At 47.4% G+C, this 576,716-nt stretch overlaps 2 protein-coding genes, 1 long non-coding RNA gene, 2 other non-coding genes and 1 pseudogene across 14 annotated transcripts; 3 read left to right on the forward strand and 3 right to left on the reverse strand.

The window, feature by feature from the left end:
- Positions 1 to 34,544: 34,544 nt before the first annotated feature.
- LOC115892985 lies at positions 34,545 to 34,651 on the reverse strand. The gene has a single exon (XR_004052950.1). It is a non-coding gene; the product is annotated as a U6 spliceosomal RNA (small nuclear RNA).
- An 11,516-nt stretch (positions 34,652 to 46,167) lies between these two features.
- Positions 46,168 to 46,275, reverse strand: LOC115892991. The gene has a single exon (XR_004052956.1). It is a non-coding gene; the product is annotated as a U6 spliceosomal RNA (small nuclear RNA).
- A 6,746-nt stretch (positions 46,276 to 53,021) lies between these two features.
- NCOA3 (nuclear receptor coactivator 3) lies at positions 53,022 to 202,129 on the forward strand. Of its 4 annotated transcripts, XM_030915272.1 has the most exons (24): positions 53,058 to 53,195; positions 80,871 to 81,083; positions 134,224 to 134,302; positions 173,177 to 173,278; positions 175,225 to 175,397; positions 176,699 to 176,799; positions 178,621 to 178,795; positions 179,180 to 179,368; positions 179,541 to 179,642; positions 185,213 to 185,353; positions 185,771 to 185,918; positions 187,230 to 187,621; positions 187,801 to 188,672; positions 189,569 to 189,704; positions 190,919 to 191,116; positions 191,495 to 191,746; positions 191,845 to 191,971; positions 194,154 to 194,325; positions 195,463 to 195,756; positions 197,387 to 197,479; positions 199,371 to 199,653; positions 200,802 to 200,976; positions 201,320 to 201,461; positions 201,801 to 202,129. In XM_030915272.1, the coding sequence occupies exons 4-24, from the start codon at positions 173,196 to 173,198 to the stop codon at positions 201,810 to 201,812; spliced, it is 4,260 nt and encodes a 1,419-aa protein (XP_030771132.1). In that variant the 5' UTR covers positions 53,058 to 53,195; positions 80,871 to 81,083; positions 134,224 to 134,302; positions 173,177 to 173,195; the 3' UTR covers positions 201,813 to 202,129. The 4 variants fall into 4 exon arrangements, with proteins under 4 accessions (XP_010382453.1, XP_010382454.1, XP_030771133.1 ...); XM_010384151.2 differs by lacking the exon at positions 80,871 to 81,083 and having other exon boundaries at positions 53,022 to 53,195; XM_010384152.2 differs by lacking the exon at positions 80,871 to 81,083 and having other exon boundaries at positions 53,022 to 53,195; positions 199,374 to 199,653.
- On the reverse strand, positions 200,748 to 338,833 carry SULF2 (sulfatase 2). 7 transcript variants are annotated; one of them, XR_004052747.1, is made up of 22 exons: positions 337,086 to 337,236; positions 309,003 to 309,277; positions 288,474 to 288,713; positions 252,846 to 252,997; positions 240,262 to 240,431; positions 234,036 to 234,186; positions 232,599 to 232,774; positions 227,998 to 228,126; positions 226,458 to 226,514; positions 225,876 to 226,005; positions 221,599 to 221,794; positions 214,884 to 215,112; positions 214,649 to 214,748; positions 213,994 to 214,088; positions 212,907 to 212,966; positions 212,258 to 212,427; positions 211,874 to 212,016; positions 210,564 to 210,687; positions 208,372 to 208,405; positions 208,079 to 208,132; positions 203,604 to 207,066; positions 200,748 to 202,461 (listed from the first exon to the last, which is right to left on the reverse strand). XR_004052747.1 is itself a non-coding variant. In XM_030915277.1 (21 exons), the coding sequence occupies exons 2-21, from the start codon at positions 309,175 to 309,177 to the stop codon at positions 207,036 to 207,038; spliced, it is 2,613 nt and encodes an 870-aa protein (XP_030771137.1). In that variant the 5' UTR covers positions 309,178 to 309,277; positions 337,779 to 338,833; the 3' UTR covers positions 206,094 to 207,035. The 7 variants fall into 7 exon arrangements, 6 of the variants coding, with proteins under 6 accessions (XP_030771137.1, XP_030771135.1, XP_010382451.1 ...); XM_030915277.1 differs by lacking the exons at positions 200,748 to 202,461; positions 337,086 to 337,236 and adding an exon at positions 337,779 to 338,833 and having other exon boundaries at positions 206,094 to 207,066; positions 214,649 to 214,745; XM_030915275.1 differs by lacking the exons at positions 200,748 to 202,461; positions 337,086 to 337,236 and adding an exon at positions 337,779 to 337,898 and having other exon boundaries at positions 206,094 to 207,066.
- Positions 338,834 to 448,434: 109,601 nt separating this feature from the next.
- On the forward strand, positions 448,435 to 449,321 carry LOC104670083 (annotated as a pseudogene).
- Positions 449,322 to 570,818: 121,497 nt separating this feature from the next.
- Positions 570,819 to 572,011, forward strand: LOC104662483. Its single transcript, XR_747997.1, has 2 exons — positions 570,819 to 570,944; positions 571,715 to 572,011. It is a non-coding gene; the product is annotated as an uncharacterized LOC104662483 (long non-coding RNA).
- Positions 572,012 to 576,716: the final 4,705 nt, after the last annotated feature.

Consider the following 576,716-nt stretch of genomic DNA (forward strand, 5'->3'; position numbering starts at 1 on the left):
GAGAACATCTTGGCCAACATGGGGAAACCCTGTCTCTGCTAAAGATACAAAAATTAGGCCGGGCATGGTGGCTCACGACTGTAATTCCAGCATTTGGGAGGCTGAGGTAGGTGGAGAGCCTGAGATCAGGAGTTCAAAACCAATATGGTGAAATTTGTCTCTACTAAAAATACAAAAGTTAGCAGTACGTAATGGCACGCACCTGTAATCCCAGCTACTAGGGAGGCTGAGGCAGGAGAATCGCTTGAACCCTGGAGGCAGAGGTTGCAGTGACCTGAGATCATGCCATTGCACTCCAGCCTGGGTGACAGAGCGAGACTGGGTCTAAAAATAAAAAAATTAAAAAATAAATTAGCCAGGCATGGTGGTACACGCCTATAGTCCCCAGCTACTCTGGAGCCTGAGGAAGGAGAATTGCTTGCAACTGGGAGGCAGAGGTTGCAGTGAGCTGAGATTTCACCACTGCACTCCAGCCCAGGCGACAAGAGTGAAACTCCATCTCAAAATAAATAAATAAATAAAATCGCTGAGCATGGTGGCTCATGCCTATAATCCCAGCACTTTGGGAGGCCGAGGTGGGGGATCATTTGAAGTCAGGAGTTTGAGACCAGCCTGGCCAACATGGTGAAACCCCACCTCTACTAAAAATACAAATAGGCCGGGCGCGGTGGCTCAAGCCTGTAATCCCAGCACTTTGGGAGGCCGAGACGGGCGGATCATGAGGTCAGGAGATCGAGACCATCCTGGCTAACACGGTGAAACCCTGTCTCCACTAAAATAATACAAAAAAAACTAGCCGGGCGAGGTGGTGGGCGCCTGTAGTCCCAGCTACTCGGGAGGCTGAGGCAGGAGAATGGCGTAAACCCGGGAGGCGGAGCTTGCAGTGAGCTGAGATCCGGCCACTGCACTCCAGCCTGGGCGACAGAGTGAAACTCCGTCTCAAAAAAAAAAAAAAAAAAAAAAAAAAATTAGCTGGGTGTTGTAGCACATGCCTGTAATCCCAGCTACTGGGGAGGCTGAGACAGGAGAATCGCTTGAACCTGGGAGACACAGGTTGCAGTGAGCCGAGATCACACCACTGCACTCCAGCCTGGGCAACAGAGTGAGACTCCATCTCAAAAATAAATAAATAAATAAATAAAAATAAAAATTAGGTGGACATGGTGGCCTGCAGTCTCAGCTACTGGGGAGGCTGAGGAGGGAGGATGGCTTGAGCCCAGGAGTTTGAGGCTGCAATGAGCTGTGATGGTGCCACTGCATTCCAGCTTGGGTAACAGGAAGATCCCATCTGTAAAACACAAGCAAGCTGAGCATGGTGGCTCATGCCTTTAATTCTAACACTTTGGGAGGCCAAGGTGGGAGGATCGCTTGAGCCCACAAGTTCAAGACCAGCCTGGGCAACATAGTGAGACCCCATCTGTACCAAAAAATTTAAAAATTAGCTGGACATTGTAGTGCATGCCTGTAGTCCCAGCTACTCAGGAAGCTGAGGTGGGAGCATTGCTTGAGTCCAGGAGGTCAAGGCTACAGTGAGCCATGATCATGGCACTGCATTCCAGCCCAGGTGAAAGAGTGAGACCCTGTCTCAAAAACAAATGAATGGACTGGGTGTGGTGGCTCATGTCTGTAATCCCAGCACTTTGGAAGGCCAAGGTGGGCAGATCACATGAGGTCAGGAGTTCGAGACCATCCTGGCCAACATGGCGAAACACCATCTCTACTAAAAATACAAAAATTAGCCAGGTGTGGTGGTGCATGCCTGTAATCTAAGCTACTTGGGAGGCTGAGGCAGGAGAATTGCTTGAACCCGGGAGGCAGATGATTCACTGAGCCGAGATCGCGCCACTGCACTCCAGCCTGGGCAACAGAGCGAGACCCTGACTCAAAAAAACAAAACCAAACTAAAAAAATGAATGAACAAAGAAGAATTGAGCTTCTGGTAAGGGCCTTGTGCTGTGTCATAACATGATACAGAAGAGGAAGAAGACATGTGCAAAATGACCAACACAAGAAGCAGTCTTGCTTTTTTTTTTTTTTTTTTTGAGACGGAATTTCACTCTTGTTGCCCAGGCTGAAGTATAATGGCACGACCTTGGCTCACCACAACCTCCGCCTCCCGGGTTCAAGCGATTCTCCTGCTTCCCGAGTAACTAGGATTACAGGTATGTGCCACCAAGCCCGGCGAATTTTGTATTTTCAGTAGAGACGGGGTTTCACCATATTGATCAGGCTGGTTTCGAACTCTTGACCTCAGGTGATCCACCCTCCCGGTCTCCTAAAGTGCTGGGATTACAGGTGTGAGCCACCGCGCCTGGCCTGCAGTCTCGCTTTATAACAACCTGCTTCGGAGCTAATGAATCCAATCCCATGGGATCGAGAATTCAAGGAAATAAGAAAGATCTTAATCCATCTTAATGACCTAACCACCCCTTAAAGCCACCATCTACCAACACTACCTCAGTGGGACAAAGTCAGGACATAAATTTGGGTGGGGACAAACTGTATTTAAGCCATAGCAAACCTAAAATACTTATTATCAAATGAAAAGAAGCCAATGTGAAAAGGCTACAAACTGTATGATTCCAATTATATGACATCTGGAAAAGGCAAAACTATGGAGACAGTCAAAATATCAGCAGTTTCCAAGGGTTAGGAAGGAGAAGATGAATAGGTGGTATACAGAGGATTTTTAGGGCAATGAAACGATTCTGTCTGATACCATAATGTGCTTACGTTTTACTATACATTTGTCAAAACCTATAGAACTACATAACGCCAAGAGTGAACCCTAATGTAAACCATGGACATTAATTCATAATGAGGGGTCATGAGGGTTCATCAGTTTTGACAAATATACCACTCTGCTTCAGGATGTTGATAGTCAGGGAGGCTGTGCATGTGAAGAGACTGGGTATATGGGAACTCTCCATATTTTTTTATTGTATTTATTTATTTATTTCAAGATGGAGTCTCACTCTGTTGCCTAGGCTCGAGTGCAGTGGCGTTATCTCTGCTCACTGCAACCTCTGCCTCCCAGGTTCAAGCGATTCTCCTGCCTCAGCTTCCCAAGTAGCTGGGATTACAGGCACGCACTACCATGCCCAGTTAATTTTTGTATTTTTAGTAGAGACAGGGTTTCACCATGTTGGCCAGGCTGGTCTTGAACTCACAACCTCAGGTGATCCACCTGCCTCGGCCTCCCAAAAGGCTGGGATTATAGGCATGAGCCATGGCACCCAGTATATTTATTTATCTATTTGAGACAGGATCTCACTCTGTCACCCAGACTGGAGGACAGTGGCACGATCTCTGCTCACTGCAACTTCTGCCTCCGAGGCTCAAGTGATTCTCCTGCCTCAGCCTCCCAAGTAGCTGGGATTACAGGTGTGGGCCACCATGCCTGGCTTATTTTTGTATTTTTAGTAAAGACGGGGTTTCACCATGTTGGCCAGGCTGGTCTTGAACTCCTGACCTCAAATGATCCACCTGCCTCTGCCTCCCAAAGTGTTGGGATTACAGGTGTGAGCCATGGCGCCTGGCCCATACTGTTTTTTTTTTTTTTTTTGAGATGAAGTCTCACTCTGTCGCCCAGGCTGGAGTACAGTGGTGCGATCTCAGCTCACTGCAAGCTCCGCCTCCCGGGTTCACGCCATTCTCCTGCCTCAGCCTCCCGAGTAGCTGGGACTACAGGCGCCCACCACCACACCCGGCTAATTTTTTGTATTTTTAGTAGAGATAGGGTATCACCATATTAGCCAGGATGGTCTTGATCTCCTGACCTCGTGATCCGCTCGCCTCGGCCTCCCAAAGTGCTGGGATTACAGGCGTGAGCCACCATGCCCAGCTTAAAATTTAATTTTAATTAATTAATTTATTTTTTGAGATGGAGTTTCGCTCTTATTGCCCAGGCTGGAGTGCAGGGGCACAATCTGGGCTCACTGCAACCTCTACGTCCTGGGTTCAAGTGATTCTCCTGCCTCAGCCTCCTAAGTAGCTGGGATTATAGGCACCCACCCCCAAGCCCAGCTAATTTATTTGTACTTTTAGTAGAGATGGGGTTTTGCCATGTTGGCCAGGCTGGTCTCGAACTTCTGACCTCAGGTGATCCACCCACCTCAGCCTCCCAAAATGCTGGGATTATAGGCGTGAGCCGCTGTGCCTTGCCTATAGTTTATTTTTTAAAAGGAGAGGGGATTGGTCCTGAATGGATCAACTTAGGTCATGTGTCTCTGTTCTAATGAATGTGGCCAGAGGAATCGAGCACACTAGTTAGTCATGTTCAGGTGCGTGCTCATCTCTGGAGCCAGGAGTGGAATCAGCCCTCCAAACCATGGAGGCCAGGTTTGGTGGCTCATGCCGGTAATCTCAACACTTTGGGAGGCCAAGGCAAGCAGACTGCTTGAGCCCAGGAGTTCGAGACCAGCTTGGGCAAAATACCAAGACCCTGTTTCAAAAAAAAAAAAAAAAAAAAAATTAAATTACTTAACCAGGTGTGGTGGCATGTGCCTGTAGTCCCAGCTACTCAGGAAGCTGAAGTGGGAGGATTGCTTGAACCGGGTAGTTCAAGGCTGCAGTGAACTATGATCGTGCCACTGCACTCCAGCCTGGGTGAAAGAGCTAGGCCCTGTCTTCAAAACCAAAACAAAACACATGGATTAGGGATGGGAGTGATAGAATCCTAGAAATAAATTAAGGACTTATTTCCAGAGAAGAGGGGAACAGATCTTTGGAGTGAATAGATGTTGACTCTCCTAGGCAAAGAGGAGAATGAAATCCTTGTGACCAGACAGCAGAGTCCTTGTTGATAAAAGAGATGGAGTTTCTGGAAATACTGAGTGATCGATTCTCATTTAGATGTCCAATTAACTCCCATTCATGTCAACTTTATTAATTTATTGACCACCTAATATGTCCCAGACTTTGTGCTTGGAGTTGAAGAGACTCTTGTGAATAATAACTCAACCAAGAAGTTCATGAATTTTCAAAGACTTCATGTTTATTCCGTACACATTTCAAAGACCTTGCAAATTTCACCACTATGAAATTAAATTTCACATGGCCTAATTAGAATCTCCGCACTCCTTCTTTTTTTTTTTTTTTTTTTTTTTTTTTTTGAGACGGAGTCTCGCTCTGTCGCCCAGGCTGGAGTGCAGTGGCCGGATCTCAGCTCACTGCAAGCTCCGCCTCCCGGGTCCACGCCATTCTCCTGCCTCAGCCTCCCGAGTAGCTGGGACTACAGGCGCCGCCATCTCGCCTGGCTAATTTTTTGTATTTTTTAAGTGGAGACGGGGTTTCACTGTGTTAGCCAGGATGGTCTCGACCTCCTGACCTTGTGATCCGCCCGCCTCGGCCTCCCAAAGTGCTGGGATTACAGGCTTGAGCCACCGCGCCCGGCCAGAATCTCCGCACTCCTTCTAAATCGTTGCAATTTCAGAGAATTGGAGGGTTCAAAGGAAAGCAGGGCACTCACGCGATTCACCACAACCCCCAGGCTGCTGGAACACTTGGTTAACTTTTGACCTTGACCAACTCCAGTGACCATTTGAAGGGAAGAAAGTGCCATCCCAAGATTGCCCATGGTTACTCTTGGGTGGCTAGACCCCTGTGTGCCTCAATCTGGAGATGTTGTTATTGTTCAAAAGAGTGGGACATGAACTACAAATTAATTGGTTGTACACAGGCTTTTAAAACCAACAAAATTAACTTTTTAATATTGTTCATGAAATGAAATACAAACCCTTTATTATTTTAAATTTTAGTGTCTGGACACTTTTGAAGTGGTTTTGTCAGTTTTTTTTTTTTTTTCATAAAATACTGCCACTGCTCCATTACTGTTTGTGAGAAAGAAAGTATAATAACACATTATTTTCTCTGCCCCTGCCACCACCCCACCATGGGGTTCCTGTTTACATTATATATATATACACATATATATACACACATACATACATATATATGTATATATACACACATATATGTACATGCATGTGTGTGTGTATATATATATATATTTTTGAGACAGAGTCTTGCTTTGTCACCCAGGCTGGAGTGCAATGCTATGATCTTGGCTCACTACAACCTCCACCTCCTGGGTTCAAGCAATTCTCCTGCCTCAGCCTCCCAAGTAGCTGGGACTACAGGTGTGCACCATTATGCTTGGCTAATTGTTTTAATTTTTAGTAGAGACAGGGTTTTGCCATATTGGCCAGGCTGGTCTCCAACTCCTAGCCTCAAGTGATCTGCCCGCGTTGGCCTCCCAAAGTGCTGGGATTACAGGCGTGAACTACCGTGCCCGGCCTCTTGTTTCTATATTAAAGAAACATTTACCTAACTAGGTAAAGACATGCCATGCTATTCACTTAATTTTTTTTTTTTTTTAGAGACAGGGTCTGACTCAGGCTAGAGGGCAGTGGCACGATCACAGCTAACCGCAGCCTTGACCTACCTGGCTTAAGTGATCCTCCCACCTCAGGCTCCCAAGTAACTGGGACCACAGGTGCAGCATAAGCCACCACACCGTTTAGCAGAAATGGGGTCTTAGTATGTTGCCCAGGCTGTTCTTGAGCTCCTAGGCTCAAGCCATCCAACCACCCAATCTCTCAAAGTGCTGGGATTACAGGTGTGAGCCACCACACCCATCTCACACCATTAACTTTTTCAGTCAATCTGCATTAAGCATTTAGTATGTACTTGGTGATACGGAAAGCATCAAAGAAATTGACACTACAGGTTCTAAAAACTTTCCATTGAGGAATTAAGACTCAGTCAGTCTCCAGCTGTGTGATCTTAAGCTAGTTACTTAATGTCTCTGAGTTTCCATTTCCTGATCTAAAAAATAAGGATGAAATACCACTCTTGCAAGGCTCTTATATATCCACGTATTCAACAAATACAGCTTGAGTTCCTACTCGGTGTTCCACACACCTCTAGGAAGCAGAGATTCAGTAGTGCTGGACATTGGAAGGAGTTTTCAGTGGGGATGGAAGCCAGGGTGCAAAGAGAAAGCATTTGTATGTGAAGGCTTCTGGAAAATTACTTAAAGCTGGGCTCAGTGGCACGTGCCTGTAGTCCCAGTTGCCCAGGAAACTGGGGTGGGAGGATCTCCTGAGCCCGGGAGTTTGAGGCTGTAGTGAGCCGTGATTGAGTCACTGCATTCCAGCCTGGGAGACAGAGCAAGACCCCATCTAGAAAAATAAGTAAGTAAGTAAATAAATAAATAATGACTTAAACCATCTCAGAAGACAGGAACATGAGTCTCTGAAGGCCACTGTATTAGCTGTCTATTGCCGTGTAACAAATTGCCTCAAAATTTAGCAGCTTAAACCAATAAACATTTATTTAACAGTTTCTGCGGGCCAGGAATCCAGGAGTGGCTTTGCTGGGTGGTTCTGCCTCAGGGTATCTCCCCTGTTTACAGTCATGCTGTTGGCTGGGCTGCAGCTGCTGGAAGCCTCTTTGGGGCCGGAGGATCTGTTTCTGAGCTTGTTCATGTGGTTGTGGTCAGATGGTTTCAGTCCCTCATGACATGGAAGCTGGCTCCCTCACTAAGCAAGAGAGAGAGAGAAACCAAGAGAGAAGTTTTAAGAAAGAGAGAGGGGCTTGGTGTGGTGGCTCACAACTGTAATCCCAGCACTTTGGGAGGCTGAAGCGAGCAGATCACTTGAGGTCAAGAGTTTGAGACCAGCCTGGCCAACATGGTGAACTCCATCTCTACTAAAAATACCAAAATTAGCCAGGCGTGGTGGTGCACGCCTGTAATCACAGCTACTCAGGAGGCTGAGGCACGAGAATCACTTGAACCTGGAAGATGGAGGTTGCAGTGAGCCAAGATGGTGCCACTGCATTTTAGCCTGGGCAACAGAGTGAGACTCCATCTCAAAAAAAAAAAAAAAAAAAAAAGAAAGAAAGAGAGAGAGAGAAAAACAAGACAGAAGCGTTATTGTCATGATGCACCATCACTTCTGCCAAATTTTACTTCTCACACAGACCACCCTGGTGCAATACAGGAGGGCACTGCACGAGGTGGGCACACCGGAAGCAAAGGATCGTTGGGTCACTGGAGGGCATTTTGGAGTCTGGCTAACACGGCCCCATGACTTTTTTGTGATTTCTTATTTTATTTTATTTATTTTTTTGAGACAGGATCTCACTTTGTCATCCAGGCTGGAGTCCATTGGCACGATCTTGGCTCACTGCAGCCTCAACCTCCTGGGCTCAAGTGATCCTCCCACCTCAGCCCCCGACAAGTAGCTGGGACTACAGGTGCACACTGCCACACTTGGCTAAATTTTTTTTGTGTGTATATTTTTAGTAGAGACAGGGTTTTACTATGTTGGCCAGGCTGGTCTCAAACTCCTGAGCTCAAGCTATCTGCCTGCCTTGGCCTCCCAAAGTGCTGGGATTACAGGTGTGAGTCACTGCATCTGGCCCTGTTCTCACTTTAAATATTCACCTTTTTCCTTCGCCTCCTCCTCTTCCTCTCCTCGTCCTCCTCCTTCTTCTTCTTCTTCCTTCTGCTTCTCTTTCTTCTTCTTTTTTATTTATGTTTTTGAAAGAGGAAACAGGGACTCACTCTGTCTCCCAGGCTGGAATGCAGTGGTGCAATTGCAGCTCACTGCAGTGTCAACTTTCTGGGCTCAAGCGATCCTCCCACCTCAGCTCCTGAGTAGCTAGGACTATAGGCACATGCCACCACACCTGGCTAATTTAAAAAAATATTTTGTAGAGACAGGGTCTCCCATGTTGCCCAGGCTAATCTCAAACCCCTGGCCTCAAGCAGTCTTTCCACCTCGGCCTCCCAAGGTGCTGGGATTACAGGCAGGAGCCACTGCGCCTGACCTAAACATTCACTTTTATACCTAATTTTGTACTTCAAATTTTGTATTTGTTTTAAAGAAGGCTCCCCCAAATTGTCTAAGCTTCAGGTACCACAAAACCTGGATCCATCCCTGGTCCTAAGACAGGTCTTCAGTTTTTTGTGACAGTGGATGTTACAGATTTTGTACAAAAGTTCAGAAGCTGGACTCAGCCCAGCAGAAAGGTTTGCTGATCTGCCCTGGGGAAGGTGTAGATTTCAGCCCATCCCTGTATGCCTTCACTCAATACTCCTTTGAAAGCATAAGCTGCTGGAATTAAAACAGCAGTTTTGATGTGCTTGGAGCTGAAGATACAGTCCTGTTTGCATACTGTAATGATGTAAACATTTTGACAATTATCAGGTGAAATCTTTGGCTGTTATTGACTCCACTCCTCTGTAAGTGATTATGCGCGGCAAGAGAGTCTCTCCACCACATGACTGGGCCCTCACTTACAAGTTAATTGACTTGTTTGGTCGCTTTTTTCTTAAGCCACAGGAGTGATGAAATGCAATTTTTTTCTTGCGATCTGTCGTAACACACCAAGAAAAACAAAGCTGAGTTTTAGGTCCTGTTGCATTTATTAACTTTTGAGGGTCTAGCTATGAGTTTTCAAAAACAACAACCAATCACCAGCTCTTTTGATCTCGGTTTGAATCTCTATGATCTGAGATAAATTAGGTACCCCCCCAAAAAAAAACACACCCCCACCCCAAGTTGGACACTGAATGATGTGTTGGGGATTTGTTTGATACAATAAATGGCCACTATTTATTTATTTATTTATTTTTTGAGATAGGGTATCTCTCTGTCACCCAGGCTGGAGTGCAGTGGTGTGATCTCAACTCACTGCAACCTCCACCTCCCGGTCTCAAGTGATCCTCCCACCTTAGCCTCCCCAGTAGCTGGGGCTACAGGCCTGTGCCACCATGCCCGACTAATTTTTCGTGGAGGCGGGGTTTCACCGTGTTGCCCAGGCTGCCTCTAACTCCTGGACTCAAGGGATCTCCCCCCAACCCCTGAGATGGAGTCTCATTCTGTCGCCTAGGCTGGAGTGCAGTGGCATCATCTCAGCTCACTGCAACCTCCACCTCCCAGGCTCAAGCGATTCTCCTGCCTCAGCCTCCCAAGTAGCTGGGATTACAGGCGTGCACCATCATGCCCAGCTAATTTTTGTGTTTTTAGTAGAGATCAGTTTTCACCTTGTTAGCCAGGCTGGTCTTAAACTCCTGACCTCAAGTGATCTGCCTGCCTCAATCTGCCGAAGTGCTGGGATTACAGGTGTGAGCCACTGTGCCTGGCGTGGACTCAAGGGATCTGCCCATCTCAGCCTCCGAAAGTGCTGGGATTCCTGGCGTGAGCCACTGGGCCCGGCCTATTATTTCTTATGAGTTTTTGGGTGGTTGTATGGCCCTTCTGTTGGTCTCATCTGGGTTCGCTCATGAAGCTGCATGTGGCTGAAGGCTCAGCCGGGACAGCCAGGTGGCTAAGTCTCTCTCATTCTGTGGGTTTTCTTTCAGGGTTTCTTCTGGTGTGGTGGTCTCAGGGCAGAGTTCCAAAAGAGTGAAAATGGAAGCTGCAAAGTTTTTCAAGGTATAAGCTCTAGACGTGTGCAGCCTCTCTTCTGTTCCACTATGTTAATCAGTGCAGGTCCCAGGAAGCTCCACGTGGGTTTAAGTCACGTTGGTCTTTTCAGGGCTGTATCCTCAGTGCCTAGAACAGAGCCTGGTACACAGAATATTTATTGATGCAACTGAGATTATCGTAGTGTATTTTTCTGTGAGCACAGCAGCTTATTCACAGCAGTGGTTCCCTAAATGGTGGTTACTTTATTATAGTTTTCCTAGGGGAGATAAATAATGTAAATTTTCCGCTATTTTCTTTTTTTTTTGAGACAGCGTCTTGCTTTGTCACCCAGGCTGGAGTGCAGTGGTGCGATCTCGGCTCACTGCAACCTCCGCTTCCTGGGTTCCAGTGATTCTCCTGCCTCAGCCTCCCAAGTAGCTGGGACTACAGGCACGGGCCACCACACCCAGCTAATTTTTGTATTTTTAGTAGAGACAGGGGTTTCACTGTGTTGGCCAGGCTGCTCTCCAACTCCTGACCTCAAGTAATCCACCCACCTTGGCCTCCCAAAGTGCTGGGATGACAGGTGTGAGCCACCGCGCCGGCCTCAGTTATCTGCTATTTCTAGGAATACTTCAGGTTAGCACAGAATGAACACTGACCTTTTTTTTTTTTTTTTTTTTTTGAGACGGAGTCTCACTCTGTGGCCCAGGCTGGAGTGCAGTGGCCAGATCTCAGCTCACTGCAAGCTCCGCCTCCCGGGTTTACGCCATTCTCCTGCCTCAGCCTCCTGAGTAGCTGGGACTACAGGCGCCCACCACCACGCCGGGCTAGTTTTTTGTATTTTTTTAGTAGAGACGGGGTTTCACCGTGTTAGCCAGGATGGTCTCGATCTCCTGACCTAGTGATCCGCCCGTCTCGGCCTCCCAAAGTGCTGGGATTACAGGCGTGAGCCACCGCGCCCGGCCTGAACATTGATCTTTACTGTTTTCCCCAACCTACCCCCAATTCGCTGTTATCTGATGCTCAGTAAACTGTCAGAGATGCATTACCAAAATAATACGGAGGTGGTTGAAATCATATCGAAGAATGTAGTCATGGAATCTGTTTGCCTGCATTCAAATCCTGGCCCCACCTCTTACTAGCTATGAGACCTTGGACAAGTCATTTAAATGCTCTATGCTTTTGTTTCCTTATCTGTAAAATAGGCTTAATAATAGTACCTCTTTACTGAGATTGATAAAAATTAAGTGGGTTAATATTTGTCAAGTACTAACAAGAGAGATGGGTATGCAGTCACTGTTATGTAAGCGTTAACTATCATCATAAGTAACCCACAGGCCCTGACTTTGAGTTTCCAATGAGTCACTTTCTTCAGATACCACAAAAACTTTTGGGAGATATTGTTCTCTGCCTCATCTGACAGTCTTCAGGGAATTAGGAAGCCATCAGGATGAACTCTGAGCAAGAGTGAAAGCAGTTCATGACTGGATAGCTTTAATTCACCTACTCCTAATTTCATACATGGTGTATAGATTGTTAACTGTGGCTTTCTATCAATAGATAGGAATTAGAATGCCTTTTATGGAGAAGTCAGCTTTACAGACTTAAATAGAAAAATAAGGCTGGGCGCAGTGGCTCAGGCCTGTAATCCCAGCACTTTGGGAGGCTGAGGCAGGTGGGTCATTTGAGGTCAGGAGTTCCAGACCAGCCTGACCAACATGGTGAAACCCCATCTCTACTAAAAACACAAAAATTAGCCAGGCGTGGTGGCACACGCCTGTAATCCCAGCTACTTGGGAGGTTGAGGCAGGAGAATCATTTGAACCTGGGAGACAGAGGTGTCAGTGAGTCGAGATCATGCCACTGCACTCCAGCCTGGGCGACAGAGCAAGACTCTGTCTCAAACAAAAAAAAAAAAAGAAGAAAAAAGAAAGAAAAAAAAAGGGAAAAATTATAACAGGAACTTTCCTTTATTGATTATTATTATTTTATTATGAAAAAATCAAACATACAAAAGGAGAGAAAATAGTATCATCAACTTCCTTGTCCATTATCTGGTTTCTACAATTATCAGCTCAACTGGGCACAGTGGCTCACATCTACAATCCCAGTGCTTTGGTAGGCTGAGGCAGGAGGATAATTTGAGCCCGGGGTTAAAGATCAGCCTGGGAAACATGGCGAGACCCTGTCTCTACAAAATTTTAAAAATTAGCTGGGTGGATAGGGCACCGTGGCTCATGCCTGTAATCACAGCACTTTAGGAGGTCGAGGCAGGCGGATTACTTGAGCTCAGGAGTTTGAGACCAGACTGGCCAACATGGTGAGACCCCATCTCTACCCAAAATACAAAAATTAGCGAGGCGTGGTGGTGCATGTCTGTGGTCCCAGCCACTTGGTAGGCTGAGGCAGGAGGATCACTTGAGCCTGGGAGGCAGAGGTTGCAGTGAGCCAAGATTGCACTACTGCATTCCAGCCTGGGTGTACACCATCTCCAAAAAAAAATAAATAATAATAGGCCGGGCGCGGTGGCTCAAGCCTGTAATCCCAGCACTTTGGGAGGCCGAGACGGGCGGATCACTAGGTCAGGAGATTGAGACCATCCTGGCTAACACGGTGAAACCCCGTCTCTACTAAAAAAAATACAAAAAACTAGCCGGGCGAGGTGGTGGGCGCCTGTAGTCCCAGCTACTCGGGAGGCTGAGGCAGGAGAATGGCATAAACCCAGGAGGCGGAGCTTGCAGTGAGCTGAGATCCGGCCACTACACTCCAGCCTGGGCAACAGAGCGAGACTCCATCTCAAAAAAAAAAAAAAAAAAAAAAATAAACAAAATTAAAAAAAAAAAGAAAAAAAAAAAAAAAAAACTAGCTGGGCGAGGTGGCGGTTGCCTGTAGTCCCAGCTACTCGGGAGGCTGAGGCAGGAGAATGGCGTAAACCTGGGAGGCAGAGCTTGCAGTGAGCCGAGATCTGGCCACTGCACTCCAGCCTGGGTGACAGAGAAAGACACCGTCTCAAAAAATAAAAATAAAAATAAAAAAATAAATAAATAAAAAATAAATCAACTGGGCGTGGTGGCACACACCTGTAGTCTCAGCTACTTAGGAGGCTGAAGCAGAATGGGGATCACTTGAGCTCAAAAGTTGGAAGCTGCAATGAGCTATGATCCCACCACTGCACTCCAGCCTGGGCAACAAAGCAAGATCCCATCTCTAAAAGAAAAATGAAAACATAAAAACGATACTAATAGTGAGCAATTTAGGGGCAATCCTGCTTCATCTTTCTCTCTACTCTCTTCCCTGCTGCTTGGGTTACTTGGATACAAATCTCAGTTATCACACCACTCTGTGGATGCTTCCATATGTATCTCTAAAAAGTAAAGACTCGACTTTGGTCATAATCACAATTCTAATATCACACATTTTAAAAGTTAACAATGGCTGGGCACGATCGCTCATGCCTGTAATCCCAGTGCTTTGGGAGGCCGAGGTTGGCCTCAGGAGCTAGGTGTAGTGGTGTGTGCCTGTAATCCCAGCTACTCAGGAGGCTGAGGCAGGAGAATTGCTTGAACCTGGGAGGTGGAGGTTGCAGTGAGCCGAGATTGTGCCACTGCACTCCAGCCTGGGCGACAGAGCAAGACTCTGTCTCAAAAAAAAAAAAAATAAAAATAACAATAATTCTTAATGTCATCAAATATGCAGGTATTTGATATATTCAAATTTCCCAGCTGAGAGCATTTCTTTGCTGAACTCTCTGTACCCTGTAACATTGGGACTCACTCCCTGACGTCCAGCAATTAGATGCTGTGTCAGAGAACACAAGGAACAGTAGAGCCTGTGTTTACTTTTATTTATCAATGCAATTTTTCAGCAATTTATGAGAACTGTTGCCAGAAAATTATGTGGCACATAGACAGTGTTAGAGTTAATTTACTGGCTAAGGGATCCCCAGGTAGCTGGTAAAACATTTCTAGGAGGGTGTTTCCAGAAGGGATTAGCATTGAAACAATAGACTGAGTAAAGAAGAACCTTGCTTGCCAGTGTGCATGGGCATCACCCAATCATTGAGGGTCTCAATTGAAGAAAAAGGCAGAGGAAGGCCGGGCGCGGTGGCTCAAGCCTGTAATCCCAGCACTTTGGGAGGCCGAGACGGGCGGATCACGAGGTCAGGAGATCGAGACCATCCTGGCTAACACGGTGAAACCCCGTCTCTACTAAAAAATACAAAAACTAGCCGGGCGAGGTGGCGGCGCCTGTAGTCCCAGCTACTCGGGAGGCTGAGGCAGGAGAATGGCGTGAACCTGGGAGGCGGAGCTTGCAGTGAGCTGAGATCCGGCCACTGCTCTCCAGTCCGGGCGACAGAGCGAGACTCCGCCTCAAAAAAAAAAAAAAAAAAAAAAGAAAAAGGCAGAGGAAGGGTGAATTATTTCTCTGTTTCAGCCGAGACATCCACCTTCTCCTGCCCTTGGACATCTCAGGCCTTCTGACTTGGACCAGGACGGATGCTGTTGGCTCCCTTGGTTCTCAGGCTTTCAGACTGGGACTGGAACTGCACCACCAGCTTTCTCGGGCCTCCAGCTTGCAGATGGCAGATAGTGGGGCTTTTCCACCTCCATAATCCTATGAATCAATCCCTGTAATAAATCTCTTCCTATTCATATCTATCTATCTATCTATCTATCTATCTATCTATCTATCTATCTATCTATCTATCTACCTACCTACCCACCCACCTGCCTACCTATTATCTGTCTACCTTTTGTTGATTTTTTTGTGGTTTTTTTGAGATGGAATCTCACTCTATTGCCCAGGCTGGAGTGCAGTGGTGTGATCTTGCCTCACTGCAACCTCTGCCTTCTGGGTTCAAGTGATTCTCCTGCCTTGGCCTCCCAAGTAGCTGGGACTACGGGCACGTGCCACCACGCCCAGCTAATTTTTGTATTTTTAGTAGAGATGAAGTTTCACCATGTTGCCCGGGCTGTTCTCGAATTCCTGACCTCAGGTGATCCGCCCATCTCAGCTTCCCAAAGTGGTGGGATTGTGGGAGTTACCTATCATCTATTTATCTATTTATTATCTATCTATCTATCTATCTATCTATCTATCTATCTACCATCTAGTATTTATCACCTATCTCATCTATGATCTATCAATCTGTTATCTATCATCTATTAATCTATCATCTATCAATCTATTTCTATTTATCTATTATAAATCAATCTATTGCTCTATCTGCCTATCATCTATTTATCATCTGTCATCTATTTATGTACCTATATACCTGTCATCTATTTATCATCTATTATCTATCATTTATCTATCATCTATCAATCTACACTTGATTTTAGCCAAAAGTCCGAGAAGCAATCTATCTTCTATCAATCTATCTATTAATATATTATCTGTCTATCTATCTATCTATCTATCTATCTATCTATCTATCTATCTATCTATCTATCATCTATCTATCCTACCGGTTCTGTTGCCCTGGAGAACCCTGACTAACACAGACAGTAAGTAAGTTGTGGTGGTAACTGAGTTTGAGTCTGCCTCCTCCTCTCCTCAACCACTTGAATCTCTCTATGCCTTGCATTAGCCGCCTATGAAATGGGAATAATTACAGCAAGTCCAACTCCTCTTCTTCTTTTTTTCTGGAGACGGAGTCTCACTCTTTCACCCAGGCTGGAATGCAGTGGATCTCAGCTCACTGCAACCTCCGCCTCCTGGGTTCAAGTAATTCTCCTGCCTCAGCCTCCTGAGTAGCAGGGACTACAGGCATATGCCACCCACACCTGGCTAATTTTTTTTGTATTTTTAGTAGAGACGGGTTTTCACCATGTTGCTGAGGCTAGCTTCGAACTCCTGAGCTCAGGCTGCCTGTCTCAGCCAACTCTTCTTAATGTCTGTTCAGCATCTCTTCTCCCCTTCTTCCTTTAGTCATTGGAACCCCCCCCCCCCCCGCCACCATATGATGCCCTAACACAGAGATTTTGGTGTGAGTGTATTGGTATGATGAATCCATTTATGAGAACTTTCATGACCCAATCACTTCGGGTTTTTTATTTTTTATTTTTTTGAGACGGAGTCTTGCTCTGTCACCCAGGCTGGAGTGCAGTGGCCGGATATCAGCTCAGTGCAAGCTCCGCCTCCCAGGTTTCCGCCATTCTCCTGCCTCAGCCTCCCAAGTAGCTGGGACTACAGGCACCCGCCACCTCGCCTGGCTAGTTTTTTGTATTTTTTAGTAGAGACGGGGTTTCACCGGGTTAGCCAGGATGGTCTCGATCTCCTGACCTCGTGATCCGCCTGTCTCGGCTTCCCAAAGTGCTAGGATTACAGGCTTGATTTTTTTTTTTTTTTTTTTTGATGCAGAGTCTCACTCTGTCACCCAGGCTGGAGTGCAGTGGCACGATCTCGGTTCACTGCAACCTCCGGCCTCCTTGGTTCAAGTAATTCTTCTGCCTCAACCTCCCCAGTAGCTGGGATTACAGGCACACATCATCATGCCTGGCTAATTTTTGTATTTTTAGTAGAGATGAAGGTTTCACTGTTGGTCAGGCTGGTCTTGAACTCCTGACCTCAGGTGATTTGCCAGCCTCGGCCTCCCAAAGTGCTGGGATTACAGGCATGAGCCACTGGGCCCAGTCGAATCACTTCTTAAAGGCAGAACCTCTTAGTACTGCCACATTGGGTATTAAGTTTCAACATGAATGTTCAAGGGGACAGTCAAACCATAGCAGATAGAAATGTGCAAAAAAACACAAACAGGCCAGATGAAAGGGCTCACACCTATAATCCCAGGACTTTGGGAGGCCGGGTGGGTGGATAACCTGAGGTCATGAGTTCAAGACTAGCCTGGACCACATGGCAAAACCCCATCTCTACTAAAAATGAAAAAATTAGCCAGGTGTGGTGGCGCCTGCCTGTAGTCCCAGCTACTCAGGAGGCAGAGGTGGGAGAATCACTTGAAACAGGAGGAGGAGTTTGCAATTAGCTGAAATCATGCCACTGCAGTCCAGCCTGGGCGACACAGCGAGACTGTCACAAAAAACAAACAAATAAACAAAATGCCTTTTTTAGGAATGAGGAAGACACAGAGAGTTCATACATGTGCCCAAGGCCACATTAAGCTCTTAACTGCTATAAACTAGCTCCCTAAATAGAAAGAATGTTCTAGAAGGACAGAGCAGAAAGGCTCAGAGTGGTTACCTCTGAAGAAGGGTGAAGGAAAGGGTACAAGGAGAAGGCCGGGTGTGGTGGATCACGCTCATAATCCTAGCACCTTGGGAGGCTGAAGCAGGCGGATCACTTCAGGTCAGGAGTTTGAGACCATCCTGGGCAACATAGCAAGACCCTCTAAAAAATAAATAAATGCTAGCCAGGTGTAGTGGTGCATGCTTGTAATCCCAGCTACTCGGGAGCCTGAGTCAGGAGGATCGCTTGAACCCGAGAGACAGAGGTTGCAGTGAGCCGAGCTCGCACCATTGCACTCCAGCCTGGGCAACAAGAGTGAAACTCTGTCTCAAAAAAAAAAAAAAAAAAAAAAAAAAAAGTCTTAAAAATAATATAGGTTAACTACAATACCTAACAAAGTTTGACATTTACCTACTGCTGACCCAGTAATTCCACTTTGGGGTTAAGAGAAATGTGTGCCCATGTCCATAAAAATACTTGTTCCAGGCCAGGTGCAGTGACTCACACCTGTAATCCCAGCACTTTGGGAGCCCGAGGTGGGCGGATCACCTGAGAAAAAAATTAGCTGGGCATGGTGGTGCATGCCTGTAGGCCCAGCTACTCAGGAGGCTGAGGCAAGGGAATCGCTCGAACCCAGGAGGTAGAGGTTGCAGTGATCTGAGATTGCACCATTGCACTCCAGCCTGGGCGACAGGGCAAGATTCCGTCTCAAAAAAAAAAAAAAAAAAGAAAAGAAAAAAGCTCGTTCCAGAATGTTCATAGAAGCTTGTTTCCTAATAGTCCAAACTGGAAACAACCAAGTGCCCAACAACAAGAGGGTAAACAAATGATGGATGGTCCCAGAATGGAATTCAACTCAACAATAGCCAGGAAAGAATTACTGGGGCATCCAACATGACTCAGTCTGAAAAGCATTATTTGAATGAGAGAAGCCAAATACATGAGTTCATGCCAGATGCAGTGGTTTACGCCTGTCATCACAGCACTTTGAGAAGCTGAGGTGGGTGGATCATTTGAGGTCAGGGGTTTGAGACCAGCCTGGCCAACATGGTGAGACCATGTCCCTACAAAAAATAAAAAAAATTAGCCAGGTGTGGTGGCGAGCACCTGTAATCCCAGCTACTTGGGAGGCTGAGGCAGGAGAATCCCTTGAACAAGGGAGTGGAGGTTGCAGTGAGCCAAGATCATGCCTCTGCACTCCAGCCTGGGTGACAGAGTGAGACTCTGTTTCAAGAAAGAAAAAAAAAAAAGAGTTCATTATGTATGATTACGTTTATGTGGAGTCTAAGAATAGACAAAACTAAGGGTGATAAAGGTCAGAATAGTGGTTATCTTGTTTTGGGAAGGGGCAAGAGGGAACTTTCTGGGGGATGGAAATGTTCTGTGTTCTAGGGGATGTTTGGCACTGTCTGGAGAGGTTTTAGATTGTCACAACTAGTGGTGGGGGGTCCTACTGGCATCTAGTGGGTAGAGGCCAGAGATGCTGCTAAACTGAATCTTGCAATGCACAGGATGACCCCAAAACAAAGAATTATCTGGCCTGAAATGTCATTTGGGCTGAGAGTGAGAAATGTTGGTATATGATTTAAATTGCTTAAACATGATCAAGGCATTTCTGCATCCTTGTGGGTACTTGCCATTATTACAGGCACTTTTTGAGTGACAGAGATGGCTAGTTATCCTCAGGATGTAGAGTTGTCATCGGAAAGCGGCCAGGGACAGTATTTCCCAATCCCCTTTGCATCTGGGTACAGCCTGTGATTCATTCTGCAAATAGAATGTGAGCAAAAGCAATGTGTATTAGCTCTGCACAAAGCAGCTGAGAAACGTGTGCGCCTTTTCCATTCTCCTTCCCCTGCCACCACTGGATGCAGACATCAACGATGAGGCCCCAGGGATGGAGGAGAGCTGTCAGTCAACTGGCAACGCAGTGCTAGAGGAGATAAACTTCTATTATGAAAGCCTCTGAAATGTGAGCGTTATTTGTATAGTGGCTAGCGTTACTCTAATAGAATATTCAACAAAAAAATATCGTCTTTGAAGGGCAGATCTCCCAAACTGATATATTAAGGGGCAGTTAATCTCACTTGTAAATTCTCTGAGAGCAGGGATCATGTGCTATATATTTTCTTAATCCTCTTTTCATTGTTCATCTCTGCTTTATTCTTAGGTAGAATCTTACCAAGTGGTGGCTCCAGCAACTATAGACTTACTTCCTACCGAGTTAGCAATTCCAGAGGAATCTTTTAGGCAACTGTTGCAACAAAAGTTTAAGAACTGAACCTCAAAGACTTGGCTTGGATCACAACTCCATTCTTGAACCAATCACTGTACCCAGAAGGAATGAAAAAAATTCTAACTGGCCAAACCTATTTTTTTTTTTGAGATAGGTCTTGCTCTGTTGCCCAGGCTGGAATACAGTGGTGTAATTGTAACTCACTGTAGCCTCAAACTCTGGGTTCAAGTGATCCTCCCACCTCAGCTTCCCCAGTAGTTGAGATTAGTGTGCACCACCACGCCTGACTAATTTTTTAAATTTTATGTTGAAACGGGGCCTTTCTGTGTTGGAAGAGGGTCAGGCGGGTGACTTGAGAAATCAAGCGCCCTGGTTCACCTATGATTTGGGGTTTTATACGCTGACGTACTTCCGGGATCTTGAGTTCCTTCTCCCGCGATTTTTCACTGGCGATGGGCTGTCTGCACGTGCAGTGTGTTTACTGAAGTTGTGTACATGCTCACTTGAGCCATTCTTTGCTTACCAGTTGAATATCCCTAGATGGTCATCGGTTAAACTTTGCCATTTTGCCTCTTCATTGCCATGCTTGAGCCCATTTACCCAGTCCTGAGATCTTATTGGGAAGCTGCTGATCACCAGTTTCAGGGTTTTTTTTTTTCTGTTTATTGGGAGACTGCCTTTTCCTGGCGTCGGCTAAGAGCAATCATTATTTTAGAGAGAGTTAACAACCCCCTGAGCATCACCTGATGGTCGCCTGTGGTCACCTGACATTCCTGGTGTGTGTGTGTGTTGTGGGGGAAACTCTCTCTTGCTGTGTTCCTGTCTGACTAGCTACCTACTGTAACAACTGCACCACTGCATTCCAGCCTGGGTGACAGAGCGAGATGCTGTCTCAAAAAAAAAAAAAAAAAAAAAAAAGTGGTTTGTGGCTATGGCAAAAATCTCAAAGGCGTTACGTGAGTCACTGAAATTTGGGGAACTCTGATACACCCAGACCAGACTTTGGCTGAACCAAACTGAACAAAAATTCCCTTGCATGAAAACTGGTGCTAGAGGAATATTTTATTTGATTGATTGAGGCAGGGTCTCACTGTCACCCAGGCTGGCATTGGGTGATGTAATCACAGCTCACTGCAGCCTCAACTTCCTGGCCTCAGGTGATCCTCCTGCCTCAGCCTCTCAAGTAGCTGGGACTGTGGGCGCACAACCAGCTACCCAGCTAATTGATTTGTGTGGGTTTTTTTTTTTTTCTTTTTTCTGAGATGGAGTCTCACTCTGTCACCCAGGCTAGAGTACAATGGCTTGGTCTCGGCTCACCGCAACCTCTGCCTCCCAAGTTCAAGTAATTCTCCTGCCTCAGCCTCCCAAGTAGCTGGGACTACAGGCACATGCCACCACACCCAGCTAATGTTTGTATATTTAGTAGAGATGGGGTTTCACTATGTTGGCCAGGCTGGTCTCGAACTCCTGACCTCGTGATCTGCCCACTTTGGCGTCCCAAAGTGCTGGGATTATAGGTGTGAGCCACCGCGCCTGGCCTATTTTTGTGCAGGTTTTTGTAGAGCCAGGATTTTGCCATGTTGCCCAGGCTACTCTTGAACTTCTGGGCTCAAATGACCCTCCTGCCTTGGCCTCCCAAAGTGCTGGGGTTACAGGCATGAGCCACCATGCCCAGCTTAAGGAATCTTTCCAAGGAATCTTTGGAATCTTTCCAAGGACTGCTGCCTTCAGGTGGAGTTTCAAAGTTCAAACGGTCTTTATTCATAGCCTTTTTAAACTTGTGGGGGCTACATTTTTCAAATATATTTTCAAAGGCCTTCATTTGGGGAGAGGCCTTAAATGTGCCAACTGCCAGCTGCAAGAACCGAGTGGCCAGACCATTGAGGTTTTGAAGTCTTGCAAAACAGACGTGTAAAAGTCAAGTGCACAGGCAGGACCTTAGAGTGGCACCCAGAACCCAAGGCCTTGAAAGATCCCAGCTTGTTTCTTTACAGAAAGCTTGGCTGTGTTGAACAGGCTGATAGAAACCGCGCCCAGCTGTAGAAAGGTTGCATGTGTATATATGCGTGTGTTTCTGCTTCCTCTTTTTTTTAATCTCATACAATTACAAGCACATAATCTCAAGGGTCTGCAGCTCATGTCACCTTGGAGTTATTTTTGGTTTGCCCCCAGAACATCAACTGTTCAATTCAAGAAGGGTTTGACAGGGCATAGAGAGTGCCGACTAAACCCAGAGAGGGCAAGTTCAAGCATGTTTTTCGCTACCCCAATTTGCATCAGTGCCTCCCCACCCCGCAAAAACACATGCCTCTTTTGCATTACTCAGTGAAAAGTGAAAACTGATAAAGAAAAGGCATGTTTTGTTATTTAAAAATATCTTTATTTCATAGCATGGCTGCTAAATCTGGTAAACAGCAATATGCTGCTAGATCTAAATAATGGGGTCTTTTTTTCCTTTTTTTTTTTTTCTTTAACACAGCATCTTACTCTGTCACTCAAACTGGAGTGCAGTGGTGCAGTCATGGCTCACTGCAGCCTGGAACTCCTGGGCTCAAGCGATCCTCCTGCCTCAGCCTCCTGAGCAGCTGAGTGCGTGCAAGCATGCCCAGCTAATGGGGTCATTTTTGTTTCTTTTTCTTTCTTCTTATTTCAACCCTATTATTTGATCTTTTTTTTTTTTTTTTTTTTTTGCCCTTGCAAATATTCTTGTTCTATCTTCTACATCTGGAAATGAAAGATAAGGAAACCCATACTAGTCCTTTTGGGTTGCTCTGATCAAAAAACAGAGCAACAGAGGGAGAAAACAACAGAGGGAGGGAGGTTATCCCTCCCTCTCTCCCTCCCTCCCTCCCTCCCTCTCTCTCTCCCTCCCTCCCTCCCTCTCTCCCTCCCTCCCTCCCTCTCTGCCTCCCTCCCTCCCTCCCTCTCTCCCTCCCTCCCTCCCTCCATCTCTCCCTCCCTCCCTCCCTCCCTCCCTCCCTCCCTCTCTCCCTTCCTTCCTTCCTTCTTTCCTTCCTTTTTTCCTTCTTTTCTTTTTTTTTAGATGGGTCTCACTCTGTCGCCAGGCTGGAGTGCAGTGGCACGATCTCAGCTCACTGCAACCTCCACCTCCCGGGTTCAAGCGATGCTCCTGCCTCAGCCTCCCAAGCAGCTGGGACTACAGGCACGTGCCACCATACCCAGCTAATTTTTATATTTTTGTAATTTTTGTATATTTTGTATTTTGTAGAAATGGGGTTTCGCCATGTTGGCCAGGATGGTGTCGATCACTTGACTTCGTGATCCGCCCACCTTGGCCTCCCAAAGTACTGGGATTACAGGTGTGAGCCACCATGCCCGGTCTTCTTCCTTCTTTTCTTTCTTTCTCAACTTTATTAAGTACATCCTTTGGTACTATGCTAGGGATAGAATGGAAACCAAAACAGAAATAATGTCAACTCAGATGGAGCTTAATTTCTGGACAGGAGTAACAAACTGAAATGTATAACAGACACCTAAGATGCGATGAATAGAGCTGGCTTAAGTAAGATAACCTATAATCTTCACTGGCCTCAGTGTCTGGAAGGCGTCAGGGAATAGTGGGTACCATGGTGAATTGGAGAGCACATGCTCCTTTCCAGGTCCTCAGATCAGCCATCAGGAAAGTAGACTCTCTTTTCCCATACTTTTATATACATATTTCAAAAGAAGCCAGAAATTGACAGAAATTCAGATCTTTATGTGAAATCTACCAATATTCAAATACTGACAACTCATTCAGATTATTTAAAACACAGGTATGGGCTGGGTGCGGTGGCTCACGCCTGTAATTCCAGCACTTTGGGAGGCTGAGTTGGGTGGATCACGATCTGCCTCAGAGGCTGAGGCAGATCACACCACTGCACTCCAGCCTGAGCCACAGAGCAAGACTCCATCTCAAACAAACGAACAAACAAATAAAAAAAAAAAACCAAACACATGTATGGGCCGGGCGCGGTGGTTCACGCCTGTAATCTCAGCACTTTGGGAGGCCGAGGTGGGTGGATCACGAGGTCAGGAGATCGAGACTATCCTGGCTAACACAGTGAAACCCCGTCTCCACTAAAAATACAAAAAATTAGCCGGGTGTGGTAGCAGGTGCCTGTAGTCCCAGCTACTGGGGAGGCTGAGGCAGATCGCGCCACTGCACTCCAGCCTGAGCGACGGAGTGAGACTACATCTCAAACAAACAAACAAACAAACAAACAAAACAAAACGCATGTATGGGCCAGGTGTGGTGGCTCATGCCTGTAAACCCAGCACTTTGGGAAGCTGAGTTGGGTGGATCACCTGAAGTAGGTGTTAGATACCACCCTGGCCAACATGGCGAAACCCTGTCTCTACTAAAATACAAAAATTAGCCGGGTGTGGTAGTAGGCGCCTGTAGTCCCAGCTACTCGGGAGGCTAAGGCAGGAGAATCGCTTGAACCCAGGAGGCAGAGGTTGCAGTGAGCCGAGACTGTGCCACTGCACTCTAGCCTGGGTGACAGAGTGAGACTTTGTCCCCCCCTAAAAAAGATCTGGCAGAGCTCAGAGTTCATATACATGTGGCATATGTGTGATCCTTATTAAATGATAATAACAGTGTAGAAAATAGTAACACTTACATTTGCTTTGATCAACTGTTTTCACTTTCTTGGTACTGAGGGATTTTCCAGGATGTTATACTTAATAAGTAGGTATCAAAAGCTGGGAGCAGTGGTGTATGTCTGTAGTCCCAGCTACTCCAAAGGATCCTGAGGCAGGAAGATTGCTTAAGGCTGTAATCACCTGATGGGTTCTTCCTGCCCACTGTACAGACAAGATCAATCCACTGAGACCACAGCATTGCAGTAGAGAAAGAGTTTAATTGACACAAGGCCAGCACACACAGGACTATTGGAATTGTCACTTAAATCAGGCTCCCCAGATGCTTGGAGGTTAGGGTTTTTTTTTTTTTTTGAGACGGAGTCTCGCTCTGTCCCCCAGGCTGGAGTGCAGTGGCCGGATCTCAGCTCACTGCAAGTTCCGCCTCCCGGGTTTACGCCATTCTCCTGCCTCAGCCTCCCGAGTAGCTGGGACTACAGGCACTGCCACCTCGCCCGGCTAGTTTTTTTTTTGTATTTTTAGTAGAGACGGGGTTTCACCGTGTTAGCCAGGATGGTCTCGATCTCCTGACCTCGTGATGCGCCCGTCTTGGCCTCCCAAAGTGCTGGGATTACAGGCTTGAGCCACTGCGCCCGGCCAGTTTTTTGTATTTTTTTAGTAGAGACTGGGTTTCACCACATTAGCCAGGATGGTTTCGATCTCCTGACCTCGTGATCTGCCCGTCTCGGCTTCCCAAAGTGCTGGGATTACAAGCTTGAGCCACCGTGCCCGGCCAAGGTTAGGGTTTTTATGAAAAATTTGGTGGGCAGGGGGCTAGGGAATGGGTGCTGCTGATTGGTTGGAGATGAATTCATAGGGGTGTGGAAAATGTTCTGGGTCCGGTCACAAGATCAACTGAGTCATGAGTCCAGGTGGGGTTAGTGTGAAAAAATCTTTAAAAACCAACCTTAAGTTGGTTGGGCGTGATGGCTCATGCCTGTAATCCCAACACTTTGGGAGCCTGAGGTGGGTGGATCACCTGTGGTCGGGAGTTCCAGACAAGCCTGGCCAACATGGAGAAACCCCATCTTTACCAAAAATACAAAAAGTAGCTGGGCATGATGGTGCATGCCTGTAATCCCATCTACTTGGGAGGCTGAGGCAGGAGAATTACTTGAACAGGAAGCAGAAGTTGCAGTAAGCTGAGATTGCAGTACTGCATTCCAGCCTGGGCGACAAAAGGGGACTCCATTTCAAAAAAAAAAAAAAAAAAAAGTATAAGCAGGCATCCAACTCAACCCAATTGACTAGGACTTTCCTGATTTTAACACTGCAAACCTGGAAAGTCCTGGACAAACCAGAAGGAGTTGGTCATCCTACTTATATGGTACTTAGCATTTGCCAGGCATGAAGTCAGTGGTCAGGGACTGCTAACAGGCAGTGGGCCAACTCACAGTTTTTTTTGTTTTTTTTTTTTGAGACGGAGTCTCGCTCTGTCGCCCAGGCTGGAGTGCAGTGGCCGGATCTCAGCTCACTGCAAGCTCCGCCTCCCAGGTTTACGCTATTCTGCTGCCTCAGCCTCCCAAGTAGCTGGGACTACAGGCGTCCGCCACCTCGCCCGGCTAGTTTTTTGTATTTTTTTTTTTTTTTTTTTTTTTTTTTTTTTTTTTTTTTGAGACGGAGTCTCGCTCTGTCGCCCGGGCTGGAGTGCAGTGGCCGGATCTCAGCTCACTGCAAGCTCCGCCTCCCGGGTTTACGCCATTCTCCTGCCTCAGCCTCCCGAGTAGCTGGGACTACAGGCGCCCGCCACCTCACCCGGCTAGTTTTTTTTTTGTATTTTTTTAGTAGAGACGGGGTTTCACCATGTTAGCCAGGATGGTCTCGATCTTCTGACCTCGTGATCCGCCCGTCTCGGCCTCCCAAAGCGCTGGGATTACAGGCTTGAGCCACCGCGCCCGGCCGTTTTTTGTATTTTTAGTAGAGACGGGGTTTCACCGTGTTAGCCAGGATGGTCTGGATCTCCTGATCTCGTGATCCGCCTGTCTCAGCCTCCCAAAGTGCTGGGATTACAGGCTTGAACCACCGAGCCTGGCCTTTTTTTTTTTTAATTGAAAAAATTTTGGACCAAGCATGGTGACTCACACCTGTAATCCCCACACTTGGGAGGCTGAGCTGGGAGGATTGCTTGAGCCTGGGAGTTTGAGACCAGCCTGGGCAACACAGGGAGATCCCATCTGTACAAATTAAAATGAGAAGTAAATAATTTTGATAATTGCAGATTCACATGCACTTGTAAGAAATAATACAGGGATCTCTTTTATACTTTGTCCATTTTCCTCCAACTGTGCAAAAGTATAGTATAATACCACATTCGGGATGCAGAGCAAGAGCCTGCCTCAAAAAAACAAACAAAAGAAAGTCTTCTGCTAGCCATCATCACTCATATTTGGCTCAGAATAAACCCCTTAAATATTTTGCAGTCCGGCTTTTTTCAACACCTTTATTTGAACTTGTCTGATTGTGTCCGCAGGTTTAGATTCAGATTGAATATTTTTGGCAAAAATACTACAAAAGTGATATTGTGTGTGTCCTTCTTGGGGAATGATTTTTATTATTACTATGTTTTAATAAATTTACTTTTGGCCAGACGTGGTGGCTCACGCCCGTAATCCCAGCACTTTGGGAGGCCGAGGTGGGTGGATCCCCTGAGGTCAGTTGTTCCAGACCAGCCTGGACAACATGGTGAAACCCTGTCTCTACAATAGAAAAAATTAGCCGGGTGTGGTGGCCGGTGCCTGTAATCCCAGCTACTTGGGAGACTGAGGCAGGAGAATCGCTTGAACTCAGGAGGCAGAGGTTGCAGTGAGCTGAGATCACGCCATTGCACCCTAGCCTAGGCAACAAGAGTGAAACTCCATCTCCAAAAAATATATATATAGGCCGGGCGCGGTGGCTCAAGCCTGTAATCCCAGCACTTTGGGAGGCCGAGACGGGCGGATCACGAGGTCAGGAGATCAAGACCATCCTGGCTCACACGGTGAAACCCCGTCTCTACTAAAAATACAAAAAACTAGCCGGGCGACCTGGCGGGCGCCTGTAGTCCCAGCTACTCGGGAGGCTGAGGCAGGAGAATGGCGTGAACCCGGGAGGCGGAGCTTGCAGTGAGCTGAGATCCGGCCACTGCACTCCAGCCTGGGCGACAGAGCGAGACTCCGTCTCAAAAAAAAAAAAAAAAAAAAAAAAAAAAATATATATATATATATATATATATATATATATATATATTTTATTTATTTACTTTTCATTTATTTAAGAGGGGTATAGCATCACATGGAATCTTTGTCCAATGGCCTTAGCAGGAAGATTGTTTCAGAATTTGGCACGAACTATGCCCATAGTTCCATGGGTCTGAGTTACCTTTCCCCACATCACTCTGGTTTTGTTCAGTTTGCTGCCCGGAGTCACTGCCCTGTTCTCTGCTTTGTATACATAAGCACATCTCTTGCCCAAATTGGGTTCAGTTTCATCTCAGGCATAAATGCCTTCAATGTTAAGAGCTGTGTAATCCCTTTGGTTCAAGAGACCCTGCCTATAGCCAGTAAAAATGGCTTTGGGGCCAGGCCTAGTGGTTCATGCCTATAATCTCAGCACTTTGGGAGGCCTAGGCAGGAGGATCACCCGATGCCAGGAATTTGAGACCAGGCTGGTCAACATAGTGAGACCCTGTCTCTACAATAAAAAGAAAATAAAGCCGGGTGTGGTGGCTCACGCCTGTAATCCCAGTACTTTGGGAGGCCGAGGCAGGTGTATCACCTGAGCTCAGGAGTTGGAGACCAGCCTGAGCAACATAGTGTAACCCAGTCTCTACTAAAAATATAAAATTAGCTGGGCGTGGTGGCCCACACCTGTAATCCCAGCTACTCGGGAGGCTGAGGCAGGAGACTCACTTGAATCCAGGAGGTGGAGGTTGCAGTGAGCCGAGATTGTGCCACTGCACTCCAGCCTGGGCAACAGAGTGAAAGTCTGTGTCAAAAAAAAAAAAAAAAAGGAAAAGAAAAAAGAAAAAGGAAAAAAGGAAAAATGGTCTTAGACCACAGCCTTCCAGACATAGCTGCCTTTCAGAAGTCCTGTCCTGGTTGGGCGGGGTGTCTCACACCAGTGATCCCAGCACTTTGATAAGCCAAGGAGAGAAGATCCCTTCAGCCTAGGATTTAGAGACCAGCCTGGATCTCTAAATATGACATAAGGAGATCTTATCTCTACAAAACACTAAAAAAGGTTATCTGGGCGTGGTGGTATGTACCTGTGGTCCCAGCTACTGAGGGGGCTGAGGTTAGAGGATCACTTGAGCCTGGAGCGTTCTAGGTTACAGTGAGCTATGATTGCACCACTGCACTCCAGCCTGTGCGATGGAGTGAGACCCTGTCAAACAGACAGGCTCCAAGATGGTAGAAAGAGGCCTTGGGGAATGATTTTTAAATTTACAGCAGCTGAGAGTCTAACTTCTTAGAGTGGGAATATAGTGAAATACTAAAAGGTGAAGGTGAAATCCCTTGCCCAAGGTCATATGTGCCTTTCAGTTGGTGACCCCGGACTCTAATCCTGGTCTCCTTGTCTCTCTGTACCTGTATGTTCTTCTGTCTTCTCTGTTCTTAGAAACAAACTTTTTCCTCCCCCCACCTACAGCATGCCTTCTGTGGTCAGAACTCCGCTTAAAAAAACCTTTTTCCCTTATTACTTTTGCACACAACTCAGTTCTCTCCAACAAGGCCTGAACTGCCATTGTTTGCTTGAAACTTCCTTGCATCCATTCCTTCCTCTTTTCAAGATAAGGCCTGTTTTTTCCCAGGGTTCTGGGGAACCACACCTAGAAGAGGCTGTTCCAGACAAGTCTAGCATTGCTTCCCTTTTTCTGATAAGGTTCCATTGTTGAGAACACTCCCTTTGTTTCTTACCTGTCTCCAAAACATGCTGGAATTTACTTCTATTTTAGTTTGCTGGTGTGGCCATTACTGTTAAGATGGTGGTTAATTGTCTTCATATTCTACATTCTTTTTTTTTTTTTCTTTTTTTTTTTGTGACGGAGCCTCGCTCTGTTGCTCAGGCTGGAGTGCAGTGGCACGATCTCAGCTCACTGCAACCTCTGCCTCCCGGGTTCAAGTGATGCTCGTGCCTCAGCCTCCCGAGTAGCTGGGACTACAGGCGCCCACCACCTCACCCAGCTAATTTTTTGTATTTTTAGTAGAGACGGGGTTTCACCATGTTAGCCAGGATGGTCTTGATCTCCTGACCTCGTGATCCACCCACCTCGGCCTCCCAAAGTGCTGGGATTACAGGCGTGAGCCACTGTGCCCAGTGTATTCTACATTCTTAATAGCCAGTTAGCTGACCATCTCCAGAATTATGGCTTAAACCAAAGCTTATAAAACTTGAACATGCATCAGAATCACCTGGAGGGTTTTTTAAAAACACTAGTTGTGGGCTTCACCTCCAGAATTTCTGATTCAGTAGCTCTGGGGAGGAGCCGATAATTTGTATTTCTTTTTTCTTTTCTTTTCTTTTTTTTTTTAAGACGGGATTTCACCATGTTGACCAGGCTGGTCTTGAATTCCTGACTTCAAGTAATCTGCCTGCCTTGGCCTCCCAAAGTGCTGGGATTACAGCCATGAGCTGCAGTGCTCGGCAAGAATTTGTATTTCTAACCTAATCTAACCTAATCTAATCTAATCTAATCTAATCTAATCTAATCTAATCAAGTGATGCTCATCCACAGACAACACTTAGAGAATCACTGGGAGCTGGGTGTTGTGATTTGTGTCTATAATTCCAGCACTTTGGGAGGCCAAGGCAGGAAGATCCCTTGAGGCCAGGAGTTGGAGGCCAGCCTGGACAACACCGCAAGACCTCATCTCTACTAAAGATAAAAAAAATTAGCCAGGCATGGTAGCATGCACCTGTAGTCTTAACTACTTGGGAGGGTGAAGCAGGACGATGGCTTGAGTCCGGGAATTTGGCTGCAGTGAGCTATTATCACACCACTGCGCTTCAGCCTGGGCAACAACAGAGGGAGACCCTGTATGTTAAAACAAAACCAAAAAAATCATTGGCTTAAACTGACATTTATATAATGTCAAACTGATTAGGCTAGGTGCAGTGGCTTACACCTGTAAACCTTGAACTTCGGAAGGCTGAAGCTGGCAGATTGCTTGAGCTCAGGAGTTCAAGACAAGCCTGGGCAACATGGTGAAACCCCATTATAAAAAAAAAAAAAAAAAGAAAACAAAGAAATACAAATTCTCCGCTCTTCTTCCTTCCTTTCCTTCTTTCCCTCCTTTCTTCCTTCCCTCCTTCCTTCCTTCTTCCTCCTTCCTTCCCTTCCTTCCTTCTTCCTTCCTTCCCTCCCTCCTTCCTTCTTTCTCTCTCTCTCCTTCCTTCCCTCCCTCCTTCCTTCTCTCTCTCTTTCCTTCCTTCCCTCCCTCCCCTCCTTTATCTATTTTTTTCTCTTTCTTTCTTGCTTTCTTTCTCCTTCCTTCCTTCCTTTCTCCTTCCTTCCTTCCTTCCTTCCTTTCTCCTTCCTTCCTTCCTTCCTTCCTTCCTTTTCCTTTCTTTCCTTTATTTTTCTTTTGACAGGATCTTGCTCTGTCATCCAAGCTGGAATGCAGTGGTGCAATCTCAGCTCACTGCAACCTTCTCCCCCAGACTCAAGCAATCCTCCCACCTCAGCCTCCTGAGTAGCTGGGACCACAGGTGTGCACCACCATGCTGGCTATTTTTTGGTATTTTTAGTAGAGATGGAGTCTCATTATGTTGCCCAGACTGGTCTCGAATTTCTGAGCTCAAATGATCCGCCTGCCTTGGCCTCCAAAAGTGCTGGGATGACAGGCGTGAGCCACCATACCTGGCCAAAACCCGTTTCTACAAAAAAATACAAAAATAGCCAGGTGTGGTGGTGTGCGCCCAGTAGTCCCGGCTACTTAGGAGATTGAGGTGGGAGGATAGATTGAGCCAGAGAGACCAAGGCTGGAGTGAGCCATTATCCCGCCAATGCACTCCAGTCTGGGTGACACAGTGAGACAGTGAGACTCTCTCAAAAAACATAAACAGACAAACTGATTATATCGAAGTATCGTAAAGCAAGTTACAGACATAATGTCACCCATAAACCCTAACCATGTCCACTTCCCAGGGGCTAAATTCTCTACTTTCTCTTGCTCTCCACATCTAATCTATTTTGAAGTTTTTCTTGTCTAGCTTCAACATATACCCTGAACCCCCATCCTTTCTCCTACATCATCTTAGCCCAAGCTCATATCCGCTGTGGCCTAGAATACCGCAGCCACTTCTCATCTGGTATCCTCTCCCAGTCTTGACCCATCTCCCTACGCAGTCACTGAGTTATCAGTGGAAAATGCAAGTTAGATCGTGTCACTCTGTTAAAAACACATCCGGTGGCTACTGCAATTAGAATAAATGGCAAACTTCTTTTGTGACTGACAAGAACCTGCATGCCCAGACCCTGCCTCTCTGTCTGGTATTCTCATTGCTTCTTGAGCCTTGCTTATCATGCCCAGGTACACTGGAGTCTTCCTCTTTCTGCGCACGTCAAACTCTTGGTACTTGTAATTGTCTGGATTGTACCCCACTCCCAGCCTGAACTCTGTGCTTGACAAAAGGCTACCTTTTCTATCCACTTACCTAAAGAAAGTGAAGAAATGTCTAAGATGTGCTTGTAGGTGAAAAAAGTAAGGTGGGAAGTATGTATTGCACACATGTTACCTATTTATTTATTTATTTGTTTGAGATGGAGTCTTACTCTGTTGCCCAGGCTAGAGAGCAGTGGTGTGATCTCAGCTCATCACAACCTCTGCCTCCCAGGTTCTAGCGATTCTCCTACCTCAGCCTCCCAAGTAGCTGGGATTACAGGCGTGCACTACCATGTCTGGCTAATTTTTGTATTTTTCTTTTTCTTTTATTTCTTTTTTTTGAGATGGAGTTTCACTCTTGTTGCCCAGGCTAGAGTGCAATGGCACGATCTCGGCTCACTGCAACCTCCGCCTTCCGTGTTCAAGCAATTCTCCTGCCTCAGCCTCCCGAGTAGCTGGGATTACAGGCATGCACCACCATGCCCAGCTAATTTTGTATTTTTTTAGTAGAGACGGGGTTTCTCCATGTTGAGGCTAGTCTCGAACTCATGATCTCAGGTGATCCACCCGCCTGGGCCTCCCAAAGTGCTGGGATTACAGGTGTGAGCCACCACGCCCAGCCACAGTATTTTTATTTTTCATTTTTATTTATATTTTTTTGAAACAGAGTCTCTCTCTGTCGCCCAGGCTGGAGTGCAGTGGTGTGATCTCGGCTCACTGCAACCTCTGCCTCCCAGGTTCAAGCGATTCTCATGCCTCAGCCTCCCAAGTAGCTGGGATTACAGGCACATGCCACCATGCCAGCTAATTTTTGTATTTTTAGTAGAGACGGGGTTTTGCCATATTTGCCAGACTGGTCTTGAACTCCTGACCTCAAGTGATCCACCCACCTTGGCTTCCCAAAGTGCTGGGCTTACAGGCCAGGCTGTAATCCTCAGAGCCACTGAGCCCTGGCCATGTTGGCCAGGCTGGTCTTGAACCCCTGACTTCATGTAATCAGCCCACCTCCGCATCCCAAAATGCTGGGTTTACAGGCGTGAGCCACTGCACCTGGCCTAAAAATTTTGTAGAGACAAGGTCTTGCTATGTTGTCCAGTCTCAAACTTCTGGCTTCCAATGACTCCCACCTCAGCCTCCCAAAATACTGGGATTACAGGCAAAAGCCACTGCACCTGGCCTCTATGTTACCATTTAAGTAAAAAACAGGAGATATATAGCCCTTTGCTTGTACATGATTCAAATACCTCTGAAAGGATACACAATAAACAGTTAACTCTTGTTGTCTCTAGGGAAAGATGCTGGAAGTCTAGGGAAGAGTAGAAAAAAGATTTTTACCAGAAATCTTTTGTACCTTTTGAATTTTGAACCACATTATACCTGGTCAAAGTAAATTAACAAATAAATACCATCAAGCCTAACTAGTTAAATAAGTACTTATGTGGTTATTCCATACCTGTCACAAGCTTTTTTTTTTTTTTTTTTTTTTTTTGTAGCACTGATTACAATCTGTGATTATCTTGCTTTTGTGTATGTGTTAACTGATTTTCTGTCCCTGTCCCCACTGGATTACAAAGTCCTGAGAGGAGAGACTGTTGCTGTTTGTGTCTCACCATTACATTCCTAAGAATTAGCACAGTGCCTGGTAAATGGCAGGATGTCAACAAATATTTGTTTGGGATTTTTTTTTTTTTTTTTCTGAGACAGAGTCTCGCTCTGTTGCCCGAGCTGGAGTGCAGTGGCGCAAACTCGGCTCACTGCAACCTCCGTCCCCCAGGTTCAGGTGATTCTCCTGCCTCATCCTCCCCAGTAGCTGGGATTGTAGGCACCTGCCACCAAGTCCAGCCAATTTGTGTGTGTGTGTGTGTGTGTGTATATTTTTTAAGATAGGGTCTTGTTCTGTCGCCCAGGCTGGAGTTCAGTGGCACTATCACGGCTCACTGCAGTCTGGAACTCCTGGGTTGAAGTGCTCCTCCAGCCTCAGCCTCCTGAGTAGCCAGAACTATAGGCACGTGCCACCATGCCCAGCTAATTTTTTTTTTTTTTTTTTTTGAGACTGAGTCTGTTGCTCTGTCTCCCAGGCTGGAGTGCAGTGGCACGATCTCAGCTCACTGCAACCTGTGCCTCTTGGGTTCAAGCGATTCTTGTGCCTCAGCCTCAAGAGTAGCTGGGACTACAGGCACGTGCCACCATGACCAGCTAACTATTGTTTTACCATGGGGGCCAGGCTGGTGTTGAACTCCTAACCTCAGGTGATCCACCCGCCTCAGCCTCCCAAAGTGCTGGGATTATAGGCATGAGCCACTGCACCCGGCCTCCCAGATCATTTTTGTATTTTTTATAGAGATGGGGCTTCACCATGTTGTCCAGGCTTGTCTCGAACTTCTGGTCTCAAATGATCCTCCTGCCTTGGTCTCCCAAAATGATGGGATTTATAGGCATGAGCCACTGTGCCTGGCCGGTTTTTTTTTTTCTTTTAATATGAAACACTTCATGAATTTGCATGTCATCCTTGCACAGGGGCCATGCTAATCTTCTTTGTGTTATTCCAATTTTAGTATATGTACTGCTGCAGGGAGCATAAGTATTTGTTGAATGAATGAATCTTGTCCAGTGGGGACACAAAGTGGAAAGGAAGGTGCAATACAATCACTTGTAGATTCAGGATCTGCATACCTGACTGGCAGACCTGCTTGCTGGCTTGGAACCTCCTGAAATTCATGACTGTCTAACGAATTCTGAATGCATACCCATCCTCTGCAATTTCCTTGCCATGTCGGAGTCAGTGAGATAATGCTGAGATTTTATTACCTGCTCTGGGCCTTAGGTTTCATGCTTGCAAAATGGGCTGAGTGAAACAGATCTGAGTTTGCCTAACTTGAGTTGTTCCTGTTCTATCTTTATGAGTTTTGCCATATCGTCTATATTATTTAGCATTTTTGTATCTGTACCATCTATATTATTTACTTAGCATTTTTCTTGCATTGGTTCACTTATTTTTAGCTATATAAATTTTATTTCAAAAGGAAATGTTGTATCAATACATAAGCAGAAAACCTATACCTCTTGCCATAAATGGGAGCTAGAAGTAAAAATAAAGACAGTGAAACAACACGATGTGATTATATGCTGGCTAGAGACTGTTGCCTGTACAGGCTCTAGGGCCCAGATCTGCTTGTCCTCTGTCAAAAAGGAGATTGGGCTGGGGGTGGTGGCTCATGCCTGTAATTCCAGCACTTTGGGAGACTGAGGTAGGAGAATATTTTGGGGCCGGAGTTTGAGAGAAGCCTGGGCAACATAGGGAGGCCCTTGTCTCTACCAAAAGAAAAAAAAAAAAAATTAGCAGGGTGTAATGGCACCTGCCTCAGGAGGCTGAAGTGGGAAGATCACTTGAACCTAGGAGGTCAAGGCTGCAGTGAGCCATGATTGTGCCACTGCACTCCAGCCTGGGCAACAGAGTGAGACCCTGATTCAAAAAAAATCAAAAACAAAAAAGGAGATTGCACCACATTGAGATTCCTACTGGAGGTAAAATTAGAAGAGGATTGAAAAAGGGGTGACTGAGGCTGGGCGTGGTGACTCAAGCCTGTAATCCCAGCACTTTAGGAGGCTGAGATGGGTGGATCACCTGAGGTCAGGAGTTCAAGACCAGCCTGGCCAACATGGTGAAACCCCATCTCTATCAAAAATACAAAAAATTAGCCAGCGGTGGTGGTGGTGCCTGTAATCCCAGCTACTCAGGAGGCTGAGGCAGGGTAATTGCTTGAACCCAGGAGGCAGAGGTTGCAGTGAGCCAAGATCGCACCATTGCACTCCAGCCTGGGCAACGGGAGCCAAACTCCATCAAAAAAAAAAAAAAAAAAAAAAAAAAAGAGAAAGAGAGAGAAAGGGAGGTGACTGGCTGGGTCTGGTGGCTCACGGCTGTAATCCCAGCACTTTGGGAGGCTGGGATGGGAGGATCACTTGAGGCCAGGAGTTTGAGACTAGCCTGGGCAACATCGTGAGACCCCCCCATCTCTATTAAAAAAAAATGAAAAAGAGATTATTTTCCACAGTGCTTTTTAATGGCGCCCAAATATTTTACCAAAAATAATCTTACCTATACTCAGGGAAATATTGAGTTTAAATTGCTCATTTCACAAACGTAGAAACTGAGGCCCAGGATGGGAGTTGAAATTTTCCGGGGTAGTGATTTGGGAATTTGTCAAGTCTGGACTGTAAGCTTTCATAATAGGAACTGCATTGGCATGTGCTTGGGACAGGTCTGATACATAGTGTCATTCAATAAATGAGTCCTGAGTCAGGCATGGTGACACATGCCTATAGTCCTAGCTACTCAAGAGGCTGAGGCTGGAGAGTCCCTTGAACCCAGGAATTTGAGGTTACAGTGGGCTATGATTGTACCACTGCACTCCAGACTAGGCTACAGAGTGAGACCATGTCTCTAGAAAAAAAAGTAATAATAATTAAGAAAAAAAAAGAGAGGCCGGGCGCAGTGGCTCAAGCCTGTAATCCCAGCACTTTGGGAGGCCGAGATGGGCGGATCACGAGGTCAGGAGATCGAGACCATCCTGGCTAACATGGTGAAACCCCGTCTCTACTAAAAAATACAAAAAAACTAGCCGGGCAAGGTGGCGGGCGCCTGTAGTCCCAGCTACTTGGGAGGCTGAGGCAGGAGAATGGCGTGAACCCGGGAGGCGGAGCTTGCAGTGAGCTGAGATCCGGCCACTGCACTCCAGCCTGGGCAACAGAGCAAGACTCCGTCTCAAAAAAAAAAAAAAAGAAAAGAAAAAGAAATTAATTTTATGTATGTATTTATTCATTTATTTTGAAATGGAGTCTTGCTCTGTCCCTTGGCTGGAGTGCAGTGCCGTGATCTCGGCTCACTGCAACCTCTGCCTCCTGAGTTCAAGCAATTCTCCTGCCTCAACTTCCCGATTAGCTGGGACTACAGGCGTGTGCCACCATGCCCAGCTAATTTTTTTTGTATTTTTAGTAGAGACGGGGTTTCACCTTGTTGACTAAGATGGTCTTGATCCCCTGACCTTGTGATCTGCCTGCCTTGGCCTCCCAAAGTGCTGGGATTACAGGTGTGAGCCACCATGCCTGGCATATTTGTCTATTCTTTGTGATTTATCTCTACGGGGCAATTGACATTTGATCTTCTTGATTTTTTTTTTTTTTTCAGACAGTACATCACTCTGTTGCCCAGGCTGGAGTGCAGTGGCACGATCTCGGCTCACTGCAACCTCTGCTTCCCAGGCTCAAGTGATCCTCCCTCCTCAGCCTCCTGAGTAACTGGGACTACAGGTGTGCACCAACACACCTGGTTAATTTTTTGTATTTTAGTAGAGACAGGGTTTTGCCATGTTGCCCAGGCTAGTCTCCAACTCCTGGGCTCAACTGATCCACCTGACTTGGCCTCCCAAAATGTTGGGACTACAGGTATGAGCCACTGTATCCAACCCTTTTTGGTTCTCATAAGTCATTTTTATATTTTATTTTATATTTATTATTATTATTTTTTGAGACAGAGTCTCGCTCTGTCACCCAGGCTGGAGTGCAGTGGCCCAATCTCGGCTCACTGCAACCTCCACCTCCAGGGCTCAAGTGATTCTCCTGCCTCAGCCTCCCAAGTAGCTGAGACTACAGGCATACGCCTCCGTGTCTGGCTAATTTTTTGTATTTTTGGTAGAGATGGGGTCACCTTGTTGGTCAGGCTGGTCTCGAATTCCTGACCTCAGGTGATTCACCTGCCTCGGCCTCCCAAAGAGCTGGGATTACAGGCACAAGCCACTGCGCCTGGCCATTATAGGTCATTTTTAGATGGGATCTTGCTATATTGCCCAGGCTGGTCTGGAACTCCTAGGCTCAGGTGATCCTTCTACCTCAGCCTCCCAAAGTACTGAGATTACAGGTGTGAGCCACCTTGCCCGGCCTTCTTCAGACATTTGGAGGGTTACCATCTTCTCATAATTTGTCACCTCAAATGTCAACAGCCTAACCTGATATGCTACAGTAGCCCCACTAGCACCTAGTCTCTCTTACACCACCCTGTTTTATTTCTTCGATCGCATTTACCAAAGTACCTCAAGCCTATAATCCCAGCACTTTGGGAGAGTTAAGTGGCTTATGCCTATAATCCCAGCACTTTGGGAGTCTGAGGCAGGAGGATTGCTTGAGCTCAGTAGTTTGCGACCAGCCTGGGTGAGACCTCCTCTCTACAAAAAATAAGAAGAAAAATTAACCAGGTTTGGTGACATGTGCCTGCAGTCCTAACTACACAGGAGGCTGAGGTGAGAAGACTGCTTGGAGTTCAAGGCTGCAGTGGTCCATGATTGCACCACTGCACTCTAACCTGGAACAGAGGAAAACCCTGTCTCCAATTAAAAAAAAAAAAAAAAAAAAAAAAAAAAAAGAACCAGTTCAGACTTTTGCCCAACTCAGTACTATAAATTTGCATTGTTTTAAGTTGCTAAATTTATGGTGATTTGTTACAGCAGCAATTGGAAATAAACACAGCACTCAGTAAGTACTAGTCAAACAGACAAGTGATGAAGAAGGCTTGGCCAGGTGTGGTGGCTCACGCCTGTAATCTCATCACTTTGGGAGGCCGAGACTGAGGCAGGAGGATCGATTGAACTCAGGAGGCGGTGGTTGCAGTGAGCCGAGACCGCGCCACTGCACTCCAGCCTGGGCAACAGAGTGAGACTCAGTTAAAAAAAAAAAAAGAAAAAAAGAAAAAGGCTTGCTGGGGACTCTAAGGTGGTTCCCGGAGCTCTGTTGCCTTGATAGCAAGGTTGCAGCACTTCACCATACCTTCAGCAAAATTAAAGCTCCGCCCTTAATGGAACTCAGTTACTTTCTCTATTTTTGTTTCTCCAGGGGTCTTCTTGTTTCCTTTCCTCCCTTTCCCAGCTTCCTTCGGCCTCTGTTCGGCGTGGACAGAGTCTCGCTCTGTCGCCCAGGCTGGGGAGTGCAGTGAAGCGATCTCGGCTCACTGCAAGCTCTGCCTCCCGGGTTCAGGCCATTCTCCTGCCTCAGTCTCCCGAGTAGCTGGAACTACAGGCACCTGCTACCACGCCCAGCTAATTTTTTGTAGTTTTTGTGGAGACGGGGGGTGGGGGGGGGGGGCGGGTTTCACCGTGTTAGCCAGGATGGTCTTGATCTTCTGACCACGTGATCTGCCCGCCTCAGCCTCCCAAAGTGCTGGGATTACAGGCGTGAGCCACCGCGCCTGGCCCTCTGCGTGGTTCTTTATCAAACCTGCTTCTTTTTTTTTTTTTATAATATTATTCTGTTTGCATATTTTGGTACCTTCTTTTGTACCTTTAATAATTATTAGCTCATCTTTCGATGGCTTTTGTGCAAACATGCTATTATCTGAAGCTACACTTTTGCTTGGTGGGTTGACTCCTAGCTCCAGGAGGATGGTTTCTGTGCTGTAATTTTGGATTATATGAGCCCGAAGGCCTGATTTCCTGCCCTTGTATTTGCATTTCATTCGGAAGTCTTTGCTTTCTGAGACCCGTGACACCTCCTCCCCTGGCATAGTATCAGTTCACACTGTCGGTTGGGTTTCAGTTCCATTCTTGTTTTTTGACATGGGGGATTTCCCTTACTTTCCTGTGAACGCTGTGATTCGTGTAAAAGAGTACTTGTTATCTTTTACTCAGAATTTCCAGATGTTTTTGTGGGTGGGGTTAAGTGTTTCAGGCTATCTAATCTGCTGTATTGCTGGAAATTGACCACCTTTGAGCTTTTTTTAGTATATTTTCTCTACCTCCTAGCTCTGAAAATTCAGTTTCTGTTCTTTCATTTCCCACCCTACTCCCTCCTATCTTATATATCTTTTATCCCTTCAGCTTCAAATCCTTTTGTTAACTAGCTGATTTATTCTAGAGTTTCTAATTTAAATTCATCCCGAATGGCAATCTCACAGGTCAACCTGGTTCCTGTTGGGCCAGATATTCTGGGTCCAGCCATCTCATAAATCACTTGCCCTGCCCATGCATTGGCTGCCCCTGGGGCTGATGCCCATGTCTGACTCAATCAGCTGTGGTGTGAGCAGAAGTTGCCAGTCACATGGTACCAAAGAAGGTGACTTCTGCCCTGTCTTTAGAAGGGTCTGTGGGTAAGTGGGGCAGACATCATGACTGACGTGTACAGCAACATCCTTAACAGGTTTGCAATGTAGTTGATTGATAAACCCAGAAGGTTTTAATATATATATATATATTTTGAGACGGAGTTTCCCTCTTTTTGTCTAGGCTGCCGTGCAATGGTGTGATCTTGGCTCACCACAACCTCTACCTCCCGAGTTCAAGAAATTCTGCCTCAGCCTCCCGAGTAGCTGGGATTACAGGTATGCGCCACCACCCTGGCTAATTTTGTATTTTTAGTAGAGACGGGGTTTCTCCATGTTGGTCAGGCTGGTCTTGAGCTCCCAACCTCAGGTGATCCACCTGCCTTGGCCTCCCAAAGTGCTGGGATTACAGGTGTGAGCCACCACGCCTGGCCTATTTTTTTTTTTTTTAAAGTTAGAATCTTAACTTGCCTTATACATTCACCCCTGGCATAGATACTGTTTTCATGCCCCAACATGTCTACTCCTTCCATGTTCCTACTCTGTAAATATTAAATCATTGGAAGAGGGTTTATCCTCTCAAATCAGCTTACTGTCATCACTTTAAAACACTATTTCTTTTCTTTTTTTTTTGAGACGGAGTTTTGCTCTTGTTGCCCAGGCTGGAGTGCAATGGCATTGTCTTGGCTCACTGCAACCTCTGCCTCCTGGGTTCAAGCAATTCTCCTGCCTCAGCCTCCCAAGCAGCTGAAATTACAGACACCTGCCACCACGCCTGGCTAATTTTTATATTTTTAGTGGAGACGGGGGTTCCACCATGTTGGTCAAGCTGGTCTCAAACTCTTGACCTCAGGTGATCCACCTGCCTTGGCCTCCCTAAGTCTGGGATTACAGGTGTGAGCCACCGCACCTAGCCCCCAAATTCATTTTTTTAGAAAGGAAGTGTTTTATTTCAGGGATGGAGTCAGCCAACCTTTAAATGCCCCCCCAAACTCTATATGATGGGATACCATGTAACCAGTGAAACATTATGAAGCTGCTTAACACTCAGCAGTTAAAAAAGATCTCCCAGATACTTTTACTTTTTTTTTTTTTTTTTTTTTTTTTGAGACGGAGTCTCGAGCTGTCGCCCGGGCTGAAGTGCAGTGGCCGGATCTCAGCTCACTGCAAGCTCCGCCTCCCGGGTTCACGCCATTCTCCTGCCTCAGCCTCCTGAGTAGCTGGGACTACAGGCGCCAGCCACCTCGCCCGGCTAGCTTTTTGTATTTTTTAGTAGAGACAGGGTTTCACTGTGTTAGCCAGGATGGTCTTGAACTCCTGACCTCGTGATCCGCCCGTCTCGGCCTCCCAAAGTGCTGGGATTACAGGCTTGAGCCACCGCGCCCGGCCAATACTTTTACTTTTTAAAAAAGTTGTGGATACATTGTAGGTGTATATATCAATGGGGTATATAGGATGTCTTGTTTCAGGCATGCAATGTGAAATAAGCACATCATGGAGAATGGGGTCCGGATACTTTAAGTTAAAAAAAAAAAAAAGAGGTAAAGCAGTGTGTATAATAGGCCTTTTTTTGTGTTACAAAAATGTATATATATAGGCCAGACGCAGTGGCTCATGCCTGTAATCCCGACACTTTGGGAGGCCGAGGCAGGTGGATCACTTGAGGTCAGGAGTTCAAGACCAGCCTGGCCAACATGGTGAAAGCCCGTCTCTACTGAAAATACAAAAAATTAGCCAGGCATGGTGGTGCACGCCTGTAATCCCAGCTACTTGGGAGGTTGAGTCAGGAGAATTGCTTGAACCCGGGAGGCAGAGATTACAGTGAGCCAAGATCACACCACTGTACTCCAGCCTGGGTGACAGAGGGAGATTCCATCTCAGAAAAAAAAAAAAAAAAAAAGAATATATGTAAATATGTGTGTGTGTGTGTGTGTTTATTTGTAAATGCATCTCTTAAATAATACCTAAGAAACTGGCAATGGTGGCTCCTCTGGAAGAGGAAGTGGGTGGCTGGGTGGCTGAGGGACTTCTATCTCATTTCCTTTGTAGAAGTTAAAAATAAATGAAGGCCGGGCGCGGTGGCTCAAGCCTGTAATCCCAGCACTTTGGGAGGCCGAGACGGGCGGATCACGAGGTCAGGAGATCGAGACCATCCTGGCTAACACAGTGAAACCCCGTCTCTACTAAAAAATACAAAAAACTAGCCGGGCGTGGTGGTGGGCGCCTGTAGTCCCAGCTACTTGGGAGGCTGAGGCAGGAGAATGGCGTGAACCCGGGAGGCGGAGCTTGCAGTGAGCTGAGATCCGGCCACTGCACTCCAGCCCGGGCGACAGCTCGAGACTCCGTCTCAAAAAAAAAAAAAAAAAAAAAAAAAAAAAAAAAAATAATAATAATAAATAAATAAATGAAGAGGCTGGGTGCAGTGGCTGACGCCTGTAATCAAAGTGTGAGCAGCAGTTTGGGAGGCCAAGGTGGAAGGATCACTTCAGGCCAAGAGTTCAAGACCAGCCTGAGCAACATAGTGAGATCTTGTCTCTACAAACAATTTAAAAAATTAGCTGCGCATGGTGGTATTGTAGTCTCAGCTACTCAGGAGCCTGAGAAGCAGTGGAACAGTTTGAGCTGCAGTGAGCTGTGATTGTACCACTGTACTTCAGCCTGGGTGATGGAGTGAGACCTTGTCTCTAATAAAATAAAAAAAGGGCCAGGCATGGTGGCTCACACCTATAATCCCAGTCCTTTGGGAGGCTGAGGTGGGTGGATCACCTGAGGTCAGGAGTTCAAGACCAGCCTGGGCAACATGGTGAAACCCTGTCTCTACTAAAAATACAAAAATTAGCTGGGTATGGTGGCATGTGCCTGTAATCCCAGTTACTCGGGAGGCTGAGGCAGGAGAATCGCTTGAGCCCGGGAGGTGGAGGTTGTAGTGAGTCAAGATTGCACCATTGCACTCCAGCCTGGGTGACAAACCGAGATTCCGTCTCAAAAAAATAAAAATAAAAAATTAATAAATAATATAAAATAAAAGGAAGGAGGAAAAAAGAAAGGAAAGAGGAAAAGAGGAGGAAAGGAAAGAAAATGTAGGCTGGGCATGGTGGCTTATGCCTGTAATCCCAGCATTTTGGGAGGCTGAGGCAGGCAGATCACCTGAGGTCAGGAGTTCCTTACCAGTCTGGCAAACATGGTGAAACAAAAATTAACCATGTATACTGGCACATGCCTTTAATCCCAGCTACTTGGGAGGCTGAGGCATGAGAATCACTTGAACCTGGGAGACAGAGGTTACAGTGAGCCGAGATCGCGTAACACTGCACTCCAGTCTGGGTGACAGAGTAAGACTCTGTCTCAAAAAAAAAGAAAATGGGCTGAGAGTGGTGGCTCACTCCTGTAATCCCAGTACTTTGGGAGGCCGAGGCGGGTGGATCACCTGAGGTCAGGAGTTTGAGCCTAGCCTGACCAACATGGAGAAACCCTGTCTCTACTAAAAATACAAAATTAGCCGGGCGTGATGGTGGACGCCTGTAATCCCAGTTACTCGGGAGGCTGAGGCAGGAGAATTGCTTGAACCCGGGAGGCAGAGGTTGCGGTGAGCTGAGATCGTGTCATTGCACTCCCTCCTGGACAACAAGAGCAAAACTCCATCTCAAAAAAAAAAAAAAAAAAAAAAAAGAGAGAGAGAAAATGTAAGAATAGCTCCTAAGCCAAGGTGGGAAGATATTTGCTGAAGAATGGCAACTCCTCACATTTATCTGTCTCTAGAAAAAGGCAAGGGTTAAGTCAGTTCCTCAAAAAGGATACCTCAGAAGCCATAGCCTTCCCACTGGCAGTACTTCTCTCTTGACTACCCTTGAGAGGAATTGGGATCGCAGATCTATATACCAAGCCTGGCCCCGAGGTTTGAGGTCATGAAAAAGAATGTGGGGACCAAAGAGTCACCCTCCTAGCTCAGTGTCTTCAAGCCTTTGACTGAATCACAGACAGCAACAAATATATTTCACATTGCAATTCAGTATTGACACTTGTATTTCTGTCTTTTTTTTGAGATGGAGTTTTGCTCTAGTTGCCCAGACTGGAGTGCAGTGGCGCTATCTCAGCTCACTGCAAGCTCCACCTCCCGGGTTCACTCCATTCTCCTGCTTCAGCCTCCCGAAGAGCTGTGACTATAGGCGCCTGCCACCACGCCCTGCTAATTTTTTTGTATTTTTAATAGAGATGGGGTTTCACCGTGTAAGTCAGGATGGTCTTGATCTCCTGACCTCGTGATCCGCCCACTTTGGCCTCCCAAAGTGCTGGGATTACAGGCGTGACCCACCGCGCCCGGCCTTTTTTTTTTTTTAAGATGGCCGGCTAAGTTTTGATCTTGAACTCCTGATCTCAGGTGATCCGCCCGCCTCGGCCTCCCAAAGTGCTGTGATTACAGGTGTGAGCCACTGTGTCTGGCTCATATATATATATATGTATATATATATATGTGTATATATATATGTGTATATATATGTGTATATATATGTGTATATATATATATGTGTGTATATATATATATGTGTATATATATATATATGTGTGTGTATATATATATATAGTAACACAAAGAAAGGCCCGTTTTACACACTGCTTTATCTTTTTTTTTTTTTTTAACTTAAAGTATCCGGACCCCGTTCTCTGTGATGTGCTTATTTCACATTGCATGCCTGTAACAAAACATCCTATGTATTCCACTGATATATACACCTACAATGTATCCACAACTTTTTAAAAAAGTAAAGTATTTGGGAGATCTTTTTTAACTGCTGAGTGTTAAGCAGCTTCATAATGTTTCACCGGCTACATGGTATCCCAACATATAGAGTTTGGCTGACTCATGGTATCCCATCATATAGAGGTTGGCTGATTCCAGCTCTGGAATAAAATACTTCCTTTTTTAAAACATGAATTTGGAGGCCAGGTGCGGTGGCTCACGCCTGCAATCCCAGCACTTTGGGAGGCCCAGGCGGGCGGATCACCAGAGGTCAGGAGTTCAAGATCAGCCTGGCCAACATGGTGGAACCCCATCTCTACTAAAAATACAAAAATTAGCCAGGCATGGTGGTGGGTGCCTGTAATTTCAGCTGCTTGGGAGGCTGAGGCAGGAGAATTGCTTGAACCCGGGAGATGGAGGTTGCAGTGAGCCAAGACTGCGCCATGGCACTCCAGCCTGGGCGACCAGAGTGAAACTCTGTCAAAAAAAAAAAAAAAAAAAAAAAAAGAAATAGTGTTTTAAAGTGATGACAGTAAGCTTATTTGAGACGATAAACCCTCTTCCAATGATTTAGTACTTACAGAGTAGGAACATGGAAGGAGTAGACATGTTGCAGCATGAAAACAGTATCTATGCCAGGGGTGAATGTATAAGGTAAGTTAAGATTCTAGCTTTAAAAAAATAAAAATGAAAACCCTGTGGCTATTATCAATCAATTACATTGCAAACCTGTTAAGGATGTTACTGTGCAGGATTTTGCATGGACATATGTTTTCAATTCTCTTGGGTATATACTTAGGGGTATAATTGATGGGTCATATGGCAATTGTTTGTTTAACACTTTGGATAACTGCCCAATAATTTTCCAAAATGGCGTACCATTTTACAGTCCACCAACAGTGTACAAATGGTTCAATTTCTCTACATTGTTGTTAACACTTAAAAAAACAAAACAAAAAAACTGGGGTCGGGCGTGGTGGCTCACGCCTGTAATCCCAGCACTTTGGGAGGCTGAGGCAGGTGGATAACCTGAGGTCAGGATTTCAAGACCAGCCTGGCCAACATGATGAAATCCCATCTCCATTAAAAATACAAAAAATTAGCTGGGCATGGTGGCGGGCGGCTGTAATCCCAGCTACTTGGGAGGCTGAGGCAGGAGAATGGCTTGAACCTGGGAGGCAGAGGTTGCAGTGAGCGGAGATGGCGCCATTGCACTCCAGCCTGGGCAACAAGAGCGAAACTCTGTCTCAAAAAACAAACAAACAAACAAAACCCCAAAACTGGAATGCTTTACAGAATTTGCGTGTCATTCTTGTGCAGGGACCATGCTAATCTTCTCTGCATTGTTTCAATTTTAGTGTAAGTGCTGCCAACATGAGTATAGCCCTTATTTTTATTTTAGCCCTCTTACAATGGGTACTTTTAAGGCATTTGATAGCAAATGATTTTTTCTTCCAAAACAAATGTGTTTAATATGTAAGTCTAGAAAGAAAAAACAAAACAAAAATGAGCTGGGCTTCAAATTCTTCCAGCTGCAGAGTCATTTGCAGGTTGTGGAGCAGGACAAGTCTGTTGCAGTCAGGCCGGGTGCCAATTCCAACGGGCTCATGTGTCATCTCTGGCACAAAAATCACAGGTCGCCAAACCCAGATTTGGGTTTAAAGGAAGAGGCATGAACAAGGCGGCTCTGGGTTGTGAAGCTCAGGCTGCTCTTTACCACCAAAAATTTGCCTTAAATATGATTCTTCTCAGGGGTGTTTTTCTCCTCTTTTAAGCAAAACAAGAAGTCAAGTACTTGTTTACCCTAAATTGCATTTTTTGATCTCTCTCTTCTGCTCTCTTTGCCCCTCATTTGTGTGTCCTTCCCAGGGAGAAAAGTGGTTCAGAGTACAGTCTGAGGGTGGAGCTTGGGGCTGTGCCAGTTCATTTTCAGATTAGGTATTTCGAAACAGAGTTTTAGGCATGTGCAGGGTTTAGGCTTCTACCCAAGGAATCTATTTTCACTTGCAGGGAGATTTCACACTGTAATTACTATAATGAAGCAAAATGTGGTATGGGGTGAGGGAGGAGAACATTGTTACTAACCCTTGGATATTAACCCCTACAAAGCAAGTTTGGAACTGCCATATATTATCGTTATTAACATTTGAGTGCTCTGTGCTTGACACTGTTTTTAGAGCTTTCACTATCTTGTTCTATTTAATCCTAATACCCTATGACATAAGCATTATTGTTGTTGTTATTATTATCATTATCAGTGTTCTCACTTTAGGAAATGGAGGCACAGAAAGTTCAAGTAACCATCCACTATCACACAGCTTTGTAAGAAGCAGAACCAGCTTAGCAGGTTAGGTAGAGAGTGTCAAAGCCCATATTTTCTTTTTTCTCTCTTTTTTTTAGACTGCAGGGTGGAGTATAATCACCTTGACCTCCTAGGTTCTAGTGAGCCTCCTGCCTAAGCCTTCCAGTAGCTGGGACTACAGGTGCACGCCACCATACTTGGCTAATTTATGTATGTATGTATGTATTTATTTTTGAGACAGTGAGGCCCGCGATCTTGGCTCACTGCAGCCTTAACCTCCTCGGCTCAGGTGATCCTCCCACCTCAGCTTCTTTTTTTTTTTTGAGACGGAGTCTCGCTCTGTCACCCAGGCTGGAGTGCAGTGGCCGGATCTCAGCTCACTGCAAGCTCCGCCTCCTGGGTTTACGCCATTCTCCTGCCTCAGCCTCCCGAATAGCTGGGACTACAGGTGCCCGCCACCTCGCCCGGCTAGTTTTTTGTATTTTTTAGTAGAGATGGGGTTTCATCATGTTAGCCAGGATGGTCTCGATCTCCTGACCTCGTGATCCGCCCGTCTCGGCCTCCCAAAGTGCTGGGATCACAGGCTTGAGCCACCGCGCCCGGCCCCACCTCAGCTTCTTGAGTAGCTGGGAGATTACAGGCGCATGCCACCACACCCGGCTAATTGCTTTTTTTTTTTGGTAGAGACAGGGTTTTACCATGTTGCCTAGGCTGGTCTCAAACTCCTGAGATCAAGTGATCTACCCACCTGGCCCTCCCAAAGTGCTTGGATTACAGGCAGAGAGCCACTGCGCCTGGCCATAATTTTTCTAATTTTGTAGAGACAGGGGGTCTCACTTTGTTGCCCAGGCTGGTCTTGAACTCCTGGAAAGCCCACACTCTTAACCACTAGGGTATCTGGCTATATGTCACACAATGAAAGAGGGGAGAATGTGGGAGACAGTGGTAGGGACAGAAACTGAGGCAGGAAAATGACTTGAGCCTAAAAGGTCCAGGCTGCAGTGAGCCGTGATCATGCCACTGCACTACAGCCTGGGTGGCAGAGTGATACCCTGTCTCAAAACAAAACAAAAAAAAAATCAGCTGGGCATGGTGTCTCACTTCTGTAATCTCAGCACTTTCAGAGGCTGAGGCGGGCGGATTGCTTGAGGTCAGGAGTTTGAGACCAGCCTGGCCAACATGGTGAAACCCCGTCTCTACTAAAAACAAAATTTGCCTGGCGTAGTGGTGCACACCTGTAATCCCAGCTACCTGGGAGTCTGAGGCAAGAGAATCACTTGAACCCGGGAGGCAGAGGTTGCAGTGAGCCGAGATTGTGCCATTACACTCTAGCCTGGGTGACAGAGCGAGATTCCATCTCAAAAAATAAAAACAAAGGCCGGGCAAGGTGGCTCATGTCTGTAATCCCAGCACTTTGGGAGGCCGAGGCGGGTGGATCACAAGGTCAGGAGTTCAAGACCAGCCTGGCCAACATAGTGAAACCCCGTCTCTACTAAAAATACAAAAAATTAGCCGGGCCTGGTGGCAGGCACCTGTAATCCCAGCTACTCAGGAGGCTGAGGCAGGAGAATCACTTAAACCCGGGAGGCAGATGTTGCAGTGAGCAGAGATTGCGCCACTGCACCCCAGCCTGGGCGACAGTGTGAGACTCCACCTCAAAAAAACAAAACAAAACAAAAACAAAAAAACTCAAAAAACAAACCTGTGTACCCTAAACCTAAACGTACTAATTGATCACATTTTGCCACATTTGCTCACCTGTTCTTTCTCTCCTGTGTGTGTGCATTTTTTCTCCCTAAATCATTGGAGAGTAATTTGCAAGCAGGCTAGTTACCATTGTTACCCGTCTGGAGTTCCTTTCGTATAAAACATGTGACCCAAGCTAGATCAATTGAATAGATTACTTTTCGGAATTTGAATCTTGGAATAGGGTAATGAGAGGACAGGATAAAATGATTGATCTTCTCTAGATCTACTGCTGGTTTCAGATAAGATGTTCAAGTATGGCGAGGCGCGGTGGCTCACACCTGTAATCCCAGCACTTGGAGGGTCCAAGGCAGGTGGATCACCTGAGGTCAGTTTAAGACCAGCCTGGCCAAAGTGGTAAAATCCTGTCTCTACTAAAAATACAAAAATTAGCCAGATGTGGTGGCGCATGCCTTGTAATCCCAGCTACTTGGGAGGTGAGGCAGGAGAATTGCTTGAACCTGGGAGGCGGAGGGTGCAGTGAGCCATGATTGCACCACTGCACTCCAGCCTGGACCACAAGAACAAAACTCCATCTCAAAAAAAAAAAAAAAAAAAAAATTCTAAAAAAATTCAGATGGTGTATGGTATGAATCATTATGAAGGCAAAGCAGGGTAATATGACTATGTTTGTGTCTGTGTGTGTGTTTAGTGCTTTAGAAGTTCTATCTGAGGACGAGACATTGCAGCAGAGACTTGAATGGCAATAGAGAGCAAGCCAGGAGGAAAGAAAATTCTAGACAAAAGGAACAACATGTGCACAGGTCCTGAGGCAGGAATGTGCTTGGTGTGTTCAGGAAAGTTAGTGTGACAGGGAGTGGGAAATAGGGAGAGATATATCACTTGAGATCAGGGAGGGGAGCAGAGACCAAATCAATTAGGGTCAGAGTAGTTTGTTTTTTTTTAATGGAGTCAGGGTCTCACTCTGTCACCCAGGCTGGAGTGCACTGGCACAATTATAGCTCACTGTAGCCTCGAACTTGCAGGTTCAAGCAATCCTCTCACCTCAGTTTTCTGAGTAGCTAGGATTAGAAGTGTGGGCCACCACACCCAGCTAGCGTCTGAGTTTCATCCCAAATGCAATGGGATGCCATTCGAAGCTGTCTATTTGGAAGTTTTTTGTTTTTTGTTTGTTTTTGAGATGGAGTTTCACTCTTGTTGCCCTGGCTAGAGTGCAGTGGCACGATCTCGGCTCACTACGACCTCTGCCTCCTGGGTTCAAGAGATTCTCCTGCTTCAGCCTCCCAAGTAGCTAGGACTACAGGTGTGCACCACCATGCCCAGCTAATTTTATAATTTTAGTAGAGACGGGGTTTCACTATGTTGGTCAGGCTGGCCTCAAACCCCTGACCTCAAGTGATCCACCCTCCTCGCCCTCCCAAAGTGCTGGAATTACAGGTGTGAACCACCGCACCCAGCCTAGGTTGGAAGTAACATGATGTAATACATGATTTTTCAAGGATCCCTCTGGCTACTGTATGGAGAGTGCCTTATAGAGGACCAATGGGAGAGAAGCAAGGAGAGTAGCTAGGAGACAGGTGCAGTTGCTGAGGTGAAAGGCCATACAGGTGTGAGCATTTCATCTCTGGATTCTCAGCATCTAACACAGTATTTTGTTATTTTTATTTAATATATATATATATTTGAGATGGAGTCTCTGTCGCTCAGGCTGGAGTGCAGTGGTGCAAGCATGGCTCACTGCAGCCTTGACCCCCTCTACTCAGACAATCTTCCCACCTCAGCCTCCTGAGTAGTTGGGAATACAAGCAGGCGCCACCACACCAAGCTAATTTTAAAATTTTTTGTAGAGACTGGGTCTCTGCTTATTGCCAAGGCCCGTCTTGAGCTCCTGGGCTCAAGCAATCTCTCAGCCTTCCAAAGCGTTGGGATTACAGGCCTAAGCCACTGTGCCCTGGAGGAAAGGAGATTTCTTTTTCTTTTTTTTTTTTTTTGAGACAGGGTTCCACTCTTGTGGCCCAGGCTGGAGTGCAGTGGCATGATCTCGGCTCACTGCAACCTCTGCCTCCTGGGTTCAAGTGATTCTCCTGCCTCAGCCTCCCAAGTAGCTGGGATTACAGGCACCTGCCACCATACCCGGCTCATTTTTTGTATTTTCAGTAGAGATGGGGTTTCGCCATGTTGGCCAGGCTGGTCTGGAACTCCTGACCTCAGGTGATCCGCCCGCCTCGGCCTCCCAAAGTGCTGGGATTACAGGTGTGAGCCGCCGTGCCAGGCCCGGAAATGAGATCTTTTATTTTTTAATTTTTAAATTTTTACTTATTTTATTTTTTATTTTTTATTTTGAGACAGAGTTTCCCTCTTGTTGCCCAGGCTTGAGTGCAATGGTGCCATCTCAGCTCATCGCAACCTCCGCCTCCCGTGTTCAAGCGATTCTCTTGCCTCAGCCTCCCGAGTAGCTGGGATTACAGGCATGCGCTACCATGCTCAGCTAATTTTGTATTCTTGGTAGTGACCAGGTTTCTCCATGTTGGTCAGGGTGGTCTCGAACTCCCGACCTCAGGTGATCTGCCTGCCTTGGCCTCCCCAAGTGCTGGGATTACAGGCATGAGTCACCGCTCCTGGCGGAAATGAGATATTTTAAATAACATAAGTAAACAGAAATATATTGTGATTTTAATGGTAATTCATGCTCTGAAAAGAAATGAAGAAAGGAATAGGAGTAGGGAAAGCTGGGATCAGAGTGGGCAGGAAGTTAAAATAGAGCAATTAGGGAAAGCCTCACTGAAGAAGTGACATTTGGACAATGACCGTGGGGGAGATTAGGGAATGGGTTATTTGAATTTTCTGGGAAAATAGTGTTCTAGGCAGAGGAAATAGCAAGTGCACGATCTTTAAGGCCAGAGTGTTCCAAGCACATTGGAAAGGCCCAAGAAGTCCACTGTAGCTAAATTACAGAAGTGAGTGGAAGAGAAGAAGGTGATGAGTTTAGAGAGAGAAGGGGAGGGCAAGAGACAGGCTGTACGGGGCTTTGCAGGTTACTGCAAGAATTTTGCAGGAGGGACATAAACTGACTTGATTCTTATCAGGATCCCTCTGGCTGCTGTGTTGAGTATAGTCTCTAAGGGGAAAGAGTGGAAGCAGAGAGAACACTGAGGAGGCTGCTGCAGTGGTCCAGGTGGGAAATGATGGTGCTGACCGTGGAGGGGGTAAATGGTCAGATTATTTTATTTTATTCACACTCAACACATCTAATACTGATTCAATATTATCTAACCTACGGTCTACATTGAAATTGCCCCCCAAAATTCTTTCTACATAAAAAAATCATCCTGAATCCAATCAAGTCTCACCTATTGCGTTTGGTTTTCACCTCTTTCATGCTGTCATATTTTTAAGACTCCAGGCTTGATGTTTTGTAGAATGTCCCATATTCTGAATTCGTTTATTTTTTCATGGTTAGATTCAGGTTAGCTTTGTGTGTGTGTGTATGTGGCAAGAATACGACAGAGGTAGCAATATGCTTTCCTCACTGCATCATATTAGGAGATACATAACAACAGTCCTGACCCATTATTGGTGGTGCTAAGTTTCATCACTTGGGTAAGGGGGTGCCTGCCAGATCTCTCCATTGTAAAGCATAAATACGCTGTTCTTTATTGTAAGTCATAAATACGGTGTGGGATGATACTTCGGGACTAAATATACCGTGAATATACTGCTGCCCAACATTTCATCCAGCGACTTCAGCAGCTAAGGAACAGCCTCGTGGCTTCCGACCTTGTGCCTCACTCAGTTCGCTCATCTGAAAAATGAGGATGATCATGGTCCCTAGGGGATGCTTGTTTTGAGGATCCGTGCTTGGCATACCAGAAACGCTCCACAAATGTTAGGTATTACTGGACGAAGGCAAATATGAAAAAAATTAAGGGCAGGGCTAGGGCTGCATTCCGGTTCTCCGGATCCCGAGACAGCTCCCAGTTGCTGCTGGGCGAAAGCTGCCGGACGATCCCACGTGGCCACGCCCTCCGCCGCGGAAGCCAGGGTGGGGACGCTGGAACCCTGGGCCGGCCGCGCAAGGCCCCCTGGGACCGGTAGTGCTGGGCGTGGCCTCGGGACTACATATCCCAGTGGCCCCCGCGCGGCGACTTCAGCTGCCGCCTCAGCCCCTCCACAGCGACGGCGGCGGCTGCGGCTGAGTCGGTGGCGGCGGCGGCGGCGGCGGCGGCGGCGGCTGCGGGCTGAGCGGCGAGTTTCCCATTTAAAGCTGAGCTGCGAGGAAAATGGCGGCGGGAGGTGAGTGGAGATAAAGGAGGAGGCGGCGGCAGGCGAGGGCGTGGAGTGCGAGGCGGAGGGAAGAGGGGTGAGTTCCCCAGGCTGCCAGAGCCGGCGGCTTCAGATCTGCCGAGACACTGAGGGGCGCGCCGGCCGGGGGACGCACTGAGGTAGTTTCAGGGTGTCGGGGCCGCGCCGCTTCCCCTCAGCCCGGGGGGCGGCCCGCGGCGGTCAGAGCGGAGACGAGGCTGGGTGGCAGCCGGCTTGGGGATCCGAGGGGGTCCCCGCGCGGAGGGGTCACCCGAGGAGTTTGCGGGGAGACTGCAGGGGCCCACTTTCCCCTTCTGTCCGTAAAGTTTTTTTCTTCCTCTTGCCTCCCCCAGCCCTTTTGAAAGCTCCCCGCGTCCTCCTCCTGCTGCCCCGGCTCCTTAGCAGCTATTGGGAAGCACGGGAGGGAGAAGCCACGGGGACCCCCCCACCCCACTAGCCTCCCAGCTGGGTGAGATTTGGTTGCTGTGTTTCCTCTTGCACTTGGGCATTTAAAAAATATTTTAACACGAATTGTCCGCAGAATTTTCATGTTGGGCTCCGGTAGGTTCTTAGTTTTCTCGGTAAAAAGGCGTTTTACTACCTCTGGTGTGAAGGCTGGGAAATGGCAAGTGGGAAGTTGGTTGATTAAATTTGGGGTTTGTCTGTCTTTATTACTACTTTTTTTTTTGCTCCCCTGTCTCTTATTTTATGAACATCGACTCAGTTCGTCATGGTTTAAATAAACTACTTGTCTTGTACCTGCCTTAACAAAACTAGCCATGGGTCGTTGGGAGACTTAGTTGCTTCCTAGGCAGTTTGAGGGCATCTAGGGTGGGAAAGTTAACCGAGAGAGCAGCCGTGAGAGAGCGAGCATCTACCTCACTAGCAGGAGTTTGGGATTCCCAAATGGAATGACAGGGAAGCTCTGAGATTCTCTCGAAGTCGAAACTTTTTTTTTCCCCCTCCCGAATGCGAAGACTTCCTTTATTGCAGTATTTGAGCAGGGCTTCAAAACCAACCTGTTTTTGTTATTAAGCCTGTACGGTAAAGAAACAGGAAGGAGGAGAGTACCAGCTGTCTTGCTGCAGTGGTTATAAATGGAGTGGAATGAGATGTGTGAGAGAGGTAGTAGTATTGAGTAAGATTGCTGCATCTCTTTGATTTAAATGCCTGGCCTCGGATCCGCCTAACTGATCCCTGGCTGCAAAAAAGCTTCAGTATTTGTTGCAGCAGGTTGTTGAGAAGGTGATTGGAGGAATAAAAATCTTAGGTGTTCAGCGAATGCTGCACAAACGAAAATGTTAATGGAAACCTGTAAGTTTGTGAATTGTTTGTTCTTGAAAATATTTTAAATGTATGCTCATTAAGAATATGGTTCTACCGCATAATATCCAATTGGAAAGGTATAAACACATTGAAAAGTGAAATCTCCCTTTCACGCCAAACCTCCCCTTCTCAGAGGCAAAGACTGTTACTGGTTTTTAGAATATCCTTGGTCTTTGAAATAATTATTTTAAGATTTTCATTTGAAACCACTTCTGTTGGATACCCAAAGCAGGGAAATAAAATGAACAGAAGAAACAGAAAATGTGGGAATACTGTTTTTGCTCTCTTAAAAAAAATGTTGACAGCTATTGGAAAAAGCTCTTCTGAACTTACTCCTTATGTCACCTTATCTATTAATACCGTTAAAGAAATAACAATCTGTGGGGCTTTAGGATAAAGAACTCTGCCAGGGTTCATTGTTTGTATGTAAAATGAAGCCTCTGCTTGTAACATGTAAAATGATATTGAACACTATAGCTCCTGTCACTAGAGGTTGCTTCAGGTTCTGCATTTAAATGAGCAGTAATCTAAATTGCCTGTGATCCTAAATTATAGGGGCATTTTATGTATAGATAGAAATGACTTAATTGTCCAATCAGCATTTGAAATAAAAGAGGCATATACCAGCTTTTCCCACATAGATGATGAGGATTGTGGACTAAGTAGGAGGCTGTAATATTTCTAGAGCAATTATAGGAGATGTTTCTACCGTATTTAACTACAAAGGCTTTGAAAATGTACAACAACTTGAGCATCAATAGCAGTATTTATATTTTTATATTTCAGAATGGTTGTTTTAACAATTTGCCAACACTAACGATTTGTTAAGGAAATTCAGTGATATTAGAGCTAGGTTATTAAAGATTATATTAAATAATTTCACTATATTTTGAAAATGATTATGCTGTGCATTTCCTTCTCTGTATAAAAATTATTTCTAAAAAGTGCCACCCACCTCCTGAGCAAATAAATTCGAATTCAGTAAGGAGTGAAGTACTGTTGCACCTGGGACCCTTTTTCTAGGCGATATGCAAATAAAAAGTAGTTTAAAAATGGTTGCTTACTAATGTCTTCTTGACGGTCTTTTGAAATAAGATTTCTTGCAGGGATATAAGAAATAAGGTTTCTTGCAGTTTCTTAAAGATAAAAGCTAAATGTGGCTTTTTTTTTCTTTTTTCTTTTTTTTAAATGAATTCAGTTCTTCCTGCTGGGCGCAGTGGCTCAGGCCTGTAATGCCAGCAGCTTGGGAGGCCGAGGCAGGTGGATCACGAGGTCAGGAGTTTGAGACCAGCCTGGCCAATATGGTGAAACCCCGTTACTGCTAAAAATACAAAAATTAGCCGGGCGTGGTGGCGAGCACCTGTAGTCCCAGCTACTCAGGAGGCTGAGGCAGAAGAATGGCTTGAACTGGGAAGACAGATGTTGCAGTGAGCCGAGATTGAGCCAGTTGCACTCCAGCCTGGGCAACAGAATGAGACTGTCTCAAGAAAAAAAAAAAAAATTAAGTCTTGTGCATTAACAGTATGATTCTGGAATAATTCCTTTTAACTTGGAGTACTGTAATTGAAAAGTCTTTTAAAAAATAATTTAAAAATAAATTTTTAGTTTGGACAATAGGGTAAGATTTTAAAAACTCTGCTATTGTCCTATCCCAAATTGATGGTTAAAATAAATGGCTTTGGGGTTTTTTTTTTGCAGGCAGGGGTAGTTTTTTTTCTTTTCTTTTGTTTTTTTGAGACGGAGTTTTGCTCTGTTGCCCAGCCTGGAGTGCAGTGGCATGATCTTGGCTCACTGCAACCTCTGGGTTCAAGCAGTTCTCCTGCCGCAGCCTTCCGAGTAGCTGGGATTACAGGCGTGCGCCATCACACCCGGCAATTTTTGTGTTTTTAGTAGAGACAAGGTTTACCATGTTGGCCAGGCTTGTCTCAAACTTCCACCCTCAGGTAATCCACCTGCCTTGGTCTCCCAAAGTGCTGGGATTACAGGTGTAAGCCATCATGCCAGCCTGCATTTTTAAAAACTATATAATTTCACACTTTGGCCAGAGGAGGTAGAGTACTTTTGAAAACTTTTAATTTGTTGCAAGTTTAGAATGCATATAGCGGCCAGTGACTTTTTGTCTACAACAGCAAATTTGTCACAATTTAATACAATTGTTACCCTGTAAAGCTATCTAGGACAAGAAAAAGACAAGACTTTTTGATCATGATTGACGAGATTACCTGTACCACTTTGGTTTGAATCTTTGGTATAAATATTTTTTTTAGCATTATTGAGCAGTTAAAGCTCTGAGAGCAGAAAATTAGTATTGGAAATATATGTTAACTTTTTCTTTTTTTTCTCATACTTCAAAAGATTGAAAAACAAGGGGACTATATGTTGGTTTGGATTCTCAGGAATAGCTTTGAGATTGAGTGCTGCAGTAAAGTGTAGGCATTTTCTTCTTTTTTTCTTTTTTTTTTTTGAGATGGAGTCTTGCTCTTGCCCAAGCTGGAGTGCAGTGGTGATCTTGACTTACTGCAACCTCTGCCTCCCAGGTTCAAGTGATTCTCATGCCTCTGCCCCCACCCAAGTAGCTGGGACTATCGGCGCTCACCACCATGCCCGGCTAATTTTTGTATTTTTAGTAGAGCCGGGGTTTCACCATGTTGGCCAGACTGGTCTTGAACTCCTGATCTCAGGTGATCCACCCGCTTTGGCCTCCCAAAGTGCTAGGATTACAGGCTTGGGCCACCACTCCCGGCCCATTTTCTCCCATTTTATGAGTGCTTCTTGGGGTGGGGAGGGGGTTACAAAATAAACATGTCTGAGTTAAGTTGGAGGAGGGGCTTTGTGGTAATGAGGCATATTCCATGAGTTTGGTCATGTTTTTGCTAGGTAAATTCATTTTGTCCATTGTTTTTCTGAGAGGGTTTCTGGGAGAAAATTATTTTGGGTTAAAGATGCAATTTATCCAGAGCCTAACTTTATTTTCAGCCCCTTAACAAATTATGGAATTGAATTTAATTGCCCTTCCCTTTCCTACCTTCTGGTGGAGAGTTTTTAAATGAACAGGAAAATGGCCAGAAGATACACAGCAGGAGTAGAATGGGAGACCTGCAGTGTGTAGAAGGCCGATTTATCCACAAACTGGATAATCTTAGGCTGCATGCTGCCAGTACCTATGTTAGCATTAACTCAGTTTGGTAGGTACTGCCAGCCTAGGTCAATTTACAGTGGGGGGCAGTAATAGGGTTTATTTAACTAACTGTGTAGTAAACTTTGTGGCCTGAGGCAAAGGAAAGGAGTCTGACCTGACTGGCAAACAGGTTTTACCCATTTAAAATAATATTCTAAGAGCAATTGTCTGGCTTTTTAAATATTTTTTTAGGAACATCTGTGTCTTTTTAAAATTTTCTGTTAATTTTTTTAATTGATATGTTCTAGGAAAGGGTGTGACATTTTTCATCTGTTATTCCTATGAAAAGGTATTCTGTTGAAATGTTTAATTTCCTTGGTTAGAGGCTATGAGTTAGGATTATGCAGCTTTGCTTTTTGGAAACCAGGGTGACTAGATTACTGAATTTAACTATTGATTAGCCACATAATGATGAAAAGGGAATATTGGCCTGGGTATCACACAGTAATGGATAATCTGCTCCCTGGGGCTTTGCTTTTGGTGGCTATGGCAGCTGAGTTGGAGTGGTAGATGGATAGATGGGAAAGGACTGCAGAAGTCAGCATAATCCTCAATTAGGATAAGCCTTATGGTTAATTGAATGTTGAGTATACAGGTTAAATCCCATTATAACGAACTCCAGGGGACTGGCCAAATTATTTTGTTGTACTGGGATTAGACTTTATTAAATATTGTTTAAAACAGTCTTTTTGTTAGAGGTGTTAGAGATTTTGGAAAAATTTCAATTTATTGTAACAATTTGGCAAGTTGTTCATGAACCTTCCATTTTTAATGGTTTTACCTTTAAAAAGGAAAGAAAGCATGTTGAGCTGGGCAATGGCAGAGCATGTGTATCACCCCCTCCACACCATGTTTTGAGTAGCTCTTGGTTTATGTCAACAACCTAATAAGTTTGTTAGTGAGCACTACCACCATCGAAGTGTGGTCAGAAGAATGGGAAATTCCCCAGGTTTGCAGGTGACTGGTGCTATTAATTTTTTCTGTCCCCAACAACATTTTTTTTTATTTTTAAAAACCCTGATCCTCAGAGCACCCAACAACTTTTTTTTTTGTTTTGTTTGTTTGAGATGGAGTTTCACTCTTGTTGCCCAGGCTGGAGTGCAATCGCATGATCTCGGCTCACCGTAACCTTTGCCTCCCAGAGTCAAGCGATTATCTTGCCTTAGCCTCTGGAGTAGCTGGGATTACAGGCATGTGCCACCACACCGGCTAATTTTGTATTTTTAGTAGAGACGGGGTTTCTCCATGTTGGTCAGGCTGGTCTTGAACTCCCGACCTCAGGTGATCCACCTGCCCCGGCCTCCCAAAGTGCTGGGATTACAGGTGTGAGCCACTGTGCCTGGCCAACAACTTTAAAAAAAATAAAGTGGCTCACGCCTGTAATCCCAGAACTTTAGGAGGCTGAGGCGGGTGGATCACCTGAGGTCGGGAGTTCAAGACCAGCCTGACCAACATGGAGAAACCCCGTCTCTACTAAAAATACAAAAATTAGCCAGGCATGGTGGCGCATGCCTGTAATCCCAGCTGCTCGAGAGGCTGAGGCAGGAGACTCACTTGAACCCGGGAGGTGGAGGTTGTGGTGAGCTGAGATTGCGCCATTGCACTCCAGCCTGGGCAAAAAGAGTGAAATTTCACCTCAAAAAAAAAAAAAAAAAAAAGAATATACATTATTTTCGTTTGAAATTTAAGTCAGCAATAATTGACTTAGCTCTTTTCTCCTCAGCTATCAATGTAGTTTGAGATTTTTAGGTATAAATTGTATTGTTAAAAAAAAGGATAGTGATGTAGTTTTTAACTTTGTGATACTATGCATATAAATATGAAACTTTTCAGAAACAAGCTTAATTTATATACATATAAGAAAAAGACTATTCTTATGCTTGGCTAGAAATATACTTCTTTCTGTCCTGTACTTTTATTAGATTGGTGTTTGCCAAGCTTCAGGTATTTACCTCCCACCTTCATATCTAAGGCTAGCATTTTTAGTTTGTTTAGAGAATTTCGATTGGGTGCAGCAAGACATTTTTGAAGTCATTCTTTTAAGTAGATGTTCCATGAAAGAGGGAAAATCTGAAAGAAGGAATTTCAAAGCAACCCAAGCAGTGTTTTGAAAATTCTCAAGACTTAAGAATAATGACTGACTAGTAGGCAGGAAGCCTGCAGTTGTATTGTGGTATTGTTCCTCCATCTCATGCATTTCAGAACTTTAGTACAAAAGAGGAGAAAGCATGGGGAGGGGAAGAAAGGGTTTTAACAAAGAAGGGGGCACTTTTGGAGTAAATATTCTTTGCCCTTCTGTTTTAAATGAAATCTAAAGCCATATTATTTTTACTTTGAAAGAAAATATGTATCATAATCTAAATGTCCTAACTGACATCTTTGTAAATGAAAGTTAATTGCTGTTGGTGGAAAGAGCAGCATGATCATATGTTGAGTTTCAAAACAGAACTTTGATTAAAAAGAAATCTACATGTGAAACACTTTTTTTTCCTTTTTGGTACCTGATCAATATATTTTGTTAACTTGTTACTTTGAAAAGACTTACCTAGGGCAGAGTTGAGAATAATTTGTAAGCATGTACTATAAGCTTTGGGCAAATCAATCTCTTTAGGCCAGTTTTTAAAATTTTAAAACAAAGGGTGCTCTGTATGATCTTCCAAGGTTCCTTATTTTATACAGTTGTATAAACTTAAGGCATTATATAGATATGTACAATGGTCTTTTATTTAAATTTTATTGATCGAACGTAAATGAATTAAGTTCTTTATACTAGTAATGGTGTGAAGTTAGATGCAGCTTTCAGTGCTGACTCATAAAGAATTTAGAGGCTGGGTCCCATGGCTCACACCTGTAATCTCAGCACTTTGAGAGGAGCCCAGGAATTTGAGACCAGCCTGGGCAACAAAGTAAGACCCCGTCTCTACAAAAAATAGGAAAAAAATTAGCCGGGCATGGTGGTGTGCGCCTGCGGCCCCAGCCGCATGTGAAACTGAGCTGGGAGGATGACGTGAGCCCAGGAGGTCGAGGGTGAAATGAGCTGTGATTGTGCCATTGCACGCCAGCCTGAGTGACAGAATGAGACCCTGTCTCAAAAGGGACTTTAATCTTCTGACTTCATCATAGTATATGCTATAAGTGGGTAAAAGTGTGTGTGTGTGTGTGTGTGTGTGTGTGTGTGTGTGTGAGAGAGAGATAGAGGGAGAGATTTTCAGCCCCTTCCTTCTGGTGTAAGAAAAGCAAATGTGGCCGGGCGCGGTGGCTCAAGCCTGTAATCTCAGCACTTTGGGAGGCCGAGACGGGCGGATCACGAGGTCAGGAGATCGAGACCATCCTGGCTAACACGGTGAAACCCCGTCTCTACTAAAAAATACAAAAAACTAGCCGGGCGTGGTGGCGGCACCTGTAGTCCCAGCTACTCGGGAGGCTGAGGCAGGAGAATGGCGTAAACCCGGGAGGCGGAGCTTGCAGTGAGCTGAGATCCGGTCACTGGACTCCAGCCTGGGAGACAGCGAGACTCCGCCTCAAAAAAAAAAAAAAAAAAAAAAAAGAAAAGCAAATGTAATTTTCTTTACTCTCAGTGAAATTGCTGTCATTGAAATGGATTATTGAATTTAAGTCATCTTGTAGAGTAGCTATATAAGCTTGAGTTTGTTTCCTGATTGAAATTTGGCAATTTTTGGGCTGAGTGTATTGGCTCATGCCTGTAATCCCAGCAATTTGGGAGGCTGAGACCAGAGACTTGCTTGAGCCCAGGAGTTCAAGACCAGCCTGGGCAACATAGCAAGACCTCTATCTCTATTAAAAAAAACTGGCACTTTTATTTGAAAATGTTATAAGATTTACTTAGTACCATTTATCAAATTGTCCCTTTAGTCTACTACACACTCTGTGTTCCATCCCAGCTCATCTGTTTCCTCTTGCTTGCTTGGTAGTAATTGTGTTTTATGACAATGTGTTAATCTCAACTGAGGTAGTTGTCTTCACCGCAGTTGGAACAGTATTTGACTGCATCTAGGAAAATCTACCAGTGAGGAAACTCCACCAGTGAGAAAAATAACTCCACACATCTTACATCACTGGAGGGTCAGTGATATCTTTGTCATATAAGAAGACAGGACGGTTACCATATTAAGTTTAAAACTACTTTCATCAGGAGTCAATAAAATGGAATCCGGAAAGCGACTTTAAAAGTACGCAATAATGGCCACGTGCCATAGTTCACGCCTGTAATCCCAGCACTTTGGGAGGCCGAGGTGAGGGGATCATGAAGTCAGGAGTTGGAGACCACCCTGGCCAAGATGGTGAAACCCTGTCTCTACTAAAAATGTAAAAAAAAAATTAGCTAGGCATGGTGGTGGGCACCTGTTACCCCAGCTACTTGGGAGGCTGAGGCAAGAGAATCGCTTGAACCCTGGAGCTAGAGGTTGTAATGAGCCAAGATTGTGCCACTGCACTCTAGCCTGGGTGACAGGGCAAGATTCCATCTCAGAAAAAAAAAAGTACATGATCATATCTAGAATGGTAGAAGCCTTGATTGTATGGGTTCTAAGATTTGGCAAAACTGTAAGCATGAACTTGCCCAGTAACCTTCAATTTCCATTTTCTTTTCCCCAAATCACAATATAGTAATCTACATGTGACTTTTTTTTTTTTTTTGAGACGGAGTCTCGCTCTGTCGCCCAGGCTGGAGTTCAGTGGCCGGATCTCAGCTCACTGCAAGCTCCGCCTCCCGGGTTCCCACCATTCTCCTGCCTCAGCCTCCCAAGTAGCTGGGACTACAGGCGCCGCCACCTCACCCGGCTAGTTTTTTGGATTTTTTAGTAGAGACCGGGTTTCACCGTGTTAGCCAAGATGGTCTCGATCTCCTGACCTCGTGATCCGCCCGTCTCGGCCTCCCAAAGTGCTGGGATTACAGGCTTGAGCCACCGCGCCCAGCCTACATGTGACTTTTAAAAATAAATTTTTGGAGAGGGTCTTGCTGTCACCTAGGATGGAGTGTAGTGTCACCATCACAGTTCACCATAGCCTTGACCTCCTGGGCTCAAGCGGTCCTCCCAGCGCAGCCTCCCGGTAGCTGTGACTACAGGCACATGCCACCATTCCCGGCTGATGTTTTTAAGTTTTGTGTAGACGAATGTTTTTGTTTCATGTAGAGGGTGTGTCTCTGGCTGGTCTTGAACTCTTGGGATCAAGCGGTCCTTCTGCCTTGGCCTCCCAGAGTGCTAGGATTACAGACATGAGCCATCATGCCCAGCATAGTGAGTTTTCTTAAACTGAGTTTTCATACCACTATTCTAAGTCTTGAGGCCTTAAACTTCAATCATCTTTAATTTGCTGCTGCTTGGTGGTTGTTGCTTACTCGTCAATGCACAGACATACTTAATCAGTGATTATTATGCTTTTACTATTTAAGGAACTGTGAGAGTTAACAAAGTTTGTGACCTCCAAGTGTGCACAATCAGGTACTCCCATCCCTTCAGTACAAGGCAATCAGTGATAAGTCGGTTTTGCCTATAGAGATTGTAGAGAAGTTCAGAGGAGGCAAGGGACTACTACTTACCCAGGCCGTCAGGGTACAGCACGTTGAAGAATAAGATTTAAACATTTTTTTTTTCTTTTTTTCGAGATAGAGTCTCACTATGTTGCCCAGGCCAGAGTGCAGTGGCATGATCGTGGTTCACTGCAGCTTTGACCACCAGGGCTCAAGTGATTTTCCTGCCTCTGCCTCCCAAGTAGCTGGAACTACGTGTGTACACCACCATGCCTAATTTTTTTTTTCTTTTTTTTTTGAGACAGAGTCTCTCTTTGTCACCCAGGCTAGAGGGCAGTGGTACTAGATATGTATATCTCGAGATATATACATATAGATACATATTTATCTATCTATCTATCTATATATTTTTTTGAGACAGGGTCTCACTGTGTCACCCAGGCTAGAATGCAGTGGTACTGTCTCAGCTCACTGCAGCCTCCGCCTCCCCGGTTCAAGTGAGTCTCCTTCCTCAGCCACCTGAGTAGCTGGGATTATAGGCAGCACTACCACACCCAGCTAATTTTTTTTATTTTTAGTAGAGACAGGGTTTCACCATGTTGGCCAGGCTGATGTGAACTCCTGGCATCATGATCTGCCCATCTCCAAAAATAAAGTAAGTGGGAACTATGCTGCACATGGACCTATTGTGTGGAATAACAGACAAGAGACTAGGAAGGTTGAGGAGGGGGATGATGAGAGATTACTTAATGGGTACAATGTATGTGATTTGGGTAAATGATGCCCTAAAAGTCCTGGCTTCACCATTAGGCAATCTATGCATGTAACAAAATTACACTTGTACCCCATAAACTTATACAAATTAAAAAAAAAAAATCAGGCTGGGTCCTGGGGCATATGCCCATAATATCAATACTTTGAGAGGCTGAGGCAGGAGGACTACTTAAAGCCGGAAGTTAAAGACTAGCCTTTGAATGTAGTGAGACCCAATCCTATGAAAAAAAAGGAAATAATAAAATAAATAATTTTTACAAAAAACAAAGAAAATATGAACACACAAAAAGTTTTTCATCTAGGAAAAAGAACTAATTTACATCTCAATAAGATAAAAACAGTCCAACTTAAAAACAGGCAAAAGAGGCTGGACTTGGTGGCTCATGCCTGTAATCCCAGTGCTTTGGGAGGCTGAGGTGGGCGGATCACGAGGTCAAGAGATCGAGACCATCCTGGCCAACATGATGAAACCCTGTCTCTACTAAAAATACAAAAATTAGCTGGGCATGGTGGCAGGCGCCTGTAATCCCACCTACTCAGGAGGCTGAGGCAGGAGAATTGCTTGAACCTAGGAGGCGGAGGTTGCAGTGTGCTGAGATAGCGCTACAGCACTTGAGCCTGGCAACAGAGCGAGACTGTCTCACAAAAAAAAAAGAAAAAGGCAAAAGATAGATACAGAGACTTCACAGAAAAAAAGTACACCAATGGCAAATAAGTACGAAAAAAGATGCTCAGCATCAGCCATTAGGGAAACTGAAAACTACAGCGAGATATCACTATCCACCCACTATGAGGGGTAACATTAAAAAGACTGACCATACCAGCTGTTGCTAAGAATGTGGAACAACTAGAACTGTATCATACATGGATACGTGGCTAGGAGAAATGTGAAATGGTACCATCACTTTGAGAAACAGTAGGCAGTTTCTTTAAATTTGTAAATATTGGCTAGGCGCAATGGCTCATGCCTGTAACCCCAGCACTTTGGAAGGCTGAGGCGGGGGGATCACTTGAGGTCAGGAGTTTGAGACCAGCCTGGCCGACATGGCAAAACCCCATCTCTACTAAAAATACAAAAAATTAGCAGGTGTGGTGGCACGTGCCTGTAATCCCAGCTTCTCGGGAGGCCGAGGCATGAGAATAGCTGAGACATGAGAAGAGCCCGGAAGGCGGAGGTTGCGGTGAGCCGAGATCCTGCCACTGCACTCCAGCCGGGGAAACAGAGCAAGACTGTTGTCTCAAAAAAATTTAAAAAAATAAAATAAATTTGTAAATATTATACACCTAGCATATAACCTAGCCATTCTACTTTTGGGTTCTACCCAAGGGAAATACGAGCTTAGGTCCACACACTACCCTGTACACAAATATGCAGAGAAGCCGCTTACTTACCATCGAATACATATGAGTATATTTACTTCCAGTTTTGTTTGAAATAATATGAAACTGAATAAATCATAATATAACCATACAATGGAATGCAGTGTAATTATTAGAAATTTCTAAGCAACTATTGGCCGGGCGAGGTGGCTCAAGTCTGTAACCTCAGCACTTTGGGAGGCTGAGGCAAGCAGATCATTCAAGGCCAGGAGTTTGAGACCAGCCTGGCCAACATGGCAAAATGTGGTCTCTACTAAAAATACAGAAATTAGCTGGGCATGGTGACACACACCTATAATCCCAGCTACTCAGGAGACTGAAACATGAGACTCACTTGAATCCAGGAGGCAGAGGTTGCAGTGAGCCAAGATCGCGCCACTACACTCCAGCCTGGGCGACACAGCGAGACTCTGTCTCAAAAAAAAAAAAAGAAAAAATTTCTAAGCACCTGTAAATCAAACTGATATGAATCCTTCCCCAAGATCATTTTAAAAGTATATACAGTGCAAAACAGGGCTCTTGAGTGCCAGTTACATAGGTGTGTTCATTTTATAATAATTTTGGCAAGCTGTACTTGTGCCCTTCCATAAATATGTTATACATCAATTTAAAGTTTGCCAAAAATATAGGAGAAATGCTTAAACTTAAAAACTTTAAACTATATGTATATATGTATGCCTAGACTAGGGTAACAATGGTTGCAGCGCAGGGGAGGAGGCAGCTAAGAAAGCCACTGTATACCCTTTGATAACTTTTAAATTGATCTGATGTGTACCTGTGGTTTATTTCAAAAAGTATTTTCTTAACTGAGACCATTTGCAACTCTCTTTAAGTTAATATTTTCTTAATATAGAAATAAAGTAGAGGCAGAGATGGGTTTAGGTCCATAACAGTTCTTCATAACCCAATTTCAAATTTTCTACATATCACAACAGTCTCATTCTCTGAAATTTATACTGAAAAAACAGTATAGATTTCAAAAATAAACTTGTAACAAACCTTTTTTTTTTTTTTTTTTTTTGAGACAGAGTCTCTGTTGCTCAGGCTGCAGTTCAGTGGTACAATCTCGACTCACTGAAATCTCTGCCTCCCAGGTTCAAGCGATTCTCATGTCTCAGCCTCTGGAGTAGCTGGGATTACAGGCATGTGCCATTACGCCTACCTAATTTTTTTTTTGTATTGTTGGTAGAGATGGGGTTTCGCCATGCTGGCCTGGCTGGTCTCGAATTCCTGGCTTCAAGTGATCTGGCCCACTTTGGCCTCCCAAACTGCTGGGATCACAGGCGTGCTGTTTTTTTTTTTTTTTTTGAGACAGTCTTTCTCTGTCACCCAGGCTAAAGAGCAGTGGTGCAATTTCAGCTCACTGCAACCTCTGCTTCCAGAGTAGCTGGAATTACAGGTGCCTGCCACTATGCCTGGCTAATTTTTATATTTTAAGTAGAGACAGGGTTTTACCATGTTGGCCAGGCTGGTCTTGAACTCGTGACTTTAGGTGATCCGCTTGCCTCAGCCTCCCAAAGTGCTGGGATTACAGGCATGAGCCACCACACCCGTCCTCTTGTAGTTTAAATAGTGTTTTGTATAAGATTTTATTTGTGTTAAAAAAAAAAAATTCTACAGCAAAAGAGGTTTGAAAAACTGGGACTATGAATGATATAATGTATATTAAGCATTTAACACTGCCCAGGGACAGACAACAGACACATAAATAGCAACTTTTAATAGCTATATATAAATATATATAAAATAAATACATATTATGTATACATATTATATATAAACATATACATATTTTGTATATAAATATATATTATATATAAATATATATACATATTATATATATATATATTTTGAGGCCTAGTCTCGCTCTGTTGCCCAAGCTGGAGTGCAGTGGCACGATTTTGGCTCACCACAACCTCCACCTCCTGGGTTCAAACAATTATCCTGCCTCGGTCTCCCCAGTAGCTGGGACTATAGGTGTGCGCCACCATGCCTGGATAATTTTTGTATTTTTAGTAGAGATGAGGTTTCACTGTGTTGGTCTCGAACTCCTGATGTCATGATCCACCCCCCTCAGCCTCCCAAAGTGTTGGAATTACAGGCATGAGCCACCGCACCCAAGTTTTTATGTATTTATTTATTTTTAAGACAGGTCACTGGGTCACTCTTACCCAGGCTGGAGTACAGTGGCATGATCTCAGCTCACTGCAGTCTGCCTCCAGGGTTTAAGTGATTCTCATGCCTTAGTGTCTTGAGTAGCTCGGACTAGAGGCATGCACCACCAGTCCCAGCTAATTTTTTATTTTTTAGTAGAGATGGGATTTCGCTATGTTGGCTGGTCTTGAACTCCTGGCCTCAAGTGGTCTGCCCACCTCAGCTTCCCAGTGTGTTAGGATTACAGGCGTGAGCCATTGCTCTCAGCCTTAATACCAATATTATCATCAATCAATAAATGGTAGCTTTTCTGTGGTACATCCAGACAATGGAATATTATTCAGTACTAAAAAGAAACGTGCTATCAACTCATGAAGAGATGTGAAGAAAACTTAAATATATGGTACTGAGTGAAAGAAGCCAATTTGGAAAGGCCACATACTGTATGATTCTAACCATGTGACATCTTAGAAAAGGCAAAATTTTGGAAACCCTAGAAAGATCAGTGGTTGCCAGGAGTTAGTGGGGAGGAAAGAATGAGTAGGCAGAGCACAGTACTCTCAGGGTAATGAAACTACTGTGTATGATAGATACTATAATGGTAGATATATGTTGTTATAAATTGTTCCAAACTCATAAAATGCGCAATACCAGGAGTAAACTCTAATGTGAACTGTACACTGGATGGTGATGATGGGTCAATGTAGGTACAAATGTATCAACATGGTGCGGGGATGGTGATAGGGGAGGCTACATGTGGGTTCGGGCAGGAGGTATATGGCAAATCTCTGTATCTTCTGTTCAGTATTGCTGTGAACCTAAAATAGCTCTAACAAAATAAAGTATTAAAAAACAAATGGCAGCTTTTATCTTTTACACCCAGGAATAGGAACTGAAATGTAGATCAGGACACAGGGAAGAGAATTTTACTGGAATAAGAGGATAGAAGACAGAGCAAGAGTCTAGACTATCAAGCAACTGAAGTATAAATAAGATACACACATAGAATTAGAAAGATGATGGTTGAAATGAAAATTAGAGTCAGATTATGAAAATCTTTGGGAGCCCCATGCGAAGTTTAGTTTCGAATTTTAGACAACAGACGACAAAGAGAGATTTCAGGCAGTCAAGCAGGCTGGGCGCAGTGGCTCAAGCCTGTAATCCCAGTACTTTGGGAGGCCGAGGCAGGCATATCATTGAGGTCAGGAGTTCAAGACTAGCTTGACCAACATGGTGAAACCCTGTTGTACAGAAAAATACAAAAATTAGCCAGGCATGGGGGCACACACCTGTAGTCCCAGCTACTTGGGAGGCTGAGGTGGGAAAATCGCTTGAACCAAGGAGGCAGAGGTTGAGCCAAGATCATGCCATTGCACTCTAGCCTGGGCGAGAGTGAGACCCTGTCTCAAAAAAAAAAAAAAAAAAAAAAAAAAAAAAATTGCTGGGCGCAGTGCTCACGTCTATAATCCCAGCACTTTGAGAGGCCTAGACGGACAGATCACTTGAAGTTAGGAGTTCAAGACTAGCCAACATGGTGAAACACCATCTCTACTAAAAATATAAAAATTGGCCAGGCGTGGTGGCACGTGTCAGTAATTCCAGCTACTCGGGAGGCTAGGCAGGAGAATCGCTTGAACCTTGGAGGCGGTGGTTGCCATGAGCTGAGATAGCACCACTGCACTCCAGCCTGGGTGACAGCAAGACTGCATCTCAAAAAAAAAAAAAATTATCTTATGGCTGGGCGCGGTGGCTCAAGCCTGTAATCCCAGCACTTTGGGAGGCTGAGACGGACGGATCATGAGGTCAGGAGATCGAGACCATCCTGGCTAACCCGGTGAAACCCCGTCTCTACTAAAAAATACAAAAAACTAGACAGGCGAGGTGGCGGGCACCTGTAGTCCCAGCTACTCGGGAGGCTGAGGCAGGAGAATGGTGTAAACCCGGGAGGCGGAGCTTGCAGTGAGCTGAGATCTGGCCACTGCACTCCAGCCTGGGCGACAGAGCAAGACTCCATCTCAAAAAAAAAAAAAAAAAAAAAAAAAATTACCTTATTTTTTTTTACTATAACGAAACAGTACAGAGTAAAAAGAGATGGGAAAGAGAAGAAACTGAAGCAGCAGTTAATTTCCTTTAGTTCTATTCCATCTTCTCCAAGTATTCCCTAACAATCCCAGTTGAAAAGGACTTTTCTTTCTCTGAACTTCTGAACCACCTGCTTATGTTGATGCAATTAAATTTTCTTCACCTTTTTTTTTTCTTGCTCTGTTGCCCAGGCTGGAGTGCAGTGGTGTGATCTTATCTCAGTACAACCTCTGCCTTCTGGGTTCAAGTGATTCTCCTGCCTCAGCCTCCCTAGTAGCTGAGATTACAGGCGCTTGCTACTACACCCGGCTAATTTTTGTATTTTTTTTTTTTGAGACGGAGTCTCGCTCTGTCGCCCAGGCTGGAGGGCAGTGGCCAGATCTCAGCTCACTGCAAGCTCCGCCTCCCGGGTTCATGCCATTCTCCTGCCTCAGCCTCAGGCGCCTGCCACCTCGCCCGGCTAGTTTTTTGTATTTTTTAGTAGAGACAGGGTTTCACCATGTTAGCCAGGATGGTCTTGATCTCCTGACCTTGTGATCCGCCCGTCTCGGCCTCCCAAAGTGCTGGGATTACAGGCTTGAGCCACTGCGCCCAGCCTAATTTTTGTATTTTTAGTAGAGACGGGTTTTTGCTGTGTTGGCCAGGCTGGTCTTCAACTCCTAACCTCAGGTGATCTGCCTGCCTCGGCCTCCCAAAGTGCTGAGATTACAGGCGTGAGCCACCGCGCCTGGCGAATTATACTTATTTTTCAACTAGATTATAAACTTCTAGATCACAAAGGGATTCTAACAGTCACAATACTTAGCACATTTTTTTGAAAAACAGTGGTACTGAATAAAAACATTTAAATGATTTAAAGAAGGATTGTCCAGTCCTTGGGCAATTTAGAAAACATGGAATGTACGCTAAGGCTGATACGATTTTCCTGGGACAACTCTATGAGGGAGACACAGGTCCCAAACAAATCCCTAGGATTATTTAATTTTAACTCCATTTCCAGGTGGAAAAACTGACTTGAGAGTTGAATTCTAAAAACTTTTACATCCAGGCCAGCCATGATGGCTTACACCTGTAATCCTAATACTCTGGGAGGCCGAGGTGAGAGAATTGTTTGAGTTCAGGAGTTCATTACAAGTCTGGGCAACACAGGGAGACCCCGTCTCTGCCAAAAAAAAAAAAAAAAAAAATTAACTGGACATGCTGATGCGCGCCTGTAATCTCAACCATTCAGGAGACTGAGGTGGGAGGATCGCTTAAGTTTGGGAGTTCCAGGCTGCAATGAGCCATGATTTCACCACTGTATTTAGCCTGAGGAACAGAGGGAGACCCTGCCTCAAAATAAATAAATTAGAACTTTCACATCCAAACACCAAGCATTTTGGGGCACCTAAAAGAAACATAACTGGGGGGAAAAAAGGAAACATAATTGAAAAAAATAATAGAGGATTTTCTTTTTTTTTTTTTTTTTGAGACGGAGTCTTGCTCCGTCGCCCGGGCTGGAGTGCAGTGGCCGGATCTCAGCTCACTGCAAGCTCCGCCTCCCAGGTTTACGCCATTCTCCTGCCTCAGCCTCCCGTGTAGCTGGGACTACAGGCGCCCGCCACCTCGCCCGGCTAGTTTTTTGTATTTTTTTAGTAGAGACGGGGTTTCACCGTGTTAGCCAGGCTGGTTTCGATCTTCTGACCTCATGATCCGCCCATCTTGGCCTCCCAAAGTGCTGGGATTACAGGCTTGAGCCACTGCGCCCAGCCGAGGATTTTCTTTTTCTTTTTTCTTTCTTTCTTTTTTTTTTTTTTTGAGGCAAAGTTTCCCTCTTGTTGCCTGCCCAGGCTGCAGTGCATTGGCATGATCTTGGCTCACTGCAACCTCCACCTCCCAGGTTTTCAAGAGATTCTCCTGCCTCAGCCTCCCGAGTAGCTGGGATTACAGGCATGTGCCACCATGCCTGGCTACTTTTGTATTTTTAGTAGAGAGGGGGTTTCATCATGTTGGTCAGGCTGCTCTCGAACTCCTGACCAGTCCGCGCCTGGCCAATAGAGGATTTTTAAAGCTCATAAAAGGATTGCTCCTTACCTTCAAGAAATAGACAATTGAATCCACCCTACCAATCAATAAATACGGACTCACACGCACATGAACAATTAAGATTCATATAAGAAATGACTGGCACAGTGGCTTATGCCTGTAACTCCAGCACTTTGTGAGGCTGAGGCAGTCGGATCACTTGAGGTCAGGAGTTTGCAACCAGCCAGGCCAACATGGTGAAACCTTGTCTCTACTAAAATTACAAAAATTAGCCGGGCGTGGTGGCAGTCACCTGTAATCCCAGCTACTCAGCAGGCTGAGGCAGGAGAATCGCTTGAAGCTGGGAGGTGGAGGTTGCAGTGAGCCGAGATTGTGCCATTGCACTCCACACTGGGCGACAGGGCGAGACTCCATCTCAAAAAAAAAAAAAAACAAAAAAAAAACAAAAGAAACACAAAAAACTGGGCTCGGTGGCTCACACCTGTAATCCCAGCACTTTGGGAGGCCGAGGCAGGCGGATCACTCGAGGTCAGAAGATCAAGACCATCCTGGCCAATATGGTGAAATGCTGTCTCTACTGAAAATACAAAAATTAGCCAGGTGTGGTGGTGCACGCCTGTAGTCCCAGCTACTCAGGAGGCTGAGGCAGGAAAATCGCTTGAACTCAGGAGGCAGAGACTACAGTGAGCCGAGACTGTGCCATTGTATTCCAGCCTGGGTGACAGAGCGAGACTCCGTCTCAAAAAACAAAAAAGAAATGATATTTTTAGTAGTTGTGTTCTGGTAAATTTTCTTACATGAGATGGTACCTGAGATGGGCTCAACAGCTAGACTAGAAAGCAGTGGAGAAACAAGGGAGAAGACGGAGAAAAAACAGCATGTCTGAAACCAAGGGAAAAAGGTCTGAAAGACTGATAAAAAGATGGTGATAAGAACTAAGGATCAGGTTAAGGAATTTGGAGCCGGGCATGGTGGCACACACCTGTAATTCCAGCACTTTGTGAGCCCACTTGGGAGGACTGTTTGAGACCAGGAGTTCAAGATCAGCTTGGGCAACACGGCGAGACTCTGTCTCAAAGAAAAAAAAAAAATTTTTTTTCTGTGGAGACGGAGTCTCGCCGTGTTGCCCAAGCTGGAGTACAATGGTGCAATCTTGCTCACTGCAACTTCCGCCTTCCGGGTTCAAGCAATTCTCCTGCCTCAGCCTCCCAAATAGCTGGGATTATAGATGTCCACCACCACGCTCAGCTAATTTTTGTTTTAGTGGAGCTTGGGTTTCACCATGTTGGTCAGGCTGATCTCAAACTCCTGACCTTGTGATCTGCTGGCCTCAGCCTCCCAATGTGCTGGGATTACAGGTGTGAGCAACTGCACCCGGCCAAAAAAAGAAAAGGAAGGCCATGGGTTGTCACTGGCTTCAGTGCTTTTGGGCTACGCCCTTGTTTACACTGACAACAAGGTGGTATTGGAGTGTTACAGGGTCATGGGAGAAGACTTTCAATTATCAGTGATAGGTTTTAAACTTTCCCTGGCTTTTAAAGGAATAGGGTACACTGTTTTCTCTTTACTACTTCTCTCTCTTTCTCTCTTTGACACTCCCTCTTTGTCTCTTTGTGTCTCTGCCTCTGTTTCTCTCTTTCCTCTCTGCTGGTCTTTCCCTGCCTCTGGCAGCCACTTATGCCGCTGTTCTCCCCTCTCCTTCTCCTTCCCCTAGGGGAGAGACCGGTGGGAGTGGAGCTACTCTTTCTTCCCCTGAGAAGAAAGGAAAGGGGAGTTCTGAATATTTTCCTCGCTACCAGAAGTTTGTGTGAGGTTCAACCCCTCAAACCCGGGGTGTCTTGCCTTGGCTGCCCTGGAAGGCTCAACCCCTCAAACTAGGGGTGTCTTACCTCACTGCCCTGGAAGGCTCAACCCCTCAAACTAGGGGGTGTCTTACCTCACTGCCCTGGAAGGCTGACCTGTTTCCTCCCTTTCACCCTCTGAAGGTCCCTTGCGCTCTTCGCACTTGTGTTGTCCTCTCTGGCTGCTCCCCCAAGGGAGAATTAGGCCCCTCTTAGCGTTAGCGTGCTGGTGTAAATCCCACGGCAGGATCTGCCCTAAGCCATATGAGGTAGCTAGGGAACCGCGGAGGGTACCTACTCACTCCGTCCAGACTTGTCATCATCCACACGAACGATACCGCAAGTAGGGTTGTTTGTGATCATTCATGCACACATACATTTAGCCCTCCAGAATTTGACCACCAAGGAAGTACTTTACTGGCTCCCACAGCTTCTCCTTCCTTGTCTGTGCACAGAGTTGTTGCCGCAGTATGTGAGGATCTTTTACCTAGGTTGCCGGCCAGTTTCTTTCCGTTGCTGAAAGCCCGGGTTATTCCTTGCACTGGGTGGGTCCTGATTTCTCACCCCTGAGGCCGCCACAAGGGGGCAGGGTGCACCTCCTCACAAGAGAGAACCAGAGACTGCCCCTGGAGGGGAATATAATCACGGGCGAGCCCCCAAATTGCTATAAAGTTTCGGTGCCACAAAATAAACAGCACTCGAATATAAGATTTTCTTTTTTTTTTTTTTTTCTCAGCAAGGCAATTTACTCTTATAGAAGGATGCACCCTCACAGATGGAGCAATGGTGAGCACACACCTGGACAAGGGAGGGGAAGGGGTTCTTATTCCTGACTCACATGGCCTCTTGCCGCTGTGTTCCCCTGTTGGCTAGGGTTAGACTGCACAGGCTAAACTAATTCCGATTGGCGAATTTAAAGAGAGAGATGGGGTGAGTGGTTTGGCGGGAAAAATGGCTATGGCAGAGCAGGAAATAGGAATGAGTCAAGGTGGAGAATGAGTCAGGGTGGAGCAGGTAATCAGAGTGAGTCAGAGTGGAGCAGGTGATTGAAAAAAGTTGCTTTACAAGGAAGTTAAGTTTAAAAGTAGAAAGCAAAGAATTGAACATACTGACATATTCTTTGAAGAGAAATTTAGAACTCATATCCAACACTCTGGTACCATACCATATAGATTATGGAAGTCTTGAAATCAGATAGAGTAATTCTTCTAACTTTATTCCTTTTCAAGTTGTTTTGGCTATTCTAGGCCCTTTGCATTTCCATATAATTACTAGAATCAGCTTATTTCTGTGAAATTTCTGTTGAGATTTTGATTGTGATTGCATTGAATCAGTTGATCAATTTGGAGAGAATTGACATCTTAACAGTATTGTGCCTTTGTTTCCATGAACACCTTGTATATCTTTTCATTTATTTAGGTCTTATTTAGTTTCCGTTAGCAGTGTTTTGTAGTTATCAGTGTACAGATTTTTTTTTTTTTTTGAGACGGAGTCTCACTGTCTCCCAGGCTGGAGTGCAGTGGAGCGATCTTGGCTCACAGCAACTCCACCTCCCGGGTTCACACCATTCTCCTGCCTCAGCCTTCCGAGTAGCCGGGACTGCAGGCGCCTGCCACCATTCCTGGCTAATTTTTTGTATTTTTAGTAGAGACGGGGTTTCACCGTGTTAGCCAGGATGGTCTCGATCTCCTGACCTTGTGATCTGCCCACCTCTGCCTCCCACAGTGCTGGGATTGCAGGCATGAACCACTGTGCCTGGCCTTTTTTGTTTGTTTGTTTGTGATTTTAAGGAGGAGAGAGTTTAATAGGCAAGAAGGAAGGGAGAAGACGGAAGAAGCTGCCCCTATAGAGACAGAGGGAGGTGGAGCTCCAAAGCCCAAAGAGGAAGTCCCCGCCTGCCACAGATACCAGCCAGGTATATATGCAGCGGCTGGAGGAGGCAGTGTTTGATTTAAATAGGGCTCAGGGGATTGGTTTGACTAGACAGGTCATTCACATAGCCGGTGAAAAAGCTGACCCTCCCACCCTAGCCTTTTAATATGCAAATACAGGGGCGCCATGATGTTCTACACACATGGGGATATGTGGGGGAGGCCATGTTGCCAGAACTTGTGGGGAAAGGGCAAGAAGGCTGAGGCAATCTCCATGTTTAGGTGGACCCAGTTTCTAATGGTCTGTATTTGCATATCAAAGGTTGTTGGCCTGGCTCTAAGAGCTGAGGCTTTACAAGAAACTTCCAGAGATGCTTTAAAAAAACGAAAACTTGGCTGGGTGCAGTGGCTCATGCCTGTAATCCCAGCACTTTGGGAGGCCCAGCACTTTGGGAGGCCCAGCACTTTGGGAGGCCAAGGCGGGCAGATCAGAGGTCAGGGGATGGGTAGACCGTCCTGGCTAACATGGTGAAGCCCCGTCTCTACTAAAAATACAAAAAGTTAGCCAGTCGTGGTGGCGTATGCTTGTAGTCCCAGCTACTTGGGAGGTTGAGGCAGGAGAATGGTGTAAACCCAGGAGGTGGAGCTTGCAGTGAGCCGAGATCGTGCCACTGCACTCCAAGCTGGGCAATAGAGCGAGACTTAGTCTCAAAAAAAACCAAAACAAACAAACAAAAAAAACCATGAAAACTTCCCAAGGACCCCGTTTCCTACAACATTATCCCCTGTGGAGATGCCACACTAACTGCTGTCAGGGGGTTTTGGGCGATGACTCTTTCTGGCTACTTCCTGCTGAAAAGGGGCGTCGAATGGGAAATAGCAGCTAGGGCTCCTCCTGGGGTTGATCTAAGGGTCCTTGGAAGATGGCTGGCGTGTCCATGTGTGGTTCAGTTTACAGCACCATTTGGAGTTTGATTGCTTCTAGGCGAGAAGAAACAATTCGAGTTATAGTATTAAGTGTATAGGATCCAAATATCAATATAAGACTGTACAAGCAAGAGAGTACTTAATGAAGGGGTTAACCAATTCCATAAAGAAGACTGGAATTTATTAAAGAGGGGTTGTAGCCACTCGGGGCTGAAGCCGGCATTTTCCCTGAGCCTGTCGATTTTCATTTTTAAGTACCTGTAGATTTTCCTCTACTTTACTAGAGGTGTTAATCCCAAAGTAGCATGTTTCATTTAAAACTGCATTACTAAACCCAATAAAAAGTCTTAGTGGACTCAGCGATAATAAAACTTTCATGCTTCCTTTTTTGTCAGCTATTATCCCTGCTACAAGGATAATAATTAAGCAAAATACTACAGCAGTGGAAACTCTGTGTAATATTTCAGTTAAAAGGTGCTACCATGTATAACCCTATTGCAAATAGTAGAGTGAGGACAGCAATTCCCACAAGTGTGGTGTGGTAGGTAATTTCCATAGCCCATGCTAAAACATCTACCCAAAGAAGAATGGTGCTGGTTAACTTCAGAACTTAAAATCCCCTTACTAATTAAGTACTGTCTTAATAGGAGCCACAATAGATGGCTTAAAGGAGCGTAGGAACCGAATGGTCATTTTCCTGTCAGTGGGACAGTATTGAGACTAAAATTTGTCTACGGAAGACATTTTACTCCTAACTGGTAAAAGCAGAAACTTGCTGTTCCCAGAAGAGGCCTAGAGCCTGATTTCTACTAGGTAGCTTAGAAATACCATGTGCTCGCCAGAATATAGAGAGAGAGGCGTTTATTGAATTAATGCCTGCCGTGATTCGCGATCTTTTCTAACATACCTGTTTCCCTGAGCTGTAAAGACTCCTGTGTGTTAGACACACAGAGAGAGGATAAGAGACCGAGGATAGAAAGAGAAAGAGAAAGTAAGTTTGGCGACAGGGTAGCTGGAAGAGAGCCTTGAAATTAAAGGACAGATTTAAAGTTGAAATCCATTCCATACTCACCACTGTGATGATTAAATTTCCTTTCCTGGCCCATGCACCAAAATGATACGGCTCTGATGAATGGGGGAACACCAGGGTTCTTGGTCGTCTTGCCAGTTTAGATACGGACACACGTGGAGTGGTTTTAAGGAGCAGAGAGTTTAATAGGCAATAAGTGAAGGGAGAAGTGAAGGGAGAAGAAAGAAGCAGCTCCCGGTACAGAGACAGAGGGCAGGGGGCTCCAAAGCCAAAAGAGGAGGCTCCCCCAGTGTACAGATCTTATCAAGCTTCTGTCAGAGTTATCAGTAAGTTATATATATATATATATATATTTATTTATTTATTTTTGAGACGGAGTCTTGCTCTGTTGTCCAGGCTTGAGGGCAGTGATGCGATCTTGGCTCCCTGCAACCTCTGCCTCATTCTCCTGCTGCAGCCTCCCCAGTAGCTGGGATTACAGGCATGCACCACCATGCCCAGCTAATTTTTTTTAGTAGAGACGGGGCTTCACCATGTTGGCTAGGCTGCTCTCAAACTCCTGACCTCAGGTGATCCACTTGCTTCGGCCTCCCAAAGTGCTGGGATTACAGGCATGAACCACCACTCCTGGCCAGTTCCATATTTTTAAATGAGATTATAAATAGTATTGGTTTCTAGATTTCAATTTGAATAATTCATTGTTAGTATATAGCAATACAGTTGATTTTTGTATTTTTGTCTAATGTATTGTAACTTTGCTAAATTAATTTTAGTAGCTTTTATGTAATGGGCTTAGGATTGTATATATAGGTGATCATGTCTGTGAATAAAGACAGTTTTATTCCTTTCTTTCCAGTCAGTATACCTTTTTTTTTCTTGCTGTATTTTATGGCGAGTACTTCTGGTACAGTGTTGAGTAGACATCTTTGTTTTGTTCTCAATGTTCAGGGTAAGTATTAAAATGTTATAGGTCTGATGATCTGCTTTGTTTTAGTATATTATTGTCTTTTGTAGAATTTCATATAAATCTCATGTAATTATAATCATAAAGTATGTTGTGTCAGGCTTCCTTTTTTTCTTTATGTATTTTTTTGTTGTTGTGTCAGACTTCTTTTGCTTAGTCTAATTTCCTGAGATTCATTCATGTTGTTGCATATATAGAGTTTTTATTTTATTTGAGTATGTATACAATATAGTGTATAGACAATATATATGGCAGTTTATTTACCAGTTGAGCAACATTTCTTAGCTATTATGAATAGAACTGTTGTGAACATTTGCATATAAACCTTAGCATGGGTGGAAGGTTTCATTTTCTTGGACATATACCTAGGAGGTGGAATTGCTGGATCATATGGTAAATGTATGTTTAACTTTATAAGGAACTGTGAAACTGTTTACCTGTCTGTTCCATTTTGTGTTCTCACCAGCAATATAGCCAAGTTTCAGTTATATAATCTCACGAACACATGGTATTAATATTCTCCTATGTTTTAGCCATTCTGGTAGATATGTAGTGGTATCCCATTGTGATTTTAGTTTGAAATTTCATTCAGCTTCTTTGGTGAAGTGTCTGTTCAAATCTTTTGCCTCCTTTTCCTTTCCTTTCCTTTTCTCCTTCCCCTCTGTCTTAAAAATCAGGTTGCTTTTCTGTTCCTGAATTCTTAGAAAAAACTGAGTTCTTAGGAAAAAAAAACTCATTTTTAAAAATGTTCTCCATATCCATCTTTTATTAGATATGGTTTGCAGGTATTTTCTCCCAGGCTTTGGTGGTACGATCCTAATTGATCAGCTGAGTCTTTGTAGTAATGCTCCATTTCTTGGTCATATGTATATTTTGAGGAATAGCAAGTGTTTTAAAGCTCAAAATAACAGTTATGCAAACATATACTATAAACTGCATTCTTTAATCCATATATATGGAAAGGAAAACCTAGATTGTTAATCTGGAGCATGTACCTTCTTAAACATGGTAAGGTCTACTGTATTTAAATGGCTTAGAGCTTAATCTTTTTTTGTCTGTAATAAAAATGAATATATAATTCCTTATCTGTTTCATTATTTATTGTTACAAACTAAAATGAAAAACAGTGAATATATTGGTCTGGTATAAACCTAATGAAAAGTTACCAAAATAAAAAAAACAGTTAATCTTGCCTACAAGCTTTTGCTATTGTTCCCTCTCTAACCCTCAGTGAAAAACCCAATCTTTATGGCTTACCTGTATTAGTGTGGAATATATTCCTTTTGCATCAAGTATGTACACATACTGTCTTCTCTTTTTATTCTTTCTATGGGTAACTGTTCTACTGACTTGAATTAGTTTTTGAATGCTTGCTGTATAAGCTAATGAGAAAAAAAAAATCAGCTTTACAATGTGCTGTTTGTCACATTTAGCATTTATATTAAATTGTTGTAACACTATATTACCTAAGTATCTACCTGGAAACTTTTTTTTCTTTTTTCTTTTTTTTTCTTTATGAAATGGAGTTTCGCTCCTGTTGCCCAGGCAATGATGCAATCTTTGCTCACTGCAACCTCCGCTTCCTACCTCAGCCTCCCGAGTAGCTGGAATTACAGCTACCACGCCCAGCTAATTTTGTATTTTTAGTAGAGACAGGGTTTCTCCACATTGGTCAGGCTGGTCTTGAACTCCTGACCTCAGGTGATCCGCCCGCCTTGGCCTCCCAAAGTGCTGGGATTACAGGTGTGAGCCACCGTGCCTGGCCGGACACTTTTTTTTTTTTTTTTTTACTCAGGGTGATACTCAACTCAATTTAGTTGTTTATTTATTAAATTTGTTTTTTTTTTTTTTTTCCCGAGATGGAGTTTCACTCTTGTCACCCAAGCTGGAGTGCAGTGGTGTGATCTCAGCACTGCAACCTCTACCTCTTGGGTTCAAGCAATTCTGCCTCAGCCTACCAAGTGGCTGGGATTACAGGCACCACCACGCCCAGCTAATTTTTTTATTTTTAGTAGAGACCGGATTTCACCATGTTGGCCAGGCTGGTCTCGACTCCTGACCTCAGGTGATCCACCCACCTTGACCTCCCAAAGTGCTAGGATTGCAGGTGTGAGCCACCGTGCCCAGACTCTAAAAAATTTTTTTTTGGGATGGAATCTCTGTCGCCCAGGCTGGAGTGCAGTGGTGCGATCTTGGCTCACTGCAGCCTCTGTCTCCTGGGTTCAAGCGATTTTTGCGCCTCAGCCTCCAAGTAGCTGGGACCACAAGCTTATGCCACCACACCTGGCTAATTTTTATATTTTTAGTAGAGGTGGGGTTTTGCCATGTTGGCTGATCTGGTCTTGAACTCTGACCTCAAGTGATCCACCGCCTCAACCTCTCAAAGTGCGGGGATTACAGCCATGAGCCACTGCGCCCGGCCTTACCTCAATTTATTTAACAGTCCCCTCACCCAAATGTGAAGATGATAAACAATTCTTTTCTGTCTGAATTATTCTTTCTCTCATTCTGGAATTTTGGAACATTTTACAACTTACGTTTAAGAAGACTAGTTTAAAAAGAAACAGTGGAAATTTCCACCTTTTAAAAAAACTTAATTTCTGGTCTTTTAAATGCTTTGCAGGAAGAAAGAAATATGAAAAAGAACCGCAGACATTCTGGATGTCAGCCTGTGAAATTTTCCACTATTTCCCATAATAACATGCAGGCATGCTTATGCTGCTGGATTCATTGCAACTGCAGTTGCACTCTGAGTGGAATTTGAAGCTACTCTGTCAGTGATAAAATGGCATCTGGCCAGCTTTTAATGAGCAGTGCATGTATTTTCACATCCAAGGTATTGTATGTTTTGTTTCATCTCTGCCAGAATAGTGTGGCCATAAACACTGAAATTGTAAAATTATTTTAAAAACTTCTGATTCCAAAATTCCTGATTGTTTTTAGATGATTTTGATTGTTTTATTTCAGTAGATTATGTATCTGAGAAGATATATAATCATGCTTTTAGTTACAGTGCTGCATACATAAAATTTTACAGGGTTTTATACTACAGAAGAATGATGAGTAAATTAAAGTTTTAAAAGGATTTGTATAGAGGAAAAAATTGAAACAAAGTTTTAAAAAGATTTGCATAGCTCAGTATTTTGGTTTGATTCAATACATTTTTAATGATTTAACTATTTTATTTTATTTTATTGTTTTTGATACAGTCTTACTCTGTCGCCCAGGCCGTAGGGTGGTGGCACCATCTCAGCTCATTGCAACCTCCACCTCCCGTGTTCAAGCATTTCTCCTGCCTCAGCCTCCCAAGTAGCTGGGATTACAGGCTCCCGCCACCGTGCCCGGCTAATTTTTGTGTATTTTTAGTAGACAAGGTTTCACCATGTTGGTCAGGCAGGTCTCAAACTCTTGACCTCAAGTGATCCACCCGCCTTGGCCTCTCAAAGTGCTGGAATTACAGGTGTGAGCCACTGTGCCCAGCCAACAATTTAACTATTTTAGGTTCCTGTTAATCTTTTAAAATGTCAGTAGACTTTATATTAAAATTGATAACTGTGTTTTTGTTTGGCTCCTTGAAATTTAAAGGCAAACATGGTATTATTATCCAACTTTTCTTTTTTTTTTTTTTTTTTTTTTTGAGGCGGAGTCTCGCTCTGTCGCCCGGACTGGAGTGCGGTGGCCAGATCTCAGCTCACTGCAAGCTCCGCCTCCCGGGTTTACGCCATTCTCCTGCCTCAGCCTCCCGAGTAGCTGGGACTACAGGCGCCCGCCACCTCGCCCAGCTAGTTTTTGTATTTTTAGTAGAGACGGGGTTTCACCGTGTTAGCCAGGATGGTCTCGATCTCCTGACCTCGTGATTCGCCCGTCTCGGCCTCCCAAAGTGCTGGGATTACAGGCTTGAGCCACCGCGCCCGGCCTTATCCAACTTTTCTAATGATGTAAGTCCAGGTTGCCTAGATCTGTAAACTGGCATAGCAGTAAGGTGAAGAGTAGATTACAAATACATTGTAATTATCTACCCTGTTTCATCTTTCATCTTTTCCATGGCTAATGCCTAACAGTGGTATTAAGGAATAAAATTGAGGAATTTGGCTGGGTGCGGTGGCTCAGGCCTGTAATCCCAGTACTTTGGGAGTCTGAGGGCAGGCGGATCACTTGAGGTAAGGAGTTCAAGATCAGCCTGGCCAACGTGATGAAGCCTTGTCTCTACTAAAAATACAAAAATTAACTGGATTTGGTGGTGGGCGCTTGTAATCCCAGCTACTTGGGAGGCCGAGGCAGGAGAATCATTTGAACCTAGGAGGCAGAGGCTGCGGTGAGCCGAGATTGTGCCACTGCACTCCAGCCTGGGCGACAGAGCGAGACTGTCTCAAACAAACCAACAAACAAAAAGAAATTGAGTAATTCAAGATCTATAAATTAACCTTTAAACTGCACTTTTGCAGAGAGGAATTTAAGGGTTGAAAGTGATGAAACAGATGTATTATAGATATCTTTATGTGTTTTTACACTTGCATATCACTTACATTTTGGAAGTAAAGCCATATTAATGCAGAAGTATCTCTCTTCTGGACTGTCAGGGGCTAGATTTGAGCAAGAACAGTGTTGTGACATAACAGTGTTCTCCACCCCTTTCCTGTGATCTGCTCCTCCCTTGTACAGTATCATCCTTCCTCTTGACCTTTCCTGTATCTATAACTTTTCTCTTGACCTCTTCATGCACTTCCCCTTCTCAACTTTCCTTCAGTCTGCAACTGTCTTATCCCTTCCCTCAGCTTAAATTTCCATCTGGCTTGTAACCTTTTTACCTCTGTCAACTTTCCATACTTCAGGTCCCTCACTTTTTCTGGTTTCTCACTGTTAACCAAGTCTTTTCTTTACCTTTAGAAGCTTCTTTACTGCATGTGTTCTCTGCTACTGTCAGATTGATTTTTGTTTAGTCCTTGACCCCTTAAACGTGTACATCCTCACACTCTCCAAAATCCTTTAACTTGCATTTCTTCATCCATGCTTTAATTTATTCTGCAAAGTTTATTGAGTGCTAGCCATGTGTTGGCTATCTCTAGATGTTAGGAATATACCAGTGACCAGAATGGCTATGGAAAAAAAATAAAACTTTGTAGGGGGACTTGTGTGTGTGTGTGTTGTGTGTGTGTATTGGAGGGTTTACATTTTAGATATCATGGTAAGCTTTGCTGAGTAAGTAATACTTAAACAAGGACACCAGGAAGTCAGTAAGCCCTGAGAATATTGGGTTGGGGTAAGGTTGGGATGGGGAGCATTCTGTGTAGAGAGAGCTACCTGTGGAAAGGCCCTTTGTTAGGAGCTTTCTTTTTTTTTTTTTTTTTGAGACGGAGTCTTGCTCTGTCACCCAGGCTGGAGTGCTGTGGCCGGATCTCAGCTCACTGCAAGCTCCGCCTCCCGGGTTCACGCCATTCTCCTGTCTCAGCCTCGGTAGCTGGGACTACAGGCACCGCCACGTCGCCCGGCTAGTTTTTTGTAGTTTTTAGTAGAGACGGGGTTTCACCATGTTAGCCAGGATGGTCTCGATCTCCTGACCTCGTGATCCGCCCGTCTTGGCCTCCCAAAGTGCTGGGATTACAGGCTTGAGCCACCGCGCCCGGCCTAGGAGCTTTCTTAGTGAATCTGAAGAGCAACAAGGTGACCAGTGTTTTGGAGCACAGTGTTTGGAGGACAGTGAACAAAGAGGTAAGTAGCAAGAGAAATCGGAGAGGTAACAGTGAGGCCTTGTAGACAGTTGGAAGGACTTCAGCTTAAAAATTCATTAAAAAAAAAATAGCATAATAGCATATAAATGCATGGTTTCCATTATTTTCCTTTTGAGATGGGATCTCATTATATTGCCCAGGCCCAGGCTGCTCTGGAACTGCTGGGCTCCCAGCTCAGCCTTCTGGGTAGCTTGGCCTACAGGTGAGTGTTAACACATGCAGCTAATTAAAGAAATTTTTTTTTGTTGTAGAGACAGGTCTTGTTTTTTTGCCTTGTCTAGTCTTGAACTCCTGGCCTGAAGCAATATTACCATCTCAGCTTCCCAAAGTATTGGGATTACAAGTGTGAGCTACCATACCTGGCTTCCTGCAGGTTTTTAATTGTATTTTTGGTTATTCCAGAAAGATCCTTTAGCTGGGCACAGTGGCTCACACCTGTAATCCCAGCACTTTGGGAGGCTGAGGCGAGCGGATCACTTGAGGTCAGAAGTTCGAGACCAGCATGGCCAACATGGTGAAACCCCGTCTCTACTAAAAATACAAAAAAATTAGCCACACGTGGTGGCAGGCGCCTGTAATCCCAGCTACTCGGGAGGCTGAGGCAGAGAATTGCTTGAACCTGGGAAGCGGAGGTTGCAGTGAGCCAAGATTGTGCCCCTGGACTCCAACCTGGGCAACAGAGCAAAACTCTGTCTCAAAAAAAAAAAAAAAAAAAAAAAAAAAAAGAAAAAATTAACTGGGTGTGGTGGCGGGTACCTCTGTAATCCCAGCTACTCAGGAGGCTGAGGCAGGAGAATCACTTGAATTTGGGAGGTGGAGGTTGTAGTGAGCCGAGAACATGCCACTGCATTCCAGCCTGGGTGACAGAGCCAGATTCCATCCCAAACAAAAAACAAAAAACAAGAACATCATTGATTTTTTTTTCTTTTTCCTCTTCAAATTAAAGCTTTTCTTTTTTCTTTGGTTGTGAAGGTGATTAATTCATGTTTATGTGGAAAACATGGAAAATCCAGAAAAGTACAAAGAAAATAAGGATTACTAGTAACTGCATCATCCATTATTATGGATTTTGTATGTATATCTTTGTATCTTTCCAGTCTTTTTTTCTTCGTTCTTTTTTTTTTTTTTTTTTGAGGAGGAGTCTCGCTCTGTCGCCCAGGCTGGAGTGCAGTGGCGTGATCTCGGCTCACTGCAAGCTTCGCCTCCCAGGTTCCCGCCATTCTCCCGCCTCAGCCTCCGAGTAGCTGGGACTACAGGCGCCCGCCACCTCGCCCGGCTAGTTTTTTGTATTTTTAGTAGAGACGGGGTTTCACCGCGTTAGCCAGGAGGGTCTCCATCTCCTGACCTCGTGATCCACCTGCCTCGGCCTCCCAAAGTGCTGGGATTACAGGCTTGAGCCACCGCGCCCGGCCTTTTTCTTCGTTCTTGTACACATATGCAGTGCCTTGTACAGTATATGGGTTTAGCAGAGAGCAAATGAACTCTTATCAGGGTCTTCATAAGACCCTCTAGCAGTCTTGTGAAGAGTAGCCTGTAAGAGTACAAGAGTAGAAGCAGTGAGAGCTAGGCCAGGTGCAGTGGCTCACACTTGTAATCCTAGCACTTTGAGAGGTTGAGGAGGGTGGATTGCTTGAGCCCAAGAGTTTGAGACCAGCCTGAGCAACACAGATCCTGTCTCTACGAAAAATTCAGAAATTAGCTGAGCATGGTGGCAGGTGCCTGTGGTCCTAGCTTACTGGGGAGGCTGAGCTGGGAGGATTGCTTGAACCCAGGAGGTTGAGGCTGCAGTGAGCTGTGGCTATGCCACTGTACTCTAGCCTGGGCAACAGAGCAAGATCCTCTCTCCAAAAACAAATGAAAAAACAAAACACACCAAAAAAAAAAAACCCAGGATCACCTATTAGAAGGCTGTTAGAGTAATCCATGTTGGTTTAGGCTACGATTATGGCAAGAGAGATAAGTGATCAGATTGTATGTATCTTCTTTGGAAGGTGGAGCCAACAGGATTTTGTGATGGTTTCAGTGGGGGAGAGGGGGGAAAGAGCTATCCCTGAGAAGAATCAAGCATAATTCAAAAGTTTTTGGCTTGAGCAGCCAGAATTGTTTGGCTTCATTTTCTTGTCCAAGGCTCTTTATTGTTTCCTTCCTGTCCATTTGAACTCGTGATTTTTTTTTTTAAATAAAAGGCAAAAGAAGGCCGGGCGCGGTGGCTCAAGCCTGTAATCCCAGCACTTTGGGAGGCCGAGACGGGCGGATCACGAGGTCAGGAGATCGAGACCATCCTGGCTAACACGGTGAAACCCCGTCTCTACTAAAAATACAAAAAACTAGCCGGGCGAGGTGGCGGGCGCCTGTAGTCCCAGCTACTCGGGAGGCCGAGGCAGGAGAATGGCGTAAACCCGGGAGGCGGAGCTTGCAGTGAGCTGAGATCCGGCCACTGCACTCCAGCCTGGGGGACAGAGCGAGACTCTGTCTCAAAATAAATAAATAAATAAATGGCAAAATATTTATTTGCTCTACAGAGAAACCAAAGCATGAACTTGTGATTGTTTCTTTTACCAGGCTTCTCGTTTGTACTGTCCCACTTGGTACTTGGTACCCACCACAAGATACTATATGTAACAAGTGTTTCACCAGCATTAGTCTCTCTAACTGGGTAGTGAGCATCCTTTTACTGGATCATGCTGAATTTGAGTCTTTTCAGGGACCTGTAACTTTCTGAGTACATTGTGGACATTCAGAAAATGTCTATTGATTGTACGTTTTTCAGGCTTAAGAACAAGATATGAAAAAACCTCAAAGTCATCTAAAGTAACTGTCTGCTTTTACTTTAGGTGACTGATGTCTCTTGAGAATGAAGTGTTTGGGCCAGATAAGCTGGTTCACACCTGTAACCCCAGCACTTTGGGAGGCTGAGGTAGGCGGATCACTTGAGCTTAGGAGTTCAAGAGCAGATTGGGCAACATGGCGAAACCCTATCTCTACCAAAAATACAAAAAATTGTCTGGGTGTGGTGGCGTGCACCTGTAGTTCCAGCTACTCAGGTGGCTGAGATGGGAGGATTGATTGAGCCTTGGAAATGGAAGTTGAAGTGAGCAGAGATCACGCCGTTGCACCAACCTGGGTGACAGAGTGAGACTGCATCTCTTTTTTTATTATTATTAAAAAAAATAAAAAAAGGTGTTTGGATAGTTGTTTTCCTTATATCCAGTGTAAGAATCATTACAAGGTCTGGCTGTGTTGCCCAGGCTTGTTTTTTTTTTTTTTCTTTTAAAATAATGAGCATTATTATTACTAGTTTTTGAGTCAGGGTCTTGCTTTCTTGCCAGACTTGAGTGCAGTAGTGCAGTGGCACAATCATGGCTCACTGCAGCCTCAAACTCTTGGGCTCAAGGAATTTTCCCACCTCAGCCTCCTAAGTAGCTAGGCTCACTTCTTCCATGCCTGGCTGCTCAAACCCCTAGGGGGAAGCATGCAGACGGGCAGGTGGTAGGGAGTGTTTTTGGGCTCTGACCCCACAGCAGCATCTAGGGTTGAGTGTTTACAGCTTCTGAAGCCCCAGTGGCCGTGTGTTACAGTGTGCTCTTTCAGTTTCGCTGTCTGTAGGTGGCTTGTGTTAATCAGTTGAGTTAGACTCTCTGCCTTATCTCAGGGATAGAGGACTCTCTCTATCCCAGGTTCTTGCCCTGGTGTACTGGAAAGATTGGATCACAGATGGCCTTGGAGAATGAGTGCAAGGACTTTTTTTTTTTTTTTTTTTTGAGACAGAGTCTTGCTCTGTTGCCAGGCTGGAGTGCAGTGGCTCAATCTCTGCTTACTGCAAGCTCTGCCTCCCAGGTTCAAGCGACTCTCCTGCCTCAGCCTCCCGAGTAGCTGGGATTATAGGCATGCACCACCACACCCAGCTAATTTTTGTATTTTTAATAGAGACAGGGTTTCACCATGTTGGCCAAGATGGTCTTGATCTCCTGACCTTGTGATCCGCCCACCTTGGCCTCCCAAAGTGCTGGGATTACAGGCATGAGCCACCGTGCCCAGCCGAGTGCAAGGTTTTATTGAATGGTGAAAGTAGCTCTCAGCAGATGGATGGGGAGCCATAAGGGGGATGGAGTGGGAAGCTGGTATTCCCCTGGAGTTGGGCTGCCCAGCGGCCGCACTCTACTCTGACCGCCCCTACCAAATTCCACATCAACTTAAATGTAGATGACTGGCTGGCGTCTGCTGGTGTCTGTTAGTGTTCTCTTCTGCTCCTCTGTTCGTCTCGATGTCCAGCCGCTTGTGTGTGTGTCTGCTTAAGGTTATATGGGCACAGGATGGGGGGGCATGGCAGGCCAAAAGGCAACTTTTTGGGTGCGAAAACAGAAATGCTTGTTCACACTTAGGGCCGTGAGCACAGGCCCGAGGGTGGAGCCCTCACCATGGACCTTCTCTATGCAGCACTTACTTCCCTGCCCTACTCCCGTATCAGGACTACAGGTGCACACCTACTTGCCCAGCTAATATGATAACTTTTTTTTTGTAGAGATAGTATCTTGCTACATTGACCATGTCTCACGTGATCCTCCTGCCTTTGCCTCCCAAAGTGTTGGGATTACTGGCATGAGCCCCCTGCCCCATCTGGCCAATGAACGTTAATGCTTACCTGGTATATGCAAAGCACCCTAGGAGATAGAAAGTTTTGCAAGAAAAAGTCCCTGCCCAAAAAGGAGCTTATTTTTTGGTGCAGACAATATATTCTATACACATTTTTTCTCCTTTTACAGGATAATATTGTGTTATCGTTTACTGCAAAACAAATTGTTGTCATGCCTTTGTCATTCTAAAGCTTGTAGGGGCTCTTTGCCTCTTTATTAAGTGATGATTGATGTCTATGCTTTGAGTTCTTATTTATTTTAAAAATAGAGATGGGTCTCACTTTGTTGCCCAGGCTGGTCCCAAACTCCTGGTTTCAAGCCATCCTCCTGCCTGGGCCTCCCAAAATCCTGGGATTACAGGTATGAAGCCATTGTGCCTGGCCTCATTTTTTTTTTTTTTTTTTTGAGACAGAATCTTGCGCTGTCACTCAGGCTAGAGTGCAGTGGCGCAATCTCAGCTCCCTGCAACCTCTACCTCCTGGATTCAAGCAATTCTCCTGCCTCAGCCTCCTGAGTAGTTGGGATTACAGGCGCGCACCACCACACCTGGCTAATTTTTTTTTTTTGTTTTTAGTAGAGATGGGGTTTCACCATGTTGGTCAGGCTGATCTCAAACTCCTGACCTTGTGATCCACCCGCCTCGGCCTCCCAAAGTGCTGGGGTTAGAGGCGTGAGCCACTGCGCCTGGCCTGTTTTGTTTTCAGCAAAGAAGTTCTTCATATCTATAGATGCTGTCTGGATTATAGGATATGCTATCTATCCATATACAACTGAGTTCTCTACATTTCCTTGGTCTGGAAGGGATTGAATTTTTTAGACAAGGAGAAGGAAAGTTGGTAAAAGTAGTGCTTTTCAGTTAAGTTCTTTAATTGTAGAGTTGTAAATAACTTATCTGAGAAGTAAATTGAGTGTAATTTACTTTTGCCTGTGGTCACCACTTCTACGTCATAATGGAGTGTTTTTCTATAGAAAGGTTATAGAATGTAACTCAAACATTTTTATGATAATCTGGGGGGAAGTGTTGAGATTATAGGTGTGAGCCATTGCACCTGGCCTATTTTGTATTCTACTAGGAAAGAAAATGTAAAACTGCCAGATGAGCTACTTCAACAAATGACCACCTATAAAAACCAAAGGGTTTAATAGGTTTTTTTTGTGTGTGTGTTTTTGTTTTTTTTGAGATGGAGTCTCGTTCTGTCACCCAGGCTGGAGTGCAGTTGGCACGATCTCAGCGCACTGGAACCTCTGCCTCCCAGGTTCAAGTGATTCTCCTGCCTCAGCCTCCCAAGTAGCTGGGACTACAGGTCCTTGCCACCACGCCCGGCTAATTTTTTCTGTTTTTAGTAGAGATTGGGTTGCACCATGTTAGCCAGGATGGTCTTGATCTCCTGACCTCGTTGTGATCTGCCCACCTCGGCCTCCCAAAGTGCTGGGGTTCAATGTGCCTGGCCTTTTTGTTTTTTGTTTTTGAAACAGAGCTTCACTTTCTCCCAGGCTGGACTAAAGTGGCTCGATCTTGGCTCACTGCAACCTCCACCTCCCAGGTTCAAGTGATTCTCCTGCATCAGCCTCCTGAACATCTGGGATTACAGGCACCTGCCACCATGCCTGGCTAATTTTTGTATTTTTAGTAGAGACGGGGTGTTACCATGTTGGCCAGGCTGGTCTTGAACTCCTGACCTCAGGTGATCCACCCACCTTGGCCTCCCAAAGTGCTAGGATTACAGGCATGAACCACCGTGCCTGGACTAATAGGTTTTTAAGCTCCAACTGTGGGGGAAAAAAAACCCAAGATGATTAAAAATATCCCATTTAGATGATCTTTAGTTGACTTGACGCAAGTCTTTGGGTCTGGACTGCTATAGTAATTCATGATGTGGTTTTTTAAGGCACCACATTAGAAGCAAAGAATAATACTAATTTATTTGGGTTAGAGAGTAGTGGTGAACCCGAGCTTGTAACATTCTGTTTAAGAGAGTTTGATGTTCCAGTCTATAACTGCAATTGGAAGAGCTTTGGAAAAATGATTTGTGAACATGTAAGATAATTTTTAAAAACATAATTTTCTCTGCCTCCTGAAAGAAGTTTGTGTTTCATAAATAACCAGCATTATTACTATTCTTCTCTTTCTTTTTTTTTCTTGAGACAGAGTCTCACTCTGTCGCCCAGGCTAGAGTGCAGTGGTGTGATCTCAGCTCACTGCAACCTCTGCCTCCTGGGTTCGAGCGATTCTCCTGCCTCAGCCTCCTGAGTAGCTGGGATTACAAGATTACAGGCGTGTGCCACCATGCCGTTCTAATTTTTGTATTTTTAGTAGAGACAGGGTTTCCCCATGTTGGCCAGACTGGTCTCAAACTCCTGACCTCGTGATCCGCCCACCTTGGCCTCTCAAGGTGTTGGGATTTCAGGCGTGAGCCCCTGCGCCCAGCCACTGTTCTTCTCTTTCAGATGAATGTAAGAGATGTTTAGTTTTCAGAAACTGGAGAAGATGTTATATTCTCCCTCTTCCCTGTTAAGTTTCAGCATCTGTTCTGGCTGTTTTACTTTTTCCCAAACCTTTTACTTAGAGCAAAAACTTGGATGAATTGATTTCAAGACTTCACTTTGCCTTTGGGTAAGGTTTTCCTTAGTGGTTTGCCTAAGTTGTGTTTTAGTATCTTTCTTGGGTTGCTTAGTTTTTTCAGCCTTTGGGACAATCTGTTGACTTAGTTGTGAATTTTGGCTTTTCATTTTGTTGTGCCATAGAATTTGTATGTGCTGCCAGGCGTGGTGGCATGTTCCTGTAGTCACAGCTACTTGATAAGGGGCAGCTACTTGATAAGGTAGGTAGGAGGTAGCTTGATCCCACGAGTTTGAGGCTGCAGTGAGCTATGGTCATATCATCGTACTGTATGTAGCCTAGGTGACAGAACGAGACCCTGTCTGTAGGAAAAAATAAAATAAAAGTTGTGCTAGAACAACTTTCATTCTAGAACATAAACTCTGAGGGCTGGGAGTTATCTGTTTTGTTTACTGCTGTATCCTTAAGTGCTCAGAATGGTGGCAGACTCGGAGTAGGTACTCAAATATTTGCTGAATAAATTTAGAGTAGCAGTAGCAGGTTTTTATTTATTGAGCACACACTAAATGGCAAAGTGCTAAGCTCTTTGAATGGATTTGGTGGTTTTTCCATATTATAGCTTGTTTTCTGTCCATATGATAGTTTATGAGTGGGTGTGAGGGAGGAAGGAGGAGATGAAGCCAGCGTTGTTGAGGATGCTGCTATTACTAAATTTCATCAAGTTTAAGATACCATCAATTATAGAACACAACATTATTTTACGTGTTACTAGGTCTCAAACTCCCGACCTCAAGTGATCCACCTGCCTCGGCCCCCCAAAGTGTTGGGATTACAGGTGTGAGCCACTGCACCCAGCCTATTTTATGTACTACTGGGAAAGAAAATGTAAACTGCCAAATAAATAATTGGATACTGTCAATAGCACGACATATTCTGAATTTAAAGATGTAAAAATATGAACAAACCCCCAAATATTTAAGGGATACTAGTTTTACATAAACTCTCATTTAACAATCATGAAACCTTCTAGAGGTTTCTATCTTCATTTGAGAGAGGAGGAAATTGAAGCCCATGGGTTAATTACATAAGCTGTCCAGGTAGAGGATCCAGATTGAGGTCTCTCAGATTTCAGAGGCCGTGCCCTTTTTATCATCCTACATTGTCTTAGGAATCAAGGAAATAAAATAGTACATTGGCCTGTCAACTTTGGCTTGAAGTTACTTAGTTGGCATGGCTTTAAGCATTTTCTTTGTAATTGATTTTTCCTATTTTTCCTTAAAATCAAATATCTTGGCCAGACGTGGTGGCTCATGCCTGTAATCTCAGCACTTTGGGAGGCCGAGGAGGGCGGATCACCTGAGGTCAGGAACCCCATCTCTACTAAAAATACAGACATTAGCTGGGCATGGTGGTGGGTGCCTGTAATCTGGCTACTTGAGAGGCTGAGGCAGGAGAATCGCTTGAACCCAGGAGGTGGAGTTTGTAGTGAGCTGAGACAGCACGATTGCACTGCAGCCTTGGCAACAAAAGTGAAATTCTGTCTCAAAAAAATAAAAATAAAAATACAAATAAAAAACCCTCAAATATCTTTGAATTTACTCTGTGCTAGCTACTCTGTGTGTCTGTGTGTATACAAAACAATATAAGGTCTTATCTCTTCTTCTCAAGGAATTTATAGTCTGGGGAGATGAGAAAGAAACATGAAAGTTAGATAACTAGAGAAGATTTAAATAACATTTCAGAGAATAATGCAAGAGGTTTAACAAGGCAGTGAAGGATTAATTGCCAAATAAATTGTACCAATACTTGCTTTTGGAGTTCAGAGGAAGAAATGATTGCTTGGAGCTGGGGTAATCTAGGGAAGGATGTAAATGAATTCCTGGGAGATATTTTCAGTTAGCTTATTTACTTTACCTTTAAAATCGTATTAATGTTTGTTACAAATGGAACTGCAAACTGTTTGAACGTGAACTGTTGTATCTTAATTTTTTTAAATCTCCATATGAGAGTGCAGGAGCTACTACCCCAGAGAAAAGGAGATCATGCTTTCTACATGTGTTTGCTTCTATTGTATCAAGTAGATGCAGAAAGTACTCATTTTTAGAAGAAAAATCTTTGGGTGAAAAGAAAGGGGAACTCCCTGTCCCTAAATTCCTTGAGTGTCACTCTCGCCACTTTTACAATCAGTTGTACTTTGTGAGTCATTGCCAAGGTTACTTTTTGTGACTTTCAGCATTCATGATTAACTTCTAAAGGGTGGAAACAAGCATGAACCCCTTTGTATCACTAATGTTCTCTCTGTCTCCCCTCCCCCTTCCCCTCTCTGCTCCCCCCTCTCCCTTTCCTTCCTCTTCCCCCTGCTCCTCTCCCCTCTGTCTCCTCAGGCTCAAAGGATCCTCCCACCTGTCTCCTGAGTAGTTGGGACCACAGGTGTGTGTCACTGTGCCCGTTTAATTTTTAATTTTTTGTAGAGTTGGGGCTTTTCTAGGTTGTTGCTCAGGCTGGTCTCAAACTTCTGGCCTCAAGTTACCCCCCTGCCTTGCAAGGCCTCCCAAAGTGCTGGGATTACTGGCAGTAATCCTTCATACCATTTTGAAGCAAATACTAGACATTATATAATTATATAATTTCCTTAAGTATCTATAAAAGATACACCTGTCATAAAAAGCAAACTATACATTATTACATCTAGAAAAACTACATTAATTTCTTAGTAGTGTCAAATACACAGTCACTATTCAGTTTTCTAGTTTTCTCATTTTTTAATTAGTTGGAATCAGATTCAAACAAGATGCAGACATTGCAGTTTGGTTTTTATGCATCCTAAGTCTCTGTTAGTATAGGTGTTCTCTTCCATCTCTTTTTTCCTTCCAATTTATCAAATTATTTTTTGCCCTGTAGAGTTTTTTTTGGGAGGAGCAGAGCTGTGTCACCCAGGCTCGAGTGCAGTGCTGTGATCATAGCTCACTGTAGTCTCAAACTCGTCGGCTCAAGCGATCCTCCCACTTCAGCCTCCCAAGTAGCTGGAATTAAAGGTGCACACCACCATGCCAGCTACATTTAAAATTTCTTTTTTCAGCCTGGCGCGGTGGCTCAAGTCTGTAATCCCAGCACTTTGGGAGGCCGAGACGGGCGGATCACGAGGTCAGGAGATGGAGACCATCCTGGCTAACACGGTGAAACCCCGTCTCTACTAAAAAAATACAAAAAAACTAGCCGGGCGAGGTGGCGGGCGCCTGTGGTCCCAGCTACTCGGGAGGCTGAGGCAGGAGAATGGCGTAAACCCGGGAGGCGGAGCTTGCAGTGAGCTGAGATCTGGCCACTGTACTCCAGCTCAGGCGACAGAGCGAGACTCCAGCTCAAAAAAAAAAAAAAAAAAATTTCTTTTTTGTGGAGAAGGGGCTCTTGCTATGTTACTCAGGCTGTTCTGGAACTCCTGGCCTCAAGTGATTCTCCTCTCTTGGCCTCCTGAAGTGCCAGGATTAGAGACACAAGTAACCATGCCTGGCTTCCTATAGAGTTTCTTACTGTCTGGATTTTGCAGAGTATATCTTTATGGTGGTCTTTCAGTGTGCCCTCTGTCCTCTCTCTCTCTATTTTTAAAATAGTAGTTAGCTTTCAAGTCTTGATCAGTTTCTGGTTCAGTTATTTTTGACAAATGTATTAATTATCTGTTGCTGCGTAACAAATTGTCTCCAATCTTGACATCTTAAATCAGCATTTATTGGTCCCAGTACCTCAGGAGGCTGACCTGGGAGGATTGCTTAAGCCTGAAAGTTTGAGGCTGCAGTGAGCTGTGTTTGCACCTGTGAATAGGCAACTCCCAGGCAAGACCCTGTCTCTAAAAAATAAAAATTGGCTAGGCATGGTGGCTCACGCCTGTAGTCCCAGCACTTTGGGAAGCCCAGGCAGGTGAGCCCAGGAGTTTGAGACCAGCCTTGGCAACATGACGAAACCCCATCTATACAAACACTACAAAAATTATCCGGGCATGGTGGCACATACCTGTAATCCCAGCTACTTGGGAGGCTGAGACAGGAGGGAGGATCTCTTCAGCTGGCAGGTGGAGGTTGCAGTTGGCTGAGAACATACCACTGTACTCCAGTCTGGGTGACAGTAAGACTCTGTTTCAAAATAAACCTCCCAAACTCCTTAGTATTATCTTCCACAGTTTCTAAAGGTTAGAACTCTGGGAGTAGCCTAGCTGGTTGGTTCTGGTTTTAGTGCTTTCAATGGGTTGCAGTCATCTGAAGGTTTAACAAAGGCTGGAGGATTTGCTTTCGAGGTGGCTTACTCAGTGGCCATTGATGGGAGGTCTCAGTTTCTGCCTGAGTGTCCTAAAGGTACTGCCGGAGCTAGTGATCAGGGAGAAGGAGAAGAGGAGGAGAGAATTTGAAATGCCTTTATGACCTCAGACAGCTTGTCACTTTTCTTTTGGTCACATAGACCAGCTTTGATACAGTGTGGGAGGGGACTGCTTAAGTTCATGAATACCTAGAGATGGGTGTCGCTGGCGATGTCATCTTGGTGCTGGCTACTACAGTGAGACTACTTCCCAGGGAGTGTGGTTTATCAGAAGACACATACCTGTTTTTCTTTGAGTTGTTAATATTAGCAGATACTGTAAATAAAAACATTTTCTTTCTGTGTTTTTTTGGAGAGAGTCTTGCTCTGTTGCCCAGGCTGGAGTGCAGTGGTGTAATCTCTGCTCACTGAAACCTCCACCTTCTGGGTTCCAGTGATTCTTCTGCCTCCGCCTCCTGAGTAGCTGGGACTACTGGTGCGCACCACCATGCCTGGCTCAGTTTTGTATTTTTAGTAGAGACGGGATTTCACCATGTTGGTCAGGCTGGTCTCGAATTCCTGACCTCAGGTGATCCGCCTGCCTTGGCCTTCCAGGGTGTTGGGATTACAGGCGGTGAGCCACTGTGCTCAGCTAAGAAAAACTTTTTCTAATCAAGTATTCGGTTACATCGTGTGGGTACAGTTTACATAGGAAAGATGGGATTATGTTAGACTCTCTTTATTTACTAGTATTTAAAATAACAAGTTGGTTTACTAGTATTCGCCTGTGGTTAAAAAAACTTTTTTTTCTCAAAGTTTTTAAAAAAACTTTATTTTGAAATAATTTTAGACTTTTGGGAACGTTGCAAAAATAGTTTTCCTATATACTCCACCCAGGTTTCCCCAATTTAATAACTTGCATGGCCATGTTATAGTGATCAAAACTAAGGCTAACACTGGTGTAATACTGTTAACTAAGTAGCACATATTGTCAAATTTTCACGATTGTGTTTTTTTTTTTCTGTTCCAGGATCCAATCCTATTCTTTATTAATCTCTCCCTTTTTTGGGGGGGAGTTATTTTGTAATTTTTCAAGTATTTTTTTTTTCAGTTAGGTGTAGCATGTCCATGATAATATATCTTTATTTGTCCTTATTCAATACTACTTTTTTTTTTTTAAGGCAGGGTCTCACTGTCACCCAGACTGGAATGCAGTTGTGCTGACAAGGTTCACTGCAGCCTCAACCTCCTGGGTTTAAGTGGTCCTCCTATGTAGCTGGTACCACAGGCATGTGTCAGCATGCCTGACTCATTGTTGTGGGTATTTAAAAAATTTTACGAAGTTTGTATTTTGTTTTAGATGTTGCCTTTATATTAAAATCCTTATGTAATAGACTTAGTGGGTTCCCCCCTCCCCACATTTTTTGGTTATTTTCTATTGGTTTCTTACTTTGAATACTATTGAAATTACCTAGTAATTTTTTCTTCCCAGGCATTTGATTTAAAGTAGTATCTTTTTCTTTCAATTACTATCACGTAATCAGTTTTTTTTCCCCAGTTTTTATCTCTTCATACTTCAGTTTTTGGATAGTTGTGCTCTCTACATTGTTGGAACATATAGTCATTATGTAGTATAATGTGTCACTTAGAACCCCCATTCAGGTTTTTACAGATAAATATATGTTTAATACCCACTACCATTTTTGTGTTGATACGGACTTTCCAGTTATTTGGGTCATCTGGAATTCGTTTTCTCCAATAAATTCCTCAGGAAGAGCTTATGGGAACAGTATTCCTTGTGTTCCACTATGTTTAAAAAGTTTGTCTGCAGCTTTAATAGTTGAAAGCTGGCTTGGTGATGATAAAATTCTATTCCACAGTATTTGAAATACGTCATTCCACTGATTTCTGGCACAGAGCATAGCTGTTACAGTATCATGTCGATCTGTTTTTCTTTAAGCAATGTAGCTTTTTTTTGTCATTGTTTAGATGTCCACAGGATTTTCTTGTTAGTAGTCTTTTTTTTTTTTTTTTTTTTTTTTGAGACAGCGTCTCACTTTGTTTGCCCAGGCTGGAGTGAAGTGACAGGATCTCAACTCGCTGCAACCTCTGCCTTCCAGGTTCAAGGGATTCTCCTGCCTTAGCCTCCCTAGTAGCTGAAACTACAGGTGCTTACTACCATGCCCAGCTAATTTTTGTATTTTTAATAGAGACAGGGTTTTGCCTTGTTGGCTAAATTCCTGACCTCAGGTGATCCACCTGCTTTGGACTCCCAAAGTGCTGGGATTACAGGTGTAGTCTTTGTAGTCTTATTGGTGTTGGTGGTCTCTTTTCAATATGTGTTAATAGTTTCAAGCTTCCTTCCCCTCTTCTTTTTTGTCTTTTTCGCGATGTCATGAAGGTTTTCTTAGTGTTGGGTTTTTTTCTTTTTTTTATTTGCTTTTTATTTTTGTTGTCTTACTGCCTTGGTTTTCTTCTTTGGGACTCCTACTGTACATATGTTGGATCATATGTGGTATGTATATAGAGACGTGGTCTTGGTCTGTCGCCTAGGCTGAAGTGCAGTGGTGTGATCATGGCTCATTGCAACCTCCACCTCCTGGGCTCAAGCGATCCTCCTACCTCAGTGTCCTGAATAGCTAGGACTACAGGTGCATGCCATCATGCCTGGCTAATTTCTATATTTTTTGTAGAGGTGGGGTTTTGCCATGTTGCCCAGGCTGGTCTAGAACTCCTGAGCTCAAGTGATCCTTCCACCTCAACCTTCCAAATGTTGGGATTACAGGTGTGAGCCACTGCGCCAGGCCTGTATATTGTTTATGTGAGATAAACCTCTCTTTTGTTTCCTCACTTGTATAACCAACTGTCCTCTAAACCTTTTCATTTAGATTTCTAATGGACAGCTGAAGCACAACATGTCCCAAACCAATTTCATCATCTTCCCTGTAAGATCTTCACTAAAGCCTTTTCTTTCTCATTGTTGGTAATTCATTCTTGCTGTTGCTTAGGCCTAAAAACCTTGACTACTCTTTTATCTCCTTGCTATTTTAAGATATATCTAGTGTCTGGCCACATCTCGATAATTCCACTGAACCAACATTTTCTGTGAGTTATTGTAATAACATCCTAACAGGTCTTCCTGCATTTTACTCTTGTTTCCTTACAGCCTGTTAGTAACATAATAGCCGGAGGGATCTTTTACAATCCTAAACCAGTTTGTCAGTCCTCTCTTTTAGACTACATAGAGGTTTCTTATTTCACCCGGAGTAGCAATGAAAGTTCTTACTTTGTTTCAATGAGACTCTGTGACTTGCCTCTGTTTTTTTTTGTTTGTTTGTTCGTTTTGTTTTGTTTTTTTAAAGACCAAGTTTCCCTCTTGTTGTCCAGGCTGGAGTGCAGTGGTGCAGTCTTGGCTCACTGCAACCTCCGCCTCCCACGTTCAAGTGATTCTTCTGCCTCAGCCTCCCAAGTTGCTGGGATTACAGGCATGCGCCACCACACCCAGCTAATTTTGTATTTTTAGTACAGATGGGGTTTCTCCATGTTGGTCAGGCTGGTCTTGAACTCCCTACCTCAGGTGGGGCCTCCGACATCTTGGCCTCCGACAGTGCTGGGGTTGCAGGTGTGAACCACCGTGCCTGGCCTGCCTCTGTTGTATCTCTGATCTCACCTATCATTCCTGTCTTCCTTGTTCATTCTTGATCCAGTATTGTTCTTCATCCAGTGCAGGCACATTCTTGCCTTTGGGTATGCCCTTTCTTGGAATGTTGTTTCTGTCATATATCTGATTAAGTTCCTCATCTCTTTAAAGTCTCAATTCTTACACTCTTATTGAGGCCCACATTACCACCCTATTTAATACTGGAGCCTCTGACCTTACAGCATGAATGCTCTAACATATTAATACTTTACTTATTTATTGTGTTTAATTATAAAGCATATGCTCCACAAGAACAAGAATCCTAGTCCCCCTTGCTCACTGATATATCTCAAACACTTAGATCTAAGTGCCTGGCATATGGTAGATGTTCATCATTCGTTTGTCGAGTGAATAACTATACCCTGTATTTCCTTGAAAGGATGATGTCCTCCTAAAGCCATTCTCCCACCCCTGGTCCGTGGTAGTAAGATGTTTTTCTGTGTCATAGCATGTCATGTCTTTTTAAACCCTGTGGTGGGAGTACATTAGGAAAGTTCCTGGTCTTTGTTGGTTTTATTTTATTTTATTTTTATTTTATTATTTTTTAAGATGGAGTCTTGCTCTGTCACCCAGACTGAAGTGCAGTGGCATGGGCTCAGCTCACTGCAACCTCCACCTCCTGGGTTCAAGCGATTGTCCTGCTTTAGCCTTCTGAGTAGCTGGGATTACAGGCGCCTGCCACCACTCCCTGCTAATTTTTTTTAATTTTTAATTTTTTAATTTTTAGTAAAGACGGGGTTTCACCAAGTTGGCCAGGCTGGTCTTGAACTCCTGACCTCAGGTGATCCACCCACCTCGACCTCCCAAAGTGCTGGGATTACAGGTGTGAGCCACCATGCTCAGCCTTTGTTGGTTTTATTTTAGCTTCCTGTGTTTTTTTTTTTTTTTTTTTTTTTTTGAGACGGAGTCTCGCTCTGTGGCCCAGGCTGGAGTGCAGTGGCGCGGTCCCGGCTCACTGCAAGCTCCGCCTCCCGGGTTCCCGCCATTCTCCTGCCTCAGCCTCCCAAGCAGCTGGGACTACAAGCGCTTGCCGCCACGCCCGGCTAATTTTTTGCATTTTTAGTAGAGACGGGGTTTCACCATGTTAGCCAGGATGGTCTCGATCTCCTGACCTTGTGATCCGCCCGTCTCGGCCTCCCACAGTGCTGGGATTACAGGCGTGAGCCACCGCGCCCGGCTAGCTTCCTGTGTTTTTAGGCTGGAACTGTTTCTAGAAATCCATTTAAGATGGAAGTTGACTCTGAAATTGGTTGAATAAAGTTAGGGTGGTTTATTAATGTAGAGGAATTGTGAGTTACCACCTGTCATATATGTAAGATAATTTCTTGTTTGTTTCCTTACTCTCTAAGCCTAATAAAAAAAGTTTCCTTAAAAAAAAAAATTCATTTCTAGGCCAGGTACGGTGGCTCAGACCTGTAATCCCAGCACTTTGGGAGGCCGAGGTGGGCGGATCACCTGAGGTCAGGAGTTCCAGACCAGCCTGTCCAACATGGCGAAACCTCGTCTCTACTAAAAATACAAAAAATTAGCTAGGCATGGTGGCGGACGCCTGTAATCCTAGCTACTCGGGTGGCTGAGGCAGGAGAATCACTTGAACCTGGGTGGCAGAGATTGTAGTGAACTGAGACCATGCCACTGCACTCCAGCCTGGGTGGCAAGAGTGAAACTCCATCTCAGAAAATAAAATAAAATAAATAAAAATAAAATAAAATAAATAAAATTTAAAAATGTCTCTTTTACTGCATTTTCAGTGGCAGTTTGAGAAGAAGGCATGGCACATGTTGATAGACATTAACATGCAATTGAGAAATGCTTTTAAAAAAGTGTACGTCTATATTATGTCAATGTTTTTATAGTTCTGTTTCAGCAAATCAAGAGAGTTGCAGTAATCTAGAAAGGATTTATTATGTCATGATGGTTTACTGTGTAGTCTCCTCAAGAAGGGCCACTCTGTTCTGTGTACTGCTATTAGGCACAAGATGTGAAATAATATCTGTGAGGTCTTCATTTGGTGAATATGATAAAATCAATTAGCATTTTAAAGGGCCTCTTAAAAATACCATTTAATGAATTATGAAAATTATTAGTTATTATTGAGAACATTTGTTAAATTAGTGTTTTCTTTGGATTGGATGTAATGCATAAACTTCAAAGATGTAAAAACTTTATTTAAAAAATTTTTTAATTTTTTGTAGAGATTTTAGTTTTATTGTTTTTTGGGCTTTAAGGAAGCTCCATATCTCTAGGTTTTTAAATCCTAATGCACCAGGTTGGCCCTTTTGCTGAGGATGAGGCACTTTTGTGGTAGTGTTGCCATGGTGACTGCTTGCCAAGTGCTGTCTCAAGGTCACTCATCACTCATAGCCCTGAGTATTTGGATTTTGTTAAGGGAAAAATAACACTCAATTGATAAAATGAAGTTAATTATCATATCACATTACTGAAGCAAATCTAGCAAAATTATACTTATAAACAGCATTTTGTGTCAGTATTGATAAACTGTATTTTTTTGAATATTGAGTTTTAACCTGCCAGATTAGAAGGCTAATGGAAAATCTATAAATTAGCCATAGCCCATATTGTAATACTTTGATTTTATTTCATTTCTGACTTTTAAAAATGCAGCAGCGTAATTTTATTATGGTTATGTTTGAAGATATCTAAACATATTTCCCTCAATATTTAGGCAAGAGCAAAGATTTCTTAGCATTTATTTTTTCTTCTAGTAAACTTAGCTTGCAGTTGCCAGTTGCTTAAGCCCTTGTCCATATAAGAATAGGATGATCATTATGTTTTCCCCAAACCAGATTGCAGAGATCTGCTATCTACCTAGCTTTTATTTCATCTATTCTTTGTCTCATACTGCTGTTAATTTTCCTTGTCCTTACTTTCTAGGTTTCAATTTTTTTTTTTGTTATATACAAACATTATACCAGAAAAGCTGTTCATTAAAGGTTTTTGTTGTTATTATCAAACCAGTTTTCAATAAAGGAAAATATGAAAAGAAATTCCCCTTTGCATTAGTCTGTATTTCATCTGGGTCTTGTTCTAGAGAGAAAAATCAGAGCTATATGTCTTCATTAGGATGAAAGGTGACTTTGAAATTAGAGATGAAAAGCATTACTGTAAAAAGGAAAAATGTGATTGAAACAAAAACATGCTTTTCAAAATACATGATTAGATTTTTTTATTTTATTTTTTTTTTGGAGACAGGGTTTTGCTCTGTCACCCAGGCTGGATGGAGTGCTTGGTTCACCGTAACCTCTGCCTCCAGGGCTCAAGGGACCCTCCCACCTCAGCCTCCCAAGCAGCTGGGACTACAAGCACACACCACCTTGTCCAGCCAATTTTTGTATTTTTTTGTAGAGATGGGGTTTTACCATGTTGCCCAGTCTGGTCTTGAATTCCTGGGCTTAACAGATCTGCTCGCTTTGGCCTCCTGAAGTGTTAGGATTACAGGCGTGAGTCACCGTGCCTGGCCTGAAAATTTGGTCTTTTAGCTAATTAGAATCTAACTAGTTCCTCTGCTTTCAGGGGGATTGGATGAATTGGTTCTCCTAAAGCATTTTCATTTCTGCTTCTGTAGAGCAGACACCTTTGCAGTGTCCGATCAAGATATTTTTATACTCTTGAAATTTCAATGAATGCAAAGCTCTATAGATATTGTTGCAAATATGTGAGGTAATATATGCCAGCTAATGTTTGTTTCATTTTTGCATATTTATGAAGCCAAGTATGTTATCTGATGCTATATTTGCTAATTTATTTGGAAAAAGGTGTTGATCTAAAACTCTGTAAGCTATGATGTTAGGCAACATGATCTAGGAAAAAGAATATTGGACTGGGAGGTGAGGGCCCTGCACTGATCTTCCATCTTTCTTTTACTGTGTGAACTTGGTCAAGTCACTTGTTGTGGTTCATGTTTCTCATTTGTAAAACAAGGTATTTCCATTTCTGTTGTGACCATCCATAATTCCAGTGTCAGTATTCTGTGTAGTAAAATTTGGATTATCTTCAGTAATGGGGAGAATTGTAGTTCATACCAATCTAAAATGCTGAAACTTTCAAACTGATTCCTTTGACTTTGGTTGCAGATTTATTTTGTTTTTCCTTAGGTACTATTAAAGTTTTTTTTTTTGTTGTTGTTTGTTTTTGTTTTTGTTTTTTTTTGAGGCAGAGTCTTCCTCTGTTGCCCAGGCTGGAGTGCGGTGGTGTGATCTTGGCTCACTGCAGTCTCTGCCTCCTGGGTTCAAGCGATTCTTCTGCCTCAGCCCCCGAGTAGCTGGGACTACGGGCACGCACCACCATGCCTGGCTAATTTTTGAATTTTTATTGGATACAGGGTTTCACCATGTTGGCCAGGCTGGTCTTGAACTCTTGAGCTCAAGCATTCCACCCGCCTCGGCCTCCCAAAGTGCTGGGATTACAGGCACGAGCCACTATGCCAAGCCTATTAAAGTTATTTTGTATTCCACATGTATATTTAACCAGGCTGTTTTGGAACAAGAAGGGGAAGAGTTTTTATGATGGGACTGTTTATGTGGCAAATAATTAGCAGTTTTTAAAATGTTTGTGACTAACTCCATACGGTTAGAATTGACTGTAGAAATAGCTGCTGAAAGAATATAGAGTAGAAATTGATTTTGCAGTATTTTGAACCTGGGCTTAATGTAGACTCTGGACTTTTTCAATGATAAGGGAGGGTTGATGTGTAATGTATTTTTCTTTGAAGTTTTCTTTCCTTTTCCCTTTTTTTTTTTCTTTTTTTTGAGATGGGGTCTCACTCTTGCCCAGGCTGGAGTACAGTGGTGTAATCTCACTGTAACCTCTGCCTCCTGGGTGCAAGTGATTCTCCTGTCTCAGCCTGCTGAGAAACTGAAATTACAGGCGCCTGCCACCATGCTTGGCTAATTTTTTTTTATTTTTAGTAGAGATGGGGTTTCATCATGTTGGCCAAGCTGGTGAAGTTTTCTTTAATATGTCCCATTCTATAGCCCAGGAAAGCATTACAGTCTCAAAAGATGGTGGACATTGTTGTTTATTAAAACATTGTTTTTAAACATTTACAAAATAGAATACATGTGAAAAGTGAAAGCTTTAGAATTAAATCCTTTCTTTTCTTTTCTTTTTTTTTTTTTTTTTCTGAGACGGAGTCTTGCTCTGCCGCCCAGGCTGGAGTGCAGTGGCCGGATCTCAGCTCACTGCAAGCTCCGCCTCCCGGGGTTTACGCCATTCTCCTGCCTCAGCCTCCCGAGTAGCTGGGACTACAGGCGCCCGCCTCGTTGCCCCGCTAGTTTTTTGTATTTTTTAGTAGAGACGGGGTTTCACCGTATTAGCCAGGATGGTCTCGATCTCCTGACCTCGTGATCCGCCCGTCTCGGCCTCCCAAAGTGCTGGGATTACAGGCTTGAGCCACCGCGCCCGGCCTTAAATCCTTTCATACCCATTTCCTTGCATATACAAACACACAGTTTTTACTTTGTTGGCTCACATTGTGCTTACTTTGCCATTGCCATCTTTTTGTTAGTACATAGAAATCTTTTTCATTTAAAAAATAATGGCAAATATGAATTATTAGACTATATTCATATAGTCTAATAATAAACCAGCTATTTGCTGTTAAAACAGAGCCACAAAGAACATCGTTTTTCTCCCATCTTTACCCACTCCTGCAAATATTCTCATAGAACAGATTCCTGAAAGTCAAATTTTTTGGGTCTGTGGATGTCCAAGGGATATCTTTCATATTTGGTTGGATATTTCAAAATTGCTTTTCAGAAAGCTGTAATAGCTTACAGTCCTGTCAACAGTGACACTTTTCTCATGCCTATTTTCTTTGGATGATGATCTTATAGCAGCCATTTATTGAGTGCCCACCATGTGTTAGGAATTGTGTCAGGTGCTTAACTTGACTTTCTCTAATCCTGATAATCCTGTAAGATTATTTTCATCCCCATTTACAGTTGAGGAATTTGAGGGTCAGAGAGGTGAAATAACTTGCTTAAGGCTGCATAACTAGTAAATGGTAACACACTGGGGTTTAAACCGCCACCTGTCTGATTCCAAAGTCTGTGTTTCTCTTAATCACAGACTGTTTCTAATATTGAGAGGACCATCTGTAAATAGGTGCATATATACAAATTGAGAAGTACATATTTTCCTTCAAATTAAGTGATATAGTCAGATAATACATAGAAACTTAATAGTCCTTCAAATCAGCCATAGTCAAAACAATATAGATAATTCAGTTTATTGACAAAGTTATGTATGAGATATAATTTGTGACTCTGGCTTTAGATGTTTAGGTTTCTGACTTTTCAAATGAGTATAATCCTTAGTGGTTTCATGTTTAACTTGAGAAACCAATGATTACAACTAGAAATATACTACTAGTCTACAAACCCGTCTAGTTAAGGATGCCATAATAAAGTGCCACAGACTGAGTGGCTTAAACAACAAATTTATTTTCTTACACTTCTGGAGGCTGGCATTCCAAAATCAAAAATGTCAGCAGGGTTGCTTCCTTCTGAAGCCTCTTTCTTTGTCTTGTAGATGCCTGACATCTCCCTGTGTCTTCACATGGTTTTCTCTCTGTATATGGCTTTGTCTAAATTTCTTTCTTTCTTTTTTTTTTTTTTTTTGCGATGGAGTCTCACTATTGTTGCCCAGGCTGGAGTGCAATGGCGAAATCTTGGCTAACTGCAACCTTCCCCCGCCGAGTTCAAACGATTTCTCCTGCCTTAGCCTCCTGAGTAGCTAGGAGTACAGGCATGCGCCTCCACATCCAGATAATTTTGTTTTTGTTTTTTTTTTTTTAGTAGAGATGGGATTTCTCCATGTTGATCAGGCTGGTCTCAAACTCCTGACCTCAGATGATCTGCCTGCCTCAGCCTCCCAAAGTGCTGGGATTACAAGCGTGAGCCACCGCGCCGGCCTCAATTTCCTCTTACAAGGGCACCAGTCATATTGGATTAAGGCCACCCTAGTCACCTCATTTTGAATAGTATCACCTCTTTAGAGTTCTATCTCTAAATACAGTCACATTGTCGGGGTTAGGATTAAAACATGAAATTTGGCAGGATGCAAAGAACTCTACCAGTTCTTCCACTGTTTGCATCAGTTTCAGTGTCCCTATCAGTAAAAGAAGTCACAAGCAGTCTTGAATAATTGAAACTCTTCTGCCAGATTGTCTAATGTCAGTCTCTTTTTTTTGACGCTGCTTCTTCTAAGTCATTTTCCTCATTGTTTGGCACAGAAGCCCTCTATCAAGTTATCTTCTGTTAATTCCTCTGGTGTGTGATGTCTTTTAGCGCTTACATTTCTCTAAGATCCATATCTTAAAACTCTTCACTCCCTACTTTTTTCACTTTTTTTTCCCCCCATATCCACAACCTCCATGATTTCCTTGATAGGCTCTGTTGTAAATCCTGTGAAGTCATGCACAACATCTGGACACAGTTTTCTCCGGCAGGAATTTATTGTTTTGGACTTGATGCCTTTCACAACGTTTTCTGTAACAAGGATGGCATCTTCAATGGTGTAATCATTCCAGATTTTCACGATGTTTTCTCTATTGGGATTCTTTTCCATAGCATCCATAATCCTTCCCATAGAGCACTAGTGTAATGAGCTTTAAAGGCCCTTATGACCCCCTGATCTTCAGACTGAGTTAGAGTTATCATGTTTAGGGGCAGGTAAACCAACTCGATGCCTTCATTGTTGAACTCATAGGCTTCTGGGTGGTCAAGGCATTGTCCAATAGTAAAAGAACTTTAAAAGGCAGTCCCTTACTGGCAAGGCATTTCCTGACTTCAGGGACAAAGCATTGATGGATTCAATCCAGAAAAAGACTTCTTGTACTCCAGGCCTTCTTATACAACCAAAAGACTGGCAGCTGGTGTTTATCTTTTCCCTTCAACGTTTGGGACAGGGGAGGGAGGTGGCGGTTAGCAGCAGCTTAGATGAGGGCAGTCCTGATCATAAACTCTACTGTATTTGTACACAACAGTAGAGTTAGCCTGTCTCTTCCTGCCTTACATCCTGATGCTTGCTTCTCTTTCTTACTAGATAAATGTCCTTTGCAATCTTTTTTCCTTTCAGAATAGGGCACTTTCATCTGCATTAAAAATCTTTTCAGGCTCTGCGTGGTGGCTCACGCCTGTAATCCCAGCACTTTGGGAGGCTGAGGCGGTTGGATCACTTGAGGTCAGGAGTTCGAGACCAGTCTGGCCAACATGGTGAAACCCCGTCTCTACTAAAAATACAAAATAATTAGTTGGGCGTGGTGGCCTGCGCCTATAATCCCAGCTACTGGAGAGGCTGAGGCAGGGGAATTGCTTGAACCAGGGAGGTGGAGGTTGCAGTGAGCCGAGATTGTACCACTGCACTCCATCCTGGGTGACAGAGTGAGAGTCCACCACACCCGGCTAATTTTTGTATTTTTAGTAGAGATGAGATTTTGCCGTGTTGACCAGGCTGATCTTGAACTCCTGACCTCAGGTGATCTGCCTGCCTCGGCGTCCCAAAGTGCTGGGATTACAGGCTTGAGCCACTGTACCTGGCCTAATTTTTGTATTTTTAGTAGAGATTGGATTTTGCCCTGTTGGCCAGGCTGGTCTTGAACTCCTGCCCTCAGTTGATCCACCCGCCTCGGCCTCCCAAAGTACTGGGATTACAGGTGTGAACCACCATGCCTGGCTGGATATGCACATTTTAATTTTGTGTCTTTCAAGGGTCAACTCTATTTGTTGAATGTATAAATGAATAAAATAGGTAATCTTGGTAATGATAGAGTTTATAAGCCTAACCTGCTGTTTCTCAGTTTTACATGTTTTTTTGTCATCTGGGAATTGCCGTTATGAGAACATAAATATGGAATTTTCATGTAAGTCTGTACAAAAAGCTATTAAAGACAGATTGTGAAATTACTTCATGTTTTCTCCTAAGGTCAGATGAGAAGTGGCAGAATCCAGGTCTTCCGTCAACTCAGTGTTGCTCTTGGTGTCTTATAGGATATTTTTTTTTTGTGGCCACATACCATATTTAACTATATTAAAGGCTTATCCAATCCCTTTTGAAGACTTTATTCTGTGATATTTTGCTCTAAATATGATTTATTTGAATCTTTAACCTCAGTTGGTATATTTTGAGAAATGGAGTTGACAGAACTAGTTGAAACTTTCAAAAGTATTTGTGGATTGAGAGACTGTCAGTGAGCAAGTAGTAAGTATGAGAAAGGGTGGAAGTGTTTTTCAGGTTGCGATATTTGAGAGCTATCAGAGGATTTGTTCTAGACCACTGCTACTCAAAAGTGTAGTCTATTTCCTTACAGTATCTGTATCGTCTGGATGATACTAGAAATTCAAATTCCTGGGTTCTATCTCAGGCCTGCTGAGTTGTAATCTCTGGGTTTTGGGCCCAGGAGTATGTTTAACAAGACCCCCAGGTGTTTCTGCTTCTTAGTTTTGAGAGGCCATTCTAGACTAAACTATAGGAAGGACGGATTAACTGAATTGGTTTTATTATTTTTTGATTAAAAAAATATTAAAAAGAGACTGGGTCTTGCTATGTTCTGCGTGCTTGTAATCCCAGCCACCCTAGTAGCTAAGGCAGGAGAATTGTTTAAACCGGGAGGTGGAGGTTGCATGAGCCAAGATTGCGCCACTGCACTCCAGCCTGGGCGACAGAGCACAGCTGTGTTTCAAAAAAAAGAGATAGGACCTGACTTTTAAGATTCCTTGGTTACATATTTGAAAAGGTTAGTTCTGGATAGTTGTTGGGAACTTGTTTTCTGCCTGTGTCCCTTCTTTCCCCAGTATTGCAAAATAGTTGCTATTGGGTAATTTTAGAATTCAAATTTATATAATCACAGTGATTAGTACAATTAAAATTAGGAGGGAGGATAGTACAAATTATGAAGTTGGAATTTAAGCTATTCTGAATTGTGATTCTTGTTTCTATCAGTTGAGAGACCTTGAGCAAATTATTCTAACTCAACTTTTAGTTCTCATCCATGGACAATGAAATGGTGTGCATCTTAGAAATTTAATAAATGTTTGTTCCTTTCTTTCTCTTTATGGTAGGGTCTAGTTTAGAGTAATTTAAATAACATGTTTTTCTGGGTTTAAAGTGGTGAGTGAAAATAATTGGAGTGACAAAATGGGTAGAAGTTACTTGGGATTGTTTATAAAGCACAACCTTTCATCTAATAAAAATTAGTTAATATGTGGTTCTACCCAGATTTTCTTAATCTAGATTTTGATCTAAGGCATTTTAGAGAAACACTGAATAAAGTCTTTTTGGACAAGTACTCTATCTTCCTTTTTAAAAATGAATATCAGCTAGATCTCAAACAGAACAGTTCTGGTGAAAAAAAATGGTTTAAGCTTTTTGGTAAATCGTGGTTGCTGAAAGAAAAGATTTTAACTAGATTACATTAGGTATGATATAAACTTTTAAATTATAGGGATAAGCAAATATTAGTTGATTTGAAAGGAAGCAAGTTGATTTTGGGCTATTCCTGGTTATGGGATATGTTACATGCTAAACAATTGTACTGGTTCAGTATCATTCAACTCGAGGTTTTCTTAATTTTGAATATTATTATTTTACTGTTGCTTTCCATCGATTTGTTTGTAAATGGCTTTTGTTAACCAGTTTATTTCTATTTAAAATGTTATAGAACTTAGAGGGTTGGCTTTTTCCTGGGTTTTTATCGGAATGAATCTATTGGCTCTAATTTAGCTAAATAGCCTGATTGATTTAATTCTGCTTAGAATATTTTTATTATGCTAAGATTTACTGCTTGTCACAAGTGGAATCTTAACAAACTTGAGGGTGTGCTTCATGAGAGTGGACAGTCACAGTTTCTAGAGTTCTTCCTTATCTGTGTCATGAAATGCTTTCCTGATAACTTAATGGTATTTTACTGTAATTAACAGTTTTATTTTACTGCAAAACTCTTAAGTGTTATTGCCATATGAGATTCATATGAGATTGTTTTTAGTGCCGTTCTTTAAAAGCCTGAACGTACTTTCCCATTTTGGAGCTTTAAAGAATGACCTTGGCCGGGTGTGCTGGCTCACGCCTGTAATCCCACCACTTTGGGAGACCGAGGCAGGAGGATCACCTGAGGTCAGGAGTTTGAGACCAGCCTGGCCAACATGGTGAAACCCCATCTCTACTAAAAATACAAAAATTAGCTGAGTGTGGTGGTGCATGCCTGTGGTCCCAGCTGCTTCAGAGGCTGAGGCAGGAGAATTGCTTGAACCCGGGAGGCAGAGGCTGCAGTGAGCCGAAATCATGCCACTGTACTCTAGGCTGGGTGACAGAGTAAGACTCCATCTCAAAAAAAAAAAAAAAAAAGAAAAAACAAATAGGGAAAAAAAAAAAGGCTTCAGTGCAAGTTTTTCTGCTCTCCAAAACCTGTGCTGAAAGTGCCATTTTTCTGTTTGTACATGTATCTCAAAAGATACTGGTGTAATAAGTGACAGTACTTTAAGTGCTCACCTAGTACTTGCAGATTTTGTCATTATTGGAAATTGGCAGGGTCGATATTGCTTTCCTTATTTGTGAATCTACCCAGCTACTGTCAAGTTATGCTTTATTACTTATTAATTTTTTTTTTTTTTCCGTGTAGAGATGACATCCTGCTGTGTTGCCCAGGCTGGTCTCAAACTCCTGGCCTCAGGCTATCCTCCTGCCTTGGCCTCCCAAAGTGCTGGGATTACAGGCCTCTGAGGCACCCCACCCTGCATGTCAGGTTATCCATGGGAAGAAGGAGCTACCTGTGAAACTGGTTTAAAATATTTTCTTCCGTAATTCTTGATAATAAGGTTATTGTTTCATTTTTGCTACATATTTGTGCCTTTTGTATTTAATCCAAAAATATCAGAATACTTCACAATTTTACAAGATAAATTACTTCTTTGTAAAATAGCTGTAAGATTTTTATGTGAATTGCCAGCAGTCTGTAACTCTCTAACATGTTTTGGTGATATCAAAGTTAGTACAGTTGTCAAGGCAAGTTTATGGAAGGAGGTTTTCGTTGCATAATCAAGTCAATTTCAGAATATTGTTATATATTCAGTCTGATACTTATATATTTGATGATAAAGGTTTTTTTTTTTTGTCTTTGGATAAGGAGTTTTGCTCTTGTCGCCCAGGTTGGAGTGCAATGGTGCGATCTCGGGTCACTGCAACCTCCGCCTCCTGGGTTCAAATGATTCTCCTGCCTCAGCCTTCCAAGTAGCTGGGATTACAGGCGTGCGCCGCCATGCCTGGCTAATTTTTGTATTAGTAGTAATGCTGCCCAGGCTGGTCTTGAGCTCCAGACCTCAGGTGATCCACCTGCCTTGGCCTCCTAAAGTGCTGGGATTACAGGTGTGAGCCACCGTGCCTGGCCTGTATGAGAATTTGAAAGAAACACTTGCATTGATTAAGTATAAAAAAGAGCAAGTTAAAATGTGTAATTGAGAATCAGACATGTTTGGGTTAATGACCCAGAGATTGCATTAAGTCTTTGAGGAATTTTCATTTTACTTTTCCTCTTGGGAGCATTGGGTGACATTAGATATAGAAATAAATATGTGGTGTAAGAATTCTGCATCTTTAATTTTGAAAGTTCTATGAAATCCAACCCATTTATAAAAACAAATCATAAAAGTTGATGACTTAATGTGTGTTGTATACTGCTTTATCAAGTGGATCTTGTTTGCCACTCATGATTTAAAAAAATTAATATATTTATAAAATAATTTCATATTTACAGAAAAGCTGAGCAGATAGTGCAGAGTTCCTGTTTACTGTTAATATTTTGCATTAGCGTGGTACATGGTACATTTGTTATAATTAGTGAACTGATATAATACAATATTAACTAAACTCGATGGTTTACATTAAAGATCACTCTTTGTATTACAATTCCGTGGGCTTTGACAAATGCATAGTATCATATACCTACCATTACAGTATCATACAGAATAGTTTCACCTCTCAATAAGTTACTTGTACTTCAGACCTATCAATGCCTCCTCCCTTCCCCGCTGGAACCCCTGGCAACTACTGGCCTTTTAATTGGTTCTACAGTTTTGGCTTTACCATATGTTATATAGTTGGAATCATACAGTACATAGCCAGTCTGAACTGGCTTCTTTCATTTAGCAATTTGCATTTAAGGTTCTTCCGTGTCTTGACTTGATCACTCATTTCTATTTATTGATGAATAATATTCCATTGTATGTATGTACCACAGCTTATCCATTCACCTATTGAAGGACATATTGGTTGCTTCTAGTTTGAGGTGGTTATAAGTAAATCTGCTATAAACATTTGCATATAAATTTTGTGTGGACATGTTTTTCTTATTTATGTTACGTTATGTTGGACGGAGTCTCACTGTGTTGCCTAGACTGGAGTGCATTGGCACGATCTCTGCTCACCCCAGCCTCTGCCTCCTGGGTTCAAGCAATTCTCCTGCCTCAGCCTCCCGAGTAGCTGGGATTACAGTCATGCGCCACCACGCTGGGTAATTTTTTTTTTTTTTTTGCTCTGTTGCCCAGGCTGGAGTGCAGTGGCGTGATCTCAGCTCACTATAACCTCTGCCTCCCAGGTTCAAGTGATTCTCCTGCCACAGCCTTCCGGGTAGCTGGGACTACAGGCGCACCCTACCACACCTGTCTAATATTTTGTATTTTTAGTAGAGACGGGGTGGGGTGGGGGGGGGGTCTCACTTTGTTGCCCAGGCTGGTCTCGAACTCTTGAACTCAGGCAATCTTCCCACCTCGGCCTCCCAAAGTGCTAGGATTACAGACGTGAGCCACTGCACTGGCCAAGTTTTGTATTTTTAATAGAGATGGGCTTTCACCATATTGGCCAGGCTGGTCTGGAACTGTTGGCCTCAATCAGTCCACCTACCTTGGCCTCCCAAAGTGCTGGTTTTACAGGAGTGAGCCACCGCACCTGGCCTTAATTCTTTTTGGAGACAATTTCGCTCTGTCGCCCAGGCTAGAGTGCCGTGGTACAATCTTGGCTCACTGCAACCTTTGTCTCCTGGTTTCAAGCAATTCTCCTGCCTCAGCCACCCTAGTAGCTGGGATTATAGGTGTGCGCTATCATGGTTGGCTTTTTGTATTTTTAGTAGAGACAGGGTTTCACCCTGTTGGCCAGACTGGTCTCAAACTCCTGACCTGAAGTGATTTGCCCACCTTGTCCTCCCAAATTGCTGGGTTTACAGATGTGAGCCACTGTGCCTGGCCATGAGGACATGTTTTCAACTCAATTGGATAAATACCTGGAAGTGTGATTGCTGGATCTTATGGTTAAGCTAGGTTTAGCTTTGTGAAAAACTGCCAAATTGTCTTCTGAAGTGGCTGTACCATTTGTATTCTCACCAGCAATGAATGAGAGTTCCTGTTACTCTGCATGCTCACAACATTTGGTATTGTCAGTTTTTTAGATTTTAGTCATTCCAATGGGTATGTCGTCGTATCTCATTGTTTTAATTAGTAGTCCTGTAATAACAGATGATGTTCAGCATTTCGTATGCTTATTTGCCATCTGTATATCTTCAATGAGGTGTCTTTTGTCCATCTTTTAACTGGTCTCTTGTGTTACCATTTTGTCATTGAAGAGCTCTTTGTATATTTTGGAATGTAAATTCTTGATGTGTTAAACATTTTTCTCACAGTCCGGCTTGCTTTGATTTAAAAACATTTTTTATTTCAATAGTTTTTGGGTTATAGGTGGTTTTGGTTACATTAATGAGTTCTTTTGTGGTGATTTCTGAGTTTTTAGGTGTACCCGAGCAGTGTACACTGTACCCAATATGTAGTCTTATCCCTCATTTTTTTTTTTTTTTTTTTTGTGAGGTAGGGTCTCTGTCACCCAGGCTGGAGTGTAGTGGTGTGATTTTGGCTCACTGCAGCTTGACTTCTGGGGCTCAGGCAATCCTCCCACTGCAGCCTCCAGCCTCCTGAGTGGCGTGCAGTCACCATTCTCAGCTAATTTTTTGTAGAGACAGGGTTTCACCATGTTGCCCAAGCTGGTCTCAAACTCCTGAGCTCAAGGGATCTGCTTGCTTTCTTCAGCCTCCTAAAGTGCTGGGATTACAGGCGTGAGCTACTGGGACTGACCAATTTTTTTTTTTTTGTTTTAAGTAGACTTTTTTTTTTTTTTTTTGAGACGGAGTCTCGCTCTGTCGCCCAGGCTGGAGTGCAGTGGCTGGATCTCCGCTCACTGCAAGTTCCGCTCCCGGGTTTACGCCATTCTCCTGCCTCAGCCTCCCGAGTAGCTGGGACTACCACCTTGCCCACCACCTTGCCCGGCTACAGGCGCCCACCACCTTGCCCGGCTAGTTTTTTGTATTTTTTAGTAGAGACGGGGTTTCACAGTGTTAGCCAGGATGGTCTCGATCTCCTGACCTCGTGATCCGCCCGTCTCGGCCTCCCAAAGTGCTGGGATTACAGGCTTGAACTGGCAATGTTAAACTTTGACTGAAGTGGTGTCTGCTACTTTCTCCACTATAAAGTTACTTGTGGATAGATACTGTAAAGTATCCTGTGGCATTTTGACTGATTAGGGAAACAAGCTACTTATTCTGTAAAGTTTTACCTACTAGTTTAGATTCCTTTGATTATTCTTGCCTCCTGATTCAGTTGTTAGTATTTTGGACAAATGGGGGATTTTCTAGTTACATTATTCCTTCTGTGTTTATTAGTTGACTTTCTACTATAAGCAAGAACTTAATCTTTGTATATATTTTCATATTTATTGTGGACTCATGAATTTTTAGTTTATTGGATAGGTTATAATTATTTATTATCTTGATGTTTAAATTGTGCCATATTTAGCCAGTTGATGTTTAACTTTGTTTATGGTATGATTTTTTTTAAATATATGAAACCTATGCTGTTTTAAAAAAGGTATTCAAATGTAGTGGTCTCTTTAGGTGTCTGGATTTCGTGTCATACTTGGAGAAGCTACTTCTTACCTTAAATCCCATTAAACATTGTTGATCATCTAAGTCCCATGGTTTTGTAACTTTCGCGGCTTGCCCTTTGACCATTCCGCTGCTTATAAGCACCACACTGGGGAGTAGTAGAGAATAGAGGAGAAAGGTACAGAGAAGTCTGTAGTGAAATGGTTGCTGTGGATAGCTAAAACCACAACCATTAAGGCATAACACTTGTAAAAAAAATTTAACCCATGGAAATGGACATTTTAAAGCATATTCACACTTTGTCTAAGTATACCTAATCTATTCTGAACGATTCACAAATGAAGAGCATTGTTTTTCCCACAGTGGTGACACCTTTGGTACCTCATGAATTAAACAGGATTATTTCTTTTTAGGTGGAAATAACTTGAGTCTAGCTCTCTAAATGTAATTTAGAGTATTTGTGTTTGCTTTCCTTTTTTGGAGACAGAGGCTCTCTCTGTCACCCAGGCTGGACAGCAGTAGCCTCCCGAGTAGCTGGGATTATTGGCGTGTGCCACCACATCCAGCCATTTATTTTTTATTTAAAAAAGAATTTTTTTTTATTTTCAATATGGTTTCATAATATTAGCCAGGCTGGTCTTGAACTTTTGGCCTCAAGTCATCTACCCACCTTGGCCTCCCGATTGTGTTTGCTTTTTATTTTATTTTTCCTGTTTTCCTTCACTGTTTGCTAGTCAGTTAGCTGTACTTTGTTACTGTTTTCAGTACTTTATTGCTTCTAATAGTCTCTCCCTTTTAATTTGTTGTGAGGTTGGGAAACCAGATACATGCCATCTATTGAGTTGAGTTTAAATAAGACAGATAAGGGGGAGGCCCCTGGATGTCTCTCTCTCTCTTTTTTTTTGAGATGGAGTTTCGCTGTTGTTGCCCAGGCTGGAGTGCAATGTGCAATCTTGACTTACCGCAACCTCCACCTCCCGGGTTCAAGGGATTCTCCTGCCTCAGCCTCCCAAGTAGCTGGGATTACAAGCATGTGCCACCACGCCCGGCTGATTTTGTATTTTTAGTAGAGATGAGGTTCCTCCACGTTGGCCAGGCTGGTCTCGAACTCCTGACCTCAAGTGACCCGTCTGCCTCAGCCTCCCAAAGTGCTAGGATTACAGGCATGAGCCACGGTGCCTGGCCCCAGATATCTCTCTTCATGAGTGGCTGGGCTGTATGTTTTTTTACTCTCAGAGACATGGCTTTCCCTTATCTAGAGGCAGTGTCAGTGGTAGGGAGGATCTTGATTATTTAGTCTTTATAACTGCCCTGCTGTTTTAAATAGGTAGGGCAGGGCTGGGCAAGGTGACTCACACCTGTAATCCCAGCACTTTGGGAAACTGAGGTGGGCTGATTGCATGAGCCCAGGAGTTTGAGATCAGCCTGGGCAACATGGTGAAATCCTGTCTCTACTAAAAATACAAAAATTAGTTGAGCATAGTGTCATGCACCTGTAATCCCAGCTACTTGGGAAGCTGAGGCAGGAGGATCACTTCACCCTGGGAGGCAGAGGTTGCAGTGAGCTGTGGTCATGCCACTGCACTCCAGCCTTAGCCTGGGTGACAGACTGAAACCCTGTTCCAAAAAAGGAAGAAACTGAGGAGGGAAGTGGGGTAACAGAGCTAGTAATTAGGACAGCTGGGATTCGAATCATTTTTTCCTCCTTCTAGATCCATTGGAACAAGCATTATTTTTGATAGTACTCCCTTGACCATCCACTAACTTCTTATACTTCCTAGAAAGTGATGTTGTATACTGACTTTGTATGGTTCTTTCATTGACACCATTAAACCTAAGTTTAAAAATGAAGCATGTCACTCCCTCCCCCACTTTAATACTGAGTCTCTCTCTGTTGCCCAGGCTGGAGTGCAGTGTCACGATCTTGGCTCACTGCAACCTCTGCCTCCCAGGTTCAAGCGATTTCCGGCTAATTTTTGTATTTTCAGTAGAGATGGGCTTTCACCATGTTGGCCAGGCTGGTCTCAAACTCCAGACCTCAAGTGATCCACCTGCCTTGGCCTGCCAAAGTGCTAGGATTGTAGGCTTGAGCCACTGTGCCCAGCCTCTCCCACCCCTCCCTTTTTGTTCCCAGTTCTCATTGGTCTACAGTGTGAGTCCCAAGGTGGAATTTGGAAGAAGGTTGGGGCTATTGGACATAGACATAATGATAATAAAATAGATAATTGATTAACAGTAATTAACATGAATAGATAATGATAGTGCTGTCTGGAACAGTCTGTGTGGTTAGTTCCTTTCAGCTCTTGGATTAAATGTTGTGTCTTCGGAGAGCCCTTCCTAGACCTGAAATTACTTTCTTCTCCCTCTTCTTCCCCCTTATCTATATCACCTTATTTATTTATTTATTTATTTATTTATTTATTTATTTATTCATTCATTTATTTTTGAGATAGGGTCTTGCTCTGTCTCCCAGGCTGGAGTGCAGTGGTGCCATTTCAGCTCACCACACCCTCAACCTCCTGGGCTCAAGCGATCCTTTCACCTCAGCCTCTAGAATAGCTGGGCCCACAGGCACGTGCTACCACGCCCAGCTGATTTTTGTATTTTTTGCAGAGACAGGGTTTTGCCATGTGCCCAGGCTGGTCTTGAAATCCTGAACTCATGCAGTTAACCCGCTTTGGCTGCCCACAGTGTTGGGATTACAGGCATGAGCCACTGCGCCTAGCCCTAATGTGCTTTTTAAAGAGTAAGCACAGCTGGATAGGGTGGTGTGTACCTGTAGTCCTGGGTACTTGGGAGACTGAGGCAGGAAGATTGCTTGAGCCCAGGAGTTGGAGGCCAGCGTGGGCAACATAGCAGACTGTCAATAAAGAAAAAGTAGAAATTTAAAAAAGGAGTAAACATATGCATATGTTATTAGTACTAACAGTTTATATGGTATAGTACTATGTATGTATGTATATATGTATTTTGAGACAGAGTCTCTCTCTGTCGCTCGGCTGGAGTGCAGTCACGTGATCTCGGCTCACTCAACCTCTGTCTCCTGGGTTCAAGCGATTCTCCTGCTTCAGCCTCCCGAGTAGCTGGGACTACAGGTGTGTGCCACCACACCCAGCTAATTTGTGTAGTTTTAGTAGAGATGCAGTTTCGCCATGTTGGCCAGGATGGTCTTTATCTCTTGACCTTGTGATCCACCCGCCTCGGCCTCCCAAAGTGCTAGGATTACAGGCATGAGCCACTGCGCTTGGTTGTACTTTGTTTTTGTTTTTTTTTTGAACAGAATTTTAAAATTATATGATAGCCAGTCTATCCCGTTTGATGTAACAGAAAATATTTGAGTTTTTATTTTTATTTATTTTTTTTTTTTAAGAGCTGGGATGTTATACTATTGCTCAGGCTAGAGTGCAGTGCAGTGGTGCAATCACAGCTCACTCAACCTCAAACTCCTGGGCTCAAGTGATCCTCTCACCTCAACCTCCCAAGTAGTTGGGAGTAAAGGTTCATGTCATCACACCTGGCTAATTCTTTTCTTTTCTTTTTTTTCTTTTTTGAGACTGAGTTTCACTGTTGTTGCCCAGGCTGGAGTGCAATGGCACGATATTGGCTCACTGCATCCTCTGCCTCCTGGGTTCAAGCAATTCCCTTGCTTCAGCTTCACAAGTAGCTAGGATTACAGGCACCTGCCACCATGCCTGGCTAATATTTTGTAATTTTAGTAGAGACGGGATTTCACCATGTTGGCCAGGCTGGTCTCCAACTCCTGACCTCAGGTGATCTACGCACCTTGGCCTCCCAAAGTGCTGGGATTACAGGTGTGAGCCGCCATGCCTGGGCAATTATTTTATTTTCTTTTTGTAGAAACGAGGTCTTTCTGTGTTGCCCAGGCTGGTCTTGAACTCCTGCCCTCAAGTGTTGCTCCAGCCTCCCAAAGGGTTGGGATTACAGGCATGAGCCACCATACCTGGTGGCTTTTAAGTCTTTTGTTAAAAACAACTCTGGCAGAACAAGAAGACATACAGGCCACTATTTTGTTTGCTTTTGTTTTATAGTCCGTATTTCCTTTCAAGTTCTATTTTTGGCACAGAAGCTGCATTGGTCCTGGAAGAAGACCAGGCAACAAGCTGCTGTGGCTCCAGTTGAGTTTACTTTCCTTGACAAGTGAGGAATGCATTGGGTACTTGAATAAAACCAGGGAGGAATGATGGTCCTTCCTTTGTGCCAGACTGTGGCAAGAAGCTAGGTAGCTACTGTAAGTCTGTGCTTTTTTCTGTGTTATCTTTGGAATAGTTCACATGGTGGAAGAAAAAAAAATACAGGTATACCTCAGACCTCTGTGATAAAATGAATATTGTGATAAAATGAGTCACTAATTTTATGGTTTCCCAGCAGGTAAAAAGTTATGTTTACACTCCATTCTATTAAGTGTGCAGTAGCATTATGTCTAAAGAAACAATGTATATACCTTAATTTAAAAAATACTTTATTGTGGCCTGGTGGGTAGCTCCATCCCAGCACTTTGGGAGACTAAGGCAGGTGGATCCCTTGAGCTCCATGAGACCAGTGTGGGCAACATGGCAAGATTCCATCTCTACCAAAAAAATATAAAAATTAGCCAGGCATGGTGGTGGTGTGTGCTGGTAATCACAGCCACTTGGGAGGCTGAGGTGGGAGGATCACTTGAACCCGGGAGGTGGAGGCTGCAGTGAGCCAATATTGTACCACTACACTCCATTCTCGGTGACAGAGCCCGACTCTGTCTCAAAAAAAAAATTTTTATTGCTAAAAAATGCCAATAATCATCTTAACATTTAGTAAGCTGTAAATCATGCTGGGTGAAGGTCTTGCGTTAGTATTGATGGATGGTGACTGATCAGGGTGGTGGTTAATGAAAGTTGGGATGGCTGGGACAGATTAAAAAAATTTTTTTTGCCGGGCGCGGTGGCTCACACCTGTAATCCCAGCACTTTGGGAGGCCAAGGCGGGCGGATCACGAGGTCAGGAGATTGAGACCATCCTGGCTAACACGGTGAAACCCCGTCTCTACTAAAAATACAAAAAATTAGCTGGGTGTAGTGACGGGTGCCTGTAGTCCTAGCTGCTCTGGAAGCTGAGGCGGGAGAATGGCATGAACCCAGGAGGCAGAGCTTGCAGTGAGCCGAGTCGCACCACTGCACTCCAGCCTGGTTGACAGAGTAAGACTCCATCTCAAAACCGCCCCCCACCCCCCGTCCAAAAAAAAAACACCCTGCCGCTCCTTAAATAACTATGTGTATGTAATATTCTAAGTCCTTTTTTATGATTTCAACAATGTTCACAGAATCTTCACCGGGTTAGATGCCATCTTATGAAACCACTTTATATGCTCATCTGTAAGAAGCAATTCCTTAAGGCTGGGTGTGGTGACCCACAGCTGTAATCCCAGCAGGTGGATCGCTTGAGCCTAGGAGTTTGAGACTAGACTCGGCAACATGGTGAAACCCCATCTCTACAAAAAATACAAAAATTAGCCAGGTGTGGTGTCACATGCCTGTAGTCCCAGCTCCTTAGGAAGCTGAGGCAGGATTGCCTGAGCGTGGGTGGTTGAGGCTGCAGTGAACTGTGGTACACCACTGCATTTCAGCTGAGGTGACAGAGTAAGACCCTGTCTCCAAAAAAAGGGGGAACAACTCCTCAAACTCCTCATCTGTTGAAGTTTTATCTTGAGGTTACAGTAATTCAGTCACATCTTCAGATTCCATGTCTTTTCCTTATTTCCACCACATTCCCAGTTACTTCCTCCACTGAAATCCTGAACCCTTCAAAGTCATCCATTAGAGTTAGAATCAACTTCTTTCAAACTCTATTTGTGTTGATATTTTGACCTCCTCCCGTGAATCAGAAATTTTTTTTTTTTTTTTTTTTTTTTTTTTTTTTTGAGGCAGAGTCTCGCTCTGTCGCCCGGACTGGAGTGCAGTGGCCAGATCTCAGCTCACTGCAAGCTCCGCCTCCCGGGTTTACGCCATTCTCCTGCCTCAGTCTCCCGAGTAGCTGGGACTACAGGTGCCCGCCACCTCGCCCGGCTAGTTTTTGTATTTTTAGTAGAGACGGGGTTTCACCGTGTTAGCCAGGATGGTCTCGATCTCCTGACCTCGTGATCCGCCCGTCTCGGCCTCCCAAAGTGCTGGGATTACAGGCTTGAGCCACCGCGCCCGGCCAGAAATGTTCTTAATGGCATCTAGAATGGTAAGTCTTTACCAGAAAGATTTCACTTTGCCCATATCCATCACAGGAATCACTATCTGTGTCAGCTGTAACCTTATGAAATATGTCTTAAATGGTAATACTTGAAAGTTAAAATTACTCCATAATGCTTGCAATGCAGAATGGATGTGGTGTTAATGGGCATGAAAACAACATTAATCTCTTTGTACACTGCTATCAGAGCTCTTGGGTGACCAGGTGCATTGTCAGTGAGCAGTAATATATATATGTGTGTGTGTGTGTGTGTGTGTGTGTGTGTATATATATATATATATCTTTTATTTTTTCTCCAGACAGAGTCTTGCTCTGTCACCCAGGCTGGAGTGCAGTGGCATGATCTTGGCTCACTGCAACCTCTGCCTCCCAGGTTCAAGCAATTCTCCTACCTCAGTCTCCCAAGTAGCTGGGATTACAGATGTGTGTCACCACACCTGGCCAATTTTTGTATTTTTAGTAGAGACAGGGTTTCACCATGTTGGCTAGGCAGGTCTGGAACTCCTGACCTCAGGTGATCCACCCACTTCAGCCTCCCAAAGTACTGGGATTACAGATGTGAGCCACTGTGCCCGGCTAATTTTTTTTTTTTTTTTTTGAGACAGAGTCTAGCTCTGTTGCCCAGGCTGGAGTGCAGTTGTGTAATCTTGGCTCACTGCAGCCTCCACCTCCTGTGTTCAAGCGATTCTTGTGCTTCAGCCTCCAGAGTAGCTGGGACTGCTGGCACACACCGCCATGCCCAGCTAATTTTTGTTTTTAGTAGAGATGAGGTTTCACTGTGCTGCCTAGGCTGGTCTCAAACTCTTGGCCTCAAGCAATCCACCTGCCTCGGCCTCCTAAAGTGCTGGGATTACAGGCGTGAGCCACGGTGTCCTGCCAGCAGTAGTATTTTGAATTTTTTTTGTGAGCAGTAGATCTCAACAGTGGACCTAAAATACTCAGTAAATCATGCTGTAAACAGATGTCATTCGGGCTTTATTGTTCCATTTATAATGCACAGGCAGAATAGATTCAGTGTAATTCTTTTCTTCTTTCTTTTTTTTTTTAAAGACAGGATCTCCCTCTGTCACCCAGACTGCAGGCTGTAGTGCTGTAGTGCAATCTCAGCTTACTGCAACCTCTGCCTCTAGGCTCAAACAATCCTCCCACCTCAACTTCCTGAGTAGCTGGGACTATAGGCACATGCCACCATGCTCGACTTAGTTTTTTGTTCTTTGTGGAGACAGGGTTTCACCATGTTGCCCAGGCTGGTTTCTAATTCCTGGGCTCAAGTGATCTGCCTGCCTTGGCCTTCCAAAGTGTTGGGATTACAGGTGTGAGCCACTCCACCTGGCCCTTTCATTTTTATGTTATGTAGATGAGTTCTTTCCTTAAACCTCATGAAGCAACCTCTTCTAACTTTTCTTTAGCTTCCTCAACTGTCTCAGCCCTCATAGAATTGAAGAGAGTCACGGTCTTGCTTTGGCTTATGGAATATTGTGGTTGGTTTGATCTTTCCATACCATGTAAAACATTATTCTTACCAGCAATAAGGCTGTTTCACTTTCTTGTTATTCCTGTGTTTATTGGAGTAGCACTTTTAATTTCCTTTTAAGAACTTTTTCTGAGGCTGAGGTAGGGGGATCGCTTGAACAGTCAGCAGTTCAAGGCTGCAGTGAGATGTGATTGCACCACTGCACCCCAGCCTGGGCCATGGAACGAGACCCAGTATCTAGTAAAAAATAAAATAAAATAAAAATAAAAACAGTATTTGTCCCTTTGCATTCACAACTTGGCTGTTTGGTGCAAGAGTCCTAGCTTTCAGCCTGTCTCAGCTTTTTGATGTGCCTTCCTCACTAAGCTTAATCATTTCTAGCCTTTTTTTTTTTTTTTTTTTTTTTTTTTGAGACAGTCTCGCTCTGTTGCCCAGGCTGGAGTGCAGTGGCATGATCTCAGCTCATTGCAACCTCCACCTCCTGGGTTCAAGTGATTCTCATGCCTTAGCGCACCAAGTAGCTGGGGTTACAGGTTTGCGCCACCACACTTGGCTAATTTTTATATTTTTGGTAGAGATGGGGTTTCACCTGCCAGGCTGGTCTTGGGCTCGTGACTTCAAGTCATCTGCCTGGCTCGGCCTCCCAAAGTGCTGGAATTACAGGTGTGTGCCACCACGCCTGGCCCACTTCTAGCTTTTGACTTAAAGTGAGAGATATGCATTTCTTCCTTTTACTTACTTGAACAGTTGGAGACCACTATAGGGTTATTATTTGGACTTATTTCAATATTGTTGTGTCTCAGGGAATAAGGAGGCCTGAAGAGAGGGAGAGAGATGGGGAATGGCTGTTGGAGCAGTGAGAATATACACAGCATTTACTAATTAAGTTCACCATCTTATATGGGCACAGTGCATGGTGCCCCCGAACAATGAACCATTGTAACATGGAAGATCACTGATCACAGGCTGGGCACGGTGGCTCACACCTGTTATCCTAGCACTTTAGGAGGCTGAGGTGGGTAGATCACCTGAGGTCAGGAATTCAAGACTAGCCTGACCAACATGGTGAAACCCTGTCTCTACTACAAAAATTAACCAGGTGTGCTGGCAGGCGCCTAGAACCCCAGCTACTCGGGAGGCTGAGGCAAGAGAATCGCTTGAACACGGGAAGTGGAGGTTGCAGTGAGCTGAGATCCGGCCACTGCACTCCAGCCTGGGTGACAGAGTCAAAAAAAAAAGGAGGCCAGGTGTGGTGGCTCACGCCTGTAGCCCAGCTCTGGGAGGCTGAGGCGGGCGGATCACGAGGTCAGTAGATCGAGACCATCGTGGTTAACACAGTCAAACCTCGTCTGTACTAAAAATACAAACATTAGCCGGGCGTGGTGACAGGTGCCTGTAGTCCCAGCTACTCCTGCTGAGGCAGGAGAATGGCGTGAACCCCGGAGGTGGAGCTTGCAGTGAGCTCCACTGCACTCCAGCCTGGGTGACAGAGCAAGACTCCGTCTCAAAAAAAAAAAAAAAAAAAAAAATGACTGATCACACATCACTGTAACAGATATAATAATAATGAAAAACCTTCTTGAGATAATACGAGAATCAACAAAATGTAAGGGAGGCATACAAAGTGAGGAAATGCTGTTGGAAAATTGGCACCAGTAGACTTATCTGAAGCAGGGCTGCCACAAACCTCAATTTGTAAAAAGTGCGATATCTGTAAAGCACAATAAAATGAGGTATGCCTGTAGGGACCAGGAAAAATTGAAGAAAAATTCATTCCTCTTCACTGCCTCACAGGTGTCTTGGGGAGAGGGAGTATGAAAAACTAATTTAATTTTACCCTTTGTCTTTCAGGTTTGTCCTATTTCAAAAGGGCATGTGATGGGATCTTTTTGAAGTGCCTTTCTTAGCCACATCTAGGGATTAGATTCTCTGAATTCAGGGACTTCTCACAGTATGTTTTTTACTTGGTTGCCTTCCTTTTCCTTAAAAATGATTTAAGAAGTCTTTTGCACATACAGAATGCTCCTTAGCCATTAAATAACGCTTTTCCTGCCAGTCATTGACCTCCAAAATTCAAATGGTCAGTTTGTTTGAACTTGAGCATCTAACATCATTTGTTCAGTTTTTTTGTTGAAATTACTGAATCCAACTTCAAAAAAAGGGTAGGGAACACAACAGTGACAAAATTATATTATTAAGTTGTGTAGAAAATAGAAACAATAATTTTGAACATACAGACAAGATAAAAAGGCCACATTTTGCATTTGTCATACAACCATTAAAAATACAGCAGTGCCTTGCTGCTTCTCTGTCTCTGTGGAATATCATGGTTAAAGTATAACCCCCATTTGGTGCATAGGAAAAAGGCACACAAAATTAATTTAATGTTTCTAAGATTACATATATAAAATTACAAGGAACATGTAGATTTCCTGACTATGCCTGGTATTTTATCAATGAATTGAAATGTGTAAAGAACCTCAGAGTACAACAAAGTAATTACTATGGTTTCCTAGCTCTGCATTGTAGCTATTTAATAAATTATTATTAATTATTCAGGGAGGTGGTTTTTTCTAGTTGCTACTATGTGTATTTTGCTTTTTTAGCACAGAGGCATAGTAATATTTGTATTAATGTTGGTGAAATGAAAATTTAAATTGAATTTCAGAACAAAACTTTATCAAATATTTTCCACTATAGGCTTTTGTGTTTTAAGTTTCTACCTTCATTAACTTTTACGCCACCCTTGGTTTTTGAAATTTGAATCTGATTCTGTTTTCTTCAAGGGCCTGTATCTTCCTTTGTATACGCTTTGCATAGCAAGTACAGGTCATGCTTAGCATTGTGTTGAATGTTGAGTTTATTTCAGTGGAAACTGAATGCTTTAGCGTAAACTCAGCATTCAACACAATGTCTGGCATTAAATGATTTGCATAGTACTATGTAAAATGTTCTTGTACATTGTAGCAGTGAGGATATTCTGATACAATTTTGACATTAGCATTATACATTTAATTACATTTCTATTTTTAATTATTAAGGAATGGAAATATTTTAATGTCAATATACTAGGAACTCTGAGATCTTCCCCAACCTCCCCACTCCTCCCAATAGCTGCTGCTGGAGATGGAATCCTATCTGAGTGTTAATAATAATGCCATCACCCATTCCCTTCCCCCAGCCTTATGCTAGAGCCTAGTTTGCCTGCAGCTGCAGTGCTAGGCATCTTTCAGGAAGTGACCTTGGCTTGTATTAATCAAATTCAGAACACACAAAAAAGCTTCTTGCTAACATGCTGACTTGATGTAAAATTTTATCGCATCCATTTTCTTTCAAAATGAGGCCATTTTGTAAAAAGATATACAGAAAACCCCTAATTTAATATATATCTATATATACATATATGGAAAGCTTTTGCAAGCCATGTTGAAAAAACAACTAGGTTTGTTTTAAAGTAGATTTTTTATTGCCAAATATGCATAAACTTTAAATCATGAAGGCTTGGGAATTGTCACTAGAAAATTACTTCTTTTAATGCTGAATTAAGAAAAAACTATTAGCATCGAGTTTATTTACTCTCTTAACTGACATTATATTGCTTTATAAACTTTAAACACTGAAGTTATTTTGGAACCCTTCAGCAGTTGTATTAAGTAACACACTTCTGTATATTTGCTTACTTTCCTGTATTCAGAAAGAACGGGGGTCTTACTTTGCTGGTTTGGATAAGAACTAATATCCTACATGAAATCGTTTTCTTAGGCAATGGTGGTGCCTACAGGGTATTCTAAACGTAAAGGTAAATTTAAGTCAATGAGTCCATTAAAATTCAACTACCTATTGTGTCAGAGAGAGAAATATTGCTAACTACAAATTCACAGTGTGTTCATTAGGATTTGACTAATCATTTTGATAGGAGAGCAGTTAATACAGCGATTTCACTTTTATCCTGTGGTGCTTCAAAGGCATCTAGTTTTTAAATGTAGTCCGCTTAAGGTGTATGTAGTAGAGGTTTTCATATTAACCTTGCTCAATGTTAAATATAGAGTGTTGAAAATATTATTTAATGGATTAGTTTATTGGTTTCTGCATTTCGAAGAAATTTACATAAATAGAGAGCAGTTGTACCTACTGCCAAATGGTTCACTCCTGAGTTTATCGTATAGTTACTCCCAGGTACTGAAATAGAAGAAAACAAAATTTAAACCTTAGGAGCTCTGCCTGCATTTCTGTGGATCCACATTATGAAAAGGATAGAGGAACATCGCATGTGTATAGTAGTGGTTTGAGGAGAGGGTAGGGAATCTATGCAAATAAGAAAATTGGGGTATAGGCGAATCCTTAAGTTAGATGTCATTATCTGAGTTACTTTTAAAGCATTTACTGGATACACAACCAGTATTATCTTTTTACCATCCTATAAATTGTTCGTAGAATTGCAGCCTCATGGAGGAAAATCCATCTCCTTTACCTGGGTAAATTCATTCTTTGTCTTGATACTAGCATTAATAATTGGTTTGTTAGATACTACAGGATAAAGAAACTCAGATTTCAAGAAGAAAGAAGATAATTACTTGATCGTTTCTCCCCTCAAACACCTGTTTAAAATATGTTGTCTTGAATAAAATTGTCACCTTGAACTGATGTTCTTTGCCTTCTCCACTCCCCTGCCCTTAAAAAAAGAAAAAAGAAGGGAAAGCCTTATAAGAAAAGGAAAATGTGCAATCCTGGTAGCCAATGAGTTAATGTTCATTTGTAGCCGGAGGGGGTCAGCATGCAGCCTGTGTTTTCTGATTGGCTGCTAAAAGGTGAAATTGAAACCACTGTAAACTTTTGACCCTGTAGCAATTCTTGTGGAACGCCTTCCACTGGTGGAGCCCAGAGCTTTGCTCACTTCCCCACCCGACCCTCCCACCCTCTTTCCTGTATTTATTTTGTGTGATCCTGCAGCACTGCATGCAGTTTTTCCAAAGTGGCGGGGAGAGAGAGGCAGAACAAGCACAAGCAAGCAGCTTGCTTGCATGCCTGTTTTGGTAACTTCAACTCAGCCAAAGATACCCGGCCTGTTATACTAATCTGCCAACCAGATTTTTAAGTTTTCTCCTTAATCTAAAGCTAATTAAATAAAATTTAGGCTGGTTTAGTGCCATAGTTCATCAGTGGATAGTATCGTTGTATAAGCAAAAATATGTGGTGTGATTTCCTGGATGTGTTGAATTAAAAATAAGTTTTCAGTTTTAACTACCTTTATATACCCCATTTATGTTTCCTGTATCCCTATGTAATTTTTACACAAATGGCCATTTCATCGAAGTTTTTTTCTCCTTTGCCTCTTATTATAAAGAAACTCAAATGGCATTTTGGTTATGACAACTCTGGACATAATTGCAGAAATTGTACAATTAATACCTCCCCCTTTGGCTGAGATAAATGGTTTTGGATTTGTCTTGCTTTCACATGTAAATAGTGCTTAACAACCCCATGAAAAAGGCAGGGTAGTTTTTCTCTATTCTTTCCTTATACGCTTATGGGACTCTGGTCTTTTTAATTATTCCTTTTATCCATGGTGTCTAGCACAATGTGGCACATGGATGCTTAGCAGATGCTTACTGAGTGAACATAGCTTTCATTTTAGGAACTTTAGTGTCTGTTTATACCTGCTTCCCTTTTCCTAATTAATTGATGGCAGTGACCGTGATTTGCTTATTTCCAAGTGCCAGTGCAGTGCCTGACATCTAATAGATACACAGCAAGCGTTTAATTGAAATCAAATTAAAGTCTAATACAAGATCATTTCAAGAAGCAGGACTTTACAAAATCTAGGTTTTCAGAAGCCAAGGCGTCTGTTTTCACCGTGTTATTATGAATTTTCAGGCTGATTCGGTATAGAACTAAATGTTTAATTTATTAAATATGTAGAATAAATTATAAGTCAGCTTGATTCTTTCTAGTATATATCTCAAGATACGTGGTAATACCTGTCCTTATTTTACTAGACATGCATATGCTGTAATTTGAAATAATTCCTTGTCCCCCACTCCCTTATCAAGAAGATTATAGTATTTAAAAAAGACTGTAATAAATGTCTTACCAATGTTCTCCTGGGAAGCAAATACATTTTTACTTAATTGAACATAGAATAATGGACTAAGTAATGGGAAAAAAAAATCTTAAACTGAGTTAAGTTTATGTATCTAAAAAAATGTGATCCATTTTATATAACTTTATTATTATTATTTTTTAAGACAGAGTCTTGCTCTGTTGCCCAGGCTGGAGTGCAGTGGCACGATCTCAGCTCACTGTAGCCTCTGCCTACCAGGTTCAAGCGATTCTCCTGCTTCAGCCTCCTGAGTAGCTACTACAGGCACCTGCCACCACACCCAGCTATTTTTAGTAGAGGTGGGGTTTAACCATGTTGGCCAGGCTGGTCTTGAACTCCTGACCTCAGGTGATCTGCCCACCTTGGCCTCCCAAAGTGCTAGGATTACCGGCATGAGCCACTGCACCCAGCCCCGTTTTATATAACTTGAAATGTTCATATGATTTTCAACTTGCATTTGGTCTTTTCCTTTCATTATAGCTATAGATTAGCTGTAGTTGATTGTTACTAGTGAAATCTGTGGTCAGAGTTTTGATCAAAGATATTTATCAGTTGATAAATAATCCGAGTCGCAAAAGTGTTGGATTTTGATGTTAAATTTAACGCTAATATTATGCAACCTTTAACCTGAAATTCGTTTGGTGAACCAGTCTACTCTGTAGTACTGTGAAGATTATTGGGCAACAGCTGACTTTTCCCAATGACAGTGGTTCCCCTTTTCTATGATTTTAGGGAAGTGAGGAAGGTGATCCTGGGAGCAGTGCCAGCAGGAGCTTGGAAAGAACAATGGGTTTAATATGATTGTGGAATCCTTGCCCCTTTCCATGTTCAACAGTAAAAGAAAAACATGTTTATATATTCAGTGGCTGCTTTTTGCCCTGTTGGTGTTTCCAAGCATTATATGTTACATAGTTTGGATTTTCCTGTGTATCAACTCCTCTCCCCCAGTTTTATTCTTTGTTCTGGCCTTGAGGCATATCTTCTCAGACTAGCTATTAACAAGGCTTAATTTGATGTTTGATTCCCCCCCACCCCGTGTCCTTTTAGGTCTCTGGTGATGAAGGTTTAAAATAAAACAAAAACCTAAAACTAAAACAGGGGCCATGTTGTCCAAGATGGACTCAGACTCCTGAGCTCAAGCAATCCTCCTGCCTCAGCCTCCTGAGTAGCTGGCATTACAGGTGTGCGCTGCCATGCCTGGCCTGGTGATGCAGGATTTGCTAATGTAGATCTCATCAGTAAACTGTTAATTCTACTAGAAAATTTAATGTCCCTGTCACCTTCTCAGATGTCTAATGTTTCTGGAACTTGTCACATTTAGTTTTATGTCAGTATGATTTGGTTTTTGTATGTGTGATTGACTAAAATCTGAATTATGAAAAGGGATAATCTTGTTTTTGATAAAAAAAAAAAAAATACTGTCCTAAGAAATCTGCTAGGATTGTTGCATTTCCAGAATCTTTTTTCCGGACAAGTTTAACTCACCAGCAAGTTTACTAATAGTTCCATATTTACAGGATCCTGGTATATAGTACTACACCTTTCCAGGTTCCTGGTAGGCAAGCCAATCATTGTTCTGTGACTATTTGTGAATCCCTCTGGTTTAATTATACATTTCCTTGGAGGGGAGAATTTTGTACCTGGCTTGCCTTTATGTTAGTGAACTGAACTGGGTCTCTTTTCCTGTGTATGCAATGGAAAGCTGGACACTGAACACCAAGTTTTTGTAGGAAGAAAAGTTTGTTGCAAGACTGCTGTGTAAGGAGACAGGTGTTGGCCTCAAATCTGCCTTTCTGAGCTAGAGTTTGGGTGCAGGTTTTATATTTGGAGAGTAATGAGATGTGATCTGAGTGGATCCTGCCGTAGGGTGATGTCAAGGCTTGATTTGGTTGGATCTTCTGTCTTGCCATGTGGTGTCTGCTCTTATTCATTCACTGTTCCTCAGTTTGATCATTTAGATTCCACCCATGGTTGCATTCTTGGTTCATCTGGGCATGCTGACTTTACATGATCTTCCACCTGGGAGTCCAGCAGTTAAATTTGGGTCCAAGGGTGCAGATTGGCAGGGTCAGCTTTCCTTTGAGAAGTACGAAAACCAGCACTGTAACACTGGAGTATTAATCTAGGCCCTCTCACCACCTTCTGCACTAGGCAACAGTAATTGTTTGCTAGGTCCATTATTATTATTATTATTATTATTATTTTTAAAAATTTTATTTATTTATTTATTTATTTATTTTGAAACGGAGTCTCTCTCTTCGCCCAGGCTGGAGTGCAGTGGCACAATCTCGGCTCACTGCAAGCTCTGCCTCCAGGGTTCACGCCATTCTCCTGCCTCAGCCTCCTGAGTAGCTGGGACTACAGGCGCCTGCCACCGTGCTTGGCTATCCTAGGTCCATTATGCTACTAGATACTTTCTGACTCAAATTCATTTCCTGGCCGGCCATGGTGGCTCATGCCTGTAATCCCAGCACTTTGGAAGGCTGAGGTGGGCAGATTGCTTGAGGTCAGGAGTTCGATACCAGCCTGGCCAATGTAGTGAAACCCTGTCTCTACAAAAATTAGCTGGGCATGGTGGCATGCACCTGTAATCCCAGCTACTTGGGAGGCTGAGGTAGGAGAGTCGTTTAACCCGGGAGGCAGAGATTGCAGTGAGCCGGGGTCATGCCACTGCACTCCAGCCTGTGCAACAGAGTGAAACTCCATCCCCCACCCCCATGTCCCTCAAAAATCTTTTCCTTATCCCACCTCTCTTGTTCCTTAGGTGCTAACCCCACTCCATGACCTTCCTTCCTCTTTCCTAATTAAGGAAAAAAACAGAATCATTTTAGAAGTGAAAACTGATTTAAAACAGGGCCAGAAGATCTTAGAAGTTCTTTACAGAAGTTCTGCCTACCTTTTCTCCCTTCATCTTATACGAATTAAATTGGATAACATAAAAATTCAAGTTAAAAAAACATCACATTTGGTCGGGTATGGTGGCTCACACCTGTAATCCCAACACTTTTGGAGGCCGAGGCAGACAGATCACTTGAGCTCAGGAGTTCGAGGCCAGCCTGGGCAACATGGTGAAACCCTGTCTCTACAAAAAATATAAAAATTAGCTGGGTATGATGGTGTGTGCCTGTAGTCCCAGCTCCTTGGGTATTTGATGTGGGAGTATTGTTTGAGCCTTGGAGGTCGAGGCTGAGGTGAGCCATGACCATGCCACCACACTCCAGCCAGCCTGGGCACAGAGTGAGATCCTGTCTAAAAAAGAAAAAGAAGAAAAAAAAGCTACAACTTTGGTGCACAAAATTATTAAAAATATTAATTATATAAAATTACCTTCAGGCTGTGTATATAAGTAACACAAATGAATTTTATGTTTAGAGTTGGGTTTCTTCTGCTTGATATCTCAGTATGCATATGCAAATATTTAAAAAATCTGAAAAAAAAAATCCGAGACACTTACGCTTCCAAGCGTTTTGCATAAGGGATGGTCACCCGGCACTACCTAGAGTTCTCTTTTTCCTTTGTGAGCCACATGTAATGTGCCTCCCATTCCTTGCTCACTGATTTTCTCCCCTCTAATTTTAGTTTCAGAAGTACGACAGACCTTTCCATAATGCAGCTAGATTGTGGTTGGCTCTCCCCATACACTGTCTGCAGACTACACTACGTGGAATGGCCATGGCTCTAATATATATGTTACTTGTAACTTGTGAATATATCATTTTTCCTTTCCCCCATACCAACAGATCTACCAATTCCAGCATGAAAGCTATTAACTTTAGGCCGTAATTATGGTTGTTATCTTGGTTCGATACCATTGGAATTAGTGGCAATCAGATTGTTGCTTTATTGTTAAATTTGGAAATTCATAAGATAAAGTGAATATTCTTACTGGCTCACTTATTTATCGCAGCAGAACCTGCATACCATTTCTTCAAGTGCAAAAGCCTGCTGTTTATATGTTCGTGTGTTTTATTGCAGATTATTTTGAAGAACGGTTTCTCATTTCCCCGTTAATATTTTGTTTTGGTGGTCAAAATGCATCCTTTTATAGAAGGCAAGAAAACATCTGAGCCTTTCCTCTGGCTCTTGCTTGTTTGCTTTATCCATCCCTCCCTCATCTGATAATTTTTGGACTAGGGCATTTAAACATTTGTTTCTGCCAGGGTATTAATGTTGTCTTTATTCTCTGTTGAGCACTCATTTTGGACAAATGAATACCCCCACAAGTTCAGAGTACCCATCTGTTTTGATCACTTTTCAAGATCTGGAACTGGTCTCCACCACCTCCACTTTGCATTATCCATTTTTACAGGCTGACAGAGTATATATTATATATGCCATGCCTGACTTTTATTTTAATTAATTAATTAATTAATTAATTTTTGAAATGGAGTTTCGCTCTTGTTGTCCAGGCTGGAGTGCAATGGCATGGTCTTGGGTCATTGCAACCTCTGCTTCCCTGGTTCAGGCGATTCTCTTGCCTCAGCCTCCCGAGTAGCTGGACTACAGGCGCATGCCATCACACCAAACCAATTTTTTGTATTTTTGGAAGAGATGAGGTTTCACCATGTTGACTGGACTGGTCTCAAACTTCTGACCTCATGTGATCCACCCACCTCGGCCTCCCAAAGTGCTGGGATTACAGGCATGAGCCACTGTGCCTGGCCCTGACTTTTATTTTTAATTTCTTAATTTTTATTTCTTTGTGTGTGGAGATGATGTCTTGCTATGTTGCTCAGGCTGATCTTGAACTCCTGGCCTCAAGTGGTCCTCCTACCTCAGGCTTTCAAAGTTCTGGGATTATAGGCATGAGCCACTGCGTCTGACCCTATGCTTGACTTTTCAAACAGAAGTAGTGATTTTATGGTACAGTTAGACATCTACTCAAATTTCTAGGAAGAGGTGTTGTACTTGATAGCTTTTGTTTGTTCCGTATGTCTAGGGAAGGGAAAAATGGGAAGACCTAATTTTTTTGAGAAAGAGTCTCGCTCTGTCACCCTGGCTGGAGTGCAGTGGCATAGTCTCAGGTCACTGCAACCTCTACCTCCCAGGTTCAGGTGATTCTCCTGCTTCAGCCTCCCGAATAGTTGGGATTACAGGCGCACACCATGTCGTTTTTAGTAGAGTTGGGGTTTTGCCATGTTGGCCAGGCCAGCCTTGAACTCCTGACCTCAAATGGTCTGCCTGCCTTGCCTCCCAAAGTGCTGGGATTACAGGCATGAGCCACCATGCCCGGCCGGAAGACTTAATTTGTGGATGACTAATCATAATGCTTAAATGAAGAAAAGACAGTAAAATTCAATCCCTCTTCTTTTTTTTGTCCTCAGGATCAAAATACTTGCTGGACGGTGGACTCAGAGACCAATAAAAATAAACTGCTTGGACATCCTTTGACGGGTTAGCCAGGTAATTCAGCTTGACTTTGATTTGATCCTTTGTAATTTTTTGTCTTCAACCTTCTGAAGATACTACCCTCCTCTTTAATATATGATTTAATTAAAACTTTATGCTTCATCTTTTTCTCTTTAATGATTATTAAATGAATGAGCTTAGAGTACTTGAGTGAATACATATGTATTTATATACACTTGGCCCTTGAATGAGTTTAGAGTACTTGAGTGAATACATATGTATATATATACACTTGGCCCTTGAACAACTGAGGACACTGATTCAGTAAAAAATGTGCAGAACTTTTGACTCCCCCCAAACTTAACTACTAATAGCCTTCTCTTGCCTAGAAGACTTACTGGTAATATAAACAGCTGATTAACACATATTTTGTATGTTATATGTATTATATCCTGTATTCCTATAATAAAGTAAGCTAGAGAAAAGAAAATGTTATTAAGAAAATCATGGCCGAGTGCGGTGGCTCATGTTTATAATCCTAGCACTTTGAGAGGCTGAGGTGGTTAGATCACCTGAGTCTAGGAGTTGGAGAACAGTCTGGGCAATACAGTGAAACCCTATCTCTACAGAAAATGCAAAAACTGGCCATAGTGGCTTGTGCCTTAGTCCCTGACACTAGAGAGACTGAGGTGGGAGGACTGCCTGTGCCCATGAGGTTGAGGCTGCACCTGAGCTGTGATTGTGCCACTGCACTCTAGCCTGAGCAACAGAATGAAACCCTGTATCCAAAAAGAAAAAAAAGAAATAGAAAAAAAGAAGAAAATTGTGAGGAGGCTGGGCATGGTAGCTCACTCACATGCTCACACTATGATCCCAGCACTTTGGGGGTTGGACGCGGGAGGATCACTTGAGGCCAGGAGTTGGAGACCAGCCTGAACAACATAGCAACATCCCTAGTTCTACAAAACTCACACAGAATTAGCCAGCAAGGTAGTGTGCGCTTGTAGTCCTAGCTACCTTAGGAGGCTGAGGTGGGAGATTGCTTGATCTCAGGAATTTGAAGCTGCTGTGAGCTATGATTGCACCACTACACTTCAGCATGAGCCAACAGTATGAAACCTTGTCTCTAGAAAATAAGTAAATAAATAAATAATTAAAAATGAAAGTCATGGTCGGACACGGTAGCGCATGCCTGTAATCCCAGCACTTTGGGAGGCCAAGGTGGGTGGATCACCTGAGGTTAGGAGTTTGAGACCAGCCTGGCCAACATGGTCATTTTTGTAAAAATACAAAAATTAGCCAGACGTGGTGGTGTGTGCCTGTAATCCCAGCTACTCAAAAAGCTGAGGCAGGAGAATCACTTGAACCTTGGAGGTGGAGGTTGTAGTGAGCTGAGATCATGCCACTGTACTCCAGCCTGGGCAACAGAGCGAGACTGCATCCCTAAAAAAAAAGTCATAAGGAAGAGAAAATATATATATTATTCATTAAGTGGATCATCATAAAGGTCTTCATTCTTCTTGTGAGGTTGAGTAGGCTTGAGGAGGAGGAGGAAGAAGAGGAAATGTTGGTCCTACTGTCTTAGGCATGGCAGAAGTAGAGAAAAATCTGCATGTAACAGAACAAGTGCAATTCCAATGTGTCATACAAGGGGTGATGGTATTCGTATATATGTATATATATACCTATGCAAACATAATTTTGGGGGAAGAGAAGAAATTCTCCCTCCTTATGTGTGAATATTTTAATGGCATTTAGTCAAACATCTGAATTAGCCCCAACTTATATTTACTATTTCACCTTGTGAAGACAAATTTCCCCAAATTGCTTGTGCGGCAAATAACATTTCATCTAACCCCTTTCTTAACATTTTATTTTATTTTATTTTTGAGACAGAGTCTCCCTCTGTCACCCAGGCTGGAGTGCAGTGGTGTGATCTCGGCTTACTGCAGCTTCTGCCTCCTGGGCAATTCTCATGCCTCAGCCTCCCAAGTAGCTGGGATTATAGGTGTGCACTGCCACATCCGACTAAGTTTTGTATTTTTGGTAGAGATGGAATTTCACCATGTTGGCCAGGCTGAAACTCCTGGCCTCAAGTGATGTGCCTGCCTTGGCCTAAAGTGCTGGGATTATAGGCATGAGCCACTGCGTCTGGCCCCTTTTCTAAACTTTTAATGTTATATCAGAATAGGAAAAATGAGAATAGAAAAAGCTGCCTGCTTGCTGAGAAAGCAATCATGCTTTGCTTAGCTAAATTTCTTTTAGTAATCCCGTCATTTTCTTGGTTAGCTAGGTTTGAAGTCTGAGTTGTCTTTGAATCCCACCACACTCTGATACATTTGGTAAGCAGGCTTTATCTGGCTTTCTATTTTCATATGTCCTGTATTTGTTGCACTTTCTGTTCCTAATTTTAGCTTCCGAGGCCAAGACCCCATAATTTCATGAGGGTGTTTGTCCTTGTCTCTACTGCTTCCTTGTCCACTCAAAGTTTTGCTAGAAGATTTTCCTAAATTTGTACTTTTAGCCAAGCTTATGTTGTGCCCTAAGTTTTGTGCAACCTTTCCTTGGCTTACAGAAAAAAAAAGTACAAACTCCCTTCTCTGACATTTCCAATGGTACTTTATCTGAGAATCTATCCAAGTTACCAGCCTTAGGTCTTGTAATTTCCCTATGAAATCCCTCAGTTAATTGTGATATATACCCATTCTTCTGAACATGGCAGAGAACTATCTCCACAGGTTTCTTTTTTGTTGTTGTTGTTGAGACAGAGTCTTGCCTTGTTACCCAGCTTGGAGTGCGGTGGCGCAATCTTGTTTCACTGCAACCTCCACTTCCAGGTTCAAGCCTGCCTCAGCCTCCCAAGTAGCGGGGATTACAGGCACCCGCCACTATGCCCAGCTAATTTTGTATTTTTAGTAGAGACAGGGTTTCACCATGTTGGCCAGGCCAGTCTTGAACTCCTGACCTTAGGTGATCTACCCGCCTTGGCCTCCTAAAGTGCTGGGATTACAGGTGTGAACCACTGTGCTCGGCCAGTTTTTTTTTTTTTAATTCCTTTTATTTGGAAGTATACATTTACAAAAGTTGCAAAAATATAGTGTAAAGAACATCTGGATATCCTTTATCCAGACTTACCCACTTGCTTTATTATTTGTATTTGTGCCGTCCTACTCTCTTTTCTCTTTCTATACACAAACATAAACATACAATTTTTTTTTAACCATTTGAGGGTGAGTTACATATGTTATGCTTCTTTCCCCTAATACTTCTGTTGTATTCCTACAAATCGGGTAATTCTTTTATATAACCATGGTACAGTTAATAACTTCATAAATGGATGTTGATGAAATCTTTCGCCCATACTCCAGTTTTGTCAGTTGACCTAAGAATAAGAAAGTCTCTTGTAGCATTTTCTATGCTTCCCGTATACACTGCAGTCTGGGGTCAGGTTCTGCATTCAGTTATAATTTCTCTTTAGCCTCTTGTTTCCTGGGACATTTTCACAGCCTTTCTTTATCTCTTATGACATTGGCATTTTTGAGAACACAACCCTTCCCTAACCCCCTTACTCTCTTCAATGGAGATGTTCTTCATTTTATGTTGGTCTGAAATTTCCTTGTGATTAGATGAACATGTTACATATTCTTGGCAGGAATACGACATCGGTAATGTGATACTCTGAGATGGAGTCATATGACTTCCATCTGTCCCTTATTGTGGTGCAAATTTTGATCCCTTGGCCAAGGTGTTGCCAGATTTCTCCACTGTACGGTTTTTTCGCCCTCTCTTTTGCCAAGCAGTAAACAGCCTGTGGGGAAACAATGTAGATATTCTGATTCTTTTCACAGTTTCTTTTAGAATTCATTGACTCTTGTCTGATCCAGCCTTTTATTGTGATGATTGCAAAATGGTCATTTTTTTCTTTCCAGCATTCCTTTCACATTACCTGTCAGCTCTTGGCTGTATTCTGTAATCAGTAGCCCTATGTATTGGTTATGGATTCATGAATTCCTATTTTTTGAATGGTTTGTGATTCACTTACCCTGCTTAATTATTTTAGTGCTCAAATTGTCCTAGAAGTTTGGCTAGTGAAGCTCCTGTAAGTGGGCCGCTGTGTCCTTGTGGGGAATAAAAGTTTTAGAGACCAGGATCTCTCTGAGTGCTAGGTGTCCTCACTAATTCTGGGCTGTTTTCTCATCTTGACCTTTTTAGTGGATAGAGCTAGGAAATAATATGCATGCTTATACACATACACATACATATACATACTCATACAGTCATCCCTTCGTACCTGAGGGTGACTGGGTCTAAGACCCTTTGTGTGCACCAAAATCTGCTGATGCTCAAGTTCTTTTTTTTTTTTTTTTTTTTTTTTTGAGACGGAGTCTCGCTGTATCGCCCAGGCTGGAGTGCAGTGGCGCGATCTCAGCTCACTGCAAGCTCCACCTCCCGGGTTCACGCCATTCTCCCGCCTCAGCCTCCGAGTAGCTGGGACTACAAGCGCCCGCCACCTCGCCCGGCTAGTTTTTTGTATTTTTAGTGGAGACGGGGTTTCACCTTGTTAACCAGGATGGTCTTGATCTCCTGACCTCGTGATCCACCCGCCTCGGCCTCCCAAAGTGCTGGGATTACAGGCTTGAGCCACCGCGCCCGGCCTTGTGCTCAAGTTCTTTAAACTATAAAGTAGCAATTGTATTTGCATGTAACCCATGTTCAATTTCTTGTATGCTTTAAATCATCTCTAGATTACTTACAAGAATGTAACAGAGAGTAAATACTGTGTAGGTTATTGTTAAACTGTATTATTTAATTTGTATTTTATTGTTGTATTGTTTTTTAAAATTTATTTTTTGAGTATTTTTGATCCGTGGATGCAGAATCCATGGATACAGAGGGCCGATTGCACACGTGTTCATTGAAACATTGATATACATATTTTAGAAATCATGAGTTTATATCAGTATGTACCTCTTTATTCCATGTCTATAGGGTTCTTTGTACCCCATTTTTTATTTTTATGTCGCTTCTTATTATGTAGTACGTTTACTCATTTGCCTGATCCTCTAATACATCTAAAATAATTTCAGAATTGGTTTTTTCATTTCACTACAGTAAACAAACTGAAAATGAGTGGAGCATTTGTCTGTAATTCTTCTCCACCTCCCAGACAGAGAGTAAATAGTTAAAATTTAAATTGCTTGGATTAGCCCTCCATACCCCTTCTCCACCCCACTGTTTTTTTTTTTTTTTTGAGACAGTCTTGCTCTGTTGCTCAGGCTGGAGTGCAGTGGCGCCATCTTGGCTCACTGCAACCTCTGCCTTCTGGGTTCAAGCGATTCTTCTGCCTCAGCCTCCTGAGTAGCTGTGACTACAGGTGCGTGCCACCACACCCAGCTAATTTGTATATCTTTAATAGAGATAAGGTCTCACCAGCCCAGGCTGGTCTCCAATTCCTGATGTCAGGCAATACGCCTGCCTCTGCCTCCCAAGGTGCTGGGATTACAGGAGTGAGCCACCACGCCCGACTTCCACCCCACTTTTACTTCGTACCTTACTTTCTGTATAATCTAGTTAAGGTATTCATTTGAAACAAAATTAAGTTTATTTACTTGTTTGTTTATGCTGCCTCTCATTCTGATTTCTGTTTTTGTAATGTATAGAATAATAACATGCTTTCAAAAGTCAGAATTATACAAAAGGCATACATTGTTTTTGTATCTCTTCCATGCCATTTTTCTTCAGTTTTCTTAGGTAACAAACGTAAACGTTTTCTGTCTTATCCTTCCTGTTTCTTTTTTTTGATGATATCTGTATGTTTTATTTATTTTTTATACAAAAGATAGCATACTGTATATACTCTTTTGCACTTTGCTTTTTCTCTTACTTAACTGATATCTCCTGGAAATAATGCCCTATCATGCCAAAGAGATCTTTCCCATTCATTTTAATTGTACATAAAATTTACAGAACATAAAATATACCTTTTTTTTAAAAGACAGAGTTTGGCTCTTATCTCTCAGTCTGGAGTACAGTGGTACAATCTCGGCTCACTGCAACCTCTGCCTCCTGGGTTCAAGGAATTCTCCTGCCTCAGCCTCCCAAGTATCTGGTACTACAAGTGCCCAACACCATGCCCGTATAATTTTTGTATTTTTTTAGTAGAGATGGTTTTTTACCATGTTGGCCAGGCTGGTTTCAAACTCCTGACCTCAGGTGATCCACCTGCCTTGGCCTCCCAAAGTGTGTGGGTTACAGGTATAAGCCATTGCGCCCAGCCAGAGGACCAACTTTTGATTAAATTATAGATATCCAGTTCCAGAGCTATTTGTAAAAAAGATGTTCCTTTTTTCTTGGTTTGCTTTGGTAACTTGATTAATTGACCATATTTGCCAAAGTCTCAGGCCTCTATTCAGTGCCATCCTTATGCCCATATATGTTGTCTGATTACAGGACTGTATTTATTTATTTATTTGAGACAGAGTCTCCTCTGTCACTCAGGCTGAAGTGCAGTGGCACACTGTCAGCTCACTGCAATCTCCGCTTCCCCGGTTCAAGTGATTCTCCTGCCCCGGCCTCCCGAGTAGCTAGGATTACAGGTGCCCGCTACTATGCCCAGCTAATTTTTTTTTTTAAGTAGTGACGGGGTTTTGCCATGTTGTCCAGGTTGGTCTCAAACTCCTTGCTCAGGTGATCACCCTCCTTGACCTCCCAAAGTTCTGGGATTATAGGCATGAGCCACTGCGCCTGACTTGAACTTTTAATGTCTCTTTTATTTGTTCTTTGATCCCGAAACTAGGAAGCAAATACAATACCCTCTCTACCAGATTTTACTTGGAATACTTATGAATTTGGGTGAAGTCATCTCTTGTCCAGGTTCCCTAAATTTACTGAGTCATTGGCTGCCACTAGGTGACCTTCCATCTGTGAAGCTAGTTCCTGTAAACCAAGAACAGGTACCAGGCCCATAGGCATTGACTTCTTGTATAATATACAATCTTTGTTTTCTTTTAAAAAATTTTTTAAATTTATAAGATGTTTATTGAAATTTTTTTGTGGAAGTGAGGCATCACTATATTGCCTAGGCTGGTCTTGAACTCCTGGGCTCAAATAATCCCCCTGCGTTGACGTTTCCCGCAGTGTTGGTGCTGGGATTACAGGTACGAGCCACTGTGTCCTGCCCTACTGTCTTTGTTATATTGCTCGACTTGTCAAACCATTATATTATAATTATGTGACATTACATCATTATATCCTTCTTAATTATAACACATAGTATATGACCTTGATTGTACAATGATTTGTCCAGTCATTCTGGTAAATTTTATTTACCTTTGTCCTGATGGAATTTGATTAAGCATATGCAAATAACATTATTAACATGAAAAATAGACTCAATTTTTACTTTACTTTGAGGCGGGGTCTTACTCTCTTGACCTACCTGGAGTGCAGTGGTATGATCGTGGCTCATTGCAATCTTGAATTCCTGGGCTTAAGCAGTCCTGCCTCAGCCTCCTGAGTAGCTAGGACTACAGGCATGCGCCACCACACTCAAATGCCATTTAAAAATTTTCCTACAAAACATAACATATTAAATTGTGAGCTAGAGGTAGATGAAGAAGAAAGGAAAAGGGCTTCCTCCTATAGCCATCAGAAAACAGAGTATTAAAAAATAACACCAGCCTGGGCAATATAGTGAGACCCCATCTCTACAAAAATAAAAAATAAAAACATTAACTGGGCATGGTGGCACATGCCTGTGGTCCCAGCTGCTGGGGAAGCTGAGGTGGGAGGATCGCTTCACCCTGGGAGGCTGATGCCTCAGTGAACCGTGATTGCACCATCGCACTCCATCCTGGGCAAGAGACCAAGACCCTGCCTCAAAACAAAGCAAAAAACGGCTGGGTATGGTGGCTCACGCCTGTAATCCCAGCACTTTGGGAGGCTGAGGCAGGAGGATCACCTGAGGTCAGGAGTTCAAGACCAGCCTGACCAACATGGTGAAATCCCTCTCTACTAAAAACATAAAAATTAGCTGGGGATGGTGATGGGTGCCTGTAATCCCAGCTACTCGGGAGGCTGAGGCACAAGAATCACTTGAACCTGGGAGGCAGAGGCTGCAGTGAGTCGAGATCTCACCATTGCACTCCAGCCTGGGAAATAGAGTAAGATTGTGGCTCAAGACAAAAAACAAAAAATCAAAAGAAAAAAACCATAGTCTGAAACAAATCACTGGTTAAATTTCTCTCACTAGTTCATTTAGTCCTGTGCAGTTAATTCTGTTTTTCTTAGTCTTATTCTGTAGTCACTTTTAAGTTGTCTGCTTAGATGTATAAGATACCCAGACATTTTGTCCTTTAGTATAGTTTTAAAACTTAAAAGTGTTAGCTCAGTAATTCATTGTCCAGACTGTTTCATAAATTATCGGTATTTAAAGGTACTTTGTATAGTCTTTTCCATGAGAATCTTCGACTGTCCTTTGAAGACAAATTGTAGCATATGCGTCCTCAAGGGAACACAGAGAGTAGCAGAAGCCGTCACCCATTTGACAGTAAGACATTTCTGGTACTCTTCCTTCATCTTTATAGATGTGCATTTTCATCTGATGCCCCTTTCTCTTTGGCCTGAAGGATATAATTTCATTTCCAGAATTGTTTGCCACTAATTGTCTCAACTTTTATTTATCTGAAAATGTCTCTATTTCACTTTATTTTTGAAGGTTTGGTTCACTGGATAGAAAATTCTGGGTTGATGATTTTTTTATTTCAGCAGTTTAAAGATGTTGTTCTGTTGTGTTGTAACCACCTCCCCCCGCCCCTTTTTTTGAAGAGGTGATTTTTAATCTTGTTCTCAGTATGTGTGGTCTTTTTTTCTTGTGGATGCTTTAAAGATTTTCTTTTTATGTTTGGTTTAAAATAATTTGACTATGTATTTAGGTCTAGTTTTCTTTGTATTTATCCTGCATGGTATTCTTTGAGCTTCTTGGATTTGTAAATTTGTGTTGTCATCAAATATGGAAAGTTTAGGCCATTCTTCAAGTACTTTTTCTGCTTCAATTTAATTCTCCTTCCTCTGGGACTCCAATCATACTTGTTAGACCATTTGACTTTCTTTTTTTTTGAGGTGGAGTTTCTTTCTTGTTCCCCTGGTTGGAGTGCAATGGTGCTCTCTCAGCTCACTGCAACCTCTGTCTCATGGGTTCAAGTGATTCACCTGCCTCAGCCTCCTGAGTAGCTGGGATTACAGGTGCTTGCCACCACACCCGGCTAATTTTTTTTTTTTTTTTGTATTTTTAGTAGAGATGGGGTTTCGCCATGTTGGCCAGGCTGGTCTTGAACCGCTGACCTCAGGTGATCCCCCTGCCTCAGCCTCCCAAAGTGCTCGAATTAGAAGTGTGAGCCACCATGCCCAGCCTACCATTTGATATTTTTATAAGTCCTTAAGGTTCTACCCATTTTTCTTCAGTCTTTTTTCTTTCTCTTCTTCAAATTGGATAAGTCTTTTGATATCCCTTCAAGTTCAGTGACTTTCTCTGCCAACTCAATTTCTAAGCACTATTCAACAATGAAATACTTTTATCTCGTTTCATTTCTACAGCCCTGTGTTGGGGTTGATAGAGGCTTCAGAAAAGGTAACAGGTTTATTAAAGTTATATACCTAGTTTGTGGCAAAACTGAAATTAGAACCTAACTCGATTATTTACAAACTACAGACCATTTTCTTTCCATAATTCAGTGAACTTTATCTTCTAATAAGTTGCTGTCATTTAAAATGTTCATACTGTTACTGGTGTGAGTGGTGGTCCTGGTAGGGGATGCTACTTAATTAACAACATTGTCAAATTGCAGAAAATTGAAGTTCTTCTCATTTAAAAAATGGTTTTCAGTTAAAGAATTTAAGTATCCTGAAGTCAGTAATACCTTGAACTAACTTTTTAGATGACATTCCTCCAGCAGTGAAAGTATGTCTGTGGTTACTCAACAGAAAAATTTAATTCTAATGACAGACTGTTTTTTTGAGACAGAGTTTTGCTCTTGTTGCCCAGGCTGGGGTGCAGTGGTGTGATCTCCTCTCACTACAACCTCTGCCTCCCAGGTTCAAGCGATTTTCCTGCCTCAGCCTCCCAAGTAGCTGGGTTTACAGGTGCCTGCCACCACGTCCCTGCTAATTTTTTGTGTTTTGTAGAGATGGGGTTTTACCATGTTGGCCAGGCTGGTTTTGACCTCCTGACCTCAGGTGATTCACCCGCCTTGGCCTCTCAAAGTGCTGGGACTACAGGCATGAGTCACTGCACCCGGACACCACAGACGTTTTAAAATCAAGACTTTGGAATCCCAGACTGTGGTATCATTCATTGTCTTGGAAATTAACTCTTGGGAGTACCTCCTCTTGAGTTGATGGATTTAACTTCATGAAAAATTTTAAAACCAGTTTTTCTGTCATGTTAAAATAAGAACATCACAAAGTTTGGTGAAGGAATGAAAGCATTACTAAGCCAGGATAATTATCAAGTGCCTTTATATAAACATTTTCCTAGAATTCTAATTTCTAAAGTTCTGTTATAACCTTATTAGAGAATTAGTATGGAAAAAGAATTACTGGCATAAGAATGACATTGTTAGTTGTAATAACTGTATTTATATTTCTCCTTCAGTTTATTTTGAAATAAATTTCTAAAGTTTAAAGGTAAACATTTTGATTATAAATTCTGCATTCATGCCTTCTAATTAAAATATGAACCAAATTCATAGAAATCTTATAAAGCAATGATTGCTTAAAAACCAAACAACTTAAGTGAATTGTTTTTAGGTTTGTATTGTCTTATGTATAAAAATCAACATTTGTTAATTTTGCCTTGGATATAACACCTCTCATATTTAAAGCCAGAAAACACATGTTGCCAGATGGGAACTAGAAAGAGTAGTAGTCTTATCTTGGCATCATTTTCCTCATAATGACCAGTTCACTTGTTTTACACATAATCTCAGGTTCTTTCCAGCTTTAGTTTTCTACGATCGATGTATTAGATTCTACATTACAGAACCTTTTAGTTATCTGCTAACTGCTACGACACCACTCAAGATGCATGATAACCAGTCAGATTAGAAGATGAAAGTCTTGGCCGGGCGCAGTGGCTCATGCCTGTAATCCTAGCACTTTGGGAAGCCTAGGTGGGCAGATCACTTGAAGTCAGGAGGTTGAAACCAGTTTGGCTAACATGGTGAAACCCCGTCTCTACTAAAAATACAAAAAAATTAGCCTGGAGTGTTGGAAGGCACCTGTAATCCCAGCTACTCAGGAGGCTGAGGCAGGAGAATCGCTTGAACCTGGGAAGTGGAGTTTGCAGTGAGTGAAGATTGCGTCACTGCACTCCAAGCTGGGCAACAGAGGAGACTCTGTCTCAGAAAAAAGAAGATAAAAGTCTTTATAACATGACGATATTGCTGGGCACGGTGGCTCACGCCTGTAATCCCAGCACTTTGGAAGGCTGAGGCGGGCGGAACACCTGACTTTTTTTTGGAGACAGAGTTTTGCTGTTGTCGCGCAGTTTGGAGTGCAGTGGTGTGATCTCAGCTCACTGCAACCTCTGCCTTCGGAGTTCAAGCGATTCTCCTGCCTCAGCTTCCTGAGTAGCTGGGATTACAGGCTCCTGCCACCACACCTGGGTAATTTTTGTATTTTTAGTAGATTCAGGATTTTGCCATGCTGGCCAGGCTGGTCTTGATCTCCTTACCTCAGGCAATCCGCCTGCCTCAGCCTCCCAAAGTGATGGGATTACAGGCGTGAGCCACCACACCCGGCCTTTAAACTGACTTATTTTAGGCCAGGTGCGGTGACTCACGTCTGTAATACCAGCACTTTGGGAGGCCGAGACGGGCGGATCACGAGGTCAGGAGATCGAGACCATCCTGGTTAACACGGTGAAGCCCTGTCTCCACTAAAATACGAAAAAAAAAATTAGCCGGGCTTGGTGGCGGGCGCCTGTAGTCCCAGCTACTCGGAGGCTGAGGCAGGAGAATGGCGTGAACCCGGGAGGCGGAGCTTGCAGTGAGCCGAGATCGCGCCCTGCACTCCAGCCTGGGAGACAGAGTGAGACTCCGCCTCATTAAAAAAAAAAAAAAAAAAAAAAAACTGACATTTTAATTTTAATTTTAGTTTTATTTTAAGACCGTGTCTCACTGTGTTGCCCTAGTTGGAGTGCAGTGGCGCCATCTCGGCTCACAGCAGCCTCCGCCTGCCGGGTTCAAGCGATTCTCCTGCTTCAACTTCCCGAGTAGCTGGGACTACAGGCGCGTACCACCATGCCCAGCCAATTTTTTATTTTTAGTAGAGACGATGTTTCACCATGTTGGCCAGGCTGGTCTCAAACTCCTGACCTCAGGTGATCTGCCTACCTCGGCCTCCCAAAGTGTGCTGGGGTTACAGGAGTGAGCCACCACGCCTGGCCTTAAAATGATTTTTAAAAGGAGATGTCTATAGGGATAGGTCAATAATCTACAGTCCTTGGCTGGCGATTACTTGCAAAGGACCGTGATTTATAACTTTAAAAATTTTTTAGACTGGTGGGAGCTTCCAGTTGGTGTGGCTGGAAAACAGTGATTTATTGTTGGGAAGTCCATCCAGTAAGGCCAGTTCTATCCAAACTGTTAGAATAGCTGTAAGTGATGTGGCTTTACTGAGATTCCATGAAAAAAGTAAAATATTTGATGCCATGACATAAGGCTTTTCTTTTTTTTTTTTTAATTTTTTGGTGGGACTGGTTAAAGGCTTGGCTCTGAAGTTAGAATGACTTGGATTTAATTTCTAGCTCCATGACTTGCTAGATGTATGACTTTGGGTTGAGTTTACCTTTCTATTTCTCAGTGTTTTCCAGTGAAGTAGGGATAATGTTGAACTGTACTTTCATCTACTCACTGTTCTGCGTTTCATAGGGCTGTAAGGAGGATTAAATGGGAGTAATAAGTGGAATGCATTTATCACAATACCTCTTTCAGATGTTAGATCAAGTATTTGTTCACATAGTGATTTTTTACCTTAAACACTAAAATTCTGCATTATTTTATATAAATAAAGAGTATATATTATTTGAATTATGAAGTATACTTTGAAGGCTACTCTTGAACCCACTACTTGAACTGGAGAACGGGACGGTCAGTTCGTTCAGTGTACCTGCTCCCTGAATCTTTCTCCCTGAAGTCATCCTGCTTCTATCCTTGAAGTCACAGCTGTCTTTGAGTTAATAATTAACTTTATTTAAAAAACTTTGAAAAAGTCTCATTTGGATGTGTCTTTGAACAATGTTTAGTTTTTTTTTGTCTTTTTAGCTTTACAAAAATACAATGGATGTAATGTGGTGGCTTTATAAATTGTAAGATCCAGCCATGTTGTGTGTAATTCATTTTTACCACCACTGTATTGTATTATTTCGCGTGGCTTCATTAGAATTCATTTTTCAAATCTGCAATTGATAAACATTAGATTTTCATCTAGCTTTTGAAGTATGAACAGCATTGCAATGATCGTTTTTTGTATCTTGTTTAAAATATTTTTATTGCTGTAAAGTTTTAAAACCTTGATTTTAACTGCTAATATATTTACTTTCAGTGTAGTGGTACTACTTTAGAAAAAGTAAATTTTATTTCTTTTTTTAAATTTTAGACAGGGTCTCACACTGTCACCCAGGTTGAACTGCAGTGGCATGATCTTGGCTTACCGCAGTCTCTGCCGCCCAGGCTCAAGCGATCCTCCCACTTCAGCCTCTCGAGTAGTTGGGACTACAGGCGCTTGCCACCACACTTGGCTAATTACTATTTTTATATTTTTGGTAGAGATGGGGATTTCGCCATGTTGCCCGGGGTGATCTTGAATTGAGCTCAAGCAATCCACCTGCCTCGGCCTCCTCAAGTGCTGGGATTACAGGTGTGAGGCACCATGCTAAGCCAAAAGTAAATTTTCTTAGTGAAATGTTTTATAAGTTGTTTCTTGTTTTATTAGCTAAGTTATTTCATACCACTTTTTATTTATCATAGGATTAGCAATAAGCACTGTAATTTTCCTTAAGTACTTGATTTCAAAAAAACTTCATTAAAGCGTAATATACATACAAAACATTTACCAACCTTACATTTACAATTTAATAAGTTTTGACAAATGTAACCATCACCACAGTCATGATATAAAACATTTCTACCACTCCCTAAAGTTCTTTGTGCCTCTGTGCAATCAGTCATCTCCACTGGTCCCTAGCAACAAGAAGAAACCTCCAGCTGGTCTGCTTTATGTCACTACTGTTTTACCTTTTCTAAAATTTCATATGAATAGTATTTCCTTTTTGTGTGTGTTACACCTTTTATAATTGTCCCACCATTCTTGGATATTCTTTTCTTTTTCATTTTCTCTTTCTTTTTCAATTTTGGAAGTTTGTATTGATCTTAAGGCTCACTGTTCTCCCATTCCTATGTTTGGTCTACTGATGAGCCCATCAAAGGCATTTTGCATTTCTGTTAGTGTTTTTGATTCTAACCTGTCCTTTTTTTTTTTTTTTTTGAGGTGGAGTCTTGCTCTGTCGCCTAGGCTGAAGTGCAGTGGTGTGATCTTGGCTCACTGCAGGCTCCGCTTCCCTGGTTCACGCCGTTCTCCTGCCTCAGCCTCCCGAGTAGCTGGGATTACGGTACTCGCCACCATGCCCAGCTACTTTTTGTGTTTTTAGTAGAGACGGGGTCTCTCCATGTTGTCCAGGCTGGTCTTGAACTCCTGATCTCAGGTGATCCACCCACCTTGGCCTCCCAAAGTGCTGGGATTACAGGCGTGAGCCACTGTGCCTGGCCTAACCTTCCCTTTTGATTCCTCCTTAGAGTTTTCATTTCTCTGCTTACGTTACCCATCTCTTCTTGCATGTTGTCTGCTTTCACCATTAGAGCCCCTTAATATATTAATCATAGTTAAGATTCCATGATTGGTTTTTAGATTTTTAGAATAAATGTTTTTAAAGAACCTGGCTTTGGCCAGGCGCGGTAGCTCATGCCTGTAATCCCAGCACTTTGGGAGGCTGAGGTAGGCGGATCATGAGGTCAGGAGATCGAGACCATCCTGGCTAACACAGTGAAACCCCGTCTTCACTAAAAAATACAAAAAAATTAGCCGGGCGTGGTGGCAGGCGCCTGTAGTCCCAGCTACTCGGGAGACTGAGGCAAGAGAATGGCGTGAACCTGGGAGGTAGAGCTTGCAGTGAGCCAAGATCGTGCCACTGTACTCCAGCCTGGGCAACAGAGCGAGACTCCATCTCAAAAAAAAAAAAAAAGAGAACCTGGCTTCTTTACTGTTGACTAGAGAACTTTGGAAGCATCATTGGCATATATTATCAAGCCTGTTTTTATTTTATTTTATTTTGAGATGGAGTTTCGCTCTGTCACCCAGGCTGGAGTGCAGTGGCATAATCTCGGTTCACTGCAACCTCCACCTCCTGAGTTCAAGTGATTCTCCTGCCTCAGCCTCCTGAGTAGCTGGGATTGCAGGTGCACGCCACCATGCCTGGTTAATTTTTGTATTTTTAGTAGAGACAGGGTTTCAACGTGTTGGCCAAGCTGGTCTCGAACCTCTGACCTCAAGTGTTCCTCCCACCTTGGCCTCCCAAAGTGCTGGGATTACAAGCATGAGCCACCACACCTGGCTGAAACCTATTTTTATTATTAGTGCTCATGATTTCTCATTTAAGAATATACATAATCACACAACTTATACACAAATATTCATAGCAAGAGTATTCGTAGTAGCAGAACAACAACTTAAATTTCCAGCAGCTGATAAGTGGATAAATAAAATGTGGTGTATCCATACAGTGAAGTATTAGCCAGAAATAAAAAGCAATGAAGTACAGTCATGTAGCATGTAACAGTGAATGTTTCAGTCAGTGAAGAATTAGGACCATGTATATGACAGTGGTTCCATAAGATTATAATACTGTATTTTTACTGTACCTTTTCTATATTTAGATATGGTTAGATACACAAATACCATTGTGTTACACTTGCCTGCAGTATTCAGTATATTAACATGCAGTATAGTTTTGTTGCCTAGGAGCTGTAGGCTATACTGTATAGCCTAGATTTAGGCTGTATTATCTAGGTTTGTTAAGGGATACTCTATGATGTTTGCGTAATGATGAAATGGGCTAAAGACACATTTCTCCTAATGTATCCCTGTCATTAAGCTAGGCATGACTGAACTGATATGTGCTACAGTGTGGATGTATTTGAAAACACTATGCTAAGTATAAGAAGCCAGTCACAAAGAACTAGATATTGTGTGATGCCATTTATATTAAATGTCCTGAATAGGTAAATCCATAAAGACAAAAATACGTAAGTGGTTGCCAAGGGCAGGGGTGAATGGGTGGAAGGTTGGGTTATATGAGGTTGAGCGGGTGGGAATGGGAGCAGGGGGTAGTAACAGCTGAGGGATGTTGAGGTTTTTTGGAATAATGAAAATGTTCTAAAATTGATTACAGTGAGAGTTACACAACTCTAAAAAATACTAAAAGCCAGTCGTGCACTTTAAGCATATGATATGTGAATTATATCTCAGTAAAGCTATTAAAGAATCTAGCTGATGTATGCAAAACTGCTAAGAGCACTATGATGTCATAAAGAAATTTTACAGAAAAATATTGTTACTTTCCGCATGACACTGATCTCAAAAGGTTTCCTATCTCAAACGTTGTTAGATTTCAAAAATAACATGTTAATTGCACTCACTTCAATTTTTAAAGAACCTTATTCAGTCTTTTTGTAGAGGTCATCCTGTAATTATACAGTCAATTTGAATTCCAGCAGCATATATTTTTCATTTGTCAAGAAAGTTTACATTGAAAAGATTGTATTCTTAAAAAGACCATACCCGATCCATCTCCACTTTCCTATTTGTCCACTAAACATTTGTGAGATACTTACGGCTATCTTGCGCAGTGCGTCCAGAAATCAGTTTTTGCTCTCAAGTTTATAACTACAGTTTTAGAAAAATTCACCAAAAAATTCGTAATCTTGGTGGATCTGCTGTTTAGGACTAGTTAAGTGCAGTAGTTACAAGTAGAAAAGCTCCAGTTATTTTACTTGAGATGATCTGATGGCTAATTCTCTCACTTCCTTTGTATATATTTTTTAAACTTTTAAGAATGTCATCTTCTATGGCAGGAAGACTGCTGACTAGTGATACATATTTAAAATGTGGAGGTAACTTGTTTTTATGGTAGTATGTAGGAGATTATTAATGCATATATATATCATTTTATTTTATTTTTTATTTTTTTGAGATGGAATCTCACTCTATTGCCAGGCTGGAGTGCAATGGTGCGATCTTGGCTCACTGCAGCCTCTGCCTCCTGGGTTCAGGTGATTCTCCTTCCTTAGCCTCCCGAGTACCTGGGATTACCAGCGTGCACCACCACACCTGGCTAATTTTTGTATTTTTAGTAGAGACAGAGTTTTACTGTGTTGGCCAGACTGGTCTCGAACTCCTGACCTCAGACAGTCTCCCCGCCTCAGCCTCCCAAACTGGTGGGATTACAGGCGTGAGCCACCGTGCCTGGCCACATATATAATTTTAAAAGCTTAAATGTCTTTTTTTTTGGCAGGGATGCGGGGGGAGGGTTGGGGAAGATGGAGTCTCAGTCTGTCACCCAGGCTCTAGTGCAGTGGTGCGATCTTGGCTCACTCCAGCCTCCGCCTCCCAAGCCCAGTCCTCCCACCGAAGCCACCCAAGTAGCTGGAACTACAGGTGTACACTACCACACCCAGCTAATTTTTTGTGTTTTTGGTGGAGATGGGGTTTTGCCATGTTGCCCAGTCTGGTTTCGAACTCCTAGGCTCAAGCTATCTGCCCTCCTTGGCCTCCCAAAGTGTTGGGATTATGGGAATGAGCCACTGTGCCTGGCCAAAAAAAAAAAAAAAAAAAGATAGAATTCAAAAATTCTGTCTTGAATTTAGTGTTGCTCGTATGACAACTTACTGTAAAAGGTAATTTATTTTGAGTATAGATCTCATACTCTGCAGGGGATGCTTTCAAAAGACAATTCCTATTGATAGTTGTATTTTATTATTAAAGTCAAAGAATGTCTTAGTCTGTTTTCTGGTGTTCTGTTCTAGTGTTCTGGTGTTCTGGGGTTAGAAACTAAGTAGTTTATAAAAGAAAGAGGTTTATTTAGCACACGATTCTGGAATCTGGGAGGTCTGAGATCTGGTCAGCTTCTGGTGAGGGCTTTGTGCCATGTTGTAACACCACGGTGGAGAAGTGGAAGGGGAAGCAGATATGTGCAAAGTTAGCAACAGGAGGGGATCTCACTTTATAACAACCCACTCTTTAGTCCAAACCTGTGGGAGCAAGAACTCAAGGGAGTGAGAAAGGCGTTAATCTATCTTAATGACTTAATTGCCTCTTAAAGGCACCACTTCCGAATACCACAACATCGGGGACCAAGCCTCAACATGAGTTTTGTGGAGATAAACTGTATTCAAACCATAGCAAAGACCAAAGGTTACAGCGGTTTACTTTCTGCTAAGCTTTCAGATATAGACATGAAAATCGTTAGATTGGTAATAATATAGCTTTATAGTACTTAATTTGTAACTTAGTTAAGAAATAGAATTGGCCTAAATATCAGCTCAATAATCTAATAAAAGGTGAACTGCTGTACAAATAGTCCAGTTTGTATCACTGTTATAAATAACCCTATCTCTCATGTGCCAAACTTTTAGAGTAATTGCCTTCTTACGATTTTGTCTGTTTCCAAAAACTTCTAATTAGAGTATGCTTTTGAATCTGTGTAATGTTTAACATATAAAGCCTGCATTATTTAGAAGTTGATATTGAAAACCTTTAAACTTCTGACCTCAAATAGAATTTGCTTATGTATAACCATTACATGCAGCTGGTAGGTTCAAAATTGCCTTTTCTGGGTCTCTGCTCTGTGAAAAACAGTATGTATTGGACATGAGTACATGACAGCTGACATTTATCAAGGATAACAGGGGGAGCCATATTCATTTTCACATTTTAAAGCAACTTTGAAAGCTTTGCATGTGCACACATGCTCAACATATGTTCCTGAGCTTTAAATATATTTTCCATCATGTATTGCTTGTCATTAATATAAAAAACTAAGTGTAAATCTTTAGTAAGCTCAATATATTAAACTTATATGAGTACACAGGCACTTGGAAGATCAGCAGTGTAGGCTACTTAATTCATTTACATGGAATTTATCTTTCATAGTTTCTGTGCTATTACAAATAATGTAACACATTCCAGATAGCCCTTTTGTTATATAATGTTGTTTGATTTGGCCCTTCTTTAATTTCATTACCATAAAATTTTGTCCTGTTGTAGAAAACTAAATTGTAGAAATTAACTTTTTTTCTAAGCCAACTATTGGTATATTGCTGTTCTCTTTTGCAAAGCTATTTATAGGGTTGTTTTACTGGAGGGTGACATAAATAGAATTGGAATGGCGTAATTGTTAGTCTGGGTTCTTAGCCTTTAAATTTAAATTTTCTTTAAATTGTGATAATTCAAAAAGAATTGTAGAAAAAAACTGTAAAGCTCATAATGTTGCCAACTTGTTAATTAAAATAACACCTTTTGTGGTTGGTATCTGTTTCAGATACTGTGACCATTTAATATATTGATATGCAGATCACGTTGACTTGCTGCAAGGTAACAGGAGACATGCTTTGACTTCAGAAGATAAATTGGGCATGCACAGCTGTAATCCTACTGTCTTTTCATTTCCAGACATGATTCAGTAGTTTAAGGCTTTGATTCCTAAACGCTGAGAAGAAAGTTGAAATTTATTTTTGTGTATGAGAATTTTTACTTAGGTTTTTGATAAGTCTAGTTTGTGGTGTGAAGGTACCATCTAAACTGTTGGTGTTTCCATAAGTAGCTCTCTCTTAATTTTATTTGAAATATGAGAAGCCTGAGTTTCTTTCCATTTTCCTTTTGGCGGTTAGAAAGGAAGCCATCTTATTAAGAGTGAAGAATAGTGAAGGGACTTTTTTTAGGCTAAATTGCCAGTGTCTTTACATAAAAAAAAATTGCAGAGCGATCAGTTATGAGCGTTAACATGATTTTTTGAGGAAGGAAGTAATCCTTAGTGACTGGTAACCAAAATGCCTTTCCTAATAAGAGTTCCGTTTCTACAAATTCTTTTGACAAAGAAATGTATGATATCAGAGAGATTTTTAGAAAACATTTTAAGTGCCTGACATAAGAACAATTCAAGACCACTACCAAAACTTTATTTGAAGATCTTAGCATGAGGCATCTCTTGAATTCTCTTGTAGGCACCAAGATTTAGACAATTTGCTTAATTTTTTCAGCTAATGGGAGAGTTCCCTGACCCCCCTCACAGGACGTGCGACAGGGCTGTGGCTCATCTGTTCCATGCTCTCAAACCCCTTTTGGGAGGAGGAGCGTGCATGCGGCCAGGTGCAGAATCTGGGGCGAATGCCTCTGGGCTCTGTCCTCATGGGAGTGTCCAGGGGTGGGAGTCTGCAACTCCTGAAGCCCAAGTGAGCATGTGTTACAGTATGCTCTTTTAGCTTTGCTGACCTGGATGGCTTAAGTGTTAAAACAGCTCAGAGCTTTCTTGGTATTCTGGTCCTTGTCCAGCATCCTGGAAGAATCAGGTCACACACAGACTTGAGGATGGTGAATGTGGGGATTTTATTGAGTGATGGAGCTGGCTGTCAGTGGAATGGATGAGGAACTGGAAAGGGGATGGAGTGGGAAAATGATCTTCCCCTGAAATTTGGCCATCCAGTGGCCCATCTCCTCTCTGACCGTCCTCAGCCGAACTCCTTTTGGTGTTCAGATGTTCCTTCTCTTCTCTCTTTCTCTGCTGCGCCATTCTGCGGTTCTGCTCTTCTGTTTGTCTCCTTGTGGAGCCGGGGGCTTGGGGTTTATATGGGGGCGTGGTGGGTCAAAAGGCAACTTTTAGGCATGAAAACAGGAATGCTTGTTCTCATTTAGGGGTCATGGGTTTTCAGATTTGAGTGGGGCCTTTGCCGGGGAACCGCCCCCTTCTACCCAGTATTTCCCTGTCTCCTGTCTGTATCAGTAATATAGGAATTAGGAAACACGAATATCTTTTATTGTAAACTAGGTTGTAGGCCTAGTTACTTTGTAGTTAAGAGGCCAAATTCCATTTTTCTTAATAACCTTGATTCTGTCTGTAAATCATACGGTTCTTGAGGGAGCCATTTTTCGAGAGCCTACCATTTGCCAGACATCACTGAGGTTTTGTTTTACCTATGGTTTTTAATCCTTTCAACAACTTTGTAAAGGTGGTGGATGTCCATTTTAGAGAAGATGAAATTGAGGTTCAGAGATGTAAATTTGGTAAGATCATGCTGGGCTCAAATCAGCTGTCAAGTCTGTATTCTTTTTCCTTCTTTACTTCACGATGCTTCATTTGAGTTGGATCCATCGTTTTCTTGTTCACTGATGATGTGTGTTTTGTGTGTTTGTGTGTCCAGTCTAGGAATTAACCTTGTCTATTGATTCTTGGTTTCAGACATGTATCCCATGTCTGTCTAGAGTTTGGCCATGGATAATTGACTATCTTTTCAAATTATTTATAAGTTCTTTTAACATCCATTCTTCTGTTTCTTTTTATCATTTTTAATGGCTTTCAATTATTGTTATAAAAATAGAGATGGGGGCTTGCTATGTTGCCCAGGCTGGTCTCAAACTCCTGGACTCAAGTGAGCCTCCCGTCTCAGCTTTCCGAAGTGCTGGCATTGTAGGCTTGAGCCACTGTGCCTGGCCAATTCTTTGTCTCATTAAGGATCATAAACATTTATTTTAAACTAATTTCAAGATTTTTATTGAGCATTGAATTCATCTTTTGATATTGATGAATTTCTTGACTATCTTCCTTGGTTCAGTTATTTTTTATTTTTATTTTATTTATTTTTTTGAGACGGAGTCTTGCTCTGTCGCTCAGACTGGAGATCTCTGCTCACTGCAACCTCCACCTCCCTGGTTCAAGCGATTCTCCTGCCTCAGCCTCCTGAGTAGCTGGGACTATAGGAGCGTGCCACCATGCCCGGCTAATCTTTGTATTTTTAGTAGAGATGGAGTTTCAGCATGTTGACTAGGATGGTCTTGATCTCTTGACCTCGTGATTCGCCTGCCTTGGCCTCCCAAAGTGCTGGGATTACAGGTGTGAGCCACTGTGCCTGGCCCATTAGTTGTTTTTAAATACACTTTAGAAATTTAGTCTATGGTTTATATGCTGAGTGGGAAATTAATTCTTTTTTTCCTTTATTTTGGTGTTCTTCTCTGCATGTCACCTATACCTCTGTTTTTGTTGCCTTCATACATTTCCACCATGCTTTCAGTCTAGATCTAGGATTCTAATTCTGAGGTATTATTGCAATGTCAGTGATGTGCATTACTTAGGTTTTGTGTGTGTGTGTGTGTGTGTGTGTGTGTATGAGACATATATATATATGTATATATATATAGTACCTTTTATTTAGAGAACCTTTTATTTCCTCTACAACTGCCTGTGGCAGTCTGAAATAATAACTTCAGCTATTGATAATACCTTTTTTCACCTTCCTTTCATGAGTTTTTTGTTTGGTTTCTACCTATGAGATTTTTTTCGTTTTACCTGTGAGCCTTGCTTTTGGTTTTCTTATCTTGTGCATAATTTGATTTCCTGACTGCCTTTGCTTGTTTCTTGTCTTGGAGCTCAGTTGGGTTCATGGAGTTATTAATTTATTGCTTTATGTTTCCCCTCTGTCATGGTCCACAAATATATTTGTCATGTTTGAGCATACTGTGTCTTTTGAAGTCAATACAGAATTCGTGTTTTATCTGTCATTATTATATTTGGAGCAGTGGGATAAGGTGTTGTTGATTGATAGCAGCATTTCTCTGTTATCCTGTCAGGAAATCTTCATGTTCTTTTGATCTCACAACATGGCTTGTTTATATAGACCTGCAGATAGTAGATACTAAAGCATCTGTTTACTTACTTACTTATCTACTTACTTGCTTTATTTACTTACCACCACACCTGACTAATTTTTTTGTATTTTGTAGAGACAGCGTCCTGCCACATTGCCTAGGCTGGTCTTGAACTTCTGGCAAGTGACCCTCCTACCTTAGCCTCCTAAAGTATTGGGAGTTAACAGGCATGAGCCACTGCTCCTGGCCCTAAAACATTTATTATAGGAACGTGGAGTATCTTGGAGAAGCCAGACCCAATTTCAGGCTCTCAGCCCCAACCTTAATCTAATATAGTGGCTCTCAATGTGTGGTGCGTGGACCCCTGGTAGTCTCTGACAACCTTTTAAGGGGTCTACATGGTTAGGGCTGTTCTCATAATAACGCTAATGTGTTATTTGCTATTTTCATCCTGTTGGTGTTTGCACTGATGGTGGAAATGCGGCGATACATAAAGTTGCTCACACTTTACCATGAATTAAGGCAGTGGCACCAGATTCTGCTCTTAGGTAGACATTGCATTCTTCACTACCATGGGCTCATAAAGAAAAAAAAATCAGTTTTCCACTGAGGATCTGAGGATTGTCCATGATGAAGCAGCAACACTACACCTGGCCCTCATTCACTTTTTTCCTTAAGTACCTTTCACTGTACCTTTAAGTACTGTTGTTTTAATGTTCTGTGTGTTGAGAATGGAAAATGTGCACAAAGACTTCTGCCTACCAAAGTATGATGGCTGTCTCCAGGAACAGCACTTGCGCAGTTGTTTGCATTGTGAACTGAAGTATCCACTTTTTTCATGGAACACCATTTTTACTTGAATGACTGACAAACCATGGCTATTGAGTCTTGGTTATTTGGAGACTGTCTTGAAATTGAGTGAGGTGAACCTATCACTACAGGGAAAACATCTGACTGTATTGGTTGACAGTGATAACATTTGAGCTTCAAGTGAAATTATAAGTAAGTAAACTTCAGTCTGCCACCCTGAGCATGACAGCATTTTATTACTTTCCTGATGAGATGGGTGATGACATTAATGAATATGGGTTAAAAAAGTTGTGTAATGAAATGTACCAGCATTTGGAAGATCTACTTTAACTCAGTGAGCCAGTACTATTTAAATGACCCAGTGTTTGATTATACAGTGATGCATGAGTTAAAGATCTGTTCAGAGTGCAAGTTAGATCCAGTGCATTTTAATGAGACAGCATGAAAATTAATTTATATGGTTTCAGATTCTACTTTGCAACTGTAGGAGACTAGAAAATGCCGCCCTAAAATATGCCTGTTTGGTGTAAGCATTATTTTGAGAAGCAGACACAGGAGAAGTTCTGAAAACGGAGTAGAAGTTACCCTTTTGTAAGGGAAAATTTATATCTATAAAGGAAATCTCCCTTGTAAGGGTGTCTTCCTCATTACCAGGAAAAGGATGACTCAATCACTACAAACTTATTAATGGAGAAGGCATAGACTTAAATCTGTATAACAAGCCTTACTGTTGTTTACCATGCTTTTCTTGGTCTTGGTCACCTCTCCATAACCATTGCTCCCCAGCCCCTGTGCCCTTCTTTATTTGTTTCAGCTGAAGTCTGAATTCTAAGCCACCTCTTAGAAATGAAAAGATTTTACTTATTTCTCTGGGTATCTCTCATGGATACGTGAGGTATATTTATTGTATTTCTGATTTTCTCTTGTTATTTTGTCTTTTGTTAAGGAGTCTGACCCAACTAGGAACTCAGATAGGGTAGAGGAAAAATTATTTTTTTCTCTCCTATAAAACTCACCTTTAAGAAATTACCACTTGTTTTAGTGTAATATCAAGAAATAATATCCATACTTACTTATAAAAGGCTATTAAAATAGTCCTTCCTTTTACAAGTACATGTCTTTGTGAGGCCAGATTTTCTTTATATCCTTAAATCGAGATAACATTGTGCCATATTGAATGCAAAAGTAAATAACTGTTTTCTAGTAAGTCAGGTTATTATTTGCAAATATGTAAACAGTGTAATTCTTCTCATTGTTTCAGAATTTTTTTTTTTTTTTTTTTGCTAAAGTTGTTACTTACGTTAATATATGATGGGCTTTAAAAAGTGAATGAGGGCCAGTTGTGGCTCATGCCTGTAACCCCAGCACTTTGGGAGGCCAGGCAGGTATATCACCTGAGGGTCAGGAGTTTGAGACTAGCCTGGCCAACATGGTGAAACCCCATCTCTACTAAAAATACAAAAATTAGCTGGGCGTGGTGGCAGGCAACTGTAATCCCAACTACTTGGGAGACTGGGGCAGGAGAATCGCTTGAACTGGGGAGGTGGAGGTTGCAGTGAGCCAAGACTGCGGCATTGCACTCCAGCCCAGTCTGGGTGACAAGAGCAAAACTCCATCTCAAAAAACAAAACAAAACAAACAAAAAAAGTGAATGAGTCTGGCATGGTGGCTCATCCCTATAATTCCAACACTTAGGGAGGTCAAGGCGGAGCCTTGGCGTTAGAGACCAGCCTGGGAAACATAGCAAGACCTTGTCTCTACTAAGAAAAAAAAAAAAATCAGCTGGGCATGGTGGCACATGCCTGTGGTTCCAGCTACTCGGGAGGCTGAGGTGGGAGGATCACTTCAGCCCAGCAGGTCGAAGCTACAGTGAGCCGTGATCACACCACTGCACTCCAGCCTGGGTGAGAGCTGAGACCCTGTCTTCACACACACACACACACACACACACACACACACACACACACACACAAAGTGAATGTTTCAAATGTTTCTAAGTTTTAATTTCTAATATTAGTGAATACTGACATAACCCATATAGCAGAAGTTATTACAGGTTTCCAGTTTTTAAGAGGTAAAGGAATCCTGAGATCAAAAGGCTTGAAATCTAGTGAATTTGGTTGGAACTCTAGAAGCAATTGACTTAAACCTTTCACCTTGTTGTATTTGGTGTCTTGTAGCACACCCAGTTCCTGCTACAACTGCCTCTATTCTGTGCTGCTTAAATACAAAGGAGGTCTGAGCTAACCAATCTGAAGTTTGGCCAGTTTCAGGGGCATTTAGTTGTTAACCTGAATATACTTCTTTTATTAGTAAGAAACATATCTACTATAGAGATTTAGGACTTTGAACAGCTGTATAACATTATAGGATATGTCTGGTACTCATGGTACTCAGTTGTTTCTGTTTCTGAGTCACAGACTCCGTCTCAAAAAAAAAAAAAAAGTTGTGGATCATGAAACTAACATTTGAATAGCAACAAAGAAAAAACAAAAATTGAATGATGTACTTCTCCTCCTGTTTTCAGTATTTTATATTTTTGCTTACTGCAGATTTCTTCCCTGAAGCAATCTTGACCTAATGGTGTAAATGTTTAGCTCCACATAAGACTGTAGCTATTTTTTGGAGAGGAATGGAGAGGGTCAAGGGTTTTATTGAGTTTCAGTTTTGATACCTTTTAACCTTTTTACCCACCCTCCAGAAAGCAAATAATGTTGAAAGCTTTTTTTATTTTTTAACTTTTTGATATATATTTTCTTATTCATTATTTGTATTGTTGTCATCAGATGAATAATGGCTTTAGAGATTTACTTGAAAAGACAAATTCTGTTTTCAGACACGTAACTTCTAGGGATATGGAAACTATTATTATTGTTACTGTTTTGAGATAGGGTCTTGCTCTGTCCCCCAGGCTAGAGTGTAGTGATCATGGTTCACTGCAGACTTGACCTCCTGGGCTCAAGTGATCCTCCCACCTGAGCTCCTGAATAGCTGGGACCACAGGCACATGCTGCCCAGCTAATTTTGGTGTTTTTGCAGAGACAGAATCTCACTGTGTTGCCCAGGCTGGTCTCAAACTGCTGGGCTCAAGCAATCCTCTTGCCCCAGCCTCCCATATTGCTGGGATTACAGGTGTGAGCTACTGAAACTGGCCTGGAAACATTTTTAAAAAAAGATTATTTTGAATGTAAAGTTATTTAATAATTGTTGAAGAGTAACAAGCTGTGAGGTCAGGAAAGAAAGGACTGAGCCACAGACTAAGCAGCAGAACAGTTGATGACCTATTCAGGAAGTCTTGTGAGTCAGACTTGCCATGTCGTGTTGCTAGAGTTACAGATCTGCTCCAACCTCTTTGCTTTTATAAGAAGGACATCTCGCTCTGTGTTCTATCTTCAATATCTTTTCTTTGAAAAATTAACCCAAAAGTCTTTTATTAGCTTTTCATTTATTTCTACAATGGTAATTTTTGTAATATCAGTGTTGCAGGTGAGCAAACTCATTGTATCCTCTATTTTTGATATTGCTGGACAGGACTAACTTTAGTACTATAGGGAGAAGTGTGTTATTTTGCTTTTTACTCTACAGGCACTCTGGTTTAGGAGTATTTATCTGTCTTGCTTTTGACCATGGTTACCATTCCCCCTCTTCATTGTTTACTTAGTGTACCATGGTACACTTTATGTACCATCCTTGCTGCTCTCAGCTGTTTGGTTACCAGGTGGCTAATGTTGTCACCTCTTAAGCTTTAACATTTATTTCTCAATACTGTCTTTTCCTCTGTGAGGTAGATGGAAAGAATAGATTAGAAGAGCATGGGGCACATGCTGTGATCATCTCTCCTTTACATTTTTATTGCTTATTAATTTAATTTATATCAGATTTCATTTCTGCTCTATGCACATACCCGTTCTCCCTCCCCACCACTCTATCCAGTTCTTTCTCACTTACCTTAGCATGGCTAAAATCTTTGATTTTTATTTCTCTCTTTCTTCCTCTGCTGTTTATATTTTCATTATATGCCACAGGGACAAACTTAGGTATAAATACTACTTTTGATGTAGAGATATTCATGTCTGTCGAAGAAAAATTAAACGACAAACCTAGAGGTAAAAAGTGGTACACAATACTGGGGTTTTAAAAATCTCCTCCTTGGCCAGGTGTGGTGGCTCATGCCTGTAATCCCAGGACTTTGGGAGGCCGGGGCGGGTGGGTCACCTGAGGTCGGAAGTTCGAGACCAGCCTGGCCAATATGGCGAAACCCCGTCTCTACTAATAATACAAAAATGAGGTGAGTATACTGGTGACTGCCTGTAATCCCAGCTACTTGGGAGTCTGAGGCAGGAGAATCGCTTGAATCTGGGAGGCGGAGTTTTAGTGAGCCAAGATTGCGCCACTGCATTCCAGCCTGGGCGACAGAGTGAGACTCCATCTCAAAAACAAAACAAAACAAAAAAGCCCCACTCCTTCTGCCCCTCAAGACCAGGGTCTCACTCCCTTTGCCCAGGCTGGAGTGCAGTGGTGCGATCCTTAGCTCACTGAAACCTCTGCCTCCTGGGCTCAAGTGATACCCCCACCTCAGCCTCCTGAGTAGCTGGGACTACAGGTGTGCTTCATCATGCTCGGCTAAGTGTTTTGTATTTTTTGTAGAGACGGGGTTTTGCCATGTTGCCAGGCTGGTCTTGAAGTCCCGGGTTCAAGCTGCCCTTCCATCTTGGCTTCCTAAAGTGTTGGGATTTCAAGTGTGAGCCACCACACCCAGCCAAATTACCTCTTTTTAACTCTGTAAAAGGAGAACCTTCTGTGTCTTTTAAGAAGATGTGGAGTTAGTCAAAAGTATAGCTGATGGGAAGGCAAAAGAGAACTGGAATTGGAAAAGAGAAGAGGAATGGTGGTAGTGAAAAAAAGAGTTTGTAATAAAATAGAGTTACATACAAGTTTATACAATGGTTTAGAGCTCACAAGGTAGGAAGCAGAGACAGAAATAGTGTAATATATAAAATGTTATAGTAAAAGTATGGAAAATGCTTAGGATAAAGAAGGGAAAACTTTGTCTAATTGGGAGAGTTGGGGATGGTTTTACCAGAGGTGACAAATTAATCTTGAAGGGCAAGAATATTCTAGATGGAAAAGTGGTGTGGGAAAGATTAAAAAAAAAAAAAAAAAAAATTAGTGACTTGAGGTTAAAATAAAGGAAATGTTTCAGTTACCTTTATTAAAAACTTTTTAGTATAAAAATCATTTTGGTGGTTGCTGGTGGTGATTGATGAGGAAGAAGTATGACTGGTAACAGGTTGATTAAACTGAAGCCAAATTCAAGTTTATGAAGCTCAGACTTAAGTCTGTTCTTGTATATGAGATAGGTTCAGTGTATTAAATTGTAGACGTCAGTGTAACCTTTAAAACAAGAGTTACCCAGCTAGTTAGTATGCTGTCAGGAGAGGGTAATTTGATTTAGGTTTAGATGGAATTGGCTTCCTTAACTCCCTCTGCACAGTGTATATCTGTGAACTTCAACTCTGTTGCTCATGGAGAGGTTGAGAAGTCTCTTGGCAGCAAGCTTCCAGTTGCAACTAACACCTGAGTTGGCTAATTGGTATGCCCAGTTCTGGCACTCTACTCTCTGGGGAGTTTATGTTTGAATTCAACGTCATCAGGTTTAAACTGGAACATAAATATGCAAGAAGGAAGAGAGAATGGAACCTTGTGCATAAAATAATTTACATTCAGATGCTTTTCTGTTCAATTTATGTATTAAAAATTGGATGTTTTACTTTATTGTTTCTTGCTAGCCCGTCACCCAATATGCTGACATTATAAAGGAAAGATAGTGGAGAAGAAATTACCAAGAACTGAGGTTGTACTGTTTTCTTGTATATATCTCCACCAAGGTAGTTCTTCTTGTAGATACCATGTTTATGTTTTGTTTCTAAAAACTGTAGGCTCCTAGCTTTGCTATTCATTGTGTTCATACGATTCCTTTTTTTTTATTTTTTAACACTTATCAAATTTAATTGTTTTTCTCTTTTCCTGTTCTGTTAGCCTGAGAGTTCTAATAGTTGGTAGTGACATTTATCTCTGTTTTCTGGGCCTAAAATGATTCTGGGCATGCAAAATGTTTGAGCTGAAATGGAATTAAATTGGGGAAAAAAAAGGATTGTGTTATACTTTATCCTACAAAACAATAGCAAATTAGCCCCAAAACGAAAGGATATAAAAAATTTCACTCTCTGACAGAGGATGAGGAAGCAAAAGAAAAATAAATAAGTAGGCCATGTGCAGTGGCTCACGCCTGTAATCCCAGCACTTAGGGAGGCTGAGGCCGGTGGATCATGAGGTCAGGAGTTCGAGACCAACCTTTCCAAGATGGTGAACCCCCCCCCCCCCCCATCTCTACTAAAAATATAAAAATTAGCTGGGCGCGGTGGTGGGCACCTGTAATCCCAGCTACTTGGGAGGCTGAGGCAGGAGAATCGCTTGAACCTGGGAGGCAGAGGTTGCAGTGAGCTGAGATTGTGCCACTGCCACTTGCTCTGTGCCTGGGCAACAGAGCAAGACTCTGTCTTTAAAAAAAAAAAAAAAAAAAAAAAAAAAAAATTTTTTTTTTCTTTTATTTCCTCTCCTGCTTATCTCCTCAGAGCTCTTAACTTCCTTACCAGAACTGAAAGGAAACAAAGATAGGAGATACTAACTGGAAGAGTCATCCAATTGAGGAGGAAGCTTTTATAACAGTTCCGTGTTTATGAACTTGTCTCTTCCCTGCCTTCCCCTGTCCCTTACACACACATGTTATATTTGTCTTCAGTTCTTTCTCCATGGTACCAGTTCTCTGGGAGCTCCTCTTATTAGTAAGGGTATGAATGACAGATTGAAAGAAGATTAAGAAACTTACTGATATTTTTAGGGTAGAGAAAAAAACCTTGTAAGATTAAGCCCTTGTGTTAGCTAGTGGTAGTTATTTTCTAAGTTGCCTAATTAGGAATTTGAGAATTTGGAATTTGAGTTTTGGGTAGAACTTTTATGTATGACTGTCTCATTCTTCCCAAGAACTTGTTTTTCTGATTGACTTGAGCAGTCTCTGCTTTGCATATTGCTTGAAGCAGTTTTTAATAAACCAGTTCAGATCCATAGCTGTTTGAAAAAATTTCCCTGCGTTACTGTGATTCTCAAGAAATACACCAAACCTCTCTCTAATTAGTGTATTTAATCATACTTTGTATAAGTTAGGGAAACAAGCCTCACGGATAAACTAAATTGCTGCTGGGATAGTCAAGTAGCTCCACCATTTCATCATAGCAAACCAAAGAATAACAATACTTGACTGACCATTTTAGGGTATAGTTTGTACTTTTTGATCTCAAATTTTCCTTTTGCTATGTGAGCCATTGACCATCTCAAGTGGAAGTAAGGGTCATGGGTAATATTAGGCCACCATGAAGGGCAGTTTAGTGACTTTGGAGGGTAATGGTTAGGTAAAGTGCTTGAGGGGAGCGTTAGTATCTGCTAAGCTTGAGCAACTCCTTGCCTCTGTCCCTAATACTGCATGCCCCTAAACTATGGCTGTCATAACTTCTCAGTGTTCTTACTGATAAGCTGAGAAATTTTCTGGCTAACTGGTTGGCTATAGTGTGATTCAATGGTATAAATGGCTTGTTTTGGTGGTGTTTGTGGGGGGGAATAAAATGCCCAAGAAACATTTGATACATATTTTGTTGGTTATGAAGTCTGAAAAAAGATTGTAGTTCTGGCTCTGCCATCCAGAGTCTGTGTGTGATCTAGTGGAAAGTTATTTAGCCATTTCCCTCTCTGTAAAATGGGACTATTGTAGTAATACATACTCTGGAGGGTCCTGGTAAATAAATTATCCAGTGTATGTGAGATGCCTAGCATTGTACTACCACAAAATTATCTCCTCATTTCTCCCTTATTAATTCGGGAAAAGTAAACCATTTTAGTTGGTCCCTGTGTCAATTTAGATTTACTGGATAACCCATCTCCTGTTTTGACACAGTATAACTTTTCTTAGGTTCCCCAAAATAACTTCTTGCATGCCTAATGAACACTGGTAGTGTTGATTGATACCTTTTCCTTTTGGACCTGGAGTATTTCCTGTATCCTTGTCCATTTGGCTAATTTGCTGAGTATAATCAAACTTTTTCCCTCCTGTCTTAATCCCAAATAACCAAAAGGAAAGCTGTAAGTGCTGCTAAGCCATATACCAAAATTTTCATGGTTTTTGAGCTAGCAGGTATAATCCTTTGCTGCTTTTTAGCTTTAATTAGTTATTCCGTGAAAGTTCATTTTCTAGCAATTTATTATATATTCCGTTGATGTCTAAGCTTCAGCATGTTCCATAGTTTGAATGTTACGTATAGAAAGGCCTATAGTATTTATAGGAAACATTCTATCCAGTTGTTTTAAGATACTTGTTCATTTTAAATCTTATGGATATACTTTGAACTTTTTCACATAATATAGAAATAGCATTAGATTTTGATAGCATTGAAAGGTATTCTAATTGTTACTATTCTACATTAAAGTAATTGTGACCAGACGCTGTGGCTCACGGCTGTAATCCCAACTCTTTGGGAGGCCGAGGCAGGTGGATCACTTGAGGTCAGGAGTTTGCGATCAGCCTGACCAATATGGTGAAACCCCATTTCTACTAAAAATACAAAAACTAGCCGGGGTGGTGGCAGGCGCCTGTAGTCCCAGCTACTTGGGAGGCTGAGGCAGGAGAATTGCTTGAACCCGGGAGGTGGAGGTTGCAGTGAGCTGAGATTGCACCACTGCACCCCTCTTCCAAAAAAAAGTAATTGCATAGAATATATTGCTTAAATGCAGGTTTTTGTTTGTTTGTTTTTTGAGACAGAATTTCGTTTTTGTTGTCTAGGTTGGAGTGCAATGCTGGAGTGCAGTGGCACAATCTCCGCTCACTGCAACCTCCACCTCCTGGGTTCAAGCAATCCTCCTGTCTCAGCCCCCCAAGTAGCTGGGATTACAGGCATGTGCCACTACGCCTGGCTAATTTTGTATTTTTGGTAGAGATGGGGTTTTACCATGTTGGTCAGGCTGGTCTCGAACTCCGGACCTCATGTGATCTGCCCACCTCGGCCTCCCAAAGTGCTGGGATTACAGGCGTGAGCCACCCCGCCCAGCCTTTTTAAAAATGCAGTCTTAGTGTGCATTGCCATATTTAATACATTTAAGTAGCGTAGCATAGAATTTTTTTAGTAGAAACATTTTAGATAAGGAAAATAATTGTATAAATGGCTTATGGATCTGGGTGGTAGAGTTTATATTGAAAGATTGACTTGGTTTTAGCCTTTGAATTCTGATAAAATGAGAAGTTCCTCCTTCTAGTTCTTTTCTATACTTTGGGGCCAGGGGCTTGAAAAGGTTTCTGAGACTGGATTGTGTATCTTCTTGGAAGTGCATTAGAGGTGCAGTGGAAACTTCAAAATATGGATGCATCTCACAGTTGGATGTATGATATAACTTCAGGAGGACAGATTACTTGGGGGCAAGTATAGGTCCTAATTTCTTTTATATTCAGCTATCGGTGATAATATCTAATTGTAGGGAGTCAGAATTAAGAAGGGACTCTATGTTAATAGACTGTTATTTTTTTTTCTTTTCTAGACAGAGTCTCACTCTGTCACCCAGGCTGGAGTGCAGTGGAGCGGTCTTGGCTCACTGGCAACCTCCGCCTCCTGGGTTCAAGCTTTTCTCCTGCCACAGCCTCCCGAGTAGCGGGAACTACATGTGCATGCCACCATACCCAGCTAATTTTTGTAGTTTTAGTAGAGATGGGATTTCACCATGTTGGCCAGGCTGGTCTTGAACTCCTGACCTCTGGTGATCCACCCGCCTCGGCCTCCCAAAGTGCTGGGATTACAGGCGTGAGCCACCGTGCCTGGCCTAGATTGTTCTTATAATCAAACTTACTGTGAGACTGTTGTGCTATATTATTTCCCCTTTGAAGATGGATTTTATCAACTCCATATATTCTCCAAACTAGATGGGTTGTAATTTAAGATGTAAAACTGTAAGCTAGTCTCAGGCAGTTATTGATCCATGTTTCTTACCGGTTAAGAACTTCATGGTCTTGCTACATGCCTTGCTCCCCTCTCTCATCTTCATTCTTGAATGTTGACTGAAAGTGATCTAGATCTAGTGTGTGCTAGACATTTACCTTTTATATCTTAAAATGAGTAATCTACCAAACTAACGTCCTCCCCGTGAGAAGGAGACAACAGGCAACAAATGCCATTTTTGATTTTTTGTTTATAACTAAGATTAATACCAAATAGAAAACTACCTGAAGGGTTTGTCATAGTCATTTGTGCTCAGGAATTATAATATTGTATATGTTGAAATTATTATTTTGGGGACCAGAAATGCTTTTTTATTTCTCATGTTGAGCTTTTTCTTTAGTTTAATGAAATTCAGGAGATGTTTGCTCTACTTGGCTTTTTGTTGTAAAACAATTTGTCATTTACTCTTAGACATTGTGGTGTCTTATACAGTTGTACAGTAAATGTACCTAAGGTTTGTCCATGTCTAATTAAGAACTACAAATCTATCCAACCCATTCCTAAAAAACCAAGATAGAGACTGGACATGGTAGCACATGCCTGTAATTGCAGCACTTTGGGAGGCTGAGGCGGGCAGATCAGTTGTGGTCAGGAGTTCGAGACCAGCCTGGCCAACTTGGTGAAACCCTGACTCTATTGAAAATATAAAAATTAGCCAGGTATGGTGGCACACACCTATAATCCCAGCTACTCGAGAGGCTGAGGCAAGAGAATCATTTGAACCCGGGAGGCAGAGGTTGCAGTGAACTGAGATCGTGCCACTGCACTCCAGTCTGGGTGACAAAGTGAGACTCCATCTCAAAAACAAAACAAAAATAAGATAGAAATATTTTAATCTTAAATAATTATACCTTCATGTTTGGGTAAACACCTTTTTCATGATTTTAAGTTATTTTCTCTTAGTGGTTTTTTTTTTTTTTTTTTTTTTTTTTTTGAGACAGAATTCACTCTTGTTGCCCAGGCCCGATTTTGGCTCACTGCAACCTCCGCCTCCCAGGTTCAAGCAGTTCTGTCTCAGCCTCCTGAGTAGCTGGAATTACAGACATGCACCTAGCTAATTTTGTATTTTCAGTAGAGATGGGGTTTCTCCACGTTGGTCAGGCTGGTCTCTCAAACTCCCGACCTCAGGTGATCTGCCCACCTCGGCCTCCCAAAGTGCTGGGATTACAAGCATGAGGCACCCCTGCCAGCCTTCCCTTAGTACCTTTTTGGATAATTAGGTTCAACTCTGTGAAGGAGTAAGTCTGGTAGCAGGAAGATGGCACAGGCTTATGTGTACAGTGTAGCTTGTTTTGCGAGATCAAGAGAAAAAGCTGCATGTGTCTAAGGATTTAGGTAGACATATTTAGGTTTCATTATATGCACATAAACATTGACAACACAAATGATCTGCATTTCTGGTTTAAACTGATATTTGTACTTATTAATTTTTTTGCATATTAAGAGATTGTCATGGCTTAGTTTTTCTATTTAATTTATGCTGTCAGAATTTATTATAACATTGTATATCAACTGTAGAAGTAAACATTTAAAGAGTTTAAAGCAGTAGGATTGCATTGAATGATTGTTATAGATCAAAATAAAGGAAAATTCTACACTATGATTTAGTAGGTTGAATGTTGCTTTTATATGTATTCAATATTTATTCAAGACATTTATTGACCACCTATTACATGGTAGACCCCTTACTCCATACTGAGTATTCAACTTATATTTAATACCAAAGAAAGGAAATAATACTGAGAATATAGGCGAAATTATATATTTCAAATTAAAGAAGTGCTGTTATCCACTGATTTGTTTCAGGGATTCAGCTTATAAACAAAAGCCAAAGTAAGGAAATAATATCTAGAATGTGGAATAAGTTACATATTTAAAATAAAGAAATGTAGACTGGGTGTGGTGGGTCATACCTGTAATCCCAGCACTTTGGGAGGCTGAGGCAGGCAGATAACTTGAACCCAGGAGTTCAAGACCAGCCTGGGCAACTTGGTGAGACCCTCTCTCCAAAAAATACATAAATTAGCTGGGCATGGTGTTGCTCACTCTGTTGTCCCAGCTGCTTGGGATACTGAGGCAGGAGGATTGCTTGAGCCTGGGAAGCCGAAGTTGCAGTGAGCTGAGATTGTGCCACTGCACTTCAGCCTGGGTGACACAGTAAGAACCTGTCTTAAAAAAACAAACAAACAAACAAAAAAGTTATTACTCAATGGATAGTTTGCCATTCAATTTAAAAATAACCTTTGAATGAAACAAATATAAAACCAGTTATAGAGACATAGCAAGAATTATTCTATTTTTGTACTTAAGGAATGGAATCACTATTCTTTTTATTTTATTTATTTATTTTTTTGAGATGAAGTTGCTCTCTGTTACCCAGGCTGGAGTGCAGTGGTGGGATCTCAGCTTACTGCAACCTCTGTGTCCCGAGTTCATGCGATTCTCCTGCCTCAGCCTCCCGAGTAGCTGGGACTACAGGCGCATGCCACCACGCCCAGCTACTTTTTGTATTTTTAGTAGAGACGGGGTTTCACCATATTGGCCAGGCTGGTCTCGAACTCCTGACCCTGTGATCCACCTGCCTCGGCCTCCCAAAATGCTGGGATTACAGTTGTGAGCCACTGCGCCTGGTTCTTTTTAATTATTTAATTTATTATTATTATTAAGAGACAGAGTCTCACTTGGTCACCGAGGCTGGAGTACGTTGGTGTGATCATAACTCACTGCAGCCTCAAACTCCTGGGCTCAAGCAGTCTTCCTGTTTTACTCCTAAGTAGTTAATGCTATAGGTGACACCATGATGCCTGGCTTAGTTTTTTAAAAAATTTGTAGAGACAGGGTGTTACTGTGTTGAACAGATGGGGCTCAAACTCAAGTGATTCTCCTGCCTGAGCCTCCCAAAGCACTGGGATTACTTGAGATACTCTTTAAATATGAAAATTGGAAAATCAAAACTGAGCATACCTTTAAGTTTAAAACTCTTTTATTTGAGGAAAATTTTAAACTAAAGCAAGGTTGCAAGAAAATAGTATGAAGAGTTTTTCAGTTTATCCCCTCATCAGGATTCACCTAGTGTCAACTCCCTTCTTCATCCTTGCCCTGCCTGTCCCCGTTCCCAGGTTTATTCAACTCATTATATATGCAGTTTTTCTTAACCATGTGAGGATAATTTGCATATGTAATACCCTCTTAACCCAAATATTATACTAAGAATATTGGTCTCTTAAATAACCATAGTTCATTTATCAACTTAAGTATATTTAATATTGACAACATACTTTTATGTCAGTTGTCCATATTCCAATTTTGTCAGTTGATCCAATAATATTCTTTATAGCATTTTCTTACCTCCAGCACAAGATTCAGTCTAGGATCAAATACTGCATTTAGTTGTATTTTCTTTTCTTTTCTTTTTTTTTTTTTTTTTTTTTTTTGTGACGGAGTCTTGCTCTGTCACCCAGGCTGGAGTGCAGTGACCGGATCTTGGCTCACTGCAAGCTCCACCTCCGGGGTTTACGCCATTCTCCTGCCTCAGCCTCCCGAGTAGCTGGGACTACAGGCGCCTGCCACCTCGCCCGGCTACTTTTTCTGTATTTTTTAGTAGAGACGGGGTTTCACCGGGATAGCCAGGATGGTCTCGATCTCCTGACCTCGTGATCCGCCCGTCTCGGCCTCCCAAAGTGCTGGGATTACAGGCTTGAGCCACCGCGCCCGGCCAGTTGTATTTTCTTATAGCTTCCTTTAAAATCTGGACTGTTTACAGACTTTCTTTGTCTTTTATGACATTGACACATTTGAAAATACAATACCCCCAAGATTGTGTGATCTGACTGTGCTTTAAAGTCGTAATAGTGAGCCACTACTAATAAAGGTTAAGTATTTTTCTGTCCTCCATTTAAACTTGTCATGGGGAAAAAAGCAAATATTGAAATCATCTCAGCTTTTTAGCCTTTCCGTTTTACAATCAAAGTTATAGAATGAATTTTCTTGGTAATTAATACATATTTAGTGCATCTGTAAAGACAATGTTGCAATCTAGATTTTCTGATTTATATTATCATGTGATTTTAATTTTTAATTTTTTTTTTTTGCTTTTGATTTTTTTTTAAAGCTACACATTTGAAGTTTGATCAGCATCTTGAGTAAATTTTCATTTTTATAAATCTGTCTTCCTTCCTGGTAGCATTCTGCCACCTAGTGGAAATTTATGTCCTCCAGCATATGTCTTAGAATTTAGCTGGAACGCAAGATGCATTTTAATAAATAAAAAATAGTTTAGAATCGTTGAGGTTCGTTGGTTGACATGTAATTTTTTACAACAGTTAATGCCTTGTTGTAAACAAGAGTATAGTAGAGATAAAATTCTTAGCAAATGAGAGCTTAGTAGATGTCTTAAATTGTTACTGAGTATTAAAACCTCCTCATCTTTCTCAACAAGAAGTACTCTACATTTATCTTCTTCATCAATGAAATTTTAACCAAAGCATCCTATTTTTCCATCAGTCATTTTTTTTTTTTTTTTTTTTTTTTTGAGTCTAGCTCTTGTCACCCAGGCTGGAGTGCAGTGGTGCTATCTCGGCTTACTGCAACCTCCACCTCCTAGTACTAGTGATTCTCCTGCCTCAGCCTCCCAAATAACTAGGATTATAGGCACCCGCCACCACGGCCAGCTAATTTTTTATTTTTAGTAGAGATGGGGTTTCACTATGTTGGTCAGGCTGGTCTCAAACTCCTGACCTCAGGTGATCCACCTGCCTCGACCTCCCAAAGTGCTGGGACTACAGGCATGAGCCACCATGCCCTGCAAGGTACACATTTTTAGTAGGTCTTGAGGAACATTTCTGACTTGGAGTTGTACATACATTCTGCATAGTTATATTAGAATATGAAATCTGAGGTTGTTTTCAGTGTAGGCATTTATGAAAAAGAATATTGAGAATTATCTGTTTAAAGAAAGTAGTTCTGAATTACAAGATGCATTCAGTCATATAACACCTTCATAGAGTCATGTATATTTTTTAGTGTGCTTATCTTATTTCTAATTATTCTGTCTTAGTTGCTGATGTATATTCAAGATGAGTGGATTAGGAGAAAACTTGGATCCACTGGCCACTGATTCACGAAAACGCAAATTGCCATGTGATGCTCCAGGACAAGGGTAGGTGACTTATTTCCTGGTGCTTTACCACACTTGTTCTCCTGCCTCTGCCTTTGTTTAAGGATAACATTTTAACTTCTGGTCATTTACATTCTCTGGTTAGATTTTTTGGTGGTTTCACTTCATGGTAAATAGAGTGTTACTGATGAGATGGACATCTTTTTGATGTAATAGAATTTTTTTTTTTTTTTATTGCTGATTCAGATAGAAGGTAGAATATTAACAATTTGTGATACTATAAGAATTTCTGGGCCGGGCGCGGTGGCTCAAGCCTGTAATCCCAGCACTTTGGGAGGCCGAGATGGGCGGATCACGAGGTCAGGAGATGGAGACCATCCTGGCTAACACCGTCTCTGAAACCCCGTCTCTACTAAAAAATACAAAAAAAAAACTAGCCGGGTGTGGTGGCCGGCGCCTGTAGTCCCAGCTACTCGGGAGGCCGAGGCAGGAGAATGGTGTGAACCTGGGAGGCGGAGCTTGCAGTGAGCTGAGATCCGGCCACTGTACTCCAGCCTGGGTGACAGACTCCGTCTCAAAAAAAAAAAAAAAAGAATTTCTGAATGGAAGGCGGGGTAGGAGTTACGAATAGATGACCAAGGTTATGTCATGTGCGTCCATGTGAAGAGACCACCAAACAGGCTTTACGTGAGCAACAAGGCTGTTTATTTCACCTGGGTGCAGGCGGGCGGGCTGAGTCCGAAAAGACAGCCAGCAAAGGGTAGTGGGATTATCAAAAGTCCTATAAAGTTCTTATAGGTTTTGGGGATAGGCGGTGGAGTTAGGAGCAATGTTTCCTGGGCAGGGGGTGGATCTCACAAAGTACATTCTCAAGGGTGGGGAGAATTACAAAGAACCTTCTTAAGGGTGGGGAGATTACAAAGAACCTTCTTAAGGGTGGGGGAGATTACAAAGTGCATTGATCAGTTAGGGTGGGGCAGAAACAAATCCCAATGGTGGAAGGTCCTCAGTGAAGGCTATTTTCACTTCTTTTGTGGCTCTTCAGTTGCTTCAGGCCATCTGGATGTGCACGTGCAGGCTTGGGCTCAGAGGCCTGACAGTTATTATAAGTAAGAATCTTTGCTGTCTTTTAAGAATGGGTTATAAGTTGATATTTTGTCATTTGTTAGGTTGCATCCTTTTTTTACCAAGTGAAATGAGAAGCTTAAAAATTAGAAACAAAATAATGTAATCTGTACAACACTACTCCATAGCTTTTAAAGTATTTGCCAAAGTCAGTGTCAATTGAAGTTTAATGTGATAGTTGAAAACTATCAATCTATGATGAATAAAACTTCATCATCAGTAAGTAGCTACCAGTGTTTTTGTTATTATTTGTTAGTTGTTTTATTATCTCTAGGAAGTAAAGATGATTTATTCATATTTTCTAGATGAAGTAACTGAGGCTAACTCTGCCCAAGGCCACCTAGCTAACAAAGATGGAACTGGATTTAGGTTTACGTGAATCTCGATTATGTTGTACTACTTCTCCAAGACAGCATTTTTGATAGTTTACATTGGCTGAGTTTAGTTTGTTTACATATGAAAATAATAGGCTGGGTGTGGTGGCTCACACCTGTAATCCCAGCACTTTGGGAGGCCAGGGCGGGTGGATCACCTGAGGTTAAGAGTTCAAGACCAGCTTGACCAACATGGTGAAACCTCATCTCTACTAAAAATGCAAAAATTAGCCAGGCATGGGGGCGCATGCCTGTAATCCCAGCTACCAGGGAGGCTGAGGCAGGAGAATCGCCTGAATCCGGGAGGTGGAGGTTGCATTGAGCTGAGATCGCACCATTGTACTCCATCCTGGGCAACAAGAGCGAAACTCCATCTCAAAGAAAAAGAAAAAAAAGGTAATAGTGTTGTATAGGGGCTGATTCTGCTAACAGCTCTTTTGTGATATGTATTATGTCTCCTTTCCCCCCTTTCTACCCCTTTTCCCTTAGTCTTACCTGCAGTGGTGAAAAGCGGAGACGGGAGCAGGAAAGTAAATATATTGAAGAATTGGCTGAGCTGATATCTGCCAATCTTAGTGATATTGACAATTTCAATGTCAAACCAGATAAATGTGCGATTTTAAAGGAAACAGTAAGACAGATACGTCAAATAAAAGAACAAGGTAATAAAAACACTCATGTCTTTTAGAACAGTAGTGGTTCCCAACTCTTTTGGCACCAGGGACTGGTTTTGTGGAAGCCAGTTTTTCCATGGACCTGGTAGAGGGGATGGTTTCAGGATGATTCAAGCGCATTACATTTGTGGTGTACTTTATTTCTATTATGATTACATTGTAACATATAATGAAATAATTATACAACTCACCATAATGTAGAAATCAGTGGGAGCCCTGAGCTTGTTTTCCTGCAGCTAGACAGGTCCATCTGGGGGTAATGGGAGAAACTGACAGATCATCAGGCATTAGAGAATCATAAGGAGCACACAACCTAGATCCCTCGCATGTGGAGTTCACATTAGGGTTTGCACACCTGTGAGAATCTAATGCTGCTTCTGAGCTGACAGGATGTGGAACTCAGGTGGTAATGTGAGCGATGGGGTGGGGGTGGGGCTGTTGTAAATACAGATTAAACTTTGCTCACTTGCCCACTGCTGACCTCCTGCTGTGCGGCCCCATTCCTAACAGGCCACGGACTGATATTTGTCTGTGGCCTGGAGGTCGGGGACCCCTGTTTTAGAAGGGACTTGTTGCTATATTTGCCTTTTTGCTCCTTTATTTGGGTAGAGACTACAACTGGTGGAGGCTAGCAAGTATGGGAATAGACAAATGTGTTGATCAGCTGTGCTTTTTGTTATTTATGTATTTATTTGTTTTGAGACAATGTCTCGCTTTGTCACCCGGGCTGGAGTGCAGTGGTGTGATCTCAGCTCGCTACAACCTCCACATCCTGGATTCAAGAGATTCTCCTGCCTCAGCCTCCCAAGTAGCTAGGATTACAGGCACCCACCACCACACCTAGCTAAGTTTTGTATTTTTAGTAGAGACAGAGTTTCACCATGTTGGCCAGGCTGGTCTCAAACTCCTGACCTCAGGTGATCCACCCGCCTCAGCCTCCCAGAGTGCTGGGATTACAGGCGTGAGCCACTGCACCGGGCCTCCAGCTATGCTCTTTAGAAATGGTTAACAGACAATTCCCTGTCATTTGTTAGTTCCCTTTCAGGAAGCTGTGGGATAGTACATTTAGTAGTGAAACAATTTAGGTATCTTCTGGCTTCCTGGGTAACTATGAAGTTTAGTTTTGATGTTATAATATTGTAGCATCATTCTCTTATGAGGAAACGTTTTGTATGTATGTATGGGCATGTGCATGTGTATCTTTATGTCTCTTCTGGGGACTATTTCAAGATAATTTAATCTATAACTGATAAGTGTGTTATTTGTTATACCGCCTTCTCTCTTTTCAGGAAAAACTATTTCCAATGATGATGATGTTCAAAAAGCCGATGTATCTTCTACAGGGCAGGGAGTTATTGATAAAGACTCCTTAGGACCGCTTTTACTTCAGGCAAGTATAAAGATCTTAACTGTCCAGTAAGCTGTGTTGCAGTTTGATTTATTATAAAGTTATAAAAAAAGAATAAATTTTGGTTAGGAAATGAGAACAAAAAGAAAACATTTTTCTTTGAGACAATTCAGTATTCTGAATATGATGGTAAAATGCTCTTATATTTACAGTATACATAATTCAGGAAGCCTTGGCCCCCTAGTAAAAATATAGTTGAAAATTGAGAAACCACACATATACAAACATAAAAATATAAAGAAGCAGGGAAGGAAAGGTAACCTGTAATTGCACAGAGATATTTGGGTACAAATGGCCCTTCATATCCATGGGTTTTGCACTGCAGATTTGGAGGCTGGGGAAGAAATAAAAAATAATGTTAAAACAATAAAAAATATGGCCGGGCGCGGTGGCTCATGCCTGTAATCCTTGGGAGGCCAAGGCGGGTGGATCACGAGGTCAGGAGATTGAGACCATCCTGGCTAACATGGTGAAACCCCGTCTCTACTAAAAATACAAAAAATAGCTGGGCATGGTGGTGGGTGCCTGTAGTCCCAGCTACTACTCGGGAGGCTGAGGCAGGAGAATGGCGTGAACCTGGGAGGTGGAGCTTGCAGTGAGCCTAGATTGCGCCACTGCACTCCGGCCTGGGTGACAGAGCAAGACTCAGTCTCAAAAAAAAAAAAAACTAAAAAAAAAAAACTTCAGTGTGATGACTATTTATATAGCATTTACATTGTATTAGGTATTATAAGTAATCTAGAGATGATTTAAATTATATTGGAATATATGCATAGGCTATAGGCAAATTCACCATTTTATATCGGGGACTTGAGCCTCCTCAGATTTTGCCGTCTTTGGGAGGTCTTGGAACCAATCTTACACAGATACCAGGGGATGATGACTGTACGTTTTAGCTCAGACATTGTTGGTGAATGTTTGCATGATTAATCACATGACACGCTTTAGTTTTATATTCTTGAGGAATTGTTAACACTTAAATATGTGCATTGTATTTGTTTAGGGGCTGAAGCCCTTCATAAAGTTAACTTGTCAACTTCTTTTTGTTTCAGGTAGTTTGTTCCAACTACTTTTAGTTGATCAGTTGTGAAATTCATCTTTGCAAATTCTCATTAAGGAATGCTATAGCAGTTTCTGTAGCTTGACTTGGCATCAAATGGAAAAAATGGGAAGAGCTAAGGATGCTTTTCTCACTTTTAAAAGCTCCTTTGAAGATATAATTCTTTAAAAATTAGGTTAGACATTAATTCAGATTTCATGCTGAATATATTTATGTACACACTCCGCCACCCCCAATTCTTTTTTTTTTTCCCCCAATAAGGCCTGTAGTAATGGTGCTAATGTTAGTAGTAATGGTGGCTTATAGTTGTTTGCAGTAATTAAGTCAGCAGTAGTTTTTACACATTTTGCTTATTACTATGGCTGCTGTTTGCTGATACTACCGTAACAAAATACCACAGACTTGGTAGGTTAAACCAAATAAATTTATTTCTTACAGTGTTGGAGGCTGAAAGTCCAGGATCAAGGTGTTGGCAGGATTGGATTCTCCATTTCTTGTCACTGTGTTCTCCCATGGCCTTTTCTCTGCATGCACATTCCTGTAGTCTTTCTGTCCCTTTATAGGATACCGGTCATATTGTATTAGGGTCCCCACCCGTATAACCTCATTTATCTTTAATTACCCCCTTGAAAGTCTTGTTTCCAAATACAGTTATGTTGATGGTTAGAGTTTCAATTTAAGACTTAGAGGGAGGAGGATACAATTCAGTCAATAACAGCCTGTATTAACATATCCTATTTTAGGCATTAGATGGTTTCCTATTTGTGGTGAATCGAGACGGAAACATTGTATTTGTGTCAGAAAATGTCACACAATACCTGCAATATAAGCAAGAGGACCTGGTTAACACAAGTGTTTACAGTATCTTACATGAAGAAGACAGAAAGGATTTTCTTAAAAATTTACCAAAATCTACAGGTAGGCTTTTAATGTGTATTTTCTAAATAGGGTAAATTTTTTTTCTTGACCATTTCTTAGAAAATTGAATGTATCTTTTAGGAAGTCAAGCGATCAAATGAGGGTAGAAAGGCATGTGATTTAATAGCAAAATTTTGACATATGGTGTCAGTGAATTAAAAATTTGGTATACATTTTAAGAGGCATATAGTTACAAAATATGCAGTGAGATTTCTGTTAAAGTTGAAATTATTCACATGTTTTGTATGTTGCCAGCCTGAAATGTTAGTATAGATATAACTATGGAAAACATGCATAATGAGAAAATGCAGCTTGAATTCTTGATGATGGTCATAGAATGAGTTACAAGCTTTTTAAAATGTCATTTCAATTTGTTTTCCAAAGTTAATGGAGTTTCCTGGACAAATGAGACCCAGAGACAAAAAAGCCATACATTTAATTGCCGTATGTTGATGAAAACACCACATGATATTCTGGAAGACATAAACGCCAGTCCTGAAATGCGCCAGAGATATGAAACAATGCAGTGCTTTGCCCTGTCTCAGCCACGAGCTATGATGGAGGAAGGGGAAGGTAAGAGCTATCATATGTTTGTGATGTTCATGAAACAAATAGTAGCCGTACTTGGAGTTTTGAAACTTCTATTGTAACTCTTCTTACTGAATTCCATGTCCTTGCTTGCCTATTGAACATACATATTCAAAAGTTAAGTATAATCCTTAGCAGGGTGAATTTTTTATTACAGATTTGCAATCTTGTATGATCTGTGTGGCACGCCGCATTACTACAGGAGAAAGAGCATTTCCATCAAACCCTGAGAGCTTTATTACCAGACATGATCTTTCAGGTAAAAACTCTTTCTCTCTCTCTTTGTATGTGTGTATACGTACATTTTTATTTTGGAAATTTTTGTAAATGTTACTATTTTTAATCTGTACTATCATAAAAATGTATACCTACTACAATGAGTGCTTTAATGTATCATTTTTCATGTTTCTTATGCAACCCTAAAAGAATTTCACTAAAATTCTTGGCATTTTGAGTTTGGTATGTTTGGCACTTTAAATCCCCCAAATAAATTAAAAAAAAACAAATTTAGGGGCACCTGGTTTTCTCTCCAAATGCATTTTGCGTCAGAATTTAGTGTTTCTTTACTCTAACTTCAAGCCTATTTGCCATAAAGAAACATGTTTAAAAAAAATTACAGGTAATTTAATGAGAATTATTGGGAGTAGTTCCTTTTTTTTTTTTTTTTTTTTTTTGAGATGGAGTCTTGCTCTGTCACCCAGGCTGGAGTGCAATAGTGTGATCTTGGTTCACTGCAACCTCCACTTCTTGGGTTCAAGTAATTTTCCTGCCACAGCCTCCCAAACAGTTGGGACTACAGGCATGTGCCACCATGCCCGGCTAATTTTAGTATTTTTAGTAGGGATGGGGTTTCACCATATTGTCCAGACTGGTCTCGAACTCTTGACCTCAAGTGATTCGCCTGCCTCTGCCTCCCAAAGTGCTGGGATTATAGTTGTGAGCCACTGTGCCTGGCTGGGAGTCATTCTTGATGTCAACCTGAGTTTCAGTCTTGGTCTGCCTTTTTTAATCATGGAAATAAAAAATTAAAGACATTGTGGTTGGTAAGATGCATTAATGAAATTAAACACTATGGCAATATTATTTTTATTTACCTTCAGGGTTACTCTTATGGTCACCTAAGTGTAAATGAGGATGCCAAGGGTTTGTCATATATGCCCCATTTCAGAGATAAAGAAATAGAGGCTTGGTAACAGAGTTTGGGTTATTGTCCAAGATCATGGCTAATAAGAAAATTTATAGCTCTGTCTGCCTGACTTAGCCTGTATTCTTTGCTTTGTGTAATGCTAATTTTATAATGTGGACCTTTACCAAGTGATATAAAACTGGAGTAGGTATACATAAACATAAAACATACCTATCGCTATTACATATGTATGTGTATGTTTGTAATATGCATATATAATATACATAATATAGAATATTTTTAAAGAAATATTGCTGTTTTTGCAGTCATTCAGCCATTTATGCCATACTCAGTAACCTATCTTCAGGCTTTTTGAGATTAATTTTCACAATTAAAAAGAAGTAGCAAAGAATTATTTTGACAATTCAAAGTACAATCTATTTATGCTGATGGATATTACTTTTTTTTTTTTTTTTTTTTTTTGAGACAGAGTCTTGCTTTGTCATGCCCAGTCTGGAGTGCAGTGGTGTGATCTTGGCTCACTGCAACCTCTGCCTCCTGGGTTCAAGCGATTCTCCTGCCTCAGCCTCCCGAGTAGGTGAAATTACAGGTGCCTGCCACCATGCCTGGCTAATTTTTTCTATTTTTAGTAGAGACAGGGTTTCACCATGTTGGTCAGGCTGGTCTCGAACTCCTGACCTCAGGTAATCCGCCTGCCTCGGCCTCCCAAAGTGCTGGGATTACAGCATAAGCCACCATGCCCGGCCGTATATTACTTTATATTTGAACATTTTCTCTGTATTAACTCACCTCAGATAAACTTAGTGACAGCAATTTTTATATATTATTTTATGCTTTTAGAGTGGGTCTTTCTCTGCACGTCTTATGGTTTGGCAGTGTTAATTTTCTACTTGAATAGCCATGTTTTACATTTGTTACTGAAAATACTAAATAAAACATCTTTAAGCAGTTTAGCATCTTTGAAAATTATCTCATCAGTATATAAAAGCAATACATGTTTATTACAAAAGTTAGAAATTACCAAGCATGAAAGAAAACAGGACATGATGAAGAAAAATATTACCAAGCAAGAAAGATCAAATGCTTTGTGTGATTAACATCATTTAAAACTGAGATCCTACTTACTGTAGTTACAGTTAATGCCTTCCAGTGGATATCTCTTATATTATAGGAGGCTTACTGCACTCAACACAATACATGTTTTGACCTCAGGATATATTTTATCTTCTGTCCCTGATGTGTTTCATATAATAAACTTTTTATGAGCATCTATTTTGTATTTGTCATGTGGCCCAGGGCTAAACTCAGGGGAGGTGGTTGAGGACAAATCTCTATTTTGGGCACAAGTGCACAGGTATTTACTCTTTCCCCGAATGCATTTGTCCCTTTTCCCTACTCCCCCCCTGTTACTAATAAGATTTTTGGTCACCATTAAAATTCTGAATTTTAAACTGATTATTGGACTGGTGGTTTATCAATATTAGTGCCTTTTAAATATCCAGTAGCTTTGCAGAATTACCTTTCACTATGAAGCCCCGTAAGTTTTCCCAAACCAAACTTGGTTTTCTTCCGTGTTTTTACTTTTCTAATGAATATGTCATAGAAAGGATAAATACATGGGCAAGACTTTTTTTTTTTTTTTTTTTTTGAGATGGAGTCTTGCTCTGTTGCCCAGGCTGGAGTGCAGTGGTGCGATCTTGGCTCACTGCAACCTCTGCCTCCTGGGTTCAAACTTTTCTCCTGCCTCAGCCTACCAAGTAGTTGGGACTACAGGTACGTGCCACCACACTTGGCTAATTTTTTGTATTTTTAGTAGAGATGGGATTTCACCATGTTAGCCAGGATGGTCTCAAACTCCTGACCTCGTGATCCGCCTACCTCGGCCTCCCAAAGTATTGGGATTACAGACTCACGTGAGTCACTGTGCCTGGCCTGGGCAAGCCTTTTCTATGTCTTTCCTGATTTGTGTGGCATCAGTTTATTGCCCACTTCTTTCAAGCTATTTGTACCTCTTGGGTCACGACTTCCATCTTCACTGGGATTTGGCATATCTGTTGGTGCTGAGCATAAGAGATTGCCTAGATCTGATTATTGCATTTCTTTGTAAAACCTACACAAAACAGACAAAACAGATAACTATTGACAATCTTGACATCAGCAGGAGTTTCATATGAAGTCTGCCAAGTTTAACCATGGAGCATATTTTGTCACAGAAAAGATTACTGAGGATGTCCAGGTCAAAAACTGTGTGACCAGTTATTATGGCTTGGATCATTCTGTCTGCATTCAAAGATACAGAAAAGGCCTAGAAGCTGATCCAAGACCAGCCATGGAAGCTGGTCACATAGTTTTTGACCTGTATATCCTCAGTAATTAGTGTGAATTTTCTAAGGGCACTTTTGTCATTCTGCAGATCAGCAAGGTTCATTTCAACATAGTTCTTTAGGCCGTCAGATGCAGTGTTGGTACCTTGAGCCCTTTTGACTAGTTTGTTACCAATTAAACATAGCTAGTGCTTTCACATCATACCAGTCTTTTTTAGAAAATGGATTAACCACTTTCTTCTTTGCTGCCTTTCTGCGACTTTTTGTAAGGCACTTGCTTTTGCCAGCCACCCTAGTGCTGCTTAGAGTGAAAAGGCCTAGCCACTTTTTAAGGACCATCTGTTGTCATGAAACCTTCTTTAATTCCATGGTATTTTTGAGTATGTATATTTGGTGTCTTCACTGTATTTGATATTAAGCAAAAGTTGTCAGAAGCTTCCAGCATTGTAGAAATGAGTATTTGGTTAACTCTCCAAGTTTAGGTATTAAGTGTACAAAAATGCGATCGTCTCTCAGATGCAAAGAATTGTCCCTGCTGGCTCTTTAAGCAGGTGTTTTCTCTTGTTTCATAGTTGTAGGGACAGAATCTGTTTGGACAAACAACTTTCCTCATAGATGTTATTTTTTTCCTTTACACGAAAATGAACTTAAGGTTATCTGGACATGTTATAGTCAGTACGTTCAGAAAGTAAAAGGAGTTTGTGTGATATACTCATAAATTCTGTACAGCATTTGGGAAAGCACTGTTTTTCTATATTCCCACATCACTTCTGACCCCAGATGTATTTTTTTCTCCACTAAACCAGTGCTCTGTCTGACATAAGCTGGGTGCCCTACAATTTTAGTTTGGACAGTTTCTACCTGGGTTTAGCATTAGATCTTATAAGTTTAAGGGTTCAGTCCCACAAGACTGCCTGTACTTCACTTCAGATGCCAGTTGCAAGTCCTGGCCTTCCGTACTTCTGACTGACTGGCTATAAATTGGGCCTCTGATCCTCTCCTTAGGTTTGATGATTTGCTAGAATGGCCCAAGAAATCCGGAAATGCTTTACTCAGGTTTACTGGTTTCTTATGAAGGATACAACTCAGGAATAGCTCAATGGGAGAAATATATAGGACAAGGTATTAGGGGGTGGGGATGAGGTTTGGAGGTTCTGTGCCCTCTCTGGGCTTATAGCCTTCCCAGCACCTTAATGTGTTCATCCTTTGGAAGCTCATCAAATCTCTTGTTCAAGAGTTTTTGTTGTTGTTTTTTTTTTAAATTGGAGACAGAGTCTTGCTCTGTCGCCTAGGCTGGAGTACAGTGGCACTTTCTTGGCTCACTGTAACCTCTGCCTCCTGGGTTCAAGCCATTCTCCTGCCTCAGCCTCCCAAGTAGCTGGGATTACAGGTATGCGCCACCACACCCAGCTAAGTTTTGTATTATTAGTAAAGACGGGGTTTCACCATGTTGACCAGGCTGGTCTCGAACTCTTGACCTTGGGAGATCCACCTCGGCCTCCCAAAGTGCTGGGATTACAGACATGAGCCACTGTTCCTGGCCCAGGAGTTTTTTTTTTTTGAGACAAAGAGTCTCATTCTGTCACCAGGCTGGAGTGCAGTGGCGTGATCTCGGCTCACTGCAACCTCCGCCTCCCAGGTTCAAGCAATTCTCCTGCCTCACCCTCCCTAGTAGCTGGGACTACAGGCACGTGCCACCACGCCCAGCTAATTTTTGTATTTTTAATAGAGACAGGGTTTCACCATGTTGGCCAGGATGGTCTCAATATTTTGACCTCGTGATCCACCTGCCTTGGCCTCCCAAAGTGCTGGGATTACAGGTGTGCGGCACCATGCTCGGCCAAGAGTTTTTTTTTTATAGAATTTAATCACCAGGCTCTCCTTCCTCCCTCATCCCCCATTCCTGGAGGTTAGTAGGTGGAACTACTAACAGAAAGTTCCGATCCTTTAATTACTTGGTTTTTCTGATACCAGCTCCATCTTGAGGTGATCTAGAGACCCCAACCTAAGTCACCTCATTAGCATAAATTGAGGTGTGTTCCAAAGGAGCTCTTTATGAATAACTTGAAAATACTTTTATTACTCAGGAAATTCTGAGGATTTTAGATAGGAGCTCTGTGCTAGAAATCTGACAAAGGCCAAATGTATTATTATACTCCTTAGCAGAACTTGTAGGGAGAATCCTGTGGTGCTGTGTCTTAAGGAGAAAAGCTCTGGATATAGTAGAAATTTGGATCAGAGAAGGTGGAGCAAAGATTTAATATCTTTTATTTTATTCTCCAGTGCTAAGCCATGTGTAGGCAGCCAGTAAATACTTGTGGGCTGGATATAACTCTTTGTCCTTTTTCTGTTTAATAGGAAAGGTTGTCAATATAGATACAAATTCGCTAAGATCCTCCATGAGGCCTGGCTTTGAAGATATAATCCGAAGGTGTATTCAGAGATTTTTTAGTCTAAATGATGGGCAGTCATGGTCCCAGAAACGTCACTATCAAGAAGGTAAAGAATTTTGGGGTTGATTCTTTTTATCATTTTATTCTTTAGAGACAGGGCCTTGCTATCTTGCCCAGGCTGGACTCAAACTGCTGGATTTAAGTGATCCTTCTGCCTCAGCTTCTGAGTAGCCAAGACTGCAGGTGCACACCAACATACCTGGTTTTGGGGTTGATTCTTGATCTTGTTTGTCATTATGTTTGGTGTACACATGGCTGTAGTTGCTGCTGTTTTGTTGGTGAGGGGTAGGAAAATGATTACAGAGTGTTCTTATTTCACCCTGTTGATAATTTTGATGCAGATCCAGTCTTTCCTTGGATTTTTAGAAATGTTGTACTTGAAGTATATTTCCTCCCTATCCCCTCCTATATATATTTGTTTTGCTGACTGTAGTTACCAGTGATGGGATATTTTCCCCAACAGCTTATCTTAATGGCCATGCAGAAACCCCAGTATATCGATTCTCATTGGCTGATGGAACTATAGTGACTGCACAGACAAAAAGCAAACTCTTCCGAAATCCTGTAACAAATGATCGACATGGCTTTGTCTCAACCCACTTTCTTCAGAGGTAATGATAGATTACTGTGTATTCTAATACGAAATGCAGCAGTGTTCTCAAAATGCTTTATTATTAAAGTAAAAAAGGAAGGGACAAAATGAGACAAAACTTAGGAAGGTTATTGGGTTTGATGAAATGAGTTTAGATTCCTGGATTATGATTTGTTTAAGGTTGTATTTTTATGTGAAAGTGATTATTTATTAAATACTTTACAGGAAAGCTAGGGGATGGGAAGGCTAATGGGTGGATAAAAGAGCATATAAAATCTGATTACATGTCTTACCATTCATTTCTGATGATGTGTTTTGCTTTGGGGACTGCATTTAAAATTTGAGGCTATACTTTAAGAATAAAAGTAGTTACTGTCGGTGTTGGTAGTGGCAAATAAGCAATGCATGAAGGGGAGGATATTCACCCACTAATTATCTTGAATAATTTGCAGGTACCTCCAGGTGAAGCCCTAGATAATGTGGCAGCTCTAATAAAGCCCACCTGAAACTCCAGTTAACATAGCTGTTGGTCTTTCATAATACTACAGTGGTCTTAGTCATATAGATTCTGTGGCTTACTGAAAAGTATGTTATTAGGTAAATAATTGATCGATTGACTGGAATTGTCACTAGGTATTGGAATGTTGCCTAAAAGGTTAATTTCCTGGGTAGTTAATTCATCCCATTTTTTAAATTCCCTCTCCCTGCTTTCCTTTCCTCCTCCTCCTCCTCCTCCTCCTCCTCCTCCTCCTCCTCCTCCTCCTCCTCCTCCTCCTCCTCCTCCTCCTCCTCCTCCTCCTCCTTCTCCTCCTCCTCCTCCTTCTTCCTCCTTCTTCCTCCTTCTTCCTCCTCCTTCCTCCTCCTTCCTCCTCCTTCCTCTTCCTCTTCCTCTTCCTCTTCTTCTTTCTTTCTTCTTCTTTCTTTCTTCTTTCTTCTTCTTTTTTTTTTTTAAACAGAGACAGGGTCTTGATCTGTCGCCCAGGCTGGAGTGCAGTAGTGCCATCACAGCTCACTGCAACCTCGAACTCCTGGGCTCAGGCCATCCTCCCACTGCAGCCTCTTGAGTAGCTAGGACTACAGCTGTGTGTCACTATGCCTGGCCAATTTTTAAATTTTTAGTAGAGACATGATCTTGCTGTGTTGCCCAGGCTGGTTTCAAACTCCTGAGCTCAAGTGATCCTCCTGCCTCAACTTCCCAAAATGCTGGGAATATAGGTGTGAGCCACTGTAGCTGGCCGGTGTTTTAAAATTTCATTTTATTTTAAATCTGATTAAAGGCTTTCATGCATGCTTATAATTTTTTAGTAAAAGTTTGATGTTTGTTTTGCAGAGAACAGAATGGATATAGACCAAACCCAAATCCTGTTGGACAAGGGATTAGACCACCTATGGCTGGATGCAACAGTTCAGTAGGCAGCATGAGTATGTCGCCAAACCAAGGCTTACAGATGCCAAGCAGCAGGGCCTATGGCTTGGCAGACCCTAGCACCACAGGGCAGATGAGTGGAGCTAGGTATGGGGGTTCCAGTAACATAGCCTCATTGACCCCTGGGCCAGGCATGCAATCACCATCTTCCTACCAGAACAACAACTATGGGCTCAGCATGAGTAGCCCCCCACATGGAAGTCCTGGTCTTGCCCCAAACCAGCAGAATATCATGATTTCTCCTCGTAATCGTGGGAGTCCGAAGATAGCCTCACATCAGTTTTCTCCTGTTGCAGGTATTTATGTTGACATTTCTTTTGTTTTTTTTTTTTCTTTTTAAGTAATTCTTCTTTCCATACTACTGTAATTCTTGTAAAGTTAATCTATTTTATAATATAAACTTTGAGTAATTAAGTTGTATTTTGTTACAGTGACTGGTAGTCTAATTATTTTCCTAAATTTTTTTCAAATTCAGGTGTGCACTCTCCCATGGGATCTTCTGGCAATAGTGGGAACCACAGCTTTTCCAGCAGCTCTCTCAGTGCCCTGCAAGCCATCAGTGAGGGTGTAGGGACTTCTCTTTTATCTACTCTGTCATCACCAGGCCCCAAGTTGGATAACTCTCCCAATATGAATATAACCCAACCAAGTAAAGGAAGCAGTCAGGATTCCAAGAGTCCACTGGGCTTTTATTGCGACCAAAATCCAGTGGAGAGTTCAATGTGTCAGTCAAATAGCAGAGATCACCTCAGTGACAAAGAAAGTAAGGAGAGCAGTGTTGAGGGGTCAGAGAATCAAAGGGGTCCTTTGGAAAGCAAAGGTCACAAAAAATTACTGCAGTTACTTACCTGTTCTTCTGATGACCGGGGTCATTCCTCCTTGACCAACTCCCCGCTAGATTCAAGTTGTAAAGAATCTTCTGTTAGTGTCACCAGCCCCTCTGGAGTCTCCTCCTCTACATCTGGAGGAGTATCCTCTACATCCAATATGCATGGGTCACTGTTACAAGAGAAGCACCGGATTTTGCACAAGTTGCTGCAGAATGGGAATTCACCAGCTGAAGTAGCCAAGATTACTGCAGAAGCCACTGGGAAAGACACCAGCAGTATAACTTCTTGTGGGGACGGAAATGTTGTTAAGCAGGAGCAGCTAAGTCCTAAGAAGAAGGAGAATAATGCACTTCTTAGATACCTGCTGGACAGGGATGATCCTAGTGATGCACTCTCTAAAGAACTACAGCCGCAAGTGGAAGGAGTGGATAATAAAATAAGTCAGTGCGCCAGCTCCACTCTTCCTAGCTCAAGTCAAGAGAAAGACCCTAAAATTAAGACAGAGACAAGTGAAGAGGTAATTTGTTTTCTGTATATTTCAGCTCATATTTCATCATTTTTCTGTTAGAAATTTAATGTAATATACAAATTCTTCGATTTTAGGTTTATTTAAAGAAAGATAAACCTTTAGCTGCCATTTCTTTATAATTATTTTGGGTGTCAGTAAAATTACGATGTAATTTAGAAATAACAGATGTGTATGTTTTAAGATGTGAATATAACTCTTTAGTAGCCACGATGAAATTTTGTCATGGAGGTGTTTATTGCTGGAATGGGCAGATTGGGTCATTAAGAGAATGGTAGAAGTAATCAGGAAAAAAAAACAAAACTTGTATTAAGCAGCATAATTTTGATTTTAAGGTAAAATCAAGTTTCATGTACAAGATGACATTCTGTATAAGCATTTCCCAAACTTACAGGATATATTAATATGCACTTGAGCAAATGAAAGGCTTAAAGTTAGAATGTGGGCTTAACCTAGTGTTCACCAAATTCATTGACCGAAGTCCTTATTAGAGCACGCCTGTGAACATCTCAGCTTGCCCCTTTTATTATTAATCACACTTATTTTCAGAAAGTATATGTAGATGCAGATATCTGTTAGGTAATTATCAGATGCATTGCTAGTGACTCATGTTACCTGCAAAATATTCTGCAGTTTGAGAATTAAATGTCTTGTGTAAATTTAAAAAATGCCCCTTTGAAAGGACCAAATCGAGTGATTTAATCTCACAGGAGGAAGATTAGAGATGGGGGTCATAATAAATTGGCCTTTAAGGTGGGCGTTATCATTGTAGGTAATTTTTGTATTTTACTTGCTTCTATTTCATATATCGTTTTTTTCTGATGGGTATGTTTATACCTGTGTGTCTAGTAATGTACACAGGTTAATTTTTAAAACTTTATTTTCAGGGATCTGGAGACTTGGATAATCTAGATGCTATTCTTGGTGATCTGACTAGTTCTGACTTTTACAATAATTCTGTATCCTCAAATGGTAGTCATCTGGGGACTAAGCAACAGGTGTTTCAAGGAACTAATTCTCTGGGTAAGAATGAACTAGGTTTTGTTTTTGCTGCCTTTGAAACTTTTCTGCGTACCTGTAAACACTCTTACACTAAGACCAGGTTATAAATAGCACTTATAACTTCAGAACATGTATTCTGCCTCTGTTTTCTGTACTAATTTATATTGTATGTGCTTTAGAAAGCTTTTTGGACATTTTCCTGTTTTTTTAAAATTACTTTAAATTTCCCACTTCTAACTAATATGCCAGTAATCATGGCACTTATAGAAAAATGTTCATCTTTGATTAGTCCAGGTGAGTAGTGTAGGTACTAGGGCATATATTTTTCTTAGCCATAGAGAATTGGATTAAAAAGCAACTCAAACTCTAGATTAAAACCTGTCCCTTGGTGTTTTAACAGAATCTTGTCACTTAATTAAGATAGTCTTCTTCTTTGGTGTTTGCTGGTTCTTATCTAGCCCCTCTCCTGTTGCTGTGTGTTTACTTCATCTATTTAACAAAGGTAGGTCAGGCGTGGTGGCTCACACCTGTGGTCCCAGCTACTCGGGAGGCTAAGGTATGAGAATCACTTGAACCTGGGAGGCGGAGGTTGCAGTGAGCCAAGATCTCACCACTGCACTCCAGCCTGGGTGACAGAGTGATACTCTGTCACAGACAAACAAACAAAGATATATTGTGTGTATCAACTGAAAAGGTGGCACTCACAATCATTCAGAATGGTCATTATTCATTTTCAGTAGCATTATTTCCTAAACTAGAATGGATAGATCAGTTAGAGTGGGGGGAAAAACAGGAGGTTAGAAGGGAATTTTACATTTTATTTCTTTTTGATCAGAAGGCAACTTATCTGGTTAAGTTGATTGTAAAATTATAAACAGTATACTTAAGTACAAATATGCAAGAACCTTTAGGAGCTTGGAACATTTGTGAATTTTTCAATATTAAGTGAAGCAGAATATCAGTGACCATATCAGGCTACAGAAGAGTTCTCAGTACTTCAGCTGACATGGACAATTGTTGTTTCTACTTTATTTGGAATATGAGACATTTTTTTGGCGGTGGGGGGAGGGCGGTAGTGGTTGGGTGAGGGCTGGTACTTATTTTGTAAAAGGAAGACAGTGTTTGTTTTTGTAAGAAAGATATTCTTGGGTGGGGCATGGTGGTATTTGTGTTTTGCACTTGATTATTTATGTATTAAATCACCAATAAATATTTTTGTATTGTGTTTTCAACAGGTTTGAAAAGTCCACAGTCTGTGCAGTCTATTCGTCCTCCATATAACCGAGCAGTGTCTCTGGATAGTCCTGTTTCTGTTGGCTCAAGTCCTCCAGTAAAAAATATTAGTGCTTTCCCCATGTTACCAAAGCAACCCATGTTGGGTGGGAATCCAAGAATGATGATGGATAGTCAGGAAAATTATGGCTCAAGTATGGGTATGTTATTTCTAATTAGTATTATGATTAATTTATTTTGGGAAAAGCATATTTAAAATACTTTAAGCCATCTAAATAATTGGGAGTAAATAATCACTTTTTGAATAACATTAGTATGTTTCTTCCATGAGTATCCTTCATTTATTTTATGTCTTGGTTATGTAAACTCTTAAAGAGTCTTTTGGTCTATGACATTTTCCAGCCTATTGAATACATGAGAATAGTGGCCTATGTCTCCACAGTTGGCCAGCCCTTTTCTTACCATGACAAAGTACTGTTTTGTCAAGGCTGATGTTGTGTATAATGGCTGTACTCATATGGTATAAGAAGGATTTCATTATAATATGGAAAAGACCTAAGTATGGCTACCTGTTTTAGGTGGACCAAACAGAAATGTGACTGTGACTCAGACTCCTTCCTCAGGAGACTGGGGCTTACCAAACTCAAAGGCCAGCAGAATGGAACCTATGAATTCAAACTCCATGGGAAGACCAGGAGGAGATTATAATACTTCTTTGCCCAGACCTGCACTGGGTGGCTCTATGCCCACGTTGCCTCTTCGGTCTAATAGCATACCAGGTGCGAGACCAATACTGCAGCCGCAGCAACAGCAGCAGATGCTTCAAATGAGTAAGTGTCCCCCCTCCCCTCTTCATGAAAAAAGAAAGAGGTTTCAGGATAATTTTTGCTCTTATTTGATAATTTGTGCTTTCTTTTTGCTCCCCCAGGGCCTGGTGAAATCCCCATGGGAATGGGGGCTAATCCCTATGGCCAAGCAGCAGCATCTAACCAACTGGGTTCCTGGCCCGATGGCATGTTGTCGATAGAACAAGTTCCTCATGGGACTCAAAATAGGTGGGGCGTTATTTTGTGACTCTGTAGAAAATCTCAGCATTGGGTAGTTTAGAAAAGAGTTGGAGCACAGGAGCAAACGTGAGAGAGAATGAGAATTCCTTGTAATTGAGGTACTTGGTTGCCAGCTGGGCATTTCTCATGTAACTGTGTGTAAAAATGAAGCTGAGGCAGTAAGCAGTGCATGTGGCATTCACAGGAGAGGGAGGAGATACAACCATGTTGTCCAGCCATTAGGGCCATTCAGTGGCCAAACATCTGAGAGCCTCTCTGTGAGATGATTGTCTCTCTAGTCCCATGAGGAGGGGAAAAAAGATAAGTATGTGTTTCTAGTGGTTTTATGTTTTTCAGAGGGTTAGCCTCAGTTTTCCAGAAAATTAAACTTTTTTTTTTTTTTTTTGAGACGGAGTCTCGCTCTGTCGCCCAAGCTGGAGTGCAGTGGCCGGATCTCAGCTCACTGCAATCTCCGCCTCCCGGGTTCACGCCATTCTCCTGCCTCAGCCTCCCGAGTAGCTGGGACTACAGGCGCCTGCCACCTCGCCTGGCTAGTTTTTTGTACTTTTTAGTAGAGACGGGGTTTCACCATGTTAGCCAGGATGGTCTCGATCTCCTGACCTTGTGATCCGCCCGCCTTGGCCTCCCAAAGTGCTGGGATTACAGGCTTGAGCCACCGTGCCCGGCCTAAACTTCTTTTTTAAAACCTTTTTTCTCCCCAACCACCTGCTGCCTGTTGAGAAAATTATTTTAAGGATTGGCTAATTGTTTTCTAAAATTATTTTAAACATTTCAGTGATGATAGTGAAAGAACTATATAGCATCTTTAAAATTTTTCATAAAATAAAGATTGTAGGCCGGGCGCGGTGGCTCACGCCTGTAACCCCAGCACTTTAGGAGGCCAAGGCAGGCGGATCACGAGGTCAGGAGATCGAGACCATCCTGGCTAACACGGTGAACCCTCGTCTCTACTAAAAATACAAAAAATTAGCCAGGCGTGGTGGCGGGTGCCTGTAGTTTCAGCTACTTGGGGAGCTGAGATCATGCCACTGCACTCCAGCCTGGGAGACAGAGCAAGACTCTGTCTCCAGGCCGGGCACGGTGGCTCAAGCCTGTAATCCCAGCACTTTGGGAGGCCGAGATGGGCGGATCACGAGGTCAGGAGATCGAGACCATCCTGGCTAACACGGTGAAACCCCGTCTCTACTAAAAAAAAATACAAAAAACTAGCCGGGCGAGGTGGCGAGCTACTCAGGAGGCTGAGGAGGAGAATGGCGTGAACCCGGGAGGCGGAGCTTGCAGTGAGCTGAGATCCGGCCACTGCACTCCAGCCTGGGCGACAGAGTGAGACTCCGTCTCAAAAAAAAAAAAAAAAAAAAAAAAAAAAAATTGTAGATTGTATTTCATTTTTATTTTTCATTGATATTTTATTTTTATTTAGCTTAGTAACTTATTTACTAAGTGGCATGCAAGAGGCCACTGTCAATGTCAGTTCTAATGGGAATTCTACAGTAAGTTAAGCAAGGAAACTAAAATGAACTGATCTATTGAGCAGACAGTGATGTAACTATATGAATTTATTTGAATGCTCTACTCAGTAGAGAGCAAATAGTTTCAAGTTAACAGAACTTTTCTGAGGCAGGATAAATGTTTAACTTCATGCCCCTGTATGTGTTGGAGAACTAAGGCAACTTGCTGTGGGTATATGGGGTTTGTCAATATGAGCTCTGGGCCAAGTGTGACAAAGTTATTTTGGCATTTCTACAGACTCACATCAGTGATAGCTCAACATTTCTACCCTTTCTTTTACTCTTTTGATTTTGCTAATTCTCAAGTATTATAATTACTACCTCCTTCATTGTTTTCGTGAGGAGTATCTTGTCCCATCCTTCCCTACCTTCCCCTGGCCCCCATTTCTGCTATACCCCAGATGCCTAGGGTTTGGCAATTACATTTTGGTGGTGGGAGTGGGGGTTTAAGCTATATATGGTGGTCTAAAGTGGCCTGGTGAAATTTCTAAATTGTGGGCCTTAAACTTAATGCCATTCACTCTTTTTTACCACTTGGTTTATTTTTTGTGTTTGTAGTATTTGAGTTACTGTTCATTAAAAATATTGTGCATGGTTGCTGTGATCTGTTACTCTTAGAAACAAAAAAGCACCATTGAAATTGATTGCAAGCCTTTTTCTAGGCCCCTTCTTAGGAATTCCCTGGATGATCTTGTCGGGCCACCTTCCAACCTGGAAGGCCAGAGTGACGAAAGAGCATTATTGGACCAGCTGCACACTCTTCTCAGTAACACAGATGCCACAGGCCTGGAAGAAATTGACAGAGCTTTGGGAATCCCTGAACTTGTCAATCAGGTAGGTTGCATTAACATGGAAGTAGGAGAGTGTGTATTTGTGTGTGTGTGCACACGCATGCGTGTGTGTACAAATTCATGAAGCCACAAACAAGAATACCTGTGTGTGTCTTTCCTAGTACTTGTGTTATATTACTACATTCGTGGATACCAGCATTAAATTTGCAAAATATACTTTTTTGGTCTCAATTCATATGTTAAAATAGAAAATATACTTATTGTGATATTACTTTCAACAACCCACTATTTTTGGCAGTTGTAGAAATGATTTAGTGAAACTACTGTTCTTAAAAGTGTGACCTTTTATTCATGTTAAAAGTTCTCATTTTTATAACTATCTTTCTCTACTACTTAGCCAAGCCATGTGTATTCTCATGAGGCAAGCTTTTTTTTTGTTTAAACAATACTTGTTTACAATGGCCAATCTGAACATCCTATCATCATCATCTCCTGTTCCTGTTTACAGACCCAGCCTTATGAAAACATGCCATTCACAAATCTGTATTTCTGAAAGACACATTCTGTAGTGACTGTTTTTTCTTTTTTGAGTCGGAGTCTCGCTCTGTCACCCAGGCTGGAGTACAGTGGCGCAATTTCAGCTCACTGCAACCTCCACTTCCAGGGTTCAAGTGATTCTCCTGCCTTAGCTTCGCGAGTAGCTGCGATTACAAGCACCCGCCATCACGCCCGGGTAATTTCTTTTGTATTTTTAGTAAAGACAGGGTTTTGCCATGTTGGCCAGGCTGGTCTCAAACTCCTGACCTCGAGTGATCCACCTGCCTTGGCCTCCCAAAGTGCTGGGATTACAGGTGTGAGCCACCGTGCCCGGCCATGACTGTTTTTGTTTAAAGGCTATGGAGGGGCCACTCTATAGGTTTGTGCATTCAACAGTAAGCAGGAAAGATCATCAGGGGCTATCAGTCGTTGTTGGGGAAATAGATATGTACATATGGAAGTATATTGCCATGCGGCAAATGCTGTCACAGTACAGATGGGAAATGCTGAGCAGTTCTTGTATACACCTTCGGGGATACCAGTGACATAGAACCTGGATTTTTTTTTGCACTTTCTTTAGAGCGTTTGACTTCTGTTGCTTTCATAGATGTTCTTCACTGTTCTTTTATGCGTTGTGTTTAAGGGACAGGCATTAGAGCCCAAACAGGATGCTTTCCAAGGCCAAGAAGCAGCAGTAATGATGGATCAGAAGGCAGGATTATATGGACAGACGTACCCAGCACAAGGGCCTCCAATGCAAGGAGGCTTTCATCTTCAGGGACAATCACCATCTTTTAACTCTATGATGAATCAGATGAACCAGCAAGGCAATTTTCCTCTCCAAGGAATGCACCCGCGAGCCAACATCATGAGACCCCGGACAAACACCCCCAAGCAACTTAGAATGCAGCTTCAGCAGAGGCTGCAGGGCCAGCAGGTAACCGGTCATGTGTTCTTCCCTCTGGCTTCTCCGTCTGTTGTTTTCAGACTGTGTTTCTCAGTGTTCTTACTGCTGGTGCACTCCATCCCTGTCAACTAAAGAAATTCTTTTTGTTTTACTTCTGTGTAAGGTTTTGTTTGTACAAATGACTCCTTGTTAAGGAGTAGTTGTGTTGGAATTCGATACTTTCTATGAGAGTATTCCATTTTACAAATTAAAAAGTAAAAAAATGTCAGGAAGGATGCTCTTGGGAAAGAAAAATGTTACTTGATGACTTTGTAGTCTTAAAGGTAGATAAGTTTTTTTTGAAAAAAATCCTTACTACTAATAACCAGATACTTAAACCATCTTGATTTCAGCATTTTAAATGGAACCTCTTCTTTCTAGAGCTGTCCTTTAATATTCTAAAATATGACTTCTTACCCTATTGTTTTCTTAGTCCCCAAGAAATGTTTTAAAATTTGTTTTTATAAATTGTTTATGTCTTGAGCATATTGAGTTATTAAATGTGGTGGAACCAAACCATATAAGTAGATGAATGCCTGAGTTTTTTTTTTTTTTTTTTTTTGAGGTGGAATCTTGCTCTGTCGCCCAGGCTGACGTGCAGTGGCATGATCTTGGCTCACTGCAACCTCCACTTTCTGGGTTCAGGTGATTCTTGTGCCTCAGCCTCCTGAGTAGCTGGGGAGCCACTCAAGTCTGGCTAGTTTTTGTATTTTTAGTAGAGACAGGGTTTCACCATGTTGACCAGGCCCATCTCCTGACCTCAGGTGATCCTCCTGCCTTGGCCTCCCAAAGTGCTGGGATTACATGCATGAGCCACCGTGTACGGCCGAATGCCTGAGTTTGGAATCCAAAGAGCCAGAGACTCTCCATTGCATAAGTATTCTTAAAAGTCAGTTTAGGTACTCAGAAAAGCTGTGTTATTGCATTCATTTTACTTTCTGCCATTTCTTTTCACTAAAAGTCATTTAGGGAAAGCTAATGGAGTTTATTCAGAATTCCTCTGATGAACTTAAAGGTATTTCCCCATGTGCCTGAATAATCCCAGAGAAAGCCTGACTTTATAAATCTTTTGAGTTTCTGCTGTGTATATATATAATTGATTTATGTATTATTATTTTTTCTGATACAGGGTTTCAGGGTGGAACGCAGTGGTGCAGTCACAGCTCACTGCAGCCTGGACCTCTCAGGTTCAGGTGATCCTTCCACCTCAGCCTCCCAGGTAGCTGGGACTACAGGAGTGTGCCACCACTCTTGGCTAATTTTTTGTAGAGATAGGGTTTCTCCATGTTGCCCAGGCTGATCTCAGACTCTTGGGCTCAAGTGATCTGCCCACCTCAGCCTCTCAAAGTGCTGGGATTACAGGTGTGGAGATATTCTTTAAGCTACAAAATTGCACTTTACCTTTTTTTCCCAATGCCAAACAGTAGCCCATCATATGCTAGCCTAAGACTTTTCAACATTGACCTTTTTGCAGTGTGAAAGTACTAGTTTAGATGTGACTTAGCCAGGTTATTGTGTTTGGAGATATCATTACCTCATTGGCTGGTGCTGAGGGTCTGGAAAGCTGTGTTGGCAGACTGACATGTTCTCCTTGCATTCTAACCAACTTGTCTCACCTCAGTTTTTGAATCAGAGCAGACAGGCACTTGAATTGAAAATGGAAAACCCTACTGCTGGTGGTGCTGCAGTGATGAGGCCTATGATGCAGCCCCAGGTGAGGATGATGAGCCTCTCCACATGCATTGCTCTGTGCTCAGGACAGGGCTTGGCCTGTGGTTGACTCTCAGTAAATGTTTGTTAAACAAATGAAGGTAATTCTGAATTTCTTGTGTAAGAAAGCAGTCATATTAAAGACTTTCAACTCTTCTATTCTTCTCTCTGGCTGGTGACTGGGAGGAATCAGAGGAGGGAGAGGTTTCTTCATTAAAACCATAGATTAGTGTTTTTTTTAATTGGTTCCCTTTGTGATCAGTTGCTATACTGTGAGAACAGCTATCACATGGCTTTTTAGGAATTTAATCTGTAAATGTTCCTCTGTTCCTGGATTATGAAACAACATGCACACTGGGTAAAATTCTGAAATTATAAAGAAGAAAATAAAGAATACATAATCCTGTTCTCAGTGATAGCCTCCTGTAGTAAGAGGGAATATTAAAATTCCCTTCTACTTCTAGCCAGTGGTGGAGACAGTATTGAGGGGTTTTCTTAATGTGCATGAGGCAGATGACCACACAGTAGTCCTCTACTGTAGTTTGAAATATTGTTTATAATTGTTTTTTAAAAAACAACTGTGAAATGCTTGATTTTCATTGTCTTATGCCTACTTGGAAGTACTGATATTTACATTTTCTTGATAATAAAACCTCTTGTGGAAGCTGAGCTAGAATGCCCTACAGAAAGATGAAAGAAGTTTGCTTTTTGGAGATGATCCGTAGCTAGTAGAGCCCAAATCGGCTTCCTTGTTGTACTTTGGTTATGTCACCTTCTGAACCTCCAGACAGCTTCTCCTTGCCCCCTACCTCTTTCTGAAAGTTTAAAGAAAGTACAAGATTTTCTGAGGTGGACCCCTGCTATCTAAGTATAACCCCATCTTTTTTCTTTTTTTTGGTTTCATGTTTCAGCCCTCCACCACCCCAAAACACTGAATCCTCATTTTCCTATAGTTGTCCTTCATAGTTCCTGAAAAATTTGTCCTCTGATTCTACCCCTAAATGTTCTCTCACGTTGTGGAATGTTTCTGGTCATGTTAAAGCTTGACAGTGTGTCTTTTGTCTTTTAACCCCAAATAATTTTCAGGTCTCCTTCTTCTTCATTTCTCCCTCCCTCCCTCCCTCCCTCCCTCCCCCTGCAATAGCCAGAAAGCTGCTTCTTTTTTTTTTTTTTTTTTTTGAGAGAGTCACTGTTGCCCAGGCTGTAGTACAGTGGCACGATCTCAGCTCACTGCAGCCTCAATTCCTTGGGTTTAACGGATTTTCCTGCCTCAGCCTCCCGAGTAGGTGGGATTACAGGTGCTCACCACAATGGCTGGCTAGTTTTTGTATTTTTAGTGTAGACAGGGTTTCACCATTTTGGCCAGGCTGGTCTCGAACTCCTGACCTCAAGTGATCCCCCTGCCTTGGCCTCCCAAAGTGCTGGGATTACAGGCGTGAGCCACTGCACCAGGTCCAAAAGCTTTTATGTAAAGAATTGTATGTTTTGGCCGGTGCAGTGGCTCACACTTGTAATTTAAGCACTTTGGGAGCTGAGGCAGGTGGATCACCTGAGATTAGGAGTTTGAGACCAGCCTGCCTAACATGGTGAAGCACCACCTCTACTAAAAATACAAAAATTAGCTGGAGTGGTGGTGCATGCCTGTAATCCCAGCTACTTGGGAGGCTGAGGCAGGAGACTCGCTTAAACCTGGGAGGTGAAGGTTGCAGTGAGCCAAGATTGTGCCACTGCACTCCAGCCTGGGCAACAGAGTGAGACCCTGTTTAAAAAAAAAAAAAAAAAAAAGACCCTGGGTGTTTTCTCTCTTACACCTGGTGTATTGTGGGGGTACTATATGTATGCAACTGGCAGGTTCTTGCTATATATATGTAATTGCACTCTTTCTTGGGTATTAGCAGGGTTTTCTTAATGCTCAAATGGTCGCCCAACGCAGCAGAGAGCTGCTAAGTCATCACTTCCGACAACAGAGGGTGGCTATGATGATGCAGCAGCAGCAGCAGCAACAGCAACAACAGCAGCAGCAGCAGCAGCAGCAGCAACAGCAGCAGCAGCAGCAGCAAACCCAGGCCTTCAGCCCACCTCCTAATGTGACTGCTTCCCCCAGCATGGATGGGCTTTTGGCGGGACCTGCAATGCCACAAGCTCCACCGCAGCAGTTTCCATATCAACCAAATTATGGTAAATCTGACAGTGTAAATGTGCCTTCTCCAAGTTAACATTACTAAGGACATAAGCTTCACTACATTTGTTGCACATGAAAGACAAAAAATACGATTCACTCCCTCTTCACAAGGAAAACAAAGTTAATTTAAATTATTGGAAAACAAAAATGCTGCAGCACACAGGTAATTGAGACAGGTGTATCCTGTCATAGTTGAGTATTTTTTCAGGTGTTTTTTTTTTTTTCAGTCCCACTCATTAAGAGTCCCCAAACTCTTAATTTGGAAGAAACACTGCAAAGTTGTCCCCTTGCCCCTTCGTATATGTTCCAGTATAGTAGAATCTAATCTCTGAATGCTTGGTCGAGTCAGTGAGAGGAATGCACTTTGTGGACTTTTACGTTGATTTTCTAGGTGACTTGGATTATTATTTTTTTGAGATAGGGTCTTGCTCTGTCACCCAGACTGGAGTGCAGTGGTGCGATCTTGGCTCACTGCAACCTCCGCCTCCCAGGTTCAAGTGATTCTCCTGCCTCATGCTCCCGAGTAGCTGGGACTACAGGTGTATCACACCACCCCTGGCTATTTTTTGTTTGAATTTTTAATAGAGACAGGGTTTCACCATGTTAGCCAGGATGGTCTCGATCTCCTGACCTCATGATCTGCCTGCCTTGGCCTCCCAAAGTGTTGGGATTACAGGCGTGAGCCACTGCGCCCGGCCCTGGATTTATTATTAATTACAGTGATGCAGATACCTCTTCAGTTCAGCTTTTGATGGGTTCCGGGAACATGGTGGGGATAAAGGTGACTACTAGGGAGCCCTGTCATCTGAGGATTGTAACTCCCCTGCCCTTTAAAGAGGGATGGAGTGATGTGAGTTCATACGGAGTCCGTTTTCTGCAGAAAGCCCACTGAAGCTACTGTGACCTTTCAGTGATCCAGATGGTGCTCCTTTCTGTAGTAAGCCTGTTACTCTAGTTGTCATCTTGGTGAGAATCTAGAATACCTGGGGGGCAGCATCTTATAGCACTCTGTATCTTATACTTATCACTTCCCTCCACCCTCCCCCGCTTTAAAAAAAAAAAAACATAAAACTACTACAGAAATCTGATATTCTAAGGAGAAGGCATTTGGGCATTTTTATTTCTTCTGTTTTATTTTTGTAAGGAATGGGACAACAACCAGATCCAGCCTTTGGTCGAGTGTCTAGTCCTCCCAGTGCAATGATATCGTCAAGAATGGGTCCCTCCCAGAATCCCATGATGCAACACCCCCAGGCTGCATCCATCTATCAGTCCTCAGAAATGAAGGGCTGGCCATCAGGAAATTTGGCCAGGAACAGGTAAAGAACAGTGACTTCTAAAGTTAGTCACATCTTAGTCCCAGAAGTCCAAGACCTTCCTGTAATTTTCAGTCACGCCTTTTTGTATGGAGAGATTCAAAGGACTGGGTTCATATTAGAAGGTGTGTTATTTGGCTTGTCCATTTTGAGAGTTCTTCAAGCATGCACATTATCTATTAGGGTATCTAGTACAGAAAGCTGTGAAAAATGAATCACAGGCTGTCAGGGAGTTTTCTCTCTGACATTCCCAGCTTAAGTATAGCAATATTTGACACAATTGTAGTAGTTTACTGTGTCGCTAAAGTGACTTCCAGAGGTAATATTACCGTTTCTTTACTTACAGCTCCTTTTCCCAGCAGCAGTTTGCCCACCAGGGGAATCCTGCAGTGTATAGTATGGTGCACATGAATGGCAGCAGTGGTCACATGGGACAGATGAACATGAACCCCATGCCCATGTCTGGCATGCCTATGGGCCCTGATCAGGTATGAAATCGATTCCTTACCTTTTTCAAAAAGTTTTTCTTGTTCTCTGGATAGAACTAAAGCGTCAGCTATAATCAGAATGTCCTAGGTATATTTTAACTTGAATGTATAACTTAAAATACAGTAATTGAAAAAACTTGGTTTGAAGGCATTGGGCCATTGGATGGTTTGAAGGCATTGGGCCACTGGATACTTTGGTAAGCCAAGCTGCATTGTAAGATGGGATCTCAGGAATCTGAATCACTCAGCCAGAGCTGCACTGTAAGCCATGAATGTGGGCATGGGTTTTTTTTGTTGTGTAAAGCATGTGTTTTACTCAGTTTTTCTGGTTGCTAACAGAAATACTGCTGACATCTCTGCACCAGGACCTCTTAAGGAAACCACTGTACAAATGACACTGCACTAGGATTATTGGGGAGGAATCATTGTTCCAGGCATCTATCTTTGAAGAAAGGACCAGCTTTGAGCTCCGTCAAGGGTATTTTAAGTGATGTCATTTGAGCAGGACTGGATTTTAAGCCAAAGGGCAGTATCTACCTGTTTTTTTCCTCCCCTCCTGCTGTGTATCATGGCGTTCAAAACAGAAATATTTTTTGGCATTCCACCTCCTAGGGATATAATTCTGGAGATATGGCATGCTACTGATCATAAAACTTTTGTGTCACTTTTTTCTGCCTTGCTAGCCAAAGTCTCTTAAATATACATAGGTGGGCCAGAGAACATTGGACGAATCGAGAGAGATTAGAACATCTGGTTTCTCTAGTTGCAGTATTGGACAAAGAGCATAGTCCCAGCCCTCAGGTGTTTTTGTCACTACCAAGTAGTTCTGTGTTGACCCTCTGTCCAGTGGAATTGGTGATTCTGAATTGTCCTTTACTGATGGTGTTGAGTTGCTCTGTCCCTATTATTTGTCCTAGGTTTTCTCCTAATGAAGGTTTTCATTTGCCGTTCATGTCCTGTAATACTTCACCTCCAGGAACTGTCATGGATGTCCAAATGGCTTTACAGAAGGGAAATAAGATGACAGTATTTAATTGCAGCAGTAGCAAACTTTTCACATGCTAATGTGCAGCTGAGTGCACTTTATTTAAAAAGTAATGGATAAATGCAATATTCTTGAGGTCTTGAGGGAATAGTGAAACACATTCCTGGTTTTTGCCTACACTTACGTGTTGGACAAGAACTATGATTTTTTTTTTAAAGTACTGGTGTCACCCTTTGCCTATATGGTAGAGCAATAATGCTTTTTGAAAATAAACTTCTGAAAACTCAAGGCCAGGTACTGCATTCTGAATCAGAATCTCGCAGTGTTTCTGTGAATAGACTTTTTTGTAAATACGACCTTTAAGATATTGTATTATGTAAAATATGTATATACCTTTTTTTGTAGGTCACAACAACTCATTTTTACAGAGTTTGTGAAGCTAAATATTTAACATTGTTGATTTCAGTAAGCTGTGTGTGGAGAGGCTACCAGTGGAAGAGACATCCCTTGACTTCCGTGGCCTGCGGGGGGGTAGTGCTCCACAGCTTTTCCTTCCCCACCCCCCAGCCTTAGATGCCTCGCTCTTCAATCTCTTAATCTAAATGCTTTTTAAAGAGATTACTTGTTGGCCGGGCGCGGTGGCTCAAGCCTGTAATCCCAGCACTTTGGGAGGCCGAGGCAGGCGGATCACGAGGTCAGGAGATCGAGACCCTCCTGGCTAACACGGTGAAACCCCGTCTCTACTAAAAATACAAAAAACTAGCCGGGCGCGGTGGCGGGCGCCTGTAGTCCCAGCTACTCGGAGGCTGAGGCGGGAGAATGGCGGGAACCCGGGAGGCGGAGCTTGCAGTGAGCCGAGATTGCGCCACTGCACTCCAGCCTGGGTGACACAGGGAGACTCCGTCTCAAAAAAAAAAAAAAAAAAAAAGAGATTACTTGTTTAGATGTAGGCATTTTAATTTTTTAAAAATTCCTCTACCAGAACTAAGCACTTTGTTAATTTGGGGGGAAAAAATAGATAGGGGGAAATAAACTTAAAAAAAAATCAGGAATTTAAAAAAATCGAGCAATTTGATTGAAGAGAATCTTTTGGATTTTAAGCAGTTCGAAATAATAGCAATTCATGGGTTTTGTGTGTGTATGTTCAATTATGTTACCTTTTCATCCCCTTTAGGAGCGTTTTCAGATTTTGGTTGCTAAGACCCGAATCCCACATTGAGATCTCGAGTAGAATCCTTGGTGTGGTTTCTGGTGTCTGCTCAGCTGTCCCCTCATGATACTAATGTGATGCTTTCATTATGTCCCTGTGGATAGAATAGTGTCACTGTTACTTCTTAAGGAACTCAGTACCCAGCACAGCCAGTTTGACTGTGATTCAGAGCCACAGTCTAACTGAGCACCTTTGAAACCCCTCCCTCTTTTGCCCCCTGCCACTTTCTGCTGTTGCCTCTCTTTGACACCTGTTTCAGTCAGTTGGGAGGAAGGGAAACATGAAGTTTAATTCCCTTTATCTGGGTTACTTCATTTGGTTCAGATAGTTGAAGGAATTGGGTTTCTGAATGTCTGTGAATTTCAGAGGTCTCTGCTAGCCTTGGTGTCATTTTCTAGCAATAACTGAGAGCCAGTTAATTTTAAGAATTTCACACATTTAGTCTTTCTAGATGTCTCTGAAGGTAAGATCATTTAATATCTTTGATATGCTTACAAGTGAATCCTGATTATTTCCAGATCCACCACTAGAGTGGATCTTATTTTCAAAGCAGTATAGACAATTATGAGTTTGCCCTCTTCCCCCCACCAACTTCAAAATATATCTTAAGATTGTAAATCTGAAAACTTCCATTGTAGTGGCCTGTGCTTTTCAGATCGTCTACTCTCCTGTTTGGAGACAGAGGCACAACCAAGTCAGTCTGTCTCTGTGTTTTTCAGCTCAATTGTGTCTGAACCTTCAAGTGATGTGTGTGGGGAGAAACAGAATGGTGCTCTTACCTTTCTTGACTTTAAAAAATTATTTAAAAAAATAATAAATTTTTTTGCAATCCTTTCCTCAGACCTGGCTGCAGGCTAACTGGAAGGCAGCACTCCCTTTTTTATATGGTAGAAAAATGAAGTTTATTATAAGTTTTTATATTTTCTACTTGTTCATTTGGTGCAAACTCAAGATTTTGATTTTCTTTTAATAGGTGCAGTCTTTGAGATAATTTGTTTTTACCTGTATTGCCCTTTATCTTTTTAAGATAATTCTTTGTACTCCTGCTGTCTACCTCTCCTCACACCCCAGCACCCCCCATTTTTTCAGACCTTGGTATCTGTTGGGTGAACAGTATAATCTTTTCATCTGCTTTTAGAATGTGGGATATTTCCAGTACCTACTTTTTTTTTTTTTTTTTGCTGAATCCAAAGATATATAAATAAAAAATATATATTTTATAAAGATTAGAATGATATAAAGGAGATACATGTTTCTTCCTTTAAAAAATAAATGGAAGTTACTTTGTTAATGTTCATATTATGATGCCACTTTTCTAAACTGCATCTGGATTGAAAGGTGTAAATATCTATAACAGTGCTACTTAGTTATCAGTATTTAATATCTGAGGTGAGTTGGGGGTATCTATATTGGGGTAGGGTATTACAGAAGATAATTGGCTTGATGTCCTAGAAGTTCTTTGATCCAGAGGTAGGTGCAGCTGAAAGTAAACAGAATGGATTGCCAGTTACATGTATGCCTGTTTTTATTTGCAGAAGCTGTGAGTTTTGTTCACAATTAGGTTCATAGGAGCAAAACCTCAAGGATTGATTTAATCAGAGGAACAAGAATTGTTTTCAACTCCAAGGGCACACTGTTAATAACCGAGCAGGTGTTTTCTCTCTTCCTTTCTAATATATGGAATTTTGAAGAATGAAATATGAGAGCAATATTTAAATTCTCAGGAATTGACTTACACTCTTGAGAATGAATTCAGTTTCAATCAAGTTTACATTGTGTTGCTTTAAAAAAAAAAAGAAATTATTCTTTATCCTGCAAAGAATCGAAACCACATGAAATGACTTATGGGGGATGGTGAGCTGTGACTGCTTTGCTGACCATTTTGGATGTCATTGTAAATAAAGGTTTCTATTTAAAATTGGAGCCTGAAGAGTTTTGTTTTGTTTTGTTTTTTAATCCCTGTTGGATTAAGGGTAAAGAAGATTAAGGAAGTCTATTTCAAATAATGGTAACAGTTTCTGAAGTTAAAAAACGCCACTAGGGAGTTGCTAGGGAGCCTTGGCCTGTTGGGGGCATTGAAACAAATGTGGGTGCTTTAGGGATTATCTCTGTCATCTGTTAAATGAGAAATGGGTTGGATTGGTGATAGCCGAAATCTGTCAACTACTTGTATCAGGTTAGATTACCTGATATACAAAGAAGGGTTGGCCAAGGTGAATTTCTTTGCAATTGACTAATACTTTTAAAAAATGAAGTAGCCAAGCTGGTATACTATGAGACTTACCTGTAGTCCCTTGAAGTATGGTAGACTTTAGTCATTCTACAACCATCTACTCCCCTTTTAAGAAAATCTTCTAAACCCAAAGGCATTTTCTTCCAAAAAGATGTTGACTGGTAGTATCTTGAATACTTTAAAAAAACAGACACACCAAAAAACTCCCAAGAAATGGCCTTTTACAAAATGTCAAAGGTTTCTTCATACCAACTGCTGGTCATTGGCTGGGGTTTTGAACACTGTATGACAATACTTATACAAAATTGTTTTTACAAATACAGTTTCATCAAAACTTGGGACATACATCAACTACTTTTCAGTACCTTAAAAAAAAAAAACATCAGTTCTGGGACATAACAAATACTAGGAGAAACGGTATCTGGACAGGAACAGAAATGTCCACAACTGTGAAGGATTTTCTTTTACACTGGCCACAGAGCGTTTATTGACACTACCACTCCTGAAAATTGGGATTTCTTATTAGGTTCCCCTAAAAGTTCCCATGTTGGTTACATGTAAATAGTCACATATATACAGTGAAGACAGTTTCTTCAGAGGCAACCAGGGTTTATAGTGCTAGGTAAATGTCATCTCTTTTGTGCTACTGACTCATTGTCAAACTCTCTGCACTGTTTTCAGCGTCTCCACGTTGCCTCTGTCCTGCTTCTTAGTTCCTTCTTTGTGACCGAAAGAATAAGAAGATTTAGAACAGGACTGCTTTTCCCCTATGATTTAAAAATTCCAATGACTTTTGCCCTTGGGGGAAATTTCCAAGGAAATCTCACTCACTCTCTTCGTTTTCCTTTGTGAGCTTCTGGGGAGGGTTAGTGGTGACTTTTTGATACGGAAAAAAAATGCATTTTGTGCAGCTGGTGAGGTATAATCCAAAGCAAAAGCAGGGGCAAAAATGGACTTCTTGAAGTTCTCTCTGCTCCTGCTGGTTATCCTCCAGAATCTGCCATGTTGACTGAGAGTGAGTGCTTGCTTTCTCAGGCCTCCTGGCCAGTAGCATAGGTCTGCTGGAAATCACCCACATGGTTTTTTGTTGCCTGTGCAGTCAGGTGATGCCTCTATATGTTTTTGAAGGTCCACCTCTGTTGTTTCTTAACCTTCCCAGCCTTCCCACAGTTGTCCCCTGAAGAACGAAACAAACTCATCTTAGCATTTAGCTATCACGGTCTTTATCATGACTTCCTAATCAGTCCTATAGCTGAGGAAGCTTTGCTTCAAGGCTGCTGAGAATGACTATTTCTAGGTTACTTAGAAAGGGATTGCTACCACCTAGTCACCTCAATTTTTAGTTGTTTACTTATACACTCAATGCCTGGCAAGGATGGCATTTAAGGATCTGGATAGAATAGTGGCTAAGGAGATTGTGATATGCAAAGATTCTGTACCTTAATTCTCGAAGCACCAAAGAAAGGCTTAGGTGGCCTGTTACTAATGTCCTATTAAAGCCACACAGGTTTATATGCATATAAAGGAATAAATGAGTAGACCAGAGGTTGCAAATGGCAGCTCACCAAGGAGGGTAGTTTGCCCACATGGTTAATTTAATGTCAAATGAGATGATAATGATAAAGAATTCTCACATATACCTGCATTTTTGGATTTAGTCAGTGAATTAGAAAATCTGGCAAACCTCAGCCCATTCCTGCGGGGAGCAAACTGGCCTGCTCCCTTTAGAATAGAGGTGAACTTTCCAGGTTGCCAGTCTCAGCCCCTGCCAGCCTCCAATGGCACTGGAGTGAGAGTCTGTAGCTGTAGCATGGGCTTTTTGGAAACCATTTAATGAGGCCATCCTACTGCTGATGTTGTATACCAGTTAGCACTTTTGCAGCCACAGCCTTCAAGATGCCTGGCAGTTTGTAGTATTTAAATGCTTCTCAACCTCTAAGTAATAGCTCAAGTTTACCAAGCAGAGATTATAGCGAGAACAGCAGGTACTGGACAAGGCATTAATGTAGAACATGAAATGGATTCAAGTGTTTTCTTAGGGAAAGGTGTGCATTGGTACTTCCCCGCCAGCCTCATTATGAGAACAAATGAAGGGTGGTATGTAAGACATGGCATGCAAATAGAATAGCATTGGCAAAATGAAGCAGTCAGAACCAGATCTCTATTTGTAAGCTGGTTCCTCAACTCACAGTGATTTGGAAGAAGGTCTCTTCATTTCTGGCCACTTTCGACGCTGAAACTGCCTAAGTTTTCAAGTGTCAAAAGGAGAATGAATGTTAACCATCACCAAGAAAGAAAAAGTCCCCAAAGAACTATACAAAGAAGGTCTCCTAGGTGACAGCTATCTTTGGTGGGTGATCCTGGTCTCGGGCAGACCAGAGGAAGGGCAGTGTCTCAACAGGTGCAGACTCACAGAGATGAGACTGAAGGATGGGCCAAGATAGGAGAACTTTGTTTCGGCTTTAATAATAAAACGAAATACCTGTATTGCTCATAGCTTCCTCCATCTTTAAGTCCTAAATGAAGGAGAAATAATAAAACAAAACAGGAGCAGATAGTTTAGGCAAAGCAACCCCAACACACCAGAAAACCATCTTATGCTTTTCTGTCACAATCCCATGATGCTGATAGTGTTCCCTATTCAAGAGTAGACGGAATTATGAGGGGAACCTGCCCTAAGTCTCCTAGGCTTAGTCTCCTAAGCCTTGTAGATTGCCTAAAATCCAGAGTCACCACGATCAGTTTCAGGACCCTGATGGGTTCATTCAGCGCTGACCTCAGTCATGGTGAGGGAGGTAGACGCGGACCTGAACATCTGTGCTCCAGAGGACAGAAAGCCAAGAGCCCTGACCAAGTGCAGGAGGGAGTAATAGCCTCAAGTTTACCAAGCAGAGATTATAGCGAGAACAGCAGTGTACCGGACAAGGCATTAATGTAGAACATGAAATGGATTCAAGTGTTTTCTTAGGGAAAGATGTGCATTGGTACTTCCCCGCCAGCCTCATTATGAGAACAAAGGAAGGGTGGTGTGGGCTCTGGGGAAGTTTTCCTGAGGACGTGGCAGGATCGAGTGCGTGGGCTCTGAGGTCAGCCCACCTTGTTCACTTTACTCCTCCATAGAATGAGGATAAGAAGATTCACCTCAAAAGCTTATCAGCTAACACATGTAAAACGCTCAGCACACAGCCTGGCACACAGTGACTAATACGCCATTGCACTTTGATCACAAGAGTAGCAGCGCTTGAGTGGCAGAGGTTAGGAAGCCACTAGTGAAAATTCCGATCATTATCAGGCTCCTCACCAGGAAGTATTAGTGCAACATCTTCTGTAAACACAGTAGCTCTCCCCTCTTCATAACTAGAGCTGACTGTGGCATCTGAATTCTTCCTCCTAAGCTGTGTAGCCATGTTCCTGACATGAACTCCAGGCGTCCTCCTAGACACAGTCCCTTCCCCAAGGGACTTCAAATACCAAAGGTTTTAGGCCACTCTCTTTCACTAGTAAGTGAACTTCATTTTTCTTTTTTTTTACTTTTATTTTTAGAGATGGGGCGACAGCTCTGTCTCCCAGGCTGGAGTGCAGTGGCGCTATCATAGCTCACTGTAACCTTGACCGCCTGGGCTCAAGTATCCTCCCACCTCAGCCTCCCAAAGCCCTGGAATCATAGGCATGAGCCACCATGCCTGGTCAGCTTTTTTCATCTTAAAATTTCTATCTAGTTGGCATTCTAAATTTAAAACTGCAGATTTTGTCCTGTCCCAAACAAAACTCAGGATTTACGTGGGACTCCTAATCCTGCACCTCCCATCATCATATTCTACTAGGGGCTTCACCACCTGAATTTGAAATCCATCATCTTCACTGCTCCCACCTCTAGTCCAAGCCACCATCATTTCTCCCTGGATAACTGCCATCTTCGCTGTTTGCTCCCATAAAGTCCCATTCTCCACCTAGCAATGTCAGTGCCCAGGTTAAAACCCTCCACTGGCTTCCTGATACACCTCAAATGAAATCTAAACTCTACCATGGCCTCTCACAGGGTAGCCTGATGCCCTCCTGCCACTCTCCACTGGCCTCAGTTGTGCTGGCTGTACCACCTAAGCTGCTTTCTGCTCCTCACACTTCAAGTTTCCTGGAACGCCAGCCCTCCATGTTTTCTCAGTGGTCGATCGTGGCCTACTCTTCAGGACTCAGTTCAGAGGTCTGACCCTGGTTTTATGAAGTGGTGCCTTTCCCCAGTCACATTGGATTCTACCATCCAGTTTTACTCTTTCCATACAAGCAAGAGGCCTCCCGCTGTGGACTGCTCTTAGGACAACACCGGCTCCACACAAGTCAGCCAGGATGGGGTCATCTTTAGTCAACATGGTTTCAGGTCTAAGTTCTCAGGAAATGTTTGTTGAATGCATGAGTGAACAAAAGGGAGGAAATGAAATGAGAGGGAATTCCATGTGTTTCCTGGACAGCTGATGCAGGTGTTCCTCTCTCAGGAAGCACAGCTTGTCAAAGGTCATCTGCCTGCTATGGACAGGGGCTCCCATGACTCGTCCGGAACTGCATCACCTCCCAAAGCCTGGTGATTTCGGGCTCATTCTTGGGGTAGACACCACCTCCTGAGTCCCTTCCTTTGGTTACCCTGCTCTCCAAAGGCCCCATGTTGGGGTGCCTACTCACCCAGGTCCATGTTTCGAGTCCGGGGGTTACACTGCTTGTAACCCTTGCAGCTCCTCAGCTCCATGAGCTGTACATGTAGCTGGTTGAGGACATCCCTGTCCAGTGTGTTCACTGCATTCATCAGCTAGTTGCAAAAAGGGTAGTCTGTCAACAAGGTAAGCACAGGGACTCTCCCCGTGCCCTTCTTCTACCAACCAGGGGACACATTTCAGGCAGGTGGCAGGTGGAAGGTGCTAGGGGCTGGTGACCTGCTTACTCCAACTTCTGCAAGAGCCAGCATTTGGAAGAGTTAGGTGACGTTTTGGCTTCGAGTCCCACCAGGTTCTCTCTTAATGAGAATGAAAACTCAGGAGAATAAAAACCATGTCTGTGTATTTAATGTTGGAGTTCTGCAGCCACTAGTCAGGAAACTTCCCAAGCTCGGAAAGAAAGCCTTCCAAGTCTCGGTTTTATCAGCAGCCTTCATTCAGATTTGCAATCCTCCTGATTGCAAAGCAGCCATTTGATGAAAGGATGGGTGGGTGACCCGGGTTCTTGTGCAGTCTGGTAGCTACCGGTGACGGACTTAACCTACCCCTTTGGTAAAGTATGAGGGTGAACCTATCTAAGGAGAAGGACTGGACACCTATATAGTAATTAAAGCATTTGTGCTGCTGACATTTAAACATCAGATACCATTTAAAAAATTATTTCAGGCTTTTCTTGAAAGGTCAAAGCCTGGGCAATACCAAGGCCACAGGACAGGAAAGCTCTAGTGCTGGAGCTCAGCAGTGACTGTCCCTGTACAAGTCATGTACGTGTACATGTTCCGATGACCAGACATGTCACTGCTCCTTCTGGTCTTGTGTGGTCCTGAGGCCACTTCAGTCGTGTGTGTGTGTTTAGATGGCTTACTGTACGGAAGCACTTAGCAGAGTGCTTGGTGCAGTGTGTTACTGTTACATTAGCCGCGTGGTCCGTGCAGGCCCTGCAGTGGGTAATATCTGGCTTGATCCTACAGCTTGACAGTTTTAGGAGTCTTCACAAGTTCCAGCAAAGCCTGGTTGAAGGCTGCATGTTAAGTTAGAGGGAAGAAGCCACATATATTACACACGCAGGGTGATGGAGGCAAAACGCAGGGTGATGGAGGCAAAAAAGGCTGATTGAACACGGAATCCCCCAATCTCAGCGGCTTCACAACTTACTCCCAGTGGCTCAGGGACTCAGTGGGACTTGGATAATTTGTCATGACTTCCCTGAGGTTGGGGGGGCCTACCTGGCAGCACTGGGGTACCCCATGCCCCCATCTCTCCAGCTCGGGTTGTCTGTACCTGGTAGGGGTCTGTGTTGAGATCAAAGTACTCTAGGAAGCCAGTTGCAAATTCACAGAAGAGGAAATTGTGAGTCTCGTTGATGGTCCTCATGCACCAGTACGTGTTATTGTTGGCGCTGGTGCAGGCACAGAAAGGCCCCACTGGCAAGGAAGAGAGAGCATGTCCTGAGTGCCTGCGGGAGGAAGCCCCATCTGCCAACAGTGATTCCTGTCACGGACAGCCCCCGAAACCAGTTCATTGAATGCCAAGAGGCTGTCCCAAGCACTGTGGACCCCTGGTGTCGGGGACCCCCTTTCTGAGAGAGGTCTGAGTCACTTAAGTGGAGAAGTTTCTTGGCCCCCCGGGCCCCAGCCTGTCCACCTCTGCCCTGGGCTTGCTCACGTGTCCAGAAAGGCGCCGTCTGCCAGTGCTGGTTGTCGTGGGTGAAGCACGTGAGGCCTGGCATGCTGCACGTGTCGTTGTTCTGCAGGCGCTTGAGCAGCTTGCGGAGTTTCTTCTTGCGCTTCTGCTCCCGCAACAGCCACACCTTGTCCTTCTCTTGCAGACCCTTCCTATGGGCGCAGAGGGCCACACACGCCTTGGGCCTCTGAGGGATCACTGACCCTGTGTCTCTGCTCTTCCTGTCCACCTAGGGGCTGGGCTGAGGCTTCTCCAACAGCCATGGGCATAGCAATTCAGGGTCCCAAGTTTCAGTGCTGATCCAAGGCAGAGCCGGGACCAGAACCTGGATCTTCTGTCATTCTACTTTAATTCCCAAGAGGGCACAGAGCTGGGGACAGAACCAGGCAGCTACTGGGACTCCTGTTGGCATCCCTTTCCCCTCCTTCCTGTGTCCTGCCCTGCTTGGTGGAGTTGCGGCAACCCCATTTACAGTGTTGATTGGGAAATAAGGCCTCTTCGAGGGCCACCGCGGACTTCCCAGGGAAGGGCCTGGACTTCTTTCCTTTTCTTCTGTATTTTAGCTTAAGGGAGGGCCACCTCCTCATGCAGGCCTCTGCATCTCTTCCCCAGGACCTTAAGCTGCCCTTACCTGAAAGGATGCAGACTGGAGCCTTTGTGCTTGAGGCGGCCTTTGTGCTGGGTGTGGTAGCTGTAACAGACCCCCCCAGCCCCAGGCTTCAGGAGTGGCTCAGAGGGCTCCGCTGGCAGGTGCAAACTGTGGTTTCTGGGACTCCCGTGTGTTGCTGCTGCCCCACCCCCCTGTTCCTCCTTCTGGGATGGTGGTGAGGAGGGTATAACCCTATCCCCAGGGCAGCAGGTACCTGCCTGGGTGGCTTCATTCTCCAGGCATGAGCCAGGACTCTTCCTGGGATTTTGCTAGACTTTAGAAGGTTGGGTTAGTTGTAATTTAGCCACGACTAGAAACTGGGCCTGGCTTTAGGTGCGTCAGCCTCAGCATCCTTTTTCCTTTCCTTTTGTGATGGTTAATTGTACACGTCAAAGCCTCAGCATCTTGAGGTTGGTTCCCTCACTGCCCTGCCTACTCACACTTGGTCGGGGTCAACACAGGGAAGCCTGTGTTTTGCAAGACTTTCTGGAAAGACAGCAGGGCTTCTACAGCTGTGCTGTCCAGTACGGGAGCCACTGGCCACAGGTGGCTACTTCAGTTTGAATTAAGCAAAATAAAAAATTCGGCTCCTTAGTGACACCAGCCACAACTTCAAGTGTGCACCAGCCACGCGTGGCATAGTGCAGACATAGCCCGTTTCCATCAGCACAGAATGTTCTACTGGATACAGCTGTTCTAGAGTTCAGTCCTTTGGGCCAGGGGATCCCTGAGCCGGGAACATGGACCTCAAACCACGTGGGGGATTTCTGAAAGGGCAATCGGCAGAGGCACTTTTCCGGCCTGGAGCCGGCTCTGCACAGCCAGCACGGGTCTCTTGCCAGCAGTACTGGAATCTGGGTGCCAGCCTGGCTGAGGAACGGTTCCGTGTGCCACATTGGCTGACAGCAGGGATGTAAATTATGGATTTTTTTTTTTTATGCCATGAGGGGAGAAGATTAAAAAAGATTAAAAAAAAAAAAAAAAAATGAAAGGGGTCAATCACGAGAGGGGATGAACCGAACTGTCCTGTAGAAGGGTATGGTCTTAGGTCCCTTTGCTACTGCCTCACCTGATTTTATGACAGTCACATTCTTCTGGCCGCTTTTTCTTCAGGTGACCTCGGACTTCCCTCAGGTTCTTAATTTTGTTCTGCAGGGTTTCAATCTGAGGGAGGGGCAGGAGAGGAGGCCTTGAAACCTTCACGGCTGGACAAGAAAGGCTTGGCCTGGTGACCGCCCCCATGCTGCCGTGTCTGCTCAGCAGCGGCAGCCTGCCCTGCCCGGGCCCCAGGGCCAGCACCGGCATGTTTGCGTGGGGAGGACTTGTTCCGCCTGCTGAAGGAAGCCCACCTTCCCCTCCGGCCAGCCCTTGCAAAGGAACCGAGTCATTTTCCTGGCCTGGCCTGTGGAGGAACCTGCTGAGCCCCCTGAGGGCGGCTCCAGTGTCTCCCCTGGGCTTGATGAAAGGCCTCATCGTAGCGTAGACTTCTTGTAAGTCAAAAAGGGGACAACGTGGCTAAGCCATCCTCCCTCAGACAGACTGGGCAGCAAGCTGTCTCATGTTGGGACTGACGCCTATCCCTGGGTTGAGGAATCTGTGGGGACCTCACTTCACCTCTCCGGCCTCTTCCCTGGGTCTGGCCTCACTGCCCTCCTACCGTGAGCCGGGGGTCCTGCCAGGCCCATGGTGGCTGACAGCACGCTCCTCTCCCGTTCTCCACTCACCTCGTGGTCGATGTGCAGCTTGTGGTCCTTCCAGGCCTGCAGGGACTTGTACAGGTCCAGGTCACACTGGACTGTATCGTTCTCCAGGATGTAGCACCTGCTTGAGAGAAGGGATCACGTGTGGCTCAGAGGAGGTGGAGGGGGACCAGCCCAGGGGCTCAAGAGGTGTGGGGAGCCCCTGCCGAGGTCTATCAGTCCTGTCCCCTTCACCCTCGACTTCCACCTGGACACTCACCGATGTGTCACTTTAATGGGGTTGGCGGCTGAGTAGTCGGGAAGGCCTCCGGTGCCACTGAAGTCCCCACCATCCTTGTCATCTTGGTCCTCAGGGGCCCCTGGCCAGTGCCGCTTGGTGAGGTTTCGGGGCTGGGCGGCATCACCCAGGCCTACGTGGTACACCCTGCCGTCCACCTCGATGGCCACTGAGCGGATGGAGCGATTGCGGGCGTAGCTGGCCTTGTACTCTGTGGGCATCAGGGGGGTGGCGGAGTTAGGGAGGCAGGAAAGGCTGGCCAGGCTCCCTGGGCAGTGGGTCCTTCATTAAGATAGGGCTGGGCTTCCAAGCATGAGGCTCAGCTTTGCCTGTGACCTGAGGGGTTGTGAAATCTACCCGCCTGCTCGCAGATCCTGGACCGCAGGGGAGGTCCTCAAGGCGATCCCGCCGGCAAAACTGAAGTCCTGGAGCCAAGAAGCCACTGGCTCTAGAGGACTTCAAGCAAGAACTGCTTGCGGGTTAACAAATGGCGGTACATCATCTGTACAACGGAATATGTGACCAGAACCAGAAGTGAGGTTCTGATTCATGCTAGAGCGCAGACGAATGTCAAAAGCATGTTGAGTGAAAGCAGCCAGACACAAAGTGGGCTCATATTGTTACATTCTATTTATAGGAACTACCCAGAATAGATAAATCTATAGCGGCAGAAAGAAGACTGGTGGTTGCCAGAGGCTGGGGGAGAGGGTAGTTGAGGAGTGATTGCTTTGTGGGTACGGGGTTCCCTTTTGCGGTGATGTTTTGCAACTAGGTAGAGGTGTGCAACACTGTGAACCTACTAAATGTCTCTGCATTGTATACAATTGTAAAAATGGTAAGTTTTATGTTATCTGAACTTCACCTCAATTAAAAAGGAAAAAAGTATCATGGATGTAAAAACGTTGATTTAAACAGGGAAAAAGGGGCCCTGCAGTGCCTGTCTCTGGGTAGAAATGGACGGGGACTGGGGAAGCCACTTAGCTTCTTTGAGTCCCAGGGAGCTGGAAGCTGCCCACCAGGTGGTAGGCAGGTGCTACATCCAGGTGGGCTGGCGACAAGGCCGAGAGGGGCTTTTGCATACGCCCCGACGCTGAAAACTCAGGCGTGCAGGCTGAAGTGACACCCCAGGTAGCCTGTATCTTCGATGTCTCAAAAACAAATCTGAGTTGGCGCGATTCAAGAAAAAGGGGAGGTGGTGGCAGTGATGCAGGGATCCAGATTTCCAGCTTCCGGAAAGGAGACACGTCTCATGGGCCCACAGTTCCGTATGGTCAGGATGGGCCGGAGATGGTCGGCCCCTCTGGCTGCCCACTGTCATCCCTGTTGGCCAGAGCCCCCGTCACTCCTTTCTGTTTTAAAATCTCTGCCCACCTGACACAAGTCTGGCCGCAGCATGCATGCATGCATTGCAGTTGTCATCCTTCTCCAGATGTGCCTCATTTAAAGAGAAGGGTCTGGAGCCAGTTAGTGGCCCAGGTTTTATTGGATCCCAGGGGACCCCAAGAAGGTGACCAAGGAGGACCAGCTGGAGGCAGGTGGTGGCGGAAGGCGATAGAAGGAGGAAGGAAAGGGCTCCCTTTCCCACATGGCCACTCTTGGGGGATGTTTCGTATCTTTTAGTTCTCAGACACCTTGCATCACAGTCACAAGGGCCGAAGGATCCTAAGGGGAGAGGGGAGGCCTCCCCTCTCCGGCAAAGCCTTGGGCCTTTCTCCTGGGCACTTCCCTCCCTCGGTTGAGTCTCCCGACACACGTACACAAAGAGCTGAGGATGCCCCCTGTGCCGAGCAGGTCCTGCCCCGAGAGGCTCAGGAAATGGACCCAGCGTGTCCTCTTCACTCCTTTAGTCCCAGTCGGCTCACGAGTGAGCGGCGTTGCCTCTTCCCACCCTCCATCTCCCAGCTCTAGACTCAGGGGTCCCTAAACCATGGCCCAAGGGCCCAGGCCAGCCTCCATCTGTCTTTGCGAATACAGTTTCACTGGGTACAGCGGCTTGCATTCGCTTACACCTTTACAGTCGCAGGGCTGAGTCGCAAAGCCCAAGACCTTTACTCTCCGGCTCTTCACAGACGCGGTCTGCCGGCCCTGTGTGAATCCTCTCCTGTACCGAAGTCACGCTACCTGCTCTCCCTGTCACTCTCACTGCGTTCGTGTCCAGAGTCCCGGAGGTCCCCTTCCTGCCACACCAACAGGGCATGGGACAGGACTTCGTAAGCCGGTGGCCAAGAGCTTTGACTCTGCAATCGGATGGCTGAGGTGCAAACCCCTGAGCACACGTGTGGCCCCGGCGCTCTGGGTAACTTCTCAGGATGGTGCCTACCCTACAAGGGCTCCTTGGAGGATGGCACGAAACAGAACTAGTGAAGCATTCATGCCTGATGAGCTGGTATGGACCAGCTACTGCAGGGGGTGGGGACTCTGCCTGCAGCTGACGTCCTCACCTAAGGTGATGCTACGCAGCCCTGAAACCTCACCATTGCGCCCGCTCCCTGCCTCTCCATGCCAGTGACCCCGTGTGATGTGGCTGCCCGTGCCCACTGTGCTTCTCACCACTCTTGGCCACACCAGTCACCTCTCTGTGGCTGGGACCCGCCACACTCATTGTGAGCACAGAGCCTTTCTACTTCATCTTCCTCCTCCTCAGAACACTTGCTCTCTGGCCGGTCACAAGGCCTGCTCCTTTCTGTACTTGGTCCTCATTAAATGTCCACTGAGCGCCATTCTGGAACCGCCACCACTCTCTGCCAGTCCTGCCACCGCTGTGTCTCCTTCATGCGTTTTTCACCAAGGGAAGTGGCCCCCTTTGTTCCCTTGTTCATATCTTGTCTCATCCATGAGGTCCAAGTCAGTGACTCTCTACGTCAACTCTAATCTCAGTGTCGGGCACAAAGTTCAAGAAATGAATGAACCCTGCCACCTGGTCTCATCCCCCGAGCCCTCATCCCCTTTTCCTGTTCCCGCGTCCCCCTTCTGCTGTGGGCCGGCCAGCTCTGCCTGACTTCCCCAGGCCGCAGCCGGGGTTCCCGTGGATCAAGGTGGGCCAGGGCTTCCCAACCTTACCACTGCAGACACTTTGGAGCCAGATCAAACTCTGTGGTGGGGGCCGTCTGTGCGTTGCAAGATGTTTAGCCGCATCCATAGGCTCTGCTCACTAGATGCCAGCAGCACCCCTCCATCACACACAACTGTGACCGCCAAAAATGTCTCCAAACATTGCCAAGTGTCCCCTGGGGGACAGAAAGCCCCCAGTTCAGCCTGATGTAGGCTGACGCTCAGAAAAGAGGGGCAGAGTGTCTTGTCGGAGACCCTGGCAGGGGGAAGAATGCTGGGCAGGAGATGGGGCTGGAGTCCCCAGATCAGCCACGTGACCCAGTCTTTCCTGTCCATCATCAGGGGGTGACCACCCCTGCCCTGCTCACAGGACTGCCGAGAGGCGCGGGTCCCGGCTCTGACATTACACTCACGTGAGGATTCTGACCAGGGCTGAGCTGACTCTCGGCTACTTTTAGGTATTTTTCTTTCCTCTAAGCATTAATAAGGGGGAAAACAGCTGAATCTCTCCCTGCAAGATGTTGTATTATTTAAAGATTATCGACTGTGCTGAATACTGAAGCAAGGAGATGCTGGCTGTGTAATCCAATCTGGAAACCAATCATCCTATTCAGCTAGAAAAGTTAATGCAGTAGTTCCTAATCAGCTGGTGAGGAAAGGTACTGGAGGATCATGAGCTGGGAAGCGTTGTTTGCGGCAGTGGCTGGGCTGTTACGGAAAGAGACTTATCTACTCCATGATGAGGACATTTGCTGCCTGGCTGGATGGCCCAGAGGAGACCACTGTGCCTGCCGTCAGACATATCAATCCTCAATTTCTAATTAGTCTGTGGTACAATATCATCCATCTTATAAAGAAAGGATTTTTTTTTTTTTTTTGAGACAGAGTCTTGCTCTGTCACCCAGGCTGGAGTGAAGCAGCGTGATCTCAGTTCACTGCAACCTCCCATTCCCAGGTTCAAGCCATTCTCGTGCCTCAGCCTCCTGAGTAGCAGGGACTACAGGTGCCCACCAGCATGACTGGCTAATTTTTGTATTTTTAGTAGAGACGGGGTTTCTCCATGTTGGCCAGACTGATCTCGAACTCCTGAGCTCCGGTAATCTGCCTGCCTTGGCCTCCCAAAATGCTGGGATTACAGGCATGAGCCACTGTGCCCAGTCAGGAAGGAGATTCTGACACAGGCTACCATGTGGATGAACCTGGAGAACATTGTGTGAAGAGAAATAAGCCAGCCACAGAAGGACAAATACTGTACAATTCCACTTACATGAGGCCCTTAGAGCAGTCAAGCTCATACAGAAGAAGAAGAGTGGTTGCTGGGAATAGGGTGGGAGAAGGGGTGAGAGCGGGGTGGGAGAGTGGGATGGGAGAACAGGGTGGGAGTGGGGTGTGAGAGCGGGATGGGAGAACGGGGTGGGAGTGGGGTGGGAGAGCGGGATGGGAGAACGGGGTGGGAGTGGGGTGGGAGAGCGGGATGGGAGAACGGGGTGGGAGCGGGATGGGAGAACGGGGTGGGAGCGGGGTGGGAGAACAGCGTGGGAGTGGGGTGGGAGAGCGGGATGGGAGAACGGGGTGGGAGCGGGGTGGGAGAACGGGGTGGGAGTGGGGTGGGAGAGCGGGATGGGAGAACGGGGTGGGAGAGGGGTGGGAGAGTGGGATGGGAGAACAGGGTGGGAGTGGGGTGGGAGAGCGGGATGGGAGAATGGGGTGGGAGAACGGGGTGGGAGCGGGGTGGGAGAATGGGGTGGGAGAACGGGGTGGGAGTGGTTGAACAGGGTGGGAGTGGGTGGGAGAATGGGATGAGAGCAGGGTGGGAGAACAGGGTGGGACAACTGGGTGGGAGAATGGGGTGGGAGATCAGGGAGGGGGAGCGGGGTGGGAGAATGGGGTGGGAGAATGGGGTGAGAGCGGGGTGGGAGAATGGGGTGGGAGAATGGGGTGAGAGCGGGGTGGGAGAATGGGGTGGGAGCGGGGTGGGAGAATGGGGTGGGAGAATGGGGTGAGAGTGGGGTGGGAGAATGGGGTGGGAGCGGGGTGGGAGAACGGGGTAGGAGAACAGCGTAACAGCGGGTGAGAGTCGGGTGGGAGAATGGTGGGAGAATGGGGGGAGAATGGGGTGAAGAACAGGGTGAGAGCAGGGTGGGAGAATGGGGAGACGACATTGAATGGGGACAGTTTTAGTTTTGCAAGATGAAAAAAGTTTGTTTAGCAGATAGGCTGCACAGTAGTGTGAATATAGTTTACACTATTGAACTGGATACTTAAAAATGGTTAAGATGATAAATTTTATGTGTATTTCACCATAATTGTTTTTAAAACAACACCTGAAATCTATTAGACTTCGGCTGTCCTTAGGCCAGAGAAATGGGCTGTGTGGGAAGCTGCCCAGCCCTGGAGGGCACACTTCTAGCCGGCGGACCCCGACGCTTCCACACATTTTCAGGGCACAGGCTCATTCCTGTTTCAAAGTCAGGCAGGGAACATTCTTCCTATCTGATGGTGGGAGCTGAGCCTCAGAACGGTGAAGTGATAGCCCAGGGTGGCGGCCAGGCCTTCTGGCCGGGTCTAGAAGAGCCCCTGTCTCCACTTCGCCTGCTCCCTGGTTCTGCCTGCCTGTCCTCTCCCTGGCCCCTGCCGAGCATGAGGCATGAAGGTATAGACACTTCTTTAGCTGGGTGAGGCTTTTCCCCACTCAACTAAAGTATAGTCTATTCTTGTGCTTCAGGGTAGTTTATTTTTTACTTTTTACTTTTTTTTTTTGAGACCGTGTCTCACTCTGTCGCCCAGGCTGGAGCACAATCGTGTGATCTCAGCTGTCTGCAATCTCCGCCTCCCGGGTTCCAGCGATTCTCCTGCCTCCCACACCATCATGCCCAACTAATTTTTTGTATTTTTAGTAGAGATGGGGTTTCACCATGTTGGCCAGGCTGGTCTTGAACTCTGGACCTCAAGTGATCCGCCCACCTCGGCCTCTCAAAGTGCTGGGATTACAGGTGTGAGTCACCGCACCCAGCCCAGAGTAGTTCTCTAAAGTCACCACAAACACTGACTGACTGAACACTGAACCATGGCTCCTGGGGGAAGCACACAGCTGGGTTCCTGCGAACCCCTGGTGCCAGCATTTTCACCAGCCAATCAATCCAGAACCCTGTATGTGTGTTTCTTCCTTTTTTTTCCCTCTTTTGAGATGGATCTTGCTCTGTTGCCCAGGCTGGAGTGCAGTGGTGCGATCTCAGATCACTGCAGCCTCTGCCTCCCGGGTTCAAGCGATTCTCATGTCTCAGCCTCCCAAGTAGCTGGGATTACAAGTGTGAGCCACCACATCTGGCTAATTTTTGTATTTTTAGATGGGGTTTTACCATGTTGGCCAGGCTGGTCTTGAGCTCCTGACCTCAGGTCATCTGCCCGCCTCGAACTCCCAAGGTACTGGGATTACAGGTGTGAGCCACCATGCCTGGCCTTATCTGTTTATTGCTACTGCTCCCCACTAAAATTCGTGGCTTGTGAGGTGTGGCTGTGTCCCCAGCCCCTAGACCACCACCTGGCAAAGTGACAGTCTCTGTGGAATTGTCTGAGTGAATGAACGGGCTCCCCAGGCCCGGTCTCTCTCCCTTCCTGTCCCACTCAGCCAGGTTGTGACACTTACTCTTCTTGAAGAGCTTTTTCCGGCGTCCGGCCAGGCTGAGCTTGTAGTCCCCGCTGTCACAGGTGCAGGCCTCGCTGCCCTGCCCGTAGTACTTGGGCACGAGGTTGGAGAGGGCTCTGCTGCTACCCAGTTGCATGGGGCCCTTGCACTTATGCAGCTTCAGCTTCCCCGTGGCGTCCTCCACACACTGCCACTTCTGCAAGACATGCCAGGGCCTCGGCCAGCTGCTCGTCTGCTCCCCTAAACCCACCTCTCCCCTGCCACCCCCATCTACCCTGGAGACATCCCTCTCCCTGCTTCCATTCAGCTGTTACTGAGCCCCACGGCTGAAATCTCCAAGTGCCGCTTCTCTCCACTGCCGCTGCTTGAACCTTGGGCAGAGCTACCATCATCCCCCCACGAGATGCCTCCAACAGCCCCCCACTCTCACGATTGCCTGCTTCTGTCTGCTCCTAAAATCCACCCACATGGCAGCTAGAGGAATCTTTTTAAAGGGCAAGTCAGATCATGTCACTCTCCTACTTAAAACCCTTCAATGGCTCCCACTGTCTTTAAGACAAGACCCAAGCTCCTCACACTAGTCTCTGAACACCCTCTGCAACCTGGCCCTGGCCTACCTGTGAGTCCTCCTCTCCCTCAGCCCCAGCCCTCTCTCCAGTATCCCCCGTGGGCTGCTGCCCCAGGGACTTGGCGCTCACTGTTCCTTCTGCCCAGAATGCCTTTTTCCCCAGCCTTTCCTGCTGCTGGAGACTTCTCTTCCTTCCTGTCTCTGCTCCAGCGCAAGGAGTCTCCCCTGACCACCTTCCCAGACTCAGTCAGTGCTGTGTGCAGAGGTTCCACGTGTACATTCAACTCCAGGCCTGTGCTCAGCAGCTGAATGTAGATAGAATCACCGTCCAAATCTCTCGTGTTGATCCCTCTTCTCTTCCCCAGTTCCAGCCTCCTGCATCCCCTCGTGGGATTCTGCAACCACCTGTAAACTGGATTCTCTTCCCTTCCGTCCACACCTGCTCCAGCCCATTGACCCAGTGACTCTTTAGGGCCTATTCTGTGCCAAAGTGACCTTTCCAGGCCACGGATCAGATCTGTTCCCTTGTGTCTCTCCAGCACATAGCATGTGCCAAGCACTGTGTGTTAATATTAACTTGCTTACTACACCTCCCACTACTGTACGAGGCAGGTGCTGTCATTACTGTGCTGCTTCAATATGAGACACACAGAGGTAGAGAGATGCGTCCTGGGTCACACAACTGGGAGGTGCAAGAGCTGTAAGGAAAAGTGTGGAATCTGGTGCTACCATCCCCCCAACCCTCTGCTACACAGCCCACCCCCCGCCACTGCTGAAGGCCCTGCTGCCTTTCACCTGCTCATCTTGTCCCCGTCCCACCCGTCTGTTCTCACCTAGAGGCTGACTGATTGCATTCACAGCGCCCTGCCACCCTCCCACCCCCTTCAACGCATGCAGGCCCTTCCAGCAACATGGATTCCTTAGTGCAGAAGGAGACTGATGGGCCAGCAGCCATGGCCCTGAATGAGGCTGGCCCAGAAGGGACTGGGGACCTGGGGAGGCTAAAGCGGGCACTGTGACTGGCTATACTCATCTGACTGTCGCCAGAGGGCAGCACAGGCCCAGAGGCCCAGGTTCTGATTTTTCAAGAAAAGCCAGGGCTCTGACTTCTGCGTGAAGCCCTGAGTTGTCCACTTAGCTCTCTCAGCCTGGAATTCTCCTTCCCCACTGCCTGCTCTCCCTTCCAACCCGACAAACGCAGCTGGGGCACGACTTCAGGGGTCGGCAAACTGCAGCCCTCTTTCTAGTCAACTCCAGCCCATGGCCTGTTTTTGTATAGCCTGCCAACCAAGAACAGTTTTTACATTGTACATTTTTAAGAGTTGTAAAAAGCAAGAACAAAAACAAATGTGTGGCCTGCAAACCCCAAACTATCTACTGTCTGACCTTGTGCGGAAAGTGTTTGCTGCTCCTGCACTACTCATGGAGAAGTCGTGTCCGCATGCCCTGTCCCGAGGTTCTCCTGGTGGGGGTGGTGCGTGAGCCCCACAGGGCTGGGCCAGTGTCGGCTTGACTCTGGGTCCCTACAGCTGCTGAGAACAAAAGTCTTGCAACCTGACTACCTGGGTTCAAATCCTGGCTCCACCACTTGAAGCTGTGAGGCTGTGGGTAGGCTGTCTAAGCTCTGGGCCTCAGGATCCCCTGTGTAGAGAACATACCTGCCAGATAGGGTGGCTGGAGGCAGAGCTCACACTCAGTGTTGCCTGTGATGGTCATCATTACGAGGTGTCCAGGGCACATTTACTCCGGCCCAGGCCAGACCCTGATCTGGGCTTTAGGAATGATGACATGAATTCCAGCCGGGCCCTGCCCTTAGTGTCCCCGTGTCACCGGGAGACAGGCAGATGCACAAGAGCTTGGTTCCTGGGAACGTTTGTTCAGCGAAGGACAAATGAACATCTAGCATGTGGGGTAGCACAGAAAAGGTACCCAAGGCAATGCTACGGCTGGGCGTGAGGCCTAAGAGACGTCCTCAGGCCACAGGGTACAGCTTCTACACTGGGCAGGGCATTCCAGAAGCACGGCACAAGCAGAGACATGGCAACGGCACTCGGGGAGTGCGGGCTTGTGAGCAGGACCGTTGCCTGGGACGGCGGGCAGAGGTCTGGGCGTGGGATCCCCACAGCCCCGGGGCTGGGTCGGGGGACATGGGTTGCTGCCTCCCAGCTGGCCTAGGCTATGTGCCCCAAACCAGACCCTCACACTCTCTTCCTTTGGTTTCAGCGGTGCGCTCTGATTGTTTGGAAAATGCTCATACCTCCTCTTTCTTGGCCCCAGCAAAGAGGTCATTTTGGCTGCCCAAGCGCTGATCTGGGTCAGGGGAGATATGCAGAAAGAAGCAGCGGGGGACGTGACAACGTTCCCTGGCGGGGGAGCGGGGGGTGCAAAGGCTTCCTGAACTCCTCATTCCATTTCTTTTAGCCCAGAACTAACATCAGAACCCCTTCTGGGATCTCGGTACAAAGTCAAGGCTGAACTCTCTCCAGAACGTCAGATCTGGGAGGGCAGGAGTTTCTGTTGAGCATATTCAAGGCTGTAGCTCTGTGCCAGGACAGCGCCTGGCGAGCAGAGGTACGCATTCATGCTGTACAACGGAGGGATGAAATCCACAGCTCCTGCCTGGTAGCAGATACGGGTTAATTCTGTGACTAAGTGGGGTCTGTGGGTTTACACACACTGGGTGAGGAGGCACAGTCAGGCCTGTATGAGCCTGCACTAATTCTATGTACACTGGTAAGATGGAGTCATTCAAACGCAGTCCATCAGGAACCCATCCATCTCCGGCCTTGGCCTTCAATACCAGGGCCCTGGTTTTGCCTTTTCTCACTGGTGAACAGGCACGCAACTCCAGCCCCAGCTCAAAGTCCTAGTCTTTGACGGGCAAGACAGGGACACACCTCCGGCACCCCTTGGGCCAGCCAAGGCAGAGCTTCACCATCTCCACTGCCCTCTCCACCCTGCCTGGCTGGGGTTGCCCCTCCCCTGACCCTCCTTCTCCAAGCCTGCCCTGGCCTTCCAGCCTCAGAAAAGCCTCATTCGGGCTTTCCCCAGCATGCCAGTTTCTGCTACCTCTGAATACTTCCCAGATTATTTTCTTTTTTCTTATGTTTTTAGAGACAGGGTCTTATTCTGTCACCCAAGCTGGAGTGCAGTGGCGCCATCACAGCTCACTGCAGCCTCCAACATGTGGGCTCAAGCCATTCTCCCACCTCAGCTCTGGAGTAGCTGGGACCACAGGCATGAGCCACTGACTGTTCCTGGCCATAATTTCCTTGCAACCAATTCACTTTTTTAAAACTTACATATATTTATTTTAAAAAGCTATGTCTTATTACTCCTGTAAAAGGAAAACCAGTCACGAAGACAATACTGTCAAAGCAAACACGGTGAAAATAAAGTAATTTAACTTCTGCAGGGGCCTCGGTGCAAGAGGGGTTGGCAAGGGCTAGAGAGGTGCTAAGGACACACAGCACACCCATGGGACACTTGGCCTCTGACACGGTCAGGGTCCAAAGGCTGCTGAGAAATCAATCACTTATCATGAGCATCATCCTGCATCACCAACTGCATCTTGGGCATCACACGACAGCAAAGGGCTACCCGTTGGGAGGCCCTGGCCCTGCTGGTTCAGCGGCTCTCAGGGCCCCACAGGTCAGGGCTGGCTGCAGTCAGGAGGGGGAGCGGGCGGGAGGGAAGGGAGCCTTCTTACCTGTCCCAGCTGCTCACACGCCGTCTGGTACTCAGCGCGTTGACACAGGTCCTTCACACGCTGGTACTTGGGCAGAAAGTTCTCCTCCTGGGCGTCCACCTTGTCATTGTCTCTCTTGTGTAGCAGTTTGCTGTGGGGCAGAGAGGAGGAGCCGCGGGGCTGGCCTCTCAGCTCTGGAGGAGCCCCGGAGGCACGTGTGCCCACCTAGAGGGGTGCCCCCTCGGCTCTGGCTTATCCTCACAGTGGAGGACGCAGGGCCACCCTGCCCGGGTCTCCTGATGTTTAGGAAACTTAAGATTGGAATTTTATAAGAAACTTCCCAAATCGCATGAGTTGGCAATAACTTAAATAAATTGAAGACATTGTAGAGGCTGGACAAAACATGCCAAAAGGGTACACGCGACCTCAGACCCCAATTCTGTGTCGTCTATAGGAGTAGTGAATGGGCTTTGTGTTTAGGGGCCTTTGGACACAACTTCAGAGCCACTGTTGGAAGACACCATCATAGTCCGACTCTCCCTGCTGCCCTGGGCGAAGGGAGGGAGGTGGGCAGGGGCGTCCCTGCCAGGACCCGGCACTCACCCTCTCTCCACCAGGAAAGAGTCCCGCCAGACCCTCATCTTCTTTTTCAAGTGAAACCTGGAAAAAAGCACGGATCCTGCTTCTCAACAACGTGAGGGCTTCCCACGACCCCCTATTCCCCCAGGAGCAGGGACGGCACCAGGAGTCAGCCTTGGTTTACAGTCAGCCTGGACAGCAATTGTGGCGAGCGCGCCCGGCCGGGCACTGGAGAGCCTTGCACACCCTCCTGAGTTGAGCCACCTCTTCCCCAGAGACTCGGCTCTGGAGGCACACAGGGCAGAAATGACCCAGGTCAAAGTCACTGTAAGTCCCACCCAAGTAACTGTGTGGGTGAGCGCACATCTCACGCCCCCGCAGGAAGCCCAACAACTCCCGGAGCTGGAAGAGCTCTGTCTCGAGCTCAGCGTCAGGCGCAGTGGTTTGGGGTCTTGAGCTGTGTCTTGAGCTCAGCGTCAGGCGCAGTGGTTGTCTTGACATCGGGTTCATTGCATTGGGTTGTGGGGGTATTTTCTTCTTTGGTGCTTTGCAGTTGCATGCATGTAATTTGTGGGTTTCATCCGGTGCCACCTAGTCATTTCCATTTCCTAGATGGGGACTCTGAAGCTGACAGAAGCTTCCACCCTGTCCCCTGTCCCCCAGGTGTCCTGACTCCCAGGCCAGTGTCCCCAAACATGGCCATTTTATACCATTACAGCTCGCCTGGCCTCACAGTCAGGGGAGGAGCCTCAATGGACATGGTCCCCCTACAGGGCAGCCAGATGTGGGCACACAGTGCTCGCCTGGGTGGAGCCTCTGGGAGACCACAGAGGAAGGGCTCCGCTGCTGGAGGTGCAAGCCAGGAGTTGAAGTAGCACCTGGAGCCCAGGAACCCAGTGGCTATTAGAGTGCTGGTCACTAGATGTCGCTGTGGCCACACCAGCCTCCCCGCCCTGACTCAGCCCACCTCCCACCTGTCTGACTTGCTCACCCTCACGGTTCCTACTCTGCCTCTCTGGACACCTGGAATATGTTCCCATCACACCCTCCAGCATTAAAGTTATGGGGTGTGGTAAGTCAGCGTCTGAATTCCCAGAGCGACATCCAGACTTGCTGGGATACCTCTGACAAGTCACTTAATCGCTTTGGGATTCGGATTCCAAACTGGTAAAACGGGGATGATGATAATGTCACCTCGCTGGATTACTGTGAGGATCAAACTCCTAGAATCCCCTGCACAGTACTTAGAACAGGGCTTCACACACAATCGCCGTGCAGTTAGCACCAACTCCTACGATCACTGCTGCTACCATTTCAAGCTTTGTGTAATTTTAGTTCAGAGAAGGTCCCCAACTGGTCACCTTGGCCACATTCCAGATGGGAAGACAGAATCTCAGAGAGGGGAATGCTTCTCTCCCACAGCAGGTAAGTGGTTGGGGTAGGGGGACCTGAGAACCCCAGCTCCCGACCCTGGGAGACCCCATGTTCAGGGTTTTGCTCTGAGTTACCGCAGGTCAGGAGCCCAATGTCCCAGCCCCCCACACCTGCCCTGCTCCTTCCTCACCGATTCACCGGCCGCTCCGTGTCCAGTAGCTTGAGGATGGATTTCCCGTCCATATCCGCGGGTATGTCCAGGCCTGCAATGTCCAGGATGGTGGGGGCCAGGTCAATGTTGAGGACGATGTGGGGATTCCTGGGGGAGGTAGGAGATCGAGGACTCAGCCACTCGGGTGGTGGTGCCTCAGCCTCGCTCGAGGGGTGGGGGGGGGGGGGTAGGTGGGCAGCAGTTTGTGGGGGGCTGACATCTGCAGGTATGGAAGCTGCAGTCTGGCATCTCAACCTCAGCAGCTCCCCTCTGTGGCCCAGATTCAGCCAAATCCCCACTCTGCGCTCACCCCCCACTTAGCTTCTGCGTCTCAGACATGCCATGCGGTGAGCTGACAGCCCCACCCTGTCCCCACTTCCTGAGTGAAGGCGACCTGCCTTTACAGCCAGCCCAAATCCTGGCCCTTCCCGAGCCCTTCCCCTGGATCTCTGGGGCAAACACTGGCTCCCTGCTGTTCCTTGACAGCCCAGGCACAGTCCAGCCTCAGGGCCTTCTTCTTCTTTTTTTTTTTTTTTTTTTTTTTGAGACGGAGTCTGGCTCTGTGGCTCAGGCTGGAGTGTGGTGGCACCATCTCCGCTCACTGCAAGCTCCGCCTCCCGGGTTCATGCCATTCTCCTGCCTCAGCCTCCGGAGTAGCTGGGACTACAGGCGCCCGCCACCGTGCCCGGCTAGTTTTTTTGTATTTTTTTAGTAGAGACGGGGTTTCACCGTGTTAGCCAGGATGGTCTCGATCTCCTGACCTCGTGATCCGCCCGTCTTGGCCTCCCAAAGTGCTGGGATTACAGGCTTGAGCCACCGCGCCCGGCCAGGGCCTTCTTCTTTACTGTCCCCTCTGCCTGGAATGTCCTTTCCCTGGAGATCAGGGGCCACCGTCCCTCACCCCTTTAGTTCTTTGCTCTACTACCAAGGAGGCCCGTGACAGGCCTCAGTGGTCCCCGGGATCCCTGTCCCAGGGGGACCAACCCAGACCTGCTGCCAACCAGTGGGACATGAAGGTGACGGGCTGTCACTCCCGTGGTTGTGTTATGAGATAGTCAACTCTATCCTGCTAGTGGTCTTGCTCTGGTCTCTCTTTCTCCCCTTGCTGACTTTGAAGAAGCAAGCCACTCTAAATCAGCAGCTGGACGGTGAGCAGTTTGGGAGGCGGACTGCATGGGTCCAAGTCCTCTGCTTGCACTTGACCTGCCCCGTGAGCAGGGACACGGGTGCTCCCCAGTCAAGCCTGTGGATGAGACCACAGCCCTGGCCGGCACCTTGATTTCAGCCTAAGCATACGACCCTGCAGGGCTGGGTCCCGGCTTCTGACCCTCAGACACCATGAGTTTGTACATGTGTTGTCTTAAGCTGCTGAGTTTGTGGCAGTTTGTTTTGCAGCACAGACACCCAACACAAGGCCCTCCTGAGGACCCTATTTGGAACTGTGCCCCCTCCCTGCCCTCCCTGCTTTATCTTTCTCCTGAAGACCTATCACTGTCTCATATGCTATATATCTTACTTATTTCTCTGTCTTACTGTCTATTGCCCAGGTAGACTCTAAGCTGCAGGAAGGCTGGCTCAGGTGGTCACTTCTGTATCTCTAGGACTTACACCCTTAGAACACACAGTAGCTACTCAGTAAATACTGGCTAAGTGAGTTCCATACATCTGCCACCTTTCCCGGCTCCTGTTTCTTTTTTTTTTTGAGAGGTGTCTTGCTCTGTCACCCAGGCTGCAGTGTGGTGGCACGATCTCGGCTCACTGCAACCTCTACCTCCCGGGTTCAAGCGATTCTCATGCCTCAGCCTCCCGAATAACTGGGATTACAGTCATGTGCCACCACACCCATAATTTTTGTACTTTTAGTAGAGGCGGGGTTTCACCACGTTGGCCAGGCTACTCTCCAGCTCCTGACCTCAGGTGATACATCCGCCTCGGCCTCCCAAAGTGCTGGATTACAGGCATGAGCCACCTCTCCTGGCTCCTGTTTCTGGCTGATGACATTCCCAATGTAGGGTAAGGGACTTGAGGGGTGTGCACAGCACAGGGCCCAGGACCTGTTGAATGGTGGACAGACCCGTCAGAGTGCCTGAGTGCCTTCCCTGCTAGTCCCCTGGGGACCGGGGCAGGGCCTGGGTCCTAGGGTTTCTGTCATCTTTAACCCCCCATTTCTCCCCATTCCAGTGCCCTGTGAACATCGGGCAGGCTGCCAAGCATGTGTGCAGCTGGGGAAGATGGGCTAAGGTTGTGCCATGGGAGGCTCGAAGGCCAGCGTGAGGCGCTGCAACTGAATCCAGAGGCGAGGGAGCTGGGAAGACTGCTGAGCGACGGGCACTCTGCCCAACCCAGCAACCAGCAGCCCACGGGGCTGAGCTTGTCCAGTGGTCCTGCTCCCCCAGGCTCGGGGAAAGGACAGTGGTCGCGTTTCCTGGCCAGCACCCATGCCTTGCTCTGTGTCGCAGCTTCTCATTCTGTAGGAACTACCTGGCCCCATTCAGAGTCCACTGCCCAATGCACTCAGCCTGGTCACTCAAGGGTTTCTGTCACCTCTGGCTACAGTGATTGGTTCAGGGAAGGACACGTGACCTCAGTCAGGCCAGTGGGAGTCAGCCTCGGGTCTTCTGTTCGAAGCAGTTTGGCTTCCTAAACAGGATGGCTGAAAATCTGGAGCTGCTGACTCTGCCATAAGGAGAAAAACCCGCCTGAGAATGAAGCCAATTCAGTGGAAGTGGGACTGAGAGTTAAGAAATGAGAGCTTCACAGTGGCATTGTAAGACTGCTGGATCCAGCCATGCCTGAGGCTGGCACTGTGCATGGATTTTTCAGCAACTATAGTTACTGCGTTCCTTTTATCTTATATGCTTTATCTGGTTCAAAGGTCGTTTCTGCTTGCAACCAAAGGAATCCTGGCTGACAGATACTGTGTCTTTGGTCCCAAACCTGATATGAGCAAGCACTCTCTTTTTCTTGACCATGTGGGATGTGGTTTTGGGTCCTATGAGTCAGATCACAGATTCCAAGGCTGACCAAACTCCCAGTGTCAGTGTTTGTAGAGCCCTCAGTGGGTCAGATTCTTTCTGTTCACAGGGATGGTTTGAGGTTTCTGAGAGGTGTGGCACATGGGAATAGAGACTGCCTGGCTTCAAGCCCCAGCCCCTTCCCTTACTTGCTCTGTCACCTCAGGCAACTTAACCTCTCTGTGCCTCAGTGGCCTTGGGTGTAAAATGGGGCCACTATGTGCATCCATGTCACAGGGCTGTTGTGATGCTGCAATGAATTATTATTAATTTTTTTTGAGATGGAGTCTCACTCTGTCGCGCAGCCTGGAGTGCAGTGGCATGATCTCGGCTCACTGCAACCTCCGCCTCCCGGATTCAAGCAATTATCCTGCCTCAGTCTCCTGGGTGCTGGGATTACAGGTGTACGCCATCATGTCCAGCTAATTTTTGTATTTTTAGTAGAGGCAGGGTTTCACCAAGTTGGCCAGGCTGGTCTCGAACTCCTGACCTCAAATGATCCGCCCACCTGGGCTTCCCAAAGTGCTGGGATTACAGGCGTGAGCCACAGGGCCCGGCCTGCAGTGAATCATTATGTAGTTCTCAGACCAGGCCCTGAAGAGTAGACACTCCATACGCGTGGGCTTTCGTTATTACAGTTCTTATTCCGGGGTGGTGTTGAGAGCTAAAGACGGGCATGATCTGATAAGGTCAACAGACAGTCTTCACTTTCTCTGGCCTTGAACTCATGCAGCCTGCCTCCTGGAATTCTCGCAAAATGTCCAAGGCAGTGGGAACATGTCAGTCTGGAATTCCACACTGCACTGTCGATGCCTCTTCTGAAGGAATTCTGCAGCCAGCCCCGTGTGAGTGCTGGGTGTGTGTTCCCACATCTGGGCACGGGCAGAAGTCAGACCAAATGAGAGTCTTAATAGCAACACATCTGCTTTTCAAAAACCCCATTGGAGCCAGTCTCCATAATATCCCAGCCGATCCCACGAAGCTGCTGCCCTGAAGGGCAGCCTGTCCCTGCCCCACACGCAGCATGTTCGCTGCCAGAACGTGTCATCTCAAAGGTGAACCCAAGGAGAATTGCTGGCTGAGGGCTGCAGCCCACGTGGTCCTCCAGGAAGGATGGGAGGAGAAAAGCACTTCCCTTTGTGCTGCTGCCCAGAGCTGGCTCAGCTGATCCCGGCTGACAACCAGCTGCCTGTGCTGAGGTCCAGGATTCCTCCCTGACAACCTCCAGGCCCAGTGGCTGCCCAGCCCAGAACAGAAATCCAAGCGCCATTCCCACCCGCTGGTGACACGCGTGTGCACGCACACACGTATACAGCCCAGCTCCCTGGATTTCCTGGCATACAGCCACACCACAAACAATCTGTTTCCACAGGTGCTCACGGCCCTGGCCTCTCCTTCCCCAGCAGAGAGGTATAAAATGCATGACATAATTGCTTTCCATTGGCCCTGGGGTTCATCTGCCAGAACTGTGTGCCACCCAGGGTGTGGCTTGGGTTTGGGCTGCACGGTTGCAGCCCTGAGCTGGGCCCAGGGGCCCCCTGGATCCCTGGGGGATGACATACTTACAGAGAGCCAGCTTCCACGTTGGGGCCCCTCACATAGAACGGGACCCTGATGTCAAACTCGTACGGCATGGATTTCCCTTTGACCAGGCCAAACTGGCCGATGTGGTAGCCGTGGTCGGCGGTGTACACGATGTACGTGTTGTCCAGCTCGCCCGTCTCAACCAACATGTTGTAAATCTGCAACACAGGCAAGGAGGCAAGGGGCAGTGGGGACCGGGTGCCTGGCCCGTCTCCGACCTGGGGTTGCAGGGGCTTGAGATCTCAGTTCCCATCCTTCCCCTGCTTCAGGTCTTCGCTTAACTTTCCCAGGGGCTGTCCCCTTTGTCACTGCACCTTCCTGCCTCCCATCACTCCCTGGCCCGCCCTCTCCTCCACGGTTCTTCGCAGCCCTTCTTGGCCTCCATCTCTTTTACTTATCTGTGGATCGTCTGTGTCCCTGCCTTGGCATGCCATGCTGCCTCCATTAGGGCAGAGACTTTTGTCATTGTGTTCCCTGCTTGCTGTATTTCACGTACACTGGCACTCAATAAATGCTGTCGGGTGAATGAATGAAATGAGTGAAACTCGGGCTGCAGCCTGTGGCAGAAGCTTGCCATCTGGAAGGGCGCCGTGTGGCAGAACTTTCTGCACTGGTGGCTGTGTAAATGTCTGCACTGTCCGATACGGTGGGCTCCAGCCGCACGAACATACTGAGCACGTGAAATGAGGCTTGTGTGACAGAAGAACTGACTTTATGTTACTGTATTCGGTTTAAATAGCCATGGCTAAACAAAATGTGACAATACCCATACAACGGGATACTATTCAGCAATAACAGGGAATGAGGGGGACGGATTCATGGGATACCAGGGGTGAAGCTGGAACACATGGCGCTAAGTGAAAGAAAGGCACCGGGCACAGAAGGCCTCAGCATGTACGATTCCATTTATAGCAAATGTGCAGAACACCAAATCTACAGAGACAGAAAAGAGGTCATCAGTTGTCTGGGGCTGGGGGTGAGGGAAATTTAGTGGGTGGTGACTAAGGGCTGTGAGGTTTCTCTTTGGGGTAAGAAAAATGTCCTCACATGGATGTGGTGATGGTTATACAACTCTGGGTGTATTAAAACCACAGAATTGCACACTTTAATTGGGGGAATTGTATGGTATGTGAATTACATCCCAATAAAGGTATTCAAAAATGTAAACAGCAGGAAAAAAATATAACTAGCATACGTGGTTACCATATTGGGCAGCACGGATCTAGAATACGTTTCATGAAGGAAGAGGCTTTTGTCTGGATCGCTCCAAGCTGCTCCCCAGGTCTAGCATGGGGTCTCTTCATTCTGCCTTTGATTTCCATTCCTCCAGGAAAACCCTGAAGGGCCAGGAGGTTCTGGCCCTGGCCTGGCTGGGGGTTTGGAGCCACGCCCACCAAGAGGCATGCAGTGGGTGCCTACCGTCTCCATGGAGTCGTCCACCGACATGAGGGTCTGCAAGCGCTTCCGCTGGAGTATGTTGGTGAATTCCATGTGGATGGGCTTCATGGGCCCCGTGTAGCGCATGATCCAGTGTTTGTCCGGGTTGGGCGCATAGTTGTAGCTCGGCGTGCTGGTGGGCAAGGACATATGCATCAGTCAAAGCCAGGGACAGCCTGGACCCAGCCTGGCCCCTATCAGATCCGCCTGGGGAGCAGCCACCCGGTGCTGTGTCTGCAGCCCAGGGCCAGCTGTGCTCCCCTGGTGGGAAAGGGGACACTGGCATGTCAGGGGCTTATCCAAACCCTGTTTCAGCATTTCTCCACATGTGAAGTGTGCACGTGGGAAGCTCCTAAGGGGCACAGCATTCAGTGATCTTGAGCGACAAAGTGAGACAGCCAGTCCCTTGTCAGTTCTCTCAGGGCAAAGTCTCAGTTTGGTGCTAGTGTTTCTTTAACACCTCTCTAGACTTTGCTCATCTCCCTTTTGAAAAAAAGAGAAGACAGTCGAGTTCAGAGCCTTCATCAGGAACCAGCACCCAACTCAAATTCCGTAACATTGCTTTGTGTGCCTTGTATCTATTTTTGGTAGATGGCAGTTACCTTTGGTGAATGGCAGGTGGCAGTTATTGTGGTTAAGGTAGGACCACAGAATATCTGTTTGCAATAGATTTTAGTTTGAAATAATAGAAATTGATTTAAAAATTAAATAAGTTATAGTTATATCTGTAAGGCCAGAATTGTGAGGAAGGCACCTGAATGTATACATTTGGGACATGCCACATTCTCTTCTTCTACTTTTTGAGACGGAGTCTCGCTCTGTCGCTCAGGCTGGAGTGCAGTGGTGCGATCTCAGCTCACTGCAACCTCTACCTCCTGGTTCAAGCGATTCTCCCGCCTCAGCCTCCCGAGTAGCTGGGACTACAGGCGCCTCCCACCATGCCTGGCTAATGTTTTTGTATTTTTAGTAGAAATGAGGTTTCACCGTGTTAGCCAGGATGGTCTCGATCTCCTGACCTCGTGATCTGCCTGCCTTGGCCTCCCAAAGTGCTGGGATTGCAGGCATGAGCCACCGCGCCCGGCCTTTTTTTTTTTTTTTTTGAGATGGAGTCTCGCTGTTGTCCATGCTGGAGTGCAGTGGTGGGAATCTCAGCTCACTGCAGCCTTCGCCTCCTGGGTTCAAGTGATTCTCCTGCCTCAGCCTCTTTAGTAGCTGGGACTACAGGCATGTGCCACACCACACCTGGCTAATTCTTGTAGTTTTAGCAGAGATGGGGTTTTGCCACGTTGGCCAGGCTGGTCTTTAACTCCTGACCTCAGGTGATCCACCCTCCTCGGCCTCCCAAAGTTTTGGCATTACAAGCATGAACCACTACGCCTGGCACGCTGCTTAATCTTGCAGCAGGAGTGTGTGGGGCAAAGTTCTGTCTGAGCACCTGTGACATGAGGGATGGAGGGACCCCAGGCAGGTATCTATGATATCACCACAGTGGCTGGCCATACCAGCTGCTGGGGTTCAAACCCCAGTTCTGTCTTTGGCCAGTTAGTTCCCTCCCAAGGCATCAGTTCCCTCATTTCCTACCCAAGGAGAATATAGACAGTGCCAGTTCCCAGGATGGTTGTGAGCACTGAGGGAGAGGCTGTAAGGGGAACCCTTCTAACCATGGCCAGTGCGTGATGACTGCTTGGGAGAGGTTATCACTGGTGTATCCCTTTGTCATTAGTAATCACAGGTGACTCCACGGCAGAAGTCAGGTACACTAGCTCTGTCACTCACTCCGTGAGACAGCAGGCAGGTCCCCAAACTTCTCTGACCCTCTCTGCTTCCTGGTTAGTCAATGGAAGATTAAACCAAAACCAGAGGAATCATTGTAAGCAAACCAAGAGCACCTCCTTGTCACCTCGGTTTATGCCGGGCCCCTGGATCTGAGCTACTGAAAACCGCAGCATGTGGGGGTCTCCTGGGTGGGGTGCACCACTGACAGGAAGCACTGTTTAAGGCCTCGCAAAAAGTGGGCTTCCTCGCCCTGGGTCTGACGGTTCTTAAAGGCCAGGTTCCCTGCAAATCTGGCTCCTCTTCTCAGTCAAGGCTGAAGTAAAGGTTGAGTTTCCACCGCTTTTCACAGTGGGTGTTCCGGGGGCAAGGAGCTCCCGCGAAGAAGAGGAAAAATAAGTCTGGTCAGAGGGGCACAGACATGTCTCCCTCCGACCTGGCTCGTCGGGACTTCAGCAGTGTCTCAAATATTGTGATCGTCCGGGGCAGACATTGTGACGCTGCTGCCGAGGTAGCTTGGCAGCTGTGGACACCGTTGCTATGTAAGGCGGGAGGTGAGTCACTGTCTCCAAGGCTCCCCTGGACTCGGTTTTCTGAGCCCCTGGCTGATCTGCAGCCTCCCGCCACTAAATCCATCAGGGCCCACGTTCCTTTCATTACAGAACGGCCAGGCTCCTCTGCAGGCTGGCTCTGCCGTCTCAGGGCCTGACTGCCATGTAGAACGTTCCCAGAAACGAGCTCAGCTCCCCTCTCAGATCTGTCCCACCAAGGAACTGAAAGGAGGCTCCTGGGGGCAGCAGATGGACAGAGATGTTCTCTGTTCCACACAGCCCAGCGTGTGGGAAAATTGGTCCCACAGGCCCAAGGGCCTGGATTCCAGGATGCAATTTTCGGCAATCATCCCTGAATCCAAGAGAAGTCAGGCTGATGTCAGCCCTTGAGAACAGTGAGGGGTGAGTTTGTTCAGAGGATGATGATTTCTGCAGCCCCAGCTCTGAGACAGCGCTTTTGGAGAAGGACACTGAGGCCAGAAGGCAGCAGAGCCGGGTGGTGCTTGGGGTCGACGCCGGCTTGCCGGTCGCCTGTGTCAAGCCAGGCTCCACAAGGGAGGACGTCGGCATCTTCCCATGGGCTCAGCTGCCCGTTCAACAAAGATCTGAAAACTTCACCTCCTCCAGCATCTCAGGAACGTCTGGTGCGTTCACAAAAGGACATGAAGGAGAACATCCCCTTCCCTTCTGCTGGGGAAACGGTGGGAAGATGGTGGTGTCCTCACAGCCCCTCCACTGTGTGTCTGGGGCCTTCAGCAGCAGCCCCGACACCCCTCGCCCCAAAGCCCTTGAAGCCACAATGAGCGCCCTTTGCAGGGAAGCTCTGAGGGCTGGTGGGCTGTGTCTGTGGGCCTGCCTGTGTGTATCTTTGTATTTCTGCCTATGTCTGCGTTTGCATGTATGTCTGTGTGTCTGTAACTGTATTTGTGTGTGTCTGTAACTGTATTTCTGTGTGTCTGTAACTGTATTTCTGTGTGTCTGTAACTGTATTCGTGTGTGTGTCTGTAACTGTATTTCTGTGTGTCTGTAACTGTATTTGTGTGTGTCTGTAACTGTATTTCTGTGTGTCTGTAACTGTATTTCTGTGTGTCTGTAACTGTATTCGTGTGTGTGTCTGTAACTGTATTCGTGTGTGTGTATTGTGTATTGCATGTGTGTATGTTTCTGTGTTTTTTTTAGAGATAGGGTCTCACTCTGCCACTCAGGCTGGAGCGCACTGGCGCAATCACAGCTCACTGCAGCCTTGACCTCTCAGGCTCAAGCGATCCTTCCACCTCAGCCTTTCCAGTAGCTGGGACTACAAGCGTGCACCACCACCCCTGGCTAATTTTAAATTTTCTGTAGAGACAGAATCTCATTAAGTTGCCCATTGCCCAAGACTGCACGTGTTTCATTGCGTGTGTCTGCTTGTGTGGTATGCCTCTGTGTGCTTGTATTTGCATGTCTTTGTGTGTGTTCGTATGTAATGTGACTGTGTGTGTGAGGGTGCATGGGGAAGGTGCAGGGCCCTGGGGTCTGTGGGGTGGATGGTACTACCACCTACCAACTTTTGACAGAATCCGTAAGGCCTGTGCCAGGACAGGGCATGTGCCAGCTTTCTAGGGGAGAGATGGGATAGGAGACCCCTGACAGAAAGATCCAGTGCTCTAACGTTGTGCCCTGGCTCTGTCCCCCGCCCACCCCTTCTTGACTGTCATCATCAAACATCCTAGCTGCAGAACTTTCTCTTTTTTTGGTTTCTTCTGGAAATGATTATACCCCAGAGATAAGAGAGCCTTCCAAACATGCCCCTGAGAAGGCAAAGGGGGTTTCTCCACATAAGAGCAGACAGTGCTCATTTGCAATTTCTTTTTTTTTTTTTTTTTTTGAGGCGGAGTCTTGCTCTGTCGCCCGGACTGGAGTGCAGTGGCCAGATCTCAGCTCACTGCAAGCTCTGCCTCCCGGGTTTACGCCATTCTCCTGCCTCAGCCTCCCGAGTAGCTGGGACTACAGGCGCCTGCCACCTCGCCCAGCTAGTTTTTGTATTTTTAGTAGAGACGGGGTTTCACCGTGTTAGCCAGGATGGTCTCGATCTCCTGACCTTGTGATTCGCCCGTCTCGGCCTCCCAAAGTGCTGGGATTACAGGCTTGAGCCACCGCGCCCGGCCTATCATTTGCAATTTCTGTAATTTTCATTTCAAAGGGAAAATAAACCAACAGGCAATGTCAAACAATTCCACCACAAAATTCCGGCGCCGCTCGCTGCTGCTTGAGGTGAAGCTGGCACCTCTTTTAGAGATGCTGCCAAAGCAAAGCGTCCCTTGCCCCACCCACGGCTTCTCCCTTAGATAGGGCTGAGTGGCCTCCACCCCCTGCAGGGATGAGTTCTAAGTGGGGGTGGGGCAGGGTGCCAGCTGCTGGGGGAGGCTGGCCTTCTTGGGTGGAGAGGAGTGGGCTTGGGTTTGGAGGGGGAGCCAGACAGATGTGCACAGAGGCAATGCTGCGGCCCCTGGGATCCAGCTCGTCATCATCTGTCAAAGCCTCCTCCCCAGAGACGGGGATGGGAAGGTGAACCGCGCCTTTCGTACCCTGAGCTGCTTCGAGGGCTGTCAAAAAGTAATCACAGGAGGGGCTTGAGGAGGGCAATGTATTCCGATTGTAATGAAGCTAAACAACCTGAATATTCAGGCAGTTTCCAAACCGCCCCATCCTTGCGGCTCCAGAATGTCACAGCAAGGGCTGCTGAGTTACCGCTAAGCAGGGGGTGGTCTGAGGCAGAGAGAAGCAGGAGAACTTTCGAGGAAGTTTCCCAGCCAGCTGGATGGAGGCCTGCAGGGGTGGGCAGAGGCATGGGAAGCAGAAGTGGGGGATGGACTTGAATCCTGGCTCTGGCACTTAGAGCTGGATAACCTCAGGTAAGTTACCTCACCTCTCTGTGCCTCAGTTTCTTCATCTGTAAAATGGGAATACCAAGTGTGACAGGCAGCCTCCAAGATGGCCCTCGATGATCCCTACTTCCTGGCCTTCACACTCCTGCGTAGACTCTCCCATGTTGTAGGAGGACTGGTCTGTGTGACCAATAGAATGTGGCAGAGTGATGGTGCCACTTCCAAGATTAGGTTGTAAAAGACACTGCGGCTTCCTTCTTGGCCTCACTCTCTGATCATTTGCCATGGGCAAGGCCAGTTATCATGCTGTGAGGACACTCAAACATCCTATGGACAGAGGCTCATGTGGCAAGGCCCAGCCATGGGACTGAGCCCCAGTCAAGCCTCAGGTGACTGTAGCCCCAGCTGACACCTTGACTGCAACTTCAGGAGACCCTGGGCCAGGAGCTCAGAAGAGCCACTCCCAGATTCCTGACTCACAGACACCATGAGATAATTTGTGTTTGTTGTTTTAAGCTGCTAGATTCTGGGATGATTTGTCACATGGCAATAGATAACTGGTACACCAAGGGTCATTGTGAGTATTCAGGGACTGGACACAATGCGAAGGGCTTAGCACAGCACCTGCTACATAGCCCACGGCTCAATAAATGGTGGCAAATAATTAGTCTGGTAAAACTATAGACCCCTTACTCAAAAGAATGTTTTTAGATGTCTTAAATAAAATACACATGGCATTAAAAGGAAACCTATTCTCCACAGTTCCATCCACAGACCTCTTGGTGGGAGGCTGTGTATCCCAAGTTAAAAATTCTCCTGCCTTGGTCTGTCGGCCAGGCTGTCTGGAGTTGCACCCCAGTTTCACCATGGACAAGCACATGTTCTTGGGGTCTTTCAACCAGGAGGATTAGAGAGAAGGCACAGTGAAGTCATGGTGGTGACAGTACTGTTGCTAAAGCCTGACCCTCCCCCTTCATGCTAAGCAGTGCCTCTGGCAGGCACAGTGCTGAGGCTTACATGTGCTGAGATGCATTGGGGAAGAGGCGTGAATATTGTGGGGCTGAATCCTCAGGACCGTGGGGGGCTGCATGGCTGATGACCATGAGGACTGGCCTGTGCGGGTACATCTTCTTGGATGTGCGGAAGAAGCTCACGCTGTCGTTGGTGATGAGGTCTGTGAGGTAATCCTGGGGGGTGGGGAGAGAAAGGAGAACAGGTGAGGAGCTAGGTATTCATACTGGTGTCCGCTATGTGCCAGGCACCGTGCTAGGGACTGGGGACACAACAGTGAACAAAACAATTTCTGCTCTTGTGCAGTTGACAGTCTAGCGAGGAGACAGACAAGAAATAAGCAAGTAAAATAAATGAAATGCCAGACAAATGATGCAAATCGTGCTAAGCTCATTGGAGACAAAGCAGAGAAGTGGGTAGGGAGAACAGGGCAGGAATTGCAATATGTCATTCAAGATAGATATTAAAATAATAGGCTGGGTGGGATGGCTCACACCTGTGATTCCAGCACTTTGGGAGGCTGAGGTGGGTGGATCACCTGAGGTCAGTTTGAGAACAGCCTGGCCAATATGGTGAAACCCCATCTCTACTAAAAATACAAAAATTAGCCAGGCGTGGTGGTGAGCACCTGTAGCCCAGCTACTCAGAAGGCTGAGGCAGGAGAATCACTTGAATACAGGAGGTAGAAGCTGCAGTGAGCCAAGACTGCATGATTGCACTCCAGCCTGGGTGCTGACTCAAAAAAAAAAAAAAAGATATTAAAAGAATAATAGCTAACACTATTGAGTGCTTACAATGTGCCAAGGACTGTTCTGTGTTTACCTGTATTTGCTCACTTAATTCTGACATAACTATAGAAAGTAGGTATGATGATAATCCTTATTTTCCAGAACAGGAAATTAAGGCACAGAGAAGCTAAGTAAATTGCCCAATGGCACACAGCTAGTAAATGTTGGACCCAGCACTACAGAGTCTTGGCTCATAAGTCTGAAGCTTTTTCAAGGCTCTGGGGACACTGTCATGCAGGGTGGGTATATCCCTAACTAAGTTCCTGAGGTGCCTACACTGGGGCAGGAGCAGACACATGTATAAATAAAGAACCAAGGTAGTTAAAAGGTGTGACAGATGAAGGAAATATAATAAAACAGAGAGATGTAACAAAGAGTAACTGGGAGCTGAGGTGAGGGGCATATTTTAGCTGAGGCAGTCACGGAGGTCCTCTCTGAGAGGTGACATTTGAGTTGAGACCTGAATGATGAGAAGGAGCTGGGCATAGGAAGATATATGTCACTGAATTTTGCTGGAATCCCCTGAAGAGCTTACTGATACCTGGGCCCACCCCCAGAGATTCTGGTTGGATGCAGTTTGGCTCAGGTATCAGACTTTTAAAAAACTCCCCAGGGGATTCTAATGGGTATTCAGGATTGAGAATCACCAATTCAGGGAAGAGTTCCAGGCAGAGATAACAGGGCTCTGAGGCAGGAATGTGCTTGTCATGTGTCCTAAAAATAGAAAAGAGGGCAGATGGCAACTGGTTCCTTGGAAAGAGGGTAAATGCAGAAATGATATAAGGAGCAGCACACAAAAAAAGGGATGGGGATGCAGTAATGTCTCCAGGAAAATAAGGAACTGACTTACATATTGGGCAAGAGGAGAGAAGAGTTGGAGGAAAAGTAAATAGCCAGAACTGGAGGCTTTAAAAGCTCAGCTAAGAAGTTGAGGTTTGCCTAAACTCTTAATTTTTTTTTTTTTTTGGTCAGGGTCTTGCTCCGTTGCCTAGACTGGAGTGCAGTGGTGAAACCATGGCTCACTGCAGCTTCTATCTCCCAGGCTCAAGTGATCCTCCCACCTTGGCCTCCCAAAGTGCTGGGATTACAGACATGAGCCATAGCACCCATACAACTTTTCCTGAATTTAGTAAATATTTAACTGCTAATCTTTCTTGAAGGTAATGAGTTCTTGAAATAAACCCTCTGCTAGAAAGCAGCTCTGCCCAAAACAATTACTTTAAAAAAAGTGATTTTCCTGAAAAAAAAGGTGAAGAGGTGGCTACAGCTTCCACCCTGAAGTATACAACGTATATACATATACTATGATGTATTCATACATCTACAGACACTCTTTCGGGTACACTCATCCACTATATCCATATGCACAAGAATGGCCACTGCAATATTGTTTATAAAACAGAAACACTGTAGTGACCAGCAGGAGGATATATGTTTAATAGTATACATGTATATATATTATACACACAAGTACATATTAGAGACAGGGTCTTGCTCTGTCGCTCGGGCTGGAGTGCACTGGCACAAACATAGCTCAGTGTAACCCTGAGGTCCTCAGCTCAAGTGATCCTCCTGCCTCAGCCTTCTGAGTAGCTAGGACTATAGGCACGTGCCACCACACCCAGCTAATTTTTCATTTTTATTCTTATTTTGTAGAGACAGGGTCTCTACAAAGACAGTCTTGAGTATCTAACAGTGGTTAGCCCAAGTAGATACAGCTAGCAAGTGGTTGCCTAGGCTGATCTCCAACTCCTGGTCTCAAGCAGTCCTCCTGCCTCAGCCTCCCAAAGTGTAGGTATTAATGCATGAGCCAACACACCTGGTGGCATTGCTTCCATACTATGCAATGCTGTGCAGACATTAAAAAGGGATGTGTAAAATTGTCCAAGATACATGGTTAAGGCTAAGAGCAAGCAACAGAGTCAAACCCAGAAACATTCTATTTTTTTGTGGGGGGCAGAGGGAAGGGAGGGTGAAGAGGAGAAACCAAACTCTAACCTCATATATTTTTGAGCATCAAGGAAAAATCTGGAAGGATATCAAAATGCTGATTGAAGACTGGGAAGAGGAGAGAAGCAGAGAAAGTTACTTGCTACTTTATATATTGCTCCTTGAATACTGTTTATGGATTAATTTTGGGGAGTAAAAACAATTTTATAAGGGGGCTCTATAGAATGTATTACACAAAAATAATACATGTTACATAAATCAAAGAGCTGCTGCTATAGTTTTGGAACATGATCTAAAGGTATTAGAAAAGTTCTTAAAATGACAAAGGTAACTTACAGTGGATCTAAAAACGGTGCAAAGCTCTGTACCCTGACATCAACAGTCAGGGCCTGAAGGGGTCAAATCAAGAAATGGCATGAGAACGAGGTGGAACCGCCAGTAGTAGACACTTGCTGCCACCCGCCAGTGGGGTGGGATGGGGTGGGATGGGGTAGGGTGGGGTGGGGTGGGATGGGGTAGGGTGGGGTGGGGTGGGGTGGGATGGGGTAGGGTGGGGTGGGGTGGGGTGGGATGGGGTGGGGTGGGGTGGGGTGGGGAGCCACCATTGCTCTTCATAATAGACTCATCTTCACTACTTCATCCTAGAACTATATGCCTGTTTGGCTGTGGTTAAACTTTTTTAAAAATAAAGCTACCATTAACCTCCATTCCTAGGAGAAGATATACAATGGGATTATAAAGCAGTGAAAAAGAACAGAGCTACGTGGATGAACACGGATCAAACATGGATAAATCTTACAACGTTATATTGGGTGAGAAAAGCAGGTTGTGGAAGGATTTGTATATGGTATCATTTATGAAAAGTCTAAGGACACACACAGAACATCGTACATTGTTTGAGACATCTGCATATGGGATGAAATAATAAAGGTACGCGTGGGAAGAAGCTCCAGGATATTGGCTACCTCCAGGGAATGGCTCAGGCCAGGAGAGGAATGAGAGCCAGGAGGGTAGGTCAGGGGCTCCCAGAGTCTCATGTTTGGAAGTGTGTGTGGGGTGATTACGGTACCTGCCTCTCGAGGCTGACAGGAGGGTTAAAGCTCTAATAGATGTGAAGCTCTTGCCAGTGTCCTGAGCACAGCCAGCTCTCTGTCACCATTCAACTAAGAATCAGGACTGTCTTGGTGGCGAGGCAGATTTTCTCCACGTCTGAGAGCTCCCCTCCTTATTTGTCCTCCTCAGTGGCCACTCCTTGGCTAAGTCTTCCCCGACCTCTGCTGGCTCCACAATGCCACATGACACACCTGCCTCCAAAGCTGCCACCCTGCTCCACCGGCAGGCAGTTAGTGCCAGGCGGGCCAACAAGAGCTGCCCATCCCTCCAGCCACAGGGCTTCAGCCACACCCAGGTATCTAAGGGAGAGACCAGGGGGCCTGGGCCAGGGTGGCAGGGGCGGCATCCAGCGACACTCAGGGGCAGCCAGGACACAGCCACTGGGTGGACGTGGGGGGTGGGAGGGGCGGGTGACCCCCACCCCTGTTGGTCTCTGGTTTGGGCAGTTGGGGGAAGGGTACAGAGAAGGCCTGGGCTGGGCGAAAGGCCGAGTTCAGATATGGGCAAACTGTGTTTGGGGTGCCCGGGGAGAGCCACGAGGAAGGACTCTGAAATTCAGAGCTGCGAGCGGGAGGGTGAGACGGGTGGGGGCCACGCAGGCCCAGGCGTGTTTTCCAGAACCCGGCGCCCAGGATCAGGCTCTACACAGGCGCTCCTGGCCTGCGCAGCTCCACAGGGCTGAGAAGCCACAGCCAGGACGCCGAGGTGCATCTGGCTCCCTCTGGCAGGCACCCTCTGAGCCCCAGGTGATTCCTGCAGGCATCCACAAGCTTCACCGACTGAGCAGCTAGTGTCTGTGGAGACTGCCAGCCTCAGCCCCAGGCAAAAGCATGTTTCCCTCGAGTGGGCACTCAGCACTGGGCTTCCCTCCAAGGCCAAGACATGTGGGTGGCAGCGGCTCCTCCGGCTCCAGACAACTCGTAATGAATAAACATACACTCTTAGTATGATGAAATATCTTAGCTCAGCTGACCGTCACAGCAACTTCCACAAGTGGACATTATACCCATTTTACAGATAAGGAAGTGAGGTCCCCAAACAAATAAGCCATGCATCCAGAGCTGCAGCCAAGGCCTTTGTATTTTTGGGTCAGGTCCATCTTTTTTTTCCCCCACACAGATAAAATCATTAATGAGAAGCATACATAGTGGTTTAGAGCAAGTATGCACAAACCGTTCCTGTAAAGGGTCGGTTAGTCAATATTTAGGCTCTGCAGGCCCCATGTCCCAGTTGCAACTACTCGTTACTGCCATTGTGGCTTGAAAGCAGCTATCAGGAAAATAAATGGGCATGTCCACGCTCCAGTAAAGCTTTATGTATGGATGCAGTTTTAATTTCATATATTTTTCACGTCATGAAAATTACTCTTAAAAGCTTTCTTGTGGTAAAAAAACATGAGCGGTACGCTTTTTTTTTTTTTTTTTTTGAGACGGAGTCTTGCTCTGTCGCCCAGGCTGGAGTGCGGTGGCCGGATCTCAGCTCACTGCAAGCTCCGCCTCCCGGGTTCACGCCATTCTCCTGCCTCAGCCACCCGAGTACGCTTTTTAACAAAGTTTTATCTGTGAAGTAGAGAACCGTTAACTCTAAGCACCATGTCGTACAGCAGATCTCTGGAACGGTTTCATCTTGCATAACTGAAACCTCATACATCTTGAACAGCACCTCCCCAGTTCCCCCTCCCCTGGGCCCTGCCAACCACCATTCTCCTTTTTGCTGCTATTGTCTGACTAATTTAGCTGCCTCATGTAAGTGGAATCATGCGGTATTTGTCCTTCTGTGTCTGGTTTATTTCACTTAGCATAATGTTCTCAAGGTTCATCCACGTTGCTGCATATCATAAGATTGCCTTATTTTATTGTTTTATTTTGAGACAGAGTCTCGCTCTGTCGGCCAGGCTGGAGTGCAGAGGCGCGACCTCAGCTCACTGCAGCCTCTGCCTCCCGGGTTCAAGCGATTCTCCTGCCTCAGCCTTCCAAGTAGCTGGACTACAGGCATGCACCACTATGTCCAGCTAATTTTTGTAGTTTTAGTAGAGACGGGGTTTCACCATGTTGGCCAGGCTAGTCTCAAACTCCTGACCTCAAGTGATCCGCCTGGTTTGGCCTCCCAAAGTGCTGGGATTACAGGCATGAGCCAATGCGCCCAGCTGGATTTCCTTCTTTTTAAAGGCTGAATAACATTCCTTTTTTGTATATACCATGTGAAAAATGCTCTTCTTTTGATTGTTTTTTCAACTAGTTGAAAATTAAAAACCATTCTTAGCTCAGGGGCCATACAAAAACCACTAGTCTGGGCCCACAGGCTGTGGTTTAGTACACGGACTTTGAAGCCAGATGGCCTGGGTTCGAATCCTGCTTTATCACTTACTAGGCTGTGTGGCCTGGTTACATTACTTAGCCTCTCTGGGCCTCAGTTTTCTCATCTGACAGTTGGGAATACTAACAGTATATACCTCACAGACTATGGTGAGAAACGCATGGGTTAATTTATGTAAAATGATTCAAACAGTATCTGGTACATGATATGTCTAAATGAGTGTTAGTCATTATTCCTCAAGAACCATATGCCTGCAGTTTCTTTGTGAAAATTAAAATAGTACAAAGGACAGTGAAGTCTCATTTGATTAGATTACTCCTTACTGCCTCCCCCTCCCCGCCCATAACCTTGGCTCTTCTGTCCCCTACTGAGAATAACCTTTCCAGTGTTTTATTAGGTAAGTTATAGTATCACTTTATGCATCTTTTTATATTATTAATCGCAGCATACTGTACATATTCATTTATCTATCTGACAAATACAGCATGAACAAAACAAATGAGCATTCCTGCCTTCAAGGGGCTTGTATTCTTATGAGAAGAGACAGATACTTTACAAACGAATCAGTAATATACACAGGGTGTAACGCGTCAGATGGTGATTTGTTGCAGTAAGGAGTGTGTGTGGGGGTGCCCTTATACAAGGTGGTCCAGGAAGGCTGAAGTGAGGTGACATTTCATTAACGACCTGAGGAGTTCTGGAACTTGCTTTTCCCATTCTGCCTGCTGGGCTCAGGACATAAGGCAGACCTGTCCCATCCTTTGCCCAGGATCTTCCAGGGGAGGGATGCTTCATGGTCATTTAGTTATTTCGTGTATTGGTGGACTTTGCCGATTTCTTTCAGTAACAAACAAAGCTACAACCAAGTGCTCTGTCACACCATCTCCTGCATATGACTGAGGCTTCTCCAGACAGACAGAGAAGTGTACATGCTGCGGCAAGGGGTGGGGCACATTTAAGTTCATAGAATCTGCCGGGTTGCCCCCAGACTGGCTGTGCACTGCCATCACCTCCCCGCAGAGTCACCCAACACCCAGGCCCGCTTTGACCAGCTACCTGGAAGCTTCTTCGGGGGACTCAACCCTAGGTCATTCTCACTTTGCTTCCCACCAACAACTGTCTTCCCTTCTCCAACCCTCTTCTGCCATTAGTGCTTGTCCTGTATCACTGTTTTCTCATCACCACCGCCTCTCTGTCTGTCCTTGACATCTGGACTCCTTTGGTGGCATGTACCCACCTGTGGATTAGTGACTTGGGACAGAGTCCTCAGAGGACTTCTGAGGGGGGTTTGCGAAGGTTGAGCTTCCTCCCTGCCTGGGCCTCTCAACAAGCCCCTCCCCGAGGCCAGCAGTGACATTCCGCCTTGCCAGAAGCATCTTACTGCGTGAGTCTAGGGCCCACGGCACAGGGCTCCTGAGATCTGCCTCAGCTGGAACCCCGGGCTCACTCCTGTTCCCTTGACACTTGGGCTCCTGCTGCCCACTGCTACCCTCAAGATTTGAACCCTGGACCTGAGCCAGTTCTGACTTCACCGCCCCACTCTCTGACCACATCCCTGTTAGAGCGTCTGTTCCCAGGCCCCTGGTAACTGGGAGGGGGTGGTGCAGACAGGAATCCTCTCACGCCTCTCTCACAGGGCTGTTCTCCTTCACACGGGGAGATGTGTGGGGGTGGGACACAGGGCAAAAGGACAGACGTTCTATGTCCCCATGCTTAGCCCCAAAAGAACCCTGAGCAACCCGGGATAACCTGATTATTGGGCTGCTCTGAGACGAGGCGCGGATGTGGTGAAGAATTTTAAAAAGGAGGGAATGTGTTTTTCAGGATATTTAGAGAATCCGCCTGCACTGAGGCTGGGAGGAGGGAAACAGCGTGCTTAGCCCTGGGACTGGAATTTATATTCCAAGGAGTCCATGCTGGACTGCCTCATCAGAACTCTGGAATTAATTCACTTGGGAGGCCGCAGGCCTACTATGTGCAGAGTGAGACTTGAGGGCAGACGGAAGGCGGCTTCTGCCACCTGGGCCTGGACCCATCAGACTTATGGGAAGCTGAGGATGACCTGTCAGAGGCAGAGGGATCTCTACGCGTGCCGTTGTTTCCAGAACAGAAGCGGGACAGTGTTTTTTGGCCATTGAGCACCTAGTCAGCCTTCTCCTGGTGGAAACTCCATTCTTATGTGGGGCTCTATTCTCAGCCAAGGTTCCAGGGTAGAGCTCCTGCTACCCCCACGTCTGGCTCAGGAGTGAACCATGTGACTTATAGTCCAGGGAACCAGGCATCCTCCCGACCACACTGATTGGCTCAGGGACAGACATGGGACTGATCCAGAGCCAATGAGATGCACTGAGACTCACTGGGAATTCTGGGAGAGAGACTCCCACGCTTGCAGCTGGCCAGGAAACTGGGAAGATGTAAGGAAGCTTACATTGCTACCAGGAGGAGAGAAAGCGTCTGTGAATATAGTCGAGCAGAAGAAAACAGAGCTGACAGTAGAGGGAAACCAACTCCTTGGGGGTTCATTTGAACTCCTGGATCCACCCATGCCTGATACCCCTACAGATGGTTTTTCAGTAAAACAGGTGAATATATTTCCTCTTTGATTAAACCATTGGGAGTTAAATTTCTGTTCATAAACATCTGCAAGTCCCTAGTCTGATTACAAAAAATTACCCTATAGTGGCCAGGTGCCGTGGCTCACGCCTATAATCCCAGCACTTTGGGAGGCCAAGGTGGGTGGATCACTGAGGTTGGGAGTTCAAGACCAGCCTGACCAACATGGAGAAACCCCATCTCTACTAAAAATACAAAATTAGCTGGGCGTGGTGATGCATGCCTGTAATCCCAGCTACTCAGGAGGCTGAGGCAGGAGAATCGCACGAACCCGGGAGGCAGAGGTTGCAGTGAGCCAAGATCGTACCATTGCACTCCAGCCTGGGCAACAAGTACAAAAACTCTGTCTCCAAAAAAAAAAAAAAACTGAGATGATTGTAATAACTAGCAAGCTTGGAGGTTGAAATGGCTCATACTGGGGATGACAAAATAGATGGGTGTGATGTGTGTGTGTGTGTGTGCATTAATGATGTATGCACATCACTTAATGGTTTATATCACATCTTCATGTGCCAGACTGTGAGCTCCAGGAGGACCATGGCTGGGTCTGTTTTCATTCACCCTGGAATAGCCAGCACTTGGCATGGTGCCTGGCATACAGCAGGCTCTCAATGAATACTTGTTGGGGGTGGTGAATGAATAATGGAATCAAGTTTGACTAGTCCACTCCCCTCATATGATTGTTCGGAGTATTAGAAGTACTACATGTTAAACACCCAGCAGGGTGCCTGGTACACAGTAGGTGCTCAGTAAATGGAAGTGCACATGACTAAGTATGCAAGCGTATGTTCGTTTGTCAGATTTGGGAGTTGAGGCTCTTAGGAGTAGGCAGCATGTCCAAGGTCACGTAACATGTGTCCAGGTTGGGGCTCTGAGCTTGATCCCACTGACTCCAAATGCGAAACTCACTGTACAGTCCCTGGAGGGTGTTGGCAGAAGAATGACATGATGGGCTGAAGGGCCACAGGCCTGTGGGTCAGGCGTGCTCGATTCATGCAGGATTTTAGAAGGGTCTGAATTAGCTGCCAATATTTACCAATCAGGAGATTTCATAGGTAAAAAATACAAATTTGTGGCTTCTGCCGAAAAATCAGGAAAACTGGCCGTCTGGGCCCACAGTTCTACCTGGGCCCGATCTGCCCCTTTTAGACAGATGCCTTCTCCACAGTCCCCACCAGTCCTTACTGTCCACTCACTCCCAGCTTGCTACCCTCTTTCAGTGATTGCCTGTTCTCTAGTGACTTTAACCTGGGGAGTCACAGTAGGCAGGGCCCAGGACTGGTGGCAGTGTGGAGGGGAAACAGGAACAGGGATGGATTTGGCAGCCGGTCTGGGGAAAGAATGTACCAGCTGTGGGGGGATGTCAGAGCTGACTCTGAGGATTCGGATGGGGCAGGAAGATTTGTTCATTTCCTTATTTCTTTTAAAATGGGACATCTGGACGAAACACCACCGTCAGCCTCTCCTTCTCCTCCTTCTCCTCCTCCTCCTCATCATCTAAGCCAGGGGTCAGCAAACTACAGCCAAGCAGGTCCACTGCCTGTTTTTGTAAACAAAGCTTCCTTAGAACATGGCCATGCTTATTTGTTTGCATATTATCTATGGCTGCTTTCACATTATAATGGCAGACTTCAGCAGTGGTAACAGGACTGTAAGTCTTGTAAAGTCCAAAATATTTAGTATCCGGCCCTTTACAGAAAGTATTTGTTGCCCTGATCTAAGCTACTACATACTGAGTATTTACTACGTGCAAGGGGGCGCTTCTAATGTTCTAATGTATTAACTCATGTGATCCTCAAAAACCTCTGTGGTAAAACCACAAGGAAACACCACTACACGCCCAGCAAAGTAGCCCTGACAAAAAAAGACACCACCAAGTGCTGATAAGGGATGCAGAGCAACTCCCATTCCTGGCTGGGAGTGTCCACTGGTGCAACTTTTTTTTTTTTTTTTTTTTTTTTTTTTTTTTTTTTTTTGAGATAGAGTCTTGCTCTGTTACCCAGGCTGGAGTGCAGTGGCACGATCTTGGCTCACTGCAACCTCTGCCTCCTGGGTTCATGCCATTCTCCTGCCTCAGCCTCCTGAGTAACTGGGATCACAGGCGCCCGCCACCACACCGGGCTAATTTTTGTATTTTTAGTGGAGACAGGGTTTCACCATGTTGGCCAGGCTGGCCTCGAACTCCTGACCTAAAGTGATCCACTCGCCTCGGTCTCCCAAAGCACTGGGATTATAGGCGTGAGCCACTGCGCCCGGCCGGGTGCAACATCTTAACACATCCTATGTCCCAGCAATTCTTCTTCAGGTGTCTAACCAAAATAAACGGGCACATATGTCCACTAAAAGCCATGGGCAAGGATGTTCACGGCAGCTTAGTTTATAACAGACCCAAACTGGAGACAACCAAATGTCCATGAGTTGTTGAAGGGATAAATACAGATCTCACAGACACTGCACTGGGTGAAAAAAGGTCGACGCAGAAGAGAACAGACTATACGATTCCATTTAGGTGAAGTTCTAGAACAGGCAAAACTAATCCACGGTGACAGAAGTCAGAGTAGATGTCATCCGCAGGGTGGGGGTCATGAGTGAAGAGGGGTCCCAGCGAGTCTTCTGGAAATGCTGTATGTCTTGATTGGAGCCGTGGTGAAACAGATGCACGCATATTTGAAACAGATGCACACATATGTGAAAATTCATTGAGCGGTCCACTTAAGATCTGTGCATGCTACCTCATGTCGATTAATCTTAAATTAAAAATAGAAAAAACTACGACTGAGGATCAACCACTTCAGCAGGTGCTTAGGCAGGAACCACTCACTCTGAACATGCACACGCCTTGTGCTCAGCAACGCTGCCGTGAGGAGCGGGTATAATAGAAACGAGCCCCTGTGCTCACCAGAACGAGGTTCTAGACGGTGCTCAGCAGCACTATGTGTAATAACCCCAAACTGGAAATACCTAAATGCCCAATAAAAGTAGAATAAGTAAACAAATTGCGGTATAAGCGCATGACGGAATGCTGGGCAGCAAGAATGAACTCAACATAATACTAAGCAAGAGAAGCCAGAGGCAGAGAGAGTCTGTAACGCCAAGAGTCTGAATCACCGTTATGCTCGTGGGAAGGGTGTCGAGTGGGGGGAATTCTGTGAGGGGACTGCTGCGGGCGGTGGTGACATTCTCTTCTTGGCCTACCTGGGTGCTCGTTACACATGTCCGTTTAGTTTGCAATAAGCCCTTGAGTGGTACACTCTGTATATGTACTTTCTGTAAGAATATTCTGTCTGGGCAAAATGTTAAAAAACCAAACTCTTGGAAACAGAGACTATTCTTTGAGAAATGAATACTTTTCTTTTCTTTTTTAAAGACAGAGTCTTGCTCTGTCACCCAGGCCCAAGAGCAGTGGCAAGATCTTGGCTCACTGCAGCCTCAAACTCCCAGGCTCAGGCAATCCTCCCATCTCAGCCTCTCCAGCAGATGGGACCATAGCCATGTGCCACCACACCCGGCTAGTTTTTGTACTTTTTTGTAGAGACAGGGTCTCGTCATGTTGCCCAGGCTGGTCTTGAACTCCTTGACTCAAGTGATTCGCCTGCCTTAGCCTCCCAAAGTGCTGGGATTATAGGCGTCAGCCACTGTGCCTGGCTGAGAGATGAAAAAACTGAGAATGAGGAGGTGGATGTAAAATGCTCAAGGTCACACTGTTAAGCGTCTGAGTCACAATCTGAACCCAGGTAGTCTGGCTCCTGAGTTGGGCCCCTAACTGCTGGGCCTCACGGCCTCTCCCAGGCCGGAAAGGTCGCAGCTTACCTTGGAGTAGTCGGAGCCATGCTTCTCTTTCACCCCGTTCCGACACAGCGTGTAGTTATAAAAGCGGGAGTTTTTAAGAAGTCCGACCCACTCCTTCCAGCCGGGCGGCACGTAGGAGCCGTTGTATTCATTAAGATACTTTCCGAAGAAAGCTGTGGAGAGAGATGGATCAGGAGGCCACGTGAGAAAGTGCCTGACGATGTTTATTAAACCATTGTATTATGCCCGAGGCCTGCGTATGCACACCTGCTCTGCCATGGAGCCGTCTGGCACACGGAGCCAATGGATCCCTTCTCCAATGTTATTACATGCATTGAATACAAGACATAGGGTTACAGAGAAAATCAATTGTTTGGAAATACGGTTACCAAAACACCAAAAGCATTTGCAATACAGTGTGTCTTTTATTTTTGATTTTTATTTCAGACGGAATCTTGCTCTATTGCCCAGGCTAGAGTGCAATGACACGACCTTGGCTCATTGCAACCTCTGCCTCCTGGGTTCAAGCGATTCTCCTGTCTCAGCCTCCCGAGGAGCTGGGATTACAGGCGTCTGCCACCATGCCTGGCTAATTTTTTGTATTTTTAGTAGAGACGGGGTTTCACCATGTTGGCCAGGCTGGTCTTGAACTCCTGACCTCAGATGATCTGCCTGCCTTGGCTTCCCAAAGTGTTGGGATTACAGGCATGAGCCACCACACCTGGCCTACTGTGTCTTTTAAAACCTTGTAGAGAGCGATCATTTCAAAACAGTCACAAGTGAAAATATTTGATTTTGTGATATCTACAACAACTGTAATGGGATATTAAAATACTGGTGATTTCTACAGATGACAAAGCTACAGATTCTGCCAACATACTGTGGTTTATGGCCTATGCTCATATTGGAAGCAAATGCTAAGTTTCAGCTGTATGTTAGTAAAAATGAGACTGTAATTATTTTTCCCCATTGAAGTTTGTGGATCCCTTGGATTCTGTCTACTACACAGCAACCAGAATGGTTAACATTAAAAAAATGGGCTTAGTATGGGTGGGGATGTGGGACAACTTGAGCCCTCACACACTGGGTGGCTGCCCCAACTGGTCCAACCACGGTGGGGAACTCTTTGGCTGTGTCTGCTAAATTTGAACGCACTGATAACTTCTACCCAGCCATTTAAATCTTGGGTATCTACCCAATAGAAAAGTATTCATACATTCACCTAAAGTCAGGTGTAAGACATGACAGCACATTTGTCATAGTAAACAAATAGAAACAAATGAAATGTTTATCAACAAAAGGATGGGTAAAGAAATTGTTGCATATTTAGAGAATGGAAGGCTACATTGAAACTTGAATGAAAGACCTAGTGCTACATTCAAGAACAGGGATTACTCTCAACAACCTAAGAATGTTAAGAGAAATAAACCAGATACAAAAGAATACATGCCGTATGACCTCATCTATGTGAAATTCGAGAACAGGCCAAACTAACCTATGGTGTTAGAATAAAAACAGTGGGTATCCTGGAGACGGGGGGAGGGTGGGTGGGAGCAGCAAGGGGAGTTTAATGAATGGTCTTGTTCTATGTCTTGCTGGTTCAGTTGGTGACACCTCACTGGCCTGGACATTTGGGAGCCGTGCACTTTTCCACATGCATGCTTCACATCAACAACAAAGCTTAAAGAAAATCATCTTAATTCATCGGGAAGGGGATGTGCCTAAAAACTCTCTGTGATGAGGAGACAGACAAGTCCTCTTCATGGTCTTCTTCTGTTTTTATTTTGCATGTACATTTTTTTTTCTTTGAGACACGTCTCACTCTGCCACCCAGGTTGGAGTGTAGTGGCACCATCACGGCTCACTGCAGCCTCAACCTCCCAGGCTCAAGTGATCCTCCCACCTCATCCTCTCGAGTAGCTGGGACGACAGGCGCATGCCACCATGCCTGGCTTATTTTTGTAGTTTTTGTAGAGAAGGGGTTTCACCATGCTGCACAGGCTGTTCTTGAACTCCTGAGCTCAAGCGATCTGCCTGCCTCAGCCTCCCAAAGTGCCGAGATTACAGGCGTGAGCCATGGTGCCTGGTTTGCATGTACAATAATTGCTGACTAGAGACAGCAATCCTATTTTAGTCCTCTCTTTCTATGAGGACTAGATGAGGACACCGCGGTTCTGAAATTTCTGACGAGTATTGTTGAGAGCACAGAACACGAGCGTTCCAGGCAGTTGTAGGGACGTAAGGAGATCTTGCTAACAGACAGCTCGGCGCTGGGCCTTGTGCGTGTGAGTACTCAGCTAAGAACTCAGGATGAAAAGAGAAAGTCCGGGGAGGTGAACCCCCAGAGGAAGGACAGTGGGTGGGATGGGGCTCTGGTGCCCTTGGAGGAGAGAACAACCCATCCACCAGTGTCCCTGGAGAAAGTACAGAGCCACCTGGCCCTGGGAGAGCTGCGACGGAGCTGGCTCCCTCTGCAGGGGTTTTCCTGGTGACCTGGCAGATTGCTGACACTTTCCGGGAGTGGCAAGATGCCTTAGGAACCCAAGCAGTGGGATTCTGGAACCCCCAAAATACAAGGCAAAGGGGAGCACTTCATTAAATAACTTGCCCACCATGCAGGGCTGGGAGGTGACCACTCCAGAGGGAGGAGCTGATTAAACACCTCCTAGAAGGATCTGGGTACACAGGAGAGGTGAAAATAGGAAGGGAGGATCCTCCAGCAGCCTCAGGGGTAAGGTCCAGGATGGAACCTCCCTTTCTGTGGGAGGACGGAGCAAAAATAAATGGGAAGAACCTGGCGTTCCGCAGAGGAGGCGGCGGGGAACCGGCTGCACAGTCTCTGAGTCATATCCAGTTTTCACAGAGTGAAATGTAATTAGGTGGTGGGTGCCTAATTAAACAGCGACTGGGCGTCCCTGGCTAGGTGTCAGGGAGTCACTGATGGAGTGGGAGGCAGCATGAGAGTCCCAGGCAAGTTAAAGGCCTGCGCTTCTCTTTCTCTGGCACCTGGAATGTTGGAGATGCCTCAATGCATCCAGCTCCTCAAAGCAGTGGCTCTTGGCCAGAAGGGGGGTAATCTCTGTCCCCAGGAGACACTTGGCAATGTCTGGAGACATTTTTGGTTTCATCACAACTTGGTGTGCTGTTGATATCTGGTGGGTGGAGGCCAGGGATGCTGCTCAATATTCGCCGACGCACATGGCAGCCCCCACGCTACAAAGACTGAGCCAGGACAAAATGTCAGCAGCGCCTAATCCAATAAACCATATCTTTTTTCTTTTGTTTTGGAGAGAGGGTCTCTGTTTCCCAGGCTGGAATGCAATGGCGTGATCTCGCCTCACTGCAACCTTCACCTCCTGGGTCCAAGGGATTCTCCTGCCTCAGCCTCCGGAATAGCTGGGACTATGAGCATGCGCCATGAGGCCCAGCTAATTTTTGTATTTTGAGTAGAGACGAGGCTTCACCATGTTGGACAGGCTGGTCTCGAATTCCTGACCTCAAGTGATCCACCTGCCTCAGCCTCCCCAACTTCTGGGACTACAGGCATGAGCCACCGTGCACGGCTGAGAAACCCTCTCTTATGTAAATAAACCTGTCTATGGTCCAACCCTCTAGCATCTCACCCTTCAGGTCTTTAGAGCCATCTTGTGAGAGCCAGGAAGGCCCCTGGAGACCAAGTGAAGCTCAGGAAACCAGATTTCCTAAACCTACTGACCTTGACCCCCACCTCTGACGCTGCCCTCCATGTGGGGGGCTCCACTCCTGTAACACTCCTGGCCTCTCTCCATGCTCTCCTGTACCTCCTCTGAGGGGGACAATATACAGCAGAGGTCACCAAACCTTTTCTGTAAAAGCCAGATAGCCGATATTTTAGGCTTTGTGGGCCAGAGGGTCAAAGGGTCTCTGTGACAACTACTAAACCCTGCTACTGTTAAAAAGAAAAAAAAAAAAAAAGTCACAGACAAGACATAAACAAGTGGGCGGGGCTATGTTCCGATAAAGCTTCATTTACCAAAACAAATGGAGGGCCTGGTTAGGTCCACTGGCTGTGGTTTGCTGACCCCTACCATGTGTCTAGTGGGTTTGAAGGGCCAAAGTGGGCATGGGTAGCCCAATCCTTCCCGTGCTTTTCCTCTGGGGACTGAACTGCCCCCAGGGAGTGCTAGCTTTCAGGAGGCTTGTCCTGTCCACGTGGGGAGGAGAGGTGTAGACCAGCATCAGTGAAAAGTCTGTCACACTCTGGAGTTTAGTCAGGAAGCCCAAATGCCCTCAGAAGGAAGCCATGCCCTCAAACCCAGCCTTCACCAGATTCATCAGAGTACAGTGTTGACTGTCATCTGCTGACTCTCGGGTTTGATTTCTTAATCGGCTCAGGACCTCAACAAGGAAGAGGGTAAAATTTAATAAGCCCCCTCATAAATTGGTATTCCCATTTTTCTAAGAAAAAAATGAGCTTTATTATTGTTATTACTATTATTTTTTTGAGATGGAGTCTTCCTCTTGTACCCAGTCGGGAGGACACTGGTGTGATCTCAGCTCACTGCAACCTCCGCTTCTCAGGTTCTAGCAATTCTCGTGCCTCAGCCTCCTGAATAGCTGGGATTACAGGCATGACCATCACGCCCCACTAATTTTTGTATTTTTAGTAGAGACAGGTTTTTGCCATGTTGGCCAAGCTGGTCTTTAACTCCTGACCTCTGGTGATCCGCCTGCCTTGGCCTCCCAAAGCGCTGGGATTACAGGTGTGAGCCACCCCGCCTGGCAGAGTTTTATTATTTTTCACTCTTCTTTTTTCTCCATTTCCCCTCTGCCCCACTTTGCCCTTTAGAAATGCAGTTAAAACCTTTTACCTCCCCTACACCAGACAGTCTCTTCAGGCCAAGTTCATCTAATCACCTGCTTAGAGGCTCCGGAAGCGGAACTCTCACTCACCAGGAGGTTGCCTCGAGAGACAATGGTCCATCTACAACCCAAAGTATACCTGCTGTGAAACTCCCTCCCAGGTGGAGAGCTTCTGGCCACCCTTAGAACCTAGTTCCACCCACAAAGGCACCAGTGGCTGTCAGCTGACTTCCCCATAGATGAAGTACTCCAGTGAGATATGCGGACCCCCCAGCACTCACTTCCTCCCCTGTGTGCCATTCATGCCAGGCCCCCTTTTAAAAGCACCTCCTTTCTGCTCCTAAAAGCAAAGCAGTACTCTTAAGGCAGGAAGACTGTACTTCTTCTCTTAAGCTAGCTTTCGAATAAAAAATCACTTTCCTTATGCCAGATCTCGCTCTTACTACCTGCGTTTTGGTTACACCTCCCTACAGAGCCCCGACACTTTCTATTCACAGCAAACAATACTGGCGGTGATGTAAAAAGATTCCTTTTGAAACAACTGAAGTCCAGGGTGAAACAATCTGGAGTAAAATGTTAATAGAATCAGTGTAACTGGGCATGGTAAACATCATGATGGTGGCACTTGAAATTGCTGAATTTGAGGTCCCACTGCCCTAGGGAAGGTATGCATGCCTATATCCATTCGGCAAGTATTGATTAAACACCTATGGTATGCAGGGAGCTGTCCCAGGCACTGGAATCACAGGAGTGAACAAGACCACCAGGATCCCTTCTGCCCTTGTGCGGCTAACGTTCTAGTGGGGAACAGTGACAAATGCGATAAAGAAAATAAGGGAGAATGACAGGACAGAGTGGCCCCACACAGTGCTGTGAGAGGCCCCGCTGGGCTGAAGAACATGAGTCAGAGGGGACAGGAGGAAAACTGCTCCAGGCAGAGGGAACTGGCAGGTGCAAAGGCCCTGAGGCCGGTACAGGCGTGGGGGCATCGTGGAACCCAAGGGGAGAGTGAGGGAGGGAGGAAATGGCATCGCAGGGAAGAGGGGACAGATCCCATAGGGTCCTGGAGACTGTCTTGAGGAGTGGCAGGGTCCGCACCTCTCCTGGAATATTGCATGCCAGATTTTGCCTTTTGTGCATTTTCCTGGAAACAGGTCCACAGCTTTTGACACATTCTGAAAGGAGCCCAGACCACAAGTCATTTAAGAGGCACAGATTTTCACCCCCTCAGTTTGCAGAAAAGTGAACCGAAAGTCAGAGAAAAAAGCTTCACTGAACTCCCCACTGGGGAACTGGGTTTCCCGCTACATTCCCACATCTTCCAAGTCCCCACCCACTGAAGCCACTGGTTCTTGAAGACTTGGGCCAAGGTCTTTCCGATGAATGCTACAGTTTAGCTTCTTGGCTTGGCTGCTGGGATAAGAACTTCTTCGTGGGGAGTGGGGGCGGGTCCTCCTCCTGCCCATGGAAGCTCACTCCTGCCCCTTCTTTTCAGTGCCACAGATGTCAGCATGTCCCAAGCTGTTTCCTCTGCTAGAATCTCCCCTTTCACGTCTCTTCCCTTTCTCCAACCCCCAACCCTTAAAAACCCCAAAAGGGTGTATTATTCAGTCTCCACTAGGCTCTAGAAAACAGGGCTTCAGTCAGAGGCTTTTAGTGCCAAATTAGATTTTGCTCTCATTTGATTAGATTTCCCCAAGGCACTTTTAAAAATGGTTATTCCGGCATCAGTGGAGGTGGGAGAAGCAAATTAGCGTGGGCCCTGGGGCTCCTGGGCTGGGAGATACAGCCAGGAGAATGAGCTGGAATTAAAACCAAGATTAAAAGCCCAGCCCAAATTGTGGCAGGTGGCTGGTGCCGGGAAGCTTGGATTCGCTGAGCTTTCGAGGTGGGGACAGCACAAGAGGAGGTGGGGCAAGCTGGGGGCTGGCGTGGGGGTGGGACAATGTGGCAGGCAGATTAAGAGGAATTAATGGCAGGCCAGGAAAGGCCATTGACAATGAGCTGGCTGGTGTCTGCCCCTGGGTACCAGGGCTGGCATCTGCTAAAAGGCCAGAGCACTTACTGCCTCCTGTGTGCCCGGCACTAGGTGGAGGCTTCACCCGCCAGGCTCTGTCATCCTTTGGGCACCGACACTTCCTTATTTAAGTCACACAGGTTGAGCTTGACTGTTGACTCCAGGAACGTGTGCAAATCCTTGACTGAGCCATCAGTACTGCATTCCCCTGGTGATCATGGGTAAACTGGTTAGTCGAGGCAAAGGCATGTGACCCAAGCTGGGCCAACTGCAGCAAGTCAGCCCTGGGATTTTTAGGGAGCTATTAGAAAAGAGAAGGTTTTCTTCCTCAGGGCTTGGAACAGGTGGGCTACATAACTGAAGCTGCTGGTAGCCACCTTGCCACCAAAGGGAAGAGTCTGTCTGAGCAATATGGAAAAAAGTGGAGGTGGGAAAGATACAGACAGAGACAGAGAGAGAGAGATACAGAGATACGAGAGAGAGAGATACAGAGATACGAGAGAGAGAGATGCTGGTTTGAGGCCCTGGGGATCCAATCTCACTTGAAACCACTTTTTTTTTTTTTTTTTTTTTTTTTTTGAGACAGAGTCTCACTCTGTCTCCCAGGCTGGAGTGCAGTGGTGTGATCTCGGCTCACTGCAACCTCCGCCTCCTGAGTTCAAGCGATTCTTCTACCTCAGCCTCCCAAGTAGCTGGGACTACAGGTGCCCGCCACCACACCCAGCTAATTTTTGTATTTTTAGTAGAGAAGGCGTTTTGCCATGTTGGCCAGGGTAGTCTCGAATTCCTGAGCTCAGGTGATCAGTCCACCTTGGCCTCCCAAAGTGCTGGGATTACAGGCGTGAGCCACCGTGTCTGGGCTGAAACCATTTCTAATGCTAGCATTTTCAGTTTTATCAGCGTCTTTCAATTAGGGAGAACACTGGGCAATGAAGACATTTTTGGTTATCACAACTGGGTGCTGAAGGGCTGCTACTGGCATTCAGTGGGCAGAGGCCAGGGATGCTGGTAGAAATCCTATAATGCACAAGACAGCATCCATAATAAAATAAATATCTCACTCAAAATATCACTAGTGCTGAAGTTGAGAAACCCTGAATTATGCAAATCCATAAACCCCATCACTGCACTTTTGTGTTGTTTTATTTGCTTAATTTGAGTTCTTTCACCTGCAATTAAAAGGCCCAAGATGCTTAGTGTTGCACAGGGTTTGGAAACCACATCTGGCCTGCTGCTTGCTTTTATAAATAAAGCTTTATTGGAACACAGCCACTCTATCTGTTTACACATCGTAATGGCTGAATGGCACAGTTGAGTTGTTGCAATAGAGGTGGCAGAGGTGGGGGTGCAAGTCTAAAATATTTACTATGTGGTTCTTTACAGAAAGGGTCTGCCAATCCCTGGTGTAAAGCAAAATTCCCCGTGTGCAACAAAGGATCCCTTTGGAATTTCAAATAGGATAGCAGTAACCTGGAAGAAGTGATGACAGCTAAGCAGAGGTAGATTCTAAACTGGGTAGGATAGCGCATGGGGCTCTGTGGTGCAAAGGAAAAGCAACAATGACACAACAATGAGGATGGTAATGAGGAAGACAATGACGACAAGAAGAGCAGCCAATGACAGGCTGAGTTGGGAGGATCACTTGCTCTGCATGGTTCCAATAAGCACAAACTTTAGCTTCCACAGTTCAGTCCAATAACACCAGTCCCCTGCAACATGGGTTAAACTTAGTTACTACTGTAGATTAACTGTGAGGAACAGCATAAAGGACAAATGCCATTGCTCACCCTTCAGTGCACAGGTTGCTGTGTATGACTGATGCACATTGTGATCAATGGCCCAGCATGTGGCTCCTCACAAAGCCTATTACAGGTGTTTGGTTGCTGTGCATCTGTGATTCAGTTCGTGCACAGACAGCAAAATGTGTAGTGGTGTGACCTCCTTGTCACTCAGTAACACATCTACAAGGCAGTTTACAAAAGTGGATCGTGAAGGAGAGAACTGGCCAATAGAGATGCAAGTGCAGCAAAGAAATGAAAAGATGCTGAAATGGAAACTTCAAAGTAAATTGGAATTGTAAAAGAAATGGAAGCAGACCGTGGGAATGTTGACAGTGTCACTGTTTGACAGACTCTATACACAGCCAGAAGAGCTTAGCTGAAGGCAGACTTACGCGACATAAATGAAGAAGAAGTTGTGATGAAAAGGATGATGTTCCTAAGGAAATGCTGCTGACAAAAAAAGAAAACGCTTTACATTAAAGGAGTTCCTGGAGATATTTTACAACACTGAAAGCTCTGTGTCCCTAGGCAAGTCTTTTAACCTCTTAATACCTCTGTTTCTCCAGCTGTCAAATAGAGTTAATAATAGTATCTACCTCAGAGGGTTGCTATGAGAACTAATATATGTATAGATGACATTTTGGTCAATGACAGACCGTATATACAATGGTGGTCCCATAACATTATAATACTTTTTTTTTTTGAGCCACGATCTTGCTCTGTTGCTCAGGTTGGAGTGCAGTGTGTTATCATGGCTCACTGCAAGCTCAAACTCCTAGGCTCAAGTGATCCTCCTGACTCAGCCTACTGAGTAGCTCCAGATGCACATCACCACCCCTTGCTAATGTTTTTTATTATTTTTTTAGATGGAGTCTCACTCTGTCGCCCAAGCTGGAGTGCAGTGGTGCCATCTCAGCTCACTGCAACCTCCGCCACCCGGTTCAAGCAACTCTCCTGCTTCAGCCTCCCAAGTAGGTGGGACTACAGGTGTCCACCATCATGCCTAGCTTTTAAAAAAATTTTTAGTAGAGATGATGTTTCACCGTGTTGGCCAGGCTGGTCTTGAACTCCTGACCTCAGGTGATCTGCCCGCCTCAGCCTCCCAAAGTGCTAGGATTACAGGCATGAGCCACCACACCCAGCCTAATGTTTTAATTTTTAGTAGAGACGGGGTGTCACTATGTTGCCCAGGCTGGTCTGGAACTCCTGGGCTCAAGTGATCCTCCCGCTTTGGCCTCCCAAAGTGCTGGGAATACATGCATGAGCCACCATACCCACCATATTTTTACTGTACTCTATTAATACGTTCATGTATGTTTAGATACACAAATACTTCCCATTGTATTACCATCGCCTACAGGATTCAGTAGGGTCACATGCTGTAGAGGTCTGTAGTCTAGGAGTAATAAACAGGTCACACCACAGAGCCTAGGTGTGTAGCAGGCTACGCCATTCAGGCGTAAGTGCACTCCATGATGTTCGCACAAAGACAGAATCACCTAACGACACGCTTCTCAGCATGTATCCCCGTTGTTCTGTGACACACGGCTGTACGTTGCTTGGAACCGGCACACAGCAAGTGCCTACTAAGGATTATATTTTCATTATCCACCAACGGGCCCGTCTCCTGTTATAGCCAACTTCTTGCTGTTAACATCTGGCTTAATGGAGTCCTCCTGCCCCCCTGGAGGGGATCACTAGCTCCCCAAATCCTTCCTGCACCCTGTTTCGTGGCCCAGCAGGTTGGCCACTTCCCCTGCAGGCAGCTCTGCGGTGGAGGCTCCACGTGGCTGCTTCCCCATTTGTCTGAGTTAAGTGCTCCCAGGGAACGGTTCAGAGCCTATGGGAGGAGGAGACCCTTCTGTTTTCTCTCCCAGCCCCAAATCTAACTGAAATTGCCTTGTAATCATTGCATTTGTGGTCTGTGAAAGCTGTGTCTCGTGGTGACCAGGGACTGAGATTAGCTGGTGGTAAACCCGGCACAGGGGCACACAAGGCATCATTGGGGATACTAAGCAAGCCAAAGGCAATGGCGGAGAAAGAGGGTTCCTGCAACCAGAAACCACTGGGAACCTCGGCCACCTCTCCCTGCTGCAGACATGTCCCTGCCATGCCGGGCCGGCGTAGGAACACGGTGTTCCTCCCAGCATTAATTCTCCCTTTTCCTAGTAACACAGGTGGTGATGTGGCAGAGTGGCCAAAGTGTCTCTGCAGTCAGACTGTCTGGGTTTGAATCCTGCATCTGCCACCTCCTAGCTGTGGGACCACAAAGGACTTCGTCCCCTGTGGTTGTTGGCAATGAGTGAGACGACAGTGCACTCCCACCCACTGCTGTGCACGTGGATGAGCTGACAGGCATGCAAAGGGTGAAACAGAACCTGATCTGTCCCGGGGGGCCTCCCAAGAGGCAGCCAGCAGGACAGACAGCACCCACTGCTTTCGGAGGACTTTCTCTCCCCCACGACGGGCCATCTGGCTGGAAATATCAACAGGGCTTTTTTAAGGACATCAGCAACTTTTGGTACATGTTCATCCCACACCATCTCCACCCACACCCTACATTAAAGGTAATTGACAAACAACTCTCTAAGAGTCCAAATGTTCCAGAGCTGACTCGCTGAATCATGCGACACCATTTCATTAAATATTTATTCACTTTGATTTGGCAATTTGTCCTACTTTGGAACGTGCACACACATACATCTACGCACACGCATAAATATACAACACATACATATACACACATGCATGAATACATATACACAAGCACAAATACACCACATATACACACATGCATGAACACACATACAATGTGTGAATGACATATAAAAATACACAGATACATGAATATATGGCACACATATATGCACATGCATAGATATACAAGATTCATATATACACAATGCATGAAAATACAATAAAAGCACATATACACACATACACGAATACACAACATATACATATACACAGGGTATAAAATCCCCAAAAAGACAGAAATGCATCTTGCTTCTTCACCTGCTTCCTTCTCACAGCCAACTTCCAACTGGACTTCTGCCTCTGCAGCCCTCCCAGAGTCCCGACTTCCCTAAATGGCCAGAGGACCCTTCTGAGCCCAAGAGCCATCAGGCCATCTCCCTTCAGGGACGTGCTGCTGGGCTCACTCTGTTCCGACTTCTCCAGGCCTCACGCTCCCTATGAGCCAAGCTCTCTACCCCGCCGGGCACTGGCACCTGCTCTTCCCTCTGCCTGGGATGCCTGCCTCCTCCTCACGGTGGCGTCTCAGGTCAGATGAGATGTTGTCTGTGACCACCCATCCGTCTATACTCACCGGGCTGTTTATTTCCTCCACAGCACTCTGCACTCTCTGAAATTATCCTATAGATGCGTTTGTTTTCTTGTTTATCCTCATCTCCCCAACTAGGGTGTGGGGTCCATAAGGCAGGAGCCGTGCCTGGCCACTGTAGCCCCAGCCCAGTACCTGGCCCAGAGTGTGCATACGGTGAGCAGCGGCCGACAGGAGGGCTGGTAGGTGGACCTGATTGAGGTACACATGACGTGCAAGGTAGGGCAGCGCCCTCTAACGTTAAGCCTCACATCCCTTGCCCAGGAGCACAGGAGAGGTGGCAACCCCATGTCTTACTGAAAGGGATTCTAGGCCAGGCGTGGTGGCTCATGCCTGTAATCTCAGCACTTTGGGAGGCCAAGATGGGCAGATTGCTTGAGCTCAGGAGTCTGAGGCCAGCCTGGGCAACATGGAGAAGCCCAGTCTCTACCAAAAAACCAAAAAGTTAGCCAGGTGTGGTGGTGCATGCCTGTAGTTCCAGCTACTTGGGAGGCTGGGGTGGGAGAATCACCTGAGCCCAGGAAGTGAGGCAGAGGCTGCAATGAACCAAGATCCTGCCACTGCACTCCAGCTTGGGTAACAGAGCGAGACCCTGTCTTGGGGGGGCGGGGACGGGGAAAGAAAAAGAAAAAGGAAGGATGGAATTTCTATTATAGTGTCTGCAGGACAGTGCTGCACGCTGAAAAAAAAAACGGGTCAATGGAGCAGGTAGGGCTGCCAACTGCATGTCTGTGTGCAGAATACACTGAACCAGGGGTGACTTTGCCCTGCAGAGGACATTGGGCAGTGTGTGGAGCCATTTTTCACTGCTATGACCTGGGGGTGGGGGAATGTGCTACAGGCATCAGCGGGCAGAGGCCAGGGATGCTGCTGACCATCTTCCAATGCATGGGACAGCCCTTCTCCCCCAGTAAAGAATGATCCGGCCCCAAAGTGTCACCAGTGCCAAGGTTGTGAAACTGTGTAAAGTGCGCAGTTTAAAAAGTTGTCCAAATGTGCCAATAACGACAGGGGTGCAGTGTGGCTTTCAAGAGCTTGGTTTACAGAGTCAGAGGACTCGGACTCCTTGGGCAAGTGAGTGCTCCTGTCTGAGCCTCAGTGAATTCTTATAAAATGGGAGCAGCAGCAAATGAGATTGTGCATTAAGAACTCTGAAAAAGGGCCGGGCACAGTGACTCGCGCCTGTAATTCCAGCACTTTGGGAGGCCGAGGTAGGAGGATCACTTGAGCCCAGGAGTTCAGGTCTGCAGTGAGCCATGATTGTGCCACTGCACTCCAGCCTGGGCAACAGAGTGAGATTCTGTCTCTGAAAAAAAAAAAAAAAACCAATAATAAATAAATAATAAAAATACTAAAAAAACAAAAAACAAAAAACAAAAACCCAAAAAAGGAACTGTGAGTTCCCAAAATCCAGCCTGCTTTCCTTTTTCAGGCAGGGGGATAAAAACTTGGGCCTCTGGAGAAATAAAAATGGTTGTTAGAAACCAGATGTGACACCGTTTTGGAAAATGGCAAGGCCCCTCCGAGACTCCAGTAATGAGCTTGGGGAGGAGTGTTCATGCTGCACAGAGAAGTCGGCTGAGCATGACACACATCTATTAGCAGAGATGGGCCGGAGCGTGGAGCTGAGCCAATGACAATAAACAGTGTTTGCCAAAGCAATTCAGAAAGGTCGCTGAAAAATGAAGCAGAACCCTGTGGAAAGTCCATCCTTCCCGAAACAGACCCGTGCTATTTCACATGCACAAAGTCTGTGAAAACAAAACGGGGTCTTTGCCCTTCGTGGCATCATCTAAATTCCGGCTGTCCGCGTGCCTCTCACGCACGTTTGGCCACTTTTATGTATCATTTGGACCGTTGCATACTTAGTAATTTCCTTCAAATCACTTCATTTGGTGTCAAACCAGCACTTCACACCGGCCTCTTGATTTTCACCCTGTGATCCATACATCCGTCAATGCCAGTCCCCATGGGGGGGGACTTCAGCTCCTCTGTCCTCCCTCACATACGTCCCAGCAGCTTCACCCTCAGGACACATCCAGGTCTGACCACTTCTTATCATCCGCCTGTCACCATTTTGGTCTAAGCCACCACTGCCTCTGCCTGGATCTTGCTGGAACCTCCTCCCTGGTCCTCCTGTCTCCTCCCTCCACCTTCAGCCCATCTTCCACAGCAGCCAGAAGGATCCCATTAAATCGCAAATTTGTTCAAGCCCCCAATTCTGTACAAAGCCCTTCAATGGCTCCACATCCACCTAAACTAAAATCCAAAGTCCACGGCATGCCCTACAAAGTCCTACAACTGTCTCCTGTCCTGCTCCCTGACTGCATCTGCCCCTACTTCCCCCCTGGCCTCCTGTTCCGTGGTCTCCCTCTATCCTACCAGCACCCCAACCTCAAAGCTCATTCTTGACCCCGGGCCTTTGCCTCTGCTGTTTCTGGAAGAATCACCTTCCTCGGATACCTGCATGGGCTGCTTCCTCACCTTTCCCAGCTATTTGCCCAAAGCTTTTTACTTTTATTTTTTTTCCCGTAGAGGGTCTCACTCTGTCACCCAGGCTGGAGTGCAGCAGTAAGGTCATGACTCACTGCTCCCTCAACCTCTCTAGGCTCAAGCTATCCTCCCACCTCAGCCTTCCAAGTAGCTGAGACCACAGGCACAAGCCACTATGCCCAGCTAATTTTTGTATTTTTTTTTTTTTTTTTGGAGAGACAGAGTTTCATTATGTTGCCCAGGCTGGTCTCAATTCCTGGGCTCAAGTGACCTGCCCACCTTGGCCTTTCTCCGTTCTGGGATTACAGGTGTGAGCCACCATGTCCAGCCTCAAATGTTAACTTACTGGGGTTCAATCCTAACCCTCCTATTAAAATGGCATCTCACTACACCACCCAGACTCTCTCCTTTCCCCTGACATTGCTTCTCCACATATTTATTCACCACATTTCTCTGTCTTCTAGTTTTAATTACGTGCTTCTCCCACCAGAGTACCAGCCCCATGAGGGCAGGGGCTGCTGCGTCCCTTGTCCCCTGTGTCCCCACATCTAGAACAGGGCTTGGTCAGCGATGAGACCTCAATGAACGTTTGTGGAATAAATGGGTAAATGCCTGAACCAAGGAACACCCTGTAATGGGAGGCCTGTGGGAGGCACAGCTGAGTGAGGGAATGTCGACTTTTTAAATTTTTTGTTGAGATGGAGTCCCACTCTGTCACCCAGGCTGAAGCACAATGGTACAATCTCGGCTCACTGCAACCTCCACCTCCCAGGTTCCAGTGATTCTCTTGCCTCAGCCTCCGACTGGCTGGGATTACAGGTGTTCACCTGGCTAATTTTTGTATTGTTAGTAGAGACAGGGTTTCACTATGTTGGCCAGGCCAGTCTTGAACTCCTGACTTCAAGTGATCCACCCGCCTCAGCCTCCCAAAGTGCTGGGATTACAGGTGTGAGCCACTGTGCCTGGCTGGGAACGTAGATTTATTTTTTTATCATCCAGTGCACACCCTCTGCGAGTGGAGGAGTGGGTAGAATTGTTAAATTGTTATCTTCCTATTTGATTGTACGGTGTTTGGTTGGCTGAACCTGGATCTATTTGGCCCACATGGGACATGACTTCCATTTGTGGGTGTGCTTTATAAAACCAAAAAAGCACTCAGTGTCAGTGTAAGGCAACAGCAGTGCTTTTCAATATGGTCAAAATTGACTAAGGAACCCAGAGTCTTGTTTATGTTGGTTATATCCAGTGACAGTTATTATATTAGAGATGAAAACTGAGAAATTTAAAACATATTCGTTCACTCATTTAAATAATAAACTCACTACTTGTTAGCATACTTTTAAAAAATGATAGAGGCTGGGTGTGGTGGTTCATGTGGTCAGGAGTTCAGGACCAGCCTGGCCAACATGGTGAAACCCCGTCTCTACTAAAAATACAAAAATTAGCCAGGTGTGGTGGTGGGCACCTGTAATTCCAGCTATTTGGGAGGCTGAGGCAGGAGAATTGCTTGAACCCAGGAGGTGGAGGTTGCAGTGAGCTAAGCTCGCACCACTGCACTCCAGCCTGGGTGACAGAGCAGAGCAAGACTCCATCCTAAAAAAAAAAAGATAAATAACTTTATTTTTCCCAAACAAAATACAATTAATGAGAAGAGTTGCACTGTTTTACATTTTCGCCAATCTCTTCAATGTCTTGTTTACTGGAAGGCAGCAGGATTCTTACATCTGTTTTGGCATTCAATCTGCTGAGATATATTGTTTTGGTTAACATGAAAAATCCAGCCTCACACAGATATGCAGATGGAGGCCAGGTTCAGTGGCTCACATCTATAATCCCAGCATTTTGGGGGGCCAAGGCAGGAGGATTGCTTGAAGGAGTTCGAGACCAGCCTGGGTGACGAGACCAGCCTGGGTGACAAAGTGAGACTTCATCTCTACAAAACCTAAAAAAAAAATACGTAGCCAGTCGTGGTGGTGTGTGCCTGTATTCCCAGCTACTCGAGAGGTTGAGGTGGCAGGATCACTTGAACCCAGGAGTTCAAGGCTGCAATGAGCTGTGATTGTGCCACTGCACTTCAGCCTGGGTGACAAGCGAGACCCAATTTCTAAAAAATAAAATAAAATGGATATGCAGATGGAAAAGGGAAGGGTATTTTAATCCTTTTTAGATAACTAGATATGCTATGAACCTGCTAGAAAACTCCACTGTCTACCAGAAGGAAAATGTGGGTAAAAAGGTAAATAGTGTCCTAGTATTATATGAAAATAGTTTTGAGTCTAGAGATCCTGGATCACGCTTTGAGAGCCACTGGTTTAGATGATGATCTACAACATCCCAGTGAGGTAGATCCTTTTTTGGTCCCTATTTTACAGATGGAGAAACTGAGGCACAGAGAGGCAAAGTCCTCTTTTCACCCAACATCCCACAACTGCCAAGTGTCAGAGCTGAGATGAGGCTCAACCCCAGGTTGTCTGTCTCCACCTGGCTTTTGGTGACTACCTTGTCCAGCCTCTCAGCAGGACTCCAGTGACCACAGACTAGAGTACTTCCCATCCATGGGGATGTGGAGAGGCAGGGAACCCTCCAGGGAAGAGGGAACAGCAGAGGGACTGCCCTGTGGCTAAAGGTGGGGACACACACAAATGGGACTCAGCCTCCGAGAGCTCCTCCTCTCTGATGTGGCTCAGACTATCCCCAAAGAGCTTTCTGCCAGAATTCCAGGCAAAGGGAATTTCCACACTGAGGTTATCTTTCCACGCTGCATCCTCCCAGAATTCATCCAGCCGTGGGTTTTTGAGGGTCATTCCCAGGACCCGAGCACTTTGCCTTTCTTGAAGCATAGGTGGGGGACACAGGTAGGAGCCACAGTCATTATCCAGAGCAGTGTTTCCAGAAGTGTAGGGTTTCAGAGATAATTTTTTTTTTTTTTTTTTTTTTTTTTTTGAGATGGAGTCTCACTCTGTTGTCAGGCTGGAGTTCAGTGGTGCGATCTCGGCTCACGGCAACCTCCGCCTCCCGGGTTCAAGCGATTCTCCTGTCTCAACCTCTTGAGCAGCTGGGATTACAGGCACGCGCCGCCACCACGCCCAGCTAATTTTTTGTATTTTTAGTAGGGACGGGATTTCACCTAGTTGGTTAAGATGGTCTTGATCTCCTGACCTCGTGATCCACCCGCCTCAGCCTCCCAAAGTGCTAGGATTACAGGCGTGAGCCACCTGGCCTGGCCTCAGAAATGATTTTTATCCTCTGAGGCAGGCAGGGCTGACGGTTGGGCATGGGCTCTGGAACCAACAGCCTGGGTTTAAGTTCAGCTACCTCTGCCTTCCAGCTCAGTTTTCTCAACTGCAAAATGGGGATAATAATAATATCCCTATATGACAAAGTTGTTGGGAAAGATTCAATGAGAAAATATGTTAACTGCCTCTAAATGGTTATTATTTGTATTATAATATTATTGATCATGATGTTATATATTCATTCATTCAATCAGTAAACATTAAAGGAGGACTCCTATGTGATTGGGATGGTTCTAGGCATTGGGGATACCAGTGAACAAAGCAGAAAAAAAATCAAAGCAGCGAAAACCCTGCACCGTCCTGGAGCTTCTGTCCTAGAGTTCGGGCTAGTCCGAGGCAGGGAACTGGAATGTTCGGAGACTCTCACAGTCATTCAGGAGACAGACTGTAATGACTGGAATTGCGGAAGGTGAGGGGCTTGGGTGGTTGGTTCCAGGCTATTTTTGAAGGTGGAACCAATGGGATTTGCTGATGTAGCATGGGAAAGCAGTAAGGAGAGTCAAGGATAACTCAAGGTTTTTGGTCTGAGCAACAAGGAGGACAGATGTGCCCTTAGTTAGGAAAGGGACACTGGGAGGGGCAGAGTTGGGGAAGGGGGTTGATAAAGAAATCAGACACATTAACCTTGAGACTCAGGTTAGACATGCAGGTGGAAACAGACCAGGTTCACGGGAAAGGTCTGTGCTAGAATTAGAAACTGAGGAGCTGTAAGCATTTAGATGGCACTTAATGCCATGGAATCGAATCAGATCACCTGAGGAAGAGTTTCTTAATCTGTTGTCTCAAGATATAATTTCCTGAAATTGAATGGGAAAAGTACGTATTTGTTTTTTTCCATCCACCTGTAACCAGCATCCCCTTCAATTATAAACGATGGTCCCTGGGACTTTGTCACCAATGGGAATCATGGATATTTTCATATCACATTGCAGTCAACATGGACTTCCTGAAATATTTAAGTCAGCACTACTTCGAAATCATGGAAGTTACAAGACTTATCCATTGTCCATTAAATAACTGCTTCATCGTGCCATTTTATGTGTCAAGAAGCATACATATCATAGTTTGTAAAATATTTTGATAACTCTTTTGATATAATTGGCTTCCTTTGTAATTCTCTGTATTTTCTGTGAACGGAGGGGTACACCAGGTGGTGTGTGACTTCTGGAAACTCCCCTCCAGGAAGGGAAGTGGGCTTCTCTTATAGTTTCTGTGCCCTGCTGGCTGGATGCGGACAGGATGGGATGCTGCTTTAGATAAGGACGATCGCCCAGGATGATGGAACGCCGTCCAACCATCACCCATCAGCAGCCTGGGAGCCAACACCATGCCTGCCACATCATCTCTAGGCTGTTCATGCCCGAACTGTCAAATGGGAGAGAAATAAGCACCTGTCATCTCTAAACCACTGTTAATTAGGGACTGAAGTACCCTCAACTCTCCCTATATTCTAATAAGTCCTGAGGGTACCTGTGACACAAATCCCGTGGGCTAGCCCCACTCAGGAGGGCTCAGCAAACTATTTCTGCAAAGGGCCAGACTGTAAGAGTTTTCAGCTATGCAGCCATAAGGTCTCTATTGCAACGATTCGATTCTGCCACCATAGAGCCAAAGCAGCTACAGACAGTACCTACACTAATGGGTGTGGCTGTCTTCCGAAACACTTTATAAAACCTGGCAGCAGACTCCTGTAGGCCACAGTTTAATGACCACCACCATGCAGGAATGTTACCAGTAATGGCAATATCATCATCATCATCATTTCAAATTTTTGTTTTATTTTTCGAGACAGAGTCTTGCTCTGTTGCCCAGGCTGGAGTGCAGTGGCGCGATCTCACTGCAAGCTCCACCTCCCGGGTTCACGCCATTCTCCTGCCTCAGCCTCCCAAGTAGCTAGGACTACAGGCGCCCGCCACCATGCCTGGCTAATTTTATTTTTGTATTTTTTTAGTAGTAGAGATGGGGTTTCACCGTGTTAGCCAGGATGGTCTTGATCTCCTGACCTCGTGATTTGCCCACCTTGGCCTCCCAAAGTGCTGGAATTACAGGCTTGAGCCACCGCGCCCGGCCTTAATATATACACATTTTTTTTTTTTTTTTTTTTTTTTTTTTTTTTTTTTTTTGAGACAGGGTCTCACTTTGTCACCCAGGCTGGAGTGCAGTGGTGTGATCTTGGCTCACTGCAACCACTGCCTCCCGGTTCAAGTGATTCTCCTACCTTAGCCTCCTGAGTAGCTGGGAGTACAGGTGCACGCCACTACGCCCGGCTAATTTTTTTTGTATTTTTAGGAGAGACAGGGTTTTACCATGTTGGCCAGGCTGGTCTTGAACTCCTGGCCTCAAGTGATCCACCCACCTTCGCCTCCCAAAGTGCTGGGATTACAGGCCACCGCGCCTGGCCTATCATCAGTTTTTTTTTTTTTTTTTTTTTTTTTTAGAGAAGTTTGGAATCTGGATATTTTTGGTGAAATTTCCAGATTTTAAAAAGCATCTTGTAACTCTGACAGAAATTTGGGGTTGAAGTGTAGACTCAGGTTGCCAGCTGCCATTTTGCAAGATCCATATTTGGCCCCCAGGGTTGCAAAATAGAAGCTGAGGTGGTTTAGGCTGAGTTTTGATCCTACCCCGACACCAGCAGAAGAGCTCCACTGGGCCACTTTCACCATCTGTCATTTGGCTTCTTGGGGCTCCTGGTCTGGGCAGCAGAGAACAATCCCATTAACCTAGCAGGGGAGCTGGAGGCTCCTGAGGAACAGTGATAAATGAAAAGGAAGCCCTTTTGCAAACTCTAGAACAGCATAAATATTAGATGTGAAATGCCACAGGACTGAAGTCTTTGTTTTTTTGGCAGACAAATTGGCTGAGGAGGCAGGGCTGGGAAGAAACGCATTAAATAAACCCAGAGCTCCAAAGCTCTCAGGGCTGGGGTATTTCTGATATTCTGTAACTGGATCCTTTTAACTTTGTGCTGCTTTGCAAGGTTACAGCCTGAGTTGAGTTCTTCTGCTTTTGAAAAAAAGAACACTAAATGCAAATCACCGCACGAAGTGATAAATCAATGCTGTAAAAGTTCTGGATGCCAGAGATGGGATCTTGCTGAACTGAAAGCTGTGTGAAAACCAATGAGGAAGGTGGGGTCATGATTCCGCACGAAGGAGGCATCTTATGTTGGAAGCAGAGCAAGCTGGGGGCTGGGAGAAATGCTTTCCTCCCACTTGTCCTTTAAGGAGAAGCTATTTTTTTTTTTTTTTTAGACAGAATTTCACTCGTTACCCAGGCTGCAGCGCAGTGGCATGATCTTGGCTCACTGCAACCCTCCGCCTCCTGGGTTCAAGCGATTCTCCTGCCTCAGCCTCCTCGGTACCTGGGATTACAGGCATGCGCCACCACGCCCGGCCGATTTTGTATTTTTTTAGTAGAGACGGGGTTTCACCATGTTGGTCAGGCTGGTCTCGAACTCCTGACCTCAAGTGTGATCCACCCGCCTCGGCCTCCCAAAGTGCAGGATTGCCGGTGTGAGCTACCGTGCCCAGCCTGCATGTGGGTTTCTATAGCGGATATCTGTTTTATTTTTCCACCCAGAATCCATTCTCTTGTCTTTTCATAATGGTGCCTTCAGTTACCAAAAAGAGGGAGGGAACCAACCTTTTCCCTTTCTCAGCCTTACATGTTCTGATGAGGCCCTTTCTAGCTCTGACTCCTGGACCAGGCCTAAGATGTTGGCCTGGCCAATCAGTGTATCTCCTTTTGCCTGGCTGCTGTGATTAGGTGAAAGAGACATAGGACCCTAGATGAGCCAATGAGAGCTTTCCCTGGAACTTTTGCTGGAGCCCTTGGAAAGAGGCCTGTCTTTCACCTGGGGTCACTATACTGGGGAGATGGACCTGTGGCGGCCATTTTGCCATCACAAAGAGGGAACCTTCCTAATAAAGCCAACCCAAACGACAAAAAACCCAAGAAGCAGAAAGATAGGGTTCTGAGAGCATTTGCGCACTGGGACCTGGGAAAGTTTGCCTGAACTAATTTCAATTATGTTTCTTCATGCTGGATAAATAAGATAGTAATTTAAATTCCATTTTGTTTTCATTTTCTTGCTTACTTCAAGCCTAGGGCCCAAGAGTTCTCCATTTGTTCAATTTTTTTTCCTTTTGAGTTGAGGTTTCACTTGCCCTGGTTGTAGTGCAGTGGCACGATCATGGCTCACTGCAGGCCTTAACAGCCTGGGCTTTTAAGTGATCCTCCCATCTCAGCCTCTCAAGGAGCTGGGACCACAAGCGTGCACCAGTATGCCTGGCCAGTTTTTAAAATTATTTGTAGAGACAGGGTCTCTCTATGTTGCCCAGGCTGGTCTTAAACTCCTGGGCTCAAGTGATCCTCCCGCCACAGACTCCTGAAGTGCTGGGATTACAGATGTGAGCCACCGTGCTTGGCCTTGTTCAAATCTTTACTGAGTACCCAATACCTGCCTGGTGCTATTTCTGGATGGGCAGCAAACAAAACATGTAAAAAATAAAATTCACTGGCCCGGTGTGGTGGCTCATGCCTGTAATCCCAGCACTTTGGGAGGCCAAGGCAGGCAGATCATTTGAGGTCAGGAGTTCAAGACCAACCTGGCCAATATGGTGAAACCCCGTCTCTACTAAAAATACAAAAATTGGCCGGGTGCGGTAGCTCATGCCTGTAATCCCAGCACTCTGGGAGGCCGAGGCAGGTGGATCACTTGAGGTCAGGAGTTCGAGACCAGCCTGGCCAACATGGTAAAACCCCATCTCTACTAAAAATATAAAAAATTAGCTGGGTGTGGTGGTACGCACCTGTAATGCCAGCTACTCGGGAGGCTGAGGCAGGAGGATCACTTGAACCTGGGAGGCGGAGGCTATAGTGAGCTGAGATCGTGGCACTGCACTCCAGGTTGGGCGACAGAGTGAGACTCTGTCTCCCAGAAAAAAAAAAACAACAAAAAAAACCGAAAGCAAAAAATGAAATTAGCTGAGTGTAGTGGTGGGTGCCTGTAGTCCCAGCTACTTGGGAGGCAGAGGCAGGGGAACTGCTTGAACCTGGGAGGTGGAGGTTGCAGTGAGCCAAGATCATGCCACTGTACTCCAGCCTGGTGACAGAGTGAGACTCCATCTCAAAAAAAAAAAAAAAAAAAAAGTTCACAAACACGCAAGATAATTTCAAGGGTGTGAGAAGTCCTGAGAAGAACAAAAAGCCCAGTGTCACGGTTGAGAATGACAGGGGTGAGGAGCACTAACCGACACAGGAAGGGAAGGAAGGAAGAGAGAATGGATGGAGGAAGTTCTCTGCGGTGTGTGAACAACGCTCTAGACCCGGGATCCCCAACCCCTGGGCTGCAGACAGATAGACAGGTAGTGGTCTGTGGCCTGTTAGGAACTGGGCTGCATAGCAGAAGGTGAGTGGCAAGTGAGTGAGCGAACTTTATCTGTATTTACAGCCGCTTCCCATTCGCATTACTGCCTGAACTCTGCGTCCCATCAGATCAGCAGCAGATTCTCATAGGAGCATGAACCCTGTTGTGAACTGTGCATGCGGGGGATCTAGGTTGCGAGCTCCTTATGACAATCTAATGCCTGATGATCTGTCACTGTCTCCCATTGCCCCCGGGTGAGACCATCTGGTCACAGGAAAACAAGCTCGGGCTCCCACTGATTCTACATTATGGTGAGGTGTATAATTATTTCATTACATATTACAATGTAATAATATTAGAAATAAAGTGCACAACAAATGTAATACACTTGAATCATCCCAAAACATCCCTCACCCCCCGTCCGTGGAAAAACTGTCTTCCACGAAACTGGTTGCATGTACCAAAAAGGTTGCGGGCTGGTGCTCCAGACAGAGGTGACTGCACGTACAAAGGGCCCGGGGCAGGAATGACCTTGGAAGTTCTGAGGAACAAAGAGGGTAGGCAGCCTGAGTGCTGTCACCAAGGAAGGGACAGGTAGGAGATGTGGACACAGAGGTGAGCAGGCCCAGGCCAAGCAAGGTCTTGGCAGCCCTGACGAGGAGATGCCAGTTTACCCAAACAGCAGGGGGCAGCCATGGGAGGTTTTCAGCCGGAAGTGATGGGTTAGGTTTACATTTTTTTAAAAGTGTCCTCTGGCTGTGGGTGGGGATAAGGAATGGCCAGCTGCTGGGGACAAACAGGGACAAGCAGATCACCAGGGCGAGAGGTGAGAGCTGCTTCTGTCTTGCCACTCCATGCATTCCTGTCTTCCACCTGCCTGTTTTTAGCAAGGCTGTAGCTATTGAGGAAGACCGGGCTGCAGAGGACACCAAGGCCCTGCTGACTGGTTGTAGCAGGGCCAGGCGGAGCTCTGGGTGTCAGTGGCATGGAGGGCGGACTGCCTGTGCCTAATTAAATGCTGGCCCTAGCCATCCGCTCCCTAGAAGGGTCTTGCAGCTCCTACAAATGAGGACGAGGCCCATTCATTCCCTGGAAACTCAATTAGCTGGGCATGGAGGGCTCCATCTCTAGTGACAGGTTTTATTGCCTGCTGAGTCACCACCAGGACAAGCTGTATCTTAAAATCTCTGTCTTGTGCCTTTTAAAGTGTGGTTTTGTTCAGAGAGATGGGCTAGAGGGGGGCAGAAAATCCACAACAGACCCTCAGAACAAGGCCTGTCACTCAACGGATATTTAATTATCGCCTTGGAGGAATCTGACACCACCTGGATCCTTCAAAGAGCTGTTCTCAGCGCCATTAGACTGACCTCCCATTTCTATGACAAATATTTTGTAGAGCAACTTTGTTTTCTTGAAAGGAAATTTATAGGCAACAAAAGCTACCTATGCATGTCATTTCCGGAAAACCCATATAATGTTCTAACTGCAATCTACAAGAAAAATAAAAGGAAAGCAATTTATAATGAAGATAAATTTCAATATAAAATTTCCCCAGCACATCCATCAAGAAGATACAACACAGTAGTCAGACAGACGCTCTGTGTCTGTAATCAGGCAGACGCCTGCACCTAGACACGGATTCACTGGGAATGTGACAGTTACAAGGGCAGCTGGGTGGGCGGGTGACATTTGCCATTCAAATCCTTTGGGGTAGCACCGCCATCGGGGATGGGACTTTCGGAAATAAGGAATGACTCTTGGGAAAGTTTTGCACTCAAGTATAATATTGCCTCCATTTTCTTGTTCCATACATTCCTGGGAATACGCAAAAACCCTGCAGCGTTTACACATAAAATAGACGTAGGTTCAAGGCTCAGACGACAATAAACATAAAATAATCTACCCATATGAGTGATGTGGTAGGAAACTCAGAAGTTGTGTGGAATACAATGCAATGTGGGGGCCACGTGGGCTCTGCTGTGCAGAGCAGGACATCAAAGTCCTTCCTAGTCCCCGCCCCCAGGAAGCCAGCAAAGTCAAATCCTTCACCATCACCGGCAATGCTGTCACAGAGTTTAACCCCTAGGGGGCGGTGTGCTCCCTTGAGAACCACCAGCTTAGAAAGAAGTTTGCAAGCTGGTGGCCTGTGGACCAATCCATCCCTCAGGTGTGTTTGCTGTGGGCCTGCCTGTTTTCAGTTGCTCATTCTTAAAAAGTAGAGTGAATAGTAGTCCACAGTTGAAATCTGGGCACCCCCTCTCCACCCAGCCTGCCTCTCTGCTTTGGGCTACCCACCCAGCCCTCTATGCATTTGGAGCCCCCAGGCTAGAACAGGTTCACATAGCGATGGCAAAGGAAGCCCCACTCCCGGCCTCCGTGTAGGAGCTCAGTTTCCCTTCATTTGCTCAAATCCCCTGTGACACAGATGGGTTCCCAAAGGACTCGCTGTGTGGGCTGGCACGACCTGTGGGCCCCAGGATGGATGGTACCTGCTGCTAGGAGAACAGGAACCTGTCCTGAGACCCTGACCCGAGATCCGGGAAGGTTTGGGAAGACAGATCAAGGTACTGGGAGCATGAGGGGAAATGAATGCAGGGATGACAAGGAAGACATTGGATTACTGATGAGGAATCACGGAAAGCACTCGCCTAAAGTTCGATAGCCACCACTCCCTGCATTTCTATTGCCCCTTCTCAAAGCATTGTGTCCCTCCCTACTCCCAAAAGATTTTGTTTGATTAGGCTCTATTCTTCTTTTTTAGAGACAAGGTCTCACTCTGTTGCCCAGGCTGGAGTACAGTGGTGTGATTATGGCTACCTGCAGCCTCAAACTCCTAGGCCCAAGTGATCTTCCTGCCTCAGCCTCCCAAGTAGCTGGGACTACAAGCATGGACCACCATGTCCAGCTAATTTTTTTTTTTTCAATTTTTTTGTAAAGATAGGGGCCTTACTATGTTGCCCAGGTTGGTCTCAAACTCCTGGCCTCAAGAGATCCTCCTGCCTTGACCTTTCCAAGTGCTGGGATTATAGGCCCAGCCATAGGCTCTATTCTCATGCTGTCCAAGAGTCCTTTCTGTGCCAATGGAAACATTCTGTATGTGCATTATCCAGCATAGCACCCACGTGCGCCTACTGAAGGCTCGAACCATGGCTAGTACACCCAAGAAACTGAAATGCTAATTGTAATTAACATGAAGTTAAATAGCTCCCTGTGGCTAGTGGCAACAGTATTGGGTCACATGGTTCCAGCCTAACTCATTCCAGAATGTTCAGAGAGTCACAGCTAGCACCCGGGAGAGGACTGCAAAAGGTCTCATGCACTCTGAAACCCCCGGAAGCTTCTTGAGGCCCAGGAGACAGGGTGTACGTGTCTGTCACCACAGTCCCCCTTCCCTCACTTTTGACCCCGCAGTGGTTTCAATGCCCACTGCAGGTGGAGATTCCGAGAGAAAGCATGGTTGGGAAGGGAAGGCTATGCACAGAGCTGATCTGCGGGGCGGCCACATTGCTCCCCACCCAGGACCACAGCTGGGACAGTGAAGAGAGGGAGAGCGGCAGGTTTCTTCAGTTTGACGTTGGCTCTGCAGCCTTTATGCGGGGGGAGTTAACGTGTGAAAGAACCCAGCCATTATGAGCTCACCTGTGTTCCCCAAAAGATATGCTCAAGTCCTTGCCCAGGTACCTGTGAGGGTGACTGTGTGTTTGTAACACGGTGTTGTAAGATGAAGTTACGCTGGATAAGAGTGGGCTCTAGTCCAATCATTGGTGTCTTGACAGAAGAGGGAACTTTGGACACTGAGTCAGAGAGGAGCAGGCCACGGCAAGAGAGGGACCCAAAGGGAGGTGGCCACATGAAGATGAAGGCAGAGGCCGGAGTGATGCAGCCACAAGCCAAGGGGTGCCAAGATTCCCAGCAACCCCCAGGAGCTCAAGGGCAAAGGACCCTCCCCTGAAGCCTTCAGGGAAAGCGTGGTCCTGATGACGCTTGATTTTGGGGTTCTGGCTCCCGAAACTGTGAAAAACACCTTTTATTCTAAGCCACCCAGTCTCTGGTCCACTAGGAAAGTGGATACACCTGCTAAGGGGCTGGGTCAGAGAGGGTGTTGCCTGGAAACAAATGGAAACGCTGCCCCATCAGCCTCACACCAGCTTCCTCTTTCCCTGTGGCCACTTCCTCTTACGAGGCAGGGAACCTCTCCTCTCGAGTTTGTGGGCACAGGTCATGTGTCACTCAGGGTGGCGTCTTATCACAGGCACTGGGTGACTAGTGCTTATATGTCACAACACTGCTGCACAGATGGAGAGACTGAGGCCCAGAGGGGATGAGGTCTCAGCTCAAAGTCACAAGGGCACTTAAGGCAGAGTCTAATTCTTTAGACTCTTGCTCAAAACAAGCGCTTCGCTTATTTTGAAATCTGAGGTCTTGAGAAAGGAAGGGACTATCAAATTAGAGGAAGAAATTTCTCTTGAAGATGAGCACGGAGGTAGCAAATCTGTGCCTCTCGAGGACATGCTGGGTCAGCCTGGGTCCCAAGAGGGGCTGTGCAATCCCGTGGATACTTGGATCCCCACGGTGGGGATGGCTGGGTCCTCGGTGCACGGAGAGAGACAGGAAGGCTCCCTGCTGTGAGCAGCGGATACACTCCACGGGATGAATGGAGAGGCTCTGCTGTCACCCCACAGGCCGGAGAGGGGGAGGGAAGATGGGCAGATGAGAGGCAGCTGGACGGAGGGAAGAAGGGAGCTGTGTGTGTGCGTGCGTGCGTGCGTGCACACTTGTGTGCACTCGAGGGGAGAGGAAGAGAGCAGGGAGCAAACCCAGGAGAAGAGCCAAGCAAAGAGAAGGCTGCCATTGTGAAGGCAGGGACAGCTGCACCAGGGGCCCAGGGACGGCATCCCGGGAAAAATTTCAGTCTTCTCTTCCCTGGGTGTGCAGAGAGGCTGAGAAGAAAGAGGAGGAAAGGCTGAGATGGTGGGAGTGGGGGTGGAGAGAGAGAAACAGGAGAGGAGAAAGGAGTGTGGAAGAGATGGGGGTGGGCTGCTGGCCGGGACAGAATGTGGACCCTCAGTCACCACTCATCCTAGGAAGGTCTCCTGAGCACCTACGATGGGGTGGGCACTCTCTAGGCCTGGGGACCCACGAGGGCACAGGACAGAGGCCCCTGCCTCCAGGGAGCTGGCATTTTATTTTATTTTTGAGATGGAGTCTCACTCTGTCACCCAAGCTGGAGTGTAGTGGTGCGATCTCGGCTCGCTTGCAACCTCCACCTCCCTGGTTCCAGCCATTCTCCTGCCTCAGCCTTCTGAGTAGCTGAGATTACAGGCATGCACCACCACATCCAGCTAATTTTTGTATTTTTAGTAGAGATGGGGTTTCACTATGTTGGTCAGGCTAGTCTCAAACTCCTGACCTCAAGTGATCCACCTGCCTCAGCCTCCCAAAGTGTTGGGATTACTGGCATGAGCCACCATGCCCGGCCTGGGAGCTGGCATTTTAGAAATGAGACAATCAACAAGACAAATGGGCAGAATACACAGTCAGTGGTGTTCAGTGGTGATGGGGGCACTGGTGGGAAAAAACTGGGATGAAGAGGAGGCATGGGGTAGTCAAGGAAGGCTTCTCTAGGAGGCAGCATTGGAACACAGACACGAGGAAAGTGCAGATGTGTAGAAGTTTCGAGAAAAGGAAAGAAGTGCAAAGTACTATGAGTGTGCGCGTGTCAGGCATGGCTGACTGCTTGAGAAGCTGTGGCTGGAGCGCAGTGACTGAGGGGAGACCAGGAGGCTGAGAGGGTTCGAAAGGAAGGGAAGGATCATCAGGACCCTGAGGTGGCTGTGGGGGCCTCTACCCTGAGTAGGTGGGAGCCAAGGAGAGCTCTGCCCAGAGGTTAAAGAACATCTGAACTAGGTTCTGACCAGACCCCTCTGGCTGCTGTGTTGAAAACAGACCAAGGGGTCATAAAGGCGGAAGCTGGGGGATCCCAGGAGAAACCTGGAACAGGGCAGGCGGGGAAGACAGTGACACAGATGGGCTGGTGGCAGCAGAGGGAACTCTGGGCGTATTTTGAAGGCAGAGCTGACAGGGTTTGCTGGACTGAATGTGGAGTGTGAAAGGAATAGGAAAAAAAAAATCAAGAATGGCACTAAGGTTTTGGCCTGAGCAACTGGAAAACTGGAGGCGCCGGGGAGGAGGGAGCACGACCAGGAAGTGATACTGGACTCAGGCTTGATGTGCCGGGGAGAGCTCCAGGGGCGATGGCCAGGGCGCAGAGGGACCAGGGTGGATGGGGTTCAGGGCAAGGGGCTAAGGGCAGATCCCAAGAGAGTGGCAGGGAAAGAGGGGCATGGGGCCACTTTATAGCATCGCAGAGGAGGATGGCCCACGCAGCAGCCCTCCTGCCCCTGTGGTCCACCTTAGGGAAAAGACAAGCCTCACTTACACATGGCAGCATGCCTTTTGTTGGGGATGCCAAAATGCCCAGCAGGCGCCCTTCCATCCTCCCACGTGAGAGGGCGATGGGGTGCCCCACGTGTCCCGCCATGGTAGGGGTCAGCAGGGCACAGAGGCCCCCCAGCCCCTAGTGAGGGTTAGCTGCCCAAGGTTGACGGCCAGGTTCCGGTCCTCAGCCGACCTCTCTACCCAGCTTTGTGTGAGAAGAGTGAAAATAATTGGGGTGCTCAGGACCAAACCCCAAAACAGGCTCCGAGAGCCCTGGCAAGGCCTGGTCGTATGAGGAGGATGTGCTCCCTGCCCCCCTGGTGCGTTTTAGAACATGATGCGGAAGGGCAGAGGGCCCGCCACCATCTTTGCAAAAGCCTGGACCAGATGGCAGAAGCTGGGGTCGGGAAAGAATCTCAGAACTGCCAGATTCAGGTGTGGACGGAGAAAGGCATGATCCCAATGGGGAGAAGATGCACTCCAATCTAGTTCACCAGAAAGGGCTGGAAAAGGTTGGCTTTTTGTTGATGTTATTATTATTATTATTATTATTATTATTATTTTATTTTTTTTTTTTTTTTTTGAGACAGAGTCTCATTCTGTCACCAGGCTGGAGCACAGTGGTGCGATCTCGGCTCACTGCAACCTCTGCCTCCTGAGTTCAAGTGATTCTCCTACCTCAGCCTCACGAGTAGCTGGGATTACAGGCACCCGCCACCACACCCAGCCAATTTTTGTATTTTTAGTAGAGACAGGGTTTCACCATGTTGGTCAGGCTGGTCTCAAACTCCTGACCTCAGGTGATCCTCCCGCCTTGGCCTCCCAAAGTGCTGGGATCACAGGCATGAGTCACCTTGCCTGGACTATCTCTTTTGTTTAGGGAGCAAAAAATTCAATGTTTTTGAAGCCAGCTGCAGTCGGGGTTCCTGTCCATTGGATCTAAAGGCAATCTATTGCCATGAGCATCACACATCTTCAAGAGCAAACAGGGCAGCCAGAAAGTGCATTCCCTTGCTCAAGCAGAGCTCACACATCAACATCACCTCCTCAGAATCGAGGGGGACAGAGCTACAGTAGAATTGCTGGAGTGGAAGGAGATGCCCATTATCAGTTTTGCCAGAAACTGGCAAACTGCTCTTCAGAGTGGAGGGAACAATTTGCCATCATACTGCTAAGTGCATGTGATTTCCTGTTTTCCTACATTCTCACCAACATGTGGTGAGATGGGGTCTCTTCGTATTTGCCGTGGTCATGGCTGGGATGTGACAATGCACTGTTGGCTGCGTTTGCATTTTGCTATTACCAGAGAGGCTGAACACATGCTGCCACATTTTGATCTGTGAGCACAACTTACTGTGACATTAATCAGAACATTGGCCTGAGGTGGGCCGTGTGATTGTGCAAATCGTCATTGTCATTGCTAAATTTTTTTTTAATATTGTTTTTTAAAAATTGAGATGGGATCTCACTTTTTTTCCCAAGCTGGTCTCGAACTCCTGGCCTCAGGTGATCCTTCCACCTTGGCTTCCCAAAGTGCTGGGATTACAGGTGCGAGCCACTGCACCCAACCATCACTGCTAAATTTCCCAAGTGCCTACCGTGACCCTGTACCAGACACTGTTCTAATATATTTCATCTTCACAAAACTCCATGAGTTAAGTGACATTATTAACTGTGGTTGAGGTGGCCAAGACACAGAGGCTAAATAACTTGTCCAAGTTCATGCAGCCAGAAAGCAGCAGAGACTGGATTCGAACCCAGGCAAAGCTAATGCCCTCAACCACTCTGCAGAGAGCTGGGTGGTGTCTCATTCTGGGAACACTGTACAACTTTGACTTGTGGGTATATAAGTGATCACAGGCAGGGCAACGGCACATCAACTGCTGAACTGTGTTAAAGGATGACTATAAAACCTTTGTAAAAACTGAGGATGTGGCCGGGCACGGTGGCTCACACCTGTAATCCTAGCACTTTGGGAGGCTGAGGAGGGTGGATTGCTTGAGGTCAGGAGTTCGAGACCAGCCTGGCCAACATGGTGAAACTCCATCTCTATTAAAAATACAAAAAATTAGCTGGGCATGGTGGCGTGCACTTGTAATCCTAGTTACTGGGGAGGCTGAGGCAGGAGAATCGCTTGAACTCAGGAGGTGGAGGTTGCAGTGAGCTGAGATTGTGCCACTGCACTCCAGCCTGGGCAACAGAGTGAGACCCTGTCTCAAAAACAAACAAACAAACAAACAAACAAACAAAAAAACCTGAGGATGAAATTGATCCTTCCAAGGGTATTCATATCTGAGATCCAATCCCCCAAGTTGTAAGAAGCCATACAGAGAAATATTCATGAACAAATTGATATTTATCCTGCTTAAACTTAGCTTCTCTCATTTTGTCCTTTGTCAATCTCCATTGCAAACATGGGGCCATGCAAAGCAAGATCACTGCAAAATGAAATTGCAAATCTTTTAAAAGATGCAGGGTTTGTGAAATTAATTAAGATGACGCTGGAAGATACCTCAAAAAACACATGCAAATCCACTGACGAATAATTACCTGGTCTATAAAGATACTACATGAAGGAGAAGAGACTATTGAGAAGGATGATGAAGTATGAGATGCACTTCACAGGGGAAGATTCAGATGTCAAAGAATTAGGAGAGGCCCTTGAAAAAACTGATCAAATCTCAAATACTTTTGCAAAAATGTCCCTGGTGAAGTAAAGGATATCATCTTGTGCCATACATTTAAATTTGTGAAACACATTATATTCCTCCCTACACTTCATCAATTCACTTGCTTAAAGAATCAACTCATTAGTTACAGCTAGACCCAATCTTTGTTAAATATCATTAGATAAAACCTAACAGAAGGCCGGGTGCGTTGGCTCACGCATGTAATCCCAGCACTTCGGGAGGCCAAGGCAAGTGGATCACTTGAGGCCAGGAGTTTGAGACCAGCTCGGCCAACATGGCAAAACCCCATCTCTATAAAAAATACAAAAATCAAGTCAGGTGTGGTGGCAGGCGTCTGTAATCCCAGCTACTCAGGAGGCTGAGACAGGATAATCGCTTGAACCCAGGAGGCGGAAGCTGCAGTGAGCTGAGATTGTGCCAGTGCACTCCAGCCTGGGTGACAGAGCAAGACTCTGTCTTAAAAAAAGAAAAAAAGAGATGTAACATAAAAGAGTTATTCTTGAAATATCGTAGTCTCATTTCTAGATCAAATACCTTACTAAGTACATTAAAAGCACTATTTATTATGAAATGTGGGTCCACTTAAGTAGCATTTTTCTGGGGTCAGTCTTTCTTAGTTTGGGCTGATCTCTATTCAAACGACTATCACAAACACAAATGTCTAATAACCGTTAGGGTGGCCTAGACTTTACTTGTCCTTCAGTATCCATTTGCTTCTTCTCCCACAGTAAAATAATTTTCATCTGGGTAAATGTACACCTAGAATAAGACTACATTTCGCAGGCCCCCTTGCAGCCATGCATGGCCATGTGACTTGTTTCTCACCAATGGGAAATAAGGAGAAAGGGAGTCTGAGTCTCTGACCACTTCATAGATCAGGGCCACCAGAACTTGTAATTTTATTTGACATTCCCAGTCTCTCTCACACACACGGCCAAACTTAAATCCAACTGAACCAACTTTGCCAGGTGGCCACATGAATACAGGGTTTAATATGGCTGAAGACTCAGCAGGAACAATTTAGTTTTGGTCCCTGAGGGATTAAAAATTTACAATATATTCTAATATGGACGTACAAATCAATCTAAAAGGAAAAAAATAATCTAGAAGGTTTTGAAGTCATTATAGATTTTTGTCATTTTTCTTAATCAACACTGATCAGTATGACATATCATACAGTTGGATCTTTAAAATATTTCCACTTTAAACAACCACCTAATATAAAACTCAAACCTGAGCTTCCTAGCTGCCAAGGCAAAGAGGGAAAGTATACAGGGTATGTGGCTCTTATTATTTAATAACCAGGAGTACACCAGTTCATCAGACTAAACAGGTGTTTTCAGGTTCCTGAGTTCTGAAAGTAAGGCTGGAATGGGATTCCTTGTACAGAGTGGCATTCTAAACATAATGAATAAAATCCTCAGTGGCAGTTTTACAAACATGTAAATGTTCTCTGTGACTGGCTCTTTACACTTGACATTATGCTCCCAGTCTTCATGAGGGTATAATAATGAAGCATAGTTGAATAAAAGCACTTCTTTAGGGAGACAGCTTTTTGGTGACTTCCGTACATTCAAGGACAAGTTTGGGAAATCCACTTTAGAGAATGTTTATTCTTCAGATAGTTTGTTTTCTCATGTTGTCTGTAAGATTTTGGAACACTAGCCTTAAGCTCCCACCCTTGGCCCTCAGAATGTCACAGAATATGTGAGCTTCCTTTCAGTCTGATGAATACGATTTCCATGCCCCCTCTGAGTTCCCATGATCTTGCATTCCATTTTGATTATGCCACAAACACCTCACCTCTGGGCAGGTCTCTTTTTTGGGCTGCAGTGGCCCTGGCTGTGAAATGAGGGGGATTGATGAGAACAGGGTTAGGGTCTTTACTGATCTTCTGGCATCCAAAACGAAAAGTTTCTTTATAGACCTTTCACCCAGAGGTTGTGAAAACAGAGCCTGTGAGCCACACACTCACCCCTCAGACATATTTTTTTTGGCCCCCAGTATACATTAAACAAAAAGTAAGTTGTGCCGCATATTTTAAAATAATATTTTCAGTGAAATATTCAGACTTTAAAACATTTCAAGGTTGTCAATCTTGAGTGCATGGCTGTACTTTCTGGACCCAAGTTGCAGGTGCATCTTCAATAAGGGCCCACTGCTCTGCTGCGGGCCTGCCTGTCCTGCTTCTGCTAGCAATATCCAGGCCCTCCAACAATCTAGGGTGGTGGCCATGGTAACCTCTGACACATGTGGCTTTCTGCAGAGGCTCAGGGGAACCAACAGGTGGTTGATTCTGCACCATGGCACGCACAATATACAGGAACAAGGTATAGGAATGAGGTATTCCTAGTTCTTAGCAGAACATACTTTCTAGGTGATTCTGGCTGTGGGATGAGGCTGTAAGAAGACACACCTTACTGGCTTGCTCCCCACCCCAAAGCATCCCTGCCAGCCCACAATGTGTATCTGAGAGGCAGCTGCCCAGCCTCGAGGGCTGCAGGTTCAGGGCTGTGAACAGGGCTGAAGGAGGCGTCCATCCTTCCCTGGCGGCACTCCCACCCAAACAAACCCCTTGTCACTTGGATGCAACTTCCTGGGGTTGCAACATCTGAACCACAGTATCTGATTTCACAACTGCCGCAGCTTCTTACCCAAGGTGGGGAGTATTTATTTATTTTTAATTAAAGCAAGTTAAATTAATTGAGTCTAGAGGGTTTTGCAATAGGGCTGGATGTAAGTGACTATACTGTAATTGCATCTCTACCTCAGACAACCAGCCTGGCAGGTGAGCCTTCAGAGCCCACCAAAGACCTCCTGCAGGATAAGCAAACAGGAACCAGGTCACCCTCCACTGAGGACGACACTTGACGGGTGAGTGTGGACAGTCAACCACCACGTCAGCTTCTGCACCACCTTGGTTACCGCCACGTAGAGAGCGACCACACAGCCCCATATCTGTTCCCCTCCACGAATTCCCATCCCCCACCCCCATGTTTTGGAACCTTCTTCCAAGCTGATGGTTTGAAGTCAACACAACAGTCCCTGATGTGCTTAATAACAACGGAGGATGCAAACTCATGCACGGGCACCTTGTGGCCTCTCTGCACTATAATTCATATTTTGAAAAGACTCACTTTTTTGGGGAGGGGGACTCAAATTCCTTTGACAAGGTCACTTTGCATCACTACTGTAGGCAAATACATCTGTATTTCTCTAATACACACAGAAATAAATGCACAACTCTGAAATTATAAGAGAGTTGCTCTAGGAGCTATCCAGAATCATCTCGGGTACCGCAGTGGCGCACAGACCACACCCAGGGATGCCCGCCCCGGCTGTCACTCCCTTCCTGCACCCACCCCCGTCCCTGCTCACCTGTCCGGTAGCCGGTGCTATTGAGGTACACGGCGAAGGTGCGGCTCTCGTGCTGCGCCTGCCAGGAGGGCGAGGAGCAGTTCTCGTTGTTGGTGTAGGTGTTGTGGTTATGGACGTACTTGCCGGTGAGGATAGAGGAGCGCGAGGGGCAGCACATAGGCGTGGTCACGAAGGCGTTGATGAAGTGCGCCCCGCCCTGCTCCATGATGCGCCGGGTCTTGTTCATCACCTGCATGGAACCTGCAAGGTGAAGGTGGAAGTGAGGTGCAGGGCAGGAGACCCGGGGGGCACCGGCACTGGGGAGGACTCTCACCGCAGCATCCCTAGGTCTGGAGTGGGCACATTCTGCAGACCTATGGGGCAGACGGGGCAGGGGCCACTGGTGGCATTTGTGGACAGGGGCTACTGCTGCACGGTGGGACCGTCCAGCACCATCAGGGAGGACCCTGGATCTTGAGTCTGCCTGGACACTCCTGTGGTCCAGGTCTGGAGTCTGGAGGATTTTGCAATGGTGCTGGAGGTGCATGACTGTAAGTGCCTGTACTGTCACTGTCCTGTACTGTAATTGCATCTCTACCTGCAGGGCAGGTAAAAACCTGTTTATAAATGACCTGAGACTGGAATCAAACTGTTTCACAAATTTTAAACAGAACGTTGTTTTTGTTTTGTTTTTTCTTTCGGAAACCAACCACCACGTAAATTGAGGGAAGATTATACTTTGTTTTCTTTGGAACCTTCCCAAGAATTGTTTGCTCTTATTGAAATCTGGTCACGCCAACCTGGTGGCAAACCTTCTCCCTGAGTATTCCCTGGCTGGGGCGCCCTGCCATCAGCCACAAACCCTGCTGGCCTCTTGTCCACACCTTTCTTCGAGCCTGGAACCCATCAACCCTCACCCCAAATCCAACCCAACGGCCTAGTACACCTCTCGTAAGGAGCCTCTGGCACCACCCTGGCTGCCGGGCCTTGAGAGCTCTGAGCACTCTTGCAGCATGTGTCCTGAGTACTGATTATACCCCAGGCTTTGAGGTTTCGGTCATGCCTGCTCTTCTTTGTTTTCTTTTCTTTCTTTTTTTGGGGGGGGACAGTGTCTTGCTCTGTTGCCCGGGCTGGAGTGCAGTGGTATGATCTCAGCTCACTGCAATCTCTGCTTCTCAGATTCAAGATATTCTCCTGCCTCAGCCTCCCAAGTAGCCCCCATACCCGGCTAATTTCTGTATTTTTAGTAGAGACGTGGTTTCGCCATGTTGGCCAGGCTGGTCTTGAACTCCTGACCTCAAGTGATCTGCCTGCCTCTGCCTCCCAAAGTGCTGGGATTACAGTCATGAACCACCTTGTCTGGCCATGCCTGCTCTTGTTTCTCAACCAAGCTGTAAGCAGAGCAAGACACTTAGGAAGAAAGGAAAGAAGGAAGGAAGCAAATGAACGTGTGTGGGAGCCCTACTGTGTGCAGGCCACGGTCCCAGGAGGGCAAAGGCTGTGTGCTCCACTCAGTGCTGAATCCTCAGCACTGCTGCCGTGTGACACACAGTGGATACTCAACATAGGTGTGACAAGTGCATACTCAATTGTATGCTGTGGTTGGTGCCCAGACCTTTAGTGATTTGATGGAAACATTCCATGGAAATCCTCTCTCTTCCTTCTACGGCCATCCCTGGATTTTCCCCTTTTCCTTGCAGTTCTTAAGGTGTGCAGCAGGTTGAATGGTGCTCCCGTCCCCTAAAGATAAGACCATGTCCTAATTTCTGGGGGCTGTGAACATGACTATATTTGGAAAGAGGGTGATATGGTTTGACTGTGTCCCCACTCAAATCTCATCTTGAATTGTGGCTCCCATAATTCCCACGTGTTGGAGAGGGATCCGATGGGAGACAACTGAATCATGGGGGTGGTTTTCCCCATACTGTTCTCTTGGTAGTGAATACGTCTCACAAGATCTGATGGTTTTACAAAGGTTCTCCCTTCTGCTTGGTTCTCATTTTCTCTTGCTTGCCACCATGTAAGTAAGATGTGCCTTTCACCTTCTGTCATGGCCCTGAGGCCTCCCCAGTCACATGGAACTGAGTCCATGAAACCTCTTTTTCTTTCTAAATTACCCAGTCTCAGGTATGTCTTTATCAGCAGCATGAAGACAGACTAATACAGGGGGTCTTTGCAGATGTAATTAAACTGAGGATACTGAGGTGAGATTTGTTCTGGATTCCCTGGGTGGGCCCTAAATCCAGTGACAGGTGTCCACATAGGACACAAAGTGGAGAAGACGCACAGGCACAGAGGGGAAGGCCACATTCAAAGGGAAGCAGAGACTAGAGGGATGCACATACAAGCCAAGGAACAAGGAACTCCTAGGGTCCCAGGGCTGAAAGAGGCAACGAAGGGCTCTTCCCTAGAGCCTTCTGAGGAAGCACAGCCATGCTAACACTTTGATTTCGGACTTCCGGCCTCCAGAACTGTTGAGAGAGTATATTTCTGTTGTTTTAAGCCACTCAGTTTGTGATTTGTTAGGACAGCAGTGGGAAACCAAAACAGGGTCTACCAGGCATGTGAAGGCTGTGATCCCACTCACTTAGCAACCCCCTAGAGAACTGAAAACAAGCATCAGACCCACCACAGTCTCCTGGGGATCTGGGGAGGGCCCTCTGCTCACCAATCAGCTGCTTCTACTTTCAATTTTTACCACCAATCAAGGCACCAAGGTCTCACCCTTGAGGTCCCAGGATTGCACATTGGCCGCCCTCCCACCTCCTGGTCTCTGCCTCAGCCGTACCCCCAGCCTGGGATGCTCCCACTCCTCCAGTCACAGGGCTACCTCTGTCTTCTTCAAAGTATTGATCAGATACCACCTTCTTGGAGAGGCCCTTCCCTGGCCTGTATTGAAACTGCCTCCCCCAACCCATAGCACTCTCCACTCTGCTTCCCCACTCCGTGTTTCTCCACAGCAGTTACTGTCCTCAAACGTTAAGTCATTTTGATTTCACTTATTTGCGCGTTGCTGCCTTCACCAGAGCACTCCACAAGGGCAGGGACTTAGCCTACTTTGTTCATTGCCTAGCACAGTGCCTGGCACATCATGTGCTCAACAGATACCAGCTAAAATAACACATCAATACTATCTTACACTCTTGGGTTTTCATATCTCAGGAGTCCAAACCAGTTAATGTCCACAGATCTGTGTTGGTGTCTTGTAGAGTGGATTTTAAAAATTTGACATTAATAGCATCACACAGAATATCTGCTCTCCAGTTTGCCACACTCCCCTGCACTCCCTACAGTCTTACGCCACCTGCACCCACTCTCATTACCTGCCCGACCCCTGAACACTTGGGTGTTGCAACCTTCTGGTATATCTAGGGAATTGAGAGCGCTCCAACTTATTCCTGCGGAAGAGGGCAGTCTTCTATGCCGACAATAATCATTATAATTAATAGTGGCGACTATCACTGGCGGAATGCTTATGGCAGGGCTGAAGACACTCATCACTTAATTCGGCCAATGGCCCATTTTACAGAACAGGGAACTGAACCTGGGGAGCTGAATGACTGGCTAAGGCTGCACAGCTGGGCAGGCAGCGAAGACTCAAACCCAGTAGAGGCGGGGTGTTGAGTTTCACATTCACAAAACATTGCTGTCACACGGGAGGTGGTAACAGTGTCCTGAGGAAGTACAGAGAGGTCCCCATGCTCTTGGTCCCCTCTTGGCTTCAGTTAAGCTCAGAATGGTCCCTTGGTGACCCAGAAGGGGGCCACCTAGTGGTGACTTCACCAGGCACACCAGTGGTGGGGCGGCACAGAGTTACATCATCAAACACCAGGGACACTGGTGGTGTGAAAGGCCGCTTGGAGCTCCAGGCAGGAGGTGGCATTGCCTTAGGTTAATTGCGTGGCTTGGTTTCCTTCTATTTAGGGCAAGTAACCTCAGCTTTTCCTTTAGGGTAGTGGAAATCCTTTTAAAAACAACAACAAACAATTACAGCCAATTTTTAAAAAGTAAAAGTACAAGTGGCACACAGATATATGATGAAAATTGTGAGGGAATGATTAGAATTTGGCAATCACTGGCTTGGTACAACTGGGACCTGACATCCCTTGAAAAGTGGCTTGGTACAACCCTGACATCCGTTGATGTCATCTGGCTGTCAATTAGACCTCGAGTGCCACACCCACAGCCGAGCCCTGATGTCATCGTCCCTCCAGCTCCTCCCAAAGCCAGTCCCCTTTCCTCTGGGTACTCGGGCAATCATCTTGGCTACGATTCCTCCCATCTTTCAGTTCCCACATCCAATCTATTAGCAAAGCCTGTTTCTCTATTCAATGTAAGCATCCACGGTCGGACCCTTGCCACCTCCCCCGGGGGCCAGGCGATCATCCTCTCTCCCTGAAATCAGGCCAATTGCTTCCTGATTGGATTCCAGTCACTTATTCCCCATGGTGCAGCCAGAGTCTCCTCTCCTGACACTCTTCGGGGCTCCTGCTCACTCAGAGGAGCCCAAGTCCTTCAGGCCATCCACAGAGAGTGGTGGGACCCAATTCCCTTCCTCCCTAACCCCATCCCCCTCTCCGCCCACTCTCTGCAGCCACAGGGGCCTCCCCTCCGTCCGCAGACTGACCAGGCGTGCTCCCATCCCAGAGCCTTTGTCCTACTGTTCCTTCTGCCTGGAACACCTCTCCCCCAGAGCCCTGCAGTAGCGCCCTCACCCCCTTCTTGTCTTTAGAGTTCCTTTCTCCGTGGAGCCTTCCCTGGCCCCCAATATTTTCAACCCTGCACTTATCATCTAACACACGATATACTTTTATGTGTTTATCTACTGATCCCGTCTGCTGTCCCCTGTGACTTCTGATGGCTCCACAGCTCTAGCCCCAAAACCTAGAACAGTGCCTGGCACGCAGCGGGTGCTCATAAATGTTTCTTAAATGCATGAGTCCAGGGCACCCCAAGTGGAATCAATCCTTTGCTCCCTGGTCCCAAACGCTAAGGAGAAAGGACGAAGCAGCTGGTAGTGACGGCTCAGCCTCTCTCAGTCTCCAGAGCCTGCAGAAAGGACAGACGCTGGCCACCCATCCGACTGGTCAGACCCTTCTGGCACGAAACCCAGGGCAGGCCATCACCTGATGAAATCACCTGCAGTCCACAGCCCCCAGTGCTGCCTTGGCAAACAGTGAACAGCCTCCAGAGACATTTCTTGTTTTTAATGGGCTCAGATCCAGGGTCTTGAAATGCTTAAATCTCCTTCCTCCTCATTCCAGAGGAAGCGAGCTGTGGGGTGCTCCTGGCCGGCACTCACCCTCCCCAAATCAGCTGGCGGAGGAGCGCTGTGTCAATCCACAAGCAAAGGATAACAGTGCCCCGGAATGACAGCAGCATCTGTGCATGGGCAGTATTACGTGCTAAGCCTCCCCTCGGGGACAGTAACCTGCTTTATTAAAACTGCCATAGCGACAAGGCTGTGTAAACCCACATCTCTAACACAAAAAAACATATGATCTCATCCCCTTGCCCAGCCCCGGCCCTAATGCAGAAGGACAGCTCCGATGGGAGGGAAGGACCTGAACGACACGGCCACACAGAAATGAAAAGGCCAGTTTTCAAGCTTTTCAATGCAGCCAGGCCAGCCAACCTCAACTTCTTCCGTCCAACATAAACCTGGGGACATGCAGACAAAAAAAGCCCCGGTTTCTTTCCATAACCAAGCTTTCCCACTACACCAGGCAGAGGGTGAGGTCACTCTGACACCTCTGTGACTCCGATGGGCTGGAGAGGCCTCACCCCCACCTCCATCAGTTGGGATTTAAATTTGGGGGCCCAAACCACCCAATTGCCAGAATGCGGTTTCTCCCATGACACTCCTGAACTGCTTCCCCATTCAGAGTGGCTTTTTGGGGGCCTCTCTGTGTACCACTGTGCTATCATTTGTTTGATATTTTTAATTAACGTGATTTAAGAAAAAACCCTTTAATCTCAATCCAAGTTAACTACTTTGAGTTAGAGAATTAAGGTGCGAGTTATATATATATATTTATTTTTTGAGGCACCATCCAGTAAGTCCATCAGTGATAAAATCAATGTGTTGCTGATCTGCCACAGATGATGACGTTGCCAGTGTCATAGGAAATGCTGAATGAATTTGCTCTTCTAAAGGTCTAAGTCAGAGCAAACACTATCTATGGGGACTTAGCAAGGTGCCAGGGAGTTTCAGGATTTAAAACATGACCCCGGCCGCCCCCCTCTTTTTTTTTTGGCGATTCCTGAAGTTTAGGTGGCTCGTATCTGCTGGAGGCCTGGTTCAGCTGGGAGCAGGGGCACCCCGCACCCTTCCTAGACAAATCCCTGCAGCCCTCAACTTGGGTGATTTTGATGTATAACTAATGAGATGATGCCTTCCTATGACTAGTTTCTTAAAATTATAGACATATATAAGGCCAGGCGCGGTGGCTCAAGCCTGTAATCCCAGCACTTTGGGAGGCCGAGACGGGAGGATCACGAGGTCAGGAGATCAAGACCATCCTGGCTAACACGGTGAAACCCCGTCTCTACTAAAAAATACGAAAAAAAAAACTAGCCGGGCGAGGTGGCAGCGCCTGTAGTCCCAGCTAGTCAGGAGGCTGAGGCAGGAGAATGGCGTGAACCTGGGAGGTGGAGCTTGCAGTGAGCTGCTGAGATCTGGCCACTGCACTCCAGCCTGGGCGGCAGAGCAAGACTCCGTCTCAAAAAAAAAAAAAAAAAAAAAAAAAAAAAAAAAAAAAATTATAGACATATCATTAGAGTCTGTGATGGCAGGGCCTCCTAGGGAAAGCAGCGGAAGGAAGAATGGGGCAGGGAGACAAAGGCAGAGTCAGTAAACTCAGGACATCGACTTAAATTCATTCTAATCACTGGTTTCTCTGTCTGGACTATTGCAGTAGGCTCCTAAGCTGTTCTTCTATTCTCCGTTTGGTGCCCAGAGGCCTTTGTTTCTTTTGAGACAGGGTCTCACTCTGCTGCCCAGGCTGGAGTGCAGTAGTGTGATCACAGCTCACTGCAGCCTTGACCTCCCCAGGGTCAGGTGATCCTCCCACCTCCAACTCCCGAGTAGCTGGAACTACAGGTACACACTACCACACTCAGCTAATTTTTGTATTTTTTTGTAGAGATGGGGCTTTGCCACATTGCGCGGGCTGGTCTTGAACTCCTGGGCTCAAGTGATCCTCCCGCCCTGGCTTTCCAAAGTGTTGGGATAACAGGAATGAGCCACTGTGCCTGCCTGGCCAGGACTCCTTTTAAAACAGTCAGTGAGATCATCATATTCGTTTGCTCTTTGTCTTCCAGTGACCGCCTGCCTCACTCAGGGTAAAAACCAAAGTCCTCCCTCTGTTCTATAAGGTCCTCAGTGATCTGGACACTCACTCGCCCCAACTACAACTCCTACCACTCTCTCTCTCAAGCTTCCTCTGCTCCAGTCATGTTGAGCTCCTTGCTGTTCCTCAAACACACCAAGCATGCTCCTCCCTCAGGACCTTCACACCTGCCACTCCTCAGCCCAGACTAAGTCCCTCATTGCCTTCAGGTCTCTGCAAATATCACCTTCTCAGCAAGGCTTTCTCTGGACTGTGCTGATTAGAATCATGCCATCCCCTTCCTTCTTGCCTTTTGCTGCTCTTCCTGGTGCTTCTGTGTGAGTAAATGAAGAGTAAACATTCTTAGGGCACACGCGGGCTACAGATGGTGCCTTTGGGGTGAGTGGTGTACGTGGTGGGTGGGGCTATCTTTGCTTTGCATTACTTGGATATTTTAAAGCTTTGCTTGTGTAATCTTATTGATTGTTTTGAGATGGAGTCTCCCTCTGTCTTCCAGGCTGGAGTGCAGTGGCGCGATCTTGGCTCACTGCAACCTCCACCTCCTGGGTTCAAGCGATTCTCCTGCCTCAGCCTCCCAAGCAGCTGGGATTACAGGCAAGTACCACCATGCCCGGCTATTTTGTCTTGTTTTGTAGTTTTGGTAGAGACAGGGTTACACCATGTTGATCAGGCTGGTCTTGAACTCCTGAATAAATAAAAAATAAATAAAATAAATGCAGCAAGAGGGCCACAGGTTTCTAGAACAATGGGAGAGTGCAGGATTTGGCACACCTAGCATTCTTGCACCAGTCTGCAGGCCTGTCTGTGTGCTACCCCTATGTGAAACGGGTCCTGGGATTTAGGGGAAAAGGGCACACAGTGGTCTTTCTACAGATGACCGAGAAACATAGGACACTCTCTGTTGTGGCTACATATCACCAGCTACACTCTACCTGGGGCCAGTCTGCTCCCAGGGGCCTCCAAGCTGTGCATTCTTTCCTTGAGGAGAGGGACCTTAAGGTCCACCTGGCACGGGGCAGGCTGAGGATGAAGGGGGCACCACACACCCCTCTCCAGGCCACATCCTTCTCCTGATTCCTCTCTTACCTGTTTTGTTTTGTAGTTGAAATGGTTCCACTGCTACAAATGAATGTGTGTATATAACGCACACACAAACACAGGCACGTACACACATCGGTCCTAGACTGAATCACCAGGCCCTTTTTCATCTGTAGACTTTGGATGCCAAAGAGCAAAGAATTGAGAGACCAAGAATGAAGTGTGAACTGCCTTAAATCACTGACTTTCTTTGAGCCTCAGCTTCCCTGTCTGTAAAAACACAGCCCATAGATAACTTTAGGTATAAGGTTTGACTATGAAATTCTAGGATAGATTCTAGAACCTATCGCTATGTCACCATACCTAATAGGATGAAAAGGATTTTCAGTCAGAAGGCCTGATTCCAAATCTTGATTTTTGCCACTTCCTATTAACCAGGTACCTTGTGCAAATGATTTAGCCACCCTGTACCTCAGTTTCCTCATCTGCAAAGCAGGGAAAATAACAATGCCTTCTTCTCAGGGTTGTTATGAGTTTTGAGGAAAAAAAAAATATATATATATATGGTTTTCAGTTCAATGTTTGACATACAGAAAGTACTTAATGCATGTCAGCTTTATTTATTTATTTGAGACAGAGTTTCTCTCTTGTCACCCAGGCTGGAGTGCAATGGCATGATTTCGGTTCACTGCAACCTCTGCCTCCCGGGTTCAAGTGATTTTCCTGCCTCAGCCTCCCAAGTAGCTGGGATTACAGGCTCCCCCCACCATGCCTGTCTAATTTTTTGTATCTTTAGTAGAGACAGTGTTTCACCATGTTAACCAGGCTGTTCTTGAACTCCTGGCCTTAAGTGATCCACCTGTCTTGGCCTCCCAAAGTGCTGGGATTACAGGAGTGAGCCACCGCACCTGGCCGCATGTCAGCTTTTCCACAAGTATCGTCTCACACGGAGTTAAAAAACGGAGTCCCTCTAGACTAAATCTTGTCTGCATGTGTGTTTGATTTAGGTCTGCCCAAAAGGAAAGGATTTTACAAGTTGAATGGCCTTTTTCTTAAATTGTGAGATTTCACATCAATGCAGCTTTCTGGCTTTGCTTGAAAAATGCAAAGATCTGGCTTTGATGGGCCCACAGTGGGCTGGACCCGAGTAGCGAAGGCCCACTTGAGAAGGTCCTCCTCTGGTCTTCCACGGCCCCTACCATGTCTACTTCCTCCTTGCCAGCACCTCCCTGGCCCGGTGGGCATGCAGTTTGCAACCCTTAGCTGATTCAATTCCAAGTGAAGGGAGCAGCTAAATAAATCTGCAAAGGTAATAGTCTACTGGGGCCCAGAGACCTGCAGAGAACAGGCATTCAGTGGGGAGGCTTCCCGAGAGGCTGCAGGGTCACGTACAGGTTGGAACAGAGCCTTGACCCGGACAGGTAGGGGATGAAGAGGGCCATAAGGTCGAGCCACAGGTGGGGAAGAACCTGTGTCCTGCACTGTCCTCTGGTTACTGGTGTCCACCTAACAGGCTGGAATTCATTTAGCAGCCCTCTCCTGGCCCTCAAATGTCCCTGGAATGTCTGCAATGCTGTAGGATCAGCTTGTGCGCTCCCTACCATGCCCAAGGCAACACGTGTGAAAGGGCTGCAGCAGGCTGGGCCCCTCAGATCTGACCGACTGCCCCAGAATAGCTCTGTATCTAGCAAAGGGGAGAGAAAGGCCTGAGGCACAAACAGCAGAAATCGGCAGCCACACTTGGGCAAGGGAATCTCTTATTTTTCACCTAGTAATGTGTTCACTGCTGCCGGTGGCAACTCTTGCTGTGCCTGTAACTCAATCCAGAATAATTACACTGGATTCCGGGGACCTGTTTCTCAGAGGATGTTGTTTTTCTTTTGATGGTGCAAAGGTGAGCCATTCCCGACTCTTGGACATTACAAAATAAAGTCAAATGTTACTGCTGGTTTCAGCTACAAAAAGCCAAGCCTCCAAATCGGTTCCTAAACCCAAAATCAATTAAGCAGATGTCGAAGAGGCAGGACTGAGATTCTATTAATAAGCATCGAGTTGTCAGAGAGACCATGCAGTTAATTTTTTCTCCATTGCTTTCTGCTGCCTCTGGTTGTAGAAGTTCCTGGGAGAAAATTCTGCTATGGTAATTGTCAACCACAGCAGGGAGGTGGCAGAGCACACATGGGAAAGGGCAGGGCTTGGGTGTAATTGACGGGGCTCTGCAATGATTGGTCATTTCCTCTCCGTGAAGCTCCACCCAGAAATATTCCTCTAACTCTTGAAACGCTAGGATCACCATCCCTGGGAGGGTTATTTATTCAGTGGGGCAGGGCTTCCAGGGTGTTTTCCCCACTTTTCAGAAGGGGCTACGCAGAGCTGCCACCCAGCCACAGGCCTGGTGGGTGATGTTTGCAAAGCAGCTTAATGTCCACCCTTCCCCACCTCTCCCAATCTGTTCCTCCTGCCCCCGCCTTCCCGTCTCTGTAAATGGCACCACCATCTGCCCAACAGCTCAGCCAAAAACCTAGGAGTCATCCCCGATTCCTCTTCCCTCACCCGCCCACTCACGATCTATCAAGCAAACCCTGCCGACCTTCCAAGCAGCACCGGAATCCACCCACCTCTCAGACTCTGCAGCGCCCCGTCCTGCTCCGTGCCACCAGCATCTCCCACCTGGACCGTTGCAACCACCACCTGATCTCCCTGCTTCCGCTCTTGTCCCTGGGCCACCCTCTTCACCCACAGAGGGGTGTACCTCTGAGAACATGCATGCATAGCAGATCAGCTCAGAACATTCTGGGGTCCTTCCATCGGGCTTGCAATCAAATCCAGACCCTGCTGCACAGCCTGCTGGGGACCATCGGGTCTCCCCTGTCTGCTCTCTGCCCCCTTCCCCATCCTCCTCCCCTTCATTCCCCGGTCCTGCTGCCCTCCTCCAAGGTCCTGGCAAACCTGTTCCTGCCACAGGGCTCTTGCACGTGCCGTGCTTCTGCCTCGGGTTTCCACGTGAACATCTAAACGTTTCCTCATGACGCAGGTCTCCCCAGTGTTCGGCCACACAGCCACACCTCCCACTGCTGGAGGAGTGTCCCACTCGCTGGGACACTTGCTCCTGATCTCCAATGTGGCTGAGACCCTCAGTTGCTCACCAGTATCTCTTTCCCCTTCTTCCTCTGATCAGGCCCTGACTTTATTTTCAATGCACCCATCTAGGAGACATTTCCCAGATTCCCTTACGGCCAAAGATGTGCCAGGAGCCTGCCTGTGGCCTTCCAGCCCTGCTCTCTGTCCAGTTCTCCACCCCAGGGCACTGGCCTGGAGGTGCTGGTTCAACAAGCCCCTTCACTCTCTGGGCTCTGGGTTGGATTTCACTGACAAGGGCCCCTGGCAGAAGAATAGCGAAAGAAGAAAGTGAGGTTGGCAGAGAGATTCCTCCACCTTCCTCTCCGTGGTGCCAACAGAGGGTGACCGCTCTTGTGAGGTGACCCTCTGTGTCTCCGGGTTCCAGTAACCTCTTGTCCCACTGATGCTAATTAGCCTGGGGCACTGCATTAGCCCTAGTGGTTTCCTCGCACTTGCTCACACTTTAGCAAAAAACACTTAAACCCGGCCGGGCGCGGTGGCTCAAGCCTGTAATCCCAGCACTTTGGGAGGCCGAGGCGGGTGGATCACGAGGTCAGGAGATCGAGACCATCCTGGCTAACATGGTGAAACCCTGTCTCTACTAAAAATACAAAAAACTAGCCGGGCCTGGTGGCGGGGGCCTGTAGTCCCAGCTACTCGGAGGCTGAGGTGGGAGAATGGTGTGAACCCGGGAGGCGGAGCTTGCAGTGAGCCGAGATCGCGCCACTGCACTCCAGCCTGGGCGACACAGCGAGACTCCGTCTCAAAAACAAACAAACAAACAAAAAAAACCCCACTTAATCAGCCTTTGAATGATTCAAATTTGCATGTACTTTATAATTCTTGCTGAGATCAAGTGGCTAAGTAAATAAGATCTATTCGTGTTGCATGTGACTTCTGAAGTGGGTTCTTTTTTCTTTATCTTGCCCTTCTGCCTCTGCTTCCTTTTTCTTGCTGCCTAGAATGTGGCTGTGACAGCTGGAGCTCCAGCAGCTGTTCTAACCACAAGGTGACTTTGCAGATGGAAGCTACGCAGTAAGTATGACGGAACAGAAAGGCAGAGGAGGAGCTTGGGTCCCTGATAACCTTGAAGCCACCAAGCCAGTCCTAGACTGCCTACCTCCAGACATCTGTATAATTCTGTCTTGTTTAAGCCATGTTATTTTATGTTTGCTTTTACATGCAGCCAAATCTAATCCTGATACACTTAACTTCCAGAACTCAAGTGATCTCCCAAATGTTGCTGAACTGAAAAAAAATCATCTAACAGGAATGTGCTTGGCAAGCTGAACACCAGTGTGGGTCCAAATGAGCCTCTCTTCTTTCTGAGATAACCTGCATCCACATGTTTTTCCTCCTCTAGTGATCAGTGGCAGGAAGGCCAGGAGGTGGGATCTCAGAGAAGCTGAGCTGGAAGTTAGCACCGATCTGGTGTCTGGAATCTGGGCATGCTGTCCTGGGCTTCCAGCCATTTGACCCCTACAGAGAGTACTTGAGCCTGCGATTTGGAATTGATCTCCTGGATATCAGTCTGTGGCACAGGGTGTGGTTTCCTTGTGTTCACAGATGGAAAGTGGAAAACAGGAGGCCGGCCAGACCTCTGCTACGCCTTTCTTTCAAAAGCCTGCCTCTCCCACTGGACAGCTCTCCAGGCTGGATCCCTGCAACTTTCAGGATCTGGGAAGAGTCTCAGATTCAGCGAAGCACAAATAAGCACACAGTTTGTATACGATCCCCACCCTCCCCTACTCTAAGCCCACCCAGGCCTGGGCCTCTCTCCTCAACGTCTGACTGATGTGGCTGCCTATTGGACAGTTCCTGTTGGCTTTTCACAGGCACCTGCAACTTCCCAGGTCCAGAACAGAGCTTTCTTTACTTATTGATTGGTTTGTTGATTTATTGATTGAAACACAGTCTCATTCTGTTGCCAGGCTGGAGTGTAGTGGTGCGATCTCAGCTCACTGCAACCTCCGCCTCCCAGGTTCAAGCAAATCTCCTGCCTCAGCCTCTCGAGTAGCTGGGACTACAGGTGCGTGCCACCAGGCCCCACTAATTTTTGTACTTTTAGTAGAGATGGGGTTTCACTATGTTGGCCAGGATGGTCTCGATCTCCTGACCTTGTGATCCGCACATCTCGTCCTCCCAAAGTGCTGGGATCACAGGCTTGAGCCACCGCACCCGGCCCAGAGCTTCTAACCATGGCTTTCCCCATCTGTATACACAGAAAATCCATTCTCATGGTTTTTCAGGCCACAACCTTGGAGTCATTCTCAACTCTTCTTTCCCATCCCACATCAGTTCCATCAGCAGCACTTGTATCAGCTCTACCTTTGAAATATGACCAGCACTTACTACTTTCCTCACTCTGGTCTGAGCCACCGTCATCTCATGCCTGGACCACTGCAACAGACTCCTCACTGGGCTCATCTCACACGTGGACTGTTGCAGTAGACTCCTTACTGGACACCCTGCTCTCACTACACCTATTCAGTCTACTCTTCTAGAGGCGTCCTTGGAAGACACAAATCAGGTGGTGTTCCTCCTCTGCTCAATGTCCTCTATTGGTGTCCATCTCACTCAGAAAGCCAAAATCCTCCTCCCATTCAAAGGCTCATGCCCTGCACGGTCCATCCAACCACCACCTCCCCATTACTGCTCACTTTTCCTGCTGTCCTTGTGCACACTGCTCTGGCCTCTTTGCTGCTCTGAGCCTGCTGGCACAGTATCTACCTCAGGGCCTTTGCACACACTGTTCCCTATGTCTGGAGTGCTCTTCCCCAGGGAACCCCCTTGACTGGTTTCCTTACCTTCTTTGCTCAGATTTCCCCTTCCCAATGAGACTACCCTATAGAAAATCTTAGTGATTCTTTTCTCCACCTTTCTCCTGGTTGATTGCCCCTCCTAGCTTCCCCTCCTGGATTTATTCTCCTCCTCACTTTGTGCTCTCTTGTGTACTATAGATTCGACGTGTCTTGTTAACTCTTACATTAGAATGTAAGCTCTGTTTAGTTTGTTTGCTGTTGGATCTCCTTTGGCACACAGTAGGTGCTCAGGAAACACCTGCTGAATGAATGAGTCTGGTCTCTGAGCAGCTGCTTCAGAGAGCGCCACGTGAGGGTGTCACAAGCATCTCTCTAAATGGATTGCACACCAGCTACCTGCCTTCTTCTGGTGCCAGCTTCTGAATTTTCCTTTAGGGAACCTGCTCTATCCCAATCCCAGTCCTCGTGGTTCAAGTGGGGTTGGCTCCAGTCCTGGCTCCAGGAACATGCACATGACTCCATCCGGCCAACCACTGTGTTCCATTCCCCTGAATCTGGTTGACCAGAAGTCCCAGACAGTGTCAGACCAAAAAGACTCAATTTGGGGACTGTCTTCTAGGTGAGAGCAGCTCTCTTTCCACAGGGTCAGTTTGCACCTGTATGGTGTTCATGTGGGTCTAGCAATGCCAAGAACGCTGCCTGGAGAGCTGGCCTGAGAGTGAAGCCAACTTGGAGGAAAGCTGAGATCAGGGAGAGATGGAGGGACAGAGGCCATCCAGAGACAAAGCTTCTGGATCTAACCGCACCTGCAGCTCAGTGTATACTTGGACTTACTTATATGAGTCCAATAAAGTCCCCTTTTTGTTTCCTCGATCCTGCTTGAGTTGGGTTTACATCACCCGTAACGGAGAGAATCTAGGCTGACAGACAGTGGTTGTGACACACGCGTTTTTAACATCCAGTGGAATGCTGGTTCCCCTGGTACTTTTGCAGGTCCCAAAACCACCACTCAGTTGCTTTTTGCAAGCCATGATGGTGCAACTCTGTTCATCGGCAGAGGCAGTAACAGCAGAAGAACCCATGGCAAACTTGATTGACAACTGCCACTCAAATGATGGGATATGTCGCCATGCCAGGCTCACATACCTGGCAGAGTGGGCGCCAGCTCACCCCACTGTCAGCCAGAGGAGACTCTACAGTAATGTTGCTGTTCAGTGCCATGAGGCACTTAGATTTTAATGTCATTTTGATATGTAAAGCTTGCTATAGACAAACAGTACTGTGGCATTGGCCCAGGGTGCTCTAACAGACGATGGCTTTAACAACCCGAGTGAGAGCAAACTGTCACACATACGACAGGTGCCAGGTATTCAGTCCTCACAAGAATGCCAGGGAGACAGATCATCTCCACTTTATAGATGAGTAAACTGAGGCACAGAGAGGGCAAGTCTTTCCCAAGGGCACACAGTCAGTGGCAGAGTGAGGATTTGAACCCAGTGGCTAATGAGACAGCTCTTACCCTTGCAACTTTGCTCAGAGTATTCTCCTTTAGAGATGTTCTGAAAGGCTGGGGGCAGCAGCTCACACCTGTAATCCCAGCACCTTGGGAGGCCGATGGGGGCGGATTGCTTGAGCTCAGGAGTTTGCAACCAGCCTGAGCAACATGGCAAAAACCCATCTCTAAAAAAAAAAAAAACAAACAAAAAAACAAAACCAAAAAAATTAGCTGGGTGTGATGGTGTGCACCTGTAGTCCCAGCTACTTCAGGGGCTGAGGTAAGAGGATTGCTTAAGCTCAGGAGGTTGAGGCTGCAGTAAGCAGTGATCACGCCACTGCATTCCAGCCTGGGTGACAGAGCGAAACCTTGTCTCAAAAAATATAAACAAACAAATAAAGATGTTCTGAAAGGCAAAGAATTCTTTTGAAATGCAAACATCAGGCCAGGCATGGTAGCTCACATCTGTGATCCCAGCATTTTGGGAGGCCAAGACGGCGGATTGCCTGATGTCAGGAGTTCAAGGCCAACCTGGCCAACATGGTGAAACCCCATCTCTACTAAAAATACAAAAATTAGCTGGGCATGGTAGCAGGCACCTGTAATTCTAGCTACTTGGGAGGCTGAGACAGGAGAATCACGTGAACCCAGGAGGCGGAGGTTGCAGTGAGCCGAGATCGCACCACTGTACTCCAGCCTGGGTGACAGAGTGAGACTCTATCTCAAAAAGAAGTGCAAACACTGCATGTAGTCTCGCGGGGCACACTTCAAATCTGACCATCTGTGGGACCCCTAAAAGGCAACCATCTCTGCCTGGTGTGAACGCTCAGGAAAATGAGCACTAGGGAATCCACCCCGATATTCTGGGGTTTGGAGTCTGGCTGTATCCTTAACCCTCTGACACAAGAGCCACCAGCAAGTGGTGCCCATGTAAGTGGGGCTCTCACATCAAAAGCTTGATAAAGTTCTTCTCTTTTCTAGTCTCTATCCTGCTGATCAGGTCAAGAAGAAAGTCTGGCAGGTGCTACTTCACCTTTAACGCTGCTTCTGAAACTGCCCATCACCCTCATTACAGCAGAGCCACACCGGCTTCGTGGGAGGCAGCATCTTGCTGACATTTAAAAACACTACTTGGTTTTCACTGTGTTTGGTTTTGCAGTGATCCTTTACCGAAGGCAATGTGTATTGTTTTTTTCCCTTACAGTCAGAATTTGGAGGTTTCCTTTAAAATAATATTTAAGCGTCAAAAATAAGTCCAGTTAAAGAAATTCTCAAGTCATACATGAGAACTGGGATGCTGCAAAAATTCTCTTGCTCCAGGCCAGAAACATGTAATCCTCTTGGTGTCTCAGAGCCTGTCGGAGCCCCAGAGGCTCCCCAGAGGTTTAGATCAAATTAAACCAGTAAACCCTGGCAGAGCCCAAAGATTCTACAGCCTCCCTGAACAAAGGACGTCTGCGAATGAGACCTTCACCTCCACGTGCTTCCCTCTTACTCTTTTGGAGTGGAAGGCCAGCAGAAGTCCACTGGCCTCTGAGGGTCACCGAGACACAGGGATGTCCCCAACTACTTTGAACATGTAATGATAATTTAGGCCACTTACAAACTAGTATGGCCCTGGAAGCAGTTCCCCTGGGCATTTGACAATTTCAAAAGACAGCTCGGGGAGTCAAATGCGTGCAGGGAAAGGAACATCGAATACACGTGGTACAGTTCTGACCCCCCAACCTTCCAATGAGGAAACAGAACAAGTCCCTCATCTTGTGTATCTGGCACCAGTCCTCCCAACCGGACCCTAATGAGGATGGACGTCTGTTCTCTGTCCTGGGACTAGAAAGAATCCTGGGATTATCTCAGTTGAGAAGTCTCCAGTCCAGAGGGCTGTCAGAACTGCTGCACAGATGAGCAGAAAATAGCAAATGATAAATTTTTTAGGACCACCCGCTGCATGCCAGTTGTAGCAGACTGTGAGATAATGTATTGGGCTTTTTTGGGACATGCATTATTGATCTGGGTCTGTCTAGTGGTTTATAAAAAGCCTATCATGCTCCTCCCACAACCACCTTCCCATCCCTCACCTCCTGAAGGAGGCTCAGTCTCCTTCAAAACCCAGTGCTGCTGGTAGAAGAGGTCTGGCTTGTCTGCAGAGGGCAAGACTTGCAGGCCCTGATCTATGCTGTGTAATGCTATTGGGCAAGAGCTGACACAGGCCACTGAACACCAGGGGCTCTAAACCCACAGCATCCACCTCCTGGAATTTATCCTTCAGAAGCACTCCCTTGCCTGTGCAAAGATGCCTGTTAAAATTTCCAGCAACAATATCTGTAACAGTGAAAAACTAACAAACGCACACACTACCAATCTGAAAAGAACTCAATATCCACCCCAGGAATCTGACTAAACAGAGCAGTGGCTAAGATCACGTGTTCTGGGTTCAAATCTTGTTTTTCTCTTTTTTTCTGAGATGGGGTTTTGTTCTATTGCCCAGGCTAGAGAAGTGGTGTGACCTAGGCTCACTGCAGCCTTGACCTCTTGAGCTCAAGTGATCCCTCCACCTCAGCCTCCCACTAGCTGCTACTACAGGTGTGTGCCACCATCCTTGGCTGATTTTTATATTTCTTGTTAAGACGGGGTCTTACTATGTTGCCCAGGCTGGTCTTGAACTCCTGGCCTCAAGTGATCCTACCTCCTCAGGCTCGCAAAGTGCTGGGATGTGAGCCACTGCACCCAGCTCAAATCATGTTTAATCACATTCCAGCTGTGCAAACTTGGACAAGTGGCTTCTCTCTGCCTCAGTTTTTCCATCTGTCAAATGGAGAGAAGAAATCTCTATATTTTAAGTCAGCCACGGCTTTCTTTGTTCTCCTCTCTCCTGTGTCTACTTCATACCTGTAGCTCCTTTCCTTGTATGTGCATACACTGTTGGTTTCCTTATATCTGCATATGCAGTTGGTTTCTTTTTATCTGGATCCACTGTTGGTTTTATTCATAAGTCACAGGCAAAATTCAGTGAGATTCAGACATGAGACTTAGCTGGATCATGCTGCAAACACGTGTTGTTCCTAAGAGTGGGTATTCAGTCACTCACCTGTTGATTCAGGCCGCAGACTAGGAGTTGCCCTTGAAATGTCTCTTTTCCTTAACCCGCATACCTAACCCATGGATCAGTTTATTTCCCAAACATACCTCAGGTGGGACCACCCAGATCTGAGCTTCCATCATCACTGCCCTATCACGACATTGGCCTCTGAATGGGTGTCCTGTTTTTGCCCTTACCCCTGCAATTTAATTTCATCAAAAGAGCTGGGGGGATCCTGTTGGAACCTAAGTGAGGTCATGGCCTTCCTCTTCTTAAGGCCCCCTTATCCACGTCTATTTTACTAACAATCAAACTCAAAGCCTCCACCACGGCCACAAGGCCTGGTGCGACCTGGGCCAAGTCGGCTGCTCAGCCTCATCTCTCTCCATCACGGCCCCACTCCCTCCACTCCAGCTCCCTGGCACTTTTTGTTTTTTGGCTCCAAACCACCGAGCTCATTTCTATCTCAGTATCTTTGAATTTTCTGTTCTCCCCACCTGGAATGAGCCTCCTCCAGTTCTCTGGCTCCTGACACAGTGCACTGAATGGAACAAATGCGTAATAAACATCTGCTGGATGAACGAACGAACGTGCAGGGCATCGGAAATTCTAGGCATGACTACAACCAGAACAGTGTAGGGGCTACACCATGTCAGATCAAGAAGCTCTGAGGTCCAGGTGCTGCCTGCCAGACCTCTCTGCAAAATTCTGCAAGAAACAAAACACACCTTTCTGGCCACAGTCTGCAGACTCCCCATAGTTATCAAATGTACCTCATTCTAAACGCTGCCAGGAGATAGGTATCCTATGTGTCATATGGTCAATAAAAGCTCTGGGCTCTGACTGCTTCCTAGCTACAAATTCTTCTTGCACTGAGAAGCTCCCAGAGGAAAAAATCTATACTTGTGATCATTAATACAAAGCGCTGCAAGGAACAACTTGGTTTTATGTAAATTACCTTTTCCTGGTAGCTAAAAGACAAATTCAGGTTGTCAAGGCTAACCTAGTCAACCTTCACATTTGTTGCCACCAATAACGTGCTGTTATCCTTTGAGAGTGGATGGAGGCCGAGGGACGACCTTTCATGGGATCAATGATTGGCAGTCTTTGCCACAACCCACAAGAGCCTCCAAAATCTGGTTCCAGGCTCATGTCTCATCTTTTATTTATTTATTTTTTTTGAGACAGAGTCTCACTCTGTCACCCAGGCTGGAGTGTAGTGGTGTGATCTCCACTCACCACAACCTCTTTCTCCCAGATTCTAGAGATTCTTGTGCCTCAGTCTCCTCAGTAGCTGGGGTTACAGGCGTGCGCCACCATGCCTGGCTCATTTCTGTAGATTCAGTAAAGACGGGGTTTCACCACGTTGGCCAGGCTGGTCTCAAACTCCTGACTTCCAGTGATCCACCCACCTCGGCCTCCCAAAGTGCTGGGATTACAGGCGTGAGCCACAGCGCCCAGCCTGTTCTCTTTAACTCTCTGGAGAAGTCCAGGAATGGTTCTGCAACTGGAGGAGGGTAGAGACCCCTAACCTTGAGGACCCAGTTGTGACCCCAAACATGTGTGGGTGCCATGTCTTGGTTTCAACATACTCAAAAATGACCACTATGAATCAACACCAGCGCCTCGCCTCAGAAGCCTCAGCCTAACCCAGGGACCCTGAGCCAAGGGGCCAAGGTGCCACCCTGGGGCCCTGAGGCTTACCCAGCTCCACGTCCTGGTCGTCTGTCAGCACCAGGATGATGTTGGGGCGGATGTTCCTGCGGTCCCTCTGAAACCTGCCTTTCAGGCGGTGGTGCGACAGAAAGGCTGAGCTTCCACCCAGCAGGGAGAATACCATTGCGGACAGCAAGCACAGCACGAGGCTCGGGGGGCCCATCTTCTTTTTTGGCTGATCTGGTGCTTCTTTTGGGATGCAGGAGTCTGAAGTTGGGTCTGCGGTTTTGTTTCTTTTCCCTCGTCCCTCTTTACTCACAAATCTAGAGGAGGAGGAAGAATCAGGTCAATATTTATGTCAAGGCTGCCGGCTGCTCATTCTTGCATAATGATTTGTACAGTGGCTGGCATGAACAATGGGAGTTTCTTTGAACAGGGGTGGCTATGGCAGAGTGAAAACTCAACTCCGCTGAAGTTAGCAAAGTCTTTACAATTTGCTTGGTCAACAAACGGGCAGAAAAGCCTTCTGTGGCCACTTCTGCAGAAACAATTTCTTCCCTATATCCAGTGAACCTCTGATGTGTTGGTGGCAGCCCAAGACCCGAGTCAGATAATAGCCGTCTCTGAATAATCCACCCAATTCCACCACCAAATCGTCCCCAGGGAGAGGAACAGCAGTGGGCTGGTCTCAGGGAGTGAATATTTGCGTCCTCTTGTAGCTGCCCACACCGTGGGGTACGGAGCTGAGGGAGATGAAGCTGCAGCTCCCTGTCAGTGGGGGATTCAATCAGGGGTTTAAACGAGAGCCTGGAGCTGGACGTTTTGGGCTGGACAACTGGCATGTTTGAGTGCCAGATCTTCCACTCACTGGCTCAGTGTTTCCATGAGCAAGCCTGTTTGGAACCTCGGTTTCCCCCATGAATAAAATGGGTAGACAGGGCCATTGTAAGATCTCAGTCTGCTGGGGATGCGCCTGAAAGGCCCTTGTTCAGGGATCTTGTAATTGGGCAAAAAGGTATTCCTATTAGTTTTTTGTTTTGTTTTTTCCCCAGTTTTGCTCTTGTCGCTCAGCCTGGAGTGCAATGGCGCAATCTCGGCTCACTGTGACCTCTGCCTCCGGGGTTCAAGCGAGTCTCCTCCTCAGCCTCTGCAGAAGCTGAGATTACAGGCGCCCGCCCCCACACCTGGCTAATTTTTTGTATTTTTAGTAGAGATGGGATTTCACCATGTTGGCCAGGCTGGTCTTGAACTCCTGAACTCAGGTGATCCCCATCTTGGCTTCTCAAAGTGCTGGGGTTATAGGTGGGAGCCATTGTGCCCAGCCTAAGTTGCAGAATAAATGAAATGACAATAGAGAAAATTGAGCGCTAACACCCGGAGGGGGACGATCTGCCACGGGCCACTGTGCCTTCAGTCACCCCCCTGGCCCCAGGTCACCAGCGAAGGTGGGTGCAGGGAGGTGGGGACGCGACTCTGGCTCGAGCAGGTCTCTAATCTCGCCCTGCTCTTCGGTCTCTGCGGTCATTTTTTCACTTCTTGAGGAAATGAGCCTTCAAGTTCTATCCAGATATAGACTTTTGGTATCATTTATTTAAAACAAGAGTGCAAGTGAGACAGCCACAGCCTGCAGATCCGCCGGGAGGAAGACAAACACCATGGGGGCAGCTGTGTCACTGTGACCTTGAAAGGGTCTGTTTGTCCTTGCCCTCCATGGAGGAACCCCAGCCATCAGCTCAAAGTCATGACTCAGAGGCTCAGAAAGGGCTCCGGTTTCGGCAGGGGGATGTGCTGCCTGCTTCATCTCTCCTGGGGACCGCAAGGCGGCCTGAGGGGTCTCCTGCCTCCCTCTTCCCTGCCCCCATCCTCCATTCTTCCCAGGGCAGCCGGAGGGATCTTCCTAAAACACAGATCAGATCCCAGCACTGGGCAGGGGAGGGCACTGTGCCTCGTGCAGGTGGAGACTGAAGGGGGTGCTCACTCCCAGGCTGTACAAGTGTCAGGCACTCACCTCACCTTAGTGCCAGTCCTGTGCTCACCTGTTGCACCTTCCCTGGCTGCTCATGGCTCACAGGATAAAATGCAAACTTCTCACCAGGGCTGCCTGGGCCCGTGAGATCTGGCCCCTGCCCACTTCTCCCCGACCTCTCCTTTCTAGCCCCACTGGCTTCTTTCTGCTGAATGGACAAATCCAGCTGCTCTCTGCCCCAGGGTCTTTGCACCTGCTCTTTTAAAAATAACTCCTGCGGCTGGGTGCCGTGGCTCACGCCTGTAATTCCAGCACTTTGGGAGGCCGAGGTGGGTGGATCACCTGAGGTCAGGAGTTCAAGATCAGCCTGACCAATGTGGTGAAACCCCATCTCGACTAAAAATACACAAATTAGCTGGGCATGGTGGCACATGCATGTAAGCCCAGCTACTTAGGAGGCTGAGGCAGGAGAATCGTTTGAACCTGGGAGATGGAGGTTGCAGTGAGCCGAGATCATGTCATTGCACTCCAGCCTGGGTGATGCAGTGAGACTCTGTCTCGAAAACAACAACAACAAAAGCTCCTGCTTTGTACTCCTGGCTCCTTCTGTCAAAAGAGCAAATGTCATCACCTCAGAGAGGCCTGCCCTGACCACCTCATTTAAAGTGGGGCCCCCAACCCAGGTACTCTGCATTTTATAACCGGTTTTATTTCTCTTGTAATCACTACTACAGCCTGCAATTTCTTATTTATTGTCCAATTCTTCCCCACTAGGGGGTCAGCTCCCTGAGGACAGAGACAGGCTTATGTTATTCATGGCTGTCTCCAGGCCTTGGCACAAATACTTAGATAAATAAAGGAATGGAGGTTCTGTTAAGGTCCTTTGAGTTCTGCAGAGTGAGGGATGCTGGAGTTGGCAGGGCCACGCCATACCTCGGGTCTACATGGCTCAGAGGTGTCCATCACTGATGCCTTGCCCCAGCCACCCTCCATGGACACCAACGAGGAGCTGGCCACTGGGTTCTCTGGGCAGCGCTACGGTTGAAAAATCCCAGCAAGGATCCCTCCTGCTCCATTTCTCCCTCAGCTCTGCTTGGGACCCTGGGAGGCTGAGCTCTATAAATGGTGCGGTTGGCACATCCCTGCTCTCTGGCTTCCGGCTGGGAGGCTGCAGCATGGGAGGTGTAGGAAGTCAGTGCATTTATTCTCCCTCCCGCACGCAGTAGCTCCCCAGGCAGTAGCCTTCGTGTCTCTGCGTGTGGATGCAGCTCCTGCTGGGGACACCTCCTGGCTCTAGTGTCTCCCCAGTTCTGAGTTCACCTCTCCCTCCTCTTGCCCCATCAAGTCTAGGGAAAGTAAGGGCTCCTTTTGCTACCAGTTCCTGGGTGCAGCATCATTTCTTTGCTCCCTTTGCCCACCTGCCTCTGAAAATAGTGCTTTCAATCAACTCTCCTAGCTGCCCCGATGCGCCTCCTAATTTACTTCATTCAGGGACCTGTATCCTGTGTCAGGCTGGCCAGGACAGCATGTCTCCCTTCTAGCACCTCCCCTGGAAGCAGGGAGCAGGCTCCGCTCAATGCCTCCTTCCCACGTGGCTCTGAGAGAGAGTCACAATTTCAGGGGAGCTGGGGACACACTCAGTGCAGTTGTCTGACGTGAGAACTGTGAGTTTCATGGGACCAGAGGACGAACAACAGCTTCCTTCTCAATCTCTCATCTGCAGAGACATACACCTCATGACAGCCAGAGCCACTGCGGCGACTGTTTGCTGGGCACCTGCTTTGTGCCACGTGGTGTGACGGTTAAGGACATGGACTTTGGAGTTACTTGCTGAAAGACCCTGAGCTAGTAACTTAGCACCTTTGTGCCTCAGTTTTCTCATCTATGAAATGGGTGTGCAGGATTAAATGTGTTGCTATAGTGTGCTGGGACTAGAGCCTGGCCATGGTACTAACTGGAATACATAATCCACAGTGTAAACCATTATTAGATTGATCCTACCACTGCAGTTGTCCTGCTTTGGGCACTCTGTGGCATCTCCTTCAACCTCCACCACGGCTCCCTCCTGCAAGTACTATTATTAGCTCCAGAGAAAACTGAGGCTTCATGACTGTCCTAAGGCCACCCAGAGAGAAGATGGCAGGGATGGGATGTGAATTCTGCCCTCCCTCACCGTTCAGTGTGGGCTTCTCATCCCGAAACTCAGATTTCCCAACTCTTCCCATTCAAAGACCACGGCCCTGATCTCTGCTGAATCTGCAGAGCCCTTCAGTGATTATTTGCTTAACGTGCTTCTTTAAATGGCCTCATTTTAAAATAAAAACACAAACACATGTTTTGGGAAAAGAACACTTCCTACCCAAAGATACATGGAAAGTGGACATCGCTTCCCTGTAGAGCTAATTGTACAAATGAAAGTCAAAGAAAGCTGAATCAGTGGAACTTGATTCAAATAGCGTCCCAGGCTTCGCGTGCCCTCGTGCTCACTCTCTCTTTTGAAGTGAGATTAGCAGGTGTTGAAAGGAGTCAAAGCACATTAGCACCATCTGAGACTTTCTGCTGGAGGTAACTGGAGGCTGAGACAGCTGAAAAGGAAACAAGCTCTAGCCATTGAATCAGTCCCTGAACCACCTCAAATCAGAGTAATCCTCCAACTATGTTGTTTATCTGATAGGGGTTGGCTGTGTCCCCCCCAAATCTCATCTTGAATTGTAGCTCCCGCAATTCCCACATGTTGTGGGAGGGAGCTGGTGGGAGATCACTGGATCATGGGGGTGGTGTCCCCCATACTGTTCTCCTGGTAGTGAATAAGTCTCATGAGACCTGATGGTTTTACAAAGGGTTTCCCCTTTTGCTTGGTTCTCACTTCCTCATCTGCCATCATGTAAGACGTGCCTTTCGCCCTCCACCATGATTGTGAGGTCCCCAGCCACGTGGAACTATGAGTCCATTAAATCTCTTTTTCTTTATAAATTACCCAGTCTCGGGTATGTCTTTATCAGCAGCGTGAAAACAGACTAATACATTATCAGTGGCCCACGTCCCTCTATCGGGAAAGACTTTGCACTTGAAACTATGAGTGCACCAGCCAGTGTGCACACTCACGTTCCTTCAGACACAGAAGTGCAGTGCTAATATTGGGAGAATTCCGATGGGATACCCTACAAATAGCAACTCTCTGAACCCAGAAACCAATCCTAGTAAAAGCTTTGTGGAAGCTTGCAGCACACTCCAGTCTGCTCTGAGCTGTTTGCAGGTGTCAACCCAATTAATACGCACACCCACCCATCAGTATTTCACCCATTTTATGGATGAAGCAGCAGAGGCACAGAGTTAAAATCACTTTCCCACAATCATATAGGTATGTAAGTGGCAGAGCAGGGGTTCAAACCTAGTCTGGCCCGATTTGGGCAGCTCGACCAGGACCCCCTGGAAGCAGATCTTTGAGCAAGTTCCTAAGAGTCTTCCAGCCTCAGTCTCCTCATTTGCCAGGTGGCCAGGTGCCCTCCGAGGGCCTTTTTGGCCCTGGGCCTGTGATGCCAGGGTACAGGAGGGCTGGGAAGGGCCAGGGCCTAGAGACAGCCATGAATAACACAAGCCTGTCTCTCATTGGGAGCCCTGGGCTGGGTAAAGATGGAGCCCAGGGCACAGTCAGCTGGACTTTGTTCCTGGCTCCCACGTTGGTTTCAGAGCACCCCCCACTCCTGGGCAGCTCTCACCCGCTATCCTCTGGATGGAAGTCAGAGCTCTGGCACCAGAAGCCAGAGAATAACAGGAGCTAATTATTTCATCAGATCAAGTCATCAGTGGGTCGATTTTTGATGAATTCCCCTGGCTCGGACTTCTCCTGGCCTCGTGCCAGTCTCTCTCCGGATGCTGAAGAAATCAATTAAAGATGACACAAGGGATTCTGCTTTGTTTTTTCCCTTTTTCTTGGTAAAATATTCAACGTGGCTAAACCGAGAGAGTACTGGTGAAATATTCAAAGTGGCTGAACTGAGAGAGCACCCAGTGAACCCATGCAGCACCAGCCGCCTGCCACTCCATCCCTGCCGTGGACAACACCTCTCCTTCCCACCAGCTCCTTTCCAGGTCCCTCTGGCTCCTCCTCTCCATCCTGAATCTTCTCCAGGACCTTGGCAAAGGCTCCCCAGCCCAGGAGACATCTCTGGAAACACCTAACATCCTGAGCATTTAGAAACATCATTTTTACTTCTCAACTTCTCTGCCGACCTGCAGAAAGGAACTGGTCTCAGAGTGACTGATGCCCCCGCCTTCCCAATGCCACACACCACAGCAGTGAACAAACACCCGGGACCTCATCCAGACCGGTTCAGAGACCCAGATAGGCCGTTTTCCTCTGAGGATCCCCAAATCCAACAAGAGGGAGAGAGAGAAGTTTGGGAATCATCAGGCAGCTGAGGTGGCGGGAGAGGAAGAAGGGGCCAGGGGCAGGAGGAGGCACTGGTCAGATGGGAAACGTCCACGTGAGGCAGAAATAAAGCAAACTGTGGATGTGCAGATATGTCCCATGCGCTGGGGCCAGAGCCCCATAACAGACCTAGCAGTCTCCCCAGGTGGTCCAGAGGGCCTGATCATTTCTCTCTTCCTTCTTTCACTTTACAAGTATGTACGAAGGGCCTCCTATGAGGCACAGTGTTCAGTGATAGGAGAATCCTGCCTGGATTCTAACAGCCTCCTAACTGGTTTCCCTGCTTCTACCTCGTCCCTTCCATCAAGCAGCCAGACAGACCCTGTTAAAACAAAAGCAAGGGCCTGCCTTCCTTCACTGAACAGCCTTCAAGGACTCCCATCCCATGCAGAGTAAAACCCAAAAACCTCCAAAGAGGCTACAAGAACCCACCCAACCTACTCCATCACCTCTCCGACCTTATTGCCTTCCCCTCTCTCCCGTGCACACCCGGCTCCAGTCACACAGTCTCTGTACTGTTCCTTGCACATGCTAGCACACCCCACCCCGGGGCCCTTGAACTTGCTGCTTCCTCTGCCTGGAGCCTTCATCAGGTGATCTTCATCATCCCTTCTTCCCCCTCTTCAGGTCTTTGCTCGAATTTCACCTTGGCAGGTTAAAAGCGAAATCTGTGCCCTTCCCAGTAGCACTTATCACCTCTCACAACTAGCTCCTTTACTTCTTTGTGGGTGTCCTCCAGCAGAATATCAGCCCCATGACGGTGCAGGTTTTTGTCATTTTGTTCAGATCTATATCCTCAAGAGTTAAAACAGTGCTTGGGGCATAGCAGGCATTCAACATACTTACTGGCTTAACAAAGAATTATCTCCCGCCTCCTAACAACCCCTGTTAGTGCTTTGAGGCCACAGGTGTTCTTACTGTATATAAGACCAACACAGGAAACACCCTAGCACAACAACGATGAAGGATAGCTAACGTGACAGGCCCTGCACGATTCTAAGCACTTTCAGTGTGTGAACTCATGTCACCCTTACAACAACCTTGTGGGTTGGGATGCTCCATTTACAGACAAGGAAGATAAGGCACGGACAAGCTCCAGAACCTGCCCAGTGTCATGCAGCATGGGTGCTGAATACTGTCCCTTTGGTCCTCCCTTCCCATCTTCTCTCCACCCCCAAATCCAATAAGAGAAGGAGAGAGAAGAGTTTGGTAATCATTAGGTAGTTGAGGTGGTGGGAGAGGAAGAAGGGGCTACAGGCAGAAGGCGGCATTGGTCAGACGGGAAACACTGATGAGAGGTGGAAAGAAAGGAAATTGTGGGTGTGCAGATACGTCCCATGGGCTGGGGCCAGAGCCCCACAACAGAAATGGGGGCCTCCCCAGGTGGTCCAGAGAGCCTGATCATTTCTCTCTTCCTTCATTTACTTTACAAACATTTATGAAAGGCCTGCTATATGTGAGGCACAGTGTTCAGTGATAGGAGAATCTTGCCCAATTACAACAATAATCCACTCTTCCCTGTCCCCTGGGAGGTTCACTTGGATGTGCCACCTCCAAGTGACAGATAAAGCAAGCAAGCCAGTATTACTATTTGTACACAGACATTCTGACCCCAGAGCCTACTCTTTTGACACTTATGCTGACTTGGAAAGCAACAAATGACACAAGGGACTGAGGTTAAATGTGTTGCATAAGCAGGAAGAGGAAAGGGGAAACTGCTGACCTGCAGCAGTCAGGGAGGGCTTCCTGGAGGAGTACTTAGCATAAACTGTGAGCAGCCTAATAGGAGCAAAGTTCTGAAGAATCCACAAGGATTTGGATAGCCCGTGAAGAGGAGGGTAGAAGACAGGATGCTTCAGGCAGGAGAAACAGTTTGGGCAAAGAGCAAGCAGAGGAAACAGAGAGAGGACCCTGGAGGGGTGGGGAAGTGTGGTACCAAATCTCACAAACCCAGAAGCTGTCTAGACAGGGGATGACACACGCACATCTGTTAAACCTTACACTCCCCTGTGTCTCCCCTTCTTCCTGGCCCCAGGCTTTCTCCAGCCTTCTCCTCTTCGAGGCTGTCAAAGAAAGGACAGAAGCTCCCGTAACCTACGGGCCACAGCTTCTCCCTGTCTCCCTACCTAGGTCCAGGCATCTGGTGGCTCTCCTTGCCTGTTCTTGGAATTCCAAATGGAGGCACAGAACCAAGCCGGCTTTCAAGAACAGGGCAGGCCTGGGACAATAGAAGGGTCATTCAGAGGCGGGACGGAAAGATCAGGTTTCAAGACAAAGGCTCAGGATCTGGAAAGGAAATTAGGGCATAAAGATTGTAGACCAAAAATGCAGGGCTTAGGAACCCAGTTACCTGCCTAACTATTGATGTAACAAGAAATGCCTGAAGGCTTATGTGTGCCAGGCACAGTTCTTGGCACTGTGGATGAAGCAGTGAAAAGAGAATTCCCTGCCCTCCTGGAAGTGATATTCTAAGTCAACACAGGAAAAGCTGGAGTTGAAAGACTCCAGCTACATGTGAGAATGATCAGAAAAGAGGACTGGAAATAATGGCAAACCACAGGCAAGCTGTGTGAACAGAGTGGCCATGGATTAAAGTTAGAGCACAAAGGAAATTTAGAAACAATACATTCAAGTCTTAGGAAGCTGAGCACCAAAATGTTTTTTGTATGTCAAGTGGGTCGATGTTTGACCGGCCATATAATTCACACCCTCAAATACCTGAGCATCTGCTACTTGCCTTATGCTATTTCATGATCCGTTAAAAAAAAAAAAAAAAAAAAGAACAGACAAAACTCTCGATTCTCACGGAGCTGACAGAGCGGACAGAGGCAAGAAAATAGCCTGATACTTACTTGGGGGAAAATGCAGCAGGGAACACACTGAGCAGGAAGAGGGGTATGATCTAGAGCTAGCCTGCCTGGGTTTGGATCTCGGCTCCACCACTTAACTAGACATTGGGCAAGGGTCTGAACCTCTTGTGTTCTCAGTGACTTCATCTGGAAAGTGGGGACTTGCCTACAGAGTGGATGGTTTAACATGCACGGAGCCTTGCAACAGATCTGTATGCAGCAAGTGCCCAATAAATGCTGGCTTGTGTTCTCTGCTAGGTTTGGGCCACCCAGGATTATCTCACCTCCTTTCTGTAACAGCTCCCAATTTTCTTGGGGATCTGAGGCTGGGTTGGTGGCTCACGCCTGTAATCCCAGCACTTTGGGAGGCCAAGGTGGGTGGATCACTTGAGATCCAGAGTTTGAGATCAGCTTAGCCAACATGGTGAAACCCCATCTCTACTAAAAATACAAAAATTAGGCCGGGCTCGGTGGCTCACGCCTGTAATCCCATCACTTTGGGGAGGATGAGGCAGGTGGATCACAAGATCAGGAGTTTGAGACCATCCTGGCTAATGCGGTGAAACCCCGTCTCTACTAAAAATACAAAATTAGCCGGGCATGGTGGCATATGCCTGTAGTCCTAGCTACACGGGAGGCTGAGGCAGGAGAACGGCGTGAACCTGGGAGGCAGAGCTTGCAGTGAGCCGAGACTGTGCTACTGCACTCCAGCCTGGGCAACAGAGTGAGACTCCATCTCAAAAAACAAAACAAAACAAAAAACCCCAAAATTAGCCAGGTGTGGTGACGTGTGCCTGTAATCTCAGTTACTCGGGAGACTGAGGTAGGAGAATTGAGCCAAGATCATGCCACTGCACTCCAGCCTGGGCAACGGAACAAGACTCCGTCTCAAAAAATAAATAAATAAATAAATCTTGGGGGATCCTTTTCTCCCCACCCTTGGTCCACAAAGTTCAAATTAGGCTCCAGTTCTGGAGCTACAAGGCTAGATCGTGGGATCCTAGACCTGGGCCAATCAGAGCCTCCCCACCCCCTGCCTCAGTGACGGGCCAGAGTAATCTGGGTGCTTTGGCCTGACTGGTCAAGAGGCATCCAGCCTTTACAACTGGCTAACTCACTCCATGTGGTTCCAATGTGAGGACCAGGGAAGACAGCGACACCACCTTGTCTTAAGTGGGGTGGGAATGAAGCCAACACACAGAACAGAGCAGTGCTCTGAAATGCAACATACTTGGGACTTAACAGCACTGGACACCTGAATCCAGCCAAGCCTGAAAGAGGAAGATTTGGGTTGGGTTGTTTCAGGCCCAATAAATTCCTCTTTAAGTAGTTTCTGTTTTCTTTGTAGGTCAGTTTTCCATACTTTGACTCAGGATCAGGAGTGAAATTCCCTTTTTTCAGTTGGGTCATTCCTAGTTGCTCTGTCACTTGCAACCAAATGAACCCAAATGGGGGAGCAGGCTGGAGGCAGACGGCTGACTCAAGTGGCTTCCTAGCCACCTTGTGCCCATGTGAACAGAGGCCTCAGGGCATGGCCTGCCAGCCCACGCTAGGCCTCCTCGGCCTGTGCCCAACTCTCCGCCTTATTGAAGGCCAACTCGCCCATCCTTCTTTGACAACGGATAACAGAAGGTGGTGTGGAAAAGCGGAAGGAACCTGGGTGTGGGAATCACAAATTCTGGACCTGACTCGGCCACCCTGGCTGTGACTTGGGCCCTCCCTGACCCTCCGTCCCTGAAGCAGGCCCTGCTCTGTCATTCCCACCCCGGTCGCATGCTGCTCTCTTCAGAGCACTTATCATAACTTATCATAACATATTCACTCTCTGGCCTGAGTTTTTGTTTTGTGTTTTTTTTTTTTTTTTTTGAGATGGAGTCTCGCTCTGACATCCAGGCTGGAGTACAGTGGCGCGACCCTGGCTCGCTGCAACCTTTACCTCCCAGGTTCAAGTGATTCTCCCACCTCAGCCTCCTGAGTAGGTGGGATTACAGGCACCCGCCACCACGCTTTTTTTTTTTTTTTTTTTTTTTTTTTTTTTTTTTTTTTTGAGACAGAGTTTCACGCTGTCGCCCAGGCTGGAGTGCAGTAGTATGATCTCGACTCACTGCAACCTCCACCTCCTGGGTTCAAGTGATTCTCCTGCCTCAGCCTCCTGGGTAGCTAGAACTACAGGCAGGTGCCACCATGCCTGGCTAATTTTGCATTTTTAGTAGAGACGGGGTTTCGCCATGTTAGCCAGAATGGTCTCGATCTCCTGACCTCGTGATCCACCCGCCTTGGCCTCCCAAAGTGCTGGGATTACAGGCGTGAGCGCCCGGCCATGCCTGCCTAATTTTTGTATTTTTTTTTTTTTTTAGTAGAGATGGGGTTTCACCATGTTGGCCGGGCTGGTCTCGAACTCCTGACCTTAAGTGATCTGCCCACCTTGGCCTCCCAAAGTGCTTGGATTACAGGTGTGAGCCACTACACCTGGCCTGAGTTTTACTTTATAGAGGATCATCCCTCCACCAGAAGCTTGCATGGGCAGGGGCTGTCTGTTGGTTGTGCGACGCCATGGTCCCAGCTCCTGGCACAGCCAACGTGCTAATTCTTCCAGGTAGTCAACCGAGATTTCCTGAGCACCTACTATGCTCCCAGCCCTATTCTCAGTGCTGGGAATCAGGAGAAACAATTCTTCATGGATCAGACACCAAAATAAATTACACAGCGTATGAGGCAATGTGTACCAAGGAGATTAAGTCCTAAGGAGGGAGGCTGGAGTGCTAGGGGGTGAGGGGGTGTAACTTTAAATAGGGTGGGCAGCAAAGGCCTCTCTGAGAGATGACAATTGGGTGGATCCCTGCAGGAGGGGAAGGAACATGCCTTGTGGATATTTAGGGGAAGAGCATCCTAGGCACAGGGAATAGAAAGTGCAACTGTCCTGAAGTAGGAAGACGCCTGAGGGGGGACCGGAAAGGGGGCAAGCATGGCGGCACAGAGCTGAGTGAGGGGGGCTGGGGGTTCTAGCCTGTGGGTGATGTGATCTGGTGTAGTTTTTCTTTTTTTTTTTGAGACAGAGTCCTGCTCTGTCGCCCAGGCTGAAGTGCAGTGGCATGAACATAGCTCACTGCAACCTCATTTCCCAGGCTCAGGCAATCCTTTCACCTCAGCCTCCCAAGCAGCTGGGACTGCAGGTGAGGGCAACCATGCCCGACTACTTTTTAAATTTTTGGTAGAGATGAGGGCTCACTATGTTGCCCACGCTGGTGTTGAACTCCTGGACTCAAACAATCCTCCCACCTCAGCCTCCCAAAGAGCTGGGATTACAAGTGTAAGCCAACATGCCCAGCCCTGATGTAGGTTTTAACAGGATCCTTCTGACTACGTGAGGGGCACAAACTTCAGGGCATGAGGGCAGGTACAGGGAGGCCACTGAGATGACCAGGTGGGAGCAGGTAAGGGGAGAGGTGGACAGTCTCTGGGTATTGTTCAGTGAATGAATGAATAACTGCACGGTGGGAACACTGGAATTGGCTGAATGCTCCAGTTACTAAAAATACTGTGTAACAATTTACTGCAAAACTTAGTGGTGAATTAAAATCCTGCTTTTATTCTCAGAGGCTCCTGATCAGGAACTTGTGCAGGACATGGCAGGAAGAGCTGGTCTCTGCTTTGTAACATCTGAGGCCACTGCTGAGAAGGCTCAGCAAGGCCTTGGCTTGTCTGGCAGTTGTTGCTGGCAGTCGGTTGGCTGCTTGGGAGGGGCTGTGGAGTGGGCACCTCCATGTGGCCGCAGTGTGGCTTGGGCTTCCTCACAGCATGGCAGCCTTGCAGTCGTGTCTGATTTCTCACACAACAACGAGGGTCCCAGTGATCTTCATCTTTTCTGCTGTCCCATGGTGTTCCTTCCACCAGGGCTACACACATCTGGCCAGATTCAAGGGCAGGGGACACAGACCCACCTCTCAACAGAGGAGCATCAAGGTCCCACCATGGATGAGTCTGCAAGGTACCGTGTGGCCATCCTGGAAAAGTCGGTCCTGCTGGGTAACAGAGGCTGGCCAGGCCTGGGGCCGCGTGGGCCTCCCCTGTAGTACATCCTCCCTCTTAGGAAGTGAAACCCGATCTGAGTCAGCCTCTGTCCATCCCTGCTGTCAAGGCCGGGCATTTGTGCTCACGCCCATTTCAAAGAATCCCTGAGCCTGGGCAAGTCCTGGGGTGACCTGAAGATTGCCCCAACCCCACTCTTCCTTCTCACATGACCCAAGGGGGTTAAAGCCACGATGTCGGGTCCAGGGGGTTCTGAGCAGGGCAGAAGGGTGAACTGAAGGGCTCGTACTGGGAGCTAGAGTCACAGCAACAACCTCTCCTCCTTACTCTAGAGAACACATCTGCTCAGTTCTATGTGCTGGAAACACTTCTTCCCATTTTTTAACCACTCCCAGCTTATTTTTAAGTAGAAGGGAAGCCACCTAACAAACCCAGAAAACCCCACAGAAGAATAAGAGCTCATTTGGGGAAAAGGCCCCAACCTCCCCTAGCTCTTCCCTTTCGCAGAGGCGAGAAATTTTCCAACTCAGGCTCTGCCCCTGGGCCCTGTGCTCAAAGCTGCCGTCAACATGGAGGTTGCCCTGGAGTCCAGGAGGGAAGGCTGCTGGCCCTGGGAGCCCCTCTCATCAGGCAGGTATTGGCTTGTCAGTGGCACGATGGGGCGGGGGGGCGGGGGTGGAGTGGTGATGATGAGGTTCTGCAGGCTTCAAATGCGGGTGCTGGGCCAGGGCTCTGGGGCCAGGCTTGGAAGGATGCTAATCATGCCTGGCTGGGCAGGAGACCTGGAAACATCTCCCAACCTGCCAGAACTCTGCCTGGGATAACACAGCTTCTCCTGGGCCAGAATCAACTGCTGCTAGAGTTTTTTTTTTACAGGCAGCTCCCAGGAAGTTTCTGGCAAGATGGAGGATTCCAGGGCAGGGGCTCCCGATTTGAGGCAAACGGTACAGCCTGGTCTGCTCCGAAAGGGACGACAGGGCTGATCGTTACCCTCTGTGCTCCATCCCATAGGCCAGGGTCTCAGAACAAATAAATGAATTTTTAAAAGTCTGGTATAAGTAGAATATCCAAATCGGGGCCTAAATTCATTCATTCATTCATTCATTCATTCATTCATGCATGCATGCATTCCCTTTCTTATTTCAGCAAATTTATTTAGAAAGAAAAGTCTATTTTGGCAGAACCAGCACCCATTGCCATAAACCTGGGTCTCTCAAGCTTGGCACTATTGGCATGTGGGCGGGGTCATTCATCGATGGGGGGACTGTGCTGTTCATCGCTGGGTGTTTAGCAGCCTTCCTGACCTCTGTCCATGAGATGCAAGTAGCACCTACCCCAGTTGTGACAATCAAAATTATCTCCAGACACTGCCAAATGTCCCCCTAGGGGCAACACTGCCCCAGGTGAGAACCCCTGACATATTTAGATGGCAACACTACAAGCAAAGGCAATGACATTGTGGTTACATTCCTGCTTGTCAAGGCCTCTGAGCTTCCCCTTACAGTGGGAGTAGGTCTCCTTGAAGAACATGAAGGAAGAGTTCATGCGATTCCCCGCTTGATGACCCAGAGGCTAGGAGGAGACCAGAAAAGGAAAAGGGAAAAAAGAAAAGTTGAAAGTTTTTACTTTGGAAATGGCATTTCCAATGTAGTCCAGGCCCCACCCCGTCTCTTATCCTAAATCTAGGCCACTTCACTCACTCAGGTCTCCTGCCAGACCTTCCTCCCGCCATGACCTGCTTATGATGAGATCAACACTATTTACGCCCTGCGTGTGGACTGCTAAGATGAAGACTACACCTCGATCCGGTCAATGGGACCTGGTTGGTGGAGGCCAGCGGTCTGGCACAAGACGTGGCATTGCAAGAAGTCTGGATGTTGTCTGGTGACCTTTGGAGAGAGACATGTCTACAGTGGCCTTTGTCTAAAGCAGGGACAAAAATGCAAATGCCTACAAGGGTCGGGCAGGAGACCTGAGTGAGTGAAGTGGCCTAGATTTACGATAAGAGATGGGGTGGAGCCTGGACTACATTGGAAATGCCATTTCCAAAGTAAAAACTTTTTATTTTAAACACTGAGTGGGTTCCATAAAGCCCTGCTGGAGCTTGGCCTGGGAGCTATGTGCAACTCTTCTAAGCTATCCAATCTTTCCTGAGCACCTACTACGTGCCACATACTAAGAAACAGCAGTGGCCACAAGGCAGGCCAGGCCTCTGTCCTCACAGAGCTGTGACACCTTGGTGGAAGAGAACATGAATGAATGAAGACGAATTTCAGATTGTCTTAAGAGCTTTGGAGGAAGCTGTCAAGTGATAGGATGGACAGTAAATTGGGAAAGGCCTCTCTGGGATGAGGAGGTGGCATAAGAAGTGGCATCTGAGCTGAGAGCAGAGGCGGGCAAGAAGCCAGTTGTGGGCAAAATGCTTTCTACGCAACGGAGGAAGTAAGTGCAAAGGCCCTGGGGTGGGAATGTGCAGAATGAAACCAACATGGTACAGCCAAGCACAGCAGTGTGGCCACAGGAGGCTGGACACCCCTTTGCCCCATCCCATGCCTTCTGGGTAGGCCACACCCGCTGTCCTTTCTGGCTGTTTAGAGGAAGTAGAAATCAGATACAGAAATTCCCACCTCTGTTCTTTGTTCCTTTGTCTCAGCTGTGGACAAAAGCTTCCCTGGCAGGGAGTTACAAAGTTATTTCTGCAAAAGGCCTTTGGCCAAAAGCAATAAAGTCGGACTTGAACAGAGTCATTATTCACGCCTAATCGTGGGCTGGTTCTCCGCCTAGACTGCCACAGTGAGGACTGACAATTCTACCTTTTTAACCCCCTCCCCCTTTTCAGCCCCACATTTTCTTAGCCTAGCCCTGCTTACCCCCACGAACATGTATTTATGTTTCCAGAGATTGTCGTTTCCTTCGAGAAGAATATAAAAGGAATAAAAGGTATTTTGACGGCTCAGTATTAATAATCCAATTACTACTTTCCTTTTCACCCAATCCACAAGCGAGCGTGCCATCCTCAGCCAGCTTGCCCCTGCTATTAGCAGATGAGCTGCTCATTAGCTCACCTTGGAAACGGCCCGACGCTTACAATTATTTCAGAAGCCAGGAGAAGGAGTCAGAAGCAACTTTTACCAAATCACCCGCTACATTTGGAGATGCGAGTGGAGTGCCTTTGGAATGACAGGTCGGCTTCCCAACGTGGCGTGCTGTGCAATCTAATTAGCAGCCAGAAATAGACCGGCAAGTGGGAGGAAAGCCCGGGTCAGAGGCTCTGCGAGCTGGGATGAGTCTGGATCAGTTTTGCCGGCTAGCAGCCTCCCCTGCCGGGGGGACTCACTGGGTGTCACCAGGTGTGGGGGTGGAAGGCAGTCTCACTGGTGAGGCGGGCTCTGGGAGGAGGGAGTGCAGGCCTGGAGCCCAGGTCCCTCATTACTGCGCATGCTCTCCTCTCAGGAGCCAGAAGCAAACTGCCCCCATCTTCTGGAGGGGGATATCGAGGCATGGCAGGGGTTCTAGGAGTTGACTTTGCCCCATAAAGTGGAGAACAGCTTCCAGACCCCCAGCAGCACCTGAGCTATGGGGCCCTGGAGCTGGAGAAGCTGCCGCACAGATTTGGGCATTCCACTTATACCGGACTTTCAAAGTCCATTCATTCGTTTTGAAATGTTCATTGCTCTGCTGGGGTGAAGTCACCTATGCAGGGGCGGTGCAGAGATTTCTAACTATTTTTGTCCATCTGGTCCCCTTCTTTTGACAGCACCCCAGCTTCCTTTTGAGGCCTACCTCCCCTCTGCCAAGATGCCCCCATCCTCTCTGCCAAGTGGTGATCATGTGACCAAGGTCAGTCAGACTTTCTCACCATGTCCCCACCTGTCAAATAAAGTGTCAAGGGCAGAAAGAAAAAGTAGGGGTGCATTTGTCGCATTGGAATGGAAACCCTCCTCTGGGCGGCTGCTAGTAACTCCTGTGCCAGGGTCCCCAGAATTTCCTTAGTTCCTGCCCTGTCCTTTCCTGAGCCCCCCAGTAAATCCTGTTCCAGCTTGAGGTAGTAAGTGCTGGGCTCTGCTACTTGCGGTCTGTGATGAATGGGTACTTTGGTGGACTCCAAAAAGTCACACTGCCTGGTATTCAAACCCTTGTGTGGGCCCCACCCCATGAAACCGGGCTGGCTTTGTGACCTGTTTTGACCAAGAGAAGGTGGCAGAAGTGATGCCATGCCAGTTTTGCGGATAAGCCTTAAGAGAGCCTCGCAGCTTTCATTTTTGCACTCTTAGAAGTCAGGCTACCCTGAGCCTGCCATACTGTGAGGAAGCCCAAGCAGCCACAAGGCAGAGCCCACATGGAGAATAACTGAGCTCCCATCTGGTGACCAGCAAGAGCTGCTAGCCATTTGAATGAGGTTGTTTTAGACCTGCCAGCTGATATCACAGCTGAAGAACCACCTGCTTAACCCACAGAATCGTCCAAAATAAAATGTTGCTACCTTAAGTCACTGAGTTTGAAGTGGTTTGTTACACAGCAGAAACACAACCCAAGAATCCTCAGTGACACTGATCAGAGACTATTCCCCCAACAGAAATGTCACAAATGACTATGAGGTTAAGACTTTCAACCTCCTGGGCCAATGAACATTTGGAGGAGAACATCATTCATTCATTCCTTTAATCATTCATTCAAGGGCCGGGCACGGTGGCTCAAGCCTGTAATCCCAGCACTCTGGGAGGCCGAGACGGGCGGATCACGAGGTCAGGAGATCGAGACCATCCTGGCTAACACGGTGAAACCCTGTCTCTACTAAAAAATACAAAAATCTAGCCGGGCGAGGTGGCGGGTGCCTGTAGTCCCAGCTACTCGGGAGGCTGAGGCAGGAGAATGGCGGGAACCCGGGAGGCGGAGCTTGCAGTGAGCTGAGATCCAGCCACTGCACTCCAGCCTGGGCAACAGAGCGAGACTCCGTCTCAAAAAAAAAAAAAAAAAAAAAAAATCATTCATTCAAACAGCCAGTAAGCCTAGCACAAATGGTACAAAGATAAACAAGCTTCGAAACCTCCTGTTCTAGTGAGGGCATCACACACAGTGCCTCAGTTTCCTTACTTTAAAGTGAAGATGATATTAGGCCCTGCTTCAAAGGCTTGCTGTGATGAAATGCTGGGCAAAAGTAATCAGTAGATATTAGACATTATTATTACTACACACTTGCAATGCACAATGTTAGTGTTAGCGTCTAGGGACACTTAAAACAATGTCCCTGGAAGTGTAGCCATTTGGTACAAAGTATCACAATGGGAGACGAACCCAAATGCCTATGGTGGGCTGGGCAGGTAACGTAATCGGGTGAAGTGGACCCATAAGAAAACCGCACACCCCCCTTCCTCTTCAGCTCTCATCTGGCCACTTTTGGTAGAGAGAGAACAGAGAAATATTGCTCCACAATGAGAAAAACAGAAGGGAAAGTGCCATGAAAAAAAGTCAAATGAACTGGTTCACAATCTCAGGCTACAGGGAATGGTGGGGACCCCATCTCCCCACTTTTCAGAAGAAGCTGAAAATCCAGATTTTTAAAATGCGAAATCTCGTAGTTGTTAAAAATCTGACAACTTTCTAAAAGGTTCAAACAAAACATTTCCGTCAGCTGAACAGAGCCCCTGGTTAGCTGGCCTGTGATACCCTATTCTACCAGCATGGCAGAGCAAGGAGAGACTTCGTTGTGTCTCTTTCCTCCTTTATAAAACGGGGCTGGAAGATCCCCGCGTCGCTGAGTAGTTACACATTCAAAGGATGGAGCACCTAAACCACCACTAGCCTGTAGGAAGTGCTCGGTAAATGTGAGCTTTCAGGAGGGTACGCTGGGGAGCAGGAGCGGAGTTTAAAGAGGCTGGTCTCCTGGGCTGTGACAGCTGTTCTTTCAGGAAGGGACAATTTAGGGAAGGGAGCTGTCTTTTCAAGGGCAAAGGCAGAAATATTCAACTCAAGAGCCCTCATTACAATGTCACACCACTGACCTGGAAGACTAGCTTGGCCCAAGAGTCATCAGAAGTGGGGGGTTCCACCAGCCCTTCTGCAAGGCCGTGAGGTCCCTGCTGTGGCATTAAGGGGACGATCCCTCCTCTGCAAGCAATGCTAGCACAAAACCCCAACTCTGGCACCGGGGAGCAAGTGAGTGTGTGTGAAACCAATCCTCCCAGCCACCCGCTTAGCTTTTTGCAAATGACGAACAGGTTTTGACATCCTTGCCCTGAGCAGTCACCTTCGAGTAAACACGCGAGCCAGATCTGCCTGTAGCTCTCCAAGCCTCTTTCTCTTCTTGCTTACTCCATTCAAAAAATATTTACTTAGTATCCAGATTGCCACCCTGGTTCTTAGTCCTGCGGATACAGTGATGAACAAGACAGACGATGTCCCTACAAGCATAGAGCTTACTTTTTAGTGAGGCGAGAGAGGACAAAGGACAAATAAGCAAACCAGGCTAATTCCAGAGAGTGGTGTTATAAACATAAAACAGGTTGTCCTTCCAGCATTCTAGGGAGGTGACATCTGAGCTGAGATCCAAAGGATCGGAAGGAGCCAGGCCCTTTCACAGTGTTTGATTTAGAGGTAAGAGCAAAACCCAATCCTGGACCAATGAAACAGAAAGCAAAGTCTGCTAGGGTGGGAGTGTTCTGGCAAGGATTTTACTCTCTGATTAAAAGAGAGACAGCAAGGAGTCCTGCCCTATAGTCCCACTTTGTAGGGAGATGCGACGTCTGGAGCTGTGGCAGCAATATTGAGACTACGAGGCAACAAGGCCAAAGACATGATGAAGACAGAAGAACAGAGGCTTCAAAGATCCTGGGACCTTGGATGACACTGTTGTACTGAAAAACCAACCCCTGGACTCCCCCGCTTTGGACTTGGTGTTATGTGAGAATTAAATGTTTCCATTGCATAAGCCACTGTCAGTCAGAAATGTGATTCCTTACAATGAAACCATTTCAATTCACATTCAAATGATCAGGACTCTAAGCTACTAAGAATTACAGTAGGCTTTCCTGGTCTTTGAAATATCCAGAGAAGTGGACTGCAATCAGAAGTCTGTGGATAGTATCTGTCTCGAGGGCAGACCAGAAATGTGGCTTTCAGATGGTCTGATTTTCACCAGACAGGTACATCTCCAAGGCTTCTATGAGCTGACAGTTTCTTCAATCTCTTTTCAAAGAGTTCCAGACCAGGTAGGGTGGCTCACGCCTGTAATCCCAGCACTTCTGGACAGTCGCTTGAGCCCAGGAGTTTGAGACCAGCTTGGGCAACATAGCAAGATCTCATCTCTACCAAAAAATAAAAAAATAAAAAAATTAGCTGGGTGTGGTGGCCTGTGCCTGTAGTCCCATCTACTTGGGAGGCTGAGGTGGGAGAATCACTTGAGCTTGGGAGGTTGAGGCTGCAGTGAACTGAGATTGTGCCACTGCACTCCAGCCTGGGTGATAGTGTAAGACCCTGTCTCAAAAACAAAAAAGCTCCTCTTCTCTGGCTACTGGGGCGGGTCAAGACACCCACTGGGGTCCTGACCATGAGCCAATAAGAAAAGCTATTGGCCACATTCCTCCCCTAACACATCTGGCTTCCACCTGGCCAAACACATCTTTGGTACTATTCCTGGTCCCTGGGGATTGCCCTGTCCACCAACTTACACACACAAGACATGGCCATAACAACTCTGAGTTTGGGATAGAATTCATCTAAGATTCAAGCTGGGCCCAGGTGTGCAGAGCAATGGGCCAGGTCTTTTATAAGATGATGCTCCATGGCAGAGGCCAGGGCCACTGGGCAATGTGTGCTTTGGAAACACATTAAGAGAACGTGGGGAATTCAAAATATTCTGGTTAGAGAATTCCACGAAGTCCTGGTCTGGGCTGGAGGAGAAGCTCTGAAGGCCTTGCCAACAGCTGTTCTACCCAGAAGGCATCGTGCTGCCTATGAGGCCCGAGATCCCACATGACCTTAAGCAATTTCCCAAGGGCATCTGTGGCAGAGCAATGAATATTTAGCTCTGTCTGTTAATCACTGAGAAACCAGGCAATAGAAAAGGGGAGGCTTAGCCCGAGCCTTCAGGAACTTCTTGGTAACGTCAGAGAGGTGAGCACGTGGGATGTGCTAAAAATATTCATCAAATAGATTCATGACAGGCACTAGGGAGAGGTTGGGGGGAGAAAACCACACTAGAAAACAAAACACATTCTCTCTGGATGATTGTGTCCACTCCCACAGCTTAAAATAACATCGATGCGCTGATAACTCCCAAACTTAGGTTACCAGCCCCGACCGGCTGCAGACATCCACATTCACCACCCACTGAGCTTTCAGACATCCAGGTGGGGTTCAACTCAAACCCAACATTTCCACGTCAGAATTCCAGACCACTCCTCCCCGCAAAACTTTCTCTATCTTCCCTATTTAGCAATCACTATGCACCAGGCTGCCTAGTCACCTTTGATTCCTTGGCAGGATACACCACGAATATTTGGGCTGAATCATTTTTCGTTGTGAGGTCATCCTGTAAGTTGCAAGTTTAGCAGCATCCCTGGCCTCTATCCTCTAGATGTCCCAGCTGGGACAACCTGTACTGTCTCCGGATAGTGCTAAATGTTTCCTGGGTGTCAAAATCACCCTCAGATGAGAATCAAAGCCTTTTCCCTCACTCTGTAATCCAATCCACTAGGAAGTCCTGTGGGCCCTACCTCCAAAATACATCTCCAATCCCCATTTCACTCCATCTCCATTGATATCACCATGGTCCAAGCCACTCTCGGACCCTCCCAGATGCCTAACAGTCCTGGTGACCCCACTTCCATCTGCATAGCATGCCTCTCACAGGAGCCAGCTGGATCTTTTCGAAACACAGATCATTCTCTGACTTAAAACCCTCCAATGATTCTCCATTTTATTTTTTATTTCTTTTTGAGAGGGAGTCTTGCTCTGTCGCTCAGGCTCGAGTGCAATGGCGTAATCTCAGCTCACTGCAACCTCCACCTCCTGGGTTCAAACGATTCTCCTGCTGCAGCCTCCCGAGTAACTGGGATTACAGGTACGTGCCACCATGCCTGGCTAATTTTTGTATTTTTAGTCGAGATGGGGTTTCACCATGTTGGCCAGCCTAGTCTTGACCTCCCAAAGTGTTGGGATTACAGGTGTGAGCCACCACATCCAGACAGTTATCCATTTTATTTAAAATGAAGTCTAAAATTTCTTAGCAAGGCCTGTATTTCTCATCTCCGATGTGCCCTCCCCCACTTACTCCTGACCCTCTACCCCACTTGACTATTTTTTTTTTTTTCTTTTTTGAGACAGAGTCTCACTCTGTTGCCCAGACTGGAGTGCAGAAGTATGATCCTGGCTCACTGCAACCTCTGCCTCCCGGGTTCAAGTGATTCTCATGTCTCACCCTCCCAAGTAGCTGAGACTACAGGCACATGCCACCACGCCTAGCTAATTTTTGTATTTTTAGCCGAGATGCAGTTTCACCATGTTGGTCAGGCTGGTCTTGAACTCCTGACCTCCAGTGATCCATCCGCCTCAGTCTCCCAAAGTGCTGAGATTACAGGTGTGAACCACTGCGCCTGAACTACCCCACTTGACTATTTGTGTTCGGAGCAGGTGTCTGGGACAGGCCTCTCCCTTTGCCTCTGGGCCTTTGCACTGGCTGTGCCTTCTACCCAGCATGTTCTTCCCCCAGATCTTTCCAAGGTGGACTCCTTCCTAAAATCTAGGTCACAGCTCAAAAGGTCATATCCTCACAGAGGCCTCCCGATACCCTGCCTAGAGTTGCCTCCCACCCCATCACATCATGCAGTCATCTTTATTTTTTCTTTTGAGACGGAGTCTCGCTCTGTCGCCCGGGCTGGAGTGCAGTGGCCGGATATCCGCTCACTGCAAGCTCCGCCTCCCAGGTTTACGCCATTCTCCTGCCTCAGCCTCCCGAGTAGCTGGGACTACAGGCCCCCGCCACGGCGCCCGGCTAGTTTTTTGTATTTTTTAGTAGAGACGGGGTTTCACCGTGTTAGCCAGGATGGTCTCGATCTGCTGACCTCGGGATCCGCCCGTCTCGGCCTCCCAAAGTGCTGGGATTACAGGCTTGAGCCACCGCGCCCGGCTGTCATCTTTCTTTAAAATTTTTTTTTTGAGACTGAGTCTCACTGTGTTGCCCAGGCTGGAGTTCAGTAGTGCAATCTCAGCTCACTGCAACCTCCTGGGTTAAAGTGATTCTGGTGCCTTAGCCTCTTGTGTAGCTGGAATTACAGGCGTAGAGACAGGGTTTTGCCATGTTGGCCAGGCTGGTCTCAAACTCCTGACCTCAAGGGATCCTCCCATTTCGGCCTCTCAAAGTGCTGGGATTATAGGCATGAGCCACCATGCCAGGACTAGAGCATTTTCCCTGCCTTCTGACAGCCCCTGCGTTAGACAGGAAGACAGAGGCCCACGCTCCAGAGCCCTCTTCCCCAAAACCTCCTGCCGGTATAGAATATACACGTGACACACTGGTCATGCCCCCCAGCATCCAGGACCCTCCCTGGAAGTTTGATTCAACAGGGTCTGGTCTTTGCCTTTTCAAACAAATACTGCCAGATGATTCTCATGGTGGGAGGTTGGACAAACACTGCCCCTGGCCCCCAGAAAGCACAGGATCAAGGCCAGGCCCTATCCTTCAGATAGTAAGGCGGAGAAGTCAGGCTTTGATGTCTGCTGGCCCTGGTGGAGGGAGAGGCACTGCCCAGGCAGCGTGTTTCCCCGGTCTTCACCATGGCCAAAATGGAGATGGGTCCATCTGGCCAGCATTGCTCACGAGTGGCCCACCATCGTAGGCACTGGCCATTTGCCTCTCCAGTAACCAGGCTTCCCTTTCACTGGGGACTCCCCCTGCTGTTTCCTTCCAGGGTTTGGGGTCTCAGCAATCAGCATCTATCCAGCTCCAGGGAGAGGCCTTTGAGCCTGGCTTAAGCCGATTGCTGGCAACTCATTTCCTCAGCCAGTGACTGGTTTGGACAAAAAACAGTCCAATCAGAGGGAACCATGGGGCCCGGGTGCGCACTGCCAGATCAGAGGCTTGTTATTTCCTTTTGGGCTTAAACTAGAGGGGATGAGACCCCTCTGCTCCATGACATTTGTCCTGACACCTAAGTTACGATAACAGCCAGTGCTTACTGAAGGCTCACCTGGGTCAGATGCCCTGCTAAGCACTTGACACTGATCATCTCATTTCATGCTTACCACAAGCAGGAGACAGGTGCTATGATCATCATCATTTGTTGGATGAGAACATCAAGGCACAGAAAGGTTAGGTAGCACGCCCCAGATCCCACTGCTGGGCAGAAAGCCAGGCAGTCTGGCTCTCCTCGCCATGGTGCCCACAGCTGCCAGGGACTACCCGCCCCAGAGCTGGAGAGAGACACCAGCCCCATGGAAGGCAGAGGAGCGGTGGAGAGGAATGGATTCTCATGACAAAACCTGAGCTGCAGGTCCAGCTGTGTCTGAAGCTAGAGTTAGCCACCTTAGGACTTTTGGTTATGAAAACCAGTAAGTTCCCTTCTTTTCTCCTTAATCTGGCTTGAGGTTTTTTCTTCTCTTTTTCTGTTGCTTGCAAGGGAAAGAAATCTGATTACTTTACAGTCCTTCTAGGCAAGTACCCCTAACTGATCTTCCATTTACAACTTGCACACAGCAGCTGCTCAGTAAACGCAGATGGACTGCTCTCCCTTCCGGTCCATTCACCGCTGGCTCTGTACCCTGACACCCAACTGTGGCCAGCCCAGCGCCTCTTCCCCTTTAGGCTCCAAGTGAGGCCTCGTTCCCTAGCAACCACCCCAATTAGGCAACCATGCCATTTATCGGGATGCCAATTAATTATAATGATCTTAATGCTCTCCCAATTAGACAGCGCCTTCAATCCGGCTGGGCCAGGGGTGTCTGTAGAATCTCCACCAAGGCCCGTTCCAAGGAGGCCCAGAGAAAGCAGGTCTCAGGGAGGGCCCCCCCTTATCTGTAGGTCAGCATTGAGATGCCCCCATTTTCCACATCCACCCAGGCCTGACACAGAGCACCCTGGCACCACCCCCAGGGCCAGGCCAGCGAGACTCCATCACCAACCACAGGAAGGTCTCACCTCTAGGAGAGCTTTCGCCCTCTGGCCCCTGTGCTCTGTCTGAGTGGGCTGAAATCTTCACCTCGGTTCCCCTGGCTTTTCCATCAGCTGCATTTGATGTGCCCTTTGCATTCTGACTGGGGGAGGGGAGAGCGTGTCTGCTCACAAGCAGAAGAAAAAGCACCAGGCAGGCACATGTTTTCCTTGGGGCAAAAAACCCCAAATACAAACCCGGGACTCTCTGTGTGAACAGTGGGGGTTTATGGAAAGTTGAAGGGCTTCAACTTTGCAAAGTTTGACTGTCTGAAGGTGTTTTCTTCCCCTGCATATGTGTTTCTTCTACATCTGGGACAAAGGCCAAGGTCATGGAGGAGAGTCCAGTGGTTCCAAGTGGACTCTGGAGCTTGAGGGCCTTTTGAACCCCAGCTCTACCTGAGATCAGCTGTAGGCAAGTCACAATCACCTCGGTGCCTCCGTTTCCTCATCTTTAATATGGTAACAATTGCAGTACTTACCTCATAGGGTGGATTTAATGAGTGAGATATCAGGGCTTAGATCAATGCCTCAGATCAGGCCCATACCAAACTACTTAAGTGTTATCAATTATCTTAAGTCTGGACTAAACCTCTGAACTACAAGCTGGTCAGAAATGCTGATATTTTTCTCTAGGACAAGGATTCTGGACTCCTTCTGCAGGACTGAAGTCTTAAGATCAGATAATGGCCAAAGCTTGACAGAGTTGGGTGATATTCTGCCTAGTTAACCCAGCTGCCCTCTTGAGGCAGGTCCAAGCAGATAAACCAACCAGTGCCAGAAAAAGTGAGAAGGAAATGTTATGTCCCAAATCAGGTGTGAAACTGCGTATCAACTGGGTTCTCTGGACAGCAGCTGAACTTGAGGACACGCGCGTGCACGCATGCATGCACACACACTGCTATGCTGTCCTCCTCCAAGACCAGACTTTTACAATCAACTCATCATCCTACTCTCATTTGAAATTTTAACATGTTATTAGGGTTTCAGAAAAAGCCATAAATTCAAATAAAAAACCCAAGAAGTACACACAAAGCTCAAACCCCAAACCCACACTGACTCTCGGCTGTAGCAGTGATGCCAGCATCACGGCTTTTATGTACATAAACTTGGCCAGGGAAGGAAGAGGCCTTCATGTACAAAGGTCCAAGATGCCATCCGCCAAGCCCACCACCTTCGCCTTTCAAGCTGCTTATTAGAACGCTAAATTACACACCTGACAGGCTGTCTGGATGAGTTTTCTCTTCTCTATGATGTGGGACAGGTGAAGCTGGGAGAACATCTCCTATAGGGAAGGGGCCTTCATTCTGTCCTCCCCACCCCCTTCCTATACTTAACGATTGGCTCTAATTTAATTAGAACCCTCTGGTGGTTCTGTAATGGAAGGCGGAGGCTCAGTCAAGAAATCCCCTTCACTATTCACTACAAGCTGAAATCCGGAGAGCGCGCAGATCCGGGGTGTCCTCCAGAGAAAGCCCTTCTCACCTGCTCCCTGTCTCCCCCGAGAACCTGCTCCAACGCAGCCTCCCCGTCTCTGCACCAAAAGTAGGGGTGGACCCTGTGGGAAACAGGCAGGGGACAGATGGAGGAGCGAGAGGGCGGGAGTCCCAACATGCACAGATGAGCAAATACCCAGATTGAAACGTAAGCTGAATGTAATTACTTGGTTAATTAAATATTGACTTTTAACTCAAAAAGTGATTAAAACAAGCTGCAGGAAGACTGTCCAGAAAGGGGGGCAGGGAATGAATCAAAGCTTTCAAGGAGGGGGAGGAGGAGGGGGTCGTCACAGGCAGGTCTGGCTTGCTCTTCCTACTGTGTGCTGGGCCTACAGCATGCAGGTGGGGAGCTGCGGACCGAGGCCAGTGTGCAAACTAAGATTGCAGGATTCCCCTTCCATCTTCCACCCCAAGACGGCATCTCTCTACCCTGCTGCCCTCCAAGTGAACCGGCAGCTTCTGGCGCGCAGGAGCCAGATCCTGTTCAGCCGCGTTTCCCTGGAACAGAACGCGGTGCCTGGCACGAGGGGGTGCTCCAGAAATGCTTGTAGAACGAATGAACGAACTACTATAAGGAATGTTTGTTTGGAAAAGTGCACTCCTAGAATTCACCGCTAGACTTCTGAAACCCCGAGGAGTCGAAGAGGGGAGCATCTCTCCGCCAGACGATGGAAACTGGTTCTACCCTGGCCTGGGAGGAAGTCTGCCTTTTCGATCCTGTTTGTCCTTTCGATGTCTGCGAGTTTCCAATCACTCTGAAGATCCGGCCCACTGCTTCCCCGAGTCCTGCCCGGACAAGCCCCACGTGGGCTGGCTTCTAGCCGGTCCCTTGGGTCTAAACCCCAAGGGTCAACAAGGCCATGCCCCTGCGGATGGTGGGCCCAGGCGCGCTTCCCCCGGGGCCGCCTGGGCTCAGTGTGGCGCGTCCGCCGGTCAGGGGCGCGGCGGGAAGTCCTCGCCCGCCCAGCCAGCCAGCGGGGTCAAACAGGTCATCCCCCTGCGGCCGGCCGGCGCCGGAGCCTCCCTCCTGCCTGCAGGGTTCCACCTCCGCAAGCAGCACTGGGGCCGGAGCCGGGCGGTCGGGACCGGCCCGGGCTCACCTGGGCGGCGCTCGCGGCCGGGCTCACGCCGGGGAAGGCTCCGGCCGCCGGGAGCCCCCGCCCGAGCCCTGCGTCCCCTAGCCACCCACCTGCCCCCCACGCCCCACTCACCAGCGCGCACGGTCCCGGCGGCCTCACCAGGCGCGGGGCGCCACCGCCTCTGCCGCAGCCCGGCCGGGCCGCGGGGCGCAGGGGACTCCGCGCTGCCGCCGCTGCTGCTGCTGCCGCTGCCGCTCCCGCCGCCGCCGCATCCCCCGGCGAGCGAGGCTGCTGCTCCTCCTCCTGCCTCCTCCCCGCCCCCCAGCGCCGCCGCGGCTGCCGCGGCCGCCCCCGGCCCCCGCCCCGCGCGCCGCCCAAGCCAAAGTCCCGCTCCGCGCCCCGCCCGGACCGCTCTTAAATCGCCCCAGCCCGGCCGGCCGCGCTGCCCCAGCCAGCCCCTTGGCACGGCGCTGCCGCCCCCTGCCCGCCGGCCTCCGCGCAGAGGAGGCGGCGCGCTTCGGGGCAGGGAGCGTCGGGCTGGGAGCCGCGGACGGCGGGGGCCCGGGGCGCTGGGGGCCCAGCCCCGGTGCCCTCCTCCAGCCCTCCGCGCGCGAGCGCTTTTACCTCCGGCTCGGGGGACGCGCGGCCGGCGACCCGGCTCTGCCTGTTCCCGGCGCACGGCCCCGAAGTCCAGCTCCGGACGGGGCAGTGGACGCAGAGCTGGGGTCCCGGCGGCTCTCGGCCTCCAGATGCCTCCGGACCCGGCTGGCCGCGCTCCCGGCGCCGAGCGCGCACCCTCGCCGGGAAACACAGACGCACACTCACCCGACACACTCTCGCTCCCGCTTGCCCTCGGCGGAGAGTTGAGACAGATGTGGGATTCGCCCAGGAGCTGGAAGCGAGGGAGGGAAGCGAGCCAGAGCCGTGTGTGCGTGTAACACACAAACCAGGGGGCATCGCTAATAAATCAAATATCGTGATAAATTCAGGAGGGCCATCGATCAGGTCCACTTGGCTGGAAACGACGTGAATCTGCCTCTTTTCTGCTTTCTTCTCCTCTCTCGGAGCTGGAGGGAGCCAAGTGTTTCGCGGGGCGTGCGACAGCCCCGGCTGGGCGCTCCCCTCGTAATGACACGTTAATAAATGTTTTCTTTTATCTGCTTTCACAGAACTCGCCCCGGTCTGCAAACACTCGACTGCCTTTGCTGAAAGCCTCGCGCTCGCCTCCAACCACACACATTTGCCATTGGAGAGGCCGGCGCCGGCCGCGACCCCGCAGCTCAATCGCAGGGCAAACCGAGCTGCCCGTGCGCGCCCCAGAGCTCCCCGAGAAACTAACTTGGGCTCAAGTGAAAATAGCAGCTGTTGCCCAGAAATGGCCCGGGAGTAGCAAAGAAAAGAGAAACCGGCTTCTTCCGAAAGGGGAGGAATTCGACTCAAGGGGGTGCTGTCTACCGCGGTTTCCGCTGTCCCTCGCGCCACAGAAGAGGCCGGAGGGGGACCGGCCTGACGCGGGTGGGCAAAGAGCGAGCAGAGAACCCACCAGCAGCTGCAGAAAACACAGCCGAGTTGCTTGCTAAGGGGAAACAGACGCCGCTGTAGGAAAGCACTTGTAAGCAGCAGTAACTTATTAAACCTTGTGACAATCTCACACAGTAAGTTACTATGCCCGTTTTACCATGGAAACCAAGAGAGGTTTAGTAACTGTCCGAAGATTGCATAATTATAAGTGGTGGATCCTGTGAAGTCAAGAAGCCTTAGCTCCAGGCTCATGCTCTTAAATCCTAGGATGTTTTTACTTTTCAACCTAGCATCTCCTTTCTCTGGTGTGATCCTCCATGCTAGACTTGTCAGACTTAACGAATAAATACAGACCTCCATGGGGAGGAACTTAGTACTAAAAAATTATTCATTTTTAAATCTGAAATTCAAATCGGATCCCCTGACTGGGTTTGGGGCTCTAGGCTCCTCCCCATAACATCTGTTAGCCACCCCAATCAAGTTAGAGCCTAAATAAATCAGAAAAACCTTGAACTTGCTTTTCCAAATCAGGTGCTGGCCCTACCATTGGCATCACTGATAAGGCTGATCAGCTCCCACCTTCTTTGCCTTGGGACGGAATGTCAGGCTTCACCATCATAGACCAAAAAATAATGGAGACCCCTCTCCCTCTGTCTCATCTCTGTAGAAGGACATATATATCATTTAGAATTTTCTAGTAGTGCATTAGAAAGTAAAAAGAAACAGGTGAGGGCAGGGCACAGTGGCTCAAGCCTGTAATCCCAGTATTTTGGAAGGCCAAGGTGGGCAGATCATTTGAGCTCAGGAGTTCGAGACCAGCATGGGCAACATGGTGAAACCCCATCTTTACAAGAAATACAAAAATTAAGCTGGGCATATTGGCATGTGCCTGTGGTCCCAGCTACTCGGGAGGCTCAGGTGGGAGGATCACTTTGAGCCTGGGAGGTCAAGGCTGCAGTGAGCCATGATTGTTCCACTGTGCTCCAACCTAGGTGACAGAGTGAGACCCTGTCTGAGAAAAGCAGGTAAAATTAATTTTAATGTTAATAATATAGTTAACCTAGTATATCCAAAATCGATCTCTTCATGTAATCAATATAAAATTATTAATGAGATTTTTACATTATTTTTTCTTACTAAGTTTTGTAAGCCGGTGTACATTCTAAACTTAACAGCGCATCTCAGTTGGGACCAGCCACGTGTGTCTCAGGGTTTCCATGCTGGACAGTGCAACTCCGGCAGGTTCTGCAGTCAATGGCTGTTTCCACCAGGTCGTCTCATGTAATCCTCCTGACAATCTTTTCAAGAAACCCGATGCTCAGAGAGATAAAGGGTCTTGCCTATAGTCAAAAACTTGGCCAGTGGGATTTCAACCCATTTGCTGTCCCTGGTTTTGGGACGTGTAGCCCACTGCAGAAGCAGTTTTCTTACTGGGTCCTCAGAGCCCCTTGGGGGTGGGGTCTGGGGCCTGGAGTGGAGGAGGGAGGCCCAGGAATGGGATCTGCCTTCCTCCTACTTTTTATGTTGGGTTTTGGAGAATATTTCAGGGGTGGGGAAATTTCCACAGCAAAAAAAAGTTTAAAAAATACCCACTGCATTACCATACTATGCCCTTTGGGTCTCGAGTTCCTGAACGTGGCTCTCTCGTACCCATATGGATCTTGCCCACAATGTTTCACTCCATCCTTCTCTGCTCATCAGGCAACCCCAGTCAGAGAGGGGAAGCTTACAATCCCTTCTGGGGCTGTGGGCCTGGTGGACATGTGGCATTTGCTTATCTTTTTGGATATGTTGTTTCCATTGTTGCTGGACATTACCAAACATGGTAATGTCTATGTTGGCCCCTTATTCTTCCTTAAGTAGATGGGGACAGATCTTGCGTGTGCATGCATGTGTACCTGTGTGTCTGAGCATGTATGTGTGTGTGTTCATTGTAGGCAGGTGCTATGGGTCACGTGTTTTAGTCTGGACTTAACTTACTGGCTCAGACACCCATGAGGTCAGAGGGTCTGCATAGCTCCTCTGGCCATGTTTCTTCCCCCATAATTCCCAGCAAACTCCCTTGTCCTCTGGGTTCAAGGCCTTAGCCTGTTTTCGAGGTCCTTCCAGGCAGGTGGGGACCGGAGGCCCGTTCCAGAGCTCGGAGCTGGGTGTCTGGGATACGTGAGGGGCCCTGAGGGCTCACATGTCCCCCAGCCTGGCAGCCGGGTCTGGGTGGGGCTCAGCAGAATCCTGGGCACCCCCACGGCCTCCTGATACTCCAGCCCCTGCCACCTCTACCCACACCAAGACAGTCTTTCTCCTCCCATGTCCTTCATCCCCCATGACATCTCTTGGTATGATCCTGACCATCCTAGCTGGACGATCAGGCTTTTCAGGCTCCTCATGCCGCCCCATTCTCCCCAGCATTGTTGATTTAACCTCAGGGGGACCTTTCTCTTGATGCCTCCATGCCTCGTTTCTTCCCTCTGCAGATTCCTTGGCAGCCCTTTTGTGCAGAACGCCCGTCTGGTTCTATCTCCCTTGCAAGGCCAGAGTAGCTGTTTTATTCCCTTGACTCATATGTAACAATTAAAAAAAAAAAATCATTCTTGCTATGTGTTTCTTTATTTCCATCAAGAGGTTGAAACTCAATCTGATTGTCTGAGCACTTCTGGCTGGATTTGGGTTGGAGTCGATGGGATTTTATGAGGGTTGTAAAAGTCAAGCTTTTAACATGTCTCAAGCAAATTGGCGTGTACAGGAGAAACGTTAGAAGAAGGAACATGGCTGCAGACAGGAGGCTTGGGAATGCGAGCCGTAGAACTGGGGCACAGGTGGCTTTAATAATGCACACAAGTTTGGCTGTAAGTTGCTTCTACAAGAGCAGAAGAGGCTGCAGAACCACTCTCAGGAGGTTGAGATCAAACTTCTCAGCTCCTGAGTGCAGACAGTTTTGCATGGGTTTTAAAATACAGATTCCAGGATCATCCATAACAATATAAATCTGTGGTTAATTCTGCTGAATTTTCACTTAGACCCAAGCTGTGTTGTCAGTAGAAATGCAATTGCGTTAGAGAAAAACTGTTTATATTTCTTGAGATACTGTGATAATGAAAAACAGTACCATAAACCCCCATTAAGTAAGAAGAACATTAATTGTATTTCATGCTGCCTCCCTGGGCCAGCACGCTGACACAGACATGCTTTACTTCAGCAAAACACGGCTAATCTTTGCAGCACGGTACCCATTTTCCCCTTTAATTACACATAATTGTATAGTCTAATTTATTCTAACGCCTGACGCTGAAAAGTGCACATTTATGAATCAAGGGTTAGTTTGGGAGGGAGGAGAATTATAAACGGGTATAATTGCAGTCTCCTGGGGGCTGCTTATGAGTGATTTCAAAGAATGATGATGTTTATTCTCATTTCTTACCAGTGAAAGACAGTAGAGCTGCCTCCAGTTAGGATACTGTTCTAAGAACACAGATAACAGGAGAATTTGTCTAGTTGCTTACCATACTAGTGGTTTTCCTTTGGATAAGCAGGCAAGAAAGATGAAAGATGTGGGTTCCACATATTTTGCAACGTGATGAAATCCAGGCACACAGACGGCATCAGTAAATGTGCAATTGAGTATTAAAATGAGTAATGTGGCCCCAGGCAGCGCAGCTGCAGATCTCGGTGGACAAGGGAGAGTGCGTGGAACTCTGTTGGATGATAGTTGTCTCAGGGGGAAAAGCAGGATCCATTTGACCATTAGTGCAATTCACTTTAGGGCTCTCCCTGGAACAGTGCGTCTAGTTTTGCAATCGTATTTCAGAAAAATCACCTCTAAGCTTTGATCATAATTAATTAATCAATTATGATGAATGTTGGTGGTGATTTAGTAAAAGTGGAATGATGACTTAGGGCTCCCCCAAGGTTGAGGTTTCTAACGAACCTAGGCTATGCCTCCACTGTCTGGCCCTTCCTTGGCTGATGTTCCCAGGCCTCAGTTTCCTCATCTTACGAATGAGGATAATATCGAGGACATTGCTGGCTGTCATGTGGATTAAGTGAGATTGATAAAGGTAAAACGCACACACAATGCCTGGCTGGAAGGTACACAATGAGTGTTCACTAAATCAGAATTGGAAACATGCTGTCTTGTGCTCCTGAGAGAGACACTCCTTCGTGGTCTGCAAAGCCAGACTTTGAAATCCAGAGCAGCTGAGGCAATGATGCCAAAGGAAACCAGATCATGTCGCTCCTAGGCCTAAAATCTCCTCCTCTTGGATGGAAACGCGATCCTGTTCCTGCCTGGCACTCCAACATCTTTCTCTGCTGTCTTGCTTCCATTTTTATTATGACAATTTCCCATGGAAAAGCTGAAAGAATAGTATAGTGGACACGCTTATCCTCTCCACCTAGAATCAACACTGGCTAATATTTTGCCGTGTGTGCTTTATACGTTGCAGAAACATTTGAGAGGTGGTTGCAGACATGATGACACATTTCCCCTCAGGAGTTGGGCAGGCATCTCCTAAGAATCGGTTGTTTTCCCAGGTGACCTCCCTATTATTATCACACCAAAGGAAATGAACAGTAATTCCGTAATCACTCCCCTGCTCACAGAAACACAAAGGTATCGTTCACTTTGTTCCTCAAGCCTTTTCCTGCCTCAGGACCTTTGTACTTTCTGTGGCCTCTCCCTGGCATTTCTCTCCCCAGACTGTGCTCCAGAAACTCTCCCTACTCAGGTTTCAGCATGATGTCACCTCCTGGGAGAGTTTGTCCCTGTCTGTTTCACCTAAAAATGCTTCCCAATCACTCCTCCCTCCCCATTTTAGCATCTTCCTATGACATACTGCTATCTGAAATTCTGTTTTTATTTTCTGTCTGTGACTGCGGTCTATGTCCCCCTCCCCACTCCCCATCCCACACTACCTGCAGGAGAGTAGAGGCTGTGTCCATTTGTTCACTGTTGTAGCTGCAGTGACCAGAACATTGTCTTGCATAGAGTAGATATTCAATAGATATTTGTTAAACGAATGAATGAATATCCTACATGTGATGTTTTCAAACAGAAGAGGTAGTAAAATGGAGGAATTGAACCCCAGTTTTTAGAGATAACTCCACACGCTTCAATCCCAGTGCTACCACACACCAACTGTGTGTTACTATGGGCCTCTGTCCCTTAAACTTACCTGCCAAAGAGGGACAATGACAATCATCTCTCCACCTTCTAGGACTGCTGTGAGTTATTAATGAGCTTATATACCAAGAGCTTAGAACAGTGTCTGGCATCTAACGCCAACCTTTCTTAAGCACTTACGATTAATGTTGAATAGGCTGGCCAGAGGCCCATGATTTTAAGCACCACTGGCTGTTCACAAGCTCACACAGAAACTGTCTCCAAGCATAACGCCCCTGGGAGAACTTCTTGGAAGCGCCGCTGCTGCCCTGTGTGAGACCAGCTAGGTCAACATTTGCCTGGAAAACACTCCGGTTGTTTACAGCAGGCATCTGGGCTAATGGGTCAGGGCCTGTGGTTAAACATTTTGATGCTCACCCCTGAGACCAGCCCTTGGAAGCTCACACAGGAGCTGAGGCAGGGAACCTGGAGAGAAGAGGACAAACAGAGACTTCTGTCTGCTAAATGAGAGTGAACCCGCTGCCAAGGGTCTGACTCTGGATTCTCTCCCACTCCACTCTGGCAGGTAGACTCTGTTGTGAATTTTACCTTGTTACTGGCCTGTACTTTTTTTTGTTTTAAGACAAGGTCTTGCTCTGTTGCCCGGCCTGGAGTGTAGTGGTGCAATCACAGCTCACTGCAGCCTCGACCTTCTGGGCTCAAATGATCCTCTCACCTCAGCCCCCTGAGTATCTGGGACCACAGGTGCATGCCACCACACCTGGCTATTTTTTTGATTTTTTTGTAGGGACGAGATCTCACTACGTTGCTCAAGCTGGTCTTGAACTCTTGGGCTCAAGCAGTCCTTCTGCCTTGGCCCCCCAAAGTGCTGAGATTATAGGCATGAGCCACCATACCCAGCAGCCTGTACATTTTTTAAAAGAGAATATTTGGTACTGGATGTCCATATGCAGGGGCATGTAGGTAAAGATGCTTTTCAGCTAAAGCTGCATTAAAAAAAAAATGAGTTAAGGCTGGGCGTAGTGGCTCACAATCCCACCTGGCTATAATCCTAGCACTTTGGGAAGCTGAGGTGGGCGGATTGTCTGGAGGTCAGGAGTTCAAGATCAGCTTAGCCAACATGGCCAACATGATGAAACCCCATCTCTACTAAAATTACAAAAATTAGCTGGGCGTGGTGGCACATGCCTGTGGTCCCAGCTACTCAGGAGGGTGAGGCATGAGAATTGCTTGAACCTGGGAGTCGGAGTTTGCAGTGAGCTGAGATCGCACCACTGCACTCCAGTTAGGAAAGTAAGAGAAGTGTTGGAAATTTGGACAATAAAAATTGCATTTAACTGGAAATAAATAAGGTAGTCTACCCAAGAAAGTGTGTATGTAATATAGGTAATGGGATGACTGGCTTGAACGCAGTTGACTCGGCTAGCATTTCCATTGTACTGGGTGGAATAGTGTCCCCCCACCCCAATTCATGCCAATCCAGAACCTCAGAATGTGACCTTATGTGGAACTGGGATCTTGCAGATACAGATTGTGAAGATGACATTATACTTATTTAGGGTGGACCCTAATCCAATGGTCAGTATCCTTCTAAAAAGAGAAAGTGGGGGCCAGGCATGGTCGTTCGTGCCTGTAAACCCAACACTTTGGGAGACCAAGATGGGTGAATCACTTGAGGTCAGGAGTTGGAGGCCAGCCTGGCCAACATGGTGAAATCCCACCTCTATTAAAAATACAAAAATCCACTGGGCTTGGTGGTGTGCACCTGCAATCCCAGCTACTAGGGAGGCTGGAGAAGGAAAATCACTTGAATTCAGGAGGTGGAGGTTGCAGTGAGCCAAAATTGCACCATTGCACTTCAGCCTGGGTGACAGAACAAGACTCTCACAAAAAAAAAAAAGAAAAAGAAAAAGAAGAAAAAAGAGAGAGAGAGAGAAAGTGGGGACATAGAGACACAGGGAAGAAGTTCATGTGAAGGAGGAGACAGAGATTGGAGTGATGCTGCTGCCAGCCAAGGACATCAGGGATTCCGGCAGCCATCTGCAGCTGGAATGATCCTCCCTGGAGTCTTTGGAGGAGTGTGGCCCTGCTGGCACCTTGATTTCGGACTTCTGGCCTCCCGAACTATGAGAGAGTCAATTACTGCTGTTTTGAGTCACCCAGATCGTGGTTATTGTTATAACTGTTCTAGGAAATGGCTATGCCCATCAATGGGGGGGCAGGGTGGGGATTGAGGGGGGGTCACTCCTGTTCTCCCAGGGTGAGTGAGTGATGGTGGCAGTGGAAAGAAATGTCCCCACGGTGACACCAGAGCAGGAATCTCAGTCCAGACCCCAAATCATAGTTTCTGACTTAATGGTTCAGTGATAGACACAGGCCTGGGTATTTTTTTTTTAAACAAGTTTATTGAGGTATAATTTACATACCATAAAATTCACCCTTTTTAAGTGTACCATTGAATGATTTTTAAATTTCCCAAGTTGTGCAACCATTACCGTAATCCGGCTTTAGAACATTTTCATCACCCCAATTCCATTCCTCATGGGCATGGGCGGTTTTCAAAGCTCCCCAGGTGGCTCCAGCCTGCACCAGGGTTGAGACCTCCCACTCCCTGGGGAGTCCTGGGGGAACGGGAGAGTGGTATAAGGTTTCCCCAGAGGTGCTCAGGACTAGTTGACCCTGAAATAAATGTGTAGGTAACTTCAAAACATGCCAACAGGCATCCACAGAAGCAGTTTTGGTTGCAGTGGTGGGGAGTGGGGTGGAGACCAGCTGCTGAGGTGAACGAAAGCCCATAGGGGCTGTGGGTAGTGTCTGGGGAGGGGTTAAGGAGGGAGGGGTTGGTCCCATTTCCACCTGGCTGGAGAGAGCCCTGTGTCCACTCCTTAGTGCACACATCCTATCTACCCTGGTTAGGTTGGGGGGATGGGGGCTGGGAACTGGGGTTGCTGGAGGGGAGTCCGTTGGTGTCAGGGGGCCCAGCCTGGCCCCTGCATGGCCCAGAGTCAGGTACATGAGGCTCACTGTCCCCAGAGGTGTGAAGCACCACCCCCGAGAACACACAGCAAGGCTAACCAGGGGAGAAGACCCAGGGCTTTGACTCTTTTTTTTTTTTTTGAGACGGAGTCTGCTCTGTCACCCAGGGTGGAGTGCGGTGGTGTGATCTCGGCTCCCTGCAACCTCTGACTTCCTGGTTCAAGCAATTCTCCTGCCTCAGCCTCCCAAGTAGCTGGGATTACAGGCATGTGCCACCACATCCAGCTAATTTTTTGGTATTTTTAGTAGAGAAGGGGTTTCGCCGTGTTGGCCAGGCTGGTCTCGAACTCCTGACCTCAAGTGGTCTGCCCACCTTGGCCTCCCAAAGTACTGGGAATACAGGTGTGAGCCACCACCCCCAGCCTCTATTCTTGTTCCACTTTGGCGCAGCTCCCTGAGCCCTGTGCAGACCCTGGAGAGAGGCTGGGGCCAGCTTGGTCCTGATCAGCACCCAGGGCCCATCTCTGCTGGGCTCCCGCTGGAGCATTTCCTTGCCTGCCTTCCAGCAGGACCTTGCCTTGCCACGTGAGTCTGACCTGAGAGGTGTCTCCTGTCCGTCACAGCCCGGTCCTTTGCCACGCATTGGTGGAATCTCTGCCCACTTGGCACCCAGGTCTGTCCTCACCCTGCAATAGCTCTTGGGTGACTCATCAATTTGTGCTTATATCCGGTTGTCTGTGGCTCTGGCAGGTCCTGGTACCCACAAGGGCTGGGCTGCCAACCAGGCTTGCAGCAGAGGCCTCTGGGGTGAGCTTGGCTTATCCTAGTCTGTTCCCCTTCACCTCAGAGTGAGTGATTTATGAGTATCACAGCTACTGCTGATTTAATATTCATTGCACATATACGGGACATCAGCTCTGAATAGTACATCCTCACTGGTAAACGGGCTCCCAGATCTCCCCCAACCTTGGAGCCTTTCAGGACCACTGTGTGGATCACATATGAGTGTGAATGCAGAACAGAAGGATAAGGTATTTTCTTCTTCATTAATCATATTCCATGCTAGCAACTTTCCAGAAGGAAAGTTCCCCTGTGGATAAGGAATATGTAACAGGTACTGCCTGTTTGCAGCTGCATTCACTCAGGGTCATAAGGCATCACACGCTGGGCTATAGGAGTTCTCAGCTGGTAGTGTCTGTTTAGACGATTAGTGAATTAAGGGCTCATTTCTTTGACTTCAACAAGGGACCACACCCCGTGGGCAATTAAAAGACACTATTTGGGATCGATGGTCACAGGCTCTCTGTGTCAGCAGTGAAGACCCCCAAACAGGCATTGTTCTTGGGTTATCCACAGGCTGAGTTCTGACCCTGCAGTGTCACTGCAGAGCAGGGAGCCAGCCTCTCCTGGAGGACGGGCTGACAGGGAAAACACCGGAGCTGCTTTGTAGGGGCGCTGCCGTCCTGGTAGGAAAGGGGCTGCTTGGTGTTTGTTTGTTTTTTTTTTTGAGACGGAGTCTTGCTTTGTCGCCTAGGCTGGAATGCAGTGGTGCGATCTCGGCTCACTGCAACCTCCGTCTCCTGGGTTCAAGTGATGCTCCTGCCTCAGCCACCTGAGTAGCTGGGATTACAGGTGCCTACCACCACGCCCAGCTAATTTTTTGTATTTTTAGTAGAGACGGGGTTTCACCCTGTTGGCCAGGCTGGTCTCAAACTCCTGACCTCATGATTCACCCACCTCGGCCTCCCAAAGTGCTGGGATTACAGGTATGAGCCGCCGCGCCCGGCCTGCTTTGTGTTTTGGAGGCTGCCTGCATGGGCTCCAGGAAGGTGTTTTGATCAAGGTGACCTGAGGGTGCAGCAGCCTTGGACATCTTTGGTGAGATGTTCATTTATCAACTCATTTGAAAAGTTTGTTTAAAGTTGCCACCAAGTCACAGTAACTGTATCAAGACCCCAAGGCCCAAAAATGTGACTTTCGTGACCCCCTGCTCCCAGGGGGCCTAGAGTCTAGTGGGCAAAAAAGATACGAGCTCCACAGAGTTTGTGGCAGAAAGTCTTGAATTTTACCACCACCTACCTCCTTTTTCCCTTCGATTGGTTTGGGTGGTCATGTACCCAGCTCAAGATCACTGAAGCCAGTGGTCCTCGAAGTGTCGTCCCTGGACTGGCAGCATCTGCATCACCGGGGAACTTGTTAGAAATGACAGATCTTGGGCCCCCTCCCAGTCCCACTGAATCAGAAACTCTGTGGGTGGGGCCCAGCCATCTCTGCTTTAACCAGCACCTCTTACCCTGTACCAGTCATATGCGTGGGCACTTGACTGGTTCTTGCCAATGAGATGTCAGGAAGTATTTGCTGGGTTTTGGGGAAGTTGTTTTCTTCCTGTTAAAAAGGCCAGAATCTGGGAAGGAGGAGACCCTGCCTCATGCCCCCTTCCTGCTGCTCTGTGTGTGGTCCTGGGCGCACATATGCGTGGCATTGAAGAGTCAACCTATGGCCAGGAAGGGCAATGTCACTGTCACCAATCAGCTGAGCATGACCGAGCAGAAAAGAACCAGCCCAGGGAGTTCTTATTAATAAGACAGCAAATGCTTTCATAACATTGCTACTTGTAGCCAAGAGCATCCCCTACTGATCCAGGTTCATGAGGTTTATAATGATGTAGGTATGACCAGAACATCTCCCTGGCTTATTATGATGTTACATAAGTCCTTTTCTTGCCGTGTACCTTTGTGACATCTGCAGTTCAAAAACCTTGGCCAGACCAACTTACACCCTTTATGATAGCTACTATCAAAAACCAGAAAATCACTAGTGTTTGTGAGGCTATGGAGAAATTAGAACTCTTGTACACGGTTGGTGGGAATGTAAAACGTTTGAGTGCAGCCACCATGGAAAACAATATGGCAGTTCCTCAAAAAATTGAAAATAGAATCACCATGTGATCCAGCCATCCAGTTTCTAGGTATATACCCCAAAGAACTGAAAACAGGGACTTGAAGAGAGATTTGTCCTCCGTGCTCACAGCAGCATTATTCACAATAGCCAAAAGGTGAAAGCAACTCAAGGGTCTATAAATGAATGTTTAAGATGGTAAATTTTATGTTTTTGTATTTTATCATAACTCAACATTTTTTTCCATGTCCATATAAATGAAATACTAAACTATTTTTTAATTAAACTTTTTTTTTTTTTTTTAAAGAAACACGGCTGGGCCTGGTGGCTCACGCCTGTAATCCCAGCACTTTGGGAGGAGGCCAAGGCTGGTGGATCACTTGAGTTCAGAAGTTTGAGCCTGGGCAACATGGCAAAACCCTGTCTTTACCAAAAGCAAATACAAAACCAACAGTTAGCTGGGTATGGTTGCACGTGCCTGTAGCTCCATCCACTTGGGGGGCTGAGGTGGGAGGATTGCTTGAGCCCAGGATGTCAAGGCTGCAGTGAGTCATGGTTGCGCCACTGTGCTCCAGCCTGGGCAACAGAGCAAGACCCTGTCTCAAAAAATAAATAAATAAATAAAAAGAAAAAAGAAACATACGTACGCACCTCTTAAAATTCACACCATTTCCCTCATTTATGTCTGCAGGCTGATGGTCACTGTTGTTCTTGTCTCTCCTTTGAGTTCTGGTCTCATTTATCCAACAGACTTCTTGACATCTCCACCTGGATGTTTTGAAGGCAACTCAAGTCAGTGTTCCTGGGTCTGAACTCCTGACCTTCCGTCCTAAACCTGCTTCTCCTGCTGTGTTTGTCTTTGGAGTGACTGCCACTTCTATCCATTATAAGTCAGAAATCACCTCCTCCTCAATCTCCTCCCCTGGCTTAATCCATTTCAAATTCCCTGTGATTGTCCTTCCTAAATACCTGCCAAGGGCGGCCACCCCTGCCAGTCTCCGCCAGTGTCACCTCTGACAACTGCAGTGGTACCTCCCCCGGCTCCCTGTGCAGACCAGGGCACCGCCCACATCCACGTTCCACGGCAGGAGCCAGAGTGAGCTTTTCCAACTGCAGATCTGATTGATTTCGTTCTAGTTTCACTCTCAGTAATCAATGCCATATGAAAATATTTCACAGAAAAATCCAGCCCCTCCCATTATAAACTGCCATGCAGGCTACTTCTGGGTTGATTTCTCATCTAGTTATAAGAGCCAAGCTGCCTTCTGGGTCTCTTTGGACTGAATCTCTCAGTTTTGGGGTCTGACTTTGAGGGTGGGTGGGACAAATGTCACTGATGGTTGATGCCTTAGTTTGGGTTGTCCCAGGTGCATACTCAGACAATAATTTGAGAGCAAGTAGTTTATTTGAGAGGTAACCTCAGGAAGCTCTGGCAGGGCTTTAGGAAGTGCGACAGGAAAGGGAGGAGGCCAATTCAGGGCGTGGTATTAAGCCAGCTAGTGCAGAGGACAGCTGGAGTTCAGTCCCATGGAGAAATCACACACAACAGAGGAATTCCAGGAGGGAGGGAGCAGGGGTATTTATACCCCAACTCCTATGAGTTATTATTTGAGGGTTGCTGGAGGTGAGTGTTAATCCCCTGGCACCTCCCACCTGCCACAGGTGTGGGTAGAGTGGCCTGCTGAGGTCATGGACAAAAGCCTGCAGGCAAAAATAAGAAGATATTGGCAGTTAGAAGTGACTCTGAGCCTGCTGGAGTGTTCCAGGCTATGTGCAGGGCACAAACAGCACCCTCTCCCCTGGGGATGATAAGTGGCACTATGTGACTCAGATCTTCCTGATGTAACATGGAGACACATGGTTAGAAAGCCAGCCCATTGTCTCAAGGAAAGAGTCCCAGTTTGGTGCTAATATGTCTTAACTCCTTTCCAACACTGTTCATCTCCATTTGGAACCAAGAAAGAGCCAGCCTTCAGCCTAGAGTCTTCGGTAGGCAATCGTATGTACCTAGCTGCAATTGATGTTGCTTTGGTTTCTACTTAATTTTTTCCAATAAACTTAACCATATAAAATTTGCTGTTAAAATAAATTTATATACTTAAAAAATAAATTGATCTTTAAAGTGTTCAATGCCATCCCAGGCTGCCGTCCATGAGACAGGTAGCAGGCAATGCCTAAATCAAGGGGACACCGTGCACGCTCTGCCATGGGCATCTCAGGCCTCTGCCCGCTGGGTTCCAGCCCCTCTCTAACCTGGTTCTCACTTCTCCTTGTCCACTCCATCCACCAAAGTCCCCTTCTCGCTCCCACTAAGTACATTCTTGGCTCTGGCTTTGTTCCCAACCCCACCCCTCCTCCCTCCTTTGTTTTCAATGTCCTGCTCATGCTTGGAGGCCTGACTCCAACACCACCTCCCGACCCCACCGGAGTCCCCAACCCCACCCTGCCTCCACTCCCAGTGGGAGCTGAGGGCTTCCTGCTGGGGCTGCCCCCACTCCAGGATTATTTCATCCTGGTGCTGTGCTATTGACTGTTGACAGGGTGGTCCACCACCAGCCCCAGTGCTTTGTGGGAACAGAGTCCTGGCCCTCTCTGAGCCTGGCCTGGTGCTGTCTCAGAAGAGCCCATGGTCTGCGCTGAGCCAGTGCAAGAGCAGAGCAGACAGCAGCTTCCTCCTCCACGGCACTCCCAACGCCCCTCGGGTGACCCTGGACAAGCAGGTGTTCCAGCAGAGAGAAGGATGATTATGGGTGTGACTGTGGCCCTTGTCTTCCACAGCTCAGGCTGCACTGTGGGAGCTGGCCCCTTTTAGCTGCTGCACTCATCCATCCATTTCTTTCCATTGCCCTGTGGAGTCTGTGACATTCGCCTTTTCTCTGGGTTCTGACTGAGACCAGAGTCCAGCCTGCCTGGGGGCAGTTCTACGCTGCTTTGAGTGCCTGGTTTCAGGGTGACAGCACTGCCAGGGTCTCTGGGTTGGATTTGGGGAGGCACCAGAGACCTGAGCAGACAGCTGGGGTTGGTTATGGCTGCTGGGAAGGGCACAAAGCCAGGAGTGGGTGGGGCAGGGAGACCATGAGGAGCCTGTGCAGCCCGTTTTGTCTTCCAGCAGAGGGGCAAGTCCCAGCAGCTTCCCCGGGCTGGGGTGTGAGCGGAGTCCTGGGAGTGCAGGCAGCCCCCAAGCTGAGCATCTGGGCAGTGAGTTGTGGGGGGGCTTTAGAGAGGACGCAGTGGGTAGCACGTGCCTCAGGGGCCGCGTGTGCTTGTGAGAGGGTGACAGTGTGCGTGTATGTGCACCTATGAATGTGTATGTGATTGTGTGCATGACAGTGAGGGTGTGTGTGAGTCTGTACATGTGTGAATGTGTGTATGTGTGTATGTGAGTGTATGAGCCTGTGTGTATGTATGCACGTGTGAATGTCTGTATGTGTGAGTGTAGGTGTGTTGGGGCCTGTGTGTATGTGTGTGTGAATGTGTGTGAGTGCAGGTGTTTGGGGGCCTGTGTGTATGTGTGTATGTGTGTCTGAATGTGAGTGTAGGTGTGTTGGGGGCCTGTGTGTAAGTGTGTGTGTGAATGTGTGTGAGTGTAGGTGTGTTGGGGCCTGTGTGTATGTGTGTATGTGTGTGTGAATGTGTGTGAGTGTAGGTGTGTTGGTGGCCTGTGCGTGTGTGTGAATGTGTGTGAGTGTAGGTGTGTTGGGGGCCTGTATGTATGTGTGTGTGAATGTATGTGGGTGTAGGTGTGTTGGGGGCCTGTGTGTGTGTGTGTAGGTGTGTTGGGGCCTGTGTGTATGTGTGTGTGAATGTGAGTGTAGGTGTATGTGAACCTGTGTATGTATGTGTGTGTGAATGTGTGTGAGTGTAGGTGTGTTGGGGCCTGTGTGTATGTGTGTGAATGTGTGTGAGTGTAGGTGTATGTGAACCTGCGTAGGTGTGTGAGCCTGTATATGTGAGTGTGCGCCTGTGTGTATATATGTGTGTATGAGCCTGTGTGTGTGTGTATGTGTGAGACTGTATGAATGTGTGAGCCTGTGTGTGTGTGAGAATGTGTGTGTGTGTACATGTGTGTGAGTGTGAGTGTGTATGTGTGGGCATGAGAGTGTGTGCGTGTGTGGGAGACACAGTGTCCGGAGGAGGCAGGCAGTGGGATATGGGAGCAGAGAGAGCAAGGTGATCTTCAAGAAGAAACGGTGTCTGGGCGATCCTGAGAGCCTGAGATGTGGCCTGGGGGTTACCATGGATGGGAGGGAAGCAGGAGGTTCAGGACGACTCTGGTCCTTGTCACTAAAAGTCAGAGCAGCTGAAACTCGCCAAGCATCAGACACTGGTCTAAGCACTATGTGTGTGTTCTCTATATTTTTATTTAACAAATACTTGCATTGCGCTTGCTGTGTGGAGGCACTGCTCTAGTTGATTTACGGAACAAAACAAAACAAGAAGCATCAAAAACACATCGAATCAACAAAACACCATCATGAATTCTCACAATTGCCCTGTGTGGGAGGCACTGCCGCTACCTCCGTCTGCAGAGGGGTAGGGGAGCCTCAGAGCTGGCGGGCGGAGGGCCGGGTGGGGTGGAACTGGCATCTGCCTCCAGGGCTGGGCTCCTCCCATTGGTGATGCCTGGGTTTCATTGTGCTTGTAAAAGCCACGGGTCAATATGCTTATTACCTGTTCTGCAGGTGGGAAAACGGAGGCATACAGGGGTGAGCAATTTGCTCAGCCTGGAAGTGGTAGAGCCAGGACCCAGCCCAGGCCATGGCTCAGGACCCACTCTGTAACCACTCACTGGGGGCCCCACAGTAATGAACTCTTTGAAGAAAGGTGAGTCCCTGACCTTGGCTGTGCCTCAGTTTCTTCATTTGCCAAGTGGGGCACTGCTGCCCCTGCTTCTGCCCTGCTGACTTGCAAGAAGAGTGAGAGAATGGAATTGGATGAAGGCTTCCAGAAACTTCCATCAGGAAAGCACCCTGGCCTGGGAGAAAGCCGATCCTGGCCTGGATCTGCCTGCAACGCCCTCAGTGGCCAGTCACATCCCCTCCTTGGCCTGCAGGTTCCTCACTGGAGCGGGGGTGGCCCGAGATGAACCCTCAGATGCACCAAGCTCCACACCCTGATTGTCCAGCTCTGTCCTGATGGACAGGGGAGCTGCCTGTGGTGACTGTCCAGGAGCTGGGTTGCTGGAGACGGGTGGACCGGACCATCTGAATCTTGTTCTAGGAAGTGTATTCAGTGTGGCCAAGCTTGGTGACTCTGGCTTCTGGAATGGTTCCCATGGCCAGGGAATTACAGAAAAATTCTTTGTGCTGAGAAGATAAAGTACAACTTATTCTCTTAGGGACTCTTCCTGGAGGGACGCCAAACAAGAAGTCCAGCCCCTGGAATCAGATGCCCTGGGCCAGGCAGCTTCTGTCTGTCTCCCCGAGTTCTCCGCGGAGGCAGCACTGTCAGCTCTTTGCAGAGCAGCTCCTACATGCCAGGCACGTCCTAGGCACCAGCAATGCAACTGTGGATGAAACAGACCACGGCCCTGTTCTCGGGGAGCTGGCGGGGTGGAAGGGGCAGTGAACAACAAGTATAGCCTGCCCCCGCAAGTACAGTCACATAGACATATGTGCGTATGTGTGCACCTATACGTGAAATATCAAGTGGCTGGAGGGTTTACTTTAGACTGGGGGGTGTGGAAGTCCTCTCTGAGATGTGCCCCCTTTGAGCAGAAGCCTGAAGGAATTAAAGGAGTCTTCCGTGTGCACATCTGGGGGGGGGGGGGAAGTTTGCAGGCAGACAGACCTGCATGTGCAAAGGCCCTGTGGTAGAGTGTGCTGGGTGTGTTCTAGGAGGATCAGTGTGGAGGGAACAAGGAGAAGAGCTTAAGCTGAGGTTATGGAAGACCTTGCGGGTCATGGCAAAGACATCTGGGTCATATTCTGAGATAGATGGGGTGGGGTTTGGCACAGAGGACTTGATGTATTTTGCCTTAATATTTTAAAAGGATCCCTCTGGCTGCCTGTAAGCATGGATAGTGCAGGATCAACACAGGGATTCGATGTAGGGAGACCAGCAAGGAGGCGACTGCCACAGTCAAGAAGGGATGATGGACGCCCAGGCCTCTGTATTCAGAGTGGTGTGGCCAGGCAATCACATGGTGGCCATCGTCGGAAGCTAAAGCCAGCAGATTTGGTAGATGGATGGAATGTGCAGAAATAAGAGAAAGGAGGGTTATGCTGACTCTAAGATTTGGCCTAATTGCCAGAAGGATGTAGGCACCTTTTTTTTTTTTTTTTAAATGGGAGTGAATGGCTTGGAGGGAAGACAAGGGGCATCAGAAACCTGCAGAAACCTGCAGGAGTGTGCACCATGTGACCCTGATGCCCAAGGGTGACCCTGAGGCCAAGCAGTGTCTCCACCCTTAGTCTCTGGGGTCCCTGCCCAGCTGCAGAAAGGACCCTAAACACTAACCTTTGATTTAAATCCAAGACATTCTTCCCTAACGTGAAGTTGCCCAGGGCAGTATTGGTTTCTCTTTTAAAGACTCCACTTGGATTCTATTCTAATGGTGGGGGTGCATATCTAGAGAGGCTGGGCAGCACCTGCGGGGAAAGAATGAATGGGGCTGGGTGCAGTGGCTCAAACCTGTAATCCCAGCACTTTGGGAGGCTGAGGTGGGTGGATCACTTGAGGTCAAGAGTTCGAGACCAGCCTAGCCAACATGGCGAAACCCCGTCTCTACTAAAAAAAAAAAAAAAATACAAAAATTAGCTGGGTGTGGTGGCGTGCGCCCATAGTCCCAGATACTTGGGAGGCTGAGGCATGAGATTTGGTTGAACCTGGGAGTCGGAGTTTGCAGTTGTGGTAGGAGTTATTAAGAAATTATTTTAGGCAGATAGAAAGGAAAAGGGGTCCTTGGGAAGTTTTCATTTTTTAAAGCATCTCCGGAAAAGTTTCTCATAAAGCCGGGGCTCTTAGAGCCAGGCCAGCAACCTTTGATATGCAAATATCAGCCATTAGAAAGTGGGTCCACCCAAACATGGAGATTTCTGAGCCTTCTTGCCCTTTCCTGACCTGTTCCTGGCAACATGGCCACCCCCACATATCCCCATGTGTGTAGAACATCATGGCCCTGTATTGCAAGACTAGGGTGGGAGGGCCATCTTTTTCGTGGACTACCCTGTGAATGACATGCCTGGTCAAACCAATCCCCTGAACCCGATGCAAATCAGATACCGCCTCCTCCAACCTCTGTATATATACCTAGCTGGTATCCATGCAGGTGGGGACCTCTTCTTTCGGCTTTGGAGCCCCCACCTTCCTCTGTCTCTGTACAGGGGAGCTTCTTCTTACTCCCTTCCTTCTTGCCCCTTCTTGCCTATTAAACTCTCTGCTCCTTAAAACCACTCCATGTGTGTCTGTGTCATCTTATCTAATTCGACATGAGACAAGAGCCCTGGTGTTCCTCCCTCATTGGAACTGTATCACAGTGAGCCAGGATAGAGCCACTGCACTCCAGCCTGGGTGACAGAGTGAATGTTCGCCTCAAAAAAAAAAAAAAAAAAAAAAGAATTATTGGAAGAAGCTGGGCCTGGTGGCTCACGCCTGTAATCCCAACACTTTGGGAGGCCGAGGCGGGTGGATCACTTGAGGTCAGGAGTTCAAAACCAGCCTGGTCAACATAGTGAAACTCTGTCTTTACTAAAAATACAAAAATTAGCCGGACTACTTGAGAGGGAGGCTAAGGCAGGAGAATGGCTTGAACCAGGGAGGCAGAGGTTGCAGTGAGCCGCGATCATGCCACTGCACTCCATCCTGGGTGACAGAGTGAGACTCTGTCTCAAAAAAAAAAAAAAAAAAAGAATGAATGGAAGAAGATTCCGTGAGTACCGAGTGCCGCAGGCCCATGCAGGAGATTTAACGTGGCTGCCACCTGTCCAGATGGGTTTGTGGGAAAGCGCTACATCTGTTTAAGGGAGTTTGAAAGTTAAAGAGGGATATTAATCGCAGGAAGGAAATCACTGAGTCTTCACATACCATCAAGTGGGAGAAAGACGGATGGGACTTTTATGGACATGCAGTTTGTCCCAGTGAAATAAAGCATCTTAAAACCTGTCTTTACTGGCATGGAAGTACTGCAGTATTGTCTAACAGAGCAGTTTACATCACACTGGTGAGTTTCTGAAAAACAAAAACCAAAAGGGTGCTTTCCACCCATCTATCCAGCTTTCTAAAGCAACTGCAATAAAATATGTTCTTGTGCAGTGGGATTTACAAAGCACCTACTAAGCACAGAACCCAGGGCTAAGGAGAAGAGTGAAGAAACAGAGCTTGTTCTCAGTGGGCCCGTGGCTGGTGGGAGAAACACACAGGCATAAATGCAGGCAGGATGCAGTGGGTGGGTACAGTGAGAAAGGTCCCAGGGTCCAGAGAAGGGAGAGGGTCAGAGAAGGCTTTTGAGGAGGGATTGTATGTGAGTCAGCTTGCTATTGGCTGTAAGTGACTGAACCCCCTAGTGAATCTGGCTTACACAGTGAGGGAGTATGTTATCTCCCATGAGAGAGGTGGACTTCAGGGTGGGTTGATTCAGTGGCTCTGCAACACCACCCGTCTCCCTCGCCTGTTGTGGGATGTCACAAGGTGGCTGCCACCAGCAACTGGGACCACATGTTTTCTTGTCCAGGTGAAGCAGGAAATTTTCCCCGACCCTTTCACAGGTGGGACCTGGAGTGTCGGGGGCTGGCTGGAGCTACACAGCCACTTCGGTGCCAGCAGGGCAAACTCTACTCACTGGAAGCTGTTGTGCTCAACCCCTTGTGGGAGGGAGCATGTAGGTGAGTGGGTTCAGGAGCTGCGGCGAGTGCCTTTGGGCGGTGGCAGAAGCAAACTCTGTGCAGGCCCCACGGCAGCGTCTAAGGGGGAGTACCTGCAAACCCGGAAGCCCCCAGGAGGTCTCACAGTGCTCTTTCAGCTTTGCCGTCTGTCTGCAGATGGCTTAAGTGTTAAACAGCTCTCTGGGTCCTCTGCCTTTTTGCATGAGGTTGTTGCTCTCCACCAGGGAGAGCAGAGGGTCAGCGTGACAGCCTTTAGTGTCCACACCTGTGGCACCTGAGCTCTTGTTTGGCATCCAAGAAAAATCAGGTCACATGAAAGGATTGGAGGCCGGTGAGTATGGAGGATTTTATTACCGATGAAAGGGGAGATGGAAAGGAGATGGAGAGGGAAGATCATCTTTCCCCGCTGGGGACTCCTCTTTGAAGCAACACCGTCAAGCCGCCCCTCTGAAGTCAAGCTGCTTCTCTCCAACATCCAGCTACTTCTCCTCTTCTCTGCTGGAGAAGACTGGGGTTTTTGTGGCACAGGGTGAGGGGTGGGCGTGTCGTGTGTGGTTTTGGAAAAGGCAACATTCAAGTCAGAAAACAGGAATCCATGTTCTCACTTTGGGCCATGGTTCCAGGTTTGAGGGTAGGACACTTGCTGGGGACTGCTCTCTTCTGCCCAGAATTTCTCCGCCTCCTGTCCCTATCACAGAAATCACTCCTTCAAGTGTGGGATGTACTCCTTGCCTTCAGTACAATTGGCCATCTTGGGCCATGTGTCCCTTCTGGGACCACTGATAATAACCAGGAGATTGCTGAATGTAATCACTGTAGACTAATTGGGATGACCCTGAAGCTGAGGACCATGTCAGCATCCCCTGAACCAAGGAGCTGCATGGGAAACAGGTAGACACCAGGACAAAGTCAGGCTTCCGTCAGGAGGCGGAATGTGAAGAAGGATATTGGTTAGGCAGCTGTCTGAGCAGGGCTTTGGTGGATTGGTGTGGTTTTATACTAGCAGAGATGACAACAATTATGTTTTGCATGCCACTCACTGAACTTGGAGCTTTAAATGCAGAGTAGAATCTTCTCTGTGCAGCTCCCTTAACTCACTCCCCTGATGCTTCCAAGTCCTCCGTTCCTCTGTAAGTAGATGGACAAGCCCACAACTTGGGGCTATCTGCTACTCTCTGAAATGCCTGTCGTGTTTTTTGCCTCCTGAAATTCAGGAGTTTTGTTCCCAAACTTGTTTACTCTGGATGTACCTGGCATTGCAATGGCAAAACTTAATAAATGTAGCAAATTGATAATTAGGAGGGGAAAAAGAAAGGGAGTCTCTGTTTTTATGAAAACCAAGTTGAATTGTCTGGAAAGATCTGTTAAGGGCAAAAAGCTGAAAAAGAGATCAGAAAAGTATCTAGAACTGCCCAGTAACTGCCCAATATAATAGTTATTGTTGCAGGCTGGGCACAGTGACTCACACCTATAATCCCAGCACTTTGGGAAGCTGAGGCCAGAGGATCACTTGAGACCAGAGGGTCACTTGAGCCCAGGAATTCAAGACCAGCCTGGGCAACATAGGGAGATTCTATCTCTACTTAAAAAAAAAAATTAGCTGGGTGTGGTATGCACACCTGTAGTCCCAACTACTTGGGAGGCTGAGATGGGAAGATTTCTTGAGCCTGGGGATTCGAGGCTGCAGTGAGCTGATTGTGCCACTATACTCCAGCCTGGGCGGGAGAGCCTGTAATCCCAGCACTTTGGGAGGCTGAGGCGAGCAGATCATTTGAGACGTCAGGAGTTTGAGACCAGCCTTGCCAACATGGTGAAACCCCGTCTCTACTAATAATCCAAAAAAAAATTAGCCAGATGTGGTGGCGCCCACCTGTAGCTCCAGCTACTCGGGAGGCTGAGGCATGAGATTCACTTGAACCCAGGAGGCAGAGGTTGCAGTGAGCCGTGATCGTGCCACTGCACTCCAGCCTGGGCAACAAAGAGACTCTGTCTCAAACAAAAACAAAAACAAAAACAACAAAAAAAAAGGGTTGAAAGAAATAGTCATTGCTGCGTGTGACTACTGAGCACATTAAATGTGGCTGATGTGACTGGACGTGGTGGCTCACGCCTGCAATCTCAGCACTTTGGGAGGCCGAGATGGGAGGATAGCTTGAGTCCAAGAGTTTGAGACCAGCCTGGTCAACATAGTGAGACCCCATCTCTAATTTTATTTTATTTTATTTTATTTATTTATTTATTTTGAGACTGAGTTTCTCTCTTGTTGCCTAGGCTGGAGTGCAATGGTGCGATATCGGCTCCCCACAACCTCTGCCTCCCAAGTTCAAGTGATTCTCCTGCCTCAGCCTCCCAAGTAGCTGGGATTACAGGCGTGTGCCACCATGCCCAGCTAATTTTTTGTATTATTTTTTTTTTAGTAGAGACAGGGTTTCTCCATGTTGGTCAGGCTGGTCTAGAACTCCTGACCTCAGGTGATCAACCTGCCTCAGCCTCCCAAAGTGCTGGGATTACAGGCATAAGCCACCACGCCCGGACTCCATCTCTAATTTAAAAAACATTTTTTAAAAAATGTGGCTGATGTGACTGAAAAACTGAATTTTTAATTTTGTTCACTCGTAATTAATTTAAATGATTAAAAACTGATATGGGATTCCATTATTGGAAAGCTTTTAAATATGTTTGGGGAAAGTGATTTGTGTGAATCCACTTTTTCAGCTGTCAAATTTCCAAAATCAAAATAGAAGTCAAGTATATCTGATAAACATGGAGGTGCACTGGAAGGGTAAAATTCCCACCAGAGTTTGAAGACTCAGAATGAAAAATGTAAATGACCTTAATTTTTACATTTATTGTATGTTGAAATAATATTTTAGGTATATTGGGTTAAATAAAATATAACATTGAAATTAATTTATTCTGTTTCTTTTTAGTTTTTTTTTCTTCCTAATGCTGTTACGGAAAAATTTTAAATTACGTTTGTGATTCACATTCTATTTCTATTGGACAATGCCGGTGTGGAAGGATCCTGCACTCGGATTGCGTGGCAAGTGTTTTTATGCCCTCATTCCACTTCAAAGAAGCCAAAACTGAACACCGTAGAATTACATAAAGAATAAAGAGAATGGGAGAATCCAACAGCAGGCCCACATTATGAAGAAAGTCATTAGCTCTGGCATGAAAATATTCACCAATTGTAGGAGAGTTATGTGTTTTCTTTTAACTGCATAAAGCTGTGAGTGTAAACGGGTTTTTTTTGGATTTCCCACTTCAGCGTATTTAGCTTTCTTAATGAGCCCACTGCTGGTCCCAGCTGTGCTGGGTTTTCTGGCCAGTTTCTCCGGGTCTTATGGCAGCCCTTGGAGGTCAGGGCAGTTACGATGATTCTCACTCTGGAGCTGGGGAAACTGAGGCTCAGGGAGGGCGCGTGACAGGCTGAGGGTCCTACAGGCAGTGAGCAGAGAAATAAGGAGCGGCCAGTGGGGGTGCCAGCCCCTGCGTCCTGGGATCCTCTTCTTCATTTTGTGTTCACCGCCTGGCCCTGGTGGCTGTACCTTCCTTCCCCTCCATGGGCCGCACCTCTGGCTCTCATAAGAGGACAGCCCTGGGGCTCCTGGATCTGCCTTGCCTCAACAGAGAGCTCGTTGTGTCTGGAGCTGCAGGTGTCCGGAAGCCCAGCTCCCTGCCCTGAGGCAGGACAAGGAGTGGCTGTGACTCACACCCTGGGCTGGATTCCCCTGCAGGGTGGGCTGAAGCCTACCTCCCTCCCTAAGGGGCTTGGTTTAAGGCCACACCCTGACCCGGCTTCCTGCTCTGCCTGATCCCCTCTCTCCACCCCTTTCTCATCTTCCCTGGTGCAGATCCTAGATCCAGTCCTTGCATGAAGGTCCTCCTCTCAGGATCTGCTTCAACAGTACCTGACATAAAATAGGTATATGGGGTGGGGGGAGAGGAGCGTTCAGAGACACCCTGGGGCTCCACACTGCATGCTTTTCAGACACTGGGATGCTGGGAATGCACCCCTTATTGCAAACCTCACCCTCAATTCCTGCCCCATGTAAAGCCTTAGGGAACCCCCATCCAGCAGACCCCTTCGCAGATGGGTCCAGTCCAGCATCGCTTCTGCCTGTGGAGGTTCCCAGCACTCTTGGGGAAGAATAGTCTGAGAGATGCTGTCCTGCTGGGAGAGTAGCCCAGCCTCTGCCGGTGGTTTCTTAAAGCCTTGCTCCTTGTCTTGGGCCAAAGTGTCTACTCCTGCTAATTCCCTCCTAGAAATCTCCTTTTGAATGTCCCTCTTTCATGTTAGGGTGGTTATAGATGGCTTTCATAGAGATTACCATACTCTCTTCAGAACAAATTGGTTCCAACACTTCTAACTGTGGGAATGCAGCCAAAATTCTGAGAGCTCTGGAAAAGTCTGGTTCACTGGATTCACTGTCTCAGAAGAGAACTTCTTCCTGGAAAGAGGCATCTGGAGCAATATTGGTATCAGGGGCTGTCCCCGAGGCCCCTTTTCTGTCAAGAGCACCGTCAGTGGTCACTGGTCAGTGGTGTGGACCTGGTGCTGGCCAGGGGTCCTGGAAGTGGCTCCTCTGTCCCGCAGCCATGGGCCGAGGGAGCATTGATTCTGCCCAGATCAGCTCTGTTCATCTGTGAGCTGGATCCCAATAGCATCGTCGAGTTCAGTGAGGATTAAGCAAGTTCACGCACCCAGAGAGTTCAGAACTGCAGTCTCCGGTCCGCAGTAAGCTCTGTGTGTGTCAGCTCATCGTCGTCTGCTGGTGTGGGTCAGGGTCACAGATGAGCCTGGTCAAAACGCAGCCCGGGAACAGGGCTTTGGGCTTAGGAAGTGAGATTTCTGTAGGAGCGCTTTGAGATTTAGCCTGTAATGGGGAGCTTTGCTTCTAATCGTTCTTGAGAGACAAGCCATAAAACATTGGTTATCCCCAAACTGAGAGCAGAAAGGACTAAGGGGAGGAACGGCGGCCCTGGCTCCCCCTGCCTTGCACCCACTCTGCCAGCTGATGACAGACGCAGACGGATGGAGGACGTTCCAAAGTCGAGGCTCAGGGCTGCTGCCTTTTCTCCTTCTGCTTTTTAATTTAAAAAAAATTTATCCCAGAGTCTCTGTTACTACAGATTCCCTGACACTCTGCTGTGGGCTAATCTTCAGGATAAAGCATCACCTTTTTTGAGTGTTTTTCTCCTTCAGGTATCCTCTTTTATCTTGAAACCAGGAAGAAACCTATGCTCTCTTTCAATGCTGGAAAATGCATCCCTTGCTCATTTTTAAACCTTTTCATCTTCCCTTCATTTTCTGCCTAAATATCTCAATTTGTGTTTATCTTTCTCTTTCAGGGATGGCAGATGCTTAAGTACATGCAGGCTGTGAAGTGGGCTGTAAATATGATATTATTATTAGGACTATCTCTGATAAGAAAGGCATGTCCTCTGCACCTCCAATCCTGGCCCACCGCTATGCATCCCCACTCAGATGACCGACTGCAGTTGCTCAGAGCCATTGTAGAGGATGGCGAGGAATCAGCCTATTTGGATGAAGACCTTTTGTGGGCAGGCAGAGAAGAAACCTCTTGAGAGAAGGAAGCATTGCCAGGGGCGTGGGAGCCTACATCTGCTGGTGCCTCAGTCCCATCTTTGACCAACTCATTCGACAAACATTTATCAAGGAATGTCTTTGTGCCAGACTCCATCCTCGGCATGGGGCATGCAAGAAGGATAGGACCCTGTATCCATGGAGCCTCCGTGCAGGAGGCAAAATAGGAAATGAACAATTAAACAAATACACCGTGTAATTTCAGATCATACTAAGTGGTGTAAAATAAAGTGTGTTGATGTGATAGCAAGGGACTGGGGACTAGGAAGCATCAGGGATGGCTCTCTGTTAGGAGACCATGTTTGAGTTGAGACTCGAATGCAGAGAAGGAATCTACTGAGGGAAAACTAGTGGAAGAACCACTTCTGTTCAACATAGCAGTGGAACTCCTGGTCAGAGCAACCAGGAAAGAACAGTAAATAAAAGGCATCCAAATTGTAAAGGAAGAAGTAAAATTATCTCTGTATTCAGGTGACATGATCTTATATACACAAAACCCTAAAGATTCTACAGATCCCCCCTGTCGGAACTAATAAGTGGATTTGACAAGTTGCAGGATATAAAATCGACATACAAAAATCAGTGAACATGAACAATTCAGAAAGGAAATTAAGAAAACAATTCAACTTACTATAGCTTCAAAAAGAATTAAAGACAGGAATAAATTTGAAGAGGCAAAAGATTTGTACACCAAAAACTATAAAAAACCAGAAAAATTGCTAAAAAATTAAAGCAGACAAAATTAATTATAGACACCAGGTGGTGATGCTTATGAATCAGAGGACTTAATACTGTTAAGATGCCCTTACCTTCCAAAACGATCTACAGATTTCAATGCAACCCCTATCAAAATTCTAATTGTTTTTTGTAGAAATAGAAAGATTTATACTAAAACTCATATGGAATCTCAAGGCACCTCAAATAGCCAAAGCAATCTTGAAAAAAAAGAACAGTTAGAGATATCACACTTTCTGATTTCAAAACTTACTGCAAAGCTACAGTAATCAAAACAGTATTGTACTGACATAAAGATAGGCATGTAGACCAAGGGAACAGTATAGACAGCCCAGAATTAAACCCTCACATGTAGGGCAGATGATCTTTGGCAAAGATGCTAAGACCGCTCAATGGAGAAAGGACAGTCTCTTCAACAAATGGTGTTGGGAAAACTGTATATCTACATGCACAAGAACTTTACATCATATGTAAAAATTAACTAAAAATGGATCAAAGACCTAAACATAAACCTAAAACTATAAAACTCCTAGAATAAAACATAAGGGAGAAGCTTCATGACATTGGATTTGGCTATGACTTATTGAATATGAAACCAAAAGTGTAGACAGCAAAAGAAAAAAATAGATACATTGAACTACAGCAATATTAAACACTTTGCATCCAAGGGTACAGCAAAGTGAAAGGTAACCTATGAAATGGGAGAAAACGTTTGAAATATATATAAGGGGCTAATATCCAGGATATTAAAAAAAACAAAAACTCCTACAACTCAACAACAAAAAAAGAAATAACCCTATTATAAAATGAGCAAAGGACTTGACTAGACATTTCTCCAAAGAAGATACACAGATGACCCATAAACACATGAAAAGATGCTCAACACCACTAATCATTAGAAAAATGCAAACTAAAACCACAATGAGATATCACCTCACGCTCATTAGGATGTCTACTATCAAGACAACAGAAACTAACTAGTGTTGGTGGGGGTGTGGAAAACTGGAACCCTTGTGCACTATTGATGGAAATGTCACTTGTATACCCCTATGGCTCTATCCTATGGAATTATACCATAGGGGTATACCATGGGGATATAATTGTATACCCATATGGAAAACAGTATGGCTGTTCCTCAGAACATTAAACATGTAATTACCATGTGGTCCAGCAATTCATTTCTGGGTATATACCCCAAAAAATTGAAAGCAGGGACTTGAAGAGGTATCTGTACACTCATGCTCATAGTGGTATTATTTGCAATGTTCAAAAGATGGAAGTAATCCAAGTGTCCATTGACAGATGAATGGATAAAGAAAATGTGTGCATCCATGCAATGGAATATTACTCAGCCTTAGAAAGGAAGGAGATTCTGTCACATGCTGTAACATGAATGAACATTGAGGACTTTATGCTAAATGAAATAAGCCAGTCACAAAAGGACAAATACGGCATGATTCCACTTATAGGAGGTACCTAGAGTAGTCAGATTATAAAGACAAGGTGGAATGGTGGCTGTCAAGGGCTGAGGGGAAGGAGAATGGATTAGTATTTAATGGATACAGAGTTTCAGTTTTGCCAGATGAAAAGTTCTGTTGAGGGATGGTGGTGATAGCAGCACAGTGGTGTGAATGTACTCAATGTCACTGAAATGTACACTTTAGAAATTGTTAAGATGGTTAATTTGTGTGGGTAATTTACCAGTTTGGAAAAATGATCAGAGTTCCTTGCTTAGGGAGCAGCAAATGCAGAGGCCCTGTGGTAGGGATGAGCTTGGCACATTTGAGACAAAGGAGTCCCGTGCTCTAGGAGCAAAGTGAATCAGGTTGGGGGGGTGGAAAAAGGTGTGACCGCAAGGACATACAGGGGACAGAACAGGCTGGATCTTGTGAGTTTGCATTTTATATTACAGATGTGAAGTCTGAGATTCACAACAAAGATCCCCAGTAACTTGCCCAAGGTGAAATAGCTAGTAGGTGACAGTGGCAGGGAGTCCAAGTGGTTTCCTAATAGCTCAGCTGTTCCCCCTTCTTCCTTAGTAATAGAACTACTGCTGACTATCAGCTGTGCCTATGGTCACCCAGAGTCATGACTACATTTCCCAGCCCCCTTGCAGCTAAGCATGGTGAGGTAACTTTGTCCCAGACAGTGGGAAAGTAGGCAAAAGCATCATGTGCAACTTTAGGGATGTGTCCTTAAAGAGAGAGGCATTCTCTTCTTTATCTTTTGTGCTTTCCTGCTATCTGGAATGTCAGTGTGATGGTTGGAGTTTGGCAACCATCTTAGGCCCATGAAGCAAGGGAGAGTGACATGGCAGATGGGAGAGTGCAGCCGACATTGGACTTGGGAGTTGGGAGGGCTCCTGAGGTAGTGTCACTTGACCTGCTTTGTCTGATGAGGAGGAGCCAGTGGAGGGTGGGCATATTTAAGTAAGGTCACTCCTGGTAGAAGGATCTGAGATGGGACAAGCTGGGAGTAAGAGGTGGTGGTGGTTGGACACAGCAGGGAGGCTGGAGGGACTGAGGGCAGGTGTGAGGGGAGCGTGGGCACAGACAGGAGCTGAGCGGGGGCAGGGCCTGACCCATCTTTCTCGTGATAGGGGCACTGGAGGGTTGCGGCCAGAGAGGTGCCTGGGGCTGATTCAGCATGAGAAGGATTCCTCTAACTGCTGTGTGGGGAAGGGGATGCTCGTGAGCAGGAGGGGAGGCCAGGGCAAGGCTGGGCAGCCATCCAGGGTCAGCAGATGCTAGAAGTTGGAATGAGAAGCACGTGTTCTGTAGAGCATAGAGTGCAACCACCTGTGGGATGATGGGCCAGCACCTGCCCTGGGCTCAGGGACATCTGTGACTGCTGATTGTGATAAGGTTGGGGGATGACCTCAGAGCTCACTTCCCAGCCTGCGTTTCTGCAGGGAAAGGTCAGATCCAGGGAATGGAATTGATCCCATTATAAGAAACACATGATGCTGCAGGTCCAGGAATGAAGGTCATGAGAATGTGATCAGATGCCATATAATACTCAATATAAAACCAGTCAGTAATAGTAAGAACTAGTCAATATAAAGGCAATAATTAATATAAAATTCAATGCAACCATAATGAGGGTGATGATGCCTAACATTTTAAACCCTCGCCTCCCATGGGCAGACGGTGTACTGAGCACTTCACTAGTATTTTCTGCCTTGACTTGTCCGATAATCCTATGTAGCAGGAACTATCATTATCCTCAATTTACACAGGAGGAAGCTCAGGCACAGAGAGGTTTAAATAACTTGCCCAAGGTCACACGGCTAGTAAGTGGTAGGCAGTGGGCTGGGATTTGAACCCAGAGAACCTGCTTCTCATGCAGGTGTTGTGAGCAAATTTGGCTCAGTCAACTAATTCCTTTTGTCTAGATCCGAGAAGTCTTCACCTTTCTCCACATCTGGCTTACTTGCATCCTGTGATTGTGCTCCCACCAGAGTAAGGGGGCGCATCAGGGCTGAGGATGCTGGTTTGAGCCTTTAAGTAGCATGAGACACAAACTGAGCAGCAGATGTGGCCAGGTGGGAAAGCCGACACCTCCTAGACCCTCGAAGGCTGAACTGGAGACCCAGGGATAGGGACGGGAGGGTCCCATGGGAGTCCCCAACTCATCATCATTTCCGTGTTCATTTGTTCTCGGGAGAGCGGACATCAGACCCCCCTTCCCCCATTAGAATTTTAGCTCCAGGAAGGGGTTTTTGTTCAATGTGTGTCTCTAGTGCCTTGGGCAGTTCCTGGCTCAATATGTGTGGAAATATTATTGTAATAAAGATGAGGGCAGCGATCTATCTGTCCCTTTCAACCCAGCAACCTAGCAGAGTGCCTGGCATGTGGTAGGACTCAATAAATATTTGTAAAATGAATGAATGGATGAATGAATGAATGAATGACATCTCTCAGTCCTTCCCCATACCTGCCTCCTCTGTCTTCGGGACACTCTCCTCCCCATCCCATTCCAACATCCCTGTTTTGGGGCTTTCTTGGGTGGATTGGGGGCACCATTGTGCTCCCCCAGTGCCCGTTTTACAGCCTCCCTCCTGCCAAGATGACAAATGTCTCTCAGCCCTGGAAGCTGAGGCTGCCTCCACTGCGAGGCTGATACCACTGTTGGAAGATGCCTCCTCCCACCATTAGCGCTGCTCTGCTGTGTCCCTGGGGTTGTGGCACCTCCTCTGACTGGCCCTTCACTTTGGTCACACTCCTGGAAACAAGTTCCCAGGCAGACACCGTCCCCAAAGTCTAGGATTCAGTTGTCTGCTTACACCAGTGCTAAAAACAGCATGATTTCCCCCAACTCAGCTGCACCTGTGCAGACAAGAATAAGACAGCATATTTTTAGCAGGTAACAGACTGCATACATGGAGGCTATAATTAGCATTTCATTCCAAGGGAGGAGTTTCCCATCCAATGCAAGAGTGACTGACCACGGGGTCTTCTCACCACAGCGTCTGTCTCAGGTGCTTGCGGGAAGGAACCAGCAGCACTGAGGGAGACCCGGGGATTCCCTGGTCACCCAGGAAGGAGGTGGGGCCTTTGGATATTGCTCCCTTCACTGCTTATGCCTTTTCCCTCTGGCCTGTCCAGAGCCTTGGTCCTGCCCAGACCTCAGTGCTGTCCTCCTATGAGGATGACCTGGCCAGGTTGTGTGATGAAGGTGCCCTGTCAGGTTGGTGTGGGGCTTGCGGGTCCTCTGTCCTGCACTCAAGCCTGCCCCATGGGGGACAGGGACAGGGCTGGGGTTACCCAGCTGTGGCAGAGATTGCTGGATGACCTCAGTATCCCTCCTGGTAGCAGGGAGGCCGGCTGCCTGGAATACAGACTACATTTCCCAGGCCTCCTTGTGACCAAAACATGGCCAGTGGGGTGTGAACATTGTCTTTCTCTTCTCTTTGGATGGGAGGAAACAGGGGTCAGATGTCTGGGATGAAGCAGAAGGCAACAGTCTAAAAAATCCAAGGATCAAGACAGAAGGAGGTGGGGCCTCAGTTTCCTCTTCTGTAAAATGGAAGAGTAATTGTACCTATGTTCTGTGGTTTCTGTAAGTTAAGATTATTTCATCTGCTAAGTGATGAAAAATTAAACCCCAATGGTCTAAGGCAAAGGTGGATTTATTGGCTCAGGTAACTGGAAAAAAAAGTTCAAGAAAGAGGCTGACTCAGGCATGACTGTTTATCCATAGCCTGGGGGGACCTGACCTGCCTGAGTTATTGGTGGCTGTTATTTTCACTGCAAATTTGTTCACATGACCAACAATTTCGGCTTGAAAGGACCACAGAATCTTATTGTGACCCCAGTGTTTAAATCCTGAGCACATGGGATGTCCAAAATCATCATCGTCAAGATTTCTGCCATTCACGGAGCTGACATTTTTCCTGCCCCTCCCAGCTCTTTTTTCTGGCCTCTGCTGAGGTCGACTTCTCCACTGTGCATCTCACAGCTGCCCTTCTCGCTTCTGCAAGGGTCCCTCCATCCAACCACATCGTGGGCTTCTTCTGCTTTTCACCTCTCCAAGTTCCACATCCCCAAGCAGCTGCTAGAGGCACATTTTACTGAACACTTTGGAGCAACCCAGGAGTGTGATTTCATCATGCCCTGGTCCTCTGGCCATTTCTGCCAACTCTAACATCAGTGTATGTTGCTTAGCAACACCATTTTTGTTTTTACTAAGAAACTTTAATTCAAAAGGAAAACTCTATCACCAGAGTAAATAGAAAACTAGCATCTCTTGCTTGCAAAAGGATGATGCCTGTAGAACCAAAAGCAAGAAACCTAAACAGAGGTGCTTCATGCTGCAGGAAGCCCGGGGCCTGTCCTTTCTTTGTTCAAAAGGATGAAATGCAAAGTCTGGAAAGGAGCTAAAGGCACATCTGCACCATATCAAGGTGTTTTCTTTGAGGTGATTGAAGAATTGGCGAAGAACCACTACAGGATTCAGCGATCTTACTGCTAGCCCCGTTTGCTCTGTCAAATCATCTCTTGTTTATCCTCCGGGAGTTCCTGAGCTAGGAGGGCTGATGCGGGGCTGGAAGAAGAGCCTTCCAGGCAGGGGGGCTAGCATCACACAGGCTTGACAGGAGAAGCAGGCCCCTGGTCCAAAGAAGTAGCAGAAGGCCGGGCTTGGTGGCTCACACCTATAATCCCAGCACTTTGGGAGGCTGAGGCAGGAGGATCACTTCAGACCAGGAGTTCCAGACCAGCTTGGCCCACATGGCAAAACCCTAACTATTTTTAGTCTCTACTAAAAATACAAAAATTAGCCTGGTGTGGTGGCACACGCCTATAATCCCAGTTACCCGGGAGGCTGAGGCACAAGAATTGCTTGAACCCAGGAGGCAGAGGTTGCACTGAGCCGAGATTGAGCCACTGCACTCCAGCTTGGGCAACAAAATGAGACTCTGTCTCAAAAAAAAAAAAAAAAAAAAAAAAAAAAAAAGGAGCAGAGAGAAGCCAGTGAAACAGGAAGGCAGAGGAAGGGAAAGAGGAGAGCAAGCAGGGGCCAGATGGCACAGAGCTTGGCAGCCACAGTCAAGGGTACTGCTGGGCTGTAAAGCTGGGGCATGAGGGTGTCACACGAGTGCTCTTAAAGTCCAGGTGGCCTAGGCAAAAGAGAAAGCATGGGGGACATTCAGCCAGGCAGGACCGGGTCCCACCCATGTGCCACCCCAAGTGTGGCCTCTGTCCCTCCCTCCCAGCAGGTGACCGCACATCCCTCGGAGGCTGAGCTCTGGGGTAAGTGGAGACTTAGAGTCTTTATTTCCTGAGTCCACGTGTCTCTGTCGCTAGGCAGGGAGCCTCGGTCAGCTCAGGGGTAAGAATGCAGTGACGGTCAGCGGTGATGTCCCCTGTGAAGAGCCCTGATTGGATTTCCGAGGCATCTCCAGCCCCAAGGGCCCCAGCAAGACCCTGGCCGGGGACCTTTATCCGCATGCTTCTCACTCCCCTGATTGAATCTATCGATTCCCTGTCTATCACCACCTTCCCTGAGACACAAGGATGGGATGGTTTAAATGATTTACTTATTTCAAGCCACTGGGGCTTGGCAGAGAAGGCAATAGGTGAATGTCAGAATGTTTTCCCTTAATTATTCAGGCTCTTTGAAGAAGAATCTGAAATATCTTACTGCGAATGGAGCCAAGGTAGAGACGAGGCTGCAGCTAGAGGAAGGGTTCTCTGAACCACCTGCCTTCCTGCCTGGGTTCCCCCAGGGCACAGGTGTATTTAATTCACCTGTACTCAGTGAATGTTGGTGGAGCATCTCTGCCACATCGAGCACTGGTCTAGCTGCAGGGACACAGAGATGGAAACTATGTGGCCTCAGGACCTTTCAGCTACTCGCAATCTATTGAAAGAGGGGGAGTATTTGGGGCATGATTACAGCTATAGTTTAAGGACTGATAGACCAGGTTAGGAGCGCAGTGAAGAGGAAGTTCATGGAAGGCATACAGAAACAGAGTTGGAAATGTACACAAGGGTGAGGATATTTGATACAGAAACGGAGCTGGAAATGTACACAAGGGTGAGGATATTTGATACAGAAACGGAGCTGGAAATGTACACAAGGGTGAGGATATTTGATACAGAAACGGAGCTGGAAATGTACACAAGGGTGAGGATATTTGATACAGAAACGGAGCTGGAAATGTACACAAGGGTGAGGATATTTGATACAGAAACGGAGCTGGAAATGTACACAAGGGTGAGGATATTTGATACAGAAACGGAGCTGGAAATGTACACAAGGGTGAGGATATTTGATACAGAAACGGAGCTGGAAATGTACACAAGGGTGAGGATATTTGGTACAGAAACGGAGCTGGAAATGTACACAAGGGTGAGGATATTTGGTACAGAAACGGAGCTGGAAATGTACACAAGGGTGAGGATATTTGGTACAGAAACGGAGCTGGAAATGTACACAAGGGTGAGGATATTTGGTACAGAAACGGAGCTGGAAATGTACACAAGGGTGAGGATATTTGGTACAGAAACGGAGCTGGAAATGTACACAAGGGTGAGGATATTTGGTACAGAAACGGAGCTGGAAATGTACACAAGGGTGAGGATATTTGGTACAGAAACGGAGCTGGAAATGTACACAAGGGTGAGGATATTTGGTACAGAAACGGAGCTGGAAATGTACACAAGGGTGAGGATATTTGGTACAGAAACGGAGCTGGAAATGTACACAAGGGTGAGGATATTTGGTACAGAAACGGAGCTGGAAATGTACACAAGGGTGAGGATATTTGGTACAGAAACGGAGCTGGAAATGTACACAAGGGTGAGGATATTTGATACAGAAACGGAGCTGGAAATGTACACAAGGGTGAGGATATTTGATACAGAAACGGAGCTGGAAATGTACACAAGGGTGAGGATATTTGATACAGAAACGGAGCTGGAAATGTACACAAGGGTGAGGATATTTGGTACAGAAACGGAGCTGGAAATGTACACAAGGGTGAGGATATTTGGTACAGAAACGGAGCTGGAAATGTACACAAGGGTGAGGATATTTGATACAGAAACGGAGCTGGAAATGTACACAAGGGTGAGGATATTTGATACAGAAACGGAGCTGGAAATGTACACAAGGGTGAGGATATTTGGTACAGAAACGGAGCTGGAAATGTACACAAGGGTGAGGATATTTGGTACAGAAACGGAGCTGGAAATGTACACAAGGGTGAGGATATTTGGTACAGAAACGGAGCTGGAAATGTACACAAGGGTGAGGATATTTGGTACAGAAACGGAGCTGGAAATGTACACAAGGGTGAGGATATTTGATACAGAAACGGAGCTGGAAATGTACACAAGGGTGAGGATATTTGATACAGAAACGGAGCTGGAAATGTACACAAGGGTGAGGATATTTGATACAGAAACGGAGCTGGAAATGTACACAAGGGTGAGGATATTTGATACAGAAACGGAGCTGGAAATGTACACAAGGGTGAGGATATTTGGTACAGAAACGGAGCTGGAAATGTACACAAGGGTGAGGATATTTGATACAGAAACGGAGCTGGAAATGTACACAAGGGTGAGGATATTTGATGCTTAAGAATTTTTAATAAATCATTCCCTTCTTTTCTTTGAATACAAAAGAAACCTTTACGAAATTTTAAAAATAAAAATTGTTATAGGCCACACTCTGATCATTACAAATGACATTAAAATAAATGGTAAAGAGATAGCCCTGGCCAGATGTGGTGGCTCATGCCTGTAATCCCAGCACCTTAGGAGGCCGAGGCAGGCAGATCACTTGAGCTCAGGAGTTCAAGACGAGCCTGGCCAACATGGAGAAATCCCATTTCTACCAAAAATACAAATAATTAGCCAGATGTGGGGGTGTGTACCTGTGGCCCCAGCTACTCTGGAGGTCGAGGTGGGAGCTTTCATTTGAGCCCGGGAAACGAAGGTAGTAAGCTGAGATCGCGTGCCACCACACTCCAGCCTGGGTGACAGAGTGAGACTCTGTCTCAATAAATACATAAATAAATAAAGTAGAAGATAGCCCTGCTGGGAATGCTCTGTGTCCTGATTGGGATGATGTTTCCTTGAGTAGACACATTTGTCAAAGCGAATTGATGGGACACTGAGAACAGTGCCTTTTATTGGGGAAGGAAGTCTCTCTCTCAGATAACTCCCAGATCAAAGCAGAAACCCAAATGAGCATGAGGGTTTCTAGAAAACAACAAGAATAGTTTACACCAGCCCCTGAGGGACTCGGCTGGCGCTGCACTCAGAAGAAAATTTATAGTCTTAAATGCCTGTATTGCTCCAGAGTTTGAAAAGGGCGATGGTAAAAGTACTGAGTTCTTAAAAAATAGGAAAAAACAAACAAGTAAAACAAAATAAGCCAAGATAAAATGGGGAGAGGAAATTAAAGATAAGACCCAGTATCGAATATGCACAGGGTGTGGACGGTGAGTTTTTGGAGAGTTAGTGATGGAAGCATGCCTCTTTGGAAGTGTAGTTTTCCATTTCAGGAACTGGAGGGTTTTTACACAGTAGAGTGACCATGCGTGGAGCTGGATGGAGAAAGACCGTGGAGGCCGCAGGGTGGAAAACTGACTGGGGAATGCCAATAGTCACTGTCTGCCTGGCCTGTTCTTGTTCTCTTCCTGGGCTCTAAGATCCATCCTTCCTTCCTTCTTTCCTTCCTTCCTTCCTTCCTTCCTTCCTTCCTTCCTTCCTTCCTTCCTTCCTTCCTTCCTTCCTTCCTCCCTCCCTCCCTCCCTCCCTTCCCTCCTTCCTTCCTCCTTCCTTCCTTCTTTCTTTTTTTTTTTTTTTGACAGAGCCTCTTTCTGTCACTCAGGCTAGAGTGCAATGGCGTGATCTTGTCTCACTGCAACCTCCACCTCCTGGGTTCAAGCGATTCTCCCGTCTCAGCCTCCCATGTAGCTTGGACTACAGGCACGTGCCACCACTTCCGGCTAATTTTTGTGTCTTTAGTAGAGACAGGGTTTTGCAATATTGGCTAGGCTGGTCTTGAACTCCTGACCTCATGTGATCCGCTTGCCTCAGCCTCACAAAGTGCTAGGATTACAGGTGTGAGCCACTATGCCCGGCCAAGATTTCTTTTCCTTCTCTAAATAATTTCAGGGGGTCCGGATTCTAGCTTTGACCTGCCTCCGGGTTATGCAGCCCAGAAATGAAATTTCAAGAGATTGGGTTCATCTGTGCAAAGTCACATCTTCACCAAAGAAATCTGGGCCCTGATGGGGTCTGTGATGAACTTGTACATGTGCCATCTCGGGGAGGGAGCATGGGGTGGTGGCCAGGAGAGGCCTGTCTGGGAAAGAGGCTACCCTGAGCCAAGACAGTGGGGGCCACAGGGGACTCTGGGATGGGAGGGCCAGCCCAGGCAGGGTCCTTGGGGGATCTGGAGGGGACGTGACAAAGCAGGAGGGTAGGAGGGGAGCCAGGAGTGGGAAGCTGGGGAAGCCAGAGCAGCAGAGCAAATCCCATGGGAAAGAACCAGGAATGGGTGGTTCCCGAGGGAGTGGCTCAAACACCCTCGCAGGGGGGTGGCTCACCTTTAAAAAATGCCTTGCTCAGGCCAGGCACGATGTCTCACGCCTGTAATGCCAGCACTTTGGGACGCTGAGTGCAAGGACGTTGGTTGCAGTGAGCCGAGATTGTGCCATTGCACTCCAACCTGGGCAACAGAGCGAGGTTCCATCTCAAAAACAAAACAAAACAAAAAAAGCCTTGCTCTTCCTCAATCAAAATCCCACTGGGAGTAAAAAATATTGAATTATAGCATACATAAGAAAAGTGCCCAGGCCAGGAGTGGTGGCTCACGCCTGTAATCCCAGCACTTTGGAGGGCCGAGGTGGGTCGATTACTTGAGATCAGGAGTTTGAGACCAGCCTGGGCAACATAGTGAGACCTCATCTCTATTAAAAAAAAAAAAAAAAAAAGAAGAAGAAAAGAAACGTGCCCAGATCATAAGAGTACATTTCAATTAATCCTCACCAGGTACACACACCTGTGCCCAGACCCTAGACAAAGAAACAGCAATCCCAGGACACACAGAGTCCAACTGAATGCCTCTCGGAGGGCCACATTCTCCTCTTCAGCGTTGAGGAAATTGGATCCAAAAAGCCTTGGGTCTCTTTCATTTGTTTGAGTATTTTATGGGCAGACTTTTATGTATTGGACTTCTTGAAGTGGGACTTACCTGTGTTTAATTTGTCTTAGTTTCATCCCACTGGGTAACAAATACAATGGATCCTGGAACAACACAGGTTAGAACTGCCAGAGACCACGTATATGTAGATTTTCTCTTGCCTCTGCCACCCCGAGACAGTAAGACCAACCCCTCCTCTTCCTCCTCCCACTCCTCAGCCTACTTAATGTGAAGAAGACAAAGATGAAGACCTTTATGATGACGCACTTCCACTCTTCCACTTAATGAAGAGTAAATGTATATTCCCTTCCTTATGATTTTCTTAATAGCATTTTCTTTGCTCTGGCTGACTCTATTGTGGGAATACAGTATATGATACATTTAACATACGAAAACTGTTTATGTTATCAGTAAGGCTTCTGGTCAACAGTAGGCTATCAGTAGTTAAGTTTTTGCAGAGTCAAAAATTATACGGGGATTTTTGACTGCATGGGATTTGGTGCCCCCAACTCCCACATTGTTCAAGAATCAGCTGTACTCCAAATGACAGAATGTAATACCAGAAATCTGGAAAAGATTGATATATGTTTCTGACCACCAGAAGAAAATCCACCCAGGGAATCGGTCAGTGGAGGCAGGCACTCAGATCTCACGGAGCCATGAGTTGGAGGGATTCTGCCAGCTTGGGTGATGAGGGGCTTTCCCAGGAAGCTGACAGTAGCCTGGCAGCTGCTTCCTTGAAAACTCTGAATGGGCTGGGACCTGTGGAGAGGGACCAGCGAGGGCTCAAGGGATGGATCTGAGCTGGTTTTTAAAGTTTATCTGTGTCAGAGAAACTGCCGCTCCAACACCAAGAATAAATCAGCTCCATTTCCCATCACCCCAGTTTCTTCTTTTTCTCATCTCTTCCTCTCTGTAAATTTTGCCTCAGTAAGAAAAAATGTATTATGGTTTCTGAAGGCAAGTGCTTCCTCCTCCTCCCTGGTGAACAGTCAGGCAAAGAATGAATTTAGATTTTTTTGCAGTGTCAAGGCCTCTCTCATTAAATTACTCCCTCGGTCTCTTGTCTCTCCTGGTAAGTGAGTTTAATGATCTCTTGTTCCTTATTCTCTTGAAAACTGCCTCATGTGCTTCTGGTTTGGGTAATCTTAATACTTTGGGCAGCTTTTGGTTTCCTGACTGTAGCCTGCACTCCAGATCTAATCCCCAGCCTGTCCCCGTTCGCATCTCTGCCCAGTGCTTTCCATCTTCCCACATTCCTCTTCTCATCCCCTGTTCTCTCTGCACTTATTTGCTCACTGACATTCCCATATTTTCTGCTTCTGCTGGAATCCTGATTGTATCCAGTCCTGCTTTTTTGATTTTTAAAAAAACTGAAATGTCTGTAATTCCAACTTTGGGAAGCCAAGGTGAACGGATTGCTAGAGCCCAGGAGTTTGAGACCAGCCCTGGCAAGGTGGCAAGGCCCTATCTCTACAAAAAATACAAAAATTAGCCATGGTGGCATGCGCCTGTATTCACAGCTACTCAGGAGAATGAGGCAGGAGGATCGCTTGAACCTGGGAGGTTGAGGCTGTAGTGGGCCATGATCACACCACTGTATTCAGCCTGGGCAAGAGAGAGAGACCCTGTCTTTAAGACAAACAACCAACCCTGAAATGTTGGTTGAATGCGGTGGCTCACACCTGCCATCCCAGCACTTTGAGAGGCCGAGGTGGGCGGATCACTTGAGGCCAGGAGTTGAAGACCAGCCTGGCCAACACAGCGAAACCCCATCGCTACTAAAATTACAAAAATTAGCTGGGTGTGGTGGCGGGTGCCTGTAATCCCAGCTACTCGGGGAGCCTGAGGCATGATAATTGCTTGAACCTGGGAGGCTGAGGTTGCAGGGAGCTGAGATGGTGCCACTGCCCTCCAGCCTGGGCAACAGAGGGAGACTTCGTCTCAAAACAAACAAACAAACAAACAAACAAACAACACGCACAAACAAAAGCCCCTGAAATGTGATGATGACCGTTGTGTCTTTATCAACAGCCATTACTTGCCGGCTTACGTTAGTTGCGGTGGGAGGGTGGACAGCCGGGAGTACTGGGCATTCTCCTGGCCTGTGCATTTTGAATGATGAATACAAAACTGCTAAATTCACCAAAAACAATCACGGAAGAAAGGAACCTTTCACTTCTTCATATGGGCCCCTGATTACATGTGATGCAGGTGACTATTACATATGTTCCCTTAGCGGTCTGGAAAATTCTAGTGAAGAGAGGAGTTTAAGTCCCTTGACACTGAACTAAAACAATTAATTCTCTATAAAAAACTCCACATGATGGATCATGTTGCATTTCAAATCTCTACAGACTGTCTCATATAAATGTCTATTTCTTTTTTTGAGACAGAGTCTCACTTTGTCACCCAGGCTGGAGTGCAATGGTGAAATCTTGGTTCACTGCAACTTCTGCCTCCCAGGACCTGCAGAGGTCGTGGTCTCAGGGTTCGTGCCCTGTGTGTCCAGCAGCTGGCAGGGCAAGAGGGTTGTGCAGTGGGCGGCGTCACTCCCACAGACACACAGCACCCAGCAGAACCCTGGCCTAAAGCCACGCAGCCCTGGGGTCTTCCGAGCCCACCTGGGAGCAGGCCCTGGGGGACAGCTGTGGGGACAGGGACTCCCAATGCACAAAACAGGCCATGAGCTGGGCAAGCTGCTCCTTCCCATAACCTCAGACCTTTCTTCTGACCCACTCAGGACCAGCTCCTGGGAGTTTGCAGACAATCCTGGGCCCAGAGAAGCAGGCAGATGAGGCTGCTGGTAGCTCTAATATGGGTTGTTAATATCATCCTGTGTTTATTACTTTACTTACGTCACCCACCAGTACACTAGATCCTGCACGTGTCCCCTCACTTCATGCTCACGGGTATTGCTTGATGGGACGAGCCCTTGCAGCAGGTGATGAGGGTGATAAATGCCACCGGACATTCCTGGAGCACCTGTTGGCGCCCAGGGTGGGGCTTAGGGCTCCATTTGAGTCTGGAGACTTTACTCTGCGATAGCAGCTGTGTGACCCCAGGTAAGTGGTTTAACCTTTCTGTGCCTCTTCTTTGTCAACTCTAAAGGAGGATAATAAAGTCCCTGCCCTCAAGGAATCAAAGATGTGTAAGAAGGGCCTGGCACATGGCAGGCAGGCAGTATAGATGGCTGGGATTAGCCCCACTATACAGATGGGGAAACTGAGACTCAGAGGCACTGGCCTGGCAGGAAGTGGGACCTGCACCGTCTCGTCTGACACTGAGCTCTTTGGCCTCCGTCCCTTACAGCTGCCTGTAGAAGGGACAAAGCAGAGGGCCACCCCCTCGCACACACACAGGGGCTGAGCATCCAAGGACCCCAATCACCTGGCTGGAAGCACCCCTGCTCCCACGGGGACACTGACGGCTCCATGTGCCCGGCATTCAGGCCTCAAGCCACCCACTCCACACAGCATGGGGCCTCCTTGGAACGTGTCCCTCCCCAGAGGCTGTTTCTCTGCGGGATGGCGCTGCTGCTGCGGGGAGGACCCCTCCTCCCTCCTTCACAACGACCTGCCCTCACCTGGCTTGTCTCTTGGCAGACGCTGTCCCACATGTCTCTGTCATTTGCACGCCACCGTGGTGACAGTCTTCCTGGCCGTGCCTGTGACAGGGCCTTTTAGTTTCTGACATAGTCATAGCCCGATTTCACCTGATTTCACTTATGAAGGCAGGTTTCCCTTCCCAGCCTCACATGGGGGTGGTCTCAGTGGAGTTCAAGAGGCTGTGGGCTGGGAGGAGGGGCAGCAGAGAACCCAGCCCACCCCAAGCAGGAGGTGCAGCATCCCTCTGGCCATCTGGAGACAGCCAAGGACCTCCACCACTGCAGTTCTCCACACTGAGCCTGGCCACCCCCACTCCACACTGGGACAGATGCTGGAGGGGCAAACCCCAAATACCCTCCCTAACCAGAAACCAAAATCCACCAGATCCCAGCCCGGCCTGGCTAGATAGGCTGACTTTCCAACGAAGTCGAAAATACAGATTGTTAGAATTAAAATGCAAATGTTGGCAACTAATTCATGTTCAATCATGTAGTTGTTGTTTTTGCATGGAGGGCTTTCTGGTGAAAACCTGACCCCACCTGGGGGCAGGCCCCAGGGAGACGGCTGTGGAAGAAGGGGATCCCTCCCCTGCAAGTGCAAAGAACAGGCCACGACCTGGGCACAGATGCCTCTTCCCGAGCCTACCTGGGAGTGACAACCGGAAAACGTGCTGGACAAATTCTGAAAGAGCTGGAACAGCTTCCATTATTTTAAAAGTCCTCAGGTTGCATTTATCCCAGACCCTTTACAGCTTTTTCCTTCTGATTGCTGAAGCCTCAGTTCAAAGGTCACCTCCTCAGAGAGGCCCTCCCCCATGGCCCTATTTAAGTAGCCCCCACCAGAGTCACAGTCAGCGACACGCACCCTTCATTTCCTTCTTGGCGCTGACGCCTACCTGCAAGTGCCTTGTCATTTGCGGCTGACATCTGCACTGTCCGTCTCCACCAGCACTGAGGCTCCGTGAGGACAGAGGCACATCGCCTTGTGCCCTGGCGAATCCCAAATCCCAGCCCTGAGCACAGCCTGGCACAGAACAGACACAGGCAATGAGTGCTGCTGAAATCTCCCCATGGAGCCAGTGGTGATCTGTCCAGGCTCTACAGCCCTCCCCCGAAACGTGTTCAGAGACGGGACACTGGGGCCATCCTCCTTGTTCCACTCCTGGTGAAGAGCCCTCAGACCCATAGGAGGGGCTTGTCAATATCACCTTCTCAGGTGAGCCTCATACATACGCAGGTGCAGTGGGTTAACCAAGCCTACGTCTTTAACCATGTGATAACCACAGTACCAGGGTTCTGCCATCAAATCTTTTCTATCCTCAGTCCTGCCTTGGGAATTCAGACTAAACCAGAATTCAGAGTTTCACAGACTCAGAAGAGAATGTGATGCCAGATTGTTCTGAAATGTTTGGTTTTAAAGCAAGAATAAATGATTACATTTGTGATCTGAAATCGTTTCTTTGCTTCATGTCAAGCCGTATCTCCTTCGAAATTATTTTCTTTAAATTATCCCCAGAATGGGGAGTAGTATTAATTGTTTCCAATGAAAAGACTGCCCCTTTCATTAAAGCCGTGAGCTTTATCTGCTGCTTTTGAATCTAACGCTGGCTAGGGGAAAGGGATTGTAAATAGCAGGTCTTCTTTGTGCACTTTATGCTTCCAAATGTGCTAGTTGGAATAAAGGAGTGAAAAGTTTAAAAACCCTCTCTTGTAAATGTTTAGAAATTGCACGAGAGTTATTTCTTGCTCTTTGAGGGGAGAAGTCACCCTGCAAACAAACAGTCATATCTGTTCAGCAACCTCGGGTTCTGAATGTCACTAGATCCCCGCTTTCCCCAACCTTGGCAGGTCAGACTCTGTGAGGGACACTCACTGACTTGTGACCTCACGCCAGGTACAGGGACCAGGGGAAAGAAGTACATCTGGCTTGGGGATGGTCCTGCAAGGCCACTTTTCTGGCAGGGAGGTGACGCCTGCAGAGGAATCTCTCATTTTCCCAGCTCCAGTCAGTTTCAACAGGAGGTGGGGATTTTTTCCCATCTCAATTATTATAGTATTTTTTTCTGATAATCAAAGTCACAATTCATTTCAAAGGTGTTTAAAAATAGAAGAAAACAAGCTTTTAAATCACAAGTGATTCAAACACCAAAGATAAGCAGCATTCACATTTTCCTATGTAGTGCTCCTATAAGACAATGTACACGCATATTATCGCACTTACACACTTACGCATTTTTGCTTTATTAAAATAGAATAAAGCTTTATTGGGCCAGGCGCAGCGGCTCATGCCTGTAATTCCAGCACTTTGGGAGTTCGAGACAAGTGGATCACTGAAGGTCAGAAGTTTGAGACCAGCTTGGCCAACATGGCGAAACCCCGTCTGAACTAAAAATACAAAAATTAGCTGGGTGTGTTGGCATGTGCCTGTAATCTCAACTAGTCAGGAGGCTGAGGCAGGAGAACTGTTTGAACCCAGGAGGCGGAGGTTGCAGTGAGCCAAGATGGCACCATTGCCTCCAGCCTGGGCAACAGAATGAGACTCTTTCTCAAAAAAAAAAAAAAAAAAAAGGTTTGTTTACACAAAACAATATTTTGTGTTCATATTTACATGTTGATAACAACAGATCACTATCATTTTTGGTGTGGGCATATGTAGATATAAGCATTAATGAATTTCCTACTTTTTATCCAGTTATGGTTGTAAAACCTATTAGTGATGAAACTTCAGCCAAGACAGAAGTTTATCTCATAAAAACCAAGACCAGTCTGGGCGCAGTGGCTCACGTCTGTAAACCCAGTACTTTGGGAGGCTGAGGCGAGTGGATCACTTGAGGTCATGAGTTGGAGACCAGCCTGGTCAACATGGTGAAACCCTGACTCTACTAAAAATAAAAAAATTAGCTGAACATGGTGGCACACACCTGTAATCCCAACTACTCGGCAGGCTGGGGCATGAGAATTACCTGAACCTGGGAGGCGGAGTTTGTAGTGAGTTGAGATCACGCCATTGCACTCTACCCTGGGCAACACAGCAAGACTGTGTCTCAAAAAACAAAAAAAGTAAAAACAAAACTGGAGGTTGTCAGTCTAGGGTGGCATTAGGGACTTTCATTTCCTTCCAGAGGACATTCTGCTATCCACAGGGTAGAAGCCTAATCCTCAAGGTTCAAGGTGACAAGAATAGCTCCAACCATCATATGCTTTTTCCAGGAAGCAGATCAAAGAACAGAACAACTAAGAAATGACAGTAAAGATATGTGTCAGTCCATCTGCGTTGCTATAAAGGAATTCCTGAGGCTGGGTTCTTTATAGAGGAGAGGTTTAATTGGCTCAGAGTTCTGCAGGCTGTACAAGCAAGGCACCAGCATCTGCTCCTAGGGAGGCCTCAGGAAGCTTCCAATCATGGCAGAAGGTGAAAGGGAAGCAGGTATGTCACATAGTGAGAGAAAGAGCAAGAGAGGGAGGAGGATGTGCCAGGCCCTTTAAACAACCAGATCTCCCATAAACTCAGAGCAAGAACTCAGTCATTGCCATTGGGATGGCACCAAGCCATTGTGAGAGGGATCTGCCCACATCACCAAAACACCTCCCTGCAGGCCCCACCTCCAGCATCAGGGATCACATTTCAACATGAGATTTGGAGGGCACCAACATCCAAACCATATCAAGACAGAAGTTATAGAAGGGAGTTTCCAAAAATACCACCCAACACTTTTATTACCTCCCATTGGCCAGAACCTGGTCACATGACCATAACTCACTGCAAGGAAGCCTGGGAAAATGTAGCCTGTGCCCACCCACTAGAAGGGGAGCACTGGTGCCAGGGTGCGGGACCACCAGCGGGCATTCATGCTTCCTACTTCTTTCTTCTCATAAAAATCCTTAGAGATCCATCTTTGCATATTCTTCTGACTATTTTCTAGGGATAAATGCCTATAAATGAAATTTGAGCCCAAAAGTTACACACTTTCATTGGCCACTTGCCAAATTGCCCTCTAGACAGGTTGTACCAATGAACTCACCAAGAGGTGGGGTTCTATTTCATGAAATGTTTCTCCACCCCACATTTCCTTTTAATCCACACCCTTTGGCCTTTTTTAGGCTTACACATCTCTTCAGAATCCCTGCTTCCTACATCATAATCTTGGGATTTAACACGTTTTTCCTTCAGGTTATTATTAATATCAGATTTATCTGGCTATGCGTGAACCCAGCCACAGCTTTAGGGAAAGGGATGTATCTTTCAGCGATGAAGAGAATAAAAATTAATAATCCTTAGAGACTTTGAAACTGAAGTGGGCAGGGAAGGGTGGAAAGAACCGATCTCATTCTATGAAGAGCACAGAGGGATTTTCACAGCGCATGTAGTGCTGAGTACAGCAGACCAGGCTCCCGGGGGCACCCAGAGAGCAGCCTTTCCTCAACAGAAGAGGAGTGAGCACTGCACAGAGTTGCAGAAAGGGAATCCCAGACAGGGGTAACAGTAGATGCAAAGGCCCCACGGCAGGCCCTGGCTTGGCCTGCTGGAGGAGCAGAAAGGAAGCCAGTATGTCTGGAGTAGAGGGGACCGACTTGTCCAGGTTTGCCCAAAACTTTCCTGGTTTTAACACTAGAAATCCCACATCCCAGGAAACTTCTGCGTCTCAGCCAAGCTGGGATGCTTTGCCTGGAACTGCCCCTGTTATAAAACTGAAAGGTCTGTGCCTCACAACTCCCCTCAGTCCTGAGCAAGCTGAGGCAGTGGGTCGCCCTAGACTGGAGCAACATGCATGACGGTGGGAAGAGTCAGTGACTCTCTTTCATGTCCTCTCTCCCCTCGACCTCAGGAGTCACCCAGGTGGGCACTAGCATCCCAGATGAAAACTTCCCAGCATCCCTTGCAGCAAGCAGTGGCCATGTGACCAGGCAGTAGCCAATGCACATGAGGCCAGTGCACAGCAACTGCCTTTAGAGGAAGGGAGGTTTGTGTCCTCTTGTTCTCCCCTCCCTGCTGGCTGGCAGTAGATAGGATGGACACTGTGGGGAAGCTACACCCTAAGGAAGTCAGAGCAGCAAGATGGAAGTAGCCTAAGACCCTGAAAAATGCACAGAGAAGAATCACCCGACTGGCTTGGACTGTCATGTGAAAGGAATGAACCTCTGTTTTAGTAAAGCCACCATGATTCAGGGTTCTTGTCACATTCACTGAGGCTGTAACATAATTGTTAGAAAGAACAGGAATGGGAGAGGAGATGGAGTCGGAGAGGCAGGCAGAGGTCACATCACATCAGGCCTGTAGGCCAAGGCGGAGGAAGAAACAGGCGACACAGGACTCAAGGACCACACCTGCTCCCAGGCGAAGGGAGTTTGCTGTGGGTGCCCCTCCCTGTCCGTGTGTCCAGTGTGTGGATATTCTTTATACCTTACCCATATTGTACAAATACTTTTTTCTATTCAATATTTAGAAGACATTGCATTAAACAGCAAGATGGCAGATGAACATCAGGAAGGAACATTAGCCACATCCACAGTGTTCCATCCAGGAACCTTCACCATGGAAACCCTTGTGCTCATGGGCCTGGTCTCAAGATGCAGTCAGCTGTTGGGGATCAGAGGCCGCACTCGTCGTAGCAGAGAGGCAGGACCAGCTGAGAGAGGGTCCTTCTGTGACACCGATGGCATCACCAGGCTGTGGGAAGTGACTCAGCTGCCAGAACTCACACAATATCATTCTGCACAAAAACCTCATGGGAAAAATGGTAAGTTCTCAGTTTCTCCATTAATAGCAACTCTCAGATGAATCTCTGTCCTCCATCACTTCTCCATGAAACAACATTTTATACCTTCGCTTGGGTCTATTTTTCAATGTGTTTTTTATTTTACTAACTGTTTGAAAGATATATATTGTGTGTGATTTTGTCTCTGCCAGTCAGGATAGTCATGGTTTAATTATTGTTATTATTATTACCAACATCCTTTAGTTTTTTTAAGCTTTTCAATTCCTAAGGGTATTAATCAGGATCTTTCTGCCTCGTGAGACAGAAAACAAATCCAAACTGTGTGAGAGGAAAAAGAATGCACTCGTCACTAGCATTTAGAAGTTCCCAAGCTCAGCTTGCTTGGAGTACAGCTTCATCTACAGTTTCCAGGGTCATCCTGTAACTCTCTCTCTCTACTTCCCCAACTTTGGCTCCATGTTTAGCTCCACGACCCTCAGACTTAAAAAGCAGCACTGGCTCCTCTCCAGATCTCCAGCTCCCTGACCCTCAAACTCCAACTCCAGCACCAGCTCCGCCCGGGTCTCCAGCTCCACCATCCTCAAACTACAACAGCAGCACCATCTCCTGCGTGGATCTCCAGTTCAATGACTCTCAGACTTGGGAGGCAGCACCGGCTCCCCACCAAGGCTCTAGCTCCACAACACTCAAACTAGAACAGCAGCACCGGCTACTCCCTGGGTCTCCAGCTCCCTCAAACTTCAACGATAGCACTGGCTCTTCCCCGGGACCACCAGCTCCACAACTCTCAACTTACACGGCGGTAGCACCAGCTCCTCCCTAGGTCTCCAGCTCCACGACCATCAAACTTGAACTGCAACACCAGCTCCTCTTCGGCCTCCAGCTCCACAATCCTCAAATAACTGCAGCAACACCGGCTCCTCCCTGAATCTCCAGTTCAACAACTCTCAGACTTGAGAGGCAGCACCAGCACTTCCCCAAGACTCCAGCTCCACGACCCTCAGATTTGAACAGCGGTAGCACCACCTCCCGTCCGGGTCTCCAGCTTCACGATCCTTAAACCAGAACAGCAGCACCACTACCTCCCTGGGTTTCCAGCTCCACGACCCTAAAACATGAATGGCAGAACTGGGTCACCCCCAGGGCTCCAGCTCCAAGACCCACAGATTTGAACAGCAGCCCCATCTCTTCCTGGGATCTCCAGCTTCACAGCCCTCAGACTAGATCAGCAGCACCGGCTCCTCCCTGGGTCTCCAGCTCCATAATCCTCAGACTAGACCAGCAACACTGGTTCCTCCCTGGGTCTCCAGCTCTACAACCCTCAGACATGAACAGCAGCAGCACCAGCTCCTCACCCTGTCTCCAGTTCCACCAACCTCAAACTACAACAGCAGTACCAGACTCTCCCCAGGTCTCCAGATCCACGACCCTCAAAATACAATGGCATGACCGGCTCCTCCCTGGGTCTCCTGCTCCCAAACCCTCAAACTTCAAATGACACACCAGATCCTCCCCACAGTTAAACAGCAGCACAGGCTCTTCCCCAAAGCTCCTGATCCATGACCCACTGACTTAAATGGTGATAGCACCTGCTCCTCCCTAGGTCTCCAGTTCCACGACCCACAAACAACCTAGCAGCACCGGCTCCTCCCCAGGTCTCAGGCTCCATGACCATCAGACTTAAAAAGCCATAGTACCGGCTTCTCCCTGGGTCTCCAGCTCTAGAGCCCTCAGACATGAACAGCAGCAGCACCGGCTCCTCCCCCGTCTCCAGTTCCACGAACCTCAAACTACAACAGCAGTACCAGCCTCACCCCAGGTCTCCAGATCCACGACCCTCAAAATAGAATGGCATGACCGGTTCCTCCCTGGTTCTCCAACTCCCAAACCCTCAAACTTCAATTGACACACCGGACCCTCCCGACAGTTAAACAGCAGCACAGGCTGTTCCACAAAGCTTCAGATCCATGACCCTCTGACTTAAATGGCGGTAGCACCGGCTCCTCACAAGGTCTCCAGTTCCACGACAATCAAACTACACAGCAGCACCGGCTCCTCCCCAGGTCTACAGCTCCACCACCCTCACGCTAGACACCAAGACTACCTCCTCCCCACTCTCCAGCTACACGACCCTCAGACTTGAAGAGCAGCAGTGGCTCCTCCCTGTACCTCAAGCCCCATGACCCTCAGACTTGAACAAGAGCAACACCAGCTCCCCCTCAGGGCTCCAGCTTCAGGACCCACAGATTTAAACAGCAGCACCAGCTCTTCCTGAGACCTCCAGCTCCACTACCCTCAAACTGGAACGGCAGCGCCGGCTCCTCCTTGGGTCTCCAGCTTTAGTACCCTCAGACTAGAACAGTAACACCGGCTCCTCCCTGGATCTCCAGTTCAACCACTCTCAGACTTGAAAGGCAGCACCGGCTCCTCACAAAGGTTCTGGCTCCAAGACCCTCAAACTAGAATAGTGACAGCTGCTGTCCTTGGGTCTCCAGCTCCACAACCCTCAAAGTAGAAGAGCAGCCCTGGCTCTTCCCCGAGTCTCCAGCTCCTCAAGTCTGAGGGTTGTAGAGCTGGAGACCCAGGGAGGAGTCAGTGCTGCTGTTCTAGTTTGAGGGTCGTGGATCTGGAGACCCAGGGTGGAGCCGGTGCTGCTGTTCTAGTGTGAGGGTCGTGGATCTGGAGACCCAGGGTGGAACTGGTGCTGCTGTTCTAGTGTGAGGGTCGTGGACCTGGAGACCCCGGGAGGAGCTGCTGCTGCTGTCCTAGTTTGAAGGTCATGGAGGTGGAGAACCGGGGAGGAGCCATTTGAACAGCAGCGCTGGCTCCTCCCCAGGTCTCAGGCTCCATGACCCTCAGACTTAAAAAGCTGTAGTACGGGCTTCTCCCTGGGTCTCCAGCTCTACAGCCCTTAGACATGAACAGCAGCAACACCAGCTCCTCCCCCTGTCTCCAGTTCCATGAACCTCAAACTACAACAGCAGTACCGGCCTCTCCCCAGGTGTCCAGATCTACGACCCTCAAAATAAAACGGCATCACCAGCTCCTCCCTGGTTCTCCAGCTCCCAAACCCTCAAACTTCAACTGACACACCGGATCCTCCCCACAGTTAAACAGCAGCACAGGCTGTTCCCCAAAGCTCCAGATCCATGACCCCCTGACTTAAATGGTGGTAACACCAGCTCTTCCGTAAGTCTCCAGTTCCACGACCCTCAAACTCCACAGCAGCACCAGCTCCTCCCCAGGTCTACAGCTCCACCACCCTCACACTAGACACCAAGACTACCTCCTCCCCGCTCTCTAGCTACACGACCCTCAGACTTGAACAGCAGCAGTGGCTCCTCCCTGTACCTCAAGCCCCATGACCCTCAGACCTGAACAACAGCAACAACCTCTCCCTGCCGTGTCTCCAGTTCCACAACCCTTATACTAGAAAAGCACCAATCCTGCCTGAGTCTCCAGCTCCATGACCCTCAAACAACAACAGCAACACCGGCTCCTCTCCCTGTCTCCAGTTCCATGAATCTCAAACTACAACAGCAGTACCGGGCTGTCCCCAGGTCTCCAGATCCACGACCCTCAAAATAGAATGGATCACTGGCTGCTCCCTGGTTCTCCAGCTCCCAAACCCTCAAACTTCAATTGACACACTGGATCCTCTCCACAGTTAAACAGCAGCATGGGCCGTTCCCCAAAACTCCAGATCCACAACCTTCTGACTTAAATGGCGGTAGCACTGGTTCCTCTCTAGGTCTCCAGTTCCACCATCCTCAAACTCCACAGCAGCACCGGCTCCTCCCCAGGTCTACAGCTCCACCACCCTCACACTAGACACCAAGACTACCTCCACCAAGCTCTCCAGCTACACGACCCTCAGACTTGAAGAGCATCAGCGGCTCTTCCCTGTACCTCAAGCCCCATGACCCTCAGACAACAGCAACACCACCTGCCCCCCAGGACTCCAGCTCCAGAACCCACAGATTTTAAACACCAGCACCAGCTCCTCTCTGGTTCTCCAGCTCTACAAGCCTCAGGCATGAACAACAGCACCTGCTCCTCCCTGGGTGTCCATATTCACTGCCCTCACTAGAACAGCAACACCAGTTCCTCCCTGGATCTCCAGCTCAATGACCCTCAGACTTGAAAGGAAGTACTGGCTATTCCGTGGGTCCCTGAAACCACGACATTCAAAACAACACGGATACTCCCTGGGTCTGCAGCTCTATGACCCTCAAACTAAAACAAGACCTCTCCTCCCTGGGTTACCAGGTTCCCAAACCTCTTACTACAACAACATTGCTCCAGCCTGGGTCTGCAGCTCCACGACCCTCAAACTAGAAAATGACCTGTCCTACCTGGGGTCACCAAGTTCCAGACCCCCGAGCTTCAACAACATACCTCCTGCCTGGGTCTGCAGCTCCACGATCCTCAAACTACAACAAGACCTCTCCTCCCGGGGTCGTCAGCTTCCAGACCCTCGAACTTCAACAACATTGCTCCTGCCTGGGTCTGCAGCTCCACGACTGTCAAATTAGAACATGACCTCTCCTTCCTGGGTCACCAGGTTCCCAAACCTCTTACTGCAACAACATTGCTCCTCCCTGGGTCTGCAGCTCCACGACCCTCAAACGAGAACATGACCTCTCCTCCCTGGGTCGCCAGGTTCCAGACCCTCAAACTTCAACAACATTGCCCCTGCCTGGGTCTGGAACTCTACGACCCTCAAGCTAGAACCTGATCTCTCCTCCATGGGTCACCAGGTTCCAGTCACTCAAACTTCAACAATATTGCTCCTGCCTGGGTCTGCAACTCCACGACTGTCAAACTAGAAGAAGACCTCTCCTACCTGGGCCAACAGCTTCCAGACTCTCTTATTACAACAACATTGCTCGTGCCTGGGTCTGCAGTTCCACCGCCCTCAAACTAGAACATGAACTATCCTCCCAGGGTCGACAGCTTCCAGATTCTCTTATTACAACAACATTGCTCGTGCCTGGGTCTGCAGCTCCACGACCCTCAAACTAGAAAATGACCTGTCCTCCCTGGGGTCACCAAGTTCCAGATCCTAGAACTTCAACAACATTGCTCCTCCCTGGGTCTGCAGCTCCACGACCCTCAAACTACAACAAGACCTCTCCTCCCGGGGTCGTCAGCTTCCAGACCCTTGAACTTCAACAACATACCTCCTGCCTGGGTCTGCAGCTCCACGACCCTCAAACTACAACAAGACCTCTCCTCCCGGGGTCGTCAGCTTCCAGACCCTTGAACTTCAACAACATACCTCCTGCCTGGGTCTGCAGCTCCATGACCCTCAAACTACAAGACCTCTCCTCCCTGGGTCACCAGGTTCCCAAACCTCTTACTACAACAACATGGCTCCTGCATGGGTCTGCAGCTCCACGACCCTCAAACTAGAAAATGACCTCTCCTCCCTGGGGTCACCAAGTTCCAGACCCTCGAACTTCAACAACATACCTCCTGCCTGAGTCTGCAGCTCCACGACCCTGAAACTACAACAAGACCTCTCCGCCCGGGGTCGTGAATTCCAGACCCTCGAATTTCAATAGCATTGCTCCTGCCTGGGTCTGCAGCTCCACGACCCTGAAACTAGAACATGACCTCTTCTTCCTGCGTCACCAGGTTCTCAAACCTCTTACTACAACAACATTGCTCCTCCCTGGGCCTGCAGCTCCATGACCCTCAAATGATAACAAGACCTCTCCTCCATGGGTCCCCAGGTTCCAGACCCTCAAACTTCAACAACATTGCCGCTGCCTGGGTCTGTAGCTCCTCGACCCACAAGATAGAACCTGACCTCTCCTCCATGGGTCGCCAGGTTCCAGACCCTCAAACTTCAACAATATTGGTCCTGCCTCGGTCTGCAACTCCACCACCCTCAAATTAGAAGAAGACCTCTCCTTCCTGGGCCAACACCTTCCAGACTCTCTTATTACAACGACATTGCTCCTTCCTGGGTCTGCAGTTCCACCGCCCCCAAACTAGAACATGAACTCCTCTCCCAGGGTCAACAGCTTCCAGATTCTCTTATTACAACAATGTTGCTCCTGCCTGGGTCTGCAGCTCCACGACCCTCAAACTAGAAAATGACCTCTCCTCCGTGGGGTCACCAAGTTCCAGACCCTCGAAGTTCAACAACATACCTCCTGCCTGGGTCTGCAGCTCCACGACCCTGAAGCTAGAACATGACCTCTTCTCCATGGGTCGCCAGATTCCAGACCCTCAAACTTCAATAACATTGCTCCCGCCTGGGTCTGCAACTCTACGACCCTCAAACTAGAAGAAGAACTCTCCGACCTGGGCCGACAGCTTCCAGACTCTTTTATTACAGCAACATTGCTCCTGCCTGGGTCTGCATTCCACTGCCCTCAAACTAGAACATGACGTCTCCTCCCAGGGTCGACAGCTTCCAGACTCTCTTATTACAACAACATTGCTCCTGCCTGGGTCTGCAGCTCCATGACCCTCAAATTAGAAAATGACCTCTCCTCCCTGGGGTCACCAAGTTCCAGACCCTCGAACTTCAACAACATACCTCCTGCCTGGGTCTGCAGCTCCACGACCCTGAAGCTAGAACATGACCTCTTCTCCATGGGTCGCCAGATTCCAGACCCTCAAACTTCAATAACATTGCTCCCGCCTGGGTCTGCAACTCTACGACCCTCAAACTAGAAGAAGAACTCTCCTACCTGGGCCGACAGCTTCCAGACTCTTTTATTACAGCAACATTGCTCCTGCCTGGGTCTGCATTCCACTGCCCTCAAACTAGAACATGACGTCTCCTCCCAGGGTCGACAGCTTTCAGACTCTCCTATTACAACAACATTGCTCCTGCCTGGGTCTGCAGCTCCATGACCCTCAAATTAGAAAATGACCTCTCCTCCCTGGGGTCACCAAGTTCCACACCCTCGAACTTCAACAACATTGCTACTCCCTGGGTCCGCAGCTCCACGACTCTCAAACTACAAGACATCTCCTCCCGGGGCCGTCAGCTTCCACACACTTAAACTTCAACAACATAGCTCCTGCCTGGGTCTGCAGCTCCACGACCCTCAAACAACAAGACCTCTCCTCCCGGGGTCGTCAACTTCCAGACCTTGAACTTCAACAACATTGCCCCTGCCTGGGTCGGCAGCTCCACGACCCTCAAAGTACAACAAGACCTCTCCTCCCTGGGTCACCAGATTCCCAAACCTCTTACTAGAACAACATTGCTCTGCCTGGGTCTCAGCTCCACGACCCTCAAACTTGAAAATGACCTCTCCTCCCTGGGGTCACCAATTCCAGAGCCTCGAACTTCAACAACATTGCTCCTCCCTGGGTCTGCAGCTCCGCGACCATCAAAATAAAACAAGACCTCTCCTCCCGGGGTCGTCAGCTTCCAGACCCTCGAACTTCAACAACATAGCTCCTGCCTGGGTCTGCAGCTCCACGACCCTCAAACTACAACAAGACATCTCCTCTCTGGGTCACCAGGTTCCCAAGCCTCTTACTACAACAACATTGCTCCTGCCTAGGTCAGCAGCTCCATGACCCTCAAACTAGATAATGACCTCTCCTCCCTGGGGTCACCAAGTTCCAGACCCTCGAACTTCAACAACATTGCTCCTGCCTGGTCTGCAGCTCCACGACCCTGAAACTACAACAAGACCTCTCCTGCCGGGGTCGTCAGCTTCCAGATCCTCGAACTTCAAAAACATACCTCCTCCCTGAGTCTGCAGCTCCATGACCCTCAAACTACAACAAGACCTCTCCTCCCTGGGTCACCAGGTTCCCAAACCTCTTACTACAACAACATTGCTCCTGCCTGGGTCTGCAGCTCCACGACCCTCAAATTAGAAAATGACATGTCCTCCCTGGGGTCACCAAGTTCCAGACCCTCGAACTTCAACAACATTGCTACTCCCTGGGTCTGCAGCTCCACGACCATCAAAATAAAACAAGACCTCTCCTCCCGGGGTCGTCAGCTTCCAGACCCTCAAATTTCAACAACATACCTCCTGCCTGGGTCTGCAGCTCCACGACCCTCAAACAACAACAAGACCTCTTCTTCCAGGGTCGACAGCTTCCAGATCCTCGAACTTCAACAACATTGCTCCTGCCTGGGTCTGCAGCTCCATGACCCTCAAACTAGAAAATGACCTCTCCTCCCTGGGGTCACCAAGTTCCAGACCCTCGAACATCAACAACTTACCTCCTGCCTGGGTCTGCAGCTCCACGACCCTCAAAGAACAATAAGACCTCTCCTCCCGGGGTCGTCAGCTTCCAGACCCTAGAACTTCAACAACATACCTCCTCCCTGGGTCTGCAGCTCCACGATCCTCAAACTACAACAAGACCTCTCCTCCCGGGGTTGTCAGCGTCCAGACCCTAGAACTTCAACAACATTGCTGCTGCCTGGGTCTGCAGCTCCACGACCCTCAAACTAGAACATGACCTCTCCTTCCTGGGTCAACAGGTTCGGAAACCTCTTACTACAACAGCATTGCTCTTCCCGGGGCCTGCAGCTCCATCACCCTCAAACGAGAACAAGACCTCTCCTCCCTGGGTCGCCAGGTTCCAGACCCTCAAAGTTCAACAACATTGCCCCTGCCTGGTTCTTGAGCTCCACGATCCTCAAGCTAGAACCTGACCTCTCCTCCATGGGTCGCCAGGTTCAGACCCTCAAACTTCAACAATATTGCTCCTGCCTTGTCTGCAACTCCACGACCATCAAAATAGAAGAAGACCTCTCCTACCTGGGCCCACAGTTTCCAGACGCTCTTATTACAACAACATTGCTCCTGCCTGGGTCTGCAGTTCTACCTCCCTGAAAGTAGAACATGAACTCTCCTCCCAGGGTCGACAGCTTCCAGATTCTCTTATTAAAACAACATTGGTCCTGCCTGGGTCTGCAGCTCCACGACCCTCAAACTAGAAAATGACCTCTCCTTCCTGGGTTCACCAAGTTCCAGACCCTTGAACTTCAACAACATTGCTCCTCCGTGGGTCTGCAGCTCCACCACTCAGAAACTACAACATGACCACTCCTCCCGGGGTCGTCAGCTTCCAGAACCTCGAACTTCAACAACATGACTGCTGCCTAGGTCTGCAGCTTCACGACCCTCAAATAGCAACAAGACCTCGCCTCCTGGGGTCGTCAGCTTCCAGACCCTCGAACTTCAATAACATACCTCCTGCCTGGGTCTGCAGCTCCACGACCCTCAAACTAGAAAATGACCTCTCCTTCCTGGGGTCACCAGGTTCCCAAACCTCTTACTACAACAACATTGCTCCTACCTGGGTCTCCACCTCCACGACCTGCAAACTAGAAAATGACCTCTGCTCCCTGGGGTCACCAAGTTCCAGACCCTCGAACTTCAACAACATTGCTCCTCCCTGGGTCTGCAGCTCCACGCCCTCAAACTACAAGACCTCTCCTCCCGGGGTCGTCAGCTTCCAGACCCTTGAACTTAAACAACATAGCTCCTGCCTGGGTCTGAAGCTCCACGACCCTCAAACAACAACAAGACCTCTCCTCCCGGAGTCGTCAGCTTCCAGACCCTGAATTTGAACAACATTGCTCCTCTCAGGGTCTGCAGCTGCATGACCCTCAAACTACAAGAAGACTTCTTCTCCCTGGGTTACCAGGTTCCCAAACCTCTTACTACAACAACATTGCTCCTGCCTGGGATTGCAGCTCCACGACCCTCAAACTCGAAAATGACCTCTTCTCCCTGAGGTCACCAAGTTCCAGACCCTCGAATTTCAACAACATAGCTCCTGCCTGGGTCTGCAGCTCCATGACCCTCAAACTACAACAAGACCTCTCCTCCTGGGGTCGTCAGGTTCCAGACCTTGAATTTCAACAATATTGCTCCTCTCATGGTCTGCAGCTCCACGACCCTCAAACTACAACAAGATCTCTTCTCCCTGGGTCACCAGGTTCTCAAACCTCTTACTACAACAACATTGCTCCTGCGTGGGTCTGCAGCTCCACGACCCTCAAGCTAGAAAATGACCTCTCCTCCCTGGGGTAACCAAGTTCCAGTCCCTCGAGCTTCAACAACATTGCTCCTCCCAGGATTTGCAGCTCCACGACCCTCAAACTACAACAAGACCTCTTCTCCCACGGTCGTCAGCTTCCAGACCTTGAATTTCAAAAACATTGCTCCTCTCGGGGTCTGCAGCTCCATGACCCTCAAACTACAAGAAGACCTCTTCTCCCTGGGTTACCAGTTTCCCAAACCTCTTATTACAACAACATTGCTCCTGCCTGGGTCTGCAACTCAACGACCCTCAAACTCGAAAATGACCTCTTCTCCCTGGGGTCACCAAGTTCCAGACCCACGAATTTCAACAACATAGCTCCTGCCTGGGTCTGCAGCGCCACGACCCTCAAACTACAACAAGACCTCTCCTCCTGGGGTCGTCAGCATCCAGAGCCTCGAACTTCAGCCACATTGCTCCTGCCTGGGTCTGCAGCTCCACGATCCTGAAGCTAGAACATGACCTCTTCTCCATGGGTTACCAGATTCCAGACACTCAAACGTCAAAAACACTGCTCCTGCCTGGGTCTGCAAGTCTACGACCCTCAAACTAGAAGAAGACCTCTCCTACCAGGGCCGACAGCTTCCAGACTCTTTTATTACAGCAACATTGCTCCTGCCTGGGTCTGCATTCCACTGCCCTCAAACTAGTACATGACGTCTTCTCCCAGGGTCGACAGCTTCCAGACTCTCTTATTACAACAACATTGCTCCTGCCTGGGTCTGCAGCTCCATATCCCTCAAATTAGAAAATGACCTGTCCTCCCTGGGGTCACCAAGTTCCACACCCTCGAACTTCAACAACATTGCAACTGCCTGGGTCCGCAGCTCCACGACTCTCAAACTACAACAAGACCTCTCCTCCCGGGGTTGTCAGCTTCCACACAGTTAAACTTCAACAACATAGCTCCTGCCTGGGCCTGCAGCTCCACGACCCTCAAACTACAACAAGACTTCTCCTCCCTGGGTCACCAGGTTCCCAAACCGCTTACTGCAACAATATTGCTCCTGCCTGGGTCTGCAGCTCCACGACCCTCAAACTCGAAAATGACCTCTTCTCCCTGGGGTCACCAAGTTCCAGACCCTCGAATTTCAACAACATATCTCCTGCCTGGGTCTGCAGCTCTACGACCCTCAAACTACAACAAGACCTCTCCTCCCGGGGTCGTCAGCTTCCAGACCCTGGATCTTCAGCACATTGCTCCTGCCTGGGTCTGCAGCTCCATGACCCTGAAGCTAGAACATGACCTCTTCTCCATGGGTCGCCAGATTCCAGACCCTCAAACTTCAATAACATTGCTTCTGCCTGGGTCTGCAACTCTATGACCCTCAAACTAGAAGAAGACCTCTCCTACCTGGGCTGACAGCTTCCGGACTCTTTTATTACAGCAACATTGCTCCTGCCTGGGTCTGCATTCCACTGCCCTCAAACTAGAACATGACGTCTCCTCCCAGGGTCTACAGCTTCCAGACTCTCTTATTACAACAACATTGCTCCTGCCTGGGTCTGCAGCTCCACGACCCTCAAATTAGAAAATGACCTTTCCTCCCTGGGGTCACCAAGTTCCACACCCTCGAACTTCAACAACATTGCTACTCCCTGGGTCCGCAGCTCCACGACTCTCAAACTACAAGACCTCTCCTCCCGGGGTCGTCAGCTTCCACACACTTAAACTTCAACAACATAGCTCCTGCCTGGGTCTGCAGCTCCACGACCCTCAAACAACAACAAGACCTCTCCTACCGGGGTCGTCAACTTCCAGGCCTTTAACTTCAACAACATTGCTCCTGCCTGGGTCTGCAGCTCCACGACCCTCAAACTACAACAAGACCTCTCCTCCCTGGGTCACCAGATTCCCAAACCTCTTACTAGAACAACATTGCTCCTGCCTGGGTCTCAGCTCCACGACCCTGAAACTTGAAAATGACCTCTCCTCCCTGGGGTCACCAAGTTCCAGACCCTCGAACTTCAACAACATTGCTCCTCCCTGGGTCTGCAGCTCCACGACCAGCAAAATAAAACAAGACCTCTCCTCCCAGGGTCGTCAGCTTACAGACCCTCGAACTTCAACAACATAGATCCTGCCTGGGTCTGCAGCTTCACGACCCTCAAAGAACAACAAACCTCTCCTCCCAGGGTCGTCAGCTTCCAGACCTTGAATTTCAACAACATTGCTCCTCTCAGGGTCTGCAGCTCCATGACCCTCAAACTACAAGAAGACCTCTTCTCCCTGGGTTACCAGGTTCCCAAACTTCTTACTACAACAACATTGCTCCTGCCTGGGTCTGCAGCTCCACGACCCTCAACTTAGAAAATGACCTCTCCTCCCTGGGGTCACCAAGTTCCAGACCCTCGAGCTTTAACAACATTGCTCCTCCGAGGATTTGCAGCTCCACGACCCTCAAACTACAACAAGACCCCTCCTCCCACGGTCGTCAGCTTCCAGACCCTCGTATTTCAACAACATAACTCCTGCCTGGGTCTGCAGCTCCACGACCCTCACACTGCAAAATGACCTCTCCTCCCTGGGTCACCAGGTTCCGAAACCTCTTACTACAACAACATTGCTCCTGCCTGGGTCTGCAGTTCCACCGCCCTCAAACTAGAACATGAACTCTCCTCCCAGGGTTGACAGCTTCCAGATTCTCTTATTACAACAACATTGGTCCTGCCTGGGTCTGCAGCTCCATGACCCTCAAACTAGAAAATGACGTCTGCTCCCTGGGGTCACCAAGTTCCAGACCCTCGAACATCAACAACATACCTCCTGCCTGGGTCTGCAGCTCCACGACCCTCAAACAACAATAAGACCTCTCCTCCCGGCGTCGTCAGCTTCCAGACCCTAGAACTTCAACAACATTCCTCCTCCCTGGGTCTGCAGCTCCACGATCCTCAAACTACAACAAGACTTCTCCTCCCTGGGTCACCAGGTTCCCAAACCTCTTATTACAACAACATTGCTCCTCCCTGGGTCTGCAGCTCCACGACCATCAAACTACAATAAGACCTCTCCTCCCGGCGTCGTCAGCTTCCAGACCCTAGAACTTCAACAACATACCTCCTCCCTGGGTCTGCAGCTCCACGATCCTCAAACTACAACAAGACCTCTCCTCCCGGGGTTGTCAGCTTCCAGACCCTTGAACTTCAACAACATTGCTCCTGCCAGGGTCTGCAGCTCCACGACCCTCAAACTAGAACTTGACCTCTCCTTCCTGGGTCAACAGGTTCCGAAACCTCTTACTACAACAGCATTGCTCTTCCCGGGGTCTGCAGCTCCATCATCCTCAAACGAGAACAAGACCTCTCCTCCCTGGGTCGCCAGGTTCCAGACCCTCAAAGTTCAACAACATTGCCCCTGCCTGGTTCTTGAGCTCCACGACCCTCAAGCTAGAACCTGACCTCTTCTCCATGGGTCGCCAGGTCCAGACCCTCACACTTCAACAATATTGCTCCTGCCTTGTCTGCAACTCCACGACCCTCAAAATAGAAGAAGACCTCTCCTACCTGGGCCCACAGTTTCCAGACGCTCTTATTACCACAACATTGCTCCTGCCTGGTTCTGCAGTTCCACCGCCCTCAAACTGGAACATGAACTCTCCTCCCAGGGTCGACAGCTTCCAGATTCTCTTATTACAACAACATAGCTCCTGCCTGGGTCTGCAGCTCCACGACCCTCAGACTAGAAAATGACCTCTCCTCCCTGGGGTCAGCAAGTTCCAGACCCGCTAGCTTCAACAACATTGTTCCTCCCAGGATTTGAAGCTACACGACCCTCAAACTACAACAAGACTACTCCTCCCGGGGTCATCAGCTTCCAGACCTTGAATTTCAACAACATTGCTCCTCTCAGGGTCTGCAGCTCCATGACCCTCAAACTACAAGAAGACCTCTTCTCCCTGGGTTACCAGGTTCCCAAACCTCTTACTACAACAACATTGCTCCTGCCTGGGTCTGCAGCTCCAAGAAACTCAAACTAGAAAATGACCTCTTCTCCCTGGGGTCACCAAGTTCCAGACCCTCGAATTTCAACAACATAGCTCCTGCCTGGGTCTGCAGCTCCACGACCCTCAAACTACAACAAGACCTCTCCTCCCGGGGTCGTCAGGTTCCAGACCTTGAATTTCAACAATACTGCTCCTCTCAAGGTCTGCAGCTCCACGACCGTCAAACTACAACAAGACCTCTTCTCCCTGGGTCACTGGGTTCCCAAACCTCTTACTACAACAACATTGCTCCTGCGTGGGTCTGCAGCTCCACGACCCTCAAACTAGAAAATGACCTCTCCTCCCTGGGGTCACCAAGTTCAAGATCCTCGAACTTCAACAACATTGCTCCTCCCAGGATTTGCAGCTCCACAACCCTCAAACTACAACAAGACCTCTCCTCCCACGGTCGTCAACTTCCAGACCTTGAATTTCAACAACATTGATCCTCTCATGGTCTGCAGCTCCATGACCCTCAAACTACAAGAAGACCTCTTCTCCCTGGGTTACCAAGTTCCCAAACCTCTTACTACAACAACATTGCTCCTGCCTGGGTCTGCAGCTCCACGACCCTCAAACTAGAAAATGACATCTTCTCCCTGGGGTCACCAAGTTCCAGACCCTCGAATTTCAACAACATACCTCCTGCCTCGGTCTGCAGCTCCACGACCCTCAAACTACCACAAGACCTCTCCTCCCGGGGTCGTCAGCTTCCAGACCCTCGAACTTCAGCCACATTGCTCCTGCCTGGGTCTGCAGCTCCACGATCCTGAAGCTAGAACATGACCTCTTCTCCATGCGTTACCAGATTCCAGACCCTCAAAATTCAATAACACTGCTCCTGCCTGGGTCTGCAACTCTACGACCCTCAAACTAGAAGAAGACCTCTCCTACCTGGGCCGACAGCTTCCAGACTCTTTTATTACAGCAACATTGCTCCTGCCTGGGTCTGCATTCCACTGCCCTCTAACTAGAACATGACGTCTCCTCCCAGGGTCGACAGCTTCCAGACTCTCTTATTACAACAATATTGCTCCTGCCTGGGTCTGCAGCTCCATGACCCTCAAATTAGAAAATGAGCTGTCCTCCCTGGGGTCACCAAGTTCCACACCCTCGAACTTCAACAACATTGCTACTCCCTGGGTCCACAGCTTCACGACTCTCAAACTACAACAAGACCTGTCCTTCCGGGGTCGCCAGCTTCCTCACACTTAAACTTCAACAACATAACTCCTCCCTGGGTCTGCAGCTCCACGACCCTCAAACAACAACAAGACCTCTCCTCCCGGAGTCGTCAGCTTCCAGACCTTGAATTTCAACAACATTGCTCCTCTCAGGGTCTGCAGCTCCATGACCCTCAAACTACAAGAAGACCTCTTCTCCCTGGGTTACCAGGTTCCCAAACTTCTTACTAGAACAACATTGCTCCTGCCTGGGTCTCAGCTCCACGACCCTGAAACTTGAAAATGACCTCTCCTCCCTGGGGTCACCAAGTTCCAGACCCTCGAACTTCAACAACATTGCTCCTCCCTGGGTCTGCAGCTCCACGACCATCAAAATAAAACAAGACCTCTCCTCCCGGGGTCGTCAGCTTCCAGACCCTCGAACTTCAACAACATACCTCCTGCCTGGCTCTGCAGCTCCACGACCCTCAAACTACAACAAGACCTCTCCTCACTGGGTCATCAGGTTCCCAAGCCTCTTACTACAACAACATTGCTCCTGCCTAGGTCTGCAGCTCCGTGACCCTCAAACTAGAAAATGACCCCTCCTCCTGGGGTCACCAAGTTCCAGACCCTCGAACTTCAGCAACATTGCTCCTGCCTGGTCTGCAGCTCCACGACCCTGAAACTACAACAAGACCTCTCCTCCCGGGGTCGTCAGCTTCCAGATCCTCGAACTTCAACAACATACCTCCTCCCTGAGTCTGCAGCTGCATGAGCCTCAGACTACAACAAGACCTCTCCTCCCTGGGTCACCAGGTTCCCAAAACTCTTACTACAACAACATTGCTCCTGCCTGGGTCTGCAGCTCCATGACCCTCAAATTAGAAAATGACATGTCCTCCCTGGGTTCACGAAGTTCCAGACCCTCGAACTTCAACAACATTGCTACTCCCTGGGTCACATTGCTACTCCCTGGGTCTGCAGCTTCACGACCCTCAAATAGCAACAAGACCTCGCCTCCTGGGGTCGTCAGCTTCCAGACCCTCGAACTTCAATAACATACCTCCTGCCTGGGTCTGCAGCTCCACGACCCTCAAACTAGAAAATGACCTCTCCTTCCTGGGGTCACCAGGTTCCCAAACCTCTTACTACAACAACATTGCTCCTACCTGGGTCTCCACCTCCACGACCTGCAAACAAGAAAATGACCTCTGCTCCCTGGGGTCACCAAGTTCTAGACCCTCGAACTTCAACAACATTGCTCCTCCCTGGGTCTGCAGCTCCACGCCCTCAAACTACAACAAGACCTCTCCTCCCGGGGTCGTCAGCTTCCAGACCCTTGAACTTAAACAACATAGCTCCTGCCTGGGTCTGAAGCTCCACGACCCTCAAACAACAACAAGACCTCTCCTCCCGGAGTCGTCAGCTTCCAGACCCTGAATTTGAACAACATTGCTCCTCTCAGGGTCTGCAGCTGCATGACCCTCAAACTACAAGAAGACCTCTTCTCCCTGGGTTACCAGGATCCCAAACCTCTTACTACAACAACATTGCTCCTGCCTGGGTCTGCAGCTCCACGACCCTCAAACTCGAAAATGACCTCTTCTCCCTGAGGTCACCAAGTTCCAGACCCTCAAATTTCAACAACATAGCTCCTGCCTGGGTCTGTAGCTCCATGACCCTCAAACTACAACAAGACCTCTCCTCCTGGGGTCGTCAGGTTCCAGACCTTGAATTTCAACAACATACCTCCTGCCTGGCTCTGCAGCTCCACGACCCTCAAACTACAACAAGACCTCTCCTCACTGGGTCATCAGGTTCCCAAGCCTCTTACTACAACAACATTGCTCCTGCCTAGGTCTGCAGCTCCGTGACCCTCAAACTAGAAAATGACCCCTCCTCCTGGGGTCACCAAGTTCCAGACCCTCCAACTTCAGCAACATTGCTCCTGCCTGGTCTGCAGCTCCACGACCCTGAAACTACAACAAGACCTCTCCTCCCGGGGTCGTCAGCTTCCAGATCCTCGAACTTCAACAACATACCTCCTCCCTGAGTCTGCAGCTGCATGAGCCTCAGACTACAACAAGACCTCTCCTCCCTGGGTCACCAGGTTCCCAAACCTCTTACTACAACAACATTGCTCCTGCCTGGGTCTGCAGCTCCATGACCCTCAAATTAGAAAATGACATGTCCTCCCTGGGTTCACCAAGTTCCAGACCCTCGAACTTCAACAACATTGCTACTCCCTGGGTCTGCAGCTCCACGACTCTCAAACTACAACAAGACCTCTCCTCCTGGGGTCATCAGCTTCCAGACCGTCAAACATCAACAGCATACCTCCTGCCTGGGTCTGCAGCTCCACGACCCTCAAACTACAACAAGACTTCTCCTCCCTGGGTCACCAGGTTCCCAAACCTCTTATTACAACAACATTGCTCCTCCCTGGGTCTGCAGCTCCACGACCATCAAACTACAACAAGACCTCTCACCCGGGGTCGTCAGCTTCCAGACCCTCGAACTTCAACAACATAGCTCCTGCCTAGGTCTGCAGCTCCACGACCCTCAAACCACAACAAGACCTCTCCTCCCGGGGTCATCAGCTTCCAGACCTTGAATTTCAACAACGTTGCTCCTGTCAGGGTCTGCAGCTCCATGACCCTCAAATTACAAGAAGACCTCTTCTCCCTGGGTTACCAGGTTCCCAAACCTCTTACTACAACAACATTGCTCCTGCCTGGGTCTGCAGCTCCACGACCCTCAAACTAGAAAATGACCTCTTCTCCCTGGGGTCACCAAGTTCCAGACCCTCGAATTTCAACAACATAGCTTTTGCCTGGGTCTGCAGCTCCACGACCCTCAAACTAGAAAATGACCTCTTCTCCCTGGGGTCACCAAATTCCAGACCCTGGAATTTCAACAATAAAGCTCCCGGTGGGCCTGCAGCTCCACGACCCTCAAACTAGAAAATGACCTCTCCTCCCTGGGGTCACCAAGTTCCAGACCCTCGAGCTTCAACAACATTGCTCCTCCCAGGATTTGCAGCTCCACGACCCTCAAACTACAACAAGACCTCTCCTCCCACGGTTGTCAGCTTCCAGACCTTGAATGTCAACAACATTGCTCCTCTCAGGGTCTCCAGCTACATGAGCCTCAGACTACAAGAAGACCTCTTCTCCCTGGGTTACCAGGTTCCCAAACCTCTTACGACAACAACATTGCTCCTGGCTGGGTCTGCAGCTCCAAGACCGTCAAACTAGAAAATGACCTCTCCTCCCTGTGGTCACCAAGTTCCAGACCCTCGAACTTCAACAACATTGCTACTCCCTGGGTCTGCAGCTCCACGACCCTCAAACTACAACAAGACCTCTCCTCCCGGGGTCGTCAGCTTCCACACACTTAAACTTCAACAACATAGCCCCTGCCTGGGTCTGCAGCTCCACGACCCTCAAAAAACAACAAGACCTCTCCTCCCGGGGTCGTCAGCTTCCAGACCTTGAACTTCAACAACATTGCTCCTGCCTGGGTCTGCAGCTCCACAACCCTCAAACTACAACAAGACCTCTCCTCCCTGGGTCACCAGATTCCCAAACCTCTTACTAGAACAACATTGCTCCTGCCTGGGTCTCAGCTCCACGACCCTCAAACTTGAACATGACCTCTCCTCCCTGTGGTCACCAAGTTCCAGACCCTCGAACTTCAACAACATTGCTACTCCCTGGGTCTGCAGCTCCACGACCCTCAAACTACAACAAGACCTCTCCTCCCGGGGTCGTCAGCTTCCACACACTTAAACTTCAACAACATAGCCCCTGCCTGGGTCTGCAGCTCCACGACCCTCAAAAAACAACAAGACCTCTCCTCCCGGGGTCGTCAGCTTCCAGACCTTGAACTTCAACAACATTGCTCCTGCCTGGGTCTGCAGCTCCACAACCCTCAAACTACAACAAGACCTCTCCTCCCTGGGTCACCAGATTCCCAAACCTCTTACTAGAACAACATTGCTCCTGCCTGGGTCTCAGCTCCACGACCCTCAAACTTGAACATGACCTCTCCTCCCTGGGGTCACCAAGTTCCAGACCCTCGAACTTCAACAACATTGCTCCTCCCTGGGTCTGCAGCTCCACGACCATCAAACTACAACAAGACCTCTCACCCGGGGTCGTCAGCTTCCAGACCCTCGAACTTCAACAACATAGCTCCTGCCTGGGTCTGCAGCTCCACGACCCTCAAACAACAACAAGACCTCTCCTCCCGGGGTCATCATCTTCCAAACCTTGAATTTCAACAACGTTGCTCCTGTCAGGGTCTGCATCTCCATGACCCTCAAATTAGAAAATGACATGTCGTCCCTGGGGTCACCAAGTTCCAGACCCTCGAACTTCAAAAACATTGCTACTCCCTGGGTCTGCAGCTCCACGACTCTCAAACTACAACAAGACCTCACCTCCCAGGGTCATCAGCTTCCAGACCCTCGAACTTCAACAACATACCTCCTGCCTCGGTCTGCAGCTCCACGACCCTCAAACTACAACAAGACTTCTTCTCCCTGGGTCTCCAGGTTCCCAAACCTCTTACTACAACAATACTGCTCCTGCCCGGGTCTGCAGCTCCACGACCCTCAAACTAGAAAATGACTTCTTCTCCCTGGGGTCACCAAGTTCCAGACCCTCGAACTTCAACAACATACCTCCTGCCTGGGTCTGCAGCTCCACGACCCTCAAACTACAACAAGACCTCTCCTCCCAGGGTCGTCAGCTTCCAGACACTCGAACTTCAGCCACATTGCTCCTGCCTGGGTCTGCAGCTCCACGACCCTGAAGCTAGAACATGACCCCTTCTCCATGGGTCGCCAGATTCCAGACCCTCAAACTTCAATAACATTGATCCTGCCGGGGCCTGCAAATCTACGACCCTCAAACTAGAAGAAGACCTCTCCTACCTGGGCCGACAGCTTCCAGACTCTTTTATTACAGCAACATTGCTCCTGCCCGGGTCTGCATTCCACTGCCCTCAAACTAGAACATGACCTCTCCTCCCAGGGTCGTCAGCTTCCAGACTCTCTTATTACAACAACATTGCTCCTGCCTGGGTCTGCAGCTCCACGACCCTCAAACTACAAGACGAACTCTTCTCCCTGGGTTACCAGGTTCCCAAACCTCTTACTACAACAACATTGCTCCTGCCTGGGTCTGCAGCTCCACGACCCTCAAACTAGAAAATGACCTCTTCTCCCTGGGGTCACCAAGTTCCAGACCCTCGAATTTCAACAACATAGCTTTTGCCTGGGTCTGCAGCTCCACGACCCTCAAACTAGAAAATGACCTCTTCTCCCTGGGGTCACCAAATTCCAGACCCTGGAATTTCAACAATAAAGCTCCCGGTGGGCCTGCAGCTCCACGACCCTCAAACTAGAAAATGACCTCTCCTCCCTGGGGTCACCAAGTTCCAGACCCTCGAGCTTCAACAACATTGCTCCTCCCAGGATTTGCAGCTCCACGACCCTCAAACTACAACAAGACCTCTCCTCCCACGGTCGTCAGCTTCCAGACCTTGAATGTCAACAACATTGCTCCTCTCAGGGTCTCCAGCTACATGAGCCTCAGACTACAAGAAGACCTCTTCTCCCTGGGTTACCAGGTTCCCAAACCTCTTACGACAACAACATTGCTCCTGGCTGGGTCTGCAGCTCCAAGACCGTCAAACTAGAAAATGACCTCTCCTCCCTGTGGTCACCAAGTTCCAGACCCTCGAACTTCAACAACATTGCTACTCCCTGGGTCTGCAGCTCCACGACCCTCAAACTACAACAAGACCTCTCCTCCCGGGGTCGTCAGCTTCCACACACTTAAACTTCAACAACATAGCCCCTGCCTGGGTCTGCAGCTCCACGACCCTCAAAAAACAACAAGACCTCTCCTCCCGGGGTCGTCAGCTTCCAGACCTTGAACTTCAACAACATTGCTCCTGCCTGGGTCTGCAGCTCCACGACCCTCAAACTACAACAAGACCTCTCCTCCCTGGGTCACCAGATTCCCAAACCTCTTACTAGAACAACATTGCTCCTGCCTGGGTCTCAGCTCCACGACCCTCAAACTTGAACATGACCTCTCCTCCCTGGGGTCACCAAGTTCCAGACCCTCGAACTTCAACAACATTGCTCCTCCCTGGGTCTGCAGCTCCACGACCATCAAACTACAACAAGACCTCTCACCCGGGGTCGTCAGCTTCCAGACCCTCGAACTTCAACAACATAGCTCCTGCCTGGGTCTGCAGCTCCACGACCCTCAAACAACAACAAGACCTCTCCTCCCGGGGTCATCATCTTCCAAACCTCGAATTTCAACAACGTTGCTCCTGTCAGGGTCTGCATCTCCATGACCCTCAAATTAGAAAATGACATGTCGTCCCTGGGGTCACCAAGTTCCAGACCCTCGAACTTCAAAAACATTGCTACTCCCTGGGTCTGCAGCTCCACGACTCTCAAACTACAACAAGACCTCACCTCCCAGGGTCATCAGCTTCCAGACCCTCGAACTTCAACAACATACCTCCTGCCTCGGTCTGCAGCTCCACGACCCTCAAACTACAACAAGACTTCTTCTCCCTGGGTCTCCAGGTTCCCAAACCTCTTACTACAACAATACTGCTCCTGCCCGGGTCTGCAGCTCCACGACCCTCAAACTAGAAAATGACTTCTTCTCCCTGGGGTCACCAAGTTCCAGACCCTCGAACTTCAACAACATACCTCCTGCCTGGGTCTGCAGCTCCACGACCCTCAAACTACAACAAGACCTCTCCTCCCGGGGTCGTCAGCTTCCAGACACTCGAACTTCAGCCACATTGCTCCTGCCTGGGTCTGCAGCTCCACGACCCTGAAGCTAGAACATGACCTCTTCTCCATGGGTCGCCAGATTCCAGACCCTCAAACTTCAATAACATTGATCCTGCCGGGGCCTGCAAATCTACGACCCTCAAACTAGAAGAAGACCTCTCCTACCTGGGCCGACAGCTTCCAGACTCTTTTATTACAGCAACATTGCTCCTGCCCGGGTCTGCATTCCACTGCCCTCAAACTAGAACATGACCTCTCCTCCCAGGGTCGTCAGCTTCCAGACTCTCTTATTACAACAACATTGCTCCTGCCTGGGTCTGCAGCTCCACGACCCTCAAACTACAAGACGAACTCTTCTCCCTGGGTTACCAGGTTCCCAAACCTCTTACTACAACAACATTGCTCCTGCCTGGGTCTGCAGCTCCACGACCCTCAAACTAGAAAATGACCTCTTCTCCCTGGGGTCACCAAGTTCCAGACCCTCGAATTTCAACAACATAGCTTTTGCCTGGGTCTGCAGCTCCACGACCCTCAAACTAGAAAATGACCTCTCCTCCCTGGGATCACCAAGTTCCAGACCCGCGAGCTTCAACAACATTGCTCCTCCCAGGATTTGCAGCTCCACGACCCTCAAACTACAAGACGTCTCCTCCCGCGGTCGTTAGGTTCCAGTCCTTGAATTTCAACAACATTGCTCCTCTCAGGGTCTGCAGCTCCATGACCCTCAAACTACAAGAAGACCTCTTCTCCCTGGGTTACCAGGTTCCCAAACCTCTTATGACAACAACATTGCTCCTGCCTGGGTCTGCAGCTCCACGACCCTCAAACTAGAATATGACCTCTTCTCCCTGGGTTCACCAAATTCCAGACCCTCGAATTTCAACAACATAGCTCCTTCCTGGGTCTGCAGCTCCATGACCCTCAAACTACAGGAAGACCTCTCCTCCCGGGGTCGTCAGGTTCCAGACCTTGAATTTCAACAATATTGCTTCTCTCAGGGCCTGCAGCTCTATGACCCTCAAACTACAACAAGACCTCTTCTCCCTGGGTCACCGGGTTCCCAAACCTCTTACTACAACAACATTGCTCCTGCCTGGGTTTGCAGCTCCACGACCCACAAACTCGAAAATGACATCTTCTCCCTGGGGTCACTAAGTTCCAGACCCACGAATTTCAACAACATAGCTCCTGTCTGTGTCTGCAGCGCCACGACCCTCAAACTACAACAAGACCTCTCCCCCTGGGGTCATCAGCATCCAGACCCTCAAACTTCAGCCACATTGCTCCTGCCTGGGTCTGCAGCTCCATGATCCTGAAGCTAGAACATGACCTCTTCTCCATGGGTTGCCAGATTCCAGACCCTCTAACTTCAATGACACTGCTCCTGCCTGGGTTTGCATTCCACTGCCCTCAAACTAGAACATGACGTCTCCTCCCAGGGTCGACAGCTTCCAGACTCTCTTATTACAACAACATTGCTCCTGCTTGGGTCTGCAGCTCCACGACCCTCAAATTAGAAAATGACCTGTCCTCCCTGGGGTCACCAAGTTCCACACCCTCGAACTTCAACAACATTGCTACTCCCTGGGTCCGCAGCTCCACGACCCTCAAACTACAACAAGACCTCTCCTCCCGGGGTCGTCAGCTTCCACACACTTAAACTTCAACAACATAGCTCCTGCCTGGTTCTGCAGCTCCCCGACCCTCAAACTACAACAAGACCTCTCCTCCCTGGGTCACCAGGTTCCCAAGCCTCTTACTACAACAACATTGCTACTCCCTGGGTCTGGAGCTCCACGACCATCAAAATAAAACAAGACCTCTCCTCCCGGGGTCTTCAGCTTCCAGACCCTCGAATTTCAACAACATACCTCCTGCCTGGGTCTGCAGCTCCACGACCCTCAAACAACAACAAGACCTCTTCTTCCGGGGTCGACAGCTTCCAGATCCTCGAACTTCAACAACACTGCTCATGCCTGGGTCTGCAGCTCCACGACCCTCAAACTACAACAAGACCTCTCCTCCCTAGGTCACCAGGTTCCCAAGCCTCTTACTACAACAACATTGGTCCTGCCTGGGTCTGCAGCTCCACGAACCTCGAACTAGAAAATGACCTCTCCTCCCTGGGTTCACCAAGTTCCAGACCCTCGAACTTCAACAACATTGCTCCTCCGTGGGTCGGCAGCTCCACCACCCAGAAAATACAACATGACCTCTCCTCCCGGGGTCGTCAGCTTCCAGAACCTCGAACGTCAACAACATGACTGCTGCCTAGGTCTGCAGCTTCACGACCCTCAAACTGCAACAAGACCTCTCCTCCTGGGGTCATCAGCTTCCAGACCCTTGAACTTCAATAACATACCTCCTGCCTGGGTCTGCAGCTCCACAACCCTCAAACTAGAAAATGACCTTTCCTTCCTGGGGTCACCAGGTTCCCAAACCTCTTACTACAACAACATTGCTCCTACCTGGGTCTCCACCTCCACGACCTGCAAACTAGAAAATGACCTCTCCTCCCTGGGGTCACCAAGTTCCAGACCCTCGAACTTCAACAACATTGCTCCTCCCTGGGTCTGCAGCTCCACGCCCTCAAACTAAAACAAGACCTCTCCTCCCGGGGTCGTCAGCTTCCAGACCCTTGAACTTCAACAACATTACTCCTCTCTGGGTCTGCAGCTCCATGACCCTCAAACTAGAAAATGACCTCTTCTCCCTAGGTTCACCAAATTCCAGACCCTCGAATTTCAACAACATAGCTCCTCCCTGGGTCTGCAGCTCCACGACCCTCAAACAACAACAGGACCTCTCCTCCCGGAGTCGTCAGCTTCCAGACCTTGAATTTCAACAACATTGCTCCTCTCAGGGTCTGCAGCTCCATGATCCTCAAACTAGATAATGACCTCTCCTCCCTGGGGTCACCAAGTTCCAGTCCCTCGAACTTCAGCAACATTGCTCCTGCCTGGTCTGCAGCTCCACGACCCTGATACTACAACAAGACCTCTCCTCCCGGGGTCGTCAGCTTCCAGATCCTCGAACTTCAACAACATACCGCCTCCCTGAGTCTGCAGCTCCATGACCCTCAAACTACAACAAGACCTCTCCTCCCTGGGTCACCAGGTTCCCAAACCTCTTACTACAACAACATTGCTCCTTCCTGGATCTGCAGCTCCTCGACCCTCAAATTAGAAAATGACATGTCCTCCCTGGGGTCACCAAGTTCCAGACCCTGGAACTTCAGCAACATTGCTCCTGCCTGGTCTGCAGCTCCATGACCCTAAAACTACAACACGACCTCTCCTCCCTGGGGTCACCAAGTTCCAGACCCTCGAACTTCAACAACATACCTCCTGCCTGGGTCTGCAGCTCCACGACCCTGAAGCTAGAACATGACCTCTTCTCCATGGGTCGCCAGATTCCAGACCCTCAAACTTCAATAACATTGCTCCTGTCTGGGTCTGCAACTCTACGACCCTCAAACTAGAAGAGGACCTCTCCTCCCTGGGTCACTAGGTTCCCAAACCTCTTACTACAACAACATTGCTCCTGCCTGGGTCTGCAGCTCCACGACCCTCAAATTAGAAAATGACATGTCCTCCCTGGGGTCACCAAGTTCCAGACCCTCGAACTTCAAAAACATTGCTACTCCCTGGGTCTGCAGCTCCACGACATTCAAAATAAAACAAGACCTCTCCTCCCGGGGTCGCCAGCTTCCAGACCCTCGAATTTCAACAACATACCTCCTGCCTGGGTCTGCAGCTCCACGACCCTCAAACAACAACAAGACCTCTTCCTCCGGGGTCGACAGCTTCCAGATCCTCGAACTTCAACAACATTGCTCCTGCCTGGGTCTGCAGCTCCACGACCCTGAAACTAGAAAATGACCTCTCCTCCCTGGGTCACCAGGTTCCCAAGCCTCTTACTACAACAACATTGCTCCTGCCTGGGTCTGCAGCTCCATTACCCTCAAACTAGAAAAGGACCTCTCCTCCCTGGGGTCACCAAGTTCCAGACCCTGGAACATCAACAACATACCTCCTGCCTGGGTCTGCAGCTCCACGACCCTCAAACAACAATAAGACCTCTCCTCCCGGGGTCGTCAGCTTCCAGACCCTAGAACTTCAACAACATACCTCCTCCCTGGGTCTGCAGCTCCACGACCCTCAGACTAGAAAATGACCTCTCCTCCCTGGGGTCACCAAGTTCCAGACCCGCGAGCTTCAACATTGCTCCTCCGAGGATTTGCAGCTACACGACCCTCAAACTACAACAAGACTTCTCCTCCCGGGGTCGTCAGCTTCCAGACCTTGAATTTCAACAACATTGCTCCTCTCAGGGTCTCCAGCTCCATGACCCTCAAACTACTAGAAGACCTCTTCTCCCTGGGTTACCAGGTTCCCAAACCTCTTACTACAACAACATTGCTCCTGCCTGGGTCTGCAGCTCCACGACCCTCAAACTCGAAAATGACCTCTTCTCCCTGGGGTCACCAAGTTCCAGACCCTCGAATTTCAACAACATAGCTCCTGCCTGGGTCTGCAGCTCCATGACCCTCAAACTACAACAAGACCTCTCCTCCTGGGGTCGTCAGGTTCCAGACCTTGAATTTCAACAATATTGCTCCTCTCAGGGTCTGCAGCTCCACGACCCTCAAACTACAACAAGATCTCTTCTCCCTGGGTCACCAGGTTCGCAAACCTCTTACTACAACAACATTACTCCTGCGTGGGTCTGCAGCTCCACGACCCTCAAACTAGAAAATGACCTCTCCTCCCTCGGGTAACCAAGTTCCAGAGCCTTGAGCTTCAACAACATTGCTCCTCTCAGGATTTGCAGCTCCACGACCCTCAAACTACAACAAGACCTCTCCTCCCACGGTCTTCAGCTTCAGACTTTGAATTTCAACAACATTGCTACTCTCGGGGTCTGCAGCTCCATGACCCTCAAACTACAAGAAGACCTCTTCTCCCTGGGTTACCAGGTTCCCAAACCTCTTACTACAACAACATTGCTCCTGCCTGGGTCTGCAGCTCCACGACCCTCAAACTCGAAAATGACCTCTTCTCCCTGGGGTCACCAAGTTCCAGACCCTCGAATTTCAACAACATAGCTCCTGTCTGGGTCTGCAGCTCCATGACCCTCAAACTACAACAAGACCTCTCCTCCCGCGGTCGTCAGCTTCCAGACCCTCGAACTTCAGCCACATTGCTCCTGCCTGGGTGTGCAGCTCCACGACCCTGAAGCTAGAACATGACCTCTTCTCCATGGGTCGCCGGAATCCAGACCCTCAAACTTCAATAACATTGCTACTGCCTGGGTCTGCAACTCTACGACCGTCAAACTAGAAGAAGTCCTCTCCTACCTGGGCCGATAGCTTGCAGACTCTTTTATTACAGCAACATTGCTCCTGCCTGGGTCTGCATTCCACTGCCCTCAAACTAGAACATGACCTCTCCTCCCAGCGTCGACAGCTTCCAGACTCTCTTATTACAACAACATTGCTCCTGCCTGGGTCTGCAGCTCCACGACGCTGAAATTAGAAAATGACCTGTCCTCCCTGGGGTCACCAAGTTCCACACCCTCGAACTTCAACAACATTGCAACTCCCTGGGTCCGCAGCTCCACGGCTCTCAAACTACAACAAGACCTCTCCTCCCGGGGTTGTCAGCTTCCACACACTTAAACTTCAACAACATAGCTCCTGCCTGGGTCTGCAGCTCCACGACCCTCAAACAACAACAAGACCTCTCCTCCCGGGGTCGTCAGCTTCCAGACCTTGAACTTCAACAAGATTGCTCCTGCCTGGATCTGCAGCTCCACGACCCTCAAACTACTACAAGACCTCTCCTCCCTGGGTCACCAGATTCCCAAACCTCTTACTACAACAACAGTGCTCCTGCCTGGGTCTCAGCTCCACGACCCTCAAACTAGAAAATGACCTCTTCTCCCTGGGGTCACCAAATTCCAGACCCTCGAATTTCAACAACATTGCTCCTGCCTGGATCTGCAGCTCCAAGACCCTCAAACTAGAAAATGACCTCTCCTCCCTGGGGTCACCAAGTTCCAGACCCTCGAGCTTCAACAACATTGCTCCTCCCAGGATTTGAAGCTCCACGGCCCTCAAACTACAACAAGACCTCTCCTCCCACGGTCGTCAGCTTCCAGACCTTGAATTTCAACAACATTGCTCTTCTCATGGTCTGCAGCTCCATGACCCTCAAAGTACAAGAAGACCTCTTCTCCCTGGGTTACCAGGTTCCCAAACCTCTTACTACAACAACATTGCTCCTGCCTGGGTCTGCAGCTCCACGACCCTCAAACTCGAAAATGACCTCTTCTCCCTGGGGTCACCAAGTTCCAGACCCCCGAATTTCAACAACATAGCTCCTGCCTGGGTCTGCAGCGCTACGACCCTCAAACTACAACAAGACCTCTCCTCCAGGGGTCGTCAGCTTCCAGACCCTCGAACTTCAGCCACATTGCTCTTGCCTGGGTCTGCAGCTCCACGACCCTCAAACAACAACAAGACCTCTTCCTCCGGGGTCGACAGCTTCCAGATCCTCGAACTTCAACAACATTGCTCCTGCCTGGGTCTGCAGCTCCACGACCCTGAAACTAGAAAATGACCTCTCCTCCCTGGGTCACCAGGTTCCCAAGCCTCTTACTACAACAACATTGCTCCTGCCTGGGTCTGCAGCTCCATGACCCTCAAACTAGAAAATGACCTCTCCTCCCTGGGGTCACCAAGTTCCAGACCCTGGACATCAACAACATACCTCCTGCCTGGGTCTGCAGCTCCACGACCCTCAAACAACAATAAGACCTCTCCTCCCGTGGTCGTCAGCTTCCAGACCCTAGAACTTCAACAACATACCTCCTCCCTGGGTCTGCAGCTCCACGACCCTCAGACTAGAAAATGACCTCTCCTCCCTGGGGTCACCAAGTTCCAGACCCGCGAGCTTCAACATTGCTCCTCCGAGGATTTGCAACTACACGACCCTCAAACTACAACAAGATTTCTCCTCCCGGGGTCGTCAGCTTCCAGATCCTCAAACTTCAACAACATACCTCCTCCCTGAGTCTGCAATTCCATGACCCTCAAACTACAACAAGACCTCTCCTCCCTTGGTCTCCCAAGGTCAAGCTTCCAGACCTTGAATTTCAACATTGCTCCTCTCAGGGTCTGCAGCTCCATGACCCTCAAACTACAAGAAGACCTCTTCTCCCTGGGTTACCAGGTTCCCAAACCTCTTACTACAACAACATTGCTCCTGCCTGGGTCTGCAGCTCCACGACCCTGAAACTAGAAAATGACCTCTTCTCCCTGGGGTCAGCAAGTTCCAGACCCTCGAATTTCAACAACATAGCTCCTGCCTGGGTCTGCAGCTCCACGACCCTCAAACTACAACAAGACCTCTCCTCCTGGGGTCGTCAGGTTCCAGACCTTGAATTTCAACAATATTGCTCCTCTCAGGGTCTGCAGCTCCACGACCCTCAAACTACAACAAGATCTCTTCTCCCTGGGTCACCAGGTTCGCAAACCTCTTACTACAACAACATTACTCCCGCGTGGGTCTGCAGCTCCACGACCCTCAAATTAGAAAATGACCTCTCCTCCCTGGGGTAACCAAGTTCCAGAGCCTTGAGCTTCAACAACTTCGCTCCTCCCAGGATTTGCAGCTCCACGACCCTCAAACTACAACAAGACCTCTCCTCCCACAGTCGTCAGCTTCCAGACCTTGAATTTCAACAACATTGCTCCTCTCGGGGTCTGCAGCTCCATGACCCTCAAACTACAAGAAGACCTCTTCTACCTGGGTTACCAGGTTCCAAACCTCTTACTACAACAACATTGCTCCTGCCTGGGTCTGCAGCTCCACGACCCTCAAACTCGAAAATGACCTCTTCTCCCTGGGGTCACCAAGTTCCAGACCCTCGAATTTCAACAACATAGTTCCTGCCTGTGTCTGCAGCTCCATGACCCTCAAACTACAACAAGACCTCTCCTCCTGGGGTCGTCAGCTTCCAGACACTCGAACTTCAGCCACATTGCTCCTGCCTGGGTGTGCAGCTCCACGACCCTGAAGCTAGAACATGACCTCTTCTCCATGGGTCGCCGGAATCCAGACCCTCAAACTTCAATAACATTGCTACTGCCTGGGTCTGCAACTCTACGACCGTCAAACTAGAAGAAGTCCTCTCCTACCTGGGCCGATAGCTTGCAGACTCTTTTATTACAGCAACATTGCTCCTGCCTGGGTCTGCATTCCACTGCCCTCAAACTAGAACATGACCTCTCCTCCCAGCGTCGACAGCTTCCAGACTCTCTTATTACAACAACATTGCTCCTGCCTGGGTCTGCAGCTCCGCGACGCTGAAATTAGAAAATGACCTGTCCTCCCTGGGGTCACCAAGTTCCACACCCTCGAACTTCAACAACATTGCAACTCCCTGGGTCCGCAGCTCCACGGCTCTCAAACTACAACAAGACCTCTCCTCCCGGGGTTGTCAGCTTCCACACACTTAAACTTCAACAACATAGCTCCTGCCTGGGTCTGCAGCTCCACGACCCTCAAACAACAACAAGACCTCTCCTCCCGGGGTCGTCAGCTTCCAGACCTTGAACTTCAACAAGATTGCTCCTGCCTGGATCTGCAGCTCCACGACCCTCAAACTACAACAAGACCTCTCCTCCCTGGGTCACCAGATTCCCAAACCTCTTACTACAACAACAGTGCTCCTGCCTGGGTCTCAGCTCCACGACCCTCAAACTAGAAAATGACCTCTTCTCCCTGGGGTCACCAAATTCCAGACCCTCGAATTTCAACAACATAGCTCCTGCCTGGGTCTGCAGCTCCACGACCCTCAAACTAGAAAATGGCCTCTCCTCCCTGGGGTCACCAAGTTCCAGACCCTCGAGCTTCAACAACATTGCTCCTCCCAGGATTTGAAGCTCCACGACCCTCAAACTACAAGACCTCTCCTCCCACGGTCGTCAGCTTCCAGACCTTGAATTTCAACAACATTGCTCGTCTCATGGTCTGCAGCTCCATGACCCTCAAAGTACAAGAAGACCTCTTCTCCCTGGGTTACCAGGTTCCCAAACCTCTTACTACAACAACATTGCTCCTGCCTGGGTCTGCAGCTCCACGACCCTCAAACTCGAAAATGACCTCTTCTCCCTGGGGTCACCAAGTTCCAGACCCACGAATTTCAACAACATAGCTCCTGCCTGGGTCTGCAGCGCCACGACCCTCAAACTACAACAAGACCTTTCCTCCAGGGGTCGTCAGCTTCCAGACCCTCGATCTTCAGCCACATTGCTCTTGCCTGGGTCTGCAGCTCCACGATCTTGAAGCTAGAACATGACCTCTTCTCCATGGGTTTCCCGATTCCAGACCCTCAAACGTCAATAACACTGCTCCTGCCTGGGTCTGCAACTCTACGACCCTCAAACTAGAAGAAGACCTCTCCTACCAGGGCCGACAGCTTCCAGACTCTTTTATTACAGCAACATTGCTCCTGCCTGGGTCTGCAGCTCCACGACCCTCAAACTACAACTAGACCTCTCCTCCCTGGGTCACCAGATTCCCAAACCTCTTACTAGAACAACAGTGCTCCTGCCTGGGTCTCAGCTCCATGACCCTCAACCTTGAAAATGACCTCTTCTCCCTGGGGTCACCAAATTCCAGACCCTCGAACTTCAACAACATTGCTCCTCCCTGGGTCTGCAGCTCCGCGACCATCAAAATAAAACAAGACCTCTCCGCCCGGGGTCGTCAGCTTCCAGATCCTCGAACTTCAACAACATACCTCCTGCCTGGGTCTGCAGTTCCACGACCCTCAAACTACAACAAGACCTCTCCACCCTGGATCACCAGGTTCCCAAGCCTCTTACTGCAACAGCATTGCTCCTGCCTAGGTCTGCAGCTCCATGACCCTGAAACTAGATAATGACCTCTCCTCCCTGGGGTCACCAAATTCCAGACCCTCGAACTTCAACAACATTGCTCCTGCCTGGTCTGCAGCTCCACGACCCTGAAACTACAACAAGACCTCTCCTCCCGGGGTCGTCAGCTTCCAGATCCTCGAACTTCAACAACATACCTCCTCCCTGAGTCTGTAGCTCCATGACCCTCAAACTACAAGAAGACCTCTCCTCCCTGGGTCACCAGGTTCCCAAACCTCTTACTACAACAACATTGCTCCTGCCTGGATCTGCAGCTCCTCGACCCTCAAATTAGAAAATGACCTGTCCTCCCTGGGGTCACCAAGTTCCACACCCTCGAACTTCAACAACATTGCTACTCCCTGGGTCCGCAGCTCCACGACTCTCAAACTACAAGACCTCTCCTCCCGGGGTTGTCAGCTTCCACACACTTAAACTTCAACAACATAGCTCCTGCCTGGGTCTGCAGCTCCATGACCCTCAAACAACAACAAGACCTCTCCTCCCGGGGTCATCAACTTCCAGACCTTGAACTTCAACAACATTGCTCCTGCCTGGGTCTGCAGCTCCACGGCCCTCACACTGCAAAATGACCTCTCCTCCCTGGACACCAGGTTCCGAAACCTCTTACTACAACATCATTGCTCCTGCCTGGGTCTATCGTTCCACCGCCCTCAAACTAGAACATGAACTCTCCTCCCAGGGTTGACAGCTTCCAGATTCTCTTATTACAACAACATTGGTCCTGCCTGGGTCTGCAGCTCCATGACCCTCAAACTAGAAAATGACCTCTCCTCCCTGGGGTCACCAAGTTCCAGACCCTCGAACATCAACAACATACCTCCTGCCTGGGTCTGTAGCTCCACGACCCTCAAACAACAATAAGACCTCTCCTCCCGTGGTTGTCAGCTTCCAGACCCTTGAACTTCAACAACATACCTTCTTCCTGGGTCTGCAGCTCCACGATCCTCAAACTACAACAAGACCTCTCCTCCCGGGGTTGTCAGCTTCCAGACCCTCGAACTTCAACAACATAGCTCCTGCCTGTGTCCGTAGCTCCATGACCCTCAAACTACAACAAGACCTCTCTTCCCGGCCTCGTCAGGTTCCAGACCTTGAATTTCAACAATATTGCTCCTCTCAGGGTCTGCAGCTCCACGACCCTGAAACTACAACAAGACCTCTTCTCCCTGGGTCACCAGGTTCCCAACCCTCTTACTACAATAACATTGCTCCTGCGTGGGTCTGCAGCTCCACGACCCTCAAACTAGAAAATGACCTCTACTCCCTGGGGTCACCAAGTTCCAGACCCTCGAGCTTCAACAACATTGCTCCTCCCAGGATTTGCAGCTCCAAGACCCTCAAACTACAACGAGACCTCTCCTCCCACGGTCGTCAGCTTCCAGACCCTCGTACTTCAACAACGTAACTCCTGCCTGGGTCTGCAGCTCCACGACCCTCACACTACAAAATGACCTCTCCTCCCTGGGTCACCGGGTTCCGAAACCTCTTACTACAACAACATTGCTCCTGCCTGGGTCTGCAGTTCCACCGCCCTCAGACTAGAACATGAACTCTCCTCCCAGGTCGACAGCTTCCGGATTCTCTTATTACAACAACATTGGTCCTGCCTGGGTCTGCAGCTCCACGACCCTCAAACTAGAAAATGACCTCTCCTCCCTGGGGTCACCAAGTTCCAGACCCTCGAACTTCAGCAGCATACCTCCTGCCTGAATCTGCAGCTCCACGACCCTCAAACAATAACAAGACCTCTCAGTCCGGCGTCGACAGCTTCCAGATCTTCGAACTTCAACAACATTGCTCATGCCTGGATCTGCAGCTTCACGACCCTCAAACTACAAGAAGACCTCTCCTCCTGGGGTCGTCAGGTTCCAGACCTTGAATTTCAACAACATTGCTCCTCTCATGGTCTGCAGCTCCATGACCCTCAAACTACAAGAAGACCTCTTCTCCCTGGGTTACCAGGTTCCCAAACCTCTTACTACAACAACATTGCTCCTGCCTGGGTCTGCAGCTCCACGAACCTCAAACTCGAAAATGACCTGTGTCTCCCTGGGGTCATCAAGTTCCAGACCCTCGAATTTCAACAACATAGCTCCTGCCTGGGTCTGCAGCTCCACGACCCTCAAACTACAACAAGACCTCTCCTCCCGGGGTCGTCAGCTTCCAGACACTCGAACTTCAGCCACATTGCTCCTGCCTGGGTCTGCAGCTCCATGACCCAGAAGCTAGAACATGTCCTCTTCTCCATGGGTCGCCAGATTCCAGACCCTCAAACTTCAATAACATTGCTACTGCCTGGGTCTGCAACTCTACGACCCTCAACCTAGAGGAAGTCCTCTCCTACCTGGGCCAACAGCTTCCAGACTCTTTTATTACAGCAAAATTGCTCCTGCCTGGGTCTGCATTCCACTGCCCTCAAACTAGAACATGACCTCTCCTCCCAGCGTCGACAGCTTCCAGACTCTCTTATTACAACAACATTGCTCCTGCCTGGGTCTCCAGCTCCACGACCCTCACACTACAAAATGACCTCTCCTCCCTGGGTCACCGGGTTTCGAAACCTCATACTACAACAACATTGCTCCTGCCTGGGTCTTCAGTTCCACCGCCCTCAAACTAGAACATGAACTCTCCTCCCAGGGTCGACAGCTTCCGGATTCTCTTATTACAACAACATTGGTCCTGCCTGGGTCTGCAGCTCCACGACCCTCAAACTGGAAAATGACCTCTCCTCCCTGGGATCACCAAGTTCCAGACCCTCGAACTTCAGCAGCATACCTCCTGCCTGAATCTGCAGCTCCACGACCCTCAAACAACAACAAGACCTCTCAGTCTGGCGTCGACAGCTTCCAGATCCTCGAACGTCAACAACATTGCTCATGCCTGGATCTGCAGCTCCATGACCCTCAAACTACAACAAGACCTCTCCTCCCTGGGTCACCAGATTCCCAAACCTCTTACTAGAACAACATTGCTCCTGCCTGGGTCTGCAGCTCCGCGACCCTCAAACTTGAAAATGACCTCTCCTCCCTGGGGTCACCAAGTTCCAGACCCTCGAACTTCAACAACATTGCTCCTCTCTGGGTCTGCAACTCCACGACTATCAAAATAAAACAAGACCTCTCCTCCCGGGGTCATCAGCTTCCAGACCCTCGAATTTCAACAACATATCTCCTGCCTGGGTCTGCAGCTCCACGACCCTCAAACAACAACAAGACCTCTTCTTCCGGGGTCGACAGCTTCCAGATCCTCGAACTTCAACAACATTGCTCCTGCCTGGGTCTGCAGCTCCACGACCCCCAAACTACAACAAGACCTCTCCTCCCTCGGTCACCAGGTTCCCAAGCCTCTTACTACAACAATATTGCTCCTGCCTGGGTCTGCAACTCCATGACCCTCAAACTAGAAAATGACCTCTTCTTCCTGGGGTCACCAAGTTCCAGACCCTCGAACATCAACAACATACCTCCTGCCTGGGTCTGCAGCTCCACGACCCTCAAACAACAATAAGACCTCTCCTCCCGGCGTCGTCAGCTTCCAGACCCTACAACTTCAACAACATACCTCTTCCCTGGGTCTGCAGCTCCACGATCCTCAAACTACAACAAGACCTCTCCTCCCGGGGTTGTCAGCTTCCGGACCCTCGAACTTCAACAACATTGCTCCTGCCTGGGTCTGCAGCTCCACGACCCTCAAACTAGAACATGACCTCTCCTTCCTGGGTCAACAGGTTTGGAAACCTCTTACTACAACAGCATTGCTCCTCCCGGGGTCTGCAGCTCCATCACCCTCAAACGAGAACAAGACCTCTCCCTGGGTCGCCAGGTTCCAGACCCTCAAACTTCAACAACATTGCCCCTGCCTGGTTCTTGAGCTACATGACCCTTAAGCTAGAACCTGACCTCTCCTCCATGGGTCGCTAGGTTCCAGACCCTCAAACTTCAACAATATTGCTCCTTTCTGTGTCTGCAACTCCACGACCCTCAAACTAGAAGAAGACCTCTCCTTCCTGGGCCGACAGCTTCTAGACTCTCTTATTATAGCAACATTGCTCCTCCCTGGGTCTGCAGTTCCACCGCCCTCATACTAGAACATGACCTCTCCTCCCTGGGTCAACAGCTTCCAGACTCTCTTATTACAACAACATTGCTCCTGCCTGGGTCTGCAGCTCCACGACCCTCATGTTAGAAAATGACCTCTCCTCCCTGGGGTCACCAAGTTCCAGACCCTCAAACTTCAACAACATTGCTCCTTCCAGGATCTGCAGCTCCACGACCCTCAAACTACAACAAGACCTCTCCTCCCGGGGTCGTCAGCTTCCAGACCCTCGAACTTCAACAACATAGCTCCTGCCTGGGTCTGCCGCTCCACGGCCCTCAAACTACAACAAGACCTCTCCTCCCGGGGTCGTCAGCTTCCAGACCCTCGAACTTCAACAACATACCTCCTTCCTGGGTCTGCAGCTCCACGACCCTCAAACTACAACAGGACCTCTCCTCCCTGGGTCACCAGGTTCCCAAACCTCTTACTACAACAACATTGCTCCTGCCTGGGTCTGGAGCTCCACGACCCTCAAACTAGAAAATGACCTCTCCTCCCTGGGGTCACCAAAGTCCAGACCCTCGAATTTCAACAACATTGCTCCTTCCTGGGACTACAGCTCCATAACCCTTACCCTAGAATGGCAGCACCAGCTCCTTCCTGGACCTCCAGCTCAATGACTCTCAGACTGCAAAGGTGGCACCGGCTCCACACCCGGCTGCAGGTCCAACACAATCAGATTTGAGCAGTCGCAACACCAGCTTCTGTCTGTCTCTTCCGCGTCATGATCCTTAAGGTAGAACAGCAGCACCATCTTCTCCCTGGGTCTCCAGTTCCACGAACCTCAAACTGGAACATCAGCACCAGCTCCTCTGGGATCTTTAGCTCCTTGTCCATAAGACATCAGTGGCAGCACCGGTTCCTCCCGTGGGCTCCAGCTCCCGTACTTTCAGACTCGAACAAAAACACCAGCTCCTCCCCATGCCTCTGGCTCCTTGACCCTCATAAACAATCCCTTCTCATGAAATGTAGCAGTCAGGAAAACTGCAGAGGAAGTAAATAAATAAATGTTTTCCTTTCAAATTGGTGTTTCTTTTCTGTTCATGGAAGTCAAGAACTTTCTACCTTCCATCAACCTTGCAATCTACTTATATTCAATTGTAAGATAGAAATCCACCGTTTGAAATGACCTTTAAATCTTTGTTGTTCTTTTTTACCATAATCTTATCTCACAGCTCTAGAAACCATCTTTCACTTTGTGCAGAAGTCTTATGAACGTCCGAACTATGAATTTACCTGGTTGCGATTCCTAGAATACACATTATCCCCAAACGTTCCTGCCCTCCTTAAAATCTTCTAACATGTTCCCCTCACCCAAGAATACATGCCAGGTCCCATCCACAGCCCACAGTGCCCAGCACGGCCCTGCCCTCTGCCCTGGCCTTATGGTCTCCCCTCTGCGGTTTCTTTCCTGCCAGACAGGCCTCTGTCACTTCCTCAAACCACAGGGTCTCAGGCCTGACTCCAGGCCTCTCCCCCTGCTGTGCCCCCTGCGTGGAGTGCCTTTCCCTGGCTCCCCGTCCTCCTCTCAACCCGCTCCGCTCCAGCCTGCTGGCCACCCCTCAGGTCGATGAACACATGATGTCCTCCCGCCATAGGCCTTTGCACATGCTGTTCTCTGCGCCTGAAACACTTCTCCCCAACCATCTGGGCTCACTTTTCCAATTACCATTCATCCTTGGAGTCTCCACTGAAATTTCACCCCCAGCCCACCCCCATCACTTGGACTTCACCTTGGTTAGGTTGAAAACCCCCATCTCCTGACTCCAGGAAGCTAGATGTTATCCCGACACTTGGAAGTTTCCCATTGCAACGTTTTGCACACTCGTAATTTATTCTATTAGATTCGTGCAGAAGTCATCACAGTTTTTGCCATTAGTTTTAATGAACTGCAGCGCTGGCTCCTCCCTGCTTTTGATGGCCATTACCTTTAATGGCAAAAACCGGGATGACTGCTGCACCAACCTAATAGAATAATTTATATTTATTCATCCATCATCTGTCTTCCCCTCTAGAAAGTAAGCTCCATGAGAATAGGGACCAAATCTACTCCGATCACTCCACCTTCCTAGCACATTGTCAATAATTATTTACCGACCGACTGATAGAGAAATACCTTCATTGCTGCTGGGATGATCCACATAACATGACGCACCCTTTGAAAGTCAGTGTCATGGACACTTAGCATTTGCTTTTCACCCCTGCACCCGTGGCTTGGCGGGGCTTAGGCTGATCTAGTCTGGGCTTGACTCCAGGCTGTGGGTTGGAACTCTGCGTGCTCCACATGCCTCTCATCCTGCAACTGGAGCCGAAGTTCCCTGGGGCACGCTCATCTCATGGGAAAAATCAAGAACATTAGAGAGCAGGCCTGGCAGTGCTGACACATTCCAGGCTTCTGCCTGTGCCGTGTCTATGAAAATCCTCTTGGCATAAGCACATCACCCAGCCACAAGCAATACGTATGGGATGGGTAAGTCTCTCCACCCTCCCCAGGACCCCGGTAAGGACGTGGATGTGTCATACTCTTACAGGGGGAGTGAAATATTGAGGCCCAACATTAAATCACCTACAGCAAGAAGTGTCGTTGTCTGTGTCCCCACGCTGGAATCACACTTCGCCAGCCGGTTTACCTGAGCTGACTCCCCTTTGCAATGGTGTCTGCAGGTTTAGGCCAATGCTGTTCCCTGTGGAGGACAGAGAAGCCTCAGTCGGCCTCCGACTGTTGGCAGGAACAAGATATTAGGTTGGCGCAAAACAACCACAAGCCCCAGGTGGCCCGTGCCCAGTGAGACAGGAGAGGGGCAGGAAGAACTGTGGGAGCTCAGGGAGGCTCCCATCCCCAGTCCCTCCTAGCTTGCCCCCATCTCTACTTTCTTGTTTTTCTTTTTCTTTTTTTTTTCTTCAGACAGTGTCGGACTCTGTCACACAGGCCGGCGTGCAATGGCGTGATCTTGACTTACTCCATCCTCCGCATCCCAGGCTCAAGTAATCCTCCCACTTCAGCCTCCCCAATGGCTGAGATCACAGGCACATGCTACCATACCCAGCTACATTTTTTTTTTTTTTTTTTAGACACAGGATTTTGCCATGTTGCCCAGGCTGGTCTCGAACTCCTGAGCTCAAGCAACCTGCCTACCTCGACCTCCCTGAGGGCAGGGATTACAGACATGAGTCACTGAGTCCAGCCTGCTTTATTTTTTTTTTTACAGTACTTGGAACGTTCTAATGTGCTAAGTAAATGTGTATTTTCTTTCTTTTTTGTCTTCCCTAGAATAGGAACTTAATGTGGGCAGGTATTTTTGTTTATCTCATTTATCACCCTATCCCCAGTGACTGGAACAGTGTCTGGCATATGAATGCTGTGTTCTAAATAAATATTTTTAACAAATAAATAAATGAAATATCCTACAAGAGAAAGCTAGTATTTGAAACTCACCCGTCCACAGAACCAAAAAGCCGAAGACCTTTAGCCTGTCCCGACCTCTGAATGCACCCAACTCCACAGGAGCCAGCAGAGAAAAAACAAGAACAAAGGAGGGGAAAAGAGCGGGTGGTTTCCCCTGCAACTGAGGACCCCCCAGGCTTAGGCTGAATTTGAGCTGGAAAAGGGACTAATCTAGGAACTGGCTGTGAGGTTAAAGTTTAGACTTGTCTGGCATGGATTTTGTAACACCTAAACATGAGCTATTCCATTCATTTTTTGTTTTTGTTTTTTTGAGACAGAGTCTTGCTCTGTCTCCCAGATTGGAGTGCAGTTGCGTGATCTCAGCTCACTGCAACCTCCGCCTCCCAGGTTCAAGCCATTCTCCTGCCTCAGCCTCCTGAGTAGCTGGGATTATAGGCATGTGTCAGCACGCCTAGGTAATTCTTGTGTTTTCAGTAGAGATGGGGTTGCTCCATGTTGACCAGGCTGGTCTCGAACTCCTGACCTCAAGTAATCTGCCCACCTCAGCTTCCAAAAGTGCTGGGATTACAGGCATGAGCCACCAGGCCCTGCCATATTCCATTCATTATTAATAAGTCTGTTATGATAAATCAAAGTGACCAAAATCCTAGGGAAACTTCCCCAGATGTCATCAAGAAGCAGAGACCAGAGGACTATCAGTAGGATTGGGATTAGGCTGAGGCAGGGGACGGAGGCGCTCATCTCTGGATTATCAGGGTCCAGCAAGCGAGGCATAAAGTTTAAGGGGGTACCAAAAAATTCACTGATCAGGCCAGGCGCGGTGGCTCACGACTGTAATCCCAGCACTTTGGGAGGTTGAGGCAGGCAGATCATGAGGTCAGGAGATTGAGACCATCCTGGCTAACAGTTGAAACCCCATGTCTATGAAAAATATGAAAAATTAGCCGGGCATGGTGGTGTGCGCCTGTAGTCCCAGCTACTTGGGAGGCTGAGGCAAGAGAATCGCTTGAACCTGGGAAACAGAGGCTCCAGTGAGCCAAGATCTCGCCACTGTATTCCAGCCTGGGCGACAGAGGGAGACTCCATCTCAAAAAAAAAAAAAAAAAAAAAAAAAACGAAAAAACATCCTTAGTTGTAGGACCTCAGGCCTCCTCACAGACACAATCAAGGAACTTATTTACTTAAAACACAGCCCTGTGTAGGTGTAGGATGAAGAATGATTCTTATATTCAACTTTATTCTCTTTCTCTGTTGCTTGACGTCTCTGCCCATGAGCCTGTCATTTCTGTAATCGGAGCACAGAATGTGGAGAGGGGAAGGACAGGCTGCCTGGCAATGTGGTCCTGTTTTTCCTGGACCAGGCTTTGTGTGAGGACCTGTGCCCAGTGGGCAGATTCGGACCCCTGGGGAAAGAGGAGGAGCCAGGTAGTGGAACATTTGAGGTGACGGCCCTTCCCCAGCTGCCCAGGGCCCGCTTGCCACCGATGGTCATTCCAGCCATGTTGGGTTGGCCCTCGGGGATCTGGTCAGGACTCTCGGGGCCATCAGGGTCTGGCAGACCCAGGTCTGGGTGTGAAGACACCTGGGGCATCTCAGACGCCCTCTCCGGCCACTCGCACACCCAGCACTGAGAGGCCACGGCACGTCTGCCCACGCCTCTGTCCTTGTTCACTTGGCAGCTGACCAGTCATCGTGGACACTGACCATAGCTCGAGTGTAGGGTCCCCAAGTTCCTGCTGGGCCAGCAATTGTGCCCCTTGGGCTGCTGTATCTTGGGGTGCCAGCGCAGGGTCTCCACAGGGATAGAGACGGCATCTCTGCACCAACCAGTGGGAACACAGCTGTGTTTCAGTACAAACACACCTGGGCCAGCTGGACAACACAGCCCAGCCCAGCAGCTCTGATCTGCCGGAATCCCAGAGTTGGCGTGGTGGGGTCATTCATTCCAGCCAAACCGGAGAGCATGTCCTTGGGCAGGACGAGGAGTGCTCAGAGCAGGTGAATGGAGCTCTGCAGGGAATGGCATCTCCTCCGAGAAGTGAGGGCCTGAAATCAATCCAGGGACACTCTCTGAGCACCCCCAGGGTGCACACCCGGCCTCAGGGAGCAGGGAAATGTCAGCCAGCAAAGACACGTCTGTGCTCTGTGGATGGGCTGGAAAGAGGGGGTGCAGCAAGGGAATCATCATCACAGAGGAGAAAACGGCCAGAGTCACAGCCTGGTTTGTCCCTTTCTCACTGGGTGCTGCCAGGAGTCCAGTCCCAGCCAGCGACTCCCGAGCACAGGTGTCAAAATGGACTGAGACCCTCTAATCATGTCCTGGTGTCTTGAAATCGCCTCCCACCCACCAGTCCCACTGCGGGGCCCTGCACTGGCTTCTCCAAGAAGAAACTGGGAGACTGAGGGGCTGACCTGTGGGGAGACCTTTCACTCAGTCCCCGTGAACCTGCTGAAGGTTTCACTTATCCTCAAAAAACATGCCTGCTTCTCTGCATGTCTAACTCCTGAAGGAGCATGTGTTACTTTGCTAAAGAAGGAAAACATCACTCCAGACCCTCCAGACCACCTGTGTGTTTAGCAAACACCAATTCCCAGCCCAGAGCACTAGATCTGCTGCTGCAAAAAGCAAAAGCTCAAAACCCACATGGAACCTTCAGAGGCCGCCTGGCCCCCAGCTCACCCTTCGGAATGCACTCATGGGTGTGTCTGGGGCTATTTCTTCTTGGTGTCTGGTGTCAGGAAAGAGAAGACACGGGGACACCAGTTGGAGGTTTAATCCCATCAGACCCAATCCTCGGTTCTCTGTGCCCCTCACATCACCCCATCAAGACGCCACTGGGGCTGAACGAACCAGGAGCTGCTGCCCTGAGCAGGGAGTCGGATCTGCCCTTGATCAGATGGTTGAAGCCGTGCACGTCCTCTAGGGCCCTGCATAGGGGTGGGGAGTCACGCCTCGGTTTTATCTCACACCAGGGATGACCCCTCACTAGGCACCCCAGCTCAGACCTCAAGGGAAACAGGCCCGGGGGGAAGGTGGGTGGAAGGACGGGGCCCCTGGTGGGAGGACTCACAGGTGAGAGACCCCACCCACGCGGGCGATTCACACCCAGGGTCTTTGGGGCCCACAGAGAAAACAGTTCACAGTGAACACAGCTCCAGCTAGTCAGGGTCACAATTATCCACAGCAGGGACAACCACCCACTCCCAAAAGATGAGTTCAGTAAGGCAGAAAGTTTAACTCAAGATGAATTTTTACTGAAAATGATTTCTGTAATCATATCTTATTTACCTGTATTTAAAGATTAAAGTTTCAATATGGCACCTTAATTCCTTAAGAAAGAGAAAGAATGCATACCTTGGGGTAATGGGGACCAGCAGCTCCATGGGTCAAAGCTTTCTGTGGCTCGATCTAGTTCAGGGTCTGAGTGAACGTTAAACATGCCTGCAAAAGCCTCTGGTACACAGGAAGCAGTGGTACAGCCAGCAGAGCTGAGGGCTTGCAGGAGCTGGTGGAGATTTCAGGGAGCAGGCTCCAGCTCCTCATGAGGTGGAATGAGAGGAAGGCTCTCCCCGTCTCCTGAGTCAGGCTGGACTCAAAGGGGAGAGAAAATTGTTCAAATGAAACAAAACACAGTCATCGCAATAAAATGTGACCATTCATTTCCCTTTTCTTTTTTTCCTTTTTTTTTTGGACACAGTTTCTTGTTCTGTCACCCACCCAGGCTGGATTACAGGGGCATGATCTTGACTCACTGCAGCCTCAACCTTCCAGGCTCAAGTGATCCTCCTGCCTCCTCAGTAGCTGGAACCACAGGCATGTGCCACCACATCTGGCTTTTTGTTTTTGTTTTTGTTTACATGAGGTCTCTCCACATTGCCCAGGCTGATCTCAAACTCCTGGGCTCAAACAATCTGCCCACCTCTGCCTCCCAAAGTGCTGGGATTAGGTGTCAGCCACTATGCCTGGCTCCCTTCTCTTTCTATCTCACCTGACAGTGTCTCTGCATCCCCATCTCTTAGCACTCTCCTGACTTCTTAGATACCCTGGCCTCATCTCTGGCCTCATCTCTGGCCTTTGCACTTGCTGTTCCCTCCACCTAGCACGCTTTTCCCTCAAATCACCCATGGCAGCCCCATCTTATTCTTCAGGACTCAGCCCACATGTCACCTCTTCAGAGAAGCCCACCCAGACCACCCAAAATGAGACAGCAGCTCCACCCCCACGACTCTACCCCATCTCCCAATCTGTGTCTTATATTCTATTTTTCACAATCTGAATGATGTTTATGTGCTGACCTGCATGCTGTCCGTCCTCAGAGACTGGAACTTCCTGAGAGCGTCATGAGATCAGATGGCTCTTCCTCACCGCTGTGTCCCAGACACCAGCACGGCGGCCTGTGTTTAAAGGCGGTCTGTCAATATTTGTTAAGTGACTGGACAGATACGGAAGTGGACGGTTACACTGACAGTGTTTACAGGGGGATGTGTTGCTTTGCCTTGGACTTGTTCCATTGTTCTCGTATATAACCTGGGCCTGACCAGAAAGAGATGCTGCTTGGATATGACAAAAAACTTTCACACGATCTGTTGGACAATAAACCACATAAGTACCCCTTCTCTATCCGTTACTCTATACCTTCATGGATAAATCACTAGACCTCACGTGGGCCCAGGAATTTTGAAATATATTTTTAAACAAATTTCTAATGTAGACAGGGATGCTAAAATATAGAGAGACATATAGATAGTCGTCTGAGCCCTGCACACTTTACGCATGACTTTGCAATCCATCCATCGAGGAAGTCTGTAGCAAAGACGGCCCTTCAGAACTGCAATGAATTGAGTCAAGGGGCTGGACCTTTAGACCCCTGTGTTTACTACCAGTCTTTGGAGATGGATGGACCCCAGGGTGACTGGGCAAAGCAGCTCCTGTTGGCCAGGGACATTTTCTGGGGACGGTCTCAGCTGTGAGCTCTCAGCAGGCAACGCCCTGCCAGTGGGGCATGCATGCCTGCTCCTGAAAGGGGATGTGGGGGACACATCCCAGCATCTGGCCCAAGTCATGAGTCTTTCTCACCTGGGCCATTGTGCAAAAGCTTCCTGACAGGCCTCCCGTCTTCCACTCTTGCCCCATTTCCCTATTTTCCACACAGCAGCCAGAGGAAGCCTGTGAAACCTAGGTCAGGTCCTGTGCTTCCTCTGCTCAGAACCCTCCATGGCTCCCACGTACTCAGAGTAAAATCCCGAGCTTCATGACAACCATGAGACCCACAACTTCTGCCCCCAAAGCTTCTCTGGCCTCACCTCCCGCGGCTCCTCTCCTTGCCTGGCCGCAGCTGTGGCTCCCTCCCCGGTTTTCCTGGAACATGCCAGCGCACCTGTGGCCGGCTTTGGACTCACTGTTCTTTTACCTGGAAGGCCCCACCCTCGATGTCATCCTGGCCCACAGCCTCAGCTCCTCCGGTCTTGGCTCAAATGGTGGCTTTTCAGTGGGGTCTTCCCTGACCATCCTACTGAAAATCACCAACCACCCTCCGTAGGGGGCTGAACAAGGGCCCCCCATATGTGTCCACATTCAAACCCCTGGGGCCTGTGGGTATGTCCATTGCAAAGAGGCTTTGCTGATGTAATTAAGTAAAAGATCTTGAGATAGAAACTGACTCTGGATGACCTGGGTGGGCCCAGTGTAATCACAGGGTTCCTTATAGGAGCAGGGCAGGAGGGTCTGAGTCAGAGGAGCTGTGACAGGGCAGAGACTGGAATCAGGTGCTTGAGGATGGAGGAAGGAGTCACAAGCCCAGGAATACGAGCGGCTTAAAAGAAAATACAGGCCGGACCAGCACTTTGGGAGGCTGAGGCAGGGGGATCACTTGAGGTCAGGAGTTCGAGACCAGCCTGGCCAACATGATGAAACCCCATCTCTACTAGTAATACAAAAAAAATTAGCCAGACGTGGTGGTGCGCATCTGTAGTCCCAGCTACGTGGGAAGCTGAGGCAGGAGAATTGCTTGAACCCAGGAGGCAGAGGCTGCAGTGAGCCAAGACTGTACCACTGCACTCCAGCCTGGGTGACAGAGCGAGACCCCATCTCTAAAAAAAAGAAAGAGACAAAGACAGAGAGGAAAAAAAAAGGGAAGGAAGGAAGGAAGGAACGGGAAGGGAAGGGAAGGAAGGAGGAAGGGAGGGAGGGGAGAGAGGGGAGGGGAGGAGAGGGAAGGGGAGGGAGAAAGAAAGAAAGAGAGGGAGAGAAGAAAGAAGGAAAGAAAGAAAGAAGAGAGGAGAGGAGAGGAGGGGAAGGGAGGGAAGGGAAAGGAAGGGAAAGGAAGGAGGGAAGGGGAATGAAAGGGAGTGAGAAAGAGAAGGGAGAAAGAAAGAGGGGAAGGAAGGAAGGAAAGAAAGAAAGGAAAGGAAGAGAAGGGAAGGGAGAAAGAAAGAAAGAGAGAAGAAGAAAGGAGAAAGAGAAAGAGAAAGAAAGAAAGAAAGAAAGAAAGAAAGGCAGGCAGGCAGGCAGGCGGAGAGCAGGGGAGGAAATAGAAGTGAAGGGAAGGGAAGCGAAGAAGGGAAGGGGAAGGAAAGGGAGGAGAAAGAGAAGGGAGAAAGAAAGAGAGGAAGGAAAGAAAGAAAGGAAAGGAAGGGAAGGAAGGAAGGAGAAAGAAAGAAAGAAAGAAAGGATGGAAGGAAGGAAGGAAGGAAGAAGGAGGGAGGGAGGAAGGAAATACAGACACTGAAAATGCAAAGAATCCTGCCCTCAGCGCTTCCAGCAGGAGCCAGCCTTGCTGACCCCTCGACTTAGCCCAGTGAAATTGAGGACAGACTCCTGACCTCCAGAGCTAGGAGAGAGTCCATCTGTGTTTGTTTGAAGTTATCAAGTTGGTGGTGATTTGTCACAACAACCACAGGAAGGTAACACACCCTCCCACATACCTGGGGCTTCCTATCCCCAAGCCTGCTGAATGTCTCCCCGTAGCGTGGATTAGCAGCTGACATGCGTACCTTTCACTGATTTGTTTATCCCTCTCCACTTACTGAATGTCTACTCCATAAAAGCAGGAATTTTGTTTGTTGCGAGATCCCCTGCACCTAGCACAGTGCCTGGCAGATAGCAGATGCTCAGCAAACACCCTCTGCAATGCTGCATCTGAGTCCTGAGGAGGGAGGAGGAGCAGATCCTGGAGTGAGCCAGGGGACAGAGCTCCCAGCAGAGGCAGCAGCAAGGGTAGAGTCTGAGTCACAGTCAATCCCACCCTTCCAGATGGCCGCTGTAGGACCCATGGATAAACTTCCATCTAACCTGGCCTCCACAGAGAAGTCCCTTCAACTGAAGCCATGGAAGTTGGGGACTCACTTAAGAGCCTTACAGTGAGACATTAAGAGCATAGACCCTGAAGCCAGGCTGCCTAGGTTCAAATCTCGGCTCTGCCACTCACTAGCTGAGTGACTCTGGGCTAGTTAATTAACCTCTCTGTGCCAATTTCCTCATCTATAGAATAAGGATAATGAGATTGCCCATCTCATAGGGCTATCGTGAGGATTGAAATAGCTAATGCATTTAGCACAGTGCCCGGCACACGGTACACATAGTCTACTGTTCCTATTTGGGTGGAAAAGTCCAGCAAGTTGCAAAGATTGCTAAAAGGCAATGAGAGTATACCAGGGTGTCTTAACTGACAAGCAAAGGGTGTGATTAAAAGACAAGCCAGGTTGGCAGCAGAACATCAGCTTTCTTTATGCCTGGGCCATAGATGAGGAATTAAAACGTAGCCTGGCAACGCTTTGAGAAAAATTAATCACCCCTGCTACCTGCCTGCCCCTGCCCATCCCATTTAACCTGCACTCTCCTGCCCCCCACCCTACCCCAAAGGGATCCTGGAGCCTCCTGTTGCACAGACCTGGCTGTGACATCCACAACACACCCCAGCTCGGCCCAGTGGGTTGTTTTCCAGCCCCGTCTGCCCAGACACAGCCCCGTAAAGAGAGGGCCGAATGCAGAGCCAGGGCTGTGTTGACTGCAGAAGAGACGGAAGGAAATAGATGGGGGGGGGTCTGCACAGTGGGGGTTGGTGCATCGTGTGGGTCTCACATGTGGCTTCCCTCCAGCAAGCCCCCTGCACTCCCTGCCAGATGTAAGGAGGGAGGGAGGGGTGAAAGTGGGGTTTCCCCCAGAGGCAGCAGAGCTGGGGAAGGGCCCGGAGCACTGGGACCTGTGTACAGGGCATGAGTTGTCACCGGGGGCTTCCTAAATGAGATGCAGTGAGTCATCAGGGTGCAGGGTGGAGGCTCTGAAGGAAGAGCCCAGGGGAATACGGGAAAGAGGTGACATGAGAATCTATCAGCCACCACCCCAGTCCTTCCCTCCTCTGTCCAGGAGCAGGACCAGGGCCTAGGAGACAGGGTGAGCTTTTTTTTTTTTTTTTTTTTTTTGAGAAGGAGTCTCGCTCTGTCACCCAGGCTGGAGTGCAGTGGCCAGATCTCAGCTCACTGCAAGCTCCGCCTCCCGGGTTTACGCCATTCTCCTGCCTCAGCCTCCCGAGTAGCTGGGACTACAGGCGCCCGCCACCTTGCCCGGCTAGTTTTTTGTATTTTTTTTAGTAGAGATGGGGTTTCACCGTGTTAGCCAGGATGGTCTTGATCTCCTGACCTCGTGATCCGCCTGCCTCGGCCTCCCAAAGTGCTGGGATTACAGGCTTGAGCTACCGCGCCCGGTGAGCTTTCTGTGGGAGGGACACCTGCCCTGAGAGGAACCCGGGTCGTCATAGTCGCACAGACACTGCAAGCCAGGAGCAGTGGCCACACCGTGGAGCAGGGGCATCAGAAGGGGGCAGAAACAGAGGCTTGTCACCTGAGGAATGTGAGCATGTGTTTGAGGTGAACAAGAACAGACAAAGCAAGTGACAGAGACGCCTTCTCGTCAGCAGTGGCTCCCTCCGCAGGTCTCCGGGGACAGTGGGTTCAGGGGGCAGGAACGGTGGGGGGCTGTCACGGGTGCTGCATCAGGATGTCCCCTTCTGTCCTGAGCAGCAGGCAGTCCCCTCAAGGACTCCACATCATCAGCCTCTGGCCCGAGGGCTTCCCAGTGCCTCCCTTTCTCCGTTTTGGGTGACTTGGGCAGGCACCGGCATCTACATCTGTGCACTCCTGGCCCCTGGTGGGTGTGACCTGGGCCCTTTCATCACATACGCTTCAATCCCGTCCCACACAGCCCAGGGCCAGGCCCTGGCACCTCATGCACAGCCTCAGACAACACACACAGGATCCGGGCACTGAGACTCTGCACATGGCCCCATCCCAGTGTCTCAGAGGGACATGAGGCTTGAATTTCTCCTGGGACAGCTTGGCGCTGCATCCTCCCTGCAATAGCCATCATTTAATAAGGTCAGAAGAAGTGGAGAAGGCGCAGCTGATGGGGCCGCCATGTGTTCAAAAGCAGCCCCCACCCACGCACAAGCAGCCCTCAGAGGTACCAAGGCAGCTCCAACCAGCAGATAACGGGCACCCAGAATGTGCAGAGCCAGCCCAGATCACAGCCTGGATCTTAATTTGCAAGAAAGAACTTTCCGGGTTGAGCAGCTGTCACAAGTCCCAGTGACTTGGCATTTTCTCCTGGAGGCTGTTCTCAGAGCCAGACCGGGGGCGGGAGCTCCCCTTGGGCTCTATGGGCCCCGCAGTCTGCACGGAGCTTGGAGTCACCAGGCTGATTTCATGGACGTTTACGGAGCCTGCAGGAGACCATAGCTTAGTGCGTCCCCTGCTAATTAAAGGCAGTGGCCAGTTGTTCCCCATCAGAGAGAACAAAGGATGATTGCTTGGGTCCCCGGGGAGCGGATGGGAGCGTATCAGACACTAAAACCTGGTGCCTGCCACCTGGTGTTCTTTGGAAGTGACCCTTTGAGGAGCATTGGCCATTGTCGGGAAATGGGTATTGGGGAGCCTCCCTCTCAGCTCTGGGGGCTCAACTCTGCCCACGTAGGGCAGGAGGACGATGTCCTGAAGCTATGCCTGTCCTTGTCTAAGGAGGGTTGGGGGCTTTGCATGGTGGTGTGTGAATGCCTGCAGGCCTGGGGGTCAGGGGACCCGTGCAGGGTTGGAAGAGGGAGTCTTGGCCACAGGACAGCCCTGCTTCAGCCAGTGAAGCCATGTGTCGAAATGCAGGCCAGCATTGCTCAACCTTCCAGCAGGCAGGACAACCTGGGTTTGAGTCCCTGCTACAGATAAAAGAACCGAATTCGACCATTTGTCTCCAGCCATTCTCAGCCTCTGCCTCTCTCCCCAGCCCCTCCACCCGCCATGTCAAGGAAGCCAGAGCCCAGAACCTTTCGTGTGAGGCCTTGGGCTTTCCATGGCCTGATCGGTGCTAGTTTCTGGGGAGCCCTTTTTGGGGGACACTTTCATATTCTCTCGAATGCCTCATACCCGGACTGCAATCCCTCATTCCACCAGCAATTTCAGGACCATGTGGGAAATTTCATCAAATTTGCAAGTGTGTTGTTTTCTCCTTTTACCCCCACTCTGTCTGTGAGATGCTCTAATTCACCAGATGTCATGTATCTTTGGGATTCATATTCTATGGAAGTCCTTTGAAAGCAATCAACAGCTGTAATCCAATTACTATTGGCTGCATCTTTCATGCTCTTTTGCCCCAAACCTCATCCTGTGTGCCAAGCTCACCACAGACATACACACCACAACAGATGCCAGTTTTGTGCCTCGCTGCCTCACATAACTCGGGAGCCTTGAGTAGTGAACAGCTGATGTGCATGAATTAACATGGGAGGTCATGTGGGCCCTGAAGCTTTCCCACTCACAAACCGGCGTCCGGCTGGGTTGTCATGGAGATCAGGTGGAGGGACACCAGGGCTCCCCCCAGGACTCTGGGCCTCCTCTGATGAGCAGGTCACATGGGGATCTGGGGGGAGGCACAGGCACGAACTGCATATTAAATACACCTGACTCACGGTGTCTGTGAGTGCGTGGGCGTGTGTGGGTGTGGGAGTGAGCACGTGTGTGAGTGCACATGTAAGTGTGGCTGTGTGTTAGTGTTTGCATATGAGTGTGTCTGTGTGAGTGCGTATGTATCAGTGTGCATATATGCATGGGCATTGTATGCACACATGTGCATGAGTGTGTATGCATGAGTGTATCTGTGTGTGAGCACATGGAAGCGTGAGTGTGTGTGGGCATGTGTATCTGTGTGTGTATGTAAGTGTGTTAGTTTGCATGCACATGTGTTCAGGTCCCACACGGGTTGAAAACTGAATGGCTCTAAAGATCTACTGGACACATTTTGGATCCTAACAGAGCTCTTAAACCTCCAACGGGTCACTGAATGGACAATGAATGTTTCTGAGTCCGGGAGCTGCTGACTCAGCAATGCAGGAAGGCAGCTCCTTGAGTTCCAGGAATGACCTGCACCCCTTTTCTCTCCCTCACAGTCACCTGCCCCTCCCCACGTCCCTTCCTCTCCCCGTCTCTGTTTGCCTTCAGAGCCTCTGCCTTTCCCAGTCTCATTTATCACACGTTCATCACTTCGTCCTGCAGTTCAATTCCCCTCCACCCCTCATCGTGGACTGTGGGATGAGAGAGCCACAGCCTTATCCCTGACGTAACCAAAACTCTTGGCACCAGCTTAGGCCTGTTTCTCAGTCTTATAAACCGGTCTCAAATCAGGGACATGTAAGGTTCTGAGGAAAATAATCACCACTACGTGATCACCCTCTGTGTTACCGTGAGGCCGTAAGACAGAGATTCTGTAACGTTTTAATGCAACCCCCCATAAGAAACCCATTGCAAACTGCCACCCAGCACACACGCACATCCATTTATATAGAAACGCAACACGTTTCCCCAAACAACACTCACCCTCGCTGCACACAGCGCACTCTGATGTCTCCTGACCTAGTCTCTTCTGGTCTATTGCAGATTTTCAATGCCGGGCTCGACCCTCTAAATTGATTTCAAGACCCACTAATGGATCACAGCCTGTGATTTGATAAACTCCACGCTAAAACACATGCTATTGTGAGGTGTTCAACCCAGAGGCCATTTATCCTGCAGCGAGTGGGGTTGGGGGGAGGGGGGAGGCAGGATTAACGCCTGAGGCGTGCCTCCTCCTTCTCCTCCCATGTATTTTTGGTAGAGATGGGGGGTTTCTCCATATTGGTCAGGCTGGTCTTGAACTCCCAACCTCAGGTAATCCACCCACCTCGGCCTCCCAGAGTGCTGGGATTATAGGCGTGAGCCACTGCGCCTGGCTCCCCAATAGGTAGGTTTTCAGCCCTTTCCCCCCTCCCTTCTTCTCCCATTTAGCCATCCCCAGTGTCCACCATTGCCATGTTTATGTTTATGTGTAGCCAATGTTTAGCTCCCACTTATATGTGAGAGCATGTGATATTTGGTTTTCTGCTCCTATGTTAAATCACTTAGGATAATGACCTCCAGCTGCATCCATGTTGCTGCAAAGGACATGCTTTCCTTCCGTTTCAAGGCTGCATACTATTCCATGGTGTAGATGTACCATAACAAGTGTCTGTTTCTTTTCCCTGAGTCTTTTGGGCCCCATGTAGAAGGGACTGCAGGAAAGTTAACCAGCAACAGTGTCAGGACTGGGGAAGGGCAAAACTCACAGGGATCTTGGTGGGGGGAAGCTCTGGAAGCCCCCACCTTCAGCTGGGCCTGTGGCTCAGGCTGAAAGAGAAAAATGGAGTGGATCCTGGAAGGCTTGGCAGTGGAGAGGACAAGACATTGCTAGATCGCTGTAAGAAGGTGATAAATGCTTGACCCGGCTCAAAGTGTTTTGTGCCAGGGTTATGTTCTGAGATATAGGAGGGTTAACTAAACTGTGGCTGTGGATTAGTTATCTACTGCTTTGTAAATAATTACTTCCAAAACTTAGTGACTTAAAACAACAAACATTTATTATTTCATATGTTTCTGAGGGTCAGGATTCTGGGAGCAGCTGAGCTCCCAGAATCTGTCACGAGGTTGCAGGGAAGTTGTTGGCTGGGGCTGCAGTCTTCTAAGACTTGTAAGAGCTCGAGGCAGATGGGCCTTCAGGATAATTTACGTGGCTACTGGTAGGAGGCTTTGGTCCCTCACCACATGGGCCTCTCCACCACATGGCTTCTGAGAGAGAGAGAGAGAGAGAGAGAGAGAGAGAGAGAGAGAGAGGACCAAGATGGAAATGGCTGCCTTTATAAGCTAATATTGGAAGTGGCACATCATCACTTCTCCCAAATGCTGTTGGTCACCCCCACCAAATATGGTACTACATGGTGGGGGACAGCCGAGTTCCTGAAAGGGGCCTCACTGCAGGCCAGCTACCAGAGGATGGATGTCTCTTGCTGATTCAGTCTTTTATTCAAATACTGGCCTGGTGCAGTGGCTCATGCCTATAATCCCAGTACTTTGGGAGGCTGAGGCACAGGGTGGCGGAGGTGGTGGGGTATAAACAATCCACATCCCCAGCTTAGTTAACCCTCCTATATCTCAGAACATAACCCTGGCCCAAAATATGCTGAGCCAGGTCAAGCATTTATCACCTCCTTACAGTGATCTGGCAATGTCTTGAGGTCAGCAGTTCGAGACCAGCCTGGCCAACATGGCGAAACCCCGTCTCTACTAAAAACAAAAATGAGCCAGGCATGGTGGCGTGCACCTGTAATCCCAGCTTCTTGGGAGTCTGAGGTAGGAGAATGGCTTGAACCCAGGAGGCAGAGATTGCAGTGAGCTGAGATCGTGCCACTGAACTCCAGCCTGGGTGACAGAGCAACTCAGTGTCAAAGACAAAAACAAAAACAAAAGCAAAAACACCAAAAAAACCCAACAACAACAACAACAACAAAACCCAAAAAGTATGTAGTGAGCTCCTGCCACAAGCCAAGCATCGCTCTGGTCTCTGAGAAGTCAACAGTAAAGTAGGCAGTGTCCCTGCCTCATGGAGTTCCCGCTGGAGGAGTGAAAGAGACAGGCAAGATACACATACATGTCTAATACCTTTCGTTGGCTCTAAGATGTGCATTTTTCTGCATCTTTAACATCTCTAAAATTGGCATCTATCTTATGAGTTGATGCTGTCACAGCATATTTGACGGTGTTTTAAATCTTCTTCTCTTCAGGGTGGGACAGGAAAACCTCACGAAAAAGAAGAGCTGGGGAGAGTTAAGGAAGAGACTGTTCAGCGACCATGAACAGGTGGGGCTGGGTTGCAGGGACCAAGGTTGGAGTGCTGCCCCTGGGACTAGCTCCAGCCTCCCAAGGCCTGAAAGGGCAAGAGGAGGAGGTAGTGTATCAGAACCTGTTTGAACGTGAGCCAGGGGAAGGGGCCGCAGAAGCTGCGGGTGTTGAGAATTGCAGCTGCTGCCAACACTGCAGCTGTTGGCTGGCACCCTGGGGTAACTGTCTTTACTCCCGTCCTCCATCCCCTGCCAGAGTGCCTGTGGGCTGAAGCCAGGGAGGCTGGGGAAAGTCCCTAGAAACAAGGCTCCTGGGGCATCAAGTAAGGTGAACAAGGGATATGGAGAGAAAGTAACAGCCTTTGGGATAAAGAGATAAGGAGAGAGGGATATCCCAAGAGGACTGCTGGAAAAGGCCACTCCATGAAGTCTCAGCTAAGACGCGGGCCATGGAAACGTCTAGGGAGAATGTTCCAGAGGGCGCAGGACCTGAGTGAGCCGAGCGTGGGCTGCAGGAAGCTGAGGAGCTGCTGGGCCTGGGTGGAGTGGGCAGTAGGAAGAGAAGTCAGGGATGAGGTTCAAAAATTAGGTAGATTCTGGACCACACGCCGTGGTGAAGAGTGTGGATTTGACTCAAGCATGACAGAGTCACTGGGGGGTTTTGAGCAGAGAGAGGATGTGATCCAATGGGTTTAACAGGAGCCCTGTGGCTGTCATGGAAGAAATGGTTCCATAGAGGGTGAGAAGGAGTCGGGGGCAGCGAGGAGATTCTGGCACATTCTAGGCAAGAGAGGAGGGTGGCCTGGTGGTCCAGGGTGGGATGGTGGAGGTGGGGGGAAGTGGTGGGAGTCAGGATTGATTTTGAACAAGAGCCGGCAGGATTTTCTGATCAGTTGGAAGTGATGTGAGGGAGAAAGGAGTCGAGAGCAAATCCAAGGTCACTTGGCACCGTTCCTGTGGAGATGTTCCAAACGTGGGACTTATGAGCTGTGATGAATTTATAATTAAGAGTATGTCGGCAGATGCCGCAAGCTTCCAGGCCTTCTCTAGAATGTTCTTATGGTGAAAAACAAAGCTTGAGCGAGACCCACACTCATGATGTTCACCCCTCAACCCATGAAATGTGTGCTGCAATAGCCCACAGGTATCAGTGGAGTCATCCCGTGGCCGTGTATGTGCTGGGAGGTGATCAAGCTGCTTGCTACAAAACCCAAAGATGTCGGTTTTGGGGGAAATCGGAGTTGAGACAGAATGATGGAGCCTATAAGGATGAATGAGCCAAAGCAGGGTGTCTAGCACCCTGTCCACAGAGGGAGGAGGACCTTGTGGTTCCTCCAGTCCCTGGCTGGTGATGTAACATCACCCAGACCCCACTGTGGTCTGTCAGTTCAGGAGGAGGCAGGGCCACAGATGAGCCTGTACAGAGGAGCAGGTTCCATGAGACCCAGAGAAAGGAGGTCAGGGAGGTCTACCAGGAGGAGCTAACATGTGAGCTGGGCTGAGAAGGGAAGGTGGGAGAGTGAGGAAGGAGGTCCCAGGAGGAGAGAACAGGACGAGGACATGCAAAAGTGCAGCTGACAAGGCCAGAGGGACAGGATCTGGGACCTGATCCAGGATGATGGGACTGTCTAGAGCAGTGGTGCCCAACTTTTTGGCACCAGGGACCGGTTTCATGGAGGACAATTTTTCCATGTTCTGGTGTGGGGATGGGGATGGTTTCAGGATGATTCAAGCGCATTACATTTATTGTGCACTTTATTTCTATGATTATTACATTGTAACATGTAATGAAATAATTATTCAACTCACCATAATGCAGAATCAAAGGGAATCCTACACTTGTTTTCCTGCAACTGGACGGTATTGTCTGGGGGTGATGGGAGACAGTGGCAGATCATCAGGCATTAGATTTTCATAAGGAGCTCACAACCTAGATCCCCCACATGCACAGTTCACAACAGGGTTCGCCCTCCTATGAGAATCTAGTGCTGCTGCTGATGCGACAGGAGGCAGAGCTCAGGCGTTCACCTCCTGCTGTGCAGCCTGGCTCCTAACAGTCCACAAATCGGTAGTGGTTTGTGGCCTGGGGGTTGCAGACCCCTGGTCTAGAGCCATTTATATCCATTAGGGCCCTTTGGCTGCAAGTGGCAGACCCCTAACTCAATCCAAACAGGGACTTCGTGCCTGGCTCTGTGTGGAGTTCTCAGACACAGGAGGGGTTGGGAACCAGGAGTAGAAAGGACAAGTCTGGGGCCACACCAGGAAGTCTTAGCAGCAGGAACCGGGGGGCAGCCTGTGCAGACCCTGGCATCCACGACATGGTTGGTCTTTGCATTTGAGGGAGAAGAACCCACAGGACCATGGCAGCCTCATGATGCTACACACGAGGAGCTGAATTCCAAGGTCATGCAGCGTCACTGTCACACGACCAGCAGGTGCAGAGGGAGGGTGCCTATCCCAGCCCACAGGCTCCCAGGCTCAGATTTTCCTACTGCAACAGAGCTCTCAAATCTCAGACATTCCCGAACTGCTGTCATAATTTTTATCATTTGCATTATACAATCTCTTCTAATATTAATTTTTAAAAATTCATATGTTTCGTATGCTAGTTTTATTTTTGTCTAATGTCCAAGTGCTCTTATACTATTAAAATAAGCAGCACAGGCTGGGTATGGTGGCTCATGCCTGTAATTCCAGCACTTTGGGAGGCTAAGGCAGGAGGATCACTTGAGGCCAGGAATTTGAGACCAGTCTGGGCAGTGAGGCCCCATCTCCATTAAAAAAAAAGAAAAAAAAAAAAAAAAACAAAAAAGCAGCATTCATTTGTGAAAGACCCAAATCATCTTTGGAGGTATGCGTACCTTGTTTTGGGAAACCCTGTATCATAACTAATGCTCCTTTCTATCTAGGGGAGGATGTAGACTGATGATTTGTAGTCACTTTTAGCAAAGAACGCTTGTTGTTCACTGGAATCATTTGCAGAAGAATAGGGGTGGCTCTGCCGGGAGAGAAGCATGGGGGCCACCCATCCTCACTGGCTCAGAACTGAGGGGTTTCCTGGGATATGGGACTATCGGTGCTAAAACTGGAGAGTTCCAGGCGATCCTGGAGAGTCGGTGACCCCGGAGAGGAAGATGGAGGATCATAGTCCAGCCCACCTGGTTTCCCAGCCCTCACTATGTGGCACATATGAGGATGCTTCCTTGTACCCCGATACATGAATGAAGGGGGCCTGCGTCAGGAAAGCAGAAGCTGCAGCCCGAGGTCAGTGTGTGATGAGTGCTGTGGGTGGACACCTCCACCCGGTCCGCTTCCGGAGCTGCAAAGGCCGGAAAGCTGAAACCTGCATTTCCCAGGCTCTTGGACGTGGAGGAGTTGAGACTCCCGCTTCAGTGAGTGCCTCTAGCAGGGGGCACAGTGGGAAGGATTGGGTCTTCTGCATCAGTGTTCTAGGGCATGGCCATTCAGTTTGTGGGTTTGCTCCAGGGATTTGGGAGCTGATTGGGGGAAAATCTGACCACAAGGTGGCAGTAGCACACACTCGCCTCACTGGGCAGTACTTTGACAGGTTTGCAAGCAGGAAAGGTCCCTCGCAGCAGAAGCCAGGGAGGGCAAGGGAACTCTGGGGCAGGAGCTTGTGTGACGAAGTGATGTCGCTCAGCAGCGTAGCCCAGGGAGTCTCTGGGTCAGGGTGCTCCCAAGGGCAGAGAACATTTGGGGGCCCTATAATGACAAAGCTTTCTATCTTTTATGCATGAGTAAGAGCTGTCACGTGAAGTTTTGCAGGGTAGGCAAAGCAGGCAGGCTCTAAATGGCTAAAAATTACTTTGGGTTATTTTAAAAATAATCAGGTGTGTAAAAATGTGAGTTTGGTACCAGTGGGCTTTCGAGGTAATGGGACTGAGTTTGCTGTGAAGAAAGAAATGGGCCGGGTGCAGTGGCTCAAGCCTGTAATCCCGGCCCTTTGGGAGGCTGAGGTGGGCAGATCACAAGAAGTCAGGAGTTTGAGACCAGCCTGGCCAACATGGTGAAATCCTGTCTCTACTAAAAATGCAAAAACTGGCCGGGCATGGTGGCATGCGCCTGTAGTCCCAGCTACTTGGGAGGCTGAGGCAGGAAAATTGCTTGAACCTGGGAGGCAGAGGTTGCAGTGAGCCAAGATTACACCACTGCACTCCAGCCTGGGCAACAGAGTGAGACTCTGTCAAAAAAAAAAGAAAGAAAGACCATCATTCTTAGCAAACTATCACAAGAACAGAAAACCAAACACCGCATGTTCTCACTCATAGGTGGGAACTGAACAATGACATCACTTGGACTCGGGAAGGGGAACATCACACATCGGGGCCTATCATGGGGAGGGGGGAGGGGGGAGGGATTGCATTGGGAGTTATACCTGATATAAATGACGAATTGATGGGTGCTGACGAGTTGATGGGTGCAGCACACCAACATGGCACAAGTATACATATGTAACAAACCTGCACATTATACACATGTACCCTAGAACTTAAAGTATAATACTAAAAAAAAAAGAAAAAAAAAAGAAAAGGAGAAGGAGAAAGAGAAAGAAAGAAAGAAAAAAAGAAAGAAAGAAAGAGAGAAAGAAAGAAGAAAGAAAGAGAGAAAGAAAGAAAGAATGAATGAACGAACGAACGAACGAACGAACGAACGAACGAACGAACGAAAGAAAGAAAGAAAGAAAGAGAGAGAAAGAAAGAAATGGACAGCCCAGGGGCCAATCCTCAGAGGCTATCTTTGGCTCCTCTGTGTAGGGTGGGGGTGCGTTTTGGAGGCAGTTGCTTCTTGATCCTTGGTGTGTCCTTCAACTCAGCCGTTCCTACCCCTGCTCCCCCAACCCCACAGCCCATTTCTCTGGAGTGCCTGGCTATGTGGTTTGTTTATGTCCCTGGCAGATCAGTTCTGGGGTCCTATTCTGGGTGTCACTTCTGAGGACCCAGACTGCAGCCTGTGCCCCTGCCCTTCTCATGATTTCAAGGGGATCCTAGTCCCCTGTATTCAATCTCTTTCTGCCTAACATGGCTAATGTGGTTTCTGGTATCTGGAACTCAACCCTCCTGAGACAAATAATGGCTGGCATTCGGTCTTGGCGCCAAGGAGACAGCGACCAGCACCGGGGGCTCTGGAGGGCTTGAGCGGGGGTGGCCTCCACTCAGCTCGTGCCAAGTAGGGTTGGCCAGTATCTAGAGTTTCAGTGAAAGAGATTCTTATGTAAAATAATTTGAGTCTCGAATGTTGGCTCATTTAACAAAAACAAACACAAAAGAGAGAGGGCCAAATGAAACATGTCTGTTGGTGAGGGCACTAATCTGCAAGGGCCGTTGTAACCTGGTACCCTGGACTGGGCCCTTTGACGGCAGAAACATATTGTTCTGCAGTTCTGGAGGCTGGGAGTCTGAGATGAAGGTGGCAGTGGGGTTGGTTCCTTCTGAGGACTGTGAGGGAATGCTGTGTTCCACGCCTCTCTTCTTGGCTTGTAGATGGGCCATCTTCTCCTTGCATCTTTCCTCTATGTGTGTTTCTGTGCCCAAATTTCTCTCTCTCTCTTTCTTTCTTTCTTTCTTTCTTTCTTTCTTTCTTTCTTTCTTTCTTTCTTTCTTTTCTTTTTTCTTTTCTTCTTTCTTTCTTTCTTCTCTCTTTCTTTCTTTCTCTCTCTCTCCTCTCTCCTCCCTCCCTCTCTCTCTCCCTCCCCCTCCCTCCCTCCTCCCTCCTTTACTCCTTCCTTTCCTTCCTTCCTTAATTTCCTTTCCTTCATTCTTTTTTAATTTACGTTTCATGTCATTCTTTATCCTTCCTTCCTGACTTAATTCCTTCCTTCCTTCCTTCCTTCCTTCCTTCCTTCCTTTCCTTCCTCCCTCCCTTCCCTCCCTCCCTCTCTCTCTCTCTCTCTCTTTCTTTCTTTCTTTTCCTTTCTTTCTCCTTTCTTTTCTTTCTTTCTTCTTTCTCTTTCTGTTTCTTTTTTTTTATGAGGGCACTGGTCGTATTCTATGAGGGCCCACCCTAATCACCTCATTTTACTTTTTTTTTGTTTGATTTTTTTTTTTTTTTTTTTTTGACAAAGTCTCACTCTGTTGTCCAGGCTGGAGTGCAATGGCATGATCTCAGCTCACTGCAACCTCTGCCTCCCAGATTCAAGCGATTCTCCAGGCTCATCCTCCTGAGTAGCTGGGATTACAGGTCGGCACCACCACGCCCAGCTAATTTTTTGTATTTTTAGTAGAGACAGCATTTAACCAAGTTGGCCAGGCAGGTCTCAAACCCCTCAGGTGATCCGCCTGCCTCGGCCTCCTAAAGTGCTGGGATTACAGGCGTGAGCCATGGTGCCCGGCCCTCATTTTACTTTGATTACCTCTGCAAAGAAGGTCACATTCTGAGGTACTGGAGGTTAGGATGCCAAGAAAGGAATATTGAAAGGGACACAGTTCAACCCAGGACAGTGAAACATGTCGAAAGGGCCCAAGGTCACGGCTGCTGGAGGATCCGGGGATAATGAGCAGCTAAAGGAAAGAAGGGCTGGAGAAGAGTAGATTTCCACAGGCCTGGGTGCTCTCCCATTTAGGAAGCCTGCCCCAGAAGTGCCTATGTGGGAGCCTTGAAATGCACCTTTCTGGCCCAGGCCAAGGGCTGTGCTATTGTGAGGATGTGTGAACCAGAAAACACCCACTGGTGTGCCAGTGACACAGCTCACAGACCCGAGATCATCCTCTCCTCCCATAAGTGAGTCAGCGAGTTTCAGGATCAGAGCAACGGGACAGGTGACAGGTCAGGGATGTCCCCTCTGCACAGTTCCCAGGGTGTCCAGGGCGGATTAGCTGGGCAGCGAGATCACAGAGCAACCAGGCCCTAAACTGCTCCAATGAGGAGGCAAGACTTTTCCTCCCTGCCCTTTTCAAACTTGCTGTGGTGGATTCCTTTTTTTAGTTTGGGGAAGATTGATGATTTCATTATTTGTGGCCCTCAGCAATAAATCTCAGAGTCGCAGCTAAAGTGAGTTCTTTCCCCTCGCTGCATTTTCCGCTCTGTTATTCATCATGTTTAATCATTCACTTACCTCAGACCGCTGCCGGCCTTGGGGAGGGCAGGGTATTATGGACTTGGGACAGTTTTACACTTCAGAGGCTGAGGGGAGGGGACTGCGTTAGGAAGGAACAGGGCTGGGGTGGGTGGGTCATGGCTCAGGGTGGGCGGGAGCCAATGAAGCTTCAACAGAGGCGACAGAATGATCAAGAAAGGGAAGTGACAGCAAAACCCTCCTGGGACCTCAAAGGCTGGCCCTGTTTGCCAAGAAAATCTCTCATAAAAGGGGTGAGACTTAATGCCAAAAAGAAAAGGAGAGAAACGGCCGGAGGGTTCTCTGCCAAGGGAATGTTGAAGAATTTAATTCAAGATGAAATGTGCTCTTGTTTGTGTACAATTAATGTTCTCCCCAAATGAAAGGTTTTGTCTGTCACTCGAGTGTTTCAATAGCAACCGTGTAATTAAGGTAGCATGTGCCTCTTCAGTTTGGGAAGCAGCTGTTTGTGTTAAACATGTTGGGGAAGGACACATTGCTTGGACTGGTTCTTGGGTCTAAGAAGGTAAAAAGCAAAACAAAACAAAACACACAAAGCATGGAAGAAAACACCTCCAAATAGAGCCTTGGCTCCCGCGGGGTTGATGTCATCCGGAAAATGTGAGCAGGACTTTCCCTGAGAACCAAGAGGCCTGGGCTTCCTGGGATGGGAGGCTGTGAGGAGGAGAACTAAAGATAGTTTCCAGAAATTCTAAAAACGGAGTCATGAATTCAAATGCCCGCGGGGGCCAGGTAGGAGGTGTATGTCCTGGAAGGGGTTGGCTGCAGTATTTCAACACAAGTGTGTTTTGTTTGCATAGCACTACACGGGTGTGAATACTTCAGTTCCACAAAGGAGTATGCACTCTCATTTGTGCTGAAATTTATGGATCTCTTAACTCAACTTTCGTGGGTTTCTTTTCTTTTTCTTTTTTTCTTTTTTTTTGCTTTTAATAAAGAGATGGTGTATTACTTTTCTACTGCTGTGTAACAAATTGCCACAAATTTAGGGGTTTAACACAGCAACCATGTCTTATCTCACAGGTTTTCCAACATGATGTGACTAGGTTCTCCTCTGAGGATCTGACCAGGCTTACATCAGGGTATCCGCCAGGCTGTGGTTCTTATCTGGGACTCAGGTCCTCTTTCAAGTTCTTTGGTTGTTGGTAGAACTCATTTCCTTCTCATGTTTTCCATGTGGTCCTCCCTATGTTCAAGCTGGCTATGGAGGGTGGAGTCCTACTCATGCTTTGAATCTCTCTGCCTTCCCTGTTGGCTTTTGAGGGTTCATGTAATTATCCTGAGCCCACCTGGATAATCCAGGATAATCTTCCTATTTTAAGGTCAGCTGACTATTTAATCTTAAACACATCTACAGAGTCCCCTTTGTTCTGCAGTATAACATAATAATGAAAGTCCCATCTGGTGGTGGAGGTTATGGAGACCAACTCAATGTTGAGAAGTGAAAAACCTGGTTAAAAAGAGACGAGAGATCCGAACAGACATTTTACCAAAGAAGATATCTGAGTGGCAGCCGAGTACATGAAAAGATGCTCAACGTCTTTGTTGATGCAAAGTAAAATCACCATGCGATGCCACAACACACCCAGTAGAACCGCTAAATCTAGAGAGACTGACAAGACCAAGTGTAGGCAAACATTTGGAGCAGACGGAACCCTCCTACATGATTGGTGGTTGTTCCAATGGTATCACCGCTGTGTCAAAACAGCTCCCAGTTTCTTACAAAGTTAAACACACACTTACTGTTTGACCCAGTGATCTCACTCCTCGCTATTTATCCGAAAGAAATGAAAACATATGTCCACACATAGCAGCTTTATTCATCACAAAACAACACAAAGGCGCATCACCCGGTGAATGGGTAAACACACCAGTGTATGTAGTTACAATGGAATATGATACTACTCAACAGCAATGCAAAAGAAATGATTTACCACTAAAAGCAGCAGGAATGGAGTTCAAAAGTATGATGCAGCCAGTCCCAGTGTGCTGTGGCTCCACGTGGCCTGTAGTCCCAGGTCCGTGCCCCACATTGCCTGCCTGCCATGGAGCCTGACCCTAAGGCCCCTGCTGCCCCCGGCCTCACTGCCATCCCCGAGGGCTGGTTCCACCAGACGTGCAGCCTGTGGTCCAGGCAGGCCTTGTCTCTGCTCCACGACCAGCACTCGTACTACCAGAACCTCCTTGTTTTCTGCAGTAAAACCTACAGCAATGTGCTAGTGTTGGATGGCATCATTCTGAGCACACAGAGGGATGAGTACTCCTGCCAGGAGATGGTAGCCATTCTGCCTCTCTGCAGCCACCCCAACCCACGAAAGCCACTCCAACCACGATCATTGCGGGCAGAGATGGGTGTCTTGCATGAGGTGCGGAAGCACCTCTCCATGGAGTCTGTGGTCCAGTGTAATATTGACAAGGACGTCATCCAAGTCTCTAAGAGGTTCCTGCAGGCACGGCCAGTTGCTACTCTAGTTCAAAGCTGACCCTTCACGTGGGTGACAGTTTTGAGTTTACGAAGCGGAACTAGGATGCCTTCGACGTTATCACTGACTTCTCAGACCACACGGGCCCGGCTGAAAGCCTCTTCAAGGAAGCCTATTGTCAGCGGATGAAGGTGGCCCTGGCGGAGGACGGCATTCTCTGCTGCCAGGGAGCGCACCAGTGGCTGCACCTTCACCTCCTAAGGAGATGCGGCAGTTCTGCCAGTTGCCGTGGTGGGCTGCACCGACTGCATGGTCCCCATCTACCCCTGCGGCCAGACTGGCTTCATACTGTGCAGCAGAACATGAGCACTCATGTCTGGGAGCCCGTGTAGCACCTGACACAGCAGCAGGTGGGGCAGATGCAGCTGAAATGCCACAGCCCAGACGTCCACCGCACAGCCTTTGTGCCGCCTGAATTTGCCTGCAACGCCCTGAATGGTGTGAGCTGAGCCCCACCACTGCCACCACCAACACAACCTGGGACCTCAGACAAGGGAGTCTCCAGGGTGCCTGGGTGCCTCCAGCCCTGGGCCAGGCCTCCCGCCGGCTCTCACCAATCAACCGAGTGTTATAGGCCCCAGAATGCTGCCTGGCCTGCCCTGCTGGGTGGACTGTCTGTCTGTGTGTCTGTGTTGCTCTGTGTGGCATTCAGCCTCCAAGCCTATACCAGCTGTGCACAGCGCTGTCTCTCTCACTTCTGTTACCCTCTTCACTCACCGAACACATGTATTAAGAACAACAAGAACAACAGCAACAAAATAGTATGTTTAGGAAGAAGCCAGGCACAATGTAGGTTCCATTTGCATGCCATTCTAGAAAATTCAAAACAAAATTGACAAAGAGTACTGGTTGCCAGGGGCTGATAGTGGAGAGAAGAGATTGACTGCCAAGGGGCAGGAGAGAACATTTTTGGGATGAGGGAACATTCTGGATTACGATTGTTATGGTGGTTATTTATATGACTACATACAATTGTCAAAACTCAACAAAATGTTCACTTAAAATTGGTGGCTTTTATTTTATGCAAATTATACCCCCATAGAACTGACATTATATCATTACTCTAATGGAAAAATCAGTGCTCCCTGCCAAAATTTCAGGCAGCTGTAAAAAGAAATGCATATATGTGGCTGGGCGTGGTGGCTCACTCCTGTAATCCCCGCACTTTGGGGGGCCGAGGTGGGTGGATCACTTTGACCTCAGGAGTTAGAAACTAGCCTGGGCAACATGTCAAAACCCCATGTCTACAAAAAATACAAAAATCAGCCAGGCATAGTGGCTTGGGCCTGCCGTTGCAGCTACTTGGGAGGCTAAGGCTGGAGGATCGCTTGAGCCTGGAAAGTGAAGGTTGAAGTGAGCTGAGATTGCGCCACTGCACTCCAGCCTGGGCGACAGAGTGAGACCCTGTCACACACACACAACCACACACCCATGAAATACATATATGTAAAAAGTATATTAACAGTATATAAAAAGAAAACAGACATCCCGGGTGTTGTGTGTGCCTCCCTGCATCCCCCAAACCCATACTGTGGCTTACTAGTCTCTAGATTCCAGCTGTGGGTTACATCTGGAGAGCCCCCTATTGCCCCCCATCGATGACCAAAGCTGTGTAGATTGTGACTATGGAGGTATTTTTATGCATTGTAGAATCAGCTTAGTCTGTGAAATGGTAGATGTTATTCAAGTGTGCTAGTCTAAACCCACAATTGGAGATTTGTTCAGTGAGAAGTGATTGGTCTGTCAAATAGGACCACACTTTGTGTCTCCAGGACTTTGCACATACTGTTCCCTCCGCTGGGATTGCTCTTCCTGCGGCTCTTTGACCAGTCAGTTTCTTCTCTTTCTTGGGATTTTGGCATCAAAGCAGTCTCAGAAAAGCCCTCACTGACCACCAGCCATGCTAATGCAGCCCCTGCCCCAATTACTCTCTTACTCAAAGCCATGCTCATTTTTTTCCGAAGTCTTTTCCTAACTAGCTTGTTTATTGATTTAACTTTTTTTTTTTTTTTCCCCAGAGACAGCATCTCACTCTATTTTCCAGGCTGGAGTACAGTGGTGTGATCACAGCTCATTGCAACCCTGAACTCCTAGCCTTAATAAAGGGATCCTCTCACCTCAGCCTTCTGAGTAGTTAGAACTACACACATGATTGTTTTTTCTAATCTAAAATTTTTTTAAATTTATTTTTTTTGTAGAGATGGGGGTCTTGCTATGTTGTCCAGACTGGCCTGGAACTCCTGGCCTCAAACAATCTTCCTGCCTTGATTTTTCAAAGCAGTGGGATTACAGGTATGAACCATTGTGTCTAGCCACTGATTTAAATTCTTGAGTGTAGCTTTTCTTCCCAACCAGATCATGAGCCCCATGAGGTTAAAGCCAGGTCTGGACCATCCCGTGCAGTTTCTCCACAGCCTTGAGTGGGAGCAATCACAAAGCAGACTGGATCAATTTTCTATTGCAACGTAATAAATTGCCATAAACTTGGCAGCTTAAAACAATGTGCTTTTATGATCTCACAGTTTCTGGGGATGAGAAGTCTGGGCATGGCTTAGTCAGGCCCTCTGATCAAGGTCTCAAAGGTGGCAATCAGAGTGTTGGCTGGGGCTGGGGTCTCATTTGAGGCTTGGCTCCTCTCCTGTGGTGTTGGAAGAATTCATTTCCTTATAGCTGTAGAACTCACAGCAGCTTGCTTCTTCAAGGACACTGGGAGAGCATGTCTCTGGCTTCAAATCTCTTCCTTCAAAAAGCCTGATATTCTCTTTTAAAAAGCTCACTTGATTAGGTCAGGCTCAACTGAGATAATCTCTCTTTGGATGAACTCAGGGTCAACTGATTAGGGACCTTAATTACATCTGCAAAGTTCATCTCTGCCACACAACATAATCTAATCACAGAAGTGAAATCCCATCCTATCGGCAAGTCCCAGCTACATGCAAAGAGAGGGTATTATACCGGATGTGTTCGCTATGGGGGTGGAAATCTTGTGGGCCATCTAGAAAATTCTGCCTACAACAATTGGCTCTCAATACATTTGTTGAATGGATAAAACACCTGCCCTTCCAAATGCCTTCCTTTGTTTAAGATATTTCCTTTGCCAGGAGTTCTTTCCATCTTGCTGCCGACTTTGCTTGTCAAAATCTCCTTTATCCTCTGGCTCAGATTCCCTTCTCATTCATGACTTCCTCACTGTTTCAGGCAGACAAAGGTTAGGATTTACCTTCCTCACTACATATGTGAGGCCAGATGGTTTCTTAGTTGTAACATTCCTATGTAGAGACACACATGTACATTTACATAAAAGGGATCACATGACTCCTGTTGGAGTGTGGACACTCATTGCTTCCCCGCCCTTCCCCTCACATCTGCCCCTCCAACTCCAAATAACTTGTATTAAAAAAAAAAAACAGCATATCCTTCCATGCTTTCCTTTGTATTTCTATAACCCCATAACCCTGCAAAGTTCATTTCTTTCTCTAGAACTCCTTTCTCTTTCTCTCTGTTTCTCTCACACACACAAAGGTATAAAAGGAACTTTTTTCAAGGGAGAATGAGTCATTGTTTTGGAAAAATGGTATTGTATGACATACATTTTTCTGCATCTTGCTTTTCTCACTCAATATCTTGTAGGAATATCTTCAAGTCATCTTATATAGTTCCAAATTAAAGTTAGTTCCTTACAACAGATGTGCATTAGGTCACGAAGTTTATATACTCACAAAGTACTTAGCCATTCCCCTAGTAATGGGAATTCGTTTGCTTCTGGTTCTGCACCACTATGAACGACGTTGCAGTAAAAGTATCTTCGTACATTTTGGTACAAATAGGATGGATTTTCAACGGTTCAAGAGCTGGATGCATACACAGGGTATATGCACTTTTAACAATTTTACTAAATGCTGCCAGATTGCCTTCAGAAGAGATTGTATAGTCCACATTTCTACTAGACTGTAGGAAAGTATATTTTCCCCACAGCCCAGCTGCAATAGGATTTATGGCACTTTTACATTTTTGCCAGTGTGCTAGGCATAAAGCCATAACTCAGAGTTGAATATGAAATTTCTTGAATGCTGAGGAATTCAAACATCTTTTCTTTTCCTTTACTTTCTTCTTTTTCTCCTTTTTCTTCCTTCCTCCCTCTTTCCCTCCCATCTTTCCTTAATTTTCTTTTTTTAATATTGAGATTTGCTCTTCTGGGAACGGTCTCTTTATAACCTTTGCCTCTTTTTGGTTAGTTTGTAAGAGCTCTCTGTATGTAACAGAAATTAACCCTTTATCTTATCATTTGCCTTACAATAATTTTGCAGATTTACAGCGTATATGTATATTTTATTTACATAATCTTGCAATGTACAAAATTTTAATATTCAAACATGCTTTTTTTTTCTTTTATTGCTTCAGGATTTCCATTCTTGGTTTGTAAAATATCCCTAACCTTTAGATTATATCTGTAGAATCCTAGATTTTCTTGCAAAATTTTAATTTTACTTCATACAATGAAGTCTTCAACTTGTTAGAATTTAGCTTCATAGAAGACATGAGATAGGGCTGCATTTTAGTTTCAGCCTTAATTTTCTGGCAAATAGGAAACCAGTTGTTCTGGCATCGTTTGCTAAACAAGTTATCCTTTTCCTATGCAAATGAATTCCTGTCTTAAGTTACCTGGTGGTTTCTTGGGAGCTCAGTGAGTATCGTGAATGTTGGGTATAAGTTTTGTTTTCTCTCTAAGCAGCTTGAGTGAACAGAGCATCCTGGGGTGCCTCTGTTTAGTTTGTTTACTCGTTCATTTGACATTAGTTGTCATCTATTACGTAAAAAGTATATGAAAAGTATATAAAAATAAAACAGACATCCTGGGTGTTGTGTGTGCCTCCCTGCACCTCCCAAACCCACACTATGGCTTACTAGGCACTGGATTCCAGCTGTGGGTTACATCTGGAGAGCCCCCTATCGCCCCCCATAGATGACCAAAGCTGTATAGATTATGACTATGAAGATATTTTTTATGCATTGCAGAATCAGCTTAATATGTGAAACGGGCTAAAAAACATGCTCATTCTATGTCCTCAAGGTCTTTTTGGTTGAATACGAGATATAAGAAAAGTATAGGAGGTCTTTGTCAACCAAGAAAAATAGTCCCTTAAAGTCAATTTACTTAAGACAGGGACACCATATTTCAAAATAAAGAGTGGGAAAAGTGACTGAGACTTTATTTTGAACAGTCAAATGAAAAGTTTTAGAGAAAGTGTATTTCTTATCTCTAACAAAATTGATGCTATAATTGCAATGAAGGGAGGCGTTGATTTGGGGCTATCATTTTCCTATAAATCCCCTGCACTTCATGTTTAATGTTCACAGTTCTATAAAGGAAATTCAGCTTTGCAAAATATTTCATAGCTCATTCATTGCCATGAAGGACTCAATTCTTTCATACACAAATAATTCTCTTTTTAAGTACCCATCAGGTAGTGTGTCGTTAACTGGTGTAATTGCCATGTCTTCATGTGCCCATGGTTTCATGAGCTGTTCTCACTAATTTCACTTTCATGAAATTCACGAAATCCCATCGTCTTTGCAAGATGTGCATTTCCATTTGGCACTGGTTTTCATCTACTTGCGTTATGTGCACAGATGTTTTAATGTCACCCTCAGGAAGCCTGGCCTCTGAGGACCTGTTGGGGCTGGCACAGGGGATACAAGTGCAGCTGAGACTGCAGAGGTGGATTTTGCAGATGAATGTGATAAGCAGCCAGTTTATTAGTGAACTCTTGGACTGTGATGGCGTCATCTCTCTATACTACTTTGTAATAACTGCGGGGACTCCATTCATAATTTGGACCATATGAATGCCTTTATACAAAATCTATAATCTGCAAAATAGGAGAGAAATATTGCTGGAACACTCTGGGAGTTCTGAGAGGCGAGTGGTTACGGCTGGGTGGGAGGCTCATGGGGAACTGGTGACTGGGTTTGCAGGAGTGGCAGCAGCCAGCTAAGTGGTTCTTGAGGGATGAGTTGGGTTTGGCTGGGAGGGCATTCCAGCCAAAGGGAACAGCATGAGCAGTTGCAGAGAGGAAGACACGAAGAGCAACATATGGGTCTCCTTTCAAGGAAGGATTTGCTGCTGGGCTGCAATGGCATATGGTCAGCAGACAGTCTCCAGCTGGCAGCTGGAACCGCCTCTACGGTAATCAACATCTCCCCCTGCCTGGCCTGACCCCCACTTCCTTTCACAAATGTTGATCCCTAAAAACAACTCCCACTGAAAATTCCATCTCGGTCTCTGCTTCTGGAGATCCCAGACTGAGGCAAGAGCAATGGGTTGATGTGGGGGCTACTGTGGGGGATCCACGTGGTCCAGCTCCAACAGCAGGAGTCCCCACCTGGTTCTAGGTTTTCATCCTTAAGCCCATGCATTCCTCAGATTGAGAGGTTCCACGGTTGATGAAAAGTATCATGTGTCATGTTTTGGGGATTTTGATGTAATTTGCCTGTGACATCAGGGGTAGCCTTTTATTTTTTATTTTTAAATGCTCATTTCTGTGCCCAACCCAGACCTTTAACTGATGTCCAGGTTCATGCATTCAGCTATGGTTGGGCTCTCTCCAACTCAAATAGTCATGGGTTTCCCTCGCCGCCTCCTCCCTGCATCCCCCACCTCCATGATGGCCCCTCTTCCTGCCCAGGTGCTCAGGCCAGCATGGCCAGCTCCTCTCCTCCCCTGACACCCATCCTCTGACCACTCAGCACCTCTGTCCATCTGCTGTCCACACGGACTGATTCCTGCACTCTGGCCTCCTGTCTTCTCCTGCCGCAGTCCCTGCCTGGCTGCTCTTGGAGGATGATCACACCGCAGCCCTCCCTGGTCTCCCTGCTTAACCTCCACTGCAGTCTATTCTATTCAACGGTTCAGATCAGCCACACCCTGCACCAAGCCCGGGTCTCCAGCCTTGCTCTGTGCAACCACAGCCTTTCCCTGGTCAACAGTCAACAGGGCCCTGAGCCTCTGGCGCCTTCCACTTGTCGGTCTTTTTCCTGCTTCTCTCCCATGTCCCCTCACTCTGTTCAAGCCAGGAGCTCCCCGCCTTGGGGTCTTACTCTCCGCCCCATCCGCCCTGGGATGCTCCTCTCTGGGACGCCCGCCAGCTGCACCCTCACTGCCTAGGCACCTGCTGCAAGGTCCCCTTCTCTTGGGGTTCCTCTGATGTCCATGAGCAATCACAGCCCCCCACCGCCACCCCCTCCCTTCCCAGGTGCAGTGCACTTCCCTGAAGAGCTTCCTGAAGCCAGGGGTCTCTGTCTGTTTTGTTCTTTGCTGTGGCCAGAGACTACAACTGTGCCTGGAGCACAGTTGGCCCTGCTTAAATATGCGCTGAGTGAGTGACGCCTCCTGGGTCTGCCTCTGCAGGCTTCTGAGATGGATATTTGGCATCTTTAAAGAACCCAGATCGCAGGCAAAGTCACCCCTGATTTGGCTGATGCATACCCCAACTCCTGCTGCTTCTGGGCTGACTCCAAAGCCTGTTGCTGCTGTTTGTGGCCGAGTTGGTGTTCCCAACAGCAGCAGCCCCAGAGAGGGGTTCAGACCACTGATAAAAGCTTCCATTACACCAGGTGTTTTTTCTGATGCTTCTGTACAGCTACCCTTTGCTGTTGCAGTCATGAATCCTGATGGCAGAGCAACGATAATGGTCTCTATTACCCCCGGCGTCTCACTCGATAGGATGACCAAGAGCCCACAAATCGCTGCTGAGTGTGCCTCTAGCAACATTTTTCTTTTTTTTGAAACGGTTCCACCTGGTTTGTTCAGGAGAAGAAACAACAGATAGGTGTATTTTCATTTCTTCCTTTAGTGGAGGAGTCACAATTGTTTCTGAAGTTGTCCAACTGCCCGAGACCCCGGTCACAGACTCTTGACCATCTGCTCCATCCTTGAAAGCAAAGCGTCCATCTCCACATCTCCAGCAGCCGCACAGGGCCAGGCAGGAGGTAGGGCTCAAAGCAAAGTGTGTCTGTGGGCCACCCAAGGGAGGTTAGATGGGAGCCCGGACCACTGGCCTGCAGGAGGGCCCAAAGTCTGCGTGAGTCTGCTTCTTTCCCTGGGGGAGGTTCAACCCCAACGCTGTGGCCAGGATTGCTGCAGAAGGAGCGTCCACCTGGCTCATCGCAGCCTGGAGTGAGGCTTGTGATGTCTCTTCACCCTTTGTGCTGAGTTTGAGTTAGGTGCTTGGTTAAGGTGCTGGCCATCAGATTCCTCTGCTGTAAAGGATCCCTTTCCCTTTGAAATTGCCAAATAACATGTGTGGTGATATTTTGGGACCTTGTGGACACGCTGTTTGTCAAAATCTTTCCCTCAGTGTTTTGCATCCACTGATGGTCTACATACAATGATTACACTGAAGGTTGCAAATGGTCTTATACATTTACCAGCCAGCCTTCCTCCAGGAAGAACTGTCCCTTCTCTCAGTCACTATTTTCAGTATGGTTATGGACTCGGGGATTCTTTTTCACTCCATGCATTCACAGCCACCACTGAAACTGTTTTATGTTCTTACATTCCTACATCTGGCCAGTGGGAGCCCCATTCTTCCAGCTTCTATTTTGTGACTTGCTCTGATTGTCCCCCTTTGAGGACTTTCTGATTTTCCGGTACAAGATGAAATCTTAACAACACGTCAATATCATGAGAAACAAATGAGGAGGGTGCACTGTTCTAAGAGATGGGTTATGACAACCAAAGACAATGCATGATCATCCATCGGATCCCAGAATGAGGAAAAAAAGTTCTGAATTTGGACTGTATAAGCCAGGGGTGTACAATTTTTTGGCTTCCTTGGGCCACACTGGAAGAAGAAGCATTGTCTTGGGCCACACATAAAATACACTAACACTAACAATAGCGGATGAGTTTTTTTAAATTGCCAAAAAAAACTCATAATGTTTTAAGAAAGAAATTTGTGTTGGGCTGCATTCAAAGCCATCCTGGGCCACATGTGGCCTGCAGGCCGTGGGCTGGACAAGCTTGGTATAAGCTATATTTCTACATCAACATTACATTATTGGAGGTGAAAATGGTTTGGAGACTTTTTTTTTTTTTTTTTTGCTCTTGTTCACCAGGCTGGAGTGCAATGGTGTGATCTCGGCTCACTGCAACCTCCACCTCCTGGGTTCAAGTGATTCTTCTGCCTCAGCCTCCCAAGTAGCTGGGACTACAGGCATGAGCCACCATGCCTGGCTAATTTTGTATTTTTGGTAGAGGCAGCGTTTCTCCATGCTGGTCAGGCTGGTCTCGAACTCTCAACCTCAGGTGATCTGCCTACCTTGGCCTCCCAAAGTGCTGGGATTACAGGTGTGAGCTACCGTGCCCAACCTTGTAATCATTTTTTAAAAATTATTTTTTAATTAATTATTTATTTATTTGTTTATTTTTTGAGACAGAGTCTTGCTCTGTTGCCCAGGCCAGGGTGCAGGGGCGTGATCTCGGCTCACTGCAAGCTCCACCTCCCGGGTTCACGCCATTCTCCTGTCTCAGCTTCCCAAGTAGCTGGGACTACAGGCGCCTGCCACCACGCCCAGCTAATTTTTTGTATTTTTAGTAGAGACGGGGTTTCACCATGTTAGCCAGGATGGTCTCAATCTCCTGACCTCGTGATCTGCCTGCCTCAGCCTCCCAAAGTTCTGGGATTACAGGCATGAGCCAACGCGCCCGGCCAGATAGTGTTTAGGTAAGAAGTATGTTATTTGTGCCATACTTCTGAGTGGTTTAACCAGAAAAAGTGAATAAAATACACATACATGTTATAAATAATACACACAGAGACGGAAGCCAGCATGCTGCAGTGTTGCCAGCTGCTGACTGAAAAGAAGAGAAGGTGGTTTGCCGGCATTTACTGCACTACTCTTCAAACTTTTTTTTTTTTTTTTTTTTTTTTTTTGAGATGCAGTCTTGCTCTTTAGCCCAGCCAGGCTGCATTGAAGTGGCGGGATCTCGGCTCACTGCAACCTCCATCCCCCCTGGGTTCAAGTGATTTTCCTGCCTCAGCCTCCTGAGTAGCTGGGATTACAGGCGTGAGCCACCACACCCGGCTAATTTTGTGTAATTTTAGTAGAGACGGGGTTTTGCCATGTTGGCCAGGCTGGTCTCGAACTCCTGACCTCAGGTGATCTACCCTCCTCAGCCTCCCAAAGTGCTAGTATTACAGGTGGGAGCCACCACTCCCGGCCAAAAGTTTTCTACAGCTTTAACATTTTTCCAAATAGTAAGTTGGAGAAAATAAAAATAAAATCAAATAAATCAGACAAGAAACACGTATTGAGGTTGGAGACAAACCTTTGGCCCTTTGACTGCTCTGTAAATATATCTCCTATCACTGCTGCCTGTGTGAGCTATTGAAAGCAGACACTTTTTTTTTTTTTTTCTGACTGAAGGATGAATGTGGACAGGCTGAAAAGCAATTGTCTCTCTGTCACTCAGGAGAGGGATAATAAGGCAAAGAGGAGGGAGGAAGGAAAGGAGGGAAAGAAGAAATGAAGGAAAGGTGGGAGGCGGGATGGAAGGAAAGGGTTTATTGATTAGCATGTCTGAACTAGGCATTGTGTTAGGTACTTGCTTTTACATTATTCATCTCCTTCCAATGACAACCTTTAAGAGACAAGAAAATCAGGGCTAAGAGAAGCCAGAAACCTGTCCCTTGGCCACAAAATAAACACTGAGCATCTCAAATAATGATGTTCAGCAAATAAATATGATTAAGCTAATTAGCCATAAGGTGATATTGGTGGAAAGCTTCCTGGACATAGAGATTTAAAAAATCCTTGACTGGGCATGGCAGCTCATGCCTATAATTGCAGCACTTTGGGAAGCCTAGGCTTGAGCCCAGGAGTTTGAGACCAGCCTGGGCAACATAGTGAGACTCTGTCTCTACAGAAAATAAGAAAGTTAGCTGGGTGTGGTGGTGTGCAACTGTAGTCCCAGCTACTTGGGAGGCTGAGGTGTTAGGATCACTTGAGCCCAGAACGTGGAGGCTGCAATGAGCCATGATTGTGCCACAGCACTCCAGCCTGGGTGACTTACTTAGTGAGACCCTGTCTCAAAATAAAAATAAAAGCAAAAAATAAAAAACCTGACTAAGGTTTATCTGTTTGTAAAAGGACACTTTGTAGCAGGAAGGATTGTGTCCCTTGAGCTGAAACACGGGTAGGAACAGCCTGGCCCTCTCACCTAAGCTGAACCTTGGCCCAGTGGGAAGGCCTTGGAAAGCAGGTGCTGTCTCCTTTGCTTCTTACACAGTTGGTGGGACATGACCCTGGCAGGACCTTCCCCATCAGGAAGCTCCACCTCTTCCTTCACAGTGAGGAGCAGAAGCCCCTGGGGGACTTGGTGGCTGGGGTGAGCCCTGAGTGGAGGGTGGGGCCGGTCTGGGCACAGCTTCCCCACCCCGACCAGCCCTTTACAGGGTTCAGAGCTCCACGGGCAAAAACTCAGGGGCTTCCTCTGCAATTTGAAGATGCCTCCGAGAAAGAATCTTAGGCACAGGAAGGCTTTGCCCAGTGCTCTGTTACAATGGAGTCCGTGGCTGGGTGTGGAAATTAGGGTGAGTGGTGGGAATATATTGCCCCTTTCACATCCCCAGCCACCCAGGACACCTGCAAGTCTGGGAGGGAAGGACACTTTTGCAAACTTAAACAGCACTGACAAGGACTCTTTCTGATTGCTCTCCAGTGAGACATGAGTAAATTAGCTAATTAAGGCAGCTCCACTGAATACATTCTACATGCAGGCAATTTGCTGTTTACTTCCCACACAGACAAAGAAACGAAAATAGGAACTAAATCAACATCTCAGAGAGAAAAAATACCTTTGATGAATGAATTATAATGAAAGATTTCTTGATTATTGAAAGTGTGTGAAGTGGTTCTACCCCAAGGTCAAAAAGTTAATAGCCGCCGTCCAAACCAAAGTGTTCATCATTCATTCGGGAAAGTATTTGTTCAGCACCTGCGATGTGCCAGGCCTGTGGCTGGGCCTGATGATGAAATGGTGGGGAAGGCAGAGCAAAGGAGGATTTTTTTTTTTTTGAGACAAAGTCTCGCTCTGTCACCCAGGCTGGAGTGCAGTGGCCGGATCTCAGCTCACTGCAAGCTCCGCCTCCCGGGTTTACGCCATTCTCCTGCCTCAGCCTCCCGAGTAGCTGGGACTACAGGTGCCCGCCACCGCGCCCGGCTAATTTTTTGTATTTTTTAGTAGAGACGGGGTTTCACTGTGTTAGCCAGGATGGTCTCGATCTCCTGACCTCGTGATCTGCCCGTCTCGGCCTCCCAAAGTGCTGGGATTACAGGTGTGAGCCACTGCGCCAGGCCACAAAGGAGGATATTAATCAAATAGTCAAACAGATGAAACAGATCAGAGCCCCTCTGTCCACATTTCCTGGGGTCTGGCATCTCTTGAGATTCTGGTAACAACAGGCCAGGAAGGAGGCAGACGCTGTTTGTACAAAGAAGACAGACTTGGTAGATGGGACTTGCTGGCAGTTGAAACCTCACAAGGCGATGCCTCCGATGTTTTAGATGCTCTTTTCTGAGGCCAGGTCATCCTGGGGGTCCTGTCCTCCCCCTGCTCTCACCCTCATGGACAGTTCTGGACCAGGCAGAAATGACTGACCGTCATGCCACAGTGGGGACAGAAGAGATAGGGTCTGGGGTAGAGTAGACAGTCCAGGGAGTTGAGGAGTGTCAGTGGAGGAAGGGAGAAAGTGAGGGGGGTGAATGGAGAAGAGGGTGAGGCCAGGTTCCTACCGGCCGAGGTAGGGTTTTGTGGTTCTCCCTGACAACTTGGGACTGAGGTGCATTCTCATGAATGAGCTTTGGAGGCAAGTGGCCAGAGAACTCCTATCCCACCCCGTTCCTGTGTCACAGGGAGGATGCCACATGGGTTGGGATGTGTTGCTTGAATCTGGGTGAAGTACTGACCCTGTTCCTGTGTCACCGTGAGGAAACCACATGGGTTGGGATGTGTTGCCTGAATCCCAGTGAAGTACTGACTGTTCACTGTTTCTTCTTTGTGTGTGCCTGGATGGCAAAGGAGAGGCCTATTTTATTGCAAAGTGTTGTACTCCTCTCCTCTCTGATGAGTGCGTTAAGCCAGAATGTGCATTCTCACATGTCGGAGATCCCTGAACTACTTGGTGACCAACTACTCCCAAGAAAATTGCTCTAGTTCTTAGGACAGTCCTTGGACATAGTTAGCGTTCAGTGAACATCTGTGGACCCACTGAATGCGTGTCTTAGGACTCAGGCAGGGGCACTGTAGGGGACGGTGCTGTTGGCTTCCCGCTCAGAAGCTAAGCAGGGTCAGGCCTGGCTGGTCCTTGGATGGGAGACTGCCTGGGACAGTGCTGAGGAGCAGGAGTGGTGTCAGCATAGGGGCTTTGGGATTCAGGGTCCACTTGTAGGGAAGCAGGTGAAGAGGAGGCAGCTGGGGCCTGGATATTAGAGCCCCTGGTTAGGGTGCCCCAAATTTGATAAATTTGATAACAAGTGCCTCCTCTCAAAGTGAGGGCCATGGGTGGGTGTGACTGCAGTGGGTGCTGGTTAAAAAAAGTGTAAAAAGCTCTTCTGAGAAAAAAGCCTCCAACAACCCTGATTTGTAGCAATTGCCAGTTTCCCTGGTGTAAATATTCCCACCATGTCTGATTTCAAGCTGCCAAAGATGTAACCACCCATTATCAAAGTTCCTGAACATTTCACAGTTGGCTCTCAGAGCCAGCTGCCTGCACTCCACTGGGTGTTAGGGACTGTCTGGTGCCTACTGGGGGTCTCACAGTGGATGTGGGGTGGGTGCACCATGGGGCTGTGGGTGAGCCTGTATATCCTGCCGTGCGATGGGCAGCATTACTTGAATCACCCACAAAGTCCAGCAGTGAGGACCTGGCAGATGTAGACCAATGAACACTGAAGAAGTGGAACCAGCAGGGATGAGGATGAAGCAGGACCTCCCATAGGGAATGGAGACCATGTCAGGAGGAAGAGAGGGCCCTGTGGAGGCTCTGGAGCCCGTAACGGTTTTTGAAAATGACTCCTTTGATCAGGCTGCAAAACTCAAATGGGGGGGGGAAAGAGGTTGACTGTGGCTACAATTTTATCAGAAGAATTATGTGGAAAAATGAGAACGTGATTCATTCTTTGATTAAGAATTAGGGCACAGGCTGGGCACAGTGGCTCAGGCCTGCAATCTCAGCACTTTGGGAGGCCAAGGTGGGAGGAACACGAGGTCAAGAGATGGAGACCATCCTGGCCAACATAATGAAAGCCTGAAACCCCATCTCTACTAAAAATACAAAAATTAGCTGGGCGTGGTGGCGTGCACCTGTAGTCCCAGCTACTTGGGAGACTGAGGCAGAAGAATCACTTGAACCCAGGAGGTGGAGGTTGCAGTGAGCCAAGATCACGCCACTGCACTCCAGCCTGGCGACAGAGTGAGACTGTCTCAAAATGAAACAAAATAAGAATTAGGGCACATTTGCCACTGTAACCTAAATGTTGTTGAATAGGAGGGAAAAACTTATTTTCACCAATTTAATTTCATATTTTTTGATAAAGCTCTAGTTAAGCTTTTTTCTTTTCTTTCTTTCTTTCTTTCTTTTTTTTTTCAGAAGAGGTGGTGAGTGCATGGCTGACAGCAGGGGCCCTGGTGCAGGGTGACCTGATCCAGTCCTGATGATGCCAATTTCTACACGAGCAACGACCTTTCTGTGCCTCTGTGTTTTCATCTGGAAAATGGGGCGGTGATGCAGTAGTGCCTGTGTTTCGGAGAGTACATGATTTAATACACATGGAGTATGGAGAACAGTGCCTGGTCTAATGTGAGTCCAAGGTAAATGTTTGTTAAGTAAATCACAAAGCATTTGTTGTGAAACTTTGGTACTCAATTTAATTGAACGTACCTTGAATGGGCTTTTTAGTTGTATGGGTTGTCCTGAGATAACAATGGCCTTGTTTCATTACACGTGGTCCTGGCTGGGAAGAAAAGACACCACAGTGTGATAAGAGGGTCCTTGGGGGACCTGACCTGGGCCCTGGGCCTGCGTGAGGAGGTGATGAGGACACAGGAGAATCCCCCAAGGAGGTGACATTCATCTGAGACCTGACAGGTGACGAGGCCTCTGGAGGTAACTGGGTGAGGATTGGGGTGGGGGTAGGGGCACATTCCAGGAGGAGGGGCCAGCACGTGCCAAGGCCCTGAGGTTCCGGGAAGTCTGGTCTGTCCAAGGCCAGCAGAAAGGCCGTGACCGAGTGGACACAGGGGTGAGTGGTGGGAGGTGGGCCTGGAGGGGGGCAGGGACCCGTGGGGGTTTGGATGTCATCCTGATGGCAGCCAAGTGCAGCCTCTGTGGTGTGATGGGTCTGATCTTTCTCTTTGGACGTCCCCATGGGAGCGCCTCCTTGTCTAGGGCTGACCCTTTCCTCTCCATTCCCACCATGGCCTGTTTCACAGGCAAGAACCTGCGTGGGAGGGGAGACCTCTGTTTTAGGGCCTTGGCCACACCTCAGGAGAAAATCTGTGAAGACTGATTTTTCAGGAAATGCCTGGCTGGGAACTCTGCCGTGGGAAGCGGGCGTCTGAGAGCCAGGTCAGCAATGCTGTCTGGTACTCGCGACTGAACTGGAGGCAGGGCAGCCAGGAGAAGCCCCAGGACCCTCCTGATTCATGCGGGCCTATGCAGGGACCCACCAAGGGGTCAGAATGAAGGCATCTGGCTTTGGGAGCATCCAGTGGGAAATGCCCAGGCTGGGAAGCGCAGATTTTACTGTAGGTTTTCATGAGGAACCTGGGGGTCACTCAGGCATCTCTCTGCAAACAGCTGCCTGCCCATGGTGAACATCTAGGGACCGGGTCCCGCGGCTTCTCCTGGCTGCCCTGCCTCCGGTTCAGTCCCAAGAACAAGATGGTGTCGCTGACCTTGCTCTCAGACCCCCGCTTCCCACGGCAGAGTTCCAGGCCTGCCTGCAAAGTGCTAACCACACTGTTGGAATTCCTCAGGGGTGAGCACGAGCCTCTCCGTTTCATCTGTGCCTGTTGTGAATGCATTAACTATTTCATGAAGTAACACAAGTAGCATTTGGAGTAAAAAAAATTAACTAAAAATAGGTGAAACAATGAAATTCAGTGGCAAGGATGCTCATGAATAATTAAGAGGCCGACACAGGACCGCATTTCAAGGAGATTCTCACTCCTAAGCCTGTCGCTTTTCCCTGCATGGCACAGGCAAGACCTGGTTTTCCAGCAGGAAGGTTGTCTTAATTAAATCTTATTTGTCAAGAAGGCAAGATGTATTTGTGTTTCCTCGGGCTCCCATTGTTATAAACTTTGCAATGTTTTCTCTGAAAAATGCTCCTTTTCTGCTCAAAAGAACTGATTGTTGCTGTTTTTCTCTCTTCCATTGTGAGGAGGAAATGCTACAAGTTCTTTGTCAGGTAATCAATTATCCTCCTTAAAGGATCCCCGAAGTCGTCATTTGAAAATTATGGCTCCTGAAAAATAATAAAATGCCCACTTTAACATATTGTTGCATGTCAGAGTGAGTTTCTCTCCCCTGCAGAGTCATAGAGCCTGTAAACTGCCCGTGGTAATGACCTCTGGCTCCAAATGCAGTCACTGGTCTCTGCACAGATAAGACACTGTCTGGCACTTCCGGGGTTTCACTGTTGCCACTGTGTCTCTTTTAGCTTCTAGGAAGCCCTGTAATGATGCTACAATTAGCAAAGTATCCTTCCCTCTCTCCCAACTCCAATTGCTCTAATTTATGTCCCTTGACAATACTCACACCAAGCACACCATCTGTACCACTGTGTGGGGAAGGAAGTTCTCAAGTTCAAGGTCTCAGGGAGATAAACACAATTTCAAGTTTACAGACGTCCTCAGCAATCAACATCAACTACCCCACGAAGAAAGCAAGACCTTGGTACTGTTGGCGAGTAGCAGGTAATTGATGAGCTTGTCAGCATGATCTACGGTCCCTGATCTGTATCAATATGAAATGAGAAACCATTTAAGAGGTGTCAGGAAAACATGTCAGGCCCCCCTCCTTCTCCTCCTACCATTTGACATTGACTCATTCACGTATGAAATTGAGTCTTTGCCGTGGTGAAGTGTTAAAGACCCTGTGTAGTCAAATTACTATCATGAAACCAGTGAGTGGAAACAAGTTATTAAATGTCCCTGGTTCCTCCTCATTCAAACAGGTAGAAAAAAACAAACAGAAAGCTTAGATGCAAATGTGACTTCATGCCCAAGTGTTCATGAGAACCAATATACACCAAGAAAGGGAAAGCTGGGTGGTGTCCCAGATAATTCGGGTGAAAAAGACTTCTATCAGAAAATCAAAGACATCCAGGCACAGCTTGAAGATGCAGTCATAGTCCATCCATCATGTCTTCTTGTGAATGAGCCTCAAGTTTCTTAGCAATACAAGGACATGCTAAGTGTCCCTGTGACATTCAGTGGAAATGTTGAAGCATCACTGAAATTTCTTGAGCCAAGTTGCACCTGTTCAAGTCTGAAGACGTGTTCTGAAAGCTGGGCAGACCACCTTCCCTCACTGGGCTTCAGTTTCCTTATTTAAAACTACACATTCCTTTGGACATTCCTTGTTTCTGCCCAATGCAAGATAAAGGAGAGGTAGCAGAAAAGTTGAACTTGTTTCTGCTGATGTTCCCAGAAGAAAAATCTTGATCTCAGGGCATCCTGAGGTGTGTCCTTGGGAGAATGGATCCTTGACGTTATGAATGAATTGTGTAGGAATCACAGCCTGTAACGGAAAGTCGAATTTTCATCCTCGCCAAAAATCCAAAAAGAGGGCTCTGAAGTGCATGTGGAATCTTCATGTGTTTTTTTGCAAGCACATTACTCATTCATTCCCAAGGCATTGGGCTGTTCCACTGTAATTTACAGTTAGTTGGTTAATTGCTGGTGTAGACCCCAACATTCAGATATCCTACTTCCTTGCAAGCAGAGCCCTGATTTTCCTCAGATGTTGGGAAGCAATGTGCCCTCTGGCACTGGGGAATGGATTACCAATGGTCTGAGTCCATCATGGCAGTCTCACTTATTTTTAGTTGGCTTGGAGGGGACATGTGAGTCAAGGCTAGTCAATGAGATGTAATTTGGGAGTCTATTGGTGGGGGCTTCTGGGTTCTCTAATTTAAGGGGATCTGTGAGGAGCAACTCTTTTCTCTCTTCTTTATTCTGGTCGTGGCTCTGAGTGGATGTCATGGCAGGTGAGATGGCAGCCGTCTTGTCTCTATGAGGGGACAAGGCAGAGGAGAAGGCTGGTGCACAGAGGAAGGGAGAGCGGAGTCAGGGGGCATCAGCAGTAAGTCGCTGAGGTGAGCAGCAGGGGACTTGCCTATGTGTGGCTCTCAGACCTTTTCTTATTGCTGCAAGCATTTCCCCCTGATAAGGACCAGCTCTACCCACACTCCACTACTCCCTCTGCGAGTCCAGAGGTGCCCGGGAGTCCCTTGGCCTTCATATGAAGCCACCCTTCCCTGGCCCACACCTCAGTTGACAGGGGCTGATGGGAAGCTCCACAATGCCGCGTGAGCCTGGAAAGATCCCCACCTTCCCGCTCCTAAAGACACACCTTCCCCAGCACATTCCACCCTGAGAGCATGGAATTAATCTCGAGATGCCTTCTATCCCTGTTGAAGTTCATCTCCTCATGGAGCCTGGGGCTCCTGGGTCATCCTTTATCTCCTGGACTCTCAGCTCTACATGACCCAGTGGGAAATGAGGCCTGAGCCCTATTTCTCTGGCCCTTCCTGCCCTATTTCTGTGTCAGTTTCCTTTGTAGCATTGTCACTGTCTGACTCAGTCTTTCCCGGGGATCCTGGAGAAGAGCATCTTAGCCCAGGTCTCCTCACCCAGAGCCAAGGCCAACCGAAAGAGTCAGTGCCTTGGCGGCACAGTGCCTTCGGGGGAGATGCAGTCCCAGGGGTCCAGGGTGGGGAAATGGGAAGCGAGGTGGGGAGGTTGGGAAGTGATGACTGAGCTGGTGACAGCCTCCCAAAGACCCAGCTGGTCACCAGGTCACGTGGACCATTTCCAAAGAAGCTGTGCAGAAATGCTCCCCACAGGATGGCCCATATGAGGATGGTTGGGAGGGGCCATTTATAGCTAATCTCTCTTTTTTTCTCTCCCTCGAGGGTCCAGGTTTGCTCTTCAGGGAGTCGTCTTTTCTTTTCTTTCTTTTCTTCTTTTTTTCTTTCTTTTTTTTTTTTTTTGTTGAGACTGAGTCTTGCTCTGTCATCCAGGCTGGAGTGCAATGGCATGATCTTGGCCCACTGTAACCTCTGCCTCCCGGGTTCAAATGATTCTCCTGCCTCAGCCTCCCGAGTAGCTGGGATTACAGATGCCTACTACCACGCCTGACTAATTTTTGTAATTTTAGTAGTGACGGGGTTTCACCATGTTGGGCCAGGCTGGTCTTGAACTCCTGACCTCAAGTGATCTGCTTGCCTCGGCCTCCCAAGGTGCTGGGATTACAGGTGTGAGCCACCACACCTGGTTGCGTCATCTCTTTCTTAACATCAGGGTACATCACCCAGTCCCTTGGTGGCTGCTGGGGAAGCCAGATCCTGCGCTCATTTTTGTGGCACCTTAGCTGAATCCAGAATTGGTGGAGGATCCAGAATCTTGGGGCGTTGGTCTCAGGCCATGTGTGGTGTAAGGCCTGAAACTGAGGTGCAATATAAAGCATGGCCTTGACGTCTTTGAGCTTCACAGGGCTGCAGAGGCCAGACTACTAGTTCCCTTCCCTCACCGATATGCCCCCAGCTCAGAGGGAAAGACTCCACTCCTGGCAGGTTTCCTGTCAACTGGAGCAGCCACGTTCCACCCGGTCCTCGGCTTAACTGGCTTCACCTCTCTGCCCACAGGAACCAGAGGCACCTCACCCCCTTGTTACTTCAAGGTCTGCCTCCCGTAGCCCCTCCTGTTCTCTCTGTTCCCAGGTGCACCCCCTGTGGCTCTGCAGGACGCGTGTTGTCCTCCCCTGCGGGCTGTATTTGTGACTGATCTGCTGCCCATCTCATCTGGCCAGCGCTGGGTGTTGTGTGCTCGACCATTTCATACTACTTAGGGCGAGGATGCCTCCCTCACTGATGGGGTGAGCAGGAGGTGAGCAGGAGGTAGTCGGAACACAGTGGCATCCTGTGGACCTGTGCTGAGTCAGTTCCTGCAGCGGAAGGTGGGGAAACCTGAGGTGACATGCTGCATGGGTCTGATACACAGCGGGATGGTTTGCATCTCATTTGCTTGCCAGTTTTTCTCTAGTGGAAAATATACTTAGTTTTTTTTTTTGAGATGGAATCTTGCTCTGTTGCCCAGGCTGGAGTGCAGTGGCACCATCTCAGCTCACTGCAACCTCCACCTCCCGGGTTCAAGCAATTCTCCTGTCTCATCCTCCTGGGTAGCTGGGCCTATAGGCACCCATGACCACGCCCGGCTAATTTTTTGTATTTTTAGTAGAGACAGGGTTTTATCATGTTGGCCAGGATGGTTTCAATCTCTTGACCTTGTGATCCACTCGCCTCAGCCTCCCAAAGTGCTGGGGTTACAGGCGTGAGCCACCGCGCAGGGCTGAAAGTCTCCCAAAGTGCTGGGGTCACAGGCGTGAGCCGCCGCGCCCGGCGGAAAGTATCCCAAAGTGCTGGGGTCACAGGCGTGAGCCGCCGCGCCGGGCTGAAAGTCTCCCAAAGTGCTGGGGTCACAGGCCTGAGCCGCCGCGCCGGGCTGAAAGTCTCCCAAAGTGCTGGGGTCACAGGCGTGAGCCACCGCGCCCGGCGGAAAGTATACTTCTTAAGGGCAGGAACTTGAGGCTTCATTTTCTACTGCCACATCTCAAACATTTGTAAGATTTCTGGCACATAGTAGGCCTTCAGTAAATATCTATGGAATGAATAAATAAATGAACCAATGCATTCACTAAACAACCCTTGCTGGGAAAATGAAGATGTGATTATTGAGACTAGGTGTATTACTCAGGGATCTCTGGAGAAACAGAACAGATACGCTGGATGTGGGGCTCACGCCTGCAATCCCAGCACTTAGGGAGGACAAGGTGGGTGGATCACTTGAGGTCAGGAGTTTGAGACCAGCCTGGCTAACATGGTGAAACCCTGTCTCTACTAAAAATACAAAAATTAGCTGGGTGTGGTGGTGCGTGCCTGTAGTCCCAGCTACTCGGGAGGCTGAGGCAGGAGAATTGCTTGAACCTGGGAGGTGGAGGTTGCAGTGAGCTGAGATCGTGCCACTGTACTCCAGCCTGGCAACAGAGTGAGACTCTGTTTCAAAAAAAAACAAAACAAAACAAAACAAAACAAAACAAAACAAAACAAAAAAACAGAACAGGTAGAATACATATATTATAGGAATGAGCCTGCATGATTATGGAGGCTGAGAAGTCTTCTGATTTCCTATCTGCAAGATGGAGAGCCAGGAAGGCTGGTGGTAGAATTCGGTCCAAGTCCCAAGGTCTGAGAACCAGGAGAACAAGAAGCAGTTATGTCTGCGGTCAGGAAGAGACGCATGTCCCAGCTCAAACAGAGAGTGCAAATTGGTCTTTCCTCTATCATTTTGTTCTATTATTTTATCCAGGTCCTCAATGAATGGCAGGATATCCACCCACATTAATGAGGGTGGATCTTTCCTACTCAGTCTACTGATTCAAATGCTCATCTCTTCCAAAAACACCTAGCATAATGTTTTACCAGCTATCTGGGCATCCTGTAGTCTCTTCATGTTGACCTATAAAATTAACCATCACACTACGTTTTGCAGGATAAATTGTCAATGTTCATTTCTTTGTTGTGATCTTGAAGAAGGCAATGTGGAGGCAGAACCTTCAGTCTTCAGTGAACTGCAGCTTCTCCCCCTTCTCTGTTTCTTCCCAAAGTGGACAGGTGGATGGTGAAAATCTTTCTCCTTCCTCCTCTCCCTGTCTCTGCACTAACCCCAGCCTCCTCCCTCTGTCTTGGGAACAGACTTTCATGGCTGCAGCCTTGGGTCAAACACATTAGCCCATTCCATTTCTTCCACCACTTAAGGTCAATGTTTTAGGGTAGGAACGAGTATGCGGTGCACCCGGTTGCTCTTCTGGGAGCTTTGGGGTAGCCTAAACGACAGAGAGCCTCTCTGCTGAGCACACTTCCCACGCTGGGCAGCAAATCCTTCTTTGAAGGGCGATCAGTGCAGCACATCTCCACGTCCACCATGGACTGCAGGGTCCCCAGGGAGCTGAGGACACACAGAGGCTTGACTGCCAACCACCTGTGTGTGAACACATCAGAACGCTTTGCAATCTGTTTCTGGTCTATAAAATGGAGAGAACACTGAGTTTCATTGATTCTAAGATGCACCTTTTCCCCATGTTAATATCTCTCTAGTCTGGTTGTGTCACATAATTGATGGGATCTGATCATGTGTCAGAATGTAATTGTCAATGCTTTTTCTTTCTTAGTGGTACATAGCACAATGATGCATCATCCAGTCAATCTGGCCTTAGATGTGTGACCTGCAGGATCACTGCCATTGGCCAACCATCATGAAGGTTAGATGAAACAGCAGGGTGTGACAGGCCTTTGCAAATTATAAAATGCCCCACAGTCACTCATCCAGGCTCTACCCAGGGAGCATCTCTGGTCAGTGTTTCTCTGCCCCAGGTCTCGCGTGCCTCATCCTTTCCCAAGCACGATGGATTGGACATGATGTTGACATTTGATCTGCTGGGTGATGGGGTGGAGGTGATGTCTCCAGAAACCCAGGACCTGGGAGCACCGCCAGGCCCCTGTGAAGAGTTCAGATGAAACAGAGACAAACCCCTGGGAGAGATGGTCCCAGGGCCCCTTTGAGATCTGACATTTTAGGGCCCAGGGATGGTTTCTCTGAGGTCTTGAGGAAGGGAGGCTGGTGAGGCTGGCACTGCACACCCCCAGCCACACTAATGCCCAGCCACAGGCTCACTGCCCTAGGAGGTCTGCAGTGAGGGACACGTCCTCAAAGCTGCCAGCCTCTGAGTGGCTCATCAGGGCATGGGGGAAAGACCCTGAAGAGGTTCTGCTCAGCAGGAGGCATGACTGCCTTAAAGCAGGAGGCTGCTTCAGAGAAGAGGGACATCTCACAGACGCCATGTCCAAGAAACGTTGGCAGTCAGACGTGTATATGCTGGCTGTGTCTGCACAGGGCAAAGGCAGCAAGTGCCGTGGTCCTGATCTAGTCTCACGGGGAATCTAAAGGATGGGCTGCTGGGGAATGGGAAGCCCAGCTGGGCACCCAGGGACAGCTGTGTCCACAAGACTCACTCTTCTGAGCTCTGGGCATCAAGCACAGTGCTGGAGCCACCATGGGGACCAAACCCGTGCAGATGACTTGGCTGGAGGCTTTTGTTACCCATCAGCCTTACCTGCTAGCTTGCCAGTCTCAGAACTTATAGCTTTCAAATTTTCTAAATAAAACATCACTTTTATAATAAAAAAATTCATCATAAAAGCAAATAATCCCCTGAGCACCACCTTGCCACATGTCACCTGGAGTTGAGATGCTGAAAGGTGGTGGCGTGGACCTGTCTGTCACATGTGGAGATCTGTCATGCGTTTCTGCCCATGCTGCTCTGTGGAGAGCTGAGCTGTGAGCCCAGCGTTCAAGGCTCCCTGTGGTCCCGGCCCAGGTGACACATAGGGGAACAGAAATCATTTCTGGCTGCCGTGATCCATTTCCCCTCCCTGACGTTGCCTGGACTTCCTTTTGGGAATTCCCCTCCCATGTGGGAGGGTTGCAGGGGTCAGGGGGGTCCCTGGTGATGATTCCCTAGGAAAGCTGAGGGCGCAACCCTGCCTCCCTGCTGCGGGTTTCCTGAGAGGCGAGTTCTATTCTAAGTGACCCCTCACATGCGCTTTCCTGGGACTTTGAGTTTTGAGCGAGTGAGGGAAAGAAGGGAGATGGTGGGGGCGGGGATGGGAGTCTGTTGCCCCAGACGCAGCATCCTGACCTCCACTCCAGTTCTGGGTGGGGGCTGTCTCTTGGCAGATTCTGTGGTTCCTGCCACTCTTCCCCACCCTCCTCTGTTCTGGGGGCTGGAGACCCTGCTGATGAGGTCTTTTCTGCTCATGCTCTTCAGGTGCATCCTGTTGCTCATGGGCGAGACCCTCGACTGCACCGCAGTCCGTCTGGCCCTCCAGGTGAGGACATCCCTGGATTCCCCACACTCCTGCTGCCAGAAGACGCGAGACCCCTCCCCTGCCAACTCTTAGAGGAGCCCTCCTCTGAATCTCTGGAATCTTCTCTCTGGGAGAAATCAAGGGGTCTCAGTGAGGGGACCTTGGGTCGTGCATGGAAGCACTCACTCAGCGTAGCTGCAGGGGAGGACTGGAACCTGGGACCAGGACACGGGCCATCTAGAGGAAGTCAGTAGTGAGAGGTGGGTCCAGGCTTAGAAGGGCAGGACCAGACCTGGGAAGCCATCAGGATACCTGGCGGTCACTCTACCCCTCTCCCTGGAGCCTCACGTACTCTCTGGCCCATTACTTCATTCTTTTCTTCTTTCTGTCTCCCTGATGACATGGCTGAAATGGCAGCTCTCATGGTCCCCAAATGTGCATTTCCTTAGTTTAGTGCCTTAAAAAGATTCTGATTGACCCCCGGGTCAGGGGGCTCTGCTCCTTTTAGTCTGCTATGGACAGGAGTCAGGTCAGAGAGGGCAGTGGCGGGTCACACCTGAGAGTGTGAGGAGGCTGCTGTTTGAGAAGGATGTCAGGGCTGGGCATGTGTTCCCAAGGCCGTCCTTCAAGAGCCCTGGAGATTGTGCCCCTTGCTGGGGAGGATGGTGGGCCAGCAACATTCGGACCTTCCCCCCGAATGGCTGAATGGATTAACTCCGCCCCATATGGGGGAAATCTACAAACTACCTTCTTTTTTTTTTTTTTTTTTGAAATGGAGTCTCGCCTTTTGCCCAGGTTGGAGTGCAGTGGCACGATCTCTGCTCACTGCAAGCTCTGCCTCCTGGGTTCATGCCATTCTCCTGCCTTAGCCTCCCAAGTAGCTGGGACTACAGGTGCCTGCCACCGCACCTGGCTAATTTTTTATATTTTTAGTAGAGACAGGGTTTCACCATGTTAGCCAGGATGGTCTCAATCTCCTGACCTCGTGGTCCGCCTGCCTCAGCCTCCCAAAGTGCTGGGATTACAGGCGTGAGCCACCACACCCAGCCCAAACTACTTTTTGATGAATGGCCTCTTCGGAAACTGCGCTAGGGGGAAAGATGACTCTGGTTCTTGCAGCCAAAGTCTGTTTCCCTTTGCACTAAGACTGATTTGTAATATTCATCATAGCTATTCATTTTACTTTTGTGGAATGAATTCCCGAAGAATTTCTCTTTTACAAGCCTATCAAATATTAGGTGGTTTTGAGCAAGAGCTGTCAGAAGCAGTGTGTCAGCCTAAGCCGCAATAATGTCAGAAATTTAAAAAATAATTTGATTATCTTCCTTACTTCTGCCTCCCCAGCGAATGGGATGGCCGTGACAAGTGTGATGGAGATGACTTCAGAGGCAGGGCTCTGTCTTCAACAGAGAGAGAGGCCATGCAGCCTGGCTTCTCCCCGTCAGATCATAGCTGTGATTTTTTTGCTCTCCTTTTATACTGAGACACTTTGTTTGTTCATTTCATTTTGATTTTTGAGATATAAATCAAAATCCACATACAATTCACACTTTAACAGTATACAATTCGGTGTTTTTTAGTATTTGTAAGGTTGTGCAACCCTCACCAATATCCAATCCCAGAATATTGTCATTGCCAAAAAGAAACCTTGTACCTATTAGCAGTTATTCCCCAACTGTCCTAGGGAATTACGAATTTATTTTCTGTCTCTATGGACGTGGCTGTTCTGGACATTTCATAAATGGGACCATATATGATGTGATCTCTTGTGTCTGGCTTTTTTCACTTGTTATAATGTTCTCAAGGTTCATTCACATTGTAGCATGAATCAGCATTTCATTCCTTTTTATGGCTGAATAATATTCCATTGCATGGATAACTCTTTTGTTTTTTTTTTGTTGTTGTTGTTTGTTTGTTTTATTATGTGTTTTTGAGACAGAGTCTTGCTCTGTCACCCAGGCTAGAGTATACTGGCATAATCTCAGCTTGTTGCAACCTCCACCTCCTCCTGGGTTCAAGTGATTCTCATGCCTCAGCCTCCTGAGGAGCTGGGATCACAGGCATATGCCACTACACCCTGCTAATTTTTGCACTTTTAGTAGAGACGGGTTTTCACCATGTTGCCCAGGTTGGTCTCAAACTCCTGGCATCAAGTGATCTGCCTACCTCGACCTCCCAAAGTGCTGGGATTACAGGCATGGACCACCACACCCAGCCTACTCTTTTGGTTTGAAGTGAGGAACAATTCAAATTACCTTAAACAAACAAACAAACAAACAAACAAACAAACAGAAGAATGTTAGGCCTCACATCACTGAAGAGTTCAGAGGTGTGGTGGGCAGATTCCAAAAAGATTCCCAATGACCCTCGTCCTGGTAAAGCCTCTTCCCCTTGAGTGTGGGTGGAGCTTGTGACTAGGTTCCTACTCCTGTGACATCGTATGACAACGGGGATTGTGCAGATCTAATTAAGGTTATTAGTCAATTGACTTTGAGCTAATAAGAAGGCAGATTAGCAGGTGGACCTGACCTCATCACACTAGCTGTTTGAATCTGGGCCTAGAGATCAGAGACAGAAGTTAGGAATTCAAATCACAAGAGTGATTCAAAATGCCATTGGCTTAAAAATGGAGGGGCCCGAACGCCAAAGACTGGGGAGGCCTCTAGGAGCCGAGAGTGGTTCCTGGCCAGAAGATGGCAATCTTGGAACCTTAGTCTTTTCATGTGTTGTTTTGTTTTGTTTTGTTTTGTTTTGTTGCTCTGCATTCCCTTGTTTGTTGCAGTGCTACTCACAATCGCCAAAACATGGAATCAATCTAAGCGTCTGTCAGTGGGCAAATGGATTTAAAAAAGTATTATATACACAATGGGTTATTATTCAGCCATAAGAAAGAATGACATCCTGTCGTTTGCAGCAACATGGATGGAGCTAGAGGCCATCATTTTAAGTGAAATAAGTCAAGCACAGAAAGACAAATATCGCATGTCCTCACTCCCATGTGGGAGCCACAAAGGTGAATCTCATAAAGATAGAAAGTAGATTGGTGTCTACCAGAGGCTGGGAAGGGTAGGGGGTGGGGGTCATGAAGAGAAGCTGATTAATGGGTATGAATGCATAGTCAGATCGAAGAAATATTTAGTATTGTGTAGATCAGTAGGGTGACTACACTTTACAATAATCTATTGTACATTTCAGAATACCTGGAATGGGGAGCCTTAGTCTTGGAACCAAATGGAATTAAATTGTGCCAACGACATTAACTAGCTCGGAAGCAGATTGATTCGCAGAGCCAATAAGAACTCAATGCCTTGATCTCAGCCTTGTGGGACTCTAAGCAGACCCCAGTACTGCTGGGCTGAACTTCTCACCTGCAGAATTATGACTAATAAGTGGGTGTGGTTTTGAGCCACTAAATGCATGGTAATTTGACACAGGAATAGAAAACTAACACAACAGGCCAGCCGCCTTCAGGTACTGCTGCATCCCGGTGCTCAGACAACGTTGCGAGGCCTTCCTGTCTCTGTGTCTCTCCAGGCTCGTTTGCTTAGACTTATTGGTGCATTTGGAGGATGGCTCTCTCCTTGTGGTGATGGCGCCTCCAGGAGCCCCTCTTCCTTCTCCCAGCTTCCCTATCCCAGGGGAAAGGGAGCCTCCTTTGCCATTCATACAACAGCCCTTGGATCGAGTTTCATTTGAAGCATGATTCTCACAAGTTCCTCCCTGAACCAACTGCCACAGCCAAGGCTAAGCCCTGGACTGAGTGAGCAGGGCTGGGTCCACCCTACCCATGGTGGAGAACTGGGGAGGGGGTGCTTTTCCAAAGGGTACTCAGGACCCAGCTGGAGCAGCAGGTGCTGGGGGGGAAAACCAGGGGTGTCCCCCACACTCATGCATCTATCTCTCCTGCAGCTCATGGGGCACAGCCTGTGCCACCTTCTCTGTCCTGGAGGACCAGCACCCATCCTCCATGGCTCCAGGATGGAGCTGGCCCTCCCAGAGTCCTCACCATGGGCTGTGGAGGATGGGGTATTGAAGGGGCAATGATTCAGGTCCTGATCAGACATGTGGCTGGAGCCCTAACACTGGGCATCTCCTCGTCCTCCTCGGCCGTTGCCGACTCTTCCTTGTCATTTCTGAGATGGTGGGAGGAAGAGTTTTGGAGCATCTGGGCAGGCGCTGGTGAAATGGCTCTACTCTAGACTTTTTGAAAAACTAAAAAATCACTTTAGGGTCTTAGAGAGCCATGTAAGGGAGCGACTTCAGTGTAGCTGGATGAAGACAAACTTGGGGACTTGGTTGTCCCTGCAGAGCTGGGTCTTGGAGTTTTCAGAGTGCCCGGGTGAGTACACAGGCTCAGGAGTCAGACCCCATGGGCTCAGGTCCCAGCTCTGCCTCTTACAGCTCTGCGACCTTGTCTAAGTTACTTTAGCTGCGCCTCAGTTTCTTCATCTGTAAAATGGATCTGATAATAATGCCCACCTGAAAGTGTGAGTGTGAGGCTGAAATGAGCTAACATGTGCTTAGTGTGGCACACAGTGAGTGCCTGCAGAGTGTGACCTGCCACGATGCTATCTGAGTGCGCATTGCCCCTGAGATAGTTAATACTTCGGTCCATTTCAAAGATCACGAGCCTGTGACCAAATGTTCAGTATTTCTGGAAAACACTTCCATTTATGCTGTCTCCAAATTGGCAGCATTAGGAATAAAAGACAGATAAATTAGATCATCCAAGATGATTTGCTCTGAACGCCTTCCTCAGGAGCTCTTCACAGTGTCACCTCCTAATGTACAGTGAAACCATGCTTGGTGCTGTCCTAGCCAAGGCTAGGGAAAGAAGGGAACTAACCTCCTCGGTTATTGGCCTAAGCATCTCATAACCTACCAGGTAGGGCACAAGATATTCTATCTGTGCCATTTCCTTTATCGGTACATCAACCTTTGCGGCATTACACGCATTTTACGGATGACTAAACTGAAGTCCAGGGAAGTTAAGTAACTTGCCCAAGGTCACGCAGAAAGTATGGGAGCTAGATTTGAATCTATACTGGTCTGCTTGCAAGGGCCAGAGGATCTCAGCTCTACCTGTTTTATTTTTTCCCAGAGAAACAAGAGAGAAGCTGAGGGCACCATCTGTGGTGGATTCAGGCTGCAGGATCGCTGAATAGTGTCTACGTTTGTGTTATGGAGTCATTTTGAAAGAGCATTTCGAAGACCCTCCAATCTGCAGCATGGTGTTTTGCCATCATTTGTCCCCATGTGCGTCGGGAACCGTGTATTCACTCCAGATGGCTTGAGAGGGACCGTGGCGTTGCCCTTTCCTTGTTTCTCAGAATCCTTATTTCCTTTCCTCATTTTGCCCCTTTCTCCACAATGTTCTTTTCAAGACTTCGACTTTGGGCAAGAATCGGGCAATAGGTTACATTGTCAGGAGCTCAGTGCCTCAGATTTTCTAAGGCAGTCCTGCTCGCCAACTTTCTGCTCCTGGCCCATGTCTGATCTGGAGACCCAGGTCGTGTTGGTTATAGCTGGTGGCTTTGGTGACTGCAGCACCACTGCTCTGGAGTCGTTCACTCCATAGTGAGGTTGACACCCTGAGTCCCACAGGCTCCCTCCATTGCACCCACACCCCGTTGTGTTGGTGTGGCCAAAGAAGAGGAGGAGAGACAAGCTTCCCCAGAGATCGCTCCATGCTCCTCACGAGTATTCTTTTTTTTTTTTTGAGAAGGAGTATCTGTCGCCCAGGCTGGAGTGCAGTGGCGTGATCTTGGCTCACTGCAACCTCTGCCTTCTGGGTTCAAGCAATTCTCCTGCCTCAGCCTCCCAAGTAGCTGGGATTGCAGGCACCCGCCACCACGCCCGGCTAATTTTTGTATTTGTAGTAGAGACGGGGTTTCGCCGTGTTGACCAGGCTCGTCTTGAACTCTGACCTCAGGTGATCTGCCTGCCTCAGCCTCCCTAAGTGCTGGGATTACAGGTGTGAGCCACCACACCCGGCCACAAGTGTTCTTGGCTTTGTTCGTCTGTGCATTTGTCTCTGGGGAGATACCACATTCACTTTCCATGTTCGTGGACTTGTACCTGTAATATGACTAGAGTCTATACTTTCTAGAATTTTCTCAGATCCTCCACAGAATGATGTTTTCACAGCAGAGATTGTGTCTTCAGTGTGTCCCAACAGGGCTTGATCTGGACCCTCACCCAGAGTAAGCATGGATTTGAAGCATCAGGGTCTTGGAGATCTTGGAGGGGCTTGGCTCTCTTAGCCAGGCCTGGGTGGTGGGGATGCCGAGGGGAGGAATGATGGATGGGAGAGATCGCATGACAGCACAGGACACTCTCCTGGGACTGAAACAACTTCAGGGTCTGCTGTTGCAGGCTGGCCAACCTGGTGGGGATAGAGGTTTGGTGGGAATTTTTTGGTAAGATTTGTTAACCTTTTTCTCTTCCTGTTTCCCCCTTTTCTTTTCCTCCATTTTAAAAAGGCAAGCAGTCTTGTTAATGTCAGACGTTAGGGTTTGGGGTGATGTGAAAGTTAGGGTTACTGTCTGGCGATAGTCAATCCCCTCACACTGACTGTGGGTAAAGAACTCTTCCCTGCCCCACTGACATTGGGCTTGGCCGAGTGACTCGCTTTGGCCAACAGAATATGAGTGTACGTACTGTGAGCAGAGGCCCTGTGTGCACCGCTGTGAGAAGCATGTGTCCTGGGGAGCTGCTTCCTCTTGTGCCCGGGTCTAGAAAAAGTCATGTGTCGCCAATCCAAGCCCAACCTGTAGCCTGGAGCAGAGCTGACCTTAGACCACCCCAGATCATCCAAACCTTAGTCACCCTCCAGACTCCAAGTGTGAGGACAGAAGCTCGTGTTATAAGCCATTGAGTTTGGGCAATGGTTTGTTATGCAGCACCATTGTGACAATAGAAGACTGATATGGGTGGTGTCTGCTGGGAGGAACTGGTTGGCAACAGCAAGTGAATCAAAGAAGGCCAAAGTTATTGACTTTTGCAAAATCCTGAACCAGTGAAGAGATTTGCTCAAGTGTCCAGGTGGGTGGGAGCCTTTGGCCAGCAGCCGGGTGGGCCGAGGAGCCTTCTGCAGAGCTGCTCAGGCTTGCTGAAGCCTGTGTTTGGACAGTGGTGGAGACCTGTGTTGCATTCCTGAGAGCATCACGGGGTATTCCCAGTCTTGGGCCTCAGACAGAACAGCCTCTATGCCCAAGGAACCCCTGTTTGCCAGGGATTGGTTTAAGCATCTCCTGTGACCTTAACGTACCTCCTCAGCAGGTGGGTGCTGTCACTGGACAGATGAGGAAACTGAGGCATAGAGTGGTTAATCACTGCTCAGGGTCACACAAGGGATAGGTGGCAACATGTGGCATGGAGTCTAGGCAGTCCGCTTCTGGATGCTGTGCTCACCACCGCTACACTGCCCGCCCCAGTGCACCTGAGGGACTGCAAGGGCCGGGTGGGACACTGGCATCTCAAGATAACCAGGGACTGAGAGCAGAAGGCTTGGCTTCCCTCATTCCCAACGTTAGACCCTGGCAAGGCCTGTGAGGTGGACCTCCTCTCAGGTTGGGAGAGGAAGAATGGCTGAGATGGCATTGCGTAGCAGCCCAGGTGGACGAAGGCTGCAGTCACAATGCAGTGGAGTTAAAGAAAAGAGACACAGCCTCTCTTACACACCGGACTCACGCAGATGTTCACCCTTGCAGTCCATGGCACTGGATGGCAGGCTTGATGCCACCTGTCTTGCACAGGCAGCATTTCTGATGGACTCAGGAACCACAGGCTCTAGGCCCTGCAGGATCCTTGGACATCACTGGCCACAAAGAAAGGAACTCCCAGATGTCACATGCAGGTGGCCTTGGGCTGGAGCCAGGGCAAGGGTCTGACCTGGAACTGCAGAAGGGAACATGTCCTAAGCTTGCTGCTGACTTTGGGGAGGAGGCACAGCTGGCAACGGAGCTGCCCTGAAGCCATCGGAGGTGGGGGGACCACGTGGCTGGAGCATAAGATACACATTTCCTGAGAATATTTTTCCCCCAACACCCCAACACTCACATTGCTTCATTTTTAGACACCACACTTAATGAATGTATAGATCTGAGATCACACTGAACGGGAATGTGAGTTTTCCGGGTTTGCCAAAATGGGACCTGGGTTAGCAGCAGTGGCGAGGGGGCCTGGCCTTGCAGGCGTGAAGGTGAAGGTGACTGTGAACTCAGCTTCCCTCCTGCAGCGTCTTGGGAAGATCATTTCCTGGCCCCCAAGATTGAAGAAGAGCAGTAAAGAACCAAATCTCCTTTGAAAGGCATTTGACAACATTTAAATTCCATCAGGCAGCCTAAGGATCATTTTCTTTCTTTCTTTCTTTTTTTTTTTTTGAGATGGAGTCTTGCTCTGTCGCCTAGGCTGGAGTGCAGTGGCCAGATCTCAGCTCAATCCCCTCGCAAGCTTCGCCTCCCAGGTTTACGCCATTCTCCTGCCTCAACTTCCCGAGTAGCTGGGACTACAGGCGCCCGCCACCTTGCCCGGCTAGTTTTTTGTATTTTTTTTAGTAGAGACGGGGTTTCACCGTGTTCGTCAGGATGGTCTCGATCTCCTGACCTCATGATCCGCCCATCTCGGCCTCCCAAAGTGCTGGGATTACAGGCTTGAGCCACCACGCCCGGCCAGGATCATTTTCAAGAAAAAATTCATCTTGAGCTAAAGTTTCTGCCTTAATAAATTCATCTTTTCTGTAGTGGGTGGTTGTCCCTGCTGCAGATAATTGTGACCCTGGATGGCAGGACCTGTGTTCACTGTGAACCAACTTTTCTTCTGTGGGCCCCAAAGACCCTGGGTGTGAATCGCCCGAGTGGGTGGGGTCTCTCACCTGTGAGTCCTCCCACCAGGGACCCCATCCTTCCACCCACCTTCCCCCGGGCCTGTTTCCCTTGAGGTCTGAGCTGGGGTGCCCAGTGAGGGGTCATCCCTGGTGTGAGATAAAACCGAGGCATGACTCCCCACCTCTATGCAGGGCCCCAGAGAGCGTGCGCGGCTTCAACCATCTGATCAAGGGCAGATCCGACTCCCCGCTCAGGGCAGCAGCTCGTGGTTCGTTCAGCCCCAGCGGCGTCTCGATGGGGTGACGTGAGGGGCACAGAGAATGGAGGATTGGGTCTGATGGGACTAAACCCCCAACTGGTGTCCCCGCGTCTTCTCTTTCCTGACACCAGACACCAAGAAGAAACAGCCCCAGACACACCCATGAGTGCATTCCGAAGGGTGAGCTGGGGGACCAGGCGGCCTCTGCAGGCTCCACGTGGGTTTTGAGCTTTTGCTTTTTGCAGCAGCAGCAAATCCACTGCTCTGGGCTGGGAATTGGTGTTTGCTCAACACACAGGTGGTCTGGAGTGATGCTTTCCTTCTTTAGCAAAGTAACACATGTTCCTTATGACAGTTAGACATGCAAAGAGGCAGGCATGTTTGTTAAGGATAAGTGAAACCTTCAGCAGGTTCACGGGGACTGAGTGAAAGGTCTCCCCGCAGGTCAGGCCCTCAGCCTCCCAGTTTCTTCTTGGAGAAGCCAGTGCAGGGCCTCGCCGTGGGGGCTGGTAGGTGGGAGGCGATCTCAAGACACCAGGACGTGATTAGAGGGTCTCAGTCCATTTTGATACCTGTGCTCGGGAGTCGCTGGCTGGGACTGGACTCCTGGCAGCACCCAGTGACAAAGGGACAAACCAGGCTGTGACTCTGGCCGTTTTCTCCTCTGTCATGATGATTCCCTTGCTGCACCCCCTCTTTCTGGCCCATCCACAGAGCACAGACGTGTCCTTGCTGGCTGACATTTACCTGCTTCCTGAGGCCGGGTGTGCGCCCTGGGGGTGCTCAGAGAGTGTCCCTGGATTGATTTCAGGCCCTCACTTCTCGGAGGAGATGCCATTCCCTGCAGAGCTCCATTCACCTGCTCTGAGCACTCCTCGTCCTGCCCAAGGACTTGCTCTCCAGTTTGGCTGGAATGAATGACCCCACCACGCCAACTCTGGGATTCCGGCAGATCAGAGCTGCTGGGCCGGGCCGTGTTGTCCAGCTGGCCCAGGTGTGTTTGTACTGAAACACAGCTGTGTTCCCACTGGTTGGTGCAGAGATGCCGTCTCTATTCCTGTGGAGACCCTGTGCTGGCACCCCAAGATACAGCAGCCCAAGGGGCACAATTGCTGGCCCAGCAGGAACTTGGGGACCCTACACTCGAGCTATGGTCAGTGTCCACGATGACTGGTCAGCTGCCAAGTGAACAAGGACAGAGGCGTGGGCAGACGTGCCGTGGCCTCTCAGTGCTGGGTGTGCGAGTGGCCGGAGAGGGCGTCTGAGATGCCCCAGGTGTCTTCACACCCAGACCTGGGTCTGCCAGACCCTAATGGCCCCCAGAGTCCTGACCAGATCCCCAAGGGCCAACCCAACATGCCTGGAATGACCATCGGTGGCAAGCAGGCCCTGGGCAGCTGGGGAAGGGCCGTCACCTCAAATGTTCCACTACCTGGCTCCTCCTCTTTCCTCAGGGGTGGGAATCTGCCCACTAGGCACAGGTCCTCACACAAAGCCTGGTCCAGGAAAAACAGGACCACATTGTCAGGCAGCCTGTCCTTCCCCTCCCCACAATCTGTGCTCTAATTACAGAAATGATGGGCTCATGGCCAGAGACGCCAAGCAACAGAGAAAGAGAATAAAGTCAAAAATAAGTATCATTCCCCATCCTACCCCCACACGTGGCTGCGTTTTAAATAACTAAGATCCTTGATTGTGTCTAGGGGAGGCCTGAGTTCCTATAACTGAGGCAGATCACTTGAGGTCAGGAGTTCGAGACCAGCCTGGTCAACATGGTGAAACCCTGTCTCTACTGAAAATACAAAGATTAGCTGGGCCTGGTGATGGGCGCTCATAATCCCACCTATTCAGGAGACTGAGGCAGGAGAATCGCTTGAACCTGGGAGGCGGAGGTTGCAGTGAGCTGAGATCATGCCACTGCACTCCAGCCTGGGAGACAGAGCAAGACTCTGTCTCAAAAAGAACAAAAACAAAAATGAATGGAATAGCTCATGTTTCGATGTTACAAAATAGCTCATGTTCAGTGTTAGACTTGTCAGGCCAGACAAGTCTAAACTTTAACCTCACACCCAGTTCCTAGATTAGTCCATTTTCCAGCTCAAGTTCAGCCAAAGCCTCCGGGGTCCTTAGTCGGGGGTGGCACCACCTGCTCCCTGCCCCAACTTTGTTCCTGTTTTTAATCTACTGGGGCTGGGTGCATTCAGAGGTAGGGACAGGCTAAAGATCTTCGGGTTGTTGGTTCTGTTGATGGGTGAGTTCCAAATACTAGCTTTCTCTTGTAGGATATTTCATTTATTTGTTAAAAATATTTATTTAGAACACACCATTCATGTGCCAGCCACTGTTCCAGCCACTGGGGATAGGGTGATAAATGAGATAAACAAAAATACCTGCCCATGTTAAGCTCCTATTCTAGGCAAGAGAAAAAAGAAAGAAAATACATGTGTACTTAGCACATTAGAACGTTCCAAGTACTGTAAAGAAAAAGCAGGCTGGACTTAGTGACTCATGTCTGTAATCCTAGCATTTCAGGAGACCAAGGTGGGCAGATAGCTTAAGCCCAGGAGTTCGAGACCTGCCTGGGCAACACAGCAAAACCCTGTCTCTACAAAACAAAAACAAAAAAATTTAGCTGGGTGTGGTCGCATGCCCCTGTGATCTCAGCCACTGGGGAGGCTGAGGTGGGAGGATTGCTTGAGCCTGGGATGCGGAGGTTGCAGTAAGCCAAGATCACGACATTGCACTCCAGCCTGGGTGACAGAGTCAGACCCTGTCTCAAAAAGAAAAAAAAAAAATGGAAAAAGAAAGCAGAGATAGGAGCAAGCGGGGAGGGACTGGGGATGGGAGCCTCCCTGAGCTCCCACAGTTCTTCCTGCCCCTCTCCTGTCTCACTGGGCACGGGCCACCTGGGGCTTGTGGTTGTTTTGCGCCAACCTAATATCTTGTTCCTGCCAACAGTCGGAGGCCAACTGAGGCTTCTCTGTCCTCCACAGGGAACAGCATTGGCCTAAACCTGCAGACACCATTGCAAAGGGGAGTCAGCTCAGGTAAACCGGCTGGCGAAGTGTGATTCCAGCGTGGGGACACAGACAACGACACTTCTTGCTGTAGGTGATTTAATGTTGGGCCTCAATATTTCACTCCCCCTGTAAGAGTATGACACATCCACATCCTTACCGAGGTCCGGGGGAGGGTGGAGAGACTTACCCATCCCATACGTATGCTCGTGGCTGGGTGATGTGCTTATGCCAAGAGGATTTTCATAGACACGGCACAGGCAGAAGCCTGGAATGTGTCGGCACTGCCAGGCCTGCTCTCTATTGCTCTTGAGTTTTCCCACGAGACGAGCGTGCCCCAGGGAACTTCGGCTCCGGCTGCAGGATGAGAGGTGTGTGGAGGACGCAGAGTTCCAACCCACAGCCTGGAGTCAAGCCCAGACTACATCAGCCTAAGCCCCGCCAAGCCACGGGTGCAGGGGTGAAAAGCAAATGTTAAGTGTCCATGACATTGACTTTCAAAGGGTGCGTCATGTTATGTGGCTCATCCCAGCAGCAATGAAGATATTTCTCTATCAGTCAGTCGGTAAATAATTATTGACGATGTGCTAGGAAGGTGGAATGATCGGAGTAGATTTGATCCCTATTCTCATGGAGCTTACTTTCTAGAGGGGAAGACAGATGATGGATGGATAAATATAAATTATTCTGTTAGGTTGGTGCAGCAGTGATCCCGGTTTTTGCCATTAAACGTAATGGCCATCAAAAGCAGGGAGGAGCCAGCGCTGCAGCTCATTAAAAGTAACGGCAAAAACTGTGATGACTTCTGCACCAATCTAATAGAATAAATTACGAGTGTGCAAAACGTTGCAATGGGAAATTTCCAAGTGCCGGGATAACATCTAGCTTCCTGGAGTCAGGAGATGGGGGTTTTCAACCTAACCAAGGTGAAGTCCAAGTGATGGGGGCAGGCAGGGGGTGAAATTTCAGTGGAGACTCCAAGGATGAATGGTAATTAGAAAAGTGAACCCAGATGGTTGGGGAGAAGTGTTTCAGGCACAGAGAACAGCATGTGCAAAGGCCTATGTGGGGAGGCCATCATGTGTTCATCGACCTGAGGGGTGAGCAGCAGGCTGGAGCGGAGCGGGTTGAGAGGAGGACGGGGAGCCAGGGAAAGGCACTCCACGCAGGGGGCACAGCAGGGGGAAAGGCCCGGAGTCAGGCCTGAGCCCGTGTGGTTTGAGGAAGTGACAGAGGCCTGTCTGGCAGGAAAGAAACCGCAGAGGGGAGACCATAAGGCCAGGGCAGAGGGCAGGGCCGTGCTGGGCACTGTGGGCTGTGGATGGGACCTGGCATGTATTCTTGGGTGAGGGGAACATGTTAGAAGGTTTTAAGGAGGGCAGGAACGTTTGGGGATAATGTGTATACTAGGAATCGCAACCAGGTAAATTCATAGTTCGGACGTTCATAAGACTTCTGCACAAAGTGAAAGATGGTTTCTAGAGCTGTGAGATAAGATTATGGTAAAAAAGAACAACTAAGATTTAAAGGTCATTTCAAACGGTGGATTTCCACCTTACAATTGAATATACGTAGACTGCAAGGTTGATGGAAGGTAAAAAAGTTTCCTGACTTGCGTGAACAGAAAAGAAACATCAATTTGAAAGGAAAACATTTATTTATTTACTTCCTCTGCAGTTTTCCTGACTGCTACATTTCATGAGAAGGGATTGTTTATGAGGGTCAAGGAGCCAGAGGCATAGGGAGGAGCTGGTGTTTTTGTTCGAGTCTGAAAGTAAGGGAGCTGGAGCCCACGGGAGGAACCGGTGCTGCCACTGATGTCTTAGGGTCAAGGAGTTGAAGATCCCAGAGGAGCTGGTGCTGCTGTTCCAGTTTGAGGTTCGTGGAGCTGGAGACCCAGGGAGAAGATGGTGTTGCTGTTCTACCTTAAGGATCATGACGCGGAAGAGACAGACAGAAGCTGGTGTTGCCACTGCTCAAATCTGATTGTGTTGGACCTGCAGCTGGGTGTGGAGCCAGTGTTACCTTTGCAGTCCGAGAGTCATTGAACTGGAGGTCCAGGAAGGAGCTGGTGCTGCTATTCTAGGGTAAGGGTCATGGAGCTGTAGACCCTGGAAGGAGCAATGCTGTTAAAGTTCGAGGGTCTGGAACCTGGCGACCCAGGGAGGAGAGGTCATGTTGTAGTTCGAGGGTCGTGGAGTTGCAGACGCAGGCAGGAGCAATGTTGTTGTAGTAAGAGAGTCTGGAAGCTGTCGACCCATGGAGGAGAGGTCATGTTCTAGCTTGAGGGCCGTGGAGCTCCAGACCCAGGCAGGAGCAATGTTGTTGAAATTTGAGGGTCTGGAACCTGGCGACCCAGGCAGGAGAGGTCTTGTTCTCGTTTGAGGGTCGTGGAGCTGCAGACCCAGGCAGGAGCAATGTTGTTGAAGTTCGAGGATCTGGAAGCTGTCGACCCCGGAAGAAGGGGTCTTGTTGTTGTTTGAGGGTCGTGGAGCTGCAGACCCAGGCAGGAGGTATGTTGTTGTAGTTCGAGGGTCTGGAAGCTGACGACCCCGGGAGGAGAGGTCTTGTTGTAGTTTGAGGGTCGTGGAGCTGCAGACCAGGGAGGAGCAATGTTCTTGACGTTCGAGGGTTTGGAACTTGGTGACTCCAGGGAGGGGAGGTCATTTTCCAGTTTGAGGGTCGTGGAGGTGCAGACCCAGGCAGGAGCAATGTTGTTGTAATAAGAGAGTCTGGAAGCTGTCGGCCCAGGTAGGAGAGGTCTTCTTCTAGGTTGAGGGTCGTGGAGTTGCAGACCCAGGCAGGAGCAATATTGTTGAAGTTTGAGGGTCTGGAACCTGGCGAGCCATGGAGGAGAGGTCAAGTTCTAGCTTGAGGGTCGTGGAGTTCCAGACCCAGGCAGGAGCAATATTGTTGAAGTTTGAGGGTCTGGAACCTAGCGACCCATGGAGGAGAGGTCATGTTCTCGTTTGAGGGTCATGGAGCTGCAGACCCAGGGAGGAGCAATGTTGTTGTAGTAAGAGGATTGGGAACCTGGTGACCCAGGAAGGAGAGGTCATGTTCTAGTTTGAGGGTCGTGGAGCTACAGACCCAGGCAGGAGCAATGTTTTTGAAGTTTGAGGGTCTGGAACTTGGAGACCCCAGGGAGGAGAGGTCATTTTCTAGTTTGAGGGTCATGGAGCTGCAGACCCAGGCAGGAGCAATGTTGTTGTAGTAAGAGTTTTGGGAACCTGTTGACCCAGGGAGGAGAGGTCTCGTAGTTTGAGGGTCGTGGAGCTGCAGACCCAGGCAGGAGGTATGTTGTTGTAGTTCGAGGGTCTGGAAGATAACGACCCCGGGAGGAGAGGTCTTGTTGTAGTTTGAGGGTCGTGGAGCTGCAGACCCAGGGAGGAGCAATGTTCTTGAGTTCGAGGGTCTGGAACTTGGTGACCCCAGGGAGGAGAGGTCATTTTCTAGTTTGAGGGTCGTGGAGCTGCAGACCCAGGCAGGAGCAATGTTGTTGTAGTAAGAGGTTTGGGAACCTGGTGACCCAGGGAGGAGAGGTCTTGTTGTAGATTGAGGGTCGTGGAGCTGCAGACCCAAGCAGGAGGTATGTTGTTGAAGTTCCAGGGTATGGAAGCTGACGACCCTGGGAGGAGAGTTCTTGTTGTAGTTTGAGGGTCGTGGAGCTGCAGACCCAGAGAGGAGCAATGTTGTTGAAGTTCGAGGGTCTGGAAGCTGACGACCCCGGGAGGAGAGGTCTTGTTGTAGTTTGAGGGTCGTGGAGCTGCAGACCAGGGAGGAGCAATGTTCTTGAAGTTCGAGGGTCTGGAACTTGGTGACCTCAAGGAGGAGAGGTCATTTTCTAGTTTGAGGGTCGTGGAGCTGCAGACCCAGGCAGGAGCAATGTTGTTGTAATAAGAGAGTCTGGAAGCTGTCGGCCCAGGTAGGAGAGGTCTTCTTCTAGTTTGAGGGTCGTGGAGTTGTAGACCCAGGCAGGAGCAGTGTTGTTGTAGTAAGAGGTTTGGGAACCTGGTGACCCAGGGAGGAGAGGTCTTGGTGTAGTTTGAGGGTCGTGGAGCTGCAGACCCAGGCAGGAGGTATGTTGTTGTAGTTTGAGGGTCTGGAAGCTGACGACCACGGGAGGAGAGGTCTTGATGTAGTTTGAGGGTCGTGGAGCTGCAGACCCCGGGAGGAGCAATGTTGTTGAAATTCAGGGTCTGGAAGTTGGTGACCCCAGGAAGGAGAGGTCATTTTCTAGTTTGAGGGTCGTGGAGCTGCAGACCCAGGCAGGAGCAATGTTTTTGTAGTAAGAGGTTTGGGAACCTGTTGACCCAGGGAGGAGAGGTCTTGTTGTAGTTTGAGGGTCGTGGAGCTGCAGACCCTGGCAGGAGGTATGTTGTTGTAGTTCGAGGGTCTGGAAGCTGACGAACACGGGAGGAGAGGTCTCGATGTAGTTTGAGGGTCGTGGAGCTGCAGACCCCGGGAGGAGCAATGTTGTTGAAATTCAAGGGTCTGGAAGTTGGTGACCCCAGGAAGGAGAGGTCATTTTCTAGTTTGAGGGTCGTGGAGCTGCAGACCCAGGCAGGAGCTATGTTGTTGTAGTAAGAGGTTTGGGAACCTGGTGACCCAGGGAGGAGAGGTCTTGTTGTAGTTTGAGGGTCGTGGAGCTGCAGACCCTGGCAGGAGGTATGTTGTTGTAGTTCGAGGGTCTGCAAGCTGACGACCACGGGAGGAGAGGTCTTGATGTAGTTTGAGGGTCGTGGAGCTGCAGACCCAGGGAGGAGCAATGTTGTTGAAATTCAAGGGTCTGGAAGTTGGTGACCCCAGGAAGGAGAAGTCATTTTCTAGTTAGAGGGTCCTGGAGCTGCAGACCCAGGCAGGAGCAATGTTGTTGTAATAAGGGAGTCTGGAAACTGTCGGCCCAGGTAGGAGAGGTCTTCTTCTAGTTTGAGGGTCGTGGAGTTGCAGACGCAGGCAGGAGCAATATTGTTGAAGTTTGAGGGAATGGAACCTGGTGACCCATGGAGGAGAGGTCAAGTTCTAGCTTGAGGGTCGTGGAGTTGCAGACCCAGGCAGGAGCAATATTGTTGAAGTTTGAGGGTCTGGAACCTGGCGACCCATGGAGGAGAGGTCATGTTCCAGCTAGAGGGTCGTGGAGTTGCAGACCCAGGCAGGTGCAATATTGTTGAAGTTTGAGGGTCTGGAACCTGGTGACCCATGGAGGAGAGGTCATGTTCTAGCTTGAGGGTCGTGGAGCTCCAGACCCACACAGGGGCAATGTTATTAAAGTTTGAGGGTCTGGAACTTGGAGACCCCAGGGAGGAGAGATCATTTTCTAGTTTGAGGGTCATGGAGCTGCAGACACAGGCAGAAGCAATCTTGTTGTAGTAAGAGTTTTGGGAACCTGGTGACCCAGGGAGGAGAGGTCTCGTAGTTTGAGGGTCGTGCAGCTGCAGACCCAGGCAGGAGGTATGTTGTTGTAGTTCGAGGGCCTGGAAGATAACGACCCCGGGAGGAGAGGTCTTGTTGTAGTTTGAGGGTCGTGGAGCTGCAGACCCAGGGAGGAGCAATGTTCTTGAGTTCGAGGGTCTGGAACTTGGTGACCGCAGGGAGGAGAGGTCATTTTCTAGTTTGAGGGTCGTGGAGCTGCAGACCCAGGCAGGAGCAATGTTGTTGTAGTAAGAGGTTTGGGAACTGGTGACCCAGGGAGGAGAGGTCTTGTTGTAGTTTGAGGGTCGTGGAGCTGCAGACCCAGGCAGGAGGTATGTTGTTGAAGTTCCAGGGTATGGAAGCTGACGACCCTGGGAGGAGAGTTCTTGTTGTAGTTTGAGGGTCGTGGAGCTGCAGACCCAGAGAGGAGCAATGCTGTTGAAGTTCGAGGGTCTGGAAGCTGACGACACCGGGAGGAGAGGTCTTGTTGTAGTTTGAGGGTCGTGGAGCTGCAGACCAGGGAGGAGAAATGTTTTGAAGTTCGAGAGTCTGGAACTTGGTGACCTCAAGGAGGAGAGGTCATTTTCTAGTTTGAGGGTCGTGGAGCTGCAGACCCAGGCAGGAGCAATGTTGTTGTAATAAGAGAGTCTGGAAGCTGTCGGCCCAGGTAGGAGAGGTCTTCTTCTAGTTTGAGGGTCATGGAGCTGCAGACCTAGGGAGGAGCAATGTTTATGTAGTAAGAGCATTGGGAACCTGGTGACCCAGGAAGGAGAGGTCATGTTCTAGTTTGAGGGTCGTGGAGCTACAGACCCAGGCAGGAGCAAGGTTGTTGAAGTTTGAGGGTCTGGAACGTGGAGACCCCAGGGAGGAGAGTTCATTTTCTAGTTTGAGGGTCATGGAGCTGCAGACCCAGGCAGGAGCAATGTTGTTGTAGTAAGAGTTTTGGGAACCTGGTGACCCAGGGAGGAGAGGTCTTGTTGTAGTTTGAGGGTCGTGGAGCTGCAGATCCAGCCAGGAGGTATGTTGTTGTAGTTCGAGGGTCTGGAAGCTGACGACCACGGGAGGAGAGGTCTTGATGTAGTTTGAGGGTCTTGGAGCTGCAGACCCAGGGAGGAGCAATGTTGTTGAAATTCAAGGGTCTGGAAGTTGGTGACCCCAGGGAGGAGAGGTCATTTTCTAGTTTGAGGGTCGTGGAGCTGCACACCCAGGCAGGAGCAATGTTGTTGTAATGAGAGAGTCTGGAAGCTGTCAGCCCAGGTTGGAGAGGTCTTCTTCTAGCTTGAGGGACGTGGAGTTGTACACCCAGGCAGGAGCAATGTTATTGTTGTAAGAGGTTTGGGAACCTGGTGACCCAGGGAGGAGAGGTCTTTTTGTAGTTTGAGGGTCGTGGAGCTGCAGACCCAGGCAGGAGCAATGTTGTTGAAATTCAAGGGTCTGGAAGTTGGTGACCCCAGGGAGGAGAGGTCATTTTCTAGTTTGAGGGTCGTGGAGCCGCAGACCCAGGCAAGAGCAATGTTGTTGTAGTAAGAGTTTTGGGAACCTGGTGACCCAGGGAGGAGAGGTCTTTTAGTTTGAGGGTCGTGGAGCTGCAGACCCAGGCAGGAGGTATGTTGTTGTAGTTCGAGGGTCTGGAAGATAACGACCCCGGGAGGAGAGGTCTTGTTGTAGTTTGAGGGTCGTGGAGCTGCAGACCCAGGGAGGAGCAATGTTCTTGAAGTTCGAGGGTCTGGAACGTGGAGACCCCAGGGAGGAGAGTTCATTTTCTAGTTAGAGGGTCATGGAGTTGCAGACCCAGGCAGGAGCAATGTTGTTTTAATAAGAGAGTCTGGAAGCTGTCGGCCCAGGTAGGAGAGGTCTTCTTCAAGGTTGAGGGTCGTGGAGTTCCAGACACAGGCAGGAGCAATGTTGTTGAAGTTTGAGGGTCTGGAACCTAGCGACCCATGGAGGAGAGGTCATGTTCTAGCTTGAGGGTCGTGGAATTGCAGACCCAGGCAGGAGCAATATTGTTGAAGTTTGAGGGTCTGGAACCTGGCGACCCATGGAGGAGAGGTCATGTTCTAGCTTGAGGGTCGTGGAGCTCCAGACCCACACAGGGGCAATGTTGTTGAAGTTTGAGGTTCTGGAACCTGGCGACCCAGGGAGGAGAGGTCTTGTTCTCGTTTGAGGGTCATGGAGCTGCAGACCCAGGGAGGAGCAATGTTGTTGTAGTAAGAGGATTGGGAACCTGGTGACCCAGGAAGGAGAGGTCATGTTCTAGTTTGAGGGTCGTGGAGCTACAGACCCAGGCAGGAGCAATGTTTTTGAAGTTTGAGGGTCTGGAACTTGGAGACCCCAGGGAGGAGAGGTCATTTTCTGGTTTGAGGGTCATGGACCTGCAGACCCAGGCAGAAGCAATGTTGTTGTAGTAAGAGTTTTGGGAACCTGGTGACCCAGGGAGGAGAGGTTTTGGAGTTTGCGGGTCGTGGAGCTGCGGACCCAGGCAGGAGGTATGTTGTTGTAGTTCGAGGGTCTGGAAGCTGACGACCCCGGGAGGAGAGGTCTTGTTGTAGTTTGAGGGTCGTGGAGCTGCAGACCAGGGAGGAGCAATGTTCTTGACGTTCGAGGGTTTGGAACTTGGTGACTCCAGGGAGGGGAGGTCATTTTCCAGTTTGAGGGTCGTGGAGGTGCAGACCCAGGCAGGAGCAATGTTGTTGTAATAAGAGAGTCTGGAAGCTGTCGGCCCAGGTAGGAGAGGTCTTCTTCTAGGTTGAGGGTCGTGGAGTTGCAGACCCAGGCAGGAGCAATATTGTTGAAGTTTGAGGGTCTGGAACCTGGCGAGCCATGGAGGAGAGGTCAAGTTCTAGCTTGAGGGTCGTGGAGTTCCAGACCCAGGCAGGAGCAATATTGTTGAAGTTTGAGGGTCTGGAACCTAGCGACCCATGGAGGAGAGGTCATGTTCTCGTTTGAGGGTCATGGAGCTGCAGACCCAGGGAGGAGCAATGTTGTTGTAGTAAGAGGATTGGGAACCTGGTGACCCAGGAAGGAGAGGTCATGTTCTAGTTTGAGGGTCGTGGAGCTACAGACCCAGGCAGGAGCAATGTTTTTGAAGTTTGAGGGTCTGGAACTTGGAGACCCCAGGGAGGAGAGGTCATTTTCTAGTTTGAGGGTCATGGAGCTGCAGACCCAGGCAGGAGCAATGTTGTTGTAGTAAGAGTTTTGGGAACCTGTTGACCCAGGGAGGAGAGGTCTCGTAGTTTGAGGGTCGTGGAGCTGCAGACCCAGGCAGGAGGTATGTTGTTGTAGTTCGAGGGTCTGGAAGATAACGACCCCGGGAGGAGAGGTCTTGTTGTAGTTTGAGGGTCGTGGAGCTGCAGACCCAGGGAGGAGCAATGTTCTTGAGTTCGAGGGTCTGGAACTTGGTGACCCCAGGGAGGAGAGGTCATTTTCTAGTTTGAGGGTCGTGGAGCTGCAGACCCAGGCAGGAGCAATGTTGTTGTAGTAAGAGGTTTGGGAACCTGGTGACCCAGGGAGGAGAGGTCTTGTTGTAGATTGAGGGTCGTGGAGCTGCAGACCCAAGCAGGAGGTATGTTGTTGAAGTTCCAGGGTATGGAAGCTGACGACCCTGGGAGGAGAGTTCTTGTTGTAGTTTGAGGGTCGTGGAGCTGCAGACCCAGAGAGGAGCAATGTTGTTGAAGTTCGAGGGTCTGGAAGCTGACGACCCCGGGAGGAGAGGTCTTGTTGTAGTTTGAGGGTCGTGGAGCTGCAGACCAGGGAGGAGCAATGTTCTTGAAGTTCGAGGGTCTGGAACTTGGTGACCTCAAGGAGGAGAGGTCATTTTCTAGTTTGAGGGTCGTGGAGCTGCAGACCCAGGCAGGAGCAATGTTGTTGTAATAAGAGAGTCTGGAAGCTGTCGGCCCAGGTAGGAGAGGTCTTCTTCTAGTTTGAGGGTCGTGGAGTTGTAGACCCAGGCAGGAGCAGTGTTGTTGTAGTAAGAGGTTTGGGAACCTGGTGACCCAGGGAGGAGAGGTCTTGGTGTAGTTTGAGGGTCGTGGAGCTGCAGACCCAGGCAGGAGGTATGTTGTTGTAGTTTGAGGGTCTGGAAGCTGACGACCACGGGAGGAGAGGTCTTGATGTAGTTTGAGGGTCGTGGAGCTGCAGACCCCGGGAGGAGCAATGTTGTTGAAATTCAGGGTCTGGAAGTTGGTGACCCCAGGAAGGAGAGGTCATTTTCTAGTTTGAGGGTCGTGGAGCTGCAGACCCAGGCAGGAGCAATGTTTTTGTAGTAAGAGGTTTGGGAACCTGTTGACCCAGGGAGGAGAGGTCTTGTTGTAGTTTGAGGGTCGTGGAGCTGCAGACCCTGGCAGGAGGTATGTTGTTGTAGTTCGAGGGTCTGGAAGCTGACGAACACGGGAGGAGAGGTCTCGATGTAGTTTGAGGGTCGTGGAGCTGCAGACCCCGGGAGGAGCAATGTTGTTGAAATTCAAGGGTCTGGAAGTTGGTGACCCCAGGAAGGAGAGGTCATTTTCTAGTTTGAGGGTCGTGGAGCTGCAGACCCAGGCAGGAGCTATGTTGTTGTAGTAAGAGGTTTGGGAACCTGGTGACCCAGGGAGGAGAGGTCTTGTTGTAGTTTGAGGGTCGTGGAGCTGCAGACCCTGGCAGGAGGTATGTTGTTGTAGTTCGAGGGTCTGCAAGCTGACGACCACGGGAGGAGAGGTCTTGATGTAGTTTGAGGGTCGTGGAGCTGCAGACCCAGGGAGGAGCAATGTTGTTGAAATTCAAGGGTCTGGAAGTTGGTGACCCCAGGAAGGAGAAGTCATTTTCTAGTTAGAGGGTCCTGGAGCTGCAGACCCAGGCAGGAGCAATGTTGTTGTAATAAGGGAGTCTGGAAACTGTCGGCCCAGGTAGGAGAGGTCTTCTTCTAGTTTGAGGGTCGTGGAGTTGCAGACGCAGGCAGGAGCAATATTGTTGAAGTTTGAGGGAATGGAACCTGGTGACCCATGGAGGAGAGGTCAAGTTCTAGCTTGAGGGTCGTGGAGTTGCAGACCCAGGCAGGAGCAATATTGTTGAAGTTTGAGGGTCTGGAACCTGGCGACCCATGGAGGAGAGGTCATGTTCCAGCTAGAGGGTCGTGGAGTTGCAGACCCAGGCAGGTGCAATATTGTTGAAGTTTGAGGGTCTGGAACCTGGTGACCCATGGAGGAGAGGTCATGTTCTAGCTTGAGGGTCGTGGAGCTCCAGACCCACACAGGGGCAATGTTATTAAAGTTTGAGGGTCTGGAACTTGGAGACCCCAGGGAGGAGAGATCATTTTCTAGTTTGAGGGTCATGGAGCTGCAGACACAGGCAGAAGCAATCTTGTTGTAGTAAGAGTTTTGGGAACCTGGTGACCCAGGGAGGAGAGGTCTCGTAGTTTGAGGGTCGTGCAGCTGCAGACCCAGGCAGGAGGTATGTTGTTGTAGTTCGAGGGCCTGGAAGATAACGACCCCGGGAGGAGAGGTCTTGTTGTAGTTTGAGGGTCGTGGAGCTGCAGACCCAGGGAGGAGCAATGTTCTTGAGTTCGAGGGTCTGGAACTTGGTGACCGCAGGGAGGAGAGGTCATTTTCTAGTTTGAGGGTCGTGGAGCTGCAGACCCAGGCAGGAGCAATGTTGTTGTAGTAAGAGGTTTGGGAACTGGTGACCCAGGGAGGAGAGGTCTTGTTGTAGTTTGAGGGTCGTGGAGCTGCAGACCCAGGCAGGAGGTATGTTGTTGAAGTTCCAGGGTATGGAAGCTGACGACCCTGGGAGGAGAGTTCTTGTTGTAGTTTGAGGGTCGTGGAGCTGCAGACCCAGAGAGGAGCAATGCTGTTGAAGTTCGAGGGTCTGGAAGCTGACGACACCGGGAGGAGAGGTCTTGTTGTAGTTTGAGGGTCGTGGAGCTGCAGACCAGGGAGGAGAAATGTTTTGAAGTTCGAGAGTCTGGAACTTGGTGACCTCAAGGAGGAGAGGTCATTTTCTAGTTTGAGGGTCGTGGAGCTGCAGACCCAGGCAGGAGCAATGTTGTTGTAATAAGAGAGTCTGGAAGCTGTCGGCCCAGGTAGGAGAGGTCTTCTTCTAGTTTGAGGGTCATGGAGCTGCAGACCTAGGGAGGAGCAATGTTTATGTAGTAAGAGCATTGGGAACCTGGTGACCCAGGAAGGAGAGGTCATGTTCTAGTTTGAGGGTCGTGGAGCTACAGACCCAGGCAGGAGCAAGGTTGTTGAAGTTTGAGGGTCTGGAACGTGGAGACCCCAGGGAGGAGAGTTCATTTTCTAGTTTGAGGGTCATGGAGCTGCAGACCCAGGCAGGAGCAATGTTGTTGTAGTAAGAGTTTTGGGAACCTGGTGACCCAGGGAGGAGAGGTCTTGTTGTAGTTTGAGGGTCGTGGAGCTGCAGATCCAGCCAGGAGGTATGTTGTTGTAGTTCGAGGGTCTGGAAGCTGACGACCACGGGAGGAGAGGTCTTGATGTAGTTTGAGGGTCTTGGAGCTGCAGACCCAGGGAGGAGCAATGTTGTTGAAATTCAAGGGTCTGGAAGTTGGTGACCCCAGGGAGGAGAGGTCATTTTCTAGTTTGAGGGTCGTGGAGCTGCACACCCAGGCAGGAGCAATGTTGTTGTAATGAGAGAGTCTGGAAGCTGTCAGCCCAGGTTGGAGAGGTCTTCTTCTAGCTTGAGGGACGTGGAGTTGTACACCCAGGCAGGAGCAATGTTATTGTTGTAAGAGGTTTGGGAACCTGGTGACCCAGGGAGGAGAGGTCTTTTTGTAGTTTGAGGGTCGTGGAGCTGCAGACCCAGGCAGGAGCAATGTTGTTGAAATTCAAGGGTCTGGAAGTTGGTGACCCCAGGGAGGAGAGGTCATTTTCTAGTTTGAGGGTCGTGGAGCCGCAGACCCAGGCAAGAGCAATGTTGTTGTAGTAAGAGTTTTGGGAACCTGGTGACCCAGGGAGGAGAGGTCTTTTAGTTTGAGGGTCGTGGAGCTGCAGACCCAGGCAGGAGGTATGTTGTTGTAGTTCGAGGGTCTGGAAGATAACGACCCCGGGAGGAGAGGTCTTGTTGTAGTTTGAGGGTCGTGGAGCTGCAGACCCAGGGAGGAGCAATGTTCTTGAAGTTCGAGGGTCTGGAACGTGGAGACCCCAGGGAGGAGAGTTCATTTTCTAGTTAGAGGGTCATGGAGTTGCAGACCCAGGCAGGAGCAATGTTGTTTTAATAAGAGAGTCTGGAAGCTGTCGGCCCAGGTAGGAGAGGTCTTCTTCAAGGTTGAGGGTCGTGGAGTTCCAGACACAGGCAGGAGCAATGTTGTTGAAGTTTGAGGGTCTGGAACCTAGCGACCCATGGAGGAGAGGTCATGTTCTAGCTTGAGGGTCGTGGAATTGCAGACCCAGGCAGGAGCAATATTGTTGAAGTTTGAGGGTCTGGAACCTGGCGACCCATGGAGGAGAGGTCATGTTCTAGCTTGAGGGTCGTGGAGCTCCAGACCCACACAGGGGCAATGTTGTTGAAGTTTGAGGTTCTGGAACCTGGCGACCCAGGGAGGAGAGGTCTTGTTCTCGTTTGAGGGTCATGGAGCTGCAGACCCAGGGAGGAGCAATGTTGTTGTAGTAAGAGGATTGGGAACCTGGTGACCCAGGAAGGAGAGGTCATGTTCTAGTTTGAGGGTCGTGGAGCTACAGACCCAGGCAGGAGCAATGTTTTTGAAGTTTGAGGGTCTGGAACTTGGAGACCCCAGGGAGGAGAGGTCATTTTCTGGTTTGAGGGTCATGGACCTGCAGACCCAGGCAGAAGCAATGTTGTTGTAGTAAGAGTTTTGGGAACCTGGTGACCCAGGGAGGAGAGGTTTTGGAGTTTGCGGGTCGTGGAGCTGCGGACCCAGGCAGGAGGTATGTTGTTGTAGTTCGAGGGTCTGGAAGCTGACGACCATGGGAGGAGAGGTCTTGATGTAGTTTGAGGGTCGTGGAGCTGCAGACCCAGGGAGGAGCAATGTTGTTGAAATTCAAGGGTCTGGAAGTTGGTGACCCCAGGGAGGAGAGGTCATTTTCTAGTTAGAGGGTCGTGGAGCTGCAGACCCAGGCAGGAGCAATGTTGTTGTAATAAGAGAGTTTGGAAACTGTCGGCCCAGGTAGGAGAGGTGTTCTTCTAGTTTGAGGGTCATGGAGCTGCAGACCAGGGAGGAGCAATATTCTTGAAGTTCGAGGGTCTGGAACTTGGTGACCCCAAGGAGGAGAGGTCATTTTCTAGTTTGAGGGTCGTGGAGGTGCAGACCCAGGCAGAAGGTATGTTGTTGTAGTTCAAGGGTCTGGAAGCTGACGACCACGGGAGGAGAGGTGGTGATGTATTTTGAGGGTGGTGGAGCTACAGACCCAGGGAGGAGCAATGTTGTTGAAATTCAAGGGTCTGGAAGTTGGTGACCCCAGGGAGGAGAGGTCATTTTCTAGTTTGAGGTACGTGGAGCTGCAGACCCAGGCTGGACCAATGTTGTTGTAATGAGAGAGTCTGGAAGCTGTCGGCCCAGGTAGTAGAGGTCTTCTTCTAGTTTGAGGGTCGTGGAATTGCAGACCAGGCAGGAGCAATATTTTTTAAGTTCGAGGGTCTGGAACCTGGCGACCCATGGAGGAGAGGTCATGTTCTAGCTTCAGGGTCGTGGAGTTGCAGACCCAGGCAGGAACAATATTGTTGAACTTTGAGGGTCTGGAACCTGGTGACCCATGGAGGAGAGGTCATGTTCTAGCTTGAGGGTCGTGGAGTTGCAGACCCAGGCAGGTGCAATATTGTTGAAGTTTGAGGGTCTGGAAACTGGCAACCCATGGAGGAGAGGTCATGTTCGAGCTTGAAGGTCGTGGAGTTGCAGACCCAGGCAGGAGCAATATTGTTGAAGTCTGAGGTTCTGGAACCTGGCGAGCCATGGAGGAGAGGTCATGTTCTAGCTTGAGGGTTGTGGAGCTCCAGACCCACGCAGGGGCAATGTTGTTGAAGTTTGAGGTTCTGGACCCAGGCGACCCAGGGAGGAGAGGTCATTTTCTAGTTTGAGGGTCATGGAGCTGCAGACCCAGGGAGGAGCAATGTTGTTGTAGTAAGAGGATTGGGAACCTGGTGACCCAGGAAGGAGAGGTCATGTTTTAGTTTGAGGGTCGTGGAGCTACAGACCCAGGCAGGAGCAATGTTGTTGAAGTTTGAGGGTCTGGAACGTGGAGACCTCAGGGAGGAGGTTCATTTTCTAGTTTGAGGGTCATGGAGCTGCAGACCCAGGCAGGAGAAATGTTGTTGTAGTAAGAGGCTTGGGAACCTGATTACCCAGGGAGGAGAGGTCTTGTTGTAGTTTGAGGGTCATGGAGCTGCAGACCCAGCCAGGAGGTATGTTGTTGTAGTTCGAGGGTCTGGAAGCTGACCACCACGGGAGGAGAGGTCTTGATGTAGTTTGAGGGTCGTGGAGCTGCAGACCCAGGGAGGAGCAATGTTGTTGAAATTCAAGGGTCTGGAAGTTGGTGACCCCAGGGAGGAGAGGTCATTTTCTAGTTTGAGGGTCGTGGAGCTGCAGACCCAGGCAGGAGCAATGTTGTTGTAATTAGAGAGTCTGGAAGCTGTCAGCCCAGGTAGGAGAGGTCTTCTTCTAGCTTGAGGGACGTGGAGTTGTACACCCAGGCAGGAGCAATGTTATTGTAGTAAGAGGTTTGGGATCCTGGTGACCCAGGGAGGAGAGGTCTTGTTGTAGTATGAGGGTCGTGAGGCTGCAGACCCAGGCAGGAGCAACGTTTTTGAAATTCAAGGGTCTGGAAGTTGGTGACCCCAGGGAGGAGAGGTCATTTTCTAGTTTGAGGGTCGTGGAGCCGCAGACCCAGGCAGGAACAATGTTGTTGTAGTAAGAGTTTTGGGAACCTGCTGACCCAGGGAGGAGAGGTCTTTTAGTTTGAGGGTCGTGGAGCTGCAGACCCAGGCAGGAGGTATGTTGTTGTAGTTCGAGGGTCTGGAAGTTGACGACCCCGGGAGGAGAGGTATTGATGTAGTTTGAGGGTCGCAGAGCTGCAGACCCAGGCAGGAGCCATGTTGTTGTAATAAGAGAGTCTGGAAGCTGTCGGCCCAGGTAGGAGAGGTCTTCTTCTAGGTTGAGGGTCGTGGAGTTCCAAACCCAGGCAGGAGCAATGTTGTTGAAGTTTGAGCGTCTGGAACCTAGCGACCCATGGAGGAGAGGTCATGTTCTAGCTTGAGGGTCGTGGAGTTGCAGACCCAGGCAGGAGCAATATTGTTGAAGTTTGAGGGTCTGGAACCTGGCGACCCATGGAGGAGAGGTCATGTTCTAGCTTGAGGGTCGTGGAGCTCCAGACCCACACAGGGGCAATGTTGTTGAAGTTTGAGGTTCTGGAACCTGGCGACCCAGGGAGGAGAGGTCTTGTTCTCGTTTGAGGGTCATGGAGCTGCAGACCTAGGGAGGAGCAATGTTGTTGTAGAAAGAGGATTGGGAACCTGGTGACCCAGGAAGGAGAGGTCATGTTCTAGTTTGAGGGTCGTGGAGCTACAGACCCAGGCAGGAGCAATGTTTTTGAAGTTTGAGGGTCTGGAACTTGGAGACCCCAGGGAGGAGAGGTCATTTTCTGGTTTGAGGGTCATGGAGCTGCAGACCCAGGCAGGAGCAATGTTGTTGTAGTAAGAGTTTTGGGAACCTGGTGACCCAGGGAGGAGAGGTCTTGTGGTTTGAGGGTCGTGGAGCTGCAGACCCAGGCAGGAGGTATGTTGTTGTAGTTCGAGGGTCTGGAAGCTGACGACCCTGGGAGAAGAGTTCTTGTTGTAGTTTGAGGGTCGTGGAGCTGCAGACCCAGAGAGGAGCAATGTTGTTGAAGTTCGAGAGTCTGGAAGCCGACGACCCCGGGAGGAGAGGTCTTGTTGTAGTTTGAGGGTCGTGGAGCTGCAGACCAGGGAGGAGCAATGTTCTTGAAGTTGGAGGGTCTGGAACTTGGTGACCCCAAGGAGGAGAGGTCATTTTCTAGTTTGAGGGTCGTGGAGTTGCAGACCCAGGCAGGAGCAATGTTGTTGTAATAAGAGAGTCTGGAAGCTGTCGGCCCAGGTAGGAGAGGTCTTCTTCAAGGTTGAGGGTCGTGGAGTTCCAGACACAGGCAGGAGCAATGTTGTTGAAGTTTGAGGGTCTGGAACCTAGCGACCCATGGAGGAGAGGTCATGTTCTAGCTTGAGGGTCGTGGAATTGCAGACCCAGGCAGGAGCAATATTGTTGAAGTTTGAGGGTCTGGAACCTGGCGACGCATGGAGGAGAGGTCATGTTCTAGCTTGAGGGTCGTGGAGCTCCAGACCCACACAGGGGCAATGTTGTTGAAGTTTGAGGTTCTGGAACCTGGCGACCCAGGGAGGAGAGGTCTTGTTCTCGTTTGAGGGTCATGGAGCTGCAGACCCAGGGAGGAGCAATGTTGTTGTAGTAAGAGGATTGGGAACCTGGTGACCCAGGAAGGAGAGGTCATGTTCTAGTTTGAGGGTCGTGGAGCTACAGACCCAGGCAGGAGCAATGTTTTTGAAGTTTGAGGGTCTGGAACTTTGAGACCTCAGGGAGGAGAGGTCATTTTCTGGTTTGAGGGTCATGGAGCTGCAGACCCAGGCAGGAGCAATGTTGTTGTAATAAGAGAGTCTGGAAACTGTCGGCCCAGGTAGGAGAGATCTTCTTCTTGTGTGAGGGTCGTGGAGTTGCAGACCCAGGCAGGAGCAATATTGTTGAAGTTTGAGGGTCTGGTACCTGGTGACCCAAGGAGGAGAGGTCATGTTCTAGCTTGAGGGTCGTGGAGTTGCAGACCCAGGCAGGAGCAATATTGTTGAAGTTTGAGGGTCTGGAACCTGGCGACCCATGGAGGAGAGGTCATGTTCCAGCTAGAGGGTCGTGGAGTTGCAGACCCAGGCAGGTGCAATATTGTTGAAGTTTGAGGGTCTGGAACCTGGCGACCCATGGAGGAGAGGTCATGTTCTAGCTTGAGGGTCGTGGAGCTCCAGACCCACACAGCGGCGATGTTATTAAAGTTTGAGTGTCTGGAACTTGGAGACCCCAGGGAGTAGAGGTCATTTTCTAGTTTGAGGGTCATGGAGCTGCAGACACAGGCAGAAGCAATGTTGCTGTAGTAAGAGTTTTGGGAACCTGGTGACCCAGGGAGGAGAGGTCTCGTAGTTTGAGGGTCGTGGAGCTGCAGACCCAGGCAGGAGGGATGTTGTTGTAGTTTGAGGGTCTGGAAGATAACGACCCCGGGAGGAGAGGTCTTGTTGTAGTTTGAGGGTCGTGGAGCTGCAGACCCAGGGAGGAGCAATGTTCTGGAGTTCGAGGGTCTGGAACCTGGTGACCCAGGGAGGAGAGGTCATTTTCTAGTTTGAGGGTCGTGGAGCTGCAGACCCAGGCAGGAGCAATGTTGTTGTAATAAGAGAGTCTGGAAGCTGTCAGCCCAGGTAGGAGAGGTCTTCTTCTAGTTTGAGGGTCGTGGAATTGTAGACCCAGGCAGGAGCAATGTTGTTGAAGTTCGAGAGTCTGGAAGCTGACGACCCCGGGAGGAGAGGTCTTGTTGTAGTTTGAGGGTCGTGGAGCTGCAGACCAGGGAGGAGCAATGTTCTTGAAGTTTGAGGGTCTGGAACTTGGTGACCTCAAGGAGGAGAGGTCATTTTCTAGTTTGAGGGTCGTGGAGCTGCAGACCCAGGCAGGAGCAATGTTGTTGTAATAAGAGAGTCTGGAAGCTGTCGGCCCAGGTAGGAGAGGTCTTCTTCTAGTTTGAGGGTCGTGGAGTTGTAGACCCAGGCAGGAGCAATGTTGCTGTAGTAAGAGGATTGGGAACCTGGTGACCCAGGGAGGAGAGGTCTTGTTGTAGTTTGAGGGTTGTGGAGCTGCAGACCCAGGCAGGAGGTATGTTGTTGTAGTTCGAGGGTCTGCAAGCTGACGACCACGGGAGGAGAGGTCTTGATGTAGTTTGAGGGTCGTGGAGCTGCAGACCCAGGGAGGAGCAATGTTGTTGAAATTCAAGGGTCTGGAAGTTGGTGACCCCAGGGAGGAGAGGTCATTTTCTAGTTTGAGGGTCGTGGAGCTGCAGACCCAGGCAGAAGCAATGTTCTTGTAGTAAGAGTTTTGGGAACCTGGTGACCCAGGAGGTCTTGTAGTTTGAGGGTCGTGGAGCTGCAGACCCAGGCAGGAGGTATGTTGTTGTAGTTCGAGGGTCTGGAAGATGACGACCCCGCGAGGAGAGGTCTTGTTGTAGTTTGAAGGTCGTGGAGCTGCAGATCCAGGGAGGAGCAATGTTCTTGAAGTTCGAGGGTCTGGAACTTGGTGACCCCAAGGAGGAGAGGTCATTTTCTAGTTTGAGGGTCGTGGAGCTGCAGACCCAGGCAGGAGCAATGTTGTTGTAATAAGAGAGTCTGGAAGCTGTCGGCCCAGGTAGGAGAGGTCTTCTTCTAGTTTGAGTGTCTTGGAGTTGCAGACCCAGGCAGGAGCAATGTTGTTGTAGTAAGGGGTTTGGGAACCTGGTGAACCAGGGAGGAGAGGTCTTGTTGTAGTTTGAGGGTCATGGAGCTGCAGACCCAGGCAGAAGGTATGTTGTTGTAGTTCGAGGGTCTGGAAGCTGACGACCACGGGAGGAGAGGTCTTGATGTAGTTTCAGGGTTGGTGGAGCTCCAGACCCAGGGAGGAGCAATGTAGTTGAAATTCAAGGGTCTGGAAGTTGGTGACCCCAGGGAGGAGCGGTCATTTTCATTTTGAGGGTCGTGGAGCTGCAGACCCAGGGAGGAGCAATGTTGTTGTAGTAAGAGGTTTGGGAACCTGGTGACCCAGGGAGGAGAGGTCTTGTTGTAGTTTGAGGGTCGTGGAGCTGCAGACCCAGACAGGAGGTATGTTGTTGAAGTTCATGGGTCTGGAAGTTGACGACCCCGGGATGAGAGGTCTTGTTGTAGTTTGAGGGTCGTGGACCTGCAGACCAGGGAGGAGCAATGTTCTTGAAGTTCGAAGGTCTGGAACTTGGTGACCTCAAGGAGGAGAGGTCGTTTTCTAGTTTGAGGGTCGTGGATCTGCAGTCCCCGGCAGGAGCAATGCTATTGTAATAAGAGAGTCTGGAAATTGTCGGCCCAGGTAGGAGAGGTCATTTTCTAGTTTGAGGGTCGTGGAGCTGCAGACCCAGGCAGGTGTAATGTTGTTGTAGTAAGAGGTTTGGGAACCTGGTGACCCAGGGAGGAGAGGTCTTGTTTTAGTTTGAGGTTCTTGGAGCTGCAGACCCAGGCAGGCGGTATGTTTTTGAAGTTCGAGGGTCTGGAAGCTGACGACCCTGGGAGGAGAGTTCTTGTTGTAGTTTGAGGGTCGTGGAGCTGCAGACCCAGAGAGGAGCAATGTTGTTGAAGTTCGAGAGTCTGGAAGCTGACGACCCCGGGAGCAGAGGTCTTGTTTTAGTTTGAGGGTCGTGGAGCTGCAGACCAGGGAGGAGCAATGTTCTTGAAGTTGGAGGGTCTGGAACTTGGTGACCCCCAGGAGGAGAGGTCATTTTCTAGTTTGAGGGTTCGTGGAGCTGCAGACCCAGGCAGGAGCAATTTTGATGTAATAAGAGAGTCTGGAAGCTGTCAGCCCAGGTAGGAGAGGTCTTCTTCTAGTTTGAGGGTCGTGGAATTGTAGACCCAGGCAGGAGCAGTGTTGTTGTAGTAAGAGGTTGGGGAACCTGGTGACCCCGGGAGGAGAGGTCTTGTTGTAGTTTCAGGGTTCTGGAGCTGCAGACCCCGGCAGGAGGTATGTTGTTGAACTTCAAGGGTCTGGAAGCTGACGACCCTGAGAGGAGTGGTCTTGTTGTAGTTTGAGGGTCGTGGAGCTGCAGACCAGGGAGGAGCAATGTTCTTGAAGTTCGAGGGTCTGGAACTTGGTGACCGCAAGGAGGAGAGGTCATTTTCTAGTTTGAGGGTTTTGGAGCTGCTGACCCAGGCAGGAGCAATGTTGTTGTAGTCAGAGAGTCTGGAAAATGTCGGTCCATGTAGGAGAGGTCTTCTTCTAGTTTGAGGGTCGTGGAGTTGCAGACCCAGGCGGGAGCAATATTGTTCAAGTTTGAGGGTCTGGAACCTGGCGACCCATGGTGGAGAGGTCATGTTCCAGCTTGAGGGTCGTGGAGTTGCAGACCCAGGCAGGAGCAATATTGTTGAAGTTTGAGGGTTTGGAACCTGGCGACCCATGGAGGAGAGGTCATGTTCTAGCTTGAGGGTCGCGGAGCTCCAGACCCATGCAGGGGCAATGTTGTTGAAGTTTGAGGTTCTGGAACCTGGCGACCCAGGGAGGAGAGGTCTTGTTCTCGTTTGAGGGTCTTGGAGCTGCAGACACAGGGAGGAGCAATGTTGTTGTAGTAAGAGGATTGGGAACCTGGTGACCCAGGAAGGAGAGGTCATGTTTTAGTTTGAGGGTCGTGGAGCTACAGACCCAGGCAGGAGCAATGTTGTTGAAGTTTGAGGGTCTGGAACTTGGAGACCCCAGGGAGGAGAGGTCATTTTCTAGTTTGAGGGTCATGGAGCTGCAGACCCAGGCAGGAGCAATGTTGTTGTAGTAAGAGTTTTGGGAACCTGGTGACCCAGGGAGGAGAGGTCTTGTAGTTTGAGGGTTGTTTAGCTGCAGACCCAGGCAGGAGTTATGTTTTTGTAGTTCGAGGGTCTGGAAGCTGACGACCACAGGAGGAGAGGTCTTGATGTAGTTTGAGGGTCGTGGAGCTGCAGACCCAGGGAGGAGCAATGTTGTTGAAATTCAAGGGTCTGGAAGTTGGTGACCCCAGGGAGGAGAGGTCATTTTCTAGTTTGAGGGTCGTGGAGCCGCAGTCCCAGGCAGGATCAATTTTGTTGTGGTAAGAGTTTTGGGAACCTGGTGACCCCGGGAGGAGAGGTCTTGTAGTTTGAGGGTCGTGGAGCTGCAGACCCAGGCAGGAGGTATGTTGTTGTAATTCAAGGGTCTGGAAGCTGACGACCCCGCGAGGAGAGGTCTTGTTGTAGTTTGAGGGTCGCGGAGCTGCATACCCAGGGAGGAGCAATGTTCTTCATGTTCGAGGGTCTGGAACTTGGTGACCCCAAGGAGGAGAGGTCATTTTCTAGTTTGAGGGTCGTGGAGCTGCAGACCCAGGCAGGAGCAATGTTGTTGTAATAAGAGAGTCTGGAAGCTGTCGGCCCAGGTCGGAGAGGTCTTCTTCTACTTTGAGGGTCGTGGAGTTGCAGACCCAGGCAGGAGCAATATTGTTGAAGTTTGAGGGTGTGGAACCTGGCGACCCATGGAGGAGAGGTCATGTTCTAGCTTGAGGGTCGTGGAGTTGCAGACCCAGGCAGGAGCAATATTGTTGTAGTAAGGGGTTTGGGAACCTGGTGAACCAGGGAGGAGAGGTCTTGTTGTAGTTTGAGGGTCGTGGAGCTGCAGACCCAGGCAGGAGGTATGTTGTTGTAGTTCGAGGGTCTGGAAGCTGACGACTACGGGAGGAGAGGTCTTGATGTAGTTTCAGGGTTGGTGGAGCTGCAGACCCAGAGAGGAGCAATGTTGTTAAAATTCAAGGGTCTGGTAGTTGGTGACCCCAGGGAGGAGCGGTCATTTTCTATTTTGAGGGTCGTGGAGCTGCAGACCCATGCAGGAGCAATGTTGTTGTAGTCAGAGGTTTGGGAACCTGGTGACCCAGGGAGGAGAGGTCTTGTTGTAGTTTGAGGGTCGTGGAGCTGCAGACCCAGACAGGAGGTATGTTGTTGAAGTTCATGGGTCTGGAAGTTGACGACCCCGGGAGGAGAGGTCTTGTTGTAGTTTGAGGGTCGTGGACCTGCAGACCAGGGAGGAGCAATGTTCTTGAAGTTCGAGGGTCTGGAACTTGGTGACTGCAAGGAGGAGAGGTCGTTTTCTAGTTTGAGGGTCGTGGATCTGCAGTCCCAGGCAGGAGCAATGTTATTGTAATAAGAGAGTCTGGAAACTGTCGGCCCAGGTAGGAGAAGTCTTCTTCTACTTTGAGGGTCGTGGAGTTGCACACCCAGGCAGGAGCAATATTGTTGAAGTTTGAGGGTGTGGAACCTGGCGACCCATGGAGGAGAGGTCATGTTCCAGCTTGAGGGTCGTGGAGTTGCAGACCCATGTAGGAGCAATATTGTTGAAGTTTGAGGGTTTGGTACCTGGCGACCCATGGAGGAGAGGTCATGTTCTAGCTTGAGGGTCGTGGAGCTCCAGACCCACGCAGGGGCAATTTTGTTGAAGTTTGAGGGTCTGGAACCTGGCGACCCAGGGAGGTGAGGTCTTGTTCTCGTTTGAGGGTCATGGAGTTGCAGACCCAGGGAGGAGCAATGTTGTTGTAGTAAGAGATTTGGGAACCTGGTGACCCAGGAAGGAGACGTCACGTTCTAGTTTGAGGGCCGTGGAGCTACAGACCCAGGCAGGAGTAATGTTGTTGAAGTTTGAGGGTCTGGAACTTGGAGACCCCAGGGAGGAGAGGTCATTTTCTAGTTTGAGGGTCATGGAGCTGCAGACCCAGGCAGGAGCAATGTTGTTGTAGTAAGAGTTTTGGGAACCTGGTGACCCAGGGAGGAGAGGACTTGTAGTTTGAGGGTCGTGGAGCTATAGACCCAGGCAAGAGGTATGTTGTTGTAGTTCGAGGGTATGGAAGCTGACGACCCCGGAAGGAGAGATCTTGTTATAATTTGAGGGTGGTGGAGCTGCCGACCCAGGGAGGAGCAATGTTCTTGAAGTTCGAGGGTTTGGAACCTGGTGACCCCAGGGAGGAGAGGTCATTTTCTAGTTTGAGGGTCGTGGAGCTGCAGACCCAGGCAGGAACAATGTTGTTGTACTAAGAAGTTTGGAAATCTGGTGACCCAGGGAGGAGAGGTCTTGTTTTAGTTTGAGGTTCTTGGAGCTGCAGACCCAGGCAGGAGGTATGTTGTTGAAGTTCAAGGGTCTGGAAGCTGACGACCCTGGGAGGAGAGTTCTTGTTGTAGTTTGAGGGTCGTGGAGCTGCAGACCCAGAGAGGAGCAATGTTGTTGAAGTTCGAGGGTCTGGAAGCTGACGACCCCGGGAGGAGAGGTCTTGTTTTAGTTTGAGGGTCGTGGAGCTGCAGACCAGGGAGGAGCAATGTTCTTGAAGTTCAAGGGTCTGGGACTTGGTGACCCCAAGGAGGAGAGGTCATTTTCTAGTTTGAGGGTTCGTGGAGCTGCAGACCCAGGCAGGAGCAATTTTGATGTATTAAGAGAGTCTGGAAGGTGTCAGCCCAGGTAGGAGAGGTCTTCTTCTAGTTTGAGGGTCGTGGAATTGTAGACCCAGGCAGGAGCAGTGTTGTTGTAGTAAGAGGTTTGGGAACCTGGTGACCCCGGGAGGAGAGGTCTTGTTGTAGTTTGAGGGTCGTGGAGCTGCAGACCCAGGCAGGAGCAATGTTGTTGTAGTATGAGTTTTGGGAACCTGATAACCCAGGGAGGAGAGGTCTTGTGGTTTGAGGGTCATGGAGCTGCAGACCCAGGCAGGAGGTATGTTGTTGTAGTTCGAGGGTCTGGAAGCTGACGACCCCGGGAGGAGAGGTCTTGTTGTTGTTTGAGGGTCGTGGAGCTGCAGACCCAGGGAGGAGCAATGATCTTGAAGTTCGAGGGTCTGGAACTTCCTGACCCCAGGGAGGAGAGGTCATTTTCTAGTTTGAGAGTCGTGGCGCTGCAGACCCAGGCAGGAGCAATGTTGTTGTAGTAAGAGGTTTGGGAACCTGGTGACCCAGGGAGGAGAGGTCTTGTTGTAGTTTGAGGGTCGTGGAGCTGCAGACCCAGGCAGGAGGTATGTTGTTGTAGTTCGAGGGTCTGCAAGCTGACGACCACGGGAGGAGAGGTCTTGATGTAGTTTGAGGGTCGTGGAGCTGCAGACCCAGGGAGGAGCAATGTTGTTGAAATTCAAGGGTCTGGAAGTTTGTGACCCCAGGGAGGAGAGGTCATTTTCTAGTTTGAGGTTCGTGGAGCTGCAGACCCAGGCAGGAGCAATGTTGTTGTAGTCAGAGGTTTGGGAACCTGGTGACCCAGGGAGGAGAGGTCTTGTTGTAGTTTCAGGGTCCTGGAGCTGCAGACCCAGGCAGGAGGTATGTTGTTGAACTTCAAGGGTCTGGAAGCTGACGACCCCGGGAGGAGAGGTCTTGTTGTAGTTTGAGGGTCGTGGACCTGCAGATCAGGGAGGAGCAATGTTGTTGTAGTATGAGTTTTGGGAACCTGATGACCCAGGGAGGAGAAGTCTTGTAGTTTGAGGGTCGTGGAGCTGCAGACCCAGGCAGGAGGTATGTTGTTGTAGTTCGAGGATCTGGAAACTGACGACCCCGCGAGGAGAGGTCTTGTTGTTGTTTGAGGGTCGTGGAGCTGCAGACCCAGGGAGGAGCAATGTTCTTGCAGTTCGAGGGTCTGGAACTTCCTGACCCCAGGGAGGAGAAGTCATTTTCTCGTTTGAGGGTCATGGAGCTGCAGACCCAGGCAGGAGCAATGTTGTTGTAGTAAGAGGTTTGGGAACCTGGTGACCCGGGGAGGAGAGGTCTTGTTGTAGTTTGAGGTTCGTGGAGCTGCAGACCCAGGCAGGAGCAATGTTGTTGAAGTTCAAGGATCTGGAAGCCGACCACCCTGGGAGGAGGGTTCTTGTTTTAGTTTGATGGTCGTGGAGCTGCAGACCCAGAGAGGAGCAATGTTGTTGAAGTTCGAGAGTCTGGAAGCTGACGACCCCGGGAGGAGAGGTCTTGTTGTAGTTTGAGGGTCGTGGACCTGCAGACCAGGGAGGAGCAATGTTCTTGAAGTTCGAGGGTCTGGAACTTGGTGACCCCAAGGAGGAGAGGTCATTTTCTTGTTTGAGGGTCGTGGAGCAGCAGACCCAGGCAGGAGCAATGTTGTTGTAATAAGAGAGTCTGGAAGCTGTCAGCCCAGGTAGGAGAGGTCTTCTTCTAGTTTGAGGGTCGTGGAGTTGTAGACCCAGGCAGGTGCAATGTTGTTGTAGTAAGAGGTTTGGGAACCTGGTGACCCAGGGAGGAGAGGTCTTATTGCAGTTTGAGGGTCGTGGAGCTGCAGACCCAGGGAGGAGCAATGTTGTTGAAATTCAAGGGTCTGGAATTTGGTGACCCCAGGGAGGAGAGGTCATTTTCTAGTTTGAGGTACGTGGAGCTGCAGACCCAGACAGGAGCAATGTTGTTGTAGTATGAGTTTTGGGAACCTGGTGACCCAGGGAGGAGAGGCCTTGTAGTTTGAGGGTCGTGGAGCTGCAGACCCAGGCAGGAGGTATGTTATTGTAGTTCGAGGGTCTGGAAGCTGACGACCCCGCGAGGAGAGGTCTTGTTGTAATTTGAGGGTCGTGGAGCTGCAGACCCAGGGTGGAGCAATGTTCTTGACGTTCGAGGGTCTGGAACTTCCTGACCCCAGGTAGGAGACGTCATTTTCTAGTTTGATGGTCGTGGAGCTACAGACCCAGGCACAAGCAATGTTGTTGTAGTAAGAGGATTGGGAACCTGGTGACCCAGGGAGGAAAGGTCTTGTTTTAGTTTGAGGGTCGTGGAGCTGCAGACCCAGAGAAGAGGTATGTTGTTGTAGTTCGAGGGTCTGGAAGCTGACGACCACGGGAGGAGAGGTCTTGATGTAGTTTGAGGGTCGTGGAGATGCAGACCCAGGGAGGAGTAATGTTGTTGAAATTCAAGGCTCTGGAAGTTGGTTACCCCAGGGAGGAGAGGTCATTTTCTAGTGTGAGGGTCGTGGAGCTGCAGACCCAGGCAGGAGGTATGTTGTTGTAGTAAGAGTTTTGGGAACCTGGTGACCCAGGAAGGAGAGGTCTTGTTGTAGTTTGAGGGTCGTGGAGCTGCAGACCCAGGCAGGAGGTATGTTGTTGAAGTTCAAGGGTCTGGAAGCTGACGACCCCGGGAGGAGAGGTCTTGTTGTAGTTTGAGGGTCGTGGAGCTGCAGACCCAGGCAGGAACAATGTTCTTGAAGTTCGATGGTCTGGAACTTGGTGACCCCAAGGAGGAGAGGACATTTTCTAGTTTGAGGGTCGTGGAGGTGCAGACCCAGGCAGGAGCAATGTTGTTGTAATAAGAGAGTCTGGAAGCTGTCGGCCGAGGTAGGAGAGTTCTTCTTCTAGTTTGAGGGTCGTGGAGTTGCAGACCCAGGCAGGAGCAATATTGTTGAAGTTTGAGGGTCTGGAACCTGGTGACCCATGGAGGAGAGGTCATGTTCTAGCTTGAGGGTCGTGGAGTTGCAGACCCAGGCAGGAGCAATATTGTTGAAGTTTGAGGGTCTGGAACCTGGCGACCCATGGAGGAGAGGTCATGTTCTAGCTTGAGTGTCGCGGAGCTCCAGACCCACGCAGGGGCAATGTTGTTGAAGTTTGAGGGTCTGGAACCTGGCGACCCATGGCGGAGGGGTCATGTTCTACCTTGAGGGTCGTGGAACTCCAGACCCACGCAGGGGCAATGCTGTTGAAGTTTGAGGGTCTGGAACCTGGCGACCCAGGGAGGAGAGGTCTTGTTCTCGTTTGAGGGTCATGGAGCTGCAGACCCAGGGAGGCGCAATGTTGTTGTAGTAAGAGGTTTGGGAACCTGGTGACGCAGAAAGGAGAGGTCATGTTCTAGTTTGAGGGTCGTGGAGCTACAGACCCAGGCAGGAGCAATGTTGTTGAAGTTTGAGGGTCTGGAACTTGGAGACCCCAGGGAGGAGAGGTCATTTTCTAGTTTGAGGGTCATGGAGCTGCAGACCCAGGCAGGAGCAATGTTGTTGTAGTAAGAGTTTTGGGAACCTCGTGACCCAGGGAGGGGAGGTCTTGTTTTAGTTTGAGGGTCGTGGAGCTGCAGACCCAGGCAGGAGCAATGTTCTTGAAGTTCGAGGGTCTGGAACATTGTGACCCCAGGGAGGAGAGGTCATTTTCTAGTTTGAGGGTCGTGGAGCTGCAGACCCAGGGAGGAGCAATGTTGTTGTAGTAAGAGGTTTGGGAACCTGGTGACCCAGGGAGGAGAGGTCTTGTTGTAGTTTGAGGGTCGTAGAGCTGGAGACCCAGGCAGGAGGTATGTTCTTGAAGTTCAAGGGTCTGGAAGCTGACAACCCTGGGAGGAGAGTTCTTGTTGTAGTTTGAGGGTCGTGGAGCTGCAGACCCATAGAGGAGCAATGTTGTTGAAGTTCGAGGGTCTGGAAGCTGACCACCCCGGGAGGAGAGGTCCTGTAGTTTGAGGGTCATGGAGCTGCAGACCAGGGAGGAGCAATGTTCTTGAAGTTCAAGGGTCTGGAACTTGGTGACCCCAAGGAGGAGAGGTAATTTTCTAGTTTGAGGGTCGTGGAGCTGCAGACCCAGGCAGGAGAAATGTTGTTGTAATAAGAGAGTCTGGAAGCTGTCGGCCGAGGTAGTAGAGGTCTTCTTCTAGTTTGAGGGTCGTGGAATTGCAGACCCAGGCAGGAGCAATATTGTTGAAGTTTGAGGGTCTGGAACCTGGCGACCCATGGAGGAGAGGTCATGTTCCAGCTTGAGGGTCGTGGAGTTGCAGACCCAGGCAGGAGCAATATTGTTGAAGATTGAGGGTCTGGAACCTAGCGACCCATGGAGGGGAGGTCATGTTCTAGCTTGAGGGTGGTGGAGTTGCAGACCCAGGCAGGAGCAATATTGTTGAAGTTTGAGGCTCTGGAACCTGGCGACCCATGGAGGACAGGTCATGTTCTAGCTTGATGGTCGTGGAGCTCCAGACCCATGCAGGGGTAATGTTGTTGATGTTTGAGGGTCTGGAACCTGGCGACCCAGGGAGGTGAGGTCTTTTTCTCGTTTGAGGGCCATGGAGCTGCAGACCCAGGGAGGAGCAATGTTGTTGTAGTAAGAGGTTTGTGATCCTGGTGACCCAGGAAGGAGAGGTCATGTTCTAGTTTGAGGGTCGTGGAGCTACAGACCCAGGCAGGAGCCATGTTGTTGAAGTTTGATGGTCTGGAACTTGGAGACCCCGGGGAGGAGGGGTCATTTTCTAGTTTGAGGGTCATGGAGCTGCAGACCCAGGCAGGAGCAATGTTGTTGTAGTAAGAGGTTTGGGAACCTGGTGACCCAGGGAGGAGAGGTCTTGTTGTAGTTTGAGGGTCGTGGAGCTGCAGACCCAGGCAGGAGATATGTTGTTGAAGTTCAAGGGTCTGGAAGGTGACGACCCTGGGAGGAGAGTTCTTGTTGTAGTTTGAGGGTCGTGGAGCTGCAGACCCAGAGAGGAGCAATGTTGTTGAAGTTCGAGAGTCTGGAAGCTGACGACCCCGGGAGGAGAGGTCTTGTTGTAGTTTGAGGGTCGTGGAGCTGCAGACCCAGGCAGGAGCAATGTTCTTGAAGTTCGAGGGTCTGGAACTTGGTGTCCCCAAGGAGGAGAGGACATTTTCTAGTTTGAGGGTCGTGGAGGTGCAGACCCAGGCAGGAGCAATGTTGTTGTAATAAGAGAGTCTGGAAGCTGTCGGCCCAGGTAGGAGAGGTCTTCTTCTAGTTTGAGGGTCGTGGAGTTGCAGACCCAGGCAGGAGGAATATTGTTGAAGTTTGAGGGTGTGGAACCTGGCGACCCATGGAGCAGAGGTCATGTTCTAGCTTGAGGGTCGTGGAGTTGCACACCCAGGCAGGAGCAATATTGTTGAAGTTTGAGGGTCTGGAACCTAGCGACCCATGGAGGAGAGGTCATGTTCTAGCTTGAGGGTCGTGAAGCTCCTCACCCACGCAGGGGCAATGTTGTTGAAATTTGAGGGTCTGGAACCTGGCGACCCAGGGAGGAGAGGTCTTGTTCTCGTTTGAGGGTCGTGGAGCTGCAGACCCAGGGAGGAGCAATGTTGTTGTAGTAAGAGGTTTGGGATCCTGGTGACCCAGGAAGGAGAGGTCATGTTCTAGTTTGAGGGTCGTGGAGCTACAGACCCAGGCAGGAGCAATGTTGTTGAAGTTTGAGGGTCTGGAACTTGGAGACCCCAGGGAGGAGAGGTCATTTTCTAGTTTGAGGGTCATGGAGCTGCAGACCCAGGGAGGAGCAATGTTGTTGTAGTATGAGGTTTGGGAACCTGGTGACCCAGGAAAGAGAGGTCTTGTCGTTTGAGGGTCGTGGAGCTGCAGACCCAGGCAGGAGGTATGTTGTTGTAGTTCGAGGGTCTGGATGCTGACGACCCCGGGAGGAGAGGTCTTGTTGTAGTTTGAGGGTTATCGTGCTGCAGACCCAGGGTGGAGCAATGTTCTTGAAGTTCGAGGGTCTGGAACTTCGTGACCCCAGGGAGGAGAGGTCATTTTCTTGTTTTAGGGTCGTGGAGCTGCAGACCCAGGCAGGAGCAATGTTGTTGAATTTCGAGGGCTGGGAAGCTGGAGACCCAGGGAGGAGAAGTCTTGTTCTAGTTTCAGGGTCGTGGAGCTGCAGACCCAGGCAGGAGCAATGTTGTTGTAGTAAGAGTGTCTGGAAGCTGTCGACCCAGGGAGGAGTGGTGGTGTTCTCATTTGAGGGTGGTGGAGCTACAGACCCAGGGAGGAGCAATGTTGTAGTTTGAGGGTCTTGAAGCTGGCGACTCAGGGCAGAGAGGTCTTATTCTAGTTTGAGGGTTGTGGAACTGCAGACCCAGAGAGGACAATGTTGTTGAAGTTCGAGGTTCTGGAAGCTGACGACCCAGCGAGGAGAAGTCTTTTTCTAGCTTGAGGGTCATGGAGCTGCAGACCCCGGGAGGAGCAATGTTGTTGTAGTAAGAGAGTCTGGAACCTGGTGACCCAGGGAGGAGAGATCTTGTTGTTGTTTGCGGGTCGTGGAGTTGCAGACCCAGGGAGGAGCAATGTTGTTGACATTTGAGGGTTGGGAAGCTGGAGACCAAGGGAGGAGAAGTCTTGTTCTAGTTTCAGGGTCGTGGAGCTCCAGACCCAGGCAGAAGCAATGTTGTTGAAGTTTGAGGGTCTGGAACCTGGCGACTCAGGGAGGAGAGGTCATGTTCTAGTTTGAGGGTCGTGGAGCTGCAGAACCAGGGAGGAGCAATGTTGTAGTTCGAGTGTCTGGAACCTGGCGACCCAGGGAGGAGAGGTCATGTTCTAGTTTGAGGGTCGTGGAGCTGCAGACCGAAGCAGGAGCAATGTTGTTGAAGTTCGAGGGTCTGGAACCTGGTGACCCAGGGAGGAGAGGTCTTGTTCTCGTTTTAGGGTCGTGGATTTGCAGACCCCGGGAGAAGCAATGTTGAAGTTCGAGGGTTGGGAAGCTGGAGACCCAGGGAGGAGAAATCTTGTTCTAGTTTCAGGATTGTGGAGCTGCAGACCCAGGCAGGAGCAATGTTGTTGAAGTTTGAGGGTCTGGAACCTGGCGACTCAGGGAGGAGACGTCATGTTCTAGCTTGAGGGTCGTGGAGCTGCGGACCCAGGGAGGAGCAATGTTGTTGTAGTAAGAGGGTCTGGGAGCTGGCGACCCAGGGAGGAGAAGTCTTGTTCTAGTCCGAGGGTCGTCGAGATACAGACCCAGGCAGGAGCAATGTTGTTGAAGCTCGAGGGTCTGGAAGCTTTTGACACAGGGCAGAGAGGTCTTGTTCTCGTTTGAGGGTGGTGGAGTTACAGACCCATGGAGAAGCAATATTGTCGAAGTTCGAGGGTTGGGAAGCTGGAGACCCAGGGAGGAGAAGTCTTGTTGTAGTTTCAGGGTTGTGGAACTGCAGACCCAGGCAGGAGCAATGTTGTTGAAGTTTGAGGGTCTGGAACCTGGCGACTCAGGAAGGAGAGGTCATGTCCTGGTTTGAGGGTCGTGGAACTGCAGACCCAGGCAGCAGCAATGTTGTTGTAGTAGGAGGGTCTGGAACCTGGTGACTCAGGGAGGAGAGGTCTTTTTCTGGTTTGAGGGTCGTGGAGCTGCAGACCCAGGGAGGAGCAATGTTGTTGTAGTAAGAGAGTCTGGAAGCTGTCGACCCAGGAAGGATAAGTCTTTCTCATTTGAGTGTCATGGACCTGCAGACCCAGGGAGGAGCAATGTTGTAGTTTGAGGGTCTGGAAGCTGGTGACCCTGGGAGGAAGGGTCTTGTTCTAGTCTGAGCGTCATGGAGCTGCAGACCCATGGAGGATCCGTGTTCTTTTGAGTGTCGTGGTTCTGGAGACCCACGGCGGAACCGGTGCTTCCGTTCAAGTCTGAGAGTCACTGAGCTGGAGATCCAGGGAGGACCCGGTGTTGCTGTTCTAGTGAGGGCAGTGAATATGGAGACCCAGGGAGGAGAGGGTGCTGTTGTTCATGCCTGAGGCTTGTGGAGCTAGAGAATCAGAGAGGAGCTGTTGTTGCTTTTTAAATCTGTGAGTCCTGGAGCTGGAGCCCTGGGAGGCAGATGGTGTTGCTGTTTTTCAGGTCTGAGAGTCATGGGGCTTGAGGTACAGGGAGGACCCGCTGCTGCTGTTCAAGTCTGAGGGTGGTGTAGCTGGAGAGCGGGGAGGAGGTAGTCTTGGTGTCTAGTGTGAGGGTGGTGGAGCTGTAGACCTGGGGAGGAGCCGGTGCTGCTGTGTAGTTTGAGGGTCGTGGAACTGGAGACTTAGGGAGGAGCTGGTGTTACCACCATTTAAGTCAGGGGGTCGTGGATCTGGAGCTTTGGGGAACAGCCCGTGCTGCTGTTAACTGTGGGGAGGATCCAGTGTGTCAGTTGAAGTTTGAGGGTTTGGGAGCTGGAGAACCAGGGAGGAGCTGGTGATGCCATTGTATTTTGAGGGTCGTGGATATGGACACCTGGGGAGAGGCCGGTACTGCTGTTGTAGTTTGAGGTTCATGGAACTGGAGACAGGGGGAGGAGCCGGTGTTGCTGCTGTTCATGTCTGAGGGCTGTAGAGCTGAAGACCCAGGGTGAAGCCCGTACTATGGCTTTTTAAGTCTGAGGGTCATGGAGTCTGAGACCTGGGAAGGAGCCGGTGCTGCTGTTCAAATGGCTCCTCCCCGGTTCTCCAGCTCCATGACCTTCAAACTAGGACAGCAACAGCAGCTCCTCCTTGGGTCTTCCAGCTCCACGACCCTCATACTAGAACAGCAGCACCGGCTCCACCCTGGGTCTCCAGATCCACGACCCTCACACTAGAACAGCAGCACCGGCTCCACCCTGGGTCTCCAGATCCACGACCCTCAAACTAGAACAGCAGCACTGACTCCTCCCTGGGTCTCCAGTTCTACAACCCTCAGAGTTGAGGAGCTGGAGACTCAGGGAAGAGCCAGGGCTGCTCTTCTACTTTGAGGGTTGTGGAGCTGGAGACCCAAGGACAGCAGCAGCTGCTATTCTAGTTTGAGGGTCTTGGAGCCAGAACCTTTGTGAGGAGCTGGTGCTGCCTTTCAAGTCTGAGAGTGATTGAGCTGGAGATCCAGGGAGGATCCGGTTTTACTGTTCTAGTGTGAGGGTTGTGGAGCTGGAGACCGAAGGAGGAGCTGGTGCTGTCTTCTAGTTTGAGGGTAGTGGAGCTGGAGGTCTCAGGAAAAGCCTGTGGTGCTGTTTATATCTGTGGGTACTGAAGCTGGAACCCTGGGGGGGAGCTGCTGTTGCTCTTATTCAAGTCTGACGGTCATGGGGCTTGAGGTACAGGGAGGAGCCGCTGCTGCTGTTCAAGTCTGAGGGTGGTGTAGCTGGAGAGCGCGGAGGAGGTAGTCTTGGTGTCTAGTGTGAGGGTGGTGGAGCTGTAGACCTGGGGAGGAGCCGGTGCTGCTGTGTAGTTTGTCGTGGAACTGGAGACCTTGTGAGGATGCGGTGCTTCGAGCATTTAAGTCAGAGGGTCATGGATCTGGAATTTTGGGGAAGAGCCTGTGCTGCTGTTTAACTGTGGGGAGGGTCCGATGTGTCACTTGAAGTTTGAGGGTTTGGGAGCTGGAGAACCAGGGAGGAGCCGGTCATGCCATTCTATTTTGAGGGTCGTGGATCTGGAGACGTGGGGAGAGGCTGTTACTGCTGTTGTAGTTTGAGGTTGGTGGAACTGGAGACGGTGGGAGGAGCCGGTGCTGCTGCTGTTCATGTCTGAGGGTTGTAGAGCTGGAGACCCAGGGAGGAACCGGTGTTGCTGGTCTAGTCTGAGGGTAGTGGAGCTGGAGACCCAAGGAGGAGCCGGTGCTGCTGATCTTGTCTGAGGGCCGTGGAGCTGGAGATCCTGGGAAGAGCCGGGGCTGCCGTTCAAATCTGTGGTTCTTGGAGCTGGAGCCCTGGGGGTGACCTGGTTCTGTTATTCATGTCTTAGGGTCGTGGAGCTGGAAACCCAGGGAGGCGACGGTGCTGCTGTTCTAGTTTAAGGATCATGAAACTGGAGACCTGCACCGGAGGTGGTGCTACCGCTGTTCAAATCTGAGGGTCGTGGAGCTGGAGCCTTGGGGAGGTGCTGGTGTTGCCTTTCAGGTCTGAGAGTTGTTGAGCTGGAGATTCAGGGAGGTGCTGGTGTTGCTGTTGTTGTGTGAGGATTGTGGAGCTGGAGGCCGAAGAGGAGCTGGTGTTGCAGTTCAAGTTTGATGGTCGTGGAGCTGGAGACCTAGGGAGGAGCTGGTGCTACCGCCGTGTAAGTTGAGGGTTGTGGAGCTGGTGGTCCCGGGGAAGAGCCAGTGCTATCGTTGAAGTTTGAGGGATCTGGAGACCGAGGGAGTAGCCGGTGCTGCTGTTCTAGTTTGAGTGTTGTGGAGCTGGAGTCTTGGTGGGGAGCCGGTGCTGCCTCCCAAGTCTGAGAGTCATTGAGCTGGAGATCCACGCGGGAGCTGGTGCTGCTGTTGTAGTTTGAGGATGGTGGAGCTGGAGACCTGGGCGGAGCTGGTCCTGGAGTTGGAGTTTGAGGGTCAGGGAGCTGGAGATCTGGGGAGGAGCCAGCGCTGCTGTTTAAGTCTGAGGGTCATAGAGCTAAACATGGAGGCAAAGTTGGGGAAGTAGAGAGAGAGAGTTACAGGATGGCCCTGGAAACTAGATTTAGCTGTACCCCAAGCAAGCTAAGCTTGGGAACTTCTAAATGCTAGTGACGAGTGCATTCTTTTTCCTCTCACACAGTTTGGATTTGTTTTCTGTCTCACGAGGCAGAAAGATCCTGATTAATATTCTTAGGAATTGAAAAGCTTAAAAAACCTAAAAGATGTTGGTAATAATAATACTAGGAATTAAACCATGATTATCTGACTGGCAGAGGCAAAATCACACACACACAATATATATCTTTCAATCAGTTAATAAAATAAAAAATACATTGAAAAATAGACCCAAGCAAAGCTATAAAATGTTTCATGGAGAAGTGATGGAGGACAGAGATTCATCTGAGAGGTGCTATTAATGGAGAAACTGAGAGCTTACCATTTTTCCCATGAGGCTTTGGTGTAGAATGATATTGTGTGAATTCCGGCGGCTGAGTCACTTCCCAAAGCCCGGTGATGCCGTCGGTGTCACAGAAGGACCCTCTCCCAGCTGGTCCTGCCTCTCTGCTACGACGAGTGCGGCCTCTGATCCCCAACAGCTGACTGCGTCTTGAGACCAGGCCCATGAGCACAAGGGTTTCCATGGTGAAGGTTCCTGGATGGAACACTGTGGATGTGGCTAATGTTCCTTCCTGATGTTCATCTGCCATCTTGCTGTTTAATGCAATGTCTTCTAAATATTGAATAGAAAAAAGTATTTGTACAATATGGGTAAGGTATAAAGAATATCCAAACACTGGACACACGGACAGGGAGGGGCACCCACAGCAAACTCCCTTCGCCTGGGAGCAGGTGTGGTCCTTGAGTCCTGTGTCGCCTGTTTCTTCCTCCGCCTTGGCCTACAGGCCTGATGTGATGTGACCTCTGCCTGCCTCTCCGACTCCATCTCCTCTCCCGTTCCTGTTCTTTCTAACAATTATGTTACAGCCTCAGTGAATGTGACAAGGACCCTGAATCACGGTGGCTTTACTAAGACAGAGGTTCATTCCTTCCACATGAAAGTCCAAGCCAGTCGGGTGATTCTTCTCTGTGCATTTTTCAGGGTCTTAGGCTACTTCCATCTTGCTGCTCTGACTTCCTTAGGGTGTAGCTTCCCCACAGTGTCCGTCCTATCTACTGCCAGCCAGCAGGGAGGGGAGAACAAGAGGACACAAACCTCCCTTCCTCTAAAGGCAGCTGCTGTGCACTGGCCTCATGTGCACTGGTCACTGCCTGGTCACGTGGCCACTGCTTGCTGCAAGGGATGCTGGAAAGTTTTCATCTGGGATGCCAGTGCCCACCTGGGTGACTCCTGAGGTCGAGGGGAGAGAGGACATGAACGAGAGTCACTGGCTCTTCCCAACGTCATGCATGTTGCTCCAGTCTAGGGCGACCCACTGCCTCAGCTTGCTCAGGCCTGAGGGGGCCATGGGGTACAGACCTTTCAGTTTTATAACAGGGGCAGTTCCAGGCAAAGCATCCCAGCTTGGCTGAGACTCTGAAGTTTCCTGGGACATGGGATTTCTAGTGTTGAAATGAGGAAAGTTTTGGGCAAACCTGGGCAAGTTGGTCCCCTCTACTCCAGATACACTGGCTTCCTTTCCCCTCTTCCAGCAGGCCAAGCCAGGGCCTGCCGTGGAGCCTTTGCATCTACTGTTACCCCTGTCTGGGATTCCGTTTCTGCAACTGTGCAGTGCTCACTCCTCTTCTGTTGAGGAAAGGCTGTTCTCTGGGTGCCCCCGGGTGCCTGGTCTGCTGTACTCAGCACTACATGTGCTGTGAAAATCCCTCCGTGCTCGTCATAGAACGAGATAGGTTCTCTCCACCCTTCCCTGCCCAGTTTAGTTTTTCAAAATCTCTGAGGATTATTAGTTTTTATTCTCTTCACTGCTGAAAGATACATCCCTTTCCCTAAAGCTGTGGCTGGGTTCATGCATAGCCAGGTAAATCTAATGTTAATAATAACCTGAATGGTAATCATGTATTAAATCCCAAGGTTATGATGTAGGCAGCAGGGATTCTGAAGAGATGTGTAAGCCTAATAAAGGCCAAAGGGTGTGGATTAAAAGGAAATGTGGGGTGGAGAAACATTTCATGAAATAGAACCCCACCTCTTGGTGAGTTCATTGGTACAACATTTCTAGAGGGCAATTTGGCAACTGGCCAATGAAAGTGCATAACTTTTGGCCCCAAATTTCATTTATAGACAGTTGTCCCTAGGAAATAGTCAGAAAAGTATGGAAAGATGGATCTCTAAGGATTTTTATAAAAAGAAAGAAGTAGGAAGCATGAATGCCCGCTGGTGGTCCCGCACCCTGGCACCAGTGCTCCCCTCTTCTAGTGGGTGGGCACAGGCTACAGTTTCCCAGGCTTCCTTGCAGTGAGTTGTGGCCCTGTGACCAGATTCTGGCCAATGGGAGGTAATAAAATTGTTGGGTGGCATTTTCGGAAATCCCCTTCTATAACCTCTGTCTTGATATGGTTTGGATGTTGGTCCCCTCCAGATCTCATGTTGAAATGTGATCCCTGATCTTGGAGGTGGGGCCTGCAGGGAGGTGTTTTGGTGATGTGGGCAGATCCCTCTCACAATGGCTTGGTGCCGTCCCATTGGCAATGATTGAGTTCTTGCTCTGAGTTTATGGGAGATCTGGTTGTTTAAAGGGCCTGGCACGTCCTCCTCCCTCTCTTGCTCTTTCTCTCACCATGTGATGTACCTGTTTCCCTTTTGCCTTCTGCCATGATTGGAAGCTTCCTGAGGCCTTCCCAGGAGCAGATGCTGGTGTCATACTTGTACAGCCTGCAGAACTGTGAGCCGATTAAACCTCTCTTCTATAAGGAACCCAGCCTCAGGAATTCCTTTATAGCAACGTGGATGGACTGACACATATCTTTATTGTCATTTCTTAGTTGTTCCATCCTTTGACCTGCTTCCTGGAATAAGCATATGATGGTTGGAGCTATTCTTGTCACCTTGAACCTTGAGGATTAGGCTTCTACCCTGTGGACAGCAGAATGTCTTCTGGAAGGAAATGAAAGTCCCTGATGCCACCCTAGACTGACAACCTTCAGTTTTGTGTTCACTTTTTTATTTTTTGAGACAGAGTCTTGCCCTGTTGCCCTGGCTGGAGTGCAATGGCATGATCTCAGCTCATTGTAACCTCCACTTCCTGGGTTCAAGTGATTCTCATGCCTCAGCCTCCCAAGTAGCTGAGATTACAGGTGCATGCCACCATGTTCAGCTAATTTTTAAATTTTTAGTAGAGACAGAGTTTCACCACATTGACCAGGCTGGTCTCGAACTCATGACCTCAAGTGAAACACTCGCCTCAGCCTCCCGAAGTGTGGGGATTACTGGCATGAACCACTGTGCCCGGCTCGGTCTTGGTTTTTATGAGATAAACTTCTGTCTTGGCTGACGTTACATCACTGATAGGTGATACAACTGTAACTGGATAATAAGTAGGAAATTCGTTTAATAATTATATCTACATATGCCCACACCACAAACTATAGTGATCTGTTGTTATCAATGTGTAAATATGGACACAAAATATTGTTTAGTGTAAACAAAGCTCTTTTTTTTTTTTTTTTTTTTTAAGAGAGTCTCACTCTGTTGCCCAGGCTGGAGTGCAATGGTGCGATCTCAGCTCACTGCAAATTCCACCTCCTAGGTTCAAACAATTCTGCCTCAGCCTTCCGAGTAGCTGAGATTACAGGCGCATGCCACCACACCCAGCTAATTTTGTATTTTAGAGCTGGGGTTTCACCATGTTGTCCAAGCTGGTCTCAAACTCCCGACCTTCAGTGATCCTCCTGTTTTGGACTCCCAAAGTGCTGGGATTACAGTCATGAGCCCCTGCGCCTGGCCCATAAAGCTTTATTGTATTTTAATGAAGCAAATACGTGTAAGTGCGTAAGTGCGATAATATGTGCATGTATTGTCTGACAGGAGCACTACATAGCAAAATGCGAATGCTGCTTATCTTTGGTGTTGGAGTCACTTGTGATTTAAAAGCTTGTTTTCTTCTAATTTTTTTTTTTTTTTTTTTTTTTTTTTTTTTTTTTTGAGACGGAGTCTTGCTCTGTCACCCGGGCTGGAGTGCAGTGGCCAGATCTCAGCTCACTGCAAGCTCCGTCTCTCAGGTTCACGCCATTCTCCTGCCTCAGCCTCCCGAGTAGCTGGGACTACAGGCGCCCGCCACCTCGCCCGGCTAGTTTTTTGTATTTTTAGTAGAGACGGGGTTTCACTGTGTTAGCCAGGATGGTCTCGATCTCCTGACCTTGTGATCCGCCCGTCTCGGCCTCCCAAAGTGCTGGGATTACAGGCTTGAGCCACCGCGCCCGGCCTATTTTTAAAAACTTTCAAAATGAGCTGTGACTTTGACTAATTGAGAGGAAAGAAAATCCCGCCTCTTGTTGAAACTGACTGGAGCTGGGAGAAATGAGAGATTCCTTTGCAGGTGTCACCTCCCTGCCAGAAAAGTGGCTGTGCAGGACCGTCCTCCAAGCCAGATGTGCCTCTTTCACCCATCCCTGTACCTGGTGTCAGCTCACGCAGACAGTGAGCGTCCTTCACAGTCTGACCTGCCAAGGTCAGGGGGAAGCCAGGATCTAGTGACATTCAGAACCCGGGGGAGCTGAACAGCTGTGACTGTGCCTTGGGTGGGTGACCTCTCCCCTTGAAGAGCAAAAAATAACTCTAGTGCAATTTCTGAACATTTACAAGAGAGGGTTTTTAAACTTTTCACTCCTTTATTCCAACTAGCACATTTGGAAGCATAAAGTGCACAAAGAAGACCTGCTATTTACAATCCCTTTCCCCAAGCCAGCGTTAGATTCAAAAGCAGCAGATAAAGCTCACGGCTTTGATGAAAGGGACAGTCTTTTAATTGGAAACAATTAACATTGCTCCCCATTCTGGGGAGAATTTAAAGAAAATAATTTGGAGGAGATTTGGCTTGGCATGACGCAAACAAATGATTTCAGATCACAAATGTAATCATTTGATCTTGCTTTAAAACCAAACAATTCAGAACAATCTGGCATCACATTCTCTTCTGAGTCTGTGAAACTCTGAATTCTGGATGAGTCTGAATTCCCAAGGCAGGACTGAGGATAGAAAAGATTTGATGGCAGAACCCTGGTACTGTGGTTATCACATGGTTAAAGACGTAGGCTTGGTTAACCCACTGCACCTGCGTATGTATGAGGCTCACCTGAGAAGGTGATATTGACAAGCCCCTCCTATGGGTCTGAGGGCTCTTCACCAGGAGTGGAGCCCGGGGCCTGCTCCCAGATGGGGTCAGGTTTGCGCCAGAAAGCCCTCTATGCAAACAAAACAAAACAAAAACAGAAAAAACAAAACAAAACAAAAAAACCCGATGGAACATGAATTAGTTGCCAATATTTGCATTTTAATTCTAACAATCTGTATTTTCAACTTCGTTAGAAAGTCAGACTATCTGGCCAGGCCAGGCTAGGATCTGGTGGATTTCGGTTTCTGGTTAGGGAGGGTATTTGGGGTTTGCCCCTCCAGCATCTGTCCCAGTGTGGAGTGGGGGGGCCCAGGCTCAGTGTGGAGAACTGCAGTGGTGGAGGTCCTTGGCTGTCTCCAGACGGCCGGAGGGACCCTGCCACCTCCCGCTTGGGGTGGGCTGGGGTTCTCTGCTGCCCCTCCTCCCAGCCCACAGCCTCTTGAACTCTACTGAGACCACCCCCATGTGAGGCTGGGAAGGGAAACCTGCCTTCATAAGTGAAATCAGGTGAAATTGGGCTATGGCTATGTCAGAAACTAAAAGGCCCTGTTACACTCGCGGCCAGGAAGACTGTCACCACGGTGGCATGCAAATGACAGAGACATGTGGGACAGCGTCTGCCAAGAGACAAGCCAGGTGAGGGCAGGTCGTTGTGAAGGAGGCAGGAGGGGTCCTCCCCGCAGCAGCAGCGCCATCCTGCAGAGAAATGGCCCTTGGGGAGGGACGCGTTCTGAGAAGCCCCGTGCTGTGTGGAGTGGGTGGCTCAAGGCCTGAATGTCGGGCACACGGAGCCGTCAGTGTCCCCGTGGGAGCAGGGCTGCTCTCAGTCAGGTGACTGGGGTCTTTCGATGGTCAGCCCCTGTGTGTGTGCGAGGGGGTGGCCCTCTGCTGTGTCTCTTCTGAAGGCAGCCGTAAGAGACGGAGGCCAAAGAGCTCAGTGTCAGATGAGACTGGGTGCAGGTCCCACTTCCTGCCAGACCAGTGCCCCTGAGCCTCAGTTTCCTCATCTGTATAGTGGGGCTAATCCCAGCCATCTATACTGCCTGCCTGCCATGTGCCAGGCCCTTCTTACACATCTTTGATTGCTTGGGGGCAGGGACTTTATTATCCTCCTTTAGAGTTGAGAAAGAAGAGGCACAGAAAGGTTAAACCACTTACCTGGGGTCACACAGCTGCTATTGCAGAGTAAAGTCTCCAGACTCAAATGGAGCACTAAGCCCCGCCCTGGGCGCCAACAGGTGCTCCAGGAATGTCTGGTGCCATTTATCACCCTCATCACCTACTCTGAGCGCTCGTCCCATCATGCAAAGCCTGTGAGCATGAAGTGAGGGGACATGTGCAGGATCGAGTGTACTGGTGGGTGACGTAAGTAAAGTAATAACCACAGGATGATATTAACAACCTGTATTAGTGCTACCAGCAGCCTCAACTGCCTGCTTCTCTGGGCCCAGGATTGTCTGCACACTCCCAGGAGCTGGTCCTGAGTGGGTCAGAAGAAAGGTCGGAGGTTATAGGAAGGAGCAGCTTGCCCAGCTCATGGCCTGTTTTGTGCATTGGGAGTCCCTGTCCCCACAGCTGTCCCCCAGGGCCTGCTCCCAGGTGGGCATGGAAGACCCCAGAGCTGTGTGGCTTTAGGCCAGGGTTCTGCTGTGTGCTGTGTGTCTGTGGGAGTGACAACACCCCTGCCCCACAACCCTCTCACCCTACCAGCTGCTGGACACACAGTAGCTACGGGGCACAAACTCTGAGACCAGGACCTCTGCGGGTCCGATGGCACAGAACCCCCTCCTCAGCGCCCGACTGAGAAGGGGGAGATGCACCTCAGGGTGAATCCTGCTCTGAGGTCGCTGCAGGATAAATGGCCTGTGGGTCGAACACCTCACAGTGGGATGTGTCTTAGCGTGGAGTTTATCAAATCACAGGCTGTGATGCATTAGTGGGTCTTGAAATGAATTTAGAGGGTTGAGCCCGGCATTGAAAATCTGCAATAGACCAAAATAGACTAGGTCAGGAGACATCAGAGCGCGTTGTGTGCAGCGAGGGTGAGTGTCGTTTGGGGAAACGTGTTGTGTTTCTGTATAAGTGGATGTGCGTGTGTGCTGGGTGGCAGTTTGCAATGGGTTTCTTATGGGGGGTTGCATTAAAACGTTACAGAATCTCTGTCTTACGGCCTCACAGTAACACAGAGGGTAATCACGTAGTGGTGATTATTTTCCTCAGAACCTTACATGTCCCTGATTTGAGACCGGTTTATAAGACTGAGAAACAGGCCTAAGCTGGTGCCAAGAGTTTTGGTTACGTCAGGGATAAGGCTGTGGCTCTCTCATCCCACAGTCCACGATGAGGGGTGGAGGGGAATTGAACTGCAGGACGAAGTGATGAACGTGGGAGAAATGAGACCGGGAAAGGCAGAGGCTCGGAAGGCAAACAGAGACGGGGAGAGGAAGGGACGTGGGGAGGGGCGGGTGACTGTGAGAGAGAGAAAGGGGGTGGGGGATTATTTCTGAAGCTCTAGGAGCTGCCTTCCTGCATTGCTGAGTCAGCGCCGCCTGGACTCAGAAACATTCATTGTCCATTCAGTGACCCCTTGGAGCTTAAGAGCTCTGTTAGGATCTGAAATGTGTCCAGCAGATCTTCAGAGCCATCGAATTTTCAGCCCATGTGGTACCTGGACACATGTGCATGCAAACCAGCACGCTTACACATACACACACAGATACACATGCCCACACACACTCACGCTTCCATGTGCTCACACACAGATACACTCATGCATACACACTCATGCACATGTGTGCATACAATGCCCACGCATATATGCACACTGATACATATGCACTCACACAGACACACTCATATGCACACACTAACACACATAGACACACTTATAGGTACACTCACACACGTGCTCACTCCCACACCCACACACGCCCACACACTCACAGACACCGTGAGTCAGGTGTATTTAATATGCAGTTCGTGCCCGTGTCTCCCCTCAGATCCCCATGTGACCTGCTCATCAGAGGAGGCCCAGAGTCCTGGGGGGAGCCCTGGTGTCCCTCCACCTGATCTCCATGACAACCCAGCCGGACGCTTCAGGGCCCACATGACCTCCCATGTTAATTCATGCACATCAGCTGTTCACTACTCAACTCTCCCAAGTTATGTGAGGCAGCGAGGCACAAAACTGGCATCTGTTATGGTGTGTATGTGTGTGGTGAGCTTGGCACACAGGATGAGGTTTGGGGCAAAAGAGCATGAAAGATGCAGCCAATAGTAATTGGATTACAGCTGTTGATTGCTTTCAAAGGACTTCCATAGAATATGAATCCCAAAGATACATGACATCTGGTGAATTAGAGCATCTCACAGACAGAGCGGGGATAAAAGGAGAAACAACACACTTGCAAATTTGATGAAATTTCCCACATGGTCCTGAAATTGCTGGTGGAATGGGGGATTGCAGTCCGGGTATGAGGCGTTCGAGAGAATCTGAAAGTGTCCCCCAAAGTGCTCCCCAGAAACTAGCACTGATCAGGCCGTGGAAAGCCCAAGGCCCCGCATGACAGGTTCTGGGCTCTGCCTTCCTTGAACATGGTGGGTGGAGGGGCTGGGGAGAGAGGCAGAGGCTGAGAATGGCTGGAGACAAAAGGTCAAATTCGGTTCTTTTATCTATAGCAGGGACTCAAACCCAGGTTGTCCTGGCTGCTGGAAGGTTGAGCAATGCTGGGCCGTATTTCGACACATGGCTTCACTGGCTGAAGCAGGGCTGTCCTGTGGCTGAGACTCCCTCTTCCAGTCCTGCAGAGGTCCCCTGACCCCAGACCTGCAGGCATTCACACACCCCCATGCAAAGCCCCCAACCTTCTTTGGGCAAGGACAGACATAGCTTCAGGACATCGTCCTCCTGCCCTACGTGGGCATAGTTGAGACCCCGGAGCTGAGAGGGAGGCTCCCCAATACCCATCTCCCGAGGATGGCCACTGCTCCTCAAAGGGTCACTTCCAAAGAATGCCAGGTGGCAGGCACCAGGTTTTGGCATCTGATACGCTCCCATCCGCTCCCTGGGGACCCAAGCAATCATCCTTTGTAATCTCTGACAGGGAACAACTGGCCACTGTCCTTTAATTAGCAGGGGACACACTAAGCTATGGTCTCCTGCAGGCTCTGTAAACATCCGTGAAATCAGCCTGGTGACTCCAAGCTTGGTGCAGACTGCGGGGGCCCAGAGAGGCCAAGAGGAGCCCCCACACCCCGTCTGGCTCTGAGAACAGCCTCCAGGAGAAACTGGCAAGCCACTGGGACTCATGGCAGCTGCTTAACCTGGCAAGTTCTTTCTTGCAAATTGAGATCCAGGCTGTGATCTGGGCTGGCTCTGCACATTCCAGCCGCCCATTTTACCTGCTGGTTGGAGCTGCCTTGGTACCTCTGAGGGCTGCTTGTGCATGGGTGGGGGCTGCTTTTGAACACATGGCAGCTCTATCCGTTGCACCTTCTCCACTTCTTCTGGCCTTATTAAATGATGGTTATTGCAGGGAGGATGTAGCATCAAGCATCCTCTTATGCAGCGCTGTGATATGTGGGGTGTCCAGTGTCCCAGGAGAAATTCAAGCCTCATGTCCCTCTGAAACACTGGGGTGGGGCCACGTGCAGCATCTCAGTGCCTGGATCCCAGGTGCGTTGTCTGAGGCTGTGCATGAGATGCCAGGGCCTGGGCCTGGGCTGTGTGGGACGGGATTGAAGCGTGTCTGATGAGAGGGCCCAGGTCACACCCACCAGGGGCCAGGAGTGCACAGATGTAGATGCCAGTGCCTGCCCAAGTGACCCAAAACAGAGAAAGGGAGGTGTTGTGAAGCCCTCGGGCCAGAGGCTGGTGACGTGGAGTCCTCGAGGGGACTGCCTGCTGCTCAGGGCAGAAGGGGACATCCTGATGCAGCACCCGTGACAGCCCCCCACCATTCCTGCCCTCCAGACCCACTATCCCCGGAGACCTGCGGAGGGAACCACTGCTGACGAGAAAGTGTCTCTGTCACTTGCTTTGTCTCCCCTTGGTCACCTCAAACACATGCTCACAGCCCTTGGGTGACAAGCCTCTGTTTCTGCCCCCTTCTGATGCCCCTGCTCCACGGGTGTGGCCACTGCTCCTGGCTTGCAGTGTCTGTGCGACTATGACGACCCGGGTTCCTCTCAGGGCGGGTGTCCCTCCTACAGAAAGCTCACCCTGTCTCCTAGGCCCTGGTCCTGCTCCTGGACAGAGGAGGGAAGGACTGGGGTGGTGGCTGATGGATTCTCATGTCACCTCTTTCCCGTATTCCCCTGGACTCTTCCTTCAGAGCCTCCGCCCTGCACCCTGATGACTCACTGTGTCTCATGTAGGAAGCCCCCGATGACATCTCATGCCCTGTACACAGGTCCCTGTGGCCAGGCCCTTCCCCAGCTCTGCTGCCTCTGGGGGAAACCCCACTTTCACCCCTCCCTCCCTCCTTACATCTGGCAGGGAGTGCAGGGGGCTTGCTGGAGGGAAGCCACATGTGAGACCCACACGATGCACCAACCCCCACTGTGCAGACCCCTCCACCCCATCTATTTCCTTCCGTCTCTTCTGCAGTCAACACAGCCCTGGCTCTGCATTCGGCCCTCTCTTTACAGGGCTGTGTCTGGGCAGATGGGGCTGGAGAACAACTCACTGGGCCGAGCTGGGGTGTGTTGTGGATGTCACAGCCTGGCCTGTGCAACAGGAGGCTCCAGGATCCCTTTGGGGTAGGGTGCGGGGCAGGAGAGTGCAGATTAAATGGGATGAGCAGGGGCAGGCAGGTAGCAGGGGTGATTAATTTTTCTCAAAGCGTTGCTAGGCTACCTTTCAATTCCTTGTCTGTGGCCCAGGCCCAGAAAAGCGAATGTTCTGCTGCCAACCTGGCTTGTCTTTTAATCACACCCTTTGCTTGTCAGTTAAGACACCCTGGTATACTCTCGTTGCTTTTTAGCAATCTTTGCAACTTGCTGGACTTTTCCACCCAAATAGGAACAGTAGACTATGTGTACCGTGTGCCAGGCACTGTGCTAAATGCATTAGCTATTTCAATCCTCACGATAGCCCTATGAGATGGGCACCCTCATTATCCTTATTCTATAGATGAGGAAATTGGCACAGAGAGGTTAATTAACTAGCCCAGAGTCACTCAGCTAGTGAGTGGCAGAGCTGAGATTTGAACCTAGGCAGCCTGGCTTCAGGGTCTATGCTCTTAATGTCTCACTGTAGGGCTCTTAAGTGAGTTCCCAGTTTCCATGGCTTCAGTTGAAGGGACTTCTCTGTGGAGGCCAGGTTAGATGGAAGTTTATCCATGGGTCCTACAGCGGCCATCTGGAAGGGTGGGATTGACTGTGACTCAGACTCTACCCTTGCTGCTGCCTCTGCTGGGAGCTCTGTCCTCTGGCTCACCCCAGGATCTGCTCCTCCTCCCTCCTCAGGACTCAGGTGCAGCATTGCAGAGGGTGTTTGCTGAGCATCTGCCAGGCACTGTGCTAGGTGCAGGGGATCTCGCAACAAACAAAATTCCTGCTTTTATGGAGCAGACATTCAGTAAGTGGAGAGGGATAAACAAATCAGTGAAAGGTACGCATGTCAGCTGCTAATCCACGCTACGGGGAGACATTCAGCAGGCTTGGGGATAGGAAGCCCCAGGTATGTGGGAGGGTGTGTTAGCTTCCTGTGGTTGTTGTGACAAATCACCACCAACTTGATAACTTCAAACAACACAGATGGACTGTCTCCTAGCTCTGGAGGTCAGGAGTCTGTCCTCAATTTCACTGGGCTAAGTCAAGGTGTCAGCAGGGCTGGCTCCTGCTGGAAGTGCTTAGGGCAGGATTGTTTGTGTTTTCAAATGTCTGTATTTTCTTCCTTCCTTCCTTCCTTCCTTCCTTCCTTCCTTCCTTCCTTCCTTCCTTCCTTCCTTCCTTCCTTCCTCCCTTCCCTTTCCTCCCTTCCTTCCTTCCTTCCTTCCTTCCTTCCTTCCTTCCTTCCTTCCTCCCTTCCCTTTCCTCCCTTCCTTCCTTCCTTCCTTCCTTCCTTCCTTCCTTCCTCCCTTCCCTTTCCTCCCTTCCTTCCTTCCTTCCTTCCTTCCTTCCTTCCTTCCTTCCTTCCTTCCTTCCTTCCTTCCTTCCTTCCTTCATTTCTCTCTCTTTCTCACTTTATTTCTCACTTTCTCTTTCTTTCTCTTTCTTTCCTTTCTTTTTCTTTCTTTCTTTCTTTCTTTCTTTCTTTCTTTCTTTCTTTCTTTCTTTCCTTCTTTCCTTCTTTCTTTCTTTTCTTTTCTTTTTTTCTTTCCTTCTTTCTTTCTCACCTCTCTTTCCTCTCTCTGTCTCTCATTTTCTTTTCTCTCTCTCTCTCTTTCTCTCTTTCTTTTAAGGTAGACTCTTGCTCTGTCACCCAGGTTGGAGTGCAGTGGTGTGATCTCGGCTCACTGCAACCTCTGCCTTCTGGGTTCAAGTGATTCTCCTGCCTCAGCTTCTCAAGTAGCTGGGACTATGGGCATGCACCAGTACGCCCAGCTAATTTTTGTATTTTTTAGTAGAGACGGGGTTTCAGTATATGTTGGCCAGGCTGATCTCAAACTCCTGACTTAGGGTGATCCACCTGCCTCGGCCTCTCTAAGTGCTGCGATTAGAGGCATGAGCCACTGCACCAGGCCTCTATTTTCTTTTAAGCCCCTCCTATTCCTGGGCTCGTGGCCCCTTCCTCCATCCTCAAGCACATGATTCCAGCCCCTGCCCTGTCACTATAGCTCCTCTGACTCAGACCCTCCTGCCCCCCTCTTATAAGGACCCCTGAGATCACAAAAGGTCATCTAGAGTCATCTTTCTATCTCAAGATCCTTCACTTAACTACATCAGCAAAGCCTCTTTGCAATGGACATACCCACAGGTCCCAGGGGTTTGAATGTGGACACATATGGGGGGCCCTTGTTCAGCCCCCTATGGAGGGTGGTTGGTGATTTTCAGTAGGATGGTCAGGGAAGACCCCACTGAAAAGCCACCATTTGAGCCAAGACCGGAGGAGCTGAGGCTGTGGGCCAGGATGACATCGAGGGTGGGGCCTTCCAGGTAAAAGAACAGTGAGTCCAAAGCCGGCCACAGGTGCGCTGGCATGTTCCAGGAAAACTGGGGAGGGAGCCACAGCTGCGGCCAGGCGAGGAGAGGAGCTGCAGGAGGTGAGGCCAGAGAAGCTTTGGGTACAGAAGTTGCGGGTCTCATGGTTGTCATGAAGCTCGGGATTTTACTCTGAGTACGTGGGAGCCATGGAGGGTTCTGAGCAGAGGAAGCACAGGACCTGACCTAGGTTTCACAGGCTTCCTCTGGCTGCTGTGTGGAAAATAGGGAAATGGCGCAAGAGTGAAAATGGGAGGCCTGTCAGGAAGCTTTTGCACAATGGCCCAGGTGAGAAAGACTCGTGGCTTGGACGAGATGCTGGGATGTGTCCCCCACATCCTCTTTCAGGAGCAGGCATGCATGCCCCACTGCCAGGGGGTTGCCTGCTGAGAGCTCACAGCTGAGACCCGCCCCAGAAAATGCCCCTGGCTGACCGGAGCTGCTTTGCCCAGTCACCCTTCCTGGGGTCCATCCATCTCCAAAGACTGGTAGTAAACATAGGGGTCTAAAGGTCCAGCCCCTTGACTCAATTCATCGCAGCTCTGAAGGGCCATCTTTGCTGCAGACTTCCTCAAAGGATGGATTGCAAAGTCATGCCTAGAGTGTGTAGGGCTCAGGTGACTATATGTCTCTCTATATATTCAGGATCCCTGTCTACATTTGCAATTTGTTAAAACATATATTTCAAAATTCCTGCACCCACATGAGACTTAGTGATTTATCCATGAAGGTACAGAGTAATGGATAGAGAAGGGGTACTTACATGGTTTATTGTCTGACAGATAGTGTGAAAGTTTTTTGTCATGTCCAGGCACCACCTCTTCCTGGTCAGGCTCACGTTATACACGAGATCAATGGAAGAAATCAAAGGCAAACACATCCCCCTGTAAAAACTGCCAGTGTAACCGTCCACTTCCATATCTGTCCAGTCACTTAACAAATATTGACAGACTGCCTTTAAACACAGGCCGCCGTGCTGGTGTCTGGGACACAGCGGTGAGGAAGAGCCATCTGATCTCATGACGCTCTCAGGAAGTTCCAGTCTCTGAGGACGGACAGCATGCAGGTCAGCACATAAACATCATTCAGATTGTGAAAAATAAAATACAGGACACAGATTGGGAGATGGGGTAGAGTCGTGGGGGTGGAGCTGCTGTCTCATTTTGGGTGGTCTGGGCGGGCCTCTCTGAAGAGGTGACATGTGGGCTGAGTTCTGAAGAATAAGATGGGGCTGCCATGGGTGATTGGAGGGAACAGCATTCTAGGTGGAGGGAACAACAAGAGCAAAGGTCAGAGATTAGGAGGATTAGAGATGAGGCCAGGGTATCTAAGAAGTCGGGAGAGTGCTAAGAGATGGGAATGCAGAGACACTGTCAGGTGAGATAGAAAGAGAAGGGAGCCAGCTGTGGTGGCTGACACCTGTAATCCCAGCACTTTGGGAGGCGGAGGTGGGCAGATTGTTTGAGCCCAGGAGTTTGAGATCAGCCTGGGCAATGTGGCGAGACCTCACGTATACAGAAAAAAAAAAAAAAAAAAAAAAAAAGGGGGAAAAAAGAAAAGGGAAATGAATGGTCACATTTTATTGCGATGACTGTGTTTTGTTTCACTTAAACAATTTTCTCTCCCCTTTGAGTCCAGCCTGACTCAGGAGACGGGGAGAGCCTTCCTCTCATTCCGCCTCACGAGGAGCTGGAACCTGCTCCTGAAATCTCCACCAGCTCCGGCCAGCCCTCGGCTCTGCTGGCTGTAACACTGCTCCCCGTGTACCAGAGGCTTTTGCAGGCACATTAAACGTTCACTCAGACCCTGAACTAGATCGAGCCACAGAAAGCTTTGACTCATGGAGCTGCTGGTCCCCATTACCCCATGAGAGGCATTCTTTCTTTTCGTTAAAGAATTAAGGTGCCATATTGAAACTTTAATCTTTAAATACAGGTAAATAAAACATGATTACTCTACAGAAACAGGACCCCGAGGGAAATATGTGTTTAATAGCTCTAGCATTTGGGGCAATAATTTCCACATTCCATTCTGTTTGTATAATGTATTATACTTTCCAAAAATATTTTCTCATGCACCAGTTCATTTGTGCTCATTTAATATGTGGAAGGTATTTACATGTTGCACATATTTATAGCTGTTTTCCCAACCAAGTAAAAAAAAAAAAGAAAAAAGAAAAAGAAAACACCTGCAGGTCCTCAGTTGCATATACTTTCTGGTCAGTACAATGAACTCACATTTGCATCCTTTCCTTTTCTCTCATTTCATCCTTTTCTTTCTCCATGGTGTGTGTTTAACATCAGCCGTAAACCAGTTCTTCTCCTCTCTCTTTCACTCATAAACATGTAGGGGTGGGCAGCTTTTGCTCTTGTCCATCTGACATTCATTCCTCCTTCTAATTGCACTGCCCTAATTTTATTCTCAGCAATGACCCCTCTCCTCTTCAATCCATGCATGTGAGTTGACTCTACTAAGACCCCAGCTCTAAATTCGGTCTCATGCCCCAGGCCTGGACAATTAGTGTATTCTCTCTCTCCACCTCCACCTTCATTCTCTTACGTCAGAGTGATTCCTGGATGGCCAACGAAACGTTGGTTTGATTTAATAGAAAGAACACCTCTCTTTTTATGGAACTGGCTTCTGTGAGAGTGTAAGCAGGGCCACAGTGCAGAAACTTCTTGTTTGTGAAGCCACTGCAGAGGAAAATAGAGGCTTGTAGACATCAATCATTTGAGCGACTGGATGCAGCCATGCCTGAAGCCATCACCCTTAGGGCAGGTTTTTTCAACCTTGAGACTATTAACAGTTTGAACTGGGCATTTCTTTGTTGTAGAGACTGTCCTGAGCATTGCCAGATGTTTAACAACATCCCTGACCTCTACTCACTAGATGCCTGTAGCATGCCACCTTCCCACCTGCCACTCCCATCATGACAACCAAAGATATCTTCGGGTATTGACAAATGTCCCTGGGGGGAAATTTCCTTCACTAAGAACCACCATCCTAGACTGCCCATAAGTGATGCAGGTCAATAATTATCCATTTTGCTTATTTCTTCTTGAGTTTCTGTTCTTGTTTTCAAGGGGCTTTCTGCCCAAAGGAGAGCTGTACCTTTAAGATGGACCTTCCAAAGGAACTTTCTCTGAATTGCCCAGTGTGGATGGTGAGAGGAACACTCTGCATTTGGTCAGGTCCATGAGGGAGAAATGTACCAGAGAGAAAGTGTTGAGTGAGCACTTGTTTATGAGGTACTGAAGGATCAGGAGAGGAATTGATCCCCGTGGGCTCTCATGCTTAGGGAAGGCTTCCTGGAGGAGGTGGTACATGAATCTTACAGGGTTCATAGGGGTAGTAAAGAGGGAGGAGAGACTTGTGTATGTGTATGTGTTGGGGGGAACCTGTGAGCATGAAACAGGATGGAATGGGGTAGGTGGGTTGGCAGGAGGTGCTGAAGAGATCATCTGGCCAAAGCCAAAGAGGGATGTGTCAGGCAGTCATTTGTGCTGGACTGACAGATGGGTCCAGAGTCGATGCCAAGCTAAATAAGTTAGAATTTAAACGTCCAAAACATATTTACCACATCTACCATGTGTGGTAGATAGAATAATGGTCCCTTAAAGATGTTCATGTCCTCATGCCCAGAATCTGTGACTATGTTACACAGTGTGATAAACGGGACTTTACAGAGGTGACTAAGTGAGGGGCCTTGGGATGGGGAGATGGTCCTGGATTATCTGGTGGGGACCAATGTAATCACAGGGGTCCTTATAAGAAGGAGGCAGGAGAACCTGGGTCAGAGGCAATGAGATGATGTGAGCAGGGGAAAAGAGGAGGAGGTATGAGGACGAAAGGGGAAGGGGGAGTGATGTCATTGCTTCCTTTGGAGTGGGAGGAAGGACCATGAGCAGCCTGCAGAAGCCAAAGCAGGCAAGTCAACAGCTTCTCCCCCAGAGCCTCTGGAGGGATGAAGCTCTGTGGACCCCCAGATAATAAATTTGTGTGTGATTTTTCAAGCTACGAACTTTGTGGAAATTTGTTATAGTGGCAATAGATAACTCATATACTGTGCTTGCCCAATTAGCGTGCAATTTGTATATTATTACTTGATTTTTTTTTTTTGTTTGGATTGACTCTATTTACTTTACTCCAAATGAAGACTTCACCCTCGGTGTTCATATCTGTGAAAACATGGGGTTGATGACTGAGTATACATTTCCCCCCAAAATGAATGGAAATAAATACATGACTTAAACATGACTTTAAAAAGCTTGTTTGTCCATGTTATGTGTGAAATTATCTAGTGTCTTCCTGGTGGTCTGACACATATACTTTGGACTCATTAGTGGGATAAGGAGAGTTGTGGAAGTCTTCTGAACAGGGGAGGGAGGTGATGGAAAGTGCCACAGTCTTAGTGGACTCCATGAAAACGGAGTGCTTTGGGTGTGTTGGCAAAGGGAACTACAGCCGGGGTCGGTGGGAGGGGGGGTTCCAATAGTTAGCAAGAAGACATGAAGTCCAAACTGTGGTGGAGGATGGGAATGAAAAAAGAGCCAATGGGAAACAAAGGAAGAATGATCAGGATTGTTACTGATCATGAAACTGACCCAATAGTCCCACAGATAGTTTTTTGTTTTTTTTTAAATAAACATGGAAATTGGCCTTTCTGGTCTTAAAGCTTGAAACTTACATGTTTTATCTGAGTTCCTTCCTCAAGAAAGGATCCCTAGGCCTCTCAAAACTATCAACGAACTGAAACTCACCAGATCACCACATCCAGACAATGAAATGCATTCAAGATGATTGCTTTTTTGGCCCTCAGTAACTCCCGTTTACTTACACATTGTTACATTTCTTCTCTGCTGTATAAAAACCCCTAGTTTTAGTTGGTCAGGGAGATGGATTTGAGACTGAGCTCCCATCTCCTTGGCTGTAGCACCTGATTAAAGCCTTCTTCCTTGGCAGTACTCATTGTCTCAGTCATTGACTTTCTGTGTGGCGAGCAGAAGGACCGCTGGTGTTTTGGTAACAGTCAGGTTGCTGAAAGGTCCAAACTAAGCCAGAAGGAATTACCAAGGAACAACGGGGCTGAAAGTGTCAGGAAGGATTGTCTGATGGCAAGCAACAGAACTCAACTTGGGCTGTACTCACAGAGAGGTGAGTTGATCAGTAGGCTACTGGGCAGCTCAGAGATTCAAAAGAAAGGCAAGAAACCAGGTTTAGAAAAAGAATGGGAACCAAAACCATGTCGGGGCGCGGAGAGCAGGAAGTCATGGGCAGGCCCCAAAGGGCATCACTGGCGGTCTTGGTTGTTTCTGTAGCTCATGCTGCTTCTCTTAAGATCCGAGGTCCAGAGAGGGCTGGGTCCTCCCAGCTGAGGTCTCATGCTTACTGTTGTTTGGTGAGGGGAAGGCAGGGCACTTCAATTTACCATCTGCCTCAGACTTCACAACAGGGAAAGTTAATTCTCCAAAACAAAGTCTGAATGTCAAGCACAAGGTGAGGTAAGGCTGAGTCCTGAATGATTTGGTCGATGAAGGAACAATGAGCCCTATTTAGATTCAGCTGGCTTTTGACTTACCTAGAGTAGCCAAGGGTAGTAGTTCTGATATGGTTTGGATATTTGTCCCTGCCCAGATCTCATGTTGAAATGTATGTAATCCTCAATGCTGGAGGTAGGGCCTGGTGGGAGGTGTTTTGATCATAGGGTTGGACCCCTCATGGTTTGGTGCTATCTTCATGATAGTGAGTTCTCATGGTATCTGGCATTTAAAAGTATGCATCACCTACTCCCCCTACTCTCTCTCCCTCTTGTTCCTGCTTTTGCCATGTGACATGCAAGCTCCTGCCTGGCCTTCTGCCATGACTGTAAGCTTCCAGAGGCCTCCCAAGAAGCAGATGCTGGTGCTATTGCTTCAGCCTGTAGGACCATGCACCAATTAAACCTTTTTGCTTTATAAATTACCCAGTCTCAAGTATTTGTTTATAACAATGCAATAGCAGCCTAATACAAGCTCCTAGGTCCCTTAGGCAGGTGACACCTAGATACAAGGGCCTGAATGACTGCCATGATTGACGGGACACTCTATGCAGAGGAGCCAGTCCTAGAGCGCAGAGGAGCCAGTCCTAGAGCGCAGTGAGCAGTTTTATGGTCTGCAATGATGCTCTGAGGGGCAAGACGGAAAACCTACTGGAACCTGCTTGGTAGTGAGAAACTGTCCCATGAGCCTCTCAGGGAGAGAGGGAGGTGAGTGGAAGATGCCCAGGGTACCTCATGTTCCTGGAGGATCCTGAGACATTCTGCCAAAAGTCCAGTGAGCCGCGGTTCAAGCCCTGCCTGCGTGGCCTTTGTTGATATGTGCAAGACCATCAGGGTGCCATGGCAGATTTGTTTCCCTGCATTATTGTGAAAAGAAGGGTAATATGTTTTGGGAGGTTAAAAGGACATTTTTGCCACTATGATAACCAATCCAAAACAACTCCAAGGCTTCAATCATCTGGGAAAATGGTCGGTAGCTGGCCGGTGGGATCCCTTACTCAAGTATACATTTCTAGACATTCCCACATGTCTGAAGGGTTGGCATTTTGGAGGGCAAACATCCAAAATTTGTGGCTGGTATTTTGTGTAGATGTAGCAGACATCTACACAAGGGTGCTGAGAGTGACAAAGCTGACTTTTACATCAATCTCGGAGCAGTGGAGGGTGGGGCTGAGCAGGATCACAGCTGGATCTGAAATTCTTGCCTGGGAAACCCCCACCCTCTCCTCAGGTGTGTGCCTTGTGTCCACAAGGATGATACTGGGATCCTGGTGTTTGGGGGTTTCATCTGAGAGACCCTCACACAAAGAACTTTCTGGCACTCTGCTGCTCTGATGTGGAATAATCCTGAAAGTGTGATGGCAGCCATGCCACAAGTCACAATGAGAACACACAGAGAGAGGGGAAAAGAGAGGGTAAGACAGGTGGTGGGAAGCCAATGGCATGTATCAGTGGCTCACTTGGGATTTAATTCTTGACATTAGTAAGCTTCAGGAGAGCTGAGATCTGGGCCCAGCTACAAACTCTTAAATCTTCCTTCTTTCCAAGACAGAGCTATATTAGCCCGTTTTCACACTGCTATAAAGAACTGTGCCTGAGACTGGGTAATTTATAAGGAAAAGAGATTTAATTGATTCACAGTTGTTCCTGGCTGGGGAGGCCTCAGGAGACTTATAGTCATCGTGGAAGGGGAAGGGGAAGCAAGGCACGTCTTATATGGAGGCAGGTGTGTGTGTGTGTGTGTGTGTGTGTGTGTGTGTGTGTGTGAAAGAGAGAGAGAGAGAGAGAGAGAGAGAGAACTTTAAAAACCGTCAGATCTCATGAGAACTCATTCACTAGCAGGAAAACAGCATGGGGTAAACCGCCTCCACCAGGTCTCTCCCTTGACACATGAGGATTACAATTCAAGATGAGATTTGGATGGGGACACAGAGCCAAACCATATCAAGATCCAAATTCACCATCTTGATGAGGGAAAGGTTGGGGGCCCCTGAACTCCTGTCCTCAGAAGGGGAGCCCTAAACTCACCTCACCCTTGGGCTTGAAGTAAATTCTGGAATCGGGCTAAGATTAATCAGTTAAGGTTCTTCCCCTGGGCTTTCTTGAGGGGGGGATGCCAAAACTCTGAAAAATCAAGATAAATGTTATTGTAATGGAATAGTTTAAATCTCAAAACCAAAGCAAGAAAATCCACAAAGAACAAAATGTTAAATCTTTCTCTACTAAAAATACAAAAAAATTAGCCGAGCATGGTGGCGGGCACCTGTAATTCCAGCTACTCGGGAGGCTAAGGCAGAGAATTGCTTGAACCTGGGAGGCAGAAGTTGCAGTGAGCCGAGATCATGTCATGCACTCCAGCCTGGGTGACAGGTGAGACTCCGTCTCAACAACAACAACAACAACAAACACAAAAAACAACCCCAACAAGCTAATTTATATCAGAAACAAACCTGTGATGTATTTTCTAAAGCAACTGAACCAGATTTTCACAATATTCAATCATCTGAATAGATATTATGTCTGAGTCATTGAGGGGAATGCCCTCCTGAGTTAACAGGAATGATCAAACCTGAATTCCCAAGGCAAACCCTTTTGGGGTTCATAAATCCAGCCACCAGAAATCTTGCAAATTGCCCTCTTTGGGTCGATGCCTGCCCATCTGTCAACTCGGGATCCTCACTCTTTCCTCTGTCCCAAAGGACCCTCCCCTGTGTCTTGCAACACGTTCTAGAAGAGGAGGGTATTTCTCAGGTCTGCAGAAACCCAGAGAGGAAAATTCATTTTATGATCTGAAGGGAGATGAAAAGCATATTTTAGCAAGGCATTGCAAATGCATTCCGTGCTCATGACAAAAGCATCCAAAATACCTACATTATTTAGAAAGCTACAGGAGAGGGAAAAAATGAATGCAGAATATGCGAACGATTCATTTTGTTTTTTTAAAAATGCAGCCGAGCCAGAAACAGCTTCACAAATGATCCAAAGACAAAATAAAATCTCTTCTGTTTGCAAAGTCAACACAGTAAAGAGATGATTAAACGAAAGCAAACCTGAGACTTAACTTTAAAGGAATTGAGCATTTTAATTTTTTAAAAGGTGGAAGAAATGCCATAAAAGGATGTCTGAAGGTTAAGGAAACTGTTATTAAAATGAGAATTATGTGCTCTGAGCTGTTCGCAGCTCTGTCCCTAGAGTGTGAAATTAGTGACTGAAGGCAGATTTCACAGGCACTTCGTCGGAGCGTGTTGGTGCGGCAGTGGATTTGTGACGTGGCCTCTCTGCCAAGTCCTGCCCACTTGCAAGCTGCTGTCGTTATTCATGCACAGCACAGATAATCATGAATGTCTGGAGCATTTTGCATTTTTATTGAACGCAGCCTCTCTCCTTCCCAACCGGAGTGATTCTAGGGCTGTGTGCATGGGTCGATTGCAGGGGAGGAAGCAGCTGCAAGACCAGCATTCCCACCAAGGCCATATTTTCTCTTTTAAGAAAAAAATCCATCCATATGGATTACATTCAGTGGAAATGTTGGAAAATATATAGAAAATAGGAATATGGTTTAAATCTTAAACCTTAAAATAGCTCCAAGGGCAACAAAGAATTCTCTGGGTCTGCGTTTCAGGTCTGAAACAATTAATGTTAATAGTGTCCACATTCCCCATCACACCGTGATTTCGGAGAGTTGATTTGAGGAAGTTTAACAGAAGAGAGAAAACTCAGGAAACAGTGAATTGGGAGAAGTTGTTGCATTGCCTCATTCTCTCTCTGTCTCGGTCTCATCCACTTAGTCACACACAGCTACCAAGCAAAAGTGTAAATATTACTTTTCATGCATTTATCTAGGCATCGTTAGGTAAGCAGAACTGAGCAAGGCCCCAAGTAAAGGGACCTTTGAAGAAGCAGCACTTTTGGTTGTTTTGTTGATCAATTGTTTTTTTTTTTTTTTTTTTTTGGAGATGGAGTCTTGCTCTGTCGCCCAGGCTGGAGTGCAGTGGTCCGATCTCGGCTCACTGCAAGCTCCGCCTCCTGGGTTCACATCATTCTCCTGCCTCAGCCTCCAGAGTAGCTGGGACTACAGGCCCCACCACCATGCTCAGCTAATTTTTTGTATTTTTTTTCGTAGAGACGGGGTTTCACCGTGTTAGCTAAGATGATCTGGATCTCCTGACCTCGTGATCCGCCTGCCTCGGCCTCCCAAAGTGCTGGGATTACAGGCGTAAGCCACCGCACCTGGCCTTGTTGATCCATTTTTGGGTGCATTATGCTTTTAAGATAGAACCCAATACCAACCATTAAAAAACGACCTCCTTTTCAAAATGAATATTCTTCCTTGTATGGCTTCTTTGGTGATGGTAAGGTGTTTGGCACCTCCCAAATGTGGTTTGAACTTTGAACACTCTTGTTGAAAATGTGAGAGAAAATAAAAATCAGCTCACAGCTCTCCAAAGCATACTGCAAATTAACTGTGTATCGGGATGTTTTTTGGTACAAATAACAGAAACCTATACGGCAACTGGCTTAAACAATTACAAAATATGTTGGTTCATATAATCTATAGGTGATCCAGCAATCCCAAGATGTCTTCACAGATCAGACCCTTTCCATCTCTGCCCTGCTGCTCTGTGTTGACTTCATCCCAAAGCTGGACTTCCTTCTGGGTGAAGAAGTAATCAGATACCCTTTGCAAGCATTTTCAGAAGAGCAAGCAGGGAGTTTCCTAGAAACCACAAACAAACCCATTTTCAAATCTTCCTGACCTCAGTTGCATGATATGTGTACTCTTGACCAAATCCCTGTCAATGAAATGAGTGGGATCACCCTTAGAACAGTGTTGTAGCTAGGATGGGAGCAGGATGAACTTCCTTGATTCCCCGGGATGCAGGGAAAACAGGATTCCTGAAAAGTTAAGGACTGTGTGTGTGTGTGTGTGTGTGTGTGCGTGTGTGTGTGTGTGTGTGTGTGTGGATGGCATTGAAATGTTGGCTAGGCAGTCACCAGTATTCAGTATACCTCATCAGATTCCAAAGGTATCTTGGTCACCTTGATTAGCACTCTAAATGTGTTCAACGTGTATATACATGCATGTTCACATTGTGCTGAACTGGTTAGCATTTCAAAGGGATTTGGCATTGTTCTGTATGGACATGGCTTCTTCTTAAACTTCCTCAATTGATCCACAGGGATTAAAACCATTCAAACTCTGGGTATATTGGGGCTGGAGAGAATCAAATCTCTGTTCTTGGTTGCTTCTTGCAGCTTCTCTGTAGACTGGCTTCCCTTGCTTTCTGGAAGCCTCTGCCCTCACTTCACTCTGTCTTGCCTATGATTTGGGCTGAGAATGGCACAGGGAAGCTTCCTCTTCACTTGAATTTAAGCTCCAGAATCTACCACTTACTGGACATGGAAGTATTGCCCTATGGCTGGACTACTCACCTACATGTAGTTGGGGTCACCTTAATGCACAGATCTTGATTCTACCCCCTCAACTGGGCATGTGATGTAGGTATTATACACACCTCCACATCGCTCTACTCTAGCTGGGAGCATGTCTTTCTTACTTTTGCCAACCCTAGAGCTGATAGTTGCATAATGGTCATTTAGTAATAACTCACTTAGTGAATAAATGAATGAATTTATTGACCTACGTTGTCTAGGACTAGAATGTCAACTTAATGAGAGCAGCAGTCATACTTATTTTTCCTCATTACAGCCCCAGTGCGTAGCACAGTGTATGGCACCCAGTAGACAGTTAATGAAAGTTTATGGAATAAACAATCTGCAGGGCAGTCAGAGGGTGGAGGTTGAGCACCTGGAATCAAGTCAGAGGGCAGGGTTGAATCCAGACCTCACCACTTTCTGGCTTTGTGACCCCAGGCAAGTTTCCTAAGGTCTCTATGCTACTTTTTTCCTACCTGTAAACTGGGGTAATAAGAACACCAGATTAGAGAATAATTCTGGAAGATTTCACCAGAGAACACTGGTAAAGGCACATAACCTATCGCATGGCACATGGTAAGTGCCATAGAATTATTCACTATTATCACTTTCTTCTCCATAACCCAGCTTCCATGGCTGTAAACTTTTCTCTGTCTTGTTCACTGCTGCGTCTTCACATGCAGCACAGCACCTGGCATATAGTACACGCTCAGAAAATATTTGTTCAATGAATGAATGGAATTCTGGAGATATGCAAAATGAGGATGTTAAGGATTAGACCAAATAAAATCCACAATTGTAGAATTCTATGGATTGAAATTCTAGGAGCTACTCAATGAAGGTGTTGAGTTGAAAGTATTTCTTTGGTTAAATGGTACCTGTCCCCTCCCCCATGTGTCTGAATGCCCAGGTATTGACCCACTGGGAGCGTTTTTGGAAGGGCACAAAACCTGTACAGGAGCCATTTCTTTCACTTTCTGGCAACTCTCCTGAGAGACCAAGATCTACCCTATAATATGCTATATTAACCCTTTGCTTCGTCATTCCAGTTGCCATAGGCAGGAGAGAAATGTTCCATTTTAATTCTGTGGAAGATAAAGCAAAGCAATACCCTGGGATACTTGTAACAGTCCAAAACATTCCTTAAATAAAACATTGGCTCTCAAGAGTACAGGAAATCTTCTACTTTCTTAACATGTGGGAAATCATTTAAAGGCAGCCATCTTGCTGCTTTAATTTTGATTTTCCATTAGCCTTTAATTAGAAGATAACCAGTCACTGCAGACCTTGTCTTCCCTACCCCCACAGGAAATAGTCCTCCTGCCATTCAGAGAGAACAAGTATTTATTAGGTTGCAACTATGTACGTGTCAGACACCTTGCTATGCACTGGGGATGGGAATGTGAAAGTAAAGCTAATTCTTTTTTTCAAAGACCCTCAGAATCACACACAAGCCAAGGTCATGTGTAATGTGTAGCAGATGCTGTTGGTACCCTGCCCGCCTCTCCTGGGAACTCACTGTTCCTATAAATAAATGTCAGTGACATCTACTGTGAGCACCTGCGGCTCTCTGCCGACTAACTTTCTCTGGCTGTTGAAGTGTGCTCAGCCTGTGTGTGGGGCCGGCTGGAGGTGCCAGAGAGTTAATGTCCCAGGGACAGCCCCAATCAGAGATGGAAGTGAGCTGGTGGTGCAAAATCCCAATTTCTTTGCCCTTTGAGTGGGATAATTCACCATGTTCCTCACAGCCTTCGGCCTGAATTGCCTATTCTAGAACCTGCCTATTAAGTTACCTTGGATGGCTTCCTTTCTTTTTCACGTCTCAATTTCCTGTTCCCCTACTGTAGCTTTTATGGCTCCCAAATAAATGACTTTCACTCAGATTTTTCTTCATGCCTCCCTCTGAGAGAGCCCTGCATAAGACAATCAGTATGGCTCTTCCTACTCAAGGGACAAAAATCTCAACTCAAAGTTGCTTGAATAAAAGGATTGCTTGAATCATGCTATGATTCACAGGAAAGCCCAGGGGACATATTGGCTTCAGGTATGGCTAGACTGAAGCACTTAATCCTATGAACACTGGGTTTCTGGACACTGGGTTTCTCTCCGATTCTGAGGTTTTCTTTCTGCTGTATTTGTTTCTTTCTCAAGTTCTATTCTGTGGTCCCAGGAAGTTTTAGTCTCTTCCTTTGGTTCAAAAGAACTGCCTGAGAATGTTTCACATTTTGTCAAAGTATTTTCCATTAGCTCACATAGCAATTCTGAGTTTTGCTCTAAATGTGATTTCCTATCTATTCATTTCTTATGAATGAATTTTCCTTTATGTCCTTTAGCATACGTATAACAGCTACTATAAAATCTTTGTTTGCTAATTTGAACATATGAGTCATCTTCAGATAAGTCTCTATTCTTACATTTTTTTATGTTGAGGCTTTGTCATATTTTCCTGCAATTTTGCATTATATCCAGAATATTGTGACCAATGCAGTAATTCTGGATTCTGTTGTTTTCCTGTGAAAACTGTTGATTTTTTAAGCAAGCGGCTAAAGAGGCTGAACTCAAATTGAAAACGTCTTGCCTTCCATTACTAAAGGTAAAAAAAAAAACGAAAAGGTTTATGTTTCCTGGAGTAGGAAATAGCTCAAATTTCAGTTCAATTCTGTGGCAGCCTTAGCTGGGCTACTTGTAGTCTGCCTACACATATGTAGTTTAGGGACCAGCTAGACATTTGAAAAGTTTATACATAAAATTTGGGGCTCCCTGTCTCTGATGTCTCTCTGCATTTGTAATCTCCCTCCTCCATTCCAGTGGCTATGGTTTCCCAGAGCCTGGTCCTCTGGTTTCTTCAAGTGGGTGAGATGACCGATTTTTAGTTGGAGTTTTAGTTGTCCCCCTTTTGCAGACTGAAATCTCCTCTCAGGTGAAACTCTGTCCAAGCATCAACTGCCCTCCCACATCTGTCTGCCTCTCTTCATTCTACTGTGCTTTCAGGTCGTTGTTTTTAAAAGTTTGTCCAGAGTTTATAGCTGTTGTATGTGAGAGGACTGGCCTCCTAGAGGCTTACTTGGCCGTAAAAGAAGCATAAGTCCTAGTCTCAAGATTCATTCTGATTGGACCAGCTTAGGTCATGTGACTACTCCTGGACCAATCACTGTAATCAGAGTAATGGTATATACTGACTGGCATGGGCTTCAGGATGTTTTCCATTCTTGAGGCCAAGGGAGGGGCCCCACCAGGTCATGTGAACTGGAAATTGGGAAGGAAAACTTCCACAAAAGCTAATAATAGTGAAAGAAGGGAATGGGTACTGGGCAAGAGACTACAAAGTGCTCAGGATGTGTTTGCAGATGTTTAGAATGTATTAGTGTGTGTCCAACGCTAGACGTCTGACCACTGCTCTCTTAGGGTCTGAGAGAAGGCATCCCAGAAGGGGTATCATTCAAATAGGGCCTGGAAGCTCAGATCAGGAGCTGTTAGCCAAGGATCGAGGACAAAGCATGCAGTCTAGGAAAAAGCATGATATGTTCTACCTCAACCTGTCAGGTTCCTTTTAAACATGGCTTTACAGCTCACACTCATGAGTCTTCTTTTCATGTTTTTGCTTCACCTAAGACCATGACATTTGATAAAAATAGAAAAGAGAGGAATAAATAAATCTCTGAGGCAAGATGACTCAGAATGACTTCATTGCCTCTCCTCTCAGCTCCATATATTGAAAGGAAGCTGAACAACACCCTTTGCATTTCCAGATGTGTAGTATTTTGCTGTATCAATTTGTGTTCTCTCCTCTGCGATGACAATTCTTATGATTTATGATAAACAAATTACAACTTAATGTACCAGGTAGGATTACCTGATCCAGATTACTGCCGTGAGTAATGGTGCTCCCAGTCACAGACATCTGAACAGACGTGCATGTACTTTTCTCCCACGTGGTAGTCTGGGACGATAGCTCAAGGTTGGCATGTTGGCACTAGTTGACCAAGCACCCAGGGACCTGATTTCTTCATTCGGGTTTCCCTGCCAGGCGTGGCTTCTATTCCCAGGAACAGTACATGGTCCAAGATGGCAGCTCCAGCTCCAACCCCAGCCCCAGATGTATTGCCCCCAAAGCAACCAGAATGAAGAAGGTATGAAGTCAAAAGGGCTCAAAGTATCAGGTTTCTTTTCAAAGAACATTCCAAGAAGCTGTCACACCTCACTCCCACTTACACCCTATTAACTTTGTTAAATTAAATAAGTAGGAGACCATTAGCCTGAGGCTGTCTCTGTACTTTGAGTTCTTCCATAAAGCTCTGCAACCTACCTTAGTATATAAACAAACTGAAACCTAATTTAGGAGTATAGATTTTTTGTAACAGATAGCCAGATCTCAGCCAATCACCAGTGCCTGCCAAGCTTCAGCCAATCACAAACTGCTGAGCTTCAGCCAATCAGAGGCAGCCAACAGGTCAGCCCATGTCCAAATAAGGCAAATGCCTAGCTGTAATCAATCAAGTTAGTTTTGTACTTTATTTACAACTTCTGTCTATAAACACTTGCTCTCCACTTTGCTGAGTTGAGCCCTCAGAACCTCTTCTGGTTCTGAGTGCTGCCTGATTTTTGAATTGTTCTTTGTCCAAATAACCTCTGTTAAATTAACTTTGTCTAAAGTTTTCTTTTTTAATGCCTTCAAAGCCATGTAGAGCTGCAGCATGTTTTTTGCATGGCTTCAATATTAAAAAAGATTCCTGAATACTGCATACTACTGTTGCTGCTGTTGCTGCCACCACTATGACTACTACTGGGATAGTGATTGCTATGTGCTAGATACACCTCTAAGCACTTAACAGGTTGAATCCTCTTAACAACTCCAGCATGTAGATACTATTATTATTCCAAGTTACAGAGGAGGAAATGGGAGCAGGGAGAGGATAGGTAACTTGCCCACAGCCATGCAGCTGGTAAGTGTCAAAGAAAGGATTCAAACCCAAATAGTCTTGTTTTAGAGAGTACACTCTAAAACACTACCTGCTATAATTATTGCAAACACTATCTGATTGGAAATTCCTTTGATTTATTTAGGAGTTTTGATCCAGTAGTTTTTTCCCCACAGGTCCTTTAATTTAATTAAAATAAAACATATTATGCATATTTTCAAATACACAAAAGTATAGGAGAAAGTATAAGAAACTTCCATTTATTTACCCATTACCCAACTTTAACATGCATGGTAAATCTCATTTCATCTCTATATCACCTTACACTAGTTTATTTTCTTCTGAATTATTTTGAGGCCTAGACCTTATATCACTTTTATCATAATACTTTAGTATGTGTCTCTAAAAGCGAAAGTCTCCTTATTAAAACACAAATACAATGCCAGTATTTTGCCTACAAGTAATAAGCAATAATTCTTTTAATATTATCAAATATCTAGTCAACGTTCAAATTTTCCTGATTATCTCATAAACTTTTCTTCAGCTGCTTTTTAAAATAAAGATTCAGTGAAGGCCCATGCTTTGTTTCTTCCATCTGTTGTTAGTCTATAACTTTCCTAACATCTTTGTGTGCGTGTGTGTGCGTGTGTGTACACTTATTTCATGTTCTGATGAAAACTGTGTGTCTTATAATGGATCCTTCTTCAAAAATTTGGGGGAAAAAACCTGCTCTAGAGAATTTGAACACTGCTTTTTTTTTTTTTTTTTTTTCCATAGCCAATTGGATCACTTCCCCCTTGCAGACTTCTCTGTCTGACTCAGATGTCATGAAAAACCCTGGCCCAGGAGTCCTGTCTGACTCACGGGGACCAGGAAATTCTGCCCCTCTCTAGGGGACAAGGCGGGATTTGTGTGATTTTAGGGAGCAGATGGCGCTGTGGAAAATACTACAGGCCTCAACTCTTCCCCTAGTTATAAAGTATGCTGACTCCAAAGTGTGCCCCATCTGCTCTTGCCTTGATTCTAGGGGCAGAAATAATTACATAAAGTAGGGCATTGATCTTTTTGCATTTTTAAAGCCAGAGTCATGTCTGGGAAAGCCAAGGTCTGCCATATCTGTAATAACCACCTTAAAAATGCAGGAGGGAGAAGGGACGTGCATGGAGTTGAAAAGTGTCGAATGCAGAGCAAGTCAGTAATTATGGCACAGAGTGAGGGCAGTAAATGTGCCTGATTATGTAAATCCAGGTGGAATGTGGATGCCAGTGGTGTTCTCATCTCCAGCTAAGAGGGTGGCTGTCAGGATGAGAGTCCTGGACTGAGGGAGTAGGAGGGAGGGGGCAGGCCAGAAGGGGTAGGAGCCCTGGAAGCTGGATGTGGTCCTGGGTAGGCATAGCCTCCAGCAGTGAGGACCCTGCATCCAGGGACAGCTAGGTATGGAGGGTGTGCAGGGGCCCCGGATGGAAATAAAGCTCCACCAGCATCTGGTAGGCCACCCAGGTGAGTAGGCTGGTGCCCCAGGTAGGAGGCACCTGAGGCTGGGAAGATGCTTCCCAAATTGTGATCTACCTGTCCATGGTGGCTCATGAAATGAGTTAGACAGCAAGAAAAATCTTGCTACCTGATGGTTATGGGTATATTTGAATGTTATTTCACTGGTACATGGGGGACTGGTGATGGGTGTGAGCTCTGCAGCTTGAATGCCTGGGCTTGAATCCTGACCCTGCCATGGACTTTTCAGCTGCGTGACTCAGCCCTGCTGTGCCTCAGTTTCCTCACCTGTAACATGCATATAATAATAGACCTACCTCCAAGAGCTGTGGGGAGAAATCAATAATGAGCTAGAAAAGTGTCTGAGATGTAGCAAGAAGTCGATAGATACCAGTGGCTATTGTTGTTGTTCAGAGAGGTAGTTGAGAATTTAGACTCTGGAGTTGGACAATAGGGAGTCAAGTCTCACCTCCCTGGCTTTCTAGCTGTGAGGCCTTGGGTAACCTCTTTGTGCCTCATTGTCATCACTGTAAAATGGTGACAATAATAGTATCTTCCTCATAGGGCTGTGGTAAAGATTAGACAAGCAACCATATGGAAAGCCCTTAGAGCTATGGGTGGCCCATGGTAAGTGCTCAGTCAATATGCACAGCCATCGTTAGTATTACTAGTTCTTAGTAGCAGGCTACGTTATACAAATGATCCAACTTTTATAGTCCCTTTGAAAAAAAAACATATTAAGTAATTGTAGAGGTATTATCCAGGAGTGGCAGGGAAACTGTTCTTGTGGTAGGCTGGCTCTGAAGTTTGGGACATAGAAAAGCAGACATATTTGAAGACCTAGCTGGTAGTTTATATCAAGGATGTAGCTAAAATATTTGTCTATGAAAGCACCATGTCTCAGTTATCTAGAGACACACAATAAACAACCACAAACCAGTGGTTCAAAACAACAAAGATTTCATTATCTTTCATGGTTCTGTGGGGTAGCTGGGCTCAGCTGGGCAGTTCTTCTGGCTGCATATTTTCAGCTGGTGCTGCAAGCAAGAGAAAGGAAGGAGCTAAGAAGACTCCTAGGGTTGCAGCCAGAGTAACTGGAATGGTGACATTTCCATTTGCTGAAATGGGATAGACTGTGAGAAGAAAAAGTTTGGGGCCTGAGGTTGAGCAATAGTTCAGCTTTGTTAAGAACATGTTTGAGGAATTCAGTGGGCAGTTGGATATACAAGGAGAGATTTCAGGAAGAAGTAGAGGTAGGACTGAAATATTTTAGAACGCTCAGCATAGAATGAGTACGTATAGGCTTCAGTCAGGATGTGATTGCCTGGGGAGTAGGAGGACTAGGGAAGACACAGATGCGAAAACTGAAGCAAAGGGTTCAAGGACTTGCCTTGTCCACAGACTGGTGTGGAGGAAGCTGCACTTTGAGTTCAGGACATCTGGGCTCTCCCCAAAATGATGACCGAAAGGCAGTCGGGCCAGGATGCCCAAAGATGTCAGAAACTCACGCGCTTCTGAAGAGTCTTCTCAATTAGCAGCAAACCCACAGATGACCTGGTGTCTCTGTGGTCCAGGCCAGGGAGAATGTCTTCAAATATCTCTTATTCCTTCTGGGTGGATGTCTAATCTGATATGAAAATAGAGGCTGGCATGGTGGCTCACGCCTCTAATCCCAGCACTTTGGGAGGCTGAGGTTGGCAGATCACCTGAGGTCAGGAGTTCGAGACCAGCCTGGCCAACATGGTGAAACCCCGTCTCTACTAAAAATACGAAAATTAGCTGGGCATAGTGGCGGGGGCCTGTAATCCCAGCTATTCATGAGACTGAGGCAGGAGAGTTGCTTGAACCCAGGAGGCGGAGGTGCAGTGAGCCGAGATTGTGCTACTGCACTCTAGCCTGGAAGACAGAGTGACACTCTGTCTCAAAAAAAAAAAAAAAAAAAAAAAAAAAAGAGAGAGAGAAATAAAATTCCACTTTTTCTTAAACGTTTACGATGTACACCTTATTTATAGAGACAAATATGCCTGGTGGAGGTGGAGACGTGGGTAAGGGTAAGGAGGTCCTGGACAAAGAGGAGATCCAGTAGCAGTGGGGAAGCGTGTGGGCCCTGGCTTCCACCTGCCTGGGTCCCAGTCCTGGTGCTGCCACCTCTGGGCTATGGACTTTGGGTGGGCCATCTCCCCTCTCTGCTCCTACATTTCCCTATCTCCATCCTGAGCATAATTAATAATACCTGAATCCGATATTTGATGTGAAGACTGTATTAGTTTATAAATGATGTTTCCCAAACAGTGGCACATAGAAGTCATCTTTATGCGTATTTTAGGAGCATTATCTTACAAAGCGGGGAGCCAAGAGACACTGTCCACAGTTGGACAAAGAAATAAAGATGTTTAAATCCTTAAAATGACCAGGATAACCCCAAATAGAATAATAGTAACTAATAGTAACTAGACTAACAGAATAGTAGTAACTAACATTTATTGTTTACTACATATCATGCAATCTTCAAATTGGTACTTTCGACATTACGGAGTAGGAACAATTATTGTCTCATTTAATGGATGTGGAAATAGAGACACAAAGAAATGCAACAGCTCCTCCAAGTTTCTACAGTAGTAAGTGACAGTAGTAAATCTGTGCTGTTTACCTTCACAGAGCCATCTTTCCTACTTCTAAAGTAGGAGGTAAAAATTATGCTACTGGGAAGAGCCCTCTGCTAAATCCTTTGTATGTTACAGCAGCAAGCCAGCATCCGATGTCTACAGCTGGCCAAATGAGAGTGTGGAGCCACTGGAAGTCCCATACATTGATGGTGGGAATGTGAAATGGGATAGCCACTTTGAAAAGTGTTTTGGCAATTAAAAAAAATTAAACATGCATCTCTCCTATCACCCAGCAATTCCACTCCGAGGTATATCTACAAGAGAAACAAAAGCATGTCAATAAGAATGTTCATAAGCAGCTTCATCCATCATAGCCCCACACTGGAGATTACCCAAATGTCTACCAACAGGGGAATGAGTGACTAAGCGGTAGTCTGTTCATGCCATGAAATACTACTCGGCAACAAGAAGGAACACACTACTGATCCATACAACAGCATGGATAAGGGCTGTTACTCTTGAGATGTCTTGCTTTCAGAAATATAGACATGATTCAGAAACTATCAAAAGTGGTTGGCCCTGGATGTGACGGAAGGTGAGGGGGCAGGGGCCAGAAACAGTTGTTTTACACTGCCAGCCTTTCTGCACTTCTGGCAATTTGAAAAGCTGCAAGATATTTAATTTCATCATGCTTCCAGGGTCTGTTTCTGCTTTTTAGCCAATTGACTCCCAGCAGAAGTCTAGTTAAATAACTGGCAGCCCCACTTGCTTAAGTTCAGTTTGGACACTTAGGGTCCAACTTGGAAGAGATGAATATAAATGCATGGAATTACATAACTTGGCCCAAAGTGAAGGAAATGAATTACCTAGGTGACCAGGACTGGGTGGCTGTGGTCCAAGAGTGGCGGGGCAGAGGATCTTATTCCTGAGGAGGGACGAGTCGGGGACATCTCACGTGAAAGTGACCTTGAGAATGAAGCCCACATCCGTAGGTCACCTGTGCCCTCTGAGAATGCAGCCATTAGTTTTGACAGCGCCTCAGCCAGGGGCCTATAAATGAATGAAAAAGACTACTAGAGAAAGGTGCTGTTTTACATAAATTGAGGATTGTATGAGAAAATAGTTTCTCACGCTGATTGGCACCGTAGTCTCTGGTGTATTCAAAATGCAAATGAAAACAACCTTTGCTGAACCAGGACTCGCCACTTCTGGAACACTTCAGACAGTAAATCCGGAACTTCAGAGACAAGAGAAATTAGGGGCCGGCTGCCCGTATTACATAAGAGTTATCATTTTTACAAAGTAGCAGATCTCGGCATGTGATTTGTTTTACAAAAATTCTATTTAGACACCTCCTTCCATCCTCTTATAAGGCCCGCCTGCAATAGTCAACCTGGCCATTTCCTGTGTCCTGTTCCCTCACTGCCACCCCATACACTCCATGGGGACAGGGATCTTCTCTGGGTCTGTCATTTTGTTCCCACTGCCCAGCACAGGGCTTGCCCCACATTAGGAGCCCAGGATATGTTTCTTGTGTGAACGGTGTTAAAGAAAAAATTATTCCCATGCTTGTTAGAATGGTAAGGAAGACTTTATTTGGGACAACTGCAATAGCTGTCAAGATGATTTAACAGGGAAAAGAGATCGAGCTCAATTCTGAATACAAGAACACGCCAGGATTTACAACCAAGAAGCAGATTGCAAGGTTGTAGATGGAAATTTACCAAGGAGACATCAAGAGTGGAGGGATTCTTGCTGGACTTGACCAAGTGAGGTTCTGGCTGATGGCAAGGCCAGGGTGACCAGATATCTAGGGTGAGTGTTGAGGGGATGCTTTCTGAACTGACTTATCAGGATTCTTGCTGAAATAGAGCTAGGCAAGTCTGACAAGCATGGGACCAAGGCGAAGGTCTAGTTGAGAAGAAGGCTCAGAGGACCTGGTTAACATTTGGTTAAGGAGAGAGTCTTTGTCAAAGGCTTAATGCAAGGTTTCTTTGCCTCGAACTAGTTCTTTAGGTTTTCAAGATCATCGTTATTAATATTTTAGGTAGAAATGCCACATTCCATTAAGACTTGTCTTTTATTGGGTTTCTGCTTATGGTTTATTTTCTTTGTTATGTGTTGGGTTGGGGCTCTTTGTAAGCAACAGGAACTGACTCAGGCTGCCAGAGTAAAGCAGTTTCAACTGCATTTGATGTCTTGGTCACCCTACCTAAGATGCAGCTTCTAAGAGGAGAGCACAGATTGGCCAGTGCAGGACTTGTCACCTTGATTGGCAGGTCCTCCAGACTGTATCCACGGGGACAAGCTTTGTTCCCCCAAAGAGAATTGGGATGCTGTTACCGGAGAAACAGAAACACCTGAGGAAACAGTGGTTGTCAGCCCTACCAGACTAACTCAACAGCCAGCTTTATGACAAATATTGTATAAAGCTTGCTTACACTCCTGAAATGAAATTCATAAATAATATGACCTACCTATATACAAAATTGAAGAAATCAGACTATTGTCTTAGCTATCATATCAAGGAGAAATAAAAAGGAAACTAACTTGTAGAATATTGCTTGTAATAACAATAGCAAAACAATAGAATTGCACAAAGTTAATGCATAATAAATATGTGCTTGGGGACAGATGTGCTACAAGGCGTAAAATACAAGTGAAATATTTGCTTCTACCATTGATGAATACATCTGGACTTAAAAATGCAAGATAACCAAAAGTCATCCTATCTAAGAAGTACAGAAAATTAAAAGGCAGAGAAGGAGTGAAGAAAACACATTTAATGCGCATTAAAAGATACATCGAATGCTTTGTGTTCCTATGGAGTTAGATTTGAGGCTCATTTATTATAAATAGAGTTTTTATCTGCGGGAATATCCAGAAAGACATTTAAAAGTCATGGAGGATCCAAGATAATTGTTTGTCGTGTGGAATTGTTTTGCATGGGGTGGTAGTTATAACGTCCTGCGCTCCTGTCTACTAAATGCCAGGAGCCCTCGTAAGGAAAACATGGGGAAAATTTTGAAGTTTAGTGTGTGTCTTGACTAGCTCATCAACCCAGGTGATCTTTGTCTTTCATGGTCTCTAACTAGACTGTTTTCCAGTTCTTTATAGATACGTCTATTTGTAGCAAATTCAGAGCAATGCAATTCCTGTCCATAGAGATACACTTTATGTCTAGTCAGGTACAATGCACTCCCTTCCTCCATTATGAAAGAAGCCAGTTTTGCATCTATTAATCAAATGCATTTCAGCATTCCTAATAGCCTATAAATGTGTCTGCTCTTTGAATTTCCTTTTGAATTGGTTTTAAAACCTTTCCACTTCCCTCATCCATTACTGAGTTAAATAAAACTGTTGACACATATTCTTTTGATATTGGTTTGAGTCATGATTTTATCTTTAAAAATTAGCCTTTGATAATTTCAATCATTGTGGAACCAAAAATTCACCCCTCATAATTTCAAAACTCCCTAGAAAACAATACTATACTCATTGTGAATCAGTGTGTCACACACACACACGCACAGAGAGAGAGAGAGAGAGAGAGAGAGAGAGAGAGAGAGAGAGAGAGAAAGAGAAATGATAAACCTACAGATACCGAATTTATTTTCTCTTCTCTGTGTTGTGTGACCCGGTAGTTGACTGAATACTCTATCACTGCTGTTTTACAAATGTTCTGCTTTGGAATTTTAGGGCTTGAAACTGGAAGCTCAGGAAGGTCACCTGCAGATCATACTTTATTCATAGCCATTTTTCTTTAACCCAAATCCTCAGCTTTTTGACTTTTGTACGAGGAGAGGAAAATCACAATTCCAGAGATGACCGGACACCCTTCAACACTTATATGAAAGGGAATTACATTTTGTATAATTCTAATCTTCTCAGCCACGGTTGTTTCTTTAGTGTTGTGGGATATTTTTAAGCATCAAAAGGAAGAAGGAGGAAAACATCCAGAGACCACCCCCAAGCCTGAAATCCTGTTAAACCTCACACAAAACCAAAGCCAACAGACCTTGACAGAATAAGCTCATAAACGAACAGACCACAGTCTTGGTGGTGAGATCCTGTGCGGTCCTTCGTAAGCTCAATTCCTCCCATCTGAACAATGGGGGACAGGGCAGGTTTCCTATTTTCCAGGTATTCTGGTTGGCTACTTGCAATGGAAGTAACCATTCTTTGATCTTTGGGTTTAGTGCTCATTTTCATAGCTCTGGTCCTTTTACAAGGAAGGAGCAGAAATCATCACTCCAGGTAGGCAGCAGAACAGGAAAGAGGCTTGGATGCTTTTTGTGCCCTGTTGGATGAAATTAGCATCCTGACAAAGAAAGGTCTTGCTAATAGATCAGGGGGTCAGGCTAGGGAGGATGAGATCTCCTTCCTAAAATACTTATACCCTGATCAATTTGGGACATATTTCCAATACTGAGAACAGCTTCTAAAGCATTTTTTTCTGAAGGGTTTTATGATATTAGAATACTAATAATTGCTGGCAAATACTCAAAAATACTAAAAAATTCCCCCAAAGGGTGGTGTGAATGTACGATGGTATGTGACCCATGTGTCAGCTCCCATGTGTTGTGGGTGTGCACCTCTCATGCTCCCTGTTATGCCTCTTGAACCACCTGCTTCCCCTCCTGGCCTCCTTCCCTCCAGCCAACTACCCTGGCCCCTTATTCTTCCTCTAAGAGGCCAAATTCATGCCCATCTTGGTTGTTTCTACTCTCTGTTTACCCTTCTGCAATGCTCTTTGCTTGGGAGCCAGATTGCATGCTTTACCCTCCCTGTAATGAATTCAGGTTTCTTCTCCAATGTCCTTTCTCTCAGGAGGCCTTCCTGACCACCTGTCTAAAGTAACTCCTTGGCCAGGTGCAGTGGCTCATGCCTGTAATCCCAGCACTTTTGGAGGCCAGGGTGGGTAGATCACTTGAGGTCAGGAGTTTGAGACCAGCCTAGCCAACATGGTGAAACCCCGACTCTACTAAACATACAAGAATTAGCCAGGTGTGATGGCAGGCACCTGTAATCCCAGCTACTTGGGAGGCTGAGGCAGGAGAATCACTTGAGCCCAGGAGGTGGAGGTTACAGTGAGCTGAGATCACGCCACTGCACTCCAGCCTGGGCAACATAGTGTGAACCCATCTCAAAATAAATAAGTAAGTAAGTAAATAAATAAATCACTCCTCCATCCTTCTTGATCCTATTATCCCACCTTATTTTTTTCATAGCACTTTTCATTTGACGACGCAGGTGCTTCTCAAGATACGATGAGGCCGCGTCCTGACAAAATCATTGTAAGCTGAAAATATATTAAATCGAACAGTTGTTAACTCCAACCGCTCCTTGAGTTATGATGGGGTTATGTCCTGATAAACCCATCATAAGTAGAAAATATTGTTAATTTGAAAATGCATTTAATACACCTAGTCTACCAAACATCATAGCTTACTTATCCTAGCCTACCTTAAACACGCTCAGAACACTTTCACACCATCGTAAAGTTGAAAAATCATTAAGTCAAACCATCCTAAGTTGGGGATCATCTGTATTGCATATCTGCTTTTTGAAGTTGGTTATTGTCTTTCCTCCCATTAGAAGGCCAAATCCAAGAGGGTAGGGATTGTGTTTTGTTCACAACCTTGTTTTACTCTAGTGCTTGGGACAGAAGATGGTGCATAGTAGGACCTCAACCCATATTTGCTGACTGAACGTGAGTCTGCTTTTCTTTGAAGTACCAGCCTAGACCCGCCTCCTTCTTGATCCTCTTAGGATGCCCATCAGACTCAGTTCCTCCTCCCTCAATGGCCTCATCATATGTTTGTGGCCAACACATGCTTTTTGAGGCCTCTGGATGGGAGGTTTTACACTAAGTGGAGACTAGATCTAGGAAGACAACAGAATTCCTGCCTCCCAGAGCTGACATTCTCACAGGGGAAAATGAGCATTAAACATGTGGCTTGTGTCTCCATCTAGTTCTTAGATTTCCTTCTACCTCATTTTGTAGTTACTTTGATCATTTGTTCAAAAAGCAATTTCTCTGTGTGTGTTTCTCTTACCATTTGAAAAACCTGGGTGAGGCACTATGGAAACTGAACTATAATAGAGACAGAGGGATCAATGTTTGGGCTGAGGATGGGAGTGGGCCAACAAGGGAGAAATCAGAGAAGGCTTCACAGAAGAAGTGACAGAAATAGAAGGATGAGTAGGAGTTCACCAGAAGTGGGACTGAGAGGGAAAGGCACCTGGGCAGAGGAAGTGGTCTATGTAAAGGTCCACTATGTAGAGGCCAAAGAGCTGCTACTGATGGAAGAGTGCGTCATTTGAAATACCCTAAAAGTGAGCAAACTTTCTAGATGATAACTCAGCTTTTCATGTCCCAATGCAATGCAACCCGACCTGATCCAACCCACACTGACCCAATCTGATTCAATCCAATCTGATTCGATCCTTCCAATCCAATCCTGGGGTATCTTTTGAGAGCTGGCCAAGTGCAAAGCATTGTGGAGGATGCAGAGAGGCACAGAGCGCACCCCTTGCCCTCAAGGCATTCTGGGTCTTTCCAGGAAGGCTGGTATTTATAGGCAAATAAGAGGAAAGAATCTGATTTGTGTTTAAGGCATCACAGGATGATGGGCAAACACACATGGCTTGGGGATTGTGCCCAATTCACTTGGTAAGGGAAAAGTAGCAAATCTTATTAGATAGTGGCCAAGTCATCCATTCATTCATTCACTCACTCACCTGACAAAGATGTATTGAGCACCTACACCACGTACCTGGCCACATTCTAGGTGTCTGGAAGAGGGAGGTAAACAGGAACGATGAGACCCTTGCTCTCATGGGGCTTACCCTGAAAATTCACCAAAATATAGGTGAACAGCTGAGTAAATAAGACCTTTTCAGAGAGTGCTGTGAAGAAAGTACAGCAGGGCAGTGGACTAGTGGGGTGTGGGGGCAGCAGGATGGGCCCCCCTTCGCTGCGGTATCTGGGGAGAAGCCCCTCTGATCCGTTAGGGCTGAGACTTGGATGTGGAGGACAGGACGGGCGTGTAAAGTCTGCCAGAGGGCACAGTGAGTTCAAGGCTGGGAGGTGGGGACAGCCACGTGGTTGTATTTTGGGGAACAGAAGGGCCAGAGAAACTGTGGAGCAAGGGACATGGCTTTATTCTAACTGGAGATGCAATGAACTAAATTCCTCATTTTCAACTCACTGCTTGCAGGGGCCGGTTCTTCCCCTAACTGGAAGACTGTGATATGTAGAAAGCAGTGACAAGGTTTAATTTAATTTAGGTTGTTGAAGCCCATCAAATTATTCCATTCCCACCCCCTGGGCCCTTCTCTTTCCTGCCCTTGAATCTCATCTTCCACTTGGTCCTTTGACAGGGACGATTCGCCTTGTGACGTGGAGTCCCTAAGCCATCCAATTTCCTGTGCATTATTAAAATTGTTAAAACACGGAATCCAGGTACCGTTGTTATCTCTTTTATTGATTCATACAGAAAAGAAACAGCCAAAGAAAAGGAAAAAAATAATCACGTGACCTTGGATCCATATCAGCTCAGCACAGCTGAACAAAGGCTGGGGAAATTTTCTGGTTGATGTGTGAGATTTCATTCTCAGAACAGCGATGCTTCGAAACAACGATACCACCCATGGCTTTTGTTTATGGAGGGCTCATAGAGGCTGTCTGGTGCTGAGGGGTCAGGGAGGGAACTGCTTCTGCATAGGACATTATTTGTTTCAGCAGGCATTTAGTGAGCACTTGGTGTGTACCGAGCATGGCTCTAAGCACTTCACAGGCGTGATCTCATTGAGTCCGCCTGACAGCCCTTGGAGAAGTGATGTTATTAGCCCCATTTCACAGATAGGAAGACTGAGGCCTGGAATGGTGACGTGTTTCCTGTTCCTCACAGAGTGAGTAAGAGATAGAACCTGGATTAGCAGCAGTCTGTTTCACAGCCCGTGCTAGTCAGCCCACCTGGTTGACTGATGCAGCTGGGTGACCTCGGCCCAGGTGTTTCACCTCCCTGTGTCTCAGGTTTCTTCTCTGGAAAGTGAGGACAATAGTTACACTTTGCCGATGAGGCTATTGGGAGGATCAGATGGGCTCCAGGAGCCTGGCAAGCGCTGCATAGCTATGAGCTGTATTGCATCTGAAAATCCACCATTGGAAAAATAAGGCAGACAATCTTCTGTGGGAGCCGCAAAAATCAGGATTCCAAGATGCCCCGCCTCTGCCTGTACCTGGGGCTGTAGCTCCAACAGTCACAGTTCACCGTGATCAGCCTCCCAGATATCACGCAGGCTGTTCTCCGTGGGGGGTTAACACTCTCCTAGTAAGTGCTTCACTTGCAGCTTCTCTGGAGCGGCTGGTGCATGCGTGTATTTGTGTACTTGTATGTGTATGTGTGTGTATGTGTGTATGTATGGGTGTGTATGTGTGTGTGATTGTGTTTGTGCATGTGCACGTGTCTACCTGGGTTACAGAAGGGGCTCTGGGGTCAGATGGCCTGAGATTTAACCCCACTCATCAGCTACTCATTAGCCCACAACCTCAGGCAAATGACTTAACTCTGTGGTGCTTCTGTGTCCTCCTCCATGCCGTGGTGACAATCATAGCCCCCCCACCTATAGGGTTGATGTGAAGATTAGATGAATTAGTCTGTATGAAGCTCTTAGATGGGGCCTGGCACAGGACTGGTGCTGGACACGTGTCATTACCAGCCATGATCCCCAGGTGTCTGCTGCACACCAGCTCCACACAGGACCCTGGGGTGAATGCCATGTAGACCCCTTCAGGCAGCGCCAGCCTGGGTGGGGGGAAGTGTTCCAGCCCACTGCTAACTAGCTGGGTGGCCTGGGCCAGCTTCTTCACCTCTCTGTGCTTTCACTCACCTCTGGAAAGTGGGGACAATAGTCACACTTACCCGAGGATGACATTGAGAGGATTCAACAGGTGCCAGGAGCCCAGCAAGGGCTGCATAGCTATTACTGCCATTCCTATCGTTGTCATGTCTCTGTTCTCTGCCCCTGGCCGCTTCCCTGTTCCTCTAGTAATCTAGATGCTTTCCTGCCTGGTGGTCCTGCCGCTCCCTCTGCGTGGCCCTCACCTCCTCTGGATCTTCATTTAGTGACTTCTGGTCACACATTGCTCCCTTGGGAGGCCTCCCAGCCAGGCTATCTGATGGAGCCATCCAGTGGAGCTCTTCGTCCACCACTGGCCACTCTCCAGCCAAAAGTCAGCAAACTACAGCTGGGGGACAAATCCAGTCTGCTGCCTGTTTTTGTCAATAAAGTTTTATTGGGACACAACCACATGGATCTGCCCATGTATCATCTATGGCTGCCTTCAAGGGCTTGGTTGAGTATTTGCGACAGAGACTATGTAGACCAGAAAGCCCAAAGCATTTTCTATCTGATCCCTCTGGCTGCATGGAGGAGATGGGGTGGGTGTTGGATGTTGGATGAGGTTGAGGGGAGACCTTCTGTCCTTGCACAGCATAGAGAATGCTGAGGGTTCCCAGACACTGGACCTGCAGGCGGAGCGATTATGTCGAGCAAAGCTGACTCTCAGAGGCCAGGTAGGCCCTGACTGTTCCAAAGGTGGGTCACATTTCTGGCCCCCAATATTGTTGTCTGAGAAACGGAATATTTGAGACTCTGGGATTCAGATAAGGGCCCTTCTGCCTCTAAAGTTTTGCGTGTCTGCGCTGCCCATGACTTCACAGAAAGTTTGTTGGCTCCTGTTCTATTCTGCTATCCCATTTGATTTCCATCAACCCTGAGTTGGGTTCCCAGAAACAGACTCTGGGATGAGGATTTGAGAGTAAGGAGTTTATTTGGGAGGTGATTCCAGAAAACCCCACAGGGGAGTGGGGCAGTGAGACGGGGGTGTGTGTGTGCTATCATACCAGTCCCCTGCTTCCCATCGATCGTTGGCAGAGGGCTGCATCTGGGGCTTCAGCTCCCAGCACTTCCCAGGGGCCAAGAGAAACCCTCAGCTGGATCCTGGGGCTCGTGCTCAGATACCTGCCCAGCAAGGACTGGCCGTGTGTGGAGGGCGTGTGGGCTGCACCAGCAGCTCTCACACCATCACAGCAACAATTACTTTCCAAAGGCATTTAGTTAAGTGAATTGCGTGTCTATGTTTCCCTGTCTGATTGGGACCTCATCACTTGGGCCTTCATGGAGGGTGAGCATCGAAGAACACTGGCTGAGGGCAGCAGGGGTGTTTCTCTCCTTCGGTCTCTCTGCCGTCACAGGATTCCATGCTGCCCCTGCCCCTGTTTATATCTGATCTTATAAGCAGGACCGATGTCATGATTCCACCTCTCCTTCTGTTCATTTCTGGTTCTTTTTGGTTGAGTAGTTGCAACAGAGACAACCCTTTCTTCACTGATTTCACCTTTTATACATGCAAATTGGGAGCGACCCCATGGTCTCCAAGGCTGTGTCTGTCCCAGATTTGTAGCACACAAAACTCTTCCAGACACAGCCACGTTCAGCCCAGAAAGCTGAATGCATTGAATGATTCTTCTGGGATTCTTCCTTCTTCCTTCTTCCTTCCTTCCTTCCTCCTCCTCCTCCTCCTCCTCCTCCTCCTCCTTCTTCTTCTTCTTCATCCTCTTCCTCTTCTTTTGTTTGAGATGGAGTCTTGTTCTGTCACCCAGGCTGGAGTACAGTGGTGCAATCTCAGCTCACTGCAATCTCCGCTTCCTGAGCTCAAGCGATCCTCCTACCTCAGCCCCTTGAGTAGCTGGGACTACAGGTGCATGCCACCACACCCAGCTAATTTTTTGCATTTTTTGTAGAGACAAGGTTTTGTCATGTTACCCAGGCTAGTCTTGAACTCCTGAACGCAAGCAATTCATCCGCCTCAGCCTTCCAAAGTGTTGGGATTACAGGTGTGGGCCATCCTGCCCAACCTCCTTCTGTTCATTTCTTACCAGGCATGGTGACCTTGCCTGGGATAGTGAATAAGCCAAGACACTGAGCAAGAAACTCAGATGGCAACATCTGGTTTAAGATTTGCCCCTCATGGGTTGTGGGAGCTTGGGCAGACACATAAGACTTTAGAGGCAGAAAGGCCCTTATCTGAGTCCCAGAGTCTCAAATCTTCACATTTTCAGGCAGGGACATTGGGGTTTGGAAATGTGACCCACCCATGGAACAGTCAGGGTCTACCTGGCCTCTAAGACTCAGCTTCATTTGACATAATCTCTCTCCCTGCAGGCTCAGTGTCTGGGAAGCTTCAGCATCCTCTATGCTGTGTGAGGACAGAGGATCTCCCTTCAACCCCACCCAACATCCAACACCCACCCCACATCCAACTCCCACCCCATCTCCTCCATGCAGTCAGAGCGATCATTCAATGCATGAAACCCTGCTGTCTAAACGCTTCTATGGTATCACCTGGCCCCAAAAATAAAGACAGAAGCTCCTGAATGTGCTGTGTCGGTGGAACTGGGTTTGATTGTGAGCAGCAGAGACCTAGAATGATAAAGGCCAAAATAAGGTAGAAGAAACAGAGAAAAGTCCCCCATGCCTGGGCCCAGTCATCAGGACAGAGTGTCAACAGGACAGTCAGAGAGGTAGGCAGGAGCTGCATCTCAGGGGGCTGGTAGGAGGCTGGATTGCACTCTGTGTGTGTGGGATGAAGTCACAGGAGGATTTTGAGCAGGGGAGCCACATAATTTTATTGACTTTAAAAAGGTGTACTTGTCTCAGTCTCCATATTACATTTGTTTCAATGACTACTAGGTTAATATCTCTCCTCCCCCACCTCTACCCCAAATGAACTGTCCATGGCCATAGGAACCACATCTATGTTTTTCTCAGCTTCTGTATGTATCTATGTATGTCCTGCTTCTAGCACATTGCTTGGCCTGTGGCTGATACTCAGTGAATATTTATAAAAGACAGAAGGGAGGAGAGGAAAGGTGAGTCTTGAGCCAGGGCAACCCTTTCTTCACTGATTTCCCCTTTTATACATGCAAATTGGGAGCGATCCCATGGTCTCCAAGGCTATGTCTGTCCCAGATTTGTAGCACACAAAACTCTTCCAGGCACAGCCACATCAATGCTGAGGTTGACTGTATGTTGAGCAAGAAAAAGTAATGACAGGAGTCACGTTGACTGCGATTCAATCATCTAAAAAGACAGGGGCCTTTAGGCATGTGGGTTTGGCACCGTCTGTCACCACTGAGAGGTAACTAGAGGATGATTTATTGCAACCTTTTCTGGTGTGATAAGAGCTAGTTGCTTAAAGGGGAAAAACAGATCATCCATGGCTGCTTGCTTAAAGAGTTCAGTGAGTATTTATTCTTCTTTTCAGCCATATAGAAACTTGGAACAACTTTCCTGTGTTCAGCAAACTTTACATCTTCTGCAGACTTCAATTACTCAGTTATCCTATGCTAGCTTACTCAGGAAGGGCTAGGTCCAGTGGCTCTCGTTGTACTAATGCTATGTACCCACAGACATACATTTTGAACTGGAATCTTGTAACTTTAAGAAACAGCAGCCTCATTCAATCTTTTCTCAGGATGGCCCATTAGTGGGAGGAGCTACATCCAGGTCCACAGGATATACTGACAGGGGATATGTATCAGACGTGAGAGTCCCATATTGGTATTTTGGGTAGTAGAGGCTATAGTGTTGGTACCCAGAGGTATTTTCACATGAACAGCTCTGTGGTAAGATTTGGACCAAGTTCCTGGCTATGTAACTTTAAGTCTAATTATCTAGCCCTTCTGGGTAGATCTCCTAGTTACCTGCTATGTTTTAGCAAGTGTCTGCCTAAATTTACTGGACAGAGTTCTGTTGTTTGCAACTAAAGCCCTGACTCATACATGGTACAGATATGTGAAGTTGCCTATGGAGTACCAGAGAGGAAGATGGGAATAAAAGGGGGCACATGCACTTGGACTTAACTAGGACCCTGGAACCGGGAAGCCAGCACACGAGGTGGGCTATCTGCAATTGATCGTATAGGTTTCCTTTTGTTTAGTCATTGAGAAAATATTTATTGTGCACAAACTATCCCAGGCACTGTGCTAGGTGCTGGGGGTAAAGTACCGAGCAAGATGAAGGTCCTGTTCTCACTGAGCTTCCATTCTGGTTGGAGAGATAGCAAGAGATGGAAAATGAATAAATAAGACATTTTCAGATTGTGATAAGTGCTGTGAAGAATGGTTTGATAAAAAGTGATGACTGTGGAAGGCTGCTTTAGCCAGGGTGGTCAGGGAAGGTTTCTGAGGAAGCTAACCTTGGGGATGCAGAGGATCCAGCCATGCTAGGTGCTAGGGAGCATGTGTCCTGGTGGGAGAAGCAATGAGTGCAACAGTCCGGAGCAAGAAAGGTCTCCATGTTAAAGGAACGCTAAGGGCCAGATCGTGCAGAGCCTCCTTGGGCAGATTAAGGAGTTTGGATTTTATTTCACTACAGTAGGAGGTCATTGAGGAGATTTAAGCAAGGAAGTGACGTCAGGATGTGTATTTGTGAAAGCAGAGCTTGAGCCGGTGGGGGTGGCAGGGAGCAGGGGCACCTAACATGAGTGGAGAGCTGCTGTGGAGTGGATGTTTGTCCTCTCCAAACCTCGTGTTGCAATTTGATCCCCAATGTTGGAAGTGGGGCCTAATGGGGGGTGTTTGAGTCATGGTGGCAGCAGATCCATCATGCATAGATTAAGTGCTCCCTCATGGGTGAGGGAGTTCTCACTCTGTCAGTTCCCATGAGAGCTGGTTGCTGAAAAGAGCCTGGAACCTTCCCGTCTTGCTCTTGGTTCCTCTCTCGCTATGTGATCTCTGCACACGCCAGCTCCCTTCACCTTCCACTGTGAGTGGAAGCAGCCCGAGGCCCTCATCAGATGCAGACGTCCAATCTTGAACCTTCCAGCCATCAGAATCATGAGCCAAATATTTTTTCTTTATAAATTATGCAGACTCGGGTATTCCTTTATAGCAACACAAAGCAGACTAAAACAGGAGCTGTTTAGAGACCTAGCATCCAGGGTTTTTACTGGGGCAGCACCCGCTGCTTAGCATGCACCAGGATTCCAGACACATGGAAGGAAAGTAGATGCCCAGCCTAAATCACATTGTTTGCAGCAAGGAGGCTATTGTAATTTTCCGACCAAGAGATAATGAGGGCTTGGGTAAAGGTGGGGGTGATAGAGAAGAGAAAAGTGAGTGGATGAAGAATCTACTTGGGAGGTAGCGCTGTCAGAAAATGCTGATGGATTGGGTGTGGAGTGTGAGAGAAAGTGACTGCCAGTCTTAGTCAAATGGACACAGATTATCATGGGAGAATCCATTACCATCATTAAGCACTTTAGAGTTCAAGAAATGCTGCTTCATACATCTCTCTCACTCAACCATGGGCAATTCACAGTAGAAAGGATCTTAGGGGGCATCTAGTGTAGCTGTCTAGTGTAGCTGTGTACTTTGACAGGTGAGGAAACTGAGACTCAGGGAGGGGAAGTGTTTTATTCAAGATCAGACAGAGAGTTCATTGCAGACACCAGCTTGGAATCTGTGTTCTTTGATTTCCAAGTAAGTGATCTTTCAATATGCCATTTTTATGGGAGGATTGGAAAGATTATAAACAATAGAATGTTAAAGCTGGAAAGGATCTTGTGCTGGTTCTTAAGTTACTGTTTCTCGTTCCCAAACTCAACCTCTTAAATTGCATTCTATGATGCTGAAGCTAAGCCTTTACATTTATTCTTTACTGTTTCTTGCTGGGCTCCACCCACTTGGGATAGCAGCCTGGGCCCAATCAGGGGATAGAAACCACACAGCGATTTAAACAGAGAAAATGTTACATAAATAATTATTAAACTATGATAAAAGAATAACTGTAGAATATTTAAAAAGTATATATGGCTCCCTAGGGCTAAGAGAATGAACCCAAGGAAGGACAAACTTGGAAAAGGGCCCCTTCCTATGAATAGGGTTTAGAGCTCCTTGTAGAAGGTGGTTTGCTGACCCCTGACTTAGCTTATTGGTATACAGGAAGAGCACCTTATGCAGTCACTAATATTCTGAAGTCGGCAATCCCTTCTCTTCATCTCCACTGTTGCCATTTTGGTCCAAGCCATCATCATCTCTCAACTGACTATTGCCGTATTCTCCTGTCTAGGCTCTTGGTTTCTGTCTTGACTCTGTATTAGGTCAGGTTTCCTAGAAGCAGAGCCTTTGACAGAGGGCTTATCCATGTGACTTATTGAGAAGCTGCTCCTGAGAGAAGGGAGTGAGGGTGCAGAATAGGTCAGGAAAAAAAAAGAGCTAAGCAAGGAAGGAGAGTAACTTCAGCCTGGTCCCATGGAAAGCCTGGGAGCATGAATTGTACCCCAGAGTTGGTCCCAGTCTGAGGCAGGGGGCTGGCATTTGCATCTCCATGCTAGTCACTGGCTATGGGCTGCCCTAGGGTGAGCATGGGGGTTGCAGCTTATTGGACAAAGAAGTTCTCATGTGGCCTAGGGCAGTACTCTGGGGAGGGGGACGCCTGTGAGCCATTTTCAGACACCACTCAAAATGGCTGGGGCAGGCTGGGTGCAGTGGCTCATTTCTATAATCCCAACACTTTGGGAGGCTGAGGTGGGTGGATCACCTGGAGTCAGGAGATTAAGACCAGCCTGGCCAACATGGTCTCTATTAAAAATACAAAAAATTAGTGGGACGTGGTGGCGGGCACTTGTAATTTCAGCTACTTGGGAGGCTGAGGCAGGAGAATCACTTGAACCCAGGGAGCAGAGGTTGCAGTGAGCTGAGATTGCGCCATTGCACTCCAGCCTGGGCAACAAGAGCCAGACTCTGTCAAAACAAAAAACAAAAAACAAACATAGTTGCACATGCACAGTAAAAGGGATCCAGGCAAGGGTCTGATTGCATCCACTCCCACTCCAACAGTCTATTAATAGACAGTGGTCAAGTTGGTCTTCCTCTTCAAGTTCAGGTTCAGGTTCAAAGACAGAATGGGTCAGTCTTGTGATGGGGACTGTGAGATTTGCTGAGCTGTTGTAAGATCTGCCAAGGGACATTAGAAGAAAGACAGGAAACCACACTGGGGTTAGAATCCCAGAGAATTTTATTTCAACTCCGGCCCTTTCTGGCTGTGAGGTCTCGGGTGAGTGTCTTCTCTCTCTGAATGCATTTCATCCCCTAAAAATGGGACATCCACACCTGCCAGAGGGTCTAGCTCTGGGGTCATCCTCCGAAGCCCACCACTGCTGCTCCTGCTTCATGCATTGGCAGTAATTTTGAATGACTTGCTGGTTGTTCACATAGGTTAAAAAGCTGCTTGAAATGATTTGAGCCCAGAACTGAATTTCATTTTACATAGAAATACAATTTTATTTTTACTGTTTTAAACTGAGTTTTACCACACTGTTCCCATGGTGTAAACCACAGGAAGATTGTATTCAGTTTTTTTCAGGATTTATTGAATGTTGCTCACCAATTTGAAGAAAATCACCTTATCAATGGCAGAGCCTCTTGTGGTGTCTGAGTTGCCCAGAACAGTACAGCTGTAGTCAGTCTTCATCTGTGGCTTCGTTCACTGCGATTTTGAGTCCAAGTTCAAGCATCTGATGACATTACTACATCTTCTAGCTTAGTCATGCCAGGTGTATTACTCTGTTCTCACGCTGCTATGCAGAAACACCCGAGACTGGGTAATTTATAAAGGAAAGAGGCTTAACTGACTCACAGTTCTGCAGGGCTGGGGATGCCTCAGGAAACTTACAATCATGGCAGAAGGGGAAGCAGGCTTGTCCTCCTTCACATGGTGGCAGCAAGGAGAAGTGCAGAGTGAAGTAGGGGGAAAGCACCTTATAAAACCATCAGATTATCCTGAGAACTCACTCACTGTCACAAGAAAAGTATGGAAGTAACCACCCCCATGATTCAGTGACCTCCCCACAGGCCCCTTCCATGACGCGTGGGTATTATGGGAGCTACAGTTCAACATGAGATTTAGGTGGGGACACAGCCAGACCATATCACCAGGGCACTTACATGTTGAACAATGTTTTATTTTATTATAAATTCCTTTCTTTTTCTCTTTATATCCCTCTGGGGAAATTATGTTGACTAAGAAATATGCATGTAGCTAGGTTATATTTTCTATGAATTTCATTTCAGTTGAGTAAAGGGAAAGCGATAAAATATTTGTGTTAAAAGCCTGGCACTGACTCTGATAGAGCTGAGAATCACACATCTACAAAGAATTAGATACATCTTCTCTCTCCATAGGCAACACACAGCCTCACTGAGAGATACCTTGGAGCTCTTTGTTAGTTTGAGTCACATTTTACAAGGAAGGACTTTCTGTCCTCTCCCAACCGCTGTCCTTTGCTAGGACTCCTTAAGAGGGACTGTTTTCCTCTTAAGGAGTCTGCTGGGGACCTGTGTAATCATTTAGCCCACATCTTGGGCCACATCAGCTCTCCTGAAATGGTCCTACTAGCGTGAGTGTAGCTGTCTCACTCCCCTTTGCTGGAGGAAAAGACCTGGACTTCTGCCAAATTGAGGTCCCTGCCTGGTGAGTAAGTAATTTGTTTCCTCCATAGGAGATGGAGCGACAGTCAAGAAACAAACAAACACATTTTTTTTTTAAAGGCATAAAAGCTTAGTCATGCAAATCAAGACAGAGGAGAGAGGGTAAAGAAAAGGGCCTTATTCATATTCTGCAACTTCAGCAGGCCCTGGCCCATGGGCTGATTTCTGTTAAAACACTCTGCCCAGAGCAGCCAACACTCCGGCTCATTAATAAAGGATTGTCCCAACTGGAGTAAACACCACCCGTTCCCAGGACACCCAGAAGCAGAAAATTAACCAGAGGTGAACTGGGTCATTAGCTGCGGCACAATATGGGTCATCCTAGATTAATTTAGTCCCCTTCAACTGGAGGCTCAAAGAGAGTGACCGGTTCTCATAGCGGGGGACAGTGACTTAGCAGTGTGTTGAGGTCTCTTGGATACCAGGCCAGGAGCTGTCATTATGATTCATGGCGCCTCTGACATCACTCGGTGGTTTTGTGATGCAAAGTTCACATGTCTGAGCACACATAAGGGACGCTGTGAATACGTGTGTATTTGTTGTGTGCATGCCTGCAGAATGGGACACAGAGACTCACTCTATTCATCAGGGATTTGTTTTAATCAGGTAGGTAAGATCCCCAGACACAGAAAGGACTGTCATGTGGGAAGACATTCATTACACTCTAGGTCCCAAGAAGCAGGAGACACGGCATGCTCTGCAGGGCCACGGGGGAACCTGGGAACCCAGAGAACTGTGCTCTGCAGGGCCACATGGGGAACCTGGGAACCTGGGGAACTGTGCTCTGCAGGGCCACAGGGGAACCTGGAAACCCAGGGAACTGTGCTATGCAGGGCCACACGGGGAACCGGGGAACCCAGGGAACCGTGCTCTGCAGGGCCACATGGGGAACCCTGGGAACCCGGGGAACTGTGCTATGCAGGGCCACATAGGGAACCTGGGAACCTGGGGAACTGTGCTCTGCAGGGCCACATGGGGAACCTGGGAACCTGGGGAACTGTGCTATGCAGGGCCACACGGGGAACCGGGGAACCCAGGGAACCGTGCTCTGCAGGGCCACATGGGGAACTCTGGGAACCCGGGAAACTGTGCTATGCAGGGCCACATGGGGCACACTTTCTTTCAAGAGGAAGAGGGAGGAAGTGAGACATGAGCAAGAGACTTTACTGAGGACTGAATGGGCGGGCAGAGTCACCAGGCTTAGGGTGGTTAGTTGAGTCATTCCAGCAGGCTCTGGGACACAGGGGCTGTCCTAGTTGTCTGGTACCTGGCCCTGGAGAGGGAGAGCCCAATGAAAGAGGTGGTTGGGGTGTGGGCTCTTGATTTTTTTTTCATTTGCAAGACATGCTCCAGGTGAGTTGTTTCCTGTCTCTTAGGAATTGGCAAGCATGGGAAGAGCATGCTGTCCAGGGTCGGCAAGGCCTGGAAATGTCAGAGCATCAGAATACTGAAAATAAAAGACATGGTCAGTACTCATACATAGACATGACACACACCTGTACACGCATACGCAGACTCACACTGTGAACAGCTGAGTTAAAAAAGCCTTCCACTCCTGGAAGCGGGAGTCACATCACTTTCTCCAAAGCATGTCTTATCCTATACAATGGGTGCTTTAAGTGCAAGAATACTCAAGAAATTGCAGGGATAAAGTTAAACAAATCCAAGTGTTATAATTCTGCATTATGCATATGTTTTGACTTTTCATCTTTTATTCAGAGAGTAAGAAAACCAAATAGAGTAAAGGAAGCCCAGCCAACCAGCTCAGTTTCTCATGAGCAGAACCAGGAGGAAATTGAAAGGGGAGGGAACCCCCTTGCCAAAGCCGCCTCCACTTGCACTGGGAAGCCCACTGCAGGCCACCTCGTGGGCTGGGAGATTCGTCAGCAGACACTGGCCTGTGACAGTCACACTTCCTACTCCTCAGTCTGAGATGCCCCAACCAGATTGCAGAGACCGGATGGGGAAGGAGCAGCCTCTGCAGAGGCCCGCCTGGTTTTCCAGCCCTGGACTTGCAGCTCCTGGACATGAGGGCTCCCTCCTGCTCCCCCACCCCTCCTGCTGGTGAAGCAAGCCCTCCTGCCCAGAGTGGAGGCTTCTCTGCCCTGGAAAGATGCTTGGAAACTTGGCGATGCTTCCAGACGTGCAGGCGCCAGGGGCCTGTCCACTCCTCCTCCCCCTTCTCCTGGACTCGCTGACCTTCCTTCTGTGCCACAAACAACCAGGTTCATTCCCGACCCAGCGACCCTGTGTGACCGACCGTGCTCCTGCTGGATGCTGTCCCCAGCCCGGTGCATGGCTGCCCCTTCTCACCTTTCAGGGCTTTTCCAGGTGTCACCTCCTGGGTGAGCACCTCCCTGACCACCCGGTCCCCAGGAGTCCCCTCCACCAAGGCACTTTCTAGCATGTCACCCTGTTTCCTCTTCTCAGGATCACTCACCACCATCTGAAATGAACTTGAGCATGTGTTGACTTGGGGAGCATCTCTCCCCCTCCTTACCTGTTGTGAGCTCAAGGAAAATCAGGGACCGACCTGACTTATGAACCTGTGTCCCCAGCACCTATAGTGGTACCCAGCCCAGAGGTGCTGGCTGCACATGATGCTGATGACTCCGAGGGTGAGCCTGGCATCCGAGTCCTGGGCTCAAGTCCTGATACAGCTATTCCCAGGCACCTGACTTTGGGAGAGATGCCTCCTCTCTGGGTCAAGGTTTTTTCCTTTGTGGCATGAACCAATACTCCAATATCCATCACTCACGACTGCTGGGGCTCAAAGACCAAGGTGACATATATCAAGGTGCTTGGCCAACTCAGAGAATTGTACAAAGAGAAGTGACCATGTTAAGTTGCTGGCCCACTCCTGGGTAGAAGTCAGGGAGGGGGCTAAGGAAGAGCATGGTGATGGCCCGCCTGGCGGAAGTCTGCAGTGTGTGGGTGTGTGTGTGCAGATGTGTTTGTGCATGCATGTTATTAATGTTGTTTAATTGCCATTCAGTTTCCATAAATAGTAGCTAATTCTTCCTATGTGCCGAGCATACACACTCACTTAATTCTTGCAACAACCCTGTGTGGTAGGCACTGCTGTTACCACATCATCCCCATTCTACAGATAAGGGAACTGAGGCAAGGGAGAAGAAATGATACAATCTCCTGGACCCTCTCGATGCCACTGTGGACAACAGGCCACCTGAACTCACGTTTCCAGGCTCCACTTGGCCATTTCTGTGACTCTAAGTTCCCCAATCAAAGCTTAAATTCATCACGCTGGTGTCCTTTGAGGATAAAAAAATGATTAATTTTCTGCAACTCACTTCTCTTTCTAGGTTAAATCTATTTTGGTGGGAAGGCTGGGGGTACTGGGAATATGATATTGATCAATCTAGAATGCATAGAGGAGTGGACAGCAGTTTTTAATCAAACAAGACTTTCGACCCTGGCACAGACCATCCATTTGCAGGTTCTCCTGGGACATGGACGTGGTGCATGGGGCTGTGTTCACCTGTGGTGGGGACATGTCAGCTCCTTCGGGGCTCCACTTGACCAGACCCAGTTCTCGTGACACTGTAGGCAGGAGACAGCAGCATGCATCACATGGGGCTGGGGTCTTCTGAACACCCTGAAGGGGCATCTCTGGGTTTCACCTACCTGGACAGTTTCTCTCTGTTTTGCTAGTTCTTAGTGGGCTTCCCTTTGTGAGAAACAACCTTCCTCCACTCTGTTTGTTTTTTTTTTGAGACAAGGTCTCACTCTGTCACCCAGGCTGGAGTGCAGTAGCTTGATCAGGGCTCACTGTAACCTCCACCTCCCAGGGCCAAGCGATCCTCCCACCCCAGCCTCTCTAGTAACTGGGATTTCAAGTGTGCACCACCATGCCTGGCTAATTTGGGTTTCACCATGTTACCCAGGCTGGTCTCAAACTCCTGGGCTCAAGCAATTTGCCCACCTTGGCCTCCCAAAGTGCTGGGATTATAGGCATGAGCCACTGTGCCTGGCCCCCTTCTCCAACTCTTAATCCCCCAGCTTCCCAGCTCCAAGACTGGCAAATGACCCAGACTCCGCCAATCAAACATACTCAGTGATGGCATCATGAGGTGGGTTCGTGAGTCCAGCTTGTCTGATCTGAGTCAGTCCCTGGACTTCTGCTGGGGAACTGAGGAAGAGGCTTCTCTTTTCTACTGTCCTTGCTGGGCTGATGGGATGATCAGGATCTGCTGGGGCATCTTTGCCACCTCATGAGAACTGTGTGACCCAGAAGGAAGCCCACCCAGGAGGATGCCAGCCTGAGAAATGGAAGAGACCCGTTCCTGATGACGTCATTTTCCAAGATCCAGCTGTGCCTGTAGTCAAATACTGTTGGGTCATTAAGTTTCTGGAGTGAAGATATTCATGTTTTGGCTCATTTGAGTTTGAGTGGGTGTTCTGTCCTTTGTGATCAAGAGCGCTGCCCGATAGAGCTTGCAGTGAGCCGAAATTATGCCACTGCACTCCAGTCTGGTGACAGAGAGAGACTCCATCTCAAAAAAAAAAAAAAGAGTGCTGCCCAATAGATGACAGTTCCCTCCTTTTGTCTCAGTGACTTTTAGAGCTTTTGGAGGTCTGCTGTCATGGGGGGTGTGTGCCTAGGCTGTAGGAGGAGATTCATATTTGTCCTGTATTCTTGGGAAACCTTTGACCTAAGACTAGTCTGAAAGGGCCTCAGGTGCTCTAATCAAATTGAGACCTGGTCCAATCCCTGTGGGCCCCTGAGCCAAAGGTGAATAAGGTGCCTGCCTAGCAGGAGGTTGTGACCCTCAGGTTGATGGTGGGATGAGAGCTGGGAGTCTGGATGGGCCAGATGTAGGCAGACTGCAGGATGAGATTTGAAGGCCACAGCTCGAAATGACATTGAAGATCAAGATCTGTGCTGTCCTCCATGGTAGCCACTGGGCACCTGGGGTTATTTCAGTTTATATCAATTAAAACTAAACAGCTTAAAAAATTCAGTTCCTCCGTCACGCTAGCCACATTTTGAGTGCTCCATAGTCACATGTGGCTATTGGCTGCCATACTGGACAGTGCAGACACAGAACATTTTCACCACATGCAGAAAGTTGTACTCAACAACACGAGACAGACATATAAGGTTTTGAGTCCAGAAGACATCAAGTTGGAGACAGGCACTAGCAAGAAAAAGAGAGCAACAATAAGGGGAACTGTGACCAAGACGCCTCCACTCATTCATTCCATCCTTTCTTCATTCACCTCTTCACCTCACATTGATTGAGCTCCTATCAGGCACCCTCTATGGCTGCGGGCTCCAGGGAAACACGAGAGAATTAGACAGATGTAGCCTCAGACCACACAGAGCTCACGTTTAGTCTGGGGAGTCAGATACTAAAGGAGGTAAATAAGTCACTAAACAAGACAATTCCAGAAAATAATAAATGCCAACATGAAAAGAGAGCAGGTCATAGGATAGAGCGTCTTTGATGGGAGGATCAGGCCTCAAGTTTGGGGAGACGTGTCATCTTGGGCAGCTAAAAACTACAGGGCTCAGAAAACCTCAGACATACAGAAAAGAGAGGAATGTGCTGCTTTATAGCCCACTCCCAGGAAGGCTGGGAAGCCCTGGTCCAGCGGAAGCATGGAATTGGGAAGGAGATCCGACCACAAGGACAGGAAGTGGACGGGGCCTCCAGGAAGCAGAGAAGAAAGGAAGCGCAGAAGTGGCCATGGGGCCATCGTGGAGTCTTTTCATGGACAGAAACACAAAGGGGCTGTTAGGAACAGCCACCCCCGGCCAGCCCCACCTGTGATCACGACCTGACACTCATGGTTTGTGAAGGTTGTTTGGTGGGTTCGTGTTTCAGAGGCATTTGGCCTCTCTGCTTTTGGAACCTCTGTGAGTGGACTTTCTCTCGGGGCTCACAGTATTTTACTCTCTTCAAGGAAGTGGCTGGTTGTAGTTTAGCAAACAGCCACTGACATTGCTGCTCCTTCAGCCTCTGCAAACAGAGCTGCAAGATCCTCAAGGCCTTTTTAATCCCCAGAAACAAAGTTCACAGGAGGCCAGAGCCTTTGGTGGTGGGGAGCGGAGTCAGCAGGGGGAGGGGAGAGGCCTTTAGGAGAGACTGAGCCACCAGGCCACCGAGGGAACCTGGGCCTGGGATGAGGGACGTCAGCCCCTCGGAGCAGCTGCAACAGTAGAGTCTGACCTCCCAGCAAGGAGCTCTGGCTGCAGGTTTGTTTTCTTTGAGCAAGATCTCGGAAACAAAGATGCCTACAATGACCTCTGCACATAGGAACTTTCCATTTCTGCATTACGCAGGGCATACGTGTGTCACTTAGGTGTTAAAACAGACCAAAATGTGTTCTCCCACTCAGAAGTGAGCAAAGCCA

Source organism: Rhinopithecus roxellana, chromosome 13, assembly GCF_007565055.1.
Source record: "Rhinopithecus roxellana isolate Shanxi Qingling chromosome 13, ASM756505v1, whole genome shotgun sequence".
Lineage (NCBI taxonomy): Eukaryota > Metazoa > Chordata > Mammalia > Primates > Cercopithecidae > Rhinopithecus > Rhinopithecus roxellana.

Bases quoted from the DNA above. Each gene is read 5' to 3' on its own strand.
- NCOA3 (XM_010384151.2), top strand. From the start codon at position 173,196: ATGAGTGGATTAGGAGAAAACTTGGATCCACTGGCCACTGATTCACGA. The intron at 178,796-179,179 runs GTAGGCTTTTAA...TGTTTTCCAAAG, and splicing joins AAATTTACCAAAATCTACAG to TTAATGGAGTTTCCTGGACA. The intron at 191,747-191,844 runs GTAAGTGTCCCC...TTGCTCCCCCAG, and splicing joins GCAGCAGATGCTTCAAATGA to GGCCTGGTGAAATCCCCATG.
- SULF2 (XM_030915275.1), bottom strand. From the start codon at position 309,177: ATGGGCCCCCCGAGCCTCGTGCTGTGCTTGCTGTCCGCAATGGTATTC. The intron at 288,714-309,002 runs GTAAGCCTCAGG...TTCACCTTGCAG, and splicing joins CGACCAGGACGTGGAGCTGG to GTTCCATGCAGGTGATGAAC. The intron at 221,795-225,875 runs GTAAGAAGGCTC...CATGTCTTGCAG, and splicing joins CGTGTGAGCAGCTGGGACAG to AAGTGGCAGTGTGTGGAGGA.